Source organism: Pempheris klunzingeri, chromosome 5 (assembly GCF_042242105.1).
Source record: "Pempheris klunzingeri isolate RE-2024b chromosome 5, fPemKlu1.hap1, whole genome shotgun sequence".
Taxonomy (NCBI): domain Eukaryota; kingdom Metazoa; phylum Chordata; class Actinopteri; order Acropomatiformes; family Pempheridae; genus Pempheris; species Pempheris klunzingeri.
In genome coordinates this window covers 15,731,046-16,307,761 of record NC_092016.1, presented here as the reverse complement: position 1 = coordinate 16,307,761, position 576,716 = coordinate 15,731,046, and the positions used below count along the sequence as shown (strand labels likewise).

General features: G+C 42.0%; 30 protein-coding genes across 43 annotated transcripts in view; 13 read left to right on the top strand and 17 right to left on the bottom strand.

Annotated features, from left to right (window-relative positions):
* Nucleotides 1-32, bottom strand: part of LOC139201112 (leucine-rich repeat-containing protein 17-like) — a 3,042-nt gene extending 3,010 nt beyond the window's left edge. The window contains exon 1 of the mRNA XM_070830347.1: nt 1-32. This exon is cut by the window's left edge and continues 160 nt beyond it. The gene's annotated coding sequence lies outside the window, so the exon portion shown is untranslated.
* The window catches only part of fbxl13 (F-box and leucine-rich repeat protein 13), a 15,702-nt gene extending 10,805 nt beyond the window's left edge, over nt 1-4,897 (top strand). Inside the window, exons 10-21 of the mRNA XM_070830545.1 lie at nt 335-387; nt 879-979; nt 1,530-1,659; nt 2,141-2,239; nt 3,052-3,172; nt 3,260-3,422; nt 3,499-3,618; nt 3,721-3,844; nt 3,934-4,014; nt 4,347-4,481; nt 4,583-4,746; nt 4,831-4,897. Of these exons, the coding sequence (XP_070686646.1) occupies nt 335-387; nt 879-979; nt 1,530-1,659; nt 2,141-2,239; nt 3,052-3,172; nt 3,260-3,422; nt 3,499-3,618; nt 3,721-3,844; nt 3,934-4,014; nt 4,347-4,481; nt 4,583-4,746; nt 4,831-4,897 (1,358 nt within the window). The remainder of the gene's footprint in view (nt 1-334; nt 388-878; nt 980-1,529; nt 1,660-2,140; nt 2,240-3,051; nt 3,173-3,259; nt 3,423-3,498; nt 3,619-3,720; nt 3,845-3,933; nt 4,015-4,346; nt 4,482-4,582; nt 4,747-4,830) is intronic.
* Nucleotides 4,898-5,637: 740 nt separating this feature from the next.
* Nucleotides 5,638-9,417, bottom strand: fam185a (family with sequence similarity 185 member A). Of its 2 annotated transcripts, none has more exons than XM_070830338.1 (8): nt 8,911-9,417; nt 8,664-8,773; nt 7,798-7,890; nt 7,512-7,650; nt 6,752-6,793; nt 6,565-6,660; nt 6,318-6,452; nt 5,638-6,192 (listed from the first exon to the last, which is right to left on the bottom strand). In XM_070830338.1, the coding sequence occupies exons 1-8, from the start codon at nt 9,323-9,325 to the stop codon at nt 6,080-6,082; spliced, it is 1,143 nt and encodes a 380-aa protein (XP_070686439.1). In that variant the 5' UTR covers nt 9,326-9,417; the 3' UTR covers nt 5,638-6,079. The 2 variants fall into 2 exon arrangements, with proteins under 2 accessions (XP_070686439.1, XP_070686440.1); XM_070830339.1 differs by having other exon boundaries at nt 6,079-6,192; nt 6,325-6,452.
* Nucleotides 9,418-10,584: 1,167 nt separating this feature from the next.
* LOC139201269 (fibroleukin-like) lies at nt 10,585-18,734 on the bottom strand. Its single transcript, XM_070830544.1, has 4 exons — nt 18,684-18,734; nt 16,242-16,591; nt 12,868-13,037; nt 10,585-11,622 (listed from the first exon to the last, which is right to left on the bottom strand). The coding sequence occupies exons 1-4, from the start codon at nt 18,732-18,734 to the stop codon at nt 10,913-10,915; spliced, it is 1,281 nt and encodes a 426-aa protein (XP_070686645.1). The 3' UTR covers nt 10,585-10,912.
* Nucleotides 18,735-23,599: 4,865 nt separating this feature from the next.
* LOC139201096 (lysine-specific demethylase RSBN1L-like) lies at nt 23,600-34,802 on the top strand. Of its 2 annotated transcripts, none has more exons than XM_070830327.1 (8): nt 23,600-24,084; nt 24,346-24,471; nt 24,861-25,531; nt 30,289-30,426; nt 30,551-30,693; nt 30,895-31,062; nt 31,420-31,528; nt 32,224-34,802. In XM_070830327.1, the coding sequence occupies exons 1-8, from the start codon at nt 23,613-23,615 to the stop codon at nt 33,976-33,978; spliced, it is 3,582 nt and encodes a 1,193-aa protein (XP_070686428.1). In that variant the 5' UTR covers nt 23,600-23,612; the 3' UTR covers nt 33,979-34,802. The 2 variants fall into 2 exon arrangements, with proteins under 2 accessions (XP_070686428.1, XP_070686427.1); XM_070830326.1 differs by having other exon boundaries at nt 31,417-31,528.
* Nucleotides 34,774-36,481, bottom strand: tmem60 (transmembrane protein 60). The gene has a single exon (XM_070830346.1). The coding sequence runs from the start codon at nt 36,397-36,399 to the stop codon at nt 35,995-35,997; it is 405 nt and encodes a 134-aa protein (XP_070686447.1). The 5' UTR covers nt 36,400-36,481; the 3' UTR covers nt 34,774-35,994.
* A 2,536-nt stretch (nt 36,482-39,017) lies between these two features.
* On the bottom strand, nt 39,018-45,956 carry prr5a (proline rich 5a (renal)). 2 transcript variants are annotated; one of them, XM_070830331.1, is made up of 11 exons: nt 45,752-45,956; nt 44,377-44,519; nt 42,064-42,189; nt 41,878-41,958; nt 41,281-41,329; nt 41,093-41,150; nt 40,906-40,997; nt 40,670-40,810; nt 39,877-40,012; nt 39,491-39,769; nt 39,018-39,393 (listed from the first exon to the last, which is right to left on the bottom strand). In XM_070830331.1, exons 2-11 carry the CDS (start codon nt 44,517-44,519, stop codon nt 39,104-39,106), a joined length of 1,395 nt encoding a protein of 464 aa, XP_070686432.1. In that variant the 5' UTR covers nt 45,752-45,956; the 3' UTR covers nt 39,018-39,103. The 2 variants fall into 2 exon arrangements, with proteins under 2 accessions (XP_070686432.1, XP_070686431.1); XM_070830330.1 differs by lacking the exons at nt 44,377-44,519; nt 45,752-45,956 and having other exon boundaries at nt 42,064-42,419.
* A 1,786-nt stretch (nt 45,957-47,742) lies between these two features.
* rad52 (RAD52 homolog, DNA repair protein) lies at nt 47,743-51,675 on the top strand. Of its 4 annotated transcripts, XM_070830333.1 has the most exons (12): nt 47,743-47,914; nt 48,090-48,167; nt 48,957-49,058; nt 49,356-49,449; nt 49,533-49,600; nt 49,755-49,873; nt 49,999-50,074; nt 50,156-50,367; nt 50,448-50,638; nt 50,933-51,016; nt 51,114-51,353; nt 51,432-51,675. In XM_070830333.1, exons 2-12 carry the CDS (start codon nt 48,114-48,116, stop codon nt 51,491-51,493), a joined length of 1,302 nt encoding a protein of 433 aa, XP_070686434.1. In that variant the 5' UTR covers nt 47,743-47,914; nt 48,090-48,113; the 3' UTR covers nt 51,494-51,675. The 4 variants fall into 4 exon arrangements, with proteins under 4 accessions (XP_070686434.1, XP_070686433.1, XP_070686436.1 ...); XM_070830332.1 differs by lacking the exon at nt 47,743-47,914 and having other exon boundaries at nt 48,045-48,167; nt 48,970-49,058; XM_070830334.1 differs by lacking the exons at nt 47,743-47,914; nt 48,090-48,167 and adding an exon at nt 48,528-48,549 and having other exon boundaries at nt 48,970-49,058.
* Nucleotides 51,676-51,935: 260 nt separating this feature from the next.
* On the bottom strand, nt 51,936-80,334 carry LOC139201093 (serine/threonine-protein kinase WNK1-like). Of its 5 annotated transcripts, none has more exons than XM_070830318.1 (28): nt 80,138-80,334; nt 77,173-78,433; nt 68,270-68,442; nt 67,743-67,963; nt 65,949-66,106; nt 64,447-64,535; nt 64,136-64,355; nt 63,882-63,983; nt 63,346-63,727; nt 63,065-63,237; nt 62,631-62,705; nt 62,209-62,244; nt 61,635-61,811; nt 60,352-60,431; nt 60,092-60,254; nt 59,888-60,004; nt 59,569-59,682; nt 59,409-59,457; nt 59,165-59,308; nt 58,102-59,021; nt 57,939-58,013; nt 57,727-57,846; nt 57,299-57,629; nt 56,244-56,421; nt 55,936-56,123; nt 55,611-55,787; nt 55,282-55,511; nt 51,936-55,163 (listed from the first exon to the last, which is right to left on the bottom strand). In XM_070830318.1, the coding sequence occupies exons 2-28, from the start codon at nt 77,965-77,967 to the stop codon at nt 54,768-54,770; spliced, it is 5,883 nt and encodes a 1,960-aa protein (XP_070686419.1). In that variant the 5' UTR covers nt 77,968-78,433; nt 80,138-80,334; the 3' UTR covers nt 51,936-54,767. The 5 variants fall into 5 exon arrangements, with proteins under 5 accessions (XP_070686419.1, XP_070686422.1, XP_070686421.1 ...); XM_070830321.1 differs by having other exon boundaries at nt 63,068-63,237; XM_070830320.1 differs by having other exon boundaries at nt 80,268-80,327.
* Nucleotides 80,335-83,348: 3,014 nt separating this feature from the next.
* On the top strand, nt 83,349-97,618 carry LOC139201690 (ELKS/Rab6-interacting/CAST family member 1-like). Its single transcript, XM_070831082.1, has 19 exons — nt 83,349-83,949; nt 84,076-84,264; nt 86,981-87,272; nt 87,906-88,033; nt 88,126-88,200; nt 88,309-88,464; nt 88,616-88,783; nt 89,048-89,215; nt 89,340-89,477; nt 89,623-89,763; nt 90,029-90,169; nt 90,361-90,554; nt 91,632-91,767; nt 91,877-92,008; nt 92,947-93,107; nt 93,301-93,448; nt 94,955-95,050; nt 96,046-96,231; nt 97,466-97,618. Exons 1-19 carry the CDS (start codon nt 83,404-83,406, stop codon nt 97,601-97,603), a joined length of 3,333 nt encoding a protein of 1,110 aa, XP_070687183.1. The 5' UTR covers nt 83,349-83,403; the 3' UTR covers nt 97,604-97,618.
* Nucleotides 97,619-102,218: 4,600 nt separating this feature from the next.
* Nucleotides 102,219-104,868, bottom strand: LOC139201369 (F-box/LRR-repeat protein 14-like). The gene has a single exon (XM_070830664.1). It carries the CDS (start codon nt 104,295-104,297, stop codon nt 103,086-103,088), a length of 1,212 nt encoding a protein of 403 aa, XP_070686765.1. The 5' UTR covers nt 104,298-104,868; the 3' UTR covers nt 102,219-103,085.
* A 28,301-nt stretch (nt 104,869-133,169) lies between these two features.
* Nucleotides 133,170-156,332, top strand: LOC139201920 (genetic suppressor element 1-like). Its single transcript, XM_070831368.1, has 16 exons — nt 133,170-133,225; nt 141,966-142,145; nt 143,598-143,797; nt 146,263-146,429; nt 146,556-146,759; nt 147,638-147,793; nt 148,657-148,946; nt 150,110-150,428; nt 150,523-151,127; nt 151,313-151,425; nt 151,515-151,794; nt 152,855-152,968; nt 153,062-153,442; nt 153,633-153,941; nt 154,249-154,352; nt 154,482-156,332. Exons 2-16 carry the CDS (start codon nt 141,968-141,970, stop codon nt 154,617-154,619), a joined length of 3,558 nt encoding a protein of 1,185 aa, XP_070687469.1. The 5' UTR covers nt 133,170-133,225; nt 141,966-141,967; the 3' UTR covers nt 154,620-156,332.
* A 1,821-nt stretch (nt 156,333-158,153) lies between these two features.
* LOC139200943 (dynein light chain roadblock-type 2-like) lies at nt 158,154-159,313 on the bottom strand. The gene is made up of 4 exons (XM_070830126.1): nt 159,150-159,313; nt 158,808-158,883; nt 158,553-158,720; nt 158,154-158,402 (listed from the first exon to the last, which is right to left on the bottom strand). The coding sequence occupies exons 1-4, from the start codon at nt 159,150-159,152 to the stop codon at nt 158,359-158,361; spliced, it is 291 nt and encodes a 96-aa protein (XP_070686227.1). The 5' UTR covers nt 159,153-159,313; the 3' UTR covers nt 158,154-158,358.
* Nucleotides 159,246-163,646, top strand: psmd7 (proteasome 26S subunit, non-ATPase 7). The gene is made up of 8 exons (XM_070830124.1): nt 159,246-159,384; nt 159,833-159,924; nt 160,230-160,322; nt 160,419-160,516; nt 160,632-160,712; nt 161,140-161,231; nt 161,858-162,056; nt 162,998-163,646. Exons 1-8 carry the CDS (start codon nt 159,311-159,313, stop codon nt 163,259-163,261), a joined length of 993 nt encoding a protein of 330 aa, XP_070686225.1. The 5' UTR covers nt 159,246-159,310; the 3' UTR covers nt 163,262-163,646.
* Nucleotides 163,647-164,917: 1,271 nt separating this feature from the next.
* On the top strand, nt 164,918-170,641 carry hprt1l (hypoxanthine phosphoribosyltransferase 1, like). Its single transcript, XM_070830125.1, has 9 exons — nt 164,918-165,196; nt 165,524-165,630; nt 166,004-166,187; nt 166,472-166,537; nt 166,638-166,655; nt 167,157-167,239; nt 168,425-168,471; nt 168,986-169,062; nt 170,075-170,641. Exons 1-9 carry the CDS (start codon nt 165,179-165,181, stop codon nt 170,120-170,122), a joined length of 648 nt encoding a protein of 215 aa, XP_070686226.1. The 5' UTR covers nt 164,918-165,178; the 3' UTR covers nt 170,123-170,641.
* Nucleotides 170,642-171,421: 780 nt separating this feature from the next.
* On the top strand, nt 171,422-174,292 carry nudt7 (nudix (nucleoside diphosphate linked moiety X)-type motif 7). Of its 2 annotated transcripts, none has more exons than XM_070831484.1 (4): nt 171,422-171,602; nt 172,613-172,783; nt 172,861-173,019; nt 173,115-174,292. In XM_070831484.1, exons 2-4 carry the CDS (start codon nt 172,628-172,630, stop codon nt 173,466-173,468), a joined length of 669 nt encoding a protein of 222 aa, XP_070687585.1. In that variant the 5' UTR covers nt 171,422-171,602; nt 172,613-172,627; the 3' UTR covers nt 173,469-174,292. The 2 variants fall into 2 exon arrangements, with proteins under 2 accessions (XP_070687585.1, XP_070687586.1); XM_070831485.1 differs by lacking the exon at nt 171,422-171,602 and adding an exon at nt 171,659-171,694.
* A 3,159-nt stretch (nt 174,293-177,451) lies between these two features.
* On the bottom strand, nt 177,452-194,649 carry LOC139201474 (nuclear factor of activated T-cells 5-like). Of its 2 annotated transcripts, XM_070830799.1 has the most exons (12): nt 194,352-194,649; nt 186,924-187,052; nt 183,824-184,454; nt 183,469-183,652; nt 182,446-182,636; nt 182,158-182,330; nt 181,743-181,877; nt 181,585-181,637; nt 181,304-181,436; nt 180,772-180,956; nt 178,481-180,680; nt 177,452-178,309 (listed from the first exon to the last, which is right to left on the bottom strand). In XM_070830799.1, the coding sequence occupies exons 1-12, from the start codon at nt 194,422-194,424 to the stop codon at nt 177,918-177,920; spliced, it is 4,479 nt and encodes a 1,492-aa protein (XP_070686900.1). In that variant the 5' UTR covers nt 194,425-194,649; the 3' UTR covers nt 177,452-177,917. The 2 variants fall into 2 exon arrangements, with proteins under 2 accessions (XP_070686900.1, XP_070686901.1); XM_070830800.1 differs by lacking the exons at nt 186,924-187,052; nt 194,352-194,649 and adding an exon at nt 185,012-185,077.
* A 4,879-nt stretch (nt 194,650-199,528) lies between these two features.
* Nucleotides 199,529-325,918, top strand: wwox (WW domain containing oxidoreductase). Its single transcript, XM_070830675.1, has 9 exons — nt 199,529-199,725; nt 202,060-202,124; nt 202,364-202,421; nt 202,535-202,704; nt 211,634-211,740; nt 234,895-234,983; nt 240,017-240,202; nt 243,730-243,994; nt 324,505-325,918. The coding sequence occupies exons 1-9, from the start codon at nt 199,619-199,621 to the stop codon at nt 324,694-324,696; spliced, it is 1,239 nt and encodes a 412-aa protein (XP_070686776.1). The 5' UTR covers nt 199,529-199,618; the 3' UTR covers nt 324,697-325,918.
* On the bottom strand, nt 227,560-476,981 carry chkb (choline kinase beta). Its single transcript, XM_070830674.1, has 12 exons — nt 476,473-476,981; nt 472,143-472,251; nt 471,893-472,006; nt 471,405-471,538; nt 471,211-471,315; nt 469,298-469,356; nt 467,134-467,221; nt 466,868-466,976; nt 466,098-466,198; nt 465,908-465,989; nt 465,640-465,776; nt 227,560-227,572 (listed from the first exon to the last, which is right to left on the bottom strand). The coding sequence occupies exons 1-11, from the start codon at nt 476,976-476,978 to the stop codon at nt 465,720-465,722; spliced, it is 1,464 nt and encodes a 487-aa protein (XP_070686775.1). The 5' UTR covers nt 476,979-476,981; the 3' UTR covers nt 227,560-227,572; nt 465,640-465,719.
* Nucleotides 367,224-368,225, bottom strand: mafb (MAF bZIP transcription factor b). Its single transcript, XM_070830676.1, has one exon. The coding sequence runs from the start codon at nt 368,202-368,204 to the stop codon at nt 367,224-367,226; it is 981 nt and encodes a 326-aa protein (XP_070686777.1). The 5' UTR covers nt 368,205-368,225.
* On the bottom strand, nt 429,509-436,662 carry prpf18 (PRP18 pre-mRNA processing factor 18 homolog (yeast)). The gene is made up of 10 exons (XM_070830601.1): nt 436,522-436,662; nt 434,634-434,711; nt 432,787-432,888; nt 432,578-432,691; nt 432,214-432,360; nt 432,058-432,126; nt 431,622-431,762; nt 431,449-431,520; nt 431,213-431,368; nt 429,509-430,327 (listed from the first exon to the last, which is right to left on the bottom strand). The coding sequence occupies exons 1-10, from the start codon at nt 436,585-436,587 to the stop codon at nt 430,247-430,249; spliced, it is 1,026 nt and encodes a 341-aa protein (XP_070686702.1). The 5' UTR covers nt 436,588-436,662; the 3' UTR covers nt 429,509-430,246.
* On the top strand, nt 438,060-442,502 carry bend7 (BEN domain containing 7). Its single transcript, XM_070830543.1, is given in 11 exon segments — nt 438,060-438,149; nt 438,343-438,424; nt 439,022-439,099; nt 439,185-439,538; nt 439,834-439,950; nt 440,071-440,411; nt 441,025-441,132; nt 441,266-441,383; nt 441,485-441,598; nt 441,870-441,911; nt 442,438-442,502. Coding segments are annotated over 11 exon segments (1,503 nt in total). The 3' UTR covers nt 442,497-442,502.
* sephs1 (selenophosphate synthetase 1) lies at nt 443,921-450,842 on the top strand. Its single transcript, XM_070831318.1, has 10 exons — nt 443,921-443,960; nt 445,780-445,903; nt 446,032-446,128; nt 446,511-446,614; nt 446,770-446,877; nt 447,029-447,183; nt 447,314-447,404; nt 447,516-447,615; nt 448,571-448,783; nt 450,023-450,842. Exons 2-10 carry the CDS (start codon nt 445,808-445,810, stop codon nt 450,235-450,237), a joined length of 1,179 nt encoding a protein of 392 aa, XP_070687419.1. The 5' UTR covers nt 443,921-443,960; nt 445,780-445,807; the 3' UTR covers nt 450,238-450,842.
* cpt1b (carnitine palmitoyltransferase 1B (muscle)) lies at nt 452,680-460,345 on the bottom strand. Its single transcript, XM_070830096.1, has 19 exons — nt 460,183-460,345; nt 458,842-458,994; nt 458,544-458,683; nt 458,255-458,426; nt 457,947-458,048; nt 456,990-457,127; nt 456,829-456,906; nt 456,471-456,578; nt 456,135-456,219; nt 455,565-455,760; nt 455,287-455,472; nt 455,077-455,182; nt 454,877-454,993; nt 454,594-454,758; nt 454,329-454,463; nt 453,686-453,838; nt 453,432-453,545; nt 453,224-453,316; nt 452,680-453,064 (listed from the first exon to the last, which is right to left on the bottom strand). Exons 2-19 carry the CDS (start codon nt 458,980-458,982, stop codon nt 452,930-452,932), a joined length of 2,364 nt encoding a protein of 787 aa, XP_070686197.1. The 5' UTR covers nt 458,983-458,994; nt 460,183-460,345; the 3' UTR covers nt 452,680-452,929.
* On the bottom strand, nt 460,848-463,790 carry LOC139201822 (kelch-like protein 42). Of its 2 annotated transcripts, none has more exons than XM_070831250.1 (8): nt 463,461-463,790; nt 463,170-463,358; nt 462,865-463,049; nt 462,390-462,741; nt 462,152-462,297; nt 461,858-462,012; nt 461,567-461,724; nt 460,848-461,416 (listed from the first exon to the last, which is right to left on the bottom strand). In XM_070831250.1, the coding sequence occupies exons 1-8, from the start codon at nt 463,710-463,712 to the stop codon at nt 461,234-461,236; spliced, it is 1,620 nt and encodes a 539-aa protein (XP_070687351.1). In that variant the 5' UTR covers nt 463,713-463,790; the 3' UTR covers nt 460,848-461,233. The 2 variants fall into 2 exon arrangements, 1 of the variants encoding a protein (XP_070687351.1); XR_011584327.1 differs by having other exon boundaries at nt 461,322-461,416; nt 461,567-461,690.
* An 823-nt stretch (nt 476,982-477,804) lies between the features above and the next one.
* On the bottom strand, nt 477,805-482,262 carry LOC139201267 (zona pellucida sperm-binding protein 4-like). The gene is made up of 9 exons (XM_070830542.1): nt 481,633-482,262; nt 481,416-481,590; nt 481,106-481,290; nt 480,916-481,013; nt 478,922-479,079; nt 478,648-478,840; nt 478,365-478,551; nt 478,175-478,250; nt 477,805-477,917 (listed from the first exon to the last, which is right to left on the bottom strand). The coding sequence occupies exons 1-9, from the start codon at nt 482,260-482,262 to the stop codon at nt 477,805-477,807; spliced, it is 1,815 nt and encodes a 604-aa protein (XP_070686643.1).
* A 2,239-nt stretch (nt 482,263-484,501) lies between these two features.
* On the top strand, nt 484,502-486,753 carry LOC139201074 (zona pellucida sperm-binding protein 3-like). Its single transcript, XM_070830291.1, has 8 exons — nt 484,502-484,963; nt 485,053-485,168; nt 485,392-485,495; nt 485,577-485,754; nt 485,876-485,993; nt 486,091-486,173; nt 486,274-486,428; nt 486,593-486,753. The coding sequence occupies exons 1-8, from the start codon at nt 484,502-484,504 to the stop codon at nt 486,655-486,657; spliced, it is 1,281 nt and encodes a 426-aa protein (XP_070686392.1). The 3' UTR covers nt 486,658-486,753.
* Nucleotides 486,754-489,505: 2,752 nt separating this feature from the next.
* On the top strand, nt 489,506-518,034 carry mapk8ip2 (mitogen-activated protein kinase 8 interacting protein 2). The gene is made up of 14 exons (XM_070831122.1): nt 489,506-489,570; nt 501,877-501,982; nt 507,871-508,110; nt 508,231-508,309; nt 508,741-508,944; nt 509,403-511,650; nt 511,819-512,027; nt 513,236-513,311; nt 513,972-514,144; nt 514,244-514,353; nt 514,475-514,597; nt 514,771-514,841; nt 514,934-515,032; nt 515,693-518,034. The coding sequence occupies exons 1-14, from the start codon at nt 489,506-489,508 to the stop codon at nt 515,763-515,765; spliced, it is 3,876 nt and encodes a 1,291-aa protein (XP_070687223.1). The 3' UTR covers nt 515,766-518,034.
* Nucleotides 497,025-499,949, bottom strand: LOC139201422 (gastricsin-like). The gene is made up of 9 exons (XM_070830733.1): nt 499,894-499,949; nt 499,570-499,711; nt 499,316-499,433; nt 498,830-498,948; nt 498,234-498,433; nt 497,978-498,094; nt 497,678-497,825; nt 497,317-497,415; nt 497,025-497,189 (listed from the first exon to the last, which is right to left on the bottom strand). Exons 1-9 carry the CDS (start codon nt 499,947-499,949, stop codon nt 497,025-497,027), a joined length of 1,164 nt encoding a protein of 387 aa, XP_070686834.1.
* A 274-nt stretch (nt 518,035-518,308) lies between the features above and the next one.
* arsa (arylsulfatase A) lies at nt 518,309-522,420 on the bottom strand. The gene is made up of 8 exons (XM_070831123.1): nt 522,163-522,420; nt 521,286-521,526; nt 520,950-521,168; nt 520,602-520,771; nt 520,269-520,393; nt 519,830-519,957; nt 519,637-519,739; nt 518,309-519,531 (listed from the first exon to the last, which is right to left on the bottom strand). The coding sequence occupies exons 1-8, from the start codon at nt 522,381-522,383 to the stop codon at nt 519,236-519,238; spliced, it is 1,503 nt and encodes a 500-aa protein (XP_070687224.1). The 5' UTR covers nt 522,384-522,420; the 3' UTR covers nt 518,309-519,235.
* Nucleotides 522,421-576,716: the final 54,296 nt, after the last annotated feature.

Here is a 576,716-nt window from a genome sequence, read left to right as displayed (position 1 = left end):
GAGCTGGAGCCAAAGCAGGAGTTTTGGATGAAAGTATGGGTCTGGAAGCGATGGGTCAAAGGTGAACAGTGTTATTGTTGATGGAACGCAGCTGCTGCTTACCCTGCAGAAGAAGTGAGAGGTAGCACATTATGTAAGAGATAGGAGCCGTCCAGGAATGTGTATACAGCTTTGAAGGAAGGCAGAATACCATGACACTTTTTGTTCTTACTTACATTATGATTACAAACTACACTATAATTATAGCAGCCATTTTAAATATTTCCCAAAAACATAGTTTGATCAGCAATTTCTCAGCTGTTTACTAATTTTCTCTGCATTGTTTTTTCCTTAGGCGAATGCAGAAACCTCCAGGAGCTCAATGTGTCGGAGTGCTTAAATGTTACTGTAAGTGAAACATTGTTAAGACTAATGATAATGTATAGATGATAGCAAAATTCTAAATCTATTACAAAATGCATAATCTTCATATGGCATGTACTACTTTGCTTTTTACACTATTTTCTTGTTCCTAAGTTAAATAACAACTACAATGCTAATAGTATTGTTAAAAACCTGTCCTATATTAAATCAATGAAAATATGCATTAACAGACATTGTTTGTCTCAGTTTACACGACACTACACAAGTTTACACTACCATTATGATGTCATCATTAAGATAGTACATCACAGAGAAGAGCAGCATTGCATTTGTTCAGTATCGGATCTTTCCAAATTTCATTCATCATAGTTTTAACATAAAATGTATTCTAATTCATGAAAACCAATTGGTTATAATGCACTGTTCACTGTGATACTACACTATGCCATATATTCTAGTAACAGGTGCCTTGCCGTGAGAATCTGAGGTAACATGTAAATCTATGATCTTTGCAGGATATAACGGTGCAGATGATTGTCGAAAGCTGTCCCTGCCTGCTCTACTTGAACGTCTCTTGCACACTTATAACTAACAAAGCTCTGAGAGAACTCTCCAGGTAAACCTCTGGTTGTGGTCCAACTCACTCACATACTGAGAAAAAACCTCCAAACTGAACAAAGAAATGATGCTTCCTGTTTTCTTGCCTCCTGTCTGCTACTTCCCAGAATTATCTCCATTTCTGTTTTGCCAAAGTGCAGCCCTGGCTTTTAATTCATGTCATGCCAACTTAATGATTTAGAGGAACAGATGTGGCAATCATAACATGACTTTGAGACTGTATTATTGCACTGATGATAGATTTGCAAGTTCAACAGTTTTCCATCATTTGCACTCTCTCACTCACTCCCTCTCTCTTTCTCTCATGGGTATTAGTGTTATGCAAAGTGTTTCTGGAAATGTTTCACATTTTGCCATGCAAGAAGAGATTCTGTGTACTTTTAATTCAATGTGATGTCACTATTTTTGATTACAATGCTTTCCTTGAGTATGTACTCAAATTTACACTTTTTCCTCTGTTAAAAAAACAACAAAACAGCCAACTGTAATCTACACAGAGCTTTGACACACATAATCTGAATTTATATGAATTTATCAATTTCAAACAGGAACTGTCTCAACCTTCAATACCTGAGTGTGGCCTACTGCTCCAGATTCACAGATAAAGGGTTAATGTACCTGACCACAGGGAAGGGCTGCCACAATCTCATCCACCTCGACCTGTCTGGCTGCACACAGGTCAGTTGGTATGCTCCTCTCAGTTTGGTATGTAGTCACTCCACTCAGCTGCAGATTTAGAAAGGACACACCTTTTTGCCTTTGGATAAATCCAGTCACTCCTCTCTGTTTTCACGTGTCTCCTCTTGTTTTTTGGCTGTACGCTGGTGACTATTTGAGCTCAGTAAGAGCGAATGAACAAAGACCTGAAGGAGAGGGAGAGTAAAAGGCAGCTGTGGCCAAGTGGAGGGTTGGGTTTATACTGGTCTCTGATCCACCCACTCACCATGTGCACACTCCATAACACGACACACATCCATCGCAACGTAAAATGCACCTTCTTCTGGGAATGTGCATTGGTTTGGTTCCAGATGTATGGTTTCACTTTACTGGGGCCCCGAACATGTGAGGCGCAAAGAAAACTGCATCCAGGAGAATGACTCAGATTCTAGCATACACACACACATATTTTCCTCTGTCCTCCTCCTCTCCTTTTTCGTAGATGACAGTAAATGGGTTCAGATGCATTTCTGCCGGATGCCCCTCACTCAAGGAGATTGTGATCAATGACATGCCTACGCTGTCAGATAGCTGTGTCGTGGTAAGTTTGTTGCTTTCTAACACATCACAAGTTTGTTACTGGGTCGACATCCAAACTCTGGAGTGTTTAACAAATAAAGTAAGGAATACATTAGAAAAGAATCTGCTTTTTCAACACATGCATATTTTTTTGTTTTTTATTGGGATATCTCATCACATACATCTTTTGTACAGTACATGTAACCCATTTTTATATTAGTATAATAACACAACACATCACACACCCCAAATACCCTAAATGACAATGACAATATCAAAAGTAGTAAAGAAAAGAAACAAACAAACAAAGAGAAGGAAAAAAAAAAAGTGTGTTACACATAGGGCTGCATAATCGATCAACAAAGTCTTCCAAAGAAGGAACAGAATAAACGAAGGACAAAACAGGACTCCAAGTCTTGTCAAAATTATCAGCACAACCTCTAATGCTGTACTTAATCTTTTCTAAATAAAGGAAGGACATAAGGTCTTTTAGCCAAGAATTATAAGATGGAGGTTTAAGATCCTTCCAATGAAGTAAAATGCGCCTGCGGGCCACAAGTGAGGCAAAAGCAATAATATTTCTCTCCCTAGCAGAAAAGCAAGCAAATTGCAAACAAAACTGCGAATTTGAAAATATCTAAATAAATGTGATTGTGGAAGATCAAATTTAGTCTTAAGAATTTCAAAAGAAGTAAAGACTTTGTCAACAAAGAATTGTTTAAAACAAACCAAACCTTTGTCCTTCCACTGAGAGAAAATTGGATCAAGGGTTGTCCACACACTCTTAACTCATCGCGGCAGAGAGACGTTCTCAGTCTTACTCTTCTCCAACAGGCACTAATTGCCAGATGTCGCAGTCTGTCTGCCGTTTCTTTGCTGGATGCTCCTCATCTTTCCGACGTTGCCGTCAAAGCCGTTGCTGAAGTAGCCAAACTGAAGACTTTTAGCACAGAGGGTGAGATCATTTTGCATTCTGCAGCATTCATTTTTTCATACACATGAAAAGATAGAAGTAATTCTAATCCAGTTATTTACACTTTAGGTAACAACCAGCTCACAGACGTCAGCTGGAAGGCCCTGTGCAGCAGCTCACAAGGCCTCCGCAGACTCCACGCTGCAGAATGTCCCAGAATGACGGATGCTGGCCTCAAGTCTGTGGCAACCCTAAAGAACCTACAGTACCTGGACATCTCACTTTGTAACAGGTGTGTGTGTTTGTTGATGTAGTTTTAGATTCATGACTTTGCATGATGCAATGGGCTTACACTGCTTGTATTTCAGGGTGAGTGATGCTGGAATCCAGTGCTTGACTGGAGGCTGCTCAGCTGCCAAACTGAGAGAGCTGAATGTCAGTCACTGTAGTCACATCACTGACAGATCTGTCATGAGGATTGCACAAAGGTATATGGTTTGACTTCACACACACGTCTCATTGTGGTCTATTGAATAGTGTCACACAACAGTTTTGTTTTGTGTCGTGTGTGTGTGTGCACAATTCATCAGGTTGTGTAAACTGTACCATCTCAGTCTGAGTTATTGTGAGAGACTGACTGACATGAGTCTGGGGTGGCTGAGTGGCAGCTCTATCAGCTCCCTGGACATCAGTGGTTGTAACATCCAGGATCAGGTATTGTTTGGCTCATACATTCCTGAAAAATATCATAACTGGTCCTGGTGGTGGAGCTTGAAGCTTGAACTCTGTATTTGTGTTTTTAGGGGCTGGCAGCTCTCGAGGGAATTCGCTTGAAGAAGTTAGTTCTTGCCAAGTGTGTCTACATCACAGATATTGGCATAGAGGTACAAATCTAGAATTTCGACACATGGCCAGATGCGGTATCATATTGGAACAGTTTACAATTCTTAGTGGGTTCACGCTTGCTTCTATCAACATCTGACAAGAAATACACCCGTACCCAAATTATTTGTGATTTGTGAATTATTGTTTCACTTCTTGAGATAACGCTGTTGTGAATTGGCACTATATAAATAAAGATTGATTGATTGATTGACTTGCTTTTGCTGGCGACTAACAGCATTTTCCCTCATGTCCTCTCCTCATTTCATTTGCTCATCTTTTAACATTTCATCCCACATCTTCCTCTCGTCTCTGTTGTTTCTCACAAGAGCAGAAGCTGTGCAAGAATGTGCGAGATCTGGAGCATGTTGATGTGTCTCACTGTGTTGCTCTGTCAGACCCAGCCATCAGAGCAATTTCATTTTACTGCAGAGGTTTAGTCACACTGCGAATGTCAGGTTGTCCCAAGGTACACACACCCCTCTAAAGCCTTTAAATGTCCCCTGGCTAAAGTGGATTGGGGTTCCTCATGTCTTTTCATGCCACATGTTTTCTCCTGCCCTGCCTCAGATGACAGATATGGCAGTGCAGTATCTGACATGTGGATCTCAGTACCTGCGACAGCTTGATGTGAGTGGCTGCATTCTTCTCACTGATCGCACTCTTCGACACTTGGAGAGGATCTGTCCTCCACTCCGCTCCATCACGATGAACTGCTGCAGCAGCATCTCAAAGTAAGACTCAAACTTAGAAGAACACTGCAACGTTAGAGTCCTGCAAGGCAACTTTTAATGACCAGAGAGTGTTTGCTCTCGTAGGGTGGCTGCCTTAAAGCTTCAGCCACGTATGGAGCACTGGGAGCACAGCAATGAACCTCCGTACTGATTTGGATACAACGTGGGCCAAATAGTGCATCCAATCGCAAGACCCATCAAGACTGGTGACACCTTGGGGTTTTTTTTTTTTTAAATAATAAAGATCACACAGTCACAACAATCAACATATTAGAAGTGCCTTCAAAAAACTGTTTTACATGATACACTTTCTTTAGATAATCCACACAAATTCACACAGGGCTAAAAAGCCAAATAACTGGCTAATAATCATCATAATACTCACGTGTTCTCTGTACTCTACCTGTCTGCATAGAGATTCACACATGGCACTGTTTCAATGCCTAACTGACACATTATAGTTCATCAGCTATGGAATCTCTGCAATCACTCTGAAATCACTGCGTAGTTTCTACCACTAACTATGTACAAAGTGTGACAGTAATAATGCAAACTACTGGATGTGATCTTTAGCACTAAGACAGGACCGTCATTGGTGTCTGTTTATTTAAGAAACTGTTTGTTCATGTATGCTTTTAAAGTTTATTTATATTGCAATCTTGTTTTATTTTTTGTTTATACTTTACTCAATACACGGTGTAATTGAATTTCACTTGTTTGTTTTATACTGAACATATACTGTTAATACTATAAGCATAACCAGGGAGATGCAGACTCACTTTCTGCTTTACCCTCCAGGTTTAGATCCTGTACAGTTTTGCTGCTCATTTGGGGGCCATAACTTAAAACTCTTTTATGCAAAGAGGATTTTGGAAAATGTGTTCTGAGTAAGAACTTAGTTTTACGGTTAAAACGTCTTTATTATTAGATTTCATTCATCAAAATTAAGTCCACACTAGGCAAAATTACACTTAATATTTATAGTATTTACATACCATTCAGAGGACATACAATCCTTGGCAATATTTCACATCACCAGTAAACATACAGAAAATGTGAGCAAGCAAACTGTCTAATGACCAGTCAAAGCCACTGACAGATCAGCACAAACCAACATTTTAGACTCAGTGTATGTACAATGACTTTTAACACACCGATTGTTTGTTGAATACGATAGATGATACAGACTGGTCTTATGGGCAGTGCAATATATCCTGAGCTTCAGCGAGGTAAAAGGTACATCCAGTCCTGAAGAGATACAATAAATATCTGTCTCTGTAAAAGTAAAGAGCAATGATGCAGCATTATGAAGCTAAATTCTGTTGCTCATAACTCAGCTTCCCAGCTTCAGGGACTCCAGCCAGCTTTGTGTCTTCAGTCTGATAGAGCCTCTGTCTGCCTGAGCTTTAACCCACTGCTCCACTGGAGGCTCTCCATTCATACAGCCTGAGAGAAACACGAGTATGGAGAGGAAACAGAACGTTCTTTACTTGTTGTGATTTACTTGTTGGAGGGTTTAGTTCATTTACTGTGTGCCATGGAGTGTGTTGTAATGAAATATAATGGCTTGCCAGTAACTGTGGTTTGGCCTTCAGCTGTGTTGTTTTCTACTCCATGCAGAACAACCTCTGGGCTGATATCCACCGATGCTCCACGGAGCTCCACCCCAGCTTTCAGCGAGGAAGGGACACGCACGCACACCGCTCCTATGTATGAGAAGAATGGGGGGAAAACAGAGGAAAAAGAATATGGCTCAACTACTCAGGAAGGAAAACTGTGGCTCATAAGGTGAATTTTCGTCTTATGTTGGGTGTTTACCTTCCTGACTGTGGATTTCGGCACTACCACCATCTCCCACGTAGACATCAATGGCTCCGCTGTGAGAGGAAACCTTCAGGAAACTATTTGAACCATCTGCAAAAGCAAAACAAGCCTCAGGTGTCTTCCAACCACTGATGGATACCATACGTAGCTCATTGTGCAATCACAGAGTCAGTGTGCTTACCAATAACTGTATCTCCAGACACGTTCTTCACAGTGGCGTTACCTTTTAATCAATGAAAGCACAAAGTCTGTTTTAATTTATGTAACTAGCTTTCAGATTATAACTTTGACAGAGAAAAGCCTCTTTCACAGACTGTACACATCATAACCCTGCATCACTGAAGTTAGAAGGCTAATTGTTTCCATGTATCCTGAGATCACAGGCTCATCTGTATCAGGAAGAAATTAAAATTCTACATGGATGACGTATTTTCTTCACATCACAGTGCTGTTTGTGATCTAATCTATACCTCCTATAATTAGTTTCTTTACAACTAACCTATTTTATAGCTATCCTAAAACAAACAAGTACAGTTTTGTGTGTTTGGATCAGAGTCCAGTATTCCTCACGCACCAAAGCCTTGTTTTTTAAACCAAGTTGACACAATGTGTGCTGCAGTGGCTCGTGGAAAGTAGAGGTTTTAAAAATGTTTGGATTTTACTGGCAGAGTGTCTTCTACCAGCATGTTGCAGTGAAAAAAAGTTTCACAGAGTTTTAAATGTAGGTAGCTCAGGTATTAGAGTGGGCCAACCATTAATCGTAGGGTCGACGTGAGCTCGACAATGAACCCCAAACTGATGAAAAACTTTGTTTTGGACAAAAGTGTAATGAATTTAATGTAATATTAAACTTTTTTTTTCATTCTACACTTAAATTTGGCAGTAGCTCTAATAACCGCATAAACAATATAGAAGAGGAACAGATGCTGCCTTTTGCTCACCATGTACGTGCCCCAGACCTACTGTCCCAGAGCAGGAGGTGATGCAGCTGGACTCAGCGTAGATGGCTTTGACCTTCAGAGGGCCACGTTCTGTTGAAACATTCATTGTGGTGCCTTGGAGCTTCTTGACATCCACCGCCTGCAAACACACAGCTAATCACCGCACAGGACTGTAGCCAGGTGGTGTATGAAACCTCAGTGCTGTGAACACATTTAGATAAATCCTGTAGTCAGGCTGCTGCTGCCCTCTAATGTCTGCTGAGAGTAAATGTAACTCCGTCCTTACACTGTCTTCATATGTGCTGATGTCCACGTTGCCATGGATGGTGCCCACACCTGTCACCTGTCCTCCATGAGACCTGACCTCAACCTGATGACCCTGAGATACAACAAAGAACAGTGAGAGGACCACAAGAGAGAAATGTCAGTCTGAAACAAATTCAACTGATAAAAAGCCTCTTTGATGAGACGAACACACGTTTAACTCTATGACCACGGTCCACGTTGTTCTATCTTAACTTGAACAGATACTTTTAGGTATAGTGGTCAACTATTTGTGGCTTTGATAGCTGCATGAAGCGGCAATGAGAAGATCAGAAAACACAAGTTCCAAAATCAAGATCAAAATCTGCACTAATAACACTGAATCAGTGCTTATATTATTTATTAGTGATATAAATCAGCCAACAAGATACAGTAAAATCCAAACATATCTGTGCATCTTATGGATGTTTATGATTGACCGTTTAACGACAATAGGAATTATGACTTATTAATACTATTAGAGGCAGTAAGAGACCACTTCAGGAGGCAAACCCACAAACTCTGGTTTGTCACTGGAGAGTTTAAGATGGAGGCGTCCAGCTGGTGGAGGCATCTCTGACACAGAGAAATGGTCCACTGTTCAACAGTGTTGTTTGGAGAGGAGCACAGACTGCTCTCTGCCTCATTTGTTAATTCAACTTGTGTTATTAACACAGTGTTTTGGCTACTTTAGGTTGTTTCCATTCTTGGAACAAACACTCTTTAAGCAATATTAATATTTTTTAAACTGTTTGACCGATTAATATTATCAGTTGATGTTTATGGCTGTTACAATTAACATCCCCAGAGCATCTCCACGTGTTTGTATGCTGTCATACCGCTGCCCACCTTGACAGAGTGCAGCAGACAGTTGCCCCTCTCTGTCTGCACCTTGCACACATCACACTCCATTTTCTTCACTTGCACGTGGCCTTTTCCATGAGTAGTGATTAAGAGATCTGACAAAAACAAAAGTCATGGTGAGCACCAAAGGACAGCATGTAGTCTCATGCCAAATGGCCTCTCTAGATGTTTTGTAAACACTGAGAAGTAATGTCCATCCTCAATTGCATCATTTCACATTTCTCATACTCACTACTTTTGATGGGTGCAGTCAGATCAATCGACACGCTGCTGTTAACCTTCTCTGCCGAGATGAGCAGCTCCCTGCTCTGCTCATCATAGCGGATGTGGAGGTGGTCCAGACCGGCCTCCTGCTCGGTGTCTGCCCCGTGGGCCGTGATGAAGGCTCGGTCCGCTTCAGGAAAGGCGTGCGGGTCCAGCGGGCGGACGGAGATGCTGCAGCCTAGCCGGGCCCGCACCGTGCTGAAGGGGCTCACCTCCAGAGCCCACTGCCTCAGGGGCCGCTGCGCCCCGTCATGTGTTGTGGACTTCGCGGAGGCAGAGATGGAGAAGAACCGTGAAGTGTGCGGAGGGCAGCGGGAGGCAGTGAGGGTCCAGCAGCGGAGAAGTCCGCCACATCCCCGCCGACCTGCTGAGCTCCAAAACATCTCTGTCACCTTCCGGTAAACCAGCTCATCCACACCGGTACAGCTGCTGACACACAGTGAACCTCACAACCAGGTGACATTCACTCCACACGGACTGTCACAGCACCGTCTAGTCTGTGTGGTACAGTTAGCACAAGGCTAGCACTTCCGGTACGAGTTTTCAGATTAAAAGCGTCTTCTACTGCTGATGAAGTGACTGGAAAATGTCCTGTTCAGCCATGGTATTATACACTGATCTGATAAAAAAAACAACCAATTTATATGGTAAATTATAATAAATTATGGATTAAATGGAAGGTCATTCAAAAACACTAAGTGAAGCAAACACGCTGCACTAAAACAAATGTGAGTGGCTGTTTCAATAGTGCCTTTAGTCAAATGCTGTGCTGAAGCAAAAGTATATATTTAAAGCAGGTAAACATGTAAATCATTGCAATTGTTTTTTTCTAGTTTATACCATTTACACCATACATTTTACAGTCCTCTGTTATTGCAAATATACAACACATTTTTCACACATGGATCCTCTTCAAAACAGGACATCAAGATTTAAATATGCAGAAAATTATGTCAGTAGCGCAGCCTTACACACTACATATTGACAACACTAAGAAGTGCTTTTCATCTTTTAGATGGAAACGCTGTTTTAAAGATACTATCTCATCAGCCTGTATCACCCCCAAGGATTTTGTTCTTTTATGTTGAAGGCAAAATCTTTTACTTCCGGTTGTATTTCGCATCACTTATTAAACTTGACAGACCGGATGTACACACTTGTGTAAACGTAGTCCCGCCCTTCGTTTGGTCTTGTCCAATCAATAGGCCAATGTGACCAACTCGCAGGCTACGTCAACTCCGCAAAGGCTATAGGGATTTTGAGTCTTAAACCGCTTCACTCGCCCAATGTTTCACTATAGGAGTTAATCATCTGTCCTTTAGGTTACTTCTTCTAGGCTGCATGTCTCATGTCTGTGGTTGATTCTCTGCTGAAAATGTTTTAACTTTAATTTGTTGTTTATTTTGTACTTACGTTTGCAGATATTTTCATGTGACAGGAGGAGAAAAAAATGCAAAAACTCTTTTATCCATCAGTTTTATTTATCTTAACAAAACAATCATAATTATAAAACATCCCAAACAGCTTCAATTAACCACCGCCTGCTTTCCAGTACTGTAATAAAAAATATCAGCCTCTGTTGTTACATACTGATTCAGACTATCCTCACAGACAAATGATAAGAGGATTTCCCTCTCTCGTCATCAAACAAATCCCACTAAAAAAGGGAACCTCATGACATATTGATATCAATAGGATTATAAAACAGATTAAATGTAATCAGGACTGTAACCTCATTAACTATGTACATCCTCAGTTATTGTCTTATTATCATATCATCAACAAAACAGTATTGCAAGATTAAACACCATTAGGCGGCAGTATTGCGTTAATAGAGTAAAATAACCGTGTGGATAGCATAATAGGTGTTATTAACCTGTAAGGGGGAACATAGGAGCTTATGGTTGAAGTTAGTTAGACCCTTTATGTTTATGTTTCCTTTCCAACTTGCCCTGGCAGAGGGTGGCAGCTCACGGTGTGAAGCCCTTTGGTCTGATCATCATGCTGACAGATTTAAAAGACTGTCTGTCATTAGTGGGGTAAGACTCCGTGGATATGCTATGCCAGGTCCCCCAGTAAATCCCATCCCGGACTCCTTTGTACGTCCCCACGTAGTATCTCCCGTTGAGGTTTGCTGCCATGCAGGCATCAAACCACCAGCCGGAGCTGTAGTAGGCCCCGCAGTTCCCGGATGGATAGCGGTCGTGGTCCCTGTCCGGAGTGGTGAACGCCCTGTTGTTGTGATCATAGCTTTTGCTGAAGCGGAGAGCATCACCAGCTGTACCCGAGAACCCGCCTACTGTCAGCCTGTAGCGCATCCTCTCGCTCGCCACCCTGAACAGCTTGTACTCTGCGTACTCCACCACCCCGTCAAAGTCCTCCAGCTCCACCCGCAGCACCATGTCCCTGTCCCGGGTCAGCAGGTGGATCATATTGTTGCCCAGCCAAAACTCTCCTCCATTCAGCTCCCCGAAGCCTGATCGATACTCAGCCCAGGTGCGGTTGAAGCTCACGCTGCCGTCCTGTCGGCGCTGCAGGAGCGTCCATCCTCCTCCGTGCATCTCCATGTCACAGAAGACCGGGAAGCTTCTGCTGCGGAGGTCAGGGGTCACCAGGTACACTCCGCTCTGTGTCTCCCCCCTGAGCAGGTGGTCGGAGCAGTCTCGCCTTGTTGTGGTAACTGCAGATGAAGAGAATTGGAAGAAACTATAAGTATGTAATCATAAACTCTATGAGCCCCTTTCCCCCTCTAAATAAAACTCGTCCTTCTTCATGTAGACACTGATTTAACTAAAGTCTTGCTTCTGCTCAAATCCTGCAGGTGGAATCATCATCTTGCAGCTGGGATGTAGCCGTGAAATGAGGTCACAAGAGCAGCAGGTCAGTGCAACACTACTTTTCCACCATAAAAGATTTAGTGTTTTTGCAGCCTTTCAAGTTGGACCTCCACAGTAGACACACACACACACACACACACACACACATACACACATACACATATAGCTTTTGGCAAACTTGGACTTGGGGGATAAACTGAAATGCAGCTTTTAACTTTTACAACCATAAAGTATTTTTTGTCTTGAGTTTTTTGTATTTTCCCAAGGACTGTTTGGATAAATAAAACACAGATATATACAGGATAAAGGATGGGGTGAACAAATGGTAAAATCCTCTTGACCTTCTCTCTATGTGATAAGTAAGCTGTAGCCTCATTCATCTGCAGCATCTGAACTCAGTTGTTAACCTTAAGACTGATTCGATGCCAAATTGATCACATACCGTAAGCCACGCTCCACTGAAGGCTGTTAGTCTACACATAGTTGTGGTTTTATCTTTAATCACAACACTCAGGCAGACTCACATTTTGCACACATATGCAAATTCCCCCGTTAGCCACTCTGTATGGTGCAAAGATGATCTCAGACCACATTATGACATTATCGCTTTTTTTATATGAGGAGTATTAGTGCATACCGTGTGGTCCTCTTAACTTAAAATCCTTTCAGCTCAGGTCATGCCAATTTGCTGTTTTGAGTGAGTAATACAATTACAAGCACTCAGATGCTTATGCACCACAGTTTTCTCTAATTATTGTGATGTAATGTCAACAAAAGACAAAAGATTTGTATGAGGTTGTTTCTACATTTCAAAGAATATTCATTATGAAGTTTCATATGCATCCTCGCTTTCCTTTTCAAGCTGAATTTGTACTGAAACAAGGCATCCATTACATTATTGTGCATGTTAGTGTAAATCAATGTTTTTTTCTGCTATGCATGCTAATATGATCTAATATGATTACATGACAGCTCTGTCAATAACAGCCAGAGTCCGTGCATAAAGTCACCTACTTTATATGTAAATTCATGGTAGAGGATGCACACAAAACCTGATCAAGCATAGCGTCGAAACTAATCTCTCTTGCCTTTAGAGGGGATCAGTGTTGGTAGTTTGCTGTCTGTCCCGTCAGGCCTGCTGCCTCCTTGGTGGTCCACTGGGTGCTCTGAGTGCCAGTCTGGTCGTCTTCCATTCGGACTCAGGCTGTTGTTGAGGAAAGCAGCCACCTGGTTGATTTTCACTCGCAGCTCACGTGCACTGGGAGTGGAGGATTCGGGAGCCAGAGGCTCAGGCCCGGAGGTGGAAGGAGTTGTTGCCCTGAGGCCAGGGCTGGTTGTAGTGGAGGTAGTTTGGGTATTGGGGGAAGGGAGCGTGGCCATTATTCTGTCTGGATTTGTGATTTGTCTGGCTGCTGTTTCCTCCACATTGGGAAGTATCTTAGCTTGTAACCTCGAGTCGGCTGTAGAAAGTTGATTTGGCTTTGCGGATCCTGGACTGGTGCTAGTGATAACACTTGGGAGGATCCCATGCATGATTTTGCTTGGTGTTGTTGTCATTGGGATCGATGGTGGTTGACCGGGTGTTTGTGGCCTCAGATCAGACGTAGTCCTGCTGTTTGGGCTCATTGTGACGCCCTCGGAGGGCCCATTCTCCAAGCTGTTGAGGGTCTGTGGACCCACAGTGATGGTTTTGATCATTCTGGGACTGAAGTCTGAAGTGCCTCCTGGGGAATGAGTCACTTCAGCAATCTGTGCCACAGGGCCAGATGCAGGTGGCATGTCAGTCTGAGAGTGTCGGACACCGTCTGAGGTAGTCCTGCTGATTTGAGGAGCATCTAAATCTGTTTTGGTTTTTGGACTTGGCTTTAGTTGCACTGCTGGTTTTGGCATTTGAGCAAGTGTTGCTCCTGGCTTGACTGTAGGTCTGGTTGGTGGCCTGAGTCTGGAGGGAGGTCTCGGTTTAGATGTTTTGTTAGATTCTGCTTCAGACACAGATTCGGGGTTAAGATTGGGCATTTGGTCAGGCAGAGGAGCTTTAAGCCCTTGATTGGTTTTTGGGTAAGATTTAGGATTTTGTTCAGGTTTAGGCTTCACATCTAGTTTAGTCTTTTGGTCTGTTATGATCTCTGGATGTTTTTGGTTAAGTTTAGAGGCTTGGCCTGGTTTAGCCTTTTGGTTTATTCTAGGGTTTTTGTAGCTGGGTTTAGGCTTTTGATCACGGGGTTTGATCAGGACACTGTCGGGTGTAAGGTTTGGCCCAGGTGTTGAGTCTTGGACAGATTTAGGCGCAGTCGAAGGATTTCCGTCGGAGTTCTCTGTTAATTCTGTAACAGGGTTTTGGTGAAGTCTTGGCTTGAGGCTAGTTGTTTCGCTTCTCTCAGGTTCAGGCGCTTGAACATGCGTGTGATACCGGTTTAATGTAGACTTCGGATCAGGTTTTGTTTTCTCCTCACTTTGCAGCTTTTTGTGAGACTTTTGGTCAGGCTTGTTGGTTTTAACAGGATGAATTAGCTTTTTCTGTGGTTTTGAGTTTTGATTAATAGTTGGGACCCCAACAGATTCAGTCTTGCGGTCAGTTAGTGGGTCTTCGTCCAGACCAGTTGCATTTACAGTTTTAGGTCTTTGATGAGATGTAGGTCTGTGGACAGGAAGCACAGACTTTTGATGAGATTTTGGCTTCTGAACGGGTAGCTGGTGTTTGTCAGTTGTATGTTCTTGGTCACGTTTAGGTATTTGAGTGTTTCTCAGATCTGGAGCAGCATTATCAGGTAGAGGTCTTTGGTCAGGTTTTGTAACTTGGACTCGTTTAGGATTTCTGTCAGGTTTAGATTTCTGGTCGCTTGTGGGTTTTTGGTGAAGGGGTGTCTGCTTTTGGTCAGGCTTTGTTTTTTTGTGAGGCATGGGAGCTTGGCCAGGTTTACGGTCATTCTTAGGATTTTTAAGCTTTTGGTCTGCTTCAGGCTTAATTGCAGGTTTATGCTTTTCACCGGGCTTTGGTCCTTGGCCTGGTAGCGGCTTCACGCCAGTCTTAGAGTTTGAGCCGATGTTCTTTTTAGCTGCCCAGCGGCTGCGGTCTGCAACTCCTGGGAATGCAGTTGTGTGTAAATTCTGACGAGGAGCCGTGGTGGTTGTAGTTGCCGTAGTTGGGCTAACTCGACCCTGGAAGCCTGCACCGGGTCTTGCACTGGCTGTAGAGGTGAGCCCAGTAATGGCACTGGTTAGCTGCTGTGCAGGGCCACCCAGTGTGCTTATTGTGGCTGTTGTTGGCCTCCTTGTGGTCCTGAAGCTTCCCTCTGCATCAGGGCTTGAGTGCTCAGAAATGCCAGCTGCTCCCCGGCCTGTGCTTTGGGTTGGTAGCCCGTCAGCAGTTATTTTCATCACTTGATTGAGGTCCATGATCAAATGTGAAGTAGAGCTGAACAAAGTAGAAGATGGAAGAGATGACGTAAAGCTTATAGCTTCGTTTGACTCCGTGGAGTCATGCCTCGGAGCTAAACTAATGGTAGAGTGAGGAGTGGGGCTGATTGAAACAAAGTCTGTCCTTACAATTGCCTTGCTGGATGCTAATTCTCCATCACTGTCCCTCTGCACACTCTGGACCGTTTTTTCTCCTTCTGTTTTGATCTCCTTCCCCTCCTCCCCCTCCTCCCCCTCCTCCCCCTCTTTTACAATCTTCTCTTTTTCTGCACGCCCGATGCTTTCAGTCTGTTTTGGTTTCTCATTATTTCGGTCCACTTTTATTCCCTTTTCCATTTCCTTTTTCCTCTCCTCCCCTTGCTGCTTTCGCTCCTTATTTGTATGCTCACCATGGTCCTTAAACATCTTTGTTCCATCACCGCCCCTGTCCTCTTCAGTTTGGGTCTTTTTCTCTGTTTCCTTTGTTTCATCTCGCCACACGTGATGGTTACTTTCTAGTGTTTTGTCCTTATTCTTTACATTACTTGTTATCGTCCTCTCTTTTTCATTTTCCGAATGATCCTCTCGATCTCCCTTTATATCCCCTTCTCTATCTTTTTTGTTATTTATCTCTGTGTCTGTCTCCTTGTTGTTTATTACAAGAACCTCTTGTCTGACCATATCAACTATTCCTTCATTTCCAGCAGGAGTTGGCACCTTTGACTGCCCCAATTTGTCCTTTCCTTTTGCCCCCTCTGTTTGAGTTTTTCCATCTTTTTCTGCCACTTCTTTTAGGGTTTCGTCTTTCTCATTTTCTTTTACGACCCTTTTATCGCTCTCTGTTTCTGCTTCCCATTTGTTTCTTCCTTTTTCTTCCAAAATGGTTCTTTTCTCTGAGTCAGGGTCACCTTCACCTTCCATATTCTCTTCCATTTTAACCCTGTCTGTCCTATACTCCTGGCTGAAATCTTTTAGTCTCTCAGGATTTCTCTCATTCAGCCAGTTCCTCTCATCCTTACATCTGTCTGTACCCTCATTCAGCTTTTCTTGCTCTCTTTCTCTTTGCCTTCCACACTCTCGCTCAGTTTGGCTTACTGTACAATCTGCACACATCTTCCTCAGTTGATCCACACTGTCCTTCAGCTTCTGCAGATCCTTCACGATCTTCTCCAGCTCTCTGAGCGGCTTTGGTAAATACACAGTCAGTGGCGGCAGACTGAATCGGTAGGGGCATGTGCTCTCATCCTGCCCATGTCTGCACAGCCCCTCAGGTCTCAGAGTTGCAGCACAGGGCCCAAATCCATGATCCCCCAGGAGGTCTCCTTCATCAGAGTCTGCTGTGGTCCAAGAAAGGGTTGACAAGGCCAGCAGGGTCCCACAGACGCACAGTGCTGTTAACCTCATCACGTCCTGAGACTAAAGAGTAAAAGGAGAGCAGGGCGAGAGTGTAAAAAAGACCCACCTCAGTTTGAGAAGCGCAGTGACAGTGAGAGGAGGAGGTAAGGTGGGAGGGAGAAGAGGAGGGAGGGGGAACTGATGGAGCTGTTTGGTGGAAAGTGAGTCTGTGAGAGAAATGAGGAGCGAGAAGCAGGTGAAGAAAAAAAAACACAGAGCAAGAGAGACAGAGGAGGATTTTGTGGATGTTCTTCTCGGTAGATGGCCTCTGTGAGATAGTGGACGATAAGCATGAATCGTGAGGAAATGGTAAAATATTTCTACTTTATAACATACGCAGAATTAGCCGTAACAGTTCTAAATCAGTTCTGAAAAAGAACAAACTATGAAAGCTTTAGAAAGCATGTCTCTTATTGTAATCCTATTATTACATTCCAGCGTGTCCTCATTGAAATCACATCACTTAATGAAGACCATTTGTAATGCATTCTCACTCCATGCTGTAGTATCATGGCCTTGAATATGCATGTGTGTCGCAGTCGCTTTGGCAGCCGCTTCCTGAGCTTCCTGTCAGTGGGTCCACAAACATATGAGTGACAGATGCGACAGGTCAAAATATGCATTTGAAGCAAAATGTTGGCTGCTGGGCCGGGGCCAAGGGCTTGTTACTCAGATTTGTATGGACATATTTCATTTTACTGTAAGCTGTGTGATTTAGTTCAGCTTCTGAGTAATGAAAGTCAGGAATGTTGGATTTATCCAAGAGGGCCGCTTGATTCAGACGCAGTGGCAGGGGGGAGAAATTTCTCATGTACTATTGACTTTATTCGGACAGTGCTAATCCTCAACAAGTGTCGAGAACTGGTGAGGCAATCTGTGGGTGGAGAGGCTAAGCTTGCTGTGTGCAGACTGTCCGTTCATCTGAGATTTGGGCTCTGTGCTAATTCATTGTGTCCACACATAGTCAGAAAAAGAGAGAGAGAGAAAACACAGTCACATGAACTAAATGAGGCATCTGCTTGGCAGGGAGTTTAGATAATGAGGCTTTAGTTTCTCAGACCCGTGGTGTAAATGTCAGTCCCACCACAGGATATGAGATATGAGTGATAGCATGCAATGCCAGTGTTTGATGTTTCAGAAATTTGTCCATTTTTAGTGCTTGTTAGACCACTTAAATTGTCTTGTTTTTAGACTGTGATGAAACGTGACCCCTGTGCATTTTTGCTCTGTCTCCTCCACTGGCCAGTTGCTCTGACTGAACAAAGCTGGAGAGATTTCTCAGCTGTCCTTTAATGATGACAAAGGAAACCATTTGTTTAGCAGGAGGACTGTGGGAAGCATTAGGGTGGAGATGAAAAACGAGTTAAGGTGGAAGAAAAAACCTCAAAACAGAACTGCACTGGCCTGCAAGTTCATAGATACATGTGGAAGAACGGCACCTTGTAAGAGAAAAACAACTTCAAATGTTACAGAGAGTAAAAAATTAGGTCTTTTATTCCTTGCAATATTAAGGTGGTGTCTGTCCTCCCAAACACAATCTACAGTTGCACCTAAAATTATTCAACCCCCATTGCAAATTAGGTGTATTAGCTAATTGTACAAACTTTCAGCTGTGTTCAATGAACAACTCAAACAAGAACACCTGAAATAGCACACACAGCACAACTAATATTACAGGTGTTTTCTCCAAATTTAACACAATATGCCACTTTTAATGATTATTGCAGTTTCTAAATTATTCAACCCCCTCTTGATGAGCATCTTTAGTTCTTAGTAGAGCTCCAGTTTGCTGTTATGACCTGCTGCAAACGAGATGCATATCCAGACACTGTGACAGTGTTCCTGAGGAATCTGAGCCCATTCCTCATGAACAATAGCCTCCAGCTCTCTAATATTCTTGGGTTTGTGTGCTGAAACCACTTTCTTCAAAACCAGAGATTTTCTATGGAATTCAAGTCAGGGATTTTCTACGGGATTCAAGTGGCGACTGTGACGGCCACTCTAGTATCTTCCAGAACTTTCTCTGAAGCCAGTCCTTGGTGGACTTTGAGGTATGTTAGGGATCATTGTCCTGTTGGAACGTCCAATGATGTCCAAGCTCCAGCTTCCTCACAGACAGCATGATGTTTTCTCCCAGGATTCCCTGATACTTGATTGAATCCATCTTGCCCTCCAAACACTGCAGGTTTCCTGTGCCAGAAGAAGCAGCCCCAGAGCGTCACTGCTTCACTGTAGGCAGGGTGTTCTTTTCAGCATATGCCTCATACTTCCTCCTCCAGACTTATCGCTGATCCATAGACGTGAAAAGTTCCAGTTTTGTTTCATCGCTCCACAGAACAGAATCCCAGAACTTCTGTGGCCTATTTATATTGTTTCGAGCATATTAGAACTGACTTGTTTCGAGATTTTGGGTCAGTAGTGGTGTGCATGTTGGAGTTCGGACATAGAGGCCTGCAGCGTTTAGTATGTGCCTTAGTGTATAAACTGAATCCTCAGTGCCTGCTGCCACCAAGTCTTGCTGCAGGTCTTTTTCAGAGTCACCTGAGGGTTTTTGGCCTCCTGTCTCCTCAGAAATCTGGTGACAGTTGTTGATAGCTTCCTCTTTCTGCCACATCCAGGTAGTGCAATCAGAGCTCCTTTAGCTTTGAACTTGCAAACTATGCTTCTGAAAATATCTCTAGGAGCATTCAGAGCCTTTGCTATATTTTTGTATCATTTTCCTTGTTCGTGCAAGGCAATGATCTCCTCTCTTAACTTTACCCATACTTACCCATATTTCTAACATGCAACCAAACGTCATTGTGAACAAACCCCTCGCCAGTCCGCATAATTAATGTTTCCTATCTCAAACACACCTAATGCAACTAATGAGGCCCTTGATCAGTTGCATCAGGTGTGCTTGAGACAACACCTGATTTGCATGATGAGGGATTCTATTCAGGGGGTTGAATAATTTCGAGACTGCAGTAGTCATGAAAAAGTGGTATATTGTGTTGAATTTGGAGAAACCAGCTGTAATATTAGTTGTGTTGAGCTATTTAAATTGTCCTTGTTTAAGTTGATAACAGCTGAAAGTTTGTAAATTTTGCTAATACGCCCAATTTGCAATGTGCAACTGTATATGACTTCATATTTTAAGGCCCTTCCTCCTCCCTCTGTGTGAATGCAGCTGTGAGCTCATTTGACATTGACAACTGTTGGCAGGATAAAAGCCAGGAATAAGTATCCCTTCACCTTCCACAATCACTTCAGTACTTGAACACATACACTGGGAAATAGTGTGAGAGAAATGTTTACACTCTCAAGAGACTTCTGTCTGAACACTAGGCCACATCGATTTATTATCATAGAGCCACATCTTTGACAGCACAGCCAAGCGTAAATCTCAGACAGTCGCTGCTTAGCCACAACAAACTAACCTGACACACGAGCTGCATGAAGAGCAATAATGATTAATGCACCTGATTAAGGTTAGCAGGGTCAATTCATTTGATAGTAACTAATCTAAATGGATCTTGTCTGTTCTCGACAGCAGGAGAGAGCAGCCAGGATCTCTTTTATTCCCACTAATACCCCCACTCCTGGCTTTACCCATTTATGGACAGCAGTTTCTTCTTCTTTTCTCCTCAGGGTGCCCTCCTGGGATAGAGTGTTTTGAATTCCCCCAGTGAGCTGGCTTGGCCCACTCTCTGTCCTGGATCGTGTAAACACTGTGGTTTTTTCCATACAGACTAGAACAAACATCTGACCATCAGTCCAGCTTTGCTGCCTGGGCTTCCTGGCAGACCACTTCATCTCCCTCGACTTTGGGCAGAGGAGCCAGTGTCGTCGGTCATGTCTGTTATGTGCATAAGTGTCCCATTTCCAGCTAAACTGGAGTGAACCCAACGACTGTCGTGGTGCAGCGCCAGCCTCTTGTAATACCACACTCAGTCTGCCTGCCTGAAGGTATAAACCTACCTGGACAATATTATTCTACTGACTCACTGTTTGCAGGCCGAGAACAAATAAACATATATTCATTTAGCAAAACAGTTATATGATACAACACCAGCCTTAATCCTGTGGATCAGTGTGTATCAGTTTAAAATGAAAGTGTCACTCCTTGTCTCTGTCTTACTTTCTGTCTCACACACACACACACACGCACGCGCACACACACACACACACATTCATAATCACATGTTTTGTCCTTGGCCAATTCCTTAATTCTTTAGTAACTGATACATTCCTTTGCCATGTGTGAGAATGTTTTTCATCTGTCAATTGACTGATAGTGATTCATGAAAATTAAGTGTCCCTCACATCTGGGCTGGATTTCCTACAGCTAGCCAACACCAGATAACGTCAGGTCAATTTGTTTCTAATCCAAAAACCTGGACTTCATTAACAGCGTTGTTTGAAATTAATATTTAATAATTCCTGTCCTGATGAAGGATATGGAGAGCGGGTGTAGCGTGGATTGTAACGTGGGCCACCTTCAGCCCAACGGGAGTGGACTCTGAGGTGAAGGGGACTTTCTTGAGACCTGGCATGCACGAGAACTCAATAGTCATTTTTACATGACAGGAGAGAATATGTATGTATATATGTATGTGTTTAATAGTGGTAAACTTTCTATAAAGGCATTAAAGTAGAAGGTGTTTGGTTTGTCTTCATGTCATATCCTGATGTTCTTACCGAATGGATTTGTGCTGCATTCTGTATATTTCCCAGCTGTGGTAAATAGAAACCATGTGGATCGTCGACATATAAATGCACAGAAAAGTGTGACTGAGTGCTGGTTGGTTAAGGTAGCGCTCCAATTTATTCTTTTATGTATTGTTTTATTTTGAACAATGTATCAGATTTTATATTGTATTAATTTTATTCTCATTTATTTTAAATTCAAGGTGAAATCATGGCTCAGAGGAAGCCAGTCATCATGCATAACCATGAACACTTGATGTGTCGTAATCTTGTGAAATCTTGATGTTTTGTAGTGAGTATACTCTGCCTTGTAACTGTGTTTTTAATTTTCTAAACAGATATGTCATTCTCTTCTCCTGCCCAGGGACTGCAGAGGTAAATTTAGCTTCTGGCTAACTCTTGTACAGCAAGGTAACTGTGCACTGTCCCTGTCAAATAAGCAAATACACAAATTAATATTTTGTATGTAAAATCTCTGCAAAGTAACTATCTCTGTCAAATAAATGTAGTGTAAAAACATACAATATTTCTATCTGGACTGTACTGGAGTATTAAGAGGGCTTAAATGAAAATAATAAAAGTAAACTACTTGAGTTCTTTCCACCGTTACTGAAGGTACTATCAGGTATTATGACTCTTTGTACTGCCCCGTGTTACATGAACCAAAAAGAACCTTTATTGTGCTGCAAGCTGTGTCTTCTTCTCCGCTGCAACTGTTAAAGTGTCAGCACCAAGTGTAACATTCACCCAATGAACAATTTGGGTCAAAAGAAATAAACAAATCTCATTTTAGAGTAAGCCAGTGTCAGTGCTGATAAACAATGTGTACACTACCTTCCTCATCTCTGTGGCAGTTTAAGGCTTCCACGTTAGAGGCCGTGGATAAGGACGGGAGGAGCGTTGGCCGGTCTGACAGAACATTTGGGAGAAATGTAATTTTCCACATCTTTGCAGGATTTGTTTCTGTTTTCTGTCATAACAAGAAGATCACTTTCATCCAGAATTAGTATGTTATGAAAGAAAACGTTTAGGCAGTGTGTTGAAATTTTAATCACATAATGTTGACATTAAATGAATAATAGTACTCACATCTTGGATGTGGTAGAACTAGTGACTAAACTAGTCTTGTTGTGCAGTAGAGACGAGTAGATTTTTAAGTGACATTTCCCAACATTTGTGAGCCCTGATGACACAACTGTGAGGATGAGTGGATGATTTTGAGATGCCCCTCAGCATATTAACATCCTTATACTGCCACCTAGTGACATGTTTACAATATATCTCATAATACAGATTAATCCTACGTGTTTGTAACTGATACACATCCATGAAAACTTTATATACCATGTATATTTTGTTATCACATATGGAAATGTCCACAATGTCTGTGCAAAAAAGGTTTATTTGATTAATGATACACAACAGTATGTGCATGACGACAGTTTTAAAAAGCTTAACAGAAAATTGTCTATATATTCCAACATTTTGTATAATGTACCAGCTATTTTTGGCGTTACCATGCAAACCACAATTTTAGAACATGATTACCTGATGTTTACCTTACAAAAAACAGCTGGTGAATTTTTTGTTAAATTAATAAACTCTATATTAACATTTAACAAAATCTCTGAATTGACCCATGAAAACTTAAAATCTCTGTTTATGGCAACTTAAAAAAAAACTTCCATTATTGTTCATGGCAGATATCACAAAATGTGGAAACACCTGAAAGTTTCATTATTCGATTTGATCCATGTTTTTCTGTTGTTTTTTTTTGTCATGTGCTGTATAGACATAAAATCACCATATAGATAAAGTGGACTTTACTTGACATGTAACAAAAGTCAAAATGAACAAAAATTAATCACAAAAAAAAAAAAAGAATTAAAGCAAGTCATTTATGGTTGATGAACTGAGCGTCAGTGTTTCCCTACGTTTGATAAATAAGAATAAAACTAGAGGTCTACTATGAATAACTGGACACAGTGTTTGGTCTAATCACTGATGCATTTCCACCTGTTTTTCTCCACATTTTTAAGAACTGAAGCAGATTTTCCAGCCCAGCACATAAAAGCTGACTTCAGACTGTAGGTGCTCCCTGCTGTCTGCTCTGTTGAGTTAATGCAGTCAGTGTACGTGCACAGAGCTGCTCCAGGCCCCGCAGGCTGTAAACAACCCTGTCTGCTGCTGCTGCTGCTGCTGCTTGCTCTCCCTCCTCCTCTTCCTCCTCCTCCTCCTTATCCGTGCGTCCTACGTCACTGCCCTGGCCCCGCCCCCGGCCTGGCTCTCACGCACCAGTTACGTCTGACCGTAAAAAATAGAAACTTCCAAGATGGCCGAGGCCGTGGACTCCATGCATTTCGCAGCAAACAGCAAAACAAATTCCCCCAAACCCCTGATAGCTAAACGGCCGCCGGAGAGCCGACCGCAGTCTTCCAGCGACATTTACCCACCGGCCCCTAAGAAGGTCCGGGTGGAGGAGAAGGGCCTGAAGCACAGGAAACTGAACGGAGAGGTGTGCGCAGGGGAAAAACACAACGGGAAGCAGAGTTGTGGGAGCCCAGCGAAATGGAGTTTCGGCCCGGCCAAGGCGAGCCACTCCACCGCCGCCGCCGCGGTGCCAGCGACTCCCGCTCGGAAAATCTTCAAAATCAGCAACTTCCTGGCGTCGCCTCCCAAAGTGAAGAAGGCGAAAGAGAAGCGGCACAAGGAGAAGGAGAAAAGCAGCGAGGCGCAGCGGAGCTCCGCCGCTGGTGTGGAGAGAGTGAGCCCAGCTAGCTGCCATACAAAGACCGAGAACGGCGACGTGAAAACGCTCCAGAGAGGTAGGACAGCAGAGCCAGCCCGCTCCCCACAGCCCCCTGACACACCGCCTCACACTCACATCCAACACTGCAGCTGAAGCAGCGCTGCGACTACATGATTTAGTACATTATTACATAATTTCCCCCACCACAGGCCCCAGTATTTATTAGGCCCAGATGGTGATATACACACACGTGGAAATGTTTGCTCGTCAGTCGTGTTGCTCCGCATGCATGAAGCAGCATTTCACCTCTCCGTGTCTCCTCTGCTGCTTCCCTCAGATCACCGTGTGAAGGAGAAGGACAGGGAGAAGAAAAAGGAGAAGAGCAAAGAGTGGAAAAATCACAAATTGCCACCTGTGCATGACATTGCAAGAGAAAACGGGGACGTGGTTTCTGCACAGAAAGGTCGGGCTGAAAAGTCGATTCTCGTCATTTTGGGATAACTTTGGGTCACATTAGTGTCTTAAATGTGTTTTACAGTGTTGGAGGTGAGACTGAGGCAACTTAGTTCAAGTCACTTACTCTCAATACTGATTTTAGAGAGCAAGTCAAAGCAGAGCAGCAGAGTCTTGTATGATTAAATGTTTTATTTTTAAACATTTAAAGTTCCTGCAGATTATAAACACTTTACATACATTAATGTACAGTTACATTTAAACACAACCTAGCTGAGCAAACGTCCTCACGTTTACAGATGTAATCCTCAAATAGTCACCTCCAGTCATGTATGATAGGCCTCAAATGTTGCACAACATTGAACTAACTCTGTAAAAATGTCTCTTTTTCCTCCACAGAGTCCAAGGAGAAGCTGAAAACTGGCTCAGAGGAAGACCTCCTGCTGAAGAAACTCAAGAAGAAGAAGAAAAAGAAGCACAAAGATGGCGAGCGGGTGAAGGAGAGACATAGCAGGCCCAAAATGTATCATCGCTCGTGCCAGACGACATGTTCGGGAGTGTCTCTGGGTCTGCCCGAGTTCCTCAGTCGAATCAATGGGAACAGCAGCGGTCTACTCCACACCACCGCAGCGCCACACCACCAGGATCCTCCTCTTACTGCCGCTACCTCCGCCTCCATCACCTCCATGGTCAGGGACAGGCTCGCCTACAGCTCCCCGCTCCACTGCACCCCAGTGCCGGGCCTGCCCGGTCTGGAGTTTGGCCATCTGATCCACATCGAGCAGCAGGCCAACGGAGGGGCATCTGTGGCGCACGCCTACTCCGAGCAGCTCGCCAGTCTGTCTCCAGCTGAGATGCAGCGTTTCGCCCAGGAGTTTGTGACCCTGTCGTTCAGCGAGGACGAGAACCAGGCTGCAATTTTTGTGATGGGGATCATCCACGGTGCGGCGTCCTACCTCCCAGACTTCCTGGACTACTTCTCCTACAAGTTCCCCAATGCGCCAGTAAAGATGGAGGTGCTCGGGAAGAAAGACATAGAGACGACAACCATGGTCAACTTCCACTCTCAGGTAAAGGTGGTTGTTTTTGTGTGTGTTGTTTTTGCTCTCTTTGGTGAATGACATAGTAAGAAGAGTCAGTGTGTTAGAGGATGGCGAACGCTCTGTGAGGTGTCGGTTTGTAGTCTGGAGGTGTGAGCAGCACAGACTCAACTGCTACAAGCCGACACAACACATGAACAGTTTTTCTGTGTGTGTGTTCTGAGGTCATTTGTGTGTCTGTCTCTGTCCAGATGGGTGGAGCTTTTCATTTTACCCCTGCATTCAAAGTGTTTCAGCGTCCAGGTTTTCTAGTGGAGCAGTGAGCCCTAATGGTGTGTGTGTCACTCTGGTTGTCACTTAACTTAATGGTTTCTTGAAAAACTCCTCCGTTTGAGTGGCTGTTGAGAATTACTGCACCTTCAATGGGAGTTGTGCTTTCATGTCAGCCTCTGAAGATAATTCAGAAGAAAGTTTAATAATAATCTGTGAGTTGGGGGGGAAAAAAGTTATTGTTTGCTTTGTTAAGGCGATAGCGTCTGCATTCACTATTACTTTTCGTTGCTGCTTTGGTTTGTATTATTAGTTTTGGTTTTCTGGAGAGTCAGATCAGTTCCCTGGGCACCAAAAGTTAGAAGATAAACATAAATCCTCGTCTCTTCAGTTGTGGATGGTTTGTGTTGTTGTTGTTGTTGCTTCTCAGTGATAGTCTTTAGAGTGTTTGACTTGTTCATTTTAAAGAATGTCGTTCTCTTTGTTAATGTTAACTCCTGGGATATGTGCTTTTTTAAAGGATTGTAGAAAGAATCTTTCATGAAACGGCACAAGACTCCCCCACTTTAATATTTTGTCTCCGTTTTTTCATATGAGACTTAAAATGGTGTTTCCCACCTGCTCATGCGTTCGGAACATATTAAAGCAAGACTTTTGGGTTTGGTAGAGGGACCCGCGGCACGCTCTCATGTGCACTCTGAACAGCAGGCTCGCAGAGAGCGTTGGTGACGGCTGGTGAAAACCAGGATTTGTCCTGGTATGCCAGTTGGTCAGTAAAGCTGCAACTAACGATTATTTAAATCATCGATTAATCTGTCGACCATTTTCTCAATTAATCCATTAGTTGTTTGGTGTATAAAATGTCAGAAAGTTGTGAGAAATGTTGATCACTGTTTCTAAAAGCTCATGGTGACGTCTTCAAATGTCTAGTTTGTCCACAACCCAAAGAAATTCAGTTTACTATCATAGAGGAGTAAAGAAACCAGACATTAGGCACATTTAAGAACTGAAATCATAAAATTTAGATATTTTTTCTTAAAAAATTACCCAAAACAATTAATTGATTATCAGAATAGTTGCAGATTAATTTATCAGTTGACGACTAATCGATTATTCGACCAATTGTTGCAGCTCTAACTGTCGGTACACCACTGTGCTCTACATGCGTTCAGAGTGGAAACTAAAGAGGCGCCATTCTGCCTATTACAAGTCAGTGCAGCCCACCATCAAAATGAATTCAAGCTGTTGTTTTAAAGTAAAATAGTTCCTTTAACATCAACTATTACTCAAATGATGTATTAATATTTTGTAAATATTTAAACTTGCAACATTATTAAAGGCAGAAATTGTGTCCATGCTTCACCTTAATCACAGTTTGTATTCTAGCATCATTTGAACATGTTTTTAGACGTTGAGAGAATCTATTTAGGTCAGGAAAACCTAAAATTATTCAGGACAGGGACCCCTCACTAGGAAGAAAATGTTTCCAAGGTCTCTCTCCTGATTGTACTGATACTCCGAGCGCTTTGTAATCAGATATTGCTTCAGCTCGTCTGGCATCATGACTTCCTCTGCTACCAACGTAGGACAGATGGTGCATTTCATCCTGTCGCTGTTCTCAATAAAACCAAAGTCGATACAACTGCTGGCATATTTTCTTAATTTAGCGGGTTTGGGCTTAGCGTCACTTGATGATATGGAGTGTGTTTTCCATGCCAGCAAACAGCGTTGAGCTGGTGAAGCAGCCGTGTTCAGCGCCCCTCGAGTTGAGAGTGATTGTTTCATGACTGCGTTTGCTGTCAGACGGACATAATGTGTCAGAATCAAGAGTTTCTACTGACACTAAGCCTACGTGTGGGAGCGATGGCCACAGTATTACATGTATTTTATTGAATAGCTATAAAGCCTGAAATATGCACGTTTTAATAAAACAACACAGTTTTCATCACAGTATTTTGCTGCTGCGTGCCGTGTGTCACTGACCCTTGTGGTCTTTGATTTTTCACCATTTTAGAGCTCAAATAGCATCTTGTGATGCTGCAGCATGTTGTGACTTTTTCAGTTTTCTTTTTAAACTATTTTTATTGGAGTGTTCACATAGTGAACAAAGTCAAGTGCACATCAAGAGAGAATTTAGTTAAAATGAAATTTAGTATTCATATCTTGGATGTGGTAGAACTAGTGACTAAACTAGTCTTATTTAAGATTAAAAAAAAAAGAGCTTACAGTTTCTGTCTTCATTCAGGCCAAACGTTGGGGGTCTGGGATGTGTCCGGTGTTCATGCTCCTTCTTTGTCATGGCACATGTTTAATGCACACAAAATTAATCACAAAGTATGCCATGCCTCTACAGAGAGTAGGGTACAATGGAATAAAATAAATCATAATGAAATAGAGCGATGGTGGTCTGGTCGACTGTCTTCAGAGTCACAAACTCCAGAATAGATGAAATATGGTTTCAGCGTTCAAACATTCATTCGACTTTCTGCCACACTGTTTTACCTGTGCTAACATTTAGATTCATAAGAAGTGGTTTTATTCTGCTCCGCTTATTTAATGTCTTTTCTTCAACATAAACACGTTTGCAGTAACTAAATAAACACTTAGAGGGACATCAATTCAGTCAGTGTCTGGTTTCATTATCTATTGTTAAAAGACTGAGATTTAACTCGTACTCCCACTGTTGTTATCACATCTATGAGCAGAAATACTCTGTAATACAGTTCACACATTGTATTTTTTCATTGTTTGTAATTCATAACCACAATAGTATCTTTCATTCATTGGTTTCACCGTCACTTGTACTGTACATCTCCTCTTATTCTACATGTAGGATAGTACAGAGGATATTGTACTTTATTGTTGTGTGTGTAGACAAATGTTTAATTTCCCAGAGGAGTATTTTGGCTTTCAAACAACAGTCAATAATAATAAATACAGAATAAGCACAGCAATGATTAGAATAAGTGTAAAGTGCAGAAAAGAACAGAACCTACAGCACATTAGGAGGGAATGAGGTGAAGGAAGAAAGGCAGTAAAAAAGACGGCTGTATACCAGGTCAAGGTCTGTCATAATTGTCACCAAAAGCATTTAGCAGCGAGAAGAAGAAGAAGCAGCCAGAAACCCTGTCGCTTCCACAGCTAATAACAAGCCAACATACATGTAGTTTAAAAAGACGAGCAATTATGGGGAAAAAGACGGCCTCATGTAGCTTTAATGTGGCCTCCAGGGAAGTAAAACCTCCGCTTGATCCAGAAACACATTAAACTCATAATGTAAAGCATGCTGGGAGTCCAGAAAGATGACCTGAGCGTACTACGTGTAATATGTATATATTCCATAGTCATGTATATTTTCTTGACTGTGTTAACTATCCATCAGGCCGAATGACATTACAGCTTAAATACAATATAACTGGAGCTCATGTAGTGAACACATCATTAACAGCACCTGTTCCATCTTGTGTTGTCCATCTCACTCACACACAACACATCTGGTACACCTTGCAGTATGTTACATTACAGTACTACAAACCGAAACTTAAAATGAGTAGAGTTGAATCCCCCTGATTCTGCCACGTAATAAAGGCTGCTCTGCTCCATGAAATCCCCCTCACACTGTTCAAGTTCATTCAGCGGAGCCAAAATGTCTCCATGTGAACCTGATGTCTAGATTTATAGTATAATCCTGTGTGTGAAAATTTCTCTGTAAGGCGTTTCAGTCTTTTGTTCTACAGAGCAACAGTTCCCCCAAAGACCTGAATCCTGTTAACTACCAAACAGACTCTTAATGAGTGCTTTAAGCCGCGTTTCCACCAGCACGACTTGGCCCTACTCGACTCGACTCGGCACGGTACGGTTGTGTTTCCATTACACCAGGTACCACCTCAAACGTGGGCGGGGTCGTCATAGCAAGGCGGGCTGAAACTCCGGTAGCGTAATTTGTATACGGCACAAACAAACACAACACAAAGGACGTGGAGCGTTTGTTTTGCGTGTATCCGTTTACCTCGTTCACAGAAATAATAACAATGCTCGGTCTCTGTTTCCAGGGTTTTAAAAACGGCGGGTTTGATAGTCGCTCTCATGACTCAAGTGACGCCGCTCCCTGGCCAATCAGTGGCCTGCAGTCTGGTGACGTCGCATTGTCATCTCGAATCAGCTCGCTTGGAACCCCGGCCGAGGAGGTACTAAAATAGTACCTGGTACCAGGAACTAGGGCCGGTGGAAACGCAACCTAAACCGTGCCGAGTCGAGTCGTGCCGGTGGAAACGCGGCTTTAGTGAAGGCGGGTGCACTCGAAAGGTCCCGCCATTTATGTTAAGAACACACTGACAGTGCCAGCCTCAACTGTTAGACAAACATGTTATCTGGAGGAGGTGCGTATGCTGCTTTTAAATAACCTCTCATCTGGCAGTGACGTACACATCCTGTTCAGTTTTACACCTGTCAGAGTGTGATATTTTCATACCAGCTGGGCGGCAGTCTGATCTGTCCTCTCTGTGGTCCCCCTGCAGGTGAAGCGGACATATTCCCAGGGAACCTACCGTGCCGGGGCCATGCGGCAGGTCAGTCTGGTCGGGGCTGTGGATGAAGAGGTTGGAGACTACTTCCCCGAGTTCATCAGCATGTTAGAGGAATCTCCCTTTCTGGTGGTTAGTGTGTTTGTTTTGTCACACTCTTACAGCCTGCGGACGTGTTAACGTCTGTCCCTCTGTTCCCTGTGTGTGGTTACGAGTCATTACATAACTTAGAGTTACTCACCCTGTGTTCACACAGCGGACTCTGCCCTGGGGAACGTTCTCCAGCCTGCGGCTGCAGAGCCCCACTGAGAGCGACGACGGCCCCATCATGTGGGTCAGACCCGGTGAACAGATGATCCCTATGGCAGACATGCCAAAATCACCCTTCAAAAGGAAAAGGTGGGCTGACATGTTGACTGTGTAAATGTTTGCCAGTGCACAGGTGTCATTGTCTAACCAGCATCTTCCATTTAAAAAGTAAAGCTGATGAAGAGAAACCAGTGAAATACTTCCATCTTATCTCTGAACACCACATGACATGTGCAGGTATTTAACCATGTCTTGAACATCTCCTGACTGTTGTGAATAAATGTTTTTCAGGTCCACCAATGAGATAAAGAACTTGCAGTATCTACCCAGAGCCAGTGAGCCCAGGGAGATGTTGTTTGAGGACCGGACGAGAGCCCACGCCGACCACATCGGTCAGGGGTTTGAGAGACAAACTACTGCCGCTGTTGGCGTGCTGAAGGCTGTACGCTGCGGAGAGGAGTGAGTACCAAATAAAAATTAATTTTTGTACCTTATCACACACAGCACAAACACATACACTTGTACACTTTTGGGTAGAATACAACCTAACAGCTGTGCTGCCCAGATAACGATGATAAAACACCTTTGGTTTGCCACCGTAGACAGTAAAAAAATATTAAAAAGGTAAGACAGGCAGCACAGTGTAATAAAACATGACGACAACAGGTAGCAGCAGGTTGGCTTTAGTAGGAACACAATACTTGTGCACAGATGTACGGATACTGTGAAATGATACACTTTAGGCGCATTTCAATCTCACAGTGTCTTGTTTCATTGACAACTTCTAAAGCGGGACTTTTTATTGCCTTCCAGCAGTGACGCTCCTGCCCGGATCACCAAAGATGTTGTGTGTTTCCATGCTGGAGATTTCCCAGATGTGGTCATGAGGCTGCAGCTGGACCTCCACGAACCTCCGCTGTCTCAGGTGGGTCCGATTCAGTAATCGTGTTTAGTAGGACACAGTGGGATACACAGATTTTTTTTCTACTTGTCAGATCAAATGTATCAAAAATCCTTTAAAGCTACACGAATGTTAGAATAAATCAAATTATTACTAGGTGTAATTTCCTTCTAGTCAAGAATCTGCAAATAATCACCACCAAACTCTTCAGCTCTGCTATGCTTTATCATGTGTTTCAGCTCATTGTTTTAGTTTTACGGCCTGAGCTCGGTTCACTCTCACCACTTTCATCAATCCTGCTTTACAGCAGCAGGCAAATGTTTCTAGTTTAAAAAAAAAAAAGCTCTGATAAACAACTGCACGCTACCTACTCAGCACCAAACCAAAGACAGAGTTCGTGTCTAGCTGGTGAACACTGTGGAATATTGAGCAGCTAAGGAGATGGATACAGGGATCAAAAACAGAGCTAAGACTGATTGTTGGTGTTTACAGCTTGTTGTATTGTATCATGAAATGTACCAGTAATGCAGCTCCAATTGCCAAAAAGAAGATCCAGAGCTGCTCTTTGACCTTCAATAAGCCACATTTTCTCTGTGATCAATTAGAGTGGAGGAATTCCTCTGTGCGCTACACGACCAGAATCAGTTCTTTCTCTGTACCATGCAAGAATCAAAATGTTTTCTCCTGAATCTCATGCGCTCCTGTCACTGCCTCCACAGTGTGTGCAGTGGATCGATGATGCGAAGCTCAACCAGCTGAGGAGGGAGGGGATCCGATACGCCCGAATACAACTCTACCACGATGACATCTACTTCATTCCCAGAGGAGTCGTCCACCAGTTCAAAACTGTGTCTGCTGTCTGTAGTCTGGCCTGGCATATCCGACTCAAACAGTATCACCAACACGAAGAGAAGGAGGAAGAGGAGGAAGAAGAAGAGGAGGAGGAGGACGAGGAGGAGGAAGAAGACGAGGAGGAGGAGGAGGTGGTAGTGAAGGAAGAAGAGAAGTGTGCAGAAGTAACACTTCATATTAAAGAAGAGGAGAAAGACGAGGAGATCGAGGGGAAGGAGTGTGGCCCTGCTGTGCAGACAGTGACGAAGATGGAGGATGAGGATGCTGAGAGAAGGGAGGGGCGGCCCTCACACACTCCGACACAGATTTTCAAGGAGGAAGAGCACGAGAACAGAGCTGAGACGAAGGAGCCGTCAACGACACCGTCTCTACCTTTGGCCAAGAAGGAGAGAGACGACGGTGTCGTCACTCACACACTAACGGAGCCTAAAGCTGAGGAAGATGAGAAAGAGGAGGGCACGGGAGGGGGAGAGGGAGGTGCAGACACATGCCAGGCACCGCAGAAGGGCCATGAGGAGGGTGGGGTGGACAGTGTATCCTTAAAGTCACTACAGCAAGTTAGGAAGGAGAATGATGTAGAGGAAGAGAGGCAGAGGCAAACGGTACCGGGTCACGGTCTCAAAGAGAAAACTAAAGATGGTATAACGAGCACTTACAGCACACTGCAAATCAAAAAGGAAAAAGATAAAGGCAAGAAAGAGAGAGATGAAAAGGAGAGGGTTAAGGAGAAGAAGGATAAGGACAGGAGTAAAGAGAAGGAGCGGGATAAAAAGGAGAGGGGGAAAGACAGGGACAGAGAGAAGGACAGGGTGAGGGAGCAGGAGAAGGCGAAGGCTGAGGCAGGAAGAGACGGCGCCACATCGACGCAGCCACTGTCGCAGACGAGGAAAAAAGAGGACGAGGAGCGGACAAGAGAGGGCAGTAAAGCGTCTCAAACGGCCCTGCCTGCACAGAGAGACGAGAAGTGGGCCAAGGAGTGGGACTCAAAGGCGCAACCCCACATCAAGAGAGAGAAGGAGCACACAGGGAGCGATAAGGAGAAGGCAGGCACACAGGGAGCGTCTCACCCACGGCCAGACAGAGAGGAGGCCCGGGACGCCTGCTCTCATAAACACAAGTCTTCACACGGGAAGAAGGAGAAAAGTGGGCACAGGGAGGGCAACACGTCGAGTGCGCAGGCAAAGCCAGGGAGAGAAGACGGGAAGACGGGCACTCCCAAACCTGCAAACATTCAGGTTAAGAAAGAAGGAAAGAAGGAGAAAGACGTGAACAGCAAAGAGGAAAAGAAGAAGTCCACCTCTGGTCCTGCGCCACCTGAACACAAACAGCCACGGACGCTCATCACCTTTGACCTCTTTAAGCCGATGGAGGCTCACCAAACTCTGGCCCTTTCCTTCACAGACAGCAGGCCTAAGACCCACCACCACAGTGACTCTAGAGGCTCCTCCTCTAAGCCCGGATCTGACAGTCGGACAGTTGTGCCCTCTAAAGGACCAAAAGTAAAGGACACAGTGCAGGGGAAGCCTGCCACGCCCCTACAGGACACTCGGCCGCAGCAGCACTCGTTAAAACAGCCCCTTAAAACACACACACCCCAAACACAGAAAGACTTCTTAATATGAATGTCTAGATGTCTAGTCTTCTTTTTTTACTGTACAACTTACGCCGAGGCTTTGTTAAAGTATTTGAAAATGCATCGTTCCCTCAAACATCAGATGGTCTGTCTAATGTGTAATCGATGAGCGGGTGCATTCCATTACTTTGCAGACACAGCCACCTTGCTCCAGTGATGTAGTGAACGGAGGATGCGCTCTCCAAGTATTTTATCAGTGCCTAAGAATGTAAGCTAAGTAGCTCACTTCACGTTTGTTAGCGAATGTACGTAGGCTCTATATAAAATGTTATGTGACCCATGTGTCAGTGCCTGTGCACTACTTAGCTTCGCTCTTTAAGCACCTATTTTAGGTACTGGACTAGCCAATCTGAAAACAACCATCTTTACTCCCTGATACAGGAGTTACCTACTTTCACTGTTGGGGACATTTCGGCACGTCACCGAGCTCCTGCTGAAATCCTCTTGGCTGCGTTGCTTTATTCGATGGGGTTTGTTGTTCATAACACTCCAAAACCGGAGCAAGTAGTTGTTTTCAGACTGGATGTTGTTTGACTCACACAGGGCTGTAAATGATACTGTATGTACCAAAACTGTACAGTATAGATGTTATTAGCACCAATGTGAGAAAATGTATACAGAAATTGCATATATTTTTTGTAAGACAAGTTTTATTTTCCATAGAACTTATTTATATCATTTCCTGTCTGTTTTTATTTGAAACCAATGTATGTGAAAATTTTGTTGTAAATACATTTTATTTCCTAAGATAAGACTTGGTAGTGTGATTTATACTCTGATCAGAACCTCTCAATAAATGGTTCAAAACATTTATTTGTTAAGTCTCTCCTGTCTTTTTTTCATTAAAGCTTAAATATTTGTCCTTTTGACACTGAAATCTGTTGGATTTTCATTCTCATGGAAATTGGTGTCACAATAGTTAAAAATTTCCACCTCAGTTCAAACCTCCCTTCAACCTGAGCTGTTTTCTTTTTTTAGTTTGATGTCAACGTGGAACACAATGGGATCACACACAAACAATCATCCCAAAGATGTACAAAAAACTAATTTAACAGCAAAATGCATCTTTGCACACTGAAAAGGACACGTTTTAAAATCCATGTAGGTGGAGGACAAATAGCTGTAATACACTGTGTGGTGACCATCACATATGGAAGCGGTGAGGTTTCTAACTGCATTAATACAGGAATGCTCAAATAGTGTTCTACAGTCAACAGTGATATCACAGACGGGTATAATACGGCTCGGAGGCACTCAGTGCATACTAGTGCAGATTGGATCATTTCATGCTATAAATACACTTTCAGTGTCACAGGGATCCCATGTTAGACATTACTGCATTTGTGTGCACATACGGCAGAACTGTAGACAAACATTTAGTGTAGAAAGTAACGTTGGATCACAACAGCAGCTCGTGTGTATTTCAGCTTGTTTAACCCCGTTTAGTAAACCCAGTCTGGATTGGCAGTATGAGTCTAGTTTATGTGCTCAATAAAAATCTTATTACTCTCCAGCCCAGTTTACCATTGGATTCATTCATTCATTCCTGTGGCCTTAAGACGAGCTAGAAGGCAGTTATGTGAATGCCAAAACGATGTGAAGGCTGGATTTAATCTAAAGATGCCAAATCCTGTGGACTAGTATGGATAAAGTCTTCATATTAAATGAAGACGGCATCACGGCATGACACACAATTAGCTCAATCTGCCGCAAGCTGAGTTTTGATACAGATTCCTGATTGAATACTAATGCTCCCCCCGAGTGTTTAAAGCCTTTAAGCTGCGTTGTATTGAACCCAAAACAGTGAATTTTATGACAGTGACAGAGAAACATGGATCGATCGTGTCTGCCTGACACTCGATCCAGTTGATCAGGTCAGTATTGGCCCTGACACCCATCCTGGGATCAGTTCAGTTCCTCCCAGATGAGGGACGCTCGAGTGTAAAAAAGTTTTTCTGCTCCATGTTACATTTTAATTAAACCATGTCTGGCAGTGTCCTCTGGTTCAGTCCCTCCTGTAGTGGAAAACGCTGTGTCCCAGCTCCACCAGCGCCCCACCCAGCAGCACCCACAGAGGGACACACACCACACTGACCCACATGTCGATGAGCCTCTCCAGGCGGGAGCACAGCGTCAGGCAGAAGGCCAGCTTCAGCAGCAGGGCGGTCAGGTACCACAGTCTCCTCTTCAGGCTCTGCTCACCATCCCTGGGGTCAAAGTCCGGCTTGCAGCGCCCTGCCATCTTCACTATCAGCATGAGGATGAGGATGGTGTCAAAGGTCCAGACAGGGAGGAAGATGAGAAACCAGTTCCAGTGGATCTTGGAGTCCAGCTTGAGGACCAGCATGATGAGGAAGATCAGGGCGAAGATCCAGGAGAGGAGCACTCGCTGGGCCAGGGACATCTTCATCTACAGCCAGCGTCACCCACACCCAGAGAGGATGAGGAGGAGGAGACGGGGGAGCACAGCCAAGGTGACACACACACACACACACACAATTATCTGGAAATACACAAAACACACAAAGCTCATTCTCACGCTCATAGGGGTGTAATGACTGAGTTAACTTTGGTCGTACATCCAAACCCCCCCCCAGTGTCAAGCTCCCCTAAATGTGCCCCTGGCAGACTAATGGTTTCACTGTCACCTCCACTTGGAGCAGACCTGAACCACTGCACGTTGGTTAGCTGCCTCTAAACTTGTGAGACCCAAACAAAAACAGTGTTCAAATAAAGACGTCTTACCAGGCTGAGCGGGAGAGTCAACCCGTTTGGAAGACCGACTCTTCACCAGCAAGACAAATGTCGCCACTTTTAAACAAACGAGTTGGTTTTCACAGCAAAACTGCTCGATCACAGCGGACAGTGCGGAGCTGTTAGCTTTAAGCTAGCTGCAGCTACAGTTCCGCCTGCGAGGCTTCCGGTCCGTCTTTACAAAATAAAAGCATGCTGTTTTGGACCGATAGCTGCGCAGTTTCCGGTACCCCTTTTCAAAACAAAAACATGAGTGTAGTAGTTGTTGTGTTTTGGTAGACGACTCCAAGGGTGTAACTACTACAGAGGACGCAGACCTCTCGCCCTCTGTACGTTTTCCTTGAAATTTGAGGGTTTTTTCAACCTGATTTCACAATCTTAACTGAAGGTCTAATTTTCCTCCTCGTGCCAGTAAAGCTCTGAAAAAAAGATCCAGTAAGTGGAAACTGGGTTACAAATGAACCTTAAACCTCAACATAAATCTAACTATAAATAGAATATGAAAAACCCTCAGTCATTGTACTGCCTGGTGTGTTTCCTGAGGTGAGGTGGGGGTGGGAGGTTCATTGGGGGAATTTGGACTCATGACCTCAGTATTTCTAAAATCCAGGCTACGGCCCTGATTATAGGTGGCTTAGCAGAGCTTGACTAAACAGTAAAACTAAATCCAGCTGCGAGTGCATATTCTCCCCCTCTGACCAAACTAATACCCAGTGTGGCTATTCATACACATGGCAATATTAAATATTCTATTTATGATTAATCAAGTGTCTACAATAGAAGGAGACAACCAATGTTTTTAAATACTATTCAAATTTATTTAATTTTTACCGGGCTAGTATAACAAATTAATACAAAGTACAACTCCGTAGACATCATAGATTGTCAAAAAAAAGTAAAGTACAAAACGCTTGAGGTAAAACATCGTTTGAAAAAGATTCAGTTAAAAAGCCCTTATTAAAATCTCAATTCATTTAAAGGTAAAAGCTCACTTTACACTATCTAGTTGTCCTAAAAACCAGCAATGCACTTTTATTTACAAGGTAGTGGTGGTGCAAAATACAGTGTGAGAGACGACATTCAGCCAAAATGTTCATGTCTTTGTCAAATGTAAACAATAAACATCACCATATTCCTCCAACTCCGGCTGTACAGAGCTAATACAGAAAAGCAAATGCTGTCACACTAATGAAGAGGATTTTGTATTAGACCTCTATTACCGCCACTGGCAATAAAAACAATTCAAGCTGTCCACATTTTCATAAGATGTCGTACAAAAGTGAGAGCAGAAGACCTCATTACTGCGTTGCTGCCGAGAAGCAAACAAAGCGTAAACAAAACGTAGAAAACTGTTGAGAGGATCAAAATACACATATACAAAACAAGTCCATGATAAATATGCAAAACAATTTTTCCATGTTGTGACAACAGAGAAACTGATGCTGTTTGAAATATTCAAATTTTGGTAATTTTTTGCGCCTTTAAATTCAGTTGAAGGATTACATGCTCCTCTTTGGGTTAAAGGATCCTATTGATTAAATTTGTGATATTGTCAACAAATCGAAAAGACCAAAACCAACAATTTGTCAGTCCATCTTTCAGTTCTTTGTGACTTCCCCGGTTTATCTCTGACGTTCAGACCAGAGTTCATTCGTTTGTACTAAAGACACAAATCTTTAAAAATGAGTCGCAAATACATAGTTTCAGTTAAAAGTGGACATAAGTTACATAAACGGGAGCAAACCGTGCCTTTGTTGGGCCACAGATCGAGACCTAATTTGATGATCTAGTGAGTATTTACAGTGCCAGCGACTCAAAATAAACTACAGTGCCCATGTTCATCCAAATGAAGAAGCAGGTCAGTGCAGCTGTGTGGCTCTCGTATGTGATTTTAGTATTTTTTTTGGACAAACATGGAGGTCTGTGGCAGAGAAATACTTGTAGGATTGATTAATTGCTGATCTTGGTCTTTTCATGGGGTCTGTTGTCAATAACACAAATACAGAGCATCGTCATTCTTGTCCCCCAAGAACATCATCAGACTTATTTTGAAAGCTTAAGATAAAAAGCTCAGATAAAGTCACAACAGCAGTCTCCTCAAGTTGAAAACCTGGTAAAACATTTCAGTCCTTTAATAACGATTCCACTGGGATTTTCTTTGTATTTTGTTGGACGAAGGTGCGAAGTTTTCACTCACCAGTGAAAGCACTTGGAATGGACTCGACATGGAAACTCATCGTACTACAGTGAGAAAGGATGATGGTACCCACTCAATGAAATGTGGATTTCTTTAATTTTTCTCACAGATTTTTACCGTACACACTCGGTGGGGCGGGGGGCGTTCCTGAGGGCAGCCACAGCTACACAGTGCTCTGCCTGCTCTCACGGCTGTACCCCATTGCCTCTGAGGAGTGAGGTGGGAAATCAATAAATATCCCATCTGAGTCTGAGTCTGCAGACTCTAGTACTTGTCCAATTATGGTTTCGGGGCTGGACGATTCGCTGGGTGGCGTGGAGGATGCACCCTTACTGAGATCAGTCATTGTTGTTGTTGCCTCAGTGCCGTGGAGAGCCCCCGCAGAATGAAGGGGAAGGATGGAGGGAGACGAAAGAGGCAAATCCATGGCGCTCGCTCCTGCTTGTAGAATACCTGTGAAAGAGATGGTACTGGATTGTTATCGAATCCACAATAACAATTATAACAAGTATAAGGATTTTTGTTTTTTGAACCAGCATCTGTGTCGTACCATTGAACTGAGAGCCCACACACAGCCTGTTGGAGGAGGAGCCAGACAGTTCAGGTCCTGAGGCCAAGTCGGCGTAGGCCAGTCCCTGTTCCTCCAGGCATGATATAATCTCACAGGCCGAGTGGCGCCGAATTCCTCCACTGCCAACAGAGCTGGCATCTGGGTCATACTCAGCCACCGGGGTCAGCAGCAGAGGGATATTGTAGCTTTTCGATCGTACCACAGGGTTTTTAGACGGTTGATCCGTAGACTTGGGCCAGCCCCACGGTAAACACTTCTCTGAACGACAAGAGGAAAAGAAGGAGAAGTGCTGATTCATTTAAGTTGCTCTCCCGACACATGCCACTGATGCTCTGCTTTTTGGGTTTACGCCCACACTCTCTCACCCAGAACACAGCAGTTGGACTCGGCACCATCTCCAGAGTAAAGCCCATGGGTGCCCAGGTAGGGCGAGACCACCTTCTGGACCAGAGACTCCAGCCTCAGGTAGTCCTCACTCACGCCACGTGACTCATGGACCCCCTAAACACAGACAGACACACTCGGCTCGTCTTCACAGCTCAATGAGTAAATTAATAATGTGGTGCATTTCTCTGCCTCACATCAGTGTAAACTGAGTAACTTTTTTATGATTGTAGATCAGACACTAAGCAACAATAAACAGTAAAATGCTATAACACAATAAAAGGAATGGAGATAAATCAAAATAAAATGTTTCTGTGGACGTGATATCTTAGGAACACCTTGAAGAAATGTAGCCTAATTTGGCACAAACATCCACTTGGGGCGTACTGATCAGAAAATGGTGGTCAAAGGTCAAGGTGACTGTGACCTGTGGTCTGGCTCATACAATAGTCATTCAGTGGTCATTCTGAGGTCCACTCCCTTAGGACATTTCTGAGATATCGCATTCACAGGAATGGGATGGATGGACGGATGGACAACCTGAAAACATAATGCCTCCAACCACAGCTGTTGCCGGTGTGGAGGCATAAATACTGCAGGTGTTCATAATCTGTGATGGTGGCTTAGCCTTATTGCATGGAGGCAGTCTCAAATTATTATGCGCAAAGCTCAACATAGTTTGATGCTGATTTGCCTCGTTGGGAACAGAGAGAACAAGCACACTGTGAGTGTGGGAACAAGCTATTACGCTTTGTTTGGTGCCTGCAGGCCTACCTGAAGAATGAGCAGCATCTGTGTAACAGAGGGGGGCACACGTGCCCGCGGTCGAGACAGGGCGTCCTCTAACTTAACGCTCAGGACGATGGTGTTCCTGAAGTGAAGCAGAGCTAGCTGTCGGACTGAGGGCTCCTTACCCTGCACATGTACGGAACAGAAAACAAGACAGATGAGTTTATGATCCTTTGGGCAGCAAAGACAAAAATCAGCTGACTCTGAGGACGTTTGTGTACCTGAACTGGGTGGAAGATGGCCTGCAGCATCGAGAGAACATCACAGAAGAAGAAGTCCCAGGTCTCTGCCAGAGAGTCCAGTAACTTCTGACCTGCATCAGTCACACAGGAACACGCCAAACAGACTTAAATCACTGGTATAGTCCACTACAAAATACATTCAGACCGCTAATCCAATCAGTCGTACCTTCGTAGAACCTTATCTTGTCCCGAAGGATGACCATGCCCTTTGTCAGCAGCTGGTTCTGTGAAATACAGTGAAAAGATGTCATTAAAGATGTCTCTTCTGCTGCAATATACATAAGAATAAGTCTTGTGTTTAGCAGCCATATTCTGATCATTATCTTATAATATTCAGTGATAAAAGTCTATTACCTGAAGGTACTCTGTGAAGAAGGACCCAAGCTCAGTCTTCAACAGGTGCCTGAGGAAATATGTGACTTCACTTCATGGCCCAAACACAATGTCAATAGTCATAAGAGGACAGTATTCAACTATTTCTGTGTAAAATAAGGTGGTTATAACCTGCAGTTAATTACTGAACTGCCTTTGATTACTTGTGAATGTGTAATTACATTAAATAGATAGAGCCACAGCAGGTAAACTGATCTACCCTGTTTTCTCTTTTTATAATCAAGAGTTTCCTTCTTGTGTAGCCGAAGAAATCTTTGTGGCTTTTCTGTACATGGAAATATGTTTGCTGGGCTATATTGGAGGCTGATGTGATAGACGTGATGGGTCTGGTTTAGAAAGATAATGAGAGATCTGGCACGACCACATGACTCCCCAGGAGCCACATACAGTACACTGCACACAAACAACCTCATTCACAAGAAAATGTTCAGTCAGCTAACGTAGGACAGACAGTAATTATACCCATTATAGCACAAAATGACATCAATAGTCTAAAGTAAGGATGTTTTCTCTTTGCTGTGTGAGTGTGCGGCTGTTTGTCTGGCTGTCTAAACTTACCGGACACCTTCATTAAGGACGTAGAGTTCGTTATCTGCCAAACCTTTCTTCTGGAAGACTGCTATGACAGCGTTATGGATGCTGCAATGTAACACACACACACACACACGCACACACTACTCTGCATTATTGTTCAAAACCAATTCAACCACTACATTTTTTGCACCCTGAGTGTGTTTGGTGTACCTGTTCCAGGTGGCATTGGCTCCTGCTCTCTTCTGCTTCTCCCCTCTGTCCTCTGGCGAACTTTTCTCGGTCTTCCCCAGCTCACTGAGGCTGGGGGAGCTCATCAACTTCAGTCGGTGCAGAGTCCTCATGAGGGAGATATGGAAGAAGGGGAAAGAAACAGAGAACACACTTAGTACTGGACGGGAGAGAAAGAAGGTCAGGCTATGAGCTGACATGCAGAGACACAGAGAAGAAACACAAGGAGATAGCTGGAGGGGAGAAGAGAACATAAGCAGCGTGAGTTTGAGAGGGAGAGATAGAGTGCGCAGAGGGAAAAAGCACAATGACAATACAAAGAGCAGCCGGTGACAGAGGTGCAGAGAAGTAGGACAGAATGATGCATGGTGAGAGAGGGGCAGCACGTTAGGAGCAGGATGGGTGGAGCCAAGCCGAGAGGTGGGCCACTGCACTGCCCGAGGTCTCACAAGAGGAGAAAACAATAGCACATGCACCGATGGGGGCAAACTCTTCCTCCCTCTCTGCCTCTCTTTCAGTACAATAAAACCATTGATGCAGACAAATATTTATGCAGAGCACAGATGCCAGAGGAACTGCAGGGTAAGCAGACTGGAGCAGTAGGGACTTTGTTGAGCTTGTCACTGTACGGCGAGGAGGTGGAGGAGGAAGTCGTCTGACTTTTTAACAACAACAACAACAACAGGGATAGGAAGCGGTGACACGATAAGGGACAATAAAGAAGGTTTTCCTGCTCCAGCGTTTTCAGCACAGCTGGTGCAGGACGACAAAAGTAAAAATTAGTGCAATGTGTGAGCCTACAGCCAGACCGACACTGATATCTGAGCATTTAAACATCCAGTTTCTCCTCTTTTATGTTCCCTTAAAAAATTCTCCTTTTCTACCCTGTCTGACTGGATCACATTATGTGCTCCCTGTTGAGCGTTATGGTGGTGACACAGAGTGAAATCTACAAACCCATCTCTCCATGTTCTTATGGCTGAATCGGGACATCCTGTACATGTTTTTGGACACATTTGCCCAAATTAAACCTCATCCTCATTGTCATCCAAATATACCAAATTAAATGTTTGGATGGCATTTGGAATGACTAATCACACACTCACAGGCCACTGATTGTTATGGGGTTTTAAAAGAATAGTACTTTTGGGAAATACACTTATTCACTCTCTAGTTGAGGGTTTGAAGAGAAGTCTCATAACTGTATGCTAAATATGAAGAAACAGGGGTTAGCTTAGCTTAGCATAAAGACTGGAAACAGGGGGAAACAGCTAGCTGTCCAAAGGTAGAAAAGGGGGCATTATGTGCTAGACTGATACTTGTAACTTCTTGGAGACATATCAGGTTGCCGGAGGAGACTCTGGGCAGTCGCTTTCGTCTGTCCATGGATAAAAAACTAGATACAACTTAATCAATGACAAGCAGATGTTGTTATCTTTGGAGCAGGGCCGGGCTAGCTGTTTCCCACCTTTTTCCAGTCTTTGTGCTAAGCTAAGCTAACCGGTTGCTGGTTGTAGCTTCATAGTAACAGTAAAGACGAAGAGCAGTATCAATCTACTCATTTAGTGTATTTCAAAGAATGTTAAATGATAATTTTGAAAAAAATCTGATAATACATCAGTTTTAACTTGTCACTGCTCTCTGGTGGACAAACTATGTAATGTAAACATGGTACCTTTGGCATTTCTGTACAGACATTTCTTGCTATTAATTGGCTTACACATGTATATACTGATCTATCTGAAATAAGATAACGTAATTTATATATCGGCCTTGTCCATTTGTCAGTGTGGCTCTACACGAGACAACGTCCCTTTAAGAAACATGATTCTCCTAAATCCTAACTCACATCAGGACCACAGAAGCGACTGCAATTTTAAATAACTATTTGCTTTCGTAAAAAATGAAAATATCCTGATTTGAAATAAGTGTAAAACATTAAGGAGGGACTGCTAAAAACTAGCACTCTTCAGAAGAAGAAGAAGAAATGATGAGTTCAAACCCACGCAGTCCAGAAACTCTCTGCTGACAGCACGGCAGTAAACAACAGACCCCCTTCCGCGCCCACGTACACACAGGCACAGACAACATGGAAAGCACAGACTGATGAGATGCACACACATAAGGAAATGAGTCCATCAAACATCCCACCAGGAGATCATTATCATCAGGTCAGCATAATGAAGCCCTCTGGGAGGAGAGATGGTGGAATTTTTGTGAATGCCAATTAATATTTCATGCATTTTCCAGGATGCTGTGTGTTGTGAGAGTTTAATCCCAGGAACTGAGCCTCACCTCCTGATTGGATGCTCACTGCTGCTGTCCATGTCTGGGCTCGGGGGAGGGGCCGAGAAGGTGCTGAAGTTGAGTGACAGGGGTCGGGAGGAGGGTCGGGAGGAGGGCCTGGAGGCGTGCCTCCGCCTGAGTCCATCAAGCATCTGGAACATGAGAGGGGGAGATGATGGAGAAATGGATGTTAAGCTTTGACTGAATGTAAACATGAGGCCTCACAAGTGGATCACAGGCAGCTGAGTGAGGCATCAAGGAAAAACATCTGAGGCTCTGACACGGCACTCCTGCTACCACCTCTGCTTTGAGGCGATGAATGAAATAAGGAGCGGTGAAGCACCAAAACAGACAGACTTAAAAAATCTACATCAAACTTACGATCACAGGAGGAAACCAAGCCGCACATTTGTGACCTCCTTACAGGAGCAGTGGTGTGAAATCAGCTTTCTGTTTCCTTATTCTGCCACTGACTGTTATTTCACCACACTGGGGGAGTGTTTTGCAATCAGAGCTCTAACCTCCCCACAATCACACATTACATCAGAGAAGAAAAAGGGGAACTGCATGTGTGTGCATGTACAGTGTGAGTGTGTGTGAATGATTCCTGTAAAGGCCACACAGCCTTGATCCTGTCTGCTGGAGTCTGACAGTACAGTGTTATAGTGTGTTTGGGTGTCTCCCCATAGAAACATACTGTACATAGTAAAGCACCATCCCCTGGTCAGAGGGGAGAACAACAGTCTGGGCTGTCACTCATCAGACAAAGACACAACACGAGCCTCCTCCGCTGCCACCCTGCATGCGGCTGATAAAATGGGTGACTGGTGAGCTTCCAGAGGGACTGGCCTGCGGTTTCATTAGAGTAAGATCACACCTCAGTCAGAGCCTCTGAGGCAGACTACACACTGTCTGCCCGACATGCCGTGCCACGCCAGTCTGGGCATTTCTGCTTTTGTTCACCCCTCCTCCTTGTCTTTTAGGGGCGACCACAGTCGGATCGATGCCACTTTTAATTTCTATTAGCCTCTATTGCCTTTCTGGCCTGTAGATCTCCCGCTGCGCTGCCTCTGTCATGTTTATTCGACATAAGATAGACAATCAATCGGCCAGACGCGCAATCAACAGTCCACGTTTATCCTACAGGGAGGAATGTACAACCAGTCATGCGTACGTGGAGGTTTTTCCTGTTTTTTTTTTCTACCTGTGTGGACGAGAGACTGATGCAAAGTGCCACTACAGACAACACGACTGTCTTCTGGACGCGCTCAGACCGGCACAGATGCACCATAAAGTCCACCCATGGGTAAAAAACTGTAGCATGACGGCCACAAAGTTGCCGTATGTCATGCGCCTCTGCCCGCCCACCGCAGCCTGCACTCACCGTTCCCGATCCTGTCGTGTTCTTCCTGATGGGATGAAAAGATCATGTAGCACTTAAGGGGAAGTGTTTACTGTCCGGGCTCATCAGCGGCAGGCTCCTCTACGGCTCCCCGCCGGTCTGCGCACCCACACGGGCATCTGGGTGCAGGCGGATGAAGGGTCCGACCAGCGGTGCGGTGGAGGGGGACTCATTCATGAGGCATGCACCGCCGCTCTCTCTCTCTCTCTCTCTCTCTCTCTCTCTCTCTCTGGCTCGCCCCCGCTTTGTTTTGACGAGATGCAAAGCGAACCTGGACGCGGCCACGAGCAGCACGAGCACGCGCGTTATGGTTATAGCTCTATGCAAAAGAGGGGGATCGCTGGAGAAAAACAATAAAAGCACGAGTTTCATGTCACACCCTGTCGGACTTCCCCGAACATGTTGCACTTTATCCGTCCGGCATTTAGACGTGAGGGGCGCGTGAAGTGGCAGACGGCCCTACAGGCCCCAACACACGACCCCCCACCCAAACACACACACACACACACACACACACACACAAAGAGGCTGATATTCTCTGTTTGCGCAGCACACGCTGTGTGCAGACATTAGTGGTGGGGAAAGGCCTCCATGTGCCACGTTGCTGCAGCCTCCCCTGTGCATATGGCTCCATAAACCCAGTGGGAGGTGGTAAACACATAGTATGCAGCCCTGACCCCAATCCACGCCGTGTCATACAGTGGGTGTCGTGCCATCTGTCAGAGCAGGGGCGGGCATTTTACAGATAATCCCCTATTTCCATGGGCCGTGATGTAAATAACTGAGAAACTTCACTGGTATAAACATCACTGCAGGAAACACTTGAGTGCATTTCAGCCGCTTGCTCAGAATGAGAGAGTCTCATTCAGCTTGCTGCCTCCTGCCCAGGTAGACAAAGGGAGGACGTTTCTTTAACCCCGGATTATTTGTGTTGTTCGGATAATTAATTAAACGATTTTCTCAAAGTGAAAACATGTAAAAGCAAAAAAAACAAATGAGAGCAACAGTGAAGTTTAAATATTAAATATTTAAAGAAACACTCACCTTATTTCTACATGTATTCCCCCAAATTAGAATATATGAAAACAGCGAACAGTCTCTTACAGCCACTGGCAAGTAAAAGTCGATCAGGTAAAAATATAGTCTATATATAATCAATAAAAGCTTTAATGTGAAGTACACGTTAATGTAATGTTCCCTTCAAGTGCGCCTCGTAAATTCTTCTCCTAGTGATAATGTCGAATGGATGAGTGAGCAGGCCACATGTGAGACACCATAATGGTCTGTTTAGTGTTTAGTGCCACATTTTATTGTTGGTTTGGAGTCACTGCATCGCGTCACAAGTTAGCCATTAAAAAGGGCAATTACAAAAAATGTATATGACAGCGTTTTAGTATGACTGCTTGATCTTAACTTTCATTAATATGGTCGTGAGAGGATGAAAGTATTGAAAAAATGTTGAGTGTTGTGTCATTTAAACATTAATTTAGTCCAAAGTATAAATTACTGTTTGATTAACACAAATGGTTTTCCAATATCTTCATGTATCACAAGGTGCAATACTTTCTAATGTCTCCCCTATGTCTCTTCTGATCTCATCTGATCTCATCTCATCTGATCTCATCTGATCTCATCTGATCTTCTGAAGGTTACTTTGATTGCTAATGGGTCGTGTTCATTTTGATAATAAATTATGGCATTTTTTTCAACAGCTTCCATGTGAGGTGACTCCAGATCAATACCAAAATGTACCACTTCTCAGGCCGCATAGGGGACACCTCTTTATGCTTTATGTTTTATCTTTGATAAATGTTTTCATTGAAAATTCATGGTTTTATTTTCCAGTCCTGGAGGAGGGCTGACCGTCCTCCTGCTGCCAACACTGAGTAAGAGGACTTAAAACTAAGGTCATTACAGAACAACCACTCAAAGCGCGTTGAATTTCCCCAATGAGAAAACCAATACAAAAACAGTACATTGCTATTTTCCGACAGGACATGAAGGCAGCACACACTCTACTTCCGGGTGTCCGAGCGGGAAGTTCAGATGTTCGTCTTGTTTCTTGTTTCGCTAAAATGTCGCTGACTGTGTCGCGCTCTTGTTAGCTAACTCAACAGAAAACACACTTTTGAAAAACTTTAAGTGGTGAGTTTGTCCGCTAACTGCCTATAAAATATTAGCAAACTGAAGCCAGGCCGTAAATTAAAGTAAACGTTGCTGCTGAATCTGTTCTGGGTTCACTTAAGCCTAAGTGACCTTTATGGGCGCATACATGTGCTGTTTAGCTACAGTAAGTGTTGCCTGAGTATGTTTATTTCAGTGATTACAGGAGGTTTCTGCAGTCATGTCCAGTTACACAGAAGAGAGGAGCAACTCTGCACCCACGTCCTTCGGACAGGTGAGGAGCTTCACAGGTGTGCAGACTGACTGACACCCTAAAACGCTGCCCTGCAGGTTTTCCATGTTTCCCTGCTTCAACACGTCTGATTCAGACGACCAGTTCAGCATCCAGCTCTGCAGGAGCCCGATAAGTACCCGCTCACCTGAATGAGGGGAGTCTGAGCAGGGAAACAACTAAAACCTGCAAGACACTGGATTTCAGGAGCAGCTCTGACAGACACTAGACCATCTGACTGAAAACTACTGTCACACATCCTTTCATTCATTCATTCATTCATTCATTCATTCATTCTAGTGAGGCTCAGGTGTGCCGGTCTCATCGTTCATATCTTACAGATGTTGGGAACACTGGGTTGCAGCTGTAGTCTGTCAGAGTGAAGGTGTGTGTTTGGGTGATGAGGGGTAAAAATTACTCTTGTTCATTTTAATCAATACATTCACAGTTTCCTTTAATTTCCCCTTTAGCCATAAGGTTGAAATTACATTATTTACTCCTCGTGTCTTCACTGAGAAAAATATTCAAACCCACGACTGCTCCGTGGTTTTATGGCTGCATCGCTCCAACAATGTGTCTTGTCCTTCGTTTTATACAAATTTCCCTAAGATGCACCAGACTATTCTAATAATACACAGTATCGGTGTAATATGACGGCAGAGGGACAGCATCGAGTGAGGGTGTTACTCAGTGGTGGTTCACCGGAAAACCATCCATCCTCTTATTATGTCATGGTTTCTATGTGTGTGTTTGTGGTTTGTTTTTGCTTTGCTAACCGGACTGAGTTGTCAGTGTACCTACACAGCTGAGGAGTACAAGGCAGTGCAGGAGGCTCTGCAGCAGAAGCTGGGACCAGAGTACATCAGCACCAGAGTGGCTGGAGGAGGACAGAAGGCACGTCTTTGTTTATATCTCTGCCTTTGTTTTCTGTACAGCTGTGAAGTGGACCGTAGAAATGTTTGTGTGTGTGTGTCTGTCAGCTGGGTTGAAGTGAAGTTATGATCACATGATTGTTGCACAAAATGCATTTTCACGGCTGAAACTTCTTTAAGTTTTACTCAAGTGGAAGCAGTAAGATTTTGTTGCAGTGTGGAGGACAGTTTTCATGAAACCACTTTGATATAACCACAGTTTCTCTCTCTCTCTCTCTCTCTCTCTCTGTCATATCTGCACTTGAATGGACTCTTCCAGGTTTGCTATATTGAGGGGCATCGTGTGATCAGCCTGGCTAATGAGATGTTTGGATACAACGGATGGTCTCACTCCATCACTCAACAGAACGTCGGTACGACTTGTAAGAGGATCCCGTTAACGTCGAATCATTCACACACACACAGTCAGACTAACAAAAACACTTGTACTTCACAGACTTTGTCGACCTCATCAATGGGAAGTTTTATGTCGGTGTCAGTGCGTTTGTCAAAATACAGCTGAAGGTCAGATGGATTTTTTATTTTACTGTCTTTATTGTAATTACAGCAGTATTTTCCCATGATGAAGATTTATCTCAGTTTTATATGATGTATGATTTCCTGCGATGCTCATCATCCTCTGTTGCTCTGTTGTGTGTAACGTGCACTTTTCCTCCAGGACGGCGCGTTCCACGAGGACGTAGGGTACGGAGTCAGTGAAGGACTGAAGTCCAAAGCTCTGTCTCTGGAAAAGGCGAGAAAGGAAGCTGTGACTGATGGCATGAAGAGAGCGCTCAAGTACTGGAATTTACATTTTTATATTTTATCAGTCTGATGCACATTATAGAAAAACAAATATGTTCTAGATTTTTTTCCCTCATGTTTTGTCAGAAGAAATACGATTGTTTTTTGGTCTTGTTCAGGTGCTTTGGTAACGCCCTCGGAAACTGCATCCTGAATAAAGAATACCTCATAGCCATTAACAAGATCCCCAAACAGGTCAGATTCAGGGTATCAACTTCAAGCATTCTGTGCTTTTTTTATTTTCATCCTAAAATACTGTTTCCTCCCCACACGAAGGCTCCTCCCCCTCTAGACCCGCGTAAGACGAAGCGTTCTGAGGGAGAGCCTTCAGTGGAGAAGGCCCGGTTCTCCAGTCTGGTCTTGGAGGAGAAGCTTGTATCTGCCGGCCCTCCCGGCAGGATGCCGCTGGAGCCCAGAGTCCTCAACCAGAACCAGAACTGTTCAGAGGCTCATACTCCTACTCTAGCTGGTCCCGCTCCAGAGTCCAGGTAAACTGCAGTGGGTCTAGTTTATGTTTTTAATGACACTTCGCTGCGTCTTCTCCTCCCAATCTGTTTCTTTTTCCAAGACCTGCCATGGACTCCATGAACGACGTCGGGTCTGACACGAACACAGACCCCAAACAGCTGAGAAAGCTCCGACAGCAGCAGCTTCAGCAGAAGTTCAGGAGAGAGATGGAGGCCAAGAGGCTGCAGCAGAAAGAAGATCAAACCAAGTCTGAGGACTCCGAGGTCGCTATCGGAGGAGGATCCAGTGGAGGTCAGTGCCTTAATCATGTGTATATGATATATATATATAATAGGAGGATTCTGTGTCAGGTTGTTAATCTTGAGAACAGCAGGTTTCTTAACATAGGTAAAACAAACTTGCAGACCAGATGTGACTTATAATTTTAAACATGGCGGGATCCTTATGACATTGTGTCATGTGTCATGTGTCACAGGTCGGGTTTGGCCTGCAGGGTTGAGACTGCTGGTTTAGTGTCTCTGTTCTTCACTTTCAGGAGTATAAATGTGATGTTACTGTTTTTATAATGAGGTGTTCACTCCTCAGGTCAAGAAGGTGTACCTGTGTTCAGTGAAGGCACCTCAGCAGGACACAGGAAGCCTGGCAGCAGCAGGGACCAGTGTTTAGCAGGTCCTGTAAACCACCACCAGAGGGCTCAGTAGGTTTAAACTGTGATGAGGAAACCTGCCTGTCTGCTGCTCTACTACTAGTTTGTCTCTGTCTGCAGACGATCCTGAGCTCTGGGATCTCCCTCTGGACGGGATGGAGGAGGTGGATTTCACTACAGGTGGCCCACCCCCCAGAGGGGTCAGGCCCAGCACACCCAGGAATCACCAGATGCAGACGCGCAGTAAGACCCCTCAGAGAGGTCCGGGCAGGCCTCCAGAGGGGTCTTCGCCGCACAGCAGAGGACAGCACCAGGGCCACTGCAGACCTCCGTATCAGAACCAGTACCAGGCGAGACCAGGTGAGGTTTCATGAGAAGAGTCGCTGATGTGCTGCTGATCTGAACTCTGTGGTCTTCAGTCTGTTTTTTCCCCCCCAGGTGAAGCCCTGAGTCCGTACAGACAGGGACAGTACGTGAAGAAACGCCGACTGGACACCTGAGATTTTATATTGCTGTTCCACAGTGTCCTCCACACTTTGTACAGTCCTGCCATCTGATGTTACTTTTGGTTTTATATTTATTTCAGTATACACATTTATCAAGTTCATTTTGCAATTAATTCTTGCTATGTCCGATATTTGGATAAATGTTTTATCCGGTTTTGAAAAAAATAAAACGTAACCATAGGTCAGTCAGCTGAGTTTTATTTATATACATGTGTATACTGTTACTACACTAACAAACCTCTGTTTTGATTACATTTTTAATGTATTTGGGATTTGATACCAGATTTTGGGGGCAGTGAAATAATGTTTCATGAACAATTAGAGCAACAATGTGGTGTTAAAAACATCCCAGTTCAATTAGGAACAAGATTAGTAAATTAAAATGTCTTTCATAACACTGCTTTAAAAAAAAAAAAACACCAAGAAGCAGGACAAGTGCTTTAACCGATATTATTTTTATTTGTTTTTACATTTTGTACAATGTGAAAAACATACACAAAACAGACACTGAATCACAGGAAGTCAGTAAGGAGGGATCAGAAGTAAGAGCTCAACAGATATTACTGCGTGTCAGTAGCCTCAAACAGTGCTGTGTAGAGGTCTGTGATAGTTACTGATAATAGCATAGTAGCACATGGACCTTAAGCTTTGCTGAGAGCTTGTGCTGTACAGAGGCCAGATGCAGGTCGGTGGTCGTTTGTAAGAATAAACATCGGTGAAGCCGGCATGCAGAAATCATACGCTGATAGTCTGATATTGAAGTTGTGCCTGTGATATTGGTGAATGGCAGTTGAACAGATCAACACTTAGTGATGACTCTGAGGAAGGCAAATAATAATAAAAAAAAAGATCTCTAATATTCCAATATCAAAAACATTGAAGTCAGTAACAACCCTCATCAGCATGCAAATGTTTCCATTACCCCTCAGTCCCTTTAAAACTTTGAACATTGCATATTCTGCATTGCAGTAACTTATTTTTTCTCTAGAGAAGTTTAACTATTCATCCAATCTACGAGCAGGCGAAAGAGTCACAATGACAGCATGGCACTCGTGTGAGGTGGGTGAGACAGAAGTTGAGCCAGCATGAGGGCAAGACAACTTTTAAACCTTTGTACAGCTCACTCGCTGCCTGAACAAGTGCTTCCATTGAAGTTTAATGAGAAATCCACAAAAACAAATGTCAGCCAAATCCATGTACGCATGAGCCAAATATAAATACACAGCTGATCACACAACCAACACAAATGTAATTAGAGAGAAAACAAACGGTTTCCACATTACTCAGTGTGCTCTTTGTTCTGCAGCCCTGTGTGTGGCGCCCAGTGTTTCAGAGTGTTACAGCTAAGGAGCCACATGTTGCGTTTATGGCGAGTACAGATTAAGTTAACTGGTTCTCTGCGGTACAGTCACAGCTATAGGACTAGATGATGAATCTGGAACTTGTCATTAGTGAGGATGCAAGGCACTAAAGTGTTCCTCATGTTTACAGGTTAGAGTGCATGTGCTAGAAGAGTGGGTCACCACATGCAAACTCTAGTGACTGAGCATTACGTGAAAGCATTTACCTCACATTAACATATGTACAATTAAATAGAAAAGGGGGGCAGGGCAGTCATAGATAGAAGAGCTTAATAAACCACAGGATTCACTCCTGACTGGTGAGTAGGATACCAATAACAACAACCCTGCAATTGCACTTTTTATATTCCTTTAACTACATGTTGTTTAACAACCTTTAATAATAATTACAGTGAAACAACATCAAAATCTGATGGCTGAATACAGGTCCATAAAGAACATTTGTTTTATTAAATATACGCATACAAAAACAGACCACAGAAAGAGAACCCCAGACAGACACTTGTGAGTTGAGAACTGACGGCTAAATGTTATGAGCAGAGATATTTAATGTGATGTGACTTCACTAACAACCTGTTTGTCTGTGTACTGTGAACCATCTGTGCTGGGAGGCCGCATCCCCACAGAGTCCGAAACCTTCCAAAGTACTACTGAAATAAACCAAAGCTAGTTCATTTTGTTTGATATGATAACCACATTTTAAACTGCTCATGTCTCGTTTCTAAGCATTAAGTGAAGTGGTTTTATGTGTCAACTTGGGAACTTGGGAACAAGATTTCATTCTTTTGTAAAAAAAAAAAAAAAAAGAAAAAAAAAAAAAAAACAATACCGTGCAAACACCCTCTACCCAGGTTGTGATTTACAGCAGCATCACCTCTTATGTTTAAACTCTGAATGGTGGTCAACACCAGGACAATGCTATTTCATGTGGCAGATCCACTGGCTTACACATCAGACGTGAAGAATAAATCAGTATGATAATAAATCTGTTATGGACAGACAACGCAAATCACAACGACACCAGACTCTCAAAGGGACATAAATATGCTAAACATGGAATCATAACCCAGTGAAGAAATCACTATGTACAAAGTCAATATTTAAATGGGATTAAGGCCACAGTTACAAGGGACAGTATATCTACTCTTTGCCATTATTGCATTTTACTAAATAGGTAGCGACTGGGATGTATTCATACTGCAACCCTATCCATTACACTCTTGCCTAACTTGACGTGTCTCTCTTCTCCTACCACTCACACTTCACTGTTCCATCTGGGAAGAACCACCTGTCCCACTCATCTACCACTTTCCGTACTCTCCCTCCTCGCTCTCTGATACAACTTAACCTGCCATCCCTAGTCACTCAACCGGGTTAATGTTTGGTCAGATGTGTGTGTGTGTGTGTCTATGTGGTGTATTACTTCAACGGTCTTCAGTCCCAGCTCGGTTTAAAGTCAGGGCCGGGGAGGGTGTGAACCAGAATCCCTCCTACCTTCTCCTCTTCAAAGGAATGACGACATTGCAACGTCTGTTCTCAAAAGACATCTTTGGCTGTTGCTGGTTATGCCTTTGGCTCATTATGTCACCAGACACAACCAACCAACTCGTCACAGCTCGATTCCACAGCTCATGGCGGGCTAAGTGTGAGACTCTTGTGCTGTGGATGTGTATTGCACTTTCCCTCCAATTGCCAGACAGATTTTGTTCTGCCTGAGAGGACTTGAACCGCACAGGTCACCTCTATTACAGGAAATACACGTAATAATAAAAGTTGAAATTAAAATAAAAAGCTTGATATCCAGCCAGCTAACTGCAAAGAGAGCTAGTGGTTCTTGCTCGATGACTGACTGCACTCTCTGCCCTGTGTGGCCCTCCGTCTCAGCCTGGACTGGGGCTCCCACTGGGCTACGTAGGCCTCAAGTTGGACCCTCCGGGGCTGACTGATTTCTGGGGGGCTGGTGTGGTTCCCATATGGTAGCCTTGGTGCAGGGACACTGAGGCTGTCGTAGGCGGCTGGTACTGCGTTAGTGGCTGTGCGGGGTTAAGCATGCTGACCTGGCAGGTGCCTGTGGGTCCTGCCCACTGAGGAGCGCTGTATGGGGCTGAGGCGTAGCCAAACCCCTGGGCAACGGGTCCTAGCGAGCCTTTACGAGGCCCTAAAGGGACAGAGGGATTGGCTGGGTTGGGGAGGTGAGTGGTGGTGGTGGTGGTGGACGTGGTGTTGGAAGGCGTGGGGAGGGTCGGGCAGAGGTACCCTGGAGCTGAGAATTTACGCCCCATGTTGGCTGTTGGAGGGATAATCTGTAACAGAGACAAAAATATGTGTTACATGTGTTACTCCTGAACATGCAGCATTTTAGTGTAACAGCCTCCAAAGAGGAGACAATTTTTACATTCAAAGAAAGTACTGAGTGCCTACATCATGTCCCAGTGCTGCCTGCGCTCCAGTTTTAGGACCTCTTTTACAATGAGAGAGGCTGATGGCGTCCCTGGCCCAGTTATCCACCAGTTGGTGCAGGTCATCAGTGAAGGTGCCCTTGCCCTTCTGAGCGTGCGAGGCAGGAGGAGTGGGCCCAGTCGCCTGGGTAAGTGAAGTAGAGTGGTTCTGGCAGTGGCCTGAACCATTTGTGGAGCCGGTCCCGCTCGATCCTGGAGAACAAGAAGAGAGAAGAGATGTGAAGTAGAAAACAAATTCATGGACTCAGTTGAAGTAGCTCACTGTGACAAGATATTGTGCTTTGCAGGTACCTGTGGAGCAACTACTGAGGCTGGGCATGGATGGAGAGGATCTGAGCTGCTGTATGGACGGCCTGTTAACCGCTTGTGATGCGTCTGTTGTTGCCTCTGATGCCTCTGTTGCTGAGGGTGAACTCTGCTTTGGACGGGACTCTGAACCATGAAGACTCTGAGCTGATGGTTGGGATCCTGAACATATGAGAAAAATACACAATGGCATGTAAACATTTACCCTGGAGCATACAGTTTCAACAGCTTTGGTGATGAAGCACGAATATCAACCACAAAGTGTTGTCCTGAGAGTCAAAAACCTGGAGAGCCAGTTCACTGTCCTTACCTGAGTGTATGGGACTGGGCTGACCACTGCTGCGAGCAGATTTGTGGCTTTTGCGCCTGCGTCGACCTCCAGCCATTGCCACAGCAGGGGAGAGGATAGAAGGAGGAGGAAGTTTTCCCATCCGTGTGAACAGGGACTCTATCTCCTCTTTCTGACGAGTCTGCAAGACCTGGATCTCCACCATGTGTCTGTGAGCGGGAGAAGAAAGGCAGAAAAACATAGTCATGTTAAAACACTCCTGTTGATCTGTAACATTCATCAGAGGACGTGAAGGTAGTGTGACATGGGATTGTGAATGTGTGACCTACTTCTCTCTGAGACGGCTGATTTCTTTCTGCAAAGCTTCGTCCTCAGTCCCAGAGTCGTCGTCATTGTCACTACTGTAATGGGTGTGTGTGTTATGGGGATCGGAGGTCGAGGATGAGGGCCCATTCTGCATACTGGAGCCATGCGATGGACTGGAGCCTGCCGCTGGAGCTGGGGTCACTGGGGGATATTAAGCACACAAGGCCGTTACTGCAGCAGAGTGGGCTTACTGGGGGACTATCTTCTGATATCCGTCTACTCAGCTGGAAAATACATGATGTTTTAAGCATAAGTTTTCTGAATTTACAAATGCAATCAAAGCTATGATTAATAATTCCCAATAGGATGCCAATAGGATTAATGTATACATATTGAATGAGGCAGAGATGGAGATGCTTCCACAGGGTGCAGGACCTTCTATGAAGACACTTCAGAGTGCATTATACTGCTTATACCATGGCCACTTATCAGAGGAAAGGATGGCTGTGATAAAATGATTCATCCATGTTTTAGACACCTTTTATGGTTCATTTAGCCTTTTCAGTTGCAGTTTTAGCTAACTGGTAAGATAGTAAGAGGCATCAGTTTTGTATGGTACTCAATCTCAATGCAGAGCTGTAGTGGAAAGATACAGACAAGACGTGTGTGCTGTTTGCCTATGAAGTGCAACAGGTTGATCTGATTATTAAAAAAACAAACAATTGTGTGTTCATGTGAACAGGACATGTTGAATGCTCGCATTGCGAAAACAAAGAAGTAGAAAAAAGAAAAAGGAACAGGGACAGTTTTGGTTAGTGGAGGAGCAGAAGAACTTGAACAGCCTCCCACATCATTAAAGTCACATGCATCAGAACAAAGTTACATTTATCTCCCTCTTCTTTTTGTTGATTCAAGAAATGACCTAGCCTGTGACTCAAAACCACTCCTAATACTCAGAATAGTATAGCATAGTACGTAGAACAGTACAGCAGGCCCCTGTGTGATATTAGTCCCGTCTGAGGAGGGCTTTACACCAGTTTATCAAGGCCAGCTCATGTGCTGTGAACTTTGTACATACCTGTGACAGAGAAGCGTCCCACTTTGGAGCCAGCGGTTGGCCCAGATGTTGCATTGGTGCTTGTGGACACTTGGAAGCGACCAATAGTGGTGGACTGACCGGCAGGACCAGCAGAGAGAGATGAGGCTCCGTTTATAGCGTCAGTTTCATAAACTGCTTTGGGCAGGGTGGATGACCGGTGCAGAGTATTTTCTGGACTTGAGGGAGATGAGGAGGAGGAAGAGGAAGACGAGGAGGAAGAGGAGGTAGAGGACGGTGTGAGGGAAGAAGAGGAGACAATACAGGAGGGATCTGGAACACTGCTCGACGCACCACCAGTAGCAACAGACACCTGAGAAAGAGAAGAGAGAAATATATAATAAGCTCGAGGTTGAACCATTTTGGACTGAATTAACCGGATACATTTTTAAGCAATGACTAAAACTTACTTGGAAACGTCCGAGAGTGAAACCTGCTGTTGAGGGCTGGACCCTGGTACCTCCCTGAACAGTCTCTGGGCTCAGAGCTCTCCGCAATTCTGCATCCAAATTACCTAGAGGCTGCTGTGACTGAAGTCACGCAAACAAGATATAAGGATCAATCCAAGTAGTACATATGTGAAAATTACACTATTTGTAGCAGCTGACATAGTGCAACTCACTTGATTTGGTCCAGGAAATGGGGGTGCAAGGTCAGATGGAGGGGTAGCAGCTTGATCAAAACCAGTAGGTAAAGTCTAAAAAATATGATAGAGGGAAGTCAAGTCAAAATATTTTTATCACAGCAAATTTATTTATTTTGGATTTACTCTTCAATGTTTTCACCTGTGCCCTGGGCTTAGCTGGAGGCGTCTGTGCATGTCCCGGGGTGGGTGTGGGGCCCAAGACACCCTGCACCCCAGAGGTGAGGGGAAGGTTAGATGGGGGCACCAGGGCGGCTCCAGGTGGAGGGGAAGCAGTCCCTGTGGGAGGGGAGGAGGTGCCTGTGTTCTGGCTAGGATCCACCGAGGTGGATGATGAGGCAGAGCTCTGGTCTTTAAAGAGGGACCGTAGCTTCTTGTCCAGGGCTTGGATATCATCCCTGCCAACAGTCTTGGTCTGGAGATCAGCGCCCTCTGACTCGACTGGCTGTGGCTGGACCTGGCTCTGACTGGGTACGGAGGTGGGAGGAGGGGGCTGAGCAGAAATGGGGACAGGTTGGGAGGTTGTGTGTTGTGGTGCATGGGTGGATGAATTCACGGCACTATTAAAAGGCTGCTGCTCTGAAGCAGGAGCAGTGCCAGTGGTACTGGGTGTAACACTAGCAACAGAAGAGACAGATACAGTACTGCTGCTCAGCTGAGGACCAGGTACTGTAGGGACAGAGGTTTGGACAGATGGAGGTGAAATCGTGGAAGAGGAGGGTGGGATGTTAGCAGCTGGTGGAGGCTGTGAGGGGACCGTTTCACCGGTAGACTGAGGAGGTGGACTGGGATCACAAGAGACAGGAGCTGGAGTTTGGGACTGAGTGGACATAGGTGGAGGGGAAATCCTCCCAGTAGTCAATGGTACAGCTTCTGGGGGAGCCAGGCTAGGGTTTGGGCCGAGTCCAGCTTCAGTGGACTGGACAGTGCCTGGCTCTTGCTCAGCAGCAGGGGGATCAATGGTGTTGCATCTTTCAATATGAGCCTGCTTCATTTTACTGAAAGCTTGCTGAAGAGTCCCAGATGGAGCAGACAGAGAAAGGCCCAATGTCATAGAGGGAGCTAAAAATAAAAGCAGAAAGAGAAACCGACAAAAATGTAGATATGAGTATTTTGGGCATCAACAACAGCTTTTGTGAACAGCTTTGGAGTTGTCATTCATTGTAACAAATTAAATATTCAAGTTTATTTCTATGTTCTCTGACCTGGCGCCGGTTCATCTCCAAAGGAGGTATTAGCAGAAGAGGTGCCGAAAAACTGTTCTTTAAGACGAGATTCTGGCACTGGGCTGACTATGAACCGTCGTCCTGCCGAATGCACCACCTGGGCTGTCGTACTGGGGGAAATGCCTGAGAGGAAAAGTCAAAAGAAAGGTCAGGTGTTAGTTGGACCTCATAAAAATCAATACCTGGACACTGAGCACTGTATTTTTGGCTAGAGTTTGTTAACCTGGCAGCCTGGGAACAGACAGCTCCTGCTGTTGTTGGTGATCAGTCATCTGCAAAGAGATAAAATGCCGGTAGTTATGTCTACATTTTCAGCAGGTGAGGATCTCAGTTGTCGATGTGGGTATTTGGGCTAATAACGTTGGCGTGTAGTAAAGAAATACCTGTGGAAAGCCTTCCTTCATGCCTTCTCCTTTCTCATCAGCCATTTCTATGACTTCACGGACCTGCTCAATGAAGGACTCCCGCTCACTCTCCAAGATGAACTCACTCTCAACCTGAAAAATAAACAAGAGACGTTTATCAACTGTAACTAACACTACATACACTGTGACGATTGCTAAAATTTGGACTATTATTGGTTGAGGCAGCAGATACTAAAAAGCCTGTTTATTTTTTGCTCAATTACAGTAGATAGTTATTGTCAGTCAGTTAACGGTTAACATTTCCTAAACTGTTTAGTAGCTAGAGAACAACTACTACCATGATCTGTGCAATCTCCTCCGGATTATCACCATCAAGGTCAAATTTGAAGGTGACCATCTTCCTGTTATGCGTTTCCAGCTGGCACTCTGCTACTCTGTCTCCCACATTAGAGATCTGCAACACATTCATTCAGGTTAAAACTGTTTGGTGATAAACAGCTTGAGACAGAATATGAATGGCGTCATCAGTTCAATTGCGTACACTGAGAACGTTTAGCTTGGCCCTTGTAGTCTTCTCATGGCGGGAGCGGCTGCGCACAGATCGCCGCTGGTGACGCTTCAGTGAGCGCCCCTCATGGCGACCTCCTGATGTAGAACTTCCATCATTGCCATCACTAAGACCTGAAGCTGCGTCTGACAGGCAGCTGAAAGAAAAACGGGCCCATGAGTGACAAATCGGACACATTGTGCTGTGCTGGTGAAACCTGCTGTTCAATTTTTCTCTTAAAAATTAATTTTTACCTTTCTCCAGATGGAGGCACCAGAGCAGACGATCCTGCCGGCTGCTCCACTGGTGTTGACTGAGGAACACTCACAGGGGCCTGAAACATAGAAAATATCCATTAACCAACCACTTCATGTCAAACGGAAATCTCAAAATGGATGGTGCCATTTGGTTTGTGCATTAGTCTTTTGAAATTTAGGGATTTACACAGTAAACTAGTGATCATTTCAGTCGTGTACACTGAAGAACTATTCACAAGAATGATTTGAACCAGACCATCCACCAGATGGAGCTGTTTAACCTGGTGAAACTGCTATCAGGGACTACAAGCTACGCCTTTATTCAGCTTTCAGGAAGTGTGTAAATATTGCAGTGCAATGCGGTTTTCATTTGATGTTCTTCAGAATATGGAGATTTTTCCGCAGAGGTTAAACAGATACATATAAAGATACCTTTCTAACGGTTACTGCTGTTTTATCAATTTCCAGTTCCAGCTCTGTGGGTAGTTACAATACTGTGATTTGTGTAACTGATAAAATGTCTTGTATTTATTAGATATACACAGATCTATTGGGGTACTGGATTTGCAGCTCCATGTAAAACCTTTGAGCTGTTTGATTTTTCAGAAGAGCCAGTAGGATGAAATTGTTTAAGCTGCCTTTTGGGGAAATCAGTCATGAGAACAAACACTGTTTAATGTTCTCACATTTTAGTAGATATTTTGATCTGTGGTGGATGAAAAAAAACATTGTTAGAACTAAGTACAGCCCTCTTAGTGTTGATACTATGTTTACTGGTGATCTATAATATAATTTACATATATAATTAAGTATTTATTTGATTTAAGATGAAAAATTAACACCCTGAAGATATTGTTTCGAAGGATGAATGTACCCATACTTTAAGAAACAGGAACCGTGTCAGGAGGTGTGAACAAAAATGTAAAAAATTCTTCAGACTTGATCTACATAAACCCGCCCACACAAATTTGTTTCATGCTCTGTAGAGTACCTGCAGAACAGAGAGGCATGAGGCCTGATAGAGGAAGTATAGGTGCTCTGCGTTGAGTGGAGGAGACATGATAGGAGGACTTGGATCATTGGCCCAAGACTAAGTCATGCAGGAATATGCAGCATGCAGAGGGGAAGAGTGGAAGAAAAAAAGGGGACAGTCATGGAAATGAGAGTTGTGTGTCAAGAGAAGAGAAGAAAGATTCAGAAAAAATGCAAACATAAAAATAGAGAGCATGAAATTGATAGTATGGCATGTTAAAAATGACCAGGGGAGGTGTCTGTGTCACCTGTAGCTGCTGAGCTATGGCTTGTGGGTGTGGTAGAGTGGAGCCCTGAAGAGTAATGCTGCTCTCTGGTTGTTGTTGTTGTTGTTGTTGTTGTTGCTGCTGCTGCTGCTGCTGCTGCTGCGGTTGGGGTGGAGACGACTGTGCGGATGGGGGTATCAGCCCTTGGTGGGAGGGAATCTATAAGAGCAGGGGGGATAAAGATGGTAAGAGGTTAAGATACTGATTCGCATTCATTCTGGTATTTAGGCTACTTCCTGAAATCCTGGTTTCTTTCTAATCAAAATGTTAATTTAGAGATTCACCTTGGCTCTATCCAAAAGCCTCATGCACTTACCTGTTGGTTAACATAGCTGAATAAATCAGACCTTTTATTTATTTGACAGTGGAGGGTATTTTTAAAATACCTATTACAACTGAGTCAAAATTCACCAAACGTGTGAAAACTGACTACAAAAGCTGAGTCTGCTGTACAGACCATTATAAACAGAGTTTATTTTGTTTCCCAGAACATGTTATCTGAAAGGTTGTGGGTGTATTTAAAAGCGGTAACAGGAAAATGGGACATTTTATCTACCTGAGGGGGAAGCGATGGTTGGTAGTAAACTCCGTACTATAAGAAACAAAACATAACACAGGGTGAGAGTAGGAAACTTGAGAGAGAAAAGAAAAGAAAGGCAAATTAAACTAAAGGAACATACAACAGAGAGACCAGAAACTCGGGATTCGGAACTCTGAGCTGGTTTCAACGCAGCCGCCTGTAGCAGATAATATTGCCTTTAAAGGTTAACTTCACACCCTCTGAAAAACATTTGTTTTTGTTGACACTGAATGGTTGAAGTTTACACTTGCTGCAGTGAAACAGAAGTGTATTTAGGGTATCTTCAGTGTAATGTTAGGTGCAATAGATTGGAAACTTCAAAAAGGTCCGCAAAACACTGCTTTTCAATAGGTGTGAAGTTACTCTTTAAAGACATTAAGACATGCAGTAAAACATACCTGTGGAGGTGCCACTGGAACAGACTGGCTGCTGGACGCAACAGGAACAACTTCACCTTGCATCTGGGGTTGAACCTTATACACAACAAAGAAAACAGCAGCAGATGTGGTGATAATGGGGCAAAGGAAACCACAAAATGATACAGAAGCACATTCTATGCACAAATACATAAAGCCCATGGGGTTCTTGTATGGTGTGGAATTAAAGTTCCTGCCCACCAAGAGCAAGACCACAGCTTCAGTTCCTGAATACAACTGTTCACCAGTGAGAAGTGGGTGAGTCACAGGCACAGTGAGCGCATCTACACTGTCCCACTGGCCAACAATGGAGTTAGCAGTGGCAAGTACCGCAGTGAACAGGGAATTTTACTACTGGGAAATCATCAGATTCTGTTTAACACACTAGATTATGTCCTATTTTCAACATGACTCACCACTGACAACTGCTGCTGCTGCTGCTGCTGCGTTTGGTCATTTTGTATCTGCGGGCACGGCACCTGGGGCTGAAGGTGCTGACTGGAGGAGGAACTGTAGGATATTCCAGACTGAGGAGGCTGAGCGTCGGAAAGGATAGAGGAACCAGAAAGTCTGTCTCCCATGTGACTGGCTGTAAGAGTCGGACAAGAATTTTAATTTATCTACATAAGACTCTGAATGCACACACCAACCATTTCATTTTCATGCAATTTGACCATTAATCGTCTTTGATACACACCTCCTCCAGTGTGCTGTAGTTGTTGGTGTTGGTCAGTCTCAGGCTCCTCTGACTCTGGCTGGATGGTGGCGACACTCTGACCCTGAACTGGAACCTGGACTTGCCCAATTGACTGGGGGACATAAGTGATCCCCTGTGCCACACCGGTCAGTTGGGCTGATTGAGGAGTGTTGTAGTTAGTGCACTGAAGGCTCTGCTGAGATGCAGGTTGTGCAGACATCTGTGTGCTGTGTTGGTTTGGTTGTGGAGGGACATAAGCCGGCTGTGGCACCGGCTGGGACTGAGGCAGCTCTGAGCTCGACTGTTGGCCTGGTTGCTGTGCTGGCAGTAACTGACTCTGCTGTTCTTCTTCTAGCCTTCTCTTCTCCTGATCTTCTCTGACCTTAAAGACAGTCATCAACAAATGCATTAAAATACCCCAGAAGAGCACTGATTGACAACATTTACACCTCACAGCACAGGTACATACGTCTAATAAGAATTCAAGCAATAATAAACAAGTAACATTAGATGCATTATGTTGAGCATGAACACACCTGCTGCCGCTGTGCTCTCTTGCGACTAATCAGAGACACTCTGTCCTTTATGGCCTTTGCGATGGTCTTGTGGTCACCGTCGCACACATAACCGGACTCAACCTACAGCACAAAGACATAGTAAATGATTCAGCAATAAGCGTTTCAAAGATTGCAGTGAAAAACCAAATTAACTATTCTTTTTTGTTTGTCGTGTTGTCATGAGGTGTTCTACATTCAAAAAGACAAATTCAAGCATTAAAAGTTCAATTCACCATTTCCTGAGCCACATCTTCTGGGACGTCTTTGCCGAGGTCAAAAGAAAACTCAATAGCTTCGTTGTCTTTGTACTTCCCCTTGAGTTTCTTCACATCCTCAATTCTCAGCCACAGCTTAATAGCCTCCATCTCTCCATCGTCCTCTTCTGCCAACTCCACGCGCACCCCCGTGTCCTCTTGGAAGAAGGCATGGTTCAGAAGGTCCTTGATTGAGTACCTAAATAGTAGGAGACAAACAATGAGCAAATTTGTTTTCCTAGCAATCTAGACTACCCTAAATCTGTTAAATGTACTCTGAAGTTAGAGACCTCTCATCCTTGTTCTGGCGAATGCATCCCTCGATGATCTCCTTCACTTCAGGAATGGCCACCTTGTCGAAGCTGCCTGGCTTCACCCCCTACAGGAAACACAGAACCCTGAATGAGAATGAGTCCATCTTCTTATCTGATCTTTCCTCATTTTGGAGACTACCTCATTCCTTGTTGGTTTTTTTCAGCTCAGACACTCTTACATCAGTACCACAAAAAAATCTCTCTCTCATTCCAGATGACGGAGATAATTACAACCTTTAACTAGCTTCCTTTTTCAATTTGGTCTTAAAATAAATTTCACAATATGAAGTGGAAGGGGTCGCTTCTAAGAAATGTAATCTCCACTGAAAACCACTCCATCAATGTTAAAAGGATGGCATGGTTTCTACATTTGGTGGTATTTAAAAACTGTAGCATGTCAAGTGATGGGAAAAGGAAGGCATAAGGCAGTAGAGGACGGCTGAAGAGAGGCGAGGAACTGAGCCAAAGGCAACAGGAAACCGCATGGTGCTACAGGAAAATGGAGGACTGACAGAGCTGAACAGCTGAGCTGAACGACACAATATTAAGAACAAAAGTCCATGTGACAATACCTAAATGTAGGCTCAACACCACAACAGAACTTAGTTTCTTAACTGTGTTTGGTGCTTTGCAGCATGAGCTATTTATGGCTCAAAAAGACAGCTAAAGACCTCGATACTTTATAGGGGTCGAACAAAAAGTCCTCTGTTGAATCACATGGCAAAGGTGTCAGTATTTGTACTTTGCAGTTTATGATAAAATGAGCATATTGGTTTAGATTTCAAGGCACATTTTGCAGATAACGCTCTAAGAACAGGTCCAACCTCTTTATCTATGACTCTTGTACTTGCAAGAGTATGAATCATATCAGTGCCTATTCATTTCAAAAGTAAGCCATTATGACCTGTATGAATAAGACTAAAAATATGTGTTTTGCCTATGACACTTACAGGGTTTAAAGTTCTCAGGCACCAGGGCCTGATTTCAGACATAAAGCAGTTTTATATTTCAAAATTTTTAACCCTTGTGGTTACTGCCCATCTAGGTTTATCACAAACCTGAATCATTAGTTGTTAGGAAAACAGCAGGACTGTGCTTGATCAGCCTGTTATCAATCACCCACGCCTCAGGTCTACATGCTTAGCCAATATAAACCATAACTTAGAAAGAAAAAGAAAGAAAAAAACAGTTTGAGGTCAAGAAATAGGGCTTATTGGGGTAAATAACAGGTTTTCACTTGGAAGTTTTCTAAATTTGTGGGTTCTGCGAATAGGGAAATATCTGGGAGATACAAGAATACAGTCAAGTTAAGAGGTGAAATACAATAGCAGAAGATAGAAAAGTAATATAAGCTTGATAAAAAACGTGTCGATGGGGGTATAAAGTTAGTCCAGAATGGGACACTAGCCTTCTGGACACAAAGGAAGAGGTGGAGGCAGGGCAGAGGGGTGACATGAAGGGTTGAAAAGAGGACTTACGCTGGTAACTCTGCGGTAGATCTGTGCAGCATTCTGGCACTCTGAGTAAGGGTACTCTGAGGTGGCCATCTCCAGCATGCACATTCCAAAGGCATACACATCCACTGACTCGTCGTACTTCTCCTCATACATCTCAGGCGCCATGAACTCAGGGGTACCTTAAATCAAAACAACTATTCAGAACTCGCGAACTCCCTTACTGATTGAGTGGGCTTCTCACAACCCATTGCCCCTCTGCTCCTCTAACCCGTGAGGGGTTGAGGAAGAGGAGGATGAGAAGAGTGACCCAGCCTGTTGACATCTCCTGGAGTAGAACCTGTGAGGTGAAAGTTGGAAGAGAGAGAGAAAAAAGAAAAGGGGAAGGAAAGCAAAAAGAGACAGAAAACAAAAAAAAGGAGGAGAAGTGGGGCTCAGTTAGACTGCAGAGAAGAAAGCACGTGTTTGTCTGTGTAAGACCTTAACATGTCGCAATATAAGAACATGACTGAGGTGGCCAATGTGCAGAACACACTAAGTAGCCAAAATGAGTATTATTTGCAATGTTCAAATGTTGAGAACAATACCCAGGCCAGAATGCAGAGTAATTTGATCAAAGGGATCCCAATGATCTCTGAGAAATATTACTAGCTATGGAAATAACTTGTGTCAAGACCTTACCTTACAACCACATTAACGCTGACGTTTATACACTCACCTTTCGAAGTCTGACTTACCATCTCTTCTTGACCTGCAGGCCAAAACTGTTGTAAGGTTGAGAGAAGCAGATCCCATAGCTAGTTACCATGCTCAGCAGTGTGTCTGTGCACATCAGCCTTGTTCTTTTGATTGATCATTTTACATTAAATCTCAGGTCTTACACAGAAAAACTTATTTGGTTATTTGAATGTAATTGTTTTTGATATTGATGTGTGTTACAGCACACTGTCAGACTTACCAGGCCCATAAAAGTTCATACTTACTCAATGACCAGCAGTACCCTATTCATTCCAAACAGCAGAATTGGGCACAGCTGAGGCTAGAGCCTACATTTTAAAAACATACCCGAGAATGTGAAAGAAAAAAATAAAAAATAAATAAAAATAAAACAAACAAAAAAACAAATGTAAAAGGCTGACAGAGAGAAAGTGGGGAGAGCTCTCTGGACACAAAGATGGAGCAAAAAGATTCTGCAGTCCTGCAATATTTCAAAAGACAGTAAGAGACAAACACTAGAAAAAAAAAAAACCTGTTGAGGCAAACCCATAGAAAGAGATGTTAAACATTATAGCGATAACTGGCAAACAGACCACATATTTCCAAACCACAGAACAAAGACCAGTCTAAGACAGAAGCAAAGGCCATACCTTTAGCCATGGCCAGGTTAGCCTGCAAGAAGGCATGACAACTATTATAATGATATTAATATTTAAGAGTATGAGAAACGTTAGGCGCTACTTACATTCAGTAGGTGCCTGGAAAAAAAAAAACTCTCCTTTTTTGGAGAAACATAGAACAGAAATATTCTGTACAATGACCAAACTTGATGGTGTTATTGTGTGAGTGCAAAGAGAGAAAGCATTGTGGTTATCTGCCTAAGATTACCACAGTATTTGGCCTCCATTTGAGCTGTGGTTTGAGAGACAGCTGAAACGCTGTGGTCTGTTTTTGAACCACACCGTAAGGAAAAACAAGTCAAAAGGAAAATACCCGCTTTGAAAACCATCACTTTCAATACAAATATAATATAACCTCAGAAAATGTACTGCCCCACAGCAGGACAGGGACTAGGAGGTAGAAATGACTTTGGGGTCGTACCTATAACACTCTTGGCAAATGATGCACGCTTGAGTGTGGCAAGTCCCAAGTCTCCAATCTTGACGGATCCTGTTGGGCCTGTGATGAAAATGTTGTCACACTTAAGGTCCCTGTGGATGATGGGGGGAGCCCGAGTATGAAGGAAGTGGAGTCCCTTGAGGATCTGTCTACACCAGCTCCGTAGCACCTTGATTTTCATCACCTTGAACCGCTTCAGATATCTACAAGAGAACCGATCATAATTCTCACATATTCTCTGAGAAGAACAGAACAAATAATGCTAGCAAATGTAGTCCTCTCCTGTACAGTTTTTAATACAATCATCTAACAAGAACAAATGCACTATAATTTATATTCATTGATTTTATACATATTACATTATATCAACAGTTTATACAAATTCAAATATTTTGTTTTCTGATCAATTTTTATCAGAATATTTATAAACAGTTAGGATGATCCTATATATTAAAATGACACAGCCCCAGTGTATCAAGTTAAATTTATGAGTCAAGTTTGAGACTCACGTTTTGAGTGTGCCAGAAGTCATGAGTTCAGTGACCAGTACAATGCACTTCCTTCCTTTGGACGGTCCCTCCCAGGAGTCGTAAAAGCGGACAATGTTGGGATGCTGTAGTCCTTTTAACATGCCCGCTTCCTCCTTAAAGCGCTGCCTCTCTGTCTTTGACAGCTTACGATCCTGCAGAGGACAAAAAGTAAATAAAGATTTCAATGATCACAGAACGAGCACTATTTATAGATGTATATAGAATAATTTGGAGTAATACTATTTTCAAACCACACATTGATGGCTAATACAATAATGTGCAAATATCTGGCATTATGATTATCAACACCAATGGCAAGTACATTTCTATTTCCAAGGTAGCATCAGAATGTGTCCATCCATATGAAGGAAATCTTCAGTCATCTTGACTTACCATGTTCGAACAGTGGAGAAATGGGTTAAAAAAGAAAAGAAAAAACGATTGGGCCTAAAGAAGTGAAATTGAATAAAATGCCTTGAAAAGTTTACTGAAAGGTGGTGGAATTTACATTTCCTTTTACACACACAAAATTGCACATACAGTATACTCTGGCATAAGCACGCATGCAGTTGGGGGCATTGGGATGTGGCCTGTTTTCTCTGGCGGACAACTGTGAACCAAATGGAATGTGCCTAGCTTTGTCCTAATTTCCAAGAAAACCAAAATGAGTCAAGAGCCACAGCACGACTGAGTATTTGAGAGGATAAGTACAGAGTAGACTATAATGTCAAATAAACAATAAGTCACACTGTTCATCACAACATTGTAATGTGTTTAATTTGATTGTTTATTAAGGTAATTCTAGTTTGGTTCTTAGTATTGATTAAGACAAAACTGTGTTATTACTCACAACATCAACAATGATAGAATGTTAATATTGACATATTGGCCAGCCCTTTGGACTAACTGTATCTTGTATGGGGATAACATCTTGCACACTAAGACCTGTCTTCTAAACATAGCCTTGGATGATAGGAGCCAACAAATGTCTAACAGCTGATAGGTTTGTCAGTAAATTATTCAATTATAATCAGTCCATACGCACGACTGATAGCATTGTTTGCCCAGTGGGATTTAATGTTCCATAAACGGATTGATAAGAATAAAATGAGGATTGGCAATAATGTCATTTAGGAGGTCTGCACAATAACAAAAAAAATCTGGAATGTGTATAACCACCCTCCTCCAGTTTCCTGAGCAATTCCTGGCATGACCTAAATTTACAGCATGCATACAGCAGCTCATACCAGTTAGACAAGCCCAGTGGCCAAAGACCTCCCTTGAAACCCCCAGAGACCTGGCCATGGGCCAGGCTGTCCAGGAAATTCAGCCCATTTGTAAGTGGGGAGCAAGCACTAGCCCTTGTGTGTGTTTCAGCAAGAGAGAAAACTTTCCAGCAACAGAGTGCTACAGACTTTGCTGGAGGTATTTTGAAGGACTGATGTTGAATGTGTTCAATGTCTGGGGGCAATGTAGGGCAAAAAATTACAAGTTAAAGGGGAACATGTGTAAACAATTAGGAGCAAAGGAGGACACCAAAATCAGGGAGCATGTCAGGAAACGGAAAGTAAGGGAAGATGGCAGAGTAATGGAGGCTCCACTGTGCACTTGGACCAACTGACCTACTTACTAGAGTATTTATCTAGTGGGGGAGCGGTTCCCCTTTCTCTTTCTGCGCACCATGTGAACAATCATGCAAAACATCCAGACCACGTTCACAGCCTAGAATGTGCAGCACCCCAGCCCCACAAATACCAAACTGCTGTTTTCATGACAGTATTTTCACTGTAGATGCTGTCACTCTGATAACATTTACAACACATCTCCCCTTAACAAGTCCAGACTAGTTGAAAAACTGCATTCTCTGTAAGAGATAAGACATTTCACCTTTATCTACTTTACCGTCTGCAAAGAAAACACTTAAGCAACTGGGAGTGTTATTTTGTGAAGTCACGTGGTAACACTGACTTAAACTAAACTGATCATAAAAGATGATCTCAGAAAATTGGGTCTGACGTGTTGTGTCAGATGTGTCTCAAAAGATAGTTTTTTTAAATTGTGAGGGAAAAAAATCAAGCAGTTTGCACTTCAGTGATCTATACAAATATGAGGAACGAAAATAGAGAAAAATATGTCACTCACATTCTGAAAACCTAATCCTCTAACATTTTTCCATGAATTACTCAGAATAAGCAAGAATGAACTTATTATACAGCTCTCTAATCACTTAAAAGCATGCAGGACGCAGGGCCTGTAAAAACCCTCGAGGAATTTATAGTCATAAGACATCATACTCCCTTGTCACTTGTACGAGTTCTCTGGCCCATGTCATGCTCCTAATGTCAGTAGGAATGGTGTCTGGCAGTAGTAAAAATTTTGACAAAAATATTTGAAGTAGGACTCAATTAATGGTTGAAGGGTTAGAAAAGCAAAGACAGTGATTTCAGATATGTGTCAACCAAATGGCAACAGCCACAGAAATCTGATGGTACTTTTTTATATATTACGCCCTAATATTCAACAGATTTTAAGAAAAGTATGGTTGTCTTGGTTTGACGCTTAGATTGAAGCCTTGTTGTATATGATCTCCATTTCTTTCTCCCCATGTTTACTGTCACTGTCAGCTGCCCAATAGAAGCACAGGGCAAAACTGGTGTTTTGGCCATGTTTGCTTGACTGACAGGTGTCTCGACCTACCAGCTGGAGTTGCTGTGAATTAGATCTCCTAAATTAGCTCTACCCCACTTTTGACCCAACATCAGGCCTTTAACTGACCTTTACATCAAAACCTTGTAGGTGCTCTCTTATTCTGTATCGATATTTTCCTACCATCAGTAGTGCCACTGTGTTCTACAGGAGAGGCTTTAAATGTCTATAAACTAGGAAACCTAATGAGGCAGGCACTTTGAGGGCAACAGCAGCTGCAGTTGAATCACAGCAGCTCTATCTGACAGAGTGTGCATGAGTCAGCTGACTAAAATGCTGCGTAGCCACCACAGCCTCTGCAATACCTTTGTGAAATCATAACTCTCGTCTGTGAAAAACTGCCCTCATGGAGTCTCTGAATGGGAGTAAGTGCATGGGAGAAATACAGTGCTGAAAATGTGTGTAGAATTTATGTACACACAATACCTTTCAAATCTGACTAGTCAACACTTTGTTGGACCATCTCTGCAGAGTCAGCATAACACTTATCTGAAATCATGATCCCATTGCTTCAGTTCAGTGGCACACCCCCCAAGAAGACAATGCATGGTTATGCCGTTGGAGAAAAGCCCAAGTTATTATCAGAGTTAAGATTATATAGTTGTTCAGTCTGCACTTCAACGAAAATTTCATCCAAACATTACAATTTCCACTATGTATACATTTTACACATGGACAAACGAAAATGCCTAAACTAGAGCTATTGGGACAATAAAATCAATGTATAAATTACCCAGCCCTTGTTCTCGCACAACATTATAAGACAGGATGTTATAGAGGACAGGGTGGTAGTTCAATATAGTCTTTATCTCTTCTTTTATTTCTTTTGACCTTCAGCAAAAATCTTGTATTGCAAAAACATGAACAATATCCAAACTAATGATTGCGAGTAAAATTTAATTAGAACAAGCAAAATAAATTGCTGATGAACACGTTTTTGTTTTACCTATGTTTGGTGTTTTCACTAAAGTAATGTGTGAGAGATAATTGAATTGAAAAATTAATTATAAGTGGTTTAATTCCAACCATAATTGCCAAGCAGCAGTACTATCTGATCTGCTTCATGACCTGAGGCATTTCAAGCCAACAAGAATCACGTCTATTGCCAGTTAACTACAGTATCGCCAAAGTGAAGCAGAAAATACTGCTTCTAGGCAAAGGCCGTCATAAATAACCCAACAACCCTATAAATAGATGGAGTGAAAAAAGCCTGTGATCATGCCAAGGGCTGGCACTGTCAGGTCCCTGTTCTGTGGTCTGCTCTGAGGTTGACACTGAGGGCTATATGGAGCCCTCTGGGTAACACTGGTTGGGATCTGGGTAACGGCTAATGGGCCTGAAAGCCAAAAACCCATGTTCAAACAGTTCCACCCTAAATGTTACTTAGTTATTGCTTAAAGTGCAGTATGTCTCTCTGCTCCCATAACACTGTGACATGTGACAATGAGGTCAAAGATCACCGTGACTGTCAGTCAAAGACTCAGCAACAGACAAGCGGACAGATTCAGGCCATTTCACATCTGCCAGTATCACAGTTCATCTTAATTTTAATGGGGTGGAAAAGAAAACCAGGTGTCCATTTCAAGTCCAGTAAATGATCAAGACCAAGAGAGCCAACATAATGAGTACAGTACTAATTGCTGATTTTCTCTCTATAAATTATACAACAGACATGTATTGGTGGTCTAAGTAGAGTAGGAATGGCTTTATGTTTATGTGCAAACATGTCTGATAGTGAATACAACGGTTACAACCTTCCACACAGTTTCAGTCAGAAGGAGGCCAGGACAGTCTCATGCTAAACAGTTAATGGTATCAGTTTTCCTTTCTAGCCTATTTTGAGTGCTGTGATGCACAAAGTCGGCATTCAACCCTGCTGCTTTTTTTAAGTGACGTACCCCTCCTTACCAATATACTTCATTACATTTAACTTTCTGTGTAATAAACTCTTTGTAACTGATACAAAATGGTTTATGACTAAGTGAAAAGCCCGTAATGTTTTCAAACATACAGCAATACAGCTGTTGCAGAAAATACATTATTACAGCCATATCAGAGCTTTATGTATTAATGTTTTTCTATATATTCCCAAAAAAATCTCAGGTTTCTTGTTGCTTGTAATTAACAAAACATAAAAACTACTGATGCTAAATTTTTACTACCCCTGTCAACAAGCTTTGACCATTTAAACAATAAACCACTGTATGGTCATGAGAAAGTGCACCCCAGGGTTTCACTGATGAATGCTGACAGTGCAGTTAGGAATTACATTTTACAAAATATGACATTTCTTTCCAAATTTGACGTGTCAAACAAAAGTAAGCAACACAAATCTTATAATAAACCTACAGATTACTAATCATGGATAGTAATTGCAGCAGAGTCACTATGTTATAATGCTTGGGTATAGCGTGTCAGTCCCACCGGATGCCATAAGCCAGCTGGACAAGCAGCTCCTTTGGCTTCTAAAGGATGCCAGGGCTTCTCTTCCTCATCTTTCAATGTTTGGCTTTGGCCAGTACCAGAGAGGAAGGAGGCGGGGAGTCAGCGAGTGGAAGATGACATGGGTGAAGATGGATGAGTGAGCAAGAAAGGGGAGGCTCCTAAATTTATTCTCCCCCCCCCCCTCTAGTTCCTCTCTGTGGTGACCTACTTATTGTTCAGACATGCTTGCAACGTGAGATCCGAAACAAATGTGTGGGTTCATGGGTGGGTGAAAAAGGGTGGATGCCTAGAAATTCTTAGACAATTGTGGACAGATGGCCTTCCAGACTGAATAAACCAGGGCCACTTCATTCCAACTTTACACACTAAAGTTTCGAGCAATGATTGTGGTCCAGCTTGAGTGGTTGGTCCATCAGTACAACGCTCTGGTCCCAAGTGAAAATCTACAGAAGAACTTGTCAAGACATGCGGTCCCAAATTTCCACTTATTGAACACTTAAGTTCAAGACAGCATGCCTCTAAAGTAAATGACTGAATCCCTGCCAGCCTCTGGCTGTACTTTGAGACTGAATGGTAATGTCAGTTTCATAAAAAACGTAACTTACAGCATTTCTTCTTTAAGATTTTAAGTTTTTATACATGATCCCTGACAAATTAATGTAATAAATTAAAAAGACACTATTGGTGGCTATCTGGGAATAGTAGTTTTATGATTTTCTGGTGTGTAATGGCTCCAGAATGTTACCATATTTAAAGAAGATTAAAGGATCTTATGAGGGAAAACCTGTGTGACTCGTTTTATTAGCACACAGGAAAGGGTTGTGCTGATTACTTATTGCATCACTGATTTTGGCTTAGACAGGAAATAAAACAATAAGTGAATTAACCGGATGAGCCCCTACCCTTTTCATAAGAGTGCCATCTTAAATTTGTTCTGATGGAATTTTTTAAATTTATTTATTCATCTATTTTTAGGAAAATATTTGTATTCATATTTGTATCATATATATATTTTTCATTACCTGATTTGTCAGGTGGTTTGTTACACAAAACCATCTGGGAAGATGGTTCATACCAGAACTGGTTGGGTGAATGGATGAACCACCAATGTCCGTCACCAATGAACACAGGCTAACTTCAGGCAATTAGATCAACCAACCATATAACGTCGGGAGAAGCGTTGTTCTTTGCTCTTCTTTCAATATAGATGTGCCAGTTCAGATATAACTGATGCTTTAGAAACATCTGCACTGACCTCTTTAGGAGCCACCATTGTTGTTTTTGTACAAACAGTTTCTTCATGTCATCGTCAAAACTAAACCCCACCTGTAGCTTAATGCTAGTTGGTCTGAACCACTGTGGTTCGGCCACAAACGCATAACTTGGAGCCTGCCAAGATGGATATTTGCGATGGTAATCCAGCTGCCTTTCATGGTAATACTTTTTTTATGCAAACACAGTAGAATATATACTCATAATACTGTCAAATGATCCCAAGAAAAAAAAAAATTGTGTAATTACCTAAATGTCTGAAAAGACACAGAACAACTGGAACAACATTGAAAGAGTATAAGGGAAATAATGTATACTAGCATTATATTCTACTAAATATGCCCTGAGGATGTATGGGGAATGTAACACTAGCACTTGAGTGATCATGGGACAGCTTTAACAACCATGTGAGAGGGGATTTCAGCTTCTCACGTGTAGCTGAAAAGTTTCTAGCACTGAAACTTGCATTGACAGAGGAAAGAGAGGGCATGACAGTATCAGGTTACATGTTCATATTTCAGAACTGACCACATGCATAAAACAAAACTGGTTTTCATTCAACTGTAGAAAATGTCTCTAAACCACCTCTCTGCATTGGATCAGTTTCCTGATATATGTGGTTACTGAAAACACCCCCGCTAGATACCAAACCAAGTTTAGGTGACCCAAAAAAGAGAGGCAAACCACACAATCAAAGATTTGGGTACTTTTTAGTTTGATTTCCCCTTGCCTTTTCAAGCTCGTCACCAAGAAGTCACAGGAGATCATAAGAATCTTTGTCTATCCGATAAAATACTGCTTGGTGTTCGATGTTCAGCTGATCAATTAATGACTCAAACAACAGAAAACCAAATTAATTTATCATTAGCTGTTGCCCTAAAACTAATCAATCAATTGCATTGAATTTAATCTATACTTACAAAGTAAGTAATTGTGAGCCATCATAGAGGCATGGTAAAAAGAAAATTGACATAGCTTTCTATTGCCCTTACTATAGTTGCCAAAGGAGTTGCTTTGAGGTAAATAGAAAAATAGATACAGCAGAATGAATTTTAGACAAAAATAACTTATGGTATACTATCACTTAGTATTATGCTAACCAATGGAAGTAGGAAGACATGGCTATTGTTTAGTGTCTTTTGCTTGAAAAGAGTTGAAAAAGAAGGAAAAAATAAATATGGGAAAACGTGAGGAAGTTGAAAGGGTGGGTGGTGGACTGATAGTTTAGAAGCAGGCCTTGGCAGGCCGGCCTGCTACTCTTCACATAGGAGATTCCTCAATCAGGAATGTGACCCATTTTACATTCACACAAGCATTCAGAGAAGGAACGCACTGAGCATGCGCTTGATTCGTTCTGTGTGAGGGGGGGAGGGGCACGTGTCTGTAATCTTCACATTGTTCTGAAACCAGAGTGCATGTGTAGCTATGGTTGTGTGTGCTGCTGTGTAAGGCCTATGCTTCTCATGACACGGTGAAAGCGTGACAGTAAAAGCAAACATTCATGTGGTGAATGAGGTCAAACTTTGCTATGGGCCAAGTAGCTACTTAAACTGGACAGACAGCAGAGCAATAGTTTTTTTCACAAACATTTTTAAGAAAATCTTTAACTACTGGTCTGAAACAGATTCACACCTAAATCAGAGATTCAACAATTAACTCAAGTATATTAAGGCTTAAAAGCAATCTTTTAAGGACAAGATAAAAATATAATGTGTGAGTCAGTTGTTACCACTGTTACATTTTTGCTACGTTGATAATTATAATCCCTCTAACGGCACTTTTAACTCTAATGAAGTATTACTGACTTTTATGTCATTATATGAATGCTAAAATCTTCTAATGCTCTTATAATATCCTAAATAATTAATCTCAACTTTAAATGTATTGTTATGGAAATTATGCATGTCACATGGGAAACCATCATTATCTTTTGCACGCTACCAGTGCAATAAAAATATCTAATCTAACCATGGTATCTTATCCAAGGTAATTTCCAGTGTCTAAAGTGTTAGGAAACCCTTAGTCACAATGTTAAAAAGCCTTGATAACTTCTGGTAATATGACAGTAAGTTATGGCAAGTGCAGTGCCAACCAACATAGACTGAGCTTCACCAGAAAAAGCTAAATGGGGAAATGGGAAGTTTTTTTTTTTGCTCTGCTTAGCTGACAAATGCAATGTGAAACAAACGAAAGGGAAATGCTAGCCATGTTTCACAGAGGGAAAATGACAGGCTGTAGATCAGGTAACAGAGTGGAAGGAAATTGCTTTGGCTCTGCTCCACCATGTTTAAGCCTGGTAAATGCAAACTGCCTACACAAAAGGAAATGACGACACTTAAGGGAGAATGCAACAGTAAGGGTGACTCAATTAAAGAACAATAATAATTTCATTCATAACTGATAGCGATAGCAAGTAAGGAGGGTTAGCAAAAAGAACAATGGTTATCTGAATGTCATACCTGCAGTTCACACCAAGCCACCTCCACTGTGGTCTCAGTGTCCAAGCCTTTGTAGACGGTCTTGAAGGAGCCACGTCCAATTTCTATATCAAACTTTAGGAAACGCCCATCAGGTGATGTTCCCACTGCTTTGGTCTCTGCCTCTTCGATGTCTTCCTGCACTTTTTTCTCAGCTTCTCTTTGCTCTGCCTCTGCTCGTGCCTTGGCAGAATCCTTATCTTCTTCCTCCCCCTCTTCTTCCTGATGTACCTTCACCTCAGTGCTGCTTTCAGGTTCTGTTTGACTTGGCAACTCTGTTCCTAAGCTTGGTGCGGTATGGGCTGCTACCACCACCTCTCCATCACAGATACTTTGCACAATGGCAGGCTCCTGCTCTGAAGGCACTACATCCACCTTGGCTATGTCTATATTTTTTCCTACTTCTCCTCTTCCACTATCAGCAGAATCCTCATTACTAGCTAAACCTGGTTCAGCTCGCGGCAAATGAGCAGCAGCAGCAGTCTGTTGCCTCTGAGGGACTGCTTCCCTTAGCTGAACCCGTTGGGGTGCAGGAATAGGGATCTTGCTGGGTAAAGGGAGAGCCAATGCTGTAGCATTGGAATCACTGATGACACTGCGGCGCAAGAAACGGTGTTCAGGGTTACATCGATCACGCTCCATGGTGTGATGCCGCCGTCTCACTTCTGCTGGCCGGCATTCACTCATCATGGAATCTGAACCCGAACTGGGGCCATTTCCACTCTTCTGAGGGGGAGCCAGGAACTTCACCATTTTGTCGTCTGGCTTTTCCGACATCCCACCACCCACACTTAGAGTAAGGGGGGTACAATGACTGAAAAATTAAAATAAGAATACTTCCATGTCCGCCATATAAGCTTACGTAAGCAGTATCGATCCGTGCCTTAAAAAGAAAAAAAAAAGATAGAAAGTCTAACAACTTCTATCTCCAGCTGTCTTTTTTATTGCTTAAAGACAGTCTTTATATATGTGGTGGAGAGATTGGAGGTGTAGAATGGGAGGTGTTCTCTTGTAAATGGTAAAAGATTGAACACCACAGCAGAACACAGAATGCTGATGTTGATAAATAAGTCTCTTCAAGTCCACACCATCCATTCTGTAAGACGCAGGGAGCAGCCTCTATCAAGCATAAGGAATCACTGGTGAGGAACTAACATGTGCAGCCCACAACAGGCACCAAACTTCCTACTGTAGGCAAAGGCAGGAAGGCCCAACACGCTGAATATGCTCCAGTCCAGTTTCACTGCAAGAGAAAAGAAAAAACAAAAGTTGCCAGACATGTTTCTAAAAGTAACAAATACTATGTCAAATGTCAACAAGATTTGTAAGACAGCAACCAAAGTTTTCACAAGTAGAATTTACAGTATACATAAAGTTTAACAACATTGCTTTAATCAGAAACACAGCTGACACTACATATCTAGTGATTAAGACAGTACTTCTTAAATTGACTGCCATGAGCATTTCAGTGCACTTCACTTTTGATTAATGAACATGACATTTGTCTTTAAGGTTTGCCTCTCTGATATGATTTGCTGTCTTGTCCAAAGACATGTCATGTAAGGCACATGCTAGCCTTCACAGAAGCTTCATCACAGGTCCTACTAGGATTCTTACTGTTTTTTAGCTCTGTCCAATCAATAGACTGTTCAATTGATTTGTTTCATGAGAATAAAGTGTTTATCTATACTACATATAAGCATGTAATGTGGCACAAATCCCAAATGCATTCCCCCAACCCCCTTTGCCTCACACTTGTTAATGACTTGTAGTAACTTAATGAACACCTGACAGCTGTTTATTCATCAGCCACCAGTAAAAAGCAGGATCCATATATACGGTCAATTATAAGGTTCGTACATAGTCTGACTAACTAATATTAAGTCCATTGTTGAAATCTGCTGTGTGCCCATCTAAACTGTATATGCAAAAGACTGGTGCCATTTAACTAATATGCCGATATTTGTCAGTGTTAACAGTTTTGCACAGTGACTTCTATTTTGGTCTCTTAGACACGCAGGCTTACAATGACAATCTTCTTGTTTATTAGTCAGCTCTACCTTGCCATGTTTGCAGCCATTACCAGTAAAGGAAGCCACAATGTCAGAAGCAAACCTGACAATGTTAGCAGCAGCAACAACATCCCCGTGACCAAGAGAAACACCAGCGCGAATTTATTACATTCATAGTTTAATTAAGGTAAACCGTGTCTTACCTCCCTATTTCTCTTCCACCTTCTAGGCAGTAAGACCACAGCCATTTGAACTGGTAACACCGAGCATACAAAGCAAGGAGGAGCAACGGCTCTTTGTTAGCTTGCTAACGAGAACAGCTAGCAAGGAGCTAGTTAGCCTGTGTTAGCTGATCCGTAACCAGTGAAACGTTAACCAGCGATGAGGGCTCCTCCACGTCACGTCTTTTTAAAATATATTCTGCCCCCACCCCCCCCTTGTTAGCAATCCGGATTAAGGTTACAGATATGTCACATTGGTAGTTTAACGTGCCCGTTAACAGTCAACGCTAGCGCTCACTCTTTATTAATAACGTTACCGTATTATCACACGCCATGCTAAAACACCGGATACGTTCACCCAGTGTGACGCCGGTTGGAAACCAACCAGGCAGTGACAAATAGTGCTAATGCTACCAAGCTAGCCAACGTTAGCTAGGCGGGTCTTGGAGGTGGCCTAAAAAGGTAGACCCTCCTCCCGGCTGTCCCTATTCAGTTTAACGTTATCTGGAGCGCTAACACTAACAGTTCACGCTTTGTTTGTTGGTGTAACGCACCTTACAGTTATATTTTTACCAGCTGGTTAACGACGACTAGTCGTAGACGAGTCGTACACCGTCTATATGAAGGTAGTTTATGTTTAATAACATTAGCTAGCTGCCGACGGTGCTAACAGTCCATGCTAGCTAACATACCGGGTGGTAGAGAGCGACCTACCTCAGTATCGTATCCACAACACGACTGACGGTCATCGGCGGTGAAATTATCCTCACAGCGTGAATCTGTCTTCGCAGTTATGAAAGGGAACACATGTACATTATCCTTAAGTGTCCGGTAGATAAGTTACCCTGTTGGTGGACATCAAAGTTGCCAATTGTGGGCTCACTGACAAACAAGCGGCGCAGTTGCTACATATTGACGGAGACGGTTTTTCCGAAAGCGCCTGCGCCACTGAAGAATGACCTCATAACCATAACACACATAAATATATTTATTTGTGTGTGTGTGTATTTGTGACTATGATATTGTGTATTCTTACAATCAAAAACTGTATGAATTAAAACCAGATATCCCTGATTTTAGATACAATTTTAAATATAGTCGAAATGAATGAAAATGAGGATCATTTTGGCACATGTTAATGTAAAAGATTAATTGGTATCAAACGTATGTTAACAATACTACACACATTCTGCATTGGCTACTCCAAAAAGGTTTTAAAATTTTACTGCATTAAAATTACAAATTAATTATTCTCACATTTCAGGTGTCACTTTCAATATTGCTAATATAAGCTAGAGCTGTATATCATATACAGTACAATATAAATTGAATTTATAACTTGTTGCAAAATTGTAGTGGGATTTTTTTCATTCACAAATGCCTTCTTAACTGAAAAAATACCAATGTTTATTTCTTTTACCTTTTCCTAAGACTTTACCTATTTGATAATCTCACTTAAATCATTAGTTTATGTACAATTAAATATTGTTATTTCGTTTTGAATGCCTTTATGTTTTTTAATTGCATTTATTTACGATTTATTGCCGTACCTCCCACTTTTACCATTTAGCATGTCAGTTATATAAATTAGAAAATGCTAAATTATTTAATCAAGTCAAGTTTTGAAAACATCATTTTACTTTGATCGCACCATTAGCTCTCAATATTATAACATGGAGGGTGAATTGTTTGTAAGCCTAAATGTCTGCTGCTATTGGTCAAATTTCTTTCAGACTATCAATGACTGGATGGAATTAAAGACAGTTTATTTTGTCTATTTTTATTTATTAATTTCAAGAAAAAAATAGCAATACCACACATATACAGTATTATTGTAAAAACCATTTCGGGAAATTTCCTACAGGTGAGCACTGCCCCCTGCTGGTAAATATTGACTACACATGCCAAATGTGTGTCTTAGAATATTTCACACAAAATCAAATGCCCACATGTGAAGACAATATATTGACCCCGTCTAATCAATATGTTATTGTTAATATCAGAGAAGCACAATCTAAACTGTAGTATTTCCATCGGTGCCTTCTGACTGAATTTGATTTTGAACCACTCCACAGAGTTTGATCACAACTCTCACTCATCCCATCGTGTTTATTGAAAGCTGCATATGTTTTAGTCTAAATGCTGCCATGTCTGCTCTTTGCTGCCATACACAGACCCTCACCAGAGGCTCGTGACCGCGCGTTTAAAATTCAAGCGTGGCGAGGAGGACCGTCGTGAGCGCGCACAGGAGGCTTGACGTCACTGAGGCGCCCTGGCTCTCCTGAGCCGCTGGTAGGTTACTGCTGGCAGAAAGATGGGAAAATCTGATAGACATCTACCGACTAATTGACAGAAAATGGTGATTTTTGCAGCTGAACTCCGTTTGACAGAGGACACGGCTTTGGCACCGATTTGAGCCCCACTGGACAACGAGAAAGGTAGTTTGTTTGGGGAGGTTTTCACCACTGGCTATTGTGTTAGCGAGGAAAAAAATAGCAAGAGGTTCTGCTTGACCACATAAATCGGATGGACTAGCCTCCGTGTGCCACGGCGAGATCACGTTAAAGGTCTGTGCATTTGACATTTTGGCTCTTTCCTTGATATTTGCCAGACTCCCAGATATGTATGCGAGCATCTGAATGAAGAAAACCGTAGTTTGATCCGAGAAGCCGTTCAGGAGAGGTGGAGGAAAATGGATATGGTTTGATGTGGGTGTCTCCACTGAAGACCCTGCACGGTGTCGCTAGCAAAACGGTTTAATTCTGGTTTAATGTGTCACATCTGGACACCACGTCTTAGTAAGCTACAATATAAGAGATCTAGCTGTCTATTTAGCCGATTATTATTTGTGTTTGCAGTCAGTTTTACAAGCTGGGAGGTTTTTTTTTTCCCCTGACAATGTCCACCATGGACAATCTCCTTTTCCCTCCCTTGCTAGTTTTAATCCATAGCGTCAGCACATTGGGAAAATGATTCAGACACCCAAGATTCATCCCGCAGACAAAATCTACGTGCCGATTTCACACACTTGTCAAGATAAAGACATTAATTTATTGATAACACGTAGTTGAAAGGTGGAAATGTCACCCGTTACTGTTAGCCGGTATGTTAACGTAACGTTAGCTGCTAGCAAGGCCACGCAGACTGCCCAGTTAGCTAAATGGCTGTTGTGCAAATTCACTTAAAAACAAACCAGAGGAGTTAAGGTACATTTTAAGACAACTAAAGGTTACTACAGTGCTCTCCTTTTTATGACCTCCTTTTTGACTCAAGCTGCCCGACAAGGCTGACACAAGCGTTATAACTCACACCGTTACAGCATTTAACACAACCTTTGTGGAGGATAAAGCTAAAATCAGTGGCTCCCAAGCTGCTCCACATCTATGTCCTCATAAAGATATACGATAAGTCTATGAAGGGACCCTATCTGCCCTTAGACATGGTTTTATACAGTTACATAACTGTCTGTACTGCAGGAGGGAGTCCAGTCAAGACAGAGAAACCTGAGTACACAGTGGACATCCTGCTCATTCTCACACTTTTGTTTAAAAGTGAGCCAAACATTAAATGTGCTATTCCTAGACTGCATGTTAGAAACTGCTGGAGTCTGATGCTGATTCAATGGGCTTGATTCTAATTTTACACATATTCATTTGACTTATTAACTGATTTTATGCATGATATTGCTATACATGTCAAAGGGATGAACTGTGCTTTCTTTGCAGGTGTTATAATTTGTAACACTGGATAGCTCCTGTTGGAAGAGGAAAGTCTGTCAGCGTTGTCCCTGACAGCGGAAAGCATCAGACCTCTATTCTATCATGAACATTGTGTCCACCGTCTCCAGTTGAAGGAGGATCAACTCCACGTATTTGCACAATTAGTCACAACAAAATCTAGAGCTAGAACATATATATAGAGAGATACTTGGGGTCATAGTTCAGTTTTTCTATCAGCTCTATTCCTCTATTTAGTAGAAGATGTACGGTAGTGCCCGCTCCGTTGGCAGAGGGGATGCCAACCATAGTGGAGGAAGAGATGGAGGTGGTACTGGTAATCAAGGATCCGGCCGTTCCCCTCGCCTTCCCCGCTCTCCTCGGATGGGGCACCGCCGCACAAACAGCACTGGAGGAAGTGGAGGGGGTCCTGGAGGACCAGGGGGCAAGACGCTTTCCATGGAGAACATCCAGTCCCTCAACGCTGCATATGCCACATCAGGACCGATGTACCTGAGTGACAATGAGGTTGCCATGGCAGGTGACCATATTCCCAAAAGTGGTGGGACAGTGACGACCATGGGGAGACAGAGGGTGACATATGGGTCAAGGAGCAGCAGCAGTGGAGTGGTGGCCGCTAGCACCCCCAACATCTCCACCTCAGTGCCTGGCAATGCTGTCCTGCCAGCAGGTATGATGGCAGGTGATGCTCTAGCTTTTGGGGATCATCACATGGCCTCGACTGTGCCCCATTCTCTAAGGCAAGCCAGAGACAACACCATACTTGACCTACAGGCCCAACTGAAAGAGGTATTTTACTCACCCCCCCGCCCCAATTTTGCTGATTCTCTATCAAGGAAATTTTTGATCAAGAGGTTGATTTGCCAGACCACCTGTAGTGTATTCATGTGCGAATTCTTTATTCTGCTTGTTTAGGTTCTGCGTGAGAATGAGATGCTGCGACGAGAAGTTGAAGTCAAGGAGAGCAAGCTCAGTTCCTCCATGAATTCTATCAAGACCTTCTGGAGCCCAGAATTAAAAAAGGAGCGAGCTCTCCGGAAAGATGAGGTTTCTAAGATCACTGTCTGGAAGGAACAGTACCGTGTGATTCAAGATGAAGCACAGGTGAGTGATCCCCCTGTATTCATGTAAATAGAATAGATGTTTTTGCCTCCACACTCCTGTTTCTGATCCCATTCAGTATTTTTTCGTCCGCCTGCCTCGGTCGAACACGTTTGACTGGGTAAATGCTTTTCACCCAGTGTGTCAGCTTTAGTACAAGCATGTTTCTTTCACTGCATAGGCAGTTTTTGAACATCTAGTTAATCCTCTTACGTGAGGCTATATGCTCATGTTTAATAGATGAAAGAGGCCGTAAATCTAATGGCTGCATTAGCATTTCTGTATGTTTTAGAAATAGCTGGATGTGGTGAACAGGATAAAGAGTGTGGAGAACATGTACATTTACAACTGTGTGTAGTAGTAGTACGAGTAGTAGTAGCTGAAAATAAGAAACCAACTTATGAATGTTGTCATGATTAGCAGAAATAAAGCAGCTGTTTTCAACAGCAGTTTTAAAGTAGTGTTTTGGGTATCTTATTGTTCTCTTTTGGTTTATCATATGATTTGGACATCATATGATTTCACTGTTTGTTTACATCAACCATCCAACAGGAACAACTTATTTATTCTTATTTATAACTTATTTATTAAAAATATTTTATGAAATTCTTCATTCATTCCAGGTTTCTCCAGTCTAGTATTGAGTCCTCACATCTCCTCTTCTACTACCTGACAAAAGTATATAACATCATAAACAACTTAATGTGGAGTTGAATGTTTGTTGCCATTCATCCAAATGGCTTAATTTCTGATCTTAGATGCGGAAACTTAACATTTTCACATGCCCTCCATTCCCTGTTAGTACTTCTGAGTCCATTTTCACTTTTCCCCTCCTTGGTTCTGGATCTGAAGTATAGAGACATCGTTTGTGCAAAATATCTCTCGATGTCAGCCTGCACACATTTATACACACTGTATGCACTCATGTATACCAAATACGTATTTGTATAACTAGTAGTGAAAAAATATAGGCAAATTAAGTTTCATTAATGAAGAGAAATAGTCTTTGTTTCACTGTGATTCTTAATGGATGGGCAGATCAGTATAATTTTCAGTTTTCACTCATGCTGAGTCACAGAATCACACTGTGGACTAATTCCCACTAATGCCCAACTAGCGCAGGGCTAATCAGTGGGTGCTGTAATTTAAAGATGTCTGCTTTCATATGTCAGCCTCCGCCTCCCACGCTGGCACACATGCAACAGAAAGCACAGTCTCTCTCTCTCTCTCTCTCTCTCTCTCTCTCTCTCTCTCTCTCTCTCTCTCTCTCTCTCTCTCTCTCTCTCTCTCTCTCTCTCTCTCTCTCTCTCGGCATTTGGCTAATGACGGCTTCAGTTTAACTGACCTTATTGAATGCACTTACAACTGGCCATGCACACGTCTGCAATTGTATGTTTACGTCCATGTGTCCGATTTGGAGGAGTTTCTTGGCTTTTCCTAAATCGCCACCACAGGGCATTTATGCCTGTTATTCTCTGTGATAAGTGACTGCCATTACCTTGTCTATAATAGTGTGAAATTGCTGACATCTGCCTTTTTCGCATTTTTGATAAAACAATAGGTCAGATACTCACTTAATATTTGCCAGATACTCCTTGCCTTGTGGATAAAATATTACATTGATCATAGGATGTTGTGAAATGCCAGTGATGTTTCATCAACTGTTTATACATTATTAATAATATGAGTTGAGGAGACATGAGATTTTGCCGATATGAGAGGACAACAGTCACACACTGAGCATCTTTAACAGTTTGACTTGTATACAGCTTGTCCAGCGCTGTGTATGATCTGTAGCAGAGGTCTGGGTCAGTGTGCACTGTGTCATTACAAGTTGTGACGTTTAGTGCATCACATCTCCTATGGTGTGTGCTCTCTCAGACACCTTACTGTTATCTCTCCTCAGGCAGAGAGAGTGAGAATATGGGGGCTGAGGATGGGAGAAAGTGGGTGTGTTTGTTCCTGTGCATGCATCTGCATGTGTGTATGTTTGGGGCGGGGGGGTAGATCGGTGCAGTCACAGCAGTGAGTCAGCTTTAGTCACGGGGTAGAGAGGGTGATGGGGGGGGGTTAGTGAGAGGAGAGGTGAGAGTGTTGGAGGGAAGAGATAGGGCGAGAGCAGGCAAGGTATATGAATAGTGTGTGTGTGTGTGAGGAGGAGAATAGTGTGTGCCGGGAGAGGGAGAGAATGACAAAGGAAGGAAAGGGAGGGGGCTGGAGGAGGAGGACAGAGAGAAACGAAGGCAGACACTGACTTCTCTCTTTGTTCTGTCGTCTGAAAACGCTCACAGCTGGTTCAGACTGGAGTGTAACGCAGCCTTGTGTCACTGTCTCACAGCAGCTCTGCCAAGTGTCCATGGCATCAGATGCCACAAACAATGCAATACTATACTAGGCTGATTGTGTTTCACCACTTGTATTTCTCTGTGCATGAAATGTAACACTGTCCACAAAGCCCTGCTGTTGGGGGTGCATCTGTCAGGGCATTGCTGAATTTTCAGTCATGATTAGAGGCTGATTTTTAACAGGGTGTAACACAATATTCTGCCAGGATCCATTCCCATAAATTAGGGTGGGTTAGGCCCCTGTATTATTCAATTAATCAATACGTTTCCTTCACCTCACCTACCCTGTATAAATCATTTTGCATTAAAGTCCAGCAAACATACAGAAGAACAAACAATTTGTTACAGTTGCACTGTCTCTTATTTGTGTGTAGCATCTCCAGATGACTGTTCAGGCTCTTCAGGATGAGCTGAGGATCCAGAGGGACCTGAACCAGCTGCTCCAGCAAGACCCCGCCAACCAAGGCCGGGACGTGGCCCTGACATCTGAACCGACGGAGGAGAACTACCGCCGGCTACAGGCCGAGCACGAAAGGCAGGCCAAGGAGCTGTTCCTCCTGAGAAAGACCCTTGAGGAGATGGAGCTCAGGATTGACACGCAGAAACAAACTCTGGGAGCCAGAGACGAGTCCATCAAGAAACTTCTGGAGATGCTGCAGAGCAAAGGTAGATTTTCTGCAGTTCTTATACATTCATCCCATAAACATTTTGGATTTCTAAAGGTTGTGGTCTTGGGCTCTCACTTTTAAGCCACAATGGTTGCCACTTGCTTGTTCTCCCTCAGCTCCACCCAAGCTCTCTCCCACATTGGGCAAAAATGGTTTGTGTGCTCCATAGAGGAACCACAATGCATGCGTTCAACAAAAGTATGTTTCTGAGATTAGGAACATTTTAGGGCTTCATGTTAAGACCTTTGGATAGGTGTCTTCCAAGATAATTTCATTTCATGGTCTTTGCAGCTCAAAAGAAACTAAAAAAAGACCCAAAACCCATATAAACCCCAAAGAATATCTTTTAATAAATTTGATGAATTAGGTGCTATGTGCTTTAGCCATTTGGTTGTTTGTTTTTGTTTCATATTGACTGTAGAGCTGTGAATCCAGTGCTTTTAAATATCCTCGCCTGCTGAACAGATGAGCTTTTGTCTGAAGCATAAAACAAAGTCCTGTGTATGCGTCTGCCAGTTTACCATTTGGCTTATGATGCTCAGGTTGGCTGTTACAAAGACTGTTTTGACTACATAAATATCTTTCCACATGCGTCATCATGGTAACCACGTTGGCATGTATTCTGTCTAAGGGCCATCTGCCAAGGCATCTGAGGAGGATCAGGAGCGGACTAGGAGACTGGCTGATGCAGAGATGCACAGGCATCACCTTGAAAGTTTACTGGACCAGAGAGACAGAGAGATTAATGCACTAAGAGAGGTAACGTGCAGTCCAACCAGGGGCTGGTATAAAACTACACAGAGATATTTAATACATACATGCAACATCATCTTCTTCTTCTGATCCAACAGGAGCTGCACCGTCGATATGAGGGAACCCCTGAGTCAACCAAAACTAAGGCTCTACAGACTGTCATTGACATGAAGGTGAGTGCTTAAATAGAGACATGTGGATGTGTGTACGGCTATGATTGTCGTATATTTGACCACACATGTGCCATGCTACCTGTATGAACTCCTCTTCATCAACCCCAGGATGCAAAACTCATTTCAATGGAACGGGGCATGAGAGACATGGAGGAGGAGCTGCTAATGCTGAAATCCAACGGACTTCTGAGCTGTGAGGAGCGACAGGAGGAGATGAAGCAGATGGAAGTCTACCGCAGCCACACCAAGTTCATGAAGAACAAGGTCTGAGACAGTATGAGATGGGGTTTAGTTTGACTGCACTGCTGTAGTCCTCAGGAGCTTTCAGTCTTGAATTCTCTAGAAACTTCAGTTTGCACCCTTGTTCATGTCCATCCCTCCATCTTTCTTTCCTCCTTGGCCTCACCTTTTTCAGATGGAGCAGGTGAAGCAGGACCTCTCCAGGAAGGACACCGAGCTTCTTGGTTTGCAGACCAAACTAGAGACGCTCACCAACCAGTTCTCAGACAGCAAGCAGCACATTGAAGTCCTCAAGGAGTCCCTCACTGCCAAGGAGCAGCGGGCTGCCATTTTACAGACTGAGGTACAGCACTTGCATATCTTTACACTCATGTCTAGAGGACTTTGGAATAGGTATACAGCAAGGGGTCTTTAAGGGTATATAAGTGAGCAACACTTTTTCCTCCTACTTCAGACTACAAACAAAAGCACAGAAGTTACCATATGTAAAGGAAGTTTTCCTCTTTTCTTTGCTTTTTACCACTTTTGGTTTTAAAACTTGTGAGCATGAATGTGAGGGGCCGGGACTGTTGTCTGAAGAGAAGTTGTCTGCCTTTTTCCCGGCCAGGTGGATGCCCTGCGCCTGCGCTTGGAAGAAAAAGAGGCAACTCTGAATAAGAAGAGCAAGCAGATACAAGAAATGTCAGAGGAGAAGGGCACACTCAACGGGGAGATCCATGACCTCAAGGACATGCTGGAGGTTAAGGAGCGCAAAGTCAATGTGCTACAGAAGAAGGTGATTTGGAATAAGAGCCATCTCAAAGACCTTGTGTTGTCTGAAATGACCACGAAGATGCATTCATTATGCTACAATGTGTGTCTTGTGGTTGATGCTCATTTTGTCTGTGTTTACTCTGCAGATTGAGAACCTACAGGAGCAGCTGAGGGACAAGGAGAAGCAGATGAGCAGCCTGAAGGAGAGAGTCAAGTCATTGCAGGCAGACACTTCTAACACTGACACTGCTCTCACCACGCTGGAGGAGTCTCTCGCAGAAAAGGTGAATTCATGTCTGCACATACCAAGTTATTTCTGACAACAAATTTACAAATGTATTTGTGCATGTTCATTGGTAGTGACGCAAGCTTTTCGGTTGATTATGTTTGAAGGCAGCATGTGTGATCATTTTCTGTACCTCCTCCTAGGAGCGCATCATTGAGCGTCTAAAGGAGCAGCGAGACAGAGACGACCGGGAGAAGACGGAGGAGCTTGACTGTGCCAAGAAGGAACTGAAAGAGTTGAAGGAGAAACTGAGCCTACTGCAGGGAGACCTGTCAGACAGAGAGGTGAGAAACGGATGCAGGAGCACAAGTTCACAGAAAGACAGGCACACTCTTGTTTACTGTGATTCTATTAATACAATGAAACATTGCTGTCAAAAATAAGCATCACGTTTTTTCCATTAGTCTTACTTTGCGATGAGTCATGGGTGCCTGTATTAGATCTAATGTATTTCCAGTCTTCAGTCTGTCCATGCTTAGTTTAGTTTAGTTTGATATGCTGGAACAGGTTCATCTATATTGCTATGTATGTGGGTGTGTGTTTGTGCAGACGTCTCTGCTGGACCTGAAGGAGCATGCATCATCCCTGGCCTCCTCAGGGCTAAAGAAGGACTCCAGACTCAAGAGTCTGGAGATCGCCTTGGAGCAGAAGAGAGAGGAGTGCCTCAAAGTGGAGAACCAGCTAAAGAGAGTGAGGAATAAATAAAGAAATCAGGCAGCTCGTGTGTTGGCTCAGCTCGACATGATGCTACTTAATGTTTACTTTAGGACACATGATTATGACAGAATCAGCCACTTTTCAATCTTAACGTTTCTAATCCCTAAATGAAGACACTGTGGCTAATACAGCTGCTGTCTAACTGGCATCCTGTCCTTTGTCAGGCTCAAAATGCAGCTCTGGAGGCTCAGGCCAACACTGAGCTGGTTGAGCGCATTAAGAACCTCGAGCAGGAAGTGGCACGCCACAAAGAGGATTCTGGGAAGGCCCAGGCTGAGGTGGACCGCCTGCTGGACATCCTTCGGGAAATGGAGAATGAGAAAAATGACAAGGACAAAAAGATCAGTGAGCTGGAGAGGTGGGTGGCTCCGCACCATGTGTTCAGGCTTTGTCCCTGTCACCATACAGTAGTTAATGTTTGTCAACATTATGTGCAGGTGGTTTCTGATAGTTAGTCCTGGACTAAGCAGTGTTTTTAATGTTCACGACAAACGGATTCAGTTGTGACTGAATTTCTGAATGATAACGTGCAGTTAGGTAGCTACAGCCAGTGTGCTTTCTGCTGTCTCTTTTCACCCCTGTTAGCTTGGACTCGTGACCACTGTTCTGATGACTGATGCAAATTTTCCTTCAGTGACATCATGTCACTCTGGAGACTGTTGCCCCCAGCACGTTAAATGGTGGATTTTAGTGTAATTTGGCCATCTGCCATTTGGCATCTTAACAGTGTTGCTTTGAAAGCTGATGTGGTGAATGTTAGCAGACCTGTTATAAAGCTGGTAGGTACGGCCACAGGAGTTGGCATAGGCTAGCCGTCTTCCATGTAATGTTTCTGTGACCTTGTGACACCAGAGTCAAAGACTCCGCATAATCCTAGAGCTCTTTCTTTTTCATTTTGATTCTTCTTCTTCGTCTGAGTCTGTTTTTCTCTTTACCGCTTTCTTGTCTTTACACCGGAAATCTCTCATCCCAACAGTTTGGCCTCCAGGTTAGTATTTTTGCTCTTTTTCTCTCTTCCCCTGACCCTGACATCCTAATTCTTTGTTCTGTTCTCACATTTCTCTCCCTCACATTTGAGATCGACTCTTTGCAGGACCGTTTACAATCTTGCTAAAGCAAGTCTGTATGGTTATAAAGATCGGTTCAGTGTGTTTTAAGAAGTGTAGCTTTTCATAAGATCATATCCTTTCATGTTGAATTTGAAAATGCTATTTATTTGCTGCTGTTAGAAGTTTTAGTAGATTTTTAGAGTAAAAAGTGCTTCAACTCATCCATTGGAATCTGACCAAAGTTAATTGGTACAATTCTCTACTTAAAACAGAATTTATTTGCATCTTCCCCCAATTTACAATCTCTTCACATTTACATGTCAAATGGGACCATAACTTATACATAACATTTAACTTCTCCCCTGTATCATTTGGTGTCCCTGTAGGCAGACGAAGGACCAGTCGAAGAAGGTGGCGTCTCTGAAGCACAAGGAGCAAGTGGAGAAAAGTAGGAATGCTCGACTCATGGAGGAGGCCAGGAAGAGGGAGGATAACGTCTCAGAAAACTCCCAGCAGGTGAAGGTGAGGCCTGTGTGCGGTTTGCTTGGACTGTACGAACCGTGCATCAGAACTAAATGCACGTTTGCTGGCACTGTCTCTTGCTGACACTCCTCGTCCTCCTGTCCTCAAGGACACGCTGCGTCAGAAGGCGGAGCGCATAGAGGAGCTGGAGGAGGCCCTGAGAGAGAGTGTTCAGATCACCGCTGAGCGAGAGATGGTGCTGGCACAGGAGGAGGCTGCCAGGTCACTCCAGGAAAAACAGGTACACAATTCCCACTTCCCACAATGCACAAACAAGCGACAAAGCAATATTAATCACTCCTACAACACTTGTATATCCAAACACATCTATGTAGAGATACAGAACATCTTCATATACTGAGATTCTTTCTCCGTCACATTTTTTTGCTGCCATTGTGGTGTATCTCATCTTCTCTCCACCTACCTCCTCTCCTCTGGCCTCCATCTCTTTCTCAGTTCTTTTATCGTTGCTTGTCGTTTTCTCTTGTTTCTCTCCGCTACACTCTGCCTCTCAGAAGCACTCACTCAAACCAATGCATGAGTCCAACCTCGCCCACTTTAAGTGGTCTAAGGTATGAGCCCAGTATGTGTGACCTCCACCAGTGAGCAACAAACACTTACAGGGCTGGTCACAACAACAGCAACACCTCTGCAATTCATGCAATCCGACACTACGACCCAGCAATAAATGCGTTTGAAGTTTGATCATTTTTGAGGACTTGGATGTTGTTGGATTGCATTATTTTGTAAGGTGTTGCTGTTTCCAGCCCATGTAATTTATTTTGTTTACCTGCTGTTTGTTTATGAAACATAGCAAAGCTGATTAATTGATTGGCTCATACATCAAGTAGCCAATAAAATTCATAATTTATTCACTCTGTGGTTGAATCAATTGTAATTAAAGCATATATTGATATGAAACAATGGTACTTTTGTGCCCTTTTAAAATAAATAACAGGTAAATGAAATTTAGTGCAGTAGTTGTGTTACAGCTGACCTCCACTCCTTCCCAAAAGAAACAGATTCTGTTGCCCCCTTCTCTTATTAAAGCAATTCATACTGGCAAGTCATCAAGGGTGTATTTTCTTAGCCCTCTGCTTTCACTTGATGGATTTAGCTGATCTGTTTCACTCTTTCCATGGCTGAATTGTTGTTGTTATTGTGTGTATGTCTTCCCAGATGGAGGAGCTGCTGGGGGCCATGGAGAAGGTGAAGCAGGAGCTGGAGTCCATGAGAGCCAAGCTGGCCTCCACCCAGCAGTCTCTGTGTGAGAAAGAGGCACACCTCTCCACCCTGCGAGCTGAGCGCAGGAAACACCTGGAGGAGGTGCTGGAGATGAAGTAAGGGAGACACACACGCATACACAAACAGAATAGGGTGGAGTAGACTCTGGAGTATTGATTGCTGCCTTCATCTCGTAAAATGTCATCCACTTCTGGCCTTCCCCAGCTGGCAGGTCAATGAATAATAAATGATAATTGAGCTATTTACTTGTGTGGTTAAATGCCATGTTGTTTCATCCCCACCTAACAGACAGGAGGCGCTGTTGGCTGCTATCAGCGAGAAGGATGCTAACATTGCCCTCCTGGAGCTGTCCTCCTCTAAGAAGAAGAAGACCCAGGATGAGGTGGCTATGCTGAAACGGGAGAAGGACAGACTGGTGCAACAGCTCAAACAGCAGGTGAGGAGGGGGCTGCTGCTATCCATATACACTCACCAGCCACTTCAATAGGTAGCAAGGTAACCTGATTAAGTGGCTGCTGTGGTCTTCTGCTACTATAGCCCCTCAGCTTCAAGGTTCAATGTGTTTTGCATTCAGAGATGCTCTTCTGCAGACCTCTGTTAAAATGAGATTGAAAAGGAGTTTTACTGTTGCCTTTCTATCAACTTGAACCAGTCTGACCATTCTCCCTTGACCTCTGCCATCAATAACGCATTTTCACCCAGAGAACTGCCGCTCACTGGATATTTTCTCTTTTTGGCACCATTCTCTGTAAACCATACACATGGTTGGGTGAAACGTCTCAGTGGATCAGCAGCTTCTGAAATACTCAAACCAACTCATCAGGCACCAACAACCACGCCATATTCAAAGTCACTGATATAACCTTTCTTACACATTTTGATACATGGTTTGAACTTCAGCAGATCATCTTGACCACGTCTACATGCCTATTGCATGTAATGTATGGAGTTGCTGCCACTTGATTGGCCGATGTGACATTTACATTAGCAGTTGTGATTGCCTAAACCTCAGTAGTTACATACAGTGGTGTGAAAAAGTATTTGCTCCCTTACAGATTTCTTCTGTTTTTGCTTTATTGTCACACTTACATGTTTCAGATCATCAAACCAATTTTAATATCAGACAAAGATGACCTGAGTAAACACAAAAAGCAGTTTTTAAATGATGATTTCATTTATTAAGGGAAAAAAGCTATCCAAACCAACCTGGCCCTATTTGAAAAAGTAATTGCCCCCCCCCTTGTTAAATCATGAATTAACTGTGATTAACCACATGTTTGAAAGCTGAGTTCACTTGGGTTATGCAGCAGGACAATGATCCGAAGCACACCAGCAAGTCCACCTCTGAATAGCTCAAAAAACACAAAATGAAGGTTTTGGAGTGACCTAGTCCAAGTCCGGACTTAAATCCAATCGAGATGCTGTGGCATGACCTTAAACAGACCGTTCATGCTCGAAAACCCTCCAATGTGGCTGAATTAAGACAATTCTGCAAAGACGAGTGGGCCAAAATTCCCCCACAGCGATGTGAAAGACTCATCGCCAGTTACTGCAAACGCTTGATTGCAGTTGTTGCCACCAAGGGTGGCACAACCAGTTATTAGGTTTAGGGGGCAATTACTTTTTCACATAGGGCCAGGCTGGTTTGGATAGCCTTTGTCCCTTAAAAAATAAAATCATCATTTAAAAACTGCTTTTTGTATTTACTCAGGTCATCTTTGTCTGATATTAAAATTTGTTTGATGATCTGAAACATGTAAGTGTGACAAAAAAGCAAAAACAGAAGAAATCTGTAAGGCGGCAAATACTTTTTCACACCACTGTATAATACCGATGGCCAGGACTGCTTATACTGTATATGAGAGTAATGTTTCCATTCGTCGTAGAAATCCTTTTGTTCTTATCATTCTTCTGCTCTGACTTAGTGTCTTTTAATTTTCAGACTCAGAACCGAATGAAACTGATGGCAGACAACTACGAGGATGACCACCTGAAGACTGCCCCTGACCAGACAAATCACAAACCCTCTCCAGATCAGGTAGATGACCAAAACCACCAATTAGTCATGTTTCTATTTCATCCTGAACAGCTTCTCTAAAATCTCTGCAACTGATTGGATAACAAGGTTTGTTGTGAAGCTGATCTTCTGCTGAACCATCTGAAGGAAACTAAATGGAAATTTTCTTCTGTCTTTTTAACGTTTTTTTCTGTATACACACTAACCAAATGTTCCTTTCTAATGCTGCGATCGGCTTACCTTGTGGCTAACAGGATGATGAGGAGGGTATTTGGGCGTAGCCAAACTTTTGCCCTCCCCCTCTCTCTCTCTCAGCCATTTAATTCACAAGGGTGAGCTCGTATGAAAAGCCAGACCCGGCACAACTTTCTTCATCGTTGCTCTGTGGCATGTTTGCTCGTCTTCCATTCATTGTGGTTTTCTTTTTGTCGTATGTCCTATTCCTCTCTTCTTTATGTTGATGTTCATTGTCATCTTTGTTTGGTCTTTCTGTGAGAGCAGATCTTGCCACTCATCCCGTGCTCTGAAACTGTTCATTTATTGCTTTTTACTGGCTTATGGGACAGGGATTAGTTGTCTGTGTGTGTGTATGTGTGTTTGCATGCACAAGCTTAGAGGATGAGATGATTTTGATCCTGGCTCAGACTCATTGCCTCTTACTAAAGCATCTTAGCTTTGCATGCCACCACACTGTAATGCTCCTCACATTTTGAACCACACAAACAGGTGTTCCATTGGATAACAGTAACAACCTCAGTCTATTTAATGCACACATAGATGAATAATGATACTTTAACAGTGCACCCGAGAAGGTTGGCTCTAATGTGAGATGGAGATGGGTTCATAAGCATGCATGCAGATGATGCTGTTTTGTTTTTCATCCAAGTGGGGTCTTGTGCTTGGGTCTTTCATTGTGTTGTCATTGAAATGGGAGCATAACTCTTCCTTCGTCAAACCCCTGCTGTGTAGTTTGAAGGAAATGATTAGTTTTCTTCTCCCTTCCTCCCACCCTGCAGATGATACCCCCTCTTCTAGCCCTGTCCCAGAACCGCAGTAAGCTCAAGCTCTACATTGCCCACCTGACGGACCTCTGCCATGACCGGGACCCCAGCATCCTCAGCCAGCTCACGCCGCCCTCTCACTACCACCACAGCGACCCAGAAGACTGGGAGGAGGAGCTCCAGAAGATGAGTGTCGAACAGGTAGTGGAGGGACTCTCAGTCGCTCACGGTCTCTACATTTGTCATATGTAATAACCAATTTGTCCTTTTGTTAGAGCATATAAATTACAGGTGTGCATGAATAGGCATCTGGATTACTTCTTAGTAGGGGTGGGCCATGATTTTTGAATATTTGTGACATTGTAAGAAAATCGAATAGGTTATATGACTATCGTGTTGTTTAATTTGTTTTTACCAGTAGTACACCTATTAGGAGCAGAGGATTGATACAGGGCTTTGAGATGGAGCCAGCTCTGTGTAAACATGTGGGCACAAACAGTCTCTGATTGTTTTGTTGTTTGGGTCCAATGAGTCCAATTTCATCCAGCCGATCTTCCCGCGACCGGACATTAGCTAGAAGCAGCCTTAGGTACAAGCTGGGTTAGCTTAGTTCTGATCCCGACTCTCTCCCCTCTCACTGCAGCGCTTGGTACGGGTGGACGACAGTGATCAAATCAACGGCTGCTTTAATCCAAACTAATTTAAACGTGTAATTCTGCCACAAGCAATAGCAATTTAGGCGAAAAAAAATGGCTGATAGTAAAAACCTCAATATAGCAAAGTTTGAATTCTAGGCCAGGCAAGTTTATTTCTATAGCGCCTTTTAAACGTAGAGGTAATTCATGTATATATGTAAATAGGACATAGGAATACTAAATAGGACATATTAAAGGAATTCTGATTCTGACAAATGTAATGCAAATGAAATATGTAAAACAGGCATTTTAAAAACAGGGAAGAAAATTGAATAAGTTTATGAACAGCTGAAATTAAATTAAACACAAATGGAGAGAAAACCACATACACTGTATGTGGTTATATTATTATTATTATTATAATACTGTATGTCATACAGTATTTATAATAAAGTACAGTAAAGAAAATCTGGGGCACATTTAACATAATCACGAAGTTAATTCCAATTTGTTTTACTATTTTTTACTTATTCCCAATGTAATAACTTTGATGTAGTTGTCGTATCTGTGTGTTGAAATACCTGCCAGTCAATTTAGGAGTTATGAACGCCAATCCTGTGTTTTAGGTTTCCATGGTCATGCCTATAACTGTATCAGGGACAGTGCCTTTTAAGAGAGACTGAATGTAAATGAGACACTATCTGCCACGTTCAAGCCTTTTTCTGTTAACTTCAAACATTTTCTTGAAGGTTGGATTGAAACTCTGTTAAAAGAAACTAATTCATGCGTTTTCCTTCCAGTTGGAACGGGAGCTGGAGGTGTGTGAGAAGGAGAGCGGAGAGCTGCAGGAGTACGCCAACTCTGTTCTCCAGCAGATCGCAGACTACTGCCCCGATATCCTGGAGCAGGTTGTCAATGCCCTGGAAGAGTCATGCTGACAACTCTGACCTCACATAACCTGTAGCTGAGCCCAGGTGCCTCCACTCAGCGAGGCTCGTGGAAGGATGAGTGAAAGTTGGGGCATTATCTGACTCCACTGAGCTTTTCCTCCTCGCTCCCCTCGTCCACCCTGGAACAAACTTTCATGACTCCTAAGTGCTTCCCTGTCCCATGTGTCTCTCTAATGTCGGCCCTGCAAAAATCCGAATGAGGGACGTTCACAAAGCCTGCAGAAGTGTTCTCAAATATGGCACTGGCAGCAAATGTCAGATTACTCACCGCAAACTGAGGTCTGTGCATCGAATGACAGCCCTGACAGATGGTGGAGTCGCAGTGGGAAGAGAGGAACAAAAATACAAACCTAATCACACGTCAGCCAGGCAACAGCACACCCGGGGGTTTGTGAGAAGTTAAAAGCTAACCCTTTAGCATTTGTGAACTCACCAAATTCGATTTTTGCTTGTAGTTCACTTGGATAAATATCATCGCACACCTATAAGTCTGGGACAGGTGTGTCGGGAGAGAAAGGAAATCGGATGAAAGAAGCAAACTTCCGCACAAAGTCTCGGAGTATACTGCCAACCTGCCTCTCCCTAGACGCCTTCATTCGCAGCAGGAAGCACTAGATCAAGCACAGTTACCTCATCCACTTCTGTCTCAGTCTTTTACCCCTCAGATTCTTTTCAAGTTAAAAGGGGCAAATGCATTCCTCACATGGGGCAGGAAAGCACTTTTCGTCTCAGAGAACTGGGGAGCTGCTACATCTAGAGGGGAGCAGAGAGGAGCCGAGTTCAGCGGGCAAATCACGGAGCCATGTAGACGCTTGTTTAGTTAGCGTTCCCTGACTAGTAGGTTGGAACACGGCCACTAGTTAGGACTAGAGCTACTGGTGGCTGATCATCTGAACACGTAGAAAACGCCACTTTTTAACCAAATAAATGCAGCATGTTCTCCAAATGTTTCCTCTCCCAGCTTGGAGCTGTGGATGTGGATGTCTTTGTAGCCGGAGCAAAGTTGTAGGTACGTTTTACTGTGTAGTCTGTGGCTGGGTCATTGGCACGAGAGGGGGATCAATGCCTGACCTTTGACACGGCTCAAAGGTCAGATTTTAGTTACACTATGTTCTCAAATACGAGTGAGAGAGAGAGCGGAAACAAAAAAAAAAAAGCTTTTATTCTTGGTGACGTATTAAGTTTTAGATGGTTTTGCACACAACGTCCACTTGTTTATGAGGTATGCAATGTGTCTTTTGAGAACGTTCTAGTGGCCTTGGAGCATGCACAGAGATCAGTACTGGACCTAATGCAGGGATATTTATTTCTCTGTGATATTGGTGCTAAGGCATGATGTAAGAACTTTCGATCTGATCCACTGATCATTCAGTCTCATCCAAAGTTTCTATAGATGTTACTTAAAGCCCACCTGATGTTTAGTTGGTCGCCTGAATCACTGAAGAATTCGAGTGATGGCCCTTGTTCTTGTATTTTTTAGATCACTTTTAAATGCAAGTGACGCCTCCTTTTATTGTATTTTTTGAAATCTTCAGGGCTGAGGTTTTTAATTACTAAGTGCATCTACATTTACAGGAAATGAAAGTCACTTTTCAGCAGATTTTGACTTTTTAGATCAGTTTGTAAATACATCACGTGATATTTAATACGTACAGTGACTGAATAAAGGTAATTAAGTGGAAGGTGTTGTGCATTCTTTTAAAAAACAAAACAAAAAAATCTGAAAAGTTAAAAGCAGTGCAGTTGTCTTTTGTGTCTAATTTTGTCCTCGGGACAAAATGCGTGCGTGTGACAGTACTGCCATAACTTGCGGAAAGTAATGTTCTATAGAGATATATATAAATATAATGCATATATATAAATATATATATATATATATTAAAAAAATGTTTACTGTATGGATATGCATTGAATGTTTGCACAGAACCTTGAAGAGCGAGCTGCTCTGAACAAAATGACCGTCGAGTTAGTGTCCTCAGCAGAAACGGGGGGAAAGAAAAGTGTCAAAAAATCCTGTGTCAAAATAATGTGTGAAATACAAATGTTTTGAAACCGTGACTGTGTGATGGGAGAGTACTTTTCTTGCATTTATTTCTAATTGTCATCTTTTATATATTTTCACCGTATGGTGATGTAAATGTATTATCCCGAGATTCCAGTGTTGTTGTCTTACCTGTTCTGTCGATAGGTTTTGTTGATTTGATGTCAAAGGCAGACGGCGCCTGATGAATAAAAATAAGTCTCCAACCATCACGGCCATCCTGCTGTTTATAAGAGGAGCGCAAAGTTACTAAACAAACACGCAGAGTAACTGCAAACTTCACATTAAAACAAACACGTCCTCTGGTCTTAGAGGAGGATGGTTGGACGCTTGTTTTTGCACTTCTAGTCTGTCAAACCTCTCGGAGTGGAGATTGATTTCTCTTTGCCCCTTTAACCCCTCGCCTTTCACCACTGGGTTGAGAGAGAAAAAAAGAAAGCATTTTTTAAGTGTTATATTTCCCTTACTTTGGCCTGTGTGTCCCTGCCCTTGCCTTAATGTCTCGTCACCTCTTTTTCTCGACTCCTTATTGAGGAACACAGAGCTGATTAAGGGGCTTCTGTCAAGTTCATGGTCTGTTTTTTTCTTTCTTTTGCATTTGTATAAGAAATGTACTGCCTTCTGTCTGTTCGTGTTCAGAATCAAACTGTGTAAAAAGAAAGCAAAACAGACATGTTTGTGAGTTATTTGGATTTTGTATGTATGTAAATAAATAAATTATAAGCCTTGGCATCTTGTTTCTTTTTTTTTTAAACAAACCACAGATAATCATGAAATGATTTATACTGTAAACTCCAGTGGTGGAAAGTAACTAAGTACACTTTTGTTTATTTGTAGTTTATTTTAAAATTCTCATTTTCTGCTTCAACACAACTATAGTTCAGATGTAAATATTCTTCCTTTGAACTCAAGTACATTTAATTGATCAATTTAGTTGCTGATTACTTCAGAAGACTACAGATTCAAATTAATACAAAACACAAGATAATACTACTAATATAATTGTAGGTTCAGATTATTTATCCCTGAGGGAAAATTCACCCTTAAATGACCCATATAAAGTATATAAATTAGCCCCACCTTTACCGGCTGCATCATTTAAATGTACACAAATTACTAATTAAAGACCAATATTATGGCATTTTTCTGAAATGGGCTATTCTGCAAGACGAGTAGTTTTACTTTTTGTACTGTAGGTATATCTTGATGACAATACTTTTGTTTTTTCTTTAACATTTCAAATACACGACTTTTACTACAGTATTTCAATTTTCCACGCGAGTATCAAACCGTTACAGACTTGGACGATTTATATGTTCAGTGTGAATGATTGACGGCTACATCACCGATGTGTGTGGCTGCACAGTGGGGTGATTTTTGCCCGTCTCCAATTTGTTGCCAATTCTGGTTCAAATGAGAAAAACTTTTTTTTTTAAAATCTCGACGCAAGGTCTATTTAGCACTTCTTCTGGAGCTTTCAATCGCATCCCACAATCCTCCTCAGTAGATAAGAGTTTGTCCAGTTGTCAGAGAGCTTAAATGTGGGCTGAAAACAGAGCAGCTACTGAATGGACCCTGTGGTGAAAATGTGTTTCCAAGGTGACAAAAGCAAATCTTCGGTCTCAGGATGGAAAGCTTCTTTAGAAAAAAAAAACAGGACAACTGAACTCTCCTCTTGCTGTCTTACCAGCTTCTTTGTGTATCATCCCAAACATTTAAATCAGAGCTGAACAATTTATCATAAAAGCAATATGGCCAAGTGCAATATTCAAATCACAGGAGCTGCAAAATGCGTCACAACACATCATTATAAATGAAGCATTGTGGTGCTACAGAAACACCCCGACTTACTATTCTCCAGACTTGTTTGTCGCAGACCACAGCAAAAATCTCTTCATCATTTTGATATATTTTTTCGGTAAAAATTAAATGCAAAACTTACCATTCCCACTACATCATGGGTCATATCACAAAATCTGAAAAATGACTTCTGGCATATTGTTCAGCCCATATTTCAGTACAGTGAAAGTGGGTCATTTCCTCAAGCAAATTCTGTGGAGTTACTGGCCTCCAAAAAGTGTAGCTACAGGAGCCCAAAATGTCTGTGGTAATGTGCTTAAACAACTCATCAGTGTTACAGTTAGAGCCTCACAAACTCATGTATTGAGTGTGTAAGGTCTGTGTCTGACTAGAAGTACATTATCAGCCTTTTTTTGTCCAGTGTTTACATGTCCGTTTGTTAAAATGTGTAATGGAGTGTGAATTCTCTTCAGCTGCACAAGTTAAATTGGTATTACCTGCTGTGAAATGATTAAGATGATAATTGCCGGCTTAATTGTAAGAGTCACTCTAGATTTAATTTAGCAGTAGCCCCTCTGAGATGCTAAAGGTGTGAAATCAAAAGGAATTCTTCTGATTATCTTGAGCAGCATATACACAAAAAACTTTTTTTTACAGGAGAAAGACAAATTGTGCTCTAAGCTGCACAAACCTTAGAGATCTTTGGTTACAATTATAAATCAGATAATGGTTAACAAATTCTACAAGTAAAACAGACAAAACTGAAACATATTTGCCATCTTTATTCATAAATATCACTACTGTATGAATATAAAACAATCTTAAATTACTGCTTTTTTAAACAAATACTCTGACACTATCGTTGGAAGCTCCTCAGGAGAAAAAACGCTGATAAACAGTTTTAAGGTATTGCATATAGCCTTGGCAGCTGTTAATAACTACGCCTTACTGTAGTCGTGTTGGTGAACCTTTGACAGAGTAGCATACTGGAACGTCTGATACACCCTCATTTCCTCAGGAATATGAAACATAGCCAACTATACATAGGTAAACAAAGACAGAGTGGTAAACAAAGAGGAGTGATCCACCCACTTCAATTTGAAGTACAATTTTGTCAACAACAGTCATTCGATACAAAAAAATATTGGTTACGCAAGTAAAAAATACATCAGCCAAAAGAAAAAAAACACATTCTATCAAAACTTCAATCCAAGGTACTCCAGCCTTTCTGTTAAGAGTTTAAATGCCTTACTATGAGTCTGCTGAGGTTTGTTTTTAAAATATCAAAACCTCCATTGGTATATAAGTCACAAAAATATGCAATGTAATCTAGTATTCAGCGATAGTAGGCACTCCTGTGTTTGATGGGTGAGGTAGCTAGATAGTAAGAACTGTACACAGGCTGAGATTAAACAATGCACATCAAAAGAGAGCACAAGACTAAAACTTGATTTGAGTAGGAGTGGAGTATTGCAGCGGAGGTGAACAATAATCCAGTAATCAATGCAAATTCTCTCTCTTTGTTTTTAGTCACAGTATAGAAGGTAAAATTAAGAGAGGATACAGGCTCTAAGAACGCAACAGAGCTCTATACACAATGCAACACATGTATACTAAGGAGGAGAGGTTTCACCTCACTCTCTCGCTCTCAGTCATCTGCCACAGTCCCAGGTTTAACACTTTAAGGCACGGGAGTTGTGTTATCCTCTCCAGACCCCTCTTGGTGATCTTAGTACAACCGTACAGATCGATCCCTGTCAGCTGGGTCAGGTGGTCAGCTATCAACTCCAACCCTTTGTCTGTGATCCTCACACACTGTCCAATGTTGAGGGTCTTAAGTTCGTGCATCTGGCGTACCATCCTGTTGATGCCATCATCGCTGATATGGCAGGAGCAAAGAGAGAGGGACTTGAGCTGATACAGCCCCTGGGCAATGTAAGCCAGGCTCTGGTCTCCGATCTTGTCACAGAAGGAGACGTCAAGTCCAGACAACCGGAGGGAGCCCATGGCCAAATGCATTATCCCCGTGTCACTGATGTTATCACAAGACCGCAAGTTCAGGCTGCACAGGTGGGTCATGTGCGACAGGTGGATCATCCCAGCGTCGGATATCCCTCCACAGAAGCTCAGGTTGAGCACTTTGAGCTTGTTCAGGCCCTTTGAGACATGTTTGAGGGACAGGTCAGTCAGCTTCTGGCAGTCCTGCAAGGTTAGCTTCTCCAGGGACAGGCAGCCCTCTGCAGCGCTGCGGGTCATGCCAGACAGGTGACCGATGCCCACATCGGACACATGCCTGCAGCTGCGCAGGTTAAGGCTCTTGAGTCTGTGCAAGCCCCAGGCGATGAGCAACAGGCCTGTGTTTGTGATATTGCTGCAGCCCCCAAGTTCAAGCACCTCCAGGTTTTTGAGGTACTGGGCAATCCTGCCCAGGCTGGAGTCAGTGATCTGTTTACAGAGGCTGAGGTTCAGCACTCGCAGGGATGGGATGTCCTGCACAAAGGCATGTCCGAGTCCGTTGTCTGTGAGGTTGAAACATCCACACAGGTTAAGGCTTTCGATGTGCGGCATCCCTTGAATCACGTAGCTCAGACTTCGCCTCAGACTGAGAATCTGGACTTTCTTGATCCCCCTGGTCTGCAGACTGGGAAACAGAGACGGGTTTGCTCGCCGCAGATGGAGCTTGGCTTCCACCCCCCTCCACACCGACTTGTGGTAGGACGCGTCCCTCCAGGCCGCGCACACTTGGGCTACTCTTCCTTTGTCTTTAACGTCCAGATAACTGAAAATAATGGCCAGGATCTCCGGGAAAAGGCACGATATATGTGTCTCCATTTCAAACATGACTGCAGGTTGGCCGCTTTTAGCAGCAGAGGTTGATTGTGAGCGACAATACTGTCGTGGGGAGCTCGCCGACACTCTCCTGCCGAAGTTGCTGGCTGGCTCGGCAACGTTAGCTAGTGTCAGCTAGCATGCGAACAGGCTAACTATAGCCAGTTAGCTTTGTGAGTACCGTAACAAAAACCCACCCATCTCGTATGAGCGAATCATACTATCATATTCAATAGAGTGGTGGTACAAAGTGACCACTAATGGCACAGTTTCTATGGTGACAACGTGGACACAGAAGCAGGAAACTCCAAAAGGCAGGCGTACTATTTACCTAGCAGGCTAGGCTAACGCTGCTGCGCTAACGTTAGCATTCGTCGGCGTAGCGTTAGCTGTCTAAACTTGTGAGCTTCACAGCCGAACAATGTCCACGTCCGGGAAGTCCAAAACAACTTATCTTTTACTCCGGCTCATCGCGAAGCGTATCCGACCCCCTTTTAGCCTGCAGAAACTTTCATCTACAAAGCTGTTTGCTCATACAAAGGTAACTGCCAGGCTCCTTCACCTTCTGGGGCATCTCCAGCAGCGTCGGAGCGACCGGATCTCCACAAATGAATAACCCAGCTCCGTTAGCCCTCAGCGGCCACAGCCGGCGGCCAGCGGCCCCTGGTGGAAGTCATAAGCATCGTCACCGTCATAATAACCTCCAGCATAATCACATTGAAACAAAGGGTGAACATCATATTGTCACAGCTTCTGTATACAGCGCAAGTGAATACAAAAAACTATGAATTAACCACATCTGGACAAACAAACTAAATTTACATTTACATTTTGATACCGGAGTATAGGCTCCTGCATATTATATATGAGGTACATTAAGTTACTATACGGCAAAGCTCCAAAGAGCCAGCACCACCTCATGTAACATGCATTAAATAACATATAATCAGTCTTTAACTAAATATCCCCACATTATAGATGCTTTTAAGTATTGGTATCCCTTTTGAGTAAACTTATTGGGCAGTTTGTTAACCTGTTGATCCAAATTACTTGATGTTTTACCCCAGTAAACCTCCCCTTTCTCATTTTTCAGCAATAGTTTCAGAAGAAGAAAATGAAGGGAAAAAAGACAAAGAAAATAAAAATGTGTATTATAAATGTAAATGTGTCATATCATGAAAAAGCTGACACACACATACAGTATATTATTTTCAGGAATGTGGTTTAGCAAACAGTTTTTAAGCATAAATACATTTGGGATGAACTCCCAAAGGACCTCTTCTTACATCAGTCGTGTGCTGTAAACACTATTAAAATGTGATGATCACACATGTTTTAGGTTACAGCCGATACTTGATTCATTGACATTGATGTTTAAACCCTAAATATAATGTGGTTATACTCTTAACATGAAAAAATGAATGTTATATCATAGATGAGCAACCTACATATTTTAATACAGTCCATCTTTGGAGAAAAAACTGTTTCCTTAATTTTATGGATTGTACCCTTTTCCTTTTGTAATAATCTCAATATTACTTGATGCTTTGGTAATACTGTCTGTGTTGCATTCATGCCAATAAAGCAAATTTAATTTAATTGAAAATGAAAGCTATGTTCTCAATGTTTTGGCCCGTGAGAGAAGCCTGAAAACAGGAGTCATGCAATCATATTTATCGTTGGAAGCTTTTCAAGGACCACTGGCAACCAGAGAGAAGGCTTCATCCTCCAGATGTTTAGAGGACTGCGCTGTGCCACCTGCCTCCCTCCTGAGTGCTACTTGGCATAAATGTCCTCGACCTGGCAGGAAGCCCAGAGTTACTGCAGCGAGGCATTCACTGACCTGGTCACCCCTGGCTGCTGGGAAGACACACAGCGGGTGCTTTACAGCGATTCTTAGTGGTTGACTGTGGAAAAGACAAGAGAGCCAGGGTGTTTGAGAGACACACTGGGTCCTGGATGATCTCACAAAGCATTTGACTGGTTTAAACGCCGACAGTAACGGAGGAACAAAAGAAACAATAGCAAAACAACTGTTCATAATGAAATGCAATACAATGCAGAGGACCCTTTTGACTTGTTTGACCTGTAGTAAAAGGTGTAAATAATCGAATTACAGATGGCTGAATTCCATTTAGCTGCTCCAGTTTCAGGGTCCTGGTATTGAGCGTGCTGTTTCACTGTCACACTGTCATGATTTGGGTAATACAAAACCATTGTTAATGTTAACAGACTTGTGCTTTTCCAGTGGGGATAAAGTAACTAAGTACATTACCTCAAGCACTGTTCAATTTTGAGGTACTTGTACTTTTCATTTTCTGCTACTTTATTCTTTTTCTCCTCTACAGTTCAGCAACAAATGTTGTACCTTTCACTCTGCGACATGTATTTATTATTTATTTATCATTTATCATTATTTATCATTTTATTTGGCTATAATTACTGGTTACTTTCCAATTAGATTCAGATTAATAATTCAAAATGTTGTCAAAAAAAGAAATTATGATGTATTATCATATGTTAAGATTAGACTTTATTGATCCCAGTGGAGAAATTCACGAGATATCCAGCAGTATATAAAATAATAAAAATCAGCTCTACTTTTCCAGTTGCAACATTATGGACACATTAAAGCATTACTAGTCATAATCCTGTAATATGTTTTTTTTTCTTTCTGAAATGGATCACTTTTTACAATGAGTAGCTTTACTTTTGATACATTTTGAAAGATTTTGATACAAATACTTTTATACTTGTACTTCCGTAAAATCTTTCGTTATAACTATAAGTATCTCTGCATTGTAGTATTGCTATTTTCTCTAAAGTAAAAGATCAGAGAATGTCTTCCGCCACTATAACGAGACAAAATGTCTGTTAAGAACAGGGCTGTAGTTTTAGTGTCTCTCAGGTGATATTTTTATCACTTTAATTCAAGTATTAGAATGATTTATCTGGTCTTTTATTGGTGCTTACACCATTGAATATGTAAATGTGTAACATTTAAATATATATTTATTTATCTTATCTTATCACCTCTTAAACACAACATAGTACTTGTTATCTATTACTTGTCTGGAAATTTTATAAATTAGGTTGAATACATGTTCTTTCATGTGTATTAGTCTTTATCAGCCTGCTCAGAAACTTGTGGAAATGATCAAGTGCAAGTGCATTTCTGACAGTGATAGAGGGAATTAACTGTTTTGCAGCTTCTCAGCAGTGTGGAGACAACATAAGATTCACCAATCATTCGTCATAAAAGATAAAGTACATAGTCGATTATAACTCACACGAACATAACTCAGTCTTGTGCCCTGTTTGTATTGTATCTTTGAATCATATATGTGTCTGTCAGCAATGAGAAGGTACTGTAGTTCATGTGAATCTGACCTTAGCATCACCTTTGACCTTCAGGGGCCCTGCTAGAAATCCTGGGCGTCCTGACAACAGCTCACTCGGGGCCCTGAAACAATAAATATCTACAATTCCTGGCATTTTTCAGGGCTCCTGTCTGGCTCTGAGCCCCTGAATCATTCAGGGCCTCATCCCCCATTTGGCTCCACCACCCTTCACCAGACATCTAACACCGCATAGATCTTGTTGTGGTGCATATTTGTTGCTTTGGATTCTATTTGTTTAGCGTATTTGAGAGAAGCCAAAGTCTCCATGCACACATGAATGTTAACACTTATTTATATATATATATATATATATATATATACACGACATGTTTTCAATGATGTTGTGTCAGGCATAATTTACTTTATCTCTGGCTTTGATGCAAATGAGGTCTTTTCTATTATTAGCCCCTAAACATTGCTGTGGAGATGATGAGCACAAGGCAGTGGTTGTAAAATACAAAGGATGTCTGACCAGCATGACCAGCATCGTTAGATGAAAACATTTAAAATTAACAAAAGCAAAGTATCTGACAAACATTGTACAGAATAATCCATCAAGCAGAGTTGTAACGTCCCACTGATTCATCTTTTGTTGCTGTGGCATGTACGCGGTGTGATGTAATGAAAAAGTGGGTTTCTATGCTTTCATTCTGGGTAAATTATGGTGTACAAGACCACACGGTGACAGAGAGACTGGACCGGCCTGAACTATGCTGACAATGACGATCTCAGCCTGCTCTGGGTGAAGTGAAGGCAAATATTACCTCAGTGTGTGATTAAAAACGTCCAATACTGGATGTTTGTCTCCTGGTCGTTATTCTCTGTGGAACAGCTCTGACTGACACAGAGACTCCGGGCAGAACATCAGGAGACAGATCAGTCAAACCTGTGTGGGTGGTCCGGGTCAGAAATTGGCCTCAAAACTCATTCATCTCATTCTGATCTCCATGAAGATGCAGAAATCCGACAGTCTGAGTTAATAATCCAGTGTTATTTTACAGGAACATATGTGGAGTGAAATGTCTAACACTCAGCTGACTTATACTTCATCTATTAACTTAATTCTGTTTTAGTCAAATCACCATTTTAAATTCTGATGCTCTGCTTTTGTTTTTTTTTAGCTAGTTGGCTCGTCTGATGTTTATATTTGAGCTGTAGAGTGTGCAGACACTCCTTGTGTGATATTTCACGATAAATAAACTGTAGCTGGTTTAGTTATCACACTGTTGTACCTCCCACTGTGAGCGATCTCCTTTTGTTATTGCTGTTGTTTGATAGTTTTAATGGCATGTTGTTTTATGGAGGAGTGATACAGGACATATATGGAGAAAGAGAGGTAAAACACACTGAACAGTAACACACTGTTACTTTCATCATAGAATAACATAATATTTTTTGCATTCAGTGAATGTTTGGACGTGTTTAGAGTTTGTCGCATCACCCCAGTTAATCTCTTTTTAGTGTAAGAGGATTTATATCAGATATCATTTCCATTTAAAAAAAAATCTATTTTACTTCTTGCTATGATCTTAGACCCATGTCTGGCCTGTAGAGGGCAGCAGTGATCTGACAAAACAATCACTAAAAAGAAAAAGTCTTCTCTCACTGGCCACTCAACAACCAGTCAGATCATCACCACTTCAGTCTTTTGCATTTACCAGAATCAGGATTCCAAACAAAGAATTCAACCTGTTTCTTGGGTCTGAGCTTTGCAAGGGGAAGAAAGTGAAACAACATGATATAAAAATGTGACGGAGGATCGAACAGACATGAAGACAGAGAGATGGAGACAAGAGAGTGTTTTTTTTTTAAACAGGAAGGATGAGGGGAAACTAAAGGCAGAGGGAGAGAAAGTGAGGGATGGTGATTCCCCTCTCGGCCTCCCCTGTGGCTGGACTTGTCTCTGCTAATGACCCTGTCTGCTGGCTCACACAGACAGATGGTGAATTAACTCCAATTAGCCCACTCTCACCAGATCTCCTGTGACAGCTCACCACACACACACACACACACACACACACACACACACACACACACACACACACACACACACACACACACACACACACACACACACAGAGTTTTGTGTAAGACTTTCATCAGTTAATCAAAATATATTTCATACTTGAAATTAAATATCTAAACTCACTCACTTGTGATGTGATTGTTGTGTAATTTAAACACAATCACATACATTTTTCAGTGTCTTGTGTTTCTATCTTTATAAGTGAAACCTTTGGCTTCAGATATTTTTCAGAGAAATTCACTGAACTACAGGAACTGTTGAGTCACATATTGTCATTGTGGTTAACATATGCCCCGTTTCACACACTTTTTCAAACACACTCACTCACAAACATGGACCAGGGACAGTTACTACTGTGTGACTGTGACCTCCTGCCATTGTGTTCGGAGCTAGTGAGGTGTGACCGGTCATCAGTCACAGGGTGCACATTCTCTGAGTGACTGAACGCACATGACATGTCAAATAGAGCGTAGTGTGTGTGTTGTGTCTGCACAGAGCTGTGTGTCAGTACCATTGTCACTCACAGGACGCATATGCTTTTCAATTGATCACACTGAAGAAAAATATGCCTCCAACAGGACTGTGATGCCACACAGTCTTCATTTGTGAGTGAGTGTGTGTGTATTTAACAGGTGTCGTCCCTGCTGTTAAAAGGGCTCCATCTGGTAGTGTGACTGGGAGGTTCCCCGACGACCTCTGACCTCTTCTGTAAACGCGGTCGACAGGTGCTGAGAGCAGGGCAAAGGTCAGTAGGTCAGCTACTACGTGGCCGGACACAATGGCATTATTGAACACACACCGCAAAATACACTCTCTCATAAGGCAGGGACATGGCAGTCCATGAGTTTCTCTCTCTCTCCCTACAAAGTGTGCACGTCCATGCTGTGCGCACCAGTGTATGTTTGTGTGTGTGTGTGTGTGTGTGAGCAGAGTGTAGTAATCCCTTTAAATCTCTTTATCTGTTCTGATCCATACTTTTGAGCACAGGGCAGCATGGACAGCAGCTGTCTATGAGGGATGTGTGACCCTGGCAGTACAAAGGGTACAGAGTGAGTCGTAACACCGGCTGACCTCAGACCTCAGCTCAGAGGATGTCACACACACTGTTTACTGTAGAGCATAGACTAAGGTAGACCTCCTAATACTCTGTACAACCCCCCCCACAACTCTCTCCTGGGTTTGTGTGTTAGTGTGTGTGTGTGTGTACTCCTCCTGTCGGTGTGACACTGAAGTGAAAAGACAAGTGTCACTGATTTATTATGTCAAGAGAGAGCGAACCAGAGAGAGAGGACAGAGAAGGAGGGGGAGGGGGTTGGGAGGAGACAAACGAGACAAATGAGGAGTGATGAGCGATATGTGGGTCGCAGTGTAGATGTGCTGATGAGGGAGGGAACAAGGAGGTGCAATGGATGAAAGGATGGAGGAGGCTGAATTATGGAGACATACCGAGCTCTAAAATGACGGTTTTGACTTATAGGTTGACTCAGGTACAAATGGAGTCCTATTTCTAAAGCTTTGGTCATCAGCTCTGTTGGTAGTCACTCTGAAAGAGGTTGCTGAGACCTGTGGACACGGAAAGATCGCCACAACATTATTAACAATAAACAGGTGCAGTCAGATGATCAGACAGGCTGTAAACAAGACAACAGATTATTTAAACAAAGAGTTACCAATCTTTCTTCACTGCAGATTATATTTATACAGACGATGTTGTGGCCACACACAGATTTCATGACCTGCTGAGTACAGAAGGGTGATGCTGACAGACTGATTACCTTGTGTACAGATGAGCTGCTTTATTTAAAAATGTGTGTATCCTAGTTGGGTGAGGTGACAGGAAAAGATGGAGAAATGTAGATTGTGCTGAGTTTAAAGCAAAAAAAAAAAGAAGTGTTTCGGAGCTGTAAAATGATCATAATTTGGAATTAAAACAGAAGATGACTGCAGCTGAAGTGAGGACAACTATGGCAAGTACAGCAGGTCAAAGTTGATCCAAGAAGTTTGCCTCAGAGACACCAAGAAGTGTTTCACTTCTATTCAGTGATGTCGCCGTGTATTCAGATCTTAGCAATTAACTTGGTAATTACATTATTATTGTCCTGACAAGGACAGGGAAAATTATGAAAATGAGACCCACGTTTTAATAAGGCAAAGTTATCCTTGAAGCACAAGCACTTGTGTGTATTTATGTGTGTTAGTTCAGTGCCTACAACTGAGGTCAGTGTTTCCCAATGAGTCGTGGTTCGATGTGTGCCGGTGGGATGGAGCACTTCATTAAGTGCTTTTTCATGTCGTGTGCTGCAGGTCGGCGATGCGCTGCTGTCATACAAACATACAGAAAAATGGGCCTGAAGTCATGCAGTGACACATATGCAAATAGACACACAAACACACACACACACCCTCAGTCATCACGTCTCCTTCTCTCTCCTCCCTCAGTGTGTTGCTCAGTGTGTGAACTCTCAGTTACAACACCGAGCCTTGTTTTTATGCTGCATAAATTGATGCGTTCTTGTAATTTTTTCCAATACAGCTCTCCTCCACTTGTGTGTATTTGACCATCGCTGCACTGTTGTTGTTGTTGCCGTGTGCCTTATAAGTGTTAGGCTTTCCCCTTCTCCTCCTCTCTCTTCATTTGCTTCCCTCCAGGGCTGATGTGATTTAAGGCTGTGCTTGAAAACTGAAGACTGGGCTGTTATCTGCCTGTTATTGATGCGAGCTGTAACTCTCACTGTCCACACTCCACAGGCGGACGGAGAGAGAGAGAGAGAGACAGAGGACTGCTGCTCGAGAAGGATGGGCGGATGGAAGAAAAGAAACAGTGGGGAGATAATGCCAGCAGATTGATGGCCTCCCCTGTAATGTTCAGGCCTCGGACTGTGTGGCGCTTTTTCATGGATTCATGTAAAAACAACAGTGTGCATGTAAAAATGTGGAGATTTGAGTTCTCTCAGCATTGCCTCCACCCTGCAGCTCTCCTGTCTCTTTTTCCCCCAATCTTCCCTTCTTATTTCCTCTGCTTTCATCCCCTCTATGCCACCTCCCCTCCTTCCATCTGTACATTATGTAGATGTCAATAATTTAGCACAAGACTCAAGAATTCAGTGCTTAACAACAGGTTATGATCTTTGCTATAAAAGCCATAAAATATGCGTATGTGAATAAAATATGATTCTGTCTCTTTCAAAGCAGCTGAAACCTGTCAAGATTGCCATTTGTTTTCTGACAGTATCGCAGTGAAGTGACAGTTCAAAAGCGGGGGTTTGTCTTTATCTTGGCAGGTTTTCAATCTTTGCTCTATTTCTGCACACCGCAGAGCATTATTTTGTATCCATTGTTTTGTAGACCGTCTTTCATCTCCAGGGCTTTGTTGTTTTCTCACTCTCTTGCCGTCTCTCGCTCTCTCCCCCTCTTACATCGTGACTTCTTCCTTTTTTTTCCTACTCTTTTACAGTTTCATCTTGTATTGTACAGTAACAGTAGCACTGGGCTCGAACGCATCAACAGCTAACACATCCCACTCGAACTGCCCCTCCAACCTCGAATCACCTGCCTCTTACAAACCGCCCAGCTCTAAACACGCTGACACTTAATTCTCCTTTTCCCTTTTTCCTACAGCCATCCTTCCTCCCTTTGCTTCTCCTCTCCTCTCCTCTCCTCCCTCCCTCTCCCAACACCCCTCTCCTCCTCCCCCCTTTACCCCACAGGCCTGGAGATCGTTCCTTTGTTCCTGACATCTGTTTTGTTGGGTGATTAATTGAGATGAGCGTGTGGGGTGAAGGCCCATAGAGGGGGAGCTCAGACCCCCCAGGTAATGTGGATGTGTGTGTGTGTCTGAGTACGTGTGTGTGCTGGCGGCGGAGCTGGAATAATCCTTGATCTGGTTAGTTAGTGCAGACTGCCAGGATTTCCCTCAAGAGCTGTGGAATATGACACATCTGAATAGCTGTTATCTTGATAAAATGTTTAAAAACTGCTTTCCCTCCATAGAAAATTCTTAAGTCTTTCCTCAGTGTTTTAATTCAGCAGTGCAAGATATTAAGTGACAGCTGACTGACAAGTGACAGCACCGGTTGCACACACCATCATGCCAGATATCCCAGAAGGCAGATCTGTGATTTGCAGAAAAGCTTGATACAGTATAACCACCATAATGCATCAGTCTAGCACATGTGTCTAAGATTTATAGATTAGATACATGTTGATAAGAAAATATAGATTAGATACATTGATAAGAAGATAAGAAGAAGAGTGCCATTAAAGTGTTTTAAAGTACATAGGAAAGGAAAGGGGAGAAAATCAGAGAGGAAATAGTGACAGGGGTTAAATCTCCTCCCTTTAAATGGCTACCTGTAATTACTGGGTCTGCAACTGACAATTATTTTCATTGTTAATTAATCTGCTTATTATTTTCTGAAGTAGTGAAGTATTTATTCAGTAAGAAAACAATGAAAAACAGCAGACATAACAGATGACATCTTCACACATCTTGTTTTATTTGACCAATAGCCCAAAAGCCAAAAATATTCAATTTACTATCATATAAGATAAAGTAAAGGCAACAAGTCCTCACATTCAAGAAGGGGAGAACAGGAAACATTTGGCATTTTTGCATGAAAAGTCACTAATAATTAGCTAGAAAGCTCAGAGCAGTTAATTAACCTTGAGTTTAGAATATTTTATCATGTAAATTGTGTCTGATGACAGACCATGAAACTTGCACTTATATAATAGAACATATAGTACCTTTATAGTACAAGAAATCACTGAGAAAAACTTGAGGGCCAGTCTGTGTCTGAAGCAGTGATTTATGATCCTTTGAGGTCAGAAAGCATCAGAGAGGACAGACGCAGGTTTGGAGGTCGCAGAGTCAGATCAGAGGTCAGGGGTCACCTCGGTGGTCAACCCAGGGTCGGGAAATGTGCTGAGAGAAGTTCAAAACTCTCCTGTGGAGCTCTACTGATCTGATCCTGGCTGTGGGGGCGTGTGTTTCCCGGGGGAGTGCAATTGATGTGGCACCGCGGATGGTGGCATGGCGAGGGTGGGACCTGCCTGACCCTCGCAGGGTGCAGGATGGAGGAGGAGATACATACAGATATAATCACCAGATATCACCATCTGGATAGACAGAGCGGGGCCCAAACAAAGCATAACATATCTCTCACACTCTCTCACACACACACACACACGCACGCACACACACACACACACACACACACACACTGAAGACCAATGTCACAGCAGCAGGCTAACCTCCCACTCAGTGTGTGTGTTATACTTGCAAATGGACAGATGGACATAGATAGATAGATAGATAGATAGATAGATAGATAGATAGATAGATAGATAGATAGATAGACACCATCTACACAATCGCAGGTTAAATGTGATAGGTCTATGGATGAATGGAGACATGGCTGTAATAAGAGCAGCACTGAGAACTCATTAGACAGCAGATATTACTGCTTTAATTAGTCACCTGTGAGTACCTAGGCAGACTAGTTCTAAAATGACCTTATTAAAAATCAAGCCACAAACAATCCTCTTCATATCATTTAAAAACAATCAATTATACAATCTAGAGGACATATTATGTAAAGTTTTTCCAGCTCTGCATAGAAAATCAGATGTACATACTGTCTGCGTGCATACACATATGCTGACTTACATATGCACCGCTTTATGTGCATGCACATGATCACAAACAGAAACACAGATACATACACAGACACTCACAGGACCGAATGTCACAGCAGCAGGCTAATTTCCCACTCAGTATGTGTGTCAGTGTGCTCTGCTCATACTTGCAAATGGACAGATGGACACGAGAGAAAGAGAGAGAGCAGGAGAGAGAAAGAGAAAGCGAAAGAGAGGGGGGGGGGGGGGTAGAGGAGAGAGAAAGAGTTTGAAGGAGTAGAGAATCACAGTGAAGCCCTGTGGCTCAGGCCCATTAACAGTCTTGATTTATGCCGCTCTGCATGCTGTGGTGGGACAGCGTCAGCCGAGTGTGTGTGTATGAGAGTGAGTGTGTGAGTGTGTGCGTGCTGATTCAGGGCTTCAGCAGGCCACACTCTGGTAACACATGTCTATGTGAGCACGCATGAATGGCGTGTTTGGGATAGTTTCGTGGCCAGACAGGCACCAGACAGCCTGAGTCCAGAGTTTAGCTTGGGGGCTGAAATTAGGTTTTTCTTGGGAAAGGGGGGATGGAGAAACAGAACGTACCCCCCTCCCATCTCATCCTCATTTGCTCACACATACATGAAGACTGACACCGTCACACGTACACAGTATGCACCGCACACAAAGACGCACAGACAAAACCAATCAAAACCCGCCATAGCCACCCAAGCCAAACCTCAGTAAGACTGCGTTTCAGGGTGTCATTACTGAACGTCTGAGGCTGTGTCATAAGTTTGGAAGAGAGGAGACAGTTCTGTGATTGTGCTGCCTTTTGGATCATTTGCAAGTGTTTCTGTAACAGACTAATGCTGATGGTGGTGTGGATTCAGTTTCACGTCCAAACAAATTTCTGTCCCAGCCATTTATTTATTTTTTTTCTCTCTCTCTCTTTCTCTTGATGGTATGGAAAAGACCGAGAGGCTGATGAAGATGAGAGGAGGAATGATGAGAAGAATCGGTTTCTCTGTACAATATGTGCATAATGACTTCCGCTGACAATTATCTTTGATCCAACGCAAGCCACCCTCTACCACCCCACCCTCCACCTCCCACAATCCACCCACTCATCGCCCAGCCACTTTATCCTCCATTCTACCATCCTCCATTCACCATCTTTTAATCTTTTCGTGCCTCTCTGCGATGACGCCTATCCCCTGTCGTCTCTTTTAACGTCTTTTCTGAAACTGCCTGAGTGACTTCAGGAATGACAAATATATTTACCATTTGTCTCGTCAAGCCATGGTCATGCACACACACACACACACACATACACACGCACACACACACACACACACACACATAGTGCGAGTGTGAGTGGATACAGAGTGACTGGGTAATGAGGCTCACTCACTCAAGGTCAGCGACCTCACTGGGGCTGAGAGGGAGGAGGGTGAACAGAAAACATGAGGGGAAGGGAAAACAGGAATAATAGTGAGATGGAGGAGGGCTTTCTTCTTTTTCCATCGTTTCTCTCTCCCTTTATTTGTCATCTTCTCTGTGTTATTTGTCAGCAGTTAGAGTGCTGCATGGACGCTGGGGAGAGGAGGGGGAAGTAGCAGAGAGAGAAAATGTTTAAGTGCTGATGGCAGCCCCTGGTTGCTGCTGGGACCGGGGTGTCAGCTCTTATTCTGCCACAGCATGCATCTGACAGGCAAATGATAGAGAAAGAGCCAAGGAGGGGAAGAGATGAGAAGAGGTGGTGGAAGGGGCAAGGGGAGGGGGGGGTGGTTGGCTGCTTCTTGTGTCTGTGATGGCGTCTGTTTTGAAGACAGAACAAGAGCTCCAATAAGGGGAAAAGGGGACTGTGGGATGGGTGAAGCTGGTATTTTATTGACCACATCTCCAAATCTCTCTCCCTCCTCTTTTCCTTTTCCTCTGTCCCCCTCCCTCACCGTTCAGTGATAGATTGAGTTATTCTTCTCTCTCTGTGACAGGCATTCCCTCACGTTTCCACGGCGATAAGGTCAGAGGTGAGCGCTCGTTATTGGCTGTTGTCTGTAATCATCACAGATCTGCGCCGTGTGTTTGTTGGCCCTCTTCCTCCTCCTGTCTTGACCTCGACGACCCTGCTCTGTGCATCAGCATGACCCCCGGGGGCCAGAGGGTCTCGACCGTCTTGACCCAGAGGTCAGGGGTGTCTACAGATTGTTGGGTGTGTGTGTGTGTTTTAACAGTTTGGCCTGATTCTACAGAAAAGGAGACAAATAATAGTTTTATCTGATTCGTTGCAAAAAACTGCCCATAAAAAACTTTTTCTTCTTCTGACAATCATCCTCCTCTGTCATACCCACAACACACACACACACACACACACATACACACACACACACACACACAAACACCCCCCCACCCCCACCCTCCCACCACCTTTCCATCCCCTTTGCTGTTTACTTAGTATTCTTTATCTCTTCTCTCCAGTCTGCCCCCACTGTCAGTTTGTGGTTGGCTGATGTTTCACAACTTCTCCCACTGCTGTTGATCAGTGTGTGTGTGTGTGTGTGTGTGTGTGTGCGTGCATGAATGAAGGTTGTTTAATGTGTACGTGTTTACACATGTGTTTATGAAGAAGAATGAAGAGTTTATATCCGTGTGTGTATTCTGTGTGTGTGTTGGGTGTGCGTGTGTGTGTGTGCGTGTGTGTGTGTGTGTGTGTGTGTGTCCACTGTATACAGTGAGTCCCACAGCAGTCTCTCCTCATTGATTCAGCTGTGACAGACGAGGTTATAGATAGCTCTTGGAGACCCTCGCGATCAATCTTATCACCAGCGCACTTCCTCCTTACAACTCCCAGAGAAGAGGGACAGAGGGAAAGAAGAAAAGGAAAGGAAATGTAAAGAAGGGAGATAAAAATGAAGAAGAGGTTGAAAAGTAAAAATTAGATAGGAAATAGGGGTGAAATAACTGAGACAGAAAAAAAAGGAACTCAATCTGAAAAACATGCCCGTGTCCAAATACATTCTTATGCTTGAACGCGTGTGCACATACGATGAAACAGTGAAGCTGTGTGGCTGCACGCACCATATGTGTGAGAGAGGAAGTGACAGAGAGAAATGAGGGCTACTGTATGGAGATGGAGACAATGATAGAGTGGCCAGGTTCCTCCGGGCTGCCATGGACACACAGACAGAAACCACGAGCGGCACAAAGGCGCCCCAAAACGGCACCATTGACTTCATACCACCAACGAGCAGAACACCACAGAACCACCTCAAATAATTGCCCCTAATAGCATATCATTCCCCCGTGATGCAGCTTGATTTGATGCTGTGTATGTGCATGTGGGCAGTGGTGTCTGGCTCATAACTGTGATAGAATTGGGTCTCAGTGACAGTAGATGGGACGTTAGCACGCCAAGAGTGGACAGTAATTGATGGAAAGCTCGGCTAACGTGATGTGTCAGACATATGAGGCCTGTCTAATCAATGGGAGCATGTGACCGGTTTTGGGGTTATGCATGTGTGTGTGTGTGTGTGTGTGTGTGTGTGTGTGTGTGTGTGGATAATACAGTTATGCTGGTCACATCACGGAATGCACCAGCGTGTCTGCGATCCAAAGCAGACATGCAAGACTGTTGATTTTCAGGACTGGAGGCTAAAAAGAAGGAGAGGAGGAAAGAAAGGAGAAGAGGAGGAGATCTGAATGAAGCAGATGCTTAAGGGCAGATTTTAACCCCCCCCCTGCTTCTCTCTCTCTCTCTCTCCCTCACACACACACACACACACACGCACACACACGCGCACACACATACACACACACACACACTTTTTCCACCCCTTCACTCTCCCGTCCTCTCTCTCCCATGATGAATCAGCTGTCACTCAGGCACCAGTCCAATCTACTGATAATGAGAACTGCATCAACACCCTCTCGCCTCTCTTCCTCCCTCTTTCTCTTTCTCTCAATCTCTTTTTACTCAAATGCACACACACACACACAAACACACACACACACATACCAACTAAATCATCCTTCCTCCTCTCTTCATATTTCACACAAACACACACACAGACACGTGTGCGCGCCACACTCACATAAACTCATTCATCTCTCCCTCACTCATCCGTCTTATGATTCTCCTCCCCTCTTTTTCCTCCCTCCCTCCCTCTCTCCTTTCTCTCCCTGCTTCCCTCCCTCCTCCTCCTCCTCCTCCTCCTCCTCTGTGCTCGCTGAGCTGAGCAGTCAGTGGTGGGACTGAGGCAAAGGAGGGAGGATAAAGCAAGAATAGAGACAGAAAAGAGAACAGAGGCACAGAAAAACAGATCATTATACAGCAAACGAGCAAGAGGCCGCTGAATGAATAACAAGGAAGGGATTACAAAGCGCAGGACTAAAAAAAGGAGAGAACGCCTGCTGAAGACTCTCTCTCTCTCTCTACTCACTCTTTCTCTGACTCCCTCCCCCCTCTTTCTATCCTTCCTGTCACCCTCCCAACTCTCTCAGAGGCTCTCCCTCCCAGGCGATCTCCTCAGTAAAAGATAGCATGAGCACACTGTCACCCGTCCTCAGCTTGTGGAGCCTTTTTCCTCCTCATTTTCTCTCTTTCTGTCACTCTCTCCCTGTCTCTTCTTGCTCTCTGTTTTCCTCTGATCCCTCCACCTCTCTGCTGTACACGGGTTCAGTCCAGAGGGTGAAGAGGAGGGGAGGGAGGTAGACAGAGGCTGACCTCTCCCCTCCTCCTTCCACGCACCCGCAGGGCCCAGAGAGAGCAGGAGCAGGGAGCCGTCTGATGACTTACACCAACAACGAGCTCCTTAACCCTGCCGACCACAGCCTGATCCCTCCGCCTCCCCCCTCCCTGCCTCCGTAACCCAGACTCCTCTTCTGTGAGCCAGTGGAGGAGTGATCCACGACCATGTTTGGATTAAAGACTCCACACTTCTACCTCCCAGGTAAGACCCTTTTTATTCAGTCTGAAATAGCTCTGCGGACACTCTGTGCTGGTATTCCTCGTGCTGTCAAACTGCATCAAACTGTGGGCTGGTCACATGGCTGCAGAGAGTGAATTTCCCTTTCATTCAACCATTCTTTCAAGGCATAATTAATAGCTTGAGTGATGTCACATTGATTTACTGTCCTCTGCCAGGTAAGGAGAGTTACGCTGTGCTTCTGTAACAGTCACAGACACTGCAGCCACTATGTTGAGTCATATAACTACTGCCAATATTTTTCTGTTATTGGTCATATTTTTTTTTAACATTTTCACTCAAAATAACATTTGCTCACACAATGCATACATCAAGCTGTGACTTTTCTTTTGGCTACATGTGATGGTATTTTGATGGTATTGCTCATAGTTGTTGCCATGCTATATTGTTGCTGTGGATCTTTTGTTCTTTTTTAGCCTTGATTGAATGAGTGCAACCTATACATTGGACAATTAAACCACTTTAAAACAAAGGGAAACAGAGCTTAAACGATGGGTCAGTTACTGTAATCAGTACAGGACATATATTGGAAACCACTTTGAAAATCGATTCATTAGTTAAATAATTTTCTAACGCAAAAATGCAGAGAGTTCCCAGCTTCTTAAGTGACTCTGTGCTGGCTTTCATTATATTAAGCTGAATATTTTTGTACTGTTGGCCACAAAAAACAATCTATTTCAATACGTCATCTTGAGCAAACATGTATTTGATTGATGGAGATTATAATTAACTGTTTAATAATAAAAAAAATGTAGGTGCGGCCCCAAGATGAAATGATTTATGGTGTCATAATGAGGGCTGTAACAGTGGGCTTTTCTCTGCTTGACGGTGTGTAATAACTCTGTGGTTTATCTCTCCTTTGCGGTGGAGCTTTTGCTGCTTCCTATCGGCCAAACAGCCTGGATGTCTATTGTCTTCAAGGCAACTGTGTGAGTGCAGCCAGTGTCAGTGTGGAGACAGGTGTGAGGTTACCTGAGAAAGGTGCTTAAACATGCGTGGTGGCAGGATGACAGAAGGACACCGAAAAGAGAAAGGAAGGGCTGTGAGAGGTCAATGAAAAGGCGGTGTGAGGCAGAGAATTAAAATGACAAGGTGAGGAGAAAAGAAAAGGTGTGTAAACTGGGATTCTGTTCATTTAAGCAGTGAAGGAAATGATGTGAATGGTAATGTGTGAAACATATCATGGCTTGCATGAAGGCAGACCTTGCCGGCGTGTCTTCTCGCAGACCCCTCACCCTGATCTCTGACCTTCTAGTTGTCTGGGCCAGACTGTGGTCAATGATTAAAAACCCTGCTGTGACAAAAGGTGAAAACCTGGTATGGGAGGGGGTGAGAGAGTGCGAGAGAGAGAGAGAGAGAGAGAGAGAGAGAGAGAGAGTGAGAGAGACAGAGGGAGGGATTGATGGGGGGAATTAGAGGGCGGAGGGCAGATTAAACAATGTTCTTTGCCTTGTGAATCTTTCATGCTGGTTTTTGAATTATACATCTGCTTTCATAAATGATTGAATCAGAGTGATTATGTGGTGCTTTGTCATTGTTTGTATATTTGTGTGTGTGTGTGTGTGTGTGTCTGTGTGTGTTTTCTATTTGCGCATGCATGTGAACAGGAGAGGAGGAAGAAGAAAATCTCTCCAGGAAGCAACAACTCCCCTCCCTTCCTCCACTCTCGCTTTCATCCTCTTTTTTCAGTTTCCTAGGTCTCACTTAATGTCTGTGTAGTGTGTGTACTTTTGAACGTCTGTGTGCACGAGAGTGTGTGAACTTGACGGTGTTTTTGTGCATGTGTGTAAATGGGTTTTTGTCAGAGCTGGCACCTTCATATGTGTGTGTGTGTGTGTGTGGCTGTGTGCACCTGTCTGTTCTGTTTGTGCTAATGTGTGTGTGTATGTATGTGTGTGTGTGTTTGTGTGTGTGTGCTCATCATTCACACACTGGAAGATGCCCTAGCCCCCCTCCTGGTCCTAACTGCCGTTGCTGTGGAGACAGTGTCAGCCACACGCTCACTCCTCAATGATCATTTGACAATGCAGGGGGTGAGGGGTAAAGGATGTACGTGTGTGTGTGTGTGTGCGTGTGTGCGTGTGTGTGTGTGTGTGTGTGTGTGCAATGTAGAGCGATTACTGTGTGATTAGTCAGGGTAGAAGGAGTGGAGCAGAGTAAGGATGAGACAGGAATGGAGATTAGAGGCAACAATAGAAATTCAGGTTAATGATACATGTTATCTACATGAAAATCTTTCATAAAACCATCAATGGGGAAAGAAAAAAAGTGTGAGATAGGAGACATGACAGAAAGAGAGGACGTGGGTGCATATGTGTGTGTGTGTGTGTGTGTGTGTGTGTGTGTGTGTGTTCGTGTGTGCTACATTCACGCGTTGTTACCCAGAGCACACCATGACCTTAACATTGTATCATAAGGAAAAGAAAGTGGCATTTTGCTATCTCCCTCTCTCTGGACCCCCTGGTGATATGCGCCACACACATTACAGCAGTTTACTGTTTCCTCTCAGCGACTTGTCAGCTGATCACAATTCAAATGCTTTTTCAAAAATTGCATTTCCTAAAATCAGAATGTATTCCCAGGAGAAGATGCATCAAGGCTGCTGGGAGTCTGCGACTCATGAAACGAACAAAACCATCTATTACTGTGTTTAAAGGATAAGGCTGGTTATATTCTATATTCTTCTTGCTGTCAACAAATCCCACGAAAAGACCGAAACCAACTCTGCGTTAGTTTGTTTCTCAGTAGTTTTTCACTTCATAATCCTGTCTGTGGCTCTCTGCCCAGAGAATATCTGTTACTACTGAAGACATAATGTTAAAAAGGTCAGGAATATGTACATATTTTCTTGTTTAAAAAACGTTCAATAATTAATTGAAACAGGTGGGCACTGTAGTGTTTAACAACTGTTACTAAAAGAGGAGTACATTTTTGTAGACTGTTTTCGGCTGTGGTACATGTTAATTGTGTCACCCACTGTACTGAACAGTGGAGTTCATTGCAATAAGATGCATCAGGCTATTTTCTTGTTAGTGGGATCAGTTCATCGTTGGTTTGGGTCTTTCGGATTTGCTAACAATAAGAAAATTAAAGAACCTTTAATACTGTGAGCAGAGGCCTGGCAGGCCGAGATAATTCATCACCAGTTCTCGTAATGTCATGAGGTCAAACGTGGCTCAAATGTCTGCATGAAGAGTGGACGCACACTCAGTGACATTTGTGTTTCTGTCCATGTATGCATTCACTCACGTGTGCACACACATTATCTGCAGAGTCCACAGGGTGACAAAGCCGGGTTGTTGACGTGTGTATTAGCCTGCCATATTTATTGGCTGCTGTGGTATTTTCGGGGGTTGGGTAGCTCTGTTCGACTTGACCTCTGCATTGATTTCCATGATATGTGTTAGAGCTACAAGGACACTGTGGCTTGTGATTTATGGCAGATGTCACATGAACGTACACACACACACATAGTACAACACACACACACACTTCTCACTCAGCCTCAGGCTGCTGTATTGTGAGCATGGCATTTTATAACTTCACTCTAAATATTTTTCCTGCATTGGTACTTCAGATGAAAATCTACACACATGAATAAATACTAATTTCTCAAACTGCATGGGAGTAATGACCTCAACAACACAATGTGCAAAATGCTTGTGGACATTGTGGTGGAGAGACTGTCCTCCCATCCAGGGAGCTGCTGAAGTGACTCTGAGCAAAGGGGAGAGAGACAGAATGAAGTTTAGAATAACAGAAAATAATTTAATTTGATTTAATTCACTCAAATCATCACATAGCTCAAGTTTGGAGCAAATGTAAATGCATGGCTAATGTTTAGTGGTACAGACAGACTTAAACTAGTCCTGAGAGCCCCTAATAATAGACTGAGGATGCCTTAGTGGTAGATCTGTATGCCTTAATTTGACTCTCTTGCTTCCCAGTTTCTTTCTTTTTTTCTGCCTCCCTGTCATTTCTTCCCTCCTTGTTTTTCATTTTATCTTGGTTAAGATGCCAGGTGGACTCCGTCTCGTACGTGAGGCTCTGTGCTGTGATGGAGCCAGAATTCAATCTCTGCTTTTGAGTCTTTATTTTAAGTAGGACATCAGGTGTTGTGCGTATATGTATATGTTTTTAGTGGGTGGAGTAGCTCCTGGCATGCACACGCGTGTGTGTGTGTGTGCTTGGCCATATTTCAACCTGTGTGTATATGGAGAGAGTCTTTGTGTATTCATGTAGGGGGCTGAGATGGGTGCTGCCTCAAAGGAAGCTGCTGTCAGCCTCTCTTGTGCTGTTAATTGTATGCGTGTGCGTGTGTGTTGTGTGTGTGCGACTGCATCGTCGTGTGCAACCGTGTGAATACTTGTGCTCACTAGCGTGTGCTGATGAAAACAGGGTTGTGGTGCTCCACCTCAAGGGCACTGTTATTAATGAGATGAATAAAGACCATGACAATAGCTTGATAATACAGAGGAGATCAAAACCACACACACACACACACACACACACACACAAACATCATATGGGAGCTGGGCGACTTTCTCTTGCCAAGAAGAAAAAAAAGAAAACAAGAATAAAAATTGCAAAACAACCGTAATCTATTTTTTATGTTTTCTTTCCTCCAGAGACAGTGAGAATAAACCCAAAGAAGGAGTGTAAAAGAAAAAGAATGAATAAAACAACGTGTTTGGTAATGTCTGAACCAGAAAACAAACAAGTGAGCAAGTAGCAAGCCACCCTAATTGGTCAAAGAGCTGGTGTCACTAATGAGCTCTTAATTAACAGAGGATTCACTTAAAGCACACTTACATCCGGCAACAGCAACACACACACATGCACACACAAACACATACAGGCAAACATGCCTGCTCTGTGATGTTTACATTCATTTAGAACAAGCAAAAAGCTTTGATGTGAGATCTCACATGGAAGAACACATTCGCACAAACAATGCACACACAAACGCGCACACACAAACACACACCCTCACACATACATGCAACCTGTCTGCTCACTGAACTGGGGATATTGGGATAAATGCCAGCAGATTTTGACCCGAGGTGATAACGACAACTCCTGGAAGCTCACACACACATACATGCGCGCACACACACACACACACGCTCAAAGTACACACATACAACAACAAGCAGTCAAACTGTAATAAGCAGCGTGGTGTATGATAACGAGCAGATGGCAGGAGGATTAGCCAAATGAAAATACAGCAGCTAAAATTTGCTGGCATTAATATCTTTTACAGGGAGGTGGACTCCTTAACGCTCACACTCTCAGGCACACATACACGCATACACACAAACACACACTTACTGCTACACACAGACAGGCAAACACAGATACTCCCTGAGTTAAACAGGGAGAGAGAGAGTACTCAGATACTGGGTCCTCTGGCCCTGCTGGTCCTGCACCATCTGCATGTTCATGAACCATGTCAATGCATAATTGATTGAATGTGTCAGTGTGTATGTATTTGTGTATGCAGCAAGCTTGTGTGTGTGTAGGTGTGTGTAGGCAGGGGTCTCTACAGAGAGCAGGTTAACAGCAGTTAGATGGCTGTTACAGTCAGAGGAGGCATGTAGGCTTCATAATGCAGATGTGAGTTTGCTTGCTTGTGAGGTGCCACAGCGAGGGGTGGTGTGTGTGTGTGTGTGTGTGTGTGGGTGGGTGTACATGTGTGGAGGGTTGGGGGGTGGTGAGTAGTTCTCCCTCACACACACACAAAAACACACACACACACACACACAATCAATGATGTCGCGTCACTGAAGAGCCTGTTGATTACGGGCATGGCTCAGTCTACCACCTGGCCGCACTATGTTAGCAGGCTGCACATGTGATCACACACACACACACACACACACACACACACACACACACACACACACACACACACACACACAGGGTAACTTACAGTCCCCTCCAACTCATTAACCCCTCTCCTCTCCATGTATCTAATTCTCCCTCGGGCAGTGGCGACTGGATCTTGTATGTAAAACAAGACAAATACAAATATAACTAAAATAAAAAGGAACATGAATGTTCAAACTTCCTCCTAAAATTTTTTTAGCCACACAGATATTTTCCATTTTCATATCAGTATTTTTTTAGATGTCTCTCCAGCACAATGGAGATTTTGTTGTCGGTGCTCACACCTGAAATATGTGTAAAGCTTTGAGAAACAATATTCCAGTTACACCGAATGATCGCTCATTTTAATTTACGTACTAAGTTATACCAGTGCCAGAATCATCACTATCAATAATGATACCGATACCTTTCATAAAAAAAAAAAACCACCATGTAGAGGAGAGCCCTGTCATCTGAATACAGTTCATTAACAGCAAATGATTGACTATTCTTTGTTAATAACTTAATAACATGCATGTTATAGAATACAGGATAGTTTTTCCATAATAATTAACAAAAATGTTTGTTCTATATCTTCTGTGAAATAGCGCAGCAATTGTGCACACAACAGAGAGGCTAAAAAGAGTGATTATGTGGTCGAACGTGGGGCAGATCCGTTTTTATCTGTATTGATCGTATTGATGCAAGAATCAATACTCAAAACAAGACTTAGTGTTGTTAGAGTAGATCGATCAACCTACTCTTACCATGGATAATTTGCCCAAACAGGAACTGGTAGCAGTCATCAAAAAAACTGTTGACAGTGAGGTCCTAATATTCAGAGTAAACATTACATTGTCTCTGGAAAGACAAACTACTGCTTTGTCTAATATCATTTTTCAATGCTTGGACCACTGTAAATGAAAATTAATTCACTTTGTATAAGGGCTCCAGAGGTGGATGGCTCATAAAACCAAAGCTGTAGCAAGAAAATACAGGTTGTTTGCTGATTTGGGCGAACTGATCCTTTAATTCAGTAAGCTGTCAAAGTAAGCTGTCAAATACTGTATGTTCCCACATGCTGTTGCACACATAGGTACCCTCTGACACACACGCACACACACACACATCAACAGCGTGCAAACACACACACGGTTACAGGGCACGTGTTTGCTCATGTGTGATCTCTCGCCACCTTGTTGTTCTGCTTCTGACTGTATTTGCATAATCTGCATAATGATGCCGGCTTTAATTGCCCACGCCCAGGTAAGGGATCATGTGGTTAAGTGGGAGATCATAATTATGTAAATAATTGGCCTGACCACAGCAAGCTGCTACTCTCTGCCACCCATCTGGAGAGAGAGAGAGAGAGAGAGAGGACATAAATAGAGGGGAGAAAGAGGGGAAAGAGATGGATAGGCGAGGAGGAGTGAGAGGGGAAGGAGGGACTGCGGGATGAAAGAATGAGGACAGTTTCAGAGGACGGTGGAGAAAAGAAGATAAGGGAGGAGATAAGTAAGAGGAGGAGAATTAGAAAAAATGAGGAAATGTAGAGAGTGAAGAGGCTGAAAGAGTAAATGTGTGATTGTCTGCATTTTTAATCTGCTGAAGAGTTTACCCACAAGTTCCTGATCTCTTCTGGTTAAATGTAATGCTTCATTTAGTTCCCTCTTTTGTAGTTTGTCCCCTTGAGAAATCTTCAGCTCTAGAAAACCACAAACACACACATACACAGGAGTTAGAAAAAAACACAGCTCTGTTTAAAGGATGAGGCTGGTAATATTCTATATTTTTCTTCTGTCAAACAATTACATGAAAAGACTGAGATCAACAACAAACTGATCCTACTCACAGGTGTTGCCTCTGTAAGCTTGATCTAACTTATTTCTCTGTTCCACGGAGCTCCTCTACAACTACTGAAAACAAAGCATTGACCCACATCGTTACCGCTGTGTAACATGTTCCTTAATGAACATGAGCATTGTAAGTTTGTTTTTAAGTCATCCCACACGCACCATCCTGTTGCTATAACGAGCACAAAATGTGTATTAATCTGCCCTTGAAATAGACTTAACACATCCACAATTCATTCCTGTTTAAGTAACGTTTCCTGAAAGCTACACAAAATTACTATATGCTTTTAAAAAACACTAAACTAAAGTGTTTGTGAAGATGTGAGACGAGTGCCACAGACAGGCTGGAGAAGTCGTAAAGTATTGAGAGACAGACTAGCTTTGGTCTTTTAATGGGAATTGTTGACAGTAAGGAACACATGACAGCCTTTTCCTTGGGGCGGTGAAAGCCTAAAGGCTAGAGAAATTTGATTAATGGCTTCATTACCTCCACTGAGGTGCCTGTGAGCAAGGCACTTTACATGCCAAGTGGCGATCAGAACAGTCTGGGGTTGTACTGGGCAGCTATCATGTGTGTGTGAGTGTGATCATGATGTCCACACAAAATAAAATCTCAGAGAAACTTTCTTGAACAACTAAAAGTTTGAAAGAATTAAAGCCTTTTGGTATTTGTTTTAACATTTCCGGGAAGAGTGAGAAACATGTTTTGTATATGCTTCACTGGGATCACATCTCTGTAAGGAAAACAAAGAGGACTTCAATCATGTGATCACCAGCCACATACATTATTGTGTAGAGAAATAGAATTACAATCCCATTGTGCACACAGTCTAGCATCTCAAATACCCAGAAACCTCAAAAACTGATCAAATATACATGTAATTCAGACGGACAGTTAAGGAGGCTTCAATATAAATAATATGTAAGTGAGAATAATTGCACTAAATATAAAAACAACATGTACATAATCCAAATTAGCTGCAATTTCCAAGGTCAAAAAGTCTTTATGAAATTTAAACACAAATTTGAAATCTGAACAGACTCCGTGCGATTGAAAGCAGCAGAACATAATATTTACATTACTAGAACTGTGAGGACCTTGAATTGACAGCGTTTTATTTCTGACCCTTACGCTTCACCATTTACAGCCCATAACCTTAAATCTTATCCCTAAGTCTTAACTCTCAAAACGTCCCCTTAAAGGCATCAAATCCTGTGAAATGTCTTTATATTGGAAGATTATAGCGGCACAGAAACAGACACACAATCATGCACGGACACACACACACACACACACACACACACACACACACACACACACACATGCCTGCCACTGTATCCGCTGCACAGATGGTAAAGGCAGCAGCCCCTTCACACAGACAAAGGGAAGGTAATTCTCTCTGCAGGACGTGAACAGAGCTGGAGCTGGAAAAGAGCAGCACACATCAACACTCCCCTCCCTGTTTCCTCGTCTCAGCCCCAGGCCAGCAAACATCACAGGAGTAAACTGACGATGTGCGCGCGTGTGTTTGTGTGTGTGAAATGTGTGTGTGTATGTGTGAGTGCGTGCTGCTGAAATAGGCTTGAGGAGGAGAGACAGGAAAAATAAGAGAGGGAGAAAATGAGAGATAAAATGAAAAAGAGAGGGAGAGTGTGGAGAGGGAGGAGGTAATAAACAGGATTAGTGCTTATCTTTACTGCACTGTGTGTGTGAGTGTGTGTGTGTGTGTGTGTGTGTCTGTGTGTGTCTGTGTATGTGTGTGAGTGTGTGTGCGTGTGTCTTATGCCTGAGGACAGAGTGACTGACTCCAGCATTACCTTTACCAATGTGTCTCCATCCCCAGGTATCTCTTCTCTCTGGACTCCCTCTGCTTTGTGTGTGCTGGTACACAATGTACTCTGTGTGTGTGTGTGTGTGTGTGTGTGTGTGTGTGTGTGTGTGTGTGTGGGCATGCATGTGCCTTTATTAAAACCACAGTTGGCTATAGTCTGTGTACTTTGGTGTGTAGAGGTGAAAGTAAACACATGCACTTACAGTATGTGTGTTTAGTCATATAGTACTGATTCTGTTCTGCTGTGCGTGTGTGTGTTTGTGTGTGTGCAGCTGCCTGAGGATAAAGAGTGTACTCACCTCCTTGTTGCCTTGCAGTTTGCCTTCACCGTCTGAACTGCCAATAAATCTGGCTACACAGAGTGTGTGTGTGCACGTGTACACCCGTGTGTGTGTGTGTGTGTGTGTGTGTATGCATTTGTGTGAAAGCTCAGAAGGTGGTTTAGTTGCCATTATAATGCTCGTCCAGCCACATAACGCCATTGTATGTGACAGTGTTTCTGTTTGTAATCTCCTACCTGACCAGAGCTAACAGGCTGCTTCAGCGTCTCACTTTCACTGGATGGGGAAGGAGGAATACATTTAAATAATCAGCGGTTTGGGTTCATGGCTGATATTATGCCTCGCTGCTTTTGTAAATGAGCATCTGTGTGCATGTGTGAATAATGTGTGTGTGTATGTTTATGTGCAAGCAAGTGCATCTGCTTTTAAAGACATCTGTGGATTTCTTGCTGTATTTTTCTTGTAATAGTATCCTCAGTGCTATACTCTTCTTCACCAGCGATGAATAGGCAGAGAGCAGGGAAGCAGGAGACGGAGACACACTGTGCATGTGCTTGTGTGTTTGTGTGTGGCTGTGCCTGCATATAAATGTGTGTATGCTTGCGTGTGTGATGGATAGAGGGCTTTATGAGAGAGGAATAGGCTAATGACCAGGTCTCCAGAGGCAATAAGATTCCTGGAGCTATTACTGCTGGAGTTCATAATGGCCTCTGTGCTTGGCCTCTTTTACACGCTGCTTAATGGGGGATCCTACAGTCCACCACCAAGTATAACCCACTTGGAGAGTACACACCGCTGTGCGCTTTGACCTGGCCACTGCACACACACACGCAAACACACACAGCAGCACCTGTTCGATCAGGTTTATCTTCTCTTTCGCGCACCTGCGGTTGTACACACACAAGCTCATGTGTACATTTTACAGTTTATCTTCCTCGCAAATACACACACACACACACACACACACACACACACACACACACACACACAACACAACATGTATAGGTCACAAAGGATGGAGGTGAGACACCCACCTCAGAGAAAACTGAGAGTGTCTGCCTGTAGTGCACAGCCAAACCATAAATCATGTCAGGCTACACTGGTCTCTGCAGACACACACACACACACACACACACAAACACACACATGCACGGACACAAAGACACAAAGACACACAATTCTCGCACAACACTCCCCCTCTTTTCTCTTGTGTAGGTTTGAGTACAAGAGAGAAGGATTTGGGGATTATAGGGGAGCCTCACTTTTTTCTTTTCTTTTTCGTTGCTTCCTTCAGTACTTGTTGTTTCCATAGAGAGAAAAGTAAGGAAGTAGGGGGCCGCTAATCTGTGTGCATTTGTGTGCGTGTGTGTACAAATGTGTGTGTCTATTAGGGTGTATGCGTGCCAGCTTGCGTTTATGCATGCTTGTGTGTGTGCATCTTTCATCACTGAATGGATCTCAGGGAAAGACTTGAAGGAGACAGTCTATTCATTGAGGAAAACATCAAGGCTGTTTGGTGTTACTGTGTGTCTGGCATCTTAGAGATGCAAGAGGAAGAGAGAAGAAGAGAAGGAGGGGGGGTAAAAAGTGAGAGGGAGGAGGACGGACAAGGTAGAAATCTGCACTCGGAAGCGCAAATCGATGCAAAACAGCTGTTAAATAGCTGCAAAGTGGAGCAGCTGCTTGGGAGACGAGGAGAGAGGGATGTGGAGATGAAGGGATGAACGATGAAGAAAGAGAGAGACAGAGGGAGACAGAGAGGCCCAGGGGACATGTTGAAATATTAGACTAAATGAGGCAGGCTGAGTGAGCTTATAGCGTATGATGACAGATGAATGTTAATAAACATGTTTATAACTTCATGCAGTGTGTTTGTGACTCTAGTAAATATCAGGGGAAGTTCATTAAAAAATCAGTAAGTTCATTATGAGTGTTTTTTTCCTTCCATAGCACACAGTACATGTATTAGACTGTGAGATAATTCAGGCACGCCTGATTTCAATGAGAAATTATTTAAGAGATTTAATGTTATAAACAGTAATTGAATTAAAGGACAAATGAACAAAAAACTAAAACAGATACAGTGATTTCTTGTTTTCCTGTCAAGTTAACTCAAGCTGATTTATTCAAGGAGTTGAGCAACAGTTTCAGCATTAAAGCAGCACTACCTTTACATCAGTCAGAAGATGTGTACTCTCTGCACACCCCCCACCTCCACACAGCGTGTTGGCAAATCAGAAACACAAAACAAATGCTGATGTTGTCCCATTAGGCAAATGTCTGCTAACAAGTTCATCATAACAACTTCATGGGGTGACAGTGTGTCCGTTTAGTATTTACAGCTTCATGAATTGTCCCCAAGTAGCCAAAAATGTCTTACTGCTTAAAGTTTAGTTAAGTTACAGCCACATTTTAAGGCACTGCACTTGAGTATATCCACGAGATTTAAAAGTATCTATCTATCTATCTATCTATCTATCTATCTATCTATCTATCTATCTATCTATCTATCTATCTATCTATCTATCTATCTGGTGGGTTACTGTCAGCAGCAGCAGTGGATCAATACCAGTATTATTATTATGATGATGATCAGTTAAATTAGCCTGTTATTACTCCTGTGTGAGTGTACAGCAGCAGGAGGAGGAGGAGGAGGAGGAGGAGGAGGAGGAGCTGACTTGAACAGACCTGACTGTCTCCAGTGGACAGTAAACATGTCCAGGCTGTGAGGTATCAGCAGTCTGGGGCCACATCCTCCTTCTCTCCATCCCTCCATCTCCCCAGGGAGCATCAGTGGAGCAGGTGCTCGCCCTCCTCCTCCTCCTCCTCCTCCTCCTCCCTCCCCTCTCATACCCCGCCTCTTTCTCTCTCGCTCGCTCTCTCTCCCTCCCTCTCTCTGTGTGTGTCTCTCTCCCTGAGGACAGCTAATGTGTTGTCCTTCGTCTTCTCACATCGGTGTGTGTCGTGCTATCGGGGAGATCACACAGTGTCTCGCTGCACACACAGAGCCGCTGCAATTTATTTAACTAAGGATGCGCAAAAGCCGAGGTCTCTCTTCTCTTTGTTGAGGCGGTAAGTTGTCTGTTTTCTCTTGTTTTAGTACTAACCGTCTTGGGGTTTGCTTTGCTGTAGCCTGGAGTGAATAATGACGTATCTGCTGCTTTTAAAGTTAACATGCGGTTGAATTGTTAAGTATTCAGTGATAGTGGGTGGGTATCTTCTGTGGTGCTGAGCGACTTCGTCTAATGACCTTATTATGGCTTATTATAGTTTTTTTTTTTTAAATATTCCTACGGGCTTTACTTTGTAATCAAGTGTGACTGTGTGTACTTCATCATGGGTTAGTTTCGATGTGTGGGCAGTTATGTCCACAGTGTACATTTAATCTGTTTTAGTTGGTTCAGACTGTTGGAGGAAGTGAAATGCTATTTTTATTCGAGGCTATTTTTAGATGAACTGCAGTAGACTATAACACTCAAAGTGTGCAGCGTGTGATTGAATCAGTCAGCAATATGTAATCAAACTGGTTCAACTTGACGGACAGTGTGAAGACAGCAGCTGGAGACTGCTTCTGCTCAACACTGCCAAAATAAAGCGTCAATTGACTTTTAATGGGACTTAAGATAGTATTGCAAAAATAATGCAAACACGTTCAAATACAATGACTTCTCGTCCTTTAATCTTTTTTTTAACCTCATGGTGGGCACATTGTATGCTCTTATTTTGAAGCTAGATACCTCACTTCCTGTTTGGTGTTGTTAAATGTGCGCTGCTTGACGCAGCCGCAGAAGGTGAGGTTCGTTAAGGTGTTTGTGGTTCGTTGTTTTGCTATTTTTCTTGTCAAACTCGTCGGTGATCAAACACCGCTTGTGTTTGCTCCTGTCAAACTTAATGCACTGAGAACACAGCGGTGTGTCAGCCAGCTTCCTTGTGCTGGTTTGTCACACAGCACCCATGGGAGTCAGAGGAGTCGCTCTTTAATCCGGGACCTTTAACAGTGACTGTATTGTTTGGCTGAGATAGATGCCGCCGGGCGCATTAATAGCAGTCAAGCGGATCACGTCGCTTTTGTGTGTGTACACAGCCCGCAGGTGGAGTTCAACACACACACACACACGCGCGCGCACACACGCACACACACACACACACACACACACACACGCACACACACACACACACGCACACACGCACACACACACACACACACACACGCACACACACACAGACGGTCCATGCGCCATGTGCTGCTCCTGACCTGCCGTAGACCAGCTGCTCAGCAGGGGTTACTGAGTAAACCTCCAATCTCTTTAATTACCTCCCTCTCATATAGATACTGTAAACCAGACCCCACTGCTCACTCTCCATGGCTTCAGATTCACCCACAACTTTTATTTCTTTGAATTATAAAAAAGCTATATATATATATATATATATATACATATATATATATACATATATATATATATATATATATATATATATATATGTGTTGGCAAATCAAATGTTAAAAGTCAAGCAAAAGTCATCATTCAGCATTATACTCCTCTGTAGTTTGGTGGGCTTTTCAGGGGTGTGAATCCAGTCATCTGATCCTACTTTATGATACTTTTTATCTCCTGTAGATTCTATATCCCCGGAGCTGAAACTTCTCTACAGTCAGTTAATCATCCACAGGAGGAAATTAATAGGCAACTATTGTGATAACTAATTAAACATCGAGGTCATTTAAAAAGCAAAAAAACGTTTTGTATGTTTTTATATCATTGTGCATTCAATTCATTTGGACCTGGACTTGGTTCTGGACAAAACAGGACAAGTGAAGATGTCCTCTCAGCACGAGGAAAAATTGTGATAAACATTTTTCACTGTTTTCTGATGTTGAAGAGACCAATTGATTAATTGATTAATCAAGAGCATAACACTCTCTTCCTGACAATGGAAACAGGTTTGTGGAAACAGTCTTACCAAAGGGATTTAGCATATCGTATGATCTTAATCTGCAGATGGAGTTTACCTTGTTGTCATGGATCTGAAAACAACAACGTCACCAAAAGGGCCATTTCAGTCCATTAAAAAATCATTGCCGGTAATGGTTAGTTGCGCTCTTAAATACAGTATCGTATTATTTAAATAGTGCTGTGCTGTCCCAGATGGTGCAGTGTGAGACTGGCCGATGTTTATTATTATTGTGATATCTAAATGTTATTAAATATATTACTGGAGACTGTAAATGTCTATACTGCACTATAGAATCAGTCTATAGTGCACAGCCTTCCTCTTCTGAGACAAAATAAAACAGAACATGAAGACACAAAGCAATTATTTTATATTGTTTCATATTATTTTTGTATTTAAAGGATCATGTTTCAGTCAGATATACAACTGACAGCCAAAAAGTACACGCTGACATAGAGGACAGAGGTGATGACAGGAATAAATCAGCTGCCAAGGCTGCTTTTCTCATCGCTCCAGTCCAATCTATACAGTAATAATAATAAATGAGGAAGGAATCCATAAAATCTGTGAACTTAATTTCCTCAGAGACAACCGCATCTCTCTGATTTGCTGACCTAAACCTCAGCTGGGATGCTTCTCTTTCAACACTAACATCATTGTTTACTACAGCGATTGTTGTGTTGCAGGTCCTCTTTCACAGCGTGCACCTCAGTTACACCCTGCGCTCATCCAGCAGCAGCCTGACACAGACAGTCTATGTGCATCTGCTAGTCTGTTTGTCTTTGTACACCTTTGTGCTACGAGAGTGCGTCTGCGCGTGTTCCCCCCCTCTTCATGTTTGCTCAGATGGTTGAGGTCTAGCCGCTGTGGTGTCGGCACCTGGTGAGCAGAGCCGGCCCCAGGCCAGGGGAGGAGGAACTGTGGCTGTCAACTGTCTGACACGTCCCTCTGTGTACACCCCCGCCACCAACACTGAACACACACAAACACAGAAACCTGCAGGCAAGAGTAAGATGCAGCCAGGCGCCGAAACAACCTGAGACAGAGTATGATTGGTTTGCCTCAGATTGTTTTATCCTTTTGCATCATCTCCGTATCAGAGAGGCGAGACTGAGCCACGCGCTGCAGAGGAGATCGATGGCACAGGGGGGAAAAACAGAAATGTAGCCGACGTGATGGGAGAGGCTGTTGGGTGAGGGGCAGGAGACTGGAAAAGAGATAGTGAGGAGAAAATGACAAGGCAAAGAAACGATAACACGGACAGATGGAGGAAAGTATGAGGGTCCCAAAACAGCTGCTATTTATATCTTCGTTCTGTATCTGACAGACAGTGACAAGATGTTTGCAGACAACTACACTGATTAGAGAAATGGAGAAGGGGTCACTGAAAGAGGAAAAGCGCCCTGCAGCCACGAGGAGGTGGAAGTGACGGCCTGGGTTCAAGGGAGGAGAGGAGAGAAGAGGAGTTTTTCCAACGCAGCTACCCCGTCTTTGCTGACAGCCCACATTTCTGCTCTAAGCTGTGGCGGTGATAATTTATAGACCTTTCACTAACATCTAGACTCTGTTATGATTGCACAGTAAACATGGCTCCGCTGTAGCGGACACACTGTTTAATATGAAACAGAGTAATGACTGTTACACTTCCCATACTTCCTCCATACTGTCCTGCTGTGTGCTGCTAGTTCTCTGCTCCAGCATGTCTTTGGATGTTCTTCCTGTTGTTTGTTTTTTAGCTGGCGGTGTTGGTTATTACAGTATGTGGTTTCTCTGCTCCATTTATCCCAGAACCATAAATGCATGCTGGCTGTTTGGTCTCTAGGGGTCACATGCATACGTTTTGTGACGCACAGTGCCCGAAACCTGAGTCAGCTAATTGTGTATGTGCCTGTCTTAGCATGTATTTATACAGGCCGCTCACATATGTGTGCTTTGGCTGATGTCATTGTTCTGTCTTATGTCATTTTTCTGACGTTTGTGCTAATTTCCCTGCCTATTTCTGAGTTGGTGAGTGTGTGAGATGCTGGAGTGGGAGAGTGTGTTCGTTGTTTATGGATTGTAAGGAAGTGTTAAGTGTTTCTGTGCGAGCTGCAGAGTGACTGGAGCTAGTAAAGCCATTTAGCAGCCCCTGGAGTAACCCTGGAGACTGCTGTGTTGACGCCACTCTGACTGCTATTACAGACAAGTTTAAGAGGCTGTAAAACATTTGGCTACTTTTCCTCTCCCTCTCTTTCTCTCTCTCTTCGTATATATATGTGTGTGTGTGTGTGTGTGTGTGTGTGTGTGCTTGTCAAAGGAATGTGAAAAAGTCTGCCAGCTATTGTAACTGCAACAGTAGCTGTTGTTGCGATTAGTATCATCTGCAGGAGCCCAAATAACGTCTTAAAACTTAAATAGAGCATATTCACTGTTGGGAGAATGTGTGTTTGTGTGCACGCTCATTATCGGTGCAATGTTGTGTAACTTCATAAACTCAAGTGAGGAGAGTCAGGTTAATGTCTAAGTGTTAACATTGTGGACGGCACAAGAACAGACACACTCAGACATGCCAGTGTGATGAGGGTTAATGAGTAGGTAGTGTGTGACAACCTCTTCTTTCTTCCTAATGACCCATCCCAGCTTACACAAACACACACACACACACAAACACACACACAAACACACACACACACACACACACACACGCAGACATTGTGCTTTTTTAATGAGCTGACAGGGCAGAGCAGGTCCCCCCCTGCTGTCCTCGCAGTCCCCCTGTGTAGTGGGTGTTTGCTTGTTTTAGAGTGTGTGTATGAGAGAGAGAGAGAGCGAAAGTGAAACAGACACACACACACACACACACACACACACACACACACACACACACACACACACACACACAAATAAAGGTGTCAAAGACACAGGCCTCAACATGTCCTATATCACTTACATCATGCAGAGCCGAGTGTGATTTTGTACGTAGATGTGTTCGTGTGTAGATGAATGGAGTCACACCCGCATATTATTTCCATTTTGGTTCCACTTTTTTTTTGGCGCACGCTGGAATATTTTTAGCCACGACCGGTCGGTGGCTCCAGAGACAGGACTGACAATTTGGACCTGAGTGAAAACATATTTAACAATGGATAGATTATAAAGAAACTTGGTACAAACATTAATGTCTCCCTGATGTTGAATTTTAATGACTTTTCATTTCGTGCCCCCAGCAGGTCACATCACTGAGACAGTACACCTTGAAATTAATATACAAAAATGAATGGCCTCAGTTGTACTTTGAGATTAACGCTAACGTGCTGAATCTTAGTATGTGTCTTAACTGTGTTGCATGTTAACTCACTACATGTGTGTATTTAAATGTTACATATTAAATGTTAGCATGCTAACTGTAAGTACGTTCTCACAGCTGAGGCTGACAGGAACTTTAAGATTTAATGTGAATCCAAAAATTTCACCTCATTTTACTCGCCTAAATTCAAGTGTTATTGTAGTTGTGTTTATCCACCACAACAGCCAATGTACCAGTCATTAGCTGTAGCTGTTAGCTAGCTAGCAACATACACGCTGACCTTGTGTGAGTGTGGCAGCGTGTGTTTGTTTAAAAGCTCAGACTGAAAACTTACCTGGAACTCAGTTTGGCTTTAACTTGTGCTACCTGGAGGGAATCAGCATTGTGTCTTTAAATTCATTTTGTCATGCCTCCTCTGAAATTTACATCATTTAGCCTGAAGGCAATTTAGGCAGTTGCTTGACTTCATGCTAACATGCTAAATGCTGGTGACTTTGATATGTTGTTGCGTTCGTGGTGACGTCAGTATGTTAGCTTGCTTGCGTTCGGCTCAAAGCGCAGTTAACTGGTGGAAATGAAGTCTGACGATGTAGAGCCTGGTGAGCTGATTCTTAGACCTCCAATAATGGGCACCGTTCAGAGGATAAATCATTTTGGTTACTGTTATGAAGAGCAAAGTCGTCTCTCCATTTTTCACCCACCAAACAGTTTTCTGGTGTGTAATGTGCATTTCAGCCTCAGGGGGCTGCTAGCACGGCCTTTTAGTTGTGTTTATTCATTCAGTCATCACTTTTAAGAAAGACTCCTAAAGGGAGTTAATGTCTTAATTTGTATTTAGGGCTGTTGTGTGTTTCACCCTCCAGCCCCCCTGCTGTTCGGGGCAGCAGAGGTCAGAGGTGAAGGGTGAAAGGTCACTGTCGGAAATCTCCCCTCCCCCACCTCACCCCCGTCCCCAAAGCAGACAGAGCTGACTAGCAGGGAGACAGAGTGATGGATGGAGGGTTAATACTACCCTCCGCCACACACACACACACACACACACACACAGATCTGAAACCACACACCCACCCTCCCCGTCATCACCATAAACCCTCCTCCTCCCCTCCTCTTTCTGCCCCCCTCCACCTCACCCCCAACCAGTACCCTCCACCCTCCAGGAGTGCGAACCAAAAGGAGGGAGGATGAAGAATGGAGAGAGAAAAGACAACGACAGGGAGCACAGTTTGAGAGAGAGAGAAGGGACAGCGAAGGAGAGAAAATGGAAATATAAAAAGAGTGACAGAGAAGAGAGGAGGAGGAGGAGGAGGTCGGATGGAGAGGGTGGTAGATGGGGAGGGAGGGAGGGAGGGAGGGGAAGGAGGAGGGGGGCGGTGGATGTAGAGGAGGAGGGGGGAAGTGGATAGAAAAGAGGTCACGTGACCACGTAGCAGCTGCAAGGCTGAGAGGGAGAGAGAGAAAGAGTCTCACAGAGGAGCAGAGAGACGACGAGCAGGAGGAGAACAGTGAGCAGGAGGGTGAGTGTGTCTGTATGCATGTTTGAATTATGTGCATATGCATATGTTAGTGTGTGTGTGTGTGTGTGTGTGTGTGTGTGTGTTTGTGAATGACATGGATACATATCAGAGCAATAGCCTGTAAGAAAAGATTGTAGAAAAAAGGAAGAAAGAAAGCAAGAAACAGAGAGGAGATTATGTGTGTTGGCTTTTGTTAAATAAGCTCCAGTGTGCTGAGATAAACGAGAGAGAGAGAGAGAGGGAGAGAGAGAGAGAGGGGGAGAGAGAGAGAGAGAGAGAGGAAAGAGTGAGTGAGTAGAGAGGAGAGAGGGAGAGAAAGAGTCGATAGAAACTGTCTTATCATCTCTCCCTTGACTGCTGGGCTCAGCAGAGACAGAGATATAGACACACACACACACACACACATGCACGCACACACACATCCTGTCAGGATCCGAGCTTTTACTCTCTTCATCTTTCTTTCCTTTTCTGTGTATCTGTTTCAATTTCAATTTGCTTCATGGGCATGACACGTAAATACACAAGTGAGATTAAGGAAAATGGTGAATAAAGAAGGGAACAGAAATTAAGTGGAATACTAGAAAGAAACAGGTTATATAAGAAAAGAGCAGCAAACGTCTTGTGCACCCTGTAATGCTCTGCTGCTTAAATACATCATACATGCCAGAAGCTGCATGCGTGTTAATTGTATACATTACACACATTATCTAGTTAGAAGGAGGTTGACAGGCTATTTGTTACCCGTCTGCGTTGCTTTGTGGCTGCTGGTAACAAACTGAGGACAGGAAGCTTTTCATCAGCTGGCAGGGTCATAAAACCTGGAGTCGCTTTTTTCAAAACTGATAATGTTTAACTCCAATGGCTGGGTTTAAATTGTCAAAACATGCAGGAGAAATGTACCGATCTGATGATCTTCATGATTTCATATAACAACTTCTGTCAGTCTCCACTTCATGTTCACTTACTTAATGAAAAAATCTGGCTTTTGTTCATTTTCTCTCCCTCTCTCGCTCTGTTTATCATTTTACAGCTTCCTCTGCCTGTCTTTGCTCGCATGTGTGAAAACTGGCAGGTATGAAATAGACATCTAATCTGACATCAGTGTATATGAGATCTATGACACTTTCAGTGAACAAACTCTTGAGATCTGACCGGCCTTTATTCTCTCACTTCTTCAAAATCACCCGCATAATGAGCAGAACATTCAATAATGGTGTTCAACGTGCACGCATGAATTTTTCATGAGTGTGTTTACTGCTTTGGCTGTTTGTTTGCTCTTCCTGTGGCATATGTGTGTGTGTGTGTGTGTCTATGTTTGAAAGGTGGTTGTGTGTGTGTGTGTGTGGTGGTAATGAGGTCATTGCTGTAGCAGGCAGGGGGCTGCTGGCTAATTCCAGCTGTAATTAACATTAGTGGGTCAGTAAGAGGGTACAGGGTGAAGACAAAGGTTACTGTAACCACATTTGCTCTAAGTGTGTCCACTACACTGATGGCTAGTTATCTGTGTGTGTGTGTGTGTGTGTGTGTGTGTGTGTGTGTGTGTGCATGGTTGCATCTGTGAGAGTGTAAATCTGCGGTGATACTTGGTAATGTTTGCGTGTAGACGCTCCCGAGTTTCTTAAGATGTCTTGGCTGGCTCCCTTGAGGAAATGGACATGTGTGCACCCATGTGTGTGATTTGCTATTAGGGTCACCGCTCTATTTGACACAGCTCTACTCCCTCCACTCTGTCTCTAGTGGAGCTGACCCACGCGTGTGCGCTCACTGTGATGTCCAGACACAAAGGCAGAAACACACACACACACATGCACACGCACACTTGTCTATTCTCTTATGTATGTATTCATTCAAGATAAATGAGATACCAACTGGGTTCAAAAAGTGATGCACTTTTTGACAAAATGTCTAGAAAATAAATCTCCTTTAGAGCAAGGTGGTAATCAAATCCCTCAGTGGTCAAAAGAATCACAGACTTTTGCTTAACTGGACTGGGTTTTACTCAAAGATATCAGACAAGACACTTCATGTCACATTTGCTTCTCACTCTCCTCCCCAGGTATGAACCATGAGTCCAACAAATCACCATCATTAGGAATGATCTCCACGGCAACTCGCACCACGGCCACTGTCAGTCCCCTCAGCCCACTAACCAATGGGAACGCAGTTGCCCAATCTGCAAACTCCGGATTCGCTGCTGCCCTGCGTAAACTGGCCAAACAGGCCGAGGATCCCAGAGGTGAGCGGTGATCTAACCTCTTTAAAACCCGGAGCTCAAGCAGCTTCAGTCCCTGGAGATCTGAAATGGTCCTTAACACACACACACACACACACACACACACACACACACACACACACACACACACACACACACACAGCAGACTCTTTTGTTGGTCACACCCAAAAAGAGCCTCCTCTACCACTGCTGTCAGGTTTGTTCACCCTCTGCACATTTTCATTGTTTCTGTCACCTGAGCTGTAAAAATGTTTTCTTATTCCCTGTGGGATAACCACATTGTTATGCTTTCTTTTTGATACTAATGATATACAACATGTTAATGAGTGCTGGCTAAGCTGGCCAGGCTAACTCCCTGTTTTCAGCGGTTAGCTGGGCAGCGATAGCTTTATATTTACTACACACACGAGTGGCATCAGCCATCTCATCTAACTCTCTGCCAGAAAGCAAATAAGTGTATTTCCCAAAATGTAAAATTACTCCTTTAACATGTGAATGAGGTAGTAATGACCAAAAATTTAACAGTGTTTTGCAACACAGTGTCAGTAAGTGTGTAAGTAGATAATTTCACACACCAAGGTTGTGTTTTGTGGATTAATGTGAAACGTTTTGCTGCCTGGTACCTCTGGTTTTGTCTATATGTGTGTGTGTGTGTGTGTGTGTGTGTGTGTGTCTCACTGAGCTCATTGGTGTACTAATGAAGGTGTTGAATAAGAGCTGACCTATTCTGACCTCTCCCTCTCTGCCTCTTCCTTCATCCGTTTCCATTCATCTCCTAATAATGAGAATCTAATTACAGTCAATTATAACAAGCTCTCTCTCTCTCTCTCTCTCTCCCCCACTCTATCCATCACCATCTTGTTTTCTCTCTCTCCCTTTCTCTACCTAAGGCTGTAGATGAGCTCATTCGTTCCCACCTTCCCTCCGTCTCATTATTTCCTCTGTCTTACCGTCTCTGAATGTGTTTGTGTTTCTGTGTGTGTATACTGATTAGTGAGTGTTACAGTAATAGAGTGACGGTAGACACACACACACACACACACACACATACTTTCTCTTTAGCACATTTAACACCAGCCCTCTTCGCCGTGTCACACCCCAGCTTCTTTTAACACCTAATTTATGACATCCTTCTTGCATTCCCTCCATATCTGATTTTTGTCTTTTTAATCGGCATCACACACAGACACACTTTCATCTTCTACCATTTTCCTCATCTCGTCTTCTCTCCTGTCACATTTTGCCAGAGTGCTTTTAATCAAAATGATTCAATCACTGTTTACCCTGTCGCAGGCCAGCAAAAAAAAGTTCGTTTTCCTTTTTCGTGTACCATCTGTATTATGTCACGGGGGGATTGTTTGATCCTGACATCTTTTTAATCTGATCAGCCGTCTGATAGCTGCAGTTTATTCCTGACTCTCCCGCTGTCATTTACCCCGTCTCTCCCCTCCTCAGGTTCTGCCGTCAGCGGTGAGTCGTCTCCAGTCTCTTCCCCGGCCACCAGCCACAGCTCGCCAGTCACCACTCCTAAGCGGGGCTCATTAGGGCCCCTGCTGGGCCAGACGAGGGGCCACGGTGTCCCGAGCACCCCTCCGGTAGTCACCATTGCCCCCACCAAGACCAGCAACGGCCTGTGGAGGGCCGACGGACGACAGGTAAGACACACCGTTCCCTCTTGTGTTCCAGACAAGTTTGAGACAAGACATCTGCTGTGCTCACTCAGTGAATCTGTACTTTTTGTTCCCTTGTCTTGCTGGTTTCTCCTTTTCTCATTTCTCATCTCTCTCTCTCTCTCTCTCTCGCTCTCTCTCTCTCTCTCTCCCGTGCACAGATGAGTCGTCTGTCTCTTTCTGTTTCCTTTATGCGTCCTGCTGCTGCTCCCTCCATTAAAGAAATAGTCCCAGTGCTTGTCAGCATCAAACTGTCAAAACCAGCCATCCCTCCATTTCTTTCTTTCTATCCCCCCACTCTCTCTTTCTCTGTCTTGTCTCATTCTTTCATTTTCATTCTTTCACCCCTCAGCTTCACCCCCTCTTCCTCTCGCTAATCAGTCCATGTCTTTTTCAGCAACACATGAGGGGTTTTTAAAGAAACACTGGAGGCCTGGCACCTATTGTGTTCAGCTTCCTGCAGTGTTTGTGTGTGTGTGTGTGTGTGTGTGTGTGTGCATGCGTGTACTTGACCCTTCACCACAAAAGGCGTAGGATGTGAAGAGGGACCTGTGTATGTGTGTGTGCACTTGTGGATGTGTTTGCTTGTGGGTGTGTGAGTGAATTTAAGGTGGGGCGAGGAACCAGGCCCCTCGCACAATGCAAGGGTTAGCCCCCACAGTAGCCACTTCCCCCTGGATCAGAGCTGCCTTTCTCCCCTTCACAAAGACCACTCTGTGGCTCTGCCTGCCTGGGGCTCCCATTCAGACATTCAGAAAGAAAGACGGAGGGAGGGAAGCAGGAAAATAGAGAATAGGATGTTAAGAAAGGAGGGGAGGGAGAGTAAGAATGAGCAGGAGAGCGATAGAGAGAAGAGAGAGGGCTCTAAAGCGTAGATCCAGCCCTTACTGTGTGCAGCTTGTCCTAGAACAGAGAGGAAGACAGAGGACAGGACGGTTTAAGCAACAGAAAGAGACTGTTTGTGTGTGTTTATTGCTGCATCTGTGAATGCTGTTGGCTGTCTGCGGGGTCAGAGGTTAAGGAATGTGATAGCTGCTCTCCAGCACCCGTCGTGTGTTGTCTCCGCTCTTTTTTGCACCAGTGAGGATTGCTGAATGATGGAGAGACAGAGAGAGAAAGAGAGGGAAGGTGTTATCATCACGAGCTTGAATCTGCTTTCCATGAGTGACATTCAAAACTATTCAAACATATTCAAAGCACAGATATTTCACTGCAAGTCAAGTGCAGTACAAAACTAAGGTAGCAGGTCGGGTGTTGCTGGGGGAGGTCATTTGTTTGTGGTTTGTCTGTTGTCTGTCTGACCTGTATTGCAGTCTGTTGCTGTAGCAACAAGATTTGACACCGTATAGAAGAAATGTATATTTTCTTCTCATTAACATACCGTCGCCACTGAAAGAATGAGTGCCTCAAAGGCTTTTACCACTGTGTGTGACACTTACACTGTTAGCAGTGTGCCTCTGTGAATGTCTTATGTGTCGGTCAGTCCACTCTGGTCATTGCTTTGGTGCAGACTGAAATATCTCAACAACTACTGGATGATTTAAATGACCATGACCTACATGGTGCCCAAAGGATGAATCCATGTTGGTGATCCTTTTGCTTTTCATTTAGCACCATCATCACAACAAAAATTTTATTTGTTGCAAACTTTGTTTTATCACCAAATTCCTGCAACTAACGACATTCCCTTCAGGCCCAGTGGTACTTAGTGGTTTGTGTAAATTAGTAAGCATTAGCATGCTAACGTGCTAAACTAAGATGATGAACATTGTAAACTTTATACCTGCTAAACATGCATGCTAGCATTCTGATATGAGCATGTAGCTCAAAGCACCGCTGTGCCCAAGTGGCCTCACAGAGCTGCTAGCATGGTTGTTTCTTTTTGGCCTTGTTTAAGATTATCTTTTGGCTAATTTTATCTTCTTTCATTTTTTTGAAGGAGTAGAATAATGACACATGACATATTAAGCAAACTGGGACTGATCCTCAGTCACATGGTATCTATTTATTGTAAATTTATATCAAGTTTTGGGAAATTTTGTAATTTGCCTTTTTCATGACTGATTTTTTCATAGTGGTGATTTGAAGGTTTAAGATTTACTATAATCAATCAAGGATCAAATGCAACTTTGTGGTGACTGAATCCTCTGAGTGGAAGTAGAGAAAGAGAGAGAGAGAGAGCAATGAAGGATAGAGCAGTTGGCCAGATATTAGGATCATCTTTCGACTTTGATCTTGACCTGTTTTGACACATCAGACCCACTTTTCCACTCCGCTGAGCCTCTGGGTGCAGCCTCAGGGGGAGTTTTACTCAGTTGCTCCCTCTCATTTCCCTCTCTGCTTTTCCTGAACTTTTTTCTGCTCAGTGTCAATCGAGCCCACACTCAGACCCCATGGATATACATAGTAATGCTGCTCTCACACTGTCTGCCCGCCTGTCTCCCTGTCAGGTTGAGCCGGGTGTTCAGGGACTCAGTAGCGAGCGGGTGGGTACTGAGAACAACCAGCCACAACAGGATAAGAGGACTCCGCTCACGCCTTCACCTCACCCCCTGGCTCACCCCTTTGGCCTCACCCCGAGCTCCGTCATGCAAGACCCCAGAATACAGAGCCTTAGGTAAGTGTGTGTTTGTATAAGAGTAGTGATTGATTTTGCTCATAAACCCCCAAAAACGTCATACAGAACCCATCTGAAGCCACATAAAACATCTTGAGGTTAATGCTGCGTGGACTTGCTCTGCAGTTTGCCTGGGCAGATGCACCCCGTCGTTCCTTCGGGTGCCGTCCCAGAGGAGTACCTGAGAGCGCTCCGGCCCTTCGCCGCCTCAGATGACCTCCGGCTGACCTCTCTACCCCTGAGCCTCGACCCTGCTGCTGCTGCCCACGCTGCAGCTGCTGCTGCTTACTATCATCCCGCCTACCTGCACCACCCACTGTCCTTACCAAGGTAAGAGCTGCAAAGACTACATCACTTACAATGCATGTGATGTTATTATCAGTATACAGTATGTTTTATCTAACCAAAGGGTAAATCTAAGGGGAGATTTGGTAACGTTGGGGCACAAATGCTTTAGTTTAGCATGGACTGCTCTGTGGATTTACCATGTTAATACTGACAGTTATAGTCAGTTTGGCTTGACTAAAACACCCCTTAACCCACTACCCAACCTGCCTTCACTGCTCATTTCGGTTTTCAAAAGAACCAGGCTTTCAGGAGTGTTGTTTAGTCAGTGTACATTTTAAAACAATTATCACATACAGTAAGACAGAAAGGCAAAGAGACGTTATTTGAATAGCACAGTCCGTGCGCAGGGTGTAAGACAAAGTGTCCTTGAGAACACAATAAAGATGAAATTGCAGAATGAAACGTCATTGTAAAAAGCACTAACTACAATAAAAGGTGAAACAATACAATTTATGGCGCTTTAAATCTAAAGATCTACTAGAAATAAACAAGTGAATTAAACTATCAAAATTGTTTAGTTTTGATATGCTGAAGTTCACTCAGCACTATCAAAAGTGTTGGTGAAAAGTTCAGGGGGACCAGTTGTTGTTTCTAGTTTATGTCAGAAAGCAGCACAGGACAATGAAAAAAATGGTCCGTGCTGCTGAAAACCAGGAGTTCTCCTGTAAATGCCTCACTTAACTTTCTAACTAGTCTGTTTACGAGCATTTTTATTCCGATTTCATATTTCTGCACCTTCCACAATACCTCCACACGTACGTCATGATTTCACCTACCTGCTGTGATGTTATCTTTATATATTAGATAATCTTCCACCTTCTGACTCATCTCAGTGGTTTGCCTCTGTCTGTCTGTCACAGGATGGAGGAGTCCCTGTGTCTTTCTGCGCTACGGTCACAGTTCTACTCTGTGCCTGCAGGGGGCACTTTCCCTCCTATCCACCCCTCTGCCCTCCACTTGCACCTGCCTGGAGGCCGCTACCCCGGAGAGCTAAACCACACAGTGCTGGCTGAGAGGTAACACACACACATGCATGCATGCACACTCTTACTTTCCCATCATTTGTCTTTCTTTCTTTCTTTCTTACAGCAGCAGATGCTGTGTATTCTCTTTCTCTCTCTCTCTCTCCCTCTGTCTCTCTCTCTTTCTCTCTCTCTCTCCTCTGTCTGCAGGGCTGTGTAATCTCTCTCTGCAGGGTAGGCACAGGTTGCTGAGTGTGTGATATTTTTAGCACACACCCCACAGTGCCTCCTATACACTCATCACACACACTGCCCTTCACACACACACACACACTCACACTGCACACCCATACACATGCATATGTAAGCAAGTGCACACATTAAATCTCACACACATGCACATAAGGAAGTCTTTCTTTACTCTCTCTTTCTTTCCTCAATTTTCTTTCAGTACTTTGAGCAGTTTCACAATACACATTGTTTCCCTGTGGCATAATGCACAGGGCGAATGTTTGTGTTTGAAATGGATGGTATTTATCGTCTGCTTCTGTAATGGCTCCTGCGTATCCTGTAGGTTTGTTTGTGTGCTATTGATTGCTGGTGAATGTGTTCTGGTGTGTGTGTATGTGTGTGTGTGCGTGCGTGCGGGTGTGTCCTTTTCCTGTGGATACCTATTAAGTGTTCATCTGCTCTTGCTCAGTCATGCTGTGTATGGATTATTTTCCTCATGGTAAGTGGAGAGAGCGTGTGTGCGTATTTGTATGTGCTTCTGCGTGTGTGTGTGTATGTTTGAGCAGAAATGTTTGTGTGAGGTTCACCAGTGTGTGGTTAATATCTGCCTCATGTCGGGTGTTGCATCTCTCACCTTCTCCCCCTGTGTGTGTGTGTGTGTGCATACTTGTCAACCTCCCCCACAGGCTACAGATGGAGAATGAGCTCCGCCAGCGAGAGAGGCAGCAAGAGCGTGAACGAGAGAAAGAAAGGGAGCGCGAGGCAGGGCTCGAACGAGAGAGGGAGAGAGAGAGGGAGGAGGAGAGGGGGAGAGAGCGGGAGAGAGAGCTGGACAGACAGAAGGAGAGGCAGAGGGAGAGACATCAGCAGATGGTCAGAGCGGCGGAGAGCCACTACCTGGCTGAGCTGCAGGCTCGGAGGGCACCACCGGAGGACAGGGCCAGGCCAGGGGAGAGGCTGACCCCAAACAGACTGGGTACCTACACACAAACACACACACACACACACCACACGCGTGCACTCATGTATGTGCATACATGTAACCCCACATACACAAGAAACCGCTTGTAATGGCATTGTGGGTATTACAACCCAGGCTCAGAGAGAAGCAACGTGGAGGGGGAAAATAAACCAAATTTTAAGTTTATTAACTAAATGCATTAAAAAGAGCTTCCTGAAACAGTTTAGAAATTGCAGATGCCTTGACTTCTCCTCTAGCATGACCAGAATAACGGAATTTCCATTTGTGTACAAGAACTGTCACAATCTTTTGAGGAAATTTGCAATGTAACTTGAAACCTGCTTTTTAGAGCTCTGAGGTCACCCTAAGGCCAAAATGTCAACTCTGCACACAAGATATCTCCTAATCTAATCGAAGGCAGTGTGCCGTGTGAATTTTGCTAAACGCAGTCATGTTTCCTCAAAGTCAAGAGCTTTTCTTATAATGATCTTAACTGCAGTGGGTCCGTGTGTGAAGTATACTGCATATGAATCTTGACTGTTGGATAATATGCCTTTTGTGATCTTTTCGGTGTGCACCAGTCTGACATTCACACTAAAGTGAATAAAGAAATACCTACAGTTGTACATCAGTGGTTGGTTTGACCTTGACTACGCACCAGTGCATTGAAACTTGTGGCATGATCTTTCGCTCTTTTTGAAGAACCACCTCAGATGAATTATACAATGTACCTGCTCAAAGTGCCACCTTTAAATAAAATATGTATTCAACTGGTAAGGCTGTAGTATTTGCAAATAATTTAATATATTATCGTTCTGTTTGATACTTTGGGTTGCAAACTGTCGTGGCACCTCAAACTTTTGGTCTAAGTTCTTTCTTGTCTCTACTTTCACACCTGAAATATGGCACAGCCCAATCTGTTGGTTTTCATAATTGATTCCAAGTAAATATATGAAGTTTAATGGATTGAAATTTGGTGAAACTTTTAGTTAAAATTTTATTGGTCATTCATGGAGTCCATGCTCGTTAAAACTGCAGTGTAAGATGCTTAATGTCTGAATAAATCTCTGAATGTTATAGAATGGCCAAAGACGTTTTGCTGTTCAAATGTCTACAAGACAAACTGCCATCATGTCCGAGAACTAATTCATGGTTTCCAAACTGCACTGTTTCTCCAGATAAAACCAAGGAGCCAGAGCACCCAGGTTTCCCAGCACCCAAACCTCTGTCCCTGCAGCCTGGCCTTCACTCCTCTAGGGGCTCTATTCCACACCCTGTGCCCAGCTTGGTGCCTTCTCACCTGGGGAAGCATCATGCTGCTACTGCTGCTGCTGGTGGGGGAATTCATGGAGCTCTGGCAGCTGCCATGATGACGCAGAGGGCCAGCGAGGCGGCGTGGTTAACACGGCAACGAGGGCAAGGACAAGAGAGGGAGGGTCCGCTGGAGATGGGCCTCAGGTCACCTGGGAAAGGGGTAGAGCCGAGGAGAGACCACAGGTGAGAAAGCCGAAAGAATGAGCTGTAGAGAATGAATTATTCTTCTGCAATGATACTAAATGGGATTTTATTTTATGTTTATGTTCCTAAACAGAATTAATTCAGTCAGTCACCAAGGCAGCAAAGATGCACCTCCCTGCCTCGGCGCTCCTCCTCCCCTTATCTCCCCTAAAGGTCCCCATCATCCTCCTGCCCCTCCGACTACACTGTGGAACCCAGCCTCCCTCGTCGACACCCCTGCAGACTCCCGCAGGAAACTCAACCCTCCCACACCACCAAGTCGGCCACCTCCTGGACTTACCAGAGCGGACAGACCGCCCCTGAGCTGGGGGGACAAGCTGGAAGAAGGAGGCAGGAGGAGGGCCGAAGGCGCAGAGAGGTACACCTCAGTGAGGGCAGCTAGTTTACAAGAAGCAGGTTCCTGGAACAAGGCAGAGCAGGACAGAGCCATCCAGAGCCTATATCACCGGCAACACATCAGTAACCTCCACCAGAGATCCTACGCACCTCTGCCTATCCCCGGTACCTGCACTGACCCGGGGGGACGGTGCCAGGCAGCCTCTCCGTCTCCAGTGAATGAGCGACAGACTCAGCCGCCCGACAGCATGCTGGTATATGACGAGGTCCTCCAGCAGCACCGGCGGCTGCTCAGCAAACTCGACCTGGAGGAGAAGAGGAGGAGGGAGGCCAGAGAGGGAGGTGAGCAGGATGATGAAGGATAAAGAGGCATGGAGGTGGAAAGAGAGGGCGTTTATGAGCAGTAGGAGAAGTGCTAGGCAGAGGAGATGACGACAGGGAATGCCTGCTTGTGCCATTAAAATAATCCATGGGTCTGCAATCTCTTTAGGACAAAGGATAATTTCTCTCTTTTCTCCCCTTACCAGGTTATTACTATGACCAGGACGAGTCATATGATGAGAGTGATGAGGAGGAGGTGAAAGCCCATTTGAGGAGAGTGACAGAACAGCCCCCACTGAAGCTGAACACATCCTCTGAGGTGAATAAACACAGACACACTTCATAGATGTGCAGAACACGCTGTATTGTTTTAGTGATATTCACCTGCCTAAATTTCTCTCTCCAAAGAAAGTGGAATACCTGCGTCTGTGTGGTCTGACCACACTGGCCCATCGCGATGAGCTTGTGATGCAGAAGAAGAGGAAGAGGAGGAGGATGATGAGAGAGCGCAGCCTCTCTCCGCCAGCCGTGCAGGGCAAGAGAAAAGCCTCTTCACCTTCAACACCTACAACTCCCTTAACTACTCCGTACTCTGCCGAGCAGATGGACAGAACCCCCGAACTGGAGGAGAAGAAGGACTTCCTCCTTATGTTCAACCTCTCCCATGTCAGCCCACAGCAGAGGAGAGGTAACAACCTGTTTAGCATCCACACACATCCTACGTGCTACTCCACTCTATTCGCAGTTCTGGTGATTCCCCGTGGAAAAATACAACACACAGTTTCTCTTGGTTTTATTATTTACTGAGGCTGTAGGAGGAGAGGAGAATAAAGTTAGGGCGCATCTGGAGAGGAGGGTATGGCCACATTTTCTACTTTCTACTTTCTCCAGCAAGGCTAAGTTTGAATTCACAGCCTGTCAAAATATAGTATTAGTTAAAAATTTATGAATTTATTTTAAGAAGTTATTAAGCTAATGTATTTTTAATGTAAGAATGTTGATACCCACATTTTAAAAAAGGGCAAGATTAAATATTTAGATGTTCTTTAGAATGTTCTTTAAAATATATGCGTATACATACACACTGACTGAGGGAGAGCTTTTGTAGCATATGCTATTGATTTAGTAATCCTGCAACAAACACTACTTTTGTATGTTTATAATTCCCTGTTGAACAAATGCAGAGCTCGTTATTTCCCTTTATGTATTTTTAAAAACCTGGAAATGTTTTTATTTTATCCATTCATTAAAAAAATTGTATACATAAAAGATATAAAAATTGGATTTTAAAATACTGTTTTCCCTGCAAACTCCCTGTTGTTTAAACCTTAATTATTTATTACTTGCTTAGAGGGACTCTGGTACATAATCAGGTGCTAATTGCACTCTCTCACTCTCAGTTACTCTCATAATTTTCTGTTCCCAAGAGCATTTTCTGATCTGTCAACACTGCAAGAGGACCTAGCTTATAGTAAAGTGCGATAACCAGCTTTTGGATGAAAAGAGGCATAAAATCTGTTTGAAAATCTTTATAAACCAATCTAAAAGAAATATCAGTTCCAGGTGAAAGGTGGTAAAAACTGAAAATAATGAGCCATTAAACCTTAACTTTAACTTTTAATGCAGCCAGCTTCCCCCATTCCCCCATTTGCTGACCTTTATCCATCGGTTCCTTGTGCCAGTCGATATTTTCAGTCTGTTTTCAAATATGAATGACAGGTGTTCTCATTCTGTCTTTCTCTCTGCAGATAAGGAGAGGACAGAGGAGCTGCTGAGGGCCATTCAGAAGAAGACTGTGACATTAGACACGCTCAGATATAATCCTCTACCTCCGTGTAGCAGTCCGCCTGCTCCCTCAACTGGTGAGACACTTTAGCACACACACACACACACATTTATATGCATATTTGAAGTCCAAAAACTTTTTTTAAGGAACCGTGTTACCATGTTTGTAGGTGACTCCTCATCAGCCCCTCTGCCGTGTCAATCAAATGGACATCTGTACCCAGACTCTCCCAGCCCCTCTCCTCCCTACCTACACAAACCGAAGCATCTCCTCCACAACAACACATTCAAACCCTCCACTGACACCCACATGGCCTGCATCCCTCCACCATTGACCCTTCATCATGAAAAGCCTGACATCATGGAGTCTCAGCCAAACAGGAAGCTCCAGGGCCTCCAAAACGGCGTTGTTGCCTCTTCGCAGAAAAAGGAGGTCACTCCTGTGCAGAACGGACGGACTCGGCCCCTGGAGAGGTTCACACCTGAGGCCTTTGCTCAGCACTTCCACCAGGCCGTGCTGCAGTCCACACACAACACACTGCAGAACAAAGGTTAGCCACATACTCCCATGAGTGCATGACCATTAGGTTTGATTTTGAACTTTGAAATGACAAAGTCCTGCCACCTAGTGGTGTTTATGTGCAATATCATAGTACAGTTTAAATGTCTATCAGTGACCATATTGGCTCCTACTGTATCTAGGACTGACTTTGACTTTTTGTCTCGCTCTTTTCTTGGTAGGAGGCTCAAATTGTATCCCTGAGGCCGGCATGAAGGCCGAGCGCTCGCTGCCTCACAACATCTCTCAACTGAAAAGTTCAAATCTGAACCACGCCGTTCAGCATGCACACATCAATGGACATCACTTCCATTTCCCTCTAGCCAGTAGGGACACTGCAGGACCGCGGGAAAACCTGTCTGATGAGGATGAGGAACAGTCTGGTCAGGAGGAGGAAGATGAGGAGGAGGAAGAGGAGGAGATAGAGGAAACTCCAAGGAGGTGGCAGGGTATTGAAGCAATTTTCGAGGCTTACCAGGAGTATGCGGATGGTGAGTACGAAGCCAGAAATCGTAAAAGTTTGTCTCGGAGAGCTGAAAGGTTTTACTTAATGACTTTTACTTAATGAGTTTGTTCTTTGAAAAATCTGAGCTGTAAATACCTCATTGCTTGAAAATATTCAAGTGGTGTAATAATAAAAAAAAAGGGGCTGACTGACGTTGGATTTTGGAAGTTGATACCAATATTGATTGACAATATTGGCCAGTATACGATTTTTCAGGTAATTTGTGTGAAGAGGTATTAGAATGGATGAAATCTTCCCTCACTTTGGATTTCTGTGTATTTCTTTCTGTACAGAATTGAGTATAGAGAGGCAGGTTCTTCACAGCCAGTGTAAAAGACTTGAAGCACAGAATTACAATCTGACCAGAACTGCAGAGCAGCTCTCTCTCACTATGGGGGTAAGTATCTGAGACCTTTTAATGCCACTGTTCCCATTTTGCATTTGTGCTGCTGTTTGTAAGCGATGCAGCTTAACGCAGACTGTCTTGGTTCTGTCATGAGAGTCATGTCCGTCCTTCATTTGTCAGGAGCTGGTAAGTCAGAGGCAGAAAGTGAGAGAGGAGAGGGAGAGGCTGCAGGCCCAGCTTGAGCACTTCAGGAGGTGTTTGACACTACCTAACATTCACTGGGGCAGGGGGCAAATCAACGGGCATACGCCGAGGTGACCTCCGACACCGACTCCCTGACAGACAACGCCTCTGACAGCGAAGGAAGAGTAACAAGAACAAGACGGACTGGAGCCAAACCACTCTCTGCACTTGAAGTACCCGAAGGAGCCAATCCTTGTCTTGTTTCCCTTCTGGCTAATCAGTTATGCTACTTTACTGGTACCAGTTTCAACTGATTACCTGCCATGTTTGCCGCGGTAACTGTAAACCACGGTGACCATATAGTCTGGGCATTCACACTCTCTCTCTCATTCTGCCCGTGGATTGTAACAACACTGTGTAGGTGAAACAGCGTCTTTGTCAGAGTAATAACCACTCCCACTAGTCCCTGAGTTGGCTTTAAGTACTTTCCACTATTCAGCTCATATACATTTTTGCATTACATTTTTTGGATTCGGCACAAATCTGTAGCCTCTCTGGACAGCAATGAGAAGAGACTGAACACAGAGTGGTCACTTGGTTAATACTCAGAGAATGAAAATTGAGTCAAGGAATCAAAGCACACCTCAGGCCTTAAAACTTGATAGGATGCACTTGAAATGGAACTGAAGGAAATACTTGAGCGTCCTCTGTGTGGTATAACGTTCTAGTGTCTACTGACAGATGAAGCAGTTTGTGCACTGGTAAAGGTTCTGCAGAGGACAGGAAACATGGAGAAGATATTATCTATATAACGGCAAATGGTATCAACAAAGTTTTTTGAGGTTTAGTAAATTTTCCTTCGGTAATCAACTGTCACTTGTGATAGATGAATGAGTTTTGTATGTTTTATTGTTTTAATCATTTCGCGTGGGAAGCCATATGTTTTGTTTGAAACGCTGCTGGTCAGAATAAAAGGGTTAGAAAATGAAGGATGTTAGGGCAGTTGTATTTGAAAATATGTTTTGTGATGTCAAAATTTCGAAGGATTGACCAAGATGCACCGGAGACAACATGGCAAAGGCCTCACAACATTTTCACTGTTCAGTTCAGGTGGTTTCACCCAGAGTCTCTAAACCATCCACCCTCCACATGCCTATACATGTTGATAAAACTTGAAGAGAACAAAAGTTGTGATTTTTTTTTTTTTTTACTTTTTTTTTACATTTTTTTGCAACACTCATCACTTGAGTGAAACTGCAGTACTTTTAGACACACCGTCCAACCTTACTAATGTTTTCACCTCTCTGAAGGTGGAATTGTTTTGGAATAACTGATTTTGTTGAGGAAACCAAAAAGCCAAATTATTATTCACTTCCACTTCCGCACTGTGTCAAAACTAAAAGACGATCTACTTTTTCTTGGTTGCTCTTAGAGTACTTGAAACAGTTCTCGAACCGTTCACAGGTGACAAGAACATCAGAATGACACAATCCCTCTGTGGATAACAATAAACTACATCCTCTCCGCTCTTTTGATGAGATTTATTTTTGTTCAAGCCAGATAAAACAATGTCACAAATAATTCAGATTTTTCCCTCCAAATATTAAATTCCCAGGAGCCCGTTCCCCATAAGCGCAAGCTACAGTAGCAGTCTCCCAAAATCACCTGACCTCCCTGTGTCACCTGTTCAGTCTCCTCTACGAACTCGCTGTGAAATCCTGCATCTTTTTTTTCAATCAGTTGTTATGTAATGTATTATTTGGGCTGTATAATTGTGATGAATTATTTATTAACATATATTGCTGTACATTCTGATGGAAATTTACATTAAAATATTTGTAAAATGTCTTTGATCGGTCATTGTCGTGTATCTGGGGAGAGATGGTGATAAATATTCAACAGTGGCTATGTTTGAATTCACTCAGGTTGGGATAGACAGCAACTTGAACGTGTGCAGTCACACTCATGAATATCGAGTCTTCTGATGTATTTTCTTTTCTTGAATAATTTCAGGCTATTTTCTCTGCCCCTGAAACCGTCTGTGCTGTGACTGATGCATGTTTTTAACAGATATTTATGACACAGTGGCAAATGGAAAATTAAAAAAAACCCTCTTGTGTCAGACCCTCCATCCATCAGTAGGTATAACAGCTGAATCTGATAATTACAAGTCCCTGCAGGATCTGTGCTCAGCGATCACACTGAGGAAACATTAAGCTTCTCCTTTGCACATGGATGTTACATGTAATGGGTTTTAATGACAGACCTGGACATGCACTTGAGGAGACAAACGCTTTGTTAAAAACAGCCTGTAATGGCCTCTACCTGTGCCACTATCAGCTTCTCACCCCCCTGTTGTTATTTATTAATCTTACATAAAAAAGGGCTACACATTAGTTAATTCAACATGTAGACGTTTAATCAGTTTAATGAAAAAGCAAAGGAACAGAGCCAGTATTCCTATAGTGTATAATGCAAATATTTATGTTTGCATCCACACCCACAGTGAAGTGGACAGTTTCCTTGCCATACGACATAACAGACGTACAGACGTACGAGAAGATGTAAGATGTGTCAGACGTGAATCCAAGTTCTGTTTCACTCTCATTCAATCACTGAGGCATTCTGAGGAAAGCAGTGGTGGAACGTACATTTACTCTACATTTACTTGAGTTAAGCGTTTTGTGCAGCTTTATACTTCTACTCCACCACATCTCAGAGGAAAATATTGTACTTTTTAGTCCCCTTGTCTGACATTGTAAGTTATTTTTCAGATTACAATTTTTCACTCTCTTTCTGTCCACTGAAAACCAAACCATCTCCAAATCTGGTAATTTTGAATTTGAATGCAACCGATGAATTGAAGGATTAAGAGTTCCTGTATTATGTTGAGAAAATGGTCCTTCTTAAGATAATTAAACTGTATTAAAATAAGCCTTCGACATAAAGCCCAAAAAAGGCTGTTTTACTGAGTTCATGAAAAGTTTTTAAACTTTTTAGAGATATGTGGCTCTCACAGGACAGTGATGCTACACACGTCATGATGATCTTATAGACCATGATGCATTGCTGAGTACTTAGAATAAATAAAAATAACTACATACTTTTATTTAAGTAGTTTTGAATGCAGGACTATTACTTGCAGTGGCGTATTTTCACAGTTTGGTATTGATTCTTTAAATTAAGTAACGGATCTGAACACATTTTCCACCACCGGAGGAAAGTTTCTTAAAAAAATGCCATGTTTGTCTTTAGCGTCAGCTGAGACGTCAGATGAAATGTCTGCCACAGCATATGATTCACATCATTTTCATACTTATTAAACCATTCAATGAACTCTTGTGTCATGTGAATGGGGGCATTTCATCCTGGAAAAAAAACCCCTCTCTGTTCTTTTTTAATTTTATACAACTTTATATTTCTACTCCACTACAGTTCAGAGGAAAATGTATCTTTTACTCCACTATATTTATTGATAGCTATAGTTACTGAAAGTTACTATAGTAACTTTGAGTTGATTTCCAGGGACTCTTCAGTCTAAGGGGACAACTGGACTCAAACATCTACTATACATTTTTATACATGATAGTTCCACCTGTAGAGAACTCTCTTTCCCATGTCTGTACATTAACAGAATGAAGAGGGATGGTCTAGTAAGCAATGCACGACGACCACCAGCTTTATTTCACATAAGGTAAAGGTGAAACAAATAATGCATCGTGTTGATTAAGGCAACATACTTGAATCCCAAGTAGATAAAGAGAGATTATGCTGAACCTGGAACAACATAACTCACAGTAAAAAGATAATTTGTGTGGATGGAGAACCACCATGTGACAAACCAAAGGCTGATTCTCAAGGAAATGTCCAGCAGCTATTCACATGGGTTCTGGATGACTATCAGCAGAAAGTCATTCTCTGCAGAGAGATAAAGATGAGAAGATGGTGGATAAAAAAAAACAGTGGGGCTTTTGTTCCTCTTCTAAGTTACAGCTGAGATAATATTAAATGTTTGTTTCAGTCATCATCATTAAGTCAACAACACCAAAGTAAGTACTGCACACTCACCTGGTGCAACCATGATCTCATATTTCTTGGAGCGGACGCGGAGGTAGGTGAGGTCGTTCTGAGGGTCAATGTCTCTCACCGTGCTCCTGGCCAGCTGTGTGAGGTTACGAAGGAGTCCTGCATACTGAACTGCTGTGGAGTTATCTAAATTTGTTCTTATGGGAATACCTGAAAAGATGCATCAGCAGCCTTTATAACCTTTACAGGCATTTTGCATGAGAGAAAACTGTTGGATATTTGTGTTTTTTGGCTTACCTTCTGCATTGACAACTATTGTTCCAATCACACCTCTGTGGGCTTCAATCCTCTTCAGTGTTTCCTCAACTTCAGCCTGCAGGACACAATGAAATTCAAAACATTTAACAGAATATCAGCTTATGAGCCTGCTAATAAACCTGTAATAAAATCATTTAGGGATGCCTGTTAGAGCTTAACTTTCTTATTAAAGTTAATACAACTGATGCATTTAAGGTGTTTTCTGTTATCTTACATTAACATAAACATTAATAAGAGTACCATTAAGCGACATAATGCAATATAACTTTGAGGAAACGTTTCCGACACAATACATAGTTAACTTTGTCGATCAGTTCCTACCATTTTGTCTGCGATCTCCCGTCTGCTTCAGCTCCTCTGCCGCACCTCCGCGTCTCTCTGTTGCCAATAGAAACGGAAGAGACGTCAACACGCAAGCGGAAGTGTAGCGTAACCGTCATTGTGTGGAGGTGGGCAGTGAGCTGTGTATCTATACTGCAAAAATGCCGGAGTTAGCGGTGGAAAATGTGGTCGTTCACCCCCTGGTGTTGCTCAGCGTGGTCGATCATTTTAACAGGTCAGTGGATTTAATATCTGTGTTCAGTTTTTTACAAAGGTTGGAACTTAAAATGTCCATAAACGTAACGTTGCTGCTAAGCTAAGCTAATGTTAGCCCTGCTGAGTCAGAGCCCCGTTGAGAGTGAATGCGTACATGACCAAGCTAGTTAGCTTCTCTTAGTCAGGTTAGTTCTTTACATAACCGGTGTTTTGGGAAGCAACATGTGTTAAACTGCTTAATGAATCAATTACACAGTAAGACTTATTAGTAGCTGAACTCGCTAGTACGTACACATCAATGACACGAGCTTGTCATTCATTTCATTAGGCATTAGCTTAGCTTACAGCAGCAGCATCGTTAGCTAACGACTTAGTTTATGTTTGTGAGTCATGACGGTCAATTCTGACAAAACTTTGGAAAACTAGCAAGGTAATTTCCTCTTTTCATTTGACAATTCAATCTACAGGATAGGAAAAGTCGGCAATCAGAAACGAGTGGTTGGCGTCCTTCTGGGGTCATGGCAGAAAAAAGTTCTTGACGTCTCAAATAGTTTTGCAGGTAAGATTCAGTGAAGGACACTTCAAAAGATGCCGACATATGCTGAATTGTAGTCTTTACCGTGATACATACTCTTTAAAGATCAAATCCTTCAATTCTCAGTATGCTTTTTATTTGACCCTCCATACCTCCTAAATACACACATCTGACTAGATTTTTACTCTTCAGTCTTCCCTCCAGAGTTATTCGCAGACACTCAACAGCATTTTACTGTGGGTTCATGACTGTTGCAGCTCTTATTTCAAATGAGATTATTCAGATAGATTCTGTCAGTCCTTTAATTCATTGTCAATAATCCACTCCAGTGCCATTTGACGAGGATGACAGGGATGACTCGGTGTGGTTCCTGGATCACGACTACTTGGAGAACATGTATGGCATGTTCAAGAAAGTTAATGGTAAGACACAGCCTACGTCTAAGTAATTCATCTGCTTTACGCAACTTTGTTAATCTGATTTTACACTTGTAAGTAACTGTCTCCCCTGGTCTTCAGCGAGAGAAAGGATAGTCGGATGGTACCACACAGGACCCAAGTTACATAAGAATGACATTGCCATCAATGAGCTCATCAAGCAGTACTGTACTAATTCAGTGAGTAAATGCTTTTCTTTTTTACTCTGCTTTATCTGCATGTGTATGGACATCACTATATCCTACTCATTCCATCCGGATGTTGAATTTCTTATGTATTTCTTTATCCTACCAGGTGTTAGTCATTATAGACGTGAAGCCCAAAGATCTTGGGCTACCCACAGAAGCATACATTTCCGTGGAGGAAATACACGATGTAAGTTAATCATGGACTACACTGAGACAGATATCAACATTGTTCAGACCGAACACTTCTGTAAACAAGTGGTATTCTGAGTGAAATTCTATTGAATTATTGATGGCATAATGATACATTTTCATGAGTTTGGGGGCGATGTAAACAGGGTTCCCCAGGCATAATTTTTATTACTCGTCTTTATATTTAATCTCTCCAAATGGTAAGCTGTAAATTGCAGTGAATTGCTGTAAAAGAGCTGTAGTGTTTTCCCTTCTAATTTGTTAGAGAGTATTCCCATTAAAGGTGACAGTCGGAACTGCTGTGTTTCATCCTGTTACTTGTGTTTGAAACAGTGCACGAGACACTTGTTTTGCATGTTAGTGGAAAACAAAATTGTAAGAGTAAAATTACAGTTATTTTCATTGCTGTGATTTGCTATTTTTAGGATGGCACTCCAACGTCCAAGACATTCGAACATGTCACCAGTGAGATTGGAGCTGAAGAAGCAGAGGAAGTGGGTGTGGAGCACCTGCTCAGGTACATAGCAAGCCTTTGATCCACACTCTTCTTCTTTAACTACTCTGTTAAAGAAGAACTGTGCAACATTTTGTGTCCTTTCATTGTTGTTGGTAAATGTAGTCCCTTGAAGAAATAAATAGCTCGGTTTAATCTCTACTGATCAAGAACACTTAGTTCTTCTGCTGCAAAAATCTTTTGTACTTCCTGTTATCTTGTTTTTGTCATTTGTGAGCCGCCTGTGGCCGACGCTAAACCCAGAGAGATTGATGTGGAGCAGATTTGGGTAAATGATAATGGTAAATGTAAGCACCGTCTTTGTAGCTCAGCGAGCAGGATAACTCGTGTGTTTTTGGTTAAAATAGCACGTGCTCAGATATTTATTGCTTCAATGGACTATATTTACCATCAAGACTGATAGAACACACAAAAAGTGGCAAATTTTCCCTTTAATTACATTGTGCCTATTTCAGTCACCACAGTACATAACTGTGATTACAGCACACAGTGTAAATGATACAACTCTGCTATACTTTACTATAATCACCAAAAGTGACAAAGACATTCTTGATTAAAAATGATTAACAAATGAAAACACGTTCATACTAATGCCCATTTCATTCTCATGTGCTGCAAACCGTGTACAGAGATATCAAGGACACCACAGTGGGCACCCTGTCGCAACGGATCACAAATCAGGTTCACGGCCTGAAAGGGCTCAACTCAAAGCTGTTGGACATCCGCTCTTACCTGGAGAGAGTGGTAGCAGGCAAACTTCCCATCAACCACCAGATCATCTACCAGCTGCAGGACGTCTTCAACTTGCTGCCAGACGTGAATCTACTGGTAAGTTGTTGTTTTTTCAGGCCCATTTATTTACAGTAATCATTGTAGGGAAATTGGTGTCTTTTGAATTTATGTGAATCTAATTTCTCCTGATTTTTAAGCATCAGTACAAACATTGTTTCTAGTTTAATTTGCATATCATGTGTGAGAGCTGAATTATTACAATGAATTAAAGCTGCAGCAATTAGTCGTTACAATTTATAATGATGACATTGTCACACTTGTTATGTCATAAAGACGGCACATTTAGAATTGCAGCTACTTCACAATTTTAAATCATCACAGTGAACGAAAGAGACACGAAGAGGGAAACAAAAAACCTAACTGAAAAAAATAAAATGTTGATTTTCTCTATCTCCAACTGAGGAGCAGCTTCTAATTTTCTCCACTGGAGGGCAAACTGACTCAGGTTTAATGAGATGCCCACAGACCAGTATGTACTGAAGTACTTAACCAAGACATTTGTCAGCTGTAGGCAGTGTTTTTATTTGGGTTTGACTTGGATTGGGATTTGCTGTAATGGTGTTTTCCAATTTAAATTTTGTGATGAACTTTTCACTCCAGTATCCAGTTCCATAGTTTTTTTAAAATTCAATTCAGCTGTTCAAAGTTGATGAATTGGAAAAATACTCAACCACCAAAAAATAAGTAGTTGTGTGATTAACCAGTATAATAATGGAATAAAAAAAACCTTGGAGATCAACCCTGCGTTTGATCCATGGTTCATTCATTATGATTTCCTTTCATTTTCAACACTTAGGTCAAATTTCAGCTTCTCTATGTACCATTGCATCACAGATATCACTTTGCTTTCAGATTTATCTTTATTTAGCCACTTAATCCTTCATTTTTTTTCTCATCAGATGAATATGATGTGTGTGGTCTTATTATTAGACAAGATTTTGTGTCGCTGAATGTCATGTTTTTTTGCCTTTTTGTAGGAGTTCACAAAAGCCTTCTACCTGAAGACCAACGACCAGATGCTGGTGGTCTACCTGGCCTCGCTCATACGCTCTGTAGTGGCTCTGCACAACCTGATCAACAACAAGATTTCCAACCGAGACGCAGAAAAGAAGGAAGGACAGGAAAAGGAGGAAGGCAAGAAAGAGAAGAAAGATGACAAAGAGAAAAAAGATGAGAAGGACAAAGACAAGGAGAAGGAGAAAGCAGATGGTGCCAAGAAAGATGAGAAGAAGAAAAAATGAGTGTTCTTCCTTTATGGTCTTCTCTCAAATCACGCCGTCTTCATCTGGATGGTGCTCTACTTTCTGCCCACAGCCACAGCTCTGTATGTGGGTCTCGGGCTAAAAGTAGGACTCTATATAGGGAATGGTGTCATTTGAGATTTGGCCTCACCGGCACAAGTGGCACTCATAAAGACTGTTATGAACGTACAGAGATGATGATGATGATGTTGTTTGCGTCTCCAGTTTTCTGAACTTGAGAACATGTTCTTTCTGTTTTCGTAGTCGCCATGCTCCTGGTGTGGTACAACGCCTGGTATTGCTTTTTTGTAATATGGGAAAAAAAAAAAGTTTGTTTCTGTATCACTCATTAAATTGGGATCATATTGAAAATGTGTTTGGTAGTTTTCACTGCTCTTCTCCATTTTAACTTTCTAAGCTTAAAAAACAGTTGGTAAATTGTTGTATAATAGCCATGCCTGTGGGCAGATACGCTGCTAATATTTGCTTTGAGATTACCCTCAACATGGAGTTAAATGGAGAGCGGGCAAACTAAGGACAGTGAACAGACACAGACATTGTGTACTGTGTGTGAATATTTGCCGCAGGGCAGAATAAAATCAGGGATGCTCAGAGTGCCAAATTGTAGAATGAAATGAAAATGAGGATCAGTTATGTCATACTGAGACCCAAAAAGTGATGCAGCTGTAACATTAATAAAACTGGAGGTGGGAGCGCAGACCTCTCTGATATGAAAATCTGCAAGCACAACCATCATATCTGTCTGGATACATTTCCAAAACAAATAGGAGTTATGTCAAAAAATGTTGTGCTGTATGTTAAACATCACAGACACAAATGACCCCATCTGTATAATTTTGTAATGAAGAATTGGTCGAGAGGATTTATTGTCATGATTTTTATGAGTTTGTTTACTAAAACTCAAAAAGTAACCATAAGTCCTTATAATTTACTCACAAATAAGCAGTGCATGAACATTTAATGGGGTCCTTGACTACACAACAAAATTCATAAAGTAGTAGTTTTTAATTAAAAACATCTTTGGAGAAAATAATAAGACATTTTAAACTGGTACTACACAAACACCACCATAAAACTCAATTTACAGTTAGAATATTATAAAATATGGCAATACCATTTCACAAAAGAGGTAAAAACAGTTTAAAATATAACTTAAATTTGCATTTGCTTTATTGGCGTGATGATTATAAAGCACAGAATTATGTTACAACAAATATTTACGCAACAATAATCGATAATAATGAAAATAAAAGGCAACAAATGGCATTAATTCATTCACTCAAACATACTATGATGACAGTAAACCACATGATAATAATAATAATAACTAACCATACACATGGTGATATGTAGCCTAGTTCAGGTGATTATTATGTAATAGCGAGTAGATATTTTGGGATATGTGGGTGACACACGTCCACAAACACCCATAGGAGCAGTGATAACCTCACCACGGAGCACAGGCGGACACACAGAGAGCCGCGCGGCGCTTTTTACAGAGGAGACGCGTTTACGGTCATCTGTTATATATATTTAAAACTGCGTCATCTGCAGCCTCGGTGTCAGCGCTCCGCCGCCACGGTCAGCACATCAGCCCCGGTAGTAGTAGTAGTAGTGGAGACCGGCGCAGCGCATTTTAAGCCCAGGTTGTGTCGGGCAAATCAGATTATTGGGGAGGTAAACTGGACTCTGACGTAAAGGGCTTAAACCCCGGCGGGGCTGGAGCATCGCGTGCTGCCCGCTCCCAGTCAGCAGCAGTCGGTGAGGAGGAGAGCAGCCTGAGCCACATCCAGTCACCAGACCCTTCTCTCCCTCTCCCTCTCCCTCCGGCAGGACCCGGGCATGACTCCTCAGATATCTCACTGCGACTGAACAGGACGGACGACCGCCGCCAACATGGCTTCGTACTTGCAGGTGAGGCTGTGAGCTGGGCTCGTCCGGGGATTTTGTTTGGCCATTTGTGGTAACTTGTGCACTTGTCAGGGCGTGGTTGGTGGTGCAGGCCCGTGTTGTTTCTTTTTAAACAGACGACAGCTGGCACGAGCCCCCCAATTTCTTTGAATCAGCGTTTGATGTCCGCTCACCCCCCAAATCTGAGTCACGTGTGTGCGGGGATAAACAGGTGGTTGAGAGGCTCAGTGTTGCCAGGGGCGAGAGCAGCGATTAAATGCGTCTTTGGCGCACCGTTATCTGTCAGTGCCAAACGTCTTGAGCTGAAGAGATGGTTTCCTCTTTTTCCAGATTGCCGATGATGAGAAAGGCCACGAGCTGGACCTTTTCTGCGTCCCCAGACATTACGAGAACGATCTGGACAAGGTGATCATCCCCCACGGGCTCATCATGGACAGGTAAACAGTGGACAGCAGCACCAAACACTGGCACTCACTCTCTCATGTTTCTGTCAAGTCATCTGACTCTCCGGCTCTTCCTATTTACTGTCTCTGAGACACACACACACACACACACACACACACACACACAGGAGAGCACGATCCTGTATTTGTCTGACAAATCACCGTAGCCCACATCCAGAAGTGCATTTGAATGTGGATTTAGGAGGCAGTGGTTAAATGTCCATTGAAAGCAATTATGTCTAAGTGCAAAACCGTGTTCAGGATCTCCCCCCTGTACATAAGACCCGCACTGCATTCGCCGCGCTGTCGTTTACGATGCATCTTTTCCATCCCTTACTCTTTGGTGTGTCTCACCTCTCTCATCCAGGACAGAGCGTCTGGCCCGAGACATCATCAGGGACATGGGGGGCCACCACATCGTGGCTCTGTGCGTGCTAAAAGGGGGCTACAAGTTCTTCGCAGATCTCATGGACTACATTAAAGCATTAAACCAGAACAGCGATAAATCAGTGCCGCTGACAGTGGATTTCATTAGGGTGAAGAGCTACTGTGTAAGCTGCCTTCTCTCATTTAATTTGCAGGATTGTGCTGATGTAAGGTGTGTGATACTGTGGCTGGCAAGATGCGCATGAAAACAGTCTTATTCAGTCAGAAACGGGCCACTGCGGTGTCCAGGAGATTGCAGGTGTATTGTACAGACATCTGAAAAGGATAATGTAGATTTATAGTGAGGTATTTTCTAATGATCGTACCAAAACAAACCAAAAAAAGGTGGATCCAAACTGAAGCTGTGGCCACACTGAGATGGATAATGTTTCCTGTTCTTGTACCCCAGAATGACAAATCAACAAACAGTGTGAAAGTCATAGGAGGGGATGAACTGTCCAATCTCTCAGGCAAGGTGAGTCTACTGCTGTCTGTCAGGCAGAAATACTTCAGGTACTCAGCCTTGTGTAGCCGTGTACTTCATCACCTGGTCTCTCTCTTTTTGTCTCCTGCAGAACGTTTTGATTGTTGAGGTAAGACTTTTTTTTAACTCTGTATTAAGTTTAGGCGATATGGATGAACACGCTTTGAATTAATTGTGATATGTTGTTTTCAATTTCTGGAAATTCGATTGAGAAGCTGTTTATAGATGAGTGTTTTTGTAGTCCGATCCAATACACGCCAGTCCTGCTCACTGATTTGCAGTATTGATCACAGTACTATAAATACCTCAAAGTGACAATTAATTTAAGAGATGAACAGAATCTCTTTAAGGTTGAAAAATGTTCATAATCTCACAGTATATATGTTGTCCTTTGCTATGATTTAATACTGGACGGTATTTTATATTTTGTTTGTGTTCTAAAATTAAATATCAAACAATATTTTCAGTGAAAAACTAACTGGATATAAAGGACTGAGGTCTTTTGTGGATGAGTTGTATAATGTCATATTTGTAAAAGTGATGCTTCTTTATCTCAGTAATGCCTCAACTTTAATCTGACCACTTGATCTGTTTCCTGCATTATAAAAAGGATATTGTGGAGACAGGAAGGACGATGCAGACGCTTCTCTCCCTGCTGAGTGAATGTAATCCCAAAATGGTTAAAGTTGTAAGGTAGGCGCCATCAGACACAGTCTACAGACCAGGAAGCTGAATTGTAGGCCTCTGCTATAACTGGCTGGTATGTCACCAGAGAGAGTGCATATGACGGTGCTCTTAGCTAATGGACACTCTTACTTTAGCACTGTATTAGAGATGTGGCGTGGTGGAGGGAGGGAGCAGCTTAAGAGTTAATCTGCTGTACTATTAGCTGCACTCAGGCCATTTCTCTCAAGTAATGATAGTAAAGTGGGTTTCCCCAGATGCTTGCATAAAAGACAGTAATTTTCATTTGATCTACTCTATACCGGTAGGATCATTTCTATGGCTTTGATGTCTGCCACATAATCATTTATTGCCAGGACATCTTCTCATTGCAAGCAGCCATCTTTAACTGACCTTTCTATTTAAAATAATACTTAGAGTTAAAGGGCCAGTTTATCTAATACCCAGACACACAAACATTTTTCCACTTATCCTTTGTGGGTGGTATCCAGCCATGCAGATAGCTCCTGTTCCTGCTGAGGGTTTTTGATATCAACGGCTGCCATTTCTGCTGCCAATGCTGAACAGAATTTTATTTGTGGTGCTCAAAGCATTAAAGAATTGTATTTAAATGACTCAAATTGCCTGTTGTTCAGGCAAATCTGCAGAGTTTCCTGTTAACTGTTCATTTAGGACCATTTTTATGTGGAGTGAAATCATAGACTGTTCAGTATGTAAATCTACATGAAATTTACTTTACATAAGTTAATTTGTGTGGCTAAGGTGTTGTGCAGGCCAGAGCTGCAACCATTAATCGATTAGTTGTCAACTATTGAATTTTTTAAGAAAAAAAAAACACTCTCTCTGATCTCACCCTTTTTAAAATGTGAATATTTCCTGGTTTCTTTAGGCCTCTATGATAGTAAATTCAGTCTCTTTTGAGTTGTGGACAAAACGAGACATTTGGGGACATCGTCTCACCTTTTTCTGACATTTTGTAGACCAAACAACTCGTCAATTAATCAAGAAAATAATCAGATAAATCAAAAGTGAAGATAATCACTAGTTGCAGCTTTAGTGCAGGTATACCAAGACATTCGGCTCCATCTGTCAGAGCTGAAACCTGCACTGGCTCCTTCTCTTTGGAACGTTTAATTTCTCTTTACAGGCTTTTATTTCACACATCCTGTACTTTTTCCTTGTTTGTCATTCCAGCCTTCTGGTGAAGAGGACCCCGAGGAGTTCAGGGTACAGACCAGACTGTGAGCTCCTCTTAACTCACTTTACACTTGCGTCATCTACGTAGTGTAATATGTATGGTAGTGCTCATTTCATGCCGATCTCTCACGTGTGTGTCTGGTTCTTTGAAGGGCTGGCGAACTGTTATTTAATAAAGCTGTGTTTTCCATGCAGGATTAACATTAATTTCAGGAAAATCTACTCTAAATGTAGCTGAGCCTGGCACTTATGTACCAACAAATGCCCGATAACCCCGTGCTCACACTGTCTCTGATTATGTAATGCTTTTAGGGTTGAGTTGTATAATCTCTTTAAGATTGTCCCTCAAGGGCAGCTGTTACTGTAAGTGTTTTGACTTCCCACCATAGAGCTCTGACAGCTTAAGTACAACCTCATACAGACAGTAAAAAAGCAACATCTAATAGTGCAACAGTATGAATGTTTCCGTATCTTATTTCAGACCAGCCTGAGAGTTTTACAGCTGCACTTAGAAGTAGTGGCTTGTTTTCTTATGTTTCCTATATATATATATTTCAGACATTGGTTTTGAGGTGCCAGATGCCTTTCTGGTGGGCTACGCTTTGGACTACAATGAGTACTTCAGAGATCTCAGCGTAAGTTTGATTACTTTACATGAAAAGTATGAGGACAGACAGAAACAATATCAACAGTGTGCTGTTTTCACAGTTAAGACGCAGAATATCGGTTGCGGTTTTGTACAAACACGTAAACAAGTAAAATGTTCTTCCAAATATCTTGTACTTTTTCTCTAAAACCTTCCTCCTCCTGTTTCACCACCATCTGTAATTATTTGAATCTTTTGCAGCTGTGACTTGCTCCCCTATTTCCTTTTTGCATTGTGGAAGAATGAAGTGCATTAACAGCATCTAAAAACACGCCTTGTTTAGTATGCATACTGGCTGTTTTGAGTACACTTTGTTTTGCCACTTTTTCAATGCAAATGACTGTGTAGTGTCTAATTGTTTTACATTTGTCAGGAAATTGTTCTTTGAATACTGTAGCTGTCTTTTACAAATAGGTGCCAAATTAGTTTCTGCGGATTTAAAACTTTTTTTTCTTTCAATTATTATTACTGAAGAATTGATTCTCCCTATATGATGATCTAAATGCTGCATGGAAGCCTTCTCCACACTTGCAAAAACTATAATAGGCCTTTTTCACAGAATGCATTTCGACATGACACAGCTGTGAATAATAAAATGACTGATGGCTGAATTTGAAACTGCTTCACTTTCAGGGTCCTGGTATTGTGCATGCTGCATTGTGCATAGAACGGAGTCTTTGTTAATGTTATTAGTAACACCTGAGCTTCTCCTGTAGTTATATGTCAGAACGTTTGTTCCGACTATTCTGGCTTTTATTTCACTCTAATTTAGACACAGAGTCAAAAAGTTGTATTTTAAAATGTATAATTGTAAAATGTAAAGACCTCCTCAGGTAGTTAAAACTGAGGACATGACCTCAATGTCCACAATGGTAGCTACAACCCTGGAGAGAGCAAAGAACATGGAAAAAAAAATGTTGAAATGAAACAGAAAATCTAATTCCTGGAAAAAAGAAAGGCATTAAACATCAATTAACTGTCCTCTCATTTTCCCCCCACAGCACATCTGTATACTGAATGATCAAGCCAAGGAGAAGTACAAAGTGTGAATAGAGGAAGTGCTGGAAGCAATGGCTGAATCAATGAAGACTAGGACCACTGTGATGACCCTCCCTAGCTTTGCGGTGTTTTGAATCCTATTTATTTTTCTACAGAGAATCCACAAAATGTGACTAGTGGGTTGGTTGTAAATAACTTAAAAGAAGAACATTTAATTTCCCCCTACTGAATTCATGGGATCATTATGTATAATATGAATATTTTGGTTGTTAAATTTTACTTTATTCACTTATGTGTATAGACTTTACCTGTAAATTGCAGTTTTAGATTGTCATTAATTAGTTCTAGCTCATCAAATCACTCGTCTCAGGCTGCTTTATGTTCAGTGAGCTGTCAGTCAAATTTGAGTAGCCTTCAGTTTGTACCTTTGTTTCAACTGAACGTGGATACGCCCTCTCGTTATGCCATAAAATGACTGACTTGGAATGTACTGTATGTTTTATTTAATATATCTGATGTTTTCAATTGAGGACCTGTTTACAGCAATACAAATCCCATTGAAACATCGACTCCTGCTTAATTTTTATGTCTGCAGTTTTCCCAGATGATTAAAATTAACACAGCGCTAGCCTCTCTGTGGTGGGAAATGTACTCCGATCTATGACATGACTGTAGTACTAATACTAATACTAATACTATTCTGCTGCACCTAAAGCCTGTCTTCAAAGTTTACATAAAAGTACAGTATTGGTATTGAAATATACTTGGCACAAAGAACAAAATGGGCCATTTCATATCACTGGATCATAGATAGTGATGGACTGATGTGTAAGCATCACTAATGCAGCATTTGGTAGAGTTGAAGTTAACTACTGTGTACATAACAATATTTTGTTTTAACTAGCAGCTAATGTCATAAATGTAGTGGTGTAGAAAATATAATAACTCCCTCTCAGATTTAAGTTAGTGGAGTGAAAGCATAAAGTGTCACAACATGGAAATACTTAAGTACCTCGAATTTATATATAAGTATTGTCCTTTATAAATGTTCTTAGTTTTATTGTACTACTGCCTTGAAGCTATTCAGTTTCCTGTCCACTCGTGAAAATGTTTGGCCATTGACACTCAACTGTAATCACCGAGCCTTGGCCGTGGATGTCTTAAAAGAACTTGTGATGTTGTAAAAATCATAAAAACATCTATACAGCCACGATAGCTAACCGCTAACCGGCTAATGGTGGCTAACGCGGAAGCCCGTCGCTCTCTTGTGACGTCATATTTAGGTGTTTGTATTGCCGTGAGAGTTCAACATGTCGGTGTGATTCTTCTTCCTGAAGACGGCACCGGTGGCCGCAGGGTTTAAGGGCTTATATCACTGACCTGGGATCCGGAACCTGAACAACCAGCGTGTCGGAGCCCAGTGATACTACGAGCTCAAAGAAAAAGACGGGAAGACGCCCTCCTGCATGACTTCTTAGGACGACAAAGTGGAAGAGGAAGAGGAAGAGGAGGGCATCGTTTGCTTAAACTGTATTTGCCAAGTTCATTCAGTTTATATAACATCATTATCAATATTGATCAAATGGTGGTTTCTGCTGTGAAGGGAACAATTAATTGAACTAGTGAATGTGAAAAAAATGGAACAAGGCTGGTTTGTATATTCAGTCATTACCAAACTACAGTTCTCTATTCTCAGGTTGCAGCATTGATCTCACATGTGACAGTGCTCTCAATAAAAAGCGCTTGGAGCCAGATGAAGATGTCTTTCTAAGTACAATAGTTCTCTTGTCATAAGCATCACTTATCTATGAGTGAAACATTACAGACATACAACTTGTAACAATATAGTCTTTTTTGCTCTGTAGTGTAGGGAAATAGTTAATGTGTGTTTCCTTGCTCCAATGCTGTATGTTTTTAAAAACTTCCCCTTTTTATTTCAGGCTTACTTTCTGCCAATCAGAGAACACCTTACTTTTGGCCAATCAGAGTGCTTCTTTCTGTCGCAAATCAGAGTGTTTCTCTCTTCCGGCCAATCAGAGCGCTTCCTTCTTTCAGGCAATCAGAGCTGTTTTTTATTTAGGACAATCAGAAAGCGGCAGATTTATGGTCAATCAGAGCGCATCTTTCTGCCAATCAAAGAGCCCCTCACCTTCAGCCAATTAGAGTGCATCTTTCTTCTGGCCAATCACAGAGCCCTTTCCTTCAGCCTATCAGAGTGCTTCCTTTTCTTTCTTTCTCTTGGCCACCAATACTCAGTGCCAGAAAAGTATGTCTTGTTAAGTACAATAGTTAATTATATAGTTAAGGATCACAGTGCTGAATGCAAAGTTTAGCTGAAGACTAATCTCTTGTATTTGTTGCGATAATCCCCTGGTAATCGTAGAATGCGGAAGTAATCAGATCGACAATCTCTTGTCCCATATAGACCATAACACAGCTGATTTGCTTTGTGTTTATACTTCGGTCCTCTTCTGTAAGTTAAATGTCTGTGTGTTTTTTACTTGTAATGCTCCTCCACTTTTCTGTTTCTGCTTTTAAAGCTGGAAGCTGAAACCATGGATATGAAAGAGAGGACGATAGCCATTTTAAAGCCATTTGACATTGGAGACAACTTCTCCTCTCTACCTGTGCTGCCCAAAGCCTCGGTGCTGATCCCACTGCTCGTGAAGAATGGAGAGCTGTACACCCTGATGACCCTGCGCTCAAAAGAGGTGACCTTTGATTGTGTGGAGGGCTAGTGCTGTGTCTGTTGAGTGACTGATCTTCTGACTGTCCTGTGTCTCTGTAGCTGAGGACCAGTGCTGGTGAGGTGTGTTTCCCCGGTGGGAAGAGAGACCCCTGTGACAGAGACGACGTGGACACAGCTCTGAGGGAGGCAGAGGAGGAGATAGGTCTAGCACCCGGTGATGTCCACGTGGTCTGTAGACTGTTCCCTATCATCAATAAGGTAGAAATGTCAAACTGACTCTTCCTTCTCAGCAGATTTAGGTCCATCTCCTTCTCACACGTGACCCCCCCTCTCGTCTTTGTCTCTGTTGACAGAGTGGTCTGCTGGTGACTCCGGTGGTTGGCTTCATAGAGGAGTCTTTTTGTCCCCGTCCAAACCCAGCTGAGGTCAGTTCTGTGTTCACAGTGCCTCTGGGCTTCTTCACCAGTGAGAAGGACCACTATGGATCCCACAGTGTTGCTAAGATGGAGGGGCTGCTGCACTCTTTTCATTTTGTGGACCCTGATACAGGAAACCAGTATCACATATGGGGCCTGACTGCCGTGTTGGCCATACTGGTAGCTGCCCTTGCTCTCAGGAAAAAACCAGAGTTTGATGTTGGCTTTGACTTTGAGGACCCGTTATCCTTCTTCCAACAGATTCTACACAGAAGAATTAGTAAACTCTGACCAGCTGTTTTGAAGCCAGATTTGTTATAGAAGTGCACTGTATGAATGTTCTGCAATCACTGTGATGATGAGTACAATGTGAAACTTGACTTCCATGCAATATGTGTTTGAAGAGATAAATATAAAAGCCTTGCAGAGCTTGTTCTAACTTAAAGATTTAGAGGTGGGAGAAAAGAAGCAAATCAAACGCTTAAAGTTTTTATTAATTCATTTAATGTAGCAGCAGGATTACAGATATAAACAGAAGAGTATACAAATGTCCAGACCAAGGCAAAGTACATGTTAATAATAGATCAGATGTATGATAAACACACTGGGGTTGACCTTTATCCCGACTGCAGGGTCTTAAGGCTAGATACTAAAGCTCAAGCTACACAGAACGGATACAACAGAACTGTTGGAGAATGTGAAATAGAAAGCGAACTAGGAAAAGTGAGCAAACTGATTACACACAAGATACGGCTCACACTATTGGCAATTAACAGTTAATTTATCATGGTTGCTCCTTTTGATCAAGCATTTCACAGCAACAATAGTAATGTTGACAAGCACATCAACACAAGAAAGCTCTCCATAAAACAATCTCCACTGTCTCGTCCCTTTTACCTCACATGTACAAATCTCATGAGGCATGAAAAACACTGAACAAAAAAAAAAATGAAACAAGTTGACAATTCACTGGTGAAGCTGCACAGTATTATGTCGAGAGCACTCACTCCGATATCTTGCAATGGATTTCCAGAGAGAAAATGTTATAACTGAAATGTACTGGTGTGGGCTATGGTTATGCTTGTGTTTGGAAATAAAAATTAAATCACTGAAAATTGTCCTGATGTTAAAACAGTCCTGGAGAATAAAAAGGACAAGGAGCCAAATTGCATTGACACAAAAGGGACACCAGTAAACACAGCAGAGTAACGGTTAAGTTATCAAGGCACACAAAGTTCTGTTGAAAGCATCACAATTGAAATTCAAGATACCCCTGCAGTATATTTCACATTTAAATATACATGGATATTCATTTACATGACTGAAGGACAAAACCGATGTGTAAAGATTTGTGTGCTATCTTCATCACCATTAAATTCATGTTTCACATGATTTTTGCAGGTGGAAGTGGCTATTCGAAGAGTCAGACTGAGCATCCTGGATTGCTCAAAATGAAAAAAACTGGATGTGAAACACGAAATTACACCACAATCCAAAACAAAACAATCTGACAAATGTACAATGATACAAATGACAGTTGGTGCCACCCCGCACATCCCCTCTGCCTCAAAATATATGTTCTCTAAAACTGTAATTGGTCCGATGTTAGATGTAGAGCAAGCTCTATGTCCACACCATGAGGTAAAATTTACATTCATGAAACTGAAGTCACAGGTTGGCTTTCTGTGTTGGTATGGCTTTAAGAGGCATCACTGTTCCGCACCCCCCCCACCCCCCCACCCGCAACATCATGTGCTCTTAAACTCCCCCACCCAAGAGGAATGGAATGCTTGGAAACATCACTACTGCGCTCTAACCTGACCTACAGTTAATGGATGAGTCAAAGTGCCATTTGAGATGCATGACATTTAAAAAATAAAAGAAAGAAAGAAAAAAAAAAAAAAAGTAAGAGTACAAACAAAAACACACACACACACAAGAAACCTAGCCCATGTATTATGTCATACAGGTTGGGTAAAGTCAATGTTAGACCTGGAGAATTAAATTCCAACGTATTTGCTTCATGTCCACTTAATTACATTTCTAATTTCAGTCATACACTTCACAATAAACCTGCGCTTCATTTCAGGAAAAACATACCAGCAATGATATTCTGTGCTATGAGCATAACCCAAAAAAGTTTAGTTTTACAAAAATACTCTACATTTTGATACATGGATACAAAATTCTAAAAAAGATAAGTTACTTTAAAATGGATCACTAACAGCTGCAGGACAAAATAGTATGACTATGAAAATGTAAACAAATGCATATGTGAGCAATGCTATTCTACATTTGAATTATTCTCAAAAATTGGCTTTTTGATATAAGCTACTGGTTGTAGATATGGAAAGTACAGCAGTGTTATTTTGAATCAAAAAATAGAGTAATGTAATGAGAAATATAAAGTATCAAATTGGTGGAAATGTTAATGAGAGATTAACTGATCCATGAAAAAAAAAAAAAAAAAAAGTACCTTTACATATCTTTTATAAATCTTGTACTTGAACAAAACAACATGCATGAATGGCTATCCATGTAAGAGTTGCATAATTTAAAAGAGTAAGTACAAATGAGTAAACATTATGAGGGCGTTTGCGAGGAGGACAAGTATGAGACAGGATGACCACGATTCACAACAGGAGCTTTGGTATGCCTGGGTGCACTCCAGTCTGACCCCACAACAACAGCCAGCTCTCTAGACTCGACTCTGCTTTAAAACTAACAGATATTGTCAGTGCTATTGATAGAAGTATAAACTTATGTACTAACGTCGCATCAGAAGTGCCCATCACTCCTGCACATAGCACCATAGATAGAATCAAAATGGTGGCCTCTATGTAACAGAGATTTCATTTACCAGTGAGCCCCTGTTCACAACACAAGGGACGGGAACTGGATACCAACTTCACATGGTGCCAGCCTGCACACGGTACCAACACTGAGACAAAAACTTAAATATTTCAAACACAACACAAGGTAAAACAAGTCTCAAGTGACAGATTCAACAGTAAATAGTACAAATAGCAATACAATGAAAATGTTTCATTTCGATGCACAAACTAAATGAATCAGTATTTTAGGTGTTTTGTCAGTGTGTAAAACGCAAAGGCCTACTTACCACTCCAACACTGAGAAATGACAATGCTTTAGTGGGAATGGCTGTTTTTCTTTTTCTTTTTTGACAGACTTGACTGGACCACTGAGACTGAATACAAAGAGGAATTCAACAGTGAGCAGACATTCTATACAAAGTTGTCCTAGACCTCAAAAATATTCAGACATGACAAAATGTAAAAATGCTTGGTTAAGATGTGTTTACCTTTACAAAGACAACTGCTTTATGCTTTTTTCTGTTTTTTTGTTGTTGTTTTTTTAACTGGACGTTTCCGAGTACAAATTCAGCTGGGTCAGTAGAGAGCTGCGGACGGATATAAGGATTAGCTAAAGGTTATAAAGTGCTTGAGATAAAATGTTTATAAAACCACACAACACTCCGTTTCACTGGTGGACAGCTTCTTTCTATCCACATTAAATTGATAAAGGTTACCAACTTCTTCAAAACAAAAAACATACACACACTACATATTTGAATGCTTCTTAAAATTTCACCAAGAAAGCTTCTGCAGACCCAGTGATGAGGCCCGAACGTGTGAAAACACTGGGAGGTGCCAAAACGAAAGGCCGAGTCACATTATTAACCAGATTGAATCTCAGTTGCGAGTGTTTTAAAAGTCTCTCCTCTTTCCGAGCGCGGGGGAGTCTCCTGCAATACCACAATGTATTGGTACCCATTTTGGTAAGCGAGTTAATTTCATTTTTGTGGACTTGATATCCATCTTTAACTCTCCTGCAGCCATGCAAGCACATATGATGGCGGCCAAACATTCTACAAATGTACTTAATTTAATAGTCTTTACTCTTAGAGTAGATTTTAGTCAGATTGCTGGCATATGAAAACACAAGGTTTAAATTGCAAAAAAACATTACAATAATCATTAATTAGTTTCAGTTGAGTTGTTGTGACATTATTTCATCCCTGTTTTTATGCCTGGAGATCCCCCCCCTCCCCATTTTGCCGTCATGCCGCTCCACGTGACGAACAGACAAAAACGCAAATCACAGATTCTGCCTCTGAGTGAAGGGGAGGCTTAAAGTTCACACACTCACAAAATGAGATTCAGCCTGCATCTGACACTTCTGTGCAATCTCTTATTTAGTCCAAGGCTGGCTGTTTTATCTACTCTGCCTGCTCTTACAGACTCACACCATCACACCACTATTCCCCTGTTTGCCTGTGGCTGACATTCTTTATCCCTTTCCAGTTTTTTCCTCCAGACCTGGTAGGTTTTTAATCATCATCATCATCTCTTAGGCTCACATTATTAAAACACAAACAATACACTGCATTTCTGAGACTGATGGATAAAGCGGTTATTACAGGCCTCTCTCATCCTGCAAGAGGGGTAATAACAAAGGCGGATTCATCAATTCAAGGACAATGGCTGTATGATGGCTATAATTAATTATAAATATTCCATAAAACAAAGTTACATGGGCTCATAATTTGGGTTTTAGATAGAAGGGGCATTTAATTCTTAAATATTTAAATTTTTCTGATTTTTGTGGAATTGGCACAAAATACCACGCACCACCGTCTGCTTGTTGATTTAAGGATGTATAACATTCAGCTACATATCACTCACTCTCCTTAGTGCCCGCAAACAGTCCAAACATTTATCAATGCTTCTGTAGACTTTCCAGTAAGTCCTCAATCTTATCCATGTTGGATGCCTGCAGTTGATTCTGTAAGCTGCTCTGTATCTGTGTCTGTAGATTGGTCTGCATTGGAGTTTGCAGGCTTGTTTCTATGGTGGCCTGTAAACTGGACTGCAGAGCCGTTTGTGTGTTTGTCTGCATTGCATTGTGCAGGCTGGTCTGCATGGCGTTCTCTAAGCTGGACTGCATTTGTGCCTGAAGGGTGTTCTGCAAGCTGCTGTGCATGGTGGCTGGCATCTGGGGGGCAGTTTGGGCCATGGGCTGGTCCAACAGAGGCTGCATGTGACTGGAGTTCTGGGGCTGGCTCTGAGCTGGCAGGGTGGGCCCGGAGGAATTGAGCAGCTGGGGTGAGTCTGGAGGAGACAAAATGGATATAATTACTGTCATTAAACAGTTGGTAAAGGCACTGGCAGTGGCACTGGAGCAACGCAGGGAGCATGTACATGTATGAGCAAATATGTGGTTTGGGAAAACAAAAATTCAACACAGTTACTCTGATTTACTGAAGACCACAATCGTCTTACCATTCTGGATGCCAAACACAAACAGGTTGGCCTGTCCTTGTGGAGCCACATTCCCACCCACATTTGTCTGGAAAAGCTGCTCTGGGGGCTGCTGGCCAGGGTTGGCTACCACACCCACACCACCCTGTACTACAAAGATGGTTGTGCCAGGGGCCGGAGCCTGGCTGTTCAGCTCCTGTGAGCCAATAGTGCTCTGCAGGCTGGAGAGAGACGTCTGTGGCAGGAACAGCTCCACGGGTTGATTGCTCCGCATGCTGCTGGAGCTCGGGCCCACTTGCATTGGCTGCTGTTCCTGGAACAGGTTCTGCTGTTGGTTCTCAGTGGACGTCGAGTTGCTGCCTGAGGAGCTCTGGTCTTGGAAGGACATGGGCTCTGCTGAGTCTGGCTGAGGGATTCCAACGCTAATGCTCCCCAGAGGGGAAGGGCCTTGGGTCTGGGTACTAAAGAGAATAGTTGGGGGAATAGCCTGGGGATTTAGATCTGTGGTGCAGAGGAGCAGGCCTGTCTGCTGTGGTTGGGAAAGCTGGCTCTGGGGGCCAGGGTTAGCCTGTGAGTGGTTTGGTATACTTTGGAACAGGGAGCCCTGCTGGCCCATTGGAATCTGTTGTGGCTGTTGTTGGTTCTGCTGTGGAGACTGCTGCTGCTCCATGGGGGTGCTCTGCTGCTGCATTTGGGAAAGTTGAGCTTGGGGTTGATTCTGAAACATTGCAACAGACTGGGGCTGGTTGGACGTCTCCATGGAAGAGATAAATGCCAGCTGCTGCTGCTGCTGCTGCTGCTGTTGCTGGGGCTGAGGATTTGGGGACAGGTATAGTGTTGACCCTGTGGACTGCTGCTCCGAGTTGAGGCTGCCACCAGTCAGAACGGTCAGTGTATTCTGGAGAAGGGCAGCCTGGACCTGCTGTTGGGAGCCCTGGGTCTCAGCCAGGGGCCTGGGTGACTGGAAGAGCTGCTGTGGAGGAGATGTGTGGGATGGAGGCTGTGTTGGGAAGCTGGTCTGAATGGTGAGCAGATCTCCAGCCTGTTGAAGGAGGGACACTGGCTGCTGTACTTGGGAGGAAGAGTGGATCTGAGGCTGAAGCAGCTCGGCCTGAAGGTGCTGCTGTAAATTCTCCAAGACCTGCTGCTCTTGCAGTTGCTGTTGCTGCTGTTGCAAGTTGCTCAATGCTTGATTTTGCTGCTGCTGTTGCTGCTGCTGCTGTTGTAGCTGATGCTGCTGTAAATTGGTAAGTATTTGGTTTTGTTGTTGCTGATCTTGAAGTTGGATGTTGTTAAGGACTTGCTGTTGCTGATTTTGCTGCAACTGTTGTTGCTGTTGAATATTCTCCATGATTTGTTGCTGTTGGTCTTGTGGTTGTAATATAAGTTGCTGTTGGATTTGCATGTTTCCAAGAACTTGCTGCTGCTGTTGCTGCTGTAAGTGTTGCTGTTGTTGTTGATGCTGAAGGTTACCAAGGATTTGCTGTTGTTGCTGCAGTTGTTGATGCTGTTGAAACTGCTGCTGCATTTGTTGTTGCTGCTGCTGTTGTTGTTGTTGTTGTATCTGCTGTTGCTGTTGTTGTTGTATCTGCTGTTGCTGTTGTATCTGTAGCTGTTGCTGTGTCGATAATGAATTATCTGTGGTTCCCAAGCGAAGGCTGTTCATGTTCTCCTGAACGTGCTGCTGAAGGGAGTCTGCAGAGGGCGTGGGACTGTACAGCACAGAGTTCAGCTGCTGCTGGGCTACGGCCGCCTCCAACACCTGCTGGAGTGTGGTGTTACCTCCAGCCTGTAGCTCCCTTACTGCCCTCTCTAGCTGGGCGACCCCTTCCTGGGGGAACAGGGGCACCTGTGACTGTTGTGGCTGGGGCTGAGAGGGAGGTGCTATCTGGGGCATGGCCACGACTACAACCCCTCCACTATTATTGGAACTCTCAGGAGGCAGGCTGTCCTGAGGGTCTCTGAGGAATTGCTGAGGGACTTCTGGTGTCACAGGGGGGATTGTAGTATCTCCTGACACTGGGAAGGTTGTTGTGGGAGCAATGTCTTGCTTTTGTATAGAGCTGAGAGACTCGAGGCTAGGGAAAACAGGGGGCGCCTGGGGAAGCTCCACATCTTCAGGTTGTAGGGGCATTGGGCTCTGAAAGGTCTCCCCACCTGGATGAGGACTAGAGCTGAGCTCCAGGGTCTGTTGCACTGAGACAAGAGGGTCGGGGGATGGCTAAGAAAAGAGAGGAAACAAAAATGTCACCAACTGTAATTCCGAAGCAGATATATTGATTCCACTTGTTTAACAATGAATGGTATCTTACCTTAAAGACATCTGTGGGTGGTGGATTGCTCGACACTTCCATTGGTGTGTCCTCTTGCCGTTTAGAAGGTGGACCAGAGCAGTCAGGTCGCTCAGAAGATATAGATTTGATCTGGTCATCAAATATACATGTCTTGACCAGGGAGGGTCCCTCAGTTTTTACTGCCCGGACATTTGAGTTATCACCTGAGGGTAAGATTGGAAAGACAGGATTTGCTTTGTGTATTTAAGAAGACTAAGCAGCTATTTGAAGTCCATACCTTTGAGCTTCACCGTTTATTAACCTTTCATGGTGTATTGTGATTGAAGTTTCTGTCATAAGTCATTCATGAATTCTGGCATTTCAGTAATACTTTAATCTTTCATATAAATGCATTTGCTGTAATTATGGATTACTAGGTTAGCCACAATCATAAAGCCCTATCTACACCACTTTGGAAATTGCCCACAAAAAGCCTCTAATTCCAAGGAGAATGTCCCCATGTGGGGTACAATTTTCAAACTGGGCATGGCACTTGAGCTGGTGACTTTACCTGATTCTGGTGTGTAGCTGAAGGGCTGGGCGTCATGTGATTTACCAGCATTGGTCATCACAAAGATTCCCACAGAAACTGGAGAACTGATTGACTGGTTATGGAACGGTGGGACTGTCACTATCAAATGGTTCTGGAAAACATTAGAGGTCCAAAAGGGCAGTCACATTTAGTAAAATCTCATGAAAACTCTGGTCAACCAAAGCAGGCAGGTTTGATACATCTGCTTACATTATTCACACAGAAAAAGAACAATATACATATCATTCAGTTGGATTTACCTGATGGAAAAGGTCCATGTCAATCTTTGCCTCAGCCTGCCAGGAATTATCATCTACAAATAAAACAAATACTTTGTTATTCTTCCATTCATGGAAGGTTAACCAGCAGAAACTGTGAGACACAATTAACACTGATGACACCAAGTTAGCTACACCACCTGCAATGTTCTCCTGAAAAATAACTTTGGTTCCTTTGAGGAAGTTCTTTCCAATGATGAAAACTTCCTCTCCTCCTCTCACTGTGCAGCTGTGAAGACTCTTCTTCAGGATCTCTGGCACCCCTGCTGGCTGGGCTGGAGAATGACACAGAATCAAAACTCACATGATGTTTTGCTAGTGTTTCCCAGAGGGCATGTGAGAAACCTTAAAACAGAAAGAAAGGATGTTCTATGGTCTGATGAGACCAAAACAGAGTTATATGGCCATCATCATAAATACTTGATGCATGTTTGACAGAAGCCAAACACCACACTTTACTGGAAACACAGCAGTCAGCCTCATGAAGCCTGCTGGTGGCTGTTTGTAGCTTTAGGCAGATGTTGACTTAGTTCATGTTGTGCCTGAACTACTCACTGCAGAGGATGGGTGATGAGGGGACCTGCAAAGTAAGCACCGATCCATCAGATTGGGGGATGCTGACTCTGAAGGCCAGCCTGGCACGCGTGCTCTTTTTCTTGGACCCTGCTACACCAATGCGGGCCTCCACATCTGCATTACGTAGCTTCAAAATTCCTACACAGTCCACACTGTACAAAAACAAAAAAAGATGGGGAAAGCATGATTAACTCACCAAGTACTTCTTAAACACCAACACTATAACCATTAATTGATCCCAAATTATCTGCAAAAATAACCCCTTACGCGAGTGTCATGTCATTGCTGGGCTCCAGAGGGATCTCAATAACAATGGTGCCCTCTATGTCCACCTCCTTGCAGGCAGTGGTGTTGCGACCTGTAACTCTGCATGCCTGGTAGAACCCGTGAGGCTTCACTCTGCCGGCATCATTCGCTACAAACACCTGCAGCACAACTGGTTCACTCACTCCCTCCAACTGGGGACAAAAAAAAGAAAAAGAAAAGGCTTTGTACATAAATAACTACAAACTTTACTAGTAAAAAAAATTTGCACTCTATTAAAGAATGAAGTTATTTTAAACCCAAAGCACACTGGTCAGGGGGTAACTGCTAAATGCAAAATGAGTCATGCGTCCGTACTAAAACATCCATATTAAGCAATAAGAGTACCACAAAAACCAAGCTTTCTGAAAAGTGCTGTGTAATGTGTGGCTGCTTGCCATGGTTACCACAAAGTGTCAGTTCTATCTTCTCTCTTTACCGATCTCACCAAATTATTATTCGATTATCTAGGATATGATTACTATTGTACGTATGCACTGGTGAATTTCAGTGTTGTTTCGTCGAGTGCTTGACCCTTTGCACACAGTAACATCCGGAAACTGCTCAACACAGCCACCAGTTTATCTGCTGGTCACTAAGTAGCCAAAGTGGAGCCGTCATGGGTCAAGTGCCTTAACAGTAATGAAGTGCAGGCGCTATTCTTTAACCTCCCTTCCACATTTGTCAGTAATAGGTAAAGTTACTACAGGATGACCTGGGTTTCTATTATTTCTCCTCTGAAAATATGGTCTTGTCAAATAATATAGCAGATTTCACAATTTGAAAAATGATTAATAAATAAATAACGTAAGATTGAAGTAGCATAAAACAGTCGTGCTCATTGGCATTGATATCAATCAATGAGTAAATGCTTCCGATATGTCTGATCATTCTCTTGTGGCATTTTGGACTCATTCAGTCAGCTCCAACATAAGTGTTCATATTTCTCCTGTGTCGAGAAGCAGCTGGTGGCCTTCTTTGTCAAACCTTGACAGTGGGGAATCCCTGCTGTGTGCGGTCTTTGACAGAACCTCTGCTGCCCTCGGTCAGATAGCGAGCTCTGTGCTGGGTCTCTGGCTGCACCAGGATCTTTAGCTCCTTCCCATCACTCCTCTGGGGGAACTGAGTAGACAGTGACCCCCCCTTTGCTACAGTCCCTGACTCAAGAGAGCTGCAGGGCAAAAAAAACAAAACAAAACATGATGACATTAATATGACGTCCACAAATTAGATTATCCAAGACAAACTAAATGAAACGACCTTTACTGTATCTCCACAGAGGGACAGAGGTACTGTGAGTTTAAATGCTGACAGAATGTGCATTGGACGAGGGTCACCCCACCTGGCTATGGAACTGGTCTTGTCTGTGCCCAGCTGGGATAGGACAAAGTGAGGGGCTTTGGCGCTGTCAGCATCAAACACATCCATGCTGTCCTCCGGAGGAGCAGGCTTGGGGCCGGGCCGCTGACGAGGGGTGCGTTTTCTAGACTTGCGCGGGACCTCTGTGTTGTCGTTGTAGGAGATGGAGCTGATCAAGCTAAAGTTGGAGAGGGAGTCGTCAGCCCACATGCTGCTGCTATGCTCTGAGTCTGGACCTGGTGGACCAGATACGGCAGGCTCCTCTTGGCAAGACATCTGGCTGTCGTCAAAAAGGTCCTCAGGTGGCGGGGATATGCTCAACACAGGCCTCCGCTTGGATGGGGTGCTTTGAGGCTGCTGGACTCCTAGCCCTGACAATACTCCTGACCCTATGTCACCTGTTGCAGCGTTTGCTCCACTGTTGCCTCTGCTGGGGGCAGATACAGCACCCTCCATACTGTGCACCTCTGAAGCTCCTGCTCCATCCCCTCCAGTGGAGTGGAGATGCTGGGGAACCTTGAGATGGTCTGAGGATGAGGTAGAGGAGCCAGTGGATGGGACTCCCATGGCCAGGGAGGAAGAGGCAGAGGGGCTGGGGGTGGAGGAGGTGGCATCTGTAGTAGTATATACAGATAAATTAGTTAGTGCAGATGTTCAGCACAGAGCAGGCTAGCAGTCCCATTCAAGCAGCTGAATTTGTGCATGATTTGTATTGATTTCCCCTCTTCCCAACTCTAATTTCAACAGACTGTTGTGGGTTACATGCTCTCACTGTGCATGCGAGAGCTGTCAAGCATTGATTAAATATTCTGAAGTTAAAGTTGAGAAGGGTACTATAGGTCCCATAATGTTTTGATTCCTACAAAACCTTTCTCAATTAAAATCAATGTGACAAAACTGACATGCTTTGTTTACAAAAACAAAAGCAAGCTACAAATTGTTACATACACATTGCCAGAAAGAAACACAACAAAATCTGGTCAAACTTTCTTGTACAGCCAAATTTGCAAGCTGGTAATGTGGCGCCAAATCAAATTTGCCAAGGTTGCCAGGGTTACAGTACAGTTTGTGCAATGTGCATTCAGTAGTTAACAGTAGTTTGCGCATGCCAATTGGAAGATTTGGTTGGGACTGAGCGTAGCCATGGAGACAGAATAAACAAGCCTCTGACCTATGGAGCAGTGAACTGCAGACCATTTTATATGCAGACACTCCCTGCCTCAGAGGGAACTTCCTGCAATAAAAACGAGACAGCCAATGAGCAACAAGAGAGCTGATCATTCAAGATTCAACTTCTGTCAATCAGTAAATTGGATGAGTTAATACACTGAAGGAAGGAGTAACTTTTGAAGCTGATCATTTATAGACATTTTGAAGCATGTGTATTTGGTTAATGATGACCTGAAGGACATTACAGTAGTCATGCTTTTGATCAGCACTGCTTAGGGCCAACTGGGTCAGACAGAATAGTTAAAAGGTAGCATTAACAAGAGCTCTCTTTCTCCAACACGACCATGGCCAGTTAGTTTGCTCTCTAGATGAAACTCAAGACTAGAATCCTTCACAGTTACAGCAGATGTTGGCTGCCCTGAACCATGATCCAAGATCAGACCATATTCCTTTGGTTTGCTAAATGATATTTATAAGACAGTCCGACGATTGTTAGGGGCAACTTCACTGTTTCGTAATGAGACAGAACCTTCATAATTACTGAAAATGTCAGCTGCTTTGAAACATGGGAGTAGAAGATTAATCATTTAACTGCAGAGCTCAAACAGTTTGAAACCTCAATAAATTATCAGATGACCTACTCTTGTATGAGTGTGTGTGAATGACAAATGTGCATAGGCTGTTTCTGCTTTAGGCACTTGTTAATGCCTCTAAAAACAAAACCTAACTATACTGTGACCTTCACTGGGATGCGCTAATTCAAAAGTGCTAACACAACACAGAGACACAGGAACACAACATAATGTTCTATCATGGGAGATGTCTGAGATGACTGCTCAAGCCAAAGGACATTATCAGGATCAGCAGTACTGGTTATTCTGTATGTGGTTTTGCTGCCTCTGTGAAGCTGGACCACCTAAATATATTCTTAGCTTCCTAAAAAGCCAAGTGAGAGAAAGAAAAAAACAAAGCTTTGAGCACAAGCATCACAGGGGAAGGTGCTGCAGAGGAAATGAGTGAAATGAGAAAGAACAAGCTATGTTAGCATGCTGTTAATGCAAACTCAACATTTCTTGGAGTTGTTATCCAGAGAAAAGCTTTCCAGGAAAAGAAAACTGTATGACTTTCATCACATAGAAGCCATTAAATCATAGTCACTGACACTAGTGTGGTATAGATTAGTTCCATATTAATTGAGTTTAGAAGCTGCTCTACAACTATATTCAGAGATTTGTAAAAATATCTCTTTTTTAATTTTCTTTTTTTTTTTTTTTTTAAGTGAAGAGCTGTAGGCATTTATTGCAGTTTCTGTGTGGGTGAATATCAAAGGCCAACACACAAGAGTCAAGGTAAGCATGGCCTCTTCCTATGCTGCTGATTGGATTGTAAGAGAAGATGTTCATCACACAAACATCTATAATTACCTAACAGGGTCACCAACAACAGACAGCCTTATCCCAGGCAATGACACAACACACCTACACTAATTGGTGCTCTCTTTAATACAGCACAATAATGGAAAAAATGACAATCCAAAAGTATATTTCAATACAGCTCGAGACAAACTGTAAAAATCAGCTCCAACTCTCCGTCCCACCCTCCAGATGGTACCACTGTAGCTTTGTGGAACCAGCAAAATCCCTGATATACCCAAGTGAAATCTAATATGCCTGTACCTTCTCATGCCAGCAGTATTAAAAGACCTGAGCTGACACACAAATACTATTCCAGACCATATAAATCTCAAACAGTCACAAATACTAACTGTCTCAAAAACCGGTGAAAGGGTGAAGTTGCCCCCAGACACTGATAATAGGTCATATTAGTTTCTTCACCCCAACTGTTTGGGGAATAGTATGGGAAGGGAAACTGATCCCAGATCATGGTTTTCATGGACTGAGCAGGTAGCTCACCTGAGGCTAAGGCTGCAGAGGGGGGAGGTCCCGCCTCTCCCCCACTCTTCTGGCTCATGGTGGGTGGGTCTGTCTGGGTGGACGACGGCTGGAGCTGGAGCTCTTTGGGGAGGAGGTCATATACCGACTCTGTCATAGAGGATGAACAGGAGAAGATAAATTAGGTTCTGAAAAACATAAATCAGATTGAGGTTTATTACAAGACCAAATATCTAGAAAATGGTGTCTGCTTTTCACAAGCAGACTTTTTTGAAGTTTGAAGTGCTTTCATAAATGAAGCCCACCAAAATTCACAACCTTTTTGTGGAGGACAAAATATCTGCTTTTGCTGTCACTTTAATGATTGTCCAAGAAGTTAAACCCGTTGAACGCCGGGCATTCCCCAGTCATAAATAGGACCTCAAAGCCTCCATACCAGGCAACCATTATACCAAAAAATGAAGCCAAAGGAGGGTGGAGGGTGGAGCTACATGCTGATTCCTAAAATGTTCCACCTGCACTGAACTAAATTCATAAAGATACAACTTCTCTTTTGAATACATTTTCTTCACAAAATCTAATGGTGTCAGTTGTTAATTTCACTTGTTCTGACATAAACCTGGTGGTAAAAACAAAACTACTACTGTATCTCGCTCAGGTTTGCTTGTTCTCTTTCAAATAATATTGGAAGCAACTCTTTGGACACGACAGTAAACCTCGGTCTCAAGTTTTTTCCCCCCACATATGCAAAAGAATCTGCAGCAAACACTTTCACAACACAGGCTATGTTTTGATAAACTAATTTAGCCTCCCATGGGATTCAGCGTAAGAAGACCCACCGAAACATTTCTTGATATTTGATAGTAACAGCATTCCTAGAAGACTATAACCAACCACTGCAGCTACAGTAAGCCGCATCTGATGGTAGATAAACACATGATTAGGTAGTCTGGTTGCTAAGAAACAGGGACCCATCAACACCCTGACATGGATATTTCAGCTGTGCATTGGCAGCACCCAGCATGTGTAGTAGTCATCTGATACTCTGCTATGACTTAGCACCAGCAGAATGGTGAAACTGACAAGACACATGATCTCGCACTTCTGTGACGTCAACGGCGCTGTTGAAGGAGTGACAATACAAAGTCACCACAGTTCACACAAAGAACTACACAGTGCTCTTGTTCACACAGACGGACAAAACTTAAAGCATCGAGGAGGCCAAATCCATGCTCTCTGTTGATAAGAACAATAAAAACTTGTTTATCTATCCAGAGGGCTTGGAGATATGGTCTGCAGCAAATCCCATTACAACAATGCTGAATGACACTAGCTTTGTGGTGCTCCAAGTGCCAAAAAACGACATTTACATCAACAATGTTCCTTTCCAAACATAGTAATAATTGACAGATCTTGTTGTGATGTTTCCGATGCAGGTAATATGTAGTAAAATGTAGCTCTTGTTGAAAACAAGATCTGTAGACTACAGTCAGTTACCATGTAATTTTGTGAACCGTCCCTTTTAAAAACAGACAAACCATAACGTTTTTATACATCTTTTACAATTGAATGTCCAACAAAAGATCACTATAAACCTATGTATCTTGGACTAAAGCCCATATAATAAACTTTAATGTGGTCTTGAAGCAAATAGCAAAGTGTGCATCATCCTCACTGTAACCGTCCATCTGTGTCTGTTGTGCTTTGTTCATGGTCTGAAGAGAGTGAGTCTTTGTGCATGGCTGTATTACAGATTGACTGGTAACCCGACATGACCTCAGTCCTGACTATTATCCCTTTCGCACAGGAGATGTGTGTGTGATTTGTGTCTACTGAATGTGATTTCAACGCGCCTGGAACCCATTCAAATGCAACGAAGAGCATTCACGTATGAACGAATGTCATCACCATTCAGACTTGCACTACATCTGCAACAGTGGGCCATTACATGTATATTCCTGCCACGAAACAGATTGGCATTATATAAAAACGATAATAGGAATGCCAGTTCACTGAGCTGGGGATCTTCTGACTCAGGCGGGGTAACATCTAGCTAAAATGGAAGTAGTCTCCATCTGTTGGTCCTTTGATTTTCTCGATAACCGTTCATCCCATCCACTTCACATGTGGTGGGTGTATTGCTGAAGACCCAAGGTAGCGCAGTGTTGAGTGCGAGCTCCTGAGATCTACGGGACATAATTATTTGCAGTGCAATACTACGGCCCAAAGTATGCAAAGTGTACAGTATTGAGTGGGGACCTTTGTTGTCCCAGTACATTTACGAACAGATGAAGAAAGAGAGACCAGAGATGTTATTTTGAAGAAAACTCACACATTGCGTTAGCGTCAGTGATTGACTTTCGGAATGAACTCTTTTCTTCCCAGAAATATCCTGGTCCAACATAGTTAGCTGTTAACAATGACCTTGGATGGATCTGTAACTTCATTGAGGCCATAAAAAGTTAGTGTGAGCTTTTGCACCCAAATGATGTGTAAACTCTGCTAGGGGACGCAACTATGTCATGGCAGGTGTAGCACTCAGGACCTAAGGAAGCGCAGTGTCCAGTGTGAAGTTGTTTGAATGAGAGATACTTGAGGAAACCACAAGCAGCAATACTGGAAGCTGAACTATTGACTGCACTAGTGGGTAAGAAAGCCAGTTTGGTTGATATGTACCGACCAGATGAAAAAGAGTCAACGCTGGGTTAATCCGTGTCATTGTGCTAGTTTCAATGGGGCATAAGTCATTTGCTCTCCGTGGGTGCTCGCAGGTCACAGAGCAAAGCAGCAGCGCAGGCACAGAAACTTCCATTTGAGATTTAATTCTAGATTCAATTTTAAAAACACATTTGATTGCCTGTAGTTTCTGCTTTTACACATTTCCTACCCTGCTCTAAACCGGGCCATTTTGTTAAATTAAAAGCAGATCAACCCTTAGATCTGAGCCATATCAAAATATAAAATCCACAAGAACTCTGGTCGAATGATCCAAGGTCAGCAAAGACAGTAAAAAGATGATTTCACATATTGTCAATTGTTATTTTAATATAAGTTTTGCTCAGACATGTTAACTCTAAATTAGTTTATTCAGCCATTGTTTTTCCATGGGATTCTGCATCAGGACACATGCACTAATTTATAGTAGCAAATTCTTATGTCAGAAATAAACTTCATCCATAAACTTTCAAGTCTAATGTTGTAGGATGTTCTCCAAATTGAAAACCAGGAAACTAAAATTCAGAGCTATACAATGCTGAAACTTCCCCTTAGACATTTACTTCAGTGCTGTCTCAGCATACAGGATTTACTCCAAATGTTGTTTACTTCATAGTTTTAATTTTTTCCCATTCTCAACAATTACATTGTCAGGAAAAATAAATGAATGAATGCTACTACATTAGGGACATTTTATGGTGTGAAAATGGGGAAAATCTCCATAGAAGCTTATCAACCATAAGTGACAGAGGTGACGGTGTTTCCCAGCCACACATTCAGCATGTTTGTTTATGTGCACTAATAAGTTTAGTATAGTTACATATCATATTTAACCTACTTATCCAAAACACACAAAGCCTAAATTGATAAACATCTATTTTTGGTATATAATTTGTATCAATTTGGGTATGTAAATGAACAGTTTGGATTTCATTCAGTGTTTTGAATTTTCTCATAAACCAGACTGCCTGGGGAGTGAACAGCATGCAAAGCAGTGTTTGTAAATACAAACTAAGGCGTGGTGGTAGGGAATTTAAGGAAAATAATCAACAAACCTTAATAATAAACACTTTTTCAATTTTCTGACACAAGCTCATATTTAAGTTTTGGTACCTATATCAAACAATACTATTAATACCTTTCCTGAGTATAAAACACATTTCCCAACAAAAGCTTTTCAGCCAAAGGAAACAAGCCAAACATCTCAAGCGCACATGTAAATTCCTGTGAAATTGCTAATAGTCACAGCAGAACACAAAAAGACTCAGATGAACGGTTTGGTGCTCAATTTTGGTACTTGATGGTGTTTGATGTTCCTTTCTACTATCACATCATGTTTAGGACTCAAAAAGGGACTGAGCTTTGACACAATGCTCTATTCATCAACATAAAATAAAACTCTGACAAAGTCTCTTAATTTTCCCTCATTTGTTTTGTGGACAGGTTACCTTCCTGTGAATGAATAAACATCTTAATTACACTGTTTGTTTTACAGGAACAAAGTAACCCTTGTAAAGTAGAGTAACCCTTCACAGAGGATTACTTTACAAGAGAAAATATAAGGCTGGTCTTGACTCAGATAAACCTCTGTTGAAAAGAAAAAAAAACTTCCCTCGTGTGAATACTGCACACCGAGTGTGTTCAGGGAATGGATTTTGCTGTTGCTCTTTGCTTTTATAGAAGTCAGATGACATCTGTACACATTTATGTGCACAGCTCTACAAGCTTGTCAAAGTATGCCCAAAAAAGTAGGCTGCAACACACAAGCCAGCCAGGGGGCGGACTGACTTTAACCTACACTTAGAACAATTAAATTACCTCATCTCACAGTTATGCACTGCTCACATTACACATGCCTTAAAGGTTTTGCCAAATGGCAAGGCCACCAGTCCATTTTTATTCTTTGCAGCTGGCTTGGGGCTAACATGGGGGATGACAGATGAATAGACAATTCACGAGGGCGATGTTTTTGTTGCAAATGAAAAAATATGCAGACCAAGAATGTTACTCAGTGCCCAATAATGGCTGCTTTAATTACACTCTTGAACACATAACGATATGCTCAAGCCAGCGTACAGACAAAGGAGCTACTCACTGCACTCAACCACAAAGAATGCCATTTTGGGATATTTACACCATCTCTGTTTACCTTGAAACTGAATTATACTGGCATGGAATGGCTGGATACTCTATTTGATTCTCCACACGCCTGCGTATGTAGTTCAGATGAATAAAACAGATGAGTGGTTTCAATTTAAGATACAAATCAAGCCATACTATGTACATCTAGTTTTACTGCACTAGCTTACAAAGGTGCAGTGAATAAACAAACACTAACAGACACGGATGTGTCAATAAAAGTTATGAGGCAGCATGCTTTTAAAGTATTATTTCCAGAGGGGCTTTGTTTGTTCTCATGTGTCTCAGGTGACTGACAGTAAATGAAACCTAATGGATGCATTCACTGATATGAATACACTCAGTTCATACAAAATGGAATAACAGAGCAGAACACAAATAAACCCAGATTTCATGTTCACAATGATTAATGTTGCTCTTGGCTGGGTTGTCCTCATAATGCACAAAAAATGAATGACAGACAACAAATGACTTGCTCTGGAGCTGCAAAATGAGCCCTAATTGCTCTTTAAGGGTTGATTCACAGATATTTTCTCATTTACTGCATGAAGTATAATTTCATGTAGACGGTTTTGGTTTTATTTATCCAGTTTCACCAATGCCTGCTGCTTCCCCAATGCAACGAAGGTGAATGCAGTTTCATTCTAACACTAAATGCTAAAAAACTACATCAATTCGAAGCAACATCTTTCCAGAGTCCACATTCTCTAGATAATCCACAGATCGCACTGTGGACAACAATGGAATCTAATTGTTAATAAATTCATGTACGTTTTTTCCGTACTCACTGAGCCTGTGCTGTCTTTTTGGATATTCTAGCCATCTAAATGAAAACACATGAAAAGGGGAGGATGATAAGATTATCTAAAAGCCGTCCTGCAATGATAAAATATTTGTGCAATAAAGCTAACGTGCTAAATCACATTATATTTCCACATGAAGCTGGAGGGAAAAAATATTGATGATGCCAGATAGATAACCCTTTGACAGGATTTTGTTTTCTCTAACTGAATATTTCACAACATTGGATGATATATTTATTGTCTCTCATGCTTAAAATTAGCTTGGCAGTTTGGCAGTGAATGCCCAATAAAGTTGACAGTGATTTTTATTGGTAATATATATTTGGTTTGACTAACTTGTATTCAAAGGCCTTTTGCCATTCATATGAACACACTAAAATTCAAATCAATGTTATGACTACACAAATCCAGGAGAGCAGGCAAATGGGGTATCATGCACCTGCTAAAAGACCAGGCACCCAAATACTTATTACATTATCACTACTCATATTTATTTTCCACTTTTAAGAGATCAGGGTTCAGTAGGCCACTAGTGAGTTTTCACATTTGACAAATTTTTTGCCAGAGAAAACTAAATCAACTAAATAGTGCAATGTATTCTGGCAGGCCAAAATGCAACTTGGCTAGTTGACCCTTCTCCCTCATACAGTCTGAAGTACATTTGGTGTCCCAATAGATCTTTCATGAGCACCCAATTACTGAGATATAAATAAGGGGTCATCATGTGACACAGTGTGACCATATGGCAGGCTCAACTGAGTATTTCAGGGTCACCACTTTCTGCTGCCTCATGAGCATCCTATACATAGCAGCTAGACAGATGTGGGATCAGCAACGGACCTCCAACGGCAGGCAGGTAAAGATTGTATTAAGTATAAAATGCAATTTGATAACCTCAAGTGATCAAAATGTGGACTACATCTGAGACAAGGGGGCAGAATAATCAAAACAATCAAAACGCAGTAATCCATGACGTGCAGTTGACAGCTAGTATGAAAGCACTTAACCCAGCTGACCACAAGAGTTAACGGTCTGGTCCCTTGATGATGCAGCAACACCCTCTTAACAATAACATACCAGTTGTCTGACATGTGTCCAATAGAAGAAACGCTGGCTCCTGCCCCAGTGACCCCTCATCCTGACAGGGAGAATGCCATGTCCTGCAGCTTTGAAGTGCCACTACCTGCATTCTTTGTGTGAAACCAGAGACCAGGAGGACAACTCTGGCTCCAACCCACCCATGAACCAAAACAACAGCGAAACGGTCACTACACAAAATTACACAAGGAGGACAAACGAACCAGCACACGTGTACTACATTTCGTCCTTGCCTCGTGATATAAACATGACACACACACACACACACCTCTGCAAGACTTATGTACGTTAAACCAATGAACAATGTGGTGGCTGGAGAGCGACCTCACGCAGCTGTGGCTAGCTAATAGTATGCACCTAACATAATGCTAAGCCATCAGACCACTAAATAATGACAAATCAACCACATCGATATGTTTTCACGTAACTCTGGTATGAATAAAAGACCAACATAGCGTATCGCGGTCTTCCCCGCGTGTGACACGGACAGCTAACCAGCCAGGTACTCGCCAACACACAAACCAAACGCAGCTAACTAACTAAGCTAGCTAGGCTAGCTAACAGGAGAGACGAAGCTAACTACTGCTAGCTAGCAGCTTAACATGAGCTGTTAAGACATTCATAATGCTTCCGATTAATCCAGGACAAAACGGGTTAGTGTTGTCATATTAATCTTTATTTAGTAAAATCTTACCTTTTGAGTATAGAGATTTGGGGGAATTGAGGTCGAGATCCGAGCTAAGGAGGGATATAAAATCAGAGGGCATCGCAGCGCTTCATCGAGGGGAGGGGAAGCGGACACTCTTTAGAAGAAACGAAGTCGGCAGCTTTTGGCCAATAAATATCACGTTTTACAAGCGGAATGTGTTAATATACAGAGTATAACATCGAAACAATCTTAAGGCGACAAAAACAAAACTTTCAATGCCAAAAAAACCGTTCACTAGCACGTCTCACGTTGGTGTGAGTGTGTCTTTGCTGAGAGGAGACACATTTCGTGCTACGTTGAGACGAACACACACAAACACACACTTGCCTACAGTTGGTCAGCCCACCCCCTGGCCCCGCCCCTTTCTGATGTCCGTGGGCATGCGCAGTGGCGCAGTGGACCTCCAACCACCAAAGTCATGGTTTGTTATTATTATTGTGGGTCACCTGTATTTTTGATTTATGAAATGATGCCAGTGTTGATTTTATCATTTTCACCCTGGGTAGATGTGACACCAAGTTGAATCACTTTTGGGAAAATGTTTAGATTTTCCAATTTGAAATTCCAACATTATGCAGTCATAATTCTGATGATGTTGACCATTAGGTGGAAACCATCCTTTTCAATGACTTCACTCTTTAATAGAGTAATACATAACAGACTTGTGGCTGTGTCTGAAGTCACTCATCGCTCACTGTGGTGTAGGGGTCTATGTAGTCAGTTCACCATTTGGTAATGCTGTCTGCCTCTATAGTGAGAATTATTATACTCTATATAGTGGACTCAAACTATCCCACAATGCATCGTGGAAACAACCGATGGTCACTAACTAAGCACTATATGGTATTGCGCTGAAAGGAGACAGATGTAGTCTAATTAATGGCACAGAGATAATGTCCCAAGTGGTGTCCGAAAGCATTTTTATCATTTTGCAGATGAGCTCACTATATAGTCCTCTAAATAGATATACCTAGATAGTGTGTAGGGAGCGGTGAATGCGTGAATTATTTCAGACATTTCTTTAGCTATGCTAGGATGAACTGGGCAGGCTAGGCTAGGACGGAAGCACAGCTAGAACCATTTTCTACTATTTTCTAGTTTTTTAGTCTTTATTTACTTTGGACTCTACCTGTAGAGCAGAATTTAGAGATAGACCCATGAGCAAGTGTTAGGTCAGTGTTAGGAGGCTAACAAAGTTGTAGGTGTTTACTTTCTATTGCTTTTACTGTATCCTTTACTGTCTTGGTCATAGTGGTATGACTGTATGTCATTACTGAGTTTTAATTGTGGATGTACACCTGAAAACCACGCGGAAAATAAAGTAAATAAACACATGTTTTTTCCAATAAACACATGTGGAATAAATCAATATTGCTAGGGTTTTTGGGGTATTTTTGGACATGTATACATCACATTCAGAAAATGCATCTCAATAGGGGTTGGCCTCTTGCCTGATTATGATCAGCTCTGTGCGTTGTTAACACTGCAACTAGCCAATAGTTTGCAAGGCTGGGGTGGAGCTGCATGTCCAAAAGAAAAGCCCACATTTCTTATCAGAAGGAGAAACACACCTAAAATATGTTCAAAACATTTTGAAAGACCTGGATATCGACATGCTTTTGGATTTGAGCAAATATCACAATGCCAACTTTTCAAGAAAGGGGTTAAAGGAATAAAAGAAAGAGGCTGTGTGGAGTATTAGTGGAATATTCATTTTCAATTGCCATGTCAACACATTAGTAGCAACATAGTCTTTTTCAGAATAAGGGCAAATACCAGAATATTTTGTACATGTAAACATAGTCACGATCACTACTGTGCAGACTCTGGCCTCAAATACACCTGACCAACCCAATGACATGTTAGAGTTGGCTGCCAGTCACGGGTTGGGTTAAGTAAGTTATTAATGTTGACTGTGATCTGTTTTTGTATGGTCGGTCCATAGTTTCTACCTGGAGGTTAGTAAGAATTAATAACTTCAATCACTTTAATCACTTACCTGTTTTCAGGAGAGGTACTGATATACCTACAGAGATGGTACAGCCAATCTTGACTCTGCTAATGGAGAGGTCTGTCAGATTGATATTAGTTATGTTACTATGACTTTTGCTCAATTAGCTGTAGTTTACCCAAGTTAGCTGATTGTTGCAACATACTGTTGGCGAAAAGTGTAGCATGTTCCCACTTTTTTGTAAATAAAACACCTTTTGTTATACCTGGATAAAGTTTCTCAGGTCTGCTTGTTACCACCTATAGCCACTCTGGTCAGGCTTCGCCACACTAGGTTTTTTAAGAGCTACTGAGTCCAGCGGGACACCACAGAGATATTAAGGCATCAGCACTTATGGTCCAAGTCGAAGCCCAGACACAAACCAACCTTTGTATGCACCTCATGTGGAGGACACTTAAAACTCATGGTCAGTGACTGGATGAGCAGCCATCAATGGCCTTTCCTTCAGTGCGTCCCAGATTGCCAATGCAACGCTTGTCAACTTAAGCTCCAAAAGTCTAGTTGAAGTGTGAGGGAGTTTTGTTCCAAATCTAGGTGCAGCACTGCTTTGTTGGGATGGTGGGAGTGTTTTTATCTTCTTAATCACATTATCTGAACCTCTGCACCATTTGCACTGTCTGAAACATCATGCATTCTTGTGACTGTGCCATCACGATGAGGTCATCTAGATAACAGAAGAGTCTCATGCTTCAGTGCATCAGCAACTTGACTGCTGCTCTACATTTTGATCATTGGACATTCTCTAAAAAAGGCAAACTGCAAGTGGAGGAACTGAAGTGTAAGTAAAATGCAAAAAAAATAAAATCTTGAAAAAGACTAGAAAAAAAAAGTCTTTGTAGTCAACTGTATGAAACCAGTTGGCTGGTTGGACATAACCTCAAGTTTCAGCAGTCTGTTCAAAGTCAGAGCAGCATGCAAGTGTCTCATATTACAAGCTACCTTGAAAGCTATGAAATTTCCAGCATTGAGACCGCTCTTCCTGTCCTTTACACTAATAACAGAAACTGCTAACGTAAGGCAGTAGTTGAGTCACTACACTAGCAAACAGGAGTGGTAGAAGTGGAACTCAAGAAAGCAGCCTTGTGTGCAGAGCAGCTACTCTCTAATTATGTAGCAATGCTGCCACTCGTAGTTTGTGAGGGGGCATGTAGCAAGCTATAAAGCAGAGACTGAATAGAGCTTCTTTGTAGATGCTGATGTGGCCCTTGTTGCTTCAACTTTCTGCTTTATAACCACACTACACTCCAAAAAGGCATCAGATTTTTACGAGATTTAAAGAAAGCTGGTTTGCATCACAGTTTAAGCACAAAGACAACAAATAGACCAGTGGTTAAAAGGGGAAGTTACTCATCTTCCCTTTCTCTCTGCTCTACTCATTGGCATTTAATAGCATAACTCAGCAGACAGGCAGAACACCACCTGCAATGGGTAACCAAACAGGTTTATAAGCAGATAAAGTAGCTGGAAAACGGGAACACTGCTGACTATTCATGCCAAAGAGCCAATGAGCTGATGTGGAACAACCATGAAGGGCAGTGTCAGGTCACACAGGCAGTCAGCAAACTGACAGGTGGGAAATATTCATGCAAAAAATCTTATCTTAATTACATTTTAAATTAACATCTAGTAGGAATAAATAGATAAATTAGACTTAATTTGCAGTCATTTATAATTTTTAATTATAATAATTATAATCTTTAAACAGCTTGTAGTCAATCATTTGAAAGGGAAAACTCAATTTATTTGTATGAAAAATATTTTTACTTATTTAGAGGTAGTATTGTATGGTAGTTGAGAGCAGTGTTTGCAATTATTTTTTCAATATCCAAGGCGCTAGCTTTTTTGAGGATTCAGACAGTTATAACTGACACAAATGGCACGTGTCCACTATATTGTATGGCTCAGCTTGAGTATACTTTATCTGATTCTACTTTTGGTACCAGGTACTGTTGTTGGACACTGCAGATAGTAAGTACATCCTCACCGCAGGCTGAAGTCTTCTCTGGCAGTCATAGCAATGCTGCATAAACTGCCATGACATTATGGTCAATGCGGCACAAACAGACAGGAATCAATTTATTCATTTACAGACTATAGTCCTAATGTACACTGTGCCTAAACCGACAACTTAACTGTTAACCTTTCCCTATGCTTTGCTTGCATTCACCAGTATTCTCTGCAGCTTGATTTCTCTCGCTTGCTCAACCACACACTTGCAATGGACACACCTTACGCACTGCCCTATTCCTTAGAGGAGCTATGCTGTTCTCTTACTCTTGTAACAGAAGATACCAAAGGGATTGTGGTTTTGCAGGCTGCCATTTTTTAAAAATCGAGTGAATAAAAAAATTGTGGTCGCTTTGCAGCTCGGCTAAGTCAAGGGTTTGTGCATGTTGTCCTGTGCTGTGAAAATGATGATTCTTGTGACGATTCTATCTGACCTATCAGTGGTCTGCAGTGTATTCATGTCACCTCTTCATACTGTCTCAGCTAGCTTGGGATGCCAACAGAGGTGATACTACAGAAAGTACCAGGTACTATCCACAATGGAAAACCAGCCAGAGCAAATAGAGTTGAGTTGCACTGAGCTGGTACAATGTGGTAGAAAAGGGGCAAAAGACACTAATGCAGACAAGCATGGCTCAGCATACACAGCTGCAGTCTGTGGGGGTGCAGTGCTGCTGTGATGACTAACCTAAATCCATCTTTGATGATTAAAGCAGTGAGCAGTGACTGGACTGAGGTTGTGCAGGCTGATGGCAGGCCATATTTAAGATAATGGAAGAACACATAGTAATCCCAATGCTTTTCATCTTTTTGCTCATAAAACCCACTATAAAGTACACATTTAAAACAGACTTTTAAGTGTAAAAATAGACGTAGGCCTAATATGTCTTAACTGTGCTGGAATGAGAGGTGATGGGTTCAAGTGGCCTGTGATAAACACTATAATAAGAGGAAACTATTATATTTCTATTATATTTAGGCCTCTTTAGTTGACATTAATAATCTCCTAAACATAATAACGCAAGTTTAAAAAATGACTTTCGACACTGACTTTTCTGTGGCAACCTCTGAACGCCTCAATTTCCCAAAAGGCACTTCGGCTATCGTCACGGTGTTGTTGCGGAAGTGCGATGATAATTCTGTACTCTGACAGTTGCATTCATTCTTCATAGCAGATCTTTCTTTAGTGGTTTTGTGCTTGTAGCACCCGAGTTTACATAACAAAACGTGAATTATGGCAGCTCTAAAATACGCAGGTATGGACGATACAGATAGTGAGGACGAGTTACCGCCCGGGTGGGAAGAAAGATCTACGAAAGATGGTTGGGTCTACTATGCAAAGTAAGTGAAGCCCCTCTCGTAACATTAGCTGGCTGTATTGTATTCAGGAGTTTAGCTTCAGCTCCGTTCAGAACCTCACATCGGTGCTATCAGCCTGTGGCTAACCCAGCTTGCTAGCTACACGAGTTTAAACAAGCTCTCATATCTGAGTCGATAGCATGATGGTGTTTAATGTGAAATGTCTTGATAAGACTGTGGCTGTGGTATCGCCAGCCACACTGGAGTTGCAGTAGTATTATGCAGTAGCTGCAGCACTGTAGCTCAGAGCCGGTGAGATAAAAAGGCAGAACTCCATGACAGAAAATAAAATCCTAAAACCCTCATCAGTGGTGTGTCAGTACATCAGGAAGGCACCTTACCTAGAAAATGTACAATCTGGCGAAACAACAGTGCCACGATGGTATTAGCTCAACATTTCATCTCGCCCAGTCCACCAGTGTTTCTCATTAATATGTTAGACATATTTAAAGTTGGTTTCCACGCCATAGATAATGTGATGTCTAATATTTGCTGTTTTGTGTGCCCACTCTGTTGTTTTGTTTGAGTATATGTACAGGTGCATCTCAACAAAATTAGAATATCGTGAAAAAGTTAATTCGTTTCTGTAATTCAATTCAAAAAGTGAAACCCATATACTATAAAGATTCATTACACACAAAATGAAATATTTAAAGCCTTTATTTGTTTTAATTGTGATGATTGTGGCTTACAGCTAATGAAAACCCCATATTCAGTATCTCAGTAAATTAGAATATTGTGAAAAAGTTCAATATTGTAGACTCACGGTGTCACACTCTAATCGGCTAATTCATTCAAAACACCTGCAAAAGTTTCCTGAGCCATTAAAAGGTCTCTCAGTCTGGTTCAGTAAGCTGCACAATCATGGGGAAAACTGCTGACTTGACAGTTGTCATTGACACTGTCCACAAGGAGGGTAAGCCACAAAAGGTAATTGCTAAAGAAGCTGGCTGTTCACAGAGTGCTGTATCCAAGCACGTTCATGGAAGGAAAAAGTGTGGTCGGAAAAGGTGCACGACTAACAGGGATGACCAGAGAAGATTGTCAAGCAAAGCCGATTGAAGAAGTTGGGGGAACTTCACAAGGAATGGACTGAGGCTGGAGTCAGTGCATCAAGAGCCACCACACGCAGATGTGTCCTGGACATGGGCTACAAATGTCGCATTCCTCATGTCAAGCCACTCCTGAACCAGAGACAACGTCGGAGGTGTCTTACCTGGGCCAAGGAGAAAAAGAACTGGACTGTTGCTCAGTGGTCCCAAGTCCTCTTTTCAGATGAAAGTAAATTTTGCATTTCATTTGGAAATCAAGGTCGCAGAGTCTGGAGGAAGAGTGGAGAGGCACAGAATGCAAGTTGCTTGAAGTCCAGTGTGAAATTTCCACAGTCGGTGATCATTTGGGGAGCCATGTCATCTGCTGGTGTTGGTCCACTGTGTTTTATCAAGACCAAAGTCGATGCAGCCGTCTACCAGGACATTTTAGAGCACTTCATGCTTCCATCAGCTGACAAGTTTTATGGAGTTGCCGATTTTATTTTCCAGTAGGACTTGGCACCTGCCCACACTGCCAAAACTACCAAAACCTGGTTTATTGAGCATGGTATTACTGTGCTTGATTGGCCAGCAAACTCCCCTGAATCATCACAGTTAAAACAAATAAAGGCTTGAAATATTTCATTTTGTGTGTAATGAATCTACAGTATATGGGTTTCACATTTTGAATTGAATTACAGAAATGAATTAACTTTTTCACGATATTCTAATTTTTTTTTAGATGCACCTGTATGTGTCATATGTCCTTTGCTATCTATTTACTTGAATTGCAACATTTTTGTTGCCCTTTGTAATGTTTTGTCTCATTTGCTGTTGCTATGATTGTGTGCGCATTTTCTGTAACAACCTTTATTAGGCTGTGTTTCATTTATACTGTAAATTATAAGTAATCTGATGTGGCTCTGTCTGTTCTTTTTCTCACTTTCTTTCTTGTATAATATCAACCAACCAAAAGACTGCAGATGACAACTAGATTTTCTAGAATCTGGCAATTAACATCACAATGATTCTGATGAATATATGCTGTTCGGAGTATATCAATCAGTCTTTATTGATATAGCGCCAATTAATATCAAACATGATCTCAGGACACTTTTCATAAAATAGCTGGTCTTTTAGTTAAGAGAATTCAAATTTAAGGATTCAAGAATTCTCAGAACAAATGAGCAAGCATGAGGCGACAATGGCAGTCAATCAATCAATCGATCGAAACATAATTTAGATACATTTTTTAAAATCTTCTTTTGTCTTTGTGCACCAACAGCCATGATGAGATGAAGACACAGTGGGAACACCCCAAGACAGGAAAGAAAAAACGTTGTGCTGGAGGTTTGCAGTTCTTTTTCATTGTCTGTCATGTATTTCTATCTGCTTGTGGGGTATATGGGAAAAATGTTTAAAATGGCTTTACATGCTGTATAATGGTGTTAGCTTTGTTAAATGACTTGTTTCGTGTTTTCTTCATTTAAGTGTTTGTGAAAGAGTAACGTATTGTTTTAAAATGATGTAACAATCACTAATGGCAAAAGTGTTGATTTTGTTCCTATGGATTCTGGCTTTTTCCACAGATTTACCGTATGGTTGGGAACAAGAAACTGATGAAAAAGGGCAGATAATTTATGTTGAGTAAGTAGGCTGACGTTTGAACAAACCATCTTATTCTGGCCTGCAATGATATGCTGTGCTGTTCAGATCAGGGATAACGTCCCCGTTATAACGTCCTTTTTTTTCATTTTCAGTCACATTAACAAGCGGACCACATATTTTGACCCGCGGCAGGCATTTACAGTAGAGGATGTGATGGTGAAGCCAAAACGGTACGATGGAAATACTGCTGCTCTGGAGATCCTGCAGGGTCGTGACCTTTCTGACAAGGTTGTCCTCATTACTGGAGGCAACTCTGGCATTGGTGAGTTTCATAAAACCCTATCCTGTTTTACCAATTTAATGATTTATTAGAGCCACTCCAGCCCCCCCTGACGTATAAGCGGTATAGATAATGGATGGATGGATGGATGTATAGAGCAATGATAGAAATCATCGGCTGACAGTAAAGTGTGTTTCCATGATGATGCCACTAGGTGGTGATGTGGTATTGCGCTGTAGAAGAGGGACTCTTGACGAGAGCATCTCTGCTCGCTCCAAGTCCCCATCTCGCCACAACCAGGCATTCATCAACATTAGCCTCCAAAATGATACACTTAGACTCAACAAATCACTCCTTAATACCGAACATGATTGTATTGAAGTTCATTAGCTGGGCTGAATTGGATGTCATTGTTAACTGTAATGAATGGTGTCCATTTGTACCCACCAAATGCATGGCTCACTATATAATGGTCTGGAAACAAATGTATTTCCTCTTTCCTTTAGTTTAAATTAGCACAAGTAGTGGCCATTTATTCAGACTTGCTGCTTTGTTCGGGATAGATAATGACAGCATGAGGGAAATCAAATAAACATAAAATCGTTAATTGTCTTTATATTCAAATCTTTTGTCCCATGGAAAGTCACAGCAGTGTAATTGCTGCGTGTGTATTATGAGATGCTGCAAAGCAGCACTGTTGTACATAGATTTACAGCAGCCTTGGGACCTTCACTGAACAAAGAAGCTTGTGAACTTAAATGCCTTTTTGACCTTGATGTTCTTCCACCTATCTGACATTTTATCCGTAAGCATCTTCAAGCATACATCATATAGAAATAATGCAAATGAGATTGATGTCCTTGAGAAATTATTGTATGATTTATAATTGTTGCACTATAAACGGTTCAATATTATTGGTATTAACATACGGCTTTAAGTGTTTTGACAACAAGTAGTAGACACTGAATAAATTGATATAATCTTTGATTGGCAAACTGCAGGTTTCCAAATAACATCTGAACTGAACTGAATTCAGATGTTTTTTATGCAGAGTAGAAATTAAACAAATAAATCATGTAACATTCATAAACGTTAAAAGGACCAAGAATACGCACTATAAAATTAAGAGTTATTAGAGTTATAATATCAGAGTTATCATCAAGAGTTAATAGAGTTATTAATAACAAAAACTAAAGTGTGGCATTGGCCAATAAAAACAAAAAAAATACAGTGAACAATCAAAAGAAAGCCTTACAGGTGAAACAAACTGGAGCCTTGTGGTTGAACAATGAACAGATGTGTAGAGATGGCTGCATGAAAGGTTAAAAGTGCATAAACCCTACATTTAACCTGGGATGTAATTCAGTTATTTGTATTTCACTGAAATAACTACAGTCATTCATTCAGGCCTGAGACTTTTTTCTCTTTTTCCAGCAGAATCACTACTAAAGACATACATCAAATGTGAGCGAGGCCTGCTTGAATTTTAACATAAAAAATGTGGCTTCAGTGGCTTCATGGCAGTGGCTTCTCTGCCAGTCAGTACAACTCCAGATACTCTCTGAGATGCTCTAAAAGAATACTGAGGATTTTAAAATAAGAGATTATTTAACCTTTTAGTCAAAAGAGGTGAGCAATGATTTCATTGGGAGAGTGGATTAACATGCAAATAGTTTTCACCACAAGAGGGCACAGGAGGACCATGATGTTGTTGCTGTTGAGGTGTTAAAACGTTATCATGTTAACAGCTTCACATGTGCTGTTTTTGCCTCAATTAAAAAGTATATAATGAAAAAGATAATCCACATTTCAGATTCCTTGCGATGTATTTGGTAAATGAAAATGTGCTCGTCTGAAAAAAGCAGCTTTTCTTAAAAAGGATGCACCAAATAGCTACAACACACAGACATTTTATAGTGTGTGAATACCTAATAAACCCATATTAACATAACCTTTGTTTTACTCTACCGCATATTAAATATGCAGCACCCATAATTAACTGTATTCTAATAGTAATTGCTACTACTCGTGTGCTCCTTTGACATTCCACTAGTGAAATGTGGTTATGCCAATTGGTTGGACCCACTTAGCATTTTAATGGCATCAATAGTGTTTTAATCCAAGTGTCAAGGCTATTTCCATTTTCTTCAGTGCTTATTTCCTCCACAAGAAATGTGACATTTTTATTAGTAATGGTGGGATATTATTTCATTTGCAAATGTACATTTTAGCTCTTTGATTTAGTTTATTTTTATAGATATATTATCAATGCATGCAAACATGAAATGCACATATATGAGTATTTATGCATGAAATGTCATAAAGCCTGGTTTCGTGACCAGCCTTGGAGCTCCATTGCAATAGTGCTGGGAGGCGAGACAGTAATGTGGTTTGTCTTGCCGATGTGATCACTGCGCTCGGTTCACAACATTAGTCTTCCTCTCTCTGCTTTCTTTTTTAAATTAAAAACCAGTACCAACCTGAATGGTGTTTTTAATTGTGATAATGGGAATGAATGATTGCAGTTTGTTTTCATCCTATTTCTACTTCTCTCTTCCGTTTCTCTTTAAAGGTTTTCTTACTCTTATAGACCTGTGGTTGTACACCTGTACCTCTGCATTGATTCCTAAGCGGCTTTGACCCTGGCCTGAGCCTCCTATCCATCCCCATTACACACTCCTGCTCTGGCTCTAATTCCCCTCCTATCAACTAACTCGCAGGTTATTTACTGGCCAGGGGTCCACGGAACAGTTGTCCTTAAAGGGCCATTGTGGTGATGTCTTTGGCACTCCGTGGGTTCAGGGAAAAAACTCTTTCCTTCTTCATATGTCCATGACATTGTTTTTAAAAATTAAAATCTCAACTCAAATCAGACTCCTCTTTAAATCGTAAAACTGGTTTTAGCATAGGCCCTTTACTGAAATATTTTTTGCTGGCGAGGCAAGGCTATATTTGTATTGTGCTCTCCTAGCACATACAGTCATCTTTGCCCTGTGACATCTTTTGGGTCATAAGTGTAACTACATATGTGTCCCCCTACCTGGGGAGCAGCGTCAGTCTCCTGGTCTCTTGTAGCAGGTGCCACATTGTCAGCATAACGTATGTTGGGTGGCGGTCAGAAATAACATATTGACCCTTTGTCTCACTCAAATCAAAAACATCGAGGTAGGCACAACTATCCTCCACGTGCTATTTTAATCTTAGTACAGGACATCTGATGTATGGTAACCTATGTTTAGGGGTGATTTCACTTTATTGATGACTGCTTTTCTATTTCTAGACAAACACTTGCAGAAATATTGATCTGCAGTAATTGAATAGCCAACTTTTAAAAGTGTATATGTTCTCTCAACTTATATTAGTCTACATTTTCAGTATTTATTAATTTTATGTCAACATTTTTGAAATTTTATTTGAACTATTTTGGCCCTTTTATACGGTGCCGTGTTTTAGAGCAATACCTACAGTTGTAAAGCTCAACTCAATCTAAATGCATGCACTAAATTCCACATGGCACTGTTGTTGAGGTGCAGGGTCAATGCTGGAAAAAGAAGCAGAAAAGACTAGGGTAGTCCAGACAGGGAATAGCAAGGATTTGGAAAGAAGCGCTTTATAACATCTTAGTATCTCTATGCATCGTCTCTGCAGTGTTTTAGGACTTTGAATGTTATTCTTATTCATGAAAGACTAACATTGTTCTATGTTTGTGTTGATCCCGGTGTTGTGTTGGGAGGATTAAGTGTCAGGCCGGTGCTCTCCTCTCTCTGGATGGAGAGATCCCTAAGCATATTCAGTGAGTCGCAGAGCTGGGGGAGCCTCTGTGTGCAGATTAAACCCATAGCCTAGCTTTGTGGCTGATCATTAGATTGAGGCAGATTTGTTAAGCATAACTGCCATTAAATTGGCTGCAAAGCTCTGGTATTTACTGCACTGCTGTTTATGAATAAGGACCCCCTTAAAGACCCGCGCAACGGTGCGTTAAACCCGAGCCTCGGTAAGGAGGGAAATGCATTATTCATAGTGGGAGGAATTAGATGGATAAAAAGATGTTCCTGGTGAGGGTGGCATGCGGTGCCTGTGTCTCAGTGTGTGCATCTCTGAGTGGCTGCGCGTGGTTTAGGTGACATCCAGAGTGCATCTGTGTTTATATTCAGAAGTCTGATAGTATTTTTTGTGTGTGTCCGCTGGGGAAGCGGCCGGCCCGTGTCCTGCTCTGTCTCCTCTGTGTCAGCTCGTGAACTGAGCCACTGAGAAAATCGAAGGAGAGTTTTATTTATTTTTTTTTTTTTCAACGGGCATTTCATGTCCTCTCTGATGAATGTGTTTATTGGCTACATAATGAGAACCAGTTATGGTTGGTTAGTCAAATTATTTAACTTTATTAACCTTGGATGAAATTTGCTATGCAGACCCAAACTGGTGTAACATGCAAAGAGTATTATGCTGGAGGCCAGAAGGGTTCAATAATGATTACAGCTCTAATATAATAGAAGTGAAGTGGTTACAGAGAGAGGATGGAATACATATATGTACTTAAAGGCTGTAGGTAAAATAAAATGAAAGGGTACTGGGTTATTGTGTGTAGTCAAGTAGTTTATAGACCTATCGAGTTTACAGTCTGCAGATGATGAGGGGATGAAAGTTACATGATGGGGGGATTTTGATGGCAGTGATGAAAATAGCCCCAATGCTCAGGAGATATGTGTGCATGAGCAGGCGTCTGGGGTCTGTGTTTATCCTTGTGCATGTGTGCGATTTGGTGTGTGTTTGTCAAATTTACTGGCCTCTGTGTGTGTGTGTCAGGTAGTCAGGTAAGGCTGGCTGCAGGAGGAGCAGGGGTGACCAGTGTGACGTGAGGCCATGATGAGAGATTGTGTAGGGAGTTGGAGGTTGACCCAGCGGGTCAGAGGAGGAGAAGGGGGGTGGGTGAGTACTAGATAGGGCTGCATGAATGGTGCGACAGCAGTTGGGGGGGTAAGGAAGGAGGTAGAGGGGGACAGGGAGGGGTAATAGAGCCACTCCAGTGCTTTCGCCTGGAACAGCTCAACCTTGGGCTGTAATTACTAACCATACATCCCACTTTTGGGGTGACATCTCCTTCCTCTTGGACTAATGGAGGGGAATTAGAGGGGATCTTAAAAGTGACAAAGAGTGGGGTGGGTGGGTTGTGCCGTTCCTCACTTCTTGGGGCAAGAAATATACAGCGGCAGCAGGTACAGGTGCACTCATCACTGAGACAGACAGGAGTTAGGCTGTCTTCACTACTTTCTATATAAAGGTTTATGCTATAGTGCAATGTATAAAGATATTTTGGACACATACGAGTCATCATCATTTTGCATCATTGCACACAGGTGTAGAGTCACACAACTGTGTAGCAGAAAGTGGTGATACTACAAAGAAAAAAGGAGTGGAACCATCTACTGTATTTATTATGCTAAATATAGGCACAAATACAGGTGCTCTGTGGCATGAAGAAGACAAAAAAGTATTGGTCATTAGAGGATCCCATGCTCACTATTCTTTATGAGTATTATAAGCATCCTGTTATTGTTTTGTATTTATAATTTTATGGTATGAAAAATTCATCACATCACTTCCTGCTTTTTATTCATATTTGTAGACATATGTAACCTCTGACCTCTTGCGGCATGAAGCGGAGCCCCAAGCTTGAAACGTGTTGCACCACAGACAAGCTGCGGATCCAAGCCTCTTCTGTGTTCCTCATGCCAACTTTTGGCTGTATATGTGTGTACATAGTTAGTTTAATACATTTTCTTCTCTTTTTTAATTTGACAGCTACCCTTGTATTATCAATGCCACATTGGGAAGCTTTTTCCAAAGTTTATTGTGGATTATGGGCTACAGCAGAAAGTACAGTGTACAAGCCGTGGACTTTTTTTTTTTCAATCCATTGTGGGAATGTCTGACAGCACCGTACTTTATACTGCATACATTTCACATTCAGAATTGTGACGCACAAATAAAATAGCTGACATTAAATATAGTGCTCTAAATAGTAAATGGGGAGGGGTTTCGGACACGGAGTTAGAATGGGATGAGATATGATCTTGGGCTAAAAGGGGGGCAGTGGCAGCATTGGACCAGATGGAGAGGAACTGCAGCTTGCTCATGAACAGCATCCCCCTCAGTAAATCTTCAAATTTACAAACACCAACTAACTAACAAATTTTGATGCATAAATCAGGTCGGCTGTAACAAATTAAGTTAGACGGAGAAACAGACATAAACGGTGTAATTAACATATTTATCATATTTATTCATTGCTTCAGAAATATAACACACAACATATTTTTATGTTGGTGCATTTCTGTTAAAAATGCCATATAATTCATTGGGGTGAGCTTATATATGGTCTGTTCATGTTCTGTGTTGCTCTTGTGTTTCTTTCGAGCACAAATTGAGCTCTGTCGAAAGGGGATTGTGGGAACTCGACATGTTTACCCACAGGTCTTGTAATGATCTGAATTGACTTCTGTTTGCCCAATTGTACCACGGAGCTTATTTTAGTTAAATGCCTCTTTGGATGCAGATCAAGAGAGAGAAGGAGCAGGCAGCTCCGTTTGCCAAATAAACACGTTTACTGACGAGGCTGGTAATGATCTCATTACATTGAGCCAATACACCTGTGTACGAGGGGGATCCAGAGAGGGGCGGCGGGCCAGGGAGGACAAACAAAGCGTGAAATCACTAAATCACACTCATTATTGGGGGATATCAGTAGGGCCAGGATCCTAATGTACCATGAAGAGCATTCACTGCTTAATGGACATTTTACACAATTTTTTATGCATTTTATATATTACAGTAAAACAAATTCTCAACAATAGCTGAGCCATTTACTGTATTTTTGTTACATTATGGATGGTCAAATTGAACAAGCACACAACATCAAAGGATCTGCTTTAACTGGGCTGAATCATGTAATCGTCATCTCCCAGCTTTTTACAAATGTTTCGACCATGCACTGACTTCTGACTTCTTCTCATTAATCTGTTTTTCCCACGTTGTTTTCCGATCAGACAAAAGAACCTGAAAGATCATCACAACCCAGAATAATAGTCGGGCCTCGTGTGTGTTGTAAAACAGCTTATGGCGTCTGTCGATCCACCGGGGCAGAAGAAACCCCTGTCTGACCTCTTGTCATGTTCCACCCTCAGCGTACAATGCCGAAACAGGCTCTCTTTGTTGTACACCTGACCAGGAACTAATTTCAATGCGGCCTTCTCTACCGGCAACATGGGTGAGAGGGCGGGGAGTCTCTGTTACAGCAACGCCACTCTCGTTATTTCACAATTAATGTCAAGCCCTTGTTATTTGTCATTGGAAATACATGGCTTCAGTGCTGCTGCTGTTGTTGCTGCCATATTCTAATTTGTTCTCCATTATGGAAAACACTGGTGTCGATTAATTTCACTTTCATGGTTTGTACACACAACAAGTGAGTGTGAGGTTGTTGTTGTTTACCAGCAGCCAGTCCTCTTGTCCAATTTATAGAGGATGAAAAAAAAGCTTTTAAATTATGGCATGTGTGGAATCCTTTTTTTTTTTATCATTGGTAAATTTAGGTTGGTCTGCAGTAACCTAGACACATCCTTAGCATCACTATTGTTTTTATTATATCATTATATTATTTATTACTCGTACTTAGATTAAATTCTAGTGAGAATGCAGACATTTTGTTAAACATTGAGGGGATTTTATGATGTTTCCTAAAGCCTGCTGCTCCACCTGCAAATTCAAACGGCATATTTACTCTGGGAGTCACACCGCTCTCTTTTTCTGTCATATTGTTTTTATTTTCACTTCCATTCCCTGTGAGTGAAATGATCTCCGCTCACAGCCACAGTCCCCTCCATTACACCTAATAAGGTGTCATATAATTTAATTCCATGCTTCACTTGTCAGAGAGGGCTTCCAATCCGACTCCAATTTTGAGTTTTAATAGATATTAGTCCTTAACACTCTCCTCACAATTAGGCCTTCCAGTTTTGCTCTTAATGAAAATCAGATTAAGACATATAATCTAATTACAGTTCACATTAATCCACACTCTGATACACTCTGCCTGCTGCTCTGCCTCTCAGACCTTTTTTTTGCCACAATCAATTATTGTGCCAGTCAGTTTGTCAATCTGGACGCTCGCACTGTACAGTAAATGTGTGTATCTGACTGTTGAACTTTTCCACCGCACTTTGAAGGATAGTAAATGTCAAAAGAAATAAAAATATGATGAAGGAAAAAAGTGAATCTCATAAATTAATTCAACCTATGGGTTGAAATGACCCATTTAGAATTGTAATTCAGAAATGAACTTCTCTCCCTCTATCTCTAGTTTTTGTCAGTTTTATCGTGACTACATGATTTGGATGGAGCCATGAAGTAGTCGTGGACTGATAAATTCTGTGTGTATCTGCGGAGGAATGGCCTTATCAGAGGCCCTTTGATGTGCTGAAATATCTCACCAAGGTTCAGTTTGAATGTCATGTCTGTTCGACTGTTCGTTTGACTCCCTCCATTATGAGCCATGTTGTCATAATTACTGCAATCGCTGCATAATTACCAACATAATTAACAACCGACCTCCCTTCCTCTAATCTAGTAGGAGCAGCGATACCTTCTCGAGAGCCAGCGGTCAGATCCAAAACTTTATCTAAGAAGAGAGGAAGAAGTCTTGAACCACAATAATTCAATCAATTTCATCACTTCAGAGAGAAATGATTAACTCCCTCCACCAGACCACTGGGTTACTCAATGAGAGAAATTATATGGAAAATTGATAGGGATTTTAACTTGCACCCCCAACCATCCCCACCCCCGCCACCCTTTTAGATTCAACCCCTGAGAATCAAAGTTATCTTCAGCAAAAACTAATCTTTGAAGCATTGCTCGCTTTCACTCTTTTTTTTCTCTCTCCATGTTTCTGTCTGTCTGTCTGTCTGTCTCCCAGGTTTTGAGACAGCCAGGTCTTTTGCTCTTCATGGCGCCCATGTGATCCTGGCGTGCCGTAACCTGTCCCGGGCCAGTAAGGCTGTTAGCTTCATACAGCAGGAGTGGGTAAGTGGCAGTCAAACCTTCAAGAACTCTTCAATTTTGCTTGAAACTCGAGCAAAGTATTGATGTTGTAACAGAGATTCACCTGGTGGTGGTATATCTAAACAGCATTGTGTGAACTTTTTTGGTAAGTGCTTAAATTGTAACGGACGTTCACCTAGATATACTTTACTCTGTATAGATGAGACCTGTCTTATGTCTGTCCGTCCTAGAAGAAGGATCCCTCCTCTTTCTGCAGTCACTCAATTTTTCCCTCTGTTAAAGTTCTTTCTTTCCTTTTTTAGACCTTTGATTAGTTTTTCCGTAACAAAATCAAGGCTCCAAGTATAGAGAGAGTTGTGTGTTGTTCAGATAGTAAAGCTCTCTGAGACGTATTTGTGAGTTGGGGCAGTATGAATGAAAATTCAAATGTGAATGTGTGACACAATTTATGTTGCCCAAAAAAAAGTTAATATTCAAATGTATGTTCTCACAAACTGCCTGCACGCTTCCCAACAAAGGTAAAGAAACTTCTGTATGGGTGTCTCTGTGTAAAGTGAGAAAGAGAGTTACGGGGGGGGAGGGGGGAGAGAGAGAGAAAGTGAGAGAGGGCATCTGATAATTACCTGAGATTATTGCTCTAATATCGCTGCGCTTGTGACACGTCCCCAGATTTACGAGTGTGGGAAAATAAACAAGTGAAATGTGGGTGCTGGAGCAGAAAGAATAAGCCATTAGCACTGGGTTGATTACAGGGAGCAGGACTTGAAGAAGAAGGAGAGTGAGTGCTCAGTGCAGATATAGAGAGAGTGAGAAAGGGAGAGAGGCTGAGGGGGAGGGCGAGAGGGGGAGACAAACGCCTTTGAGTGAGAGTAGATCTGCAGTGTTTAAACTCACCCAAGTCTCTAATTGAAGTATGCCCCTGGGGCTGTCAGTGCTGCTCCACAGTGTAAAATCCAGTGTACAGATCTATTAATGTAGCTGCTTTGTCTAAATGAGTGAGGAAAAGCTCTGATCCAAGTACCAGATTTTGTAGCCAATTGATTTTCAAGCTTCACACCTGCCACAGAATTATCCAAGACATTGTTAAATGTTTTTGAATTAACAAATGAAGGGTGCTCAGATTTGCTTGAAAAAGATTAAATGATTGGTGAACTCTGCAGTTTACATGACAATCTCCCCTATTTGTGTTATAGTGGCATGTGGCATGTGCAGATTGTCAGCAAATGAAATGATTGAGTTCTGTATAGTTCAAATAGAGCACGAGTAGTGAATTAGCATTCCCTAAGCTCACACTATATTTCCTTCTCGAGGAATCCCCCTGTTATAGGCTAATGAATAAAAGTCACAATATCAGAATAAATCTTTGCCGCAAATTCTCCCCTCTGGCGACATTATTAATAGATTCAGGAGAAGAATAGAGAGGAGGATTAATCTTTAAGATGATGGATGGACTCTGCTTGCCTTCCCATGCTCCTGCGTTAAGGTCATTTTGATAAGAGGGTATATTTTGGGGTCCTCTGTACAAAAGGTCATCATATCTACTTCCAGGTCCCTCTCAGAGTTCCGCTCTGGTTGCCAGGAGTGGAGCTGCTGTCCCGATTGCACAGGACCTCTGACCTCTAACTACCTGCTTACTATTACTCTGAACTTTCTCCTTCTCTAACTCTCTCTGTGTGTCTCTGGCTGTGTGGGCCAGCGTTGCTGTTCAGAGGTGAGAGTGATGGCTCATCCGCAGCGCAGGGCGGTGGTGATCAGCGTAGCGCCGTGTACTGGCAGTGGGTATAATGGTGGGGTCACCGATGGATAATGGGCAGGTCAGAACAGCCACTGGCTGTTAGGAAGAGCAGGGTCAGAGGACTTATCCTTCCCAGCCAATAACACTGTGCTCTGCCAGGAACAACTACAGTTTAAACAGAACAATGCAATACAATAGAAGAAGATTCCTGGAAATTGTACATCTACTTAATCTTTAATAAATATGAAAGTATTCGTTTCTACGCTCTATACACATTCTTGCTTGGCATTGTCGAGCTTGTGTGGCACTTTAGAGATTATATTACTGTGTCTATGCGTGTTTTTGCAGACCTTTTATTATTAAATTAGTTTCTTGCTGTGTTTATGTTATACGCTGTTTTCATGATGGGACCTTAGCTGCATCTCCACCACAGGCCTAATCTGAGCAGCATGAGTCGTTTTCTCTGCCTCTGGTCGAGCTGTGAGGTGAATCCCCTCCAGCAGGCTCATTAGGGGAGTTTAGAGTGGCGGAGAGGGGATAAACATTTACCTTATGATTGTGTTTTACAATAAGCCTGATGCTGGTTGCCTTTATAGGGTTCAAAGGGGGCTGTTTTTACTGGCTGTGATGAAGCCACAGTAAAACCAGGAGGGGATTAAGCAGCAGATGGGTGCTGGGAGAGGGACAGATAGAGAAAGAGAAAAAATGCTGAGAGTGAAGCGCAGTAACAGATTTGCACCAAATAGCAGGTAGATGAAGGAGCCAAAATCTTTTGATTGATGTTCACTAATAAATTTAGGTTTTTAGATCATAATAAATTTTGCATCTTACTATTGTCATACAGTATATCTACTGTGCAAATTTTTCTGCTCTGCAGCTCTTGGGCTCTGCCTCATGACTTGACTGCACGCTATTTTGCCACAGCCCCTTACCTATCCATCTCCTATTCCGCTCACAGTACAGGCAGGTTAAGTTGCTGGTTAACAACCAAAGTGTTTAATGCGTGCCAGAGATTTATTTTATCCTGATTGCCTTTAAAATTCTGCTTATCTTTGACTCCAATGTCTCCCTCAGAGAGCTGTAATGGACTCCCCTGAGATACCAAGGCCCTTGGCCCCTGAGTAGAATACAACACACACACACACACACACACACATGTGCAGCATGGTCTTTTTTTTTTTGGTAATTTCTTTCCTTTTTTTAAATCCAAAATGCTTATTTCCCCCACTGCCCCTCTTTACAACACATGCTAATGAGATGCTTTGTAAGGACGTTAATTAGCGAGCTAGTCACTGATTGCTGTGCTTGTTTTTGTTGTGTGCGTGTGTGTGTGTGTGTGCGTGTGTGTGTATGTATGTGTATGTGTGTGTGTATGTATGTTTGTGGTAGGGGGTATTAATATGGCTGTGTGCCGCTGAGGAGAGTTCTGTCAGGGTCTGCTCTGGAACCAATTAGGCTAAAGCTCAGTGTCCACTGAGGCTGCTGGGAGAAAAAAGCCTGCTGCTTGCAATGTCAAACAGCAACATTAACACAGGCCAGAGAGGCAGAGCGAGACAGGCGGACTGAGAGCCGATAAGCAGTGGTCACTCATACAGGCAGACACACCGCCTGATAGACAGACAGTTCTTCTGCTACATATTAAAATCAGACAAAGAATACACTCATAGCCTCTGCCACAAACCTCTACCTGCTCCAGTTCTATCAGATTCAAGCCTTAGATCTATAGATAGATGGATGGATTGATAGATCCCATGTACTGCAGATACTCTGTTTCTTGTGGTAGGATAAGGTAACATCAGAATCAATGAGACACATTGCTCCTCACCAGCAGCTGCTATTTCAGGTGAAATGACTGCATTTTTACAAGGCAGAGGTGGAAAGGGTCTTAAAAGACACGTGGAAAGAAGGCAGTTTCTTCTTGAGGATGTTGGTACATAAACTTGTGTTCCCATATCTTCCAGATACACAGTCTTGCCGATTCACACTGCTTTTTCCCTGCTCTTAGCCTATGATTTATAATGAGAGCGTCACATGTTTATGCGTCATGGCCTACATACAGCAGTATGAGGTGGTAAAGTCCCACTTATCATATAGAAAACTATTTTCTGGCATGATGTTGTATTCATACAGACAAATGCATGCATTCAGACCCCTTTCTGCGTCACCCTCACTCTACCTTTAACCTGAATCACACTTGTTTGCATAGGAAAAGTGGAGAGTGTGTGTGTGTGTGTGTGTGTGTGTGTGTGTGTGGGTAGATGCATATGTGCCTGCATTTGCCTGTTTGCCCGGTGCATAACCTCCTGCGTCAGTCTGACAGGCCCTGTGCCCCGCTGGCCACCATGCCATGCCACGCTCCTCCCGTTGAGGCCAACAGGAAGTGACACATGTGAAATGCTGACCCGGTCAGTTGCAGCCCACTCCAGGGCCTCAGGATGCTGCTCTTTTAGTCACTCTTCCTCTCCCTTCCCTCGCTCTCTGGCTCTTCCTTTTTTTTTTTTTATCTTTCAATGAAAGGCCTCAAAAGACTTTTGTCCCCCTCCGTTCACCCTTTTACCCCGTACCACTTCTTTCCTCTTCTTTTCTTTTCCAAAATGATTAAGGACATTGCAGCCCATTTCCCAGGTCAGTGAGCAGGTCTGTAACACTCCTCTCTGCTGCCAGAGAGCCCTGTAGATCACAGTTTGTCATTTTTAGGCCTTATATATTGCAGGATTTGAAACGTGAGCTTGTTTTTCCTTATAATTCTTTTCCTGATTTGATTTCACAACTGCCCAAAATGTTTCAACATCATGTTGTTACAAGCTTATTTTTCTGCAATCCTGACATAAAAACAAGACAGCAACTAATACTAAAACACCCATTTCTCTCAATTGCTTTAATTAAAACATACATATGTTTTTATGGTGTTTTAGGACGTCTCACATGGTTTACTTTCTGTCATTAAAAAGCATAGGAAAAAGTATTTATTTTTTTTGCATGTGGTTATGCTGACACACCACTGTTAAAGCTCATATAAATCCAGTGGAGATTGTTGTTGGTGATGTTGAAGCTTGTACTTAAGCAGCCCCAGAGCCCCTTTTCAGATTGTCCCCAGACTATACAAACATTATACCTGCACTTCCCCCTCTCCCTTCTTTCCCAATCCTCTCCTCCAATCTCAGGTGCATCCACTGAATCATTGCGGGAGCGGCGGCTCTCCCTTATTTCCAGGACGAGGCGTCGTGCAAATCGGTCTGTTTCCTTGCATATTAGTAGCATGTGTCCGCCTCTCCAGGGAGACCTTCTCATCTCTCTTTATGTGCTTATTTATTTGTGTCTTTCTTACCTGCGTTCTGTCTGTAAACTGGGAATAAAAAGTCCCCAAACTAGGGTCTACATCAGCTTGGCGCTGAAGAGAGCAGAAAGGATGGATGGAATGAGGGTGGAATTGCGATATGTAAATTTGATGAGGAACCCCCTTTTCCTCAAATTTATCCAACTCTGATTCCTCCAACAAGCGACCACACAGAGCTCGGCAGCTACAATAGGATTTACTGTAATATACCACTGAGGATTTCTTTACGTTACACAGGTGACGGTTACAATGCAGCATGTGGGAATACTAAAGGAGGCTTTGTGCAGTATAGACTGTTAGTGTAAACGTGTAAGAGTACGTAAGAGTAATACCTTGAGGTTTTACAGTAGTAAGCATTTTGTATGTGTGTGTGTGTGTGTATGTACAATTGCGCATCTGTGTATTACACTCCACAAGTACAGTATGTGTGCACACATATGTGCACGTGCATGCACATTGGCCATTCACATGGTGTGTATTTAAATGCTTGATTATGCATTTTGCATAGCTTTGGGACATGCATCACTCTTCCCAGACTGCTAATAAAGTGACCAGGGAGATGGGGAACCTAAATGAATCCTAAAGTGCCTGGCTTGCATTCCTCACTCCCTCACTCTTCCTCACTGCTCTGCTTAGTTATTCCAGCCCGCCGTGAAAAGCTGTGCGCTGCTCAGCTCTCCTCCTCCTTATGTCTGTCTGCTATAGCCAGGTGCTCTGTCTCCTGAAGAGGTGTGGCCTGCTCCTAATTGCCTGGACCACAGTGAACTATGGGCAAATGCTCTGTGTGAAGGAGCACCGTGGAGGAATAATTTTGAATAAATCACATAGTTAGCCGGGTGGTATTTTCTGCTAAATAAGCAGTTCAGCAGTCGTCTCACATGGAGGTGTGAGCGTTAGAATGACGGGTCACTTGCCATAGGTCATGTTGGGGAGGATTTAAATGATTTAAATGATGTCACTGCCACTGAAGGGGACAGGCTGAGGAAGGATGTGTAAGGCAGCACCTCTTTGTTGTTTGAACCTGACAGACTCTCATCCTTCACTCTTTCACTCTCCCCTCTGAAGGAGGGCTCATAGCCCTGGGACGAGGGCTTCTTATGATGAGAGAGGTGAGAGGTTGCTTGGATCTCTTTCACTCTTTCTCTCCCTCTTTCTCCCTCTGCCAGCAGAGAATGTTTTTATTGAAGTCTGAGAAGTGCTGACCACAGAGAGACAAGTCCAGCACACACTGTAATGTTTTAAATCAGGAGATGAGCCAATTGTAATAAGCTACAGCCAAATAGACTGAGGCTTAGTTGATGTCTGCCAAACAAGCAAACACGGTAATGCAGAAACCATCTGGCAACTGGCTATAACATTTATCCGATATTACCCAAAGCTCTTTTAGCATCTTCAGCGCAGTTTGAAATGAGCACAGGCTCTCAGATCCCATGATAAAGTTCATAGGAGATGCAAAAGGCTAATTAGATGTAATTCTGTGTTTGATGTCTCTGTGAGATTTAAATTGTCTCATGCTGTCTCTCGTCATCTTTGATAACCAACCAAGAGCATATTCAGACATGAGATGGGAACTTAATGAGTATGTATGTGTGCGTGTATGCACGTGCATGCATTATAGGTGCCCTACATGTCCATGTCTGATCGAGTTTCACATATGAGAAAGGAGGGAAAAAAACCAAGAGGAGAGGAGTGTGCACGCATGTGCTGTGTTGTCAGTTTGTGTTTGCTGTGAAGGACAGAGGGATTGTCCGCTAATGAACAGACAAGTGCGTCACAACAAGTCAACAGCCGAGACGTCCGACTATTCTGACACTGTAAGTCACGTATTTCAATGTAAGCCCGATCAAGATTAACAGCCGCAAAGCTCTTTATAGTGAAAGAACTGTGATGATGCTTTGTCTTAGTGTTTAAACAAAATGGAAAACCTTTAAAAGCAGTTAGCACATGGCAAGCTTTAATTTTTGCCACATATTTTTACTTCCCCAACAATATATCCAATTTTGGTGCAGAACTTGCAAATCATTTGTGACTCTGTAACTCTTAGGCGTTACAGGCTGATATGGCTGTGACTCTGAGCCTTGTCTTGTGTTTATAGGACATCCTCTACAGTCAGGTCTCATGGAATTGATATCAGTGAACTGCTCCAGGCCTCCAAACAATCCTGCCCCAGGCACCGCTATCATTATTTTCTGGGAAGTCGTGTGCTCGTATGTGTGTTGTTGTGTGAGAGAAAGTGTGTGTGCCCATTTAAGTATGTATATGTATGTGTTTGTATGTGCTTTGACACAGTGTTAACACTGGTTTACAGCTTAATCAGTCTGTGTAACTGAATGCATATTTATCAGAGAGAAAATTCATGCTCAAAGAATCAGACCTCAGCCCATACATCATTATCAAACACACACACACACACACACACCCTTGGACATACACACAGATGCACACACACACACAGATCCACATTTCATTAGAGGGGCAGATTCAGGCAGCAGTAGATTAAAAACAACGTGTGTTTTTACAGGTCCATAAATCAAGCATGGGACGAGGGGGATTCATTTAGAGAACACCAGAGTCGTGGCGTAGTTGCCCTCACGTGACTAATGCTTAACTGCGATACTTTGATACACTGCCTTTTTATTAGTTTCATTCTCTCCTGCCCCATATCAATGATTATCTCTCAGCTCACATTTGACTTGCAGAGTAGGCTAGATGTTGTGTTCATTTTAGTTGAACATTTCGATGATGAAACGGCCCCCCCATCTAACCAGTGATTAAGCCTACACATTGGCAAATGATTATAGGCCTACAGAACTGTATTAGCAGCCTAATGTACCCTAATCTTACACAACTTTGTTACGTGAGATTGATCTTTCGAATAAGAAGTGAATACATCACTGTTTTACTTTATTTTCACACCATGCGGTCTGTGTTTGGGTGGTGAAGCAAGGTCACGGTCTTAATTCTTTTCATGCATGGTGGAAGGAGAGCAGGGCTGTTAATCTGTTAGCGCTATTCGCTGCTCATGCTGACAAAATTGTACCAGTGTTTTAATGGAGCGTGAAGCACTCCTATAAAATGTTTTGTTGATCAGTGATGTTGGGGTAGAAATGCAACTTCACACATGCACACCCACACATGTACTCTGATCTGAGAGTTTCTCTTATGTTTACCAATGTGTTCACTGGTCTGTGTGTTTGTGAGCGTGTAATCCCCAGTTTCAGAGGTCTTTGTGTGTCAGTGCTGGTCTCAGACTAGAGAGCAGGTGTAATTTCACCTGCACTAAAATCCCAACAAGTGGCACCAGGGGAGAGAGGAGCATATTACAGGTTCAAGCGGCTCTGCTCTCCTGGACCACAGAGAGCTACAGGCTCTCCTGACCTGTGACCAGGCACAGCCCCTGCATGCGTTAGTGTGTGTGTGTGTGTGTGTGTGTGTCTGTGTGTCTGTGTGTGTGTGTGTCTCAGAGGCTCAGAGGTGTATGAGCTGCCTCACTGTGTTTCTTTCATAGTCTGTAGCCTTTATTAGGGTATGGACCTGTTTGGGGGGCCACAGGGCAATATTATTGTACGTGTTCCAGTTGAGAAATGAGCGTGTGTATGTGTGTGTTTACTGTACAACTTTTAGATAACCAACCCTATACAGAGGCAGGTTAGAAGGTGAACAGGTTGGGTAAATATATCAAGTAACTGTAATAACACCTGCTGTAAACCAGTGAACACCATTTGACCTTTAGCCTCTAACTCCCTCAGTCACAGCACTAGATGTAGACCACAGGAGCTCAGTGGATTAATTCTGCCGAGGGCTGGATGTCATGATGCCCTGAGTATGATGTCTCAAACTTTGGTGAGCTTTTTGTTTCTCCAGTGCTATCATATTGGATTGACTTATTTTGTCTGAGTGGACAGTTAACTTTTAGGCACTACTACTGTAAGTATGCACGGCAGCTCTGCTTTTTGTGCATGAGGCTGTAGTAAGAGAGTTATACAGGGAGTTTGGAGAATGGTGTCTTTTTTAAAAATTCTTTCTAAGAGAAAAAACACAGAAGCAGCAGAAGAAGTGTAAAGAGCGAACAGTGTGTTTGTCCATCCTGAAGTAAACTACAGATGTTACCATGTCCAGATAACTAGCTTACTTGTTACAATTATTGTTAGTGGCTTTGTCCTGCTCTTACTTGAGTCTGGGGAAGTTTACATTCCAGTAAACCATGCCAAACATGTTATCTTAATAAGGGTCAACACATAGATTTGTCCTTATCTGAAAAGTGACGAACACTGTTTGTCAATATGAACAATAAAGCATAAACTAACTACTTTCCCAATGTAGTACTAGCATTAACTAAGTCTGCAGAACAATAATGACTTCTTGACTTACAGTCAGCAGAAAAATGCATTTTCAACCAACGCTAGCATAATTAGCTAGCTGCCGCTAATAAAATCTACTAGCAAGCTATGACTAAATTGATGGTTGCCACCAAAAATTGAGACACCTGCTTTTGTTTATGTCAAAATCGTTACTTCTGCTCCCGTTATTTTTGTAAATTGCCAAGTGAGAACACAAAGCTTGGCAGTCGTAGCAACATTAAGCATCAGGTCGATGCTTATCTGACTCAGTCAGAAGAAAAGATTTTAAAGCCCTACTGGGGCTTTATAGAGCAGGTGAAAAAGTGCAAAGTTCCAGTACAAAATGTGTGAAAAAAATGTTAGATCTAATTCATATCTGATCCTCCACTGAGGCTCTTCTCCCTAATCATTTACAGCGATGCTCTGTAATAAGCAGAGAGCTGCTACAGGACAGACAGAGTAATTTGACAGACCTTTGCCATTCCTACAGGTCTGTCTGTGGCAGTGAACAGTGAACAGACTTAATTGGTGTCTCTCATCCCTCCTCTGAAGGGCACTGCTGCTTATTAATACAGTGTCATGATAAATTAGCACAAATAAAACCCTACCCACAGCAGTGAATGATGAGCTTATGTCTTTGTGAGTGTATGTGAACTTTGATGTTTCCTTGAGTGAGTCTGCCTCATTAATTTTTGGTAACCAAATCTCCATTAGGTTTGAATGAATGACCAAGAGGAGCCAACTAGGGCAAGGAAGAGGACTGGACTGATGGGCAGAGGGGAGAAATCAGGAGAGATGAAGGGAGAGGTGCAGAGTATGGGTGAGGAGAGAGGTGGAAGGAGGAGAGGGCGAGTTGAGGTGGGGGTGGGGGGCAAGGATGCTCATCCATTACATCCCACAGCGGCCCAGGGGTCGGCTTCAGCAAGACTGATTCAGAGCGATCAGGTTTGGACTCCATCTCCCATAAATCCTGGCATGTGACGCTGATGGATGTGGGCCATAAAGCCTCCCGCTCTGACATGGGGAGAGCAACATGGAGAACCATGGGAAAATGTGAGTGCTCCAGGTTAATGTCAACGAGGCCTGGGAGTGAAGAGGGGATGATGGAGGGAAGGAAAGGGGATTGAGAAGAATGAGCAGAATGAGAAAAAGCACAGACCTTGTGGGGACACTGTAACAGAGTTTACTGTGACATTGCAATGATTCAGCTGTCATCATGTGGGTTACAACTTAGGTTTCTTGGAGTGCATCGAATAGTCCAACCCCGTTAGTAAGCGATGAAGACATCTAAATATCTTTCCTGACACTTGTTTTGTAATTTATGTCCTCAATCTCCAAAGGTTGGTAATAAGCTACATGGCTATATGACAATGTTTGGAAAGGGTATTAGCGGTTTTTAATAGTGTAATTAATTCCCTGTGTCTTTTCATTTATTCTGTTATTGTATGTCTGCATAGTGTTTGATGCATGACCAAGATGAATAAAGCTCATTAAAAAAGCCTTCTGATTATAATAGGGCCAGATACAGGAACTGCCGACCTGGCTAGACAGGAAATGGAGACATGTGTACTTCCTCATTAACGGAGCCCCATTTGGGCCATAAAGCACCATCCCAATGCGCACACGGAAAATGCCCTGATTAGGGGGGTGGAGGGGCATTGCTGCCCTAATGAAGGCTTCCCCCACAGTCATTTATGATATTGGTATGGGTGATATGGTGACTAGGCCTATGGGATGAGCTGACGTACAGTAGGAGATATGGGCGTGAGATAGCAGATGCAGTATATTTGTATGGATGGGAGAGATGAGAGGGCCGGGGGAATGCACATCCACAACTCATTTGGAGGAGTCAGTTTTACTAGGTTGCAGCTAATGGAGATGAGCTTGCGTTGAGAGCCAGGGGAGACGCTAATTTTACATAAAACCGAAAGGGGTTTGAGAGCCGTGAGGGGGCGTGTGTGTGGTCAGGTTGTGCTCACTTAATTCTGTCGGCTCACCAAGTGAACTCTCAAACACATGGCCATCTTTTCCCATGAAATCTTTCTCTATCAAACGGAAGAAGAAATGGCTGAGAATGATATGACTTATCATTATCATGTTTGCTCTTGTCATTTGCATTTTAATGATTTGATATCTGATAAATACACCAACACTGCTGGTTTAATCTTGCACAGAGAGACTTCAGCCCACATTTACTGATATTGTGTTTTGAGGGTGATCTGCACATTTTGTCAGCCTCAGTTGCTAACAGTGCAAACTTCCTATTCTCTAACAAATTCATGCAAATTAAAAGTTTTCCCTGCCACCTTTCAAAGACTTTTATGGGCATTATGTGTGGGATTTGTGTTGAGTCGGAAAGTGTTAATAGACAGTGTTTTATTTGCACAGCCTTGTGTAGAAATAGTTATTAGGTGGGCTAGTTAATAGGATTTACATTTTTTGACCAGTGCTATTGTACTTGGCTTTCAGACATTTGGGTGGTTCATCAATAGCACAGAATTCTTGACATTCTTATATTGTTGGTGCACTCTCCTTTATAAACATTTAGTAAAAACAGTCTTTAATATGTTATATGTGACTAAATCAGTATTACTTTTTCATTCAGATGTAGGCAAGGAGCTGATATTGAACTAAGCTGTGCCGTGAATTTGATTGTCTTGGTGCGGAAAATAAACGCGCATCAATATAGACTTTAAGGCCTTACAAATGCCTTGGCCAGAATAAATGAATCCCCTCCCCACCGCTGTCTCCTCCTCTCTCAGCTTCCTAATTTCTCCACTTTCTCTCGTCCCACCCTCCATCACTCCCCCCACCTTCACCTCAGCAGCTACCTGAGGCCCTTGTGTCCACCTCATTCATCACTTGGGTTTGATTCCTCTGCTTCGAGAGGTAGAGAATGGAAGAAAGAGTTGAGGAGGAAGAGTAAAGAGTCATAACAAACCCTCCTCTGTTCTCTCTCCTTTTCTACCTCCCTTCCTTTAGTGTGTGAGGGAGAGATGAATGCAGCCAGTGGAATTAATTGCACTCCGTTACTGAAGATCAGCAAGTTTGCACTGTTGGCGTGCTGATCTGCCATATGGCTGCCCACTAGGTGAACACTTTGATTAATGTTGCCCACTCCCCAGTTTTTTCCCCTCTAATATTTGATTCTGATAACCGAAACTCAGCTCGTCATTCTGAGTCTCTCCATCTTCAGACCTCACTCCCCTGTATCCCTTTTATCTAGTCTTTGCTGCTGCTCACCTGAGCCATCTGTGTTTGTAGCTTAAGTTTGACTTCCAGTCTTGTCTTGTCTTTTATTGTTGTTTTCCACAAGCTTCGCTTACAAAGCCTTTGTGAGATGTGGCATTGGTGTAGGCCGCGTTGAGTTTAGAGTATCAATGAGATTAGAGGGAGAAAGAAAGACCAGAGCGCGCGTGTGTGTTAGACAGAGTTTTGGAGCTATGGGTACGTGTCTTCGCAGTTGATTAGGCCCCTGGTGTGTTGAGTGTCTCTCTATTAGCCTCCACAGCCTCACGTCTTCTACTGTGCGCAGTGACTGCTCTCTACCCCAGAGGTCTGGTATACACACGCACAAACAAACAGGTGCAGACACACACACACACACACACACACACACACACACACACACACACACACACACACCATGCACAGAGGCAGATAAGACGCTTTGCTGGGGTCCAGGCAGTAACAAGGAGGTGAACAGATGCTGGAGTCACAATATCAATAGGGCTGAGTGTAGGTAATAATACCTTAGCAGGGTTCAGCCATGAGACAGCGCTAACTAGAGAGGCAACTCTCAAGTGGAGCATTCACTATCTGCAAATCACACCATGTTGCTGTGTGTGCGTGTGTGCATGTTTGTGTTTGTGGGTGCACATACTCCCATTACATGTTAGAGGGAGTCTGTTTTTGCTGCAGGGGAGCAGTGGGACGATGTCAGTGCCATCATCAACTCTGAGATAAAATGTTCTCACCTAAGGTCACAAGTTCAAGTTTGTTTTCTTTTTTCTCCCGCTATAATGAGGCAGCAATACGGAACACTATGCAGACATCTATGCTGGAACATCTATTACAATCACTCGGGTGCTTTGTTTTCCCTCTGTTTTATGGCCTGTTCCTGCTGCTTGTCTATTTTGGTCTTCTTCAGTCTTGTTAAGTGCTGCCATTCTCCTGTGTTTGGATGTGGCCCAGAGGGCCCTTAGCGAGACCAGGGGCTGGGAATGAGCTGCAAGTCCCAGCCAGGGGGTGCCAACGGTAGGCTGCCAGCCCCACTAAATCTCCCTGATTACCCAGGGTGGCTATGGTGTGATGGGGGTGTTACCAAGGTGGTGGGCTCTCCAAAGAGGCTGATTGAGATGCAAATGGGGGCCATAACTCAGAGGTAATGCAGACCTGAGCACCCTTTGCCTTGTCCGTTCCTGTTCACCTCACTCTCTCATCACTCCCCATTTACTCCAGCACAGGGGGAGGGACTGTTATTGTCTCAGGATAAAGTTAGATATTTATCATAGTGTAAGATAGGAATAGAGGAATAAGGATGTGGGCTGAGGAGAATAAGAAAGTATGAGTATGTAAATTGATTTTGGTTTTGATTAAAGTAAACAATAACCACATACCTCCAGATAGGTGTACATACTCCTGTGGTTGACCATCTACACACACACACACACCTGATCAAACTCTGGTACCAAACTCTGCTGCTTCGAAAGAACAGATGGACACAGTAAAGTGCGAGGGACTCGTCTTGACAGTAGAAAGGTGGAATGAACAGGGGAAGAGGAGGGGGAGGAGTAATTGCACAGTCCTTTGCTGAATTGTTCTGTGGATGCAAATTTAAATCCCTCCTATTATTTTAATAATCTGCCTTTTACTGCTTGTGCTCGGATCATTTGTTTGCAAACCAGGTTATTTGGAGAGGGAGGCTCGGGGGTAATTTCATGCTTTGGAGCATTTATATCTATAACTTAATGAGGAGAGGGCCTGTTGTTTCCTGGTAATACACTGCTAGAGGGGAGCAAACTTTTTATTCTCCGTTTAGGGTACTGTTAGAGGGCAATAATGTGGGATTACTTGCATGGAATTAAGGAGCAAACTGAGGAGAGACCTAATGCAGCTTTGGGTGATAGACCAAACTTAATACTGATGTTTCATTTAGGGTTTTTTTGAATCGTGGGATGTACCACAGGAGATGGGCTTTCCCATTTGCCCATTACAATAAGCTTACACAAATTTCTTCAAAGATTTCGTCAGATTTAAACATACTCAATCCCCAGCTGCTGCCTAATTGGACTCTGTTTTTACCCTTACGTGTGTTTTCTTAATTATTCTTAACTTCTTAAAATGTGTATGCAATAGAAAAACTGCAGTGTGTGTATCAGTTTATGAAACTCTGATCTGTGTCCTGCTTATTGTCACTCAGTTCTTGCCAGGGCAGGGAGTCAGCCTGGTGGCCCGGCCCAACTCAATTTAACACAACCTTATTACATTTTGCTGAGAGACAAAAGGAAAGCACGCTGTTTACGGAAAGCGGCGCACAGTCTTGTGAGATGATCGTGATTGTTAATGTAGTTACTCTGCTTCAGTGGAGCCAAAGATGTCGTGGGATGGAGTGATGGAAGGAGAAGGTGTGTGTCCATGTCTCGTCCACCACTGCCTCTCCTCCTCTTCTTTGCCTTCCTCCCTCCTCGCTGTCATTCCTTTTGCTCCTCTGTTCCCCTGTGAAGGTCTCTTCTCTCCTCAAATTTAATCAGACTGCATGAATTAAAACAATAATTCAATTTGTTTACAAAGCATCATTTATTCTCTGTCAGGCCAGCGCTCCGTTGACAATCGGTGGCTCGCTGACCCCCGACCTTTGCTGAGGTCACATGATGCATTTATTACATTGTTCAACGAGATTCTTTCAGGCTATTATCAGTCGACAAGGGGCTAAAGATGCATGATGAGAATCCTATTATTCAAATCTGTGTTGCACTGTAACAGAATGCAAAACCACATGACCTTATCAGCAGACAGGGTAGATCATGTAAATGGTGCTTGAACAACTACAGTTGATGGTAATGGATGTGTTTATGATAATGAAAATTACTGTTATACTAATAATGATCATTGTTTCATGTCTGATAGTGCCACTGATAGCCATTGCTTTTTATCCCCTTTATTTCCTCTTCTAAAACATCCAAACCCAGGTCGCTCTTCCATTCATTAATTTGTTCCCCTTGTAGTGCTTACTCAGTATCACTATTGTGTGATTTCATACCAGAGAAAACAAAAGCCAGGGAGAAGAGAAAAAAAAGGCACAATCTCTTGTATTTCCAGGCTAAACTATTGTGACAGTGGAAAATGGTAAGCAGTTTAGAATACTGCCAAACAAAAGAGCTTTTAATCAAAGTGCATACCAGACCCTGCGGAGTGTAAAACACTCCCTCATCAAAAGGCCTATTATACACTTACTCACTTCAAAGGCCTCCATGTTTCTTAATTGCCAGATTCTTTTCTTATTCAATTATGTTATGCTTATGTTTTTATAAAACTGATACAAAAAGAGCTTCGGTAACCAAATCAAAGGGGCTTGATTTATCATCTCTGCACAGCGACGTGTGTTCACTACAACAGTGTACATATGTGTTGCAGTGTGCATTTCTGTGAGTGCATTTGGTACTTTACCAGCCCTCCGGATACCGAGATGATACAAGGCACGAGTGTTTCAGGAGAAATTAAACAATGTAAAACTAGCAGGTTTAGATAAAGCAATCACATTACTGTCGTGCTTGAAATGAACACATTATTTTGTACTTGAGAGTGTTGAGCTTTATTGCTGACACTCCCAAATAGAAAGTTGTATATAAGGTATAAGTGCACAGGGTCTCTGAGTTTTTCTCTGACTTCATTGTTATCTAACCACAACATAATCAGCATCTAAGTCTACGTGTGCCGTTCAGTCAGACACTAAAGTCCCTGTGCAGAATTGCAAAATAAGCTGGGTGTAAATATGTAATTGCGAGTGCTTATTCTGAGATCTGAAATATTAGGGAGCAATATGGATCGCATTAAAATCCTGGTTGTTAGGGGTATCGGTTACACTGAAGACATGCAGGAAAATGTGCACTGTCTGCGAATCTGGCGGAGATGGAGAGGGTGAGATGAGGGGGGAGATAGGAGAGGGTGAGGAAATGGAGAGGAAGAGACAGAGGAAGAGGAGAGTAAGATGAAAATCTCTTAATGTCTTTCTGAGAACATAGACACATTATTTAAATCTCCATCACTTTTTAATGTAAATCTGATCAGGCTCTGTGCTGGACGAAGGAGGGTAGAAGTGAAGTAGAGGCAGCAACGGAGTTACACACACACACACACACACACACACACACACACACACACACACATGCACTGATAGACACAGAAAGAGAGCAAGTTTATAACATAACATTGTTAGGATTGAAAGCTGGATGTTACTGTCTCAATTCACACTTTATCCATTATAGAACAGAAATGCACACATAACACTTGATATCAGCTGTCCTTTGCCTTAATGAAAAAACACTTACACAGGCTGGCTGTGGAATATTTGTGTGTGTGTGTGTGTGTGTGTGTGTGTGTGTGTGTGTGTATTGGTATATATGGGTGCATGTGTAAGTTTGTCTGTGTGTGTGTATGTGTGTGTTTGTGTGGAATCTGATATGTGCCTCAGGCCCCATGGCCCTGGTCTGTCTGCATCCGAAAAGCAAACTCTGCAATTATGATGACCGCCCTGTCCTTTTCATTTCCCATCTCTGTCTCTCTCTCTCTGTCTCTGTCTCAGGCTCTCGCACACTCTCTCTTTCCATCCCTCTGTCTTTATTTTTCTCTCTCTCTGACCCGTCTGTCTCTCCCTTGAAAGGTAAAGACATCTTCTCAGTAGTAAGACAATAGCAGGTTTGATCAAGCGACAGTGTAAAATCTTCTTGCACTTTCCATGTCACTTGCGTTCACACTCACGCATCAACTCTCCTTAAAATGCTCTACTTTTGAATTCTTTTTTTAAATTATTTTGCAACAACCTCATTATTGCACAAATTGTTCTCACAATTCATACGAGTTTTGTGTCCTCATATGATTTTGGTTGAAATGTAACAACAATAATTTATATTATAATGGAAAAAAAAAATTATTTGCTCCTTTTTGTTAGATGTTGTCAGTTTTTATTTCATTTGATAAAATTTTAACATTATAATTATACTTTTCGCACAATTTGTAAATTAACGGTACTGTACTTGTAGTTGAGCATTTCCATTTGATGCTGTTGTTTACTTCTGCTCTACTCCATTACAGGCTAATAATGCTCTTTTTATTTTACTAAATTTATTTGACAATTAAAGTTAGAAGTTACATTGCAGGTCAAGAATTTAAAAACCTGTAATGGGCAGATAAAATATAACGCATCACTATACAGTAAAATAAATTACACAGCAGTGTATAAAGAACTCAAAATCACGCCGACTTGACCAGTTCAAACATGCCAATGAATCAGTATTAATAATTTCTATAATATAAAATGTAATCAAATAACACTGCCTTTTTGCCTGCACAATGAGTACTTTTAGTTTATTTTGAGTACATATTGCTGCAAATACTTACTAATGCATTTGCTTAAGTTCATTTTTAATAGAAAATTTTTTTACACTGTGGTACACATGCTGCTTCTTCTGGAATACTGGTTATCTGTAATTATGTCCCCTTTTTGTTCTTTTTAAGTCCTGCCTCCTTCTTTGTGTTTTTCTCAGCATGCTCAGTGTTTTTCTTCAGCCGCCACATGACTCCTTGTCAGGTCTGAGTGTTTAACTGATTGAAGTGCTTACTAATTAATGTGCTTCATTAATTACAGTCATTAATACTGCGTCTACTAACATGGCCTGTAGTATGTCACTGAATGAAAATGTCAGCAAGTACTTTACAGAGGCCTGGCCTTTACTCCTTTACTCCTGTGTGTGTGTGTGTGTGTGTGTGTGTCTGTGTGTGTGTGTGTGTGTGTGTGTGTGTGTGTGTGTGTGTGGGGTGCCCCTGATGTCCGTGTTAAGGGTATCAGCACGTATGTGCCTCATTCTCCATGTTTCTCATCTGGAAAATCATCTCATGTCCTTCCTTCACCTTTCCCATATCTGGCCCTGCAATTGCTTGATTTGTAACTTGATTTCAGGAAAGGGAAAACCTGTAGATTATCCAGCTTTCATTAGGGGGGAAAAACCCAGTCCGTGTCAGAGAAAGAAGAAATCAATTTAATACAGACTTAACTGGAGGAAATTGCATATTCTGCCTGTATGTGCTGAACAGGCACTTTCTCTTCCTCACCAGAGACCTGCCTCCCTATTAATTGCAGTGTGTGTGCATGTCAGTGAGTAAGTGGATGTGTATGTGCGCGTGCATTTGTTTGTTTGTGTGTGTTTGTAATGTGTAGATTGTGTGCATTCATTTGTGTGTTAGGTGCTTGAATGCATGTTTCCAGAGTGTGTATTCCATCTCTTTGTCTGTGTGTGGAGGTCAGTTCTCAGACCTGTGGTAGGGCACCCAGCCAGATGTGTCTGTTTCTTTATTTGTGGTGTGCATGTGCGTTCACCGCACGTGGTGTGTGTCCATATTTCTTTGTTGGTGTATGGCGCGTGCATAAGCACAACCGCATGTGACTTAGCCAGGTGGAGAGGAAATTGGTTGGTATTTATGAACAAACGTCATAATTGTGACAGGATGATATACGACCAGCACATTCCACACTTTCCCCCCTCCTTCCCTTTCTCTTTTTCTTTTCGCTAAAAATATATGTCTATGATAAAATACAGTCTTAAAAGCTGATGACCAATTTAGTGTGGCGTGTTGCGGACAAGGTCATCGAGATCTGAGTTCCTCTGTGTTCCTCCCTCCGAGGCCTGTTCTAATCTACAGAGCAAGAAGAGGGGCTCAAAGTCATTTCTCTAATTGCTTTTATAAGGTGCCCTTTTCACATGGTGTCTTCCCTGCTCATTCACTTTCACCGCCATTATAACTCTTTACCTCCGCACCTGCTGGTTAAAATACAGCCATGTAATATTGCTGCTCTTTTATATTGATATCACATATTCAGAGGGAGCCACAGAAACCACATCAAACTATCAAAATAGTCGACTTTTTGTCTTCCCCTACTCGCTCTTTCACCATCCTTCTCAATGCCAGAGGTGATAACCGGGGTCTGCAGGGTAAGTGTTTTGTATATATGGGGGTACTTTTGATTTCTTAAGTGTCGTCCCTGCGTTGGTGATCTATAAGGGGAGCTGAGGTGGTGAGGGAGCGGCATGAGGTGAGGGAAGATGGAAACAGGGGTTAAAGTGTGTGAGGGAAGGCTGAGAAGGATAAGGGGAGAGGGGGATGAGATTGAGCCTAGTGCATTAAGACAGTGTATTATTTGGCGGTTCCACTTGCTTGCGTCCATTAGGGGTGGCTGCTATGCTATTAAAGGGGTCAGCGAAGTGTGTGTACCTGTGTGTGCGAGTGCGAGTATGCCTACATGTGTGTGTGTTTTAAGAGTTAGTAGAGTGGTCCACTGTCTTATTGAACAGGATGGGGCTCCCCTGCTCTAATACCTCTTCATTTTATTGGATTGGATGGCCCCAGTTATAATTGTATTAGGGCTCTTCCCCCTCCATCCCCCACTCTGTCTGCGTCTTTCTCTACAGCAGTGACCACATGTCATTCTCCAACACAAGTGGAAAACGCCAGGAGAGATGAGGAGAACCTCTGCAGAGGCCAACTTCCTCCATTCACACAGGCAAAGGCACACTTTCTCCCTCCATCCTTGCTCTCCTCTTTCCTTCTCCCCTTCCTCCTGAAAGTCCTGAAGGTCATCGTCATGTTACAGACAGCTGTTCTCTTGGGTTGACGGTTGGAGGTGGAGGCGAAAGGTGAGAGGTGGCGGCAGGAGTGAAGGTCTGAGGATCTGATGCCCATGTTATCATCATAGTGACCTTGCTGCTTTCTGTCCCGACCATGCAGCTCTTTTGCAATATGCGGTCATGGAGATGGACAACACAGTTGCCGCAGTTTCTAGTTTTTAAGCTGTGCTTATTTACACGTGTGTTTCATTCATAATTAGCCTTGTGTATTTAGATGGAGCGATAGGTTGTGTGTAGCTGGGGGCGGTAAGCTCTGTCACCCCGAGCCGAGCTCTGTGGTGTTGCACACTCAGCGATTACTCCGGAGTTAACCAGAGAGGCTTCGCTGCCTCTCACTTTTCCTTCGCCCTTGAAGAGACCAGGAGTTGTCAGGGTCCTCATAAAAACCCTGAACGATTGCGTCTGTGCGTTCTTCCTCTCTTTTTCTACCCTTTTTTTCCTCTTCTCCTTCCAAAACCTGGCCATCTGTCTAATTGTTCACCTCCATCGCTTTAATGCTTTTTACATGCTTTTTCCCCCCTCTTTCCAGGCAATAAACTTTATTTTCTTCGCAAGACTTCAATCTGCAGGGGGAGGGTAGGTGGGCAGGCAGGCTGCTCACCTTCTCCCTGCTGGATTTGCTCCAGTGGCCCCCCTTCAACCCCCCTCTGTCCTCCCTCTGGTCTCCCATTACTCCATCTCTCCTTCCCTTTTCCCCCCTGTCTCTGGAGAAGGGGATATGTGTTCGTCAAGCTGACACCTGCTCTCATTTTCTCTGCTGGTCATACACACATGGAGAGCTACCCTGTTGAGGAGGCCTTATACTGACCTGTTAATTATCACACTGCTGCCTGCTCTGACCTTGTTTGGAAGTAATGTCTCGCTGTAAAATTAAATACTCCATTTCATAATAACAACTGGCGGCTTTTAACATACGTTTATACTGTAAAGTTTTGTCATTGTGTTGCTCATCCTCCTCTTACACTCGGTGACCAAATATTGCCCCGTTTCATTCAATTCAATTCCTGTGTATGCATACTGTGTAAAAATGGCCAGGAGTGTGAATCCTACACATACAAGTCATTAGATTAGACAGTTGTCTCCTCTCACCTGTGATTACTGCTGTGTGCAGATCATATAAGCAGGTACCCTATAATCATATCTATAATAGCCATAATCAGTCCTTTAATGCTTTGTAATAGCATCCATATAATGGTATAGAGTAGCATCAAGAGAATAATTCAGGCATAGATAATGGTGTGATCGTGTGGTTTTACCCTTGAGTCACAACATTGAATTTGTTATGTGTGTGTATGTATGTGTGTGTGTGTGTGCGTGTGTGTGTGCATGTGCCCATGTATGCATGTATAAATATGCCCTGGGGCAGTTAAGGTGTCTGTAAAATGCCTGAAGAATCACATTTCCATGAGAAGGTGGTCTTAACCCTTTCTTGTTTTCTTTGTGCTCACTGCTCCATGGAGCGTCCTTGCTGTGAGTGTCACGTACACTTGGCATTGCAGAAACAAGCGCACAGGGGAAAGACATTCCCATATGACGCCCACAGATTGGGGATCAGATCAGTGGAAAAGGCTGACAGGGGAGCAGCGGCAGCAGCAGAGGTGGTGGTGGCTGTGGCGAACGGGAAGCGGAACGCTGAACGCTCGTCCGGGGTGTAATGTGAGCAGACAGTATTCCTCGGGGATAGCGGGCAGGACGAAGGAGAGAGAGGTATCACCAGGAATACCTGGTGATACTGAACCCAGAGCCCAGTTGGGAGTCCTGGGAGCAATATCTCACTCCCTGTCCCTCTCAAGCATGAGGGATGAATCTAATGGGCCGTTAGTCTGAACGGAACACGCTCCACCTCAGGTCACGCTGCACGCACCCGTACACTAAGGTCCCGTGTGAGCTTATATGTAGGGAGATTGAACCTGGGTTGTCTGATGACAGAGCCTGTACTGATGAAGAAGTAGAGAAAGGCAAGAAGGGGGGAGGGACAAACAGACAGGAAGACATGGAGAGACTCTGAGTTGACACGCATTATCATAGATGAGAAAAAAAACATGGTTCTGCCGTGTTACTAGAGAGACGCTCCTTTAGGCCTGCCTGCGTCTCTGCTGAGGCCTTTGCCCCGAAGCAGAATGCTACAGTGGGATGGAGAGGATGATGAATATTTAGCCTGTCTTCCTCAGTGTGTAAATGCAACTATGCATTCACTTCTGAAGTCATTTATCTTTCTCTACTCCTCTCCTATCCTCACCCTGTCTCCCAACATATGGTGAGGATGAGCCACACATTCTCTCTCTCTCTCACACTCTCTCACACTCACACACACACACACACACACACACACACACACACACACACACACACACACACACACACACACACACACACACACACACACACACACACACACACACGATGAGACCATGCAAAAGCTATTGAGTTCTGTAGGAGTCTTTAGACAAGACTGTGACCACTTTTCACACACATTTTTTCTTACCAGCCTGAATGAAAATAATAGTCAAGTCAATTTTATTTATATAGCCCCAAATCACAAAGAAACAAATTAGCCTCAAACAGCTTAACATTGCATCCGTACACTATATGACATCCTTTATCCTTTAGACCCTCAATTCAGATGAGGAAAAACTTGTCCAAAAAAACTTAAACTAGGAAAAGACAGAGGACAACTCAAGAGCACCAATGGAGTGATCCTTCTTCCAGGATGGAAAGATGTATTTACTGTTCACACATAGGGAGATCATTATTTTTACAAGGAGACCTGTTTAACTGCATTTTAAACAAGGTGAAACAACATACCTATGTTGGCATTTGCTGGTTATTACAATCATATGTTTGTGTTTCCGATCTCTACAGCACAAAGCAAGAGTAGAAGCCATGATGTGTGACCTGGCGTCTCTCCGCAGTGTCAGGGAGTTTGCAGAGTCTTTCAAGGCCAAGAAACTGTGAGTATAAACCAAATTATTTATTTTCTACACTGGATTTTCTATTCTCTTTGATATTTTCTGCATTGGAGTGAGAAGGTTCCAGGTTCAAATTCTGGTTCTCCCCATGCTTGTGTGAGTACTCTGGCAGCTGGGAGTCAGCTGGGATTGGCACCAGCCCCCTGCGACCCTGAAGGATAAACGGTATAGACAATGGATGGATGGGTTTTCTGCAATTATTCAGATTATTTACCTACATTTTTGGAGGATAAGAGAGTAGACTTAAAACCTCTAGAGATTAAACATCTTTAGAAATACATCCCCTACATTCTTACAGTGCAATAAGCACCATCATAACTTTCCCTTTCTGTTAGTGTTGTGTCTGAGGGCCAAAGTTCATTGTAGTTGAGCCTTGGCTGGAAAAGCTCCTTCTCCTTGTAGAGAATCAGGCCAGTGTGCACCACTATGCTTTGTGCAGATGGTCTGAAGATTGAAATTTGCTTCATGAAAGGTTGTTCTTGAGAGTTTGGACTGAAAGTAGGGTTTGCCCAGCCCCTCAAGTGCCCTAGGTAGCTGTTTTGAATTGAAGCTCGCAGGTTGAAATTAACCTTTTGGATCCGTCTGAATCTAAAACAGCATCAAAGTACAGTGGTTTCTCTGCTGTAAATAGACTGGGGCAGAGCTGGTCCTGAAATGGTTTTGAATCAAATGTAGAGCAGAACACCCAATTCACAAATGACCGTCTCTCAGTAGGTAGCTGGCGATCGCATTTCAACTTTGGTTTTTCTTTTTCATTCTACTCCGTCAGAAAGAGAAAAATAAAATAAAATGGATAAGTAAAAAGCTGTGAGGACCAAACAGTGTCTCTCATTCAGGCTGGTCACTGTATTCATCAGTATTGCTTCCTGCCTACACCACACTTAAGGACGTCCAAACCTTTACTGATGGGCACCATATGGACAAGGCCCCAGGAGTAAGTGTACGTATTTGTGTCGATTTGCTTGACATTGGTCAAACAGACTACCAGACTTATTTTGTGGTGGTCAGCTTTTACGCCCGGTGTCTTGTGTCCCGTGGTTGGTCGCGCAGTTGCTATTTTGGGGTCATGTATTCTGTCATCCACAGTGCTCATCCACCCGCAGGTCTCTAGGCATGTGTGCGTGTTAAAGTTTGAGTGTGTGTGTGGGTGTTGGTGTCAGGGGAGCCCCTTGGGGAGAGGCAGGGCAGTCATTGCCCGTAGCAGCCCTGGGGCAGGGTATGGCCATCCAGGACACGTGCCTTGGGTCACGGCCAAGTCTCACGGTGGTTTCCCTCACTCTGTGTCCTATAGTTCCCTCCCATTTCTTACATGCATCCCTGCGATCCACACTGAAGTGAACTGACCTCCCTTTAACCCTACCGTACCCAAAATTCCTCCCCTGGTTTTGGTTTTTGCATATCCCTTTTTGCAGTCTGCCTCAGTTTCTCTCGCTTTCTCCCTCTCTCATGTTGTCTCTCAGTCTTTCTCTGTCTGTGTCGCTCTCTCTCTCTACCTCAGTATTTTGGCAAGGTTGTATTTCTTCATTAGCTGTGCTGTTGGGGGGGGAGTGGGGGAGTCCCAGGGGACGTCAGAGTACATTAATTCTCATCAGAAGGCGAACAGAGCAGAGTGGAGGCTGGGAGCTCTGAGCTGTGAATGGCACTGGGCAGCTGTCTGAGTCTACCACCACTCTATTACTGCATGTATGTCTTCAGGCATAACACACACAGGAGCACGCACACACTGCACGCACATGCATGTGCATACATGCAGGAACGCACACAGACGACTCTGTGAGCAGACGCATACACACACAGTTTAGTAAACACACAGAGACAAACAGACACTCACACTCATACACACGCACAATAATGCTCCTGCAGCGTGGCATTGACAGGTGAAATGTAATCAGAGTCTTTTTCTTTTCCTTCTCTCGTTTCTCACCCCCTTGCTTTTAAGTGCTTTAGTCAGTGGCTTTCACGCTGCTTTGTGTTCCATTGACCCCGATTCTGCTTTAATTGCCTGTCCTTTGAAATGAAATTACCTGGATATTGATATTGTTGAATGCAGTGCAATTTCATTGGGATGTAATTGATGGAGGACAGTGCTGACAGAATGCCCCTAATACAATTTCTACTGAATGGGCCGTAATTAACACATGCAATTTGTTTTTCACCTGTGATTTTTTTTTTAAATGCATTTATCCTGTTCCAATTTCAAGCATATTATATGTAATAGGAGGTCTGTATAGTTACATGCAAGACAGATCACATTCGTCTACCATTCTTCTACCTCTTTACATTATTGTGACTGCCAGATTGCTGTATGTCTTTGCACACTTTACAGCTATGTGGTTCTGGAGTATGAGTTTGAATATGGATCAGGATGAGCGGTGCACACATATCCACATGTGTGTTGCCAGTGCCAGTTTCCCTGTTGCCAATAAAGTGCAGTGTTAATGACCAGTAGTCTTAGCCCAGCTCACACAAGCAATCTCTTCCTACTGGCCCCCATTATCATAGAGGTCAGGGGTCATACCCAGGGGGGTTATTTAAAGTAAATATATAAACTGATGTCTCCCTGTTTGGTAGTTAACACCCTCGTTTGACCAGCGCTGAGATTGCACAGTGTGCACAGTGTTGTGTGAGGTCTTAATGTGGAAAGAGGGACTGTGGTACGCGGCAATAGGCCTATTAAAGACATTCATTAGACCTGCGCTTATGAGAGAGGGACTAACTGGTGGGCAGTTGAATTAACAGGCCTTTTACATTACAAGCAGACTCACCAGAGGCCCATCAGAGCTGCGTGGGGAAAATGTTCTACTGGCCAGAGAAAAGTTGTTTATTGGAGTTTTTGATCACAAATTTGTGATATACCTTGAGTGACATACTGAGCTTATTACCAGTTTTGTTTTTACCTTGTTAGTCTGTGTGTGTGGGTGTGTCATAGCAAAATCTGATCTAGGAGACAGTGGAAACATATATAATATATAATAGGGCTGGTTTTGAGTACTTTGCCAGGTGTTTGTTTGTCTGTCTGTCTGTCATGAAACTTAACAGGTTTGTAGTTTAGATCACAATGAAGGCCAACTTCAGAGATGGGTGTGTACAAACAAGGCTACTGCAAGTAGGAGTTGAGGAAGGGCTTTCAATCCCCCTTTCTTTACGTACCTGGCCCACATTTGTTTTAAGCGGCCGCTGATCAGCACAATATAGATAACATTCAACCTTTATCATAACAACTAACATGATAAGTCTTACCCATAGTAAGATAGTATTTTGCACAAACATCTTTAATGAATAAAAATTATTATATAAGAAGAGGGTGCATTGAACCTTTACTTGTATGTCCCTATCCGTGCAAGGATGTTGAATCAATCTGGCACAGTTCACCTGTTTTGCTAAATTTTCTTCTCTCAAGTCATGTGTTCCACTGCACCATACATACAGTACCAATTTGGCAGCGTTGCTGGTGTTATCCCATCGCAAAGACGGTCTCTAGTGTCTTCGGTCTACACAGTGTAAGGTCACAAAAAAGACACAAACCAAATGTAACTGTGTAAAATGGTGGAACTGACACAATGATTAGTTTAAAACATTAGCCACAGTGAAAGGTTGAAAAGTTAGGTCAAGAGTTCATGCCTGTGGTGTTATTTTGCAGCTCCTAGTCAGTATGTTGGTGACAGACCCAAGAGTTTTGCCTTGTATAGCACAATGTTGCTGTACTTCACACTCTATTAAACAGGGGAACACTGAGCCAAAAACAACCAACGTGTTTTTTCTGCCTTAAAGCTGAGAGCAGCTTCAGAGAAGAACTTCACATCGCAACAACTGTTTTTCACTCTTCTGTCTTGTTTTATCAGGTTTGAGTGGAGGTCACAAAGGTCATTTATATACAGGTGTTTTTCTCCTGTCAAGCCGTTAAGTTAGACTTCCTTACCTTTTTTGTATTTTGGGTGAAAATGTGAATATCTCGCTGCTTGTGTGTGCTCTGTTAATAATGTGCTGAGGTCTGCATTCTTTAAGTTGACTTGTGACTAGGTTTGTGCTCTTTAATGAACCTTGTGTGTTCGGAGGCCTGAAGGTGATCGTACAGTACACTCCTATGTAATAGCATGGGATGGCTCATTATAGGAAGGCATAACAATTCACACATTAATTTTCCAGCATCCAGTTTTTAATTAATCCAGTAGGCAGTCTTAAATACAGGGTACACAAATTGCCTTCGGCCTCATAATTAATTCTAATGGAAGAAATTAAAAATTGGTGGGGTGTGTTTGGATTGCTCGGCTGTGTTACTGTGGTTTCAAGCTCGCTGGAGCGACGCTGTCACCGACAAGGATCTCTCGCTGCCCTGACCAATCCCGCAATCTCCATTCACTGGCACGCGAGCAGGGAGCGTTACTCACTCGCCCACACAAAGTCTGCAAAAATGGAAATGCGGTGCGTGCCTGTGTGTGCTAAAGCATATGCTGATTTTTACAGACCCCTAAATAAAGTCGGTTGCTTTTTATATCATGGTTTGCGTGTGTATTTCCTTTGATCTGCACTCCTCTGCTCAGCCTTTCTGAGTTGATGTGTTGGTGGGTTTGGTTACTCAGAGTAGTTACACATAGTCTGTATCAACACCCATTATCTCCACCACGCTTGTGTGTTGAAACAGTTTGAGATTGCTTTTCAATGTGTTGTTGCTCTTGGACTCCAGCCAGCTGTATTCGGTATCTACAGTACCTGTCGAGCCATGGGGAGTTACACTGGAAACCTCTGTATCATATCAGCATTACTGATGCTGTGTCTCTGTAGACCTCTAAAGTCTGCCACTCTCTGGAATAAGACACGCTGTTTCCTTTCTCAGTCTTTGCTTCTCACTATTCCATCCTTTTTTTTTTATTTCTGCTCCCTGTCTCTCCTTACCTCTTCCTCAGCCTAATATGGCATAAAAACCCCCCTTTTTATGCAGCTGTGCTTTCTTTGTTTTCACTTGTAATCAATAAACAATCAAACATATTTTATTTTCTACCTTCCTCCCCCCGTAGGCCCCTGCACATTCTGGTGTGTAATGCAGCGGTGTGCACTCAGCCCTGGAGCTTAACAGAGGACGGCCTGGAGTCCACCTTCCAGATCTGCCATCTAGGCCACTTCCTGCTTGTGCAGTGCCTACAGGACGTCCTGCGTCGCTCAGTCCCTGCCCGTGTGGTGGTGGTATCCTCTGAATCCCACAGGTAAAGACGATAAACAAGACATGCAAAAATGTTTTTCTGGCTGCTTCAATAAATGATAATCACGCCCTGAACATTCTTTGAAAGAGAATACTTATCATCCAAAGGAAAAAAACAAAACAAAACAAAACAAAAACATTTTTGGCCAATTTACTATAAATGGGAAATGGTCTCTATTTATATAGCGACTTTCTAGTCATTTGGAGTACTCAAAACGCTTTTACATTACATCCTCATTCTAAGTTATAGAGACTATTCTTTCACATACATTCACACACCGAAGCTATGCTTCAGGAGCAAGTTGGGGGTGTCAGTGTCTTGCCCAAGGACACTTTGACATGCTGACTTAGGAGCCTGGGATCGAACTGCTCACCTTCCAATTGATGACCCACTCTACCTCTGAGCCACAGCCACTCATTACATTTCTTTCTTTAAGGTGACCTGTGGAGCTTTCTTGTAAACAAATAAAATGTATGTTTACATACAGTGTTACATAACAAAACTTTCTACCATTATTTTTGACATTTAACAAACAGGGTACCTGTAACTCATGTAGAATTTGTTTTATGCAGCATATATGAAACATGATTATGTCAGGCCAATTCTAAAGTGTAATTACCCGATCCTTATATCACACTGTTTGTGGTTACTTCAGATTACCTTTATTTCAATTTTCAGTCCATCTTGTTTTTTCCCTTCTCAGAGTAGATCATCTGGGATGCCTGCCTTATGTCTCTGGGTTTCGGGATATAATGTTTACGTGATAAGTTTTACAAGCCTTTCTGATAATGATATATGGTCGGCAAAACAGACAGACAGACTGAGCTAAGCAAGGATAAAATCTTTTTTCACCCTCACACAACTGTCCTCAACAATTAACGATGAACTGCTGCCTTCGAGGCAAATCTCTAATTTGCTTTTGTGTGCTTTTCTTGACTACACGCATTTAACCTATTTCACCCTTCAGTCAACTGGTCTGGTCCATCAACATAGTAAATACTGTGCTTTTTAACAGTTAAGCTACAGTACCACACTCTTCTGCCATCTTCAGTTTTCTAGGAAATATACTTTCATATTAGTACTGCTTTACTTGACAGAGAAAATGTCATCATGTCATAACATGATAACATTTTCATGACATATAACTGTTCCACACATGTTGCCGTAATGCAAATCACCCCCCTGGCATAATTCAATGCTCCTGTTGAGCATTGAGTGTGAGCACCACACTGTTGTTTGCTCTGTATTCCAAACGTTTACTGTTAAGCCATATTTAAGTCACACTAATGGAGTTTAAGTAGTAATATCCCAAAACTAGCCTGTCTAGACTGACAACTCCTCCACTCCAGTCATGCAGTTATAACCGCTACATTGGCTAGTTTTCACTACAAACTGATAAATCAGACTTAATGCATATTGTCAAACATGACAGCCTCACTCACTGAAAACTCATTTCCCTCCACACGCTGTCACTATGAATTAAACGTATCATCAACATGATGGATGGACTTATCAGCTAAAATTTACTTTGATCAAGTATCTGCTCCTTTTCTGTCTGACCCCTGACTCAGCCCCTTTCTCCCTTCTTTTCCCTCCCTCTGCCGTCTACTGTTTTTGAAGTCTGTCTTTTTGTTAAGCAACTCCACTCCATAAGCTTCTGTTTTTCCTGTCATACAGTAGACAAGCATGATGTCTTGCAGTGATCTGTGAGCCCAAGCCCTGAGCCATGTGTTTCAGAGTCTGTGTGTGTGTGTGTGTGTGTGTGTGTGTGTGTGTGCGTGCGTGCGTGCCAGGACATTGATCCTGGCTTCAGTCAGTCAGACGGCCAAGCAGAGTGATTGATTGGAGCTCGCTGGAGTGACCTGAGACAAGGAGAACATACGCAGAGTTATTCTAGCAAATCAAACAGCAGCACTATTACAGGGCCCCTCATATGAGTTATGTTATACAGACTGCCATGCATGGGAGGACAGGAGCAGTGGAGGGGATGGTTTGACACTCAAGATTCACATGGGGTCACACTGCTATTACATGCTGTAGGAAAAGTAAGAGGAAGACCGTGTAGGAAAAGCTTATTGAAAGAAAGCATATCATGAAGGGAGTATTGACAGCATTAGATTGACGCAACCCTTGCCTACACAGTAAGAACAGTGAGTTCATATGAGTTTTGGCGGTTTAAGAGCCGTCAGGCTGCTGTAGGAACAGGCAGAATGTGTGCGATGTATACATATTGCAAGGCCAAGAATGGTCAGGTATTCTCCTCACTCTTTGCCCTACAGCTCCCTCTCCCCTTTTCTGCCTCCCCAACACATACACTCACCTTTCCTTCTCTCCTCTACAAGCAGCAGTGACTTTAACCCCTTCAAAGAGGGCTTAGGCGCGACCAGAGAGAGTCAGTTACACACTGACACAGACTAGAGGGAGGGGAAGAAGGAGCGGAAATAGACAATATCTCATATTACATCTTCCATTCTGTCCACCTCATTCCAGACCTATATTACATCTATTGAAGTCACTCCCTTTTTTGTTTGTGTTATTTTCACTTTCCGCTGATTTCCCGTTTATTCACTTAGCCTCCCCTCACAAGCAGTGTGTGACCCCTGACCTGGCAGCATATTGTATTCCCTAAGCCCCTTGTCCGCTGGTAAAGCATTGACCTATAAGGGACATGGGTGGGAGAGATGGACACACGGGTAATGGCTGGACACTTTATCAGTTTCCACCATAGGGGCTTACTGTGGAATTGGTCCAGTACACGTTTACTTTGCCCTAGTACTGCATCAGATCTGGTCAAACAAGGGGAGATAGTATCCTTAATGAAATGACCACTGATAGATCTAAGCTGCAGCTCTAGCTCGTACTTTTATGTACAGACAAGATATTTCATTCATTTATTTAAGTCAAAAAAACTATTATTTGGTGCTCATGCAATTGATTTATCAACTTCTACTTGCTAAAGTAGTTATGAAGTTGCAGCACATGAAATGAAAAGCCTGCAGATGTTGTAATTTAGCCAAGCAAGGATGTTGCGGAAGGCGACAGTAAACAAGAGGCAGCGAGCTTGTAAAATCACAACAAGGAAACCAGGTGACATTTTGATTGGTTGTTTTCTAATGACTGGATTAATATGTAGGATGTGTTCCACTGGTTTGGAGCCTTTCTCTCTTTCTCTCACACACACACATACACACAAGACACACAGGGGGTGTAGTTTTCATGCCTGTGTATTGTGATGTTATTGTGTGACTACATAATAACACAACGAGTAGTGTAATGTTTAAGGGGCCTTGTCAAACATCTGGAGTTTAACAGCTCTGTCGCAGGCAATTAAAGAACATCATGTCACGTCTTTGATTTGTATGCAGCCAGCACCACACATCTGGCAGTAGAAAGTCTACACACAGGCAGACACACACACACACACACACACACACACACACACACACACACACACACACACACACACACACACACACACACACACACACACACACACTCTGACTGCTCTTGATCTCTGGACTATGTTTCAGGTTCACAGACCTGTTAGACTCATGTGGCAAGGTGGACTTTGCCCTGCTGTCTCCACCCAAGAAGGAGTACTGGTCCATGCTGGCTTACAATCGGGCCAAACTCTGTAACATCCTCTTCAGCAATGAGCTCCAACGCCGCCTCTCACCCTACGGCGTCACCTCCAACGCAGTACATCCTGGGAACATGATGTATACCTCCATTCACCGGAGCTGGTGGCTGATGACCTTTCTCTTCACACTGGCCAGACCTTTCACCAAGTCTATGGTAAGGGAGAAAACTAGTTTGAAAGTGTTATTTAACCCTGTGACTGCACAAACTCTAGAGCCAAAACACTTTTCATTACCTACAGATGTTGGTAACCACCAGAGTGGACTGGTTAACTTTTACTTCCACACATCATCTGTACATCTGTGGCTGCTTATATTTTTCTGCATGGAAAGACAGTCAGTGAATTCACCACACTCTATAACTATCCTCTTTTTTTTCTGACGTGTCCTTTACTCAGCCTATGTATTTGTCTTGGCACGTTCCTTGCAGAGAGGAGAGGAAAAGGATGGAGAGGGGTTGATCTGCTGAGTGCTGAGGGCTCAGGGAGAGAGTCTGGGTTTCACAGATAGAGAGATATTCTGTGGTTTGTTTTCCTCTTCCTCCTGTCACTGTTTATTTAACTCTGAGAGACGGTACCCCTATCCTCTCACAAGGGTAGGCGATATTCCAGATCCTGTGTACTGCGACTATTAGGTTACAGTAAATTCACTGCACAAACTCAAGTCTCTACTCGTATGCAGTCATGTACTCTGGAGTACTAAGATAATAAGCTTTCTGTCAAATATGTTTTTACCATAAGTTCCCATCAGAAGAACCTTTTACCAGGTATTTTCAGATGCATTATCCTAAGTTCTGAGTCATATAAGCAGGCTAACTGCAGATTTGCCTGAGAGCATAGATGTAGTAAAGACATAGTATAGTATAGACATTATATCGTCACAGGTTGTCTTGGAGAGATACAAGGAGAGGAGACCAGGTGCAGTGCCAGAGGGACCTGTGGTTTTTATCTGTTTACAAGTTTAACTTTGAAGCAACAATAAAACCAGAACCCCTCAGAGAACTGAGACTCTGCTGTGATGGTAGTGGGCGTTAGCGTGTCTCTGTGACAATGGGAGCTGTCTTTTTGCGTCAGCAGCTCTTGGCAAACAGGTGCCAGATAAGGACATTTGGACATAGAATGCCATTCTCTGGTGGGGGAGGGGCTCCTTTGAAGGGGTCGCTCAGGAAGAGAGGAACTGGACCAGTGTGGAGATGCTCACAAGCATCAGAGTGTTGGAGGTTTCCTATGATTTGATTAATCTGTGTTTTGCTTAGAGGAAGGCCATGATTGTCTTTTATGCCTATGCACAAAACAGCACCTTAGAGTTTTCAGCTTTGTTGTAGTCTCTGTTTGTGGTCACATGTAGAAGCCAGGAACTCTGTGGTCATGCTGTGGTTGTATTTTAATGCTCACCTGGGCAATGATGGAAAAACCTCTGGAGAGGGGTGACTGCGAGGAGCAGGTTCTGCCTGATTTGAGCCTGAGTGGTACTTTGTTACTGGGCTTCAGTGCCAGTCACACACATGTTTGAGTATAACGTAGTTCTTGTAGTGTAGCTGGTACCAGACGTTATGCAAAGATTGATGATTAACTTCATCAGCCAGGGTTGCATCATCTGATCGCAGCAGTATATCTTGCTCAAGCTGTGCTCAGCAGGGGCGGAGAACTGTCAGTTGGTGAAAGGAGCACTTTGAGGAACGAACGGACATGACCTCTTTAGAAGATGCTGAGTCTTGCCCATCATGCTGGTGGAATGGACCGGAGGGTGTGTCCCGGTTACTGGGGTGTCCCGCTGCTCAGCCTCCTCCAGAAAGAAAGGCAGATATGGCTGATTGTCAGAACTCAGATTAAGAAGGACCATTGGGGCCCAGCTCTGTACTCATTGGAGTCATTGGAGGCTACCTATCAAGTCAACATCTTTCTGATGGGTTTGGAGAAGGCTTATGATCATGTCCCTTGGGGTGTCTTGTGGGTGTTACCATCTGGCTCAGGAATGGCAACAAAGAGGGAGGCCTCACACAGATTAAGCAGCAAAAAGTTATTTTATTCAACTAAAATGAATAATCTAAACAAGTCATCAATAAACTGTGTTCATATAAGGGGATCAGTCATGTAAGTATGTGTGGATGAGTGAGGATGTGGTGTGGTGCATGTTGAATGGTGCAACAAACCAAACAAAGGAAAAAGGTAGGTATGCTGCGGACCCAGGAGAGAGAGAGAGAGAGACTCCCAGAAGGGGAGGGCTATATGCCTTTCTGGAGGCCGCCGCCCAGTTAGGCAGGTAGACTGAGAAGCCTCCCAACTCCACCTACCAGCCCAGCTCCCAGGATCTACAAAATAGAGCATAGCACAAAAAGCAGGAGTGGGAGGGTTCGTCACATGGGGGTAACAGTGGAAATGTGTGGTACTAAGACCATTGCTATTTTGTGGACAGAATCTCCAAATGAAGCTGGGGAATGAAGAGTGCCAGTTTTGGTGCTTCAGGATTGCATCTCTTTTTGCTGCTTCATAGGCTGTGATTGTACAAAAATGTTTCTAAAATTGGCGTTTTTTGTCAATTTTATCTAAATTGTCAGGAATTACTCAGAATTAGAGTTGATTCAAAACCACTTAAGTTATACAATGTTTGCGCTGGAGTTATCTACAGTACCTATTGCTGTCAAAGGCAATAAGATCTCAATGTATAGGACAACTCACTGCTTAAGTTTTCTCTCAAGGCAGTGTCCTCGACAGCACAGCACAGCTCAGAATGGCAACTGTGACGATAAGTCTGCGTGGGGATGCACAATAAATGAATGCACGAGAGCGTTCATAACATGTGTGTGCTTATAAGGTGACGTTAGGTGCCTGGGGTTAATGTCCTCACACACTGGATGTGAACGATAAAATCCAACACTGTGATTTATCTCAGACTATATTGTGTCTCTTCTCTGTAAGACTTTTCAATTGATAGCATCCCTCTACCCTTTAGGCCTCATAGTCTCCTAATATATGCTTTAGTTTGACTATTACATCTTTCCATTAGCGACTCTTCATACTTTATCAATTTAGTGTTTGCACTGAAGGGAAAATGTGATGTGTTGAAAGGCAGCGTGTTGGAGTTTTAGTGAAGCGTCATTCTGATCCATCATGTTTGACAGACACAAGGCCTCGGGCCGTCATTTGTCTCTCCTCCCTCTGACATAGGATGAGAATTGAGAGGAACTGCTCCTCAGCACATTTCATAAAATGCCAAGCTGAACATTTCCTCAATTTGACTATTTCTGTCTCAAACTCTTTTTTTCCCCTCCCTCTTTACCTTCTATAGCATTTTTTTTTTAGCTTCTTTTAATCACTTCCTGTCTTGTTTAAATCTTCAGATTGGATCTGTGTCAGTTTTAGCTGGACCAAAATTTGTTACACATGTTTTCTAATCAGATGATTTGAAAGTGTAACTCAAAGTGGATGACACTTCTGTGTTCTTTGTGTGTTGAAGGGAAGGGAGTTAATGTTTTGGATGCGAGCACACCGATGCAATTAGCAGAGCGGTTTCTCTTACAGAGTGGGGCTCTGGCTTTTCTACATGTGGTTAATTAAATGTAGTGTAGATGTTAGTAAATATTAAAGGACAAAGGTAGAGCTAGTAATTAAATTCTGGTGTGCTGACACAGCGATTAGCTAAAACTCATGTCTGATAAAGGCCACACGCAGACACACACACAGATACACAGGCACACCCTTAAGCTGAGCATTTGCTCTTATTTAAATCTGGGGTTGATAAGGCCCCTGAAAGTGTATCCTCTTTAAAATCCCACTCCTCACTCCTTCTGCCCTCACATTAAGGGCTTAATAAAACAGTGATATTATTTCAGTTATTGGTTGCAGGGATATGAAGATGGTATCGCTTTAATTGCTTGCGTACGCTTGCGGGATCCATGGAGATTGTTCTGGGATGCAAACACAAGCAGAATGTCGACTCCAAAACACAATCACAAAGCCCCCGTGTGTGTTCTTGCGCAAATAACCAGCCTCTCATTTAAAACACAGGTTTGATTTATAGGAGCACAGGTGGAGTGATATACACTTGCACAACATGAGGAGACACACACACGGACAAGCACACACATGAGTTCACAATATGGAGACTACCGAAACACCTGGAGCTGCACGTGGTCCTAAGTCTTTAATTTGATTGTTGTAGTAAAGGTGAGGAAATGTCATGTCAGGCCATAAGCCCCATACTTGGCCATCCACTCATGTTCATGCTTCCCCTCCCTCATTAATTGTGCTCCATGCTCTCTCCTTTTTTATCAGCCAGTCACTTTTACCCTTAACTTTTATCTTTTTGCTACTAGAATTTGCTCGCAAATTACCAAAATACATTTTGACTTCCTCAGTTTTGTATTCTTTGTGTTGTGGGTTTTACTTAAGGGAAAGAAACTTCTCTATTAGCAGGGAGCACAGCCCACTCTGCTATTGATGTACAGAGCTGATTCCATTTTGCTGAGTTGAGAAAGGCATCTATAAAGAGCCATGACATTTTAATCAGCCAAACTATCTCTCACTAACATCATGTTCCCCTCCCTGTGCCTTGATCTACTTATCAGAGATTGCGCGACCAGGCCTGTAACTCCTGTTTCTTTAATTCAGCGTGTTTAGAGTGGGAGTTTTGCCTGTGTCCTTTGGTGTGATTATCAGCATTGAATGATCTGGCCTGCAGTGGTGTGTACTGCATGTGTATGTGCCTAGAAGTATACACTGTGTGTGTGTTAGAGAGTGAAACTAAGGGAGCAGTTATCACAGTTCTGCTTAATGCTCAAAACTTGATTGACACAGATTTTGCTTGATTTATTTGATGTAAGATAGTATTTTAAGATAGGATTTCAGGCCTTTGACAATGTACATATGCACTGTAAAAGTTATTAGACAGTACGCTTTGAATCAAAACTCAGGCTGGCACATTTAAACAGCACATAATGAATTTCAGTGGCTGTTGCAGTTATTAGTTGGGCTGTAACCTTTGTGAAGTTGTCGCCGACCTGTCACGCTGTAACGCAGGCTCTGTGACATTTTGTTGACGGACTGATTGCTCCCTCAAGATCAGTGTACCCTCAGGCTCTGAGCAGCTGTGCTCAGCCTATACTCATCTAATCTATACCTTAAGTATAGGCACAGACAGCGCTGAGCTGAATGGAGATCAGAGTGGGCAGTGGCTCCAGTACCTCATCATCCACTATAATGGATGGAAAGGAGAGGGAGGTGCTGTGGGCACAGGCCTAAGAGGCTCCGCTGGTCCAATCAGACACCTCAGTTCCCCCAGGGGCTGGTTTCATCAGCGCTCTTGCCTAGTCCCATGCTTCTTAGCGTTTTAGTGTGATTATTTTACCCAGTATCCTGCCTCGGGCACCAGGCCACCTTTTTACATATGCACAGGCTGAACTTTTGACCAGGCACCAGCAGTCAGGACTGTATTAGAGAAACGGTTGTTCAGTCAGGAGTAGTGGGACCGCCGCTGCCTCGTCTGCCGAACCTTGCCTACTGTGACCAGGGGCTCTCTCCTGCACCTTTGGGGGGTTAACCCTAGAGACAGGTCCTGCAACGAAGACATCCACATTACCATATAACAGTGAGGTTTGGTGGTTGGTGCTGTGTGTGAGCACAGCAACCACTTTTACTTCAGTGTTCTTTATCAGTTTCTCTCCTGTAGACAGACGTAAGGTCAGGTGCACTATCTGCTATCTGGTGTAGCACACAGACGCAGTGACTCTGCTGCACACCCCGGCAACATGTCTGTGTGTGTGTGTGCGCGCTCCAGTGTTGTGTGTGGTGCTCAACCATGTGGAAAGAAAGAGGAGCAGAGGTCCCAATCTACCCGCCAGCCCCCCTTCTCCTCTGTGGGGTTAGATGAGCTGCCAGGCCCTTGTAATAGAGTCCTCTTGGATGATTAGGAGCTACACAGGAGGGGGTCAGCTCCAGTCTGACTGGAGACACTATGTAGGTTTCTCCTCAGTGGTGTAGATAGAATATTACATATTATGTTAACTGGTATGAGGTTCACGTACTCAGATTGGACCTCTGTGGTGATGCACTGATTTTCTTTTGAGGCTGTGTTTTAGATCATTTTTCAGGAACTAGATGAAATTAATATTCCCTGCTGCGCTGCTGCACTATAAGAAAGACACAGAGAGAGACACACACACAGGGAGAGAAGGATGTGTTGGTGTAGGGATGGATAAAAGCATACAATCCCATTTGGCTGTATTGACATGTGTGTTCCTGCCCAATCCTGTTACTGGGATTATTGTCCACGGAGATACCATTTCATTAAAGAAAACACACACATGCTCAGACACACACACACACACACACACACACACACACACACACATACACACACTCACACAAACAGAACAGAGATGGCCTGAGGCCTGGTTATGTGGTCCATTGCACAGGGAAACTGTGTAAATGGTTTATTGTGGATGAGTTGATGTGATGGAGAGCGTGTCTGGATCAATAAAGAACCAATCAAATGCTGACAGTCTGCTACTGTATGCAGTCAGTCATTCACCCCTCCTGCCTGCGTACAGTTATACAACATGAGTGTGAAGGAGGCACGAACAATATCCGTGTTAAAAGCAGAAGTTGAGGAAGAAAGTATATTTTTTAACAATCCAACTTTTAAAAATAGAATTTGGTGTAGCTGCTTCATGCTGCTATACAGTGTTATTTTGTTGGTAATGTTGCTTTTTTTAAATACAGTTTGCACAGTACACATCGTTTTACCTTTACTTCTTTATAGGATGTCTATTCTGTGACACTCTTTGACAGTTTTGTTTGTGAAGCAACGTCCTCTCTGCTCCTCCATCTCCAGACACCTCAGGGAGGCCATTAGGATGTCTCCCCAGCCTGGGTTGTCTGAGTCTGGGCTGCGTCTGAGTTGGGGCTGGGCTAAATTACCCCAGAGCCACAGGTCAGAGCCAGCTAGACCCTCATTGCCAAGGGACTCCCTCTCTAATAGAAGGGATCAGAACAGGCCAAAGAGCCAGAAACTGACCTGGCCAGAGAGACATCCTCACTTACTTACCCTCTACTCCTCCACATTCCCTCCTTCACCCTCCATCTCTCTTACCTTTAGAGCTTCAGAGCTTTTCTCCTGTGACCCTCAGATTGGAGAAAGATGTAACCTATCACCCCTTCCTCACTCATTCACTGCTACTTCTTCCCTGCCACTGACCCCCCCCAACTTGACACACACAAACACGCACACACACACACCTCTCCCTCCCCTCTTTGTTGTGACATGGAGCTGATGGACTATTTTTCAAATTGATTTCAAAAATGTACATAAGCAGCCGATCCCCTAGCCCAGATTACCTATTGATTTTTAATATGAAAAGCTCATTATATAAGCAGGAACTGCAACACAAAAAGCTAGCCAACCTTTGCATAAATCCTTTAATTGAATTTCCAGAGCCCGTGGTTCTACATTTTTTAATTAAATCCATTTCTTTTTTTAAGGGTTGCTGTGTAATTTGCATGCTGTGAAGTGGGTGCTGTCCCAGATAAAGTGCCATTGATCCTTATTAAGGCTCACCTCTGGGCTCGCTGAAAACCAACCGCAGAAATTAAATGTGCTCATGGTGCATACACTTATTGCCCGCATGATAGGATTAGAGGCAGAGGGAGAGAGAGAGAGAGAGGGAGAGGGAGAGGGAGGGAGATAGAGATGGAGAGAGAAGGAGTGATGGGGTAAGAGGTGGGGAGAGAAAGGGGGGTTATTATTAATAGTTGTTCATATTAATGTAATATTTCACCTTTCCTCCTCTCGGGTGAGATTGTGAAGAGCTTGTTTATGAATACTGTTTGGTCTTGGTATTATTTGGGTTTGTCATCAAACACCCTGTGGTCTGGTCTGTTGGTCTGTCGCGGGGCAATAGCATTTGAATCTGTCACAACGCTGCCAGATGTGGCTGCATTTTCATGTGTGTCTCCCATGTTAAACACATTTTGCTGAAAAAGAGGCACCTCTTTACATTTTGTTTCAAGTGCTCAGGTGTAAATGAAGCCAATGATCATATCTCTCATTGATCTTTACGAGGTCATGGTCTGCAATCTTTCTAAGTAGAGGGTGCTTAACTACCTATTTAGATTAAATTAAACTTAATTTTCTCGTCCTTACCCTACTTAGCATCAGGTAACGGAGAGTGTGCATGTATGTGTACGTGTAGCTGTGTGTGAGCAGTGATTTTTATCCTGTGTTTGTGCTCTGTGATAGCTGGTGAAGCAGGCCTCTCCTTCCGTGTCTTCCTGTGTGGCTATATGCAGACGGTGGAGTAAATCAATAGGGATTAACCTGTGACCCCAACCACATACTTATAGCCCAGTCCTCGCTCCTCACACATCTCTCATCAGTTTCACTTAAACACTGCACCTCACTCAATAAGGCACTGCACGCTAATTCATTTCAAAGATGGAGAGGCCCCTATCAAAGACCTCTCTTTTACACACACACACGCACACGCACACGCACACGCACACGCACACGCACACGCACGCACGCACACACACACACACACACACACACACACACACACACACACACACACACACACACACACACACACACACACACACACACACACACACACACACACACACACAGACTCTCACACAGCCACAAAAGACGTAGTTACACATTCAGTTAAAATAATTACAGAGGAGATGTATAGCAGGGCCGCAGCATCACAGAGGTTAAAACAATAATCACCAGGTTTCTATGCATATACAGTGCACCCATAGTGAGGGTTGTCATTATTCATTAATTTTCCAATTATGTGCTTGATTAATCATTTGGTCTATAAGATAAAAAAGTATTTAAATATTTAAAAGATTTCCATCACAAATTCCCATTGACCAAAATGATTTTAGATATCTTCGGTCCAACCATGTCCGACAGTCCAAAACTCAAAGATAGTTTTGTATCATGAAAGAACAAGACAACCACCAGATATTCACATTTAGATTCTCAAACCAGTACATTTTTCCAGTTTTGCTTAAAATAAGAATTCTTCAATGATTAATCAATGATCAAAATTGTTGCTGATTTATTTTCTGTTGACAAACTGATCGATTAATTGACTAATTGTTACAGTAAAAAAAATCTAAACAATTTAAAATAAAGCAGATTGAATAAAGTGCAACTCATATTTTTAACAGTTGGTTCACTTAAATTCCAGTTTGCCCAAGTTTTGAGGAAACACTCTGTGAAATTTCTTCCACCATCACCATTGCAACGCAGGTTAAATGATTGTGTTGCTCACAGCACTGAAAAATCACATTTTAAAAATGTAGTCCCTGTTACCGTGGATAATTCACATAATTTTATTGAACTTGTAACAACACACTGTGGGCTAATAAAAACAAAACTATCTGCACTGCTAGAAATCAGCAGACGTTAGTGAGAGGATGTTTTGTTGTAATTTAGCTGAACTGACTCTTTAATTGTTAAGATCTTGATCTAAGATCACACCTTTTGTGCTTTCAGTGTCGAGTCTTTTTGTTCTTTTGGCTGAAAAAATAATTTTTTTTCCAAGTGGTAGTGAAAAGATAAGAAAGGAGGAACTGGCATCACAACGACCTAATTCAGTCTGTAAAAGTTGCTTAATTGTGGGGGATGTTTGGGACGTCTGGCTTTCTCTCTCACTCACGCGTGCACACACACACTCACACGTGCACACACACACACACACACACTCTTGCACTCTCTCCTTTTCTCTGTCTTCCTCTTGAAATATTGACATCGGCTGACTGATTGGTCTGATGTCTCTCTATCTTTTGTGTACATGTCCATGTGTTTGTGTTGTGTTGGTGTGTTGGTGTGTTGTGTGTGTGTGTGTGTGTGTGTGTGTGTGTGTTGAGCGGTGCAGTGTCAGCAGCATGTGCTGCAAGTATTGACCCAGGCCTGTCCTCTGCTCTGACTGGCTCTTGTCCCTAACTTGTCATCTCTCTCTCTCTCTCTCTCTCTCTCTCTCTCTCTCTCTCTCATATAGTAGATCTATTCACGGTTGATCTCCGTGTGAATGATGTTTTGCCATCTTATGGCATTTTACATTTTTTTTAAAGAAATAGTTTCTCTACTTCTGCTGTCTTTTATTCAGCAGATTTCAGTGTCTAATGCCTCTTTTGTCATAGCATCATTCTCCATATTATACTTTGCATTAAAATGCACTCATCTGATAGGAGTCAGAGATATAAATGCCCTCCATAATGTACAGACTAGTACCTCAGAGCTCAGCAGTGCTTTTAACCCACAAACAGTTTCACATAATTCTCGTCACTGATTGATGGTGGAAGGTCAAATCACACACAGAAGAGGTTGTTGTTTCTCTTGGGACGAACCTAAATATGAAGAACATCTCACCTCTCCATCCCCTGATTGCTTAAACAGACGGATGATTAATTTCCTGTATTTTGCATTTTTTAAAAAAAAACAACATTGTTCTTTTATGCATTCTAAAATCCATCACTTACACCACTTTCTCTTTCACTCTTTCTTTTCGTGCATCACTCTCTCTTAGGTGTGTAGAAACACACAGTAGCTACTCACTGAGGTGTGTGTGAGGGTGCCGGCCAGAAACAAAAGGCTTTGATTTCCCTCATTTCATTTCATAATCCAATCAATCAGACTAAAACAGCTTGGTTCCTTTTCTGTCCTCCCCTAACCAACCAGCCATACATATTTACACACACACACATACAGAGCACCTCCTAAATGCACGTGGAGCAGGTCGTTCCAGTAGTGGGGGACCCCCCCTGGGGTTAGACCACTCTATGTGTTATTGATTGCATTGCTGTTGCATGTTGTGCTCAATCATGTGTTCCATGCGTCTAGCGTTGTCCTCTCCCACCTGGCCCATTAGATTAGACTAATGCATTCAGCCATTGATTAGTCATTACACTCAGACCTGATCAGCCAATCGCCTACCTGGTTTGACTCTACTTGACCTGTGAACCCTAGCTCTCGTGTCATCTCGCCAGCTCTAACATGTTAAACACACACGCGCGGCTCACAGCTCCATCTGATACGTATCATGTCGCCGGCTATAGCAGGTGCGGGTTCAGCCGGGTTCACTACCTGTATGATATTCAATACTGATAGCATTTCCACGCATTTCCTAATCACATGCAACAGAGAGCTATAGATTTTATCATTGAGCATGGAACTGTTGAACCTGCCATTGATCTTGAAATTTACCATGAATGAGCTTGTTGATCGGAGAGCATAAGAGCTGCTTACAGAAGTCAGAGTGAAACCATGATGTATGAAACGTTTTTGAGGATTTTCTCAACCCCCATTCCTCCATGTTCCTCCACTTACATACCCCTGTCCCCTGTGGTAATGGAGCATAAATACATTTTCTTTATTTTGAGGTACTTGTATTCTATTTGAATATTTCTATTTTATGCCACTTTATTGGTCATTTCTCGAGGAAATGCTGTACTTCTTACTCCACTATTTCTATCTGTCAGCTACAGTTACTAGTTACTTCACGGAGGAAGATTTTAAATACAAAGCAGGGGATTAGTAAACAATGAACTGTTGTAGATTAAAATACCCAATAGTATATAAATAAAAAAGTAATGCAACTGTTTTGCTTTGCACTCTTATAACATTGTTGGACTCAATAGACACAATAGACAGTTTTAAACGAGTGTTCGGTCAGAAACTCTTCAGGCTACAGAGGTCTGGAAAGCAGCCGTCAGTCAAACTTGAAAATCTGTGCATTTCCTCTTTAAAAGTAGCTTTACCTCAATCTGATGTAACATTAAAATGCTGTTTATATATCGATGCATCCTTAATTATCTGATTATATAATATATGATATTATTATGCTGACAGGGTCTGCTCTACCTAATGAACACTTTTACTTTTGATTATTTAAGTACATTTTGCTTATAATGAACAACCAGACTTTCCACTTGAACACACAATAACCCAGAATGAGAAATTATGTCCCTGCCTGGGCATCCAGTGTCAAGACTCTCACCTTGACAGTTGTGCTGAAGGAAGAATACGTCCCCCTCTTCTACCACTCCCATCCTCCTTTTTTGCTCTTTTCCTTCTTTCGCCCTGAACTGAATTGAATCAGTCTGTGAGGAATTGCTGTTTTAGGGACAGTCCCATTGATATGTGTTTGTGTGCCTGTGTGTGTGTGTGTGTGTGTGTGTGTGTGTGTGTGTGTGCAATGTGAAGCACAGAATCTGAGTGATTGGAGATAGATGTCCTCATTGGATATGAGCTGGCTACTCCGTGGCTCTGCATTAAATTTGTATTGAATAGGAAATTAATGATTGGATAATTTCATTGATGTTTCTGGTATTGAACATATAAACAAAATGTTCTTTTGAAGCATTGTGTGAGAGTTGCACCCTGGGGGGAGGGAGCAGTCCCAGTTGTGCTTAAGAAAGAATAAGTCCATGTTAAGTCCATAGTGTATTGGAAAAGAGAGCGAATGGATCGATGGGGACTTGGTGCTTGAGACACACTTTAATTGTATTATTTTCTTTCAGATTTCTGTCCTCCCATATCCATCTCAACACAGCAGTGACAGATTTTATATGTATTGCCAACATTGTCATGAAGACAGATTTGAATTTATTGAACAGTTTCAAAAGGGAATTTGTTCTGCTTTTATCAGTAAACCCACATGGAGTATAAGGGTTTGTAGTTATGGTGTAGTGTTCGACAAAGTTTTTTGTGTGTGTTTTCAGTAATTTTTTTGGTAAGTGCTCTGATGCCTTTTTGTGTAAGTTAAATCAATGCCGTACCACTGCTGCTTGGAAGTCTTCAGAATCAAACACTTACAACTTTCTCAAAGATGGAGATGGACTGTTTCTTTTACTGCGAGTCGGATGGGAACAGATCAAAGAGATGAGAGATGGTGAGAGTCTGAGTGGAGGAAACTTGTTTAATTAAAATGAAGCGATGAAGTGGGGATAGAGGGATGTTCTTTGATGCGTGTTCCGGATGCACTGTATACGTTATGTAGTTATTACACACGATTTTTGTTTAAGAGGTTCCAGAAGAGGGTGGGACAGTAGGAGGTGTTGCAGACGCAGAGAAGGAGAGAAGGAGTGAGCTTGATGAAGTTTCTGATTATCCCACCTCCTCTGGCACAGGGAAGAATTACTGAATGCCATTTGGGTCAGTGCTCTTTATGGAACTACATTTATGAAATACATCTCTCCCCCTCTTTCTTTCTCTCTTTCTGTCTCTCCCTCTCTGTATCTCTCCCTTCCTCCCTCCCTCTCCTCTAATTGGAGATGCAATAAAGGTGTGTGGGGTCAGTGGTTCTTCAAGGTGAGGCCGCGTGTGTGTCTCACTCTACTGTTCTCCGCCAGACACACGTGCAAACCGTCGGAGTGCTACCTGCCGATCCAATCTCACATTTTCAGCCTTGCCCACGAAAATCACAGGTCAAAAACTGTCACCTGCACCTCAAATAACTGAACTCAAACCGCTCACCTATTCTGTGTTAACTTTCTTTCAGTAATATATGGCTCTATCAGTCTTTAGCTCCATGCTTCCTGCCCTCCTCTCTCAACTCTGCTCCATGTCCTTGTGCCAGCCTGTTAAGCCAGAGGGCACGCTGTGGGTGAATCAGAGACTGAGCTCTGCCAACACACCCAGCGGGAGAGACCCTGCCGAGGGTGCCAAGGCCTCGAGAGAGAGAGAGAGAGAGAAGAAAAAAAGGAGGCAGTGCAGGAGGGGGCTGGGTAGAAGATTTTGGGGAGTGTAGATGGAAGTGAATGAAAGAAGATTAATAAAGACACGCAAAACAACAAAAAGCTGGACTGAGAGATTTGGTGTGGTGTTTGGAAGAGAAAATAGAGTTTATATTACAATATGGTGAAGAGAATCACCTTTTCCGTCACTTCTCCTCCTGATTGTGTGTTTTTTTTCTTTTGAAGATCCAGGGATACTACGAAGCCACAAGTTCACAATGAGGTGCCACCTCTTTGTCTGAGATCACTAACTCAGTACCGTTTTGGGCCAGTAGGGGTCATTGTAGTTCAACTGACTGAGAGCAGAGAGCAGATCAGTTGAGTGTTAAGCTGTGGGACAGAGCTGCAGTTCATTTGCTCTTGAGTCACAACTCTGTTATCACAGGCTTTTCTGAATGTATGGATTTAAAATTCTGCATTTATTTAAACAGGCACATTTTCCTCCTTGTATTTTCGTATCTCCTCTCATTCTGTTCAACTTTTTGATAATATTAGGATACATTAAATAGCTGGTGACCTCTGCAGGAGGCCTCGGGTCATTTAGGTAGGCTTGATGCACAGTGCTCCATAGGTTGGCACAGAGCTTAGTGGATTTTTTGATTTAAATCCTCTTGATTCCTCGTTTTGCTTTAGCACAAAGCACCAAAAGTGCAAAGAGAGTTAGATCAGGTTCAAGTTTGTGAATGAACAACACACCATCCTCTGCTTCACCTGCTGGTTTAGCCTAATCGATTTAGCACTTGGGCTAGTTCATTTATGAAGAGGACTTTGCAAAGTCTTTGCTTCAACGTACTGTTTGAGACACCATTGTTGTGGAAATAATTGCAGTCTGTTCTCTTGTAAAAGCTGCCTCTTTCAGTGCTGAGGAGAGACAAACTCTTTCTTTCTTCCTTCCTCTCTGCATGTCCATTCATTGAATTGCTTTATACAGTCACAAAACTCACATCTGAGTAGACGCCTTTGAACATGTGTTTGACTGAATATAGTCTTTTTAAAAAAAGATGTTTAATTTGGTGAACGTTCAAAGAAAAACTGTTGAGCATTTTGTAAAAAGGCAACAAAAGTGAGTGGGGCTTCGAAGGTTTTTGAGGTGTGATTAATGTATATGTATATTTGTTGAATCTCATTTAAAAGTCTTATTCTCCACCCTTAATTTGTGTATACAAATTAAGCATGCCACCGCTGCCATTGACCTCCAGCAGATGAATATTAGATGAAGCAGCAGCCAATATGTGAATAGCTGAGTTCAGGACAGCAACGATTTTAATGGCAGCGAGCAGCCATTAACAGTATATCTGAAAATAGACAGAGGATTTTCCATAGATCATTAATGACGGGAAATCTATCCCCCTTTCCCTTCCTCCTTACTTCGATGTATATCTCTTTTCTCCTCTCTTTCTATTTTTCCTACCTTTACAGTATTTCACCCATGTCATTTTTTATTTGTGCACAATATATTTCAGCTTCATCTCACTGCTGATGCCCACACAGAAGCTTTCTTCAGAGCCAGAGGCCTTTCAGGGCTCACTATTAAAATGCACCAGATATTTGAATAGAGCCCACTAATGTCTGTTTAGTATATAATCCACGTCCCCTCCTCCCATATTCCTTGTTATTCTAGTTTAGTGCTGTAATCAAGCAGGGCTTGCCAATAAAGTTTATTGTACGGAGCTAAGTGTCAATATCACGCACACACCCAGGGCAGAGGTCCCTTTAATTAGAATAGGAGAGAGGAGGCTGTGAGTGTGTGTGCACCTGTGTGTGTGTGTTTGTGCATTTGTTTATACGTATGTTTGGATTTTGTTGATTTTAACCATCAGAGACTGTAAATGCCATTCAGCGTTAACTGCAGGCCCATTCTATGAAAAACTGACAATGTGCATATGAATAAAAAATGTGATGCTGGAAAAAAAAAACCATAAATGTGACACCAACATCAAAAATCTCACTGCTTTTATGAACAAATCAATTCTAACTTTACATGACTATCGAGCCTAGATGTTTTGAATCTATGTTGACTCTGAACAAACAATAATCCCCACTATATGAAGTATTGATTAGACCTACTCCCTCTCTGTGTGGCTTTATTAAAGGTACAATTGTAAAGGTCTTTATGATGATGGTGTAACCTGACAGGGGAAAACTTTCACAACTACTACGAGCCAGCTCCAGGTTAAAACAGGCACTCTCTTTTAACAGATGTGCGACATTCAACCTTTTCTGCTTCAGAATATTACAGTGAAAAATGTTGACATTGTCAGCAGCCATTTAATTCACTGTAATTTTTTCAAATGCTGTGAGTGGAAGCCAGTTTTCATTTTTCCTCTCTGGCTCTATCTTTCTCTCTCCACTCATTGCTATTTTCCTATTAGGCCACTTACAAACAGTCTGGTTAATATGTAGAATCATATTACTGATATGAATTCTTTGATAAAAGACAATTTGAGCAAGGGCAAAATTGAAAACACCTCCCACTCCCAAGCACAGAGTCCCATGGTGGTGAGGGGCGGGCTTGCAGCTTCAATCAAATAGTAAAAACACAAAACCATTTCCCCTTACAATGCAAAGAGATTAAAGACAGATTAAACGTACTGTATGGGAACCGGGGCCTGTGCCAACCGGAGATAGCTGTGTAGTCTGACGGGGAGAGGAGAGGAGAGGAGAAGACGAGGAGATGATGACAGAGGAGAGGCAAGGAGAGGAGAGGGGAAGAGAGGAGAGGAAAGAAGGGAGGAGAGGGGTAAATGTGCAATGCGGTGAGGGAGAGCAGATGGAGGAGTAATTTGCGTGGGATGTGGTAGATGGGGGAAACATGGCTGTGTGTCAGTGCTGAGCGATGCCTCCCGTTCTGTAAGAAATCAATTTAGGGCGGGACGGGGACGCCGTGCATACAATAATTGAATATTACTGCTTACTATCTCCTTCACATGCAACTACTCTGCTCTGCACCGTGAACTGTATGGAGAAGGGAATCAGGCGGTGGAGCAGGAGATAGGGGTTAGGGCAAAATATTGAAGAGGTTCAAGTACTGTGCAGATAATAAGTTGATACTCCAAGTAATCTCTTCAAGTTACATGATTGAGAAGAGGAACTGTATCACAGTATATATATTTATATATGTATATATATATATATATATATATATATATATATATATATATATATATATATATATATATATGTATATGTGTGTGTGTGTTTCTAGTATGTTTCTATCTATCAGATTTGTTGCCAGCCCTCCCTCTCTCTCTCCCTCTCTCTCTCCCTCTCTCTCTCTCTCTCTCCCTCCCTCTCCCTGTCTCCTGTCTGTCTGTCTGTGTGAATCTGGACCCTGACCTATCAGATCCGTCAATCCTGTCTGGGGCCACATGGCATGATCAATAATCACAACTGTTAATCAATGAGCTTTTAAATAAGCATCGACCCTGCTTACAAGGTTAGCCTCGTTTATTGGTTTACATTAGGCTAAGTAACACAATCAGCTGGTCATAAGAGCAGATATGTCTTCAAAAGATCAAAAGAAAAGTTGTTGCCTGGCATTCCTGCGTTCTGTTTATCTGTGTTTATCTTGGTGAAAGCTTACAAATTTGACAGCTTTCCCTCATGCCAGCTGTCATTTTCTCATTGAGAAAAACAACAAATGCATATGGGCAAGTATTTAACACTATAAACTGTTTTTCAACATTACAGTCACTACATGCTCAAGTGTACTATGTTTGGAATAGTGATTTTGTAAAAATGCCTGCAGAAAGTCTCAATGGCACAAATGTGTTTGCACAGAACCCACTTAATGGCATTTTTTCCCCCACTTTTTGGACTTCTTCTGTGAGTGTTCTGCATTTAAAAATCCTGAACGGACCATGCATCTCCACCTGTGATTAAATGGCAAAACGTTTTCTATTACTGCAGCTCACAATTAGTCCTGAATTGATTAAATCAAAGTTAATTCAATCTTTAATTTGTGCCTTATTTCCACGCAGTTCCTCTGTACAAACGCTCATTAATTCTTTGAAATGATATCAGACTGCTCTGTTATACTATCATTTAATCATCTCTGAACATAATAATCATCCATGTATCATAACGGATGATCAGGAGACATTTAATTAGGATAATTACTCATTAATCCACCGAAGGAGATTTTTTGGAAGGTGCCTTGCAGATTGTTTGTACATTTTGTGCGCGGATGAGTGCGTGCGACCGTCTTTTGTCTATGTGTGTATCTGCATGTGCATATGCACGCAGCGCGGCCTCGGTAATATTCGTCACTGTCTGATTTACTGTAGTAAGGTTGCCATAGCAGGCTGGGATCCATTGCATTTGTCTCCATTTCTTAATGGTATTTCAACAGCTTCTACACCATCGGCCGTTTCTCATTTTAATGACTGGAGAAATGACTGTGTGTGTGTGTGTGTGTGTGTTTATGTATTTTCTTCTTTTTCTGGTGGGATACAAAGAGAGAGCTCGGCTATTTGGGCTGCTGTTTGTAAAGACAAAACAGCATCAACAATATTTCTTTGATTGAGTGGGAGTTTTGACTGATGTGGTAGCGACTGGTGGCTATTGAAGTGACTACTGTTACACTGGTTGACGTGATTGAAATTGGGTTTCTCGTCTACCGCGCTCACACAGATGATCCCCCCCTTCTTCTTACACACATACACACTCTCAAACACAGAGATGGTTCCTACAAGATCTGACAATTACAAGAGGGGCTTTTAATCAATCTGGAATGCAGCTCAGAGGGCCGAGTGATGGCAGGGGAGGAGGAAAAGGAGTGATTACTCCCTCTCAATCTTTCTCTCTCTTCCCTCCTTTAGCCTGTCTCTCTTCCTCACTTTTGCTTTTTTACGTGGTCCATCCCCTGTGATTCAGCCATAGACTATTTAAACAACCGCTCTCCTCGCTTCCCTCTCTTTCGTCTCCTGTTTTTCCCCTCCCTCCTAGCCCTTCATGTTTGACTATTAGCTGACATGCACACAGGGAGCATCGCTCATCTCCCCAATTTCTCCTCCTCTTGCCCCGCTCCCACCCCTCTCCTCTCCTCCTCCTTCTCACTTCTTTCTCCTGCTCCATGTATAACTATTAGCAGACATGCTCTCAGGGAGTCTGATGAATATTTTAGCAGCCGCAGGGAGGGGCTCCAATCCTCCTCCTCAGCCTCCAACACAACTAATGGACCAGAGTCAGTGTTTTCCTTCACACAACTTTACTTTGCTCTCTAGGTTTCTTCACTGCACTTGAGCACAAACTGTGACATTAGACTCTGCTTTATCTGGTCTGTCCAGGTTGTGTTAGACTAGACTATCAGGGATGAGCTGGACTAGGAACTGGGATTGAGTGGACTGTAGCTAGACTTTGTTGTACATGTTGAGCTACAAGATGACAGAAACATTTTAACAACCATTTGAACACCTTTAATGTCAAAGTCTGAATAAGTCATTGCAGAGTGAAAGCGGCGCTGAAGCTCATCACAGAATTCTTTTTCTCAGTGGTTTCCCTACTTAATATTTCAACCGTACTTCAGGTTTTTGGTTGTAATCTTAAGGAAAACTATAGGTAGACTTTAGTCCTGGTTTTCTGTATGACGTGCTGCATTGTGAGAGTGAGGACCAAGTTCTGGACCAGAGAGACGGTGCTCTTTCCATGGCATAACTTCTCTCCCACAACAAATCAGACATTTTTTGTCTTTTTTACATAAAATCATACATGTGTACCGTACCAAACTATAATGGGCTTTTTTTTTAAATGTTTTTTTTTTTTTTTTACAGGTTTTATGGTTGTTTCAGATGGTTATATATATTGTCATGAGGTGAAATATGCTCTGCTTTGCTGCTGTTGGGTAAACAAAACAAGACATCTGAAGACGTGACCTTGGACTCCATGAAACTAGGACTGACATTTTTAAGTAGTTTCTTATAGATCGGACTATTTGATAGAATAATTTGGAGATGATAATCAGAATTATCAGTTGCAACCCCACTCTTCAGCCTGTTTTCACTGCTTTAATAACCAGACTTTAGGCTTTGACCTCACTGTGAGAGGTCAGTGTAGTAGTGACCACACAACACACACCTGCGTTCTTCCTCATGAACTCTGCCATGCCCAGCTGAAGGTGCACACAATCAGCCACATGACTAGTGAGAAAGTCACATTATTAGTATGTAAATAGAAAGTCAATCCCAGTGTTTGTGATGTTATGTGACTGCATTCAACATACTTCATTTGTCTCCAGTATGCAAAACCAGCTCAACACAGTCATACAGTATCTCCTTGTGTCCCGATTATCCTTTCACTTGTCTTTCTCACTGCTTCACTTCCCTTTCTTCCCTTCACACCTTCCGTGTCTTGTCTCTCTGTGTGGTACAGTACACACTGTGTGTGGGGGTGCTTATACAATGTGTGTGTGTGTGTGTGCGTGCACGCTAATCTTTAGATGAGGGGCTGGTGGTTAAATCATGATGCATAGTCCAGGGCTGCTCTGGCCACTGTCATTAATCAGTACAGGGGCGGGGGACGTATCTGCTTTTTATCCATCTCTTAAATCAGTCACTGCAGCTATCGGCAGCCCTCCCTCCTCTACCCCCCCTTCTCCCCTCCATCTCCTCCCTCTCCCCCAGCCCCCCTCCCCCCACAGGCCGCTGATTGAAGTGGCATTGTTTGGGAGACAAGCGGCGCTCAATCAATAGGCAGTCTCACTAAATTACCGTTTGCATGAAAAATGAAGGGCCGCCCAACCTGACTCCATTCAGCTGTGTGTGTGTTGTGTGCAGATTGGTGCGAGAGATAGAAATGTGTGCAAGGGACGTACTGTAGGGAAGAGAAGAATGTGTGTGTGTTTGTCAGGGGACAGAGAAGACAAAGTGGGCAGGTAATAGAAGCAGGGTGTGCGTCTCTCTCTCCTACAGTGTAAAATCTTTGGAAGACCACCTACAGCTGCATAGGGATGCAGGAGAAACAGGAGCTCAGGCTTTCCTAGTCATATATTGATCATGGCTTGTTAAGGACTTCTGCTGTGGGCCGACACCGTGACCCTCACCCTTCGCCTTCACCCTTCAACTTTACCTTTCACCCTCACCTCTGACTGACCTGCGCAGTCTACCTCTTTGTTTATCTCCAACCTCTCCTCCGCTCTGCTGAGAGGAATCCGGGATGGATAGATCTTTCTGGATTTTCATGTGTGATTGCAAACCCATGTAGTGATCTGCTGTCGAAAAAATGGACTTTCCTGGTGTGCAGTGTGTGCGTGTTTGTGTGTAGATTTGGATGGCCGAGGTAGGCTAGAGTGAGGTCTCAGCCTCTCTGCCTGTTTGTGCTCTGCCCTGACCTATGGCTATTAATCATCTCTAGATCTGTGTTTACCCTCAGTTCAGCTCTCCAGCACACAGGCACCTAGAGGGGCAATTAGAGAGGAACCGCCGCCCCAGTGCTGAGGATTGCCCCCCTCTTCTCGTCACACGCAAACACACATACACACATACACAAACGCACACATACTCAGCGAGCCTTTGAGAAGCAGGACGGAGCCTCACCCAGTGAGCCAGCTATAATGTTTTTATTTACTTTAAAAGCATCCTGCTGTTAATACAAGTGGCATATTAGAGTAATGCCATGATATTTGTATGGGAGAGACTTTGCGCATCTCTTTGTTGAAGCATGTTACGTGTGTGTTTGTGTTTGTGTGTGTGTGTGTGTGTGTGTGTGTGTGTGTGTGTGTGTGTGTGTGTGTGTGTGTGTGTGTATATGTGTGCGCGCGCACGTGCATGTACGTCTCCCACCCCCACAGGGCATACCAAACATGCATTAGTATAAGTTGCGCAGGCTGAGTCTCATCCAGTGTACATATGGTAATGGATGGTGTGTGTGGAACATGTCAGCCACCTCATCATGTAAAAGCCTTCGTGTACAGGAGGGAGCATAGAGGGCTGGCAGGTAGGCATTAGGCAATATAATGGCCTCTATTTTTACACAGTGGAACACAGTTGAAGAGGCAACGCTTATGAAGCTTTCAAAAAAGCAGACACGCAGGTGGGAGGTGGTGGTGGTGGTGGGGGGGTGGTTAGAAGTGGGTAAGTGAGAGTGAGAATAAAACTGCTTTTCAAATTGCATGACTGTTGGACCCGTTTGTCTGTGCCAGTGTGTCTGACAACAAGTGCACACGTGTGTTTATTTTTGTTTGTGTGTGCACATCTCTGTGTGCAGGTTTTTTTCTTTTTTTGATAACAAAGCCAATAATGAGCAGTCCAGTGGTGATGTGTAATCCATGTTGTTTTTATTGCTCAGATTGATCAGAGAAAGAGAGAGAGAGAAAGAGAGAGAGAGAGAGAGAAAGAGAGAGAGAGAGAGACCTGCTCTGATCTCCCACCATCTGGATTATGGTGCTTCTAACAGAAATACTGCTTCATCTACTTTAGAGCAAAGTCAGCCTCCATAATCTTAAGAAGACCATGTATTAAAAAGAACGATTCCTGAGATTCTTTGTGTCTCAGGGCATCATCTTTTGTTCATTTCGCCAACGCTAACGTAGCATTTCCTTGAACTTTTGTAACTAGTTCCAGTGCCTACATATATTCTCACACACTCATGGAACTTCACCCATGTCTGCAGTAGGAGGGAGTATGCCAGGGTCTTGTGCTGAGTGGATGTAGGCCTGCCCTGGGCTCGGGGAGGTAGTTAATCTCTGTGTGTATGACATGTGTGAGCTCAGGGTATTGTACTGTATGTTTCCCTCTCACTCAGCTGTACTTAATGTAGCCCATAAAGGCTACACAACAATAAGCTACGCCTGGCACTCAGGCCACCATTCCGCACTACACTAGCCCGCTGAGCAGGATAAATGACTCCTATAAACCTGTCACACACATACATACACACACTGGAGCGTGCACAGACTATGGAAAGTCATCTCCCTGGCTGTGGATGATCTGCTGTGGTTCTCAGTGCAGTTGTGTGAAGTTTGTTTCACTCTGTGAGGTGTATGGTAATAACCAGAGCACCGCTCGTAAAAATCTCAGGTAAGAAATATGGATGGAAAAGGCTTCTTGTTATCTGGAACCCTCACACTCAAAGGATATTAATGGAGGCATAACATTCATGTGATGGTTCCATTATGCATTCGCGCATCAGTCCCAATTGATGCGATCCCTTTCTATTCCTTCACCTTGGCCCAGTGTTTAATCAGAGGCTGAAGACAGATCCAACTTCCCTAATGTTCTGGACCTCCCTCTGCATTTCGGCCCAGAAGACTGATCTACATTAAGAGGGGATAAGATAGCCCTTCCATGTGATGGCTAGCCACAGTGTTCGTAAATGAATGCCATTTAAAATCCATAAAACTGTTATTCTGCATAATACCTTATGAATATATGAGTGTATGAGAAGTAGTTAAGCGTTGGTGGGTGTTGTGTGCCCAGCGATAGATGGCCTTGGAATATGTTTAGGTGTTTATGCTGTGTTTGTGTGTGTATGTTTGCATCTCACACCGTGTCTGATATTCCACACCATTATTATGAGTCTCTGAGATTGAGAGGATTTTATCTATCATTTTTACAAAAACACCCACTAACCGTCCTGACTGAGTGCATTGTAGTGGGAGCAGTGAAAGAGCTATTAGTCTATTTATGGATCCACTGTGGTGTTTATCAGTCACAGACTGACTGTGGCACAGACAGCATCATCTGGCCCCTCATGTTGCTTTTAATGATTTTCCTGTTAAAGATGTCAGTGTCATGTTGCTCTTGTTATTTTCACTGTTGTCCTGGCAACCACAGATGAAAATGGTGCACACAGGTTTAGTGGCACCCAACTTGATTTTGATAAAAATGTAAATGTGATGTAAATCCTAATATTTATTCTTTCACTTTAAAAGAAGAAAATGAAAAAAGGCTAAACACATTATCTCTGTATTTTTATGTCGTGCCTATTTTGGCACCAGCCGTGGTATTCATAAATAAACCACATAGATAATAGTCGTCGACGAGAAATCCATTTTCATTCTTGATATTTATTCAAGCAGTTCTCTCCCATGTTTATACAATCCAGAGTATTAAAAGATTGATTCAATTTTATGTTTTGGAATAAAATGCAAACAAAAACAGATGCTTGTGTCTTTCTTCCCCCCTCCAAGCTGAGAAGGTATTGTGGTTTATGTAAACCATAGAGCTCTGAGCTCTATTCTCGGCCTGGAGCTTCCCAGAAAGACAGAAAGAGAGGGCAGAGATGGTGAAGGTAGACTGCTGTGCTATACAGCCGGAATACTGTGTGGGTGAGAGCAGAAGGCTTAAAGATGTTGTCTGTCTGAGGCTTGCTACAGCTGGTATAATATGACCTGATTCTAGTTACTATAATGGGTTTGTGTACCAACCTACAACCCAACTTACAGGATAGACTATAAATGTCTATCCTGACATTTGTTGTATTAATATTCATTTTTATCACCGCTTCGTTATTTAATAACCTGCATCTGAAAAACTCTATGTCTTTAATCCAGGTGTTGAACTTATCTACATTTTAATGTTAGTACTGAATCAATCACCATCTTTGCTATGATTTATTGCCTTGAAGAAATGATAGGCTTAATGAGGGATAGAAACTGCTAAAAACAAAGATACCTGGTGGTGTAATGATGACATTTACTGTAGTGTCATGACTGTCATGGCCTCTGTTGGGTATTCTGTTCTGTTTATGGCGGGCATCCACTGGTCCCGTCTCATTGGCTGGTAGGTTACCAGTCTCACTTGCCCAATCAGAGTTTCTAATTTAGGTTGTGGCTGCTATAAAATGCCACTAATTCTGTTATTTGAGGCAGCTGTGTTTATGTTTGCAGCTTGCCACAATTCCCCTGGTTTTTGTTGTTGTAATTTTGTGTAGTTTAGAGTTTAATGCCTTCGCTTAAGTTACACTTGGGACTGGAGCAGGTTTATCTTCCTTCTTTCATTGGTCCTTTATTTTCTTGTAGTTCTACCCTGTTTCTTCTGGTTATTGCTTCATTTAATCAATGTAATCTATTCATTCATGTTTGTTTGTTGGTCAGCCGCCTCTCAAAAGATTCTCTCCCATCTGCATTTTTACTGTCCTTTCCTCAAGAGCATCTGGTTTGAAACCCAATATATTGCATATCGAGTTCTTGTTCCACCTCACAGTGCATATGCAGAGACAGTCATTACTGAGCACTAATTAAAGGCATATTCTCGGAGTCCTGTTTTGCTGTATGCTCACGTGTGGGATGGACAGGGCGTCCTTACTGAATGCTGGGGGGGGAGGGGTGCTAAAGAAGGTGGGATGGGTTGATTTTACATGGGTGCAGATATGCAGCAGGGAGTAGCAGCTAGACAAGGGGGTAGTCAAAGCATCCTTCATGTAATTTAAATGCAATTATGCATTCCCCCACCCTGTTCGTTCATGGCTTACGGTGCTGTGGTGAATAACATGGGCGTATCTTCATCTAGTCCTGCCCTGGGAACTAGTGTTTCTGTCTGGGCCAGCCTGGCTCTAGCCTCGGCTCCAGTCACCTGCTCCTCCTATTATTGGACATTATTCCGCCGGCAGAGCAGAAAGGAAGAGAGGAGGGGAACTTTAATAGCACACCTGAATGGAGGGTGTCATATAATCAATGCATACAGGCCTGCATTACAGGCTGTCACTGAGACTCCATCACACCCTAGCAGAAAGGAGGAGGGAGAATGGGATATTAACTCTTGTGAAAGGAGGGATGGGTATCAGCAGCCTGAAATTAAATGGCTTGCTCTAAAGGAGATGAGGCCAGAAATGAGGCACCCGTTTCAGTTGGAGTTCGGCGTACGTGTTTTGCACAATATTTGCCTCTGCTCCACATCTGTGCCTTCTCATCTGCTCCTCGTCTCACTTTCTTGTTCTGTTACCTATTACCTGTTTTCCACATGCTCTTAGTGATAAGTTCTTATGATCAGGGAAATTAGTTTTCAGTGTTTCCACACATTCGACATCTAGTTAGAACTTCCTCAAACAGAACTTCTCTTAAGAAGTTTGGTTTCTGTGTTTTTATGCCTGTGTGTGTGTATTCAACTGCTGTCGTCAGCAGACTGTAATCCCTCTGAGCCTTCCCCGTGTGTGCGTGTGCGTATGTTTGTGTTAGTCCATTTTTTCCTAGTTTGGAAAATGCCGGACTGCATGTTTGTGTGTGTCTGTGTGTGTATATGAGAGATGTTCAGCGGAATGCCCTTTGATACAGAGAGAGTTTTAGAAATGCAATTTCCTCCTTTTCTGTATATGGGTGTATTCATGTTGGGTTTATTAGAATATGAAAGTGTTGCGCCGCAGTGCCAGGGTTAGCCTCTCCCTCTGTCCGCTCTCGCTGCCTCGCTCTCCCTTTCGCTCGTTCTTCGGCCTCCACGGTCTCTCTGGCTGGCTCATGCATTAGAGATGAGGGGCTGGAGAGAAGAGGGAGACCAACGCCAGGGGAGACCAACAGCTTACACCAGGAAACTCGCCATTATAAACAGGATCAACACGCCTCGCATATCAGACACTTTCAAGTCCGTGTGTGTGTGTGTGTGTGTGTGTGCATTTGTGAGCGGGTAGGTGGGGGAATATATAGTAGTTAGGAATAAATAGGAGTATGTTTTTAAGATTTCATAATATTGTTTTACTTTTTACTTTTGGGTTTGAGCCTGGATCAAGAGGACAGCGTTCTTTCTCAGCACTTCACTGTGGTGCTCAAAGAATGACACAAACCACATTCAGTCATCGTCATTATCACTGTCACTATGATCATCGACACCTTGCAGTGAATAGGAGCTTGCAGGATGACAGAATGAAAGGGAAGTCAAGTTGGTGTTGTGTAGAGTGAAGACTCTTTTCTGTTTAATAGAGTACTTGTTGATGACCAGTCATCCTCTTCAAATTATACTGCCAAGTCCCATGTATGTGTGGGCTTGTGTATGTACTCTAATACAAATGAGCGGTTCTTCTGGCTCTCTTCCCTCTGCCTGCTTCTCTCTTTGCTCACTGACTTTCTGTAACTTTTGTGTGTCCTCCTTATCTATTGAGCTGTTTGATAATGCCAGGGGAAGAGTTGAGTCTCTGTTCTTGGTAGGTGCTCCACACAGAGGGCCTGCTTGTTTAGGCACAAAAAGGCAGGCTCACCCCTGGGGCCGGGTCTCTGTTCTCCCGTCAGCAGGCTGGGATGAGGTCAGCTCTGGGGTGATCTGCATGGAGGTACAGCCTGGATCTGTAAGAGCCAAAAGCACATCTTCCCTGTAATTATAATGGAGAGTTGCTATTCTGTCTTTCCTGTAAATGTTTTTGATGATTGACTTGATTGTCTGTATACTCAGACTTTTTTTGTTTTTATGCAATCTTACTATGTATGCTGCAGGATCAAGCCCAATCAATACATTTTTGCTGTATTTTTCTTCTGGAATGTGGTCTTTATTTTTTTTAATTGTTACATGCTGCAGATAGTTAAATTCAATTTGTCAATTAGTCAATAGTGACTTCTACCTTTAGATTCTCTTAGAAATCCCTTTTTTCCTTCTGATCACTGACCTCTTGTAGTCCGTATCGGGTGGTCCCTCCACTGCCCCCACCCCAATGGCCAGGGGCTAATGTTCATGAGGCCCCCATCCAGACAGGGGCACTCCTCTAGCCTCTGACCCCAGCCTCCCCCTGCCTCACCTGGGTCAGCCCACAGAGGACAGGGCCTGGGAGAAGATTAATGGAACTCACTGCTGGAGCAGGTGTGTGTGTGTGTGTGTGTGTGTGTGCATGAGAGAGCAAGACAGAGCCAATGTGTGTGACAGAGAAAACATATACTGGAGATGGGAACAAAAGCAATTTACTCATAAGCAATAATGAGACACATCTAAATGAAAGCCGTTTACATTTCGTTTTTGGGTCTTTTTTCTTAGTTTTGCATTCAGGAGTTATTTTGTCAATTAATAATTAGATTCTTAAGCAAGTTTATGTCCGTAATTTTTGTCTTCTTCAGGTAACAACCCTTATTTAGCAGGTGATTATGCAGTCCCACGTGGCACAAACCCTTGTGCTATCCCTCCCTCTCTCTCTCTCTCTCTCTCTCTCTCTCTCTCTCCTGTGTGTGTGAAGAGTGCTGTTTCAGCAAGGTCTTCTGTTCATTCTCAAGGTGTCCTCCGCGCCGGCTCTTTTCTGAAGGCCCTTTTAATGGATTGGCCTGATATACCTTCCAAATGGAGCACTTTGAGCGTTAATTCGCTTTCTGATAAAGATCCCCCCTTTTTACCTTCCCTTTCTATAAGTCTTCTCCCCGATATGAAGTACACAAGGAAGGGCAGATGAGCACAAAATCCTCTCTCTGTGTCAGGCCGGGTGGGAAAATGGACTGGGGTGAAAAAGAATCAATTGGATCCCCATTCATGTGTTAGTGGGGTGGAATGAGGAGAGTGTATTGTGGAGAATGGCTGGAGGTTGTCTCCTTAGCCCCCCCCTCTGCCTCCACAGACTGGCCCAGTGTCTGGGGGGGAAATTGGAGCCTTTCTGTCGGCTTTGTGGCGACAGCAGGGGTTATCGCCGGAATCTGGCCATTGGCAGGTATAGCTGTCAAAGCTGTCACTACCTCTGAACTCAGGAGCATGCCTGCACACATACAGTAAATGCACACACACACACACACACACACACACACACACACACACACACACACACACACACACACACACACACACACACACACACACACACACACACTCACACACACTCACACACATACACACGTGTGCTTACTCGCTGCCAATACTCATGCAGTACACATACACAAACAAATGAAACCATGCACACACAGACATGCAAACAGCATCTAAATTATGGAAGTATGCTATATAAGATAAGCGGTACATTTTTGGACAACCTATTACCGCTCCAAAGCTCATTCAATCTGTTAACCCTCAGTGTGCTGGAGTCCCATGCTGCATTTTGGCTGTTCCTGAAGGAGCACAATGGAGGTGGTTTGACCTGTTTGCCCACTCAAGTGTGACATTATTGTGCCGTATTGGCAGCCGGACTTGAAAACTTCTTTTGCTCAAACTACAAATTAAACATCATGTCTCTACACAAGTGCTTACATGGTCAGATTCTTATGAATAACTTCCCACCCGCCTTCATTACCCGTCTCTGCAGGAAAGTACTCTATGTCTACTAGCCCTCTGATGCAATGTGGTGAGTTAGAAGCCTCTGACTCTTCAAACAGTTTCTCTTGCTCTCAATTATTTATTTATTTTCTCTGTCACTGACTGAGCGGGAGCGGTGCTCTGAGTGGTTTGTGTTTCTTTGTTCATCACTGGAAATAAGGGCCGGGGTAAAGCCCCTTTTACCTGTCGTCTTGGTTGGTAGTTTATTTGTTTGATCAGTTTGCTATATTGTGTTTCCAGCTTGTGTGTGTGTGTGTGTGTGTGTGTGTGTGTGTGTGTGTGTGTGTGTGTGTGTGTGTGTGTGTGTGTGTGTGTGAGAGAGAGAGACAGACAGACAGACAGACAGACAGACAGACAGACAGACAGACGGACAGAGGCAGAGAGACAAAGACAAAAAGAGAGACAGAGAGAGAGGGAGCTGAGAGTAGCTCTCCCACCCAGAGAGAAAGAGAGAGAGTTAACTCATGTTTACAGTGTTGTCCCAGAGGATGAGGGCTCCCTGTGGTTCAGCCCAATTATGAGCGGAGAAATTAAAGCAGCCCAAAACATATGCACATCTTGGCTCTGGAGAGGAAGAGAAAGAGAGTGCAGAAAGAGTGGAGGAAGAGGGCGAAAAGTGCAGAGCACAGGACCCAGTGGGCTCTCACTTGGACCATTTGGCAAACACACTAATTAATACATTCACACACACACACACACACACACACACAGACACACACACGCACTCTCCCTCTCCCTCTCTCTCCCTCTCCCTCTCTCTCTCTCTCACTCATACACACTCTCACACACACACACACATAAAGACGCCTTGTCACATTTTTCAGCGGGTTGACTTAATTCAAATAATTCCTTTTCCATTCCTTTCATTATTAAGTGCGCTTTGACTTCTTCATTATCATATTTGTTCTCTGTCAGACACACCAGCATTAGTGTCATTTGTAAAAGAGTTGACTCTCCCCCTCTCTCCTCTCCTCCCCCTCTGCATGGCCCGGTCCTCACCTCTCTCCCCTCAGCGAGACAGTGAAAGACAGAGACAGAGAGCTAATCCAACAGCATGTTTGATGCATTTTTAAACAGCTCTGGACTTTTTCAAGTTTCCAGCCAACAGAAGATCTCATCTGCTATAATTTAATCAGCGGGTGGAATCACACTGCATATTTAAGCAACATTAAATATCTCCCGTTCTCCCTCTCTGGCCACTTAACGGAGAACAGAAAAAAAAGGATTTTATTTTATTTCCTGCGTATTTCCCCCCATTTACACTCTTTCATCTGGCACTTAAAAGAGGCAGTGATTTGTCAAGTAATTACCATCTCTTTCTGGAAAGAGAATGTTGAAGTGCTGTTAGGAGAGTCGTGGTTGTTCTGGCACACAGGGCGGAAAGCTGTAGAAGGACTTTAAAAGCACTGTGTGTGTGCTCAGAGGTCTGCTTTTACATATTATATCCAATCTGTGAAAGCACAACGCAGTTAAATCATAATGTAAATCTAGTGTTATTTGTTCTTCATTTAATCATCCGTGTGTGGAATCATAGTAGTTATCGGATGTTCGTAAACTGCGAGTCTATCTTTTAGTGAGTTCTCATGTTTGTGTGTGCCCGTGTGTGTGTTTGCAGGAGGCTTTTGTTGGGGATGCTTTCCTTTTTTGCCCATCACAGCTTTTTTTGGTAACATAAATATAAAAAATGAATATTTATCAGCGGTCCAGGCCTGTGTGCTGTGGGATAGGGAGAGTAGGCTGTCTGTGTGGATGAGGGGAGGACCAGGGGAATTGATTTTTGACCAAATGTGTTTTGGATTTAATTCAGCTGCTGCATTTTTCTCCGCTGCTCTATTTGCATAGAAATCATTTGAGGTGAGTGAATTTTAGAGGACGGCCAAGTTGTGAGATGCTACAGTCCTTCATTGTGTGTGTGAGATTGAGCATGGATGTTTGTGTGTTTAACTATCTGTTATACATGCATGTGTCTTAAGTTTGCTTTTGCATGAATGTGCACTGTGTGCGTTTATTGAGGGCTTTAACCTGTGCTGTTATGTGTGCTGCCCATGTGAAGGCAGCACTCTGCGTAGACAATCCTCCTGACTCTCTCCCACACACACACACACACACACACACACACACACACACACACGCATCATGATCCTCACTGTTCCCTTTTACACTTGGCTCTGAAGGGGAGCATTCTGATGACAGTCAATAGCACAGACAACAGCCCTCTGTCAATATTTAGACAGTACTATGGTGTTGTAAAATGAACCAATACACAACGGATGAAGCTCCTCGCTGGATTAATGATGCCTGACTGACTGGCTGCGAGTGGAGATGAAGATGTTATTTACTCCTTTCTTTCTCTCTCTCTTTCTCTCTCTCTCTCTCCCTCTCTCTCTTTCTCTGTCTTCCTCTGTCTCTCTGTCTTGTTCCTCTCTCTCTCTGTCTCTCTCTCTCTCTCTCTCACACCCTCCTTCATTTGGAAGCTGCTCTTGTGTAGTTTCGCGCTGATCGATAAGTCTATGTTCAGTTAAAGAGGAATCTGATTCCAATAGAATAACGCTGGGCTTTGTTCACTTCGCATTTGTGCCTCTCGACACTGTCTCAGCTTCACAAGAGTGCTGTTTGTACAGTATTACACTGTAGAGGGTTGTAATTGTGCTGGTTTGAATTGTGTGTGTGTGTGTGAGAGGAAGTGCTGATAATGATCCCAAAGTGTCTTGATCCTTTCTAGATCTTTCTATATTTCTTATGATTCCAGATCATAAGAAATATAGTTAATGTCTGAAACACCCAAAAAATAATTTAGATTTTCTTCTTGCCAAGTCTCTATCACCTCAAAGTCACTCTTTGGTTTGTGTCCCCCTTTTGCTCTGGTGACGCAACATCATCGGCCCTTGTGTGACATCTTCCAAATGGACATTAGACTCACCACGCTGCCATTGACTGTAATGGAATGTGACGATTAGCGCTCGTCGCTAGGCTAATGGGCCTGACTCCTCTGTTGGAGCCTGTGGGAGGTGCATTCTGGGATAGCCTAAATGATAGGTGGCGCAGAGCGGATGGGTGTGAAGACAGGGCTAAGCGCCTCTCCTCTCCTTTTTGCGCCTCCTGTCTTTTTCCTCATTTCTCATGTAGGAGCACAGACTGTTAGAGAACAAAAAACCCCTGTGTTTCTAAATGTCAACTCCTTTTGGTGGCCAGTGGGATTTTGCTCTAACTGGTGTCTTAGCGAGGCGGGTAGGCGTAAAATATAGCCCCGAGGGGGCCTCGTAAGCACAGCTCTTCACAGACAAAAAAATGTCCAAGACTGATAGAAACAGTGTAGTCTCTATCTGTACACAGATACATCAGATGGGGGGAAAAGGTAAAGGGAGCTGGAGTGAGACTGTGTCAGATGTCATTGGAAAAAGCCTTATGCCTGCACTTTGGGTGCTGTTGTGACTGGAAGCTCTTTTAATTCTTCCTCTTATTTTTACACCAAAATTTCCCACCTGCTTACTTCAAATACAAGTGAATTGAAAACAACATAGCTGGTGTGTGTGTGCTTCTCCCAGTCTCCCCTAAGTCATGCAGTTCTTTGATTGCCACTTTGGCTGGCTTCAGTGCCTCTTGACAGCGGTGGTTAGGCCCCTGCCCCACCACTATCTCCCAGCTCCATACACCAGCTTCAGTGGAACAGATTAAATGAACACAATGATTCTTTAATCAGATAACCCACGCGCCGAATAGATTAACCTTCCTAACGCAGGTCCTCATCCCTGTCTCTTCGTCTCCTCGCCTCCTTTCTCCTCAACCAGAGAGAGAATGGAGGTCCACAAACTTTAATCTTCATTACCTGCTTTGATTTCTCTGCTAAAGGAAGAAATGCATAATTTACATCCTTTGAAGTAGCTCCACTATTACTGACAACATGTTACCTTTAATCTTAAGAGCCCCGGAACATTAAATATTTAGTCATTTACCGAACAAAGGAGGACCGAGGCGATGCCTTCCTACCTCTTTGACTTTCACTGTCATGTGCACTCAATGTCCCCAGTAAGAAGCAATTAATTTTAGGGGGAGAAACAGCTTTTACTGAAGTGCAGGTAACTTTAAGTTGTTTTCACACTTTTACCTTGTTATTTTATCCTGCTGAAAAGAGAGAGCTTTAAAGTAAAGTGCTACCGTTAGCAGAACTGGGTATGGGTGACCGGAAGGCTAACAAGTTAGTGTCAGTCTGTCTGTCTGTCTGCATGTGTGTCTGATTTGTCACTTTTAGGTCCATCCTATTCAGTCTTGTCTATGCTTTCAGTGGCAGTGGATTTAGAGTAATACCCCTGATCTATGGTGATAGTTTCGTTTTCTGTTGTTGTCCAATAAAGTTACACAGAATCCACATTACCGTGTAAGTGTGCATTTGCATTGTGTGTGCGCTTACATCTATATAACAGCTGGTCTGAGCATGCATACACATCTGTATGGTTGTGCAAAATTGTCCTCTGGTGTACACACTCACATGCGTAGGTGTGTGTACTCTACTTGGGTCTTTTCCAGGGACAATATTCCTGTTTCTGTAAGCTTCGCCCGAGAGAGTGAGTTCATGTTTTTTTTTTTTTTTTTATCACTGACAGACCAATGGTGCACTTGTCTACACATCTCTTTCAGGTATTATGTCTAGCAGAAAACACTGCCGAAATGCAGGACATCCTTTTCATTTGCCTTTTGTCAGTCCAGTACATGCGAGTAGTCACAAACACCCAGATCCAGTCATTAGTAACAAAAGGGAGAATAGTAACTTTTCAACAAATGTCTATACTGGTTTTTGTTGGGGGTTTTTTAGTGAATGGTGGACACTTTGAAAGCCTTCCTCGTCTCTCAACTGTGGAATGGAACGACTGCAATAGCGGTTTGTTTTCTAATTCCTCGTTGGGCTCTCTGAAGGAAAATTAGACAATTACCCAGACTCATAATGTTGTTCCACCCTCCAACTCCTCCCCTCCTCCCCTCCCCTTTTCCCCATCTCCTCCCCCTCTCCGCCTTTTATGATTAATTACTCTGTGAACATCATATGCCGGTTGAACAGAAACATAAGTGTGGGACTACGTAATTGTGTGTCTCTGTTAATGAGTGTTGATACACGCTTACAGTAGTTGCTCAATCCCTCCCTGTTGTCTTTCTTCCCCCCCTCTTACACACATATAAAACGTGTGTATTCTCAAGTATACATACACACCGGTGCACACACACACACACACACACACACACACACACACACACACAGGCCTGGATATAGATTACCATAGTAATAACCGCTGAGTGGCTTAGGGCTGGTGACTGATGGTCTTATGGAGCACCCCTGTCGGCCACTTGGTCAGTGAAATTAATATCCACTCCAGTCTAAGCCGGGCTCACAGTCCTCAAGTAGCTGGTTGAAATCGTAGCCCTAGGCGAAGATCTACCTAACTTCCCCTCTGAGCTCGGAGCCCCAGCAGGCACTGGAGACGCTGCTAGGACTAAAGTCATTCAGATATAGGCCCATCTCTTTCTCTCACTCTCTTTCTGTCTTTTCTTCCCTCCCTCCCTCGCTCTTTCCTTCAAACATCTCCATGAGGGCCTGAAGGAATAGAATGCTCTATTGATCAGAATAAACAGAGGAATAATCTTTAATAATCAGCCCAGGCCCTGGCTTTATTAACAATTGATGTGGTCGGAGTAGAGATCAAGAGAAGCGTGGCTAAGATGAGCCACTCTGTATGTTTATGGTTGTATATTAGTGTGAACACGATGGAGTATGGTTTGCGTGTGTGTTTTCCTTTGTGTGTGTGCAGATCTGTATACGTCTTGACAATGCAGTCACCCAGTCCATCTCCATCTATGTGGCCCTGTGTCTGGGCCCCATAAATTATTAAACACTCGCTCTCCTGGTGTCTGTCCTGTACGCTTTACCTTTTTAAATGTAGAAAGCACACAAATTCTCATATGGAAACCTATAGTCAGATGCATTCCTGCACTGTTATTTAGATTGTAACCAACTAGAGAAATAAGGCTGGACACCTAGGGGAGTATCAAAAGGCCTCGACAGCTTGTTTTTGCAATTCTCATTAGCATTGTACTTGAACTTGACATATCACCAACTCATTTCTCAGTATCCAGCATTTGTCTTTTTTGTCTCATAGCACATCACACTTTGTCTCATTGTTAAGTGTGTATGTGTGTTTGCGTGCAGGCCCGTGTGCAACCACCCCTGGGCAGGGCATTTTTCTCCTTTCAATACGACATTGATTTCCTGTATGACTTCATCAGACTAATACCCGCTTTGCCTCCTTCTGCACTCGCATACTCTCTCTCTCTCTCTCTCTCTCTCTCTCTCTCTCTCACACACTCTCACACACTCTCACACACACACACACACACACACACACACACACACACACACACACACACACACACACACACACTCACACACACGCCCCCATACAGATGCCCATAATGCCAGTGTTTCCTCCCAGCAATCAGTCAAGGCAGCTTGTCTTTGGATCAATGGCCTCTATGAGCAGACTTCAACACTGGAAATGGAAAATGGACCATTCAGAAAAGCTGAGCATATAACATAATGAGCAGTTAGACTGTCACTCCAGAGAGAGCACCGTGAAGAAAACTTGACACATCGGGATTTCTATTTGCATCATATGTATTCTCATGAGACATTATTTGTGATGCTTTTCCCTGCCTGTAATGTCTCTGCATGATATCAGAAAAGCCCACATAATCTCTGTAGATATTTCACTGCAAAGACCTTTTAACAAGACAGATTCCCCCCAAAATAATGTATGACTACACAGAGCTGTAAAACGTTGAAGGGGGTTGGAAAAAAACCGAGCTCACCATAAACCTTCGTTGTGTGTTTTTAGCGCCAATACAAAAGGGAACTGATGGTCACCACATCAAGGCTGTTTGGGCCATTTAAAATAAATGAGTGCGTTTATTAACCCCACAAACACGTACCCATATGGCATGTGCTCACACATGCACAGACAGCCAGTAATATTTCCCACTTTGATAGCACAGTCCATACTCTCTGTGATAATACACTCAGTGATCCCTATCAGCAGTACATGAAGTGTCAGACAGAAAAGAAAAGGGGGGAGATTGGACAGAGAGAGAAAGCTAGTTATCCTTATGCTAACATGCAGATTAGAGCCCTGCTGGGTTCACTACATGTAATTGAAGTGAGGCGCTTATCAGTGGAGTCAATGGACAATATAACTTCCCACTGCAGAGTGTTATGAATAGAACGGATATCTAAAAAAATGTAGTTGAAACTCACGGCAACACACATCCAGGTACGTGCAGGAGTCTGTGTGTGGAGTACACGTTAGGGAACGTACAATGTATGTGTGTGTGTGTGTTTGAGTGTGCCTAACTTGACAGTAATTTAAGGATGAATGTAAGCTGGGAGAACTCAGGAGGAGACCAAGCAGTGTGTCAGGTGTCAGGAGTTATGAAAGAGAGGGGTACCTGGTATTTTTGGCTCCCCCAGGCTCACAGTGACAGGATACAGTGTCATGGTGTTATCACAATGTTTGTTCCAAGCCTTCGCATTATTACAGTGGGCGTGGAGGGAACACTTGTAGGATCAGACCCAAAAGCTCCTTCAGGAATAACTCTCATTTCTCTGCCTCTCTGATCCCTGTTTGTTCTTTGTTCACAGTTCTTAGATGTGTTTCCCCCCACAGTCACGGCTCCTCTCCCTTTTCAGACACTTTTTCTCCCTGTTTATGTTTTTCTTTTTCACTCGGCTGCCTCTTTGTCAGCAGTCTCCATCAGTCTCCTCCGTCTCCACAAGCCAGGCCATTGTTGAGTGTCTTCACTTTTAAGTTTCCACTACCCTCCTGACACATCACCTTACTGGCTAAGAGCCAGTGGGGAAACAGAATGATTATAAGATAGGAAAGAGAGAAAGAAAAAGAAAAGCAACCAAACATTTTACCCTGCATTTCAACAAAATGTTACCAGTGATTTAAAGGCAAATTCTGGTATTTGTCACTTTGGTGTTATTCTCATATTTTAGTCCATCATGACATTGTGGTGATGCATTTTACTCACCACCTGTGTTTTAGAAAACCCAGACTTCAACAAGAGTGACACTGATTGGGGCAAGGAGCACAATCCTCCCACAGCTTCTCAAAAAATAAAATCTTCAAAGAGCTGAAAAAAAAACCAAAAAGTAGTTGTAATATCCAGGGAATTCCTGAAAGTCTGCACCTCCCAAATCTGTACAATAGACGTGGTGTGTAAAATGTCAGTGTGACCAGTTGTCACAACGAACAAACATCAAACATCCTGCTTGACTTTAAGACTGACATCCTCTCTGATTTTTTTTTTATTTTAATTTCTGTATTGAAATCAAGGTGCCCTGTGAAGTTTTCTTGTAAACAAAGAATACTCATGTTTACCCTCACTGTAGAGTGACCAAAATACATTGTGTATACTTGCAATGTGTTGAATGTCTGACAATGATGACAATCATCAATGTTCATGTGTGTCCTCGTGCTGTGCACAACACAAACAAAATGGGACCCACTCATAAAAAAACTGATCCATAGCACTACTTGTGATCAAGATTTCAACAGGGTAGCTTTATCTTTTCAATTATAGCTCGATTTGTAACAGGAAAATAAGTTCTGTAGAAACTGCCTTGGTGTTGACACATAATCGCTTTTGTGTTTTTTGTGAGTTAGTTGTTGTTCAGTTAAAGCAGAGCCATTCCTTACTGAGTTTCCTCCTGATACCCACAGATGTTCCACGGTTACTTTAGACTCTTTGACCTGCCGGTGCAGTGTGCGTGGAGTGTATATCGGCCCTTTATGACGCTGCCTGTGTTTCTGGCTATACGTTCGGGTTGTAAAAGTTTATCCCCTTTATGTACTTTAACAGCCTTTAATATCAGCTCATAAACTAGCACCAAACAGGCCATGGAGGCCATCTCCCCATCTGAGAGATAACACACTGATGAATGCTCTGCCAATTAAGGGTTCCACATCTCCAACACTTGACTGCTTCAACTGGGAGGACCAGGGGGGGGTTAGTGTGGGTCTGTAAACATGTGAACGCCTGAGTGTGAGCATTGGCAACGAATACACAGAAACTCATAAGGACTTTTCCTCTGAGGTAAAATAACCCTGTGTGTGTGTGTGTGTGTGCAAGACCAGACAGTGTGTATGTGCGTGTCCCAGCAGAGTGTGTAATCTCTGCTGTCTCTGTCTCCTGCCTGGCTGTGACGCAGAGGGAGGATGTGATGGAAATCTCCCTCTATTTAAATCCACCGCTGGCACATCAAAGCCTGCTGCTGCTGGAATAACAGAAATAATTAGACACAAACGCCTCATTTACATAAAAATGTTAATTAATCTCCTCTCTCTTAGCCCAGTCAGGCTGAGATGGCCCTGTGTACTGTATATCTGTCTGTGTGATCTGTGTGTGTGGAGGCAGAAGTACATTTTTTTGGTCAGCTATGAATGAGGAGTCAGAGACTTTAACTGAGGCGTTCACCCCCCTCTTCTCCATCGCTTTCTCTTTGTTTGTGTCAGATAACTCTTAACAGCTGTCCCATACAAGGCCATGTGGGTGAACGCTGTTGGACTGCCGACAGCGTTTGATCTGACTAATGGGCGTCTTTCTATTTGTCCAAAATGTCTGATCAGATTCCCTCCTTCTGTGTGAACTGCGATATTTTGTGGAGATGAGTTTTTCATAATGATTACACAAACACTCAAACTGTTTACTTCAAACTAACTCAGCAAATGAATGCTGCTATTTGTAATTTGTGTGCTTGAGTTTGTGTTTGTGTCTTAACATCCATCTTGCTGTAGAGAGGATGAAATTTGAGATAAGGCGTTAAGGTATATAAGTGTGTATGTATTTATTTTTCTTATAGTTTCATTGAATGGTCTCTAGCGATTGTCATAGTTTTAATTTATTTTAATCTCGATTTTATTTATTACCTTTGTATTGTGTCTCTATTTCATGTCTTTGTTTTGTCTTTTCCTGTGAAGACTTTTGTGCCCTCTCTAATCTACAAAGGTGATATATGAATAAGCTTTTCTAATTTATATATAATATACGTAATATATAACCTGTATAACACAAAGTGTACATTCATCAAAATTAGATATAAAATAAAAATGATTCCCAATCCTCACTTTACAGCAAGCAAAAAGTTATCAGTTCCTCTGGTTGCTGTTGTTTTGCTTCAGCATTATAGTTTCCACTGAAAAGTCAGATCTGTGCCTGTGTAATATCTGTCTCTTCAGTACTTAATAGAGTAGAGTCTGTCTGTAGAGGTGACCTCCTCCTCCTCCTTTCATCTTCTGTCTACTTAACCTGAGACAACACTCTCTGACTGGAGCGTACAGACACACCAAGTTGAGCCTGATTATAACAAGCACTTAAATCTGCTTCTGCACACCCCCTAACACTGGCTTTTTATTAGAAGAAGCATTTACATCAGCCTCTACACTGGCTTTATTAGATCTAAGACCTCTTACATCATTCAAGATACGTGCTCATGCACGAGTCTTCTCTCGCTCATCTTTACTTACCAGGTCAGAGTTTATCAGTGCCTGTCGTTTTGTTTGAAGAACCAAAAAAACGGAGAACACAGCTGATAGTGAGTAAGTGAGACTATAATATAATAATAAAAGATGTGCAAATATAAAAATGTGTAAAACAGCATTATAAATATGTAAATATGTAAATAAGCTCTAGAAGATGAGCTTTGACACCCTCCTCACTCTTGTTGTTAAGTTTACTTTCGTTGGCAGGAGTTTCTTTAGCTCTTTAGCACTTTATTTCCACAGCTCTGTTTTCTATTTTATCATTAACTATGTTTGTATTGTAGCCTCTGTGTGTATATTCTGCAGATAATGTTTGCTGGGATGATGAAATCAGATTTCATTCCAGAGAATGTCCCACACTTATAGACTGTACTTCTAGGGAAACTAAAGTGATGCTGTTTCTGTGCTTCATCCTTTTTTTAAACTGCTCTATCTGTACTGCCTGTCAGCTACCAATAGAGACATTTTGTTTTGTGAAACAACCATCTCCTATTCCTAAAGCCGTGAGTCTCTAAGCTGTTCAGTATGAGCTCAGCTGAGTATTCAGCTCTCCAGTAGCTCTATCGACTGACTCTCTGCTCCTCCGGTCCAGTCTCGACTGCTCCTTTCATTTACACAGCCAGCGCACAGCGGCCTTGCTCCGGGGAGAGCCGCTGAAACAAGACTTCATCAATTCCAGATGAAACACCAACATTTCCTCCCATTACACCAAAGCACCGCTCCCGCTCGCTCTCCGCGATCTCTCACTGCTCTGCTCTCAGTGTGTGTAATGAGGAATGGGACTGTGTGTGCACGCATGTGAGTGTGTGTGTGCACGTTTATGTGTTTTGTGTGTGCCTGTGTGTGATGAGGAATGGGAGTGTGTGAGTCCATGGCGGAGGCAGGGAGAGTTGGGGTAGTGCTGAGGGGATTGGTCGGGGGAGCAGGTGTGTTTGTTTGATGTCTTCCTGCAGAGAGAGAGAGAGAGAGAGGGAGGGAGAGAGTGTGTGTGTGTGTGTGTGCGTGAGAGAGAGAGAGAGGGAGAGAAAGATATTTTCTGCAAAGACTTTCTCCCCTCAAACCCCATCTCTCTCTCTCTCTCTCTCCTTCCATCGCTGGTCTCCTACACACCAATACATTAAGAGAGAACTCCTTTCTTTCTTTTCTCTCCATGTTTCTCTTAAGCCATTCAAGACTTCAAATTTGTATTCAGATTTGCTTTACTGCCATCACAAGTTTAGGGTGTCCCGCAGTAAAATTGACCTCCATGAACAGAGAGAAAAGACACTTTTTCACACAGCTCATGCCATATAGGGTGAGGAAAAAACACTGCTTTTTATGCATTGGTTGGTTCTGAGATTTTGGACTATTTTGCTTCAACAGCATGTCTTCATTCATACAAGTGAAAACAACTAAAAAGGGAGTGTGAGATGAGGTGTCAAGAGATGGATGGCTTACCATCTAGGTTAAATGTTTCTGGAGGAAAACCCTGAAATATGATCATTTGGGATGTAAATGTTATCAGGTTACAACACTGTATAAGATGGTGGCTAAGAGAGTTCAGCACTGTTACTTAAGAAAGAAACAAATGGACAAAACAGAAGAAAATAAAGTGCTCTTTACTGTACTTGCAAAGGCACCATACAATGCAAAGGCACCATTTAGAAGAACTTGGCTGCAAAATAAAGAAATAGAAGCAAATTAAGAAACACATTCACCAAACTGACATTTCAGACATACTGAAAGGATGCAGATCCAACAGAATGAAAACTTTCAGGAGACACTAAAAACTGACACTGTTTTATTGTTTTATTCTGATATCATTGGATGTATCAATCACACACCTAAATTGATAAAAGGCTAATGTGACACGCATTTACCAATTTAGTAGTTTCCATCAGTTTTTACTGTGTCCCTTTATTTTAGTTTTGTTGTTGTATACAGCTTGTATTATTTCTGTATTTGAAGTATGATTTGAGTATGTGTTGTCAAATCACTGACTGTGTTTCTTAATTTGCTCTTTTTTCTAATTATTTACAGCATTTTTTTCCTAAATGAGACATGTTGTCTAAATGGTTAGGATGCTTTCTTTGCTTGCTTGTGTTTGGTCTGTTTTCTCGTGTGCTACCATAACAAGCACTTTACACGACACCATAAAAAGGCATTTCTACTGTCTTCTTACAATAATGAAAAAAACCTTTGCAAACAAATTATTGAAAAAAAAAAAAAGTGATTGTAAAAAGTAAAAAGAAAATAATATATTATAGATGTATAATAGATGAGCTATAATTAAAAATTGAATGTAAGGGTAATGGTGGGAGTCATAGAGGAAAAACAGATCAAATCAAATGGAGGAAGGCAGATTTAGAAGGAGCTCAGTACAGTTTCATGTGCTTTGCTGGTTTTCATTCATGCTGTAACACGCTCTGACTGTTTTTGCCACTACTATAGCGAAGTATGTTTGACACTTGTTTTGGTGTGTTTTGAATTCTTGGTATTTGAAGGTTTATCGTAGTAAACAACTTTGTTGTTTTTGTCTTTATAAACAGGCTGCAGTAGCGGGAAGTGATTCTCTGTCTTTATTTTTGTCATAGCAGAACTGTCTGTTATTTATTTATTTATTCATTTATGTTTTTGCCAATGTCGACTGGTGTCACTGGTCATACTGTGGTCACTCAGGCTGTTCTTGGTTAACGTGTCTCCCAAATTCTGGTCAGTCATGGTGTCCAGTAAAACTGGGTCTAGGCATCGTCTGCAAAGTGCTAAATAGAACTGCAGATGGCAGAGCCACTCACTCTCTCTCCCTGGCCCTCTCTTTCCCTTCTAAAAGCAGCACAATCATAGCTGTTGTACTGTTGATAATTCCTTTGACATGTTTTCTTATTCTTCCGATCTGGAGCCAGTCAACCCTGCCACGAGAGCAGAGCAGAGGGGGGGAGGGAGCTTTATTTCAGATCAACACACTCACCTCTCAGCCTGTGCGCCACCCTGCCTAACTGACTTTACTGTATGACTGACTTCTCAGGACCCGAACCTCTCAGGTTCAAACAAAGTCAGACCTGCTGTCTTCATTGAGCCTGAGTGTAGCGGAAAAGGGAAGCAACAAGCCTGGCTCGGCCACAGGAAGGGGGGACGCGATGGAGGAGGGAAGAGGCTGATACTGAGGGAGAAACAGGCAGCAGGGGGGAAGGGGAGAGTTGGGCTTCTTGTTTGTTTAATATCTTTATCTTAATCTCTGCCCTCGGGACACAAAGGCGAATTCATCTGGAAAACTGGATTATCTCACTTAGATGAGTCAAACACACATAAGGCTGCACTATGTGTGTGTGTGTGTGTGTGTGTGCGTGCGTATGTGAGTGGGAAAGGGAAAGAGATGTATGAGGGTGAGTGCTTTTTTATATCGAGGTTACATGTGTGTTGTTTTCTTTAAGTGGTCAGATTTTTTCATTTGAGGTTATTGACTACTAATAAAAATATTTAGCTGCAGATTTTTTCCCACTAAACCTGTGAGAACAGTTGCTTAATGTCTTCTGTGGCTCTGGGGGGTGGTATCTAAAATCAGAGGAGATAACCCCTAATGATACCAAGTCATTAGGTTTTTGTTTGTAGAAAACTGAGACACTCCCAGTAGAAATTGATGCTGAATGATCTTTGTGTTGCTGTCAGCCTAATCAGCTCAGTGTGCCCTGGTCAGCTCTGTTGTGGCTACCAGGTTCTCCCACAGAGTTTTATAATGGAGGCATCCTGCATCACCTAAAATAAGGAGTGCTGCCGCTAATGTCAGAAAAAACTATTACTTTTTCATTAGATTAATTTTAGAAAGAGAAAACAAGCAGTGGTACTTCATCACACAGAAAAAAACTGAAATTGAATACAGAGTGCTCCCTGCTTACCTCTGGTGGAAAATATTTCACTTTGTGTTTTTACAAAGTGATAAAGGTTAATCTGATTTGAAGTTTTGAGTTTTGTTTTGAATCAAGTGGACACTAGAGGAGCTGCAACATTTTCACACTGGCTCCAACACCCAGCTGTGGTGGCCGCCTCTTGTTCAGGCCCTTTAGTCAAGGTAATTGGAAATCCAGCTCACTGGCTGAGGGTGTGCTGATATAACTTCAAGTACTATCATTTGAGCTTGAATTGATTCCAATTCCGTTTCTCCTCAACCTAAGAAATCTTGAATTTCCTATAACAGTCAAACAGCAGTGAATGTGTGGCATGAGGGCTGCAGAGTGAAAAGAGTTCACGAGGAAGGCTGAGAGTTCTTTTCATGTTAGGATACTTACTCGTCCTTTAGTTATTAGGTTTCATGTCCAAACAAAAAAACGCACCACTGCAGCTCCTGTAGGATTACAGAGCCTCAGTAGAATTGCTGTTAGTGTGCTTTACATACAGTAGTACATGTATATATGAGTCCCCATGTGTGTTTAAGCACTAAATCATTCATATTTCGCCTTGCTTTCACTTTAATTGGCCCTCTTTCCACATTTGCCAGGTTGCCACCCCCCAGCCCTCGTCCTTGCTCTCTGCTTCCTCCCATAACCCCCCACCCCCCCGCCCCCCCACTACCACCCAACTCTGCTCTCGACTTGACCCTAATTGATTGTAATGAGCACAAGCTCTTACACCCTCCTCCCAGTATCCCATCTTCTCTGTCTTCTTCCTGTCTCGTTTTTTGTGTGAGTGCATAGCAGTGGTGGAGACATAAATTCCTTCTGTGTCCATACTAGTATTGAGTAGCTGTAGAAGTCTGTATCAGTTACTAGATATGAAAGGCTCAAGTGTTGTACGACTAATACTGTGCCACTTTTGGGAAACCTCTTAAAAGTGAAAGACTCATGTCCAATTCTCCTCTATGGGGTCATTTGGTCATTTTTGTGATTCAGCCCTTGTCAGAATCCAACACTAGCATTAGACCAAGAAGTAGCTCGTACGTGTCTCCCCACCACAACGGAGGTGTGGAGGAAAAAGAGTTTATAGTCTTTTCCAGTGGGAGTTGAAGAGGATAAGACTTGATAAGTGTTTAAATATATGTATGATAGGACAGTCTCCCCACTTATTACTGAGTGGGTTAGTGGGTAAAGAGTTGTATCTGACTATCTGACTACAGACTATCTGGGGTGAATCAGAGCTGTGTTGGTCTGACTGTATTGAAAATGTCTTTACTCTCTGTGTGTCAAGATGTGAATCTGTCAGACAAACTGATGTACCTGTCAAACAGCTCTGCACCTCTCCAGTAGGGATTCTACAATATTCTGGCAGGTTTCTACAACCCAGTTGAGTCTCAAGTTTTTCACTCATGGTCGCAGACCTCCAACTTCACTTGACTTCTTCTGACTGTATTTAATCACACAGGGTCAAACTACAATCTCACCTAAAGTGCAATAGACCATTTTTAGATATTATTTGAATGCCATCCATCCAATTCCTCTGTTTTTCTACCTCTTACAGTGTCTGAACCTTTGTTAATGAATGATCCCTACATGATGTCACCATGCTAATTCATAACAACTGCCTTTTTTTGTTTTTTTTGCTTTGGAATGCCAATATGATTAAACACAGTGTCGAGGCCAACTATCAATCTACGCCTTCATAATCAGCACTAAAGGGATTGAGCAATATATAGCATAAATACACACACACACACACACACACACACACACACACATATATATGTACAATATACATATACACACATGCATGCACACTCATGAACATATTACTACACCATGCTAGGATGGTGTGGTAGAGTTATGGGTGTTTTAACAGTGTAGCGTATGAGCTTTGACATCCCAGAGATGACAAAGTGCAGGATCGTTTACTGTAGAAGGTCCTCACACTCACGATATAGCATGAATATAGCTCTGATATGAAGAACAAGTTCCTGCACCTTTGAACCCAACCACCACTAAAGCACAGGTCAAAATGATCATGATTTAAATTTAAGCAAGGGCGATGCTTCTGTAGCAGGAGGTTCTTCCTCCTTGGATAGATACCATATATGTAAATTGTTGGTTTGACTGAGGTTAAGGTGGCATTTACATTAAAGTCCAGTGATCATCAGGGTTTCAAATGACAGGTCGATACGGCTGAGAGCTCTCAGCCTCACTTGCAGCCCGACATTGATCCATTGACTTATGGATTAATGGGACCGCTGATGATAGCCTACAGAGAACGTAGTAATGACAAACAGTACAAACACATATGTACATACTCACACAGTCACACACACAATCCCAGACAGGCCAGTTTAGGTGACCTCTAAGCTTCTAAGGTGAGCCCATCCGGTCAGAGAGGACATCAGGGGTGAGACAGTCTGACATCGACCTGTCTGTCAGATGTCTTATCCTCACCTATTATGTGGCAGCTAATGTTGAAAGCTGACAGGGAGCTTTTTTTAGTCACTTGTCACACACGTGAGCTACATTGTTATGTATCATTGTTACTGTTGTTTACTTACTGACACAGTGGAGTGAAATTCAATTGATTTTAGTGTATCATTCCTGTATTTTACTATGACAAAATGTTGTGAATTTGGTCTTTCTGTTCTATAGATGAAGATCACAGCTACATGCAGAAGCTTATCAAGTATTCTGGGGTACTTTTGGAATATTTTATGAATTTATTTTATATGATATACATTTTATTGATCATATTTACTCTACTTATTGAACTGTTATAGATTTAAGCATAGATTTTCCACCATTTTTATTGATGAATGGACCGTGTAAAAAACAAAACAATATCATGAATACTACTTTAAAAAAAAAACATATTTAACTTAAAATACAGGTGTACAAAGTCTTATCAGAATAAAATAGGGTTGAATATGCTGCAGGAGTTGGGGTTGATGGCAGGTTGATGTCAGAGTTAGGGTTAGGGTTATTGCAGTACACTCAACACTCATCTGCACAGCAACACACACACACACACACACACACAGCATGGTCGTGGTGAGAAGTGGGTAAGATCGATAAAAACTGAACGAGATGCGTACATTTGTACCCTCCCCTATTACAAACACACATCCACACACACATTGAGACACACACACACACACACACACAGTCAGTCACCCACCCTTCCCCCTGTCTTCACCTGTCTGTAGAGGTAAACACATGCATTTAAATCAGTTGTAGGGTGCCGTGGTAACAAAGACAAATGATGTTGTATGTAATATTTTTCTATTAACATAAAGTAATATAAAGTGAAGGGCAGCGGTGTATGGAGGGAGGTAGGGGCTAATGTCCCGTATCAGATGTGGACAATGTCAGGGCTGCATACTGAGCAGTCCGTGTCCTTCTCTCCTGCTGTGTCTGTGTGTGTCTATGATTGTGTGTGTGTCCTGCTCTTTCAGGGGGCTAGAAGGCAGTGACACACTGAGCTGCCAACGCTCGTATTATCCCCACTGCCTTATTAACCTCTCTGCCCTCACCCTATCTCCTATGTCTCTTTTCTGCGCTCTCAGATGAACTGAATGTGTATCTAAACTAACCTGAGCTCTTCTTCACACATCTCTTGTCTTCCTCATCACACCCAACAACGCATACTTAACATCTGTCAAACAGACGTCAAAGTTTCTCGCTCTCTCTCTTAGTCTTTCTCATTTCCAAGTGTAATGAGTGTGGGAAATAGCACAAAAATCTCAAGAATCATTTCACTTTTTAAAGGTAGTTCTTGTTGATATTTTGGTAGGGAAACATCTGCAACAGGTAACACAAAGTAAGACAAAGTTACAAAAAAAAAAAGGAGAGAAAAACACATTTAGCAGCCAATGATTATTGTGATCTTAAATCAAAAATCAGTCCTTACTTCTTTTGCAACTTCAACAGCAATTTAATGCCTACAAGAATATCATTCATGTCCTCGCAGTGTGTGGAGAAGGGGGGTGTGGCAACCTTTTCTATGTGTGATGAAGGATTCCACCCCTCAGTCAGTGTGTGAGCCCTGATGAATACACTCCACATTCAGACTGACAGACTGACAGCCACAATACTGATAACTGATATAATATTCATCTTTCTATATGCAGTAACTGATGTTGGATCACTCCAACTCTAGTTGTTGGTGAGTTCACCTTCTGTTGTCAGCCTTATTTTTGGGGCTCTGTGTGTGAGTGTGTGTTTCCCTCATTTTTATCCTCCTTATGCTGTGGGATGGACGGGAATAGAGAGCTGGTCTAGTTGAGCCTGGTGGGCGTATGGATTGGATCCACTGTAATCTACTGTAAGACACTGCTATCTCTTAGAGGCTCACAGAATGCCAACTCAGCCCTTATTCCCACACACACACATACGACACAAACACACATCACACACATGCTCACACGTTCCACTAACGCAGGGGGATTTCAGGGGAAGTGAGTGAATAGTTTCAGGTCACCAGCTAGATTCCAGTAGCAGGATGCTGCGTCAGCGGGAACAGCAGTGAGGATGTGATCAGAGCAGCCTTCACTGTCCTTAACTCCACTGTCTGTCTCACACAGATTCACACACGCATACGCATGTAAAGAGGAACACGTATCACTCATCATGGCACAGTGTGTTGTCCAGATTCTACCCAGATGCTCAGATACATCAACACGGACACCACACACCATGTTGTAGGATAAATATTAACCAGATCTCCACTAACAGTAGAAAGGCTGTCTGAGTGGTGTTGCTACATCTGAAGTAGAGCGATATCTGTTTTAGGGCTTTCCCTGCCTTTTATGAGCAGCACTGTCTGGATCAAACATGAATATTCATTCATGAGACTGAGGAGATGTTAGCATAGGGAAGGAAAAATGTCTAGAGGGCTCATTCTTTATCGTTCTCTTTCTCTATCACAGACTCCCTCTCTCTCTTGCTTCTCTCTTCACATCTAATACTTCAAGGACGGCAGTTAATTTAAGATCTATTATAAATGATTAATTCAATATTTATGAATATTTTAAACTTCCTATTAAATTACTTTGTATCTGTTTAGCATTACATCTTTCCGGATTTTTTATGTATATTCTCTCAAAGAGACAAAACTGTTACTATTACTATACTCTTTCATCCTCTGAGATGCCTCATGCGAGATGTGTTTTTCCTTTGATGTGTTTCACAATTAAACCAATGTTATTTCTGCCATCATCCTGCAGCAGATATACAGTTTGTGTGTGTGTGTGTGTGTGTGTGTGCATACATAAGGATGCCTCTGACTGTGTGCGAGTGTATGTGAGTTTGCTCCACTGACTGTCGGTGTTAAGAGATAAGAGAGGAGGAAAGTCTCCTTTCTTCCTCTTTCAGGACCATTACCTTTCATTCCAATCACAGAGGAGAGCCCAGGGGAGGAGGAGGAGGAGAAGAAGGAGGGGGGCACTTTGGGGGCGGAAGTGTGTATGACTTTGCCCTGCATGATGCAAATAAAAAGAGAAGGGGAGTAATAAAGGTAACTGGTACTACCATGTTATAGTGGGCAGTGTACCGGCCTCTGTTTTTTTTATGGGCACATTAAGGAGTCTTTATCCTGTAGATTTAATTTGTTTCCATCTCAAAAACAATTCTAAAAATGGAATTCATGTTTCGTGTAATTCACAGGATGCAAACATTTTCGCTGCATTTTAGAGTGTCGCTTTAATGTGATTAGTCATGCATACTTCATTGATTAGTCCAATACTATCTGATAAAATGTAAGTTGCTTGGCCTCCTGCACAGAGGGTTTTTAGGGTTTGTTTTTTTTACTTCAAGTGGTAAAAATCAGAATAATAATTTACATAGTTATAGGTAGAGAGTCATTATTGTATCAGTAGGGACATTTGTTTTCTCAGCTTGCACATGTTCATATCTCACATGAGAAGCATAGAGATGCAATCAATAGTTTACAACAAGGTCACAAGGTGCTTTAAAGGAGAATATCAAAATGTAAAAAGATGTGAGCATTTCAAAACTATACAAAGCAAAGAATATCAGCAACACATAAAAAGTACAAGAAGAAACATTAAAATTCAAAAACAAAAAAACAAACGTTAAATCCAGGTCACTAAAATTGCAATGAAGCAAAATAAAACAGATCAGATAAAACAAACTCTGAATTCAGAAACATTGTAAATCTGTCAATGAAAGGCGTAAAACTGAATGGCTGTTTTGCCACTGAAAACACACATGGATTGAACCAGTGTTGCATGTACGTACTCACTGTCAATAAAGTTTGTTTTCCAGTAATGCGCAGAAAAGAGACAGAAGCTCACCTGCCACTCTTGTGATGATGTTATAAAAGGTGATGACATCATGCAGTGAGAGGAAGCTATTATTATATTATTACTCCTTCCTGCACCTCTGGTTCTCCACTGCAGTACCATCGCACAGGAAGTGTGGTTGATCTCAGAGAGGCTGATCAGAGTGAGAAATCAATCAGAAAGCAATAGATCTTGTGAGAGGGCTGTATTGATCCCTCTACCCTCTCCCATTGTTGTGATTATCTGCAGCATGGATAGATTACTGATGTCTGAGGAGCACTTATAAAGATGATGGAATCTCTGCAATAACTCTACCTGGGTTATTTAAAACTTTAGAGTACATGGGATTTTAATCAGTTTCTTAGTGTCATAAAACGGAGAGCATTTCATTACAGCCGTGTAGAGACAAAACAGTGTTATGACTTTTTTTTTTTTTTTTTACTGTTCTTTTTTTATCTGTTCCTGAATTAGTTTTCACTTTTGAAGAACATGTTTCTTTCCCTGTTTTCTGTAAAAACAGGTAGAATTAAAAGGCTGATTACTTAATTCATCTGATAACAAAACTTTTATTTTGACCCTAAGATGCTCTGCACCATATTACATGTTAAGAGATAAGTTGATAAATCTTATTTTAGAATTTAAGTTAAATGAGCTCAACATTTCTCTGTTAAAGTCTTTGCTTTAATACTTCAAGATGTCACAAGGGCAGAGAAGGTAACAATACCTAACATGTATCTGCAATTAAAATAAAAAATTGAAAAGGTTTGAAAATCTGTTTCCACTTTAATTAAAAAAAGCAATCCTTTTAGAGATTTAAAAAGTGCCTTTGCACAGTTTCTTGTGCTTGTTGTTTTTTTTTCACAGTGATATTGGCAGGAATATTCTGAGTATCGTAAATCATCCAGCTGGTGTTTTTATTCATGGCTTATGCTGCTGAATACACCTTCTGTTAAGGTTAAGTGGAAGGTAGGAGGACATATTTCAGAGTGAAACATTATTGAAGAAATTGAGAAATATTGCATGATGTTCAGTCATACACCACTGACCAACATTGAACTTCCATCTTGAAGAACAGCTGTCATTCATTTGCTCTGTGGTTTCTTTACTTGGTCACTTTGGTTCGTGTGCCTTCATGTCATTGGCTTAAGTGAAGAAAGCTATGTGATCTGGATGTGTGTGTGTGTGTGTGTGTGTGTGTGTGTGTGTGTGTGTATGTCATGTTTTGACATCATGTCAGGGTGACACCAGTGATGTGTGACCATGGGTCGGCCAGGTGACAACAGTGAAGGCTGATTTACTAAAAGGACAGGAGCATCAGAGTAGAACCTGACCACACATCCTTCACTCTGTCAGACAGATAAAACCCCCTGCTCTCTCTCTCTCCCTCTCTGAGAGAGAGAGAGAGAGAGAGAGAGAGAGAGAGAGAGAGAGAGAGAGAGAGAGAGAGAGAGAGAGAGAGAGAGAGAGAGAGAGAGAGAGAGAGTGCGTGTGTGAGAGACCCTCATCTGTCCATTTTTAGGACAAGGCTTAGCTCTCTACGTCCATTTTTATCTCCACGTCAGCATATCCTCTTTTCCATGTCATCCCTTTTCACAGTTTTCGACCACCTTTATACCAGATTCAGACTTACAGTATATATGACAGAGTTTGTGTCTGCGAGTGTGTGCATGAGTGTGTGCTTACTCACACACAGGTTTTTGTGGAAGCTCAGATGTGTGTCCACCGTAGATGGATTTGGATCGCTTCGTTTCTCCATCCCTCTTCTAAGCTCATCTGGAATGTAAGGCTGTGTGCATGTATGTGTTATCAATATGCCCTTGTGGTGTAAGTATCTTAATCAATAGCCATATGATTATCCATGTAGGGAAGGTATAAATGATTTAAAACAGGGCGAGGGTGACAGATGTTTGCTTTTCACATTGAAGTTATTGTCAATAATTAATGCACGTGATTAATCTGTCAACAACTTCACATGTGGGTAAGGATGAGAAGGACGTCTTCTGTACGTACGTACGTGTGTGTGGGTGTGTGTGTGTGTGTGTGTGTGTGTGTGTGTGTGTGTGTGGCCTTGAACCCTGTTCATTCCCCATAAAAGAATGCAGCTCTGGGACTTTATGACATTTGTATTTGATGGTGGTCATTATATGTCTGATTTTTTATTCAAGTCATTCATCTGTAATCCTAAAAATGGACACATTCTATACATCATGTGTTCCCAAACATTTTTGTAAAATGAGTTCAAGTACCCGTTCATGGACACCAACTGTCATGCTCTAAATGTATTCATTTGAATTGATCGTCATGGTATTTTACCCATTTGTCTATTACTTTTATTTAACTGTTTAGACGTGTTAAGTAGTTTTCACGCTCTCAATCATAGTATAGCTCAGACTAAATATGTGGATGTGTTTCTTCATTAGATCATATTTTGTCAAATTAGTTGAGCTACTTTTTCCATGTACCCCCTGGCTACTGCAGAAGTACCCCTGTCAATGAACAGTAATTGCAAACAATGTCACTTGTAGGTATCAAACTTCAATACTTTTAGATACATAGAAAAATACGTGTCTGATGTCTGATGAGATTCACTTTCCGTTAACGAGTTAAAGGTACCCTGATTATTTTTTTTTATTTTAAAGTTATGTTTTCTTTCAGACTTACTCACCAGAACACATTGTGTGAATCGAATGGTCTGAGAGACGTGTTGAATATCCTTTCTCATACAACATAAAAAAATAATTTTTCAATGTTTTAAACATTGCACTGGTAAAATCCAAGTTTGGCAGCTTGCAGTTTTCCTCCCAGTGGAATAGTGTGAAACCATCAGCAGAAATGTGTATCACGTTACCTGTTAGCTCATGCGTATGCATTTGCATCATGGTTCGCATGATGCAAACATAATGGGACTCACTCATCAAAGCATTGTTCCATAGCACTACTAGTGTTCAAAAAACTCACTTTGCGGAGGGTCATATCATTTGATGTGTGTCAGCTAACACCTGTAGCACATAATGATTGCATCATACTGACAGAATGAATAGTGACTGTAGAGTAGCTGAAATGTTTTGATTCATGGAGCCAGTGTGATAAAATTCCTGCTTTTCTGACCAGATGACGTGTGTTAGTGCTTGTAAACAGGACAGTGGTGTGTCCTAATGAGTTGTCATGTGCCATCACAGGTTAATGCGTGTCAAGGCATTGGTGGTGTGCGGACTTGCATAGTAAACCATAGGTGAAGTTGTATTGATATTGTGCCTCCCTTTATCCTCAGATCAGATGGTTCCTGATTTAAATGATCATTTTGCCAATTTCATTTGACTGAAGTTTGTGTTTGGCTTTTTATATTTCATTTCACATATGAAAGCTTTGGCTTCTGTTTTTTGATTTAACCCAGTTTGTTTATATTTCTCAGTGCAAAATATTGAAAAAAGTATTGTTTTGGTATCAGTATTGAAATTCCGATATTGTACCGGTGCTTGTGCCAAAAAATTAAAATAATAACCGATCTTTGTCTCCTGTGAAGAACCCACATGCTTAAGTATACAACTTTCTTCATCTTCTCCTTACCTTCTCTAACTTGCCAAAGTCAAAGAGTAAAATGGGAGAAAGGTTTAGCGATTCAAGGATCCTATGCCCCCCATGTTTCTGTATCCTCCTTACACACACTCTCTCCTTCTGTCTGTGTGTGTATACATGGAGGAGAAGCCTATCTTGCGTGCTATCATTTCCTGAATGACCTCTGCTTTCAGCCTATGATGGATTGTATTGCGCTCATAGACATTAATTTTCCTGAACCAGGCAAAAAAAAAGCTTTACTCACAGGAAGAGCATGTTGGTACAAGGGTAATTCCATAAAACAACAACTAAGATACAGCAGAGAGTCTGCGGCATCAACAGCAAGCCTTGGAGACTTTACACACCTCCCTCCATCCTCTCCTTTTCACTCTCACTTTGAGTCTTTCTCTCTCCGAGGTGTAATCAAAAGCATTTGCTTGTCTCAGTAGTTAGTAGTAGGTATTTACATGTGTTCTCCTGTGAGTGCGAGTGGGTGTGTGTGCGTGTGCAGTGTTCAGGTAAGTTGCAGCTGCTGTCTCAGTGGTGCTGTCTTCTCATTAAGGCAGGTAATGAGCTCAGTCACATCCACCTCCGCAGGTCACCCCATGAGAGAGAGAGAAAGAGAGTGAGAGAGGATTAGAAACAACAGAGGGAGTGTAACGGGAAAGAGAGAGAGGTGCTTGATGTATGCTTGAGGGAGAAAGGGGGATGTCTTAATCATGTCACCTGCCTGCCGTTCCACCTGACTGCAGCACCTTTGGGTTACTCCCTGTTTACCGTCCTCTCTGCTCCACGTGTTCCAGAAAGACTGGAAAAAGATGATGGGGAAGCAGAGGAGGAGTTTAGATGAATCAGGATACAGCAGGAAGAGCTCTGGAGGTGGAGGAGGAACAGAGACAGAATGAGGTTGTTGAAAGGAAAGGGAGAAAAGGGTTAAAAACAAGCAGCAGACTGGAGGGAGAGGGAAGTGTTAAAGAAGAAGGCAAAGGAGTGGAGGAGTGAGGAATAGAGGGAGTGTGTCTTCCCAGGAGTGAGCAGGCTGTCTTGTCGAGTAGTTCATCATTGTGTCCCCGGTGACTGTGTCTGTGGCCTGGCCCCGCTGTAGCTATAATAAGACATAAATAAGGAACAAGACTGCCTTATCTACACTGTGGCCCCCATCTTTTTCTCTCTCCTCCCCTCTTTCTTCTTCTCACACACACTCGTGCTGCAGCAGATGTAGAGTTGTGCTTTTAAGAAGTGTTTTCCCTCCATGTCCACCATTGTTACTATCTGATGACCCATAGCCATGATGAACCCAGAGCTTACACACACACACACACACACACACACACACACATAAACATACACAAAGACTGTGGTGGAAGCTATCTGTATTAACTTCAGTACTACAATGTGTGTATCCTTTGCAACAGTTTAAAAACACCCAACTAACTGCAATGTTACACACAGGACACGGGATCACAAACCCCAGAGGGCCCAGAATAAATCATGTGATTAAACTGTTGAGAGTTAATTCAAGTAAATGACCCGTCAAGATGTTTAAAACTTGCTGCACCTTTGTGTCTTTGCTACGTTTTTTGTTTTTTTTTGCAATTACAATTTCTATTGATTTCTGTAATTTTCACATTATGCTAGACCGAGTTCTGTTCAGGTTCTGTTCCAGATGCCTCATTCAAAGCCACACTGACATTGAAAGCAACATTTTCATACGTCAAACACAATTGCAGGTTAAGCGCCACGCAAAGACTTTGGTTTTCTACTGTATATGTAGTTGACAAATCATTCATCCAAATACAACAAGCTGGTGTCATTACCTACTTTTCACTTTCCCCTGACCTTTTGTTTCCACCAACAGAATAACATGGAAACATCTTGAAACAGATAAAACCTTAAATCCACATATGTGTAACACCACTACTGTTTTCCTAACCTAGTGCTGTTTTTCCTCCCCTCTGTGTGTGTGCATGTGTGTGCGTGTTGATAAAGGTGCTAAATCAGGTCAAGTTATTAATGTGTGTGTTTATTAGTTGGATGTGCAGCTTCATTGGGGATTAGATCTCAGTTGATATCTCACTTTTGTTTACACAACTTAACGCTGCTTGACTCTGTGTCAGGCATGCCCTTATGTGTGTGTGTGCATGAGAGTGTGTGTGTGTCTGTGTGTGAGTGGGGGGGAGCAGGGAGAGAGTAGAGTCAGAGCCAGAAAGAGCGGGGGACCCCAGGAGAATGGGGTTTTTGCAGGGGCTTCGGTTGTTCCTGCATCATTACCCTGACTGCAGACAAAGCCTACTTATGTCTCTCTTTCCCCCCCCCATCTATACACTTACTCACTCATACACGCCATACACACACACATACACAAACACACACGCAGTATGTGTCAACAGAGGCTGAGGGAGTCCTGCACAGGGGAGAAAAGAGGAAATAAGAGAGAGGAGGTGAAGGAGGGGATGCAGAGAAATGAGAATGGAGAGTAGATTTATGAAATGAAGAATTCCAAACAGGACTATCTGCCTGCTGTGAGAAACACCTTTCATAAATCACCACACAGCGGCAGAAAATAGAGCATTTGGTAGCGTTCTTGTCTGTGTGTGTGTGTTTGTGAGTGTGTATGTTTGTGCAAATGTGGGGTTGTGTAAGAGAAAGAGGGAGTGAGTGGGAGAATCTTTTATTCCCGTCACTGGTCTCAGTGAAAACTATAGTGGAAGTGTTGCAGGTGATGCATATATGTGTCGATGAGTGTGCGTGTGCGCACATGCACTTCAATGTCAGTGTAAACATGTACAGCCAGTGTGTGCGGCTGTGTTTGTTAGATACTGCCCTCCCACAGGGTATCTTTACAGGGAGCATGATATAAAAAGAGACAGATAGGGTTAGAGAACGAAAACCGAAAAAGAAAGGGGAGAGGGAGAGATGTGTACAGTAGCTCAGGGGGATCTTTGTCTGGGTCAGAGACAGAGGAGTCAGAGAGAGAGAGAGGGAGAGGGAGAGAAAAAGAGCAAAGGAGAAGAGAGGCAGACAGAGAAAAGGGCGACGTGCTGAGAGGAGAGTTTTTCCTCAGGTGAGTTGTTCTGTAAGTGAGCGCTGATCTGCCCCGATCCTGTCACTGGGAAGAACGCCGGGTCGACTGCACTGAGATTACAAACAGCACCATACTGAACACACACATACACACACACACACACACACACACACACACACACACACACACACACACACACACACACACACACACGTGCACACACACACGCACATACACACACACATGCACACAGACACTGGGCAGCATCTTTCAGAGCTATTCAGATTCAACAGTGGAGCCACTGAACTATTCACCTTGCTGTTGAACACATTGAGAGCTTATTAAGTGTCTTTGCCAACCATAGAAAGGCCAAGGATGTAATTTGCCAGTCACACACTGGTTTCACAGTCTGTCTCTTTTACACATCTAGCACCCATCTAGCATCCTTAAGTCCTCCGAATGAGACAATTAGTGCTCAGAGACAAGGCCAGTGCAGTCAATGGACGGGGAATGGCAATGTGAGGGGAGACAATTTAGCAGAGGAATACATTGTGACGGAGGAAGAATGAGAGAAAAAAATTAAGGAGAAACAGGCAGATAATTGGGGAATGGTCCTTTTAGATTCTTCAAGAAGCTAGAGAAGATACAGGAAGAGCAGAGAGACTTTTATGAGTCTGACAATGAAAGGCAATCAGATGGGAGTGAAGTGAAACTAGAGAAACCTGGAGCATGTGTTCAACAACAGACTAATTTCATGAACACCTTACTGAAGGCCAGTAAAGGGATGGAGTAAGGGATATCAAGGAACATATGAGATATATAAGAGTGCAAGATGCTTGTGGATGAAGGGGAAACATCAACAATGATTTTGTTATTTAATTCTTAGTGTTTGAGTTTAAACTGTTTCCCTAAAAAATCCATTTTAGATCACTCCCCTAGTATCAAAGCAACATTTAATTCAATGAGTTTTTATTTGGTGGAAACATGGTGGCCAAGGGGTTAAGGTGCCCTCTTGGAAATGCATCATCTTCAGCAGGCAATAGGCGTCAGGCCTTTGTTGTTTGTGACTCCTCATTTCTTTACCCTCATTTCAAAAAATGTCTTCATTTGTTTTACACATTATCAATACATTTTCCATCACCTGTTGTAAGGAAAGTAAGCATTTAAACATTTAAATGACATCTTAAGACCAACATTTTTTGCAGTGTAACTGACTCTGCTGTACTTGGTTGTATGACTTAACCCGATCCTGTAACTGGTCTACAGGGCTTTGGACGAAGGGCGGTAATGTAGCATGCAGCTGAATTAAAGGGGTTGGTATTTAATTGCGGCCCACAGATGGCCTCATACATCTTTGGATCATTTAAAGGGGCTGTGGGCTGAGTAATGTGTCTGTGACATGGTGCTGTGTTTTATAAGAGAGCCCCTATTACACACACTGCTCTATAAAGAGACACAGTCAGCAGGGGAGAGGTGTGGTTAAAGGCCCAGTTTGTAATTGTAGTGGGACACCCTTTCAAATTATGTCACCCCACTGCTGCCTTTGTTTACATGGAGATTTATTTAAGAGATCAAAACTCAGCTTTTTTTTCTCTGGGATAGACCTCAGCAACAACTGAAAAGTGTTAGTGGGGAAAACGATAAATAAAATTTTAAAAGAAATTATGTCAATGAAGCTACAGTTACTTTACAACTAAATAAAAGTAACACAATTTAACACAATAACCAATAACACAATTGCTTTACATACTCTATTATCAGAGTTGCAGAAAAAGAGAAATGAGTTTTGTAAAACACGATAGAAATAAATAGATGGCTATGGATAGGCGGCAAGCAAACCAGAGGAGGAGTTTGAGTAGGGGAATCAAAATTAAATGAATGGAAAGATGAGCTGAAGGAAAAGATGAGGCCAGGGATGGAGGGATATGGAGATGGTTAAGGAGAAATGAAGTGAGGGATAAGGAGTCTGTGTTTGTGGTGGAGTCCCAGCTGTTATCTCCCTAGGGGTTCAAACAGCTGTCACACACTGTAATAACACAACCATGCACGCATTTGTTTTGTTCTTTTTCTCCATATATATATATACACCCCCTTTTATACTCAGTTTGTCCCTTTTTATTCAAATGTTTTGCCCCATCTTCGGTTCATCCTCCTGTGTATATGTTCATTTTTTTCTGTCCACATTTCTGTCCTTCCCTCTTCCACCCCCTACTTTTCTTAGAGAGATAGGGAAGAGAGAGTGGGAATGATGGTAAGGAAGGGTGAAGGAAAGAGAAAAGAGGCATGGGAAGCAGGAGGACAGCCCTTTCATGTGCCTGTATCCTCCGGTCTGCATAGTCCAGATTACATTCCCTCTCCTTGGCTAGACAGCTTTTCCAATTTCTCCCAACCGAGTGAAGACAGGTTGAGAAGAAGCAGCTGGTTAACTGCATTAACTCATTTTGGCCTTCTCAATATGTCTGGTACCCTAATCCCTCTCTGTTGACATGGCAGGACGAGGGAGTGTGGCGCTGGTTGATAGGGAGGTCTTCCTGCCACTCCAGAAGACACTTGCCCTCCCATCTTCCTCTCATCATGTACCCCTCTTCTCTTTCTTCAGCATTAAACAGCCCCAGCTTGCCAAATATAAATGGACAAATTGGAAATTTGTCTTTAGCTGCAGCTTTGGCTCTTTAGCTCAAACACGGCACAGTCAGACAAGGAGAGAAATTGGACTGGAGTTGCAGAAGAGGAGAGGGAAAGGGGGCTCCTGGCTAGACACATTCAGACAGAAAGGAGTGAGTACAGAGGACAGTGGGTGCTGCTTGGATAGAGGCAGGTAGAGGTTGGATAGGCATGTACATGCACCACCATATAGACTTTGGTGTTGGGGGATGGAGAGCATTGTTGTAGGGGTGGATACAGGGGAGATCTAGAGGGATAGAGGGGGATCAGCGGAGGAAAAGGAGGAGGGGCAAGAGAAGAGTGATTATGGTGGGTCTGGGCTGCCAGGCCTGATAAATGACTAATCAGGAGAACAGGGCCTTAGGTCCCTCACAGGACCACTACTACCACAGGCTTATCACATGCACGGGCTGCAGACACACACACACATGCACACATACATGCCTCTCGCTAACATGCTGCACACATGCAGCCTTACACACTTGGACACAAAAGGAGAGAGTAAGAGAAAAGAGAGGGATGGGTTGAATCCATACCTGCCTCTCTTGGAGCAATGCTCTGCTAGGAGAGCTGTTATAGATCCACCTCTGCCTCCGCCTAACGCCTGTCTCACCTCTCTGACTCCTTGCTCCAGGTCTAATAGTCTGCCAAGGCTGAGACAAAGAGCAGGTCACATAACCGACAAACTGTGGCTCTATTAAACAATGATATATCCACTATTTTAAAATGACGACTCACATAATAGTTAACAACCATTGTGAATGAGGTCTTAGTTTCAGGAAGTTTTGTTCAAATGTGTATGTAGTGATATGCTGAGCTGCTACTGCTAGAGGAAAGCACAGGAAATAGTGAAAAAAAAAATACAGTTGGTCTGGCTAGTTAAATCCAATCTGGCTGCATTCCAAGCTAATGATCAGGAAGGGATGGGAAAAGGCGGGAGAGAGAATTACTGAGAGGAGGGAGTAGGAGGAAGCAGTGGCGATGGGGCTATATGGACGTCTTTGTGTGCCACGCTCCATTGACTCGGCCTCCATACCTCAGCAGCCGTGTGATGCTGCTAATAGTGACACCAGCAGGGTCGAGAGCAAGTGCGAGGGCGAGACAATCGGGGGGAGGAGGGATGGTGGAGGGCAGATTGCAAGTGGTAGCAAGGGAGGACGTAAAGAAGGAACAGGAGAGTTGGAGGAGGAGAGAGAGGAGAGGGGAGAGTTAGAAGAATAGGAGAATGGCGAGAGCAGAAATGGAGAAGGAGAGACGGATGGGACTGTGGTCTCTGTGGGATTGTGTACAAGGACGGCCAAGTTGGTCTCTCTGTCCCCTTGTACCTTTATGTCCCCCCCCATGTCCCTTTATGTCCAGCCATGTCCCTGAACGCAAAGTCACTTGCACAGCCAGATCACCTCTGTAGCTTATATACCTGAATGAGCAAACTGTGTTTTTACTCCTGTGGCTGCTGTTGTACTTTTGATATGGCTCTGTGTGTGTGTGTGTGTGTGTGTGTGTATGTGTGTGTGCGTGCGCGCTAAAAGTGAGACATTAACCTACACAAGCAAGGTTTTCCTGTCTCCCTTTGGGGCTGAAGGGCATATACATCAGTTCGTATAGCCATTCATTTGTTTCATACTGTGCCTTTTCTGTGTGTTTTCAACATTTTTTTTCTTTTATCTTTCTTTATAATTATTTTGCTTATGCGGCCCTTTGATCGTTTTTATGCTGCTGGTCCTGAGAAACACTTGCAATCAAAAAGGGATGAAATAGAATATGTTTTTTTGGGCATTTACTTTTCCTATTAAGTCTTGGTATTTATGTATTGTCCATACATCCATTAATGCATTTCCCTCGCTCTGTGCTCAACAGTAGATAAAGATGAAATCCTACTGGTCTAATTCGTATTTCACACCCAATATGTATCTGTGCCGTTCCTGGGGCAGCAGTCATAACATGGGAAGTGTTGGTTAAACCTTCCCTGCTCTCTGACTGTCACTCCTGGCTAACTTCGAGCCGTGTTGAAGCCTTGTGATGCATACTTCCCTCTGACTCTCTGTCTCCACCAATCATAAACAGCAGCCCCATGATGCCCTGTGATGTGGTTCCCACAGATGCCGGTGTCCGTGGCGATAAGGCCTCACAGATGAGCAATCTGATTGGATTAGTAGGCCCTTTGAACAAGCACTGACTGGCTGTTTGCCGGCGGGATGCAAATGAGCTCCTTACGAGGAAGGCAGGGACTTGACCTTTATTGGGCCTGGCAGTATGGATGGTGGCATGGAGGGAAGAAGGAGGAATAGCGTGTAGCCTCTGAAAGCCCAATTGTGGAAAGTGAAGAGGTAAAAGTATACTACTGCCAGACAATACTCCTTCTCTCTCTCTCTCTCTCTCTCTCTGTGTCTGTCTTCTTCTCTGTCTCTCTCAGTCTTGTTAAGTGTCTTCATGGTGCCACTGTCCTTCCTGGCTTGTCGGCCTTCTGGCCAGTTGGCTCTGCTCATTTGTGTCTGTGTCAGAGCAATTTGCTGCTGTGTTTCACTCTTTCTGATAGCCACTTAACATCTAGGCCTGGCAGCATCCAGAGTTAAGATTCTTGGCTTTTTATGCTTTAGTTATTAGTGGTTAGTAGAGACAAGGGAGAGAGAGGAGATGACATGCAGCAAAGGGTTTGAAACACCCCAGTAAGGACTCTGCCTTGCGGTGCTTGCTAAGCTAACAGGGTACCCAACACAATTAAGATTCTTGACTCAACAGACTTAAGCTCAAAATAGTTAACACAAGTGTTATTGTCAAGATATGATCATTTGTGACAAAAACAAGACTTAGACCAAAAACAATCAACAGATATTAGCAGCCCCCTCACTCATTTCAACAGGGCCTCTGTATTGGCACAGCTGGGGTGCCAAAGCAGGAAAAAAAATGCTGCGTTATCTGCAAAAAAAGTTTAACCTGGCTCAGCTTTTCTACTAGGCAATTTAATGTCATCTCATCAATGTCAATATCACAAAATTGTGGTAGATTACATTGTAAAATGAATATCGATACTGCTTACCTGATAAAATATGAGTTGTACAATCCTGTCTAATAGTTTTATAAACCACTGGGTTGAAACAACATGCCCCCACAATCGCAGCACCTTGCATTGTTACTATGCTATTTTCAGTCTTTACACCCCGTAAAAGAGCCACTTACAACGGTTATGAAGCAGTTGTACTGGAGTTCAATGCATAGATGTTGTTCTATTTTCCCATAAAGAGCCCCAACACATAGGAGTAAGTACATCAGTAGCAGTAATGTCCAATTGTTGCTTGGAGGAATCTTTTACTATTTTATATGAACACATACACACTCATTCATGTGCAGTCACACATGCTATATGACCTCATACTGCCAACAGAGGAAGAAAGTCAGGTTGAGGCTGTAAGTCATGCTAGATAAATCCTGCTTTTGTTCCAGAGAGACAAGGTTGTTTTGGGTGTGGAGGGACGGAGGGCTGAATGGATGGAGTGGTGCCTGTACAGTTTTAAGAGCAGGTCCCACTGTTAAAGGCTTTAGGCAGCGTGGCCCTTCTCTCACCCCCCTCCTCTCCCCCTGGGGGGTTTTATCTGCCCATTTCCTCCTCTCGTGCCGGGCCCGCGGGACGCCTTAATGGCGCCATGTTCCCTGTCAGTCAGATATTTAAATGGAAACCGACCATGAAAGTATGGCTGCTCAGGGCTGGCTCGCTGTGCCACGTCCTTGCTCTCAACAGCCAGAGTCAAATGCAGAGGCCCAAACCCCAGCCCCGAGCGCCAGACAAGCCTGGGGACAGGGAGTCGGGCTCAATCTGCAAGTTTAATATCCCCCATCAGGTTTTAAACCTGTTTACCTTGCAGATTTGATCAAGGATACTGATGCAAATGGAGGTAAAGGCTCCTTGCACTGGAAACCTTCTGTCCAGAGGTTCATTGATTCATGCTAAATGGGTTCAAGCATCGTTCTTAATCACTCACCTCACTCAATTGATATTGTCCTAAACACAAAAGAATATTGGTTTCTCTTCACGAGCCTACATATGCAACAATGCACTGTTGTACTTGTGTGTTTATGTAACTAGTTTAGTGTCACTGTTGCCTTTGTCCGCAGTCATAATAATCTCTTTGACAATTGACAGCTGCAGGTGGCCTTACCAACCCTCACCAGACAACCTAATTTAACCCAGTAATAAATCTCTGTGCCCAGTTGGCCATTTTAGCTGTTTGGCACAGGGCACTGTAAATTCACCCTAATTAGATCCTCCCTCTACTCCTCCCACTCTCTTCCCCCATCTTCTCTCTCTCCTCTGCCTCTCTCCCTCTCCCCCATTTCCTCCCCTGCTCATTGGTACATATGCTCATACACCTGGCCTGCATCGTTACCTGTTTACAAATGACCAGGCTGGTTCTGCTGGCTTCAGCATCCACTCCACCACACAGTACTGAATCTCTCTCTCTCTCGCTCTCTAACCTCCCTTGTGTCATAATTAGACCTCAGAGTTCATGTTTGCTTAATATTATAATCCAGTACACCTGCATTTCTCTCTCTATAGTGCTTAGGTGTACCAGCCGCCCCACCTACACCCCCACTCCTCCACCCTTGACCTCATGCAGATAGAGTTTTGGAATTGATGTTACCAGGAGCTGTTAGCACGTTATGTATTTTGTTTTCACATTTTCTCCCCACCAACGCAGCAGCACTAAAAGGCCTTCTTTTTGCAGTTCCTCTTAAAGGTATAAGTATTGAGCATGTGTATGTGTGTGTGTGTGTGTGTGTGTGTGTGTGTGTGTGTGTGTGTGTGTGTGTGTGTGTCAGGGGTGTCAGTGTCAGGGCTAATGGTCTCTAGCAGGGGCGCCAGCCTGAAGATTTATGCCACAAATTAGTCAAATGTGATCAAACAGCAACCCAGTTAATCATGCAGGACCCACGTTTGTCCCTGCTTTATCTACAGGCATAATTATAGACACCCATTCCTGTGACAAGCCAACGGCAGGCCCCTGCGGAGTGATATTGGGGGGCCGCCACGCAGCGTTGTCACGGTGATGAATGTCTTAGGGGTGCGGGGAGTGTTTTAAACACGAATATACTTAACACCCCCTTGTGAATGCTGTGAGTGAAGGCATGGCCCCTGCAGGACTGGCCTAACTGTTAGATGAGGACTGGCTTCCTAAATGAATATTAGTGTGAATGAGTTGGGTCCCCCTTCCCTCCCCAGCCTCACAATTTGAAGCACTTCAGCCATTAAGAACAAGCGTTGCCATAAATCCAATTCATCATATGACTCCCAATTCATTATATGTTAAGTGTTGACTGGTTAAAGCGAGCTCTATCATTCATCCCCTCCCATTTCAACTGCCTCGTCTGCAGCCTCGCACAACTTGGAATGTGGGAATGGGAATCATCCGGCAGTATTCTGTTATTCCAGGCCATTACCATGTGCCAAGCTGGGAAAGAGATCCAGTGATGTGTGCTGCAGTTTGTGATTGGAGTGGATCCTCTCTCTCTCCCCCTCTGACAGCCATTTTAAACACTCGTTTATGCAGCGCTTTTAATATCAATAAGAGAAGCAGGCAGGCAGGCGGACAGGCAGCAGTTTCTTATACACACACACACTTACACACACAGAGTGACACACACGGCCTGGCTGGAAATCAGCAGCCTCCATCTCCCTGGTATGACAGGGTGTGGTAATTATGTCTCTGTGAGAGTGTGTGCTGTTTGCTGGGTGAAAAATGATAATGGGGTGATTTTTAAGTGCCATATCTCCCGCACGGGTAATGAAAAGTACTTTTAATCCAGTTCGGAGGAACGGAGGGGTGGAGGAGAGGAGTGGCTGGGGAGAGGAAGCAGAAGGGTCTGTTGTGATGGGAGGAGAGGAGGAGGAGTGGAGGAATAAGAGGGTGCTCTGAGGGTGGAGGGATGCTGATAGAGGGAACTGAGGAAAAGAGGGAGATGGGGGAGTTCTGTATGTAGATGAGGGGAGAGGACGCAACGAGGAGCGAGGAGAGGTTTCAAGGCAATGCAGTGGCTGAATTGTGTGTGTGTGTGTGTGTGTGTGTGTGTGTGTGTGTGTGTGTGTGTGATAGGCGGACTTGTGTTGTTGTGCCAGGGGAATGCCTAAGCCTTGGCATGAAGCTTGAGCTCAGCAATTAGAATAATTAAGAGGGACTGACAAGCTTTTAGAGTCTCTCTCCCTTCCCCTCTCTTTCTCTCTCATTCCTTTGCCAGCTGTAAACGAGGAGTGTGTCAGACAACATTTTGTCAGTTATGTCAGGTTAACACACAAGTGCATTTGTTACAGTCTTGGAGTGTCAGGTGGATGAGCACCTGTAATAGGGGAAACCCTGTGTAACACAGCCCATGTATGATACATTCATGCTGTGGAAATGTATTGTTGAGAGACCATTCTGCATAACATAGTTCACTAATATTACCCTGGAGTCAGGATTGCCTAAAGGGCTTATCACAATCACACCTTCCAAGGAAAGACTGAAAGAATAGGTGTGTTGTGTGTGTGGGTGTGTGTGTGTGTTTGAGAAAGAGAGAGAGAGAGTTCACTAATGACTTCACACCCCATTAGCGCCTTTGCTTGATATGTCACACTTCATTATGTACTTAGATCAGTGGTGCATAAACTTGGAAAAGAGTGTGTGCACGTATGAAGTATGTTTCCACCAGGGAGTGTGTGACTGTTCCAACTTTTGGCCACAACTCTCCTCTTGCATAGTATTCCAGTGGGTATTAGGGTTTTCCTTTGGGGCCTTTTTATTTCTCATATTTTATGTGACCCAGGCTACATTGAAATAATTTTCCACATTGCTGTAACTACCACGATTATTAAGTTGTCTAAAATGCTACAATATTGTAGGTATTTAAATTCGTTGTCCTTTTTTATGTAAGAGGCTGCAGGAATGTATGCTCTTGTGACCAACAGTATGTAGTAAATTTGCATAACATTAATTTTGTTCAGTGAAGGCTTTTCTACCTGCAATTACGGCAGAATAATTTTAGAACCAATTTCATTCTTCCTCTGACCCAAACTTGGCTCTGGACCGAGAATAAGATTGTCGCCGGGTGTATGATCTGTATGCAGGACACCTGAGGGCAAAAAATAAATGTCCCTGTCTAAGCAGATGCATTTCTATCTGTTTAAATCTGCTTAACATTTTATAATAGGGGCCTGATATATGAAGAGTTTATTTGTCTTCATAATTTACAAGATCTCTTGTGTGTGATTCATAGATCAATTACTCAAAGAGCCACCACTATCCAAACATTTATTCCACTGTTTAAGCACGCCTTTGTATATGAATCCATCATAAAATCCTAAGTGTAAACTATCTGTGTTTGTGTGTGTGCGCACGCACCTATGCAGGTAACGGTGTTTGCGTGCACATGCTGGCGTGGTTGTATGAGAATGCAGCATATGTGATATGTTTTAATTCTTTGTAAACAGACAGCGGTGCGGCCAGGCAGGTTAGTTTTATCAGAGTGTGTTTATCTTAATTCCCCTCAGTCTCTTTCAGTCCTGCCATCCATTACCCGTCTGGGGAGGCAGCATGCTCTCCTGGGCCCCGCACACAAACATACACTGTTACCTTGGCACTTAAAATATGATGATATGACTGTATGAGAGTATGCATGTACTGCTCACTGTGTGTGACTAACTGCCGGTGTCTTTGACAGTTTCGTATGCATTGTTGCCTTGGCTTATGGAGAAGATGATGTTTTCAAAGCAGTCCATTTTGACCTTGGCTGTGTAAACGGGTTTGTAATGTAATCATGAGTGGAGGAGAGGAGCCGCTCTGACAAGGAACCATAAACAGTCTAATAGATGCATGCCATGCTAACATGACACGTCACACATCACATCACATCATATGCCATGCCACACACACACACACACACGGTACGCTAAGGTCAGGAGTGAGTAAATGCAAAAGAAAGAGGGCATCAACATGTAAATATGAGAGATCCAAACACTTTCATGCACTGTATGTGTGCTCACACTGCGTTACCCCCCGTGTGGAGAATGACAGGCTCTTGCGTGGGTACGACCCTCTCCCCATGCTGTTTGTTTTTAGGGTCACATCCTACCCTCTAACTCCTGACCCCTGACCCTTGACCTTAGTCCGTCAGCCAGTAGACACCAGCACTGGGCTGACAGCTCCCAAAGCCCACTGACCCCAAAAGCAGAGAAAGAGAGCGAGAGACAGAGAGAGACAAAGCGCTGACCGCTGACCTCTCTTGGAGGGGGAGCAGTGTACACCCAGCAAGAGTGACAGTTTACCTGTTCAAAGAGGTCAAGAAGTGAGAAAGACAAACAAAAAAACACAGATCTCATTTATGAAATATGAAAAGCAAAGTTAGAAGAAATGAAAAACTAAAGGGATGTGAGGATTGAGGAGAGGGAGGAGTGGGAGTCGGTGAGGGATACGATGGGAGGACAAACATCGGTGAACCTGGCTAGTGGAGGTCACACTTTGCCCGAGGAGACAGGTGCCTCAAGATTAGCCTCCACGTTAATGGCCTTTACTCACTCACACACACACACACACACACACACACACACACGTTGCAAGCCAGTCTTAGAGAACTCCTATACCGCAGGGACGTGGAACTAGTGAGAACACAGCTCTGACTCTCATATCCTATTTATACATCCTTTCCTGTACATTACAATCCTATTTTGCTCGCCCTGCTTCCTACACAATCCTATTTATGGACTCACCCCCACCCCGCCACCACCATGCACCCCCTTCCACTCTCGAATCCTATTTGTGTGCCCCCTCCTCCTGTATGCAGGTGCCATCTATCCAAAAGGCTGCCTACTGGGTGTGTAAGCTGTGATTCAGATGAGTGTGTGTGTGTGTTTGTGTTTGTGTGTGTGTGTGTGTGTTCAGCAGTGATTTGTGCGTTAATGTAACACTGAAATTGGAGTGTTCCACCTAGGAATAAGAGAAACGCTGCTCTTGGACTCTTGTGTTTGCAAACATCAGTCAGTTGTTCCGTGGCTAACTAAAAAGCCTTTTCTGTTCTCTAAAGGAAAAAAAGCTTGAAATTTGGTTTTACCTCACATCGTCATGCACAGAGAGGAGACGGTGTCAAATCATTCTGTCCCTTAAAGGTGAGAGAGGCTGGAGGTGCTTGCGTTTTACAACATCCTCTGCTATCTGATGTAATACACTGCACATCCTCTTCTCTGCATTCACAAACCGTTCATAAGTAAAGATGAGTGTCTGTGTCTTCTGTCCTGTCCCATCTCCACCTGTCCCCATGACAGGCCTCTTATCCTCCATTAGTGTATTTAAAGAGGACAAAGTGCCTGTCCATATCACGGGCCTGTCTCCACCTGACTCCCCTACCTGTCACTCACCCAGCATTATGAAAGCATCCTCATTCTGTTTGAAGGTGGGACATGAAAGGAGAACAGCAGTCAGGGACATAGTTGGCCTGACAAACTGGATTAGAGTAGCCGATCCTGGAGAAAGAGGTACGAGGGAGGAGAGAGAAGGGTGAGGATGTTCCTGCCTAACTGGATTAGGGGAGGGGGTGAAGGAAAGGTATATGTAGAGCAAGGGTCTGTGCCTGTCTTTATTAGGGGAAGGAAGGTGTAGCAAAGTGGGCGTGGAGACTCGCGTGCCTGTTCATATTAGAAAGACAGGTGTTCGCCGGCTCTCCAGTTGCGCTTTAGTATGAGCTGAAGGACTTGTGTCTCACAGACAGAGGTAATGATGAGCCAGCAACAAAAAAACTTCACATGCTGAAACACAATCTTCTCCTGATGAAACAGAGAGGAAGGCAGACAGGCTGCCAGAGCACAAGGTTAAACAACTACTATTCTGCTGCTGCTATACCTCCCCTACTTTGTATACACAGCTGGAATAGTTCAAGTTATATTGATGCTCAGTGCGAGTCTTAGGCAAAGGGTTTCAAACAAGTGATATATGACGGCTCCCATTTGGCAGACATTTTTATCCAAAGCCAACACCAGAGTGAAATAGTGTTACTGAGCTGAATTTATTAATCATTCAATTAACTAAATGTTCCTTCTTGGTATGGTTCAGATGAATGGACTGTCAGTCTTTAATGCAATCTAATTCTCAGCACACCTCAAGAGAGATGCTGAGAACTTAACTGCTCTGCAACTCTTTAATTTCTCTCACGCTCTCACTGTATTCCACCTGCATTACTCACTCCTCCGTACGTTTTTGTCACACTCATTTTTGCTTTATTATTTCTCTTCATCTAGAAATCCAGATTCCTCCCTCCTGTAGCAACAGTTTAAGCTGCCTTGCTGCCTACTTTCTATATCTCTCCCTCCGTGTTTCTTTCTTACCTTCAGATAGAGTCTTCCTCTGTGTCTTTGGGGCCAGCTGGTAAAAGCGGTCTGGGCAGTCGATCGTATCAGACTATCAGGCCAGTTCAACCATAAATTACCTGCAGCTAACAAAGCGTGAGGCTGTAACTATTACACAGGCAGTCAAAGTCACCCCGGCCCACGCGGCTGGGCTAAACACTCTCACACACTGAGAGAAAGCAGACCAAAGAGAGTGCAGGGAGAGTGTTTGCGTGAATCTGGTCAGTCGCACACTGAGATTTTAATATTCACAGCATATAACTTCAGACACAGGAAGTTAAGGTTATAATACTGTCCAGGCACACAGAGAGAGAGAGAGAGAGATGATGACTTAATATCAGCAGGACAGCTCAGTAACTTTATATGATTTCAGGATTAATAATAAAACCAGGCAGAAAAAGGTTTATGTCATTGTTCCTAGCTACTATACTAGGATAAAATTGCATCAGAAATTAAAGGTTAATGTGTCAGTTTAATAATGATGCATTTTATGTCAAATACCTTTTTAAATCAACTCACCACTTCTCACAAATGACAATTCAAAAACAAATTTAAAAAGGTAGTTTAAGAAAGGAAAAACCTACAATATGAATTCAAAGAAATAAAAATATTATCTAACTTGATAGCCAAAATTGATGCATAGAGCGTAAGAGCCTTGGTATCTGTCAATTTAAATGTGTCATTTAATAAAGAACATCCAGCGGAGTAATTTTACACCAGACTTTCTCTTTGAAACCTGTCTACTTAGATGGAATGAGATATGCCAAATTCCTAGGGTTGTTCCATTTTTTTTAAGGAAATGTTTTTGCAAAAGGCCAATCTGTCTCAATCACTTGGAGCATGACTGGTATACCTGAAAGTACATAAACTCTGCACCAACATCCAGCAATCTGACGGTATTTGAACATTATACACAGTGGATTTACATGGGACTTTATTCAGCAGGTAGTGTGGCAGTGTCCACTGTCCCTGTATGTTTAACTATTTACTGTGCAGAAACAGAACAGTGCTTTTCCTTCTCCCAGCTGTGTGCGCAGGTCTGTGTTTTTGGCTAATTGAGAGCGTGTTCTGTGCTGCAGCTCTGCCCTGGAGGTTAGTGTTAGCACACACACACTGTAGCAGGACAAATGAGAATACACCCCGCCATCTGCCCAAGAGAGACACTCCCTCGCCCTCTCCTTGTCCCTCTATCATTGTCCCCCCTCTCTTTTTACTCTTTTCTTCTCATTTTTATTTTTTCCTTCTTGCTCCCTCACCCCCCCACACCCACACACACACCTCCTCCCCTGTTTTCCCCACATTTTCTGTTTTATCTTCCCATTTTAACAGTTTTGATCGCCCTCTCTCTGCTCTGTGTGTACAACCTCTTAATTTCTACCACTCTTCTTTCCTTTCGTCTCCTTTCACCCACTTGCCTCTCTCCATCCTGAGTAAGTCAGTGTGAGGTGTGTGTGTGTGTGTGTGTGTGTTTGTTTTGTGAGGTGGTGGGGGGGTTCAGGCTGTCGTGTTAAGGTGTTATCGTACTCCGACCGCAGACTTTCAGAATGTTCCATTGGCGCGATCCATAGGGGCTGACACCGAAGGTGACCCCTGGTCGGTAACCTTGGAGACCAACTTTATTAAAATGAATTTGAGTAGAGGGGCCGTCCTGACAGCAGCATAATTACATCGCAGAGCATCAGCACTAATTTATGCAGCCCGCATTCAACCGGTCAGGAGTGCCGAGATGGGGTCAGCATGGACACACACAGAAACACACACACACACCCATACATGCACTCACAGGAGCATATTGGGACACACACTCACAAACACACACACACACACACATACGCATGGATCAGCATACCAAAAAAACAGGTGAATGCATTCAGTTTCCCCGTACACTGCACAATGCACCGGCACACCCCTCTGTTTTGTTTTTATTGCTTTGAGGGTGAATGTGTGTTTGAATGTATGTAGGCGTGTGTATGTGTTCAAAGAGACCGTGTGTGACAGATCACATTAATGCTCAAAAGCACATCAAACACAGACAACACATTTAAAGATACTGATTTAACTAATGAATGACTGACATGACTAATGAAAGTCACCCACCTTGATTCTTGAATCCCAGGAGGAACTTTACTCCTGCTTTTGTTATGCAAAGATTTCTTAATCTCAGCACGCTGTTTGTCTTTCTTTTAAGTAACTGCTTTCCTCTCTACTCTGCCATTCGCATCTTTTCTCAGTTGCACATGAACGTACACAGACGTGACTAAACCCAAACTTTGAGATGTGAGCAAAAAAGAAAGAGTTTGGACAATAAACCACAATTTATTAAACCAAATTTTAGTTTTAGTTTGATTCAGCATACAACTAACACTTTGCGATTACCGTCACTTTTATTCATGTATTGATCAGGAAGGTCCTCTGTGCTTATTAAGCTCCATTAGCAAAGATCCATGAGAGTGAAGAAAAAGAATGAAGGAAAAACTATTCAGATAATGTTTCTCTGCCTTGCATTTTAACTGCATCTCAAACATTTCTATCATCCTTTCCTTGATCTTCTGTTCAAGGATCTTCTGTTCTGATGAACTTTCCGGTGCCCAGTGCTAAACTTGGTGATGACAACGCTGCTGCATAGAGGATAAAGCAAGATGGGGTAAAATGTGAAGCAGTGGAGGATGGGGAAAGAGGAGGAGAGGTGGGAGAAAGTGCTATAGAGGAGAGGAAAAGGGGGTGAAGAGGTGGGACATGGATATAAGTCACAGCTCCAGTCACTCCATTGTAGCCGTTGTGACCAAGGGCACACTAATCTATCCCATTAGCAGATCTCTCCAACTCTCTCATAATGTTACCGCTAGCTGCTCTCCTGTGACATGTTCCTGGTTTGTGTGTGTGTGTGTGTGAGGAAGGGAGAGAGAGCAAGGAGAGATGATGCGTTAGTGTGAGAGTGTGTGTCAGAGACAGTGTGAATGAGACGGAATGCTTCGCCTGTGTGTGTGTGTGTGTGTGTGTGTGTGTGTGTGTGTGTGTGTGTGTGTGTAACGACAGTTCAGCTAGTTGCTCTCTTGTGAAAATGACACGTCCCTGCCAAATTAATATCATTACTATCAGAGTTTAATGGGGCAGTGCTGCCTTCTTATTTAAAACAGAACATCCCTCTCTCGACCTCCACCTCGAGAGAAAGAGGGGGGGGATGGAGAATGGGTTAGAGTGAATGGATAAATGAGCAGGATAGACAATGTGAAGAGACTTTTTTTCTTGCCTACTGAAGCCAAAGAGGAAGACTTAAGGTAGTGTTACGATGAGTTTGAAAGCAAACAAAGAGAATATTGAGGATAGAAAATAGATCATTCAGCTGTGGAGAAAATAAAGACAAACATTTTCAATTGCAACTGAAGCCCACTTTGTGTGCATTCAGTGGGATTAAATTACTTATTTACATTTGTCTGTCATTTGCCCTAAAAATACATTTCCCTTTCTGCTTTGGGAGATAGCTTGTATCTCTGCTCTGCTGAACAATGGAGCTTCCTTCCCAGTTGTAATGTTAAATTTTAGGATTGTATTCTCAGTAAATTGTTACAGCTGGGTGCATGTCTGCTGTTAGAGGGACGTCTGCTATCATCACCGATATTTAACATAACAAAAAGCCAGATAACTTGTGCGTTGTGTTTCATGTGTTAGGGGACCCTTTGCCTTTTCCTTTGGTAGAGAAATAACACTTTGAAATGTTTGGCTTTTGGGAACATTTTCTTTCATAGCTGTGTTTTACAGTATGACTTTCTGGTCATTAGTTTTTATTTTCTTTTACGGTACTGTGCAGTAGGTGTGTGTACAGTATGAGCAGTCTGTTAGGGTGTCATTCTTCACTTGGAGTCAGCACTGTGATAATGAGTTCATTTGGAAATACACTCTGCAGGCTGCCTGTGCATGTGGGCGCATGCACGGTTGTGTTTGTAGGTGTGCTTATTTGCACGCTCTGTATACACGTGGATGTATCCATTGCACGCTACACTATGTGTGAGTGTTTTTATGTATGTGCACACCAGAAATGTGTGTGTGTGAGAGAGATTGTAAGTGTGTGAATATGTCAGGTTGCCGCAGGAGACCAATTAGCTGGTGCATCAGTGAGGAGGTGAGCATACACACACCTGTGTGTGGCCCTATTACACCAGCTCATCACACACTCACATACCGACACATAGACAGGATTGCTCTGCTCATAATAGAAACATACTGACACTTACAGTACATTGACCATATGGAATAATGACTTCACTGTGTCAAACTGTCAGACGTGAGTCACCTGCATGTGTTATTTCAACCAGGTGTTACTAACTTAACCAACTTTTAGAATTACTGGTTATCTTACTGCTGCTGAATGGTTGTCGTTACCAATATGTACTTTACATTTGAGCAATTCTTCATCCAAAACTGCAAACTTGTAGAGTTCATACACAGAAGATGCGATCCACAAGCGACTCTGCCCAAACTTTGAGGTATCATGCACTGACGCAATCAGGTGCGAGCGAAAAAGTAGATCACAGCCAATAAAGCAGCCAGGCCTCTTCATGTATAATTCAGATCTTTTATGGTGAGCTATGCATCCATATGGGCGTGCTAAAGGAAGACTAAGGCCATTTCCAGCCAGAGAAAAGCCCTTTTAAAAGCTAATCCCTGTGCCAGAGTCCTGCTCCTTTTACTGCTCCTCTTTAATGAATAGGTGTCCAATAAGGCCTTTTATTGTCTTAGCATATGTTGCTTTTATTAGGGGAAAATAATTAGGTTGTGCGGATCACTTCGGAAGTCCTCTCGCAAGATAAAAATGAGATAGTTTCACAGTCGTTGCGCAAGTCCTTCTGACTCCTCATCGTTTTCCCCTTGGATGCCTTGTGTCCTAGCTCCCTCATCTCCTCCTCTCATTTGTTTCCTTCTCTGCTCTCCTTGTCCCTCCTCTCGTCTTTATGGCTCCCCTCCTCCTTCTCCCTCTTGTCCTTTGCATTCCCTCCACCTCGTTCCTCACTTCCTCTTCTATTGTTCCCTCGAACACGCGGGCATTAAATGTATGCAGGGATGTCGCATTGGACTGTACATTTACACACGCACACACACATAACAGATGAACAATCACCGTGTGGCAGGAGGCTGTTCATGACTGACACTAGGTTGATCTTATCTGGCACAAAAGGGGTAGAGAGAGGGCCGCAGAGAGAGAAAAAAGAGAAATGGTGCAGGGGGGGGGGTTCTCTGTGCTTTGTGTTGTGTTCCTGTCACTCCTACATAGTTTATTCCTCTGCTCCTTTCTCTCTCCGCCTTCTCATTTTCTACTACATCACTCTGATCGCCTCTATAGAAAGAAAGAATGTCAACAGGGCTCATCTGTGATCTGGGACTCCAGGAAAAAAGATCCATTTAGATCCATTTACCCATGACATCTCAGCTACAGGAGCACTGTACTGTATGCCCAGTCCTGTAAGTTATGAGGGCGGAGGGGGGGGTGGGGCTGCAGGGGAATAGGGATCTGCAGACCGTTGATGGAAAAGATGGGGACGAGGAAGGAGCAGGGGGCAAGGCTGACAGACTGAGAGAGATTGAGCGGGCATAATGAAGGAATGGAAAGAGAAGCAAGGAAGGAGGAGGCTGGCCCTTCCATCCTGTCCTTAATGCCCCTCAGGGGAGCACACTGCCCGTAGGTGTGTATTAGCCATCAGCCTGCGGGCTAATGGAGGGTATGAAATAGAGTTTAGTACATACAGATGACCAGGGGTAGACTGATGACTGGGGAGACCCATGATGAGGAGAGCTGGTCATTTTCTGGGGATCCAAACGAGTTCTCTCATATAGATCTATATAGTTCTCTCATAGACTCTAACCTATACTCATTGACATTAGATATGTGTAAGTGTATGTATGCATTATTTTATCCCGCTAAGACAGACAAAATGCACAGCACCTTTACTTACTTATCTTTAATGTGACCTTTGGCCTACCTCAGTCAGGGTGACAGGGGTCACCACAGAGTCACAGGGGTGAGTGTCAGGGTGCTTTCTGAAGTGTGCGCTGAGGTGTTTGAGGTGCTAATCTCCTCTCCTCTTGGTTGAGTGGTCAAGCTGAATGGAGGTACAGCTTGTTTATCTGAGGGGACCGCGGTACCCAGGATTCCCTCTACAGCTGGGCCAGGCACGCTCAGCTGAGCTGTCAGCTTGCAGAGGTTACCACGGCTGAGAGCAAAGATAGCTCTATACACACACACACACACACACACACACACACATAAACTACACAAATACACTGAGGACAGCTTTGATTTCAATGGTTATTTATTAAATGTAAAATATCTTTAGCACAGATTAAAAATCAGACACCTCCATCTATTTTAAACATCACAGGCTGGAAAAAAAACATTCCTGAAACAGAATCACAATCCCTTTGGAATCCCACTTTCAGGATAGCTAGTCCACGAGGCTGGGCAGAGGGCTGAGGCAAAAACTGCACTCCTCTTGATCCATGCTGTAGCCTTGTTAGATTGAATTATAGAAAATATTTTGTCTTCATCAAGGACCTTTAGAGTTCAGATATTCTATCAGTTACACGTGATTCCTGTTTTCCTAAAATGTGACTAATGTGTCTAAAACAGGATAAATTCATATGTGCAAGAAATTATCAGCACTTGTTTACCTTATAGAACTACACAGTGGGTAATTCAAATCGCATGATGCTGCTTGTCTGTGATTGACAGCTTACCAAAGTTCAAAAAGGCTGAGAGAAATAAGGAAAAAAAAAAATCACATTTTTTTTTGGGTCAGACCAATACTGCTTTCTTGACCTACTGCATATCCAGAGGGCCTTCACATGACAAGCATGGGCATACGCTGTAATGGTCTATGGTTCATGCCAGGAAGTGAACTTCTCAAATTGTGTCCCAAGCATAAATAGCTTTGCCAACATTTAGCACTGCTGCTCAATTGGAGTGCTATCACAGAGGTTAGCTGGTGAACGCTCCCCTCTCTTTTCTGCTCTGCCTCAACCCTCGCTGCTGTACAAATGCCAACTGACAACAACTGACACAGATGGTGAGCAGAAACACAGAAGGACAGGCAAAGGAAGAGAACCACCCACAGGAGTAAGAAAACAGGAAGACTCTACACACACTGTCCAAGAGAGGATATTGCCTGACAATATTATCAACTCATTTATTTTAAACTTTTTTTTTTAATTTTTAATCTTTTCTTTTTTCTACTTTTTAAAGTATTCATTTTTTCAGCACATGCCATATGAGAATTTGGGGGTTATAAAAGTACCTGAAAGAATTGCTAGGTTTTCAGCATGCATAGCTGTTTGTATTTACAGGTTTGTATGTACAAGGATGGGCCAAAAACAGACTGCTCTACAGTACTGGGTTTATTTACATCCAGGTCAGAGGGAGAGGTCAATGTCATAACTACAGATGTGGGGGTGAAGGGTCACATGCATGGGGTCAGGAAAGCTCATACAGCCGAGTACAACTTGGATGATGAAGACACAGAACAGAACACGGCAAAGTAACATTACTGTTAATTCAACAACATCACATCTTGCCCACATACCCTTTTTGCTTTTGAATACGCTCAATAGAGTTTTTTAAGCAACATACTGTGTAACACTATACAAGGACATTTCTATTGCAAGTCCATGAGGTCCTTGGCTATTGAGTCGATACTGAGATTGGAAGACTTGGATCTGATCCCAGAGCAGTTCTTGAGCGGTTTTAGTAGATCACAGGCTAAGTGCAGGCTCATTGCTGCTTATCTAGAGTCAGCTTATTGCAGGGTGTTTTGTGAGTACTGGGGCGTGTTTTTCGTACTCACAAAAGCAAAAATTTGCACAGAAGTAAGTAAAATTTGCTCTCAGTTGGTCCTGTCCTGCTCCTTTGGTTTGTCATATTGCTGTGGTGCTGTGAACTTTATCTTTCATTTTTAGCACAGAGGATCCTTTTAGATTCAGGGTTGTTTTGGTGGACTTTATCTGTTCCATCTTCTCCCATCCCCAAATCAGAGTGGTAGCAGTAGGGCTGTTTTTGTTTTGGGGAATGTCCCAGCAAAGTATGAAGTAATTAAAAACAAGTCTGGTCAGTCAAGTCCTTATTTCTTCAAGTCATTATTTGAGTCTTTAAGGTCTCCGACTCTGATTGTGATCATTAATGACATGATAGTCTCTTCAATGCAATGTATTAGGTCTAAAGAATAATGAGACATAACTGTAATTGTACAACTGAAAGGCATATCACTTTCTCTTACAGAGATGCCTTAAAGGGCCCCAGAATAATATATTTGAGGTGATGCCATGTTTTCTGAATTGGCCAATTGCACAGCAATAGGCAGAGCAACCAGGCATAAATGTCATAAATGTAATCACAAATCTTTAAATAAATGCACTTTATTTACTACAGCTACAAAACCTGTGCAATAACCCGGATTACGGCAAATTGCGGCATGTTATTGTTATATTATTATTGGGAATTTATCCAGTCAGAACTGTTCACACTTTTGTTTTCATGTCTCATGTCAAGTCAAACTATGAGGAAAGTCCAAGTCACAGTCTACAGCTCCGGGTTATAGAGAACAACTCTTGAACACCACAGATGTTTCTCTGAAAACTACTGTACACAAGGTAATGATTCATATTTAGTTGCAGAAGATAGAAAGACACACAGCAAAATCCATCAGTTTGTAGACAGCTAAATTTACAGGCATAATCTACAGTTTTACAGTGGTTGGAAATGGCTGTCACACCAGAGATGTGTATGATGCATACTGGTTCAGTGACATTACCTTTCATGTAGATTGTCCCAAGTGTGTATTTGTGTATCTGTTCGTGCTCATGTGCAGGCACATGCTTGTGTTCAGGCATGCACATATGGATACTGGATGTGTTTATGTTTAATTGTATAATGTAAGTTTATGAGGCTGTTGCACACCCCCTCTTGTTCTCTTCCTCGCTACCTCACACACCCCTTGCGTCCTATCTGCAAACACACATACACACAATGATAGATGGCTGTGGTGGGTGGTTGAGCATGTTAATGCCTAATCTCATCAGCCTTATCTTCCACAGAGGTCACAAGGTCAAGTGGTGAGGGGGATGAGCTAAACACCAACAAGATAGCACATTGCTGGCAGCACAGCACAAACAGCCGTGCACTGCTAACTGGACTGTTGCAACCCAGAGGAACAGTAATACAGATGCTTGCTTTTCTAGGAATTTTTTTCTTCTTTAAATGGAAGGACTTTTGGAAAAAAGTACTGAAGACGTCTTTATGAAGTCAGCCACATAAATCTGGATTATGAACATGAAAGTTTTTTTTTTTTTATCAATATAGGAACTTACAGCAGGACCAGTGTTTGGTAACTGGACACAAACAAACTGCTTTGAAAGTCAGCCAAGTTCAAGGGGGCGTCAGTGAGTCAGAGCCTGCAGCACTGAAATCTTCAGTGAAGTTTAAAAGGCATGTAGCTTTCAGACAAGCTAAATCAGATGCCCTAAGCGAGGGAGATGAGTTAAACTGAGCGTGTGTGAACCTGCAACTCGGAGACACTGCTTGGCATTTGTCTGTCTTTGATATGGCGGCATGTGATGTGGATGAAGTTATCACCCCACTGGCAGGTGAGACAGACAGCGGCACACAGAGAGATGCTGCCTTTTCATCTGCTGTTTACCAGCTCTCTCATCACACTGCGCTTCAAACACACTCAATCTGCTGCTGCGACGTTACCAACCAGGGCTCCTCCTGGCGGAAGTTTACTTAGAGCTTAGAGGGGGTTGTGTGTAAGTGTGTGTGTGTGTGTGTGTGTGTGTGTGTGTGTTGGGGTTTTGTATGTGCTGATGAGAAAATTATTTCTTGGAATCTGGTTTGTGTGTATTTCCTTCATTGCATTTGCATTTATGTGCATATGTTTGTTTTTTGATTTCTTGCATGTGAAAGTACAAGTGCTTTAGACCTCAATGGATCATGTGTGCTGGTCTCACAGCTGCTTTAGGAAGCTGTTCAAACAGTTGGCATGTAATGTGGCTCCATTATGCATGTGTATATGTTTGTGTGTCTTGCTCATGTTTGACTACTGCGCATATGAGGTTGTCTCACTGTGTGCCAGTGCTCTGTGCTAAACATTAGTCCTCAGTCTTTGCATCAGTGTTCCTTCTTACTCTCTCCGCCCCCCCACCCCCCGATCTCACTCTCGCAGTCTCTCATTGGGAGATAAAGAGGCGAGCCATTTCATGTGGCCGTATAGAAGTCGTCTCCAGCCCCGGAGTTTGCAGAGAAGCTGTCACAGCAGCTTTTAGCCCGAGCTGCAACATGAAAGATCCCTCTTTGAGCAGTTGGGTGATGTGTGTAATTCTCTCTGACGTGTTTATTCTGCTGCAGTTTCAACTTTCATTTTCAAATGTCACAGAAATCTCCCTCCTCCAAGAATATCCCTACTAATTACTGACTGATGGGACAGGGTGTATTAGAGAACTTAGCAGGTTGCGTCCAAATACCGTAACGTTACATTTACAGTGTGTCTTGGCTTGACACGACATGAAACGGAGTCAATTTCTGTGTTGAGACTTGAGTGAGCTTCACATTTAAACTTGCCTTAACATAAGAGAGGACTCACTGAGAAAGAGCCGGAGGGGAAGCCTTGTGGTGTCTGTGTATGTATGTGTATTGTATGTGAAAATATCATGTCTATAACCAACCAAGATCTGATTTAAACACTTGCGTACAGAATTGTACTTGCATTACTTCCACTGCTTATTCTCGACTTTGAAAGCCTGGCTGAACCCATATATACATCATGTGAAAATATACATATTGATAGCAATGGCATTACAACCTGCTCTTTTACAATATACACAAAAGCTGTGGTTTCCCTGGTGATTCCCATCCGGACAGGAGCTGGTGTAATTTTCTTGTCCATGTTCTCACATTCTCCACTGTGAGTCTATACATCTGTAGCATTCACATGGTCCCATAAAGCCAGAGGTCCTGTACACACCGGGTAGAGAAATAAATAAATAAATATATGTATATAAATATATGTACAGTAAGGGATTATGCTGTCCCCATGGTAATATGACCCAGTCATCATGGGCTGCAGGGAGAGGGGAGAGACAGCGTGTGGAGTCTTTTTTTTTTTTTCCTGTTGACACTCTGTCCTGCTGTCTCTTTTTGTCTGTGTGCGTGTTGTTTATGTGTGTCTGTGTGTGTCTGTAGATGTATGTGTCTTACAGAGGACATAACGATGTGGTCATTGTCCACTGTTCGTCCTCTCTCTTTTTGTCCGGACAGGACACGTCCTAATGTCTGTGTGAGTAAATGAGTTCTCTGTATGTTGTCTCCTCCTGCAGGCTGATGCCGTCTCGTTGTCTCAGTCTCATGATTTGCATCTCTCTCTCTGTCCACAGCAACAAGGGGCGGCCACCACGGTGTACTGTGCCTCAGCGCCGGAGCTGGAAGGGTTAGGCGGCATGTACTTCAACAACTGCTTCCGCTGCCTGCCGTCCATCCAGGCCCAGGACCAGAGCAGCGCTGCCAGCCTGTGGGAGCTGAGCGAGCGTCTGGTTGCAGATAGGTCTGCAGGCATACAGGCCCTCTGATGGACAGAGGAAGAGGAGGAGGAGAAGGAAGACTAGCCAAACAGAAATCAAAGAGGAAGGATGGTGATGCTCAGTTAGGTATGGATTGAATAAAAGGTAACTGTAATCTGACTGTACTATACTGTACAAGAGAGCTGCCAAACCATAGAAGTCCATCTGGATATGCCACATCACTATAGGGGCTAAAACACACTACATATACAGTACAGGAAGGGGTTTCATATACACTCTATTCAATAAATCAAAGTTTGAGTGGTGTTCAGCTTTGCTGTGGTTGTTTACAATGGGAGTCGGGGACGGGATAAGATTTGGGACAAATTCAGGGATCTCTTGAATTTTCTTCTTTCTCTGTTTGTCTCTGTAGCGTTTTAGAACTCTCTTCTCCATTTCCTGACTATCTATTTAAAAGAGCAAAGTTCAAAGAAGCTAAAGACCTGTCTTGCTAACATTACAGGGTTACCTAATAAGCATACACTCAATCTGTTTCCAGAAAGAGCGCACTATATGGCAAATATTGTGTCTTCCCAATTAACGTGTGTATGTTCAGTAACCTCTTCTAGTTCTACGTAGATGTTGATGTTTCCTATTAAGATACAGAGAGCGTTGTTTCATCTTTGTGCTAAATCTTTTTGGGCATAGAAGAAATAAGGAGTAATGGGCATGTGACACTCATGGATATATAAACACGCTAGAGGTATGATTCTAATGGCTATGTACATTATTCTGCAATAACTTTATTTATTATCAATGTCCCTATTCGTTTTCTGTACAATATTTACAACATCCTGATTTCTGGGCATGTGCTAAAGGGGTGTGGACATCATGTTTTTTTTCTGTTTGCTATTTGACTCAACCTACGTATTAATAATCTAAACTCTGATAAGTCTAAACTACAATTTGGTGGTATTTCTGGGATGATCCGTGTCCATTCGAATAGCAAATACAGATGGTGGAGAATCTTTTTTCCAGGAGTCCAGGAATTTCTGTGTGTCTTCCTTAGTTGTTGGAGCAGAAGAATATGAGTGATTTCAGTCTCCTGATATTATTTAATCTTTGTTTTTAATATTGAACTCTGGCTTTGGGTTTGCTCTGGATTGGTTCCCTCTAAGCCGCTGTTGGGACGCTTTTGAGACATTGTGCTTTATGGCAGTCTGGGTGCCGTAAGTTGCTCTTGAAACATCAGCATTCCAGTGTCATGATATCTGTAAAAAAAAAACAAATGAGAAAGAATATTTAATAAAAATACATTTTACAGTAACATTCGTGTGAAATCCTTTTAGTTACAGAAAGTCCATTGATTTGCAGGCCATTAGGGGGAGATATTTGGGTAGGAGCTGAAAAATGAACAACATTGAAGCCTGACCACGTTGGACTGTTCCTGAAGAGAAAAATATAATCAGTGTGTACTAAAAAAAAACATCAACATTACACAGTGTGTTTACAATGAATAAAAAAAATTTCATTTTTCTCTCATATGCTCATATGCAGTGTGAGGAGGACAGATCAACCTCTCTGATTTACACCACAATTGATGAATGCTTTTTCTGTCTTTGTCTCTTTACTCCGTTTCTGTCTCTCCCATGCAGACACACTCACAGAACACACACTCACACATTCAGTCAGAAACGTGCCGTGCCTTTACACAGACGTGGTCTGCACAGAAACTGATACCGGTGTCCTGTCCTGTTATAATCTATACTGCAGCCAGAGTACAGGTGTCTTATCGCTGTCCTTTCACAGCATAGGACATACCTGGAAAAGAGATACAGCTCACACACACACACACACACACACACACACACACACACACACACACACACACACACACACACTCAGCAAGAGCAGTCTGTGCCTCATATATTCCCAGCCAGGAATCAAGTGAGAAAACTAGCAGAGAATTTGATAAAACTGTGCAGAATGTGTCTCTCCCCTAAATCAACACATCTGTGTCTAGGAGCAGTATGGTGCTGTGACCCCACGAGAAAATTGCATTGATCTATTACAAACTGATTGATTTTGCTGTGGCCATACTAAATATGAGAAAACAGCAATGTTAGCTACACCACCACTACAATGTTAAAGATATTAATAATAATAACAAAGAATTCTCCCGGCTGCTGTCCGTGGTGCTGATCCGGCTCTGGTTCTGTATGCTCCTATTCCCACTGAACTATCCATGGAAAACTCGGCACACCTGAGAATTTACATGCTTGTTAATCAATTATAGAGCATATTTTCACCGTGTGTGTTCAGCCTGCCGGCTGCCGAGCCTTAACATGAGCCTCTGTTAGCACAACACTGTTCCCATCCCCAGTGTCTTCCTGGTTCAGCTTTGAGCTCACGTATTTCCCAGTCAGTGAGCATCGGCTGCTTAGTTTCCCTCTGTCTGTTGTTAGACTCTACCAAGTTATTTAGTTAGTCCTGCTGTGCTGTGTTTCTTCTGTCCAAACGTTGACTTCCTGTTTGGCTGTGGCACCACTGGATATACTGAAAGACAATACCTGCCACATCTGGTCTCTCACGTTTGATCTGACACTGTGTCACTTTATTCAAAGGAATTCTGGACAAAACTTTTTCAGGTGGTTATTTTATTTGCAGAGTCTCACAGCCGGCTTCAGTAATGACCCTAAAAAGAGTAATTCCACATCTGAGGTTTCTGTAATATTTGGCCTCTTTCCTCCACCAATGATACTAATGATGAAGGCTTCATGCTGGAAGTGCATCAGTTTGACTAATAAATCTATATTCGTTCAAAGTGTTACCTGCCAATTCTGTACGTGTTTTTAGTAGCTGAAGTCAAAAAAACATCATCAGAGTGAGACATCATCATCTCGGCTAAGCTTGCAGGTTTAGCGTATCATTGACAACTCTATGAAAGTGGAGCTTAGAAAACAGACAGCGTTTGAGGACAGCTTCGATTGGAGAGGCGGACTCAAGACACAAAGGAGAATCTTTAGCAGAACAACAAACAACCAGACGTCTGTGCGGATGTGCACTGCAGTGGCCGATCCATGGGTGTGTTCCTGAGTGAGGAGGGAGGGTCCTGCCTGGCTTTCATACAAAGTCCTATTGATCAGGCCCTATCGGAATCATCTGATAGCTAATCAATAAGCTACACTTCCTCTCAGCGAGCGGGGAGGAGAGAGAAGCACGGCTCTCACAGGAGTAGGACCTTGATCCTTTGACCCCACAGTCAAGCCACCGTATACACACAGACACACACACACACACACACACACACACACACACACACACACACTTTTTCTGTCTGTCTCTGTTAATTTCTTTGTTTCTTTATCTCTCTCCTATAAAAACAGTACAAGACAATACAATAAACGGAAGCCGGCGTAAACCAAATGACCAATATACATTAGAATGTTATTTTATCAGTCGGATTTACAGTTGATTTTTCCCCTTCACTGAGTTTATTTCAATTTGGGCAGTAATTGTTTACGACTGACCATTTCATTTTCCATTATTGTTTTTATTTCTTCTTGTGATTAATTTCACCTCTCAAAGAATAATTATGAGAGGATTGATTTGATTATGCCTTTGTTCTATTCCTATTGGCTCCATTGACTGAGGGAATGCCATGTTGCCATTTTGAGCGGATATATTTAATGATCACAATCAATGTTAAAGCTCTCTCTAGACTCAACTAACTCAATAAATATCTGCCAGGAGGAAATTTACCATCTAACTACAGCAGGCAATAAAGTCTTGCTCTCTGTTCTCCTTCTCCCCCCTGCTCTCTTTCCATCTCTCCCTTTTGAGGATGACATTGTGATTAAAACTGTTGATCAATTTTCATAAAGTACCGCTGTAGAGTCGATGAAAATATTATTTCCTTGCAACATCTGCACATGTGCTTTGCTTGCAGACTGCATTTTGGACGGAGCCTGAGATTATATATATATTTTTTAATAATTGTAGGCAAAAGAAAAATTAGCTGATCATTCCCCCTGACTCCTTTGTACTTAATCAGTACATTTTAATAAAAGAGAAAACCCTGCTTGTCAAAGTAATTTTTTTACATTTGTAAGTGTTGTTTTAGAGATTTTTTTAAAATATGATTTTAATTAATCTATAGAATGACAAAAGCACTACAATGTGTGTGTGTGTGTGTGTGTGTGTGTGTGTGTGTGTGTGTGTGTGTGTGTGTGTGTGTGTGTGTCTTTTGAGCTAAACAGTGAAGTGGGGCTGCCCCATCTCGCTGTACCGGATACATTTCTCTCTGAGATGTGACGAACCAGTAGCTCTAAAATAGACATCCTTTACAGTTTGGCACACTATTAAAACAACACTGCTCAGAAACACACTACAAATAAGATGTGAAAGTTTTATATGACAGGAAGTATAGCATTTTAAGTAGTTTTCTCTTCTCGCAAATGATGAAAGTTGCATAATATGAAGATAAAGCTGCAGCTGTTGGCACATGTGACAAAGTCGACGTTTCTCACCACTTCAGTCTTTCGTGTGCTCTTTTATAAACAATCTTAGAAGCAGCATTGGATCGAGATAGTTGTGATTCAGTAAACCTATTCACTATCAAATGCACATATTTCCCCCCCGTAGATGTGCTCGTGCAATCTATAACTTTCTCTGTTTTTATTGAAGTCTCAACACGGCACCTTTGAGGAAATCCTTCCAGCCCCAAATCCCCAGCGTGTCCTCACCACTAGACAACATGACCTTGTAAACCCTGAGTTATTTTACTCACCCATTGTGTGAGGATAGAAAGAAAAGAGAGAGAGAGCGAGAGGGAGAAAGAGGAGGGACGGGGGTAGAGAAAAAAAGAGCCCCTGCCTGTCACAGCTTTCAAACACAAAGAAAAATGAGCACTTGGGCTGAAGTACAATTATTAGCCCCTGTCTACAGATTCATCACACTATAGAGAGGAGGGAGGGCGGGGAGAGATAGAGAGAGGAGGGGAGCAAGAGGTGGAGTCGAGGAAGGTAGAAAAAGGGGCAGTGTAGGTATGGGCAGAGCTGTATGGAAGATGGAAAGACAATGAGAAGAAAAAAACAGAGGAAGTAGAAAATAGGGCTGTTACACTGCGAAGGAAAACTGAAAGCGAGGCAGGCGGGGCGCAAGCATGCAAAGCTACCGCAGGGAGTCGGGAGAAAAGAGGGGGAGGGAGGTTTTAGGGAAATAAAAGAGTGAGGAAAAGAGAAAGAGCAAGGCAGAGGTAAAGGAAGGTAAAATGAAATAAGAGGATTTGTCAGGCCAGCGGATGGTGGCAGTAATAAAGCCTGCTAATCTGAGGGAGAACGCTTGGCTGCTCTCACACTGACTCTCTTGACGCCCCACTTTACCACAGGGCCAAGCCAAGGTCACACACACATATGTGAACATGCCAGTCCAAACCCCCCCCCCACACACACACACACACACACACACACACTTCATGTTTTCACTCTGTCCCATCTCTGTTTTGCGAATCAAATGTGTGCTTTCCATCAGAGTTTCCTCCTCTAAATGTTTTGCCGTCACTGCTGACCTCTTTCTTCTTTCCCCGTGCACTTCTGTTTCTCCCTCACCTTTTCTCTCATCTCTTTTCTGCATCACCCGTCTCCTTGTTAGGCGTTGGTCCCACCACACACGCCCCTCAGCCATGTTGATTTTGAAATCTAATTTTTCTCTGTTTCTTAACTGGCTCTGCCGTGTGAATCAATACCTATCAAAACCATTACATAAATACATCTGTCACAAGCAGATAGTAGAGTGGGGATGTAATGTGTCTGGTTAAAGCCACCATAGGTTGAAAGGAGATATGTGTGTGTGTGTGTGTGTGTGTGTGTGTGTGTGTGTGTGTGTTCTCAGAGGACAGCAAGTGTCATTTTGTGTGACCAGGTGTGTCGGGCGGAGAGAAGGGTTGTTATTGAGCTGCGGTAAATGACGCATAACCTGGTGCACCGCTTACTTAGCCCTGGACCCCTGTTCTCTCTGTCTCTTCTTTTGTCAGTATATATGTGTGAGTGTGTGTGTGTGCGTGTGTGTGTGTGTGTGTGTTGTGAGCATGCAGTTATGGGCATGTCTGTATGATTTCCTGAAGGCTGGACGTGTGAAGTGCGCAGTGAAGAGTAAAATATTTTGGATGCACAAGAGAGGCACCTGGTTGTGGTTTAGGTGTGTTTGCATGGCTGGGAGCTTGTTTAGAAAAAAAAAAAAAACGAGGGCTAGGTATGGTTTGAAAGTTTTCAGTACTTTTATGTTTAACCTGAGTTTCAGAACCAACACAATGATATCTTACTTTGAGACTTTTCTACTAAGCCCCCTATTAAAAGTCAAAACTTTTCCAATATTAACTGTCTCACTCAAGCAGCTACATTAAACACAAAATGATTATTTAAATGAGGATCAATCTGATCAAAGAAGTGCACAATATCACAAATCTGACGAAACTTTCAGTGTCCATTTAGGTTAGTCCCTAAGAAGAAATAAGGTTCGTTATCCAGCCCTACGGTCAACACACTCATACGTTCATGCACCTCAGATAAATACTTTCTGTTCATTTCTTCATTTCTCTCATCATCCTTTAGTGTTGTCATTGGCATTTTCACACCTCACTTCTCTGACAGCGGAGACTGTGATTGACGGTGTGATGCAGATTTACATGTCATGCTGAAATAGCACAATAACCTGCACGCAGATAATCACCTCATTGAGAAACGCTCTGGCCTCTCTCCACTCACAATTACTATTGTGTATTTGATCATATAACCACTCTCCAACAATGCACTTAATGGGCTTATTGGCAGCGGACCAGAACTTGCTTGTAAATAATCCTGATGGTGTTTGATTCTAATAAATTAGGCTCATATATGCAAACACGGTAAAATCATAACAATATCCAAATGTGTGTAGCCAGAGGTGGGGCGGTGACAGGTGGAGATTTATGCTGCTACCAATTGGCTAGCCTCATCACTCACTCAGCTATCTTCAACTTTTTTATTTGTTTAATTTCCAAATGTGATTGCTCCACTACTCCTGCTCATGCTGATAAATGCAAAGGATCATGGGTAGAGGAAGCCAAGATTAATATGCATAATTTTTCAACTGGACCAATCCAGAAAGACAGAAGAAAGGAATGTGCTAAGAGCTCTGAGGAAGAATAAAGAATAAAAGCCATTTCTGCCGGGACATGATGTAGCCAAGTACTATAAGGTAAATAAATGTAAGATCATTTTCTCTCTGTCTCTCACCCTAATTGGATCTTTTTGTGTGAAAACCCTTTTAACCAAATAAAAAACGACGCCAAAATACAAAGCACTGAAAAGGCTTGATGACCTCATAGCTTTATTTACCTGCATAATGTGATTTCCCACTGTTTTACTGTCTGTTCTGCAGGATACAACGCCCCTGCGGGTACTAAAGGTTACACACACACACACACACACGGTGTCTTTTAAATGCATTTTTAAATATATTCATTTACAGGTTCTCTAATTCAACCTTTATTTCCTGTAACCTTTATTTCCTGTGTAGCTCTTTGAGCTCTTTTGCACAGGACAGGTGACACAAGGCGGAGGAACGACAAAAAATGTGAAGTATAGTGAATTATACAAACTCTCACCTGAAGTAAAAGATAAGGCTCAATAAATTAAAGTAAAGAGCAATAAATTGAAGGAGTGATAGATAAATCTTAAGTACAAGACTATGGGGTGAAATACTAATTAACCGTACAATACTAACATTAACAGCAACAATGACCTGTTAATAAGAAGATACTGTATTTTTGTGAAGCATCAGTGAGAAAGACTAGTTTGTGATAGAAATACTGTGTGTGTGTGTGTGTGTGTGTGTGTGTGTGTGTGTGTGTGTGTGTGTGTGTGTGTGTGTGTTATAAATGGAAGAGAGAAGAGTCACCTCTCAAAAACACACTCGCATACCTACAAGATTAATTACAAGTACCGTGAATCACTGTGCAATTAATTAACTCATCCTTAGTAATGAGTGTGTGTGCGTGTGGGTGTGGGTGTGTGCGTGTGTGTGTGTGTGTGTGTGTGTGTGTGTGTGTGTGTGTGAACTGTGCATACTGTGTGTCACACAGACAGCCCCTCCATCTCTCCACCTCTCGCCCTGTCCCCTCTCTAATTGCTTCCCTCTCTATTAAAATGCAGTCTGCTGTGACATCACTCAACCCTCTGTTAGAGCAGGCCAGGGCACTGGGCAAACCACTCACACACTCACACACTCACACACTCACACACTCACACACTCACACACACACCTACACACACTGGTACATACACACAGTTTATTTTATGGATGATGGTTTGTGTGGATTTTTGGGAAGATTTGGGATGCTGAGAGAAAATGAGTGATTCGGAGTTGGAGCAGCAACAAGTTAAAATTGGTGGCATTTTATAAAGTTCTGTTTTCAAATGAAAACTACTATTTGTAATTAGAACCTAACAAAATTAGTGACTTTTTTTCAGATGTATTGCATAACAGTGGGACACAGTTCTTAAAACTGAACATTAATTTCATTGTCTTATTTAGAGTTTAGATTTTAAGCATTAGATAATTTTACATATAGTTACTTTAGACACGTTATTATTGTTTCCTCTGTTTAATCTCTTACATGAAAATCATCATCATCATCATCATCATCATCACTGTTTTTCTGATGAAAAACCCCAGATTATTTATGACAAGGTAATGAAAATTTGTCATCTAGAAAGTACGTCAGAAATAACTAAAAACATATTAAGCAAAAGAAGAAAAAAAAACAGGAAAAAGTTTATCTTTGTCTAATAATGACTTTACTGTCTGGAATGAAGTGAAGGGAAATAAGATGAATTCACATTTGTCACATCCTGATATAAATCTATATCAGAAAAAGATTAAACATTAAGACATCGATGTGACGATATTCACATTTCTATATAGCCCATTCCTGGAGTGTTGTTTGACACATAGTGTAGCCTACAGTATGTGGATATCTGAATATTATCTTCAAGGCACAATACTTTGTGTTCCTCTGTATGGAGTGAATAAATATTACACTAGTACATGTATTGGGTCAATTACAGAAGTGTTGAAGTGAGGTGTATTTATCCTTTGGTTCTGATGCATCCAAATACAAGATGAAAAACGTGTCAATAAACCAGTAAGAAATGTCTGATGCCCCCTCCCTGCTCTCTTTCTCGCATTCTCTCTCTCTCAGAGCTAATCTGATTGGTGCATAAATCATGCTGACATCAGCACGGGTGGAAGTTGGCCTACTCCTACACACAGACACACACCGGTGCGCGCACACAAAGACTGAGGCTCCTTGGTGAGGTGAGAGCAGTGGCGTGCTCCACGGTGATCATGAAGACAGTGGAACAGATCTCTCTTTTATCATTCCCTGACTTTCCCTGACATTTAAAAAGCCATTAACACCACTGAGATTCACCCCCGTGTACATTTCATAAGGAATCAACCCCCCAACACACACATGTATGCTTGCTAGCCACTCACTGACAGGGTGTGTGTGTGTGTGTGTGTGTGGGAATGATCTCAGCGATAACACAAAGCCCAAATGACACAGACTGAGCAGTGAATTATTCCTTAATAAGCTTTTCAGACCTGCCCTCCTTTTCTGTAAGATTAAAGAAAAGAGATCCAGCCCACTGCTGGTGTATTTTAATAGTAGTGAGACCCAGCTAGTGATACACTTATTGATCCCTTGTTTAAATCAGTGAGGATTTGGGGCATTGATATCCTTGATCAGAATGCAGACCTTCCCCCTCTGAACCCTGCCGACATGGTGACAAATGGACAGTAAGTGGCTGTTGTCTTGGAGTAGCTGCCTTTGTGAATGGTAATTATCCAGCAATTCAGTCATATATACATGTATATACTGTAAACACTAACAGCATAATAGTATTTGCTGCTGAGAACAGTATTAATTTATGACCCATTATTGTAAAGCCCATCATTACAATGCGAGAGAGCATTTATTGTAATCAAAAGACTGATACCGAATGGAAGCACTGCTAATGTATGTAATGTACTCACAAGCAGTCTGCCTGACAAAACTATACAGTAGCTAATGCAGTGAATGACATACGGCCTCGCTCTTTGGTGTTAGCATTTATTAGCAGTGAACAGAGGCTGAGTGTGAAACAGCTATCGACTAATTACATTGTATTGTGTCTGCGTGGAAAACAAGAAGCACACATGCTCCGCAGTGATACAATGGTCACCCCACCACTTAATGTGCAGGATATTAACATGAAACTGAAACTAAGCGCACGGCTCGGCTCGGCCTGCAGTATGAGTCATGACTAGCAGTGATATACAGCAGATACAGATATTGAGCTCAGTCATTTAAATGCATGTTACTGTAATTCTGCAGATGGCGGAGGCACTTTTGGTGATTATGGATCGGATCTTTTTAAACTCCTCTGAAGACGGCTCTAAATCTTACTGGCCCGGGGGTGTACAGAGACGTTTAGAAGACAGGAGACATGTTTGCATTTGGAAAATCATGAGAGGGAAAAAGAGAGGACTGACAAAGTCAGAGAGGGCTTTAGGGAAGGGTTGACTCTTGGTTTAAGGAGGTAGGGGTCACGGGTGTGAAATAACTGGCATATTCAAAGATAAAAGGGTGAAAATTACATGAGGGAAGAGACGGGTCTTTGAAATATTCAGACAGATCTAATGTCAAGAGGAGAGGCAAAAATACTGGACTTTTGAAGAGCAAGGTTGGACTCTTTCAATGTCTGTAAAACATACTCCTCAAGCAGTGTTTGTATTTTTTATTCCGTGTATGTATGTGTCTACGTCTGAGAAGGTAATGCAGTATGAATGTTTTTATTCAACTTTAGGGCAGCTCAGGCTTGGAGCATGTGTTCGAAACAATAGCTAGATTCTGGGTAAATACTCTACTGAGTGAATGAGAAGAAGAGGAGGAGGAGAAGGAGGAAAGGATCTAAACAAAGACAGTCCCATTCTCTCTATCATCTCCAATGAAGGTCTGCTCAGCTGAAGATATGGCACTGACAGAGTTCGACTCACTCTTAGCTGCACTTTTAATGCTGCGGGCCATAAAACCAGCCTGCAACTCTAGATAGTAGGTGTACTTACTCACATCTGTTTTCGTCATGTGTGAGAAAGTTTGGCATTAGTTCACATCTCTGTTATTAGAGTTTCCACTCACGCTGATACGCAGCTGCGTTTATCTTCGCTCGTGAACATAATGAGCTCAAAGACTGAAGATGCTCCCCCCAGAGTGATGCGTTGTTTATCATTCCTTCTCCACTTGAGCTCTATTTTGTCTATCATCCTCCTCTGTGCATAATTTTGTATTCAGTGCAGTGTTATACAGTAGTGTCTGGTCTCCGTTGTGCTGTGTTGCAGAGGAGTGTAATGCACTGGGTCTCACCCCGTGTCCATCACTCTGCCTGGTGTAAGTCAGGCAGGCAGCCAGACAACCTCCCACCAGAGAGAAATAGATGAATGGTGGGATTTGGAAGAGATGAACAACAGGGAGGGAGGGGTGCACTGCTATGACTCAGGGCATTGATGCTACATCAAAAGTGGATTTGAAAATTGTTTAGAGAAAGGCAGAGAAACAGAAGGTGAAATACAGGGGGAGATGGGTAAAGAAAGGAAGAAAGAAAGAGGAGAGTCACAAAGATATAATCATGAATGGCTTCGAGAGAGGAGTGAGTGAGCACGGAGAGCGACCCAGTGAGTTATGGGAGAGGCAGAGTGAGTGAGATGGTGGAGAGAGAGAAAGAGAAAGAGAGCAGCAAGACAGACAGGATGAGTTATAGAGCCAAGGAGGGAGAGAGAGCTTTCACACATGGAGACAGCCTGGTGATTTAGGACTAAAGGACACTGAGACAAGCTCTGCTGCGAAAGGTGATAGACCTAAAGACTAGTAACAGATCCACTGCAACACTACAGCGTCGACTGTGTCAGCACTGAAGCATCTGTGCCTCCTCTCTTATCTTATCTACGCAAGCATTTATGCACCACATGTTATGAGGACTACAGCGTCACGAGAGAGAGGGAGAGCGAGAGAGAGAGAGAGGGGGAAAGAGAGAGAGGGAGAGAGACACTTTGAAATGAGAGCAGTAAGATCATGTTTATCTTGTGCATCAGGATGAACTGATAGTGCACACGTATATGATAAACAACATACAAAATAGATAGAAATAACCTTTTGCCACTAAAAATACAAACAAATGCTCCAAACTGAACAACAAAGTAGGCCATTTGTCTTTGCCTTCCAAAATGACCCATGTAATCTGACCTCCTAATGACAGATCAACATAGATTGCCAGCGCCTTCTAAAATGCACATAACACAAACAAAAGTTATTCTTGAGGTTGTACGACAAAGTTGGGCAACTTGAAAGAGAAAGAACTGAAAAATTGAAGCAGCAGAGACACAAAATCCTGATTTAAGTCAAGCTTTAGAAATCCTAGTCTTTTTGTTGAAAATTTAATCTGAGATAGCCTGGTGACATCATCAGGGTTCTGTATTTTTTAATGTTTTTTTATGCTCCTCCATGGCCACAAAACATCATGAAGCCACCTATACATGCTGAGTACTACTGCCTACTGCCTACACTGATACATGTGTAAAACTGGTGGAGTGCAATTTATGATTAAAAGAAACCAAAGTTGACTAGTAACAGGGATGTGATGCTGTGTTTGGCTGCTGACTGCATCCCTTCCTGAGAGGTTTTGAGCCAATAAACAAATGTTTACGTTTTTCTGATGAGGACAGTTCCAAAATTACAGCTTCAGAATTTGCCAGAGCACATTGCTCAGTAACCTCATTGGTCTGGTACAATAGTAATAGTTTATCAATAAACACTATTACAGTTGAGTAAATCAGTCATTTATATTAGCATGTGTGTGGTTGTGTGTTGGAACAGAGACAGCGCTTTCATAACTGCAGGTATTTGTATGGCAGCACGGTCGTGTCCATATTTGGACGGTGTGAGGCGGTCACTAATCCATCTGACCTTCTGGCTCATTTGCATGCGCCGGCCCGCCCCTGACTGAGAGATGCCATGACCTTTATTAGCTAATTAAGAAACATAACAGAAATAAACCTGACAGAGTGGGAATGGACATGCGCACACGCACACACGCACACACACACAGACAAATGCATACACTCAGTGGTTGCCGACAGAATGAGGATAGGGAGAAAAGGGAGCAGACAGGAGGCAGAATGGAAAAAAGACATGAGTGGAGAGAAAGTTGGCATTCATCAAATGGAAACAAGCACAGCTACATTTCCACATACAACTGTGTGCAGATTCCCTGTAATATTCTCTGTAACGGCGCGTCCTCTCGGGGGAAGTGTTACCACACACACTCTTAATCGTTCCAATTGCCAGCAGACATTCAAGCATTATAGTATTATAGAAGTAGTTTCTCTTAATCACATACTGAGCTCCTTTAAATCTCTGTGTGCTGGAATAAGAGAAGTAAATCTCTCTGTTTCTCCTGTCTGCTGCCACTTAAGTGTAGTCGGCCTCTTGTTCTTGCCTCCCTCTTCCACTAAGGACTCATAATAAGCTGCTAGGCCCCCCAGGCTATAGAAGGAGGTGTGTGTGTTCCCTCACAACACAGACAGACAGCAGTAAGACACGAATGCATGAATGCAAACACACACACACACACACACACACACACACACACACACATAACTACAGTTTGCACACAAAACATGCCTGCGATTTCTGCACACATTTGCACTGGCACAAATATTTTAGCACAGATACACAAGCACAAATACACATTGACACACAATTAAGTATACACACACAAATGTGCAAATGGGGGGTGTTATCTCCCACACCTTCCCAGTGTTCATTGTGCCTTAATCTGAGCAGTAATCTGCAGAGTGGGCAGACTATCATCTGACAAGCACCATTTTGAGGTTTGTTGGATTACGCAATCAACTCCCCTCCCACAGCACATCACAGGACTGAAGGTACAATGTAAATACACACTCTCTCTCACACACACACACACACACACATATACACACATATACATGCACTTCATGCGGATGCAACTAGAACAGTTAGGGGATGACACACTTTATTTTAGGTGCAGTTTCTTTGCTCTGTCCTTTCATTTGTGTAATGTGGCACTCACTTTTGTAAAATGTTTCATAGCACAGTCTCACACCGATGTTATGATACTTTTGAATTAAGATTGTTTGTTTATAGTTTGTTTCCATGACACCTTCGGAGAAAACGAAAACGCCATACAAAGAGAGGAGAGGTGAGAGACGACGAGAGACTGAATGAGAGAAACTGAGAAACATGAATGGATGGATGGAAAAAAGAGACAGATTGAAGGCTGCGACCTCTCAGTGCTACAGTGTGTCAGTCTGTCTCTGTCACCATGACAGGTCTGCAACAGTGGGGAACCCTGAACAGCTCGGCCCACACTGCTGCACACAGGGGCTTCACACGCTGACAGACAGAGCCAAGGGCTGTCCTGTCCACAGCATATCACAGTCTGCAGTGATGCCCTACAGTCTGACTGCCGATCCAGCCCATCACCTACATGTCCACAGTCAACATTTTGATACTGAATAAGTGCACCATTTCAGAAAAATCTTGAAATTGAAAGTTGAGATGCTTGTACTTGTTTTGAGAAATCAGAAGCTGAGCTGTTAAAATTAGATCCCTGACTGCCGAGCGGGACACCAGAGAGTTCAGTATGTCTGTAACTGACTGATTCCTCATTTCTGAAACATGAATGCACCAGAGGTGTGCAGCGAAATCAATGCAAGAAAGCGCAACAAATTGTTCTGCTACAGTTTGTTGTCCAATATCATAGTGAGAGGAGGGACTCGTACACCTTTACTCCAGCTTTCCCTCTGGGTGCTTGTAAGGGGCCAAGATATGAATTTAACTTATGAAGGGTTTTATTTTTGAAGCCTGTCAGTAATATTGTCACTGAGTTGCACTGATTTACCATTTTACTAGGCACATCTGTCCAATCTAATACAACCCAATGTAACAGCTCTGTAGCAAATTCTTTGTTAAATCTCTAATGTTCAGTTTCGTTGACCCTGTTTAAGAGAGTTATTGATTCCACTCATTTTTCGATGATCAGATTTTGATATTGATCATTGTTGAGTTCCTCAAGGTTTGGAGCATTTTATTCCTTTATTTGATAGTGACAGTGGACAGAGACCTGAGATGTGAAGATAGAGTTTGAACGGCACGCAGCAAATAGTTCAGTAAGCCAAGAATTAAATCAGGAGCTCACTGCTGAGGGTATGTGCAGCCACGTGGTGTGTGCCCTAACCACTCGGCTATCAGGGCACCCTGAGCTCTCCAGACTCGTAGAGGTGTTTTTAGTCTTGGTGTCCCAGTGGAACACCACCACTGACTATGGCCTGAAAACACTGCATTAGCAGTGTTATATTTGCGGAGCTGTCAGTGCAGATTTGTTTTTACTGTTTTAGTTGGTTTTGTAGCTGCGGCAGGACGGTGTGTCATGATCGCCGGGTTTTCATTGAAGATATTGAGGACAAATGTTGCCAACCTGGTTTTCATTAATAATGTTCTCTTTCTCAAATGTAGATACAACAGAGAGGCTGACAAAGGCAAAAAGCTTAGCCAGAAATATGTTTCGTTTAGGCTGCGGCTGCACAATGTTTTTTTTTACTGAAATTGCATTCTCATTTAGTCATTGCAGGGTGAGAACACATCAACGTAAAAATGTGAAGTAAAGCCATTGGTGACTACACCTTTTTTGACAGACTAACCAGTAACATCCATAATTGCTGCTTTACATTATGATTGCTGAAATGAAACCTCATTGAAGTTAATAGTTGCACCTGTAATTTTCTTGCTCTGACAAGTCAAAATATCTGCTGCTTAAAAAGAAACAAGAAGGCTCAGGTGCTGGCAAGGCTGTTAAGATTCAGGTTAGTGAGACGTATTCAGACAGTAAAACGTTTTCTGGCTTCCAAACAGGACATGACAGAAAAAGTTTAGGAACCATTGGTTTCTATTTAGACTTAAAGATGCACTCAACAGTGAGGAAACCGGCTCATTGCAGTGGGACATGCACAGAAAATATGAGGTTTTAACAGATGTGTTTGTCTATGCATTGCGTCTGTTTATGATACTGTATGACTGCAGTATCACACAGCAGCATGCTCTCCTGTGTCTCTCCCTCTGCGTCTCCCCTTGTCTGTCTGTGTGGGCTTCCTCTGCCTTTCTTTTTGTTTGTATTTGCCACTCTGCCTCTGTAGTGTGATGACTGAGGCTGTGATTTTTATCCTCCCAACATTCCAGTAAATACTCAGACAAAACGTAGCGCACTCCGAGGAGCCTCAGGCCAGGGCAATCAATCAGGGAGAAAACAACACAGAGATCAGGCTGTTTCTGCTCCATAAAACAGCCTTCAGAACAACAGCAGCCATTCAGTGTCTAGGATGTAGAATTAATACTCTCTCGCTTTCTCTTTCTGTATTTTTCCTCAATCCACCCTCTGAATCACAATATCAAAAACTGCCACACTTCTTATAAACAGTATTTGGGACGGTTCTTTACTATGTAATTTACCCAGTGGGTTGTCAGCACAACTAGTTGAGTGTTCCCCAAGAAAACCTGGTGGTGGATGAAAAGTGATGAATCGGTAACAACTCCGAACCAAAACCAGAGCTTGAATCCTGAACCTGCGTAATGCAGTGAACGTCAGCACTGTGTTTTCTTTACTTACAGTCTATAGGATCAGGGATAATGTTGTATAAATATTTGATGGTTTCCTAGCAGGGTCTTATATGGCTGAGAGAGTGCAGCATTAAGCTTGATGATCAAGGAGAACTTCAAGGCATGCTTTCACACACGCAATCACAAAGACACATGCACACGCAAACACACAGAAACAGCAAAGCATGCATGCATGTCATGAGGTATGGCAAACACACACAGTAACAGCAATGCGCACACGCGCACACACGCACACACACACACACACACACACACACACAAGCAGTAGAGACGTCTCTGTCTGTCTCTGTCTGCATTGCATTGAGTTTCACTTTCTGTGTGTGCTTGGTTTACAGATGTTGATCATGTCTCGCTGAGCTTGCAGTGAAAAGACAGATTCTTTACATCTTTGAGACCAGTGCTACTCTCACGCAGCAACTTATTATGCTTTGATAAAAACTGTAGAAAAGCTTTGAAATCTGTAGAAACCACTGGTACCAGAGGGCCACTGTAAAGTTCTGTTAATGCACTACTCCCTGGAAGAAAAGAAAAGCATGTTTGTTTTAGCCCTGCCAAAATCGGTTATTCGAATCATTGTTAACAAATATCACAATGTATTTCCACTAGTATAGAGAGAGATTAGCACTGCCAGAGAGACTGTGTTAAATTGCTGAGCTGTTATGGCTGCCCCCTCTACACCACCAAAAAAGATAGTGTCCAAATTTTTCTCCATCTAGCAAGTGTGAAATGTCAGCCAGTGTATAATCTTACAGCGATCAACCTCACTGAGAGCAGAGAGACACAGAGTGTTTTTCTCCTTGAGAGATGTATGCAGATGGCAGCTGATGTATGATATTAACCTTTGCTGTCCCCCCCCCAACCCCACCCCCACCACACACACTTACACACGCACATTACACTTGGACACACATGTATGGCAATGGCATACTAATTATATTGATCCACCTTTTAGAGAGACAGCTCTGTTGTTTTTCTCCCTTCTGGTCAAAATCTGTGTGTGAGCAGTGAGGAAATGATTAAAAAATCATCACATATTTTATCTTAAAAGTCAAGATATATTATAAGCATGTAATAACTTTACCTGAGCATCCCAAAGTAGGTAAACCTGCCACATGTGCAACATATTTTACACAAATTAATTTGATAAATGTGTCAGTCCCCGAATATTTTCCTTGGTTTGGATTGCTTGTCAGTGGCAACATTTTTTAGACAAATGGGCCCCTCATTTTTAGTGTCGCTCCTCTCTTTGTCTACTGAATCGTCAGTTTTAGCGGGGGAAAAAAAAAAAGAGCAGAGGGAGGATGAGAGAGGAGGCAAAGTATAAAAACAAATTGGCGCAGAGGGATGAGAGTGAGATATCAAAAGACTGGATGGTGAGGAATGAATGAAACAGAGAATCAGACGTGCCGTGGTCTCTGAGGTCAAGGTCTATATCACTCTCTGCTTCTGAAACAACAACCACCACAACGAGCACCAGGGAGCCAACCAATCTGGGCTACTACATTGTTCACTATCTGCTGAAGAAAACAGCTCGGGCTCTCTCTCTCTTTCTCACACAACATATACACACACATACAATCACTCCTCACTTCATATCTGGAGAGAGAGAGAATAGAGCGTGTTCCTTATTGTCCCCTTAGTGGTGATGTGGGGGTGTGTGTTAGGGCTTGATTGTTACTGGTTTACATAAGGGTATTAAACTCTCGCATAGCCCTATCTATCTGAGCCAGGCAGATATATTTGTGTTGTGGTTCCTTTATGCATTTGTTATTTCCAAAGAGGATTGGGATGCACCAGTGGAAGAGAGGATAGATAGCCTGCTGATATTACCCTCTTCCTCACTCTCTCGCTTCTTCTTTTTTCCTCTAAAAAACTCTTGTGCGTTTGTGAGTGTGTACATGTGTGCAATTATCTGCGTGTCTGTGTTTGTGTGTTGCCTCCAGAAACAAAAGCGGGTAATTAATTAAAGAGAAGTGCACTTTGGCGCCATTGTCCTGTTCAACAACTCTAACAGCGTTCAGCAAAACAGCATTCAGTGATATTACTTGTAATAATAGCTGTTGTTTCAATCCGAATTGGTCTAAAATTAGGGATGTATTAGCTTATCATCATGTAGATGCATTTAGTTAAAGCAACGTAATATGCAGAGAGAGCTTCACTGTCTAATAAGTCCAACGAGAACATAATGTACATACATAAATGCAAGTGATGAAAATGCATTTACACAACTACTTTAGTACGAATACAATATTTTTTCTTTACCCCACTATTACTTTTTTCTTTCTTTCTTACTTTCTACTCCTTTGTCACAGCATGAACCAGAAAAATATTGTATTTTTTACACCCCAAGACAATTACTAGTTACTTTAGATGGATTGAGATTTGAGGTTTGGTTTGGTTTGGCACAAAAACGTGGATTTGGGTTTAGGGAAAGAGTGTGGCTTGGTTATGGCTTTTTAAAATTAACTCTTGGTTAAGGTTAGGGACCATCATCAGAATGGTTAGAATAACACTTGTTTAACACTTGGACATGCTTGAAAGAAACCAGTGTTGAGGAATCAGGACTTTGCTTCATGTAGCCAAGAGTCATAATTACTGCTGAGAGCTTTATCACTTGAATGCAAACAAGTTTTTGGGCATTTGCTGAAACAACTGATGCTCTCATTTTACGTGGGAGAACAGGCTCTATTCTGCATTAGAAGTGTTTTTTTACCTTTGATTCTTAAGTAATAAAACATCTGCGTCAAACAAAGGAAATATCTCTCACTTAAATTTTTAATGCAGGACTTTTACTTGTAATTCAGTATTTCTACATTACGGTATTGTTACTTTCCCTTAAATAAAGGATCTTGATACTTCTTCCACCGCTGAATATAGGCAAACATATCCAAAATTGCAAGCCTGAAATAAATTCTGAATTCCAATCTTAACAAACACATCCTTGAGAGGGCAGCTGTTATTTTGAGAATTCCCCGATCTGCATGTGTCTGTGTGCTTCTGAGGATCAGGCAGGAGAGGTTAAATCAAAGTGGAGTCAATAACTTCATCCCTCCCTCTTGGTCTGCTGTGCTGTGCTGCTGGGAACGCCTGCTGTTCACTCTCTGCCTTGTGAAAGAGGAGGACAGGATGGGGTTCAACACTTTCACAAACACTAAAGGAGGGAAGAGTCGTGCTGCTAATACAGAGGATGATCTAAGACTCTGGCACACAGATATGGGGACACACATTTATCCACACGCGCACACACACACACACACACACTGAGAGAAAGGCTTCCTCACTGTGTCTGAGAATGATAATGAGCTAAATTCTCTTTTCTCCCAACCTGAGAGCCTGAGTCCAGTCATGGCCACAGCCCTGGCTAAATCAATATCATCATCCATAATCTTTATTGTGGGATGAAACACAGCATAAATCAGCACAAAGCCCTTCACACATCCCTCTCTTTAGCAGCCTCCAATTGCATGGAGCACTCTCCTGGGCCGACAACACTTTCTTTTCAGTGCAGAGAGGTTGTCTCTCAGCACCTTCAGTCTCTGCAGCACCTGTTCATGCATCATTTCAGATATATGGTTGGTGATTTCGAGTGTGCTGCATCTGGAGCAGGTGTGAAAGGTGAGCTGAGAGAGAGATGCAGGTGTCTCTTTGAGAGGAGTCAACTGTTTTCTACCTGCAGGCGATTGGTGGACTGGGATGGTGTTTAAGTTGTTAATTCTTCCCTGGAAAAATGTGATTTTAAGCAGGACAGAAATGTCCGTGTGTGTGTGTGTGTGTGTGTGTGTGTGTGTGTGTGTGTCTTCCAGCTCTGCTCTCTTTGAGCGTGAGTGTGAGTAATGGCGTTTGGAGAAGAAAGCTTAGCCAAATCCTCTCATCAGTCTTCACTCCTTCAATACCCAATCAGCAGGCTAATTCAATACCCAATCACAAGTCTAATAGCATCCAGCCTAGAGGAGAGCCAATGAGAACTCGACTAATGGACCTTGGGGAATAACTAGCTGGACAAAAAGTTAGTGCAAAAAGAAGGCAGAATTTCTTTTCCCGTAAAGAAAATGTACTGTCTAACGATCTCAGTGTGGTGTCCAATTGCCCGTCACTGTAGCTGTGAAGTAGAGGAAAAATCTCTCATTAAACTGTTTCAGACGTTTGCGTTTACTCAAGCATGTCAAAGCGATGTGTTTGATGTTACATTCCAATCAGCATAGAAAATTAAAACAAACAAAGATATTTTTGTCAATTCCACCACTATCTGAGTTTAGTACTTGTTGTATTATATAATTACAGCCTTGTTTCAGCGTTACACTGCGCACAGCTCTCTGACATTTAACATGCAAACAGATTCACATCTCCCTCACTCATTTTTCCCACTGGAGCAGTGAATGCTGGGTGCATAAGTGCACGGGGCTGCAGGATAGTCCCAGCCATTGTGGTGTCACAAATCCCCCCTTCCTGACATGCACTGAATAAACTGTCACAGGCGTTATATAGTGTCTCCATAAAGCCTACCATCAAACAGTTACTACCTCCATCGCTTCAGTCCACTGCACCAACAACACAAACAAATCACACTGCGGTGCGCCCCGGTGTTTTCAGGTGAGTGTGTGTTTGTGTGTGAGATACGCAGTAAAGTGGGGTTCATACATGACTGTGTTTTCTGATATGATCATACACCATATAACCTTCTATATCTTGCTTGGTTGCGATCCATATTGACCTCCCTTTCTCAACCTCCCTGGCTAAAAGCCTTTCAGTGTGTTTCATGGCGCATATACAGTTTCCTGCTCTTCTGTTTTCTGTCACTGAGCAGTTTGTGCTTGATCATTAAAAGGATACATCAGCATTCACCATATATTTCTCTGGTGTGATTCCAAGTCTGACTTAATGTTAGCACTAGTGTGCATCATAAAAACAGAGAATCTACTTTGAAACACTAGAGGAGCAGAGAAAATGTGCACATTTCTGGGCCTTCTCTGTTGTTGGTGGTGTGTTTATCTTTACCTAGAAAATACACTGAACAGCAAGGATAAAGCTTCAGGCCAGAATAGCTAACATAGAATTAAACTATATACATTTTATCCTAACCAGAATATACATTTTAAGACAAGTCCTGGTTAAGGTTTAGGTGCACACTCACCAATTTCATTAGCATACAACAGCCAGAGAAATCCAAAGGCAATGTCTCCTCCTTAATTATCCTCAAAAGACCAGAGTGCAATGAGATTTGACTTTTGAGTTGATTCAAATCACACATCATGTTGTGGCAGCATCATTAGAGCATGATTCTGAGATATGTAGTGGACAAGGCAAGCGTGTGCCCCATGAAAACAAATTTCAAAAAATAACCATTACAGCCTTAAAGGCGTTGAACATCACTCACTAATCATACACTGTACAACAGAGTGTGAATACTTGAGGAGGAAATCCCTTTAATCTTCTTCAGGGCTACATCATCTTTTATTGGTGGACAAAGTGAATCTCAGCCTCCAGCCTCGGCCCCGTAGAAATGACAATTGATTTGCAGGTTATTTCCTGCTTCCTGTGAGCTAATTGAAATAAAGTGGGACGGCAGACTCAGGCTCTGCAGCATCTATCAATACTGCAGTTGTACAGTAGAGAGAGCCTTGTGCCTACTGCTGTGCCTTAACCAGTCCCACAGAATACTTGTTTCATTGTTTGGCTCATCACCATGCCTGTATTTTATGTGTGTTCCTGCTACCTGGCGTGTAAGCCTCCTTTTAATGACTGCATGTAAGTAAAATGAGGTGCAATCTATGGCTTACGAGTGTCTCTATGCTCTCTGTGTGTACATGCGCTGGTTGTGTCATGTGTGAGTTTGTCATTAGAGAAGAGGGAAAGAAGAATTCAAATGTCTTTAATATACTGTCTGAAATGTAACCTCACACTGTCTTTACCCACAACACACACACAAACTGCCACACGCTCACACACACTAATTAGTGTATAACGCCTTTTCCCATCAATTTAATTATGGTAAACATACTATAGATGACTATACAGTATCCAGCAGTGCACATCTGTCCCTGTGTATGTACAGCAGGAGAGAAGGAAGGAACAACTCGTTGCTCATGTATGGGAGGCAACAGAGGAATAAGTGTTGACGTGTGTGCATGCATGTATGCGCAAGCTCAGGAGCTACGTTTTATTTACTTATAATGTCCCAGCTGTCGTGAGCAGCTGGATTTTACACAGATTAAACTGGTGAGTGTGTGAAATCACATGTACAGTACAGTGTCGTCATTGTACTGATAATTCACTGCAGGAATTTACCCCAAACAAAATCTTTACTTACACTGGCCCAGGAACATGATCAAGGCTACAGGAATACTTTTATTAAAAAAAAACATTGCATTAATTTTGCAGATGCTTTTGTCTGAAGAGACTCAAATTTAAGATTAGTTTTTAATTTAGCATCACCACCACCACACCACAAAAACACTGAGACTTTTTGTTTTTGTTTAATGCTGCATATTTAGAACAAAGCGGGGGTTTCTCTGAATTGGATTTTAAATTACATTTTGAGAAAAGTGTAATTTTTAAAAGTCTAATTTGATTTTCCTTTAAATACCTGTAAACAACAGCTCCTCCTTCTGCTGCTTTTCTCTCAAACCACAGTAATGATTTCAGCCAGTGTCTTCCAATGGTCTAATCAAACTCTCGTTAGACTGCAAGATACACTGAATCATCATTAAATCTATCTGCGTATTACCTGTACTGCTACAATTAGCTATGAGTCTCATTTGAATCTCATTTAAATTCCTCCTATGAATCTCAATTAAACATAGAGATTCAAACAAACAAGCATAGCATTGGAAGTGTGTACACACACACACACACACACACACACACACACACACACACAGCACCTGCTGTTATCATTGCTGTTGTTTTAAATGTGTTCAGTTTAATTAATTTGTTTTGATACTCAAGACAAATCCTTTACAAATCCTCATGTGGTAATTAACAATTATCGTACATTTAATAAGCACACTGAGATAATGAAACAATTAGAGAGAAACAAGCTGTTTAAAGATTGAAGCTGTGCTTTGAACTAGTGTATATGCTTTAATTGTCTTTCAGTGGCTTCCGACTTCAATGAGCTAACAGATCATAATAAATGTCCTCACAGCTTACAAATCAAACACCCTTCAAAGCAAAATAACAAACCAATAAATTATTACTTGTAGAAAATATAAGCTTTCAACCGCGCTGTAATAGCGAAACACAAACACACGCATGTCCACACACACAGTGCCTTTCTCTCTGGTGTTATCACAGGGGCCAATTAGCGGGCCCCGGCTTTCTGCTAAGGCATGTGTCAGGGGACCTATAGGGAGCCCGCGAGGCTGCGAGAGGCCTCGGGGTAGCAGGAGAATTATCACTCTTTTCATCTCTCCGTCTCTTAAGCATCCTTGCATACACATATCCACATTCTGCTCGGAGCAAGCGCGCTGCCTTTCTTTCTCTCCTCCTCTCTCTCGTTCTCCTGCCATGCAGGCCTCTAGAACAACGAACAAAGGACGATCCTGAACATTATAGTATGCAAATACTTCAAACTAATTTACTCAGGTGGCCGATTTGGACAAGGTTCAATAAACATATGCATAACGTCCACGTACACATGAATCAGTCGATGGAGCTTACTCGTAACCTTTGATCCCTCTAAACAGTGAAAGCAGGACAACTTTGTGTGTGTGTGTGTGTGTGTGTGTGTGCACTTTTAGGTAACAAAAAGACGAAAGTCATCACAATACATGCTGATCAAAATCTGCATCCATGTTGCGCCCTGTACCGTCACTATAAGTGATGGAGTGCTCAGGGAGACCTAGCAGATTGCTGGAGCATGTGTGTGTTTGTGTTTGTGTGTATGTGTGTGTGTGTAGCTGGTTATTGAGTTTTATCCCAATCACACTCCTCCCACCCCCCCATTCTTCTTTCTTTCCTCTCATCCCTCTGTGGCCCCATGCTGAGTGCCTGGTAGGTGGTTCATACACACACACACACACACACACACACACACACACAAAGACAAAAACACACAGTAAGCCCTCCGCTGGCTGCAGATAGCTGTAGATCCCTCTCTCTCTGCTTCACACCACAGGTAGGAGGGAAGAAGGGGATGACAGGACAGGAAGACGAGGAGAAGGAGGAAGAGCTGGGTGGGGGTAGAGGAAGGGGGGTGGGGTGTTTGGCAGAACAGAATAAGAGGACAGCTGTCCTCTGTCAAGCCGCCGTCTACCTGTCTGTCTGCTACGCTGTGGGCTGATATGTCTTTCTTTCTGTCAGGTGGCTGAAGACTTAAGAGGAATAATTAGACAGAGAAAATAAAATAAAATAGGTTTTGGTTATGGGTTAGGAGAGTAATTATAACTGTAATAATAATTCTAATAAAAAGATAGAACGTCTGTCAGAGTAATGTGTCTGTATGTTGCTGTGTTTTTCTTTGTATGTGTGTGTGTATTTGTGTGTGTGTGTGTGTGACGTCGACAGGGATAGAGACAGCAGAGTGGAGGCAGTAGATAAGATAAGTGCTCTTTATTTCTGACAGAGTCATTTAGCTGCGGATGAAGAGAAGAGAGGAGGAGAGGACAGGAAGGAGAGAGTTATAGTTATGGAGCTGTCGGAGGTTTGGGAGTGTTGAATGAAATGAGGTCCGGAGGAGCAGAGGGAAACAAAGGTGGAGAGGCAGCAAGAGGGAGGCGTCTACGTGACCTTGCAGTCACAGAAACAGACAGATGAGGGAGGAGAACCCGTTTCCTCTAAATCATGTGATGTTTTTTTTTTTTTTTCTTCTCTCTCACTGTAACTCAGTTAACATGTCAGCCTACAGGCCACTTGCTGTATCTCCCCTCTCCTCGGCCCACACTCCTGAATCACTCTCCTCCTCACTCTTATTCCCCACAATGACTGAGGAGGTACCTGTGTTCCAGCACTAAGTTGTACAACACACAGTCATACTTTCTCTCTCACAGGCACACACACACACACACACACACACACACACACACACACACACACACACACACACACACACACATGCACAGTTGTAGAAGGTGTTTCTTTGTCATATACAGTATTTGCTTGTATTGAGGCATCAAACTGTAGGAGATCTCCTGTCACTTTTCTTTCTCTCACCTACTCTTCCTTGTATGAAGAAAAAGTATTTATTTGCATTTATCAAAGCCTTTCACCCCCTGAGAGAGAGAAAAATTGCAACGTCTGCAATACTCTGTGCGTGTATGTGTGTGTGTCAAGGGGATGTGGAGCAATGATGGGGGTTATTATGAAGAGACTCAGATGCGACAGGAGATTCCACTGATTGGGAATAAAACACCATCTTATCTATTTAAATAAACCCCACTGCAACTTCATCAACACACACACACACACACACTATAAATAAGAAGGCATATAAAGAACGACACAAGAAAGTAAACACATTCACTGAATCACACAAAAAACTGCAGAAGCCGGCAAATCTATGCATGTAAACAAACACAAGAGCAAATTCACAAAGGGATTTGTAGTAATTAAATTGCAATGATCGCCCTATTTTAGCTTTCACTTTGAAGATGAAAAAATAGTGTTCGAGCAGAGACATGAGGAAAAACAGTCCTAATAGAACATGAAAAGAACATCTAATTATTCAAAGGAGAGTCGTTACTGTAGGAATTAAAAATAAGATAAACAAATAAAAAAGGTTTCATGCTAAACTCAGCAGAATAATGCAGAGGAGTGATTCAAAGCTCCATAAATTATCCTAAACTATGCTTTGAAATTGCCAGTGGATTACTGGTGAACTGCACTGTGATCATCCTGGCTTCTGACTCTAGCCTGCTGACCTTTGACCTCTGGCTGACCAGAAGAGCAGAACCTGTACTTGGCCTGTGACCTTGTGGCATCTTTAATAACCAGCTCGCAACCCCCAGCCCCCACTGCAGGAACACACAACTGTGCACATGTCAATACTACAAGACATATGCAAAAGATGGATGCAGTCGAGCCATATGTGTATGTGTGTGATAGTAAATAGTGAGGAGAGATACAGTGATGTATGTTGGGTCTGCAGTCTGAGGCTGCAGATGTTCACCCCAGGTGGTCTGACGCTAATAGCATTCCACTTTTTACAGGCCCTTTAATTTACTCGAGATAAAGCCACATAAAATATACAGTACAGAACACTGTGATGCATCTATCAGCACCAACAAATCTGTTTTCTGAAAATCAGAAAACAGATTTTTAAATGTACCCTCTCTTAATTTAAATGTTACCATTTTATATTTGAAACGTGTCCACTTTGAACTTTTTTGATTTAACAAATATTATATTATACTTTAAGTAATACAGTATGAGTAAGAGATGATGGGCCTGACGAAGCCTGTGGCCAGATTCTGTTATTATACACACAGTTACCCAAATGTGACATTAAATGTGGATTATCTAAAATGTATACAAGTATCTTTGTACAAAAAAGGCAGTTTGCATTTTGCGACAATTATCATACTTGAAAAACATGTAGTGTTACAGTCTGATGCCTTAGGCCTCTTGTAGAAATAACTATTTCTTGTAATGAGTTCGCTACCATGTTTGAAAAGTTGGACGTGTGTTTGAAAATGAGAAAGTGTCACAGTGAGAGAGAGGGTGAGTGTGGAGCCCATATGGCCCCTTGTATAGGCAGGAAGCGAGCATGCTTGTATCTCTCTCCTCTGTTCGCTCCTCCTTCCGTCTTTGTCTCCTCCCTCTCGCCCAAGATGAGAAAGGGAGAAAAAGGGTGGTGGTGCAGCACCCTTCCTACGTCACATATGTTTTGTGAAAAAAAAAACAAAAACCATGGGATCAGAGATTTGGAGGAAGGTGACTTCTTCAGGGAGTTAATCAAAATAAGTCCACAAGAATCTATAAATAAAATCTATAAATAAATAAATAATCTATACATTTTCTAAAATTGTAAAATAGAAATTTGTCTTACTCTTTTTGTCTGTGGCCTTAATGGCAACACAGTAAAAAGAGCAAAGAATAGTACAAACATTTATTTTGTAATGTTTGGAAAGAATTAGAAATAGTCTTCTCAGAAACCGACATAATAAAAAGCTTACATAACTGATGTTACTAGAAAGCAAACAGGCAGCAAAGATCAGAGAGACTGTCTGTCCTCTCTGGATGATTTTCCCATGCTAGACGGTCTTTGGCAATACTTCACAAACCAGAGAAAACCCACACTCACAATGTTGACTTTGTATTTTAGTGCAGTTAATGTGTACACTATTTATTTCTTCCTCCAGAATAGCGGCTCCAGTCGCAGGCTTGTGCTTTAATAATATACTACTGGTGAGACCACAGACAGCAAGGTCCTGTCTCTGTTGCATACAGCGTTAATACACACACACACACACACACACACCACAGGGTGTCTTTCTGCTCAGTAGAAGTCAGCAATCAATTAAAACTCTCTAAACAACAAGCACCTCCTTAAACGCGTACAGAGAAACAGCTGATTCTTTAGTGAATGAAAGTTGAACACTGTCGGCAAAGAAACCACAGCTCATCTCCTTAACACTCCTCTCGTCTTCTTCTCTCCTCGTCTTCTTCCAGCCCGTTAGAAATGGGCTGTTTTTCTTTTTTTCATGAATCTTTAATCAGCCTTTTCAAGTGAGTGGGCAGGCTGAGACTCTGCAGAGCACTGACCTGGGCTGCTGAAACACACATTCTGATGTAACTCAGACAGACGCTGCACAGGTTAGACCCCGTTAACATCCCAGGAACTCTCTAAGACTCGTTTCTGATCAGCAATAAAGCTCACAGCTATGTACTATGTCTCCATTTTTATGCTGGCAGGCTTAAAAGGCAAGAAAAAAAACAAAGTCTGGTGGAATTTAAACACACAATATTTCTATCTACACGGTGACAAAAATAAAAGATAGTGTAACTAAATTCCAGCATTGTTTGGTAGCTGGACTGGCTGCATGCAGAGCCATCAGTGTGTTTGTTCTCCTGTTTAGACTGAGAGGAAATCCATCAGCAGGAACCCAAGAGGGAGAGAGGGGTGACAGTTGTGTACGTATGGTCTCTGCATCTCTTTCTCTGTCATGACACAAATGCATTTGCTTGTGCAGGCATGCACTCAGCTGCACACATGAACACAGACACACACACACACACACACACACACACACACCTCCAACAGTAAATAAAGCAGTGCAGTCAGGTCACAATCACAGTAAACCACACAAACGACTACCATCTGTCTCTTTGTCTCAGACTGTGGGAGTCAATGAGCCTCACTGGCAACAGTTCATACTACACTGCCCAAACACAATAACATTCAACATCATGGTTTAAAAAAATGAAAGAATACAATATCTGTGAAGGTGTACCGGCAATTCATTATTCCTCTCCCTCTCTCTTATCACTCTCTCGTTTCCTCTTTGCCCAACTCCGTCCCTCCTTCTCTTCCTGTAAATGAGTGATTTATCAGCCTTAATTGCTGGCAGTGGTTCACTTGGTCATGTGACCGCAACATGACAGCATGTGATAAATACACCCTGAAAATTAAACCCTGCTTTGCAAACACAAACATGCGTTGCTTGCATCGCATCTGCAGAGGGAGGGTGTGTTTGGATGCTGACAAAAATAGAATTGGTCTAATAAAAGCACTGCTTTAAAAACAAAATCTCAGCTCACGATGTGCTTTAAAAGCAAAATGTTGTCGTAATAAAAGACATTTATCAAAGTGAGGCAAAGGGCAAAAGGGAAAAATGTACGATCAATAATGATAGACCAAGTAAATCTATTGTTGTAAGGTGTCTCACAGCAGTGCCCCATAAACACTGAATGGACACACACACACATACACACAGCCTACAGTAGAATCTATCACTCTAGCTCACATGTGTTTCCTCCTCACAGTGATCAGCAGCAGGGTGCTAAGTGAAGGGCCAGCACTGCTCAGTTCATGCATCTTATTGTTACATGGAGCCAGTTCTCAACCACTGACCTTTTTATTCACTGCGCCATACATTGTTAAAATAATGTATGAGGTGTCTCAGCCAAAGCCACTTCATTGTGTTGTGTTATACACAACAGAGGCACATATGTGTGTGTGTGTGTGTGTGTCTTACTGGAATTTTGCACAAAGCATACTATATGTGAATGCACAGGAGCCAACACATGTTTGATGTTAAGAAATTGAATAAAAGCATAAAAAAAAAAACCCATGAACATTGTTTGTGCGTGTGTAGTGACATGTAACTGTAGTCATACATTTAAGCACCATTTTCCGTGTTGTGACTGATAAAAATAGATGCACATCCTTGTCTGTGTTCTGCTCCGTGTGTGTCCTGTCAACATGCTTGTGCTCTTTGTTTATAGGCCGGCAGTAAAACACGTTTATTTGCTGCGGTCATGTGACAAATGCTTTTTTCTAAATGTAAAGTCATCTTCTGTTTTGTACCTTCACAACTATAAAACAGAGAAAAATGTAAAATCAAATAAAGCCAAATTAAAAAAAGAAAGAAAGGACGGAACAAAAAATTTACCGGCAACACAATGAAAATAAAAAGCAAAACATGACAAAACAAAAGTTGATATTTCAGGATACTCAACTAACTTTGATCTATTCTAATCTTATTTATCCCATTATATTATGCTCCACAACAGCTTGTTTTTTAAAAGTAAAATCAAACTAGCTCAGCTGATGAAGCTTGCAGTCAGATTTTGACTACAAGAAGACAGAATCTTCTCTAAACATGTTAAAACATGATGATTAACGTGCTCCCAGGCTACATAAGCAAGTATGACACTTATGTACAAGCACACACAAACCCAAATGCCAAAATAATATAATTTAGCCTTTATTCAGTCTTGCTCCAATAATAATTATTTTTCTGTATATTACACTTACTCTAATATTTAAATTGCAATCCACAAATGAGCTACTTAGACTTGAGCCTGATGTCTGTTTTGTTTTCTCATATAAAGCTCATATAGGAGCTCATATAAATACAGTTTATCCATAGTGTTATGCACTGTGAGCCGCCACCATATTACTGCCCCACTAATCTCTTTTTCTGATGAAACACATAATTCAGGAGGACAGAATTAGACGGTAAGAGGACAGACACAGACAGTAGATAGAGAAGCATGGAGCCAACCTTACTGTCTACCTAACAGTAAGACATTTGACCTCTGCAGGAGTTGTGCTACTGATGGGACAAGATGATTTCACAGTTTGGACAACAACAGAAGCATCCATTGTGAAACTAAGTGTGTATGCGCTCGCTTGCGCACTGCTCGTGTGTATTGTGTATTTTTTGCAGGTTTGCATATTGCATATATGAATGCTTGTGTATAAAAAGGTAACGGGGGGGGGGCAGAGTGACTCCAGCACCTCTGCACCTTCCCTTCCTCCTCCTTATTTATTTGTCTGTATTAGTTAGCTCCTTCTCAGCACTTAAAATTAATGTCATCCAGCAGAAAATAGAGGCTGAAAGCTAAAATTCAGCACTTTCCCAGCAGCCTGGTTATTTATCAAGCTAACAAGGAGAAGATGCATCCCGTTTCAGCCGGGCCCAGGAAATATGTGCCATTAAAGCCTAGAGCTAGTGTTTGAGAGCCAGGGAATAAAAGTGAGGGTGTCAGGGAGAGGGGATGGACGGCATTGCCACTAATATGGATGCAGAAAGACCAGCAGACACATTTATATAAGGGACAATAGATACACTCAAGTAGAAGCATGAGAAGCAAGAGGAAGCACACATTCTGTCTACCAGCGACGCAGCAACAATACATATTCTGCATGTGCTGCATGTGTGTATATGAAGTGCTGATTCGCTCAAGGCTATAAAAGACGATCCTTAAGGGGATACAGAAGACATAGTTTGGAGCTTTGAATAAATCATGTGCTGCCAGAGTGAGTTTAGCACTAATTTTCTCTTTAGGAGAAGGGTGTTGAAACATGTCCCAAGGACTGTTAGTATTGTGCCGTGTTAACATCTCCATAGCATCAGGAGCTAACGCCTCAGTGTTGGAATTCAATTAGACACTGGGTGCAATGCTAAGCAGCTAGCATTGGAGAGTCACCACAGGGAAGAGAGAGGAGGGGATGGTAATGCGAGGGGAGTGAGGAAAGAGTGTATGTGTGTGTGTGTGTGTGTGTGTGTGTGTGTGTGTGTGTGTGTGTGTGTTTGTGTGCATGTAAGGAGAAGGAGGCTGCAGGCGAGAGGAAGGCCCTGGGCTGCTGGCTGCTGTGATTCAGGGGAATACATTATATCACACTAACCTCCGGCTGATCACAAGTTCCTCTCTCAATCATGCTGTGAACACACAGTCACAACCTGAGGACAAGAGTGGCTCTGAGGCTAACACACAAACACACACACACAGTGGTAACAGCTTTACAACTAATTATGTTTGAATAAAACAACACAATCCAGGCTTAAACAACTGAAACATCGGAGAGAAAACTGTGTATTAACATAAGTTGAAAAGAGGAGTGGGTTGATGTTTAGAGGTTAGGCTCGAGGGTGCAGTTTTTTCCTGAGGTATCATCTATTCTGTAATTTAGAAGAAAGTAAAATCACATAACACATTTTCAAAAACAATCCAGATCTAAACACAGTTGTTCTGTGTTCAGTTTGTGTATCTTTATGATGGCAGAGAGGGAAATGTTTTTACTTTTTGTGAATTCTAATACAGACCCAATTCCACTTGCTCCCTCTGTTTTTAGACCAAGCCTAATAATGAGCGTACATCCTGTTCATATCCTGCCTGTCATTTGGATTTTCTGGATTGAGGGATGACATCTGTGTCACTATCAAGTCTGTAACAGTGCAACTAGTCTCACACTGAGCAGCTAGTAGTTATATATATCCCAGGCAGTAAATGGATAGTGAAGTGTGTCAAACTGTGGATGGAGCAAATTGCTGCAGAATACAAAAGACCCCAACACAGCCGCAGTGTTTTATAAGTGACATTTCAATGTTTGAAACAAGTGTGAATGAGACATTGATTGTTTTTTTTTCTTTTTGAGATCATATTGTGGAATTTTGCTTCAATATCCGAAATTCTGATACAGTTTTGTTTGACTATATTAATACTGTTTTCAGAATATTTTCTGGGAAGGTGAAAATGCTCCAGTTCGACCCACCTTCTGCCTAGTTGATGTTTGGTGTATTTCAGTCGTATTTGAAGCTTTGATATTTGCAAACATCTCATGGGAAAGGCTTTTCAGGTGTTTACGTACTCAGCGCATATGTTCACACAAGCACTTAAATATATGCCCTCTTTCTTCTCCTCTCTTACGCACCTTGGTGCGTCTGCCTGCATGTGTGTCCTTCCTCCTCTGCCATGTCTACAAAAAACCTGACCTGCCTGCTGTCAGCCACAGAGGCACCTTGCCCCCCCCCCCACGAGTGGCCGACTCACCCCATCACCATGAGGGGAGGAGGAGGAGGAGGAGGAGGAGGTGGAGGGATGACGGGGGATAATGGTGGAAGAAGGAAATGTGGGGGTTGGGGTGGTGGGTGGACGCAGGGGGGAAGGATCGTGGAGGCGTGGTGGGTGGGTGGGGGCTCTGAAGCTTCCTCTAATGTGCCCTCTCCACTCCCCTGCCTGTGACCTCAGAGCTCCTGACAGCCAGAAAGTGCTGAAGCATGCAGGTGTCCTAACGCTGCAGCCACACACATGCAAGCGCTTGGACACGTGCTCCTCTCTGGCGTGCACACACACACACACACACACACACACACACACACACACGCAGGTGTCCTACCTTAGCAACCTGCATTCTCTCATTATTAACTCTTTCACCACCTCCGTTCTCGCTGTGTCAATACCGTCACATAAAAGATTGTGCAATATTCTGTCTAATAATAATTGTGATCATGGCAAAATGGACAATGATGGAGTGCAAATCAAAGGCAAAACAAGCATGTGCTTCACAATGCTGAGCACATGAGGAAAGTAGAGTATACTGTCTGCTGCACAGTAAAATTAGCCGATGCTGATGCTGTAGTTTCCTCTGTCCAGCCTCTCGACTGTACAGTGTAAATCCTGAGGTGTCCAGAGAGTGTCCTGTCCTAAGTGTGTGTGTGTGTTTGTGTGTGTGTGGGAGGGGGGTTAGGGTTAGAGAGTTGTATTACAGTGGTGATGAGTCGCCTGGCTGCGAGGCTGATACCTCAGCAGCACCCAGCATTGACCAGGCCTTTAAATAAAGCCTTCGATCCTCCAGCAGCAGAGAAGGTCACCGCCTGCCTCTGGTTACCCTGCCTGTCTGTCTGCATCCACGGCCAGGAGCCCTCCTACCATGCCTTCCTCCCTTCCTTCGCCTCCTCACCTCCTCCTGTTCTCTCACCCTGGCGTGCATGTCTGCATTCAAATCCAGATGCCTTCCTTCCTTAACTTTGCCTCGATCCCTCCCATCCACCCCTTTTCCTCTCACCATTTTCTGTCTGGCGAAGTGAGAGCACAAAAAGCTAGCCCTCGCTTTGCCTCGCTCACTCCATCATCCTCCGCCAGCCTTTGCAATCGCAACATCCGCCCAACTGCGTGTCACCCAGAAATAAAAAATAATGTACAGTGTTTGTCTCTGCAGAGAGAGCTGAGAGAGTGAAGGAGGTCAAAGGGTCAAGACAAAGGTTTTGGCCTCATCCCATGAGCACTACGCATGTCACCCTGCTGTCAATCAAGCAGCACTGTCAGAGCCCAAAACAGAGAACTGCGTAACATGGCAACAAACACTGAGAGGGATCTCAGTCATGATAAAGATAAATATGAAGTGAGAAAAAATGCTGCTAATAATGAAACCGTTCTAGGTGTGTGCTGCCCCAAACAAGTGCAATACAAATAGGGGGTTTTGATTTAACTCTGAAGAAAGATACAACAATCTTAATTAATGTGTGAGGCACACAAGTATTTGTCAGATATGCACAAATAGTGAAAATATGAAGTGTTATATGACCACAGATTTTGAGTGTTGAGTGTTTGACAGTGTAAAAACAGATTGTATTAAATTATTTGAATTAAGAACAGAAAGCAGGTAACAGAAAAAGTTACTATTCATATTTCTACTTCACTGACAAATATGAAATCAAACAAACAGTGGTTTTAAAGATTAAAAATCTCTGCAGCAACTCTGTTCAGCATGCTGTGTATTTTCCATTGTGGTACATGTTAAATGTTTTGCTCCTCTTTTTGCTTTTGAATATAAATTGACTTTTTTCAATAAAAAAATCAAAGTGAAGGAGATTGATACCGAGTCCTTTTGTATATAAATCCAACATTTGTAAATAAAAATGTAAACAAATTGAATAATATAAATATTGAAACTAATTTTATCTGTTATTAAAAACATTGTTAATAAAAAAAATGCTCAGTGTGAACGTAATGGGCTGCATTTTGCAGGAGACATAAAATTTAGATCATCAGACTGCAACACCTATTGATTCAGTTTATGTTCTTCTTTACTTTGACATTAGGGTTGAACCTAAAGGGCTGAATATCCTAACGGTCTATAAATGCGTTACATGAATTTGTGCTGTAAAGTAAAGCAGTGTTGAAGATTAAAGACTGAACAGGACAAGGTACCTCAGACTCCCGGGTGGTGGGACGGAGCGCTCTCACGGCTCTCTATCACAGATGGAGGAATTTTCTTGATGTCCTGCAAAGACAGGAAACAGAAATGCATTTAAAACCCACACTCTCCTCGAACAACACAGGAAACTCTGCAGTAGACATCACATACTTTGAACTTTGAGTAATTTAAAGAAATGTGACACACTGGAGAGAACAAAGATAAAGTCATGAATTACGGTGACAGATAATAATTTTAGTCTTTTTAGAAAACTGAAAAATACATTTGTGGCATTCTTACTTACAATTCAGATAAAAGATTATTATAAACAGAAGGTGTAGATGAAGAGACAGGCAGCGTGAAACACAAACAAAACTTGATCAAATCTTCAGCCAAATAAAATCGGTCGAATATTTCAATCAATCAGATATTAGATTTGAACGGAAGGTGTGAATTGACACGCGCACACACACACACGCACTGCAGTGTATTTCAAAAGCAAAATCAATACCCATGAAAAGTATATCTGAAATAAATTTCAGGTTATAATGTTATGTAACGTTGTATTTAATAACTACCATGTCCTTCATTATAAACTTCAAAATGTAAGTGCATGATTTAAAATAAATTAGAGATTAAATGCATTTGTTCATAAATGACTGAAATTAAGCGCTAATGTCAGTTAGTTCATGACGACCATATACACATGTTCTTCTTTTTAGGTGTATCCATGTCTGAGGGGTATTCAGGGTATTCACATGAGAGCATTATATGAACATATGGTAGGGACGGCCACGCATAGAGAAAACCTGGTTTAAAAAGTGACAAATCATCCTCAAGAACTTTTCGCTGGGCTTCAGTAGAGAGAAATGAGGCAAAGGAGCGACAAAGTATATTAATGCCCCTCAATCCATCTTAAAGCAACAATGAGGGCTATTCATTCCCTGTAATCCGATTCACACTGGGGCCAAATGGACTCTGACCCATTCAGCTACATAGGAGCTCCCGGGGATAGACCTACAGCAGGGAGAGGTCTGCCGTCACCTGAAAAACGCTCTGACAACATGGACAGACCAGACTCTCCGGCGTACCTAAACGCTGTTGAGAATTTTACACTTTCTGCCCCATAGAAATGAATCTGCTCCTAACCAAACACACCTATAGGTGAACGCAAACAAAGAGCTCGATAAACACACACACAGGGCCAGATACAGAGGAACATTCACACACACATGCAGGCATGTATACATACTCCCGCACATACATACACACACACTCACTGTGCACTCACGTGTCTACTGTATACTAACTCAAACAAACACACACACACACACGGCTTAATATGAGGGAAGTGAGGCCCACGTGCAGAAGGCTGCTACATGGCAGCAGTGTGTGGGGTCAAGGCCTTTCCCAGGTACAAATGAAAGGGAGAGGAGAGACTTTGGAAGGGCTGAACAACACTGTGGGTCACCTTGCCTGGCAAAGAGATCAATGTCTGTTTGACTGGCTGAGAGAGAGAGAGAGAGACAGAGAGTGAGAGACAGAGAAAGAGAGAGAGAGGCTGCAGTAGAAGGGTAAATCACCTCTCTCACTTCATTGAGATGCAGGTAAAACACACAGGGGTCAGGCTTGGCTCCAGCTCCACCCTGCATAACACAAACTCCTGCACGCACACATAGAAAAACACACACACACACACACACACAGTCGCATAATGCACTCAGTTTTCAAACACCCCCCCCACCACGCCTGCCGCGGTCCAAAACACACCACTCCACTGACTCTGTGCCCTGCAACTCAACTCACTGTTGAAAACCCTGTTGAAAACATCAACACAGCCTCAGCTGTGTTTATCTGTGAGTCAGAATATTGTGATCACATGTAATTAAATCATAATTAGCTTTCATCTCGTGCCCTTTAGTTATGCATTCTGAGGAGAGCTTCTCATACGAGCAAATGCAAATCTAGTGTTTGAATTCTGCTGCGACATAGACAAAACATGAGACACATTACATGTGCCCATATGCACATCCTTTTACAGCTGAGCGTTTACAGTAATCTCAATTCAACACAAGACCATAGGATTGGATTCAGACAATCACATTACCTCCACTCTGCCCATGCTTCCATTTGCTGGAGAAAATCACCATGTAAAGCCAATACAGACAGATATACGCACAGAGGAAGCAGCACAAACCCTCTTTACAGCCGCTGCATTCTCACCACATGCACAGCTGTGACAGGAGGGGACAAGTTAAATTATTAGGGTTTCAAATAAATGACACATAACTCAGGACACTGCAAGACACAGAGAGAGGGAGAGAAGCTCTGCTCTGCAGGTCTAGATGATGGACGGACCACAGAGGAACATAAATGCAGCTGATTTAAATCACTTTAAATGTAAATGTTTATTGCGTGGAGTGATGCAGATGCGGATTGAGTGGAAGAGATTGAAATTGTTTCCTCTTTTGAATGCAAATATGTTTTTAACCCTTTGGGGGGGTTTGTCGTGGGGAGAGTAGCGCTCACAGGAAAGAAAAGGAAATGAACGCACACAAAAAGAAAACTGTTGTGATACAAAATGCGATATGTGACTCCAATTGTTACAAAACCAATTTTAGCAATGCAAAACTAATTCTTATTTGTTTGATAGTAGATAGCTTTTGATAAAAATGATAACGTAGGGGATTGTGTAATTTTTGTGACATCTTAAGTTAAGAATGCTTTTTCTGTTAATATTTTAAGAAAGAAACTATCTACTTACTGCTCAACAGATTCTATAGATATATAAAAAACACTTACAATTAGAACAGTTATAAATCCAAATAGAAGAAGTATTGGAGAAACCTAAACTTTGGTTCAGCTGCTCTGAAATTAATTAGTGAATTGCTAAAAAGATAAATGAATGCAGTCTGAATTTGTTGCACTTCTGGCCTTTTGAGTTTTATATTAACTATATTAACATTACATGTTTGGCTTACATATGTTTGGATTTCCTTTTGGTTGACATAAAAAGCTACACGCATTACAATGTCATGATAGAATGATTAATTCCTATAGTTATATTGCACTGAGTTAAAGCACATACACACCCTTCCACCACAAGGTCAAATAAAAGACAACGCAGGCTGGTTATTGAGCACTCACACAAATAGACACTAAGAAGTGTGTGCATCCTTTGTCCTATTAATTCTGAGGCATTAAAGCGAAGTACATGATGATGATTCAACTGTCAATACTGATAAATTTCAAAGTGATTTCCCATGGTTGACCTGAAAGAGAGAGTCCAATATTGTGACAGCAGACAACTACATTATCTTTAATAACCTAATCATTGGACAGACTGCAAATGATCACAGTGCAGACGTCAATATACTGGCCTGGAGAATAGAATTACAGTTCAAACTGATAAGATTAATAATGTTGCGTGTCTGTGTGTGTCTGAATACTATATGTGCACACTTTCTCATACCGTATAAATGAAAGAGAGGAAGCAAAAGACAGAGAAAGAAGCAGTGAATCTAGTAGAGTGCTGAGAAATGGGCAGGAAGCGCTGAAATATTGTTTCCTGTGCCTTCTGCCCTCCTTCAACACAGGAAGTGAATCAGTGCCACTGAATCCTCCTGCCCCTTGGTGTGTCTAGAAGTCAAAACACACACAGGAGCAGAAAGCATCCCACACAGTTTCCACACCCCCACAGTGATCAGCAATTTTCCTCTTTATCGTTCTTACGCATTGAATAACGGAGCTCTGGAAACCTATGAACCATTAAACAAAGCAGGCGTCCCATCACAGGGCACCGCTGACACACGAGCAGGCTCCAGGTAAGTCCTGAGACTCAACTAATCCTGTCTACCTAACAGAAGAAAGAGGTGCCATGAAAGAAGTATAGCATCTCCAGTTCTAGGTTATAACACAAATGTAATTAAATAGCACACTATATTGACCTAATCAGATAGGAGGGCCATAAATTAGTGGACACACGCTCACTAAAAGGCCCTCTCCTCTCAGCTAGGACGCATCTCTGATCGTTTATCATCTGAAAGGAGCAGGAAGGCAGCCAGCATCTCTCTCTCTCTCTCTCTCTCTCTCTCTCTCTCTCTATGTTGCTCGCTCTATCTCTGTCTCTCACTCACTTTTAATCACAGAGAAAATCATTCCTCCAGGCATGAGAGGATCCATGCTCTCCCATCTTGTCCCTCACTCTAAGCTTCTAATATGAGCCAGGTGACTGTGTGACACTGTTGTGCAGGTGAGACACAGTGCTGTTACTGTCCTGTCTTTGTCTACCCTGAACACAGACACTTCGCTGTGGTGCATTTTAAAGTTTCCAAGATCACCCCCCCCCCTAACACACACACACACACACACACACATTTGAAGAAAAACAAATCCTCCTTATGTACATACACACAGCACATGCAGGCACTCAGGCTGTCAAAGGTCCTGCAGTGGGAAAAGATAATATCCCTCCTCCACACACACACACACACACACACACACACACACAGTTTTCCAGCAGCATGCATTGTGGTGGCAGTGACCTCGTATGGCAGCCCAACCCGTGTGCAGCTTTTATCTCAGCCATGCTGCTCTTTAGGATGCACTGAGTCCATCAGGCTGCTTTCAGGAGCAGAAACACTCTGCAGGCCACATTCAGTCCGGAGCAGGGGCAGGTTACAGGCTACTGGAGAGTCGCTACAAAACCAAATTAACTGGAGTGCCTACTATGGCTTATCTTTTCTCCTCTCTTTTAAGCATTTTGTGTCAGAAATCAAATAAAGGTTCTTTACTCTAAAGCGAAAACGGTGGATCGCCAAAATACCTCGGGCACCTATAGAGAAACTCCTGTCAGGTGCCTGTTTAGCATCACTAGAAATTAGACTATTTTAATCACATCACCACAGTGTTATTATAAAGTGTCTGGCTGCATAAAGTTTAATCCTCGATGGAGTTATATGCAGAAAAATTCAAAATTCAAAATATTCAAATATTAAGCATGTTTGTACATACTCGTATATTTGCCTCATCTTTCCGAGATGATCGTTTTAGTCATCTAGACCTTTGTCTCCGGTCGATTTACATGAAACTCTCCACGGACAATATTCATTCATTCAACAAGTGGACAGCCACCGAGTAAAAAGTGCAAGTTTACTCTAAAATCAATCATTAACCCAGGCTTTTCTAGGGCAGCTGCAGCACAATTAATAGGCCCTGAGGCAAAAATAAAAAACGTATTGGAAATGCTGAGCGTTGAGGTCTGATTTTCCGCACGTTTTTCCCCCCATCAAGAGAAATTAAAGAGTTTCTGTCTTTAATTGCGCAACAGGTGAAGACAGACCATTTTATTTCTTGAGAAGCAAAAGTCACCAAAAGAAAAGAAGACAATTCATTTAGATAATTCGCCGTGTATTTGGGGATACAAGGATGAAAAACGCATATTGAATCAAAATGGGAAATTATTTGCAAACATACATCAGAGCTGGACTTGTTCTGGGAGCTGTTATAATTACGCGCCTTTGTGCGCAACATCTGCACCGAGCTTTACTCAAAAGCAGATGTTTATGAACAGATGTCTGTTATGTCACTGACATTTGTGATTTTCTCCTTCTGTTTATATTTCAGTTTAGATCGAGAGGGGGATTACAAGGCTCAAACACACAGTGACAAACAACATGCAAAACTAAAGAGAACAAAAATGATAAACATGTTCAGGAGAATATTTTTGTTTCCATTCACGAAGGTTTATTGATGAATGGTATATTTATTAAATTCCATTTTTTTAAGAGTGAACACGATGTCTGCCAGTTTAACTGTACTGTCCAGACAATACATTTTACTGTATAGAAATCCAGGGCATCACAAGAGATGTATGGCGACATGATGCTTTGCTTAATTATTCTACAACACCGGGAGAACATTAGATTTCCATTTCCAAACAGTTCACAGTTTATTTACCGAATAACACCCATAGGGTTCTGGATAAACTTAATTAAGTTCCTTAAATGAAAGGAAAACACATTAACAACGAAGTGCAGAAAGAATATATCATATTTGCAACAATTTTGCCAGACAAAGTAGTCTTCCTCGTTTAATTCAGGACATGCATGTATTCTGTTTCTGGTCTGTTCAAAGCATTTTATCTTCAGCCCCACTTGTTGATCGCAATAATCTATTTAGTCTGTGCATTTGAAAGGAAAGACGATCGTTGTTTCTGCTAAATATTCCGATGAGGCTCACCTGGATAGTATGCTGTCTGTCGGTATTAGTCAATACTGAGTACAAAGTTGTCTTATTCCACATTGTCAGTTTTCTCAAAGGGCTCCAAAAGAAGCCTATAAAATGTTGAAGGGTCCATGTCCGCGGGGGGACTTTTATGAAAGCAAAGTGACGGATGAATGCACTTCACACTTTTTTTTTTTTAAACAAATTAAATCCCAAAAGGTGATGAGGCTGAACAATGCAGTCATGGTATAATACAGTCATTATACACAAGTTCACAAAAAAAATGAGAAAAAAAAGCTAAAGACACGATCCGTACATGACCAGCATGCATGGCTTCACATAACTGTTACAACCTGACACCAGTTTTCCAAACGTCTGCTGTAACTGACTTTGGATGTTTTTCACAAGACAAATAGGATGGATGATAAGAAAATGAGATCATTCATATCAAAATGAATCGATTTTAAAACAACAACAAAAAGCAACAAAACAAAACAAAAACAAAAAAAAAACTTAACACCAAAATAAAGCTGCTGTGTCAGAGGATTGTTTAATTTCACAAAACAAATTTTTGGGGGGTTAAAGGCAGCAGGATGGACGAGGCGCAGAGTGAGGGTATAAAGGGCGGACCTCTTGAGCAAAGTGTAAAGTAATTTTATGCAGCGTGTTTGAAGCCAAACATCACTGACGGCACAGAAATGCTTTGAAATATTTGCGGAAACCGGATTCTTATTCAGGCCTATTTATGCAGGCTACTCTTTAAAAGTGATGAAACACAAATCAAATAAGATCCTCAGCCTGAAACAAAATACTTCTGAAATACAGAAAAGTGGGAAAAACTCTTTTGTCCTTAACTAACGCAGCTTTAACAAAACCACTTCAACACAAACACGCCAAACCTATTTTTTTAGCTGCGCGCAAATTAAAAGTTTTTTTTTTCCTCTCTCTCTCTGTTTCTTTGTGAAGGTCGGTTATTAAACTTTTCAGCGCCGAAACTCACATGAAAAACTCCGGGGATGAGGGGTTGTTGTCGCTGCTGGATCCTCCGTTTTCTCTGAAGCCGGTGCTGATCAGCTTCTCGTATTTCTCCTTGTAGGCGTCCCTCTCCCTGGCCAGCCGGGAGATCTCCTGCTTGAGGTGGTCCACCTGCTGTATGAGTTGCGTCTTCTCTCCCTCCAGGACGTGCCGCTGCTGGACCCGCTTGTACCGGCAGGACTGCGCATAGCCTCTGTTCTTTAGCGTCCTCCTCTTCTGTTTCAGACGGATCACCTCTTCCTTGCTGACCCCCCGGAGCTGCCGGTTCAATTCCCGCACCGACATGGTCACCAGCTGGTCGTCCGAGAACCGATCTTCCAAGCGCAGGTGCTGGTGGTTTCCCCCCGCGCCGCCGCCGGACTGAGACCCAGAGGAGGGGTGGTGTGCCCCTGCGTGGTGGTGGTGGTGATGGTGGTGGTGGTGGTGGGGAGTCCCGTTCTGAGCTGCGGCTGCAGCGATAACCGCGGACACCACGGCGGCAGCTGATCCCATCTCCTCCCCGGCCATGGCGCCTCCCGCCCCGGCTGCGCCGCCGAACTGCTGCCCTCTGGAGTAGCCATCGAAGGTCTGGAGCTGGTGACTGCTGCTGATCAGCGCCTCTACGGCGTCCTCCGGGCTAAAGCCCAGAGCCTCGGGGTTCAACTGCTGTTGGTACCCGGTCATCCAGTAGAAATCCTCCAAGTGCGCCTTCTGTTCGCTCCCTGATCCCGGACTGGGCGCCGAGAAGCTTGGAGAGGGGGGAACCGAGCTGCAAGGCGTGCTCATCGGGGTGGAAGATAGGGATCCCCCGGCGACCAGACGGCTGCACTGGCTGATGCTGCGATCGGGCTCCACCGGCTCCTTTTTCACTTCAAACTTCATCAGATCGAAGTCATTAACATATTCCATGGCCAGGGGACTGGTGGGCAGGTCGGAGTTGCTCATTGCCAGCTCTGATGCCATCCTCTTGCTGTTGACAGTCCTCCAAAGGGGGTGAGGAGCACCTGTCAAAGTGGGCTGCTGAGACACGCACTGAGCCAGCTTGATTTCTTTATTTATTTTCTTCAAAACCGGAGGAAAAAGTGGATTTTCTCGCACTAATTGCGCAGCGCAGGTTTTGGTTTTGCGAGTCGATAAGTTTTTTTTTCTTCAGTCTGTGTTGCACAGACGCATTGGAGCAGCGCTGTTTCCTCCCTCTCTCCCAGCGTGCGGGTGTCTGAGCGCCGCTCTCTCTGTTTCTACCATTTAACACTTCATGGCTCCTTTTAGGATTAGTGCGCCAAATTGAGGAGGTTCACGTACGTGTCCCGGGCAAATAGTTGCTTTGTGGAGAATGAAAAAAAAACTCCACCCAAGGATTGATAGATTTTTTTTTTCTAAGGGATCAGTCAGCCGACGAGTTAAAAAGCATTGCTTAGTTTTATAGGTGCCCTGACGTCAGGACTGAAATATGAAATTGACTGAGACTCAGCCAATGAGGAGCCCAGCCTGGGGATGTAATTAGCATAATAGTATAGAAACCAAAGTTTTCTGAACTGTCCAAGCCCATCAGCAGATTGACACATGAGACTTAATACTCGTCCTTTTTTTCCACTTTGCACGGAAAACAACGAAAGCAAATAAAAGAAATCAGATTCTGAGGATTAACAGAAGATATCAGATGGTAAATATGCACGTCTGTCTTCTTTGGATCGGCAAGCCCTTATAATTTACACACATATTTAATGTTTTCCACCATTATAAGAACCACGTGAAATACCATTTAAATTGAATTTTAGAGTCACAGTCGTCAACGATATTGTTTGTTTCGGCATTGTTTACTGCTCAGTCAGTCTTTCTCAATACTATCTCATGTCTTTTGTGTTGAAATAGTAATAATAGACTTTGCTCAGGTGCGTTTCATTAATTATGCAGGCAGCTTCCTCATTAAGGAGGGACGTTACTCGACCCAGACATCTTGAAATTAGATGCACCAAAAGGTATTTTAATGATTTTCACTGAGCGACAGATAAATGGTCAATATGCCACATAACATCGCAGAAACAGATCACTACAGTCAAAGCGGGCCGTTGTGTGAGGAAGGAGAGAGTGTTTGAAAGGAGCGTGGCAGGACTCCGGTTGAATGACAGCGTTTGGAAACCCAATGTCGCCACCTTTCGGTATAAAATAATACTTCACGTTGCTTCTCTAAAGGTCTGTATGTGTCAGATACTTCCCAGTGTTCAATTGTTTTCCCTCTTTAGATTGATTTCTACTGACTTTGCCTTACTGCTGGAAATGAAGATTATTTAACATTTATATTTCCAAAAATAACATTTGTGGTTTCAAAATAATTAAATAAATAAGATGTAGAAACTCGACACAAGTCATTTTTATTTAAGAAAACAAACCCATTTTCTCACACGCGTGTCCTTGGTAATCTTTTCACGTTGAATTCGAGCCTTTGTCAACATGAAATCCCTTTTCTAAAGGAGCGCTATGTAGTGACAACACCTCCATCTGTGTCCTACTGGAGTCTATAGTTTCAGCCCCATGTAATGATCACAGCATCACTGTTCCTCTCTCTCTCTCTCTCTCTCTCTCTCTCTCTCTCTGTCTGTGTCTGTATCTCTCTTTCCTGGAGCACATTCCTCAGGAGTGGTGGCACATAAGAACAAACAATAAAGAGGGCTATACACAGAGGACTGGAGAGTAAATAAGAGCACTCTCCCTGGAACATGTCACACGGGGAAGCTTCAGAAAACTACAAAGCCGCCAGCAGATAATCCAACTCCCTGGTGTCCCAATGCAAGTAAATATTCTCTTGGTCCCTGTGACTGTTCACGGGGACTTAACGTTAAACAGGAAGGATAAACATCGTGTTTTATTCATTAGAACACACAACAGAGGCCCCTCTCATGCTTTTGAATAAACATTAAACAGATGAGGTGTCCCTTCTGATGCTACTATATGTTGTTGCTATTATTGTCTAAATTCAGTAGTAAAGTATTCATTAGGAGTAGGCCTACATATTTTTCACATATATGCTGGCAGATATCTGGATACTATGTTTAGTGACCAGAAAATGATGCCATAACTGAGGGAGGTGAATCAACACAAGAAAGTGAATAAAAAGTGAATAAAAATGATCCTGTAGATGTAAAATGCCATTTTCTAGCACTATTAAAGTGGCAAAATAACCAAAACAATCAATAAAACCATCATTCCCATATATTATGTGTCAAATTGTTTGATACGCAAGTCACCAGCAGACACAGAGAGCAGCTTAAGTTGTTCATGTGTCCACACAGGTCCACGTTTGATGCAGCATTGCACACTACCTGCTGTGTGAGCTCTGGGTTCACCAGATCTCTTAAACCAGGATTTATCGGGCCGGGAGTCTCAAGGGTTAACAAGCAGAGTCCAGAGCCAATGCATCAGCTGTGTTACTGAGGGATAATAGTCCTGTATGCACCTCATTCTGTCTCCCTTTGGAGTTTCATGCAGGCAGCTCACTGCCACAAAGTTTACTGCTGTCTTTATTTTATCGGAGATGCTTTTTTCCCTACACTACACAGAGGTTGCCTTTAGGCATATATCATAAAAAAAGCTTATACAGCAGGAGGAGGACCACTTACACAGTGTTAGTACAGAGGAGAGTTAAGAGTATTTGCACACCAGTGTTATATGACTATGACATATGTAGATATATTGAAATACATACCACACACCCACATGGAGAACAGAGATTCTTCTCCAGAGAAATTGAATTAGGATAAAAGGTTAATTTCCAAGTGGATTGAGCTGTTTCCTTTACCTCGAATCTTGGGCTGTGTTTACTTACTATAAGAAAGCCTAATCCAATCTTTAATAGCATTTAATACTTAAAATACTAATAAAACTAATATCTCAATCGGTTTGTGAACCCAGAGCCATGAAGTCAAATGATTTGTGAATGAAAACATCCAACTCTTTGCCCTGTCCTCACATGTACAAACCAGCTTTGTTTTAATAGTCTGGCCCCTACATGTGGAGCCCAGCTAACACTACGTGTTAATGAGACACTGTCTGACCTTTTGGAGTTCACCCCAGGAGAACACCGATGCATCCTGGGTAAAGGATAACCAGTGCTCCCGGACTTCTCCGTGATTTACTGGTACTGTGACTTTACTAATTGTTACATCTATTAAAAACATCCTCGTTACAGTATGACTTATGTGCCATGTTGCAATAGATCTTACTTTTATTTTCAGCATGCTAACCTTTTGTTTGCCTCTGGGGTTGCCTGAAGTTGTGCCCTTTCAGAGGATGTGCATGTTGTTTACTTTGTTACCCACCTTCACAGCAGAAATGCTTTGCTTACAGGTTTGTTAAGAAGGAGCTACTTGTGAGGTCTGTAAAATAAATAGCATACAGAAATACACACAAATATGGCCACTTATGGACCATGGTGTTGTGCTAATGTTGTATAAAACATTATCATAATGTTTTGGCCAAGAAAGAAAAGGGATTGAGAGCGCTGAGAAAGAAAAAAAAAAAACTAATTAAAGCTCACTTTATGCATCTGCAAGATATGCATTTTATAACCCCACTCACACTATTCAAAATCTTAAGCGTGCCAAAAATAGCAAAAGACATTACCATATTTAACAGACGGTAACTTAAATAAAATGACAGAAACTAAACTAAAGGATTTCTGCATTACCAAGATTATGCCTTATAATCATTCATTACATTCCCAATGGGAGGTAGGCTTCATATTCATTCTCAATCCCTGTTTAATGCCATATATTAGACTCTGGTGGTACTCCAAATGGGGGACAACCAGACGAGTGGGCTCAGTGGGCTCATCTGAGACACATTTAATTAGCAGGACAGAAAATGAAATGTTTCGTGGGGTCTTAACTAACTGTTGTATCTTTTGTAATGGAATGAGGAGCTGTGAGAAGCTATTACAAGGAGGAGCATGACGAACGGTAGCACGCTTTCCTCTGCCAGTGTTTTATAGGGGGAATAAAAGAATGCATATTAAGATAATAAGCTCCCACATCACGGAAACAAAGTGCCATATTTGCAAAGTGCTACGTTTGAGAGGACAGCCTTAGTCTCTCTCTCTCTCTCTCTCTCTCCCTCTCTCCCTCTCTCTCTCTCCCTCCCTCTCTCTCTCTCCATGTCAGTGTCCCGTTCTCCAATCCTGCATTAATCAGATTTTTACAACCTTTTCGATTCATTTACCTGCTCGGGAAGCAGGTAGCAGCTCTGGGTTTGAACTGTTTATGTGCGGACTTGTCGGCATGGTTAATGGGGGGGAAACGGGCCCTCAACAAGTGACTTTGATTATCAAGCAGCACACAAGCGCACACACCCGCACGCACAAGCACAAAGAGATGTAACCAGGAACAGTGTACCCAGAGAAGGACAGGGTGTGGGTTTACCACTAATGTGTTAGTATAACAGACTGAGGTACTGCTGTTGTTTTTACTCTGATCCAGTTCTGCTTTTCAAACTCCACAGTGCGAGAAATGCCCAAGTCACCACAGTCAATCACACCCTTAAAGCCTAAAAATGGAAACATTATGCAGAGTAAAATGCCAGAGTAGTGTAAGAATTCAAATGATTGGATGCTCTTGATTAGAAAACCAGGCTGTGACACACACACACACACACACTCTCTCTCTCTCTCTCTCTCTCTGGCTCTGTGCCTGCCAGAAGGATGCTTCAACCTGGTAATTGGCCACAATGAGCAGACTTGCATGTGTCAAACTCTCCTCTTCACATCTGGTTATTGTCTCTCACAGCAGGTGGACATCACAGGCATCGTCTAAGCAATCTCATCTGCTCTCTGTCTCTGTGTAACACGGGATGCACTGCTATTTTACTTAGAATCCAGCAACTCTGCATGTGTAAAATATGATATCTCTAACGTGAACAGATAACACGATGAAGAGATGTGGGTCATTCGCATGTCAGTGCTGTCTGTGAGTTAATGATTTTCAGGGGCTTTATGAATACACAAATATGTCAAATTGGAGGTACTGACAGGGGAAGTAGTTCATTGAGGATTCAACAGTCCAGGGTCATGAATGTAATCATGTTTACGCACAAACACACTAAAATTAAGTGTGAACCGTATGGAGCCTGAGCTCATCTCCTCTCATTAGACACACACTGCTCCATGATTGGCTTCATTAGCTATCCCCACCGTGCATCAGCCAGCATGTGGAGGAGCAGGTAGAAGAAGCCAACACTCACAAAATAACAAAAACAATACAAGGTACTTTACACAAGCTATTTGCTTTCCCCCAAAACTAATGTTTTTTATAGTCCACCTAACTGAGGGAGAAAGGTGGCTAATTTTAGCTTTTCATGGCTAATGACTGTGATTTTCTATTTTTAGGTGTATAAGTGAACACAGGGCTTGCATGTGTGACTTCCAGTGTACACATGGCATGATGATTCATGTTGCAGTTGGAGGTTAAGAGTCGTTATTGATGTGGCCGGTATATGTTCTGTGCTATATGCTCTCTGCAAATGTACACTGTTATTAATGTCCACAGTGTCCACTCTGTGCTGTTATTAATGTGATTCATATACATAAAGAGTTTCCCCATTAGTCAGAGTCGAACTATGCCGTCACACAGAGAGGAGGTGCAACGGGTACTCTTCCTCTTTATCCTTCTTCACCTCCTCCACATCATCGCCATCATCGCTGAATGTTTGAACTACGATATAAAATCACACACACGCTCACATTACATACATAAAAGTCCCGCAGGCCTCTCTTGGTAAAGAGTCCACAGATTTACTCTTATGTTATCCTACAAAGTTATTTTAAAGTAACTGAAATAAAAACCTAGTTTAGTTTAGGAGTAATGTTAAAATTAGTAAGTTTATTAAGATAAGATATAAACTTTTATTAGTCCCTAGTGGTGAAATTCAGTGCAGAATGCTTAAAACAATTCATTGAATAATTGACAGAAAATGAATAACTACAGTTCTTCTGACTGAAAATGTGTTTATTTATTGAGCCAAAGTGCTGAAACATTCACTGGCTCAAGCTTCTCAAATGTAATGAATTTATTTTTTGAGTTGTTCCATGTAATTGTTAATATCTGTCTGTTCTCTGTTGTTGGTCGGACAAACCTAGCAATATAAAGACATCACCTCGGGCGCTGGGTACGTGTGATTAACATTTTTCATTAATTTTCCAAAATTTTACAGGCTAAATGCTCAATTAATTAATCAAAAAGAGGTTAATAGATAACGGTTGTCAGCCCTAGCTGAAGACATTCCACAAAGTTGTGGTTGGACAACTTTTAAAATAAAAAACTAAACTAAAATTCAGTTCCAGTGGAATTGTTAAAAATGTACATACTGTTTATTCCTGAACTAGAGTGTTAAGCCTAGTCAGAAGAAAATATGGTAAGTAAGCAAAAAGGCTAAAAAATACGATGAATATAAAAATGTATAATGTATAGCAAACTATATGATAAATATGGTATTGATGGTAATTCTAATTGGATAAAATATTGAGGTGGGGGTTTTAGTCAGACACAAAAAAGAAAGAAAAGAAAAGAAATCTTTAAAAATGCAACTCACTAAAGAATAAATGATAAAGTATTTGTGGAATATCATATAAAGTAACTGTATAGTTCATATGCTTTATGACAAAAACTACAAAAAGGTGACCACAGGCTGCTCTTGTTCACTCAGACTCACATACAAAGAGTCTTTGTGTGTTTTTCCAGGGGGCTGAAGAGGCCACTGGCTCTGTGGGGATCAGGGTGGAGAAAGAGATGCAGCCAAAAGAAATATGAGAATGTAAACACCCCTGCATGCCGTGTGATTTAAGATTATTGCAGATGAATGTAAATATTAATTTCAACTTCCTTATGATAATCCCCTCATCTGTTCCTCAGAAATTGAAGAATCATTTGCCTATAACTCTTAGTAAGCAGAGGAGTGTGTGAGGGAGCAGGCAAACTAAAGTCACATCTCTCTGCGTTATTCAGCACTCTGTCAGGGAGGAAGATGCAGAGACAATACAGCCCACAGGACACCGCAGCCTCATACAACAATCCTTTACATCTACACTAGATTAATGCCAGGAGACAAATGCACTTCCACTGGGATATTCACTTCTCTGGGGGAGAGCGGGGGAGGAGGATGGAGGGAAGAGAGGTTGATCGCTGCTGGACCGAGGGATGAGTGAAGCGGGATGATGAACAGGCTTCATGTAAAGGGTGGACTTTTGATTATGGCAATATTGAGTGTGGAAATGAGATGTTTATCAGATGTGGTTTTGAGGGAGAGACGGGAGGAGCGAGGGAGCAGGGGGAGGGCTGGGATAAGCGTTAATCTGGCTGCTAAATGGAGGGTTTGACATGTTGTGTCTCTCTGAAGAACCCAGCGGGACCGTCTTCATCTCCTCTCTGCACACTTTGATCACGCTCACAAGCGCTCACAATTAACACCTCATGATGATGAGTTGAAAATGTGGGAGCATTTAGAGAGTGATATATACATTACTGACTGCAACTAAAAGAAAGAGATCCTGAGAGCGACACATAATTTTAGGGGAAAAAGGAGGTTATGACAGTAAGAGGGAGTGAGATGAAGAAGAGAGGAAAGTATCTTTAAGCTTTTCCTAAAAACGCACAAACAGACTTAGTAAGAGTTAGTCATGGTTCTTTGCGCACTCACAGTAGATTTGGATGCTTACACAGGAGCAGAGACACCCTTCCTGTTGCTTATCCGCTTCCTGAGCCTCAATTTGTATTGAAATCCCTCACAGGCAATTATCCATATGCGAATGGTGTACTTACTCTGAGCTTATATAAGTTTCTGTCTCGGTAAGCCGCACCATTTTCATTTTAAAACTCTGATTACAATTTCAGAGTTTATTCCTATGAGAAAATGGCAAAAATGGGTGCTCATAGTTAACACAGAGCATAAAATCCTGCTGGACCTCTCGCTGGCTGTATAATTTGAAAGATTGAATAATCTCTCCCTGGCATGATGTTGAAAATCCCTTTGCAGGAAGAGAGTCGTGGGCAGCAGTTGGCATCTATGTGGTCAGGGAGACATTTTTTTTGAGTAAAACATTGGCAGGCAGGCAGGAGGAACACCCCGCCACCACTCAACCGCCGCCTCCTCATCTACCTCTCAGGCTGTCAGGAGTGTCATATATCTGGGGGATATCTGAGGGCGAGGGAGATCGTAGCCCAATTACGGGCTGATAACTAATCAATAGGCCACTTATTCCTACAGCAGGAAGTAAAGGAATGGGCCCCTGGGACACGTAGTTCAGATTACTCTCCCCTCAACATGGGACAGCCACTAATGATGAGACAGAAAAAGAAGTGGAGAGGGGCAGACACAGGGGGGATATTAAAGAGAAAAAAAAAACGGGGCGGAGAGAAGCCACAGTGTACCAAAAGAGACAAAGAGAGAGGTGAGGAGAGAAAGAAATAGAGACAGAGAGAAAATGGAGCACTCGTAAAGTAAAGTCCAGTTGTAGGCAGCTTGTTGTACTAAGCAGCTGATGACCAGTAAACACAAACAAGATGTCTTTAAATTTAGCAGGTACTTAAAAAGGGTTGATTCACCAAAGTTACCACCAACATGCAAATAAAATTAGTTTTCACTATGTAAAATGTACTGACAGAAAGTGCAAGAGCTAGCGTGGCTAGGACGCTAACAGCAGCGATCCACAAAGTTGTTACTCCCATATCTTTTCATCAAACATTTACCTCACTGTCCTTGTACTCACTACGAACAAACAGCATCCCGTCTTTTCTTCTGCATGCCTTGTTTTTTAGCTTGCACCTATAAAACAAGAAGATAACCAAAACATTTCCTATTCGAGAGGTCAGCACCACCTCATCTCTCACTGGAGAGCCTTGTGATTTTGTGCATCATAGTTTAATCAAATTGACATGCAAGGAAAGCGGGTCATATAGAAAATTAGTGAAGTGAATTTTGGTCTGACTGCGTCTAATGAGTCTAATTAGGCAAAGTAAGTGAAGACACCTGCAGAACCTTTCTAACATTTGTTATTCTTCACATTCGTGGGGTCTGTTAAACTGATGCAAGTAACTTAAAGAAAAAATCAAAATAAATTTCCCCCTGACACTCCTAATGAAGATCACTGGCAGGAAGTCACAGCTTACCAAGCTTTTAGTGTATTACTACCTCCCTTATTAGTGGTAATCATCAGCATATTCCACTGGCCTCTACAGAGTCTCAGGGTTCACAGTAGTTAGTAGTCATGCTAGCTGCAGACTTGGTCCTGGTTTCTTCCTCCAAACGAACCGCCCCTTGATGCTTGAAGGGTCTTCTTTCCATGGAACACAGGAACTATTCGTTCTCATTTCTTTTGACAGGCCATTCGTTGTGTCGCTCTTCTGTCACTGTCGCCCTCATGAAGAAATATGGCAGCAGCCTCTGCCCCTGTTCCCCACACCTTGTGCCCTTAGCTGACAACCTGCCCAGACCCTGGCCAGGGCCCCTTACATCCTTCAAGGCATCTGTCATTCTCACCACTCTTCCACTAATATCAAGTAAATGATCAACAGTTTCTGGTTCAGTCCCTGCCATTTCAGCACAATCCATCCCAGGCTGGGAGGTAGAATAATGACTTTACAAGCGTTTATGCGTCCTAAAGTTTATGCAGGATCTGTCAGCACAGAGGTAAATTGTGATGTTTTTCATTAGGCTATAGAAAAGGAATGGAAACTATAGGCATGGTTAGTCTGTAGCTCCTGTTTTTCAGCAGTGCTGTCTAATCAGTGGAATGGTATTTTTGGCTGTCAAGCAGAAGGCATCAGTGAAAGACGAAAGCCTAAACCATCACCATTAACACTGATCAGGTTTCTACCAATCTGCTTGTTTATCCTCCTTTCTCCCCAGATCAGTACAAAGCTACTTTACAGCCTCTTAAACCCAACATGTTTCTCCAAGACAATACAGACGATCCACAAAACAGTCCTCAATGACTTCAGTGATTAAATGCATGCAGTAGTTTTGGATGAAATGAGACAGGAGAGAGCAGTAGAGACAGAGAGTGAGAGTCAGTCTTGCAGCTGCATTTGGCATCGGCACATTGGCCACATCCAAAGTTTTCCACTCAGAAGAACAATGCCACGCTCCCTCCAAATCGATTGGTAATACGTCTCATCCCATTGATGCCATCTCTAATCCATTCTGGGCTCCTTTGCAAGATGGAGATGGAGAGGCAGAGGGAGAGGTATGGCACGGCCCATGGAGAGAGAGGAAGAAAGCGTAAATACTGGCTGAGCGGCCATGTATTCTGAGGAATCCGTGTTGTGTCGGGTTTTTTTTCCCTCTCTCTCCCTCTACTGCGATGGGGCTGTGTCGTTAAGCTCTTTAGTCCGCGTGGCTAATGAAATAGGGTTGGCAGGATTACACAGGGCTAAAGCACTGTGCCTGGTGAGCCTTGGAGAAACTGCTGTAGCTCCGCCAAGTGAAAGGGAGGGAAGGATGGAAAAGGAGGAGGGGGGTTGTAGTTCGGAAGAGGGCACGGAAAGGGTTTTGGGGGAAGGGAGATGGAAGGTTAATTGTAGAAAAGAAAACACCTTGACATACAAGACCATTGTCACAGATGTCAGGTCTCACTCTGAATTGTGTTTTTAGCCATTTGTTTGACCCAGAGGTAGTTGGCCTCTGAGTCTGTTGAACCCTATGCTCCCTGGAGACCCTCGGTTTTTAGGGTGGCCAACTGCTGGCAGAGAGAGAAAATAGAGTGAAGTAGAAGATTGCTCACACTTGGTGTCTAATAGCCATAAAAGCAGCAGAAGGTTTTTAACTAGTCGTAAAATCAGTGGCAGGAACAGGAGGATATTAATTAGATTAGCGCATTCATGGTCCTGTGATCACCTCTTCTGCTTCCATGATTATTTCTGAGGAATGGAATTAGATCAATTCATCATGTGACATATTGTATATTTTGAATCACATGAACATACTGACTTACAGCGATACTGGCCAAACTGTTTTTAAACACGTGCATGGTCACAGTTTGAAATATGTCACTGACTCTTCATGAGATTTTTTAGAGAATTTCTTTTTCTAACTTTTACTCCTATTCCACAAATATGATAAAACACTTTCAAATAGAGTTTGCAATTTGCTATATAAATCTATAATGTATGTATGTATGTATGTATGTATGTATGTATGTATGTATGCATGTATGTATAAAAGGGACATTCCACTAAACTTACACATGAAGTTCAGGTTTGTCACGTTGAGCACACAGTTTATGAAAACAGTCGGCTCTGGAAGAAACTTTCCACAGTTTGAGAAAATAATCCTGAGAGTGTCATTACAGGAAACCCTGTATATTCCAGCTTTACAACAGCCAATAGATTTTGAACAAAACATAATGTTGCCCAGATTATGTATATCATCAACAAAATTATGAAACTTTTGTTAACATATCTAGTAAACTGAAAAATGCTGCACTGTACTCATTTGCAATCCCTCAAAACTTTATGGAGGTGCAATTCTTAATAGCTGTGATACAACTCTAAAGCATCCTGCTGTTTAACCCTCTGTTTATCACAAGGAGGCATCTCTCTCTGCCCTTTGCTTCTCTCTTCTTCCTCTCGCTCCTCATCTCCCCTCCTCTTGTCACATCGCAGGAATAAATCTGTTTCCAAACATAATGGAGCCCTCCAGGGGGGGAGGGGCCTCAGTTTAGTTTGCCACTCTGTGATTGGCTGCTTGGCTTGATGTCGTATATGATGATAAATCTGGCCCAGGTGTCACCTCCTCGGCAGCAGGTGAGGATTGATGGGATACAGGAGGACTATCCATCATCCTGGGCAGGTGGCACGCTATCGGAATTTGGGAAATCTGTTCCCAATCAGAGTCCCGCAGTGCTCGGTGGGGTTCGCAACGTTGTTTGGGAGGCGTTACTGGAAATCAATGGCAAGCACTCAAGGTCAATGTACTGTTAGAAAACTCCTTAAGCTCTGACGGATAGATCCCTCTACTCTTTCTCTGCCTCTCTCACTCTCTCTCACTTCCTTCATGGGTGAATGCGAGGAGACACTGACATCTTCTATCCTCCACCACCCCGGCCCCCCCGAGTAAAGGAACGGTGGTTTTTAGGTGGATGTCATAGTGGCTGTCTGGAGTAATTTGCTACGTAGCCCTTCTCTAGGTGGAGCCAGCGAGTGCCAATCTGGGGCCGAGGCTGGGACTGGGGTTGGGGCCGGGGAGTATCGGAGATCTAATAAAAGCCCAGGGCGCCTGCCTGGCTCCTTATTCTTATAGATTACCTGTAAGTCACCTTGTCCCTGCTACTGTAAGGGTTGGGAGTTAAGCTGCATAAAGGCAGACATTCACCCTCACCTCCTTGGCTGGCTGAAAGTCAATTCAAACTGCAGATCAGAGGAGGGGGAAACTTTGTTACAAGTCTGCTGCAAGTCAGTGATTCAGCATCCAGTCCAACTGTGGTTTCAGGTACAGCTGGCAAAAAATAATTTCCTTTCCGTTCCTCTCTTTGGCCTTAAAGGTGATAAATATATGTCCCTGGTGTGCCTAGAGACAGCCAAACTCAGAGAAAAGACAGTCCTCTCCCCTTTTCTCCTGCTCCATCTTTCAGTAAATATGTGTAACAATACACCGTTTAGATTTGGCTCCTCTTATGATGTCAGAAGAGGATCTGTTGATCATGTGACCTTCTCCAGCCCTTCAGCAGGCTGACTGTACCTGCCCACTGAAAACCCCCTGAGATCGTCTTGCTGTCCAGAATTGTTTTTTCCTCACCAACACCAGCTTCTGGTAAACAAAGACATCGAGGGCAAGAGCAAAGCAGCAGATTTGTTCTTCTAAAACAGAGCACTCAGACACAGGCTGAAAACAGCTGCGGCAGCCATTTCTAGTACAAGAAAAATAATGTACTTTTTGTAAACCTGTTACTAGTAGGACCTAAACTACCAGGACATTCAAAAGCAAGTATGAACTTTAAAGAATATGGGACCTTTAAAAGAGTGATACATTAAGTACAGTTTAAGCAGCATGTCAAATCCATACTATGCCAGATGAGTTATGTTTTTTACTTTGCACTTGAGGTTTTTCTTTGTGTTTGTTTTTATTTTCTTTTGGAAGCCAGCCAGGTAAGGTTTCTTTAACAAAAGGCAGAAGGAAGAGAAAAAGAAAAGCAGAATTTATATGTACTGAAATACTTTCTTGATAGGTAGAATTACACCCTCAAAAACAAAGTTGTCTTTGCTTTAATGTAGCTATAACCAGTATTTAACAATAAACATAAAACAATAAAAGACATGACTAGTGTTTGTGAAAGGTGTTGTTATGTAGGGTGTGGAGCACTGGTGACAAACAAACTGTTGACAACTTAACTGTCAGCACCAGCTAACAGTGATCGTGAATATGCCGTAGCATGCTCAACACACTCTACCTGTTACACTGCTGTTACTAATCACAGTTGCACAGCCATCTACTGGTGAGTGGGTGTCAGAAACAGTCCATAGTGTCATATCATGTTGTCACTCCTCTCAGCCCTAATGAGCACCTTAGCGTCTTTTAGCTAATTGTTTTGGTTTTCTAGCCTGTAACTTTACCATTTTGATTCAGTCTCATTGCTCTAAGCAGTATTGTTTTTAGCTGCAGCAAACAGCTGTTCACAGCGAAAAACCTCTGAAAACCCCACACCTGCAGGACCAAGCAACAGACAGACAATGACAGGCGTTAAAGAGTTAAAGAGATGGACATTTCCTTCAGGAGTAACTGAAGACCAAAAATGGAGCTAAAAGGGAGGGAATATCGGACTTATATTTGCAAGGTGGCCAGGAACATTTTGTAAATTATTTGAAAAATAATAGTCCTAAGAAAGTCTTGCCTTGACTATAAAAAGCCTCCAATGTAACATTCAACTTTTCCTAAAAACTATAAGCAGCATTAAAAATGTTTAGTATGTATGTCCAGATTGAACATCGACTGAATCTGTCACTTCATAAAGTTGTTGCCGATTTTTTTATGTTATTGACCATAATGTTTTTCCTAATGTATGCATATTGACGATGCAAATAAGTAATTTAATATGAGAACATCATAAACTACTGATAAGGACTGCACATTCATATTACAAAATATAGGAAAGGTATCTTTCTCTAATCTGCACCTATTAAGCAGGACTAAGATAATGAGAGAAAAATGTAGGTTTCTATCGTTGTCAGTGAGTTAATCTCCTCTCATATTGTAAAGAAAAGAATATTGCAGATCTTTATGAAACAATTAAGTTCCAGCCTCAAACAGATTAACTGTATTTTTAAATTAAAATTGTTTTGTGGGGACGTGGGACTGTTACTGAAACTGTAATGTATTAAATAAGGAAGGATCAACCAGGTGCACCCACACCTCCATCCCTCACCACCCACAGTGGCTATCTGTCTTCACACGTTGACCTCATTACCTGTCTGGAGGTCAGCTGCAGGGAAGGTCACAGACCTAACCAACTCTTTTTCTGTTCCTGCACACTCTTAGCTTGTATCTTCTACCCTTACCTTTTACCTTTTATGCTCATTCTTCTTTTATCAACATCCAACTGTAGAGTACTGTATTTCATATGTCTGTCTAGTGTGTCGTAGCCCATCTTACCTTTACCTTCTACTAGTATTCACATTTGCTGCCCTGCCCCTCTATCCCAAGGTGACCCTGCCTCCCAATCCCCACTATCGGTCAGGTTCGGGCCTCTATTAATCCTTCTTCATTTGTCCTGCCTCTTCCCTCCACTTTGGGTGGAATTTATGACAGTACCTTAAATGCTAATGGAGTCTAATCTGTGGAGAGCTTCGCTCTTTTCTAAAGACTCCTATCACTCTTTGTGCCACATGCATACAATGAGTCCACACATACAGGGACAGAGCTAGAGTGGTATTAAGAGAAAGTTCCTTCAGTGAATAGACAGCACAAGTCCATTCAAATGTATTTCCACCCAGGAAATCATGTCCTCTTTGTGGAATAGTGAAAATAATATTTTTTTTTTGTCAAAATGCTTTAGTCTAGTTCAAAAGATGAATCCTCTATCAAAGTTCAATGGCTCAGGGTGAGAGTCACTGCAGTGAACTGGAGAGATTAATTTTGGCCTGGGGTACTTCACTGTGACTGAGTGTGCGTCTGTCCCGCTGTCTGTCTGGCTCCCTCTGTCCATCTGTCACTGTGACAATTAACGTGGAAACTCCTTGAGAATGTTTAGCCTCACTCAAGGATAAAACCTGTCAAAAATAAGTGCTTCCTTTCGAAAATGTGTGTTTATAAGGGAGAGGATAAAACTGGACAATTTTCTGCCTCACTAGTTTATTCAATGCAGGGGTAAAATAATGCACATTTTAAATGGATGTAATTACTAGTTATCACTGGCAGTTACTCCAAGTCACTTTGTGCTGGAATAGAGTGAAGGGACCAGTGATTTCTCTTCAACACTGGAAGCTATATACCAAACACACAATGATCCTGAGAGGGGAACAATTGTGACACTTCAGTTCGGCACACAGATCCTCTCCATTGGGCCAGAGGGAGAGACACTAGGAAGGATGATATTTGGGAACAACAGAAAAGTACAGAAATGCTGAAAGTCTGTGCTGGAAATGAACATAACACATAATAAATATACAGTATGTGAACACACACATACAGTATTCACACACGTACCATCGTAGACCACAAGACGTGATCTCGATATAATGATGTGTTAATTAGTGAAGCATTAGTCTCTTCTACATATCTATATAATGTCCTAATCTCTTCTAATCCAAATGGCTTGATAATGAAGTGCTGTCTGCTTGCAGAGACCCTGCTTCTGTCAGGTGATATGTCAGGTAATGGAGAGAGTGCTTTGCGTGCACACACACACGCACACACGCACACACACACACACACACACACGCAGCATGAATACAGTTCTACATTAAATATGAAATGTATAACCTTAATTGTCAAGTCTTCACTGAAGTTTTCACAATATAAAATTAAGGGATAAATGACACGAAATAATAGTTTTCCCTTAAATTAACTGCCATTGCCACTTTGTAAACATAATTAGAAACAATTGTTAGTGACTTATTCTCTAATATATATTGGTATGAAGTGTGGCCTGCATTTAATGTCACATCCTAAACAATTTTGTATATTTAGACATTTAGGAGGGATTCCACAGACAAATCGGCCTTAATAATCAACTCAGTATAATTACATCCATAATATCAATGGAGAAACATCATATTGGAATGCACTGAGGCGTGTGTGCGGGATTGTGTATGTGAAGATATAAGTGTGTGTGTGTGTGTGTGTGTGTGTGTGTGTGTGTGTGTGTGAAAATGAGTGCACGTCTATGCACATGTTAATTCTGTGCTGGTCACTGGAGTAAGCTACGCAAGAGAAGGCAAAGCTGTGATTGCGTTGAGCGCTGCGCTGCGACCGACAGACTTAATACCAGCCCCACTGGGCTGAGATCAGCTATTAAGATAAACCAGGCCAACTTAGTTTAATTCCTGGGCAGAATTACGCTCAGACCTGGCCTGTATTTGCATTCATGGAAATTTCATTAAAAGACTAATTTTGGCAAAGATTTTTTAGGTTCTCTTGTTATTTCTGAAGGCAGAACATTGTCATTTGCATGAATGCATTATGTATGAGAAGCACTGTGACATAAAGCAGTTTAGGAGAAGACACACCTTTTATTTCAAGCCCTTTTTTATTTATATGAGAGGGGAAGGAGTGGGTGTATGATCCAGTATCATGTGCAGGCCACATCTATTACAAACCTTGTCAGCTGTGCTCTCTTTGTGGTCGTGACCTCTTTGAAAATGCCTGTGTGTGGTGCAATTGTTGGTTCATTTATCTGAATATAAATTGAAGCAGGTCATTGACTGATCCAGCAGTTCAGTGAAGCAACCAGAATAACGATGGCTGGTGAGACTTCAGTGAGGCTTCAATAATCAGACTGTAATAAAGCTGGTCATCCTACGGTTAAAACACAGCCTGACAGTGAGCTATTGTTTCCTGGAACTGTGGCTACCCATAAGGCAGTTCTATTCTCATAATCACCACACATAATGGATGATATGGGTCAACGTGGAGGTGGGGTATTTTTCATGCTCACTTTTAGCCAGCCAGCCTATTCTTTTATAGAACCTCTTCATGAGCGAGTTGGAACATCGCTGAATCTCACACTGCATTTCTTCCTGTTTTAACCTTGGTTTGACTTGTTTACCTCAAAACGTCAGGGGGAGGTCACGCTCCAGGCTCTTTGGAGGAAAAGAAACAGCATGCAGTGATGGGGGTTACAAGTTTTACAAGACTGTTTTCTCTCTGCCCTACAGTACAGTGTGTTAAATTGATTCTTCAGATTTAATTTAAAAGGAGAAATAAGAGAAATGTATTCAAAAATACCGAAAACACATGAACATCACAAAATTCACCAAGCTGTTTTTTAAGATAAAATATGTTTAAGAATGTGGGGGCACACGTGCGAGTCAAAACCCTTGTTATATTTTCTTATATGTTTTCATATCAAGCCATGCATTTATAACTATGGAATACAAAACACAATAAACCATATGGCATTTTTATTTGTTTCCTAGTGCAGGTTTACAGCAACAAATAAAAGTAAATGTATAGGAGTTTTATGACAAAGGAAATTACACAAGACTTTTCACTGCACCCTGATGACTGAGAACAGTAAATGTGACATTCAACAGCGGAGAAATGCAGCCTTACAACGTGCCCTTTGCACGCCGCATCTATTCATTTGGAGTAGTGGACACATGCATTCAGCCCATGTTGGTCACTGGATCCTGACAATGCTTAACTTCCTTTACTTGTCATGTTGAGGCCTAATACATGGACCTAACAGAATCACATTCAAGCAGAAATAAATGCATTTGTCAGATCCAGTGTCTTCTGCTCACACACTGAATGTCTACACACAGAACAACTGTAGCCTCTTGCACTATTGCCTTCTGCTCCCTAAATCCACACTGTAACACTGTCAGGGGCTTTAGTGAACATGTTTACAGTGCTGTACGGCCACTGATCATGAAGTAGCCTCTTTTCCCCCCAGCTCCATCTCAACCGCCTTAAACTTTAATAGTGGACAGTTAAATATTAATAACTGATATCAGTGGGGGCTGCTTTACTGTTTTTGGCAGCAGTACAACATTAGCCTGCCTGAGCTCCATAACTACTGCGCTGGTCCTGCTCCAAAGAACACACACACACACACACACACACACAGTCCACAAGCTCATACATTGCACACATACATTTACACACTATGGTCACAGGCAGACATACACACAAAAAAGACGATTTACGGCAGCATAGAGTATTACTAGTGTTATTTCTGTCACAAGCACAATAATTTCAAAATTTTTAATAAAAATAATTTTACAGGTAGAAAATGCTAAAATCATTGGAGGTATAGCTCAAAAGTATGCAAGGTAAATCAAATTAACTAGGATAATGAAAACTAGGGCAGTCACTATAGGCACGCACACTCTGCAAAGTACTTTACATTAGAGGGAGTTTTGTGGCTCTGTATAAGAAAGAGTGTGATTCTTTTTCTTTCCTGAGACTGAAATAAAATATAAATAGAGTTTTGCTCTAGCGGGATTCCTGTTTCTGCCGATGTAGCACACACAAGAGAACACTTTAATAAAAACACAAGGTAAGATAGTTATATGGTTTAATATATGGCAACAGTGATTTAAACATTTAAACAGTTAACTGCTCCATTTGAGTCGTATAGGACAAAATACACAGAGTAATTGCTTCAGGTTGCATAACGTTTGGCCTCCTCCCTACAAAGTCCATAGTCCTTTGTGTCTCTGCTTTTTCATGCAAGCTTTCAGGCGCTCTGTCATGTCCCATCTTCACCTCTAGCACTCAGGTACACTGGTTTGTCAACACAGATGTCTCAGTGTGTCTCTGTACATCTTTACCTAAATATGCAGAGTCTTTACAGGTCAGCAGACATCACACACACTGTCTCCTGGTGCCTGGAGGCTCTCAGGTTTGAATGCAGCCTAACTAGCTCTGCAAAAACACAACCTTTTCTGCCTCAAGGCTACACTAAAACAGGCCACTCTTCAATCAAAATTACCTTAATTAAGAGAGAAATTCAAGCTCAGCATTTGCATAAGCAACAGACAACACTGGAGAGTCAAAAGAGGTTTAAATCAAAATTTCAGCTATATTCTCAAACTTGAGGTGCACGACTCCATCAGCAAAAGCAAACTAGTTAACAAGATCTTGATGTGAGCCCTGCCTTTGTGGGGACACTCTATCATGAAGCTTTAAATGTGGTTAACCGTTATGAGGCCGTATCACAGAAACTAAATCCAACCTAGAAATATATGAAAGAGTATATCAAAGAGTCTGTCTAGAGTAACATTTCCCGAATTTCAAAGTAAAAGTAAAGAAAAACATAAATAAATGTTTCTCAGTTAAACACGTATTCCCAATGAGCATTTGCCTATTTATGTTTTATCTAGAGAAACGACTCATCCAGCCGGCTAAGAAGAGCGGGTGTCAGCAGTTTTTGGCCTGTTCTCTCTGTTCTTGTTTTCTCTGTTTCTCTCCGTCTCTCTCACCCTCTCGCCTTATGTTGTGTTTTGCATTTCCCAGATGAATCAGACGGGTTAAGGAGTGAAGTGAGCATATACACGGTAATCCTTTATTTGCTTGATGAACATATTTGTTTACTCCAGGGTACTCACTCTTAGAGGTAATTACATCCCCCTATCTCAACCTCTAATTGCAGGTTTTGTAGTGCAATCAAGGTCTTCAAAGTCAAGTGAACTGAAACACCTTTCTTTGGGCTTTCCTCCCAATCATGTACTGTATTTATATTATCAAACATTTTTAAATATCTCAGACACCTGAAGAACATTTGTTTTTAACTTTTCAAATGAAAATTCACAAAATTTCACATCTCTTCAGCACTCCCAAATGTCCTCTCTTCCACCCTCCCACGTCTTGTGAATGTCTCATATAACTGTTCATCCAGCTAAACTTTGTTGACTAGCTGCTGCTATGATGAAGCTCAGACTTGCGGCTTGTAAGCCCGTTCTCATCCAGAGGTCATTGTGGAGGAGAGCTCAACGGGCCGGCACCGGCCCCTACTGCGCTGCCAAGACGAGAGCAGGAGCGCTGCTAATCTGAGAATTGGGGGGATTAGGCTGCACTGTTATTGTCTGTTTGATGAGGGATTAAATTTGGTTAATCCAGACCTTCATATGGGATTCCTCATTTAAGATAGCAGCACAGTTCCATCACACAGCTTAACCAAGCATCTCTCACTCTCACTCTCTCTCTGTCTCTCGCCCTTCTTTCTCGTCCCAATCAATATTTATTTTGCTCCCTCCTTCCCTCCCTCCCTCCCTCCCTCCCCACGTGTCTGTCTGTGTCTACATCTTCACTCCCCATTTATGTGTGATTGTGATCACTTCTGATAAGGTCTAAAAATAATTAACTGTGCTGTTTAAATGGTTTAAAACATTAAACACAATCTATAACTTGGAATGAAAGTAGTACATTTGTAAAAGTGCTTCTGTTAAACGTGTGAAACAAAGTGAAAATTGGTATGCAGTGTTTGCAATAAAGAACATCAAAAGAAAATATTTTATAGATTAATTTTGAACACAGGTATCTCCGGGAAAAATATCATTAATGAGCTTCCTACATTGATCCAACATCCTCAAGCCAACAAGTTATTTATTTACTGTTACTTTGATTTATTTAGACAAGGTTACAGGGTCCAGTATTTTGAAGTAAGTCACCCTATACCTGCTTAAAAGAGGTAAAAAATTATATTTGCATACTAACTGAATCCTGTGTTTCCCCTCCAAAGATAAAGCAGCTCAATGCAGCTCAGTTTGTATTATTTGTTTATCAATTTAAGAAAAATATCCAGATTATAAACATGCAGATTCAGCTTCAATACAAGGTAGAGTCCGTGTTTTTGCATAATTTCTCAGAGATGAAATATTGACATTGTTTCTCCTGTTCATAAAACCGATTGATGCATGTGAATAAATTATTTCTCAACTTCAAATATTCATGATTTGAATGTGATTTTCTATATATTTCTGCAAGTATAGCTGCTCTCAGGAGAACACATAAAAGGACAATAGCAATATTCTAAGTGCTATTTTGCTGTATCATCACTGTCCTCGCTGATGTATTCAGTTTTATTGTACTTTTCATTCAGTCAATACAAAAAGAAAGTGTTTTTTAGATAGCTCACCACTTGCCAATACAAAGGCATGACCATAAAAGTATATGATCTAATTGATTCGCGGTGAAAATATATTCCAGAGTTTTATGCATCCGAGTAGACCCTGCACAGGAAACAGATGTAGATATATTTCTTAATCTTCCAAAATATGCTTACTAGTGACAGGCAAATAAAGCCACATATGTACATTTAAACAGTTAATAAAACAAAGCCTGTTTAACAATCAGAGCGTGTGGGAGGGCAGGAGAGGGAGATGGTTGAAAGTCAGTATATCATCCATTTATATCTGCACAGCAGCTTGTAAAATCCGGAGCATTGTCTTTGCCACACGTGCACTGCTTCCCTCTCGCTGACATCTCCCCCCTTCTCCCCCTTCTCCTTCCTTCTCTCAGCTCCGACACCATTTAGAACAGTTGGCATCATTAATGGGAGGGATTGCCTCTAAATTGGCAACAATGAAAAGACAAATTATGAGTGGCAGAGTGCTGGAAAGAGAGAGCGGGTGGGTGCGAGGAAGAAGGGAAGAATTAGAGTATTTGAATAATTTAGCCCCCTGTGGCTGGGATGACAGGAGTGTTATTCTGAAGGAAGGCCCCGCTGCTAGAGAAATGAGAGGTTGTAATGAAACGTAAGCGTGCGAGTCTCTGTGTGAGTGTGTGTGTGCGTGGGCGAATGTGTATGTTGCTTTTCCTCAGCGGCTCAGTACATTTGATTTGGCAAGTATTTTCTCACTTAGCAATCAGGCTGGTAATAGAGAGGGCTGGTGTGACATGAGCCCTGTGTGTTTTTCTTTTTGTCAGAAACAGAGAGGCAGTTTGGCATGTCAGCAGTGAGGTTTTTGTTTTGTAAGCTCTGTACACACTTTCTCCAAGCCATTACTCTATTTACCCCCGAAACTATACATATGGCAGACCGGAGCTTTCATAACTTTGGTGTAACTTTTCTAAAATAATAATGAAAAAAAAAAAAAAAAAAAAGATACTCCACAAACTGTTACCCCCGAAATGTGGTGCAATCCATGGAGCATTTGTTCTGGACCAGTCAAACAGTGTCTGTCTTCTAAATGTGTGTGAATGTGGGCCCAGTGACAGCTCCGTCCCTCACCTGTCCCCCACAGCGCTATCTAGGGACCCCCTCCCAGGCCCTCTCTGTAGGGAAGAGGGGAGACACCCCAGACACCTCCCCACACTCAACTGCACTTCTGCCTTTGAACACTTCCTCTACTTCAATGGCAACTTGTCTAAGAAAGCTCCTGCACTCCATTCCTCACACAGCCACTTATAAGAAAGAATTCTCTCTTTCTCTCCTCTCTCACTAGCTCTCCTTCTCACTGCCTTCTCTCTCTTTCTCTGCTGGCACTTGTAATTATCTTATGCCTGGGAGACAGGTTTTAAGCAGAGGTGTCAGGCCAGGTGCTTCCTGACAGCTGGGGATGATTAGGAGAATTCTGGAGTTCTGTCACTGGTCTCCATGGTGCTCCCCACGGCGACCGGGATGCCTTGTTGTCACAGCAACAATAGCAGTTCTTAATTTGTTGACGGGGAGAAATTCATCAAGGCCTGGGTGGCTCTGCAACCCTAAACAACAGGCCCTCTGGGGGGTGAGGAGGCGCACCGAGGGACCAGGAACTGGGCTACTGATGGAGGGACAAAACTTCTGCAGCTCCTCTTGACTTTGCTCATCACATGTTATATACACTGCTACTTCTCACTTTCTATTCATTGCCATCTCTCTCTCTCTCTCCATCTCTCCATGTCCTGATGCTCTCTCACTGCTTTTTGTAAAACTATGAAACTATCCATCCCACAAATTGACCTCCACCCATTTATATCTCTGTCTGTACACACACACACACACACACACACACACACACACACACACACACACACACACACACACGCACACACACACAGAGACACAGACACAGACACACACACACACACACACAGAGACACAGACACAGACACACACAGACACACACAGACACACACACACACACACACTCTGTGTGGGTGACAGACAAACCGACATACAGACAGACAGACTTAACTTTCATAGTTCATTAGAGCTCAGCTCACTGTCCTTGGTTTTTTCCCCAGTGTCTGTCTGTATCTGTTTGCTTACGCGTATGCTGTAATGCGTGCCTGGTAATGTCCCGTCAAGAGTGCTAACAGCAATGCGTGTTACTCCTCCTGTGTTATGGCCTGTGCTTCGGGACTACAAGAGGCCAGAGACTTACACACAGACACACAGGCCTCATAAATGTTGGATTGTAGTCCCTCTGCTGTGAGACACACACACACACACACTCACAGCTTAACGATTGAACCACAGGGCTGCTGGGATACATTACAGCCCCAAACCACACATGCACAGTCTGCACAGGTAGAGAATGTGGCCTACATTATATTTCAACACAACTGTCTGAATTCAAGCTTGTTCATAATACAAACTCTACAATAACATTCATGCTACATTCTACATACTTAAACTTCGAAATAATGGTAGTGATGACATGAAGTTTGAATACCAAACTCAAATCTCATTGGCTAGAAGATTAACGTTAAGTAACCAGACTAGATAAACTGACACATTAAATTATTATAAAGATGTGAAGAAGTCACAGTTAAGAGTGCAAGAGGGAAAGTGAGAGCCAACTAGTTAATGTGTCTGCGTGTGTCTTTGACAGAGCACAATTTATCCCTTATTCAAAGCTTATTACAATTTATGTCATACTTCTTTAGTTATTTAGCTTTAGCTATCAGTTATTATGACAGAGCACTCAGCAAAGTAATTTCTGACACTGGAGAACACGGCCAAATTGCTAAATTGAAGTTAGACGGGGTGAGCTCAGCCTGCAAACTGTGATGGATGTTTACAGTGGTAAGCTGGCTAATATTTTTGTGTTTCACCTTTGTTTTCTGTCTGATATAACTTTTAGAGGTTTGTTAAAGACCCGTTTATGACACTTTGTGTTTCTTGACCCAGGTCTGATCAGTTAGCTTACAGTGGCATTGACTGTGACTGTGACTGCCCTCTAAATCCAACTGGTCTGGACATTTCTGCATTTGTTGTTTGCACTGCTGCCACACGCCACCTCCGCTGTGTCCTCTGTGTATGTGCCAAACGAACCCTTTTAAAGAGCTGCGTGTCACTATTCACTGAGCGCGCACACACACAGAGGGAGAGAAAAAAAGAGTGAGAGATGGCCTGTCCAATTACGTCTAAGTGATCAGTGAGAGAGATTTTCAGTGGAAACACTCCTCAGTTGCCTGTATGATGAACTCAGCAGGGTGAAGGCGAATAGAAACACACACACACACACACACACGCTTTGTGGAGGCCCAGGGTGGCGAAGTGAGAGGGTCTAATTGAGGGGAGATAATGAGTGAGTTTGGGCCTCCCCGCTGGCACCACCATGGATGCTCTCTCACCTCTCGTCACGTCTCCATTCACTGGCAGAGACAAGGTGCTCAACATGCAAAGGAGCCTCCTAATGTGGCTACTATTGATTTACCATCATGAAAGGACTGAAATTAATATTGATTCAAAAACATCCACATGATGAATTTATCATGTGCTTGGTATGTTGGACACATCTTAAAGGCATAAAGAGAGTGAGTGGGATGAGATGGACATGAAGGAAAGCAGCACAAATGCCGCTATGAGCTCTTCTTTGCTGTTCCATTATGTGGTGACATTTTGAAGGGGAGAGGGTACACTTTGAGAAGTAAAGAGGAAAAAAAACACAAGTTAAGAAGGAAAGTTAAGTAAAATGCTGATATAGGCAGAAGAGGCTTCGTTGTGAGCATTGTTCGTACGCTTTCTTGCGAATACAGAAAAGAGGAATACTAGAGGGGAATAGGAGCTAATTAAAACTAAGATCAAAGCCTCCCTCTAAGTGTTTTTCCTCGACACATCCGGGAAAACTCAAAACACTGCTTTTATTTTTCTGCCACCTCAGATATTTCATTTTGGGGAAAAAAAAGACAAATACAGTGAACTTTCTTTGAGTACATATTGTTAACTAATTATCCCATTCAGTTTGCTAACATGGCCTGCTAACAAAAACAGAGGGCGTCAGTCATGGTTTGTTCACTGTGATAATCGGCGCTCATTTATGACCTTCCTGCACTTGCCTGGAACCTTTTTACAACCAAGATCGCCCTGGATCCTGATTTAATTTCTCTTCATAAATGATCTTGTCTTAATCCAGCACCAAGCAATTAAGACTGGAGTCTTCGCCTCCATTAACATTTCAATTAATTTCCAGTACGATGAGTGTGTGCATGTGTGTGTGTGTGTGTGTGTGTCTGGAGCCCAGGGTACTGATAGATCCCCTGTAGCTCTGCGAGGATTACACCCCTAATCTACACTGTCACTCTGAATGAGCCCATAGACACACTCTGCACTGAGGGGTGTGGGACCTGTCAGGTCCTGTTATTGCAGATGGTATAGCTTCACGCATACACACACGTATGTACGTACACACAGACTCCTCATCCACAATGGATCCTGACGCAGTTTACATATGGCTCCTATAAGGTTTCCCGTCCTCAGAGAATTTTTCCCTCATCAGTAACTCCTGGTTACTGTCCCAGATTTGGGATCTTGGTTATTTGTCTTGTTAACAGTATTAGGTAAAGAATTGAGGCTATGCATAGAGCCTATATGTGCTATAAATTCATGTATCAATGTGAATGACAGTGAAGTGACATTTTTTTACTCTTTGCAATCACACCACCCTCATCCATTTTGGGTTGGTTCAAATTTACTTTTTTTTTTTTCCATCAGATTCAACACAACTACAGTCCCGCTATAGTAAAAGCCCAGCACTCTGCATGTTTAGCTATTTATTTATTGATTAATTGCTTTGTCTATGTATCTAGAAATGTAGATAGGTCATCCTCTATGAGTCCACTGCTTGTTTTGTCTGATAAAACTCCAAAAACCCAAGAAATACTGTATCATTTTCAATAATATAAACTGAGAAAAGCAGCAAATACCAAGACTGGAGAAGTTGAATCAGTGAATGTTTGGCATTTCTACTTAAATGACTGTAAGGGGTACTCCTAATGAAGCTGAGGGACTTTCCGCACAACAATAATGGCCATGGTAAAACAGAAACATTTTTCAGTCTAAAACTATAATCTTGCATATCAAACTTGAATCATTTTGGGACTATTTGTTTCTTTCTTACAGTATAAATGGCACCTTCATCTGGTACTCACAAAAAGCATCACTGCCACACTGAAAACTGCTGCAGTGACAATCTACTGCTTCTACTGTGCCCTGTGTTGAATGGATAGTGCACAATACACAAAAAAGAACATAGTTTCTCTTTTTTTCTGATTTATGTCAAGTTTTTGAAACATAACAGTGTGTTTGCGCTCTGCCGCTGCTGCTGCTGCCATAACATTGTATTCTAAACTGCTTCCTGGTAGATTCAAAATAACAAATTCTGAGCTCAGATCCAATAAAGTCTGCAAGAAAAAAAAACAGGTACCTAAAAGTAAAAGAAGGTTTGAGGTCCCACTGTGAGTGAAATCATTAGACCACACGTAGGCTGCAGGTGAGACTGTAACATCACTACCACTCTATAGGTGTAGAGGTCACATTCATCTTGTGATGCTCTCTGGTCCAATAGGAGGCGACATTATTACCTGGTCTACTCAGAATTGTAAGTGATTGAGCTGTGCTGTAATGTGACACTGTATTGAGTTAGACCCAGACAGGTCACACCAACCCTTCCCTCCTCATCAGCATCACCAGGCCTTAAAAACGTCCTGCTCACCTCAATCAATGACCCTAATATACATACATTTGCATGCTAACCTAATGGATCTTTACCTTGATCAGATCTGACCAGCTCATGGACATTTGGTTGTGTATCAAGCATTTACTTTGTCACAGGCAGCTGCAGCAGATTACATGCCATAACACATCATACAGTAGGGTTCAATTTGGTTTAAGCTCATTTGCAATGTATAAATTTTAATAAAAGCTGCTGATTCCTTTTAATTAAACCACACAGACATTTTTTCATTAGTCTTTTACTAGTTATTTTTAAGGCATGTTTTAGTTATTTTATAAACATGCTTGAAGGTTTGTATGGATGTAAAGTTTTAATATTACAAAAACGGACTGAAATGATATATAAGCAAGCTCAATTTGAAGACTAAAAAAGGCAGCAGCAGGTGTGTTATAGGTGAGTGTAGGGTAAAGGTCATCTAATGATCGACACAGAAAGAGATTCTCTATGGGGGTAAAAAAATGCAAATTCATATACAGTCATAGCGCTGCATCTCCTGAAAGGACACATAGATATATGAAATAGTTGAATATGGAAAGGAAGTGATGTTTTCTATGATCAACAGGTTTCTGAGATGTGGCATTTATAGGTACAGAGGACTGAAACACAAACTAAAGAGCACAGTCTAATAGTAAGTTTTTTCATGCAAACCCATATTGAATGAAATCATTAGCTCTCAGTATATCTTGTTGCAACCTTGAAGCCTGGCCCCACTGATTTCAGGATTCCAGTTATCTGTATGCTGGATCACTGTCATGGCTACCTGGGATAAATTAATAGAACAGAGCCATCTGTAATATTTCTAATAACACCTGTGCTTTTTCTATAATGACAATTTAAAATGTCCACTGGGGAAAAAAAGGCCTATTCTGACTGAAATCTTTAAACAACTGAAGACAGAAGTGATTACAGCTGTTCAGGAAGGTGAAATTCAAACATTTAATAAATATGTGGACAGTCTCTCCCGGTAGGCAGTCATAGTATTGCACTTAGTCGTACACATGGAAAGTGGCATAGTAGTGTAAATGATGTAAAAGAGATCGCCACCTCCAGATACCTGGCCAATCACTGCATCTTTGGGTGTTAAAGAAATTGTTGGACGCAGCCTCTGCAGTGTCAAAATCAGAAACGTGTGTGTGTGTGTGTGTGTGTGTGTGTGTTTGTGTGTGGATGGTGGAGAGTCCAAAGCTATTCAACTATTCAACAGCAGTTCTGACAGAGCATACTGGTGCCTTAGTTGTTTTGCTATAACAAAAGAATTTTGTTTGAGTCTGCATTCAGGTGTTCATCAGTCACCTTTTTCTGAATTTGCTTACTTCTAACCCCCTGAAAAAATTGTCCCTACTGTCAGGTTTTATACTTCCATTTACTGCTCTCGCAAAAATGTAATGCCTTCTGAGATTGTTTTCACATACTTCCAGGATTTTATCTGTACTCCTCTGTCTGTCCTCTCCATGTTTTGTCATATCCCTCTGTCTTCTTCTGATCGCTAACAAAACTGCTCTTGCAAGAGAGAAAAAAAAGCAAGCAAGAAGGCCAACTGTGTAAACTCCTGCCAAGTATCCTCCTCAGGGCAGGCTTAAACGGGTTTGTGGCAGTCCATTTATTTATCAGTGGCTAAATTCAATAAAACGGCCCATATATGAAAGAGGGGAAATAGCAGTGCTGTCTGACCAGAGGATTTATCACAGTTGAGAAACACGCTGTTGCTCTTATCTTTCCTACACTGCTCTATTCTTCACTGCTGATGACATATAGCTCTCCCCACAGTGACAGGTTAAAAGATAGCTGGCTGGAAGACAGACCATTGACTGTATATACTGTACACAGATATCTGCAGAATGACTGCTGGATTGGATGTTCGCAACAACGTATTATTCATTTATCATCCTTTATTTGTTGTGTGACTGTCAACATACGTGTTTCTTTACATATAAGTTCTATGGATTCAAGTGTATTACCAATAGAATAAAACTCTTCAGATGCACCACAACATGGAGGAAAGGAGAAAACAGAAATCAATTAACCCCAAACACAGCATGTACACCAAAATATACAGTATAGTAACTAAAAAGTGTGGGTGTGTGCTATTCGTTGAACTAAATGCTGAAATAGATAATAATGAGGAATTTGTTCATTTTCTCCAATTAGGCTGGGCCTTGAAGGTATAGTTTAACATTTTGGGAAAAACACTTATTTGCTTGCTTGCTTGCTGAGAATTACATGAAACCTGAATCCACCTTGCTGTCTGCCATTGGTGGTTCCTCCCTTTCACCTAACACTCTACTAATATAAGACGTCGAGGGTATGTGGAAAGTGTGCAGATTGTTCTGTTGGGGGTTTGTATGATGTACCTCCATTATCAGTGTCGTTGCCTACAGTAAATTGCATTTGGCACAGCCCCAGTTGGGAGAAGCAGACAGGAATCCTGGCACAGACACTAACTAATGCAACATGTTTTAGCTGCTTTAAAAGCCACTGAAGCCATTGTATTGCAAAAATGCTCTTTTCAAAGACGCCAGTCTTCATTGGTAAGAATGGAAATTTTAACTTTGAGTTTGAGAGCTGCTCCTGGATTGTTTAGCAGGGAATGACTCTGCAAAAAGAAGTCAGATTGTATGGAAATCTATAAGAAAATGACCCTACTTCTGATTTGATGTTTAATAATGTGATTATGGTCTCGAAGTTCAAGTCGTCCTTAAACTAATCAGACAAGGGGGTCTTCCCGGAATAAATGTAACTTCTGGTCCAAAACCAAGTTGGCAACAGCCAAAATGCCAAAGTCAAGACTTCAAAATGGCAGTCCACAAACCAATGGGGGACGTTATGGTGGCTATGTCCACGTCTATGAGCAACTTCTGGCTCTGTAAAATTACTGTTTTTGTCAAAGGAATCTGGCAGCTTTGAAGAGCATAATAATACAAAGGCTTCAGTTCCTGGTCAAACAGGGCAGTCTGATGGCAAGTAAAGCAGTGTAAATATTCTAAATATAGTGTACACTTCAACTGATGTCAATTTTGAGGTGGCTACAAGGTGTTTTTTCCTGCTGCCCCCATCCACAGCAGTACATTGCTTAGTATTCATGCAGGATGACTCCTGTCTGGAGTTGTTGTCTTCACTATTAAACAACCACCAATGCTGTTTAATTTTTATCTTAGGATTCCTTCAGTGTTCAATGCCCAGGATGTTTTTATCGGGACCTGAACTGTCCGCACAGCTGTTTGCTCTGCTTTTCTTTGATAACTTATTTCCAATGACAAAAATCTTCCATCTGGTTTGAAGATACAGTTAAAAATGACCAATATCTAAAAAGTGGTGGTGACATGAAACTGTAAGTCATATAGAAATGTTTTAATGTAAGCTGGCGCTTATGGAAACTCTGGTGGAACTATAAAGCTGTAGTTGTCACTGAGCAGTGTGTGTTAAGTGAAACTAAAGATAATATAACCATTGCACTGGGACCATGTACTGTTATGACCTTTTGGTATGTCACAACATAGACTTTTTTCATTAACTGAATAAGTTATTTGTTATCATTATCGCACTGTTTGTAACTGTTGCCATAACTACACATTTGAGATGAAGTTGGTTTAAGCTTTAACTGTTTGCTTCATACATGCCAGCACACCACAAAATCATTTGTGGTTTTTAGCGCCTCCAGACCTAAATTATACACAGACTTCACCTCAAGTGAAATGTTGATCAAGTTAGACGAGTTATGATTTTTACAGTAAATGTCTTGCAAACAAGCCTAAAAGTTCTATACCAGGATGAAAATTGGTTCAAACAAAGTGTAGAGATCCATGTGAGACTACTGAGCGGGTGCCATGTCTCAGTTAAACGATGACCTGACTTGGTTTTCTGGGCAAGCCGTTTCCCCGTTATCAGTCTTAATGCCAAGTCAGGCTAACTGGCTGCTGTCCTGAGCTACATATTTACTGTGGAGACATAAGAGTGGTATCAATCTTCTCATTGAATTCTTGGCAAGAAAGTGAAAGAGGGCATGCACCAAAATGTCATAGTGTCCTTACAAACAAAAGGATTGACTTCTAAAGACATTTTAGAAAGTGAAAAGCACTAAAAATTCAAATATATTAAGGGACAAAATTGTAAAGGGACATATTGTATTGCCACTAATCTAAACTCAATTTAGATTCTAATATTTGCAACTCTTCAACAGAATGAAGCAGACAAATCTGCAAAATGATGCAGTAGTTAAAGCTACATTGTTTAGTGAGGTAGCATTGTAAGGACAATCAAAGCTCACTATGTGAGGTTACATAACGTTGTACTCTACACCTAACCGGCACAAATAGGCTTAATTCACAAACACTGTGGCAATTAATACAGGACATTATTTGTTCTTTTGTCTCCTCCTCACAGGTCAATATTACATGTTCTATCTTGTATAAATTTTCTGACTATCCCCAAGGTAGATCTATTCTCATCTGATGAACAATTTCGGCTGTTAATCATTGCCATTGGTTTGTGTGAAAGTAATACTACACAACTCTGAACATTTAGTGTGCACAGATGCCACACACACACACACACACACACCATCACCAGGGTTAAGCTCTCTATAACACTCAAAGTTTGAACACAATGATATCCTCCACTCAGAGCCATTATAGCATTATTTACTTGAGCATTTACACACACACACACACACACACACACACAAATTGGAGAGGTTTACAGCTAACAATGTGGGAAGCCTCATTGGCCACTTGGTGATTAAATGAGCAGGTCAGGGCAACAGCGTATTCCCCTGTCACTCAACTGATGGCAGATTAGTTGTCTGAGTGGCAGCCATCAACTGCCATTTTTGTGTGCACGTGCACACACACACATATGCAGCCACACTCGGTGTTGTCAGCAGGCCTATCTCTTGTGACAGGTCAGGCCACAGGTCTGCCTGTTCCATTGCCTATCCAGTCCTGTCTCTCCATCCATCTGACTTCAAGTCCTATATCAACGAAGTCACACACCAAATCCTGAATCCTGGTTGTCCGTATTGTCACTGGTGCCATACACATACCATTTCTCCTCTTGCCTCAGACAGTCAGACGGAAAGACGGACAGACTGAATGACACTTGGACAGACCCAAGTCCCCACAGGGCAGCAGCAGTCAGTCTGATTAGGCGCATTATTGCCCCATGCAGCCAAACACACACACGTTTACACCTGCATAAACACAATACCACACATACATTTACAAAATTGTTGACATTCAGTACAAGGCACATTTTATACCAGTATTTATAAGTTGCAAAAAAATGTTAATAAATGTTTATAGAGTGAAAATATGATTTCAGTTAATTTAACTCAAAATTTAACTCACTCACTCACTTTAACTCAAAACTATTTAGTGTCTCTTATCTGTTTATTTTATATTTATAGAACCTTCAGGAGAGCATTATCAGTCAATTAAGACAAATAAGATAAAACCGTCACACCACTGACATGCTGTGACCTCACACACAGTCTCCATTTTGTTGAACCAGACTTCGCCATTATTAGAACATTTTGAAAAAAGGACCATCGGGACCGAAATGGCCCTAGCTAGGAATAGCCTTATGCCAGCCATCATGCTATCTGTGTCAAATCACCAGATATTAGTTCAATGGGAGCTGTTATAGCCATCAAATTGTGCTTTTTGTCCTGAAATGTCGCCGCGTGCAGTTGATCTATGGTGAATGATATGAAGTTATATGAGGTGGTGGGATGGAGCAGTCTTTATGTCTGGAGATGGGTCGGGTGAATGTTTATCGATTGACAGTTAGCTCAGGTTAAGGTTACTTCCTGCTCAAATAATTCATCTGATTGTCTTAGAGATGAGACTGCAGAATGTGTCAGTGAGTTCACAGGTCTTTCTCAATCGGAGACAAGGGTGGATTCTTCAATTGGATGGTTTTTTACAGCGTTAATCAGCAGGTAAGATTTACTAAGTAAATTGTTGAAAAAATTATGCATTCATACACTGAGATTAGCCAATAGTGACAGACTGATTGTGATATGTATTAATCACACCTAAGTCTGTTTAAAACGGAAATATCCACAGACAAGTGCAAGTGGGCTTAAAATATTAAGAGAAAAATGTGCCTTGTGTTAGATCCAATAACATGCAAGAAAAAGATTCATTCATTATGTCAACCCAAAACTTAACACTAGTGCCACTAGTGTAAGTTATGTCATCAATGTGCTACAACAGCATGCTTTAAAACATTTTTTCTCCATACTTAACTGTACAGTAAACTTGCAGTGTTGTACATGTGCAGCAAATGCACACAAAAAGCATACGTTTACATTTCTTACATATTCATTATATTCATATATATCATTGTCTAAAATAAATTGATTTTAGGAAATTATTTTTAAAAAAGCAGGATATACAGATTGGCATACTTAACTAAAGATGTGTTTCTACGATTTGGTTGTGGTCTGGTAGCAAAATATACATCTTGTGTGTGTGTTAGAGCTGTGCAACAGTATTGTTCTGATATTATAAAAATCCTCCTAGCTTTTTTTCTTTGTAAAAAAAAAAAGAAGAAAAAAACAAACATTGCAACCACAGAGAAAGTTTCTCTTTCTCTGTGGTTGCATTCCCATGGTAGTTTGCACAAACCCCTCAGGCAAAGCTTTATCCCCGAGCTAACATGCTGGAAAGCCTCTGAGTACCCCAATGATCAAAGTCGCCCATTTGTTTGAACACACTGAGACAGAGTCATTAGAAATGCATATTACACGACAGCTATTGCATATTAACACAGTCGGGCAGCCAATTAATCATTAGCTCATCAATATCTCATTTGCATGAAATTATTCTCTTTTAAGAGCCTGTGTCTGAGGTGACGGGGTGAGCTCATCGATAATGCTAATGTCCCTGTGGGCCTGGGAGAGAGAGGGGAAGGGGGAGAGATGGGGGAGAAATGGAGAGGGGGAGACCTTGTTCAAGTGTTCGACTCCCGCTTTAAATACCATATGGGGAGAATTAGTATGTACATCAGCTAGAAGAGTTTTATATCAATGAATGTAGGAGAGTTCTGTGAATATGCTTCGGCAAAATGAACATATGCAGACAAGACATGCTTGATACACACACACACACACACACACACATACACACACACAGACATACACACAGACATACACACATACACACATGTACACAGACACGCACACGTATGCTATTGGCAAGGCCAGAATGAGTAGAGTGTCTCAAGGTCGCCTAAGGCTCAGGGCTCTTATGGATTGCAGCTACGGTGTGTATGTGCCCTGGCCACACCTCAGTGTGTGTCAGCGTGTGTGTTGCAGGGCTGGTAGATGGAAATGGCAGCACTGGGAGTGATTCTGTCACCCTTCCCTAAAGAGGAAGGTGAGTTGTGCCATGCTTGTTATCCATCAAGACATTGATTCCTCACATGGAATATAGCAAAAGGGAGAGAGACGAAAATGCAACAAGAGAAGACATCAGAATTATCTAATTTGTATAACAGTGATGCAGACAGTAATTCAAATGACTGCCTTTAACATAAAGTCAACCCTCATAGTTATGTGTCATATTTGATTAAAAACGCTTCTTTTGCATGTTCTTCAGAAAGAAAAAAAATCCCACGTGTCCACATACAATCCGTAGAAGAAGACCATGGAATGCGGTTGAAATTCTGGGAAAAGCTAGTAAGTAGACCTTGTGTTGGGATTGTTTTGTCAAACTGCTATTTCCATGTCAAGAATAAAGTTTCATGCTCAAGCTAATGCAGATGTTAAGTGCTTTGGATTAAGCCATAACAGCTACTGAGCTGACGACTTAGCAAACCGCATCTGCTGATGAAGACAGTCTGAAATTTTTGAAAGCTCCAGAAAAGCAAGTGGACCTTGAGATGGAATGTTTTTTTTCCAAATTAGTCTCCCAAGATTGCACTTAAAGAAATTGTAACACAATCAATGCTTTGAGAAGAATAAGACGTGAGAAAATAATGAATAAAAGTGGCGAACTCAGCTTGTGAAGGCAGCTGATATAAATTTACTGAGAATGATCTTGCATTAAATGTTGCTTAGTGGTGCCTTTATTTGTTCTGAAAAAGTTAAAATGCTTCTCCATGTGAATCTCACCTTTCGTCCTCTTTCAGCAGGCTCCACTTTTTTCTCCTTGTTTCTCCTTCCCACCCTCATCTCCTCTCTAGCTCGGGGAGGTGATACAGGTGCTCTTAGCTGATTACCAAACATGAAAAGGTTCTCCTAAGTTCAAGACTTTTCATTGATTGCCGACCCCCTCCTCCTTCTGCTCACTCTCTGCCTTTCCTCTGCTCCTCATTGTCAATCCTCCTGCCTCTCTCCACCCTTACCTCTGTCTTTACCCCTTCCCCTCTTTACCAGCACCAGAACCTTCCCATGACGCCCGTGTTAAGTGCGGTCAACATGACACAACACTGCCAATTGCTATGATTGTGCATGTGTGTGTGTGTGTCTGTCTATTCAAGTGTTTGTGTTTGAGGATACACTTGAGGCCTAATTAGAACCGTTATAGCTGCAAAGGGAGTGGTATAATGGCACATAATGAAAAATGACAAATTTCCTCTCCAATAAAAGCGAAATTGATTAATGAAAAGCACTTTGAGATAGAAGAGGTAAAGCGTTGTTGGGTATAAAAGATGATGTATTAATCCTCTGCCGTTACAGATGGTTCAACCCTCCTGACAACTGCTATTCTGTCGAGACACTGTTAGCATGCATAATTATGCTAATTAAGACCTAATTAAGTACTAATTCTTTAGAGAGTCTCTTTCTTTGGTTGTAATTTAACACGACTCAGCATTTAACACTTCTTAAAGAATTTCACACCCCCTGCGATTCATTTGTATTCCTCATTTCGTTTGTTATATGTTGTAGACACATGTAGGCCTCCGCACTGGTCAAACAATGATGTAAAAAAAGGCCATGGTTGAGAGAGAAATGGGCCCGGAGCAAGAAAGAAAAAGCAAGAGAATTCAGCGCACTGGCATGGACATACAGATAATGGAAATTAAATTATGACGGTTGTGTTAGAAACTCAGATAAATTAGATAGGTTGCAGAATTCTGACATAACTACTTAGTCAAAAGTTGCATCAGTCAGTAATTATTTGTTTCAAAATGGGTTATGACAGGAGATCACTATTAAATGAGGTGTTTTCACTTTCTAATAATGATCACAATGTACCGCGGTTACACACTTTGTATTTTTACTGGGTTTCTGTTTTCACTAGTTCGTGCAAGAATCACTTGTCCAGCAGGTCGACAGGACATTGTTATGTTGAGTGACAGACAGATCAGAAGTTGTTACAGTATATTGCATCAGAGAAGAATGGAAATGTGTGTGACAGTGATCCACTATGTGTTCAACAGTGACCCTGCGTATACACGAGTGGTGACTCACTCCGTCATTAAAACAAAGCCATTACAAAGTTGACATGACATCTGTCACCCCCGCCATCATCACAGGTCAGGACTCTTGACCCCTCCCTGTCATGGTGCATGTAGCGATCAGACGTAACTCGCTGATTGGTTGTGGAGCCTAGGAGCAAAAGCTGTTTCATAACGCTGTCTATTGTATGAGACGGTGAGGACTCTCAGTTGCTGCAAATTGGCTGGTGTGCTTTTGTTCAAGAAGAAAACCTAAAGTCTCACAGTCTTGTTTTTAGACCCCTGCTTTGCAATTTCCGCGTGCCTTCTGTTGTTGAAAGTCACAAAAAAGTCCAAACTAGTTTATGTTTCATCAGATGTAGCATCATATGGTATCACAAGTTTAGATGGTCATATAAATCCCAGATTGTATCTTTAAATTTAAACCAAACGTTACATAAACCTCAGACAGAAAAATGTTTCAAGAGAAGAAACAGATGCAACGTAGCGTGGACATTTTCTACGTTACCTTAAATCAACGATGGGCCTGTAGCATTGGAGCACAAGTATGTGCAGATAATGAAGTGTGGCACTAAGTAACTGCGGAGTCCCTGCCAAAGCTTAATTAGAGATTCATCCACTGGTATATATCACTGTTAGTGTGTGTCAACAGGGTGCCGTGCATCAGCCACTGGCAGAAAGGGGTTTATAGCTCAAACTGTGTGTGTGAGAGAGAGTGTGTGTGCATGTAACAGCCGCATCTAGGCCTGTAAAATTAAAGACCAATAATTAATGGGAGGTGGGAAGTTTAGCACCTGCTTCAGTCTATTGTTAATGGAGATCTTGCAGGAAATCCACCGCGTAGGGCCAGTGGGTGACTTAAAGATAAACAAGGGGTCTGAATGTTAACCTCTGCTGTTTTTTTGTTGTTATTTTTACCCATATAGTGTGGTCCTGCATTGTCTGATTGTTTGCCCTTAGAGTTTTTGTTAAGAATATGGAATAAGTTCAGTTGCTCAATTCATCTAAATTAATTTCATTTAAACAAAAACAAATAATACATTTCACCTCATTCGAGAATTAATAATTAAATAAATACGCCCATCAAGTGAGTGTGCAATATTTTGTTTCATTAAACAAATGAAGAAAATTTGTGCGTGCGAATTGATGCAATTTATTCAAATTCAAACACAGCATTTGCTTATAAAACATTGCACATGGGAGTTTTGTTGTGATCTCCGATAGAAAACAGATCAATTCAGCGTATTTTCCTTTAAACCAAGATTTCAAATAGCGGAAGTAAATCTAAATTCCACCGATATGTGTGTAAAATGAATCTTTCATTAAATTAAAAAATGCAACTTGAGTTAGAAAATTTCACCAGAATATGCTCGATTCAGCTCAATAAATAAGGCACTACTAAAACTTGTACAGTACCCTCTATAGAATAGAGAGAAACTGATGAAATCTTGAAGAAAACTGAAGAGTCATGTTCATGTATAGAGTAAATGCACAGGTGTCCTTTAGGAATGAAGACATAGATACACATATATGCAAATGGATGTTATATGGCACAAGTCAGCCCTCATGGTTTTGTCTTTGTGTTCATGTACGTCTATGTATGTGTGTGAGTGTGTGTGTGTGTGTGTGTGTGTGTGAGTGTGTGTGTGCATGTGTGTGTGTGCAGTACATGAGGAGCGGGCCCCTGAGGTTTGATTATAAGCTGGTGACCATAGTACCCAGAATATTTGGTGAAGGAGGAAGCACAGAGGCACCGGTCCAGTGACACAGTAACACAGCCCCTGGGACTCAAGCTTATACAGGCTCTGTGATGTTGCTGGCTGAGGCTGGAGTGGGACACACACACACACACACACACACACACACACACACACACATACACACACATACACACACACAGGATAATGGTCCCACTGCTGGCAGCACACTGCTCAGACAACACTGAGGACTTGTAAGGGGCTGACAACTGAGGGCCTCACCACTCCAGGGGCTGTGAACTTTTATTTCAATTGTGACCAAAGAAAATATTTAGATTGTAAGTGTGTGTGTATGTGTGTGTGTGTGTGTGAGGGAGGGAGAGAGAGAGTGAAATGGAGAGCACTTCCTTGTTGTAATGTTTGTGTTAGATTCGCCACTGCTGTTCTCTCCATTACGCTCGATAATACCCTGTTTTCAGTTGCAGTCGTCTACTATCTTGAGCCAAACAATGCACCCACCCATGGTCACAGACAAACACACATACACACACACACACACTCAAAAAAAAAAAAGAAAAAAGACGGTTTACAAAACAGGGCGGGAGGAGAGCAGCAAACCAGAGGATCAGGGAGAAGAGTGAGGGGAAAGTATAGTGACAGTAAGACAGAGTGAGAGCTTCACCTCTCTGTATTAGCAACATGCTTCTTGGCTGTGTCATTTAATCTGGCTAATTGAATGCTCCAATAATTCTAAAGAGATTATAGTCCGACAAGGCGACACACACGGGTCAGAGGTAAAACAGGCAAGTGATCTATTTGTCAAATACATCAAGCTCTCCTCTAATTTCCTTTGATTGAAATTGATCATTTTGTAAATGCACGGTCCAGATGGCTGATAAGATTTATTCCCTTTGTGTTGGGAGAGGTTGAGCTAATATTATGTAAAGGAAGTGCGGATAACTCTGGATTAACTAAAGATCCAAGTGAATAAAGCTTGTTATAAAAGCTCTATCTGGTAGAAGCTGGTGATTCCTCTAAAGCTACCATGGTTTTATTTAAGCCTTTACTTGCAGCGTCTAACCTTTATCTTAACTTTGTACTATCCAATTAGGAATCTTTCATTTTACTAATTTATTTATTGGCTAACAGAAGTTTTGTTTGATCATTCTCACTGTGGGAACAACATTTGGTTTTAGCAGTGATTTGAGAAGTGTACAACAGACAGCGTGAAGTTTCCAAATGCCTGAAAGAGACATTAGACACCAGTTTTTACACCAGAATAATTTTGTGCGTTATTTCTTTTTAATTCTAACTTTTGCAATCAGTAGATTCTCAAGGATTAGCTGCATTACACCACCTACCTTTATTTAATTTCCCTCTGTTGTATCAACTGCTCCACAAAAGAGAGATGTCTTTTAATTAAACTGTGTGAACATATTGTCTCGATAACCCGGTCAGCTTTGCTCCCCTCTTCTCTGTTGAATCAACTGATATACAACCATGATGACAAAATGCTTTAGCAGAGTGGACAGGATAGCAGAGATGAAATAGAAAGAACAGTTAGTATGTTAGTGGTTAGCTTACCAAGTAGAGTTGTTCACCAACTAGTGGTCCCAATGTCACCAAGCTTCTATATAATCAATAATTCACAAATAATTCCCTGCAGATTCTTGTCGGTGTTCCACTGTCTGGTGTGACCAGGCCATTAGTCAGAGCAAGGAGAGCAAATGTATATAAATCTTTTATTTGGTCCAGTATGGTTTTACTAATGGTTAATGGTGAAATTACAGAGGCTTCATCAGGGTGGAGATAATAAAAACAGACTGATAACATCTCGTGCACAATATAGACACCTGAGGTAAACATTTTTGTATCCCATAATGAAAAGACCATGGATTCGAAGAAACACAGCATGTGTTTTTGTTTTCATGATCTCCACCCTGACAAAGACCCAAACACCATGTGAAGTGCTTTAAATTACTGAGCAAATTTTTTACTTCTTACATAGTTTTCTTCCTTCTGGAATCAGTTTTTAATCAATGATGACATTATTCATATTCAAGATCACCTCACAATAAGGTTCCCTACATTTACTACATATGAAATTGAGCACTTGGCCTGTGCATTTCAATAAGTGCCTGATGATTAGTCTTTGATCAACCACCTGATATCACAGAGCTGGTTCTGGTTAATGTTGCTCAAGCCTGCACACATAGAGGAAACAGTGTTGTAGAAAACTGATCCAGAGAGACAGAGACGGACAGAAAGAGTCAGAGAGATGACATTTTGAACCGCTGAAATTTAGAGATTGACCTGTCATTTCAGATGGCTTGTGTGTGGCTCTACAGTGCAGCTATGAACTGCTGAGGTGCATTTCTCCTCTGACATTCCACAATATGAGGAGGAGGGTCCAGATTATTCCAAAGTCATTCCAAGTTTACCAAAGCAGGTTGTTTCTCCCCTAAAAAGTCACAGTCTATGTTACTCAACGTGATCCCAACTCAGCATTTCGGAGAGTTTTCTGTCAGCCTTGCAAAACAAACAGCCCTCTCTAATGCCCCCTTCTTTCGCCCCCTCCCCTCTTCCCTTTCTGTCTCCCTCTGTCTCTCTCTCTCCCTGTCACAGTTGCTCATTCGCAGGTTGATGGGAGGCATCAGAAGGGATGAGTGGGAGGCATTTGAGACAAGTGTGTGAGAGACACAGCGTGATATCGGTGGAGAGGGACGTCTCTCTCAGAGCCTGTCTCTGGTCATATCCACAACTGGGAGACAACAGATGATGCAGAAGAAAGGATAACCCGGGCAATCACCCAGGGGCAGGATGGCAATGTGGAGAGGTTACCGTAGAGCGAGAGTACATGGGGGCGGAGGGGTCATCAGGCGAAGTGTGAGCTGGCTCTGCCGTTCATGTCCCATCATTTAAACTGCGTTTTTATCTGCCTGATGCACCCCTCCCTCCTCCCTCCACTTGCCAGTCTCTTCCTCCCCAATCACTCTCTGCATGTAGAGCCTCGTCAACTAGATCTGCACTGACAGGCCCTAGCTGCATGCATGCACCCTGACCGGCTGCTCTTTTTGACTTTGTGTTTGTGTTTGTGTGTGCGTACATTTGTGCGCAAAGAGCGGCGGGGGAGTAAGTCTCTTTTCCTGGCGTCTGAAGGGTCTGATTTTTGTGGCAGGGCTGTCAGATCTCTGTTCCCTCCACGCCAGATCAATGCCAGCACCAAGCAAGTGGCAGCGCCTGATGAGAGCCACCCGCCCCTCTGACGGGTGCCCGCTACGACAGGGAATATGTTCTTCCAAATAGCAAGCTGGTAGCAACTGAGTGACGCACAGTCAGAGTGGCACTGCAGAGGGAAATTGGTTCCTTCACCGCACAGGAACCTTTTTTGTTGGAAGTAGTGGCAAAGTAAAGACGGCAGGTACACAGGCCTTGAGAAGTGGATGTTGCCATGTCAACATGCTACATACTTTAAGCTCTTGGGGATCAGTTTTCTTGGATGTGTACGGTGTGGTTTGGGTATGTTAATTTCAAAAAATAATATATTGATCGATTACCCTCTTAAATCTGTACTCAGTAAACATAATATTTGTCTATTTATCCTTTTTGTGGCTGATTCCTTGGACACAATATGAAACGATTTCTATAAAATTTCCAATTTATCACAGGGAAAAAAAGTGTCATTAAACTTAATTTTAAATAATGTTTTTTCCTTCACTCATTTAATTGTAATCAAAAAAGTAATCACTTAAAATGAGTGTCAGCTGGCTAATTAATGTTTTTGACACAACACAGCTACAATTTTTCTTGAATTTATTGATATATTTTAATTACAATTAATATGTTGCTTACCCATGTGCTAGCGGTGTTTAAATTATGTGGTGTACTGTTTCAAAAAACAGCTTAGAAAATACAGCTCTGATTGATTGGAATAATAAAGTAATAAAACACTTTTTACATGTGACGCACTGTGACGAAGAGGAGTAAACTCAAGGCCAAGAGGTCTGATGAATTATGAATTTGACTGATACATGGCACGCTGCTATTGTATGGGTGAGCCATCACTAAAACCTCATAAAAAGATTTAAAAACCCTCGGCAGAAATATTGCAAGCATGCCCATTGACCAGAGCATCATCTGACACTGCAGTGTAACACTTTCTCCATAAGGGTAGTTCAGCCTGATGGAATCAGTGCAATAAATTTCTCCAAACGCATTCTTCACCAAAAGCCAGATGCAGAAGACATGGTAAAGGGACAGTGACAGAGTGAGGCATTTAATGCATGACACCAAAGCCATAACACTAAGTAGATGCTGCCCACTTAAATCTTTACATTCTTCATTCACTTTAGCTCACCAAACACGACAGTCCCCATAGGCGAGTAATGAATAATCATTAGCAAAAGGTCCACAAATTATTGATGTAAAATAAGCAATGATTCTTTTTTTTGTTTCGCAATTTATTGCCATTAACAAGTAACTTGCAATCCAATAAATGTCAGCATGGCTTTCAGTTAATTAAAGGCAAAGATATTATACAGTAATGCAGGGTGGCGTTTATATCTCGATTTCCACAGACTGCAATTTACTGCTGAGCCTTTATTTGAAGGGACCCACAAATAATGGCTATTAAGCCGTCAGGGGATGGACAGGGGATCACATTAATGAAATTAGATAAGGTGGAATGGTGATCTACACAGCCTGGACTCTGCAGACGCACACAGACACAAAACCCCACACAGACATGTATGAACGCTGCACACAATCATGACTGGATGCAGTTTAGTTTCCTCTTTCCACCTATTTTTATTTCCCTGACCTGCTTGGCTTGTGTTTTCATTTTCTTCTTTCTTGCCGTCACCTCTTCTGCACTTTGTCCAAGCGCCAACTGGAGCCCAGTTAGGTGTTCAACATGAGGGCCTGTCAGCTCATCAGGGAAAGTTTCCCTGTTTGTCCTGAGCACTGTAGGCAGCCAGTCAGTCCATCAACCTGCCATCAACACTGCCAACACACGCACACACACACACACACACACGTGGGTGCGCACACACACACATACATACGTGTCCACATCTCCCCCACTAACAGGGAGGTGTCACTCGGGGAGGCAGCTGCAGTCGCTGGTGTGACTGCTCTCCTCAAATCAGAGACCCTCGTCCCTGTCAACAGCAACCTGGCCCTGAGGCTACCACTGTCACACAGCGTACACCCCCCCCAAACACACACACACGCACACGAGAGAGGAAGGGGAGGAGATGGAGGAGGTGCTGTGCTGTGTTCTATCTGGAGAGCTGATTTCCACTGTATTAAGGGAGCAGGGTGATGGAGAAGAGAAGAAGAGAGGGAGAGGAAAATGGGAGAGAAGGAAGGATAAAGGGAGGGGTGAGGGATGTGTGTTTTAGTTAGAACAGCGGGCCTGATTTCCTTCCTGACAGAGAGGCCCAATTATTAGCTGTGACAGTTTAGGGAAATTGGGCGTGAGTGTGATGGGACACATAGGAACCGAAAAGATAGGGGAACTGATAATTGTTCGACAGACACCCAGCCAGGTAGAACTCCAGCTGCAGGATTCACCTCGCTCCGTTTCATGTATACATATGCAAAAATAACATTTCATGATTCACCAGAAACACATCAAGTGAATCATTTCCCAAACAAGTCTCAACTTCCTTTTTCCTTTCCTCTGGCTTTGTTCTCATCTTCACACTCTCTTTGTGTGTGTGTGTGTGTGTGTGTGTGTATGAATGACTTGGCCTGCATTTGCGCTGGCAGCATACATAAGAGGCCCTCAGTGCAATCGGACAAGGTGCCGATATCTCAGTCATGTGACAGTGACTTCCTGTCTGTATGTCAGACAGCAACTGAAGGCTTGTCAATACAAGCTCGTGCTCACATCCTTTCCCATCTCCTCAAACACAAACTCACCCGGCCGGTAAAAAACCGTGGAAACCACTTTCTTCTTTTTGCTCACCTACACTGCATGCTAAGCTTTTCCTGTGGAAAAGAGAACTTTAGACTATGACAACTGCTATTTTTACACACAAAAACTATACTTGTTCAGTTGATGCTGAATGAAAATTCATGCAACCAAGGTCAGAGGGTGAATTAGATGTTTCTGCATCAGACTAGTTCTGTGTAACAGACTCTTCCATCTTAGAATATGGTAACATTTCTGCTTTTCTAACAAATAAGTTCATTTATTTTATGGCTGTTTGACAGGACACAGCTGCTGTAGAGTCTCCATCTATCCCATCCACAATCTCTCCAGTTCCTCTCACTGTTTTGTCTTTTGGCTCAGCAGCCGTCTACACTCAGAGAGAGCCTGTAGGCTGTTTCAAAGGACAACACTGCCCTCGTATGGCTGGATGAAGCTACTAAAATAAGACATCCACGCTGACTTTACTCTCAAGTTGCATGTGCTGTCATCCCAAAAAGATTCTAAAAACAAATCACCTCATGATCTCCTATGCATGCATATTATTTTATAATACTATTACATTGTACTAGTATAAAACTAAAAGTGATCCTTTGCCCATTTAATGCCACACACACACACACACACACACACACACACACACACACACACACACAGGTTGATCAGTAATGAAGCTAACTCTCAAAATCAAATTAAATATTTGGACTGATAGTTGCCCATTGCCATTGCTATAACCCATCTACTCTCTGCTTAACATTTGTAATTGATTACAGCCAAGACCCATTGGCAGGTCTAATTCATTTACGAACTTGTCATTCCACATCATTGATTAAATTGTCCTTCATCCCAGCTTTAATTATATGCAAAGATAAAAGATTTTCTCATTATTGTGTTTAATCTAATGAAAGGCCTTGTGCTACAGCAGGGGCCGGTTCAGAGGTCCAGACTATTGACCTTGGAGGGCACAGCCAGTGGATGAATGTTTTTAATTAGAAAGAGCAAACAGCTTGGGGGGGGGGTCTTAAGCTGTCTGTAAGGCAAGAGGGTGGGACAGGTTGGCACAGAACAGTTTACTAGATTTCAGCAGGCCACTGTCTCTCACCTACATTGTCAACAGCTCAAGATATATCATTGTTTAGCACACTGCGAAAATATATAAAGAAACCCTAAAACTGAAACTAAATAGTTTCACCCAAATATCTTGTTAAGGTGAGCATATAATTCGCCTTTTAATGTCTATGCTAGTTTTGAATTTGAAAATTGGATCACATTTGGAAATGAAAGCTGGTTCAATCAATAGAATGAGATTACACCTTGCCAATAAATTGGCCTCTAGATTATCACAGTATGCAGTGTGTCTGCATATTTGTTTGTTGTTGCAATATGTAAAGTAATTAAATACAACAGTAAAGAAAGTTGTCACACCATTTACTATAAACCTCTTATCTGCTTTTCCCTGAGAAATGAACATAAGGATTTTTTATGTTTACATTCAGTGCACTTTGAACTGGTTTGTCCATCCATCCATTGCTTATCCGTAAGGGTCACAGTGGCTGGAGCCAATCCCAGCCAGAGACATTAAGCAAGAGGCGGGGTACACCCTGGACTGGTCGCCAGTCAATCGCAGGGCCAGCTCATAGAGGCAGACAACCATTCACACTCACACTTAAACCTACGGGCAATTTAGAGTCAGAGCTGGTTTATCTTTGTGTTGCATTTGCTGGATTAGAAATTCTATATTGATAATATATTGATGTTGAGCAAGAGAGACAAATATTGCTGCAGTGCTGTGACCCCATTTAAAAGGCAGATGATGTTGTTTGGCACTAAAAAGATGTTGAAAAAGCAGGTCAATAGGCAGGAGTAGGTGTAAAAAAAAACATGATGTTTGGTACCAAGAAGCTCACTGAAACAAAAGCAAGAATAACACCAACAGAAAATAAATTAATAAAACCTGCAGCCTCACGGCATGCTGCCAACTCCATCTATGGGCACACATATATACTGATGAGTGCACAAAATTTAATAGAATGTAATTTACTACAAATCCATCTTACCTGTTTTCCTAAATCTTAAAAGTGGCCTGTCCCTTCCTGCTAAGAGGATAAAATGACTCAAGCGTATTTTCACTCTACATGATTGAGCAGAACAACAGGCAGAACAACAATAACAACAACAAAAACCGACAATGGGGTAAACCCCTTTTAACAAACCTTAATCCTATGATACAACAATAAACCCAGCAAATCAAACAAGCTGTGTTACCTATGTAACCTGATCTATCTAACAAACTGCTGTTTGTGTTGGGTTAGCGAAAAGGGAGAAAAGCAAACTTTTCACAATCACATTAAAAGAGGGATTCACTGCACACTTCACATCACAACACACTTAAGGATAAACTTACCAGAGACTTGAACATGGATGGTTGTGACATTCTTATTCATGAATCAGATGCAATTCCAGCCTGCTCATTGTCATGTATGTCCTTTCAGACCCACCCACTTCCTGCTGACCTGCAATAATCCCTGTTCCCTCCATTTCGCATCACCTGACTCCCCCTGCTCACCTGAAGCCACTCCCCTTTTTGTCCCTGCAAATATATCTCAGCTCATTTTCACCTGTTCCTTGTCAGGGCGTCTTATGTCCCTCACCAAGTGTTTAGCTACAGTTTTTGAGTGTTTTGGGTCCAAATGTGAGGCTACAGGGTAGCATAAAATTGCAAAATGATATTAAAATGAAAAAATTCTTAGGAAGACAAATTTTACAGAGATATAATGGTGAGCATGTGGTGGTTTTGTGTCAGTTTGTATATCACCAGTCACAGTAGGCTACATTTTAGCCTACGATGTACTGTAGCGTTTTTTCCTTTAATGCCGGCCTTATATAAATTATTCTTAAAGGTGTGCTCCCATTATAATTTAATGGAAGATGTATATCTGAAAATGATTTCTTAATAATTGATCGTTTTATAAAGCATTATATAATCTAGAGGTTGTAGGGGCAGGCCGTGAATAGCAGTATAGATGCCTTGTCTTTTCACATGCCACTATATAGTAAAATATTAGTGGTAGAACAATAGTGACTGTAAAAGTAGAGGTGTTATGTTTGAAAGAAAATAACAAAATTGACGTTTCCCTAAAATTCTATTAATAAAGCCTCAAAAATAGGGAACCATGGATCCGATTGCTAAGGGTTGCATTTCTTTTTTGTATGAGTCTATTTGTAGTGATGGGAATTTCGGCTCTTTTTAGAGAGACGGCTCTTTTGGCTCGGCTCCCTAAAAAGAGCTGGCTCTTTCGGCTCACAAGTGGCTCCTCAGATTTTTTGTTGCTTCAATAAATGTATTACCAAATTATGTGTAAAATGAATTACTAATGTAAAAAACACATTATATAGAATAGTTATTGTTTATATTGCTTTATTAATTTTAAATTATTTGGTTTTACTGGGGTCATAGAGCTCTGGGCTGTAGGTCTTGGTGGCTGTGGTGTTGTCCTGGATGATGCTGTAGACATTGTAGGAGCAGTAGACACACTGGCACCTTCATTAACAGCAGCTTCCCTTGCTTGTCTTTTCTCCTCTAACTGAATTGATGGGTGAACAGTACACACTTGTCTGTGCAGGTTGTTTGTGGAGCCTGCCTAATATGAAATTTTAATTTTGCAAAGTCTGTACTCTGCCCTCAAACTATCAATTGTATTAAAATTTGTCCAAATTTTACTACATTTTCTGTCGCTCATGTTTCTCACCTGTCCTGCCTGCAGTCTGACTATGTAGCAGTGCTCTCTCGCTCTCTTGTCTCTCCCTCACTCCAGTTCGTGTGCTCACTGCGCTGTGTATCTGTTATCCTATTTATTTATTTCATTTCATTTAATAATTATTTTATTCATCTTCTAGTATAGAATGTTTTTTTTGTTGGTTTTTATTCTCTTTTTGTGTTTGAAGTGTCTGGCCTGGCAGTGGGTGGGGGGTGGGGGGAAGAGGGGTGACAGTCAGATGTGCCAATCCACGTTTATTCTGTATTTTTGTTTCTTGTGCTGTGCATCACACTGTCTGTCTAAGATGTTCAAAATGTTCTATGAATAAAGTTGGGAAAAAAACAAAAAAATAGGGAACCATGGTGTCCCTGTGAACTCTTAATATCACAGCAAATGCATTATACTTGTATTTGATATTCAAAAAACGCTAATGAGTCATCCTGTCCAGATGCAACAGACAGGCTATACCACTAGAGGACAGTACTGCCTCATCTCAGCGTTTGTTAAAAAAAACAACCAAAAAGCAGCTCACAGATATTGATCGATGTATTTACATGGCAGGTTGTAATTCTGTAAAAATCTTGATATCTAATTGTCAGTTAGAAGGTGACAGAATCGGCCTGTTTTTGAGGCTGTTATTTTCTCTTCATTTTCATGGACAAATATTGATAAATGAAATTGCTATCGAAGCAGCTTTGATGCTCATTATAAAGATTGCTCTCCTTTTTGGATAGATTCTATCAAAGCACCTAAATTAGCATTCAAATTTAGCTTGCTTTTACTCTTTATTAAAGTGCATTTAATCTCAAATTAAACAAATGAACCATATCAGTCTTGCCAAATCACCATCTTTATTGGCACTTCAACAGGAGCAGGACATCACTGCCAGCAAACTCTCCCTCACCTGAAATGATGTACATGTAGAGATCACACTGTCAGTCCAGTGAAAATGTGACTCCGGCTCAATGAATTTTCAATATACAGTTGGCCCGTAATGTGGTAGCAGTACCCTACATTTTTTTTTGAAACATGCCAAACATTTTAATTCACAAGGCTATACACAAAAAATAGGCAACTCGAACAAATACTTCAGAACATCATCACCACAATTATCACCACATTGTCAAACAAACTAAAAAAGAAAACCCTCTTTGGAGCAGCTGCCTCCTCACATCATCCTCTGTTAAATCATGGATGATAACCATTTCTCATAACATTAACATTTCTCATTTCCTCCAGTTTGATTGATGTGATGTCCAGAGAGCGTAGCTGGCTAGATTTTAGAAGTCAGTTCAGTTCTTTCCTTAATAAAAAGAGACGGTGACAGTGATGAAAATGGCAAGGATCAGAGTTTTCATTTATTCCAGCCACTCCTCGTGTCTTTGGGCTAGATTTATTTCCCCTATATTCTCACACTTTACAAAGAAAGCCAAAGTGCAGTGCATTAGTAGTCATTGTACATTATTTGATTAAATTATGTATCTCTTTCTGACAAAGTTTGCAGTAATTGACGAGTTTTGCGACCCGAAAATCAGACGAGCAAATGGACTAAATGTGGCCTTGGTTACTCTCCCTCCATCCATTATGAGTAGATCCACTCACTGTCACAAAGACTTATGATCACATGTTTACATCCATTATCCATCTCTTCTCCGCTCACGTTCCAAGGGACCATTAGTGGTCTGTCTCCTCCACAGACTCATGATTCATTGTTTACAGTTTATAGTAAACACAAGTAATCCACCACCACTTTCCACTAGGTGGCAATGTGCACTCAGCAGGTCTTCCTCCTATTTCATTCATACATTGATTCAGCCAGGCCTGTCTGTTTGAAGGTCTCAGCCACCTGCCTGGAGTGCTGCATCTTAGCTGACAGAGCCTCTAGAATATCATTCTGGTCCACAGCAGTCGCTGTCCGGTATATAAACGTCCCCATTGACTCCAGACCCCGCATACCCAGATTTACCCCACAACCTGGAGGATGAAGAGGAAGGGAAAGGAAACACAGACATGTTATGTATTAAATAAAATCTCAGTAAAGCACACAACACATGCATTATAAGAAGTACTGTTCCTCGCTTTGCAGACAAATACTAAACCGTAGCCGTGAAGTCGTAATGATGGTTTAAATGAAAAGAACACAGCGGAACATAAATAAACATAGAGCAGCATTGAGACAAAAGTAGATAAGCATCTGCTGAATGAGTCACACAGCCATCGACACACATGCACACACATACTGCATGCATTAAAAATAATTTATCCCCTCCTTGCATCTCTTTCTCTCCATCTCTCTCACTCTGATTTATTCAAAGGACTCTCTGTTCTGCTAATAAAGCAGAGTTCTGCTAATGGGGATCTTTGATGTTACGCCTCACCTTCAGCGATGCTTTGAGGACAGAAAAGGTGGCACATATTGGAATCTTGTACTGTGTTTTAAGGCAAATCTCCCCTCCTATTCTCAGCAGTGCAATAAGTGGTGTTTTATGGATGTGCACCTGTGTCGAAGTTTAGGACGCGTGCTGCCTCCCCCTCCACGGTGACCGCCACATTGTCCCCTTCTATGTAGGCGGCGCTGATGCGTCTGTGTGACAACTGAATCTCAAAAAGACGGCGGCTGCACTGCATGTGATGGAGCGTCACATCGCTGAGACGAGGCTCTATGTCCGTCTTATAGGCGTTAAAAGACTGGTGGAAAATGTTCTTCATGATCTGGGCAGCAAAGGAGAAATAAGATGTTACTGACCAGTTGTGGCATCATTAAAGGTTCACTTCACACATTTTGAACCGCATCTTGTTTTAAATTGCTTTGCTTATGAACACTTTTACATTTTCAGGGGGGGGGGGCTTCCCATGAAAGCCAGAGACTTTTGCCAACTGAAATAATTAAATGTACAATGAAAATGTGCAAATTCTCTCAAAAATTCTTTTAAGACAAGTCACTTGAAGTATGCTTATTGAGTCTTGATGATATTTAGGAGTTGGTGACTTAACGTATAAGGTTTTATAATAGTAGACATGGAAAGATGCATCATGACCAATTCCACAACGGATTCAAACCAGAGCTGAAACAGCTAGTAAATTAAATGATTTTAAGATATTCAAATTAATTATTTAAATCATTTTACAAGCAAAATGCCAAAGACTCCCTGGTTTCAGCTTCTCAAATGTGTTTTTTTTTTTGTCACATATGATTAAACTGCACATCTCCAGAATTTCCCCCCAGGGATCAATAAAGTATTTCTATCTATCTATCTCTTGATTTTTAACTTGTGGTTGGGCAAACCAAGCAAAGACGTCATTTTTGGCTCTGAGAAATTGCAATGCCTATTTTTTTTTTACTATTTTTGAAACTTTATAGGCAGAACAACAAATAAAACAACAGTCAAACAAACAATAAAATCAAGAAAACAATACACACATTGATCAATAATGAAAATAATTACTAGCTGTGGCCCTAAATCAAACTCAAGATCAAGTCACAGCTCTATCTGTACCCAAGCAACTGTAGCTTTTACCATCTGGAGTGGCTCATAAAACAACAGTCATTTAACGTTGACACATTAACACAGAAGAAAATCTGTCCACCCATTGCTGTGTGCCTTCGCAATCAATTCTACGGTAATTGTAGGTATTGAGTGGCAAGCCTTTCCCTCACTCTCTCTCTGCCTCTGTCACACTGTCTCTCTGCCCAACTCTGCTCTTCTTCGACCCATACTTACACAGTCATCTGTTACCAAGTAACAGTGCATCTGAATGGCCACCCACGTAGCAACAAGAGCTCCAAGGACGGTCTTGCTGTGTACCTGTGTGCTACATGCTGAAGCTAGAGGCAATGCATGATCAGAGCTGTACTTTATGTGAAATCCTAGAGCATTTAAAAAAAGCACCAACTGCCCAGAGGTTGTAACTACACCCACAGACTGTTGTTGAGCACAGGAAAAAAAAAAAACAACTTGCCCTCTATTTATTCACTGATGTGTAACAGCAGAGTACAGATGGCCTGTACACATGCATGCATGCACGCACACACACACACACACACACACACACACATTCTGAGGTCTACATTCTCTTCCCTCTCTTTTCATCTCCATGCTCTCTCAGGCTCAGACACGCTCACACTCAAGTACGTCAACAGACTTAAACACACACTCATGCAAACATATACACTCACATTCAGACACTAATGGACTCCCACAATGGTGCAGTCGAAGGCCATTTGCTGAATGAAAGGTGAGGAATACGTAGGTAGGCAAGGCAGCACTGTGCTGTAGCCAGAGTTGTTGTTATCTGTCTTTCCCTTGCACTAACATGAAAACACAGTTGCATATTGTTCACACCCAGAGTACTTATCAACAACAGCAAGTGTCTCACAGAGGAGTTGGCTGTGTGTCTGAGGAAGCGAACCATCTTGGTGTCAGAGGCGGGGCAGACGAGGGCCATGTAGCGGTTTCTGAAGGTGCCATAGATCTTCAGGTGGAAGCCGGGTTTGGTGGTGGGGTTTCGGTGCTCTCGGAGGGCCTCCACTCCGTAAGCAGACAGGTCGAAGTAGAGGCTGTGGGCGCGGATCTCGGGAGTGGGTACCTGAAGTTAAGAGAAAGAGGGAAGGAAAGAAAAGACACTAAGTCAAACCATTTCTGACAGGAGAAAATATGAGATTAGTGTCACAACTGATAACAGAATTTGGACAACAACCATAACAATAACAATAGTGCTGCAGTGCTCTTAACATACATGCACCCTATGATGTGAATATGGCGAAAAGACATAAAACATTACCTATACACCATCCCTGCCTGTGTGGCTGTTGTCACTCGAGTGGAGATTATAAATACCTTGAGTTTTATTCAGTGGCTCAATCTGCCAGTGTTTCCTTGTTTTCCCTCAAGCCTGAATTGATCAATTTCCTTTTCAATTACATAAACCAGCCGAGTGAGATCAAACAGCATTTAGTGCAGCCAAGGGAGATAGCGAGGGAACAGAGCCGCGACTGGGTGGGGATTGAAGGGACGTTAGGCCGGCCAGGTCATATCCTGGGAGGTAAATTCAATCACTACAGGAAACGGCCAGGGAGAGAAAGGGCCAATAAAAGGCAGCCACACAGCCACTAAAGAGAATGTGATATGAATGATTATGATGACATAAAATAGCAAGGGAGGCTGTGCTTGTGTTCAGATAGTACTCAGTATTCGGCTGGAAGAATTTCACCTCAACCCGTTTGTTTGTTTCTCCAAACGAATCCACTCTTTTTTCCAGATTGTCACTGTATATAATTAGAAAAGCAACCTTTTGTCAACACAAGTCAGTCTCTATGAACAATACAATTATCAACAATGGCTAATGTGTGGTGATCAGCGCAGGATGGCGAGCAGACTACTGCTGTAAATATCATTTGTCTACAATGTGAATGTGGACCAGAAGGGATGTGATGTTTGTTTGTCTGAACAATACTTCTGCCTGAATAAGTGCCCAACGGCTGGTCGGCTGTCTGCGCTGCACCATATTCCATCTTACAATACCACGCCAGTCAAAGAAAGAACGAATTAGGTCCATTTTGGGAGCATTTTTGGAGGTGATTGCTCTACCTATTCAGTCTTTTGTGGGCCTCTTGGTAACATCACTGAGTCATCGTTCAAGGAACCATCTGCTGATATAATGTCAAGTGACCTTTTGCGCATTATGAGAAAAACACTGCAGCTGATGTTTTGATATCTTAATTCACATTCACCTGAGCAGATTATGAGACTGGCCCGGGGGGCGAAATAAATAGCAGGCTTTATCTTCACCATCACCTGCCTCCATCAGAGCAACAGCTGCTCTTATCAAATTCGATGAGTAAATCAAAATAGGGCAGACGAGATCCAGCAGTCTGCTGAAATCTGTTTAGATATTGTGGTCAGTTGCTACTGGCAGGTCCACATCACTGTTTGCTCAAATCAATCTTATGAAGCCAAATAAAGTCGCCTTCACCGTAATCTCCTACAATATCCTGTTTCTACTGCTTTCATTCTTTAAACAAACAGTGAATGCACCCGCTAATGCGCGTGTTCGTGTATGCACATACAGATCGTGTGTGCATTTGTGTGTGTGTGTGTCCTGACCTGTCTCTGGTCTAGTCTCTCTATAGTTGCATTAGCTCCGTAGGCATGACAGGACTCCACAGTGTAGTCAGAGCTGATTCCCAGCACCGAGCAGGAGTCGCCACATGACCCATCAGCCACCACGATCACACGTGGCCACTCATTGTGTGGGATCCGCCGCAGGTATTCCTCTGTAAACTGAAACCACAAGAGATAAACAAAAAACATGACAAAATGTTTATTGGATACTAGATTTTTATTCAAAGTTTCATGGCCTCACATTGAAAAGAGGCCACTTAAAAAAAATGCCTGTTACAGTGTCCTGAACATAAATGTATTTGTCTGTCACACAAGATAAAGAGAAGCAGCAAATCCTCACATTGTACTGCTAATACTTCTTAGGTTTATATTATATTTTGCATTATTAATATTAATCTAAGAAACAGACGGGTATTGTAATAAACATACATAAGCCATTAAAATGGGCTCCAGAGGTTGTGCTTTTCTGGGCAACCATGCATCTCTCAGAAAGATTTATTATTACTAGTGTGTATGCATCACTGCCCCTCAGTAAAACACCAGGTACTTGCCTGTGCAGGGGAGGAGAGAAGAGTAGGACAAAGTGAGTTGGAGAGAGACTGACACGTTGAAAGGGAGAATAAAAGGGCCGTACATGTGCTATAATGACTCAGAGCCTGAGAGATCTGTGTTTAATCCATTTAGACCTGTGGAGAACAGGTAATTTAAAAGACCCCTTCTGCATTCTCAGACCTTTGAAGTACTGAGACTCAAGGAGGGTGAAAAAAACCATTCATCAAACACAATGTCCTGTCTAATCAAGAGGGAATGGCAAACTTGGCAGTGACTCTGAATGAAACTGAAGTTTGTTGTGATCAAAGACCCTCTTGACCTTGTCTTCCTTCTCCAAAAGGTTGGTGAGTCACTGGAGAGCAGGGAGGACAGCAGCAGCTAACAGGAATGACATTGGAGATGAGGAGGAAAGAGGCTGCTAGCCAGAGCCAGAAAAGAACAGCAACACACACGTGTACAACTAAGATAGCTATGTTTTCTACTGTTTGGGTATTAGGGGGGAAGAAAAACATCAAGTGTAATAAAAGCGCCGTCACAACATCCACAGTGACACTCAAATCTCAATAGAGCAGTAACAAAGCCTTGTCTCTGGATTCCAGCCATGACACAAATATTCACTGAACATTTAATAATTGTTTGCCCACCCTGAGAACTCATGGCTTCACTCTGAGGAAACCATCTGAGGTTTTTATGTCAGTAGGTTATTCCTTTGCCCTAAGTGGAGGTCAGGCTAAGGGGATATTGTTCTCTTGGTGTGGGTGTTATGAAGCTCACAGTGATGACTATACAAACAAATGCTTCACTTTTTTAATAAAACAGGGATTACATTTGTAATTTTATCGTAATGCACTGAACACACTTTCTGTTGCATTTTGATGTTGTGCTGTGTAAACAGGTGCCAGGTCGCACAGTAACCTTTCCTTTTAAATGCATTTGGCTTGGTTATCCCCTTGAAAAAAACGTTTGTTGAAATTTGTAATTAAATCTTTTGGGATCCACATAGGATTACATTTTAAAATCCATTTCATTTTGATGCTATAATATGTTTGGAATAGCATTTGTTTACAATAAATCTGTCTTTGGCTTTCCACTGGCCTAAAAACTGCAGCGAGGATTCTCCTCAGGTTTGAGGTCAGCTTACATAACAGGTTATTTCAACTGATGAGCCCGTTTTCAGTCTGACATTATCCAATGTTGTGTGGGGGCAAGGTCTTAGTATAATAGTAGTGAATAGTAGAGTATTATGTTTGTGTGTGTGCAGTGTGCCTGCTGTAAATTATCACAATGATCTACAGTAAGTCAGATGTAAGGATGATTGCTAATGCAGTATAAATTTACAACTAACAATGGCAAATGAATAAAAATCCATTTGGGGAGAAAAAGATGTTCTCTGTGTTTCAGGGAGGGCCAACTAGCTGTTGTTATGAGCAGCAGAAAGAATCAAAAGGAATGAATGTCAGAAAAATGGAATGAGTGTGCCACAGTATCAGACAGCTGCTTTGTCCGGGCTCAGTCTATAGAGCCGGAGGAGACTGGGGTTTCTGATTGGACACAGAAACAGAGACATCTCTGTCATCATCACTCCTGGTAGCTATCGGCCCCCTGCTGAAGTGGAGGCACACACCGGCCTCTTTTCTTTGACCGCTGCCACTTAGGGAGGATCAGGTTTTGACAGACTACGAAGGCACAGTCATTACAAGATGAGGTAGTGTGAGACATGGAGTCTCTCTCCTCTCTACAAAGTCATCACAGATTATTTCCAGATCAGTGCTCCATCTATTATTGACACATTTGCATGAGAGAAATTTCAAGGAGACACTGAAGTTGTGTAACCTAGGGTTTATAGCCTGGTGGCGAGAATAACACATGAGGATTATCATGAGTATGAAGCCCTGCCTGTTCATTATTGAAGACTGGTAAAAGCCTTGCAGGGTCTGCCACTGTATATATGTTAAATAGAGAATATAAGGTGATCACCAAGCTGTGATGTAGTTGAGATCAGAGAGGAACTTATACCTTGGTTCCCAGCTGCACCTTGACGTCCACCTTCTGTTTCTTCTGCTCCAGGATGCTCAGCAGGTACTCCTGAAACACACCTATCCTGGTGAAGAAATGCTCGTCGTGCCAGCAGCCCTCCATGTTATCAAAGTCCACCCCGAGTCCCAGCAGAAACTTCACACTGCGGGGATCCAGGGCGATCTGCTGGGGCCGGCAGAGCAGCGCAGTCCGGTACCTCTCATCCAGCACGGTCAGCTTCAGCACCTTCCCGGAGCGGACAGCGACGAGCGCGGCCGTCAGCCCCACGGGTCCCGAACCCACGATGAGCACCGAGATCCTGGCCCGCCACTGTCTGATGCCGTCCAGGCTCACTTTCACCACCACATACACGACCACTGCCACCAAAGTGCTCAGAGCGGTGTCATAGGCTAGAGCGCGATACCTCTCCTCTGCGTTTTCCCCGATGCCGCCAACTCCTGCGTTGTCTGCCTGCAGCTCGTCCATACCGCCAGCAGAAATTACACCGTAATGTGTGCCAGGCGATGCTTTGGCAGTAGCTCTGTTCTACCTTATTAATTAGCCCAACATGCTCCCATCATCTGTGCATTCACTGACAGGGAGAAGCAGGCTACGTCCACGCACGCAGCCAAACCCAGCTGCGACTTGCCACATGCGTCCTCTCCGCTCCCTCCGCTGCAAGTTGAGTTGTTGCAGCACGCTGGACTCTCTCTCTCTCTCTCTCTCTCTCTCTCTCTCTCTCTATCCCTCTCCTGAAGTAAGGCGTGTGTGTGAAAAGCGTCAGCACAAACTGAGCAGTTATCAGCAGTCTACGCGTAAAGGTTGAAATCAGTCATATTTCTGAAAGTGGCAGGACTTCATGAAGTCAGAGGAAAAACTAGCTGCAGGTATGTCATTCTCCAGTCCTGAAATCCAATAGATGCTTAACATCAAACTGCTGGGGCTGGACAATGTGCTTTGGCTTTACTCTGGGAAACTATTGATTTACTGTTGCTAAAACAAGAGTGGTCGATTTTCTCTCTCTCACTCTCTCTCATTCTTTCACACACACACACACACACACAAACGCACACAAGGACAGCTGCACAGCAAACCTACTGTAAAATCCCAAAGGACAGATTACAAAGAGTGGAGGCATCTACTTCTATCTTACAACAATAATGTTCCCTTATGGGGAGACAAGTGCTGCAATAAGCAGGAACTGACCAATCTGATCTGATTGGATGATGAGGATCAACAGAGTGAGGCTAAAGCTGCTGGACAGAGATCAACGGGGGAAAAAGTCAGATGAGAGTAGATGCTGGTGAATATTTGTGCAAATGAAATCTGCTTGAAGGAAGCTTCACATCCTTTCAAATCTCTTCTGCACTCCTTTCTACTTCTAATAATGCGTGTAGTTTCAATTTTGACTTTCCTTTCCTTTCCTTCTTGCCTCCTGTCGTCTCTCGACCAAAGGAAGGCTGGCTATGAATACACCTCACCATGGTGATGGCTCCTCAAAGGACAAGGACAATTTTATATGAAAAGATGCATTTCTGTGGTGCTTCTGCTGAAAATGGATTGTAACCACACGTTGAAAGTAGCAGAACAGAGACGATGTTGCAGTGTCCTTGCTCTTTTCATTTTTAAAAAGGCCTTATTTTTGAACGTACATTTTTATTCATTAGAAATTTTTTACTACTTTCAACAAACAAACATGGCAATTCATCGCACTTTCATCGCACTGACAATTGTTTGAACTTATTATATCTTTTCTTACTTTGTGTACACTGCAGCGCTGAAGGAACACAATTCCTTTCCCTACTGTGTATTGTATATAGAGAGAACAATTGTACCTTGAGGCTTAAAACGCCCCTCAAAGAAATAACAAATAAAGAAGCAGAACTGATGAATGCATATTGTGTTGCCAGCAAACAGCATTCGGTGCCATATTCTGTCATTGAAATTGCCCATCATTTTTCTATTCTCCACTGCCGTCTTTGAATGACCCCAGCACGTTACATTCATCAAAAGGTTTAGCAGTTTAACTAATACTCTGACCCTTGAGCCCCATTTGAGTCCTGCTAATAAAAAGAGAACTGTAAATGTGATGATGATACCAATTTACCCAGGTCACCCCTGAGACGAGTCAAACCCTTCACAAGAGAGGTTTCCGTGACAGATTTTTCTCAGCATCTATGACTATGACAGACACATGCACAAATCTATAAAGTCTTTTATGTTTCCAGGGATCCAGAGAGAACGTGAGGGCAGAAAGACAAACACACACATTCAGAGAGAGAGAGAGACGTATTGGTGTTATACGCCATGCTTCCACCGGTAATTGGTTTCCACCTCTGCAGGTGCCTGGCAACGATCATACCGTCCAGCCAGTTCAGATGAAAAGAGAAATGAAGCCCTAATTACAGTTAAGACCTACAAGCTGGCAGGCAACCACAGGCCAGGCATTTTGGAGGAGAGTGGTCACCTGGAAACATAAATGATGAGCTGAAATATTCCGTAATGGTGTGCTGATGATCACATTATAGACCTTAACGGTTATCCTGATTTTCATGCAGAATTAGTTGAAGCTACAGCTTGGTGAAAACAAATTAAAAACACAATGTTTTGAGAACGTACTGCATGTATGTGACAGTTATAATAGGACTGAACAATCCTTCTACATGTTCGTGAATAGGTATGTTTACGCATCTCACCTAAATCAATTCCTTCCTCAGATAATCTGCAATTAAATAGTACACTAGAAAACAATCGAGGAACACTTTTGCTTTGATTTCCACATTGGCATGCTAATATATGCAGTTACACATGCAGGGCGAAGGAGATAATCCTTCCACGAAGCCCGGGGACTTGAATGTGTTAATGACACTGGGTGGATCCCTCCCATGTCCTACCCTGACACAGTCCTACGCCAGAACAAAAGGAGCACAGAGAGGAGGGTTTCTTTTTTATCAGCTTGCCCACATCTTACAGCCAGTAATGGGGCTATGCATAGATCTGAGGTCATTAGAGAAAAAAAACAAATTAGGCCCCCACATAATGAATACAAACCCTCATTGTAGCCAGGGAGTTCAGGCGGTATCAAATCAGCATATCTACATACAGGTCACTGCCAGGGGAATGGGATGAGGCCACCTATTAGTTTGCAGTCTCCACAACATCTTTGAATAGTTTGGACAAGTGAAATGAGGAGGACAATCAAGGGACAGAAAACAGAGACCCGAAATGAAAGAGAGCATCACGTTTTGACATTCAAATACCCACACAAGCACAGAGAAATGCACAGTGAGAAAAAGTGTCACTGAAACACACCCGCTACTCTGCCCAACATGTAGCATAACATATAACTGAGAAGTCTTCAAACACGCGGATGGGGCGGCACATTCTAAACATGAGGGAAACATACAAGAGTACTCACATGGGACCATACAGACCCAAAAACTGCAGTGTAACCAAAATTCAGTACTTGCTACAGTTTTTTTTTTTTCCTCAGGCAGCCATTTCTCTCCTTGCTCACTTTAAACAGCCTTTCATGCACAATTTCTCCCCTACTGTGCGTGTTCTTCTAACACAGAGAAGGAGCCCCCACTGCCCACTGGACCAGCATGAGTTTTGGATAGATGAATATGACACTTGTTACATACTACAGTGGGTTTCTCATGCCCCGTCTCACCATCTCTCTTCCAAAAGTGTTCTACTGTGCACATGAGTAATTGTGAAGATCTCAAAGTGAACCTTACAGTTTTATATTCCTTTTAATCTTGGAGATGTCCACCTGAAATGAATTATTTCCTTTCCGTTGGGCAAACCACTGGTCTGGGAGATAACAGATAATTTACAACGAACTGCAAATACATTCCACTGGACTGTCGTCTCAAGGCCTCGGTTAAGTCAACGTCGCAGCTGGCAGCAACACAACAGATTAGACTGGACAAATACTTTATCTCAAGGACAGGCAGATAAATTAATCCACGGGTGGACAAATCTAATAACTTCTGATGAGGTTGTTTCATACTCAAGGTAAAATATTTCTGCTCAGTAAATGTTCAAAGGAAATAACTGTCTTCTCTCCTGTGGGTTAGATGTGGGTGCTGAAAGTGGAAAATGTCTGAAGTAAACCCAGAACCACTTCATGGTATTTGCACGGCCAACTGCCAACCTGTCCAGCTGAGTCTCAAGTAGTGATGTGTTCAGAGCTGACGGACTGAAACTGTGGTGACGTGGGCTCAGGCTGCTGTGAACAAACTATGACCACAAGGAACAGATCAGATCACCATGGTTACCCTGCGTAATAAGGTCAGTGTGTGACGCTGGATCTTAGCGAACTACTGGAAGGTTTCCACCAGCAATCAGTTGGTGCAAATCTAGTTTCTTGGATTGCTGTCCAGTAGAGCACGTAATAGTCCACTGATTCCTTTATGGGCTATTTTTATCTGACTAGTACATTCTTTATGAATTCTTCAGTCACACAGTGGGCGATCCAAAATGTTACTGAAGCATGTCATGGCACATTTACAGAGGAGAGTCCTTCATTAGAAACCGTTTCCCTGCAGACAAACCTTCTAAATGACAAAAACAGAAACTATGGTGGGTAAAAATAGTCCCATTCATCAGTCCAGCTGCAGGAGACAAGAGGGCAACTCTCCACAATTACAGAAATACATTTATCACACTGCATAAAAACTAACAATCACAACAGCTGGTATAATAAAACAACACTTTATTGTCTTACTAAGATAGCCCAGGGGCACATTGATTGGTTTAATTATCAGCTGAAACACGAAAAACGCTTGCACTTAAACTGCACTGATTTTAGCACGTCAATAAAGAGTTCACAACTGTATTTCTCATGTGTAATAGAACTTACACTACTGGATCTTGGCAAATGGCACTTTACTTGCCACACAATGAAAAAAAGATATTTGAAAAACTCATTTAATCCAATATTAACAAGAGCAGCGAATAAGTCAAAACATTCTGCTTTTTAATAATATTCCCTGCAAGACGGGTTTTGGCTCGTCAGAGCATCCATAAACAATCAGGTCTTCACAAGGGACTGAGGTCTTGTGACTATTAATGGAATGACAGGTGCATTGGTTCTCCCAGTAGTTCACAAGGACAAGTCTAATAATACTCAAGGACTGTCTCCAGTTCTCCAGTTAAATCTGAGATTTTCATTACACTTGGAAGTTAGCACAGTTCTAACTGTGTGTAATGGGTGTTACTCAGACAAACCCTGTTTAAATTCTGCAGTTTCTCAGATAGTTATCTTCTGCAAAACACATATGAGGCCCTTGTTATACAAGATTTTGAGAATTTCTCCCCCAGCCACAATCAAGCCATGCCAGAACCCATCATTGAGCTGCTGTTAAAAATCCCCATGTTGGATTGTGACACCATGGACCTGACGGCCTTGGCATGAGTTAAGCCAGAGTTACAAGTTACAGAGCGTTGTACTCCACACACTTTGATGGATCAGTAGTGAAGTGTTTCTGACAGATAGTCATGAGCCTCTTCAGCCCCTGTTGAAAGAGAAATACAAAACAAGGCAAATTAAGTTGGCAATGAAATGTATAAACATGGGACAATTACATTCCACAGAGTAAATCCATTTTTCAAATTGCCCAGCAACATATTTAGCTGTTTAAAACCTTTTTTTTTAGACCTATTAACATTTTGTTCATATGTATATTTTATGACTACATAGTTTTGGGAGATATACTGATGTCTAGCTGATGTATGACATCATCTGTTGACCTCTCGTAATTTCAGTATAGGACCAGTCAATAACCTCAGCCATGATCTCCTCTCCTCAGTCAGTATAATACACGATTAGCATGAGGGAAATGCCAATTTATGCAGGTATGGTGTATACTGAGAAGAATAATGATACAAAATTTGCATAGCCTACATGCAAAATATCTACCAGGTTTCAGCATAGGAATAGTCCCCTCATGAATTCCAGTCATACAAGTATGTTACTGTACGTGGCTTTATGAAGAGTCATTGTGTCTTTCTCATTTTAGTTATTGAAACTTCTATAGTGCACCTCTACTTGAGTAATCAAAATAACAAGAGTAGAAATTATTCTAACCTAAAGTGCAACATTTACAAGTGCCTGAATGTGGCATTTCATGAATGTAAATGATGAGAAAAAAAATGCCTCGACGCTTTAGCGCTCATCATTATTTTGTAATTCCAATACAATGTCAATATTTAACTGTGAAATGGGGGGCACATGGTGTCCACCCAAACATGAGGTTAATCTAGAGGATACAAGGCAGAAAATGATCAATTCCTTCCAATGATGTTGCAATCATTAATAGCTTATGTTTACGCATGAGGGTCACTAATAAAACCTAATAAAGTTTAAACACTTTCTGTAGAGGATGATCTCACATTCTCACCTGGATGTATTTTCTCTGTGTCTCATCGTTGAGAACATGGGCCACATGTTTGGAGAAGATCTTTTCTCGCCCAGTACGGGCGTGGATACCCACCATGGTCACGCCGATAGGCCAGGGAGCATTACCAATAGCCATCTGCAGGTAGGCATCATTTGCCTTGACAGAAAGTTGAATTAAGTTGACACATTGTAAATCAATAAAGGAGCTAAAAAAACACTATTGTATAGATAACATACCTTGACATATTCTCTCTCCAACATGAATTTAATGATGTCAGTGATTGACTCTTTGATGTCAGCTGGTAAACTCTGAAAGGCATAATAGAGAAGTTACATCTATTAGAAATTTAAAATTGAAACCCATGTGAACAACATCCTTGCAGCTTGTTTTACGATCTCACAAATGTTACCTTCTTCCTGAGCTTCCTGAAGAGAGGTTTGAGGTAAGACTCGGTCTGTGAGTGGGTTGCACTGGCCAGCTTGCCCTGAACACCTCGCTTCACGTGGTCCTCTCGGCTGTTCAGATCTTTGGCCCAAACGCCAAGAAGAAACTAGAACAAAAACCAGAAATACGGCTTTACAAGAATTGCAACAGTTGCTGCCACTAAACAGGTAACAAGTACTAGTAGCATTAAAATCACAAATCACACCCCATTGCCAAATACCTTGTAAGATCTTTTTGTCTACTTAACAATGATTTATCTATTTAACAGCAACTCAGATCAATCCTGCAGCTGAGGGAATGAAGAACATCAACATGTACAGCAGCCACGGTGGTGGTGTTAACATTTTTTAACCAACAGCTCCCTCTAGATAAGAAGAACAGCATTATTTACTCGGCCTTACCCTCAAAAACTTGTGGATAACTTCCTGGTCTCCATCATTATCTCCTGTGCCCAGGGTTTTACCAAGAGCCTAAAGGAGAGTTTCAGTATCAGGGACAAACTCAATCATAACCATAACTTAAAGAAAAATTGAGACCCTGTTAACTATGTTTTGTACCTCCAGTTCTTCTATGGTGGTGTTTTCTTCATGCACTTTCAGGTCGTGCTGTGTGTCCACTTCTCCTGACTCTGTTCCTCCAACAATCTCATTCAGGTACTGCTGGTCAATCTTGTCCATGGCTGCTTTCAGGTCATTCCTCAATCCCTAGAACAGAGGCAGCATTAAACACTGTTAATCAGCACACTGTTTTAGGATAATAACACTATTAAAAAGAGTCACATAATAAACAGCAACATCCACCCTTTTTTCCAACAAGAAAATGCGAATAACTGGTTTTAAAACATAAATAAGGTTCACTGCTACAGAACTTCAAGGTTTATTATTTTTTCCTTAGTGGATGTTGTGTCCCACTCAGTCCTACCTTGTTTACTTCTGGGGTCAGAATCTCAATCTTCCTGAGTCTCTGGAAGGCATCATAGTCAGATTCCCCAAACAGTCGGATCGGTTCCCCTCGTTCTCTAAGCCGCCGAATAACCTACACAAACACAGTGATGCAAAAGACACACTTAACTTGCGATATGAAAAGAGGACTTACAGTGAGAAAAGTGTTAATATTTTATACTGACTCACTTCTTGTCGTGACAGTGTCATTGGCAGCTTCTCTTCTGTTAGCTCCAGTTCTAACACTGGATTAGCGGAGGTGGATGGCTCATCATCTTCTGTCTTATCAATCTTCAGGGAAACGTGAAGAGAAAATAAATATATAAGTAAACATATATATATAATAAATTACTAGAGGGATGTAGAGGTAATATGAAGGTCCAGAATTGACCACTGATGTGTGAAAAGCATCTGTAATGTCCTGTAATGAGATGAGACCTCAGGACTGAAGAGGATGTGCGTCACTATGATCAAACTGGACTGCTCACATTCACATCCCTATCTTACCTGCAAGTCTTCTACAAAGACAAGTTGCCTAATAACTGAATGCTGGCTGCACTGCCTAAAGCCTAATCACAGGTAAAAAAAAACAACAAACATATTGGGTTGTTTTGGGCAACAAGGAAACTCAAAGTATGCTACCAAATCATGCTTTCATGGGCACATGCATCCCGGCACACTTAGATTGTGGTTTAAGGAGCACAATCTAAAAGAACAAACAGAAACTGATTACAAAGCGCCTTTCAAAGGACTCTTGCTCAAATAAACACAGTATACTGCATGTGTGCACAGAGCAGAGCTTGATACATTTGACATTTTGAGCCTTGCACAAAGTAGAACAGAAATGCAGTTTTCCATAGAGCAACTGTTACAGGGCAATGCAAACTAGTGACACAAAACCAGGGAAAACTTAAGAGTTGGTCCAAATATTAAAGCTGCTGTCACAGACACTTGGCAAAATAAGAAGGGCAGCTTGATAACAGAATTATTTTTTATTTCAGTTTGGCATCCCATGCTGAAATCCACACCAAGTCTGTGTCCCAGTTTGGATTTGCTGATTCCCTTCCTTGTTCCCTTGCTTTCTGACAAGTGATTATTGCTGCTTGTAAATATTTATATTATTATTTAATATTACACATCACCAGTCCAGCATATAGTCCAGTTACTTGTGGTTGCTATATATATATGTATATATATATATATATATATAAATCAGTCGTTAAAAGCATAAATATCACCAATGGTGGAGTATAGGAAGCACAATGTGGTTCAGCAAATTCACAAACTGTGGGCGAAATTTAATAAATTCATATTTTCAATTGCTTTTATGCAGCTGGCTAGACACCCTAAAAGCAACTATTTGAAGAGAGAAATTAAAGAAAAATTGATGTCTTCTAAAAAATTACCTGAAATAAACTTTAAACTTTTTAATTTATCAAGCACAACAAGAGGAGGAGTGGTGGTAAAAACTTACATTTCTATAGCTGATATCAAATTATTGATATTGATTGATATTGATAAAACATTTAGTGACTAGTTGAGTTGTCTGATGTTGAATTTATAGAATTATCTTGCACCACAACATCAAGCCCTCACAGGGTCATTTCTGACAACCTCCACTTGAAAAAAATAATCTCCACCGTGTTATTTCTGCTTTTATCCTCACTGGCTTTAGAGAGTAAACTTTCAGAAAAGGGTGCCAAGGAAGCGGAAGCCTTTGGGACACAGTGTGTTTTGTCCTTTATCATGCATCCTGTCAGCTACTTTCACTGTGCAATCCCATACCTGGCTCTCAGGAGTCTCTCTCTGAACCTACAGATGCAGGCAGCAGAGGCAGGTTGAGGAAAAACAGCACAGTAAACACAGACACAAACACTAATGTGCACCTGAGCATCAAAGCCTGACCGTACTTTGTTTCCTGGCAAAAGTGTAAGAGTGTCATACTAAACATGAGATACAACTGAAGGGAAGGCAGTGATTTACATGTGCTTGTGTGTGAGAGAGAATAAGAGACACAGAGTGACCATGGCATCAACCTTATATCCAGATCTTCTGAAGTAATCTTCTTGTTCCTTGCGTGCAAGATCTCCCCTTTTGAAGAATGTTTTGGAGTCCTGGAAGCAGAAAGATATTTCAGTTCTTTTACACTTTTAATCAAACTCAGTGTACACCACAGTTAAATGATTATACTGGTGGGGAAGCCAGGGGCTCATGACATGATAACGCTTGAACAAAAAAAGATGCTAGGTGCCAATTTTTTCCTTCTCTTTTACTACAGCAGTATAGTGTGAATATCTTAATTACATAATAGCTAGTCATTTCCCCAAGAGGGATGTTCTTTTTTCTTCCGTTCACAAAATGTGACAACATACAGTGGTGCATGTAGGAATTTAGTGCTTTCAAACAGTAAAGCCAATTCTTTTAAACAAAGCAATATCTCAAAATGTACAATTCTGAAGTTTCACTGAATGTGGGCATAATATAGAGATTGTAAACTAAAGAGAGAACTATTAAAGGGAAGTCTAAAGGGTACCTTAACCTGTTATTACAGGCTGCCCGAAAGTGGATTTTTAAAAGTTGGTATAATAACGATAGCTTGGAACCGGAAAAAGCTTGCGGCAAATCAATTGATGAATGTCATCACACACCCTGGGGATGGGCGGTTTTCTAGTAGTAATACGTTGCAGGGAAAAACTTTCATGTACAGCGCCTCTTACTCTGTCAATGTATGATGTATTATATTAAGCCCATATGTAAAGAATAAATCTCTTATCTGCTCCACACTGACATGTGGCAAGTGACTCCTTGGTCCCTTTGGTCTATTTAGTGAAACAATTAAGTGGTGCAAAGCCAACAAAAACAGTTGCTGATCATAGGTGGCAATTGTAGAAAATACCCTGCTAAGGCGACGTATGGTTGTCCCATGAGTTATCACGTAACGTTGCATCTAGTGTTTTGTGTTGAATATCGAACCTAAGACTTCACTGCAATGTAAAGAACAATCAAACACAGGCATACTTCATGTATAAGCTTACTCCAATCCTCCAATCACATTGAATATATTATAAGTAAAGTTAGTTAACAGAACGGGTGTTCTTCTGTGTGTGGTAAAAACACACTCTGTTACTTTATTAGGCACATCTAGCTACAATTAATGCAGTCTAATGCAACAGCCCTGCAAGAAATCTTTTTTTTTTTATTAAAATGTTCAATTTCTGTTCTTTCAGAGAGGTGTAGATTCAACTGTATGGTCACTTTGGAGGATGTAGTTTGTGGTGCTGTTGAACAGCACTGTGTTATTCTGGCAAGTGTTTATATTATTTTGTCCACCCCATTTATACCAACAAAGACAGGCCAAAGGGTTAAATGAAACACCCCTTCGTATAATGAAATTCAATTCAAAAGCGCCATAAACAGCATCCTCCAAAGTCACCATACAGTTGAATCTTCACCCCTCTAAAGCAGTTTCAGAGATACTGAGCATTATAAACTTAATGAGGGCAGGATTTATTGCTGGGCTGTTGTATTAGACTGATGCACCTAATAAAGTGTTCCTGTTACGGAGGGCAAACACAGCTAACGTTAATCAGAAATATTAGCATAAAAGAAACAGTTGTAATAACTTTGTTTAAGCAAACTATTAGCCTACATGATGGTAATCTAACGCTACGATAACGCTACGTGTGTGAAAGCTACTTTTGTTTACAATAACATTAGCTGTTACTGTCACTTCATCAATCTTACTCTGCCTAAGCTAACAAACTAACGCTAGCTATAGTTTAATACATCAATCAGCACATCTGAACACATGGGTAACTCTGGAAAGACGGCCAACATGTTAGCTAGGTTAACGGTGGTCAGTACTTTAGCACCAGGGCTAAGTTACCGAGCTAACAAAAACTAGCAACTTCCTCTTCGACTCACGTCAACAAGCTGTTTTTCTTCGATGTGTTTCCTTTTCCTCGCTATCTCATCTTTCAGTATATCCATTTCAGGAAAGTAATTGTGGCGTTATTCGTTTATTTCAACAAATAAACACAAATATAAGACTGTAGCTACAACGCTTTCACCCAGAGGCTTAAACCGGAAGTTAACCTAAATATCCACTCACTGAATTTCAGTGTAAGAGTCCTCAGTGAATCGTGTTGATTGCTTTTCAAAATAAAAATATGAAAATAAATTGTAAATTGGGTTACCGGATCATTGAAGTCTTATTTTAGCATGCCGATATCAAAACTTGACAAGACCAAGCACTCTCCTTTAGGCATAAAAATGCTTTAGGTGTTATTCTTTGGATATAGTTGTATAATTAGAGTGATATTTTAGGCTGCATAAATAAAGAGGCTCTGAATTAGGTTTTGAATTTAAATTGTAATAAGAAAAGAGGTAAAGGCAACTGCAGGATGCTGAAAAGCAAACTTAACATTCGGAAACTCTTGCTGCTGTTAAATGGAAAATGTTAAATGTTACTGTATTGCTGTGTTACTTGTTGATCAAAGCTCTATTCTTTCTCTGCTGCAGCCTACAGTGTATGGGCATCTGTTTATTTGTGTCTTTATTTATTCAGGAGAGATGGATGAAGCTGCTACAACATTTAAAATTGTCTTTTTCTCATGATTAAATTATTTAAACACTGTTCCAAACCTAATAATGTGGTCATTAGCCTACATCTGTTTTTCTGCCACTGCATTTTGACATATACAAACCAAACCAATCTTGTTTTATTAAAATCAATATGGTTTTACTGGCACACGGATATTCAGACACAGTTCTGCCAAAGCACTGTTTGAATACCTACATACACACCATTTTTAAATTTATTCTGTCTGATCTTATTATGTTGTTATATATTTCTTCATATTCTAAATATAATGGCAGCTGACCATTCACAATGGCATACTAAATAGTACTAAACAGTATGTGAGGATCAGTCTCATCTCATCAGTCTTTGTCCAAATGATGGACAAAGTGACACTGGTGATACTGGCCTGCACATGACATTTAAGTGACTCAACACTACCTCCCTTTTTCTGTCAATGACTCAGAAATTATACAGTTGCCTGAGGCGAGGTCATGACTGGAGGGAGAGAAAATTCAGCCCTTGATGCACCAGCCTCAGATATGGATAACCACTACACAGATAAAGAAATCAAGAATAACACAATCCGAGTCCTGTCTGCAGAGAAAGATAATATTTTCTTCAGACAAAGGCGACATTAACAGGACAACTAAACACACACACCAGTGAGTTTCAGTCATGTCCTCCTGGCTCCGGTCAAACACTAGATGTGGCCACTAAATGATCTTCTTAATCTTGCAAATGAAGAAAAAAGTTTATGTTTGCAGTTGTGGTCTCTTTACTGCTTTTGCTCAAACGCCAGTCTATTGTCTGGACACTACAGTGGCAAATGTCTGACTCGACCTTTTAGATGAGAACATACCATCAGGTGGCGCAAAGGGATATGTGACGAATTTTTAATAATAAAGTCATTAATTTATTTACATGGCGAGAGAGGACAGAACCAGCATCATGTTGGGGACGGGAATGGATCGCACAATAGCATCTATCGGGTCAATTTAAGCTCAACGCGGCGAAAATGTGAGCCGACGACAGGATGTGTAGCGCAGCCTGAGGAGAAATTTAACTGATTAATAAGGCAGACGGACAGTGATTCCGCTGAGTATATCCTAGTCACTGGTTCCGTCTCTCTGAAGAGCGATTTTCGACTGCACGACTTACTGTAGACTATATTCCTCCTGACGATGGAGTTTGGGGAAAGGAAGAGGAGAAGGAAGTCACAGAGCTTTAAGCTGGTCACGGATGAAGGTAGGCTGCTGAATGAATGAATGCAAGACCTTGCAAGACGCGCGTCTGTGTCTGGGTGTTTGTCTGGCGCTGTGTGCCAGTACAGACGGCTCTGTAAACAAAAGCGACGGCCACGACAATGCCCTTAGTCTGTGCCTCTCGGTTCTAACCTCTCATGATTCAAGTCTCACATGTGAAAAAAAAAAACCAACCAAAAAACGCCCTGGAGATCAGTCTCAACAGAGATTCACGAATGAATTAAGTCAACGAGAAATCCAAAATCTGAAAAAATGTTTAACATGCAACATGCAGGTTAAAATGTTCACTTTTTGCTGAAGCTACACGCTCTAAGCCACCTTCTTGACTACACTACTTCATACCACCTACAGGTGGTGGTTGCTGCATGGGATGGGGTGTGTGTGTGTGTGTGTGTGTGTGTGTGTGTGTGTGTGGTTGGTTCACAGTCAACCTACACAAGCTTCATGATTACAATGCAAGAGGCCGCAACATCATCCTGCAACTATCTGTCACGCTGGTCTTCATTTTGAAATGAAGTTACATTTGATTACAGCTGCATTGCAACTACTTCAGAACAAAACCGTGCAGTCTTTCTTGCAGATTTCGATCCCTCATGTATGATGAATTCCAGCTGCAAAGATGCAAATGGAGAGCCTAAGGATGCTGCTGTGTCTGAAGGTATGTGCCACCGGAAGGATTCATTTCTGTGATATATCATGGCAGGTCTCACTAATCATACCAACACCCATCTCTTTCAACATAGTTTGGGTGAGGGACGAGGGCATGGAGATCAAGAGGCAAATCACAGGGATGATGAGGCTTCTGAGTGATAAGACCGGCAGGGTATATCAGCGTGTGGGAACAGAGCAAGACAGCTTAACGAAGGAGCCCCAGGATAGGCATCTGACCTGGCTACATCAGCCCGCGTCTTTATCGCTTGTATCAGAGGACCACCAGAGCAACAGCTGGAACTGTGCAGGAGACCCAGGGCCCTCACCGTCATCCATATCCACCCCCATCGCCAACGGTCCGGGCTGTGGCCAGTACAGCACCCGCTCCAAAGCCACGAGGACACCCAGCAACAGCAAGGATCTGATCAAAGTGAATGAAGCTAACGGTAAGGTACCAAAGCATGTTTTAAGAGGAGAAAACCAGCAGAAACTGAATTTCCTAAAGAAAAATGGTGCTCATGGAGTAGAGAGGAGACAGTGTCCGGTGCTGAACACTAGACAAGTGTGTTGTGGTACAGAGACAAACACTTAGAGGCATTTTTATTCATACAAGCCAGTCCCACACTCACACGCACATGCACACATATTGTTAGAGATATGGTAAAAAAGCACACTGTACCCATGAGTATGTATGTTTTAAGCAGACAATCACTAATCAATGCACCACTGACTTTCCAGCAGATGTAGTCCCTCCTGCTGCACCAGAACCCCCCTGCTGCATGTGCAACTGTAAGGGCACCTTGCAGGCTATTTTACAAGAACTCCGCGCCATGAGGAGGCTGATGCAGACACAAAAAGGTCAGCGGATGAACACAAACACACTCACACTCTAAGAAAAAGTGAGAAAGAGAGAGAGAGAGAGAGAGAGAGAGAGAGAGAGAGAGAAAATAATAAAATGTGTTACTGTCCTTTTTTTAGCATCCTTAGAAAGACAGGAGCAGGCAGCATCACCATGCCAACCTCGTTTTGGTCCAGGTCCTGCTCCTCGCTGTCGGCCCCGCAAGAGGAGGCCAATTTATAAAGTGGCACCACTCACTGTGTCTAGCACTAGAAGAGCCGCTCTAGCCGCTCTGGAGGCATCACCACTTACAGCTGCACCTGCCGAATCTAGGAAGAGGAACAAATGTGAGAAAAGGGAAGACTCGTCCAAAGGCAGCGGTCATCCCCTCTCCTCTGAGCTTTCAGCGCTGCCACCTCAGAACAGTCCAGTGCCGGTCAACAATACACCCCATTCTCTCCTGAACCAGCCGCCCTTAGAGGTAATCTGCATGTTAGCGTAAATGAACATACATGTGCCCCATGTCTGCTTAAATTGCAGCTCTAATCTATGATGTCACTGCACTGCTCTCTCACACACAGAAAACAGCACTTGTGAATTTGAACATGATCTTTCTCATGAATTAACTCTCAAAAGGTTTTTAAATGTGTGTGTTTGCATTTATTTAACGCAACCCAACATGCATCTGAAAAATCATAGAGTTTGCAAGTGGCAATACATGTGATGAATTCATCCAGCATCCAAGAACGCTGCCTTCTCTTTTAGATTTTTGTCACTGCAGATACAGAACCAAGAAAATTGTTTCTAACTCTATTATTCAAATTTCTCACTTTATTATCTCCGTTTAGAAAATTTGAATTCCATTAACTTCATGTGAATATATTAAAAGCCGTTGCCAAGTGCTGCACTTTGTTGCTAAAGATGAACCTCTGGGTCCCCTAACGTCTTTGGATCTAAAATCAGAATTTTGGATTTTGCACAATCATCGTGATGCTTTTATTTTTGTTATTTAGTGACGCCTACAACTACATTACAACTGTGATGACCTATGTAGATCAGTTTGTGCTCTCTTGTGCTCTTTGATTCTTTTTCAGTCTGAGGTGCGTCTTGCAGAGGATTATGACGTGTATATCTCAAAGGCACAGCTAGACTCCATTCTGGTCAACTATACACGCTCTGGCAGCCTGCTGTTCCGCAAACTGGTGCGAGTCCATATGTTTTCAAGAGCCAGTTCACTGTGGTTAACTTTGCAGCTTGGTTACTTACATTTTATTAAAAACACAAAGTTCATGAAAAGCTCAGCAATGTTTTAACATGGAGCTGCTATATGTTTAGGTGTGTGCCTTCTTTGACGATGCTACCCTGGCTAACTCCTTGCCAAACGGTAAAAGAAAGAGAGGACTCAATGATAACCGCAAGGGCTTGGACCAGAACATTGTGGGTGCCATTAAAGGTAGGAGTGAGAAAGATAGAAAAACACTGAATCTGTCTCTTTGTAGGGTACAACAAAAATGACACAGAGGAAACATTAATATATTTGTGTGGACTGTCCAGTGTTTACAGAGAAATACTGCACTGAACACAGAATAGAGAAGTTGCCCGGGCCACGAGATTGGGTTCAGATCCTTCAAGATCAGATCAAACTTGCCAGGAGGAGGCTGAAAAGAGGTACCGACACAGAATCTGCTGCTGGGCTTTTTTCTTTCTTTTATTGAAGTATCTCATACTGTAGAGTTATGTTTCATCTGGTGCCTTTCTTTAACTATTTAATCCTGTTTTTATTATAGAAAGGGTTTAGTGAGCATGGTCAAAGGAAGTTCACTTATTGTTGTTATGTAGTAATTTTACCAGCATAAGGCAATTATAAAGTTTACTAGTCAAAGAGGAGGCCCTCTGTGAATGTGTCAGATAACATCTTGTTCTTCCTTTGGCTCCTCAGATGCTGCAGAAGCAGAAGAGGTCTTAAATGGACCCTCCACAAGTATGGACCTTAAATGATTTCACATATTGGCCAAGCCAACACACACACACACACACACAAACACACACACTAGTTGTCTACTTTTATCTTTGTGTCTGCACTTTCCCCCTTATTGTCGTACTACATCTTACAACATCTTTCCCTCGGCCCCCCTCTGAGCCCACAATGTCTTTACCTCTCACCACTTCACTGTCACAACACACACACACACACAAACGGGTGTTGCTGGCTCACTCATTGGCTCATATGTCTTTGTCACGCTGTCGCTGTGACATTTGACATTTACACGCAGCTTCCCAAAATGTCAGCTAATTATCTTCACACCATGCACCATATCCCCTTGTTCACCTCTCTATGTCATTCTCACTGTCTCAATAGCATTTATCTTTCTGCTGTCTCAGTTGTTTTATTTTTCTAGGAGGCTATGAGGCGCATAAAAATATCCACACAATTTGTGAACACAGTAATCTACACACACACGTGAATGATATTTTAAATTAACATTGTTTTCTTCTTTTCTTTATAGGCTGCGACTATAACAACCCTGCAAGTGTGGAGGGGACAGTGGTGAACATGACTGGTTGATTCTGGGGCTGTCACAATGGCCTTACGGCAGATCTATTGATTGTCTTCATTACTTCTCTGACTTGATGCATTTTGCCACATTAGATATTTCCTTTGCAGCTGCAGTCAGCTCTGTGTTATCGATGTAAAGGGAAAAAAAACAATAGGACCAAATGAAGAAGATGCCTGCTTAATATCTTCTTTAACAAACAAACACACGCATACACACTCACTCTGCCTTTTGTGGTCCTTAAGACTTCTCACTGGACACATACTGGGATCTCGGATTTTGTGCCAACAGTCATTGAACTACAAAAACGTCAGGTCATTTTAATGTTTAGAGGTGACTGTTTACATTATAGGCTAGAGCTTTTAAAGGAAACTTGCCCAGTTCTCATATACCATTACTACGGGAAGTCAAAAGTCTAAAAAAAAGACAAAGTACTGTAACAGTATAGCATTCATATATTTTGCACAAATGACTTTTTACAGAGAGTCCTCCATTGTGAATTGTGCCTTTTAAGTGACAAATACTTCAATGGGTGTAATGTGCAGTGCAGCATCCAAAAGTAAACAGCTGATGTATATTTCTTTTTCAATTTTGCTGATTAAAAATAGGTTTATTGGCTACATCTGCTGAAAAATATAAGCATATACAGTATTCAATTAATATGTTTTTTTTTCTTTTCATTAGTAGATTCTCTAGGCTATGCATATCAGTGGTGCTGCTGTTAATATTGTGATGGAACTATGGCATTATTTTATTTCTGCTCACTGTGCATATAAAATGAATAGTTGTTTTCACCATTAAATATGGTTTCTTGACAATATTGTTTTGGTGTTTTTTTTAATATATGCTACACAGTAAAATTAGCAACACAAGAAATGAGAGAAAAGCTTTGTATTGCTGCATTTCTTCCTGCAATATTATTGAGGCCGTGGTGCTAATAAAGGTGGTGCTGTTCTAATGTAACAAAGCACTGTCACAAAATATTTGTAGCCACATTAACATAATAGTATCGAAAGATAAGAGAGCATGTGAAAGTTTGTAAGCCTCAGTCTTTGTTAAGTACCTGCTCTTCCAGCCAGGCACTGTGATGCTGTTGGAGCAATTGGAGGGAAAACAGTAAATTAAAGGTACACGCCATTGTAGAGATTTTGTTGCCAGACTTCACAGCTCATTAAAGGGGATGTTAAAGCCGCCACTGTGCAGGCAGAGGACCCTTTGAGATCTTGTGAGTGTCCTCTTTGTATTATAAACCATATATAATCTTGTTGGGATGAAGCGCAGTCAAATACGTATTTCCACTAAAATTTAATTCGCTGTACGTGACAGTTTTATTTTTTTGTTCCCAAGTTCGGAGTTGGAGGACAGAAATGTGTCACTTTTCGTCAGGCTTTCTCGGAGGACGCCCGATTCTGGCCGCAATGCATCCTGGTGCCGTCCCCGCTCTTCTGTCGGGATCCACCGCTAACGTGAAGCTGGTAAGGATAAACTGGTCAGAGCAATTAAAGGGGAAATGTTGCAAGAATATAACTCCGCTTTGGTCCTAAAATCGCATCTAGGGCAATTGTAAACACTTTTATTGCACCATATCATCACAAACTTTACACAAGTAGCATTTTTAGTGCTGTTTTATTGATATGAACGCTGATGTTGCACACATCGCATGGCCGGGGACAGGAAAGGGTTAATTTTTTCCGCCGCCGACATTTTTGTTCGGCGCTCTACGGCAACTTTTTAACTTACATGTGCACCGAGCTGGCGCTATGTCCCACAGCTATGTGTCACGTTTAGGCTGCAGCCTGCACGGTGTGTGTGTTTGAGTGTGTCACAGCTCGGACAGCCTCGGGTCTTTGTTGCAGAGAGCTGCTTGTGCTCAGCAGCACCTCACGCATGGATCAGCGTTAGTGAGCCAGAGCTAGCGCGGAGCCCAAAACTGCTCTCTCAGCCAAACAAACACAAACATGAAGGATGCAGCTGTCACCAGCAGCACCTACGTCTCAAAGCTGAGCGCCCAACAGTTTATAATGTTGCGTATAACACACCGTGTAGACGAGTGTGCCTCTGATCAGCACTAATATTGTTAGCCAGTGCTGAGGGTTGAATGAACTTCGCAGCATTTTGTCTCTTGAACACTCCCACTGTGTGACAGCCGAGGCCCCCTGTGCATCTCAGTGCACTCCAAACAACAAACCAGGGGTTTAAGCACCCAATAATAACTGGACTGTGTTTCCCTGTTGTCCCCGTTTCATTCGTTGTTGTCAAAGCTAAAAATAGGAGTTCTGGCTTTGCAACTTCTAATCATTCATTAGTGTGCACTCCAGACTCCTGCAGTAACCCCTGTTAACATTTTTATTCTTATCAAACATACAGAATTTAATAAATCTTGCGCCATGATATGAAAATACGCTCAGATTGATTGTGTTATTCTTAATCATACAATATCGGTGTAATTTTACCCAGAGACATATACATATATCTGGATAATGTACTGCAGTATCATGCAACAGAGCTGCCAGATGTTACACATGTGCATTGTTTATTCAATGTTAAGTGTCAGACAGGTGCTGGTTTAATCCTGGTCATGTTTGTAGATGTAACCTCTGGTGTGAGGTGTTGCTTTGGTGTTTTGTCAACAAAACGTTGTTACTTACTATTTACTAAATGAAAATTCAGCTCTGTAGTTATTTCTGTCCCAGGGACTAAAGGTGACAAAAGGAGGGACGATTGGCCAATTAATCATAATAACCGATCCACAGGAAAGTGATCTGCAACTGTTTCATTTATGGATTATAATCATTTCCTGTTTCCAATTTCACAATTTGCTGCTTCCCTCTGTTTTATATAATTGTAAACTGAATGTATTTTAGGTTTTGGACTGTTGGTCAGACAAAACAAGAACCAGTTAACATTTTCACAGCTTGTAAATGGTTGTTGTTTTGTCTGACTAACAGATGACAGTTAGTTGATAATGAAATAATTGACACAGTTTCTTATATATATATACATATATATATATATCTATTATAAGCTACACAAAGACAGGATTCATTGCAGTGCTGATTCAGATTCTACAGATGTTCAAGCTCATTTGTACTCATTACGATTAACTGGAAATGATTTGCAAATAATGTTAGTAATAATAAGAATCTGAGATGGTACAACAGTGTGGTGAATGAATTATGTTTTTTCTTAAGTCTTTGAAATTAACAAGATTTTCTTCTGGCCCATTCTGACATCCGCACAGTGTTTTTAATCCCCACTTTCTTCGCTCTTTCCTGGTTATTGATGTGGTTGTAGTGGTGAGGGGCCCAGACATTGTTCAGACATGTCCGTGAGGGAGTCCTTTAACCCCGAAAGCTACGAGCTGGACAAGAACTTCAGGCTCACACGCTTTGCTGAGCTCAAGGGCACAGGCTGCAAGGTAGGCTCTCCTTATCAGTGCATTATTGTATTGTATAAATATGCAAATCAATAAAAATTCTGCCATAAAAATAAGAAATATGATATAAAAATAATACTTGAAATTGTGGTTATTATCTTTGATCACAGGTACCCCAAGATGTGTTACAGAAGCTGCTAGAAACCCTACAGGAGAACCACTATCAAGAGGATGAACAGTTCTTGGGAGCCGTTATGCCTCGATTAGGTAATTATGATCTTCATAATATATAATAACAAAATACTCATGTTACAAAGTGCTCAACCAAAATAGGACGTAAACAAACAGTGGCTGCTCTAAGCACAGCAGGAATAACTCATTAAACGGTCAGTATATATTGTATTAAATGACTGAAGATGTGTGAAACAATTTATAAAAGAAATGTCTTCATGGGATTCTCCCCATGGTGTGACAAAAAGTCTTTGCTGTGGTTCAAACCAGTTTTGTGGCAGAATTGAAGACATAGTTGCTTCATATAGAACCGTTTGTCTCCTCCTACACCAGTGACTAAAAGTACCGTATCACACATACAACATGAGAACATGAAACTCTTCAAAGTGTCATATAGAGAACTCTTTTGCTCTTGAAGGCATAGGCATGGACACCTGTGTGATCCCCCTCAGACATGGAGGCCTTTCTCTGGTCCAAACGACAGATTACATCTACCCCATTGTGGACGACCCCTACATGATGGTATGGATCTCCTCCTTTCTTGGCATCACTGTTTGTCCTAGTGTGCTCCTACTGACATCGCTGTTCTACTTCTGTGTTCGTCTGTAATATTGGGTCAGACGTCATTTGCACACCAAGCCCTTATGTGCTTAGTTTTCACTATTTCTATGTTGTAGGGAAGAATTGCTTGTGCCAATGTTCTAAGTGACCTGTACGCCATGGGAGTGACAGAGTGTGACAACATGTTGATGCTCCTGGGGGTCAGCAACAAAATGTCAGAGAAGGTAAGAGTCGTGTCAGTGGACGGGTTCACTTCTGAATCTTGTGTCTGACAAGTCATTTTGAAGAACTAATTGTGTTACTGGTAGAACACAACAAATACTTCACTTGTAAAGGTTCCCCTGCCTCTGCTCTAAACTGCCTGGCTCTTTACAGGAGAGAGATAAAGTCATGCCGCTGATCATCCAGGGATTCAAGGATGCCTCAGAGGAAGCAGGCACATCTGTAACAGGAGGACAGACAGTGCTCAACCCCTGGGTGGTGATGGGAGGAGTTGCTACAACAGTCTGCCAGCCCAACGAGTTTATCATGTGGGATTGACTTTCAACAACACATTTCCTTACTTATGCTGTCTTTACTACTTAGACCTGTTTTTAGTACTTAGTGTATAATTTGTTGTAACGTGTAAATCATGATGACGCCATATTTGACCTTTCTCAGGCCAGACAATGCAGTGCCAGGAGACGTGTTGGTGTTGACCAAGCCACTTGGAACACAAGTGGCCGTTGCAGTACACCAGTGGCTAGATATTGTAAGTCTGCCTGCTCACTCGTGAATATTTTTTTTCTGGGCACCTCTTGTATTTTTTTTAGAACACTACACACTAACCCTTAGTGTGTGCATGTTTTTTCTAATCTTCCAGCCCGAGAAGTGGAACAAGATCAAGCTGGTGGTAACCCAGGAGGATGTAGAGCTGGCCTATCATGAAGCCATGATGAACATGGCTCGGCTCAACAGGACAGGTGAAACCACTATTGATTAGTCCAAATAATTGATTTATTGATTTGCATTGATAAGTGCCATACATTAAAAAAAAAAGATGAACATAACTCTGAACGCACTGAATACGGAACAATTTTTAGTCTCAAATAAAAAACATCCATCCATCCACCTATACCGCTTATCCGTCAGGGTGGCAGGGGAGCTGGAGCAAATCCCAGCTGACTTTGGGCGAGAGGCAGGGTCTCATAGAAATATTTCTTCAAGGTTGAATTCGAGTAAATGTTTTGTGTCCTTCTCTTGCATTAGATCGTTCCCTTCATCCATTTATAAAGAACTTAATGAGGATTAATGCTTCATAATCATAATGGTTGTTTTTTTTTTTTTTTGCACACAGTGTTAGGCCCATAATGAATTACAGCCTTTGTGAAGTCATATTTGTTCGTACCAATGACTAATCTTCATGAAAAGACGGTCATGAGCATCCAGGATCAACCAATTAATCATCCAGATGCCCTTCTAATTCAATGCAGTTCAAATGAGGTTTATTGGCATGACATGAATACAGAAAATTATCAACAGTGACAAATGATTAGCAATAATAAGCACAAGTCAATAATGATATGTCAAAAAATATAATATTATAACAACATACGGTATATCCTATGTATGTATTTGTCTGCATGTGGTGTGCATGCTTGTGTGTGGCCATATTGAAATGATCCCTAGTTAACAGTTATGCTATGTATCTTATACGGGAACAGGAGTTATTCACCGGATAACCTTCTATCTAATTACACTTCAACAGATCATATTTCCCTGTGTGTATGAGTGTTAGTGCAGGTCATTCACTGTCCCTCAGGTTGTGGCATGTTGATACATATTGGGCAGTGGGAGTATTTTTAATTTTGAGTCATCATGAAGCTCTTTGAAAAAAAATCTGAAATCTCTGAAACCTCTCTCTCTGTTCCCTTGTAGCGGCTGGTCTCATGCACACCTTCAATGCTCACGCAGCCACCGACATCACAGGGTTTGGCATCCTTGGCCACGCTCAGACATTGGCACGGCAACAACGAAGTGAGGTGTCATTTGTCATCCACAACCTCCCAGTGCTCGCCAAGATGGCTGCTGTGTCCAAGGCCTGTGGGAACATGTTTGGACTCATGCACGGTACCTGCCCCGAAACATCAGGTGTGTGTCCACTGCATGCTTTGAATGTAATTGAGAAATATTTAAGAAAAAGCAAGAATGCCATAGTAATCTGACGTCATTTGCTAATTAAAAGTCCTGAGAATATTTAGTCAAGGTTGAAGTTGGGCTGTTAACCCAACTTGTGTAATTGGTTTGGTTTAAGGAACCAGTATAACTGAGTATCATCCTTGTAACTGCAAAGAAAAAAATCTAAAACTACTGATGATTTGTCTGCTAAGTGGAAACCAGTTAAAGAACAACAAGCTTGAAATTATTAAGCCTCTGTTGGGATTTATTCAGTCAGTCAGGATGAGAGGCACTGCACTGCAGCCCAATCTAATGCCACCCTGGCCCTGTGCCTTAGGGCAACAATAATGTGATCAGCATCAGTATCAGAAGCAGCACTTTGCTCAGCAATAAGAGGACTGAGCACTTGCCAGCATTACTAGACATTAAAGGGACATTTTGCCACATTTTATGTGGATGTCCACTCAGTGTTTATGGTAAATGAAGTCAACTGAGCTAATGAAGCAACCCCCAAAAAGTCCTCTTTGTTTCCGTCTCTTAAGCTTGGCGTCAGCGACGGGTCAAAAATGACAAAAACAAGGCTCAACAAAAACTGCCCACGCTGAAATTCAGTACAGCAGAACAGGCTGATTAGTAACGGAGAACCTAACATAGCCAGCAGAGGCGAACCTAAGCAGACATAGGCATCTACACAAATAACAGCCAGCATACAGAGCTAAAGGTTAGTGAAGACAGTGTAATGGGATAGCAATTAGCAAATACTGAATAAGCTTTGAAACTGACAGTTGCTGTAACAGTTACTATACAACAAGGATTCGCCGTACAAAGGTATAAATAACAGAGAAAAGCAACCAAAATTCACAGAAACGCACATATTATTACAAGCCGGAGGCTCATGCTGGCTCTGAATGACGTCATGTAAACAGACAGAGAACAACAACTAACTGAAAAATACAGTCGCGGCTGAACGGCAACAGTGTGTAACATAAACATGAGAATATTTGACTCATTTGACATTTGACTCATAAGAACAACAGATTTTGTAGGAGGAGAACTCAGCTTTCTTGGTCAATAAAGCACACACTGCTTCAGCTAACCAACAACACTGATTGGAAATCCATACAAAAAAATCCATATAAAAAGTGGCAACTTTTCTGTTAAAGAGCATCATTTGAGACCCTTGTAACTGATCAAATCTCCTTTTCTTAATAGGAGGCCTGCTCATCTGTCTGCCTCGGGAGCAGGCTGCCCGCTTCTGTGCCGAGATCAAGTCCCCAAAATACGGCGAGGGCCACCAAGCGTGGATCATCGGGATTGTTGAGAAAGGAAACCGCACTGCTCGCATCATTGACAAACCACGGATCATAGAGGTGGCACCACAAGCAGCCACGCAGAATGTCAACCCAACTCCTGGTGCAACTTCTTAATCCTCCTCTGCTGCATCATAGACCGGAACCCAAAAGCTCTGCCGAGTGATTTTAGACACATAAACTACAAAACCATCCTAGAGTGTTGAAATATATACACAAAATAGTATGTACACAGACTGGGTTGGCGTGTATCTACATGAAAAACAGCCCCACACAGTGGCCCAAGGGGCATGTCATCACCCAGTGGACTCAACCTACAGTATCCCCATGATAAAAATGGTTAAGAAATAGAGCATACTTAAAATCCATTTGCCTTTCATGTCTGTTGTATTCTGTTATGTTAAATGTGCGTGACTGGCAGGCAGCTTCTGAGAGTGATGACGATGAAGACAATAATTTGATACTGTTGATTCATTTTGAATCTTAGGAAGCCTGGTGTTTGTTGCCTCTATGGGTCTTTTAAAATTGCTCTCATCAAGCAAGTGGACCGTGGGATGGTGTTTTTGTTTGTCCTTTCACTTTGTACAGTTATAAAGCCTAGTTTTAGTTCATTTCTGTAACTGATGCCTTGAAAGAAACTGAGTGTGACCAGAATGGTTTGTTTTTTATTACTTTGACTTTTTGTATTGTCCCCACCTGAACTAATAAATATTCAAATAGAATATGGTTTGTTTTTGCCCGCTACCTGGGAGCTGCACTCATGTTAATTAACTGAATCAAATGTGACATTGACTACTTAAATCATAAAGCTGCAGACTGAAGTTTGACACAGGCAATTGATGCCGCTCCATTGTGCATTGACCTTAAGTCAAAGCTGAATTGTGGGTTAACATCATAGATGAGAAGAAATCTGCATAACTCCCAGGAAATGAACCCACCATCTGAATTCCTAGTATGTCATATTTATAGTATTTTGGTGTACAGAGTTTGCATTATATGACTACAGAATTGTGCAGCTGTAAAAATCAGTCCAATCATTGAGCTTGTTGCCATTGTTCAAGATGTGGTGCATTTAGTTTTGCTCTCTTAATGTTGCCAGAAGATGTTGTGAGGGCAGCCTGAAGCTTCCAGCTGATCAAAGTCGAGAGCCCTGCTTTTTCAAATGTTGCTTAACTGATTCAGGCAAACATGCTGCTGTCTGGTTTAAATAATCCTTCATATTCTCACCCAGCTAATTTGGCTCTTTGAAAGCAGTTTGGGGATTGATTTTGTTAATCCTCCAGGAAGTTTTTTGGAGTAACTGCACTCTAGTTTTGGGAAATAAAGGAAAAATCAGTAGAGAGTTGAAACCAAGATCATCATTGATATGATTGGTTGAGGGCTGGTCATGTGATTGCAGGTAGAGGTTGTAGGTGTTTTAGGAACCCTCCCAGCATGCACTGGGGCAATAGATTCATGGGCATAAGTCTTATTTTATGTGTGATTTTGCATTGTTACAGATGTCATTGTTTCCACTGTTTACACATTCTGATCAGTGTTAAACAATCAGATGTTACCAGTAAATGGGGTCAGACTATGAGTAATGCTGGTGCAGGATTAGTGGACGTTCGCAATAGGCTTCCAATGGACATCTAAGTGATTATCATATGCCTGCAATGAAAAAAAAGAAAAGCAGAGAAAATTGTATGAACAAATTTCAACCAATGAGCTCTGCAATTTTTTGCTGTAGTTTTAGTGTTCAAATAACAAATTGCCATTTTAATGGTGAATGAAAACCACATGTTCTGTCTCAGATGGATTTTTAACAGAATCTTTTAGTTGAGTTTGTTTCTTTCTGCTCTCAGTTTCTCAAATTATATTTTGTTGTATATATTGGTAACTCCTGATTGTAAAAAAAATCCCAAAACGCCAGACATTTGTATTTGAAAATGACCCCATGTTCAGCCTAAATTGCCTTGGTCATGGTCCAACTAACAGTCAATAAGCCTGCACATGTTTGTGCTTAAGTACTTGTTTGCTCTGACAGCAGGTCCAGATTAATTTTAAACCAGCTTCAAAGAATCACAAAATGAACTTTTTTCTTTTTTTCAAATTTGCCATTCTAATCTGGATAACTACGTACGAAGAACATCGCCCAGATCAGTTGTGCTTATCATAATATCCTTGATGAATCTGGAAGGCCTCTGTAAATGTTTATGTGAATATGCAAGATATGACCTCCAATCCCACCTCTTAAAATAAACTTCTCTTATAATAGATTGTTTTCTGTCTGTTTTTGATGCATTAAGAGCATTTATACAATTGTTAAATTGTTAAAAATGACAAACACCTTTCAATGAGCAGCAAATTCATAAAAACTGGCATGTAATAAAGGATCTATATTTTCAAACAGTGAATTCCTCAAGCAGATATACTATATTTACAAGATTCATATGCACAAAGCACAGGCCACAAATAAACATTATAGTTTTATACATCAGATTTATATACAATCTTTGGCATAAACTGACAAAAAGTTTCAAAGAGTGAGAAACAGCCATTGCACAATTGTTCAGCAACAAAACAACACAGCTCTGATATATATGTGTGTGTATATATATATATATATATATATATATATATATATATATTATAATATAAATAAAAATAAGTTAGAGGAGTAACAACCAATAGTAGAATGACCCACCAGAAAAGCAAAAAGATCATGAGTGCAACCTTTCACCTTTTATGGATGGAGCACGACAGAGACTCAGAGGTTCTAAGTGAGCCAAATGCAGCCAGTTGCAGCATACCATCCCTCAGTGTCTTGTTACATGTGCTTTTTCCCATTTTCCAGCTGTACGTGCTTTGCGCTCTCCACTGTCCTCTTATCATTTTCAAGCTTGAAAAGTGCCTGGATATCAACCATGGCTTCCCAAATGTGCTGACCAAACCGATATGAATTCTGCAGGTCAAACAGAAAGGCCATAATAGAGTGAGAGAGGGTGGGAGAGAGGGTGGGAGAGAGGGTGGGAGGGAGGGAGGGTGTTGAGGTTTGAAAGACAGCATAAACATTATCACAGATGGATCTATAATGTGCAGTGCTCTCAGTTTATGCTCTTACTGTGTCAGGGCAGGAGAACTTGCTGGAGATGTGGAATGTGATGAGGTTTTCTCCAACTATTATATAAGACACACCATATCCATCATCGGCCACCTGGGGGAAGACAAAAGCTACTGTTAAATTGCAGTGCAAAGCCCTGCCACAGCAGGAAGACAGCATGAGACATTATGAATTGTGCACATCACTGAAATAAAACAATTTAACTCACTGGGCCAAATCCACCACCAGCACCCACATATTTAGGGAACTTGTTGATGTCGACTAAATTAAGCTGCTGCTGTGGAGTCTGGCTGGTGGACAACTTCCAGGGCTCTGAAAGCACCTAGGAGCAAAAACAGTGAGTGTTGTATGGAAAGGGGCAGATAAGACAGGAGAAAGGCCGTGATAGGTAGGTTAAGAGAAGATGTGTGAATCAGAAATCATTAAAATGATAAAGGGGTGATAAATGATTGTAATTCTAACCTTCTTGAGAAATGGTGAGTCAACACCAAGATATTTGGACACTATGTAGAGGCAGAAGAGGTGACGGTCGATACCAGCACCAGTCATTGCCAGACGATACATGTTTTGGTGCGTATCTGCTGCCTTCCGAAACAGGACAAGTCTCTGGGCATTCTGGTCACAAAAACAACCACCACCAAAGATTAGCATATAACATTAACATCATATTAAAATGACCTCATTTCTGTTAACGCAAGTGCCAATTTAACCCTGCCAGAACATCAGGAAGTTCAGAGTCCGGGGCAGTGACATGCAGATGCACTTTACCTCTAGGTCTTGGTGACCATGGCCTTAAGCAGCACAGTGTGACCTCTTATAGTGTGCCCTCTCAAAATGTGACCTTTCATACTTACGGGGAATGTGTACATACACATTATGTCACTGATTGTGAATTTGATAGCGTGTCTACACACACATTTGACACCAGACATGTCTAAAGTCTAATTATTTTGAAAAAAAGTTCATTAGAGGGGTTTAATGTCTTCAACTGTTCTTGATCCACCTGTGATTCTACAATTATGCATATTTAGCAATTTACTGGTATTATGTGGCATTTTCTTGATTCATTCAAAGGTATGTCTGTGTGCTTATGTGTTTTGCTTACTGTTGCCCCTGCATCCTCCATGGCTCTGACGAATGCAACAGCCTCAGAAGTGCAGGAGCGTACCGTCTCTGTCCGACCATCTCGGAACATACGAGTCATCGATGACTCGTACGTCAGACAAAACACTCCTTGGTCCTATCAAGCAGATGGACCCAAGTCATTTAATGATGGTGGATGATACAATTAAACACTCAAAAGACAACAGTGAGCAATAACGTCAGTAATGTCATTCCAGAGACAGGGCGATGGACGACGGCAGCCCTACCCTGAACTGTGCCAGCTGCAGAGCCAGCTGAATAAAGGCGTCAGGGCTGGTCCGGCACTTCTTGATCAGTCCTTTCCCAAATTCAGTGAACAGACAGCCATGGAAGTCCACGTCATCAGCTATGTGCTTGGCTGATAGGTATGAAGTCTCAATGACGCCTTGGCACTGAGAGAGGAAAAACCAGAAAATGATCCTGATTCATTTTTTAATGGAACCACAGCTAAAATAACATTAATTGCAAATAAGTCATAATGAAAATAAGTGATGTAAGGATCGACCGTACCTCTTTTGGAATCTGCCACTGTAGTCGAGTTGGATAAGGCAGGCCTTTGTTGACATCCCCTTTACAGTGTCCCTCCTCTGTGTAGCCAAGATGGAAACAGTCTGTTGCAAGGACATACTGCACAAACAGAAAATGACAGTTGACTGCTTGCAAACTTTCAATCATTGCTTTGAAATACAACATCAGCATGCATTTTATACCTCCCACATATGTCCAACAATTGGTGCATCAGCCCATGAATGTTCAACATTTACACCCATTTTTCCATTTGGATAAGAGATCAAGGTGAAAGACTTGTCAAACCACCTGAGGAAGCAAAGAACAACATCCTTTTTAGGCAAACAAAACACTAGAAGTCTAACCAGTGCTGCAGCCAGAAGCAGAGACCTTCTCTTGGCTTCTCTGCCTACCTGTCGTAACATTTTCCATGAAGCACGGACTTAGCATAACAGTCGAGTGAACCGGTCACTGCAGGGTCATAACCTTGTGACTCGTCATCTAATGTCAGGAAGAAGGCAGCTGACTCAACGGCGTCCAGGGACACTTTGTTTACTCCCTGGCTGAAATATTTAATCCGAGCCCGAGCCCATGGAACTCTAGAAGGGGTTGACAGAGTAAGATCATTTTCCATCTTCTCTTCCACGTGTATGTGCATATGTGCCATGTGCATGTGTGTGTGATTTCATACCTGTTTCCTGCAGTCAGGGCAGCTAATTTCAATTCTCCTGGCTGGGGATCTGATGTATCATTGAGGATCCTTTGAAACTGTGTCTCAAGTTCACTGGGTAAGAGGTGGCGCCCTCCTGTGTACAGCCACACTTGGAAGAAACGGCCTTTGTGGTAGACAACCAGGTGCTTCCTGTCAGTCAGGTGCTGCACAATATCTGCAGGGAATGGCCAACAAGAGAGGGGAGGGTGTGTTAACATAGGTTGGAATAAATTAAGAAAAAATAAAGATGCAAACAGCTAATAGAAATAAAATGTAGATTATTGTCAGAAATACAATCACTTAGAACCCTTTTGTGCAAACAGATGGATGAGTGCTCCCTTTAGCCCACATACCTAAACCTGAACACCCGCAGTGCTGCTGTTAGAGGGTAAATTAGCACTGCAATACACTGAACTGAGGGCTGAAACATTCAAGCCAGTTGAACTTACAGGCATACCTCAGTTAGTGATGTCAGGAGCAGGAGCTATCTGCTCTGTTTGTGAGTGTTGACTTACCCTTTAAACTGCACAAGCCTAAGCAATTGTTTACCTGTTTCAATCCCAGGGATGCGGGTAGTGTTAAACATCCTCTCCATCTGAGTGGAACACATAGGAACAGTCCCCAAAGCCCTCAGCTGAGAAGAAAGAAAACAAATTAAATCGCCGGTTTAACCTTGTTTGACCTAGTTGGAAAAGGAAATGGATAGGTGTAGAAAGGCTCAATGTTTATACTGGGGCTGGAGAGACGATAAAGAGTAGAAAATAAGAAGAATGAGAGAGGGGAAGAGAGGAATGAAGTACACATGACTTTACAGTGGATAGTTTACAACCTAATTTGGTCATTAGGGTTGGAAAAGAGTGGTACTGAAGTCATGGCAAGCTTTACCGGTGCATGTTCACCACGTTCCAGTTTGCGTCTGTACTGCAGCATGGCGTGGACCACATTCCCCGCCCGTGCGGCCTGGCGATGTGTCGGGACCATGTACAAGAGGTCCTTCATATGAATACAGTCACCACACAGACAAAGCAAACACATCAAGTTTTAATACATAGAGACAAAAACTATAATTCACAAAACAGACAATTATTTCAGTTACTGGCATTTTGTCAAGTGAAGACTTGAGAATTAATGTGTTTTTTTATGCATGTCTCTATTTAATGTACTTCCCCCCACATTTTACTGTATCTATTCAGTATTGATATACTTAAAAAAAAGAATTACACCTAGTGAGAGTCTATCTTACCATTATATAGAAGTTACTGTTCACCATGATGGGACTCCTGCCCCTGAGGTAGATGTATTCCTCCCACCAGTCACTTACCTGCAGAAGGTAACACATTATTATTGCATCATATTAGGATTCATTTAAGTTCCAATGTTGGATCACTTGTAAACACTACTCACATAATTTGTTGCCCACCAGGATTTTAGGATTAGGTATCTCTGCAGTCGTGCTGCTGTGGAATCTTTAAAGTCATTGGCCAAAATCTCCATTTGGTTGTACTGCACATTGTCCAGCAGAGGACGGACTGACTCAAGGTACTGCAGGAAAAACAGGGTGTGTGTTGTCAGGACAGCAGCAGTGTTGTGTAGAAACACAGCTGTTATAATAAAGCAGCTGAGCTACACAAACAGAAAACCTGGAGGACATCCTGTACATGTGCAGCTGAGGGTTCAGGACTGCGTACTACCACACTCCTGTATCTTTGACAGAGTGCCGGACAGGAGCTAGAGGAGTGGATGGTGGTACAGTCGAACTACATCTGTATGTCTAACAAGCTACATTCATCGGATTGTTTGAAAAAGGCTTCATTGTGTGAGTTTAGCTGATGTGCTGCATTTAAATGCAGGTACAAGAGTTGTAAATGGTAGTTCAAGGTATAATGTGACAAATAATGGTGCTTAGATATCAAGTTACACCAGATATGTCATTTAAAGCAAGACAGTGTAACTTTTGATGAGCATTGGCAACAGCAGCCTCTGCTGCCACAAATGATAATTACAGGACATTGGCACATCTATTTCTGTTGATGTCTGAGGGATGAACAGTACTGCATTATTCCAATGGGAAAAAAATATTCAGAGGGGAACAGACTTAGACACAAGGCCAGGTTGCAGAGCAAAGGAAAACTGAATACAGCTGCATTTATAGCAGGCCAGACCCATAGACCTATAGGTAGTACATAGGTAGTGCCATAAAAATATGTTCTTTTCAGGTAAAATAGTTGCACAATGTTTGTTACATGTAGTTAAAAATTATGCATTTCGTGCGTTTACATGTCATTCATTTCATTAAACTATTGGGCCAGTTCACTTGTGTGTTAGTGGTCATGGAAGGTCAATTACTGTGTAAATACACACCCTGTGAATTGTATCGTCCACACTGGGCACAGGGAGCCTGGGTAAGGATGCCTGGAAACTATAGAGCAGCGGTCTGCGCCCAGAGAACATCTTCACCAGGCTCTGATAACAAACAAACAACACCCACAACATCATACATATACAGTATAAAAGATTACCTTTCATAGCAGATTTTGACAAGAATACACCATGTGCACTGTGTGAAGGACATAATGATTAAATTATAGGGTATTCGCATCCATACAGTTTAATGGTATAATTAAAGATTCAGTAAAAAGTAGAAGTAGAAGACAGATGGACAAACTTACCAGCCACACTTTGGTTGATGTGCTCATTCTTCCATGAGATTCAAAAATCCATCCATGGTAGGAGAGTAGAGCTTTGAGAGTGTATCTCAAGAGATAGATGAGGAACAGCCACAGTCCGGTGGCAAACAGGATGGAGCTCAGCACTGCTCGGGTCTGCACTGACATGTAGTCTCTGCTCCAAAATAAAGGCACAACACCGCTTTCGTCAACAATTAGGTAAAATGTGAAATCAAACAGAAAAATGCAGAATAAGAAAAAGAGATAATGCTGGTTTCAGGAGATTACTGACCCCTGTGGTAGGTTTTCCCTAATTGCGTCAATCATTCCTAGAGAAGGGTCTATGCGGATATATAAGGAACTCATCATGGCAATCACAACTATCAGCCAACTGGACGGACTGGCAGGATAGACTCCAGCCAGTACACCATTCTGTGAACGACAAGCAACAAGATTCAGCATTAACACAAGATTAAACTTCATCATCCACGAATGAGACTGCCTTTACAGATGTTTGTATCCTTATTGAGTGACTCCACATTTCTGAGCACTGGTAAGCAAAACTACATCTGAACTGTGAGCTGCTGTACCTTAAATTGAATGGCTCTCTTCTTCCATGCTGTCACTCCTGACAGGTAGATGTTTTTGATGACCTCCTGACTCAGCTTAAGGTCCACACCGTCTGGACGCACGGTGAACTGGAAACCCACCGCCTGATGCGCCTCAGCCATCTCTGAGCGGTACTAACATGTAAATCAAAGAAAAACCTTTTAAGTCATCGGGTTTCTCCTGGAAATTATGACTTTGATAAAAATATTAAAGAAGTCAATAGATATTGAGAGTCCTGATGAAAACAGAGTGAAAATTGTCACATTCTCCATATTTTTTAAATGTTTGCATAATCAGTGTTTCAGAATTTTAGATTCTACAATAAAAAATAAATGCATCATTTTTGAGGTCCCTGTGCTCGTAAGTCATTTTAAGGTCTTCAATGCTTTTAAACTTGTCTCTTGCTGTTTATAGATCTGATAGCCCACTCTTTTTCCTACAAATTCTTCATGGGAAAAGGACCAAAATTTCCATTGAGCCATGCACAGTTTTAGAATCCTTTGCTATGTTATTCACTAAAATTATGTTACCTGAGGTGTCTTTTTTATTTATTTTTTTTACTCATTATAATATTGTCATAAAGAGCAACAAAACAAGTGGTAAACTTTCACAGGTGTGACTAACAGTTTGGGTATTATTTGAGGGAAAGTTGCACTGTTTGTCTATAGTGTTTGCACATAACGTGACAGGGAAAGCCACTGATATGGGACCCACAGATGTTAGCATATAGAAAATACGTATTTTGTAAAGTTGGAAAAGTTCAGTCACTGTCTTTTAGATGCAATTCACTGAAATTCCAATTCCAAAACAGTTGGAGTTCACAAACCACTCCATGTAATGGTCAGAGTGACAGGTCTAGGATTTCTTTTTCCATGTCATATGACTGAACAGTCACCAAGTGGGACAAAGTTCAATGGCTAGATATAGCAGTGCACTGGCTGCACTCAGCATGTGCGCAGACCTCAGATGGGCATGAAAATATAAACACAGAGTACAACCAACCAATATGAACGCTTCACCCTTCGGTAGTGCAGAATATTGTGAGGATCTACCAGACAAGTTGAAGGTCAGCATTGAACAAAGCAACATTTATTTTTTTTAGCACATGACTGTGTCAGTGATCTTCCTCATTGTGATTTTTCACCAACAAACACAACACACTAGACACATCACAAGAATTTCACATTTTCGCCCTAACCTGTTATACTCTGAAGAACATAAAACTTGCACCACTACTATCAACCACATAACACTCTACAGCTAACACAACTACATGCAGAACTGAGTAAGAATTACAAATAAAAGGCAGACCCATACTTTACCTTAGTCAAACCAGAGTCAGTGTAATGTTAATCCACTCTGGCAGAGGAAATCTGTGACTTTGGCTTGTGTCAGTGAGGCAGTGAAATTCCTTTGTACTCAGGCTTGTATGCTCTGTGACTCCAGTGCCCTTGATGGAGCTTTCCTCAGGTAGTGAGACCAGAGCTGTCGTCTCCCTCCCTCCCTCTTCCTAAACACCACTCACTCACACTCCCTCTCTCCCCCCCCCTCTCTCTCTCTTTCCTCCATGACATGCTTCTTTTTGTAACAAGACACCAAACATAGACAGAGCCTAGCCTCATGTGCACTGAGGTCTCTGCTATGTGTGCTATGTAACTGAGTCTGCTGCTATGCTGTGTTTGGATGTAACTGAGAAGCATTTCCTTTTCAACGACCACCAGCGTAAATAGTGTTTATTAGTGTTAATAAAAATGTAATAGCGTGATAAGATTATCATATGGCATATTATCAGCAGATTCAAGTATCATGACTTTGTCTAGATACCAGGATTAGATAATGTAACTTAACAGTGTTTATCAAGTTTTAGACAGCAAAATATGTTGTATTAACATTATTTTGAAATTCTAACTTTTAAAATACAAACACATAAAAAAATGGGAACTGTATACTTCAGTCTTATCCTGGGTCCTAAGTAGGTACTTCATAAATAATCTTTGTTAACCAGGAAAAATCCCATTGAAATTTTGGGGCTCACATCCACTGGAGAACAGCAGAAACTATATGAGTTCTGCATAAAGAGCTACACATATAGTGCCCCATATAGTATAGTAACCCATTTCCTTTAAAAAACTATCTAACAAGTGCTAAACTCCAAACAGAACCATTATCAAAAGTATTAATAATTTAAAGTTTAGTTCTGAAACACTGGAAACTCTTCTAGTGTTTTTTCCCAGAGCTACTCAGTGCGTAGTCTGTCCTTAGAAACAAATTCTAAACTAAATGAATGCTATTCTTAACACAGGAGACAGTGATAATCCACCGAGAGAATCTATCACCTTATGTTTGAATATAGCAAAGAAGCTCAGTATAACATTAAAAATAAAGATAAAAAACAGCTTCGTAGCAGGTGGAGATGGGTAGATGAGGAAGAGCTCTGAGGGAGAGAGTTTGGAGATCCATCCTTGCAACGGTGTTGTGCTCTATACTTGGCATCAGGACCTGGTCACCTACAACTGCCCCCTGTCCTGCAAATGCCACTTTCTCTGCCCTATGCACCTAAAAATGGATTAAAGGATAAAACAGAATATGGAAAAACATGAATATGAAAGACGTCCTTGTGCTTCAAATACACATAACTGAGCTAATATGAGGAAGTAGGGATGTTTTTTTCTTTTAATTTTAATAAACATGGCATCAGACTCTTACCCGTCCCCATCTCTGTGACTGCACGCAGAATGACGTCACCACATTCTCTGAGTTGTTCCCACCAATCACAAGCAGCCTGTCAGTGGCACCCAGGAAGTAAAGAGCAGGGAGGTCTGCATCTGCTCTGGTAAGGGTGGGAAGCAGTTCAGACCAGGAGTCTGATAGATGGGGAGAATACAGAAGCACCATTTTTCATATATCCAAATTAGTGTGTGAGGAAATGTTCTAGACTGTAAATACAAGCTTTTGGGGCTGTAAAAAACACCCCAGGGATGAGTTGTATTGCCTTACCTTGCCTCGTGTCATACTGCAGCAGCAGTTTCTCTCCAGTCCTCTGAATGCTTCCCAACACATAAAGACAGTGTCCAAGGCTAGTGGCAAGAGGCACGTCATGGGACAGGGACATGGTGAACTGGAAGTCAGTGAGTGGCAGTGAAGAGACAAACCTAAGAGACGAGTGCTTATTTTTAGTCACTATAAAAGATGTTTGGGGCGGAAATGAGGGGAAACATGTCAGTTAGAAAAAAATAGTACAATTTATCGATGCAATTACTGAAAAAAATCTACCAACTGAAAGACACAAACCTCCATTTGTCCTCCCATGGATCATAGCACTCCACAGCTGTAAAGAGAGCCGTGCTAGAATCTGGTGTCACTAGTGAGTCCAAATACCACCCTCCCACTGCGTAAATGCAGCCTTCACAGGCCACTGCGCTGAAGTGCCTTCTGTGCTGTGGATGTAACAGATGGTGACAGTTTGGATTAGTGTAACATTACTCTTACTTTGGGTAAGACAGACTAGAGGACTACAGGACTGTCTCACCTTAATCAGAGGAGCTGTGGCGATCCACGTTTGAGTAGAGGGATTATACCTTAAGGAAGCCATCTTGAACTCCCAGCCCCTCTTCACACGCTGCCGGTAGCCTCCTATAACGTACAAGTAGTTATACAGGACCACAGTAGTGAAACACCACTTATCGGCCCTGACAGGAAGCTCTGTAAGTGGATACCAAACTCCACTTTCCTCTGACCCTTTCAGGGTGAAGATATGTCGGGCACGTTCTGTTTCTGGATCATTCCAAGAAGTCAGGTTCTCTTTCCTAAGACTGCAGAGACGTCGGTCTCCTTGTATCCTCAGGTGAATAACTTCGTCTTTCTCTTCATTGTTCAGACACCTGAGGTATGATTCGGTTTTAGTGACAAGACAGAAGCATGTAGCAAACTCAGTCTTTGTCGCAAATCCTGATTACAGTGCAAAGATTTCATGCCATGTAATTATACCGTTAAGTGTTACATACTTGATGAGGTGAGGAAGCTCCAGCAGGTTCCTACTCAGGTAGGTGAACACTGTCATCCTTAGCTCCTCACAGCAGATCTCCTGAGCCAGACTCAGGTAGGATTGACATTTACCTGGGCTGAGATCGTCTGCGAGGACAGACAGGCACTTTGAGAGGAAGGCCTCAGCCAGGAGATAGCTGCTGACCTCCGGAGTCAGAAAGGGAGGAAGCAAGAGGTGGTAAGGTGGTTATGTGGTGAATCACATGACTGAATTTGCAAAGATTATGATTGGATAAGCACAGATGGAGTAGTGAAGTCTGCATACCTGGATGTGTGTGCCCAAATTCTCCTGAGGGACTTTAAATTTACTACAGAAGGAGAACTCAAGGAAATTGTAGAAGACGGAGGAGGACACATGGTCCAGGTGGATGAGACTCTCTGAGGTTTCTCTCATCCTGGACTGGGACAAGGCTCGAAAGTACTCGCTGCACTCTGAGAGTCTCCTGAGGTCCACCTGAAAAACAAATTATTAAACCAGAGGTTAAACCAGAAGTTCTGCAGCATCCAGTGGGTTTTTCATTAACCTGTATGGTTGAGAAACTGGTTTATTACTTACATGGAACGCATGTGTGCTAGTTTGGACTGTGACCATGGTTTCATCTCCGTCTCCAAAGCGATACGTGCGGAGTGCCTCATTGGTTTTCCACTCCTCTGAATCACCTTTGCATGATCCTCTATCTGTGACACCTGGAGATGCTATCCAGGTGTTTACTGGTGGAACAGCTCCCCAAAGTCTTGTAAAACCATATTTCAGCCATAAGATCATCCACTCAATGAGCACAATAAAACACTGCCTCAGAGGATTCATCTCACTTCTTTTGACATAATTTTAGCCTATTGAAATAGTTATAACACTGTGCCATATGTTATTAGATGATCATAACTCTAAAATCACTGCTCCAAACACACATGCAGAGGTCCTCCAAATATGGGAAGACAACCCCCCCCGAAGAATCCCAAATATCCACTGCAATGGAAAAACAGAACAGTCAGTTTAGTCCATGTACCAAGACGTGTCTCCTTTTCCCTGCAGCAGCTCTCACGGTCACGTGCCCTCTGACAGCACAAATAGCAAAACAGCTGAGAGCAAAGACTTAAGGCCACATGCCAACAGAGGCAGCATGTTACAGAAAACAGTTGAGTGCACTGCAAGGCTGCATATTCAACTTCAGAAATCCTGTTTGTTCTGCAACAGATCCAGCTGATTGAGAGGGATCCCTCGATCTTTGAGCGGCGCAGTGCTCTCTGGCTGGTCTATTCTTGGCATATGGAGGTGGGACAGCAGCCTTCTTCACTCTGCTGCTAGACGTCATCATGGGGTACTCAAGTTACTCAGCAGTGGTATGACAGTAGTATGAGAGTGTCACAAAATGCGTCAAATGAAATATACTGTGAAAAAGAAACAGGTGCATTGACTCAGGTTCCGAGCAAAAAGGTTTATTAGCTTTTATATTCATTTTTAAGTGCAAAAAAGGACCATCATAATAAAGGTAAGTTAAACGTTGATGGACAGTGATGCTGTAAAAGCATAAAACAACTGTAAAAACAAAAAACAAACTGTAAGTAATTAATGAGCTAAACTTCTAAGTTATTCTCATAGTAAACTGATCCATGTATGTGTGTAAAGGTAAAAGAATCTTAGAGGAATTCAAACAAAGGAAATAGAAAAACAAACTTCCAGAATATGTCAAAACCCACTTCACATTCAAATAAACTAAAAGGAAAGTCACAGTGTGGCTTTATTCTAACAAAGACTTCCGTTATTGTTGGATCTACTTTAGGCAATTCAGGTTGATGTGGTTGCTACATGTGCCAGATGGACATTTTAGTAGACCTAATACTATAAGAATGACAGATGTTTAGATATTTCAAGTTATGACTCTTGGCAAAAAACACAACAAAAAACGAAGAACATAAAAACCTAATCATATTAATAACATTTATAGTACAGAATATACACAGATGAGGAAAGGTAGTACAAGCTCTATGAAATATGGGCTAACCCGAACCCTTAAAAAAATGGAAAAAAGTACAGTTTATAGCTGATGCAGTGACAAGATTAAACATTGCTGTCTTTACACACTGTTCTGTACCAACTGCTCTAATGGTTCCTTTAACAGTATAGTTGACGACAGTGATACTACATAAAATAGCCCTCTTGTAATCATTTGCTGAATGTAAGTTAACTTAAAACGTGACTGGACCTTTAACGAATGCCTGGACGGAATTATCTCCACATGCTCTTTAGTAAAACTACCTGTGACACAGGAAATAAAGTATGGAGTACATTTGCTTCTTCCCCCACAGGTTACCGTTACAATCAGTCTGCATCTTAATGCAGAATAAACAGGAAAGAAGTGAGGTAGAAAGACTAAAAACACTAAATTAAAGAGATGTACAAAAGCCTTCCATAGGGAAGTCAATACCATTGGTTTAGTACACTAAAACAATCATTATAGTAAGCTTTACTGTCTAAAAGTAAAAGGCATGAACCATTATAATAACTGAATAATGGTTAAAAAAGAAAAAAACAATATTCAGTGCTATAGAGCTACGTCAGCTCTAACAACATTTCACACTATGGGCATAGGTGCTTCAATAGAGTGGACTGCCTGCAGGTTTAGACTTCAAATGTCAATGTCCACCTTTCACCAGACATTGCTCATCATAAGCAGAGCTGCACAAGACTGAAGTTTTCAATTGTACATCACTGAAAAAAGAACCTCAACAAAAACACATGAAGAATTTCAATTCAATTCACATCGAAGAATGATTATGACAACTGAATGAGACATTCTGAATCACGTGATGGAAATCAGGAGAAGAGCTTTTTTTGCTTGAAGTAGGCATCAAAACGACTCTGGGCATAATCCTGCAAAACAAGATGGTTTATTAAACGTCAAATTTATGAGTTAACCAACATTATTGTGTGTATTGAAATAATCGTAGTGTTCAGCAGGTGTTTTCATTAGACTGTTGAAGAAAGAAAAAAAATCTCCTTACCATGTATCCAAACTCAATCTTGGATATCTTTGCTTGAATGATGGACCACAGCCCCCAGAGGAAGTGCGATGCTAGTGCATACCTCCAAATCAAAACAAAATCGATGATGACAAAATAAAACCAGCGCTCTGACGATTCTGCAATAACTTTTAATTGTACATATTCACCACTTTTGTACAACACGTGTTACCTGTTAGCTTCAAGTATCAAGTCCTCCTCAGTCTGTGTCTGGTCCATGGTGCTGTCAGAGTATCTTCTCTGCTCCTCCAAATAGCTTCTGATAAAAAGAAGCTGAAATAAAATGCAAACCGGTTTGTGGCGTGTTAAATAATTACATTAAATCATCATGTGTTGGTGATTAGTTACATCCTTTGTTTACACCCTTCATGTCACATATCAGATAATAATAATAATAATAATAATAATAATAATGTGCAAAATAGTGCAATAAAGGTAATGATTTTAGTTTCAGCAATAGGTAAAAACTCAAAAGAGCTCTTTAATGTTCTAATCAATAAGTGCACGAAGTGAGAAATTATTATTTGGACACAACAAGCAGACAATGATTAATTTTGATAGATTTGATATTGAGAATAACATTTTACCACTAGATGGCGCCACACAACCAGGACATTTGTAACATCTATTTGATGTTGGGTTGAAGCGTCAGCGCTGTAGTTTTGAATATCTTTCATTGGAAGAAGTGAGACATTTCTCTGTAAATATTCAGTTTGAGGTTTCCAGTTTTCTAGTACTCTTTTGCATTTTAACTTTGATAATTACAATTCAATGTTATCATGACAATGCAGAAAGGCAATTCTATTCCAAGTATAAGAGTAATTAACACCTTTAGTAGGCCATTCTATTTCAATTTGATTCTTCTGAGCTATATAAAGAGCAAGGATTGGCTCAAAGGACAGGCAGACAGTCTTTATTTAGCTGGTAGTGTTTCAGGCTGACCTGCTGCTCTCTGGTAGGATAGTTCTCTGATGTGGCTTTGTAAAAGGGCCACTGGTTATAGGTGTAGTCATACATCCACTCGCAGAAATGGTTCCCAAAGTCAAAGCCCCTACACAGAAGAGAAAATAATATTATTCATATCATTACACGAGAGCACAATCTATATTAGGCGCACAAATCACTCATTTCTAAACAAAAGGCATCGATACTGTTGACTCAAACTAATCCCTTTACACCAAATGTATGACTAAGAGTTGACACTTCACCTGTAATTGTAACTGCTGTACTCAAAGTCTATCAGCATGAGTTTGTCTGTTGAGGTGTGGTCCTCGTCTTGCAGCATCAGAATGTTACCTGTGAAACAAGAAGCCAGAAAACCATCATCCACACAGTGGATGGCGAGATTCACATCGGTTGTTCGTGCATTGGCATGAAAGTCCAGAAAGAGATCACCCAGATTAAGAAAGTGTAGACTGGGTACAAATTGGGATGAAAATGTGATGCATCTTTTCTAACATCCTTGCATTGGTAAAATCAGATGTTTAAGCCTGGAGGGGGATCATGTGTGTGTTTTTTAAAAAAACGGATCATCTGCAGATTACTTCTATATCCGGTATGTCATAATCCATCAACATTAGGCATCATACGAGATTAATACTTTGGTTGTCCTTGGTTGGAGCACCTTTTGCCGTAGGCCTATTTCTCTGGCATAATCTATGTTTGACTATTCTACTCACAGGCAAAAGAAAGGTCAAGGTCACGACTATAACCAAAAGTGTTTTAATGTACACAAATGTTTATTAAAATAAGGTGATTTGTGATTAGTCATATTGTGCATTTGTTCCACCACCCCGGTCAGAAAACTGCTAATAGCTTCCCCTTTTTCTTTTACATTTGAATTTATTTATTTTTCTTTTTTTTGCACTATGTAGGACTGTGAGAAGTCAAAAAGATAAATCTTACTTAATAGCTCACTGAGTTGCAGTAGACTACTAGAGAAACAAGTATGTGAAGTAAAAATGTCCCTTTTTCAGTTAATTCATGATTTGCTGTTTGCTTAAGTAGAACTACATACATAAAATAAAAAGCTCTGTACCATGCTGAATTGCACAGCAACGGATTCTATTGCACATTTTGAATCACGTGCTGAATCCAATCATGTCGGATCTCCAATCCACACTCTCATGAGTAGTTGGGCTTGTTTCAGAGAGCCGGTTTAACAAAGTATGACTCAGAGTTTTCGGCTCCAGGTCAGCTGATCAGAGTTTGTTCAATCAGCTCTGAGTAGGATGAACCTGACTGAAGTGCGCGTGGTGAACGTAAAAAGCCAGCTCTGATACTACGATTCACCATGGAAATGGGTAAATAAAGAGGTAGAGCCTCCATGTTAAACCAGTGGATGTAGAGATGTGTATGTTTGAGCATGTATGTTTAGCCTGAGACAAAGTGGGGAAAAGCATCAGTAACTTAAGACATTAAAGTTTCATCCAGTGTCCATTAATTCATCATTTACCAGACTTCCTTAATGGATGATAAAGTGGTGGAACCTGTGTATTAGGTCATAGCCTACACTAAGCTACATTTTAAATATATTTGTTCAGCTCTAATCTAACAGAGAAAAAACATATAGTCAAAAACAGACTGATTGTAGACTCAAAATCTGATCCAGTAATGTGTTTGGTGAAAAAAAGGCATCAAGGTTAAAATACAGTAGACTTGGATCTTGGCTCAGTAGCATTCAGTAGATTTATTTCAGCTTTTTTGACAAATGTAGCAAATTTAAAGATTCGCTCAGACTATACGCTGCCTATTTAAAAAAACAAAACTCACTTTCAAACTACATTCTGCAGCTGCCCCACAACTTACTTCACTAATTAATGTGCTTTGATACGGTCTGAATCAATGAGGAAATAAAGTGGCTTACAGAGTAAGGAACCACGGTAACTGACTGAGAATTTCAGTTCTCTCTCTTTCTGGCAGTTTCCCTCATGTCAGGGTTAATAATCAGAATCAGAATTACTTTAATAAAAGTGTCTGTTTCACTGTGACAGTGTCCCAAAGCACAAAATCAGGCACATACAAAGAAATGGTTTTCCCAGTGTGAGAGAACTTGAATGGCCTGGATGTCAACATACTTTTAGCATGCAAGTGCAACTTAGGTGGTTGCCTGTTCTGTGACAAAGTCCCATTCATTAGAAACCTAAATCTCTGAATGCCACCTCACCTACTTCACAGGCTCATTTTCACTTACAGGATGATGCATATGAATGTGAGCTGTCCCTATTAATATCTACACACCAGCCTTCCTTTGACTTACGTGATATACTACTCTCCTTGGCAATGTGACAGTGAAGTCGGAGGGTTGATCAATCAGCCCAAATTAGAGGTGTGAGGATAAGGGAACATTGAGAGGACTGGATAAGTTTTTACCTTCCTGGACGTCATTGTGGCAGAAAACCACTGGTGATGAGGTCGCTGCCAGCAACGCGCTGTTGTTGAGACAAGATCCCAGATGAATAGAGTAAGCGGGAAAAAAGGGAGGGGAGACAAAGAGTTTGTCACTATTAAATATACAGGTAGTGTATCTTGTGCATTATTACTTTAATGAGAATGCAGCCCAAAGTAAAGACATTCTTTTGAGTATAAACTCTAAAGGCGTCCTAATATAATAGTAACTACACAGAGGCAATGAAACACAAATATTTCATGTTATCTACAACACTCGCTATTTTACTTTAAACAAAACAAGCTGCACCACCTCACATTCATCTGAATTCCACTCTTAGTGATGGACAGAACATATAAAGCAATACACGAGATAAGCGACAAACTGTATTTAATGTAACTATCCATATCTGAGTGTCATTATTTGTGCTGGATAGAAGGTAGGTAATATTTACTGAGCAATTCAAAGTATCTATGCATGAACCCAGTCAGGTTACCATTTAAGTTCTTATTGCGTAAGATTGCAAAAGCTCTTTCACCCTGAACAAGTTGCAAAAGTGTGTTCTCACTAGAATCTACATATTGTAGTTTTCAATTCTAATAACTAGGATGTATGTAACTGAAATCAATGGAGGAATAAGTCCTGACAAGGTGGACAGAAAAAAAAAAAAAATCTATCTGTAGATGCTGATTCATTTAACTGCCTTGAGCCAGCAAGGACACTGTACCTTGAAATCTTACATCTGTGTAAGCGAAACACATGTTATTAACTCAGATAAGGACTTCAGATGCCTGCAGCAGATAGATAGCTAGTGGATGTCTAAGGTTACATCTTTTGTTGGTTTCAGTGTAAGACTAGTAAATATCTACAAGATAACAAATGTGCTCGCAGATAAACATAGACAATAAACACTTGACTGATTATCTAATGGCTGCTGAGGTCAGACTGCCACGAGGACTCAGCAGTTAAGTCATGGAGGGACTGGGACAAAGGTCAGCCATTAGACTGGAAACAAAAATACAGCTTGTCCTGTCCCTTAAACAAACTCTCCAACTTACAGCCTAATAAATGCAGAATACAATCTTTTCACATCATTATACATCATCTCATTGTACCGGTAGCATGATCTTTAAAACCTGAATAGTCTGGTGCTGAGGACATACAGTACTTGTCTTAATGTTTGTACTTTTTGTCACTGTTGCATAACCAATTGTGTCCTTTATCTAACTTAACAACTAGGACTATTCCCCAATAGAAATCACACTGTTAAAGTCCCTGTAGATACGTTTTATGTTGTAAATTCATATTTTGTTTGAGTGCAGCAGAAGTATTTTATATACAGACCACAACTGAATCAAGCCTTAATTGAGACTCCCTAACGTGTTGAATAAATAAATGAATAAATATGACTGAGAACATGCTAGAGGACAGGACACCCAAGTGGCTGCCAAACATTGGTTTTTCAGATTCCACATGCACATGCAGGTTTGGCCCCATCGGAAAACAAGAGTATCTGCACGCACACAATGAATCGTTAAATTGCCCTCCAATATTCCTCTCTATCATGTGAGATATGATGATTAGTCAGTCTGAAACAATCTAGTCTTGGGTTGTGGTGTGAGCAGTTGAACAGGCAACAACTGCTGCTCTGCTCACAATCTCGACTGGAATTACAGTGGGTAATATGAGAGGACTCTGGCTAAGCAACATCTAGTTGGCACTTGGCTTGAGCAATAGTGATTGCATCATCGTTCTGTACCGTAGAGGGGATGCAAGAGGTTTCATCCTTCAGTTTTACCTTAACTCTACTTACCGTAGCTTTAAGGCTTTTCTGTATGTATACCAGAATATAAAGTTAGAGTATTTGGCCATTTGAGGAGTTGGGGTCCCAACTCACCGGAGGCTCTCCAGCTCAGCAGGAAGGTCCAACTTCATCAGCTTCTTGTACTTCTTCACATGTGCTTCACGTACAAAATTAAGCTTCATCACTTGATCCATGTATCTATAGGAAAAGAAACAGGCGGTACATTTAATTATTAAAAAACAGGCAGTTCTTGTAGAAGACAGAGAGTGATATCAAGGCGTCCTTACTTGTCAATGGTCCCAAATAGCCATTTAGGCTCTTTGTTGAAGGGCATAACCATTTCATGGAAACGTGCCAACTTGGTGGCAATTTCAGCGGAGACAGCCGGTTCTGAAAGTTGCTCTGTGCGCATGCGGGTATTCTGGGATGACAGAAACAAGCACACTTCCACAAATGCTTCTTCTATATTAGACTCTAGGTCAAGTAACTGTGGTGCGACCTTTAAATCTCCACAAAAATGAAAGTGTTACATTAGGCAACTTAAGAGTTTTATCGTTCAATATTTCTGCAGAGCAATTCTTAAGATAAGATAAGATAGACTTTATTGATTGATTGATTGATTGATTGATTGAGTGTGTGTGTGTGTGTGTGTGTGTGTGTGTGTGTGTGTGTGTGTGTGTGTGTGTGTGTGTGTGTGTGTGTGTGTGTGTGTGTGTGTGTGTGTGTGTGTGTGTGTGTGTGTGTGTGTGTGTGTGTACTTAGGTGTGCATAATACCGGAAGGTACTGTTCCAAGCGTCCCTCAGGGAAGATACCATAAAGTTTTGGCCCCAGAGTTCGTTCTGCCAGAATGGCAAACATCACGCTCTCCAACACCAGAGAGTCCACTCCCTGCACCACAGAAAGATAGTCAGTGAGACATGGTAGATTGACATATAATTTCTCTCCATGACAATTGAGTACATGCAGCCACACACATGCATGGGCAAACATTTCATTCACATTTCATTAAGAAAGACAGACCGACCTGTAAAATGGCCCCGTAGATTCTGAGGAGCACCTGACGAGGTTCGTCTCCCACAGAGAGTACATCGTCAGGCAAACTACACAGGTACAGCAGATTACTCAATCCACCACTGCAAAAATCAATAACACCAGTGTTATCACATCTGAGCAAAGTTAACGTGACCCCACAGAATCTAAATATTAGTCAGACAACACCAGCAGATTTTATGCTTTTATGTCGTGTTTACCCTTGCTGGCCGTGACATTCACCAGAGTACATTGGTAACGTCAACATCAAACATTACAAAAAGAGGTTTAGTGTCAACACACACAAACCTATTTAGCCATCGTGTAGTCTGTTGTAAATAGTGTTCAGCTTGGGTAGTTATGTTGAGAAATAAATGGTAATCCTATAGTGTTAGACAGGTGCAGATTGGATATTAGCGCATATTTGACAGAAATGTACAGCAATACCATAAGATAACGGTTCCCAATAGTGTTGAGCAATTTACCACTACCAGAATGTTACCACATGTTTTGAGTACCAATACTTGATAATATGACAGTGATTGAATATGAGCTGTATTTCAGCCATACTGTACTTGTGTGACGACCCACAAACAGATGCCAGCAGAATGGGGATTCGCCCGGTTAGGGCAGCGCTCCATTCCAGCCAAATTTGAAAACCTGAGAAACTATCATAAAGACTTACAAGATGCAAAAGGACTGCATACAGCAGACGCTCAGTTTATCTGTCTTGATCATACACACAGCTGAGGAAAGTGGATTGAGGAAACCTTGTGCAGGCATAATATGATATGAATTGTTCCACATGTAACCAGGAATGTTGTTTTTTTTTTCCCACTTGCACAACAGTGGACGAGCAGGGCAGTTGGTGTATATATGGCGGTCACAACCCAGTATGCAAGTGAATGCTGGGAAACACAGTACTGGTGTTTAGGATGTTCAGCTTTATGTTTGGATCATCCATTAGAGAGTCTCCATGAAGCCCTAGAGGAGACAGTCCTGAGGAATGGGGACTGGACATGTCAAAAACATCCAGGATGACCACCATGACAACTGCAAACAGACGACTTTAATGTGGATAATAAGAAAAGACTTTTAAGTTCCATTTCTGCCACCTAAAAAATCTTCTTTTACAAACTGTACAAATCTTTCGTCTCCGTCCTTTTTCTTTTTTTTTTCATGTGTAAACAAAAATAACATTGAAACTCCCAGAGATGGAACATTGTAGCACTGCATCGGGTCTAAGGCTGGTCACATTTTGGATAAACATTTATGAATAGCATATTCTATGCAATGTCAGGCATATACTGTTTTGCATATTTTTTCCAGTGTAAGAAAAAAGTGTCCATTTTTAAGTTCATTGCAAAAGTAATCTTTTCCATTTTGTAAATGTCAGTCATTATTTGGGTCCAGTCCCGGATGGTTGGGTCTCTCTGTACCATCCACTTCTTTGTAATGGCCTTTTTCCCAGCTGCCAAAACTATATTCCAAAGGTATCCATCAATTGTTTTCATTGTTAGAGTTTTACAACCCAAAAACATCGTCTTAAAATTAAGTGGAATACCAATTTGAAATATACACTTTAAAGCATTGTTAAGATCAGACCAATATTTTTGAAGAGCCTGACAGTCCCAAAACACATGGTATTGATGCGCTCGTTGGCTGCCACATTTTCTCCAACATTGACCGTTTCCTTGAGAGAAATGTGCACTTTGACATGGTGTTATAAAGTAACGAGATACACTTTTCCAGCAGAATTCTCTCCAGATGTGAGATTTTGTACTTCTCCACTGAGATGTACATATATACTCCCACTCATCTTCTGTTATAACAAGATCTGCTTCCTTTTCCCATCTATCCTTAATATAGTTTGTTGAATGACTATTGAAATTAGTTATAGTTTTATATAATTTTGATAATAATTCCTTGTTTGTAGATACCTATAAAAATCTTCTTTCTCCAGGTTAAATGTATTCTGCAGTGTGTCAAAGCTTTCCAGTTGATTGTTATTTACAATTTGGAAGAAGAATTTTATACCTATTGTGATCCAAAATCTGAATCTGGAGTCATTTCTGTTTGGGATGAAGTTTTGATCATATGCTAGCCAAGTCAGCTTTTTAACTTCCCTGTCCAGTTTATATGTTTTGATCAGGTCCTTCCAAATTGTAAATACAGATTGTATAAATGGATTTTCCAGATTATCAATAGATTCAAGTCGTTTATTGACTGAGATTGGCAAAGTTTGAAATAAGTAAAGATACCTGGGTAGTACATTCATCTTTATGGTTTCAATTCTTGCTGTCAGGCTAAGGTATGGGATAAGATTCCACTTTTCAAGGTCTATCTTTACATTTGAGTAGAGGGAGGTATAATTTTTCTGTAGAATTTTTGATATATCTTTATGAAGGATTACACCTAAGTATTTGAGAGAATCTGTCTGCCATTTAAATGGATAATTCTTTTTAAAATTTTCAGGAGGGTGCCAATAAGAGAGAATTTCAGTTTTTGCAATGTTCAGTTTATAACCAGACATTGGACCTATTTTATCTAAAAAAATGCATCAATTCTGGTACAGAGTTTTCAGGTTTGGTTAAAAATAAAATTATATTGTCTGCATAGCAGGCAATTTTATGTTCCATTTTATTAATTGTGATACCACTGATTGTTTTTGTTTGTCTAATATGTTGAGCTAATGGCTCCAAGTACAGAGCAAAGAGGAGAGGAGACCAGGCACAGCCTTGCCTTACTCCTCTTTCTAGTGTAAGTGGTTCTGTCAAATACCCATTTATTCTTATTCTTGATGTTGGGTTGTTATAGAGGGCCTTGATATTATTTATTATTAAATCACTTATTTGGAATTTTTTCAACACTTTAAACAGATAAAACCAGTTAACTGAATCAAATGCCTTTTCGGCGTCTAAACTAATAATCATTGCCTTCTCCTTATATTTTTGAATATGACTCATGATATGTAGAGTACGTCTAATGTTATCTTGAGTTTGTCTTTTATTGATAAATCCTGTTTGGTCGTTATTTATAAGATTTGGGAAAACCTTATATTGAAATAGGCCTGTATGACCCACATTCAAGCCTATCTTTACCACCCTTCGGTATTAGTGATATAATAGCTTCTTTCCAACTAGGAGGAGTCTGAGTTTTTTTGAGTGCCCAGTTAAAAGTTGTTAAGAGTAGAGGGGAAAGCACCTCTCTAAAGGCTTTATACCACTCTGAAGTGAACCCGTCTCTTCCCGGTGACTTGTTGTTTTTTAGCCTCTTAATTGCATTTTGTATTCCTACCATAGTTATTTCAGCTCCTAATTTGTTGTTTGGTTCCTCAGTAATTACTGGAAGATTCAATGTGTCTAGGAAAGAATTAATCTCATCCTCTTTGTCTTCAGATTTATTTTCGAAAATAATTTTTTATAAAAAAATTCAAAAGCTGATTGTATTTTGTCTTGTTTAGTTAGTATTGTATTATTTTGACCGTCTCGTATTTTAAAGACCGTTCTGTCTGCTTGTTGTTTTTTAAGTTTCCAGGCTAATAGTTTGGAAAATTTGGAGCCACTCTCATAATATCGTTGTTTCGTAAACAGCATTTTTTTCAATACTTCTTGCGAAGTCAAGTCATTAATTTCATTTCTTATCCTCCTAATTTCTTGTAATGTTTGTGAGTTTTTATTCTGAGAGTGTTTGGCTTCTAGCAGTTTTAGACTGTCCTGTAAATCCTGCAGTTTTTTCTGCCTTTGCTTCTTTTTGGTAGAAGCTGCAGCGATTATTTTCCCTCTTAGGACCGCCTTGGCTGCGTCCCAGAGGATTGGTGGAGACGTTTCCCCATTATCGCTTTCTTTAATATATCTCAAAACATCTTCGGATATTCTTTTTTTGAATTGGGGGTCATTAAGCAGGCTAGCATTAAATCTCCAAAGTGTATTTCACTGCTTTTCACCCAAATCTATTGTCATATATATTGGTGCATGGTCACTTAGGTCCATTATGCCTATTATCAATTACAGCGATTTTGGATCTATCTTTTTTGAAAATAAAAAAATAATCTATCCTAGTGTACACAGAATGAGGATTAGAGTAATGGGTATATTAATAGACTTTATTCTAAGTGACAGACAGGAGGTCCACCACACAACAGGTGCCTTAAGAGATGAGAGGAATTACAACGAGCTGAGTAAATAGTTTGGATTCACTAAGTCATTAGGGGAGACCATGGACACTTAGTAATCTACAGAGAGGACAGACGGTCAATGCCCCTCTGATTTTAAGGACGCGCAGCTGATTTCATCCTCAGTACTGCAGTGATGGACATGATTTACCTGACGATGCTGATTTGAAAGTCATCCTCTTTGATGGTCTTCCACGACCCAGAGAGAAAGTCTCGGCACCAGGTAAACGCCCTGCCCCTGGTGTCCCGGTCGACCTCTTCGGTTCTCCCATCCCGGAAAGACTCTGCCTCCGAGTCGTCATCACAGTTGGCCCCGGAAAAAGGACTCGGTGTCCTCAACTTTCTCTCGCTGACCACCAGCGAGCTTCCCACTCGCTTCGTGTCCCTCGCAGCAGCAGTGTTTTCTGCTGAGGCGGTACCGCTGGAGCTGCTGCTGCTGCTGCTGCTGCTGAGGAGCCCCGGCCCTGTTTTACTGGCTCCGTCCTGGCTGGTTACATTCCGGCTGGACTGCATCGTGAGTTTCCGGGCGAGGAGTAGCGGAGGACCGGTGTTGAATGTCGGTCTGAATCGGTATAAGTGACTCGCTGACGAACGCAGTTCGCCGGTAAAGCTACTTAACCGGAAGAGCCAAACATAGCGGGATGGTCTGAGTCGCATGGGTCGATGGTGACCGGTATCATAAATGCAGATGAATGTTTCACCGACTTAGACAAACTGGCGTATTCAACGTCCAACCACAATCCACTTCCGCGTTCAAGTGCCACGCTCATTGGTCGTTGCATTCAGCACGCTGTAGGTTTATGGGAAATGAAGTGTTTGTCCAACAATGGCGAACACCCTCGCGTTGTCATAGTAAAGGGGTGAATATTTATAATGATGCATGTTGGGAGTGTTGTAGTTTTTGATTGATTGTCTTCTGAGATATGGCGTGGTTATACGATAAAGGTTATTTTCTGAGTGCTCCCGGCTGAACCAAACAAGAGCTGGATCATTGCCAGATCGGACTTCTTCAGATTTTGATTTGGCTTATTAATAAACTCACACTGTAGCCTATTACAGTGCCCTAACTCCAAAACGTTTGATCCCTAGAAACTAGTTTTAATAATTTGCAGAACCCTGAGCAGTATTTCACATAGTATATATATATTTTTTGGTCTGCAATCATTTTGTGTTTTCTTACATTCCCTTCATAATGCATACTCAATGTAAATCAGAATCAGAATCAGAATTCTTTTAATAATCCCCAGGGGGAAATTGCTTTTTGTTACACACAGCTCCAAAAGAAAAAAAAGCAGAGAAGTCTGCTAGCCTTTAGGCTACTTCTGTGAAGTCATAGTGTAAACAATATATCTGAATTACAATAAATGTGATCACGAAACACTTTCAGCAACTTTATTGTTGAGTGATTTATTTGAAGCTCAATCACTTTTGAGTTAATATTGGAAAACAGATTTCATGATAAGAAGGTTCTGTCTGGATGTTGTCAAGGTTCTATCTGAGTACTCGGGCTTGACTGCAAGATGAGAATCTCTGGACTGCTAACCAACGTGGCCACCTCTCTGAGGTCTTTCTGGTCAGCGGCAGCAATGTCTCTCCCTGTGCACAATACATGACAGTGGTTAGTTATGGTCAGGCTCGAGAAACAAGATGATGCCAGGCATCATTTACTGTTTTGAAGAAGACATGCTCAGCTAAGAGCTTTTCTGATTTTCAAACAAACCATGTTGTTGTAAAACACTAGACAGACATGATCTATTTAACTTCCTGTATTCATTTTAGTCAAAAACAAAGTAGATTTAAAACAAACGTGACAAACGTTTACATATCATGAAAGTTAATACTATACTACTCACTCTTTCTGTAGCACCTAGGTTCACAATTATCTCCAGCAGAAGGTTGGCAAACTGTTGCATCACAGTGGATATACACCTGGTTGAAAAAAAAAGTGTATTGTTTGTGAATATGTAGATATGGTGATATTAAAAATAAAGTAAAAACTAAACAAAACAAACACTTTGTTCTTTTGACAGTTAGATTCTGTACCTTTTCCTTGAGAGGAGTCATAGCTTCTGGAGCTGCAGCTCCTTTCTTGCTGGTGCTTTGGTCTCCAGTAGCTACAAATGTGAACATCTTGAAAACAAAACGCCTGTGGTGTGTTGGGTACAGGAGTCCTGATGAGGCATCCACAGAGACCAGTTGGGTCAAGTAACGGTCATCGCGGTAAGGGCAGCTATGAAAAGAAGAGAGAGGATGGAATAAAGAGAAAATAGTATTGAGAATGTATTATAAATGTCTATCTCAAAGTCAGATCAACACTTACTCTTACCCATCAATTAGCAAGTCCCACTGAGGAAGACTATGAGGGTAGGGGCTAGACGTTGCCCAGCATCTTCCAAGAGTCAAAACAAGGTTAGGATCAGTCCTCTCCAGCATTCGGACCTCAACGTACACAGGGTCCCTGAGCACCTTTGTGACAGGGTAGTCAGCGTCGGTGTAAAAGGTGGTGTAGGCCACATCCTCTGCACAAAAAGAGAGACTGATTGGTGACACAGACACTGTCAAATGAGGCTAACTGAACAAAATGTTTTCTTCACACCAACCTTCCACACAACCCTTGCTAGAACACAGTCCACTGCCCAGCCTGAGCTCCACACGCAGGGGTCCAGGAGCTGCTACTGGGATTGGTGGAGGAACTTTGCCAACCTCGATGACCAGAGCCTCTACTGTGGTGCCAATATATCTACACTGGACAATCAGCCTGAGACAAAAAATAAGGCATGTGTCAGTCAGACAGAAAACCATTTGAGTGGGTTCTGGCTTGTAAAATATCATAATGAACTGGCCTTAACCCATTACAGAGAATCCAAGGTCAGTTGACTGTATCTTATCTGATACCACTTACAGTGGGGGGAAAAAGTATTTAGTCAGCCACCAATTGTGCAAGTTCTCCCACTTAAAAAGATGAGAGAGGCCTGTAATTTTCATCATAGGTACACTTCAACTATGAGAGACAGAATGGGGGGAAAGAATCCAGGAAATCACATTGTAGGATTTTTAATGAATTAATTGGTAAATTCCTCGGTAAAATGAGTATTTGGTCACCTACAAACAAGCAAGATTTCTGGCTCTCACAGACCTGTAACTTCTTCTTTAAGAGGCTCCTCTGTCCTCCACTCATTACCTGTATTAATCGCACCTGTTTGAACTCGTTATCAGTATAAAAGACACCTGTCCAAAACCTCAAACAGTCACACTCCAAACTCCACTATGGCCAAGACCAAAGAGCTGTCAAAGGACACCAGAAACAAAATTGTAGGCCTGCACCAGGCTGGGAAGACTGAATCTGCAATAGGTAAGCAGCTTGGTGTGAAGAAATCAACTGTGGGAGCAATTATTAGAAAATGGAAGACATACAAGACCACTGATAATCTCCCTCCATCTGGGGCTCCACGCAAGATCTCACCCGTGTGGTCAAAATTATCACAAGAACGGTGAGCAAAAATCCCAGAACCACACGGGGGGACCTAGTGAATGACCTGCAGAGAGCTGGGACCAAAGTAACAAAGGCTACCATCAGTAACACACTACGCCGCCAGGGACTCAAATCCTGCAGTGCCAGACGTGTCCCCCTGCTTAAGCCAGTACATGTCCAGGCCCGTCTGAAGTTTGCTAGAGAGCATTTGGATGATCCAGAAGAGGATTGGGAGAATGTCATATTTATATATATATAACCAAAATAGAACTTTTTGGTAAAAACTCAACTTGTCGTGTTTGGAGGAGAAGGGAATAGTGAGTTGCATCCAAAGAACGCCATACCTACTCTGAAGCATGGGGGTGGAAACATCATGCTTTGGGGCTGTTTTTCTGTAAAGGGACCAGGACGACTGATCCGTGTAAAGGAAAGAATGAATGGGGCCATGTATCGTGAGATTTTGAGTGAAAACCTCCTTTCATCAGCAAGGGCATTGAAGATGAAATGTGGCTGGGTCTTTCAGCATGACAATGATCCCAAACACACCGCCTGGGCAACGAAGGAGTGGCTTCGTAAGAAGCATTTCAAGGTCCTGGAGTGGCCTAGCCAGTCTCCAGATCTCAACCCCATAGAAAATCTTTGGAAGGAGTTGAAAGTCTGTGTTGCCCAGCGACAGCCCCAAAACATCACTGCTCTAGAGGAGATCTGCATGGAGGAATGGGCCAAAATACCAGCAACAGTGTGTGAAAACCTTGTGAAGACTTACAGAAAACATTTGACCTCTGTCATTGCCAACAAAGGGTATATAACAAAGTATTGAGATGAACCTTTGTTATTGACCAAATACTTATTTTCCACCATAATTTGCAAATAAATTCTTTAAAAATCAGTCAATGTGATTTTCTGGATTTTTTTTTCTCATTTTGTCTCTCATAGTTGAAGTGTACCTATGATGAAAATTACAGGCCTCTCTCATCTTTTTAAGTGGGAGAACTTGCACAATTGGTGGCTGACTAAATACTTTTTTGCCCCTCTGTACATATAAACACTTTCAGCCTTAGCCTATATGTTATAACTTTTTATAGTGTAACCACTCGATGTTAAAGAGAGAAGAACACATACTCATAGTGGCTGTCCCTGGTAATGGCTCCGAGGGGTCCAACAGAGACTTCATAAAAGGAGGACATCCTGTTCTCATAGATTATAACGCCAGGCTCCTCCTACAGTAAATTGGCAATATTTCAATCTTTAATCCTACCTGACAAAAGTGCATACAAATCATATTGAATAGTCAAATGAGTTGCAAATTTACCATCATGACAGTGCCGCAGGCTGTGACAGGGAACTGGTAGATGGCAAATACTGAGGTGGTGCCAACAGGACTGCAGTTTTGATCAGCTCCATTAAAAGAAATGGTCTCTAAGTCGATGTTGGGAAGGGTGGCGTCTCGAGCTACCACAATGATGAACTGGGCGTCCTTAGTGCACTGAAGAGTCACTGAAAACAATAAGATTATAAAGCAAAGGCCAATGCTCAGGCTATACTCTTTGAAAACATTTAGGTTGTACTAGTGTCACAGTAGGATATAAATGTAGTTCTGTGAGGAATAGAGAAATACTTACCTGATTTGCCATAGTGGCACATGCGTCCATCAAAGCAGCAGTTTATAGCCTCACAGTCTGATGCAGAGATGGTAGGAGCACCACACTGTATCTTGTAGTTCTGATCCACTTCACAAGTGTGAAATGTTTCTGTGGGTTGCGCAGGCACCTTAGTATCCGGCTGCTGCTGATACTGCTGATCATGGAAAAGGCCGTGCATTTTTTTCTGTGCTGTTGCCGGTTGGTATCTTGGAGCCTGAGGCTGCTTCGGTGGTGCTAACGGTTGGTATTTTGGAGCCTGGGGTGCCTGAGGCTGCTTTGGTGGTGGTGCCGGTTGGTATCTTGGAACCTGGGGTGCCTGAGGCTGCTTTGGTGGTGGTGCCGGTTGGTATTTCGGAGCCTGGGGTGCCTGAGGCTGCTGAGGTGGTGGTGCCGGTTGGTATTTCGGAGCCTGGGGTGCCTGAGGCTGCTGAGGTGGTGGTGGTGGTTGGTATTTCGGAGCCTGGGGTGCCTGAGGCTGCTGAGGTGGTGGTGGATGGTATTTCGGAGCCTGGGGTGCCTGAGGCTGCTGAGGTGGTGGTGGATGGTATTTCGGAGCCTGGGGTGCCTGAGGCTGCTGAGGTGGTGGTGGATGGTATTTCGGAGCCTGGGGTGCCTGAGGCTGCTGAGGTGGTGGTGGTGGTTGGTATTTCGGAGCCTGGGGTGCCTGAGGCTGCTGAGGTGGTGGTGGTGGTGGTGCTGGGTATTTCGGAGCCTGGGGCTGCTGGGGCTGCTGAGGCTGCTGGGGATTTTTGGAATATTGAGCATCAGCCAGACAGCCAAGCAGGGCAACTGCCAGGAGACAACCAGAAATCAACTTCATTGCCATGGCTTCACAGCATAGAGTAATTCACAAAGAACACCAGATGCTGTGAAAAATATGGCAAATAAGCTGTCTTTTATAAGGTACTGATAATGCCGACTTGTTAATAACCCACATCCTATTTGCTGCACACAAGTGTCAATCAAGTGGTCCAGTTAATGATTGGTCTGTGGTGATGCACTGAAGAGATCGGAGGTATGCCAAAAAGGTAAACCCAGAAAAAATCACAGAAATTTCAGGAAAATATTGCATCAGGAGATACTTGCAATACATATGATAGTTATCTTGTTATTGTGTATACATTAACATTTATTACTATCTAACCCATGCTTGCCACATTTAGCACACTGATTGTTATTGATCCTGAATAAATGAAATTCGACCTTGTTTGAACAATTTAATATGAGAAACCTTCACAGGGTCTCTCTGACCTACAATGTCAGGTCACCCTGCCCATTTGTTTTGACAAAACAAATACCTCGCCTTATCTTTAATTTAAGGGCATTTTTCAAATTAGACAAAATTTAGGACATGATTAAACCTAACCACCATCTTGTGTAACACATAAAATGAAATTAAATTGACGAGCGTCCAAAATGATATACATATACAAGAAATGTATTCAATACAATTCAAAACATTAGTTTAACATATCTGCAGTTCAGTTTTGACAAATAACCAAATAACCCCATTATTACTATAAACATAAAATCTCATATTTCATAGATTTCATAGACGATATCTTAATTATCCTTTTAGATAATTAAAGCTAACATTTCAGTCTAAATTAAATTGTAGATATCTTCAATTGGAGTTATAATCATAGGCAAAACTAAAAAAAGATATGAAGAGCTGGAGTATTCTGTAAACACAATGCATAGTAATATTTAAGAAAGCTTTAATATTTAAAAGCTAAAATAGCAATCAATTATTATATTTTATATAACTACAAAAACATTGTGAAAAATTATGAATACAGAAATAGAATAATAACTCAAGACAAAATAGTTTAATTTGTTAAAATTTCTTTCAAGGTATCCAGAATTAAAAATACTGCATAGATAATATAATATACAGTATCTGTAATACCTATTTTAAGTAAAATACCTCCATAGACATTAGAGATTAAACCGCTCTGTATTGCGAATCAATACTTACAAGGGTTCCCACTTAGAATTATGTAAAAGAGAAAAATATTGGTGGTCACTTGATTGGGTTGAGATCTTATTATTATAAATTGAGATAATATTTGGGAGATAATAGTTAGACTAACACGAATAAAGATTTTTAACTGATGCCCAGAAGACAGTAATCGCTGAAGTCTGAATCAAAGTTTTTGGTCAGAGTTGTATGTAGTATTAAAATCATTCAACTTCAGAAATTTCATTCAAGTGGTGAATGTCAGAGAACAGAAAATGTTCATTATTCTCACAGGGTCCTCATCGTGTCAAAAGTGGATGGTGTTTAAACCAATAAAACAACATCACAAACTAATGAAAGACTTTTAATATATAGCTCATCCTTACATCTCTTTATCTAAGAACACCTGAAGAATTTTTCTTTTCCTCATTTACTCCTGTTATCTTCAAGAGCATCTTAAAGTTTAATGGACTCACTGCAGTTGAACATACACTTGGCTGCTGTATTTTGTGTGTGTTTGGTAGTTCATCTTAGTTTATACGAGCTCGAGCCATATTGATTTGCACTTTGACTCGTCCTGTTCAGAGTGGGGAGACCTAACATGGGGTCAACATAACTTTTTTTGACCACTATTTTCAGTGTACATTTGCCAACAGTGTGCAAACTATTTATTAATCTTTTCTCATATGCTTGAGGAAAAATGAATGAAATACAACATTCAAATTACCCTTATGAGGCAATTATTCATTTAACTTGGTACATTACCGTCATGTTGATGTGTGAGAGCACATGTATGTTATCGTGTCTAAAACAATATTTGTACACATTTCTTTTATTTTCTTGGCACAGTCACATTTGTACATTAAAAAAATGAATAATCCAAACTCAGCTGGTGATGCTGCACTAGACATGTTTTAGTCAACATGTGCAAATGATTTCATTGGCTAAGGTTTACACTCATCAGGTCAGACGGGGAATGGCAGAACAGAAGGGGCGGGAATGTAATGGAAGTAAACATACTCACTGTATTATAAAAGAAGGTGCACATTTCTATCGTCCTTACAGCACCCAGTGAACTGTGCAGATCACTTGTTGTTGTGAAGCCATGGTGATGAAGTGGACTGCCGTGTGCCTTGTAGCACTGGCCTTGCTTGGCAGCTTCTGTCATGCTCAATGGAAAGATCCTTATCCCCGACAACCTACATACCAGAAACCAGCAGCACCACCTGTGAGACAGGAGCCCAGCAAGCAGGTGCCTCAGGATCCCCAACAGTCAAAGCAGACATTTGAGACACCACTCACCTGGAAATACCCAGAAGATCCCAGGCCTGATCCCCAACCTGATGTGCCTTTCGAGCTGAGACATCCTGTTCCTGCTGCAACTGTTGCGGTCGAGTGCAGAGAGAAGATTGCTCATGTGGAAGTCATGAAGGACATGTTTGGAATTGGTCAGTTCATCAGACCTGCCGACCTTACCCTGGGAAGATGTGGTCACGTTGCAGAGGACACTGGTGCCCAAGTGTTGATTTTTGAAAGTGAACTGCATGAGTGTGACAGCTCACTATCGGTAATAAAAAAAATAATCAGATTATCAGACCAGATATGTTCATTCATGATGGTATGGTTTGCTTGGACTAACATGTATTTCTTTGCTAGGTGACAGAAGACTCTCTCATCTACACTTTCGTTCTGAATTATTCTCCCCAACCTCTGGGTGCTCCTGTGGTGAGGACCAGTAAAGCTGCTGTGATTGTCCAATGCCACTACCCAAGGTATGTAGCACATCAGCAAGACGCCAGGGAATAAACAGACAGACAAACAAATAGATAAAGAACAAAATTTGATGTAAACATTTTAACCTGATATATAATCCAGCCCTTGGCCAGAGCAAATCCAGTAAACATGGATTAACAAAAATTTCTCTGCCTGATGTACATTAGTCTGAGGATTACTTTACTTTTCTGCATTCCTGAGCAAGCATCTTTAATCGTTTAGGAAGCACAATGTGAGCAGCCTCCCTCTTAACCCTGTGTGGATCCCATTCTCTGCGGTTAAGGTGTCAGAGGAATTCTTGTACTTCACCTTGAAACTCATGACTGGTGAGTTAAAGAGTTAAAGAACAATTTTCTGCATATTTTTACTTGTGGAACCGTGACTAATGTTACTATCTCATTGCACAGATGACTGGCAATATGAGAGGCCAAGCTACCAATATTTCCTGGGAGACATGATTAATATTGAGGCTATCGTCAAGCAATACTTTCACGTGCCCCTCCGTGTTTATGTGGACAACTGCGTAGCTACTCTTTCAGCTGATCAGTCCTCCACCCCCAGATATGCCTTCATTGAGAACCACGGGTGAGGTGGTTTAGCATGTTAATAAAGTTGTTCTGTGCAGTGAAAATAGATCATCACATAAACAAAAAAACATTTTTGTCCATACATAATGTAATTTCTATTTATTTTCTTTTACATCCAGGTGTTTGGTCGATGCTCAGGTCACAGGTTCTGCCTCTAAGTTCATGACTCGCACTGAAGAAAACAGGCTACAGTTCCAGCTGGAGGCCTTCAGGTTCAGTGACGCTGACAGTGGACTGGTGGGCATCTCCAAGACTTATTTAATATTACCTGCTATACATTAATTCCAGCAAAATTACATCTAACAACAACCCTAACACTGTATTATTCCAACAGCTCTACATTACCTGCCACTTGAAAGCAACATCTTCTTCCTATGTCATCGATAGTGAACATAGAGCTTGCTCCTACATAAATGGGTGAGTCTGCATGTTAACATCAGTTAACAACTGTCAGTGAAAAAAGTGTGACTGGAGAATTGATGCTGTATTTACGGCTTGCACCTCCCTTTCTTCCTAGGTGGAAGGAGGCCAGCGGAGCTGATGGAGCTTGTTCCTCCTGTGGCTCCTCTGCTTCACCATACGGTGGCAGCGCAGGTGGTTCCTGGTCTTCCGGAGGATCAGCCAGTCTGTCTAATCCTGGCAGGAAGACCCGTGACGTGTCCCAACGTCAAAGTATGTCAATAAATTAGTTGCCTAAAGTATTTGATATTATATAAGAACAACATATTATAACATTTGTATCAGTAGATATTATGTTACCACTATCATGATGATTCACTACTTGCTGTACGCTTCCTGTGTTACGCTGTAACACATCTTCTGTTTTTCTTCCTTAGTTTTCGAATGGGAAGGTGATGTCACTCTGGGTCCCTTCTCTGTTGGAGAGAAGAAGATGGTTTAATTTCCTGCCATGGCTATGACCATCAAAATAAACATTTTCATTGGTTCATAACTGTCTGTATGTTATGCTCTTTCTTCTTGTTAATAGTTCAATTTGAACAAGACAAAGAACCACATTTACTCAATTAAATGTAAAGATTTGACACATCAAAAACATAAAACAAATCCTTCAGATAAATGGTACATATGGACTACATCTGCTTATGTCATTGACAAATCATTTGATGGAAATAAAAATGCAAATGTGTGAACGGCTTGTGTCATTTACTGGATAGGACCATCCCAGAAAAGGCCAACTTTTTCCAGTTTTTCTCTGAAGCAGTACACCGAACATAAGGTGAATAACTAGAGGAATCAAATGGACTATGATTGACCATGACGATGTCTCTAGTACACTTGAGACACTCCCTACTACTCTCCCTCCAAATTGTCAATTATCAATATATTCTATTTCTTTTACATCCAGTTTTATTCTGTTACAGTGTTGTACCATACTGCATATCATGTTATACTATACTGTACTACTATATTCCATCTTATACCATGGCTCATATCCCACCCTATATTATAGTAGTACTATATAGTATAGTATAGTATACTATAGTACTATAGTATAGTAGTATAGTATCCATCCATCCATCCATTATCTATACCGTTCAGTGGGCGCCAGTCAATATCGCAATACCATGTTATATCACATTATGTTAATATGTTACAGTGACTTTTGCATTATATTCTATATTATACTTCTATCCCATCTCTATATTAACACTAACACCAAGCACCATGACTTAAACATATCACATACTAGCTAGGTGTACAGTGCACTGTTTGTCACTTTGTGACACTTTGTCACTTGTTGCTTGTAATTCTGTCTGCAAATGCTCTGGTGTAGTGTCTATTACAAACTGTAGTCCTGCTTTAGTTTTACATACCTCTTATTACTTATTATTTTATTCTCTACACTTTCATACACTTACTTTCTACATCTGTGCTTAGACCATTACTATCCTTGAGCTGTTGCAACATTCAAATTTCCCAGCTGGGAATCAATAAAGATTTATCTTAACTGTTGTTATCTCATGTTATTTCCATTTGTATTTATCATAAAGTTATCAACCAAATTAATAAATAAGAAAAGCTGCTAGTAAAAACTAAATGTCAAGTAAGTTGAAATGACTGTCACTGTTTGTTAGCTGGACAAGTGAGTCCTTAGTGAAGGAAGGTCTAACATAAATCCACTTGCTCTGTGAAAGGCTGGTCAGGATTTTAACCAGTGAATGAACATGCACCGCCCCCGTGTGGCACAAAGGATGAAATGCAGCTCAGCTGTATACGCTTCAGCACCACAGGCAGTGAACAGCTCCACAGTGCGCCTGCTCAGTACAGATACCCCCTAAAGTCTGAGGTGTGATTCGCTGATTGATTATATATTTACGATCTGTGATCCAGTAGTAAATAGAAAGGAAGGAAAACTGTAATCTTCAGCCTCTTATCATCTTAAAGCAATGCCAATCTAAATGCAAAATACATTTGTATGCATGCAAAAAATCTATTTGTATCAATTATATGTTTTTATGGCTTGTTATGAGAGTTTTGCCTATAAAAATATGCCTTTGGGATACATGCCAGTTTATATATTCTGGTAACTTCTACGCCCAAAATGGAAATGTTTACTACCAGATTTTATGTGGTTTTACACCTTCCATTATTACCCCAGTTTGTACTGTAAGGCTGCATTTCTCTTGTAAAATCTTTTAGCCTACATATATTAGGCCCATTCATTTCATGAAAAGTAAAAGTGCACACTAGCCTACACTGTTGTAGATACACACCATATGTGCACAGTGACACTGCAACACAACAATCTATTTATATGTTCTTGCCTTTTATTTTGTGATATTTGTTTATTTGTAATCTTTTGTCCTTATTCTAAATCTTTGCCATTGTATTTTTCCCCCCTGCCTTTTCGATCTGTGTATTGATCTGTTTTTGGTTCATTTCCTTGTTGTACTGTGCTCTTCTGCTGTCAGCACTTTCTCCTTTCTCCCCCTTTCTATGTCGTCTTCTTTGTGTTTACGGACATCAAACTAGAGTCCATCTGATCCATACTTTAAAATCGTGCACAACGGGGTCTTGAATAAGGATGAAACGCACGTCTTGTCCGGGGAACCACTGGATCCCTGGTGCCCCCCCACCCCCACCCCCACCCCCACGCCCGGCCTAACTCACCTTTGGTCTCGCTGCAAAACTCCCTGCCAGTGTCATGTCATGGTAAACATGGTAAACGCTGTTTGTCGAGCCTGCAGGCTTTAGCTCAGCCCGCATCCACTCGCGCAGCCTGCTCATACGGTAACGGCACTGACGTTACATCCCCCCCCGCCCCCCCCACCCAATCCTCCTCCTCCTCCTCCTCCTCCTCTGTCTCCGCCTGTCTCCGCACTGCTGGCCCGTATCCGCTGTGTGACACAGGCAGCATCACAGCAGCAGACATTTGGGGAGGAAAAACGCGGACTGCGGTCGCATACTGCGCGCTCATGCTTCGCGTGGACGTATCGGGAGAAAACAGGATTGTATTTTAATCTGCGCGGTGCCCTGCGCTGTTTCTGAGGACAGTTTCTGCCTTGGCACCCGCCTCCTTAGCTTGCTTGTGTGGATGGTTGACTGCAGATTTGATGGTGCTGAGCAGGCTCGTCTGATTGAAGGCTTGCGGCCAGGGGGGCATCTGTTGGGCCGCAGAGAGAGAAACCTCTGTCCACGCCTGCGACTGTCCTCTGCCCTGTGGTTGTGAATGGACTGCGCTCCATCCGTGATTTTCTGCAGTCGCTCTGAGTCATTTGTGGAAGAAGATGGCGGACAGGGCTGAGATGTTTTCCCTATCCACTTTCCATTCCCTCTCTCCCCCTGGTTGCAGGTAAGAGCTTACATGTAGAGCGACAGTGGAGGGGTGATGGGGGGGGGGGCGATGCGCACAGTTGACGCGTGGACGAAATGACACTATAGAGGCAAAACAAATTCATCCGGTTTGTTTTCATGACTGCAATGAAACGCAGATCCCCTACCATGGGCAGTAATAGATATTTTGATTAACCTGACAGGCCTGCAGCTGCCTCCCTGCGCGCCAATAGATGCTGCAGCTGATCAAGGCCGGTTGTTTGTGTTTTGGAGCTGATAAGTCCATCAAAGACAACCGGTTTTACGAGACCACTTGTATTACTCTCCGACGAGAAGAAGCGTAAATGGTAAAATAGACAGGAAATGATTGATCTTTAACTGTCGCGACAGGCACCCGCCTTGCGCATTCTCCGTGTGAGGCCCACGCCCTGTTGAGTCCAACCCAGGCAAGGGCATGTTGCTGAACAATGATTTACGGAAGTATACTGATATTGATGCACGTTCAAACGCCTCTAATGTGACCTCTGCGGCACACGATATGACTAATCTGCTTGCGTTTTCCCCCTGCCTCAACACAATCGTGAGTGGGATTCCACTGGCTTTCACCAGAGATCAATAACAGAATCAGTGGCAGAGCATCAGTATTCTCTCCAAGGTTGTCTGTGTGAGGTTAAAACACAGGACATGTGGTTTCTTTAGTGTAACTGGTATTTTTTTTTTGGATCAGGCCTGTGAAGATGTGGAATATTGATGAAATTTTGATGAAATGCAGCTTTATTCAGGTCTGTTTTTACCTGGAGGCATATAGAAATATGTTGTAGAAATATATGCTAGATTTCATTGTATTTCTAATTTGATATGGTTTCCATATGGGATAGTCTCCTGCATACTGTCGCTGCTCTAAGGCCTCTCTCTCTAGCCCCACAGGCTGCTTAACAACAAAACAATCATCTGTGATTATTGTATGCTGCTGCATTTTGCAGCTATGTACAGTAATCTTGTCAAACTCACCCCACACAGTGGCAGAAAGAAGACATGTCAGCAAAATGGGGGAAAATAGTAAAAGCATGTATATGATGTTGAACTTATCACCAGAAAGACCGGATGCAGTGGAAGCTCTGTGCACTAATGCATATAATGCCATAATATTTCGATGACCCTGCCTCTGCCTCTACATGTCCTTACAGAATGCAATCACATTAGCAGGCCAGGTCCCACTGGGGTTTATATCCACAGCATGTACTCAAGTGGGATTTAGTTACATACTGTAGCTTCATCTCATGGACAGATCATAGCAGATCAATAGACCTGATTTTTTGCATGACTACCAATGACCTCAGTGCAGAGTACAGAGCTGAGCTTTGGCCATCACATCAATATTTTAAATTTACAGCGTTGGCGAACTGCTGAAGCAGGGTCATCTTAACAGTATTAGAGGAAAAATGGGTACGAGTCTTTCCTGTATGCGGTCTTTTGACCTGCTTCTACACTGTATCACCAACTCCAAATCTACTTAAAGTCTAATAAGTTGACTTCTCGGTTTCAGTTAGTCTTTTTTGCATTCAAGAATATCCGTAATGTGTGTGTTTATCTTTGCTCAGCTATGGGTGGAGTACCAATAAGTCATTTTGATTGGAGCATATGGAAGATGTGATGCCTGTGTTTATGGATATGTTTTTCTATGCAAGTTTGTTCATTTAATAATACATGTCCATGTGTATGTGTGTGTTTTCTCGCCAGTATGTTTGTGATGTTGCATCTCTTTCTCTACGTTTTTGTGTCCTACTGATTCATGGATGAAACCACCGGTGGTGCGATGGTGTGGTACAGTAATCTGCCTTACATAACCCCAACACTGTTTCCAATGGGAAACATAATCCGTAAGAGAGCTGGTCTTTCTCTCCTGAGCACCAGGAATTTGTGACAGTCTATGATCTCTCCTGCACTGAGGAAGCACTCTTCCCACTGGAAATACAATCCTTAAAAAGATAAATACCAGTCTGTACAGAGAAAATAAGGTTCACTTTCCAGTTAATGTAGCATCTAATTTCTGTTGCCAAGAGAATATGTGAGCATATTCCTTCCAACCTAAACTAAGAGACATGATCCCTATAAACGTGACGAAATCTAACAATATATATAAGTAAGTATATATATAAGTTCATAGTGCTCCATTTTACTTTATTCTTCCATCAAGGCTTCATCATACAGAAATGTATATGTAGAAATGAACTAACCCCTAATGTGTTAAGCTGTAGCTGAAAACAAATTTGCTGACATATCAAAATGTGTGCCTCATAGTGTGCCAATTACCCAAACCTTAGAATTCATTGATTCAGTTTTGTGAAAGGATTGTTGGATTGCAATCTCCCGTATATTTGCTGAGGCAGCAGTCTCAAAGCAGCCTGGGGGAGGCTCTTGTTTTGGTCGCTGTGAATATTTGGGAGGGCTGGGTTCGAATAGCGGGTTCCATTTTGGATCTGGTTCCAAGATGGTAGCATGTGTTCAACAAATTACCTCCTTCCTGGCTATTTGTCTATTGTATTTCCAGTGTACCAAACATTCACATGGTGATTTATCTAAACAATATGTACAGTGTCGGAGCTTCTTCTGGTTCTTTAAATGGCAGTCCTTATATTTTATTCATGAATATGGAATTATTTATTATTTTTTGTGACGTTTTATTTTCTATAAATGTTATATCATTGATTAGTCAGATTAGTCATTTTTGAATCAGCTTCTCAAATGTGAATATTTCCTGATTTTCATAGTCTTCTATGACAATTAATGAAATGTATTTAGATTTTGAACTGCTGATCAGACAAAACAAGACATTTGAAGGCATTGCCTTGGGCTTTGGGAAACTGTTATGGTTGTTTTCCACTTTTCTGAGTAGGATGAGCGAAGAAAGTAATTGGCAGATTAATCAATAATGAAAATGATTTTTAGTTGAGTTCAACGATGGATCTGAGAGATTTTGGATTTGACACCAGATTCAGATTTGATATAATTCTAACAAATCCTGGTTGTCTTCGATAGTTACATCAATATTTTAAACGGGACTACTACAAATGTTTCACTAAGCATCCTTCTGATTCCCCCCCTGTGAGTCTCATATTTTGAGGAGTCGATGCTCCATTTTTGCCTTCCGACTCTTTGAAGGCTGTTTGAGAAGGCAGAGGGAGGGAAGTGAGTGGTGGTGGGTATGGTTACCATGGGCTAAGAGGCTTAAATCAAATACAGATTCATTTTAGCTTAAGCGTTCCATCTCTGCCTCCCCCCTGCTGTCTTCAATTCTCTGTCTTTGTATTTTTGAATTTCTAACCCTCTGTCCCTCTCTCTCACCCAGCGCGTACAACCAACACCTGCCATGTTTTCGCATGTCAATCTTTGCAGCGGCTGTTGCGATAGCTTTGTTTTCAATTTAACAATAATTGAATGAGTCATATTTTCGCAGTCCATGAGATTTGTTTTCCATCAGTGTGATGCCAGTCACTGTTTCCCATCTAACAGCAGCATTAGCTTTACATCTGATGACTTCATTAATCCAAATCCAGCCAAATCAACATGAACCTCACCTGCTGTGAGCAAGCCGATGCATCGTCTCCGATTTTGGTTCAAAAATGCCGTGATTTTAAGATTTGGATCCAACACAGGCAACAGAGAGTGCTTCATTAGGTTAAATGTATGACTCATGCGTGTGTGTCTGAGTGTGTTTGAGTGTGGGTGTGCGTATGTGTGTCCCTACATTACTGGAGACTGGCGGTGGGTGAAAAGCCTGGGAAATTGATCTTGTTAATGAGTCAGTAGCAGCCACATCAAATGTCCTTGGCTTTTAAAGATGATGATGTCACCGTGAAGCAGGTGCTGATGGTTAAAAGGCAGCTTCATTACAGCATAGACCCCATCACCCATCCCCCTATGTATGTGTATCTGTTTTAATATTGTTATTAGTGTCTTTCTCATTTCTTCTCAGGTTTTTATTTTTTCTCATTCCCTTTTTTGACTATGGAATTAACTATTCTGCTATTTATACATAATGACATCTTTTACTTTGTATTACTTTATTGTGATTGGACTGTCTGAAAAGAATAGTTTAGCTGTATTAAGGATTAGGGCAACAAATTATTATTTTTGTCACTGTTTTGTCCGTGACAACTGTTTTTTCAGTTGTTCCATACAGCATCAGAAAATAATGAAACATGTGCAAAGTGAAATCTTCAAATGCCGCGTTTTGTCTGACCAGAAGTCCAAAACCCAAAAAAAATCAATTTACTATCATGTATAACAAAATGCAAGTAATTCTCTCACTTCAGAAACTAGAACCATTAAATGTTGGGATTTATCTCTTGAAGTGACTTTAAAAATGTATCAATTTTGAGTAAAATACTCTTCCATATAAAAAAATCATGAAATTGTTAAAAGTAAAAGGCAGCCTGACTCACCTAGACAGTTGTGTGAGCTTATTTCTCTGCATGTGTGAACATGTAGTCAGTTTATATACAGTCTTAGACAAGCAGAGATGACAGTGTGCTTGTTTGACAGTTTCTGTCCTGGATGTGACAGTATCAGAGATGACAGAGAATAACTTAGAATAGATGTGGGCTGGAGCGATTGTTTGAGCCTGAGAAGGGCAAGGAGAAAATGAAAAGATGGGAGACCTGAAGGCACGAAGAGATGGTAGCAAAACCTAAGTAGTGGCAGCGGGTCTGGGTGTGCCATTGCAGCAATATGACCAGCATCGGTGGATGGTAATTTAATGTTTTCTTATGGTAGGATTCTCATTTCTGTCACAATTCAAAATATGTAGAGGCTGATGTGATTTGATGATGATTTGTTCTGCATGATTATCAAGAGCACTACAGTGATAATTCCTCTGCAGCTTTAAAGCCTCAGCTTCAAATCCTAATCGTTAATAGTGATCACAAGCGGAGGTGGACTGAATGCAAGAGACGTCACATTGTGGTGGATAAACAGCGAGCGTAACTCAACATGATGTGACAATGACTGCACGCTCACTTTGGGTGCTGTCTAGACACCAAGCAGGAACATGGACATGTAATATCAACACTGCAGTGGTGGCTATATCTCACTATATGATATGGATTCTGAAATCCAAATAATACATTCAGAAATAGAGCTTCCTAGAGGCAAGATGAAAGGATTAGAGCAGGGAACTTAAAGGTTTTTTGATCTTAAGGATAAAATGTAGAAGTGTATGCACATGCATATGATGTGTACTTGTACTGTGTTAGTGTGTTTGTGTGCGGCTGGGGTCAGTCAGTGTCCTTTTGCTCTTCAAACAGAGGACAGAGGCCTTTGGTGTGAGCATTATTCTGTGTCTGCAGCTTTTCACTGACACATATTTCTTAGCTTTGCAGTTTAGGGGAAATGGGGCCACTCTGTGTTGTGTAGTGCACTGCAGAGCTACAGGAGAACTCCAATACTAAGCAGATGTGCACACAAACAAAATGGAGTCTGGAAACACAAAGAATTGGGAGCAATGAAGGAGACCAGAAAAGTAATAAGAGGAAAGGAAATAAAACAGATGTCAGTCAATAATAAAAAGAGAGTTCATCCAAATTACAAGAAAAACCAAACATATTTCCTGAATTACCTTCAGTCGAATGTAACCTTGCAGACAGTTTGGCTTTTCTTTATTCAGATTTTAGGTTGTCTGTCTCTCTACTCCAATACAATGAAAGAGAATGGTATTTTGCTTGTGAAGCTTATAGCAGTAAAGATTTCGTTTTAACAGCATCTTTTTGTGCCCCCATTACTGTGGATAATCCAAGCACTTAACTGTGCTCTATGCTCTGTTTATACCGTTCTTTCGTGTGCTTTGTGGATTAACCAGAGTAACAGACATTGTCCCTGAAAGTAGAGGTTGTTGTTGAAACTTTTAATAGTAAATTTTCAGTGTTGTGAGCACTATAGAGAAATTGGACTTTGAGCAAAGAGACATATAAAACCTGGGTAAAAAAAAAAAAAAAAACTATCTTCATGACTGGATCCTACTCATGGTAAGTGAGAAAACATGTTTCTTAATTTGGGGGATCTTAATCTTGTAAATTGTACTATTGTATTTATAAATGAGTGATTGCTCCCATTTTGGGACATTAGTATGATTAATTAAAAAACAAGACCATCACAAGTGACGTTAGAAGCCTCTACAGCCTGTACGGCGCCTTTTACCTGGAGTGAGAGTTGGTCAGATTTCACAAGAAATCTGGTGCATTGCTTCTAGTCAGCATGAAAAATTGCTTTGAGCCACGAAGCAAAAAAAGATTTTGTATTTCTCCAGTGCACTAGAACCCTTTGAAATCAACATTTCCTATTGCTTAACTACATGGTTCTCATCTTCCTCCCTCCTTGTCCACCTTGTCTCCTCTGATTATGTCCCTGTGTCCTGTATTCCTCTGGTCCTCCATCACTCTCCAACCCCTAATACCGAAACAAAACATGGGACTTGGTTCTACTTGCATGGTGGTGACAGCTGCCTTGGACGCAGCTGCACCAATGTGGTGTTTTTCCATTGTGAATCACACACCCACTTTCACACACACCTACACTTACAAACACTGCTTCCCTGAGGACTTGGACGAATGAGGAGCTCATTAGTGACCTAATTTCTCCAGGTTTGGTTAAGAAACACTGTGTGTACATCCATGTGGAGTGGTCTTGCTTTCTAGTCACAAGCCTACAGACCAGACTCAGGTTTATACCATGTTTATGTTGTAATGAATGTGAATGAATAATATGCCATCTCACAATGTCTGGCACCGGTAATCACATTGCAATGGCTCCAATGTAATAAGGCTTCTTAGATCTACAATTGTATGCTATGTAATCCATTTTACTAAAATGAAAACAAACATAAGCCAACTGGTTTTGCATGCACATTGTACTTGCACAACCCCTGACCAATCACATGACTGAGTCATTTCATGTGCGGCAGAAACAAGCTCTCAAAAGGTGCAGAGCGTGCATATATGCATTTGCTGGATTATCTAGGTGTTCGAGTTTTAATTATATGTCATTATATATTCCAGGATTATGATTTAAAATGTCCACAAGATATGAGAATAATTAGAAACACAAACTCAAGGAAGAGGAGAAACCACTTCCATGTCCCTTGGCCGAGGACCTTTGCTGTTATGATGCTCATTTAGAAAGATGAAATATTAAAGCACTTGCATTATCACTTTTATTCTGCTTGAGCATCATAGACACATTTACATATTTTTGTGTTGTAAATATACAAATCCAGCTAGATCTGTACATACCAATTCAAAGACACATACAGTAATATTATGTATACTGTCCAAACTGATCGTTTATATAAGACTAATCCCACAAAAGATGTTTGACATGAACCAAAGCCTCAGGCACTTTGCAACTTTTAAGCAAACACAAACTTAATCATTATTATCTGATCAGGTTTATGGTCAGGTTAGGTTAGACTGACGACACTTAGGCAGCTGTAGCAAAGCCGACACGGTTGTTGGTGCGGTCGTAGACGGAGTAGTACTCTCTGAGGAACACATCTCCAAAGATCCACAGGGGCTGGCCGTTACGAGACGGCAGGTAGGTGGGGCCGATGTCCACGCTGCAGAACTGGTATCCATTCTGGTAGTGCTGGAGGTGGGGAGGAGAGACAGGATATGATACATGTACACACACAGATAAAAAAACATGGCTTGTCAATAAAGGGACACATATACACAAGTACATGCTTATGATGTGAACACATGTAGTAACTTACCTGTGTGATGTAAGCAGAAGGAGGCAGAGGGAGGGAAATGCCGCTGATAACAAAGCTAAGAGTTGGCAAATTGTTGATCTGGCTGCAGTCCACCATGTACTAGAGATCAAGACATCAAAGAGATATTGTGTAAGAGAGACAGAAAGTTGAAAGCAAACTCATCCACATTGTACATTGTTATGTCATTACAGTCCTGCTTCTCCACTTGTGATGTATTTTTTAGGTATATTTTGTGCCCTTGACCTCTACTGCTCTCAATGACTTAGATGGTGCAGCCTATGGACAGAGTTGGATCTTTATGAGGAATGATAATGGTGGCGTACTTTTCTACTGTTTGAAACTAGTTGTCCATTTGTCTTACCATTCCATACTGGCTGCGCTGGGCTCCGATGGCCTGCATGATGTAACCCAGAAGCTGGCTTGGAGCTGTCAGCGTGGAGGTTCCAGTGTCCACAATGGACTGGCAGCCCTGAGAGCACCAGCCGGTCTCCTGGCCATTGATCTCGAATCTGCAAGCATACATGCCAAAAGTTATTTTTGTCCTTCAGTCGCATTGAGCCGCAAAATAATCACTAATCTTACCAGCAATGCTCAACAGTAATCAGAAGGTCATTTGACATTTTGTGATAATGATGATGAGCAAGCAATGAAAAGCACGGACCCATCAACGCCGATCTGCCAGTAGGTCTCAGAGGTGACAGGGGTCCAGTAGATCTGGCCTTGGTACAGGCTGTTGTCCACTCCTCCGAAAGAGAGCACACTTCCCTGCTGTCCGCCCCTAAACCAGACAACAAATGAAAACTTGGCTGCAAGCTCTACATGTTTGAGAATATTTTTGATATACAGCAACAGCTGAGGCAGTACATGTGATTCTTTATGTTTTACAGTGCTTAATAGAAGCCTTGTGTCAGTTATACCTGGAGAGGTAGAAAGCAAACATGTCATAACTCAGCAGGTTTTGAGAAATCATGTTGTCCATGACGGGAGTCTCTCCTCCAGCTGAGATGGTGGGGTAGGACAGGCCGAGGATGCCGTCAAACTGGGCCACCACAAAGTTCTGACCAGGCTCGTTTGTGCTCAGACCAATCTCCTGATTAGTGATCACAATGCCACCAACCTATGGGTCCAAAACGAAAACCAGTATGATGAGTAAGGAGCAAATCAATGACGCGTCCAAGCTTCAGCCTAATAAAGACAGGTGTGCCATTAAATGAATGGGTAGACATCTTCTATCACTATCTACACTACACATTTTTTAAATTCTACATTTTAATGAAAACAGCTGCACTGAGTTTTATTTATAAACACTTTCTGGCATGATGCAACTGTTGCTGCTCCTTTGTCAGGGATGTTTTTAATGTGAGACATTAGTTATTGAGGTGACACTGAAAAGGTCTGCTTTCTGGTACTATTTCAGTAAATATGACTCAGTCTGCTGAAAGAAATAAAACAACTTGAATCCTAGTTTTTTATTTAACTAATATACATGCTTTGTTGGGTGGGTTTGACTCACATTGACAGTGTCATATCCAAATGTTCCATCGAGGCTTCCAGCTCCGTAGGGCAGGTAGAAGGACTGTCCCTTGGCAGAGTAAGTAGAAGACTGCTGGGGGTTGAACTTTTTGTGTGTGTCTGTAAACGGCATAGATCAGGATTATCTGTGGAGCCATTTCCATAAACATGTCCTTATGCCTTGCAGAGCTTTTTGACATATTGATAATTCACTTGATTATAAAAAATCACGAGCTGAATTTTAACTAACACAGTAGCTGACAGAGCTGGAATACTTAGTGGCATGCCTGTAATTACACTAGAGCTCTAAATCTCATGCATGTACAATATGTAATCTCTTGGGAAGGAGATGACAAACTGGTAGCTCTGCATGTTTAGCCTATATCAGCTTTAAGTCATCTGGAGAAGTGGTGCACATTCAAATATGCTCTAAAGAGAGTGACAGATGAGGGATTTTGCAGTGTAAAACCTGCTGATTTGTACTCACTGCAGGCCTGAGTGTTACAGTAGACAGAGTCCACCCACAGGTTGGCAGAGCCGGTGTCAAACAGTACCTCGAAGGACTGGGGGGGTGTTCCAATGCTGATGGCTCCATAGTAGGTGGTCTGGGCAAACGCATTGGTTAGAGACAAAGACAGAGAGAAACAGAATAAAAGAAAGTACAAACCCATCAGTCAGTTAATGCTCCATCAAAATGTTGTGTTCAGTATGTGAAAGTGGTGTTAAACCAGGATTTCTCACATCAGCGTAGTTATTGATGTACATGTTGGCAGAGGTGGCGAACTCATTGGTCAGGTACTTGAGACCTGGATCCTGGTAGGGAAGCTCAACCCCTTTCTCCCTCAGGGCCTCTCGCATAGACTTGTGCTTCCGCAGAGGGACCCTGAGGACAAAGGACACAAAAACACAAAGGATTTTGACTTCACATGGCTTTCACCTTCAGTGACTTTAGCAGTGGACATTAAAGTTGAAAGTAGAGTTTTTTAGAGATATATATATAAAAAAAGAGCATTCTTATCACAAACAAGGTGCAGCATTAAGGAATACTGATTCAAGTTTCCTTACTTGACGATTCCCTCGGCGAGCACCGCACAGACCAAAACAGCAATAAGACACTTCATGATGCCTCCTGTACACACTCCACACCGTAATGGACACAACTCAGCTTAAGTCTGAACAGGCTTTATATACACATGTTTAGGCCCATATCAGACGGATCGTTATCAGAAATCTAGTCATATCAGTTCAGACAGGGTGACCCTTAGAGCCCTTTTTAGAGGCCGCATACTTAATTTGCACACCTATCATTAATTCAATATACACCGCCCCCTGTGATAGCCACACTTGACAAACACAGCAGAAAACCTCTCAATGAAACATATTTTGAAACAATGATGTAAGATGTTTTTCAGTTAAGTACTTCCAGTGGAATAATCTAGTGTTGGCAGTGACTAACGCAACTGGGTATTTAAATTTGCCATTTAAAGTACTTTCCTAGCTATTATGAGAATAAATGCTCATAATACACCCAGTGTCAGCTGTCAGGGATTGGCCACAGCCCAGCTGTGACCCTTAAGGATAAGCGGAATAGACAATAGGTGGATGGATGGATGATCATAAATGTACCACAGATAAATGTTGCTTGTTTTAAATTTAAGAATAAAGTATGATAAATGTCTTTTTTCCTCATCTAAGTAACTGATGTTGAGTACTGAGCTCTGTTTACCCTCAACTTGTCTGCATGCTGTTGGAAATCCTCAAGATACAGATGTAGTGCAATTTGATCCAATAAGATAAACATATCAACAGCAAGGTCAAGTTCTAATTTGTGTGCAACGGTAATTTTCCACAAATGGATTATATCTAGACTGTATCAGTATCAGTAGCACGTTAACCACACATATTTATCAAAACCTTTAATGCCATTCAGCTTATCATAACTTTTAATATTGTTTTACTTTGATAGCCTTTATTTCCAATCAAGATTGGATGTGTTGACTGTTCTTTTTTAAAATATCTTACAATCGTATACATTTTATAGCATAAAGACATGTAGTTAAAAGGAAAATGAGTGTTATTATTTGTACTTTGAATGAACTATAGTAATGGACCAAAGGAGACATTTTCTTCCGGTGCATTTTATTGCATTCTCAATAACTTTAATAACATTTTTTACCCTTTAATATCTCCACTATGATGAACTTTCATTTTCCTCAATATTTTCTGTCAGTAGCACATTAAAGCAGACCCGTAGCACGGGGGCACTTTGATTACAGTGACTTTTTCGTGACCCCCTTTCTTTCATTTTTAAATGTGTCAGCATGTCCTAATTTGCTCCATGGGACCAATGACATTGTGTACAGGTCCTTATATGACCGTGTGATGTAAGCTTGCATTCATACGTAATATATGGAGTGTCCTTAAGAGTAGGAAATCTGCAATGCAGCATTTCATATTGCAAACCAACTGCTGAAGAACTGAGGGACTGGCCCACTGAAACTAATGGTTCAAAGATGAGATAGAGCCTAATCATGAAAACTTGCAACGCCACGGCTCATTACAGAGACACATAAGCTTCCCTGCTGGAGTATGCTGTAGCTTTAAAAATAGAGGTTCAGAAACTCTGGTGTTAAGAGGCAACAGGCAATTATTCACCTCCAATTCTGTATGTAACATCCACAGCCCATACATGTACACAATCCAGCTATCTTAATTTGAAATATTGACATTTAATTTCAGGTCTGTATGCATTGTTGTTGTTATTCCACACCACTGAAATGTGTCACTTATTCATGAGGAATGTTGTAAAGGAAGAGAGGATAGAGGATGTGGGAGTTGGTGTGGCAGTCTTGTGTCCAGTATATGAGACTGAGACCCAGATAGACCATGACAGGCCATGAGTTAGAGCGGGTTTTCCCCAGAACAGGACACAGCTTGTGGGCATAAATCGACGAGAGATTCCCTTTTTGACTGTCAGGCATATTGCAAATATAAGCGTTCTTCCTCACTGCCCATGTAGTGAATATACTGTCTCTCATGTGTTCCCAGGCCAGCCCATGACATCAGCCTGGAGGAGTTTGATGATGAAGATCTTTCTGAAATCACAGACGACTGTGGGATTGGACTCAACTATGACTCTGACCCGTATGAGAAGGTGAGGCTCTCATTTGTTGTTGTTTTAAATTTGACCTTGTCTCACATCTTTTTGCTTTGTGTCTTGGATATGTGAAAATGCAAACTTACAGTGGAAATTAAATCATGCCATCATGCATGGAAAGCAGTTGCACATGTGTGCAGTGCAAGTCACTGTGGCACTGTTTTCGAATGGTGAGTGTGGTATATATAAAATTCTATGCATATTTTTGTGTTTCCTGTCGCTACCAAATTTTGTAATAATTCCATAGACAAAAAGCTTATTTGTCTGTTGTTCCTCTTCTTCATTTGCTTTGGGCAGCTGTTTATCATAGTTCAAGAATTACCTGCAGGTAACACTGGCAGAAAAAATGACAAGTACAGGGACAAGAGAGAAACATGTGACTTCAAGCAAGCTATAGTGGAAATGTGTTTAAAGTGTGAAGTATTTAAGGTAACACAAAGAAGAATGATAGAGATAGCTGTTTAGTGCTGAGAACTGCTTATTTGCATATGGCCATCTTATATAAGCATCACTGTCGCTCTGGATTTTTATCTCCAGGCTATCTAGCTTACCAGCACTGCAGTCATTACAGTAATGGCCATAAGCCTCAGATATCCATATTATAATACCAGGGACAAAATGAGAAATATGCAAGGCTTTGGTGAGCAGAGTGAAGCATTCTCCGTGTACTCTGATCACCATTCAGATCATCAGCATACATACTGGATCTGAGCAATCAGCATACATTCACTAAATTCCGCATCATATAATAAAAGCATTCTAAGTAGCACTTCCACTAAATGTCCCATTCAAGTGACTGTGCTATGAAGTATATGCAAATAATTGAGTCATTAGCTGTATCATCCCACATGTCCGACCAGCTTAGACCTTAATTACGCGTTTTCTAAGAACTATTATCTCATATCCTCTCTGTCTCTCTTCCTGTGGGGATGTAAATGTTTTATGGTGGTGGCGTGGAGCCACGGCTGCAGCAGAGGGTGGGTGACCCAGTGCAGTTTGCTGCTATGCAGAGACAACCTCCCTCCCTCCCTCCCTCCCTCCCTCCCATGTGTCTTCCCTCTCCTCCCTGCTATGCAGAGTGTTGCTCGGAGACAGAGCTCAGATTCCCCTCTCCCTTGTTCTCTCCCTCCCCTTCCCCCTTAAAGATTTCCTTCCTTCACTTTCTCCCTCTCTCCCCCTTCTCTGTTGAGGTGACTGGGAATGGGGATTTAGCTCAGGGATGGTTGGTACTGAGGGTTAAGCTCCCAGCATAAATCTGTGCTAGATATTTGGCTTTTTCCACTTTTAATCCACCAACAAAACACATAATGGATAGCTAGTAAAGCCCTCCTGTAACAAAACTGTTTTTGCATTGCATGTGAGGAAACCTCTAGAGAAAGACAGACAGACAGAGTGGATATTTTCTTTCCCGTGCCAGAGAAGTCATACAGTAGTAAGCCATGCCTCAGTGCCCTCTTTCTCCCATCTCCCTCGCACATGCGTTTACACACACACACACACACACACACATCAGACACACACCAGCAGAAACCCTGACTGCTCACTTCACAAACAAGACAGAACAGGGCAGGGATAGTGTCGGCCCTTGTTACGTTACATCATTGCCCAGAGGGAGTAATCTTGCTGACATGGGATGGATAGGACCCACACCCAGTTGCCCTTTAGGCATGTGCGTGTACATTTAAATGACAGAGACAGAAAGGCTAGACACAGAATTTCATGCAGATGGTGTTTGATTTTGCCTGCATCAGTAGGGTGGGTGACACTCTGTCATCTCATCATCATCAGCAGTCCCTCCCTCGTACACCGCAGCCTGCTGATGAAGAGAGAGGCTTTTGGTTTTTATGTCAGTATGATTTTTGTTCATATTGGGCAGCATGTCTTTGATGTTTAGGAAGAACAGCTAATCTAAACAGTCAGATTATCCTCTGGCCCCAATCCCCAGCTCTGATTAATTCCAGTTCGTTATGGGGTTCAGGTCTTAATCTGCATAACCCTTTAGATCAGTACTTAGCCTTTGTGACAGGAGCACACACATGCATGTGAATAAAAACTAATAGACACACATGCCTCAAAATAGCTTATTCTGTCACCCACAGCTGAAGGCAGGTAATCACATGGGTTTGTTATCAATGTTTGCATTTTTTCTCTGAGGAAATGGTAATTGGTGGCCAAATGCTGAGGCTGTCCTTTCCAGCTATCTGTGATGTCTCTAAGGGGTGTTCTAACAATGTGTTTTCAACCCTGTGATTTTGTTTTTTTTCCCTTGACCTTTAACAAGCAGAGAGACCACAACAGAGAGATCCCCTCCCTTTTTTTCTCTCAAAATCTCTCTTCTGAGTCTCTCTCTCTCACACACACACACACCCTGCTGCTTTCTGCCTCATCTCACCCCTGATTCTTCACTTCCTGTCCCTCTAACATCCATCTCTGTCTCTCCAGAGCCCGATTGAACACCATGAGCACATACATAATTCAGTATGTGACAGAGCAATGGTGTCTGTGTCTCAGCTGTGGCGCTACTCTGAGTTTAAAATGTGGCAAAGTAGAGTTACAGTGATAGATGGAGGCCATCACTCACGAGGTGGTCTCCATTAATGGAAAGCTAATCGACATCTGTCATATATTCCATCATAAAAGTCACCCAGACTACAAGCTATATTTGGTAAATGGTCTTTACATGAGGAAATATGCACCTCACTTACATACAATTAATGCTATCATTCTACAAATAAAATAAATGCAACAGATATATTTTTGATATCGATTATGTAGGTATAGCTTCGTGTATTGATCAACATGTGAGCTAAATGCAAAACATAATTATGCAAAAATGTATGCAAAACATGATTAAGAATTTCTCTTTTCTACTATTTCAACAGTACTTCCTGAGTGATCCAAGACTAATGGCATTATAGGTGTATATGGAGCATAGTGATGCATCAGGGAATGTGTATTCTGTAAAAGAACCACTCCAAAATATAAAACCAAGTCAAAAACACCTACTCGGCTTACAGCCACAGATAACTTCAGCACATCTGCAGTCAGTGGGCAACTCAACATTTTTGGTCTATCAACATTTGTCTATTAGTATCTGCATCCTTTCTTCCATTAACACTGCCTGTTACATCTTAAAAGACCACTTCATTCTTAGCCTCCACCTCTCTTCTCTGAGACTTACGAGTCCCTGGTGTCCACTTCATTCGCGAAGTCCTACAGTCAGTGTTAGGTTGAGGATCAGGTCCTCAGTTTCTCCAATCTGTCCAGTGTTTTCCTCTGTCAGCTGGGCAGCTCAGTAAGCAAGATGGCCCTGCAGTTCAACCTGACGCCTCTTCCCTCCCCACTGCTGAGGGCACTGCTGTATAATGAAGCTGCCATCTCACTATCTTCTGATGTGCAGCAGCAGAGTCAGTAGGTATAGAATTAGCCATGCTGAACAAGACGGCGGGCTGCTAATTAGAGCACAGAAAGCTGCTCTGCCATCGTCTTTCTTTTGTTTCAGTACAATTTTTTTGTCAACTGATCAGCGTCTGGAGAAATTGCCCTATTGAACTGCTGTGTGTATATATAAATGTTAGTTGTAAGCAGAGCTGTTTAAAGAGCATATGAATAATACATAAGTGTGTTTATGACAATGAATCAGTACAGTTTCTGTGTGTTTAGGTGTGTCTGTGTGTGATACCAGGAATACCAATTTAACTGAACAGCCTAATTCAATTTCCATTGACTGCAGTTGTGCTCTCCGATGCTTGCGTGTGTGTGGAAGCGAGCTAAACTCATTCACAACGCCTCCCCTGCAAGCAGGAGAGCATGCTTATGTAAGTGTGTTGGGTGACAGAGGAGGGACAGTCACAGGGCTGGATGGGATGTCCTTGGGAACTGGAGACCATGGGGATCGATTCTCGCCAACACACAACTCTTATTTATAGTTCTCTCTTTTTCCTTAAACCTGCCTGTCAGGTGGCCTCGCTAAAGGATGTTTCCTGACAGTGCAGATTATTCTCTGAGGCAGATGTGGCATTTTCAGAACCCCACTAATGGATCTCTGGGTTTTACAATGTCATGGAGTTATAGGCCACGTATCCTCAGTGAAGGATTATACTGGGTCAGTGTGAGGAAACAGCGTTGTGAATCATCACATTAGATTCTCAACTATGAGTACACGTGATCATTTGAAAGGTTTCTCAGCTCACACCAGTACACAACTCTTTTCGAAACACTTCATCACATTTTAGCAGAAGTCACAGAAAATATAAATATGGTAATTAGAGATAACTATGCATATTCATATGTACTCCCCAGGGGATAGATTGAGTGTTGATTTCTGTTGCTGTGGCATAAAGTGGAACCACCAGGCGTCAGCAGAATGCGGTGGATGGGTGAGAGGGTGAGCTTTGATTCGTCCATTAAAAAGGCTGCACCGAGAGGCAGAGAAACTGCTTTGCTGTTCAAACTGCAAACCAGATAAATCCATCCTCGTGTTTGCATTGTCAAATTCAAAGAAGCAAGGAGGTAATTGGAAAAACTACACCACTAATCTTTGTGGCAGTGACTGCACCCTCTGTTCATGAAAACTATGATGTAGCAGCTTTTATGATATCAGCATGAGCAAAGCTTTTCATTCAGTGCTTTTACGCTCATCAAAGAGAGATGATGGTGTGATGTCATGTTTGTCTGCTCTGTAAGGTTGAATGTAGTTGAGACCTCACAGAGTATTGGGGTATTTCTAACATTCTTTATCAAACAACTCGTTTGTCAAAGTGCAATTGCTACTTTTTCCATGTTTAGCAGACAGTGTGAGGTGTGTGTCAATATATCGAGAATAAGAAAAAAATGTTATAATTGTCACTTCTTCACGTTTTTTCCCACTGTTGGTCGTCCGTTGATGCATGTGTATCACAACCATCCCCCACACAGCTTGGATGCTGCTGCTGATAATAGTTCAAAGTGTTGTGTTGTCGCTCAGTGGATCCGTGCTGATAATTGTATTTACAAAGTTCACCTCTGCTTTTTTTTCCTTGGTGGCTCGATGCCCCCTCCACATGGTGGCGTACTATGCGGCCGTGCAACATGGCCTCTGCTTAGGGTCAAACCTACCTTGTATCTGGCAAGCATGATGGCTACGTAGCAACCCACGCGCACAGACTTGTGGCAGTGTGGTCTATTAAACCTCAGAATCATTTAGTGCACCACTTTCTGGTAAATCAGCTGTCTGGCTGATCCACCCCCATTTCATTACCCCTCCTGTTTTTCTTTGATCTTTGTCTCGCACAAACACACACACTGTCACTCCTTCCTTTCTATTTTGAGCAGTCCATCGTCAAGACCACTCCATTATTCTGCTTCCTGCTGGGTGTTTCCAGGGTGACTTTGTATTTAGTGACGTAATTATTTCCACCTTTTCACCCTTATCCTTTCACACTACACCCACCACACACACATTAATGAATGAATGAATGAATTCATGGGTGCACACACATAAAGAAGACCTGAGGCTGCAGAAAGAACATATCAATAAAATGCTGTTTGGCTGTTTATGAGAACCGATGCAGAGTTGCCTACTAGAGTGCTTTGATGTGTGTGTCTGTGCTTCACAAATGTCCTCTGTGTAATCAAAGAACATTGTGTTGCATGCTGTCCATCTGTGCTCTCCAAGTTCTATTCATCTCACAGACAGGCCTGTTCTTGGCAAAGCCATTAAATTAAAAAGGAGCCGTATACTGTAGATAGAAAGCAGTAACTTTTTCTTTTGTGTTGCCTCACTACATAATAGTTAATAGAAGACGCTTTGATTAATGTGTTTGTATGCTAAAGGTGACAAAACATAGTTTATTTTATCTCTTTTATTTTATCAAAATGCTGTTCCCTTTCTCTCCCGGCTTTAGGACTCCCTCATTTTGGAGAAAAATGACATGCACCACCCAGTCTGCTCCTTCCAGGATGACTTCCAAGAGTTTGAGATGATTGATGATGAAGATGAGGATGATGAGGAGGAAGATGATGAAGATGAAGAGGTTGACCCTGATGCACCCCCGTCCCCGTCTGCCTCCCCTCCACCCTCCCCTACTCTTGGCACTCTGAAGAGCAGACCCACCACACTGAACCTCACCACCGCTGTGTCGCAGGTAATCAGTCTGAAGCTCTGGTCCTGAACACACACTAAACACAGATTATGAACAGTTCTTACCCCGCACAATAGCACCATACAGCTTTGCTGAATATCTCCCTCTCTCTCCTCTCATTAGGATTCACTGAACAACAACAGCAGCCTGTCCCCAAAGAAAGGAAGCTGGCAGGACTCTTTACGCAACCCTGCCTCACAGGGTAAGTACATGATTAATTATCTGTAATACACTCGGGTATGGACTGTAGTTGTGTTTTCACTGTATTCATTTATCTACCACAGATGATACCTCACAAAATAGGCTGCTTATTTTGACCCTTTAATACTATACCTCCTGGGTCATCCAATATTTAGACACAAAAAAAAATTTGAAATGGTTTACTTCAACAGCTACATAACTCTCTTAGAGGAATCACTCAAATAAGGTAGTTATAAGGAGGCAATTCAACATAAAAAAAAAACATAAAATAAATAATAGCTTCACTATTTTACAGTATTATAAGAATCTTGATTTTTTTTTTAAGGCTTTTCATTTGAGAAATGACTGTCCACAAGTGAACCTCAGCTACTGTAAATTGTCATTCAGGGTTTAAATATAGTTATTAATATATAGTATCTACTTTACTTCCAGGCCGTCTGTCTCCGACCCACTCATGTCTAGACGATGGTACCCATGTGACAGGCCAGTGCCCGACGTCTCCAGTTTCCCAGGCACCAGGGTCTCAGAGCAAAGGTACTCCACCAAAACAGTCAGGGGAGGGCGGGAACCCCCAGTCCCCTCACAGGCCCCTCCTTTGCGACATGGAGGGCAACAGGCGGGAGAGGCCCGAATACGGTAACAAAAAGGCCAGCCCGGCAGTCTGAGAGCTCATTCCATTAACATCAGTGTTGTGTAGTGCCGTGACGTGAAATGTGAACGTGGTGTGAATTTGACTTGTTTAGTCATATATGAGTTCAGTAAAACACTTTCATGTCGATTTTTTACAAACCATTTTGTGCTCTTCTTCTGTAGGGAGTCAAATTAGTGTGCTTCTAATGAAGAACCGTTTGCTGAACTTGCTTATTACGCATTCCTTTTTTTAAACTAACGAACTAAAGAAAAACACATCCACCTTGAATCTCTCTTCATTCATTATTCTTTATGTTCTTTTTCTCTCTTTAACTGTTCAAATTGCTATTGCCTGGCCTGTCTCCTATATCTTATTCCATTTTTCCCCCCATAATTCTCTGTCATCCTGTATTTTTATTCTCTCATGGCCTTTCTCGTTTCTCCACACCTTTTTGTCTTCTCAGGCTCCTTTGGTCAACACAAGTCCCACCCCTGCTCTGGCAATGTCACTGAACCAAAGGCAGACCCTTCAATCCAGACAGCAAGGGTACCTTCTGTAGATGAGCACTCCCAGTGTTCGGACACAGAGGTGGACCACGACCTCAACAGCGACCACAACCACAAACATTTGAACCGGCGTGCCACCGATACCTACACAATCACCAGTGAGTCAGGTATGGAGCCGGAGAACGACCTAGACCCAGATGGAACCAGTCGCTGCTTGTCGTCAACTGCACCAACGGGAGTAAACGATGGTGCCGATACACCCTTGTCTGATGAGGAGCTGGAGAAGGACTTTGAAGTGGAGTTCATGTGTAAGGAGACCTACGATATGGTGTGTAAGGAGAATCACTCGTCATATGTGGAATTCCCCCCCATTGAACCTTCTGAGCCTGCTTCCTTCTCCAGCTATGTGTCCTCCAGCCGCTCAGATGCTCCTGACCAGTCCAATAGTTCAAATGCTCCAGTTTCTTCAATGACGGGAGCAGCTAATGATTCCACCTCTCCATCATCAGACCCTGGGATAGCAGATATGAACCAGCAGGGTTACGTGACGTCAGACCAGGACAGGGACCTCAGCTCTCCAGGATCCGACTCTGACATTGAAGGGGAGCTGGAGGCAGCGTTTGCCTGTGGAGGTCCTGTGGTCTCCAACATGATCTCCTCTATCTCAGAGACAGAGCTGGACCTGACTAGTGATGACAGTAGCAGTGGACGCTCATCTCACCTCACCAACTCCATTGAGGAGGCCAGCTCACCCACATCAGACCAGGAACTGGACCCAGACACAGAGTTAGAGCAGGACAGTGGCATTGTGGGCCTGAAAGCGTCTCTTCTTCTGGGCCAACCGGACCCAATCAAAGAAGGATCTCCTCTCCCATCTCCTTCCCCTCTACCCTCACCCACTATTGCTACGCCTTCCCCTATTGACTCACCCATTTTACCTGCTGAGTCATACACCGATGACCAAGCCCTGATGGGGTTGCAGAATGTGGATGATGAACTGTCCTTTGAGCACCAGGCTGACCCAGATGAGACTCTGCCTCCAGCACAACGCTGTGAAGACAGCCTGTCCAGACAGATGGTGCTGCAGATAGAACCAGACCACAGCCTTGAGAGCTTCAAACGCTCTTTCTACCTGCCTGTGGGACCCAGGCTAATGCCCAGCGCAGATGAATATGACGGAACCAGTGAGGGAGACTCAGAATCGGAAAGTGAAGACGACCTGAGCGAGAACTCAGACTCACCCTGGCTGCTTAGCAACCTGGTCAACAGGATGATATCGGAGGGCTCTTACCCAATCAGTTGTCCTGAGGACTGCTTCAAGAGGAAGCCATCCGTGTCAGACACCATCTCCCCATCCTCGGACATCGGAGAGGGAGATGGTTTCAATGATGAGGACCAAGAGAGGAAAGCAGTGATGGAGGGATCAGAGGAAGAAGAGAAGGAAGGTGAAGGGTACAGAAAGGATAGAATGGAGCCAGGAGAGAGGAGGAAGAGTGTGGAGTCCTTAAAAGATGGAGGAGCGAGAAGTCCCTGTCTCTATATGAGCAACCCTACTGGTGACACCATTAGCCCCCTGGTCTTAGAGCACTGTGCAAACAACGGGAAGGGAACCACAGATTTCAACTCCATGTATACCACAAAAGACTCTGAGAAGAACATCATAAACAAACCATCTAAGAATGCCAGAAGACAGGAGGAAGATGAGGAGCCCAATAATGACTTGACAATGCTAGAAGGGAGGAAGGATCTGGACTCACCAAGCCTCAGTGAGAGTGTGGTCAGCGACAAGGATGAGGGACGGGAGACTGAGCCCAGGCCAACGAGCCGTTCCTCAGCCTCGCTTGAGCGAATCACCGAGGTTAAACACAGCCTGACACTGGACATACCGACTGCCCAGACCAACCGCTGCTTCAGCCTCACCTACTCCACAGACAATGATGAAGAGGAGGATGACGGGGACTCTTACCCATACTTGGGTGGCCTGAGGAAGGAGTCCTTCAGGGGTAGTGATTTAGAGCTTGACAGTTCACCACCCATTGATTCCAGTGTGCAAGACCATCCTTTATCTGACCATGACCTCCCACTGTGTGAGAAAGATCTGGCTCTGAGGCAGCCAAATGAAGATGAAGGGCTGGCCTATGACTCCATGAAGTACACGCTAGTGGTGGATGAGAATACGACACTGGAATTAGTCAGCCTCAGAAGGTATTCTCTCACTTTTATGTGTATGAAAGCTAAGAATAAAATGTAGTATGTATCTGGGTTTAAATTGAGCAGAGCAAACTGAATAGTATTTGCATTATTCTCCTATCAGAAATAATATTTTTAAACATTTCTTCAAAATGTTCATTTCTTCAAATCATGTCCTTTCAGGTGCACCTCCGTTCTGAGTGACGACAGTGAGCTCTCTACGCTATGTGACGAGGAGCCTTTGGGGACAGGAGAGGTGGACTATGGCCGCGATGAGGAGGAGGGGAGGCCAGAGCTTCTCAGTTCCTCTGAGGACTCCTCCCCTGAAGCAGACCTCCCATTCTCAAAGAAGTTCCTCAATGTGTTCGTCAACAGCACCTCCCGCTCCTCCAGTAAGTCACACAGAGATTTTCTTGCTTATTTGTTTGTATCCATGGTGGTGGTCACTTTAACTTTCCATGCTGCTACTGTAACACCAGAATTTTCCCCTGGGGATCAATAAAGTATTTCTATCTGTCTATCTATCTATCTATCTATCTATCTATCTATCTATCTATCTATCTATCTATCTATCTATCTATCTATCTATCTATCTATCTATTCAGATGCAGTACCCTCAGATAGGCACTTGAAATCAAAGATGTGATTTTTAGGGATCATAGAAATAGTTTGACATTTTGGGAAATACACATATTTGCTTTCTTCTCGATGGTTAGTTGAGAAAATCAATACAACTCTTCTATCTGTCAAAATGAAAATACAGTTGGGAGCTGGTTAGCTTTATCTTAGCATAAAGACTGCAGACAGGGGGAAACAGCCCCGCTGGCTCTGTGTTATGTGTTGCTTGTCTAATTCAAAATGCACTCGATATTGATTAAACAAGCAAAACAGCATGTTGACTACTGATTCAAGGGGACTGGTCTTCAGATACTTTTTCCTTTGGACAGAGCCTGGCTAGTTCTTTCCCTGTTCCCGGTCTTTATGCTAAGCTAAGAAAACCATCCTCTGGTTGTGCTTTCATATTTAGCGTACACACATGAGAGTGGTATTAATTTTCTTATCTAACTCTCTGCAAAAAGTGAATCAACATATTTCTCAAATTGTCAACTTATTCCTTTAACTTAAGACAATGTAAATTATATACCCCACAGGTAATGGCTCAGCACCATTACTGCGAAAACCATCCACTCAGGGTCCTTACAATGAATACATGCATCAACTCATCACTGTCAGCATGATACATTAACATGTAATCTAAATTTGGCAAGGAGCCCACACAAGACCTATGGAAGGGCTCTGCTTCTCAGTGCATTCATCGTCAATCAGTGTTCTCGCTTCAAGATTCATATCCCTAATGAAGAGTGATTTGCATAATGAAAGGCTCATTACAGAAACTTTGGCTTTTCTTTTTGACAAATCAAATTAGCTTCCATTTAAACTTCTTCACATAAAGTTTACATGAGAAATGTTTCCCCAACAAATTACCGGTTAAGAAAATCCAGTGTATTTTATTTTGGACATTTAGCTTTAAATTCTATTGGAAAAAATTGTAGTTTTCAGGGCATTGAATCAGTCTAAGTGGTGTCTGCATTCCATGTAGGTACAGAATCATTTGGACTTTTCTCCTGCACCATCAACGGAGAGGAGAGGGACCAGACACACAGGGCGGTCTACAGGTAAGACAATCTTCAGCACACTCATTTTGACAATGGGAGATCAGCGGGAGCAATGTAAATTACCAATTACAATTTTCAAATCCCCATTTTGTGTCAGGGGAAATAAGTCCTTGTGCAGATTGATAAAACAATACTTCTTTGGGGTTTCAATGGGTTTCAGTGTGCTGTAGGGGTCTTGTACCAATAATAAATCACTAATTATGTTAGGGAAGAAGGCAGATGTCCAGGCTACAGCTGAGTCCGAGAGCCGCAGGGTGGCCAGTGATAATCACATCAGCCGCCACCTGTATGTGATTGTGATTGTGTGTGTGTGTGTGTGTGTGTGTGTGTATGAGAGAGAGCGAAAAAGCTAAATGCACCTCCCTTGTACATACATACATGTTGTGCATGTATGATTATGTATTTGCTTTACCACAGTACCTCTTTCAGTAAGTGTGTCCTCACATTAGAGCTCTTTGTCTCCCTCCAACATCTTTCTCTGTCAGTTATTTCACCATCGCCCTCTCTTTCTCTGCTCCCTTATGGGAGTCAACTGAAACCCAAGCAGATGCTTCCTGATCAAATCAACTCCAGTCTACAGGATAACCAGCTGAAGGGACACAACATTTAACAGAGGTGGTTTTCTTCCCTTGTCCTCTCCCTCTCTGCTGCTCTCTGCAGGTTTATTCCCAGACACGCAGATGAGCTGGAGCTCGATGTGGATGATCCTCTATATGTGGAGGAGGAAGAGGATGACTACTGGTACCGAGGCTATAACATGCGGACAGGGGAGAGGGGCATCTTCCCTGCCTTCTATGCCCACGAGGTCATTGGCCAGTCCAAGGAGTTGTTAGGTGAGTTGAGAGATAGATCCACTATCTTTTCTTCTCTCTCATGTGAATGGCAGAAGAATCACATGTTCTGTATGTTTGTGTCCACATTACACCCCGTAGGAATGAAAAGAAATCCAGCGTGGATTGAGACTTTCAGCGTTCAGTTTTTGGGGTCTGTTGAGGTACCACATCACCAAGGTAACGGCATTCTCTGTGCCGCCATGCAGAAGGTAAGATAAGTGGAAAACAGCAAAACAAATGAGCAGTCATACAAAACAGGAAACACATGTACGCTGTATATACTTAATACACCATGAAAGCACATTTTTGAAAATATTTTCTGTGTGTCAGATTGCGATATCGAGGAAAAGGACAGTACATGTGCGACCTCCTTCTCTGTGTGAGTTGGAGATTAGCTTGCAAGGAGTGAAATTGATCATGAGCCTGGAGGATGAATATGACACCCTCGATGAGGTATCGACAAATAAATAAATGAATCCATACATTCCTCAATCAATCAATTCAATTATTAGTTTTCAATTATTAGCTTAATATGAAATAATATTGCGTTAATGCTTCATCAGTGATTTAAGTTGGTTTTTTTTCTTTTTTCTTTGTCTGTCTTCTGCATCTCTCTCCATCTTTAGTATGACAGATGTAGTCACTTCTTCCAGATGAAGAATATCTCGTTCTGTGGATGCCATCCGCGGAACAACTGGTAAACTAACATGCTGGTTTTCTGCTCCTATGTTACCAGTGTACAGTGTAACATCTGACGGATTTCATCATATTGTTTTCTTCTCTCTGCAGCTATTTTGGCTTCATCACTAAGCACCCGATGCTGAACAGATTTGCTTGCCACGTGTTTGTATCCCAGGAATCCATGCGACCTGTAGCAGAGTGTGTTGGGTGAGTCCAAATCATATTATTACATCACTTACTCTATATCAAACATAAGCGTATAGGGATATCAATGACTTAACAACTTTTTTGTGAGTTTACTATAAGCCCTGTCTGATTTTAAATATTTTACACCAATTATTGTGAAAGCACTTTAACTGTCAAGATGTTAAAAATAGCAGAAAAAGAGGCTGGAAATAACGCTGACTATTTAGCTGTACATCATATTTGTAAGTGCTCTTTGGTGATTTGACCTCAGCAACCTGGATTTAAGTACATCCTTACTATCAATCGGTCTTATCTGCAGCCAGTCAGCAGATTAATTTTTCCTTATAGCTTTTTATGTGTGTGCATGTGTGTGAGTTTGAATAATGATCGCAGGCTTAGTCATGTCTGATTCAGCCGTATTAGCTTTGAATAATTAAAGATACAGATAGCTCACTGTTTCTAGATGAAGCGAAGGCAGACCACAGACTGGGATGGGCAGAACTGTTTCATCTATCAGCTTGAATTACTTCAGCTTTCTTTGTGTTTGTGCCAACCAGACATTTCTTAGTAAACAGTCAGAGCATGTCTGTGTAAGACCTGTTACACACTATGGAACACTGTCTTTGAATAGCTGGCAGGTTTATCATTACTCATGCTCTCATCTGTCTGTCTTTTCTGCAGGCGAGCCTTCCAGGAGTACTACCAGGAACATCTGGAGTACGCCTGCCCCACCGAGGACATCTACCTGGAGTAAGAAGTGTTACCATGACGACCACCTTCTTTCTCCACCGCTTGTGTATGTTCATCGAGTTTGCCACCAGAGGGTGCTGCCAGTGGAGTCCTCTCTCCATTGTGAAATGCTCCTCTGTATCCCTCTAAAAGTGGGATCTTCATTTCTACAGTATGCTAGGCATTTGACTGATTTCATTCATCTCTCTCTCTTTGTTTATTTCCATCAGCTCGATGGATCGATTGCCTGTTTCTTTTATCTTTTTCTATGATATAAAACTAAGACGCTGAGCACCTGTTTATTTAAAGGTTCCTCTTTTGAAATGAAAACAATATACCTACTACTGCTGTTTCACTTTTCAATGCATGGCTAGTAGGGTTACTGCACACAGACACACCAAGAAATACACATATCCAAGTGAATGGCAAGCAACTCAACACTCAGTAAGGGAATGGTGTAGAATCAAGAGGCTGGCGTTTAATTAACTGTAAATATGTATTTGTTCAATACTGCTGATTTGATTTCTACTGATAGTGACATTGGAGCAAAGTAGAGAGAGTACAGTGAACTGTCCTTGGTCCGAGCTTACCCCTGTGTCGCGTACAAGACGTAGTGTGTGTTGTAAATACATGTATAGAAAGTAGACATACAGGCGCCTCATCCAGACTAATTAAGAAACACTCACAACTGAGACTGATGGAGGGGATTTTGTTTTGTTGTGGGTATTACTAACTCACTCTGACAGGAGTGACTGCAGGTGTAAGAGGTTTTAGAAAGGTTGTACTGAATTGGAATGAACTTTGAATGTCATTAGCCCCACAGATATTTTATTCAGCTTGGATTAGGTGCAGTAACTGTCAGCACATTTGGATGATATGACAGAACCATTTTACTTTTGTCCAGTCCTCAAAGTTGCACTGCTAGCTGACCTTCACCGTGGGGAACTTTCATAGGAAATCATTCAGCTGTTAAAATTGCAAATCATAGATCACTGTATGCTTTGCTATGATTGATGTGACTTTCAGGTCAAAGAAAGCAAAGGCCCTCTGAAAAGCCATATTCTCACACCTCTGACTGTTTAACTCTGGTTTTCAGTGACATCCTAGTCTCCGTTTTCCTTTGACTTGGCAGTTTCAATGAGGGAAAAGGAGTGACTAGACAGACCAGTAGCCACTTGTCAGTAATGCTGTATTGCAGTGTGCCTACTGTATAGTGAGAGTGACCTACTGATACTTGGTCCTGGTATCACAATGTAATCAAACCTTTAATAAAGCATTAAAAGGGAGGTTTTATAGTTATGTAAATGGTTAGACTTTGGTCTTATTTTTTAAGTATGATGGAATTGCCACATGTTTCCCCATTTATTTATTGCTCTTAGTCTGGTCAAAGGTTAAAGCGTATTCGCACATTACACGATAACCTACTCTGGGGTTGTTGCATACCATAGCTTACAGTCTAGCACCTTATCTAGGGGAGGGGGTATATTTAAAAAATAATGCAGCCACCACAGTCATCTCAAATTTCCGGCTTTGAGGTTTACCATCCCCAACCATCCCCATTGTTATTTCAGACACTGTTTAGCATCGTGTTCTGCTGCTTTCGGTCACAGTCCACCAGAACACACCTCAGATCTGCAGGATTTCAGTGTTCACTGAAAGCTGATATGGCAGGAGGAAGGTAGGGTGTTATCTACATATGTATCGCTGTCAGTTAGATCATGTATATACAATAGCGAATCTAAGATAGTGCTGTGTCCTTTATGTTGAGTATGTTATGAAATGAAATGAATATGTACATTAATTAAAAAGAAATTTTAAAAAAAGATCACGACCAGACGAAAAACCCCTGAAAGAAAAGAAAAACACATAAATATCTGTGATCTGCAATAATTTTGTTTTAGTGTCTTATGTTTCTACACAAGGTGTTATATCTGTCACATGGGTGGCATTTGGATTCCTGCCAACTCCATAACTCTCTTCAGACAGGCTTCAGCAGCACATTTAGGGCACATTTGTGAGATGTGACATAATTAGTGTGTGACACACCCACCAGACTACTGACCAATCTGCTGTTAGAGCTGAATAGTGACTGAGTCAGCCGCCACTGAAAACTATTACTGCGTCTTGCTGATTATAGTAATTGCCTTTGAGCTCCAACAGTGTGACCCATCTCTGATCTGTATCTATTTGCTTCTGATTATGTTTTTCTATCTTGTTACAGCCTAGTTAAAATCCTAATTTCCACACAGCTACACAAAAACAACCTCTGAGGATAATCTTGTCCCATATAGCCGCTGAGACATACATTAACAGTTAAACCAAACTTTTGACTTTATTACATTAACAAGATTCTTCACTGTATACCTAGAGCAAAACAGTATGTGACAGAACAAAACATATCCTATCTTGTATCTTTAAAAACAAGGACTTGTAAAATTCCAGGGAAAAACAAAGAAAAAAATGTAAAAAAAAAAAAATCACTCTGCCTTGTCATGGGTTTGGTCTTATGAATAAAATATATGCTTGATGTCCAAAACCTTTATTGTTGTCTTTATTGTTCAGATTTCACTCTTGTTCGTGTTATTGAAATATGTTGCAGTATTTTCACATTAAAGTCCATACATTTATTCAAAATGTTGCGATTTTAAACAATGTGAGGTGGAAATTACATTGTGAATGACATAATTAAACATGTAAGAAAATATACACTCACCAGCCACTTCAGTAGTTACACCTGTTCAACTGCATGTTCATGCAAACACCCCATCAGCCAATCACATGGCAGCATTTAGGCATGTAGACATCAAACCAAGCATCAGAGGGGGGATGAAAGGTGATTTAAGTGACTTTGAACATGGCATGGTTGTTGGTGACAGAACGGCTGCTTTGAGTGTCTCAGAAACCGCTGATCTGCTGCGATTTTCACAAACAACCATGTGAAGGGTTTACAGAGAATTGTGCAAAAAAGAGAAAATATCCACTGAGCGGCAGTTCTCTGGGTGAAAATGCCTTATTGATGGCAGAGGTCAGTTCTAACTGATTCAAAGGTAACAGTAGCTCAAATAACCACTTGTTACATGAGGTCTGCAGAAGAGCATTTCTGAAAGTAAATGTGTCAAACATTGAAGCAGAGGGGCTACAGCAGCAGAAGACCCCACCGGCCACTTTATTAGGTTACCTTGCTACCTTATAAAGTGGCTGGTGAGTGTTCAGTACATTGTTATACATTTGTTGTAAATGTATTCAATTTATTAATTCACGTTGATAACACTAAAAAAATCATCTCCTCATTGAGGAGACAGATTGTTGACAATATTACTTTTCCGTATAAACAGTGGTTAAAATATAGCTGTCCACAAGCAAGTAGCAATACATTATCAGATAATTATAAAATCAACATCTTTCACAGAGAAGTCTTGAGGCAAAAATCAGTGCAGCACCTCTAGCCTTCGCCACATTGTCACCATTAGTAGTTGTGACAAATTAATTGTCCCGTCAACACCGGCAGCAGCTGGGCTTGGGGCTACACTGAGGATTGCAGCAGGGCTCCAGGTTCGGGTCTATTCCTTTTGATATCTGGCTCTCTCCAAACACCATGGAGGCTTCAAACTGTGCCTTCACTTTCTTGATCTTCTCTAGCAGGGCTCGGAGGTCAGGTCTTCCCACCACGGAGAGAGAGTAGTTCTCTGAGGGGTCAGCCTCCAGGTCAAAAATAAGAGGGGGGTCGTGGGCCTTGAGGACTGCAAATACTGGGCAGTCTTGGTCCGGGGTGGTACCACTGTGGGTAGCACCTGATGCACAAACATGGACAAGGAGGAGTCAAAAACACCTAATTTCTGTGTGATAATGCTTGATTTTGACATTTCAACAAACTGTATCTATGAAGCCCACCGTACCTCGTGTATAGAAGTGGGCCTTGTACTTTCCCAGCCTGAGGGCAAACAGGCCATACATCTCACTGGGATCTGTCGGGTAGAACATCATCGTCTCCCTTTTACTCTGCAAAAAAAACAACAAAGATTTAAAAAATGAATGCATCAGCTTGGTTTTCACATGACTTCTACAGAAGGTGAGGTTTTGTGCCACTACCTTTCCTTGGTTGACAAGGATTTCTGTCATATCGACCCCATCCAGCATCACCTGGGGTAGTTTGGCTCCTGCCAGACTTGCAATGGTGGGTAGGATATCTAGAGTGCTGGCTATCTCATGAGTCACACCTAAAGAGATGCGAACATTAACAGGGCAAGCAGCAGCTGTCACTAAACGCCATGTGTAAATGGGTTTGCATTCATTTCTTTATGGTATTGAATTGATACTGGCATCAAAGGAAGCCTGCTGATGCCTGGAATGTATGAAATTAGTGTAAAAACTTGTGGTATGCTTTTGAAGTAAAGCTTAGTATATGTGACTGAAATATGCAAAATGTGCAAAGGAAAGTTCTCTGTTTAGAAAACTCTGATTTGGTGTAACATTTCTCCGGGCATCACCCAGTATAAAGTTTTTGTCCAGATGACTAAGGTGTCCTGACCTGGCCTAATAGTCCCTGGCCAGAAGGCGATGGCTGGCTCTCTCATGCCCCCATCATATGTGGTGCCTTTTCCACATTTCAGAGGGCCAGCACTTCCTCCACGGGACATACGCATCAGTTCAGGCCTACACACAAGAGAAAGCAATAACAAGAGCGCTTGGTAAAAGACAGTAAATGCATTATCAGAAGAAGGCAGTAAATAGAACATAAAACAGGGCAAAGCTATCATGCAGCTTAACCTTTAAACAGAGGAAAAACACAGTACAATACCACAGCTATTGTGGAGAGATATTAGACAGTCTGCAAAAGAATGTATGAAAGGCAATAACTGACCCATTGTCTGAAGTGAAGAAGACCAGCGTGTTGTCGATGACTCCTGTCTTCTCCAGAGTAATCAATAGATCTCCTATTGTGTTGTCAAACTCCAACAAGGCATCTCCATATGAGCCCCTTAAAGACCGCCCGGCTGCCCCTGGGCCTGCATACTGGGGGTAATGGGTGTGCTGTAGAAAGAAAATAGAAGAAAGTGCCATTATGGTAGCATTTACTTTCTCACTGCACTAAGTAAACTTGAGCTATCAGCATGGGGTTGAAAACATTGTGGCTTTTCTTGCTCTGAAAACTCGCTTGTACATGGACATATACTATGCACAAAACATGCTTCTTGTTTTTGTTGCTTACATGAGAGGGGTAGTAGAGGAAGAAAGGCTGTTCTTTCTTGGCTGATGTGGTGATGAAATTGGTTGCAAAGTCACTGTAAGCCCTTTCCAGATCAAGGAAGTTGGCTGGCTGCTGCTTGATGACCTCATTGTGCATTAATGGGACAGTCACAGTGCCAACATCACACAATCCAAAACACTTAACATCTGGAGGGAAACAGGTCAAGTTATGACAGGGACCCTGGGAAAGAACCGGAGAGATATTAAAATTAAAATAGATAAAAATCACACGATGCCACTATAAACAAATACCATGACAGACAAGCAAAATAAACAGGAAATATTCAATCACACTGACCATGTCGTGGGAGTAGGGGATACCCAGGTACTCGTCAAACCCCTGCATGGTTGGAAGAAACATCCCATTGGCTCCAACTCCTAAGTGCCACTTCCCTATAGCAGCAGTAGCATAGCCCAGGGGTTTCAGCACCTCAGCAATAGTGGTCTCATTGAGAGGGAGACCTCCTTTAGAGCCTGGGTACAGCACTCCTGGGTAGATACCTGAGCGGGTCTGATAGCGCCCCGTCAACAACGATGCCCTGGAAAGCCATCAAAACACTGCATCAAAATGTTTTTGTGTAATATGCGCTAAAATATTACTTCATTCCTCACTTAAACAACACGATCTGTTTTCAGTTCCTCCCTCAAGAGGTGAACTCCACTGTGTAAAGTTGAATGATAGAAATAAACTAATAATCTAGTAATGTTGTAATACATTCTGACATCGTCAGGCACTAGTGTTTTGCAGAGTTGGTAACAAATTGACAGAGCTTGTAAAAAAAATGTTTTTATTACACCTGTAAAATAATTATTGCCACTTGATTCACTATGTGTCAGCTAATCAGCAGTAGGTTTATTAACAACTTTATCTTCATGTCCCATTGTATAATGCTATTAATGAGGCTCACAGTTTTGCTGACATATTTCCATCCGTTATTATATATATATATAGGCTATATATATATATAAATTGAAATATCAATATAATCAGGGAGCAGAATTCACTCGTTAAAACATTAGACAGGAAAGAATAATAAAAATATGTGTGGAAAAAAAGTGCAAAGCATGAAGTAACCCCTGCAGGTCAAAAGGAAGGTCTTCTCACTTCTCACTCTCACTCACACACGGACATGACTGAAATCAGTCTCGGTCCAGCATGCACCGCAGTCAGGTACCTGGACGGGCTGCAGACGGGGCTGGTACAGTAGAAGTCTGTGAACCGGAGTCCTCCCGCTGCCAGGCGGTCCAGGTTTGGAGTGAGTGTACTGGGATGTCCGTAACACCCCAAGTCCCCGAAACCCAAATCATCTGCGAAAAGGAGGACGAAGTTCGGCGGTGAAGCCGAGCACCTGAAAAATAGAAGAGTGGTCAAAAGGAGGAGGTAAATGTAGTCCATCCTGCTTCGTCCTGCGTTCGGCTGGAGATAAGGAACCTTCATGGGTATAACTTCTAGGAACTGTCAGGTCTGCAGGAGAGGGGGACCAAAACAAGACGTCACATGCTCACCGTCGCGTATAGTTGACGTCACGCACGGCTAGGAAATGTAGTCTTCCTCATTATTTTGGATTCGCCCACAAAATGCAGGTAAGTTAATGGAGTATATTCCTCTGAATACACGGCTTTGCTTTTATCTGCTCACACCGAACGGCTGCTGACTGTTTAAACCGTCTTTATCTGTTTGAAATGAAGAACTACAACGTGTCAAACTTCAGACATTTTTAAAACAAACAGTCTCTCAAGCTAAAAGCAACTTGTTAGTTTGTCTGCTATTTATTTTGAAAAATTCATTCAACACACTGTACACTGTATCTGATAAAAATATAGTACTGCTATAAAAAGGCTATGAAGTCTTAGGTAATATATATATATATAGGCCTATATATCTGCAGTATCTGAGCTTTTCCTGTTATTCCTGACTGAGCTCCTCTGGACAGAGACCTCAGATGTTGTATCTGGAATCTGCTGCTGCCTTTACTCCCCGCATCTTTTCTAGCTCCTCTCTTAGGCCTTGGTATTCTTTTCAGCTTCTAATGTTCCTTCTTCTTCATGTTGCTGTCTCTGATGGATTGCTACATCTATCACCACTGCCTTCCTCTGTTGTTTATTGATGAACACAATGTCCGGTTGATTAGCCATCACCAGTTTGTCAGTCTGGACCTGGAAGCCCCAAAGGATCTTAGTTCGGTCATTCTCAACTTTAGGAGATGTCCTCCATTCAGATCTTGGGGCTCCCAGCCCATACTCAGTGCAGATGTTACTGTATTCAATCCCCATTTTGACAAGCATCTTTAGTTCTTAGTTTGGGTCTATGGATCAGTGATATGTCTGGAGGAGGAAAAATGGGGAATACACTGAAAAGAACACACTGCCTACAGTGAAACATGGTGGTGGCTCAGTGATGCTCTGGGGCTGCGTCTTCTGTCACTGGAAACCTGCAGCATTTGAGGGGCAAGATGGATTCAATCAAGTATCAGGGAATCCTGGGAGAAAACATCATGCTGTCTGTGAGGAAGCTGGAGCTTGGACATCATTGGACGTTCCAACAGGACAATGATCTCAAACATACCTCAAAGTCCACAAAGGCCTGCCTTCAGAGAAAGTTCTGGAAGATACTAGAGTGGCCGTCACAGTCGCCTGACTTGAATCCCGTAGAAAATCTCTGTTGGGATTCAAATATTTGCCCATGAGGAATGGGCTAAGATTCCTCAGGAACGCTGTCAGAACCTGGTGGTGTGACCTGTTTGCAGCAGGTCATAACAGCAAACAGGAGCTCTACTAAGAACTAAAGATGCTCATCAAGAGGGGGTTGAATTAATGGAGAAACCACCTGTAATATTAGTTGTGTTGAGCTATTTCAATTGTTCTTGTTTGAGTTGTTCATTGAACACAGCTGAAAGTAAAACACCTAATTTGCAATGGGTGTTAAATAATTTTAGGTGCAACTGGATGCGATATATGTATATGTCTTGTGATTAGATGTCAGAGATTGTCTAGGATGTCCTCAGCTGTTTTTGCACCCTGCACATCTGATATTTTATCCCCCTCTTGACTGAAGATGTTAGTCTGAGGAGGGCCTACGGCTCAGTTTCTGTCCTCTGTGGCAACCTTGGTTTCTGCCACTGATTCGTCCTGACACATGGTCAATTACGCAAACAAGAGGAGAAATAAATCTCTGGTGCAGTGGTGCAGGAGCCACCAGTTTGACGAGAAATGGAAGTCACAGCTGATTTTGTAACATAAAGACGATAGTGGACTATAATAAGTATTCTAAGAGCCATGTGTCAGTGAGGTGGACAGGAAAAGATAAGGACAGCGCTGCCTGCATTTCGAAAAGCTGGCATTGTTTGTGCGTTTCTGATTACCAGAGCACTTCACTCAGGTGAATCCCCAGTGCTTTTATGCAAAGTAATGCTGACACCTGGAACAGATTCAGTGAGCAGTGGCCACTATTGGAGGATAATGGCTGTTTTTTTTGGTCCTGATGAATTATGTAACACATCCACTGTACCTTTTCACCACGTGAGTGTGTGTGTGTGTGTGTGTGTGTGTGTGTGTGTATACACGCATGGCTATCAGTTAGCTTGCGTGCTGTCCTGCATTGCTGTTTAGCCTTAGGGAAGCCTTGCTGTGGCATCAGCTGACAGATAGTTTTGATTTACCATTCACTTTTACATTTCTCTAAAGGACTGACCTACATTCAGCAGCTACTCTGTGTAAGTGAGTGTGTGTGAGTGAGAGAGAAAATTGAGATAAAGTATATAAATATGCAGATGCTCCACAACTACTGCAATTTCATCAGTTGTTTTCTCATTTTCTGCTTATTAGAATTTTTTTTTCATGCTCTGGGAATATCAGACTCACCAAGGCATCCATGGATGATTGTAATCTTAATTAGTACTGTACATACTTAATGTCATGTGCGTAATGTATTGAGTCATTGTGTGCTTATAAATCCAACAGTGTGACAAGGGAAGGCGCAGGCTTACTGCAGTAAGTAACACTGTCTGCTGTAATATTTGACCTACTGAACTACAGGGAGCACACACACACACAAACACACACTTTTATCTATTCATACATGCATACATAGAAGATAAGTTACATTAGAATAAAGCTGTTACATGCATGAAACCTAAAGAAAAGAACATGATCGCTGTGAGCTTTTGAAGAACCACCTCACTGCAGGAGCTCTCTTCATCTGATTGTCTGGAACCCCCGAGCTCCGGAAACATCTCTGCAGGGAACCACATGGTGCCACAAGCCTGGCAGGGGGTCCACTGACATTCTTCCTTTTCCATGGCAGGTGCTGCTTCTCAAATTTAAGATCACAAATCTTCAAGTCATCATGCTCAGTTCAGGTAAACAATGAATTAATCATAAGTCTAGTAGCTTGTGTTGTGCTTTAACAAGTGGTAATGTTCAATTTGGCTATCAGAAATAATTAATAATTATCAAAGATAATTAATAATTATTAAAATGAATGGAACTTTGAATAAAGTCCACCTCGATTGGGGCACCACCTCGAAAAACGAGGAAAAGACAGCCGTTTTAATTGATTTAGTCTCATAAAAGTACTAAACTTTTAAAATTTGGAATTATGTTTTATAATTAATTTAATGATATCTACCAAAATGACCACATTGATAGCTAGCTGAAGGATTTTGGAGTTCTTGACAGTGTAGAGGTTGGCAGTGTTCACCCTTGTACTACATTAAAGGAGACAGCAGGTATTAAAACATTTATTAAAACAGAACAGAACGCAGGGACATCATTTGTTATGCGTTAAGGTGAAGGACTTGTACTTTGGTTGCAAGTACAGCTGAAGCAGAGTAGGTATTAAAGACATCTGCTGTTACAGAAACAAAATCAATCAAACAATCTAACTAAGTCTCTATGACTAAACTAACACATAATAGAGTGTGCATGTGTGTGTGTGTGTGTGTGTGTGTGTGTGTGTGTGTGTGTGTGTGTGTGTGTGTGTGTGTGTGATAAGGCTGAGGAATGTGAGATGGGCCCACAAAGGTGGGGGGAGAGCCCAAATGGTGATGGCCAGACCCCCTGGGGTGTGGAGCTGAGGAGACAAAGGAAGCTAAGTGCTGTTAGCTTAGCTTTGTCCCTCAGTGGCCTGTTGGAAACTGTGTGCGATAAGACTTTAGACTTTAGACTTTAGACTTTTCTTTATTTGATCCCCCATAGGGGGAAATTCTCATGTTACAGCAGCAACAATAGTGCAGGGAGAGTGAAAAGAAGCAATAGTAAAAGAAAAAATAGCAATAGCAAACTAAATATAAATATATGGCTGTAATGAAATAAATATTTACATTATGGGATATTTACACTTGGTTCAGAAATGTACAGGTATGTACAGGAATGAAGGAATGGAATGACAGATAAAGGTGCCAGGTTAAGACAGGATGGTTAGTTTGTAGACCCTGTGTCTGTGTGAACAAACTAACATCAACTAAACTTAATGGCTGCACAGTAATCTACAACACATCACAATAATCAAACTCAATGAACATTAAAACAAGTCAATACATTAACAGGGGTAAACCATGTATGCAGTAATGCTATGCTAATTATGCCCAGTTAGAGTTTGTTACCAGTCCTTAAAGGGGTAGAAGAAGTGTCCTTGAGGATGCTGCTTTCTCAGCCTGTTGCTGGAGGAAAGGTGTGGTTCTTGTCCGTTACTGTGTGGTTGCAGGCTGGAGGAATTTGGTCGCTCCTTTGTTCCTGTTAGTTAGCAGCTCTGTGCTAACTTGCTGGTGTGCTGTTGTTGGTTATCAGCTGGCAGACTCTGGGTCGTGCCTGCTGGCGCTGATCTGCTTACTTCAGGCAGGACCTTGTGTCGCTACCATGAAGGAGGTGGCTGCTCTGGTACAGGCCACACTGAGGCAGAGCTTAGCTGAATTGAGGTTCTCTCCTCTTCAGGAGAGAGTTGTCTCTCCTCCAGGAGAAGACACGGGGAAAGAGAGCTGGTCTCTCCTCTGCAGGAGAGACGTCAGGAAAGGAGATGGTCTCTCCTCTTCAGGAGAGATGTCTGGAAAGAGAGAGTTCAGTGGAGGTGAACTGTTTTGTTGGCCTGAGGTTGTAAAATCATGTGTGTCCCCTCCGGCCAATGGTGAATGTGGAGCTGGGTGCGGGGTTGATTTCACACCTATCTGTGAAACTGGGGAACACTGGGGAATGCAGTCCGTAGTTCCACAGACAAAGAAACATGGGGTCTTCACCATGTGCTATTCACCGTATAGTGAAGCACAACACTTGTATGTAATGTAATACCTAGAAGCAGCTATCATTCGGAGCAAATACTGTTTACGTTTTGCCACCTCTAATGGCTTGTGAGGGTGTTTGCCGGACAGCTCATCTTATGGGCGGGCGAGCATGTCTCGTGGAGAGGACTGAAGAGAACCACGGTGGATAAATGACAGTCTGTGTGCTAGCAGTCCTGCCTGCGCTGTGATTCAGTAAAAGATGACTACTCTGACCTTTTACTGCGAGTAAATGAAAACTGTTCTCAGTGACAAACACAGAGCAGATCAAGTGGCTTGAAAAAAAACGTCCGCACCCCTGCTTGTGCGTGTGAACAGGGATGGTGTGATTGAAATTGTGTATCTGTGTTCAAACGTCTGCTAAGTGTCAGTTTGCCATGTTCTCTTGACTGTTGCACAGATGTCACTGCATTTATTTGGGGTTGAATTTTGTGCATCTTTATATAAGATGGATTTTTTTGCCAGGAAAACTCATCATATTTAATGTCCCTTGACACAGAGAGCCATTGTGTGTGAGTGTGTGTATGTGAATTTTTGTTTTAAACATCTGCTATGGGAAAGGTGTGTGTTTATGTGTGTGCACTTACAAGTAGGTACATGTGCTTATAATACTATTGCTTCTGGCAGATGGAAAAAGAACTGATGGAGAAAATGAATCCCACCATTCACTCTTATCCCTCAGGATAGAAACAAGTAGAGAGGGAAACCATCCTTGCACCTGCGGGGAAAGTCTCTCCTCCTACCTCCTCATCTCCATCTTCTCACTTCTCTTTCCTCTTCTTAATAAAAAGATATCATCCTCACAGGATTCTGCACATGCTGCTGGTTTATTTGGCTCCACAAGAGGCACAGCAGGTAATAACTGGGATGCGAGCCAACAGTAAACAAGCACCAATGGGTCAATGTTTTTTTTTTTTCACATCTTCTTCTTGCTGTTTGTCATTTCACACAGTATTAACAGACTCAACCTGTGAGCTAAACTGTGAAGGATAATGCTGCAGTGTTTGTGGACCATTTGTCTGTGTAAATCAGCGCCATAAGATGCAAGTAAACTATTTGAGCACTAGTGGGCGCCACAGGATCACAGTTCCCCTGACTTCTTTGCACATGTTGGTCCAAAGAGTGTCTGTGAGGGGGGAAAAGAACCTCCATTCAGTCAGATTTTTACGATTAGTTCCACGAGACAAGGCAATCTGATCTCTTGGGCTATGCTACACAATGTACTGAGCAGTAATCAGACCATTAAGAGTTGATATGTATCTGCAGCACATGCTAAATTGCAGTGTAGCTGTCTGACATTTCTATGCTGGATAAAGCAGATCTTCTTTACACCAGCCCTTACAGCTCTGCCTCTTCCTGCCATTTGTCTTGCTGTAAAAAAAATCTCATAGATAGATAGATAGATAGATAGATAGATAGATAGAGTGTAAATGAGAGAAAAGGGGGGAGGAGGTAGAGAATGGGATGCAGGAGGATAAATCAGTGGATAATTCAGAACCATGGACAGCTCTTAATATTTTGATTTAGCTCTGCCCTGGCAGCAGAACGTCTTTAAATGGGCGTGCCTGCAATTATCTTGTCGTCATGCAAATGCATTTTGAGCGGCATACATCACAAAATCTTTGAAGTTGCTCCTGAGAGAAGATATAGTGATGAATACGGGCACATTGAGAATAACACCAAAAGTGTTTGATATCCCATGGTTTTCATTATAGACTTCACAGACGAACCGCGTTTCATTGTGATGAATCACAGTTACCACGCACATTGTCAGTATGATATTAGAAAAGCATAAAACACAGCTGAATGTAGTTTTAACAGAAGGATTACATTCAACATACTATGAAGGCAGCCAAAGATATTTGCTTAAGGCGGTTGTGTGAGCACATTTTTGCAACAATCTGCTTTATAAGCAGGGATCAACCAGTGCTTTCAATGATGAAAAGTCATTGTTATTCCGGTTTGTGAGCGGAGGGAGCAGTGATAGAAAACATCCTGGCGAATAAACAGAGGTTCATTGGCACAATAGAGGCTAGAGCAGAGCACAGAATTATGCAATGAAATCTAACAGGCCTCTGTGGAGCAACATGAGCTGAAGAACTCATAAATGTTTGAGGACCTGCTGGGGCAATATGCACTATTGTCGACGTTCTCGGCTCACATACTGAAGCTCTCATTGTACTAAACATAGAATGCAAATGCTCTCTTGAACTAACCCTCACCTGTGCGCAAAACACTGACGAGACATTACAGTTGAAATGAATATTACTGTCATGTAACGCTCCACTACCCCCCCAACGCACACACTGGCAGTCAGATATTACCAGCACCATCAACACCCCCTGTGATATAGTTGGTGTGGCCGTGTGCGGACCCTGCTTTCTTGTGATAGACTGCTCGGTGGTAAGAACAACCTGCCCTTGCAACCATTTCCTCCACAGCTGCCCAGTAATATTATAAAGAAAGGCAGTCTGAGTGGCCCTCATGCCCGCTGCTATGCTCCAACTACCCTCCGGCTGTCATCTGCTGCCACACTGCAAAGCTGCTTCCACAAGTGATTTATTCTTTTTCAGGCTGACTCCTGCATCACCCCTGCTCTCGTCATGCAGACAGACGGGCCTGAGAGATACACAGAGATGACTCGAGAGGGCCTGCACAGAGTAAGATGACACACACTCAAAATGGAGTTTCTGCTGCATTTGTTGGGCTGTGAGATAACTGATGTATGCTAAGAGTGTTACATGAGATAAATGCCAAACATCTGCACGGATGTTGAGATTTATCATCCCAGCTCCTCCATCTACTGTTCGGCTCACCTTGAGCTGCACCTTGGCTCAGCTTGTCCTCGGGGACAGAAAACTCTCTGCTTTGATTGTAAACAACTCTGTCTGAATTTATTATCATCTGCTACGAGTGTATAATCACAACGACCAGTGCCTCACGTCCACATTTCCATATTCATGCAAATCCTGCTTTCAAAAGTAAATGGTAATTTCTTTCATTTTCCAATTTGAATTTTGTGTTGTCATCATTTGTAATTGGAACAGGCATAGCCAACCCACTAAGCTGCACCATACTCCTCCCCCAGCTCCTTGTGATTGATTAAAAAGAGAAACACTGAGCACTGGATTTCTTAAATTTTGACTTACAGTACTCCTGTAGTTGTCATGCTACAGATGTTAGCAACAGTGAAGCTTTTTCTTTTCAACTGCACATTCATACTGTGGGAAGCCATATTTAAATCTCTTCACTTATACGATTTATCATTCATCGCACAGAACAAACTGATGTCAAACACTGATGAACGCAGCAGAATACATTTCATCGTAGGAGATATAAACAAGATTGTTTGGCCCTTCATTAGCAGCCTCAGTGCTTTGCTCAGTTACAGTATGTGACCAGATCACTCCTAATGACGTTGGAGCCACAAACAGTAATGAATGCAAAACGCATGAGCTAACTTAATGATTATTTCCCATTTGAGAGTTTATCTTGATCAGCTGCTGGTAGCCGTGGCTTCCTCAGCTGCTCGACCAGGGTACTGGGCGGATCTGATAAAGGTAAGAGTATAACAAATGGGAAGACACTTCATTTTGTATGTATGAATCGCAGCAGGCAGGGACACTGTGTCTTATCATCATTTTTATTTACAATTTCCTTTACGAAGGTCTCTTTGGTAACACATAAATACACAAAATACAAGCACTTATTAAAATTGTTTATAACACACAATATTGTATTTAGAAGTAGAGATAATGACATTTCAAGTGCTTATCATAAATTTTCCTATGAAGCATCCACACGGGTGAACAAAACAGTTATTAATGATTGATTACACAGCGCATCCTGGCTGTAATCATATTAAATGATACACACACACACTTTCAGTGTGTAAGAGTTTGTGACAAAGAAGAAATGTGTATAAAAGATTTGTTAACTGTTTATCCACTTGTCCATAATTCACTAGCTTGTTTATAAAAATTTTAACTTCAATTTTTGAATTTAAAGGTCTACTTACTAGATTTCCTGTTTGCTTTCAGCCACATTTCATGGCCTTCTCCAGCAAATTTTCATATGTCATATGGAAAAAATGAGGATATAAATACATAAAAATGTCCTTATATCTACTAAGAAATTCATCATTGCGTGTAATAAACCATAACAAACCAACCATATTAATTGCTCATATATTGCTTAATAATGCTAATAATGGGGATTCAAATAAAATGGTACCATTTTGGTGTTAGTGTTTGTTTACAAGTGTCTAATTACAGTTTTGACTCTGAATTAGCTTGACAAGCTATTAGCCACGTCCGTTTGAGGAGTGACTCTTCACAGACCTGACACTTGCTCTCTGTTCAATGGGTATTTAAGCCCTCACACTGCATATCAGCTCCCATACAACAATGTTCCGTTGGTCGGCCTCCGAGCAGATCTAGATCCTTGAATCAATTACCACTCCAATGCCTACAAACCCAGATCCCATTTCTCGGTGTCATGCTCGATAAAAGCTATTCCCCGTCTTTCTACGCCGCCTGTCTCAGCACTGAAGCTGCTTCTCATTTGTCTCATCTGATCTTTGGCTATTTCACATTTGAAGGGACTCAGAGTTCTGGCTGGAATAAGACGAGTCCCGCAGGTTTGAATGTCATAGTTTAAGTTTTGACTTTACCTGCCATCACATTCACAAGCCAAACTCACCGCCTCACTCTGCAGAAAAACCAGCTGATGAATGAGTGATTCACATGGTAGTGCCACCAAAAGTAAAACTGGCTACTACGTCCCTCTCTGTAAACTTTGTCTGATTTTGATTTCAGACACTCAGCCGACTCCTATTTCAGCAGTGCTTCACCACGAAGAAGCTAAGCAGTAGCAGTTAGGGTGAAGTGCTCGCTGACACCTTGATGTTTCTTTCTGCCATGCTCGCAAAATCTGGCTTCATTGCTACATCAGCGAGACATAACTCGATTTCACAGTGCGTCTGAAGATGCCCTGTTGGTACTTTTCTATGATTGAAATAAATTGTCTTTCATATGTGTACAAAAACCCTGTATGTTTAAATATGCTGATGTTCAACAATTTCAAACAAGAGTGATCAATAGCTGTCATCGCCCGAGACTGCTGTAGCCTAATACACACACACACACACACACGCATGCCCCCACACAGATACAGATACACACACATTTCTGTTGCGTACAGAGGCTAAAGTCATGTTTTCCTCGATGACATTGCAGCATCTTCTTTGCTGACAACAAAGTCTTACGTGGTCCTTGGTGAAACAGATGGATGTATGGATGCATCAGGTCCTCCCTGTCAACGTAATAAAACCATCGAAAAAATATTATTAACCAAAAGAGACAGCTGCACATGGGGATAAAGTTGTAATAGAATGAAAGAAAAACACACACAAGAAAAACATCTTCAAAGAGGTCCACTGAGAGCTGTGAGATAAGTAGTGCATTGGTTTAAAGTGAATTAAAGACAAAAGAGGGGAAAAAAGGATAGAAATAAAGATTGAATTTGATGTAATAATTAAAGGAGTCCCACACATTACATCAGTGATTGAATTAGCACCATATTTCACTAATTATTGTACCATTGAGGGAGAAAATATTAAGCTGCAAGTATGTAAAAACATTCATTTTTATGCCGGCTGTATTGACATCCCATTAACTGTTCTGCTTTTGCCCTCTTCTGCCTGTACAGACAGCACTTGACAGTGATCGGCTGAAATCAGCTGCAGCTTTCCTTGAAGGTGACCCTCATCAGATTTAGTCAGCATTGTTCCGTTTCACCATGAATATGTAAATTGTCTTTTTTGGCTCCATTTGAGATGAGATCAATTTGAGGCTGGAGAGGATTGACTCGTGGACTGTTAAATACCCGGAAATCTCATTGACATGAATGACAGGCTCTGCCCTTCTCAGGTGGAAGGGTGTGAGGAATATTAGGACAGTTGAGCAGGCATAGGTGTGTGTGTGTGTGTTTGTGTGTGTGTGTGCGTGCGTGTGTGTGTGTGCAGTATAACTGTACTGATAAAGATGTCACGCCACAGCTTGAGAGTGGTAATTATCAGAAGTAAATCCTTATCCCCTTAATTCAGACCTGGTAAATTGCCAACCAGAGTAACAGAATTCTGCTGACTTCCAATGCAGAAAAAATACAGGGTGCAGATATTTACAGCACAGTACAGATAAACAATGGCTGGATTCCTCTCACGTATACACACACACACACACACAGCATTCCTCAATTATTTATGTAGGTGTGGATTACCTCTGCAGAGAGGGAGAGTTTACACATAGGTAAAAAGTGATCTGTTTCACTCCATCTGCCCCATTTCCTATCCCCACTCTCATCTCCATCTGACCCCCTCAGCCATATCATCCCCTTTAACTCCCCTAGAGAACCTTTGAACCAGCACCCATGATGAAACATGCACACACACACACAAACATACATTGATAGCTAATGATTGGCCAGTTGCTGAAAGGCTCGCCTACTTCCTTTTCTCACAGAGGAGGTATTCAGTCCCCCCCACCCCCCCCACCCCTTGCCTATGTCTGGTCCGTCCTAGCCTGGCCAAAATCGGCTCAGCGTGACTCAGTTAAGTCTGTTCATCTCCGTTTGAATGGCCAGGTATTGTTTCACTAGCCAGGATCGCCTTACCGTGGACAACAAAGAGAGGCCGCCATCCCCTCCTCACACACACACGTACACACACGCAGGGGAACAGACTGAGTAGTTGGGTCGACAGCCTGAGAGCAGCACTCACATTTTTCCCAGGCATCTGCCTAGAAAGCTGCAAGGGATTCAAGTTCTTTCTAGACTTTCAGAGGAGCAGATACAGCGCCGTCCTTCATGGTGTTTGGAGCTTTCATGAAAGAATCTTCTGCACTTTTGTTCCTGCATAAGTCTGAAGTAAATTTGTTGGTGGGACTCCGCTGTGTTTTCTTTTCCTGTTGTTTGGGGTCCATCTCTTCAGGTAGGACAGAGCAAAACATTAATGAATGAGTATTGAAGTTTTGTAATTGTCTCTTTGCTTGTTTCTAGCTGAATGACCATTATCAATAAGTGTTTTTTTCTCTCTCCATATCTTAGTAATCACAAAGTGCAGGTGAACTAGCAGTGTTCAGCTGTCAACAATGCATCACTCACACAAAGCGCATCACTCACAGATACATTGCCTTTACTTTTATGTACCTTTTGAACTTAAATTTAGCATTGGCTCTTTTATGATCCTATTGTTGGTTTACCCCATTAGTCTTTTTTATTTTTAGAAAATGTAATTTCAAATATAGCTCTATTGCATTCTTGGGAGTTTTCCTTGTTTTCTGTGAAACCTTGAAATGGGTCAAAAACTGTTGCTGTTTTAGCCCTGAAAGAAACACAGTGTCTGATATTCAGGAAAAAGAAACCAGCTTAACTTGACATTTAGATTTCTTTTACACGTACACCTCAGCAACTAGAGTATGATATTACTCAGAAGTTTGCAGACACAATAAAACATTGTCAATAGAGTAGGATACATGTACATTTTCCCCAGAAGTCTGCAGTATTCAAGTAACTTCAATAAAGGAAGCAGCAGAATAATACAATAGCACTAGGTAATAACACCAGAAGAAAAAAATTCATTCAACACAAACAACTGCAATATCCAAATGTCACTATCGAATCAAGGACACCAAAAAGAAACAGTGTGAGGAGCTGAATGAGAGCCGAGGTTTGTTTTGTTGAAGTCAGAATCACGAGGAAGTACAATCGATAAGAGAGACATAAGGGTGGAAGAAGTGCCTCTGAATGACTTCCCCTCCATAAATTTCCTCTCTGAAGTCTTAAACTTTGCAAGCACAAGCTTTATTTAATAAAGGTCAGCTACTAACTTCCCATGCTATATTTGATATCACCTTTGATAACTTTGTGACAAATTAAAGTTATATTAAAATGGCATCTTAGCACGATAGATGTGATGATGCAATTTAATAAGCTTTCCTTTCCAAAAAAATGTTCCCCTGTGTTACATGTGTCATGGCCTCAGGATTGCTCATTACGAAGCCTCGGTTGGTAAATAGTGTTTGTTTACATGCACTGTAATAGTGAGTCCTCTCCGCGTCCTATCCTGATGGCCTCGGCATGCTCTGTGCTTCTTTTCTCCTTTCATCACTGCTGCCCTCAGGGTTCCTCCTCACCCTCCTCAACCCCTCCATCTGTTTCAATTAGCCGAAGTGCAGGGTGGAGCACAGAGGTCGATCACACAAGCTCAAGCCCTAATGTATGGCACAGAGCTGACAAACAGGAGTCACTCTGTGCCTGTTAGGGTGTTCACTGCCGCAGGTGAGAATATGAAGCTGCCATTGCTACCGTGTAAAGGAGCTGTTTAGAGTATTTGATGGGTGCTGGGACCATTTGGGCACACGGAGAAGGTAATCAGTGGCAATCAGAGCATCAGAAATACAGAAACAAATATACAACCACACTGTATTATCTAGCTCTTTCTCTCATCGTGCCCCTGAGTTTTATTTTTGGTGGTCCAGTACTGTTGAGCACAGAGCACCCTGATAAGGGCTACTGGGGGGTATCACTCCGCCTTTAAACATTATGTTATTTGCGAGTGAGTCAACCTTGTCTTGTCTTGCATCTACATCTGATGTTGCTTTAATACATAAGTGTGATTTATCCAGAAAAAAAAAAAGAAAAAAGAATTTGGAGAGTTTGTATTTCCTGGACTAATGGGAACATCTGGTCTGTAGGCCTATTCTGTCATGCTGTGTACAAATTAAGTGTGTTCTGTATAAGAAGGGAGGGTGCTGCAGAGTTTGTTAAACCCCAGCAGTGTGGGATTGCTGGCTGCACCATTTGTATGGCTGAATTCTACGTGGACATGTAGCATCTGTTACTGTCAGAACTGTGCTTAAATGTGATCTCAGATTTAAAGTGAGTTCGACTAAAAACATTGTCAACTCAAAGTAACTGAAGATGTCTGTGTTAAAACACGTCACAAGAAAGAAGAAAAGAGATCATATAATAAGAGGTATAATGCAGTGTAATTGATATGATTACTGTGAAACTTTAAGAAGGTGATCATAGTTTGTGGTAATTTGAGCGATGTAAAGGAAATGTAAAATGCCACCTTTGAGATAAAAACAATGCAATGAATGATCAACTTATTTTACAACATAAACACTTTTTTATTTTGAAGAGACTAAGGCACTGTATATTTCACATCTCAACTTTAACTCCAAAAACTAGAATTTTAAGAGGCATATTATTACCTTGAATGAAGTTGTCTGTGGTGAACTTGTTGGCAAACAGTTGCTTTTTGCATTTTCACATCCAGCAGATACAGAGCAATATTAGCATTTATTTGGAGCTGTGTTCCTGACCACCTTATGAATGTAATCCCAATGCTCTCCTTGTAGCTCCACATACTCCTGAAGAAAACATCTTTTATTGTAGCAGCTAAATGCTTTACTGTGTTCAACAGCTATTTGCTAACTGTGGCAGTCTGTCCATCGGTGGCATTTCTGTCTTTAGGATATAGTCCTTAATTTTTCAAGCCAGAGTTCGGGGAATTTGTGATTTATAAGCTTTATACCAGACCTTTTGGACAGTTGCAAGTTGAATGGGCATCGCTTTCACAAATTTGTCAAACTTTTAACTCTGAGCGGTGTGGTAATTGTACATACAGGCCCAGATGTCTGCCAATCTGTGTTCCTGCTCCCACACAGGAATTAGTGACTCAGTCATTTCAGGCCTGAATCCATCCCTCTGTTTTCAGCAAAAGGCTCCTGGGCTGCTGGCAATGTGGTCATGAAGGTGATCAAAAGCCTTTAGATCTGTACATCTATGTGCCCTGCAAATATTGCATGTGTTGCAGCCCCCTACCAACAAAGAACTCTCTTTGACCCACATGCTCCACCACTGAAATAGAACAGAGGACCTCTCCAATTGTGATTGGTCTAACGAATGGCAGTTAGGTCAGCCAATGGCACAACGCTATTGAGGGCCTCGAGGGATGAGTGATAGAGGATGTGATACCAGCAGAACAGAGGCAGATGCTCTTTTGACTCCCTGTCAGACACAGGCAAAGATGCTAATGACGATCTCCCTCAAGCACTGAGGAGATATAGAGAGAGAAACACTAATGACTCTCTATGTCTCTGGTCACTGGGAAGCTTGCAGACAGCTTGTTAAATCTCACAGAGAAACAAGATGTTATTCAGAATGTTTGGAGGCAACTACACACTGAAAATGGCTGGCAATTAAAAGCATATGTGCAATTAATGGGCTCTATGATGGCAATTTTAAACAGTCTTACAGGGGTGTCCCCAGTGCAAGTGTTTCCCCTTAAACACCTGGCAATCTTGTAGCCATTTTCTGTGAGTTTCAAAGAACATGGTTTCAGCTGTGATTTGGTTTGTTTGGCTTTTCAAATAAATGGTTCAACAGTTTGGGGGATACAATTATTTGCTCTCTTGCAGAGAGTTGAGAAGGTCATCACTACTCTCATGTCTGCATGATGAATATGAAACTACAGCTAGGTGACAGTTAGCTCACCTTACCATTAAGAGTGGGAACAGGTGGAAACAGCTACCCTGGCTCTCCCCAACAGTAGAAACGCCTACCACCAGAAACTCAAAAGCTCACCAAAAAGCACCTTTTGTATCATTTTTTTAATCTGTATAAAAACCCAAGTGTGATAAAAAGACAAGTTATGATGCTACAGAGTTTATGTGCCAGAATATTTCTCGTCCCAGAGCAGGGACTTCCTGAAGCCTCTGCCGACTGCCTTGAAACCTGTTTCCAGTCTTTATGCTAAGCTGTAAATTCATATTTAGCAGTACCAGTGTCAGTCCGCTCATCTGCTTAAAAAAGAAAGCAAATGAGTATGTATTTCCCAAAATGTCAAACCATTCCTTTTAAAGTGAAATGAGAGAGAAGGGGCTTACTGTCATGTGTTCTCTACTCTGCAGTTCTTTATTTCGACAAAGGAGGATGACTTTCTAACTTTGATCACTCCCAAACTAATATCTGTCATCGTTAATGGTGGAAGGCAGAGTAATTGGCCATATTACAGTCTCTTCCTCTGAGAATCCTTCCATGATTAAGGAATTATCTTGCCCCAGTGTGTGATACTTTCGAAGCCGAGAACAGCCGTGCTTGAAATTATTTTGTTTAATGCCATTATCTTGAGATAATGAGATAATCAACCTGTGATCACACGAAAACAAAAGGTTGTTTTCCTCTCATAACTTATAATCAATACAACAAAATTTGACTGAAGAACCTCCACTTGTATTGAAGTACTAGTTGACCAGGAGTATCTGTACAAGTAATGGAGCTGTGTACTTTGACCACCACTGCCCTACAGTAATAATCTCAAATTCTGAAATCGGGTGTGATCAAAAGAACCAGACACACATTGTCAGATTCTCTATTATTCTCTATTATATCTCTATTCTCTATACTTTTGTTTTCTCAAGATAACAAAAGAAATTAACCTGTTATGAGAAAACGAGCTTTGTCATCTAAGGATAACGAAGTAATTAACTTGTGATCTTGAGATAACAACAATAAAAAACAGAACTGCAAGGTCGACCGTTGTCAGCTTCCATATGATACATATACACAGATATGAACATGCAGGCACACAGACACTGTGATTCAAAAGTGTATAGACATCCCTCTGACTTGTGTATTACTCTGTGTGGTTTACACAGCCTTATTATTCTCAGTTGCAAAGCAGCTATATAATCAAAAAACAAAACAGAAAGCTAACATATGTATAAAAAAAACTATTGGATGGCTGAGCAATATTACAAACCCCCTACTCTCTAGAGAAGATTTCAGCATCATTAAAAAACATTGCCTTCATCTAATATCTTCCCAGGTTTTTCCATCATTTTTTCAGCTCAACAATAGGCATTTAGACTTCCCAAAGAAGAATTTCTTCCTCCCCCTGATGTGGTGTTTCTCTCTCTAGACACGAAGCTTGAGGTGAATTCTGAAGCTTTGCTTCTCTTTCATCCCTCATTGGCTGAGAGATGCCTATAAGCCACCGCAAAGAATGATTGACTGTTTGTCTCTAACCCCCTATCAAGGATGAGACAAGCACTTTGGGGCGAGAGTCAGAGTCATCTGTCACTTTCAGACCTCTTCTCATTCTCTCCTACACGTCATTCGCTGCTGTTACAGTTTCTCAAACATGGAGTGGGGAACTGCAAAAGCAGGAAGACTGAGGTCACTGAACTTATGGGCAGTCACTGTAGGTACCACTGTGTGTGTGTGTGTGTGTTAACAAGAGCTCAGACTTTTGTTTTTTGTTGGTTTGCGTTACATGAGCGTTGAAAGTAGACACTGAAACTGAAATTCTCTCCAGCTGGTTATTTCAACTGTGGCTGTAGAAAACAACAATCATCTTAGGTATTGTTGGAAATAGAACATTCAGAGATGATTATGCTGCTTTGGTGTTATATCTGAAAGCAAACTGTGAGGGCACTTTGCGTGAAGTGTATTGTTTTGTTGGAGAGAGATGCGATGGAGTGCACTGGAGTCTCTTTCAAAATTGTCAAAATTGTATTTTAATTTGATTTGTTCTCGTGAGAACTGGGTCAGCACAGAAAACCTGGAAGAGATCAAACGTCAAAACATATTTTGATAGAGTTGACTTGAAATTTAGTCTCTTCTTTCAACAGATAGTATCTGATTCCATTCTTCATTCAACAGACGTGATATGATCTTCTCTCGAATGTGACACCACACAGAGGGTCACATGGTTTAGTGCTCAGTGTGTTTTGATTTAGTCATTTAAATAATTCATCATGTAGACTGAAGGGAGGGCAAATTATTGAAACAGCAGCACATCGTGATATGGTGTCTTGCATTGCATTATATATCCAGTGTCACCAATATCATGATCAGTGGCAAAAGAACTATACAGATCCTTTACTTAAGTAAAAGTAGCAACAATGTAAAGGCACTCAATTAAGCCTGTCCTGTATTAAATCCCTTACTTAAAGATGGGGTAGGCATCTTATTTTTGGTGTCACTGGGTAAAACAAATCCATAATAACCTTTCAGTATATTGAAATTCAGGTGGTCTGAGAGACAAGTAGACTTCTGCACCTCCTCTTGGCTCCATTTTCAGGCTTTAATTCTAGTTCATGTTTATGTAGGCCTTGCTAACAATATAACCTCAAATCACAGTTCTCAACTATCTGTTCTCTCAAAGGGCTTAAAGGTCCACAATTTTGCAAAGAAAACAGGCCGGTAATTTTCATATAATTGACGCTATATATCGGCATTGGGATCACAATCACGATCAGGCTGCGGTCACACTATTGTGAAGAACCAGTGTATTGTAAGCACTTCAACTCTGGAAGTGTGCTACTTTCTGGCTGTTGGCTGGTTGACATCACTTACAAGAACATTTAATTACATAGCGTTTAATCTCAGCTGTCAGTGAAATTAACCAAAATTGAAAACACTTCATACTGCAGTGAAAGAATTGAGGTAAAAATCTGAGGTAATTTATCTTCTCTCGTTGTCTTGCAGTATATCACATAATGCAGAATCATCAGTATCTGGATGCCACTTTTCAAGGGTAATGTATCACTATAATATGGTGTGGCTCTCTGCTTATTCCCAGCTGTAACATTGAGCATTAAGTTATTGGTTTATGTGTTAGTCTTGAAGGGCCATGTGAGCTCTAACATGAAGGTCATGTTAGAGCCTCTCAGCTCTGTTCTGAGATGTTCAGTGTCTCTGCTCCCTGGTTCACCCCTCCTGCTGATCTAATCGTCACTGTAATGACAGTGTTGACTTTGCCGTCGGCTTTGCTGTCCCTCTCATTTTCACTGTCATTTCATCTTTCAGTCCCTTTCTCTTACTGTATGTCTCTGCCCTTTATCGCCCAATCCTCAAGGATTGATTCAGCACTTAACATTAGCATGACCTCAAAAATATACTTAAATAAACCATCACTCCTCTACATGTGTTATCACCCATCTCCAGTTTGTTTCACATGACTTTTTCCCAGTCTGCCTCCATCTTTCTTCCATTTTATTCTAAAGCATCCCTGTCTGGCCACCATGGACAAGGTCTGTACTGTATGTGTCAGCTTTGTTACTGTTGATTGAATCAGGCAGAGCTGGTCAACCAGTATGTCACACATGAGCCTGGTGAATAACACATCTGGTAGTAAATTAGAAGTTCGCTTGCATATAATTATTGAGTATGTAGATCAATAGAACAAGACCTTTAATAAAATCATGGATTTTTTTTGTAGTGCAACCGCCCCAGCATCACATTTCACTAAGCTCATCACACAGGAGAGTGCATTACAATTAAACATCAGTTATTGGGAAACTCTAGGCTGTTGTCATGGCAAACACTTGATTGCAATGTTCCTAATCAGAGTAGCCTTGTATGAATCATGTTGTCGTGCGGTAGAGCTGATATCTGTGTATACATGTGCACAAGAAACATGGGTAGGGCTGTAATATAAAACCAAATTAACATGTTACTTCCCGTGAGGATTAACAAAGCCTGAGAGAAGAAGGGGTATGCCTTGAGACACATACTTCTCTGAGCAGAAAAGGGTCTAAAAGATTAGAGAATTTATGCTGTTTGTTGTTGTTTGTTTGTCTATGTTTGCTTGCTCAGATTAACTTTTGACAGCCACTGTTTGTTTAAGATCTACCCTCTGACCTCTGAGGAGCCAGTAAGGATAGACCCATCAGCCCTTCCTGCTCAGGCTTTATAAATTGCTGTCATACCCTAACTTGGTGTCCATGGTGAGCCAAGGAGCAGCCAAGCAACAGGACTCCACCTGTGCTCACGCAGCTAAAGTGAGTATCCTCAACCTTGGCTTTATTTCAAGCAGGTTTTGCCCTCTAATGGGCTCTGTGGCTGAGGAGGTTCATGTCAGATGCTTGCACTCCCTGCCGTGACAACAGCACCACACAAGGTTGGGTAATGTGAATAGGTGGGCTGGTGCTCTCATCACCCTTCTGCAGTATGCAATGGCATTTCTCACAGGTTTGTGCCTCAGCAGTTTGGAATATTTGTGCAGTAGATTTGTGTAGTTGCAACCCTACCCATTGGTTTATACCCTTTAAATTCACCTTCTTCGTTTATGTATTTAAATCCTTCTCAAAGTCCACAGTTAGCAGTGGGGCGATTGTTGCCTCGTTACTTCCTCTTCTGCATTGTAGAGGGTAGGTGAGGAGTGGCTGTTTGTCCCTGACTGGCTTGTCAAATCCAAAGGAAATTACCCACTTGCACATGGTTTCTCCAGTTCAGGTCTTTAAGAGGGCTCTTGGATGAATGGCAAAATATCTTGAACTCTGCAGCTTCATCGCAGAGGATAATTTAATTTTGACTCGATGTTGTGAATAAGATTAATCTATGTGTGACAGGTTGGTTCTATTGGTTCATTATTATCTCTTACAGGCGTGTAGGTGGGAGAGATTTTTTTTGAAGATACTCTACGCTGAACCCAATCTTGTATCAGCTTTGACTTAGTGACCTACTGCACCGTGGCCTACAGTGACTGAGACTTGTGTTACAGTCTTGGGTCAGAGGATGGAGCTCTCTAACACATCTTCACACAAAGCGCTTCATTTATGCTCACAGAACTATGGCTACCATGTCTAACCACTCTTGTTTTTAGACACTTAAGTTTTTCTTCCATTCATTGGACTCTTATTAGCAGCCCCCAGCACTCAGCAGTGGTTAACTCAATTAAGTAGCTCCATTATAATCAGTGAGAGCAGGACGGCAGCCTGAGCTATCATTAAGCTGATGGAGGGCTCAGTCGCAACTATAACCTGCTGCTCACATGCAAAAAACCCTCACTGGCCTCTGTGTGGTTGGGCTCAGGGATGCAAAAAGGCACAGTTGGACACTGATTGAAGAGCTGCAATTTACATGCTGCAGAGATATGGAACAAGGCTGTCTAAATCTTATAGTTTCTGCTCCTGAGGTTTCTTATGTTTGTCTACAAGGCTGCAACACGGACACAGACATTTGTAAACAGGCAGCATCAGATCCGTTGGATGGAGGGGATAGACAGCCAGGTACCCATAGAAACAGACAGACAGAGAGACAGCAGTCATGCGCAAATGTGCACGCAAAACAAACATTTAGTGAAGTAAATGCAATTACAGAGAACCACAGAGGAGCATATACAGAAATGCCATTGTTACACTTTCATTACCTGAAATATCAACAAAGCTTAGCTATTACAAATGGAGGGAGATGAATATGATAGTATGAATGTGATGATTGCAGTCTCGTTCTGAAACATATTCAATTTCTGATTGAATTATTGTGTTTCGTTTTCATGCAGAATGGCCCAACCTAATTAACAGTGTTGAAGCTGAGTACTGAGGGTTTGTCTTTGAAGACTTGCCCTCTGCATACAGTCAGAAAAATGTGTCTCAGTTCCTTCTCCCCACTCTGTGCCTTGGTAGCACACTCACTCTGATCACGATTCAGCTGTTGGCTAAAAACAAAGAAAACAGAGAAACTCATTACAGCTCTTCTGGCCTTCCAGTTGGATTTATTTTTCAAGGAGTGCGCAAGACATTCGACAAATAAATGCAGCATGTGTGTGTGTGTCTGTTTTTTGTGTGTGCCTGTGTCTATGTATGAATCACTCCTGTCTCACAAGACCTCATAAATCTGACATAGTTACGATGTTGGCCATGCCCAAATATGGATTTTCCTTTATCCCTTTCATATTTTGTTTTCAATAACTGCTGTTTAAACGTTGATATTTTTAGCAGCATCCATTTGCCTCTGTGTTCGTCCTGGATCTTTTGAATTTTACAAACATTTTCACATTTAGAGACTAACAGCAGGGTGATGCATAGCTTTAAATCATGAGATCCATATTTGGGCTGGGCTAACACAGTCCTACCATCCTGATTAATCTGTCTCTCTCAGATGTATTTCTCATAATCAGATTTGGGCCCATGTTGTGCCCTCATTGTATGTCTCTGCTTTGTCAGAAGTGGCCACCAGACAAACAAAGCTGGGCAGAGGTCTCATGGCTTCACATCTCATAGCCAGACAGAGGTCCAGACAATCCCTTTTAGAGGAGGCAGATCTCTGTCTGCTCCTCTCCTAACTCTCAGTGGCTCAACATCACCAAACTATCAGCCAATAGCTCCATGAGGCCAGAGTCGAAGCTGAAAGGCAGGCCGATAGGAGGAGTAATTAGTGCTCTGCACCACACTGGTTGGATTCTTTGTGTGTGTGTGATTTAGAGAAAAGAAGAGGAAGCGAGATAGAGAAGAGACAGAGAGAGAGAGAGAGAGAGAGAGAGAGAGAGAGAGAGAGAGAGAGAGAGAGAGAGAGAGAGAGAGAGAGAGAGAGGGCTTGTCCTTGTGGAGTCACAGTGCCCCCAATACAATAGAAAACCAAGAAAAGTGATTGCGTGTAAGGTTGGTTTTCCAGACCTCATTAGCAAAATGGTGTCCCATGGGGTAAAGGTTACAAATCAGAATTCGGACCAGAGTGTCCGTAAGGTTAAAGGTAACACATGCAATTATGATGGCTGCTGTAAGGTTTAGCACTTCGAACGTGAATGTATATGAATAGGATCCGCTAGCGTGCCTGTGTGTGCATATATGAGTGTATGCCTCTAGTGAGTCTGTCTTCTTATTGACCTCAGTATGTGGTTTGCTTTCAGAACAGATGCTCCTAGGAAACTTCAGCTGTGTGTATAGGTCAGTGCTTGCTGTGCCTTTTATTAAGTGCGTCCCTCAGTCTGTTTCTGTCCTCTGACTGTCCTGTACGGCATTTGTTGCTAAGTGACAGCACTGGACAGTGAGGTCAGAGCACAACAGCTACTGAAAATTGCTGCTGTTAAATACATTCTTGTGTCCCATACTAGGACTAATTATACTTGGTAATGTGGGCATTGCAGAGATCGTTGGTGGTTTTAATCCCATGGAATAGGCCTATGTACATATCTAAAGAAAAAGTTCCAACACAAATGACCAACGCCACATTGGTGACAACTGATGTTCCCAGTGACAAATCTGTGTCAGTCAAAGTCATTATAATTTCATCCGTTCTTTGCTTTTTCTGCACAATTTCTTTTATTTTTTCCACATAACTATTTTATTCTTCGTCTACAGTTTAGAAAAACTGGAACAGCTGAGATTCTGAGGACGGTTATGGGGTAGTCAAGATTATAAATGCACTTTCTCATTTGTCATTTGCACATGTGTTCTACAAAAACAGAGAGCCTTGATATTCCCATTACAGATTTCGGAGTCAACAATAAAACTGATGGGAAGACAATCGGAAGAAAAAGACATAGAAGACAAAAAGATAGCAGGAGAAAACAAGAAATAAAGCAATTTCATCTAAACTGTGCTCACTCCGGCTAGTTTTCTCAATTTAGTAATGCTGAAACAATTTCTCTCTAGTATACAGATTAACAAAAGCAGCTACAAAGATATATCATGCATACTCATTACTGTTGGAGCCAAAAAGACAAAAAAGACAAAAAGACCACAGTAACTGGGCAGACACAATCAAAAGTTTCCTGTATTGTGCCATCTTTCTGAGTTCCAATAAACTGAATTAGTGCAGTAAGTAGAGATCATTGTATTTTGTCCCAACACAGTCAGAGACATTAAGGTCGCTGGGTTTCAAGGGAGGCCTGGAACTAGGAGTTTGATTTCCCTGTTGGACTGGAAACCCTCGAGAATCATTCACCCTGAAAAACCAGTGAAGAGAAACGCCTCAATAATCACACTTTGACTGGAGCTCTAATCCCCAAACATCTGACACAATTACACCTATTACCACAGGTAATTAAACTCCAAAAAGCACGCACACACACACACATGCACACACACATGCACTCCTTGTGTATTGTGTGAGCATATGAGTTTGAAAGAAATGTATGTGCTGTATGTTTGTAAAACTTTGTCTCTATGTGTTTATCTCATGATTACCAGTTTTTCTTACCAGATAAAAGTGGAGCTGATGTGTTTTAAAGATAGAAGTATTTTTTTAATGTGCACGATGCTGCAGAAATTGCCCTTGAGGGAATTTTTGAATCTATATTTTGTTTGGAAACCATGTACTTATTGGGAAACAAAACCTCTCCACGCCAAAACAAAGGCTCAATGCACAAACAAATGCCTAATTCACTTTTTGAGATAAGTAGAGGGTTGAGTTAGATGAGTACTGAGGGCCATCTGAGATCAACTGATGTCAGCTGGAGTTTAAGGTGGATTACTGATACGCCTTTAACTCCTTGACAATCAGGTGAGTCACAGAGAGGTGAGAACTGGACGGCAAGACAGACTGACGGCCAGGAGAGGAAAAGGAGGAAATGGAGAAAGGAGAAATGTCAAATCTGGTGCATTGGAAGTGATCTTGGCAGGAAACCTAAGTTACCATAGCGACCTGGTGAAAGCTCTGCAGCAAGTAAGAGGCGAGAGAGAGACAGAGGGAAAGAGAGCAGACCTTGAGGTATTGAGTCTCACTGTTTTTCATTGCAATATTTTGAACAAGGCCGTTTACCCAATCACTGTGAATAAATACAGGTTTTAAGCACAAGTACACGATCAACTCTATCAGTTCTAAGTACTTGTTATTGACATAATTCATATAGTATTTATCTTCATGGTCAGAGGAAGTCAGGTTACTGCTATTAATTTGTCATTATTGAAGCCCAGTCGAGTTAATAAAAGCCCTGTTAGGCTCATCATCTCATCAGCTCACAGCTCTGCAGTCTGACAATCCTTGGCTGAAAGGACATGAAGCAGAACTACACATCCATTTACATCGGTACCGTCTTTGTAATGTGGATGGTAATTGGTAGTCTTTGATGCACCGGACTGCTGGGACTGCTGACTTTAATAAGCTTATTCACTAGCATGAAGATTCAGATAGGGGTTGTACCATAGACAACCAAAGGGATTAATGAACACACACAAACACATACACATTTTAAATATTCACCCATGCATGAATGCACATAGCAATGCAAATACATGACAGCTGTAAGAGCACATAGCACTGTTCAGCTACGTCAGGCCACGAGCACAAACACCCACAGATGGACAGGAAAGGTGACAGAAGATAGGCTTATATGTCTATGTTATCAGGACCTGTTGGGATTATACAGAGCACGATATCCATTCTCCCAAAGATGCAACAAAGGATGGGCACAAGAAAAGATTACCAAAGCTGCTACAGATACTCCTTAATTCTCCCTGTAGTTGAGTCTTCCTCATGCTCTTCCTCTGTCTCTCTATTATATAATCATACTGTACGTTTACGTTTTCGATAACTCATTGCTGCTGCTGTCAAATAAATGTAATGAGGTCGAAGTACCAAATACGATGAAACTTGAAATACTCAAGTTAAGAACAAGTAACTCAAAATACTTTATTTAAAGAATAGTTCCTTTCCACCACAGCCACTTTCCTACAGGTAGAGCTCTCTTTAACAACTCTTACAGGAGCAGCTTTTGGGCAGTTTAGCCTTTGAGAAACCCCTGGTAAAGTAATTTGTCGGCACTGTGTTTAGTAGCCGCTGATGGACAAAAGGGACTCATTGATCTCCTTTATTTACCACCCAGTTGTCCAGACTCGTTCTTGGTTGATCTCCCTCTCTCTCTCCCCTTTCTCTCTCTCTCTCTCTCTCTCCCTCCCTCTCTCTCACTTTCCTGCTTTCTCTGAATCCTCTGCAAATGTCAAGCAAAGACATTCCTTGGTCAGTCCGCCACTCTCCTTATCACCCGGGATTTTGTGTATGTATGTGTGTGTCGTTGTGTTTGTGTGTGCGTCTGTGTTTGCAGATGTGTCTTTGTCTGTGTATGTCTTGGGCGACTTTGCCGAAGGGTTGCTTTGTTTGTATGTTCTGGAGAGGCTTAGGAAATGTCAATCAAATTCGGACTAGTACAACGTGACTCACTGCCATCACATTTTTTCTGCCCACTTACATGGAGTCACCTCTTTACCCAAGCAAGGTTGGGTGGGTTATAAATCATTCCATGTTCAGTCACTGCATGTTTTGTCCCATTTGGAGAGATTGGCACTGTTCACGTGTGTGTGCGTGGTGTAGCTGTCTTTGTGCAGTGTCATCTGGCACCATGTGTGAAAAAGATTAAGATTATTTCCCAGAAAAATCTCATCTCTCTCCATTGCTCTTTTCATATGTTTTTGTCACCATCCCAACGAGTCAAACACTGGTGCTAGGAGTCCCACGGAGGGTATGCAGCGTGTGTGTGTGTGTGTGTCTGCGCGCGTGTGTGTTGGCAGTTGAAGGCTACAAAGTGTTGAAAGCTTGGATCCCATTAGTTGTTACAAGTGCAACAGCTGCTCTTCCTTGGGTCCATATTAAGAAGATAAACTCAAACATATGCTTTCACATACATGCCTTCATAAATACAGTCACAGTTCTGACAGTTGTATGGTATCTATTGTGCCCTTGTCTGTGTGTGTGTGATTTACAAAACAGTAGGTCATTTTCACAGTATGTGACATTGTCTGACAAAAGCTTTCTTTCTTCTGTTGCTCTGAGGAATGCTGTAGGGTCTCCATGGTTACCAGCAGGCATGCTTTTCACTCATACGTTCAGTAGATCCTCCCATGTGGGTACAGAAAAAGACTGTTTGATGTACTGACCTAAACCCTATATAACAGTTCCAGCTCATTTTGCAATGCCAGATATGGTCTTTTTTGTCCACTTCCCTTTACTACTACGTTTGTTGGAGTCTCATCTGGCCAAGCACCTTTATCAAGTATTATTTCATCATTATTTTAAAGGCCCAAAAGTGGCAGTCATGCTTTGGTTCTTTCCTGTGTAGATATAATCATCAATGAAGTAAAAAAAAAAGTGAAAACCTCCCTAATAGCAAGCACATGGAAGGAAACTGTACGTGATCGACAAGTAACAGGATTATTTGGTATGAATGAAGGATCCACGCAAAGCTTGAATCATCCATCTGTTGGCCCCGATTCACAAATGACACACACACACACACACACATATGCAGCAAGACAAAGAAAACAGGGGGAGGGGACAGTAGATAATTGGCAGCTTCTCTTTCATGAGCAAGTGTTTGTTTTTATGTCAATTAACAAAACAAGGGTTCAGCTTAATGAGGCTAATGAGGAAGCACCTCATTTAGCTCTGCTAGTTTAACAATCTGTCAGTGGAGGAACGAAACACACTGATATACATGCATGCACACACACACACACACATTTTCCACTTAGAAGCATAGTGGCGTCTTATGAAATAGTGAGTAGAAAAGTTGATCTGAATTCAAACTGAAATCATATTTGTAATTTCTATAATTGCCTGAAAAAAATATTGAAACAGAAAATTGGCTATTGAAATAGTCTAATTGTAATATATTGTAAACATTCTGAAATGGTTATAATGGAACCTATTTTCAGCCAAAGAAAATGTATTTAATAAGCATTGTGCTCCACCTGGTTAGAGCCATCAACTTGATTATTTACATTTACAATCAGTCCGAGTCATCTTAACTAATAATGACTGTAATCAGAGTCTGTTTCATGGCTGATGATGAGTACTCTCCATTTCTATTATCATCATCTTGGGTATGGTTGTCAGTGTAATCTACCCCATGGTGATGCGTTGAGGTTTGATGATGCTGATAAGGCTAATCAGCAATTATTACTAGTGGAGAGAGAGAGAGAGAGAGAGAGAGAGAGAGAGAGAGAGAGAGAGAGAGAGAGGGATAGAGAGAGAGAGAGAAAGAGAGAGAGAGAGAGAGAGATCCGTCCATGAATTTGAATGTGTTTTTTTTGGTAAGTGTTAGTGTTAGCATGCATATTAGCCTTGTTTATTGGCTTTGGTGACAGCCGTGTCAGAGTTAGTTCAGTTCAGCTTTTCTGCTGCCGGTGGGTTTGTTGACACAAACTGTGCGGCAGTAAACACTGTTGAATCTATACTCCAGTGAGAGCTCTACGCACCCTCAAAAAGAGTTTAGCTCAGAACGTAATGTATAATTATCTCAGTCCTTATCAGTCCTGATCCAAATCAAAATTCAGTACAGGTAGGACGCCCTGGGGTTTGTGCTCATCTACATCTGCTCGGGGAGGTCTCACATAATTTCCATTTTGCCCTTTAAACCAATGATTTCCCTGTAAGTTAGGTGTATGGAATACTTGGATTGTTCATCTGGAGGAATGAATTAGAGATTCAGCACCGGATATGTAAGTTGAAATGAAGTTTCGTTGTATATTCCATCATCTTTTCATTCTCATAATGAAGTTGAGATTTGTTTTGAACAAAGTGACACAAAATTTAATTGACTTGGGAAAAGTTTCATTTACAAAGTGACACGTGTTTGAACAACAGATTGATTCCAGTCCTAATAACAAAATGAGACATTTCCTGAAGTGGGGACAATACGCTATTTTGTTTTTTAGATTCGAATTAACTAAAGCAGAAAGACGACCGCGCAACCTAATGTTGTCAGTCTATCTTGTCTGTAACACAGCTCGGAATTGTTAAAGTCTCTTCATGCCGGGTAGCTGTGTGGTATTTGCTAAAGCCACAATCTCTCAAATGGGTGTCCTTCACTAATGGCTAACCATATTCCCAGGTTGCTACAGCTATCTGCATAGCAAATCCTTGATGGTGGGTTAGAGGCTGAAGCTCAGTGAAATGTGTGATAGCAGGTGTTCCAGGTTGTAGTCATGGTGGTTTGTTTTTGCCTTTCTGTTTGATTACTGTTTTTGTGTCCTGCATGGCTGAACACTGAGCCACACAGCAGCGCCGGCTCTCTATCTTTCTGCACAAAACACACACACACACACACACACACACACACACACACACATACAGACACATACAGACACAAACGCACACAGCGAAACAAAGTAGAGTCCAATTTATTTACACCACCAGCTGTTCCCACCCATCAAAACTGAATATCATAAACACTGCAGTGCGTCTGAGACAGGCGGGCACAAAATAGAATCTCTTTTACATTAATTAATTCAGCCAACTGACATGTAAATATGAACTAAACTGACACCACAGATGGGACAAAATGTGGCTGTTTAAACATTGACGTACACCCCGTACTGCAGGTCAGTTAATGGTTTACCTGGCCCCTGTGGCCCCACGGCAACAGTTTTGAGAGTGGGCACTTTGTCTAGTTCTGACCTTCATTTATCAGGTTGTTTATTCACCCAGGACTACACACAGTCCAGCCTGGCAGCAGGGTGTGGGAACAGTTGATGATGGATTAACAGAGGAAGACACTACGACTGGTTTGAAGCCAAAAGATGAACTCTGTGATTTGGTTCGTTATGCTTCCCTCCCAAAACCCTCACTTCATCTCCAGCTCTCTCATTCTCTCACACTCCTTCCTCCAGCAGTCTGTTATTTTGTTATGTGTAACACATTTTTCATATTTGTCAACCTTTTATCAACATCCACAACCACATATCAACACACACCCAAAGTCCTATCGGCCTGGTGATCCTTTTATCAGGCTTTTTATTCCAGTGTTTCCTTTCCATTATCTGTTCGATTTTTCTCCTTCTTCACAAACAATTAATCAATCTCCTCCTGCCAGGTGCAAGTCATCTATCTCTCTCCCTTTCTTCACCCATCCCTTGCTCATCTGCATGCTGGTCTCTCTTTACGCTCTCTGTCTCTTTCTCTATTCATTAATCCTTTTTGTTTATCTCCGCTGTGGCTGCAAGTGGAATATAAACTTCACAGAGAGAGAATGTCATGTGATATTGTGTTTCCCCTGTTTACTGTGATCAATGCATCTTGTTATCTTGCATATGTGTGTTTCTTTTGAGCCTGGCAACAACTGATCAATGACCTTGGCATAGGAACTCATCACTAGCTCACATACGCATGTGCTCGCAGGTCGATAACAATGATTTTGCTTCATCTACATTAAGAGCCCATTCACAAAACAACTGGTGGAGAGAATAATCCTCAATAATCCTGACGCAAATCTGCTATAATTGCACATCAAAGATGAAGTACTTCAGTCTAAATAACACTGATGTCCTCAAAACTTCGTGTACGGATAGAGGCAAAAAAACAAGCATTAGCTAGTCTGTTGCAGGCCACATATATATATTGTCTATAGAAAAGCATCCTCATCCACAGATCCACAGATTAATTTCATACTAAACCAGATATGATGATATGTTATGATCCACAAAGGATGTACACAATACAGCATGAATAATCTAATTTCTGTTATCCTCTCCGCCACCTTGACTGTAAGTTTTTTTTTTAATAACTTTATTGAAAGCGTAACGATATACAGTGTATACAGCTTGTGTCTACAATTGCAAACATACCAGGAGGACCAAAGGTTGTAATAAAAAAGATTAAAACAAAAAAAGTTAAATAAATATCTTGTAAAGCTTACAGTGGTTATAGGTTTAGAGTTGGTCAAGTTTAGATGAGGTGGATATTGTGTGGTGGAAATCTGTGCACTATTCAAGTAAAACACTAAATTTAGGTTGCTGTGTACTAGATAATGTTAGTGTCTTACCTTGGAGCAAAAAACTGCTGTCGGACTTGGAGGTTCCATATGCACGTGATTTCAGCATTTTTTCTTTTTGTTTTGAAAGCTTTCATCGCTAAAGTATGGCCTAAGCTAGACTACTGAAAGTGTAACAGACCTCCCGTGACTAGTTACAGTTGTTAACGTTGGATTAGACAGTGGCTGTTTTAGGGAAGAGAAGGGCCAATTAATAAACTGTAAAAAGTTATGTAGTTCTATGTAGTAATATGTGTAGTTAGTTAAGTTAGTTAGTTAATTAATTTATTGGGTTGCCATCTTTTGATTTAGTCTCATCTCCACAATCCACCCATGTAACTCTAGAGGGTGTTTCCAGCATTTATTTGCACCATCATCTCCCTTCTGAGGACTTTTTCGCTACAGCCACCTCCTCCTCATACTGCCCCCACTACTTTTCTGTGTTTTACTGTTGCTGTAAAAGGGCTTTTCCACTGCTTGCTGGGCAACCGTCCAGCAGAGATCTTGAGAGATGGAGACACAGAGAGAGAGGACAGAGGGGAGGAGAGAGAAAGGAGCTGAGCGGTTGTATGGAGGTGGACTGTGGGACTGCCCAGAGGGTTGCTCCTGCCAAGGCGGCACAGAGGAAGGTTTGTGTCTGTGTTTGTGTTAGTGGTCCCATGTGTCTTAGCAGGCAGCACAGGACCAGTTTGCCACATCACAGATCTATTGCTGAGGCTCTGCTGCCAAGGCTAACAGTGGGCCCACACAGCCATCTGTCTCAATATAGTGACCCACTGGTTAGCAGAGTTCAACTGAGCACTAAAGACATGATACGCTAATATATGACACAGAGTGCATTTCAATCATTTCAATAGCTATGAGCCATTTGACAGGGCATTGTGTGCCTTGTCATTACAGCGTTTAAACGATATCATATTCTCTCCTAGCCTGCCTCATTAAAGGCTGTCTTCAGACCCAAGGAGAATCATAATCAAAGGCAGAATCAAGCCCATCCTTTATATGAGACCCTCCAGTAACCCTACATGCACATCGTCTTAGTCAAGGTCAGTCGTGCTCATTGTGCTGCTCTGGTAGGCAGGAAGTAAGGGAATGGCATCAGCCTTTCCTTCTGGGTGTGTAGGTCAGGGTGTATTGTTTTGCACAGGGTGTGCTGTTGATGATATCAGTACCATAGACGGTCCCTACTTGTGAGTTCATTGTTTTAGTTCATGATGTTAGGACACTAATAGCACAGAAATAACATGTTATTCTAAAAGAAAAAAAAATTCTACCCACACAAAGTGGTTGGAAGGCTATCAGAAAGCAGCTTTATTGAATGAAGAAGGACTCAGACCTGCACACTCGCTCTATGCCGCAAAAAAGTTTAATAATGACAACGTCTTAGTCATACTTGCATCTTCGTCAGATCACAAAGTTTGAAGAATGGGAACCACAGCCGTATTTATATATCATGCACGCCAATAGACTCTCTATGATGGCAGGTGTGGTTAACCATCCAAACCATCCAGAGTGATAAACATCTGAAAATAAAGATAAAGACAGTAATCCAAAAGCCATACGTCTAGATATCAAACATGTATCTTACACATCAACATCAACACATATCATCCATATATCAGAATTTACATCAGTGTCGTCCATCAATTGGAAGATTGGTGGTTTGATCCCCCGGCTCCTAAAGGTCAGCATGTTGAAGTGTCCTTGGGCAAGAGACTGAACCCCAACTTGCTCCTAAAGCATAGCTTCAGTCTGTGAATGTGTATGAAAGAATGGTGTCCTCCAATTTAGATTCCTCCTGTATGAATGAGGTGAATGAGGATGTAATGTAAAAGTGCTCTGAGCAGTCAAAATGACTAGAAAGGCGTTATAGAAATACAGACCATTTACTGTCCTATAAAGAAGAAATCATGTACAGAGATTGGTTCTTAACACCTTTCTTAAAAGTCAGCTAAAAGACACACCTATTGTATTTATAAAGTTAAAGTTTTTTTTTCATTTTTACAGACGTGTGTGTCAGGGTCTTGAAAAAAAAGAAGATATATATATATATATATATATATATATACGTATGTAAGGAGAGCCATCATTATGCCACCATTTTAATTTTTTATTTTTCTCATACTCTATGTCTATATCTTCTGTGTGTGAGAGCCTGTAGAGTGAAAATGTGAAAAACGTTGCTTAGTGCCAATGTATCTGAGACATTATGTGTTTTTCCTCTCAGAAGTGCACTTTACACATCAGGTTGGTTCTGGGTCGGGATGCATTTTGCATGAATTGTGTACGGACCAGTCACTGTGACACTTTGAGACTTTGAGAAGTTTTCTTGTAGTCAGAGATTAAGAGGTTTTTTTTCGTGCAACAGGATGTGTGATGTAAGCTCAACAAGTGCATACATATTGTTTCTAATGTTATTAACAGAAATCCACTAGACATTTGCTCATAGCAACAATATTCCTAAATCCAGTTTTTGCCGCCCAAAATTCAGTAATGCTTCCATATTTAGTGTAGGAAAAGGATGTCATGGGTCTTTTGAGAGAGAGAAGGGAGTATGAGGTGTCAAACCGTTTATCTAAAAAGGAAGCTTTGACAGAACTAAAGAATGACATCACCATTATCATAAACCTGAACATAAATCGAAGAAGTGGAACAACAGTTGTCAGACCCTGTTTACTTTGAAAAACTAGTGACAGATTCGGTAATGTTGATAATAAAACAGAAATTGACACTTATGAGAAGCCAGAGAAATAAAAAGAAAGAATGAAATGAATTCATGAAGGTGTCTCATCTTGTCACTCCTGTTATACATACGAAAATTTCACAAATGTCTGGAAAATCCAAGTGTTTCTGTGGATGAATTGTTTCTGTTATTTGCTCACAATCCAAGAGTCCAGACATTTCCAGTTAAAGCCTTTTGTCACACTCATCCTATGTGCAGGATTTGTTGGACATAATTAACATCAGACGACTGATGATCTAAAAACACATACACACCTAGTGACAATGGACATACAATAATTATTTACCAATATCAACCAGCAGGCCGGTTAAAATGCTTTGACCCACAGTTTTGATAAAAGATCTCCTGATACCGTGCCAAACACTCACTGTTTAATGGTACTGGTGGAGATTGTTCTTTCTAAAAATGTCTTTATGTCTTCATAAAACCAATACAAAGGGACTGCCATGGGCAGCAAAATATCTCCTAACTTCATTTCCCTATATGTAACCTTTTTTGAAAGTGATTATGTCTTCTCCTCTGAAAATCCCTTCTACAACCTCATCAAACTATGGAAATGTTATGTGGATGACATTTTCATGATGGATGATGGTTCAGTTGATAGTTTTATTTCAGTTTTATGAGTATTTCAATCGCTGTCAAGAACATTTAGAATTCTCTATCAATCACAATGTACAACAAATCATTTTTTTTTCAGGACACAATAGAGATCCAGTCCTTATAACCTTTGTGGCATAGGGCAAGTGTGCTGGCATTACCCCTTCTTTGATTGGTAAGATCTTGACTATTATGTTGGACATAATTCCTGGTTGATTTGGATGATTAGAAAATTTCAGATGAATAGTTCTATATTTTCTTTGTGTGACTCTGACATTGAAAGCATGTGGACGTAATAGATCTGTTGCTGTTATCATCTCCAGATTGTCCTTGTTTTTAAAATGTCATTTAAAAGGCATAGATACACAACTAACTGTATGCAGGTGACACCTGGGACTTGCTGACTTTGACATCAACTTAAAATGCAAAAATGCATGCTCTGCCCAGCATGTGTTGTGTTACACACAAACAGTGAGAGGCACACACACACACACACACACACACACACACACACACACTCAAACACAGTAGCCCATGATTTGCAATTTCAGAAGTGCCACAGCTAATTTTTCATACAGACAGGTTGACAGTGCTTGAAAGTAGGTCCTGAAGATTTTTCAACCCCTTTCCCCCCTTTTTCACTGATGTTGTAAACACAATTTTTTGTTTTCTCCTCCAGCACTCTGATACAGTACAGTTCGTTCAGGAATAGTCTTAGGGGGCTAGCACATTTGTGTTTTTCTAAGTCTGTCTCTTTCATCTGACAGAAGGGTGAAAACGGAGATAAATGAGATAAATGAATTGGGTGTCATGTATATAGGCTGTTATTTCACTTGTTAAGGTGAAGATCATATTTATGAATGTCTCAGAGAAAACTAACCTTAATCAAAGGGAAAATAGAATGCAAAGGCAATGGTGAAGGCAGATATACACTTCAAAGTATTTGATGTCAAACTCACCCACATCGCAACAGAACACTCTAGACCTTGGATGTTTTCAAAAATACTATAATCAGCTTATACAACCAAGATGAGAAGATGTAGCATACTGTTTGTATCAGAGGATATTTGTTGTTGTATTTGAGCTTTTTGGCACTGTATTCGGACAAATGTGGTGAAAGATACACCTAATATTAGAATGATTATGCATTATTTAACTGAGGCAGTTAAACAAATTAAATTACATTACAATTTTAACTTTTAAAACAGTATCATCTCTTTTGGGAAGCCTTTCCACAAGATTTTGGAGTCTGGCTGCAGCGATCTGGTCCTATTTAGTCACACAAGCATCAATAAGTTCAGCTACTAATGTTGGGCAATAATTCCTGGCACAGAGTTGGTTTTCCAAATGGTCCCAAAGGTGTTTGGTTTTGAAGGCAGGGCTCTGTGCAGAACAAAACCTATTTTTTTCACCCCTGCTTTATGCATGCGACAGGGAGGGCCTTTGCCTAACCATTGCCACAAAGTTGGAAGTACGCTGTTGTTTAAAATATTATTGTATATTTTACCGTAATTTATTATTTAGTTAATTATTTTTTAACATCAAAGTCCCTAGGCCCATTAATGAAGAAGGGATTAATAAATACGAATTTCACTGCCTCTCTTACAAACATCCACACGTACACACACATTACCCACAAATACCTTCATCTAGTGTAATCTAATCTAATCGAATCTTATCTAATCTAATCCAATCTCTGTCATCACATTTATAATCTAATTTGATGCATAATTTCACAAATAAAAAATCAATAATATAATGTACATTATTATGAAACGAGCCATTGTGCATTATGAGTACATTTACTATTTGTACTTTAAGTACTTTTATACATTTACTTATGCAAAACGTTGAATGCAGGACTTTAACTTGTACCAGAGTGTTTCTAAACTGTGGTGTAGCTACTTTCATCTGAGTAGGAGAGTTTAGTTTTTCTTTTTCAAAATAAAAGTGTCCCCTCCATTGTTGATGGGTGGTTTGACTGAAAATGACGTGGAAGCTTTTATTTCGGAGGCGGTCTGTGGTTGACCAGCTGAGGAGGTTAGCTCATGGAGTGAGGTCTGACTGCTGCTGCTGCTGCTGCTGCTGCACACTTCTACACGCATGTTCAGGTAAAGCTCGCAAAAAGGTTTTAATATTAATATTAGGCCTCAAACGGGCACAGTTACCATCATCACACCTGCAGGTTAGCAAGAACACAACATTGATAATGAAGTGTTAGTTAATTTTCCGTGTGCTTAACTACATGAAGCTAACACCAGACCTGGCGTTAATGCTAGATAAAAGGAGACAAACTGGTATTTATTTAACACATTTGTTACAAAGGCTTGTCAAGAAAATAAAAAGGTAGCAAAGCTAATATGTCCTCAATGTCACTTAAAGTACTGATAAGTGAAGTATGTTCTGTACACAAGGACAACAGATATTAACATTGCAGTAAGCTAGCTTGGTTCTTAGATTAAACAGCAGACCTTTAGCTAGTCTGACAGGTCACGCGGGTCTAATTAATAACATTAATGATGGCTGTGTTCCTTTTAGCTGTAGCATTGCAATGGTCCTGGTAATGTGCACGGTGGCTCACCAGCAGGACCATAATTAATGGTATTAGTTCCATTTGTGATTCCTCTGCTGTGACATGTCAACCCCACTTCACACTGTAGCAGGCCCTCTATCAAGAAATAAATGGGTTAACGATGATAAAAACCATAATCTGAATTAATTCAGAATAACTGCAACATGAATCTATTTTTTTCCCTCAGTTGTAAATTGGCATTTGACGGCAACCGTATTTTAAACCAGCTTCTTCTAGACTCAAGACTCAAGATTTCCACTGAGGTTTTACTTCAGCTCTGGATGCAGATCACCTGCAGACATCATGAAGCCTGTTGAAGTCACATTGCCTCCAGATCTCTCAAATCCATCAAGCAGTAGCCTACTCATCCCAAAGAGTGAGTGCATTCAACAGTTGTGTGAGTCAGTCCACAACATTTTGTAGATGCCTAATTTTAGCCTTATTCATTATTTTGTATACCATTTCTGGTAAATTTAAAGATTTCTCAGTGTTGGGGTACAAAGAAAAAATTGTTGACAATTACAAGATATGAAATATGTGCTTGGTAGAATTTTGATGGCACTATGGATCACTGAAAAGTCAGTGAATGTATCTTAAATCTCAGGTTTAGAGGGTTTTGTTATTGGGATCTTTAGACAGTGTCTATCACTAAATACCAAGCACACTTTAGGACCCATCATCATAGGACAGAATATATCCTAAGAATTATAAATCATTGAATTCAGATTTTGTGTCCTGTGTCACCTTCTGTGATGAGAGCGAGTATTGAAGTATAATGCAGACAGGCAGTCTTTCCATCTATGTCTTATTAAATGGCTCAGTGCTGTGCTCCGTGTTTCAGAGCTTTCCTCTGTGTTTGATATCTCATTTGGCATTCCCTCTGTGCGCAGCCCTCGTTATCGTATTCCTATGGAGTTCACTGGCATTTGACATGCAGACACCAAAGACTCTGGCAGCATTACAGATCAACTGCCTCTCACAGTGGCACTCTGGTTCATTGTGTCTCTTCCTCTCTATCCTGTCTTGTCTATCTCACAGACCTCAAACAGGTGATGGACCTTAGGGATCAGGGTGGCTGTCACTTGCTTAAGCCTTAATTTGATTTGAATCAGATCACTGTGTGTCTGCATGTGGTGTTGGATATGACGGCGAAGCATGCCACCAGCTGGTAATATGAGAGCATATTGACATTTGGGGTTTTCCTCATTTATATGGGTGTGTATATAGTATGTAGCTGTCATTGCAGATGTCACAAACGGGACATGGCTCTGAAAGCATACTGATTTGTACAGAATGCCCAGCTCACCAGAGTGAGGAGGTTTTATTTTTCCAATGTCTCGTGGGCTTAGGATAGCTCTTTGATTGCAAATGTGTCCATTTAAATTCAGGAAAATGCTCTGAGCATGAAAGTCAATGTCTGGCATTGTCAGATAAATTAAGTCCAAATATATGATCTACTTACTAACCTTTTCTGGAGCTTTCAAGAGCATCTCACAGGCTTCATTTGCAGATGGATTTTGCTCAGTTTGTTGGCAGTAGTATTAACATGGGACCAGCAATACATGTCAGTTCTTGTTCATACAGCCCTAGATGCAGTAGTTGTTTCAATGTTGAGAGAGAAACTGAAGTTCCAATCTCTGACTGAATTGGCATGGACAAAGGATATTGTTGTCACTCCTATAAATATACAATATTTTGTATACACTTTCAACCTTATTCCCAAAAGTCCAAAATGAGTCTTTAATTTGTGTCATATTTTCATCTTTGTTCAGTTCTGTCTAATCTTTGAGGGTATTTTTACTTTAAAATGGGCAATGCTGACGTCCTCTTTATGTTTGGCTTGTGGTCTCCCTTTTGGGCTTTCTTCCCCTGAGAAGTTTCTCTTTTCTATTATTCTTAAATGTTTTATTGATCAAGTTTGACTCTCTTTAGGTATTATTGCAGATTATTTCTCCTTTGTAGCTACTTCTGTCACTGATATGTCTCACTTTTGGTGACCACTCTTCGTGATGAAAACTATTTTGAAAAAAATGAAACTATCGTTACTTCAGTGTGTCACAGATATTTAACCTCATATCTAATGCTGCACAGATCTCATATTCAGGTTGTAACGTTAGAGGTTCTTAACATTGTTTACCATTTAAAATGGTGGCATTTCTGCTTTCTCGTGTAGCAAAAACTGACAACCAGTCTCAGTGGAATTCAGGGAGAAGGATGTAGTCAAATGCAGACATTTAGCACAATGATGAATGGGAGGTACACCAAGAGTTGCTTTTAGGTAGCAGGAAAAGAGTTTTTTGGCCTTGATCTGAATCCTTCACAGATCATCTGCCTGAGACTGAGTTTGATCAAATATTTATATTTTGCGGTTAAATTCAGCTGCACATTAAATCTAAAGAATTTATGAATCAGATTTAGTAAAGTCAGTCCAATTGTGTCCAAATGGATGTCTTAGTGGCCAAGATGCAAAACCTAACTGCAGTGTCTTCAATACAGAATCTCAACTGAGACCCCGCTCACTTCATGTTTCATGTCACTCTGTTGTCAACTTTTCAATAAAGGCCAAAAGCCAAAAAATATCTTAAGAACGTCCCTGAAATAGAAACAAATAGCCATTGTTTAAACTGGTGCAGCTCCACTTGCATCACATGCTGACAGTCGTTGTCAGTATGGGTCTGCTGGTGGCTATTTATTTGTTTGTGCCGCTCCATGGTTCAATTGCTATGCAGTGCAGTGCTGGCATCTTGAATAAGCTGTGTTTCAACAGGGTGTTTCTGACAGCCGCTATATGTGGAGCACAGTGGTTTACAATAAACAAAGTACCAGATAGGAATGAGGCTTGAAAAATGCCTTGATCTAGCCCAGTCCCAATCCTGTCGGTCAGTTTGAAACATCAGTACAGTACATGTTAAAACCTTTCATCTTTTTTCTACCTCTTGTACAATAGTACAATTTTACAAAACATTGAAGTGAGATTTATAAGCAAGATTAGCCTGTTTTTAGGAAAAATGTTCTACCGCATTAGTCACTGATGTTTAGAGCAGCAAAAGGAAATGCTTTGGAACGCCACTGTTGTGATGAATCACTTGTCAATATTAAGTAATAAATTTCACATTCAGTTTTGTGACAAAGATTCATAATGATTATAGTTGTTGTTGTGGTATTCCTGCATAAATAATAAAATCATGAAAACGAAATGGGCTCAAAATGCCTCCATCAAAACGCTTCAAAACAAGTAATTTGGTTTCCTTTGGTTGCATGAGCACACTAAATTGTCTCTCAGTAGGGACGGAATTAGTAAATCAACAGTATTAGCTCTTGAGGTGTTATTTATAGCCTGTGGTGTCTGTTGGGATGAGGCCAGATGGACAGCCATGATCCTATTACCTCTGTTACCTCTCACTGTTGTGTGTGTGCCTCCAGATCTCACATTCTCAGAGTAGACGGCACACATGGACGGGTTTGGTCGCTCTGTTCATTAACACTGAGCAGACCTCTGAGTTTCCAGTCCATTCATTCAGAGAGCAGGAGTGAGCAGGAGTGAGCACGGTTCACGGTCAGTGTCTCTGAAGAAGGATTTTGTTGATCTTTGGTGTTGTGATTAGATGATCAGATTGCACACTGGTAACACAGATTGTAACATACTGCTGTGATACTAATCAACTTCATTGGGGCAACGGTAAGGAAAGAGTGCGTGAAAGTGAGCGCAGAACTTTAGTTGATCTCTGCTCAAAAAGTGCATTTTATTTCTTACTAAAAAAAAACTTTAACAGGCAACACAATACAGCAACACCCCACACAAAAGCCTCAGCAAACATGATTTAAGGAAGTTAAAGAAAAGTTAGATCATTTCCGGTGGTATCTATACAGGTGCTTATATAATGTTTGAATTTAATGTCCCCACCTGTGGTGAGAAATGGCACAGAAACAAGTGTGTAAAGATTAGTGATGATGCAAGTTTGAAACAATTAATTGTTGTTTAACTGTTTGAATAACTGGTTCCAGAAAAGAAGCGATTGTCATGTGGATGCTTTCGCATTTGAGACACTTTTATCATCTCCTTGTTAAATATGTATGATGACTTCATTTTCTTTTTTCCCCAAGTCTGTTTTATGTTGCTTCTCTATCTTTTGGTTGGTAGATAGGAAGATGTGGTGAGATGCAGGATAAAGGATGTTGGGTTCTTATCTGTAAGCTATTTCCTTCTCAGGCAGTCTGGGTGGGAGCATGGAAATGACATAAATTGTTACATTCATCTACATGGTGGTATCTGTCAATAGAGACAGTACTTTTTCAGGATTCTCAATGTAATCATATTTTTTTCTGTTTATTTTTGAGGCTGTGAATAGATGAATATATATGTAAAGTCAGACTCCTTTAGAAGAAGTTTGGTCACCTTTGCAGACATACACCTGACACCACTGGTCTAATCTTCTGATTCCTCGGCATATTATTCATTCTTGCTATTGTAGACACTCTGTCCATAATAAATAGAATTAAAAGTACTAAATTTAAATACCAGAGCAACATTGTCTTCCTTAGAATACTCTCTGGCATTGGCATGGTCCCAGTGATGGGAGGGAAAAAAGAAACTAGACTGATTTCAAAACGCCACCAATGGAAACATTAAATGATCACTGAGCCATCTTTCCTCAAACCTAACCACACACAGACTATATTTGTCATACTAGACGAACTCTCTTAGGTCTTGATTCATTTTTACATAATATTTTGCAGCCTAGGAACCAAAGCTAGATGGTTGCGGAGCCTGAATTGCCAGAACACCCACAAAAGAACGTGATGGTCACACAACACCAGCTGTAATTTGTCCTCGCTGACGTATTGACAGGCGGTGCTGCATTAGTGAAGCAATGAGAAGCAAATGTGCCTGCTTGCTGTGTTTGCAACAGCAAGTTCCTGTTTGTCACTTTGAACATGAAAGTTTACATCAACAGACATACGTTTGACAGACATCCGTGACGGCAAGAACTCAGCACTGGTGACATGCTGCCTCTGAATGTCTTTAGGGGCAATTTTGAGCATACTGTCTGCCAAGATGCGCTCATTCAAATCAGCATGAAAAGTTGAGTGTCTTAGCTGATTAATTTGTATTTCAAAGGGAAGTTTGTATCTTGGCCTACTGATTTGTACTTAACATTTAAGAGAGCACAATGCTTTTTACTCAGGCTTCTTAGCCAAAGCATATCTAGGGGTTGCCAGCCACAGACCAGAGCATTCAGTTTTGGCTTTTTGGAGATCAGATGAAATAAATGCTTGTTGATGAGGTGCTTTATCTGAGACGACACTACTCACCTTCTCCCACTGCGCTTGTAAAATGAGGCGCTATAACGTCATTCACACAGCTGAATATCACTCAGACCTTGAGAATGCGTTTTACCGACCCATGTAGAGTGCATTAATCTGCACTGCCATGGGAAATAATTAATAACGTACACACATTAGCTGTGTCTTCATTCAACAGTCACATAACTTTTAATCACGTATCTGACATTTTGTGAATAAAATGCGCAATAAGTGCATTTCCATCAGTTGTGGTGAAATGAGGCTGCTTAATCGCAGTTATGTAATGTTACATCCAAGGTAGCGCAGGGGCTTTCAGGAAAGACTGTAATTAATAGTGGGCAATAAATTATTCTTGCCCTTTCAATCATGTTGCCTTTATCTCTAAAGTGCATTTTAAAGATGCTCTTAACCTGCTTTCTCGCACTCATAATTGTTCAACTTGATTCATAATTGTTCAAAAAGTACAAAGTCAGAATCCGTTTTAAATTTTACAACTCAAGCAAACATTAAATGTGTTAGTAAAATCAGACTCACTATCAGCACTTTCAGTGTTATTCAGCCTGCAAATATCAGCTGGCATTTACATTCAGTAATTATGCAAAGTCACTTCAGTTGCTGGTTGCAGAGAGCGAGGAGATAGCAAGTGCAAGGGCAGATAAGCCGTAATGCAATGGAAAAAGGCCTATAGAGACAAAGAGAGTGGAAAGTGACAAAACGAGAGGATGGTTAATAGTTATTAAGTATTTTAATGGACTGTTAACCAGTTATGTCCTTTGTTGCTTTTACAGGCTTAGTTTCTAGTTAAGAATTCGCTAAATGGATTAATAACCATTTGGAAACGGGGCTTAAATGTTTGTTTGCCCACTTCTCTCTCTCTCTCTCTCTCTCTCTCTCTGTCCTTCTGTCTGTCTGCCTTTTATCATTTTCCTTATTCTATCTTCCAAAACATGCAAATTGAATCATATTTATGCAGAAATCTTAGAAAGTAGTATGGAAGGGCTGCTTTCCATCTTGACTGGTTTCTCCGGCACCTCTGCTTAAGAGTCTGGCTGCTTCCCCAGACTCACGATCCCTTTTTGTCTGGCCAACTGGTTTCAAAGTAATGTGCTGAGGTTTGATGTTAAAGAGCCATTTCTTTTGCCATGCTGGTGTAAAATCACCATCTGTCCCAGTGTCTGCTCTGATTTGAGGGGTCTCTCTGCCAGACTGTCCTTTAGATGCACCTTCATGACTCCAGCATCACACACTGTTGCCTGTACAGTTTTATACAGTACACATACAGTATATGAATACTATTCATCTATTGTACTAAAACATCTTCCAAAAGAAGAAACATTCAAGTAATTTGCCTCAGTATTTTGTTAAATAACAATACACACAGTAAGAGAACATAATAAATAAAAAGCAAGCCCTGCAAAAGTCATGTATGGTTTGTGCAGGAATGTGCAAAGTATTGACCAAGCAATGTGTGAAAGTTCACAGCATGAAGTATAAAGATATGCAATGTACAGAAATAAACCAAAAGATGTGTGTTAATGTAACACATTGAGAAAGACAGTGTAGTTATTGTGGCTTTTATCCTTTTGGAAGCTGGTTGTCCCAACATTACCACCTTAGTTATTGTCTTTGTCAGTGAGTTATGTCAAAAATGGGGAACTATCCCTTTTAAGGATTATCCTTGGCTAGGTTTAGGCACACAGTTCTTCACATTCATGTATATATCTATTCATTTGGTTACACACACAGTCACAGACACATGATACACATAGTATTTTAAATAATAATGAGCGCTAAAATGCTGACATAAACCCTTGTAAATAGTTCCAACAGCTCTCTTTCTTTTAAGAGAAAAGATTAGCATGTTTTGTATTAGCATATTGGTAAAAGAGGAAAGAGCAACTTTTTACGCTGGTGGTTAATTAACTTAATTTTAAATGCATGCCTCTCTCTCTCTCTCTCTCTCTCTCTCTCTCTCTCTCGCCCTCCCTGTCATCCTCTGGGCTGAATTAATGAGAGATCAGTGAAAGGATGTTTACAAGATTAACAAATGCCTCAACACTTAGTCTGTGTATGTGAGTGCTGACGGGGGTCTGTGTTGTCCCAACGGGGCTGTGAGGATTACACCAGCATACAATTTATCTGATGAATTAGTTTTCATACCAGCCCTGCATAGCACCGAAGTGATCTGCCACGGTTACACCTGAACAACCTCAAATGACTTATTATGCATTTTATGTAATGGAGTTAGTGGTATGACGGTCAATAAATAACACAGAAGCCATGAGGGTAATGTCTGTCTGTCTGTTGTGTGTACTGTTGGGCCAGCAGACCTAACACTGACACTAAATTCATTAATGCTCTGTGATCAGTGAAAGCCTATTATCATAAAGTTATATGGTCTTATTTTATGTCCAGTTTTTGGGAAATGATGCTTGATTGATTTTTCTGCTGCTTTATTTTTCCTGTGCCTCGTCACTGATCCTCCTCTCACTCATCCTTCTCTCTTGCTGTCTTCTTTTCCTCCCTCTAAGCCTTTGTAAGCTTGGAACTGATTCCACCAAAGAACATTTTTACACAAAATCTGCCACCTCAATCTGGGAGTGTTCCTTCGATGTAAATGCGAGTTAGCATTGTTTAGAATATTTTATTCTCTCTTTTATAGCTGTTATGTATCATAATTAGGCTCATTGTTAAACATTAATATCCAAAACAAGGCACACAAAGCCAAGACACAGCAAACGCCGAGTAATATGTTGACATCAAGCATGTTTATGTAAGAAACCAATCTTGACCACTTTTCATATTGGCTCAGCATTTCGTGCTTGTGCTGCATTCAGCTAAGCAGTTTTGGGACTGATAACTCTTAGTAAAGGGCTGCATGCACTTGCGTTACACAAAAATATTTACAGACACACAGGGAGTCTAAGACAACGACAGGTAATTATCATCGGCTAAGGGTATTGATACCATCGAGGGTGAGATGTAGAGAGAAGCTCCACTGAATTATTACTAATTACTTTCTCCTATGAAGGCTTTTGAAGATGGGGGGGGGGGTGTCATCTTCAAAAGCCTTTAGCAGGCTGAAGGTGCACATTTTTCCTTAACAGCTACACTGTACACTAAACCAGATTTTCCTTCTTTTGAACACTATTCTCCAAAAGCCTGTAAATTTGGAAAACATTTCTGTGACTTGACTAATTGTTTCCCTCAGTGGGTTTTTTTTTTCTAGCTCTAACTCTTGTCTGAATCAGCACTTTACTGTATATTGCTGCTAACAGGTATGAACTGACTGAACGTTCTTGATTTACTTGAACTGAGGTTCTTGATGTATCACTGCTTTGCTTTACTAGACCCCAACATATAATGATTATGGGTCCGTCTGGAGGAGCTTTTGCTAGTCTGCGTTTCTACACATTCATTAGAGCTCAAGGATGATGACCTCATACTACAGGAGCTCAGTTAATTATCCATAGGAATCAAATCTGCATTTATTATTATTATATAATACAGCTCCTCACTCTGTGTACATGTTGTTATATATAATTATTATTAGTAGTGGTATTATTTTTTATTATTATTATAATATAATACAGCTCCTCACTCTGAATGTACATGTTATATATTATTATTAGTAGTAGTGGTATTATTTGTATCATTATTATTATTATTATCATTATTATTACTTTTGTGTTTGAAGTTTATTCTTATTCTTTTGGAGCTGTGTGTAACAAAAGCAATTTCCCCCTGGGGATTATTAAAGGAATTCTGATTCTGATTCTGATTATGACGAATATAGGGTTAATCCCAAGACTGACAAGGCTGCTCATTACTAACTATTCATCTAGATCAACCTCTTAAGATAATAGTGGAGTCAAGCCCAACTGTGAAACACGAGCTCTTAGCCTCTCAGGGGTCGAGGTTTTCATAACAACTCCTCTGGCTTGCATAATCATTTTCCAAAGAATATAAGGTGATGGAAAGTAGACTAATGGTGTGTGTAAGTGGATTGAAGGTAGTGGAGAAGGTTGAAAAACAAAGGAGAGAGGTATGCAGTGTGCCCATTTGAAATGATGACAAACTTATTTTATATGTGTTTCACAGTTTAGTCTCAAACAAGAGCATTTTCACCATCTGAACACAATTATTAATAGTTGATTCATTATAAATATTCTCTAGTAAGAAGCTGTGCAGTTTTTGTGGTCAGTTATGCAGAATCCCACCCAGATTATTGGGTACTGGTTTTGTACTATATGGCTGGAAATTGATGTTTTATTGAATGGCTGATACAACCATTGCTGTAGAATTGTCTTATTTCTTGATTTAGGCTGCTAAATACATAGATTAAATGCAGCAAGGAACTGTCAAACAAAGCAGTATCAGGCACTTACATAGTGTGAATGCCTGATACTGACGATGAGCACATGAATACAAATACATGAATTAGTAAATGCTTTCCAATTTATGTTTATTTGAGTGCACTTGTGGCACCAAACAGATGTCCTGTGTAACATGCACTCAAACACACACACACTACTTTTGTAATTGTATCATCCATGATATCAGACGGTTATGTGGAAAATGTCTGGTTCAGTGACCAAGCCAACTACAGAGTGAGGTCACTGTTTTTATACAGCCCTATTCCAAGCTGTTTTAGGATGCAGTGAGCTGTGCTTTGCTGTTTCTTGCATTACACATTCACTTTTTATCTACAACCCTACCTTTCCATAGTTTTTTTGCTATTCCGAGTGGTGGGTGTGCTTTGTGAAGCAGAAAAAGGCATTGGACGCTACAGCTCTTAATTCACTGCCCCTGAGAAAGAGACGAATCATTTTTCTTTGCTTCCTATTATGCTGAAGGATTGCAATTTCACATGCAGACAAATGCACACACACATACTGATACACTCATAGGCACACATACACACGTGTATCTAAAAACACACACACAAAAGCACACAGATCCCTGTGGACCTACAAGTGAAGTTATTAGGCTATTATTATAGCTTCAGAGGAACACTCCAACCCCTCTCCAGAGGCTATTGATTAGTCCTCCCCCTGCAGATTTATGTGTATATTGTGTTTGTGTTAGATTGTCAGATATGAATGAATAATGGAAATATTTTAACATACAGCTGTTTTTACCCAACCATCATGTTCTTATGTTTCTGCAGCTACCTTACTTTGATTTTTAGCTCAAAAAATTGATAACAGTAGAGTCAGACTGCAAACCTGTTTAGGGGTTCACACATTTATAATTGATGTGCATGATAAAATAATGGTCATAAGCAAAATGAAAATTTAGCAGCATAATTCATGTCTCAGGTATCCATTCATACCCACAATATATCTCAGACATATGTATTTCTGCAATGGACCTTACTGAATAAACCACATCATGCAAAGCCCTCTCATTCATTCCCCATCTAGAGAGCCCATAAATGACCATCTTTCCTAATATTCATGGGAGACTTGCAACAATTTAAGACAGGTAGGCAATAGTGGCAGACCCATAGTATGTTGTACCATTGGGGAAACTGATCTGCCCTTGCCCACATTAACCTCATTTATACATGCACCAACATTTCACAAAATCATTAGAGACAGATGTATTTAAAGTGCTTTGTTTTTTAAGGCATGTTGTGACTTGATGCTGCAAAACTGCTACGCATAATGTCCTCCTCAGTTTTCTAGATTACATCTTTATTGTTGGCTCCGTTTCCTCTGTAACTTTAGTGACCGTAACAGTGAAATGTCTGTAAACTCCACAACTGTGCATTATGTTGTAACCCCTCCCACATCAGCCCACACTGTCTGAGTAGCGTGTGCTCCCCTTCATGTCTTGTCAGAGAGCCTAAACCCTCTACGTCACTGTTGTCTCTGAGGTGCATTTGATAATAAAGTTATTTTTAACCGCGCCTATTATTCCCAACATCATAAACTATCCAATGCTCTGGGCCCACTGCCAGTACTGTCATTGCAGTGTAATAGGCAATACATCAACAAGTGTGAGTGAGGTTCTGTTTGTGTGAGTTTGTGTGAGTCGATGTGTGAGATCTGAGCATTTTGAGACATAAAGTGGGTGTGTAGGAGTCTGGAATCACTAGGTGTCTCACAGTGCTCATCTTTTTATCAATAGACTGCATCTGAAAGATGTGTGCTGGGAAATGTGTATGAGTGGCCTGGTCAGAGATTAAACCTGTGACTCATTTTATACAATATACAATATGTTATGAAACCAATACTAAATATCTGTGTGATATTTATAAACTCCAAATAAATACACAAGAGGAAACGAAGACCGTAATAGTTGTTGGTCTGGTGCTCTTTGCCATGCAGCAGCCTGCAGTTCTGAGACTTTTTACACCCATTACCCTGTGCAGTCATGGGGGACCCTTCCTATAGGTGACATAGGTGGCTGCCTGGGCTGACACCCAAAAGGGTGCGCCAAAATTGTGCCCAGAAAAAAAAATGATGGCATAAAGAAACTGAACATAAGGAAAAATGATCCAAAGATCTCTTGGTAGGGGCTGCTCTGCTTTAGGACATGCTAGAGCACTGATAGTGGAGTGTATGTGGGGAGCATTAGAGTTTCCTTGGGCACCAAATGTGCTAGGTCTGGCCCTGTGAGCAGTCATGTTTGATATGCTGCTTCCCTCTCTATTGCTCAGCTCCTACCGCCGAACTGTAATTACTGCACTTGGCAGAGAGTCACGACACATCGACAACAGATGAATTTGGGTGTGGGGAGGGGATGAGCAAAAGAAAAGGGAGATGTGAGGGTGGGGGTCTGTGTTGTGAGGAGAAAGAGTACCACTTCTGACTTTTACTGAAAAATTACAGCACTGGGAAAAGTTATAATGTAGAGCAAACCATGCAAGGCGGATAAATGTTTATGCCTGAGAGTGTGTTCTCGTCTGTATGTCTGATGTGACTGTACACTGGCATGCTCACCTCAATGATTACCTAATCTAGGTGGCAATCTTTGTATCTGATTAGTCTCTATGAATTTCTGCATGTGATCACCAGCAGAATTGCTTTGTGCAGACTTCAGCCATTACTTAAAGAGAGAGGGGTGACACCATATCTCACCGTAGGTGTTGGGCAGTGAGACCTTTGTGCTATTTATTTTAAAATATTGTCCAATCAGATTACAGCTGACCAAGAAGCTTAAACACTCAGTTTTCATATCAATAATGAATAAATAAATACTTATGCTCCAATATAACCCTGTGAATTGGAATTCATTAGCATGAATTAAGGACACAATGAGTCAGATGTGAGACTTTGAATAAGAAATGGAAAAAATTTAATTCCCTTGGGAAGCCTCTGAATAAGGGGGGAGAGAGAGAGAGAGAGAGAGGTGGGGACGCAGAGACAGTGAGAGGGAGAGACAGATGGAGAGAGGGGCTGAAGTGTTGTCACATGCTGTGATAATATCGGGAGAAGGGGAATGAGAGTTATTATGTAAACAGAATTTAACAGATTTCTTTACTGTAATTAGCTGTGCATGTTGCAAACACAAATTGTACAAACTGCTGTTGAACTCAGAATAGCTTCTATGTTTGCACGAGGATATCTTCATTAACTAAATATTCATGTCATACACCATAATGGACAAATCCATTTTCTATCAATTGATCAATGAATTGTTTTAGCACTATTATTTCATTTTTATTAAAAATTAAGTAAATTAAACTACTTAAGTACTAGTAAGTCGTAACTGCCAAGTTAGACCAGCAGGATTTTTCCTTTGTAATCTGTCAAATATTCAGTTGGCATGGTTCATTTCACTGCTAGGTTATTAATCAAAGTTGATAATCATAATAGTGTTTTTGTATTCTAGTCCTTTATTTTATGAGTATATAGTATTTATCAATTTAAAGCAGGAATTTGATTGTTTTTGTCCGTGTGGTGCAATTGAATAGCCCTAACTCAGAGTATTGTTTAGAATAGGCGTGCAACATTTGTTCATGAGAAAGAAGTGAAATGGAAGAAAATCATTGTGGAAATCTGAACACTCAATAAAGGAATACTATGAAAGGAATAGAGAGGCACTGGGGAGCTAATGGATAAGAAAAGGCTCTGTGAATTATCTTCAAGTTGCGCCCTTTTATACACCCTCTCCACCAAGTAATGTTGGTGTGTAGTGGCAGAAAAGGGAAATAGCTTTTTGGAATCAATGATGCCTCTCAGAAAAGAGTTTTGCTAATGCATATACTGGAAATGCACCTTCAGGACACATTTTGTTAATGCCTGATGAAGCTAAAAAGACTAAAGACTTTCGCAGTCCAAAGATGGAGTAGCTGACCATACTAGCCAAAAATCTATATCCCTCGAAAAATTATGTCTCAAACAGATAAGAATATTGATTCTGGAGTCATTCAACAATGCAAAAACTTGCAAATCTTGTACGGTACAGCGGTGACAAGCCAAACTGACAATGTTTACAGTAAATAGTAGATATGAATAATAGTGAAAGTAATGCATATTAATTATTTACAAGTCCAAAAGTTAATAGATCTTGTTCTATTCTTTGTGAGCATGAAAACATTGGGAAGCATTTCAGTCTCCAGAGAGCACTGAAGGTAAGCATACTGTGCCAATCTATTTGTGCAGTTGTGCGTCCTGTTGGAAGTATGTGGCTAGAAATATCAAAGCCAGTGTGTAAATCCTTGGATGTGAAAACATTTACAGCATTTCTAGATGCTCTGACTGCATACATAGTAGGGGGGTTCCAATCGACCTTTTCAAGGCTGGTACCAGTACCTTTTTTTTTAATGTCATTATTCAGCCAAACATGGTGCACAGAAATATTTAGATTTCTCTGTTTCATGGTATTCGATGAAATGCATAATGGCAGCAAGCAGGCATATCAAAAAGTATTTATACTGGCAAGTCATTGACACACAAAGCCACACAATTAAGGAGAGGTTGAGGCCCTATCCCTGAACAAACTCCGGAGGCACTGAAGGGCTGTCACTTTCAAATGATGTCTCGATACCATCTGTGCGCCATTGTTTCGCCATCTCCTTTAATGATGCTTTAAACTCTTGAGCACGTAAATGCCACATCTTTTTTGCATAACTATGAAGAGGCTCACATTAGATACTAAAACCTTTTTTCATATACCAATCAACGCAGCATTGCAAAGTGTAATTGACTTCCTCCTTTTACCTCTTCTTGATGCCACATGCATCTATTTGTATGCAGATTAATTGTGTTACATCAGACAAGTGATGGAAGCACCTGAAACATTGCGGGGTCTCAGGCATGTTAAGTTATGAATGTGAAGTTGATCACATTCATCACTCTAGTTGTGTAGTTTGTCGGAAGGCATTCACCACCCCTTAAATCCAGAGTTGGAATCAGTTCAGGGAGGTGGCTCACACACAAAAAACAATACATCAGGCACGACTGCACAGTGCTCACATCACGATCTAAATGATGCTTGTACATCAGGCGGCACAGCTGAAGTCAAACATGGATCAATCAACATCAACATGAGACTGGTGCACTGTTGTTTTCAGCATTTGTCTTAGTATGATATTTCTGTGCTATGATAACACTGTGGCGTTTGCATGTTGAGTCAATCAATACATTTTCATTCATTTTTTCTTTTGTAACCACCTCCTAAGCACCTAAATGCCCTCTCTTACCTGTTTTTGTACAATAAATCCATTGCAATACCAGAATGCAAATTATTATCCTATAATTCACAAATGTTATGAAATTAATTGCTCAAATCAGATTAATTAATTCTGGACATGATGTGGAGACGTTTTGCAAACAAGCAGCCTTATCCGGTTAGGAACTGCCCTTTAGTATTGTGTAGCTGTTATGATCTACCCTTTTCCCTCCTCTTGCCATTACTCACGGTGATGGGGATGGGTTGGAGCTGAAACACTGTTTTCACCCAACCTTTATCTGTTTTTACAGTATATCGGTGAAGATGATAGAGAGGAACAATAGAAAAAGTGGCTGCTGCAAGGACTGAATAATGCATCTGCAGAGACTTACTTAAACTGCCTGAGAATCCTGCAGCAAAGACCTCTGTCTAATGAGCGTTTTGTTTATTTACACGTTTGTTTTTATGTACATGGACAGGGGACCTAGTTAAGTTGGCATGCTGTGTTTTTTACATCCACACATCTGCAACTGGCAAGTGTCCAGCACACCAAGGGTTATTTGTAGCATATTAGGCAGCCCACCGCAGGAGTTGAGGATTAACAGATTTTGCTTAAGAGCACCGTTTCATCTGTCTGTGAACGTAGGTTGTGGACACATCCCGATTGCTGTTCCAGTTATTTGGATATCACAACTGACTGCACCAAGTTGAATCCCGTCTGCTACCATTTGAGCCAGTTGATGTCTAAAGACATAGTGTTTGGTGTCAAATGATTGTAAACATTTTCAAGTTGTTGTATGGTCACGATGATTTTAGAAATGTTAAAAACATAGATTTTTTTCTGTAAGGGATTGGCATGACAGCATATCATCATCAAAAATCTGTGAGTACAAATGAGATCCACGCACGCGGACGTAAAGGAGCTGAGCTCATCACTCAAACAGATGCGCCTGCCCATTATTTTTGTGAGTGCCATGCTTTTAGTACATGCAGGAGTGCGTGACTGTTATGTAAGTGGGGGGACCATAGATATAGAATCTTATATACGTCATGAGGTGCTCCCGTACATTGCCACTGTGCTTCTGCCTGTTTGCCATATTGTGGTGGTCAAGATTAGCGTATTCAGTGTGTATTGAGAGATGCCCTAAGGACGAATTATTCAATGGCCTATTTCAATTCATCCAGGATACTTTGCTGAGCCAAAGCTCATCTGAAGTTCACCCCATTCTGTTCACATCTTTCCATCCACCATCTCATTCAGTTTTACCAGATTTTCTCCATCCCATTTGCTTTTTTGTATGTAATGTACCATAAATTGCCAACTACATTTCTTAAGATGCATGTTTTTCTTTGATGCACTCCCAGACTACATTTTGTGCTCTTGTGTGATCGGTTGTCTAGTGATGTTTTGTTCACAGCGTGTTTTCCTGTGTATTCAGGAAATCATGATAATGTGTGGGCTATCTAGTATTTCAATAATCTTAATGTCTTTCCCACACACACACCGTAATGTTTCTTTACATGGTGTCCCAGATCACAGCTCCAGTCTGATGTGTCAGACTGACACTGAATTGTATCGTGACCCAGATACAGTATGTATCTCATATGCAGATCAATAGTCATAAAAGCTCAGGAATAGCTGGCTTAGTAGTGGCTTAGATTCCTGGTTGAGAGGGATGAAATGGGTTCATCTTTATGGTCTAATAAATAGTGACTCTCAGTCCTTATGTTTTTGCCTACATGTGCTAATAAATTTGGAGAAATGCTTTTCTTGTTTCCATCCCACTGTGTTAATTTCCCCTCATTATAATCCAACTAATTTCTTTCTCGATTTTACACAGATAAGAGTGCATACAAGCACAAGCAAAGATAGAAGGCAGTGGGGTTAAAGGGCAGCAACAGAGTAACCAAGAGGATGCCAGGCCGTAGTGCCACATTGTATTTGGAGGCAAATATTATGAGTTGCAAAAGACATATCCATATTCATTCATATTAACCCCCCTCCATTATTATTTTATCACAAGTACTGCTGCTTCAGCAGAAGTACGGCCAATAGTGTCTCCCATGTCACATATACAAGCTATGCAAAATGAATTGGGTGACTTCGCTGGTTGTGTAATTGCAGGTCATAATTTGTTCTATTGCAATGTTATTGTGATGTTAAAATCTCTTGGCCAGATAGGGAAGGTCTCAGAATTGTTGGCAAACTGCACTTGTTGCATCACAGAATGAAAACTATGCTGCCACTGCCTGATTGCTTTGACAGAAATGTGCACCTGACTCAAAACCACCAGTCAGCTGATGCAAACAAACAGTTCAGTGTCTGAGAGTCTCTGCTGACCTCAGCATTTCGTGGGTCTAATCTTGTCTTTTTTTATACAGCCTGCAGTATTAAAAATGGTTCTAATATCTTTTGTAAGTTCGGAGAGCAGTATTGGTTATAATTAGGGGGATTTATAATGTGACTTGCAGAAAATGTTGTCTGTAATTTTGCATTATGTTATACAGCTATTGTACAGCCATGATTTATTTATTGGTGTATAAATAAGTGCAGTTTTAATTTATCCTTTGATGCTACCTTCCTATAACTTAAGCCATTAGGTCCAGTTATTCATTCAGAAAACAGGACAATATAGTTAAGTCAGTGTGCTCATCATTTATATTTGGCATGACAAGGAGATGTGCTGGCAGTTAGCCTATCAGGAGGCTGCCACATGTCAGCTTCTAACAAAGGAGCAATCATTGTCACTGGCCATCTGAGATGTTTGACTGGGAAATGTGATGATGTCTAAATGTGTTGCATTCAGCAGCCCTAGTCTAGATGATGCTCCCAATTATAATTGAGTTGTTTTCATGTTTGAAATAACATGGGCTATTAGATTTCACCGATTAAGAAAGCATCTGTATGTGTATGACTGAAGCTGATTTTTTTAGTACATTTTTACCCAAGGGTTGCAGAAATAGTATATAATAAACTGACCCCCCCCCCCCCCCCCCCCAATGCTCTCCAATAAAGGCAAAAAGTGCCAAAAAGAACTACCAACACCTGGGAATAAGAACAGGTTGAAACTGCATTAGGC

Excerpts from the sequence above, each read along its gene's own strand:
- fam185a (XM_070830338.1), bottom strand. The coding sequence starts at position 9,325 with ATGTTTTGGAGCTCAGCAGGTCGGCGGGGATGTGGCGGACTTCTCCGC. Across the intron at positions 6,661-6,751 it reads GTCTGGAGATACAGTTATTG|ATGGTTCAAATAGTTTCCTG; the intron begins GTAAGCACACTG and ends TTGCTTTTGCAG. Across the intron at positions 6,193-6,317 it reads AGGCCAAACCACAGTTACTG|GCTGTATGAATGGAGAGCCT; the intron begins GCAAGCCATTAT and ends TGTTTCTCTCAG.
- LOC139201269 (XM_070830544.1), bottom strand. The coding sequence starts at position 18,734 with ATGGATTCAATCAAGTATCAGGGAATCCTGGGAGAAAACATCATGCTG. Across the intron at positions 13,038-16,241 it reads ACTGAGCGAGAGTGTGGAAG|TGCACGTGAGCTGCGAGTGA; the intron begins GCAAAGAGAAAG and ends CTCCACTCCCAG. Across the intron at positions 11,623-12,867 it reads AACACTGATCCCCTCTAAAG|TTACCACAACAAGGCGAGAC; the intron begins GCAAGAGAGATT and ends CTTCATCTGCAG.
- LOC139201096 (XM_070830326.1), top strand. The coding sequence starts at position 23,613 with ATGCATTTCGCAGCAAACAGCAAAACAAATTCCCCCAAACCCCTGATA. Across the intron at positions 25,532-30,288 it reads TGGTCAACTTCCACTCTCAG|GTGAAGCGGACATATTCCCA; the intron begins GTAAAGGTGGTT and ends GTCCCCCTGCAG. Across the intron at positions 30,694-30,894 it reads TCACCCTTCAAAAGGAAAAG|GTCCACCAATGAGATAAAGA; the intron begins GTGGGCTGACAT and ends AATGTTTTTCAG.
- tmem60 (XM_070830346.1), bottom strand. The coding sequence starts at position 36,399 with ATGAAGATGTCCCTGGCCCAGCGAGTGCTCCTCTCCTGGATCTTCGCC.
- prr5a (XM_070830330.1), bottom strand. The coding sequence starts at position 42,335 with ATGTTCTCTTCTCCCCTCCAGCTATCTCCTTGTGTTTCTTCTCTGTGT. Across the intron at positions 41,330-41,877 it reads GTCCTTAATGAAGGTGTCCG|GCACCTGTTGAAGACTGAGC; the intron begins GTAAGTTTAGAC and ends ATATTTCCTCAG. Across the intron at positions 39,770-39,876 it reads GTCCAACTGCTGTGTTCTGG|AGAAGTGTTTACCGTGGGGC; the intron begins GTGAGAGAGTGT and ends CTTGTCGTTCAG.
- rad52 (XM_070830332.1), top strand. The coding sequence starts at position 48,077 with ATGTTTATTTCAGTGATTACAGGAGGTTTCTGCAGTCATGTCCAGTTA. Across the intron at positions 49,059-49,355 it reads TGGCTGGAGGAGGACAGAAG|GTTTGCTATATTGAGGGGCA; the intron begins GCACGTCTTTGT and ends GGACTCTTCCAG. Across the intron at positions 49,450-49,532 it reads CATCACTCAACAGAACGTCG|ACTTTGTCGACCTCATCAAT; the intron begins GTACGACTTGTA and ends TGTACTTCACAG.
- LOC139201093 (XM_070830318.1), bottom strand. The coding sequence starts at position 77,967 with ATGTCGGAAAAGCCAGACGACAAAATGGTGAAGTTCCTGGCTCCCCCT. Across the intron at positions 57,847-57,938 it reads CATTTCCTGGACCAAATCAA|TCACAGCAGCCTCTAGGTAA; the intron begins GTGAGTTGCACT and ends GCGTGACTTCAG. Across the intron at positions 55,512-55,610 it reads CCTCAGTAGTTGCTCCACAG|GATCGAGCGGGACCGGCTCC; the intron begins GTACCTGCAAAG and ends CTTGTTCTCCAG.
- LOC139201690 (XM_070831082.1), top strand. The coding sequence starts at position 83,404 with ATGTACGGTAGTGCCCGCTCCGTTGGCAGAGGGGATGCCAACCATAGT. Across the intron at positions 88,465-88,615 it reads CCAAGTTCATGAAGAACAAG|ATGGAGCAGGTGAAGCAGGA; the intron begins GTCTGAGACAGT and ends CACCTTTTTCAG. Across the intron at positions 96,232-97,465 it reads AGAAGATGAGTGTCGAACAG|TTGGAACGGGAGCTGGAGGT; the intron begins GTAGTGGAGGGA and ends TTTTCCTTCCAG.
- LOC139201369 (XM_070830664.1), bottom strand. The coding sequence starts at position 104,297 with ATGTTTGAAATGGAGACACATATATCGTGCCTTTTCCCGGAGATCCTG.
- LOC139201920 (XM_070831368.1), top strand. The coding sequence starts at position 141,968 with ATGAACCATGAGTCCAACAAATCACCATCATTAGGAATGATCTCCACG. Across the intron at positions 147,794-148,656 it reads CACACAGTGCTGGCTGAGAG|GCTACAGATGGAGAATGAGC; the intron begins GTAACACACACA and ends CCTCCCCCACAG. Across the intron at positions 152,969-153,061 it reads TCCGCCTGCTCCCTCAACTG|GTGACTCCTCATCAGCCCCT; the intron begins GTGAGACACTTT and ends CCATGTTTGTAG.
- LOC139200943 (XM_070830126.1), bottom strand. Across the intron at positions 158,721-158,807 it reads AATAGTTGTCAATGCAGAAG|GTATTCCCATAAGAACAAAT; the intron begins GTAAGCCAAAAA and ends GCATCTTTTCAG. Across the intron at positions 158,403-158,552 it reads TGAGATCATGGTTGCACCAG|AGAATGACTTTCTGCTGATA; the intron begins GTGAGTGTGCAG and ends ATCTCTCTGCAG.
- psmd7 (XM_070830124.1), top strand. The coding sequence starts at position 159,311 with ATGCCGGAGTTAGCGGTGGAAAATGTGGTCGTTCACCCCCTGGTGTTG. Across the intron at positions 160,323-160,418 it reads CATGTTCAAGAAAGTTAATG|CGAGAGAAAGGATAGTCGGA; the intron begins GTAAGACACAGC and ends CCTGGTCTTCAG. Across the intron at positions 161,232-161,857 it reads GGTGTGGAGCACCTGCTCAG|AGATATCAAGGACACCACAG; the intron begins GTACATAGCAAG and ends AACCGTGTACAG.
- hprt1l (XM_070830125.1), top strand. Across the intron at positions 166,188-166,471 it reads TTAGGGTGAAGAGCTACTGT|AATGACAAATCAACAAACAG; the intron begins GTAAGCTGCCTT and ends CTTGTACCCCAG. Across the intron at positions 167,240-168,424 it reads AAAATGGTTAAAGTTGTAAG|CCTTCTGGTGAAGAGGACCC; the intron begins GTAGGCGCCATC and ends TTGTCATTCCAG.
- nudt7 (XM_070831484.1), top strand. The coding sequence starts at position 172,628 with ATGGATATGAAAGAGAGGACGATAGCCATTTTAAAGCCATTTGACATT. Across the intron at positions 172,784-172,860 it reads TGACCCTGCGCTCAAAAGAG|CTGAGGACCAGTGCTGGTGA; the intron begins GTGACCTTTGAT and ends GTGTCTCTGTAG. Across the intron at positions 173,020-173,114 it reads TGTTCCCTATCATCAATAAG|AGTGGTCTGCTGGTGACTCC; the intron begins GTAGAAATGTCA and ends CTCTGTTGACAG.
- LOC139201474 (XM_070830799.1), bottom strand. The coding sequence starts at position 194,424 with ATGCCCTCTGATTTTATATCCCTCCTTAGCTCGGATCTCGACCTCAAT. Across the intron at positions 182,637-183,468 it reads AGGGATTCCCCACTGTCAAG|TTGGAGGGAGTGAGTGAACC; the intron begins GTTTGACAAAGA and ends TTTTGTCCCCAG. Across the intron at positions 180,957-181,303 it reads CAGCTACACACCAGAATCAG|GTGATAACTCAAATGTCCGG; the intron begins GTAAAGTCACCA and ends TCTTACCCTCAG.
- wwox (XM_070830675.1), top strand. The coding sequence starts at position 199,619 with ATGGCAGCTCTAAAATACGCAGGTATGGACGATACAGATAGTGAGGAC. Across the intron at positions 202,705-211,633 it reads TGGAGGCAACTCTGGCATTG|GTTTTGAGACAGCCAGGTCT; the intron begins GTGAGTTTCATA and ends TCTGTCTCCCAG. Across the intron at positions 234,984-240,016 it reads TCTTTCAAGGCCAAGAAACT|GCCCCTGCACATTCTGGTGT; the intron begins GTGAGTATAAAC and ends CTCCCCCCGTAG.
- mafb (XM_070830676.1), bottom strand. The coding sequence starts at position 368,204 with ATGGCATCAGAGCTGGCAATGAGCAACTCCGACCTGCCCACCAGTCCC.
- prpf18 (XM_070830601.1), bottom strand. The coding sequence starts at position 436,587 with ATGGATATACTGAAAGATGAGATAGCGAGGAAAAGGAAACACATCGAA. Across the intron at positions 431,763-432,057 it reads TTATCCACAAGTTTTTGAGG|TTTCTTCTTGGCGTTTGGGC; the intron begins GTAAGGCCGAGT and ends TTTTTGTTCTAG. Across the intron at positions 430,328-431,212 it reads CACAGAGAAAATACATCCAG|GGGCTGAAGAGGCTCATGAC; the intron begins GTGAGAATGTGA and ends CTCTTTCAACAG.
- sephs1 (XM_070831318.1), top strand. The coding sequence starts at position 445,808 with ATGTCCGTGAGGGAGTCCTTTAACCCCGAAAGCTACGAGCTGGACAAG. Across the intron at positions 445,904-446,031 it reads TCAAGGGCACAGGCTGCAAG|GTACCCCAAGATGTGTTACA; the intron begins GTAGGCTCTCCT and ends CTTTGATCACAG. Across the intron at positions 448,784-450,022 it reads TACCTGCCCCGAAACATCAG|GAGGCCTGCTCATCTGTCTG; the intron begins GTGTGTGTCCAC and ends TTTTCTTAATAG.
- cpt1b (XM_070830096.1), bottom strand. The coding sequence starts at position 458,982 with ATGGCTGAGGCGCATCAGGCGGTGGGTTTCCAGTTCACCGTGCGTCCA. Across the intron at positions 456,220-456,470 it reads AACGTGGTGAACATGCACCG|CTGAGGGCTTTGGGGACTGT; the intron begins GTAAAGCTTGCC and ends CTTTCTTCTCAG. Across the intron at positions 453,546-453,685 it reads ACTCACCATTTCTCAAGAAG|GTGCTTTCAGAGCCCTGGAA; the intron begins GTTAGAATTACA and ends TTTTGCTCCTAG.
- LOC139201822 (XM_070831250.1), bottom strand. The coding sequence starts at position 463,712 with ATGAATCCTCTGAGGCAGTGTTTTATTGTGCTCATTGAGTGGATGATC. Across the intron at positions 463,359-463,460 it reads CTAGCACACATGCGTTCCAT|GTGGACCTCAGGAGACTCTC; the intron begins GTAAGTAATAAA and ends TTTGTTTTTCAG. Across the intron at positions 461,725-461,857 it reads GCAGTATGACACGAGGCAAG|ACTCCTGGTCTGAACTGCTT; the intron begins GTAAGGCAATAC and ends CCCATCTATCAG.
- chkb (XM_070830674.1), bottom strand. The coding sequence starts at position 476,978 with ATGCGACTCAGACCATCCCGCTATGTTTGGCTCTTCCGGTTAAGTAGC. Across the intron at positions 471,539-471,892 it reads GCTTGGAACAGTACCTTCCG|AATACCCGCATGCGCACAGA; the intron begins GTATTATGCACA and ends CTGTCATCCCAG. Across the intron at positions 465,990-466,097 it reads TTGATACTTGAAGCTAACAG|GTATGCACTAGCATCGCACT; the intron begins GTAACACGTGTT and ends TTTGATTTGGAG.
- LOC139201267 (XM_070830542.1), bottom strand. The coding sequence starts at position 482,262 with ATGGCAATGAAGTTGATTTCTGGTTGTCTCCTGGCAGTTGCCCTGCTT. Across the intron at positions 478,552-478,647 it reads TGGGACTTGCTAATTGATGG|CTGCCCTTACCGCGATGACC; the intron begins GTAAGAGTAAGT and ends TTCTTTTCATAG. Across the intron at positions 477,918-478,174 it reads ACCTAGGTGCTACAGAAAGA|GGAGAGACATTGCTGCCGCT; the intron begins GTGAGTAGTATA and ends TATTGTGCACAG.
- LOC139201074 (XM_070830291.1), top strand. The coding sequence starts at position 484,502 with ATGGTGATGAAGTGGACTGCCGTGTGCCTTGTAGCACTGGCCTTGCTT. Across the intron at positions 484,964-485,052 it reads AGTGTGACAGCTCACTATCG|GTGACAGAAGACTCTCTCAT; the intron begins GTAATAAAAAAA and ends TTTCTTTGCTAG. Across the intron at positions 485,994-486,090 it reads GTGACGCTGACAGTGGACTG|CTCTACATTACCTGCCACTT; the intron begins GTGGGCATCTCC and ends TTATTCCAACAG.
- mapk8ip2 (XM_070831122.1), top strand. The coding sequence starts at position 489,506 with ATGGCGGACAGGGCTGAGATGTTTTCCCTATCCACTTTCCATTCCCTC. Across the intron at positions 508,310-508,740 it reads ACGCAACCCTGCCTCACAGG|GCCGTCTGTCTCCGACCCAC; the intron begins GTAAGTACATGA and ends CTTTACTTCCAG. Across the intron at positions 514,598-514,770 it reads AATATGACACCCTCGATGAG|TATGACAGATGTAGTCACTT; the intron begins GTATCGACAAAT and ends CTCCATCTTTAG.
- LOC139201422 (XM_070830733.1), bottom strand. The coding sequence starts at position 499,949 with ATGAAGTGTCTTATTGCTGTTTTGGTCTGTGCGGTGCTCGCCGAGGGA. Across the intron at positions 498,949-499,315 it reads CTGTAACACTCAGGCCTGCA|ACACACACAAAAAGTTCAAC; the intron begins GTGAGTACAAAT and ends TGCCGTTTACAG. Across the intron at positions 497,416-497,677 it reads AGCGCAGCCAGTATGGAATG|TACATGGTGGACTGCAGCCA; the intron begins GTAAGACAAATG and ends CTTGATCTCTAG.
- arsa (XM_070831123.1), bottom strand. The coding sequence starts at position 522,383 with ATGGACTACATTTACCTCCTCCTTTTGACCACTCTTCTATTTTTCAGG. Across the intron at positions 520,394-520,601 it reads TTCTTCACTTCAGACAATGG|GCCTGAACTGATGCGTATGT; the intron begins GTCAGTTATTGC and ends TCTTGTGTGTAG. Across the intron at positions 519,740-519,829 it reads TCCTTGTCAACCAAGGAAAG|AGTAAAAGGGAGACGATGAT; the intron begins GTAGTGGCACAA and ends TTTTTTTTGCAG.